This window comes from Podarcis filfolensis (assembly GCF_964270895.1).
Source record: "Podarcis filfolensis genome assembly, chromosome: 5".
In the NCBI taxonomy this organism is placed as follows: domain Eukaryota; kingdom Metazoa; phylum Chordata; class Lepidosauria; order Squamata; family Lacertidae; genus Podarcis; species Podarcis filfolensis.
In genome coordinates this window covers 60,624,121-61,200,836 of record NC_139608.1, presented here as the reverse complement: position 1 = coordinate 61,200,836, position 576,716 = coordinate 60,624,121, and the positions used below count along the sequence as shown (strand labels likewise).

Sequence of the window (576,716 nt, the reverse complement as noted above, 5' to 3'; positions counted from 1 at the left end):
CAATTGAACCCAAGATTGTAGCCTCCATTTGTCACCCTTTGAACTTGATGCATTCAATGTTGAATTGCAACTCACCACTGCAAATTTATTTCCCATGTGGATTGGCCTACTGTATTTCTGGGTAAGGGGAAGATAGCACTATCTGAACATAAATCTAAAGGGAGGGTCTGATAAGAATAATCCAGCAAGATTAGCTTCCAAATGTATAAAGGGGCCTACAAGTTTAACAAAACAAGTTTTCTACCCCCAGGGCCAACTTGAGGAGCTGAAGATTACTAAGGCTTATCAGTCACAAAATGGTGTTGCAAGGTCAGAACCGGTCACAAAATGGCAGCAAGTAGACACAGAGATTGTAATAAGGAGCGGGCAATTTCCGACATCATTTCCTGCCGCTATTTAATCCCTCTTTGGAAATTGCTACATGCTTTGCCAGAGCCATTTTGATGTGACATGCAGTATAGTTTATTCTAATGTGTAGTTAGACACATTTTGTGCACTTACTTCAGCATACGGGATTTAAGAAGGAGATGGGCTGTTTCTTAAAAAGAACCAGATGATGGAAGGATACAATGAAATAGAAAATGATGGATAGGCCTACTAGGAGTCTGTCTGGAAAACCTGGCTCCACCTGCTACAAAAGTGACTTTTCTTTGCTCAGCCCTTCAGTAGAACTAAGTTGCAGTAATACAGTTTCTTTCAGCAGGCAGATTGGGAAATCAAAGGTTGGGCCCCCAATTCTCCTCTGAGGCCATTGGCTCCAGAAGTCTCCAACCCTATTAAAATAGCCATTGCAGCACAGAACCGGTTTCTCCCTAGAATTCTTGGATCATTCATTCCTGTTTTCTGTTTTAGTTTGTACTTGACCCATTCTGGATAGTCAAACCCAGAAGAACATTCATCACATAGACAGCTGGAAGTTTTGTTTCAACACAGGAGGAGGCAACATCCCAAAGAGACTCCCAGATTGAGACAAGGTCCAACAGACTGCAAGACTTCACAGGCTGACCTAACTAGGCCAAGAGGCAGAAGGCCTCCAGACCATCTGAATGGCTATCAGACCTGTTGATATTATAAGGTTTGTGTCCAGCACCATATTTCAGACATTGTTGTGAATAATGCATGAGTTCCACACTACAGACCACAACTGTAGAGTTTTAAAATTGCCATTTTGTGAAGAGTTTCCATTAACCTCTTGCATACCATAATATTACATATAAGCAGAACCTTCAACAAAGAAGGGGTGGGAAACATTTTTTTTGTCAAAGGTTGCAGGACTCCAAAGCTGCTGGAGAGTCAGTACTGAGTAGGACCTCACAACGCCACACAGACTTAACACAATGAAACCTAAACCAAGCAGAAGAATTCAAATGATGTCAAGAAACAGCTGAACTGAAAGACCTGCCTTAAAGGTAAAAGGTAAAGGAACCCTGAAAGTTAAGTCCAGTCACAGATCAGTCTGGGGTTGTGGCGCACATCTCACTTTACAGGCCAAGGGAGCTGACATTTGTCCGCAGACAGTTTTTCCGGGTCATGTGGCCAGCATGACAAAGCCGCTTCTGGTGCAACAGAACACTGAAACCAGAACAGCGCACGGAAACGCCGTTTACCTTCCCGCTGGAGTGTTACCTATTTATGTACTTGCACTTTTTGGGCATGCTTTCAAACTGCTAGGTTGGCAGGAGCTGGCACAAAGCAAAGGGAGCTCATTCTGTCATGGGGATTCAAACTGCCAACCTTCTGATCGGCAAGCCCAGGAGGCTCAGTGGTTTAGACCACAGCGCCACCTGTGTCCCTTACAGTTATCCAAAGCCTCAAACTTTAAACTTAAAAATGTGATTGCATCCCAAATACTGAATGCATGCAGTTGCAAAATGCATGGGACACTTTTTGCATATTTGCAAGCAGCACAACCTTACCTCTTTATTCTGTTCCCCCATGCTTTGCAACATCTATATGAATGTATGGAGCTTCCAGGAAGTTTCAACCAATGTTGTCATCAGTATGTGGATTTTGCCTAACTACCCAACTCTATCTCTCCATTCCATCACACTTCTCAGACTAGTTGCTACACTAGTGCCTAAAGGCAGTGATGGGCTAGATTAAAGCTCTTAGTTGCTGGTGATGGGTGGCTCCCAAATCCAGAAGTTTTGGCGTGAGCCTGTTCTGGATAGGGATAGACCTGAAAAGATCTGTACTAGAGCCATCATTGTCATTTGAGGTCTAGGAAGCCCCAGTGGCAATGAATGTAAACCACTCTTCATAAACCACTTTGATGGTTTGTTTGTTTTTTCAATCAAGCGAAGTATAAGTTTTATGAAAATAGGAAAATAAATGTATTTTCCCACCCCTCCTGGTCTTGGATAGCCTAGCAGCAGCAGTTATACATGCTCTGACAGCCTCATCGTTAGTCTATGGTCATGCGCTGTACATGAGGCTGCCCTTGAAGATGGTCCAGAATGCAGCTGCAAGGTTGCTGAGCAATGCAGCAAAATGTGATAATAAAGTTGTGTAGTTGAGATTGACCCCGAGGATCATCTAGTCCAACCCCTTGCAATGCAGGAATCTCAACTAGATCATCCATGACAGATGGCCTTCCAATCTCTGCTTGAAAACCTCCAAGGAAGGAGAGTCTACCACCTTCCAAGAGAGTTTGTTCCACTGTCAAACAGCTCTTACCATCAGAAAGTTCTTCCTGATGTTCAGTCGGAATCTCCTTTCTTGTAAATTGAATTCATTGGTTCTGGTCCTACCCTCCGGTGCAGGAGAAAACAAGCTTGTTCCATCTTTCACATCGCAGCTCTTTAGATATTTGAAGGCAGCTGTCATACTACACCTGTTTCCCACCAGACACAATATACTGTAAAGTGTCAATTTTGGTCCATAAAAGTTTATACAGTTGATACACAAATGCTTGAAGTTCTGCAGAGGAGACTGCCTTTCAACAGCTGTGGCTCTGTGGGTGGTTCGGGGCCTTCTGTCCTGACACCACAGTTTCTAAGGGATGTACATAAATATAACAAGAATGAGAAAGTAGATAAAATCAATTAAAATTAATCATAAAAACAGAAAATCCTTAAAATGGCTGCTGAAATAGAAGTCTTTGTCAGGTGCATGAACTTCAACAGGGAAGGGGCCTGTCTGATTGCAGGGGGAGGATGTTCCACCGGATCACGCCCACAATACTGAGCATGCAGTTCTGCTGGATGCAGGCCGTGATCTGAGCCACTAACAGAGATTTGGGAACTTCCTTCCACTGGAGACTGTTTGTCTTGCACATTAACAGCTTTTATGTGTGTGTATTTTCCTTTCGGAGACAACTGAGCTACGGTATTGGTCTCTCTGCTACATTGGATGTGTGTTTCCTGATATTTCTTTGCAAGTGATCTTTGGTTTTACCATTTTAATATTGCCGTTTTGATTTCTTGCATTTTATCAAATGTAAACCTTTGGGTTGAATTGTAAATTATTATTCCTATTATCATCACTGTTATTGTTCTTCCAGAGGCGTTGGCATAAAATGAAAAAATACTCCGTATGTGGTCTGTGCATGCTTTCGATTATTACCAATATGTTTTCAAAGACTGCACACTTGACAGTGCAAAAGTAGTTCCTGGACTGAGCCCAGGATGCATTTGAGCTATTATGTCAACATTTCAGAGAGGGATGTCAAAAGATTTTCTGGAACGATAATGATCTCTACCATGCAAACACATTGTTAACCCACAAAGAGCTGTTACTCAACCAGGCAAAACACAGTTAACCCATTAAGGAGTCTCCATGAACAGGGGCAGTATAGCACCAAATACCAGCTGCTAGGGCTGCAAACAGAAACAACTAAAATCCCTTTGTGCTTGGTTGCTTCCAGAGGCATATGTCCCTAGCTGACGTCAAAAACAAAATGCTGAAAAAGGTGGGCTTTCGTTCTACTTAGCTACATAGGATCCAGTGCCCATAATCCCCGTTCATGTTCATTAGACCACTCTGCCTTGCCAGATCACAGCAGAACATTTGGGTGATTTTGCCAGTCAATGTAGAGTCTTGTAGACAATGCTGAACTAGGTAGATCAATGGTCTGACTTGGTATATCAGGTAGCTTTCTGTGTTCCTAAGTATGGCCAGCAACCATTCAACAGGTAAAGCTTACCTATACCCAGCAACAACCAACAGGTAAGGCTTCCCAACATTGTTCTGACAGGAGAGAGCGCCTTCTTTTCCCTTTCCTTTTCCTGCAAGGTCACACCAGCTATTTGGAGAACTGCTGTTGTTCCATTCTAGGCAATACCTTCCAATCCACAGAGCATAGGGGGTTGTAAAACAGCCCTGTAAGGGCCAGGCGCCAGGAGTCTGACATGATCCCCAGCTACTCAGGACTGGATTTGGCTGATCAAAGGAATCCAAAATAGGGCAGCTCCCACCTCATCCCCTCCAGACTGTCATTGTCCTCAGGCTTTGCATGGGAGACAATGCCCCCCTCCCATGCTTCATTTAAGATCACACATCATTATCTGCCCAGAGGGACAGTTTCCCTTTTAAGTACCAACCATAAGCAATTGATGGCTGTTTGTAACACTCACCGCCTCCTTTGGAAATGCTAACAAGTTTATTTAGTCCGGCCTTTGATGTCCTTATCATTGCTATTAGATAGTCAATTAGGCTTCAATGAGATTAACTGGGTAAGAAAACCTTTTGTTTAAGGGACCCTTGCCCACTAACTTGTCCCTTGCCTCGCCTTTTCCCTACTTTGGGGCAAAGGAGATATTTGGTGTTGGTAAAAGTATTGCAACACACACAAAACACTGTTTTGGGATAGTTTGACATACACTTTCTCTTTCTTCCCAAATGAAAACAAAAAAATTTTTTTCCTTCCAGTAGCACCTTAAAGACCAACTAAGTTAGTTCTTGGTATGAGCTTTCGTGTGCATGCACACTTCTTCAGATTCCCAAATGAAGTTACCTGCTCCTTTACCAATTAGAATCCCATTCCTTCCCATTTGCTTCTGATTTCGAAAAAATTAATTCACAGCGATGGCCATCGGTTTCAAATAAGGACTCAAATTGTGATTATCTCAGTAAATCTCATTAGCTCCTTGCTTGAGACTGATGATCAAAAGGATGGGATTGTGAAATGCGCTGAACAGCATTATTACAAAAAAAGTAGAGGAGATTTGTATGTCTCTCACTCACACAATGCCCCCAACTTGGTGAAATGGCCTTTTCTAACACCTTTGTGAGCACTTAGCAAAAAGAGAGTTCCATTGAGAAGGAATGGAATCTGCATTAGTGCTGGTTGTATACATGTTGATCACATCTGCACATATATTTTTGAGAGCTAGGTCTGCTATTGGTTGAGGGCTGAAACCTATTTTACGAAAGACAGCAGTGAAGGATTGTCCATGAGGACACTAATCTCACTCGGCCAACATCTTCTGACATCCATTAAGTCCAGGGGTTGATACTTGCTGCCCGCTTCTACCTCCTTCCTCTTGGTTTTGCCCATTATAGAATGCAGCAGGGAGGAAGAGGAAGACCAAACTGGAATGAGTTATCTCTGCCATTTATTGCCTCTGGCTTTAACTCCCTTCCTTCTACCCTCTCAATGTATTTTTAATATTGTTGGAAGCCGCCCAGAGTGGCTGGGGAAACCCAGCCAGATGGACGGGGTATAAATAAATTCTTCTTCTTCTTCTTCTTATTATTATTATTATTAATGGGCACCAGCTACTACTGAAAAAGGGGGTAGACCTTGGCTGCTGCCACCTCCCCTGCTCTAAAAATCCTGATTGATATCTTGTTTAAGATTATATGAGGGTTTTTCTACAGTGCCCCTTTTATCATATATACACCATATTTTATAATGTCAAAATTAAATATTTATTATACTATTTAATCTATACACATTACCCAATGCTATTATTTTTCTCTTAACACTCCCCCCACTTTTCCTTTCCCCAGTTTTGTTGCAGATGTGTTGAAAACAGCTGGGTGAAATCCAGACCTCCCCTCCTTTGCAGCTGCTTCCAATTCCAAACTGCCTTGAGTCAAGAAAATATTCCATAAAAACCCAAAGCTTGAGTCCCCCACCACCACCACCACGCCCAGCCTCCTTGGAAAGGGAAGGGGGTGGGTTATCCTAGTTTAACTGACAGTTAATTGTGCTTCAAAGGGAGAGATAATAGGCGGCAATTAGACCTGATGGCCTGGTAGGGTGAAATCTTTCTCCTTGAACTCACAGCCTGAAATTGTTTCGCCTGCCTGGTAGGGGGGCAGCAGGGGGCAGCGTGGTTTGCCCGAGGACACAGCTTCCTACTGGCTTTCCTAGCCCCTTTGCAGAATGGTTGCTTGAGCAAGAAAAAGCCCAGATTGCCTTGCTGATTCAGTCATGTTTCCCTGGAGTGTATCTGTTAAGGAATAATAATAGTCAGTAGGGGTCTAAAGCTGCATGGCAAGGACCCAGATCCCAAGCTTCCCTGGAATAAAACGCACAAAAACAAGTGTATTCGGTTAATGGGATAAATAAGGCCACAACTTTATTGGTTACAGATGTGAGCGGTATTGGCTTAGGCAATTGGGTGAAGCAAGACTATAACCCAGGGGTCAGCAAACTTTTTCAGCAGGGGGCTGGTCCCATAGCTGTCAACTTTTCCCTTTTTTTAAGGGAAATTCCCTTATTCCGAATAGGATTCCTTGCAAGAAAAGGGAAAAGTTGACAGCTATGGCTGGTCCACTGTCCCTCAAACCTTGTGGTGGGCCGGACTATATTTTTTGGGGGGGAAATGACCAAATTCCTATGCCCCACAAATAACCCAGAGATGCATTTTAAATAAAAGCACACATTCTACTCATGTAAAAACACCAGGCAGGACCCACAAATAACCCAGAGATGCATTTTAAATAAAAAGGACACATTCTACTCATGTAAAAACATGCTGATTCCCAGACCATCCACGGGCTGGATTTAGAAGGCGATTGGGCCGGATCCGGGCCCCGGGCCTTAGTTTGCCTACCCATGCTATAACCTGACTCCTGCACACCCGCAGGAAGGTGTTAACCTCTTTGAAGGGTTAACCACCGGAAGGGGGGAGCCCTCTGATGTACATCAAATGAGCCCCCCCTGGGTCACCATTAGGGATGTGTCTTGGCCCTATCCCATGCCCAGGCTTCGGACAGGAACCACACCCCCGGATACCCTTACCGTGAAGGGGCTGGCAGAGGCAACAATCTCCCCCCCCCCAAAAGACTTACCCAATGCCTAACCTCACAATGTTGTGACGATTGCTACTAGGTAGGCAAAAACCAAGTGGCTAGAGCAAATTATGCCAAGTGGAAAAATTCCTACCCGGCCCCAACAACCAGGCGACCGACATAAGTCATAGCAAGGTCGTAGTCAAACCACAAAAAAAGAGGGTGGGCGGGCCGGGAGATGCAACTGGAAGCAGAAAAGGCAGCATCCCTGGCCACGGGAGAAGCCACGCCCCTATGCAAGCCCGATTGGTTGGGCTGAAGGAGACACGGCCGGGGACCCTGCTGACCTGGGCGGCTTACCTCTGTCCACTCCAGGGTCGCTGTGGAGACCCAGCTCCCGCCCGCCAAGCAGCCCCTCCCTAATGGGGAGCTGACTTCTGAAAAGGAGGCACAGACCTCTCAGGGAAGATCTCCTGACCTGAGACCAGTGTCCTGAGTTGCAAATTTCTGGCAATAGGCAGGCTCTTAGCTTCTCAGTGGCTGAGAAAGCACACACTACATATGCTCAACTGTACTCTATGGGCTGTGTCCAGTTACATCGTACTCTGAGGACAAGCATTAAAATCAGGGGGCTGCATAGCAGGGGGATGGACTAGATGACCATTGGGGTCCCTTCCAACTCTATGATTCTGTGATTCTAAGTTAGCCAAGTCCATTGATCTCCGTGCACCTACTCTGAGTATGAGTCACAGGCAGGATATGTGTTTTACTTGGAACAGCCTCTCTTGAATGATAGTGTCCAAGCATCCCAATCACACAGGACCCATAAGATCTCCTAAAGGTGACTGCAGTTCTCTAAAAAGCAACTGGATTGCTGCATTGGTCCATAAGATCCAAAATAGACAGTTGGGCAATACTTTTATTAGGACCAACCAGCATGTCACAAAATAGTGGCAAGCTTTCTGAGTCCTGCAGAACTCTCCAGGACTTCATCAGGTGCTATGCAGAGCATGGGATGGGGAGACAAGGAAAAAGACAAACATTATGATGCAATCCTATGCTATAGTTGGCTTTGACTTTTTTGTAGCATCAGCTGAAGCCTTCCTAAGCTTAGAATTCTGGTTTTGATGTATCTGTGCCACCAGCTCTGCTGTTGTCTTAGCTGCTGCTCTTTGTAGTAGATGCTTTTATTGTCATCTATTTTATGGCTCTGGTTGTGTCATTGTATTTCATGTTGTGTATCCCTCCCATGTGTATTTATGGATGAAGAGTGAGTTATATTCACTTTTTAAAAAATGAATGGATAAAATCCATCTGGAAATGTTCCTGCAGATTTCTTCATACGACTATATCTGAGCAATGGAGCAACTGTTTGGATAGAAGTTTTGTTTACAGGAAATCCCTTCACAAATGAGAGGCTGGTTGTTGCTCTGCACAGATGTGCCCCGAATGATAGCCTTAGGCGATGCCTCCTTAACACAGCACTAGATGCTGGTGAAGGTATTTTTAGGATTTGAATTCTCTTTGGACAACAGGTTTTCTGCAGTCTCTCATGATCAAAGGCTCAGTCTAAACATTACCCCCATCAGCAATCAGTGACCACACTAAAGATATTTGATAATGTATTGTACTCTATGCTTAACAATGGGGAGATGCTTGAAATTTATTACAGTTTTCCAGAAAGTAGCACAATGAGATTGATTAAGAAGATTGCAACTGGAATATTTTCCTCATACTTTAACACTTATTTTCTCTCAACAGAAAAATAAAAGAAAAAGAACTTTGTGATATATATGGATGGTAGTGCATACTGCCCATTATGGCACTATACAGAATTATCGTACTAAAAACACATTTACTTAGGAGTGAGCCCTATGGAACATAGTTAAACTTGCTTATGTTCATAAACATTATGTTTCAGTGTCACTAAGAAAGGCGAATTTTTCAACCAATTATGTTTCAAATGGTTTGTTTTGTATTTCCTGCCATTAAAATGGTAATTGCCATTTTGGTCCTGGAGATTAAGACATTTAACAGAAAAAGTAGCCTATTTTATTTCACTAATGTTAGTTGATGTAGAACCATCTAAAGGTGAAACGCTATGTGTCACATAGAAGTCTTTATCACACATAATTATCTGAGAGTTAAGCTATCATTCTGTTCTGCCTGGTGACGTGTTCTGTGTAACCAGAAAGCTTACAATAAGACTCCCATTGTAGCAGAAGTTGGTCCCTAAAAGACTGTAACTCTGCTCCAACTCCAAATGATCACATTGTGCATGACTGAATTGGGGCCATGTGTTCTCATCTACATCAACTCACTATTGGGGCCTGTATATAATATGCACACATCTCTAAACTGGTTCTGAATGCAGATCTCCTTTGACAGCACAGAGGAAATGTGTTTGTTACTTTATGCTCCTGAAGTTAGGTAAATGCTTGACCTTCTCTGGCGCCCATAAAGGCACCTCTTGTTTGCTACAACATAAGTTACTCAGCTTATCATTGTCTGTCTGATTTTTCCTCTCCACTTCCTTTTTGTTTCATCTTCTCTGATGTTACTTTATCTCACCTCCCTTCCATTTTCATCCACTTGTCTTCCACAGAATGTCACAAGTTCCTTGTTTGTTTAAGACCACGTGTCATCGGTCCTTAAGAGGCAACACAGTTGGATACAGCGCCTTCTGAGAGAGTGGGGCACTTTTTGGCATGTCACATCCTAACTCAAATGACAGAAGAAAAATAAGCCTGAAATCCACCAATTCCAAAATGTATTGATGGGGTCCAGAAGGTACCATTTGTGCTTGCATGGCCAATTCTCCATTCCCCTCAGTTAAGTTTATGATTTCCAAATCATGGCCGTAGAAAACTTGTCAGTGGATCTCATGAGCCTTGTGGTAAACAATTGGTTCACCATACCAACCTCAAGGAGGTCAATTGCTGAGGCCAATGTGGTGAAGAATGGCTGCCTCAACAAGCAGACCTTGAAACTAGAACAGCTTGCTTGGTGCCTAAGAAAACAATTGGCATCCATCGACAAAAGTGACACACTGCAGTTTCCCCATCTTTATTTTCTATGCCAAACAATTACAAAGGTGATGAAAACTCTCTTAGTTAAACTAGGAAAATGTTGGGAGATATGAATAGGATCCTTCTTAGATCATAGCAGTTCTCCATTGATTCTGGATGTACTCCTTTCCGATGCATAAGGTAAAGGTAAAGGTACCCCTGCCCGTATGGGCCAGTCGTGTCCGACTCTAGGGTTGTGTGCCCATCTCACTTAAGAGGCCGGGGGCCAGCGCTGTCCGGAGACACTTCCGGGTCACGTGGCCAGCGTGACGAAGCTGCTCTGGTGAGCTGGCACCAGCGCAGCACACGGAAACGCCATTTACCTTCCCGCTAAAAAGCGGTACCTATTTATCTACTTGCACTTTAGGGGTGCTTTCGAACTGCTAGGTGGGCAGGAGCTGGGACCATTTGACGGGAGCTCACCTCGCTGCGGGGATTCGAACCACCGACCATGCAATTGGCAAGTCCTAGGCGCTGAGGATTTACCCACAGCACCACCCACGTCCCTCTGCCGATGCATAGTTGTTCCCAAATTAATAATATATTTGGTTTTCTAAAAATAACAAGGCAGCAGTCTACACTGTTACCTATTCCTATGACTTCATCAGCAGTTTTCTCTGCTCCTCCCATTCATTCTGCTTTTCTCCATTGCTTTCTGAATGGGAGCTAAGTGGGCTGTAAATTCTCTCCTTATTAACATCCTTTCTTAATGACTGTAGTTCAGCAAGTAAGATCTGGAGATATGCCCTGGGGTGAAACAGGCAAGCATCATCTCCTGCTTTGAAGGCCACCTGAGAACTAGATAGCCCTATAACTCTGCAGGGCTTTTAATTCAACGAGTTAGCATTCCAAGTCTAGCCCTGGTGTATTTTGGAGTACAAGCACCCAGTCTGGTTGTCCAAAACTAGGGATGGCTTAACAGCTGTTGGACGCAGACTGGATTAACCAGTTCATGGAGCTTGGGCTCTCTTTCTCATCTCCTGGCCTCCTACATACACCATTTATTATTCCAATTATTTGTATGTTTTAAACAGATTTTCTATATGTATATAGTTTTAATTCTATTAATGTTTAGTTGTTTTTAATTATGGTTATTTCCCCCATGTTTTTAGTGTTTCTTGATTTTATCTGTAAGCTGTCTTGAGTCCCATCAGGGAAAAAGGGAGGCTATAAATATATAACAACACCCCCCCCCAAAAAAAGTAAATGTGGTGTCATGGGATCCAATTCAGATTAGGATCACAGCCCTGGGTATGGGGATGGGTAAACTATTACCTCCATGTACCCATTTCCTGGTCTGAATCACTCTGCCAGAGCAGCAGCTGGCCTTGCAGAACAACACCTGCCACTGCCAGCAGCTCTTGGAGGGAGATTTCGGCCAGGAAACTGGTGCAAAAGGAAGGAGTTGAAGTCCCTTCTTTTGTTACAACCCTGATCCAAACTGGGATTTTTCCGTGCATTTATCCTTCCCCCTCCAAAAAAGGGGGGGTGGGAAAACAGTTCTCCCAGGTAATTGTACTCTCTGTCTCTGTGTTGCTGTTGTCTCAATATCTTGGCCTGGAAGGGCCAGTTTCTTTGAACATACAGCACAGCAGCAAGAAACTTTGATTAGGCTAAGGAAAGTGTTTTAAGAGCCGGTATGGACAGAGTGCAAGATTTGGACCAGCAAGACCCTGTTCATATCCCTACACAGCTGTGAAACTCACAGGAATGACTTGAAGCAAGTCGTCCTCTCTCACGGCCTGCCCTACCTTACAAGTTTGTTGTGAAGTGAATGCATACTGCCGTGAACTGATCGAACACAAATGCATGCTACCTAAAACTCATGTGTTAGTTGCTAGTTAGTTACACTTAGGTCTGTTGCCACATGGTAGCCAGACTTTATTTATCTTGAATATAAAAAGGTAAAGGTACCCCTGCCCGTACGGGCCAGTCGTGTCTGACTCTAGGGTTGTGCGCCCATCTCACTTAAGAGGCTGGGGGCCAGCACTGTCCGCAGACACTTCTGGGTCACGTGGCCAGCGTGACAAAGCTGCTCTGGCAAGCCAGCACCAGTGCAGCACATGGAAACGCCGTTTACCTTCCCGCTATGAAGCGGTATCTATTTATCTACTTGCACTTAGGGGTGCATTCGAACTGCTAGGTGGGCAGGAGCTGGGACTGAAAGACGGGAGCTCACCCCGCCGCGGGGATTTGAACCGCCGACCATGCGATCGGCAAGTCCTAGGCACTGAGGTTTTACCCACAGCGCCACCCGCGTCCATCTTGAATATAAGTATTCCAAATAAAGCATCACAGAATGCCATAGAGGTCTAAAGCACATCAGATTCTGCCTGTGTGTAAACTCATCCGTCTTGGAAAGCCTGTAAAAATAAACAAGCTCTTAGTATAAAAAGTGTACAATGTAACTTCAGCGGGCTGTGTGTTGCACGATTTCCAAGACTTCACATCTCAACCTTTTCACATTGATGCACAATTCGATGTGTACATCACCAGGAAGGATACCTTCACAGGTATTTGCTAAGTCCATCACCATTTTACAGCCCCATAGGGAATTAGAAAGCAAAGCTACTCTGACTGTTTTCTGAATCACAAAACATCAGTGGGAATAGAGCTGGTTAGAATTTTTTTGTTCAGAAAACTTTTGATTTTTTAAAACTCTCGCAGGCTAGATCTCCGTTTTGTCTGATAAAGCCACATGTCAGGGTTCCCTTGGAGACATCTTAATCTTTCATCACATTGAAGAGAGAAGAATTATAACACCAGAAACTCTTTCCCCCTTTTTGCTCTCTCTCAGTAACTGATTCACATAAGGATGAGTAAGGCTAGAGACAAGATGCAGTATGAAATGGTACATTCCACCACCCTGGCAATCTGCTATTAGCTTCCAGATGTTCCCAGCAGTTATATGTTCATTGTTGCTGAAGGATATGGTAGGATTCCATCTATTTCTGCTCTAATCCAGGCTCAACAGGGAAGGAAAATAAATGAACAAGGGCAACTGAACTGAGTTACATGAATGAGCCACGCACTATGTGCCACCTGTTTTCCACATGATGCGTCCATACATCATCCTGATCAAATGCCCTTAAATAGGATTTCACTACTGGGTATTCCTCATTATGAGTACATTTTAATTGAGGTAGTCACTTGTTCCCTGGGATTTATTTCTATCTTATCCTTAAGACAGGGCTGCCATACATTCAGATTTTCCCAAACATTACCAGGATTTCAAAGGCAGAAATGATGTCCGGGGAGAATTTATGAAATATGGTGCTTTGTCCTGGATCTTAGGCAAGTTAATCAATTTTTTTATGTTTTTGGTGTTTTTGTAAAAAAAAAAAAAAGCAGGAGCAGCTCAAAAGCTCTTGGGTTTTCCTTTAAAAAGCTCAACAATTTGGGGAGGGGTTTTCTTGTTTTTATTTTTGTGGTGTCCTGGTTTTTACTTTTTGAAATAGGGCAACCCTACCCTAAGAGCTCAGAACGGCAAGAATGTAGGGGCTGTACAAATGGACATATAAGGGGCGTTCAAGGTAAGCTGCTCTAGATTTTGGGGAAAAAACCTGTGCCTCTCAAGTGCATCCAGTCCGGTGCTGGGTAAGGACTAGAATATCACTAGATGCTCACAAATGGTCCTTTGCAAGGGAAGGGCTGCAGCCTGCTGCTTAAAGTAGCAGACAGGCAGTGGCAGATAAGTGCTCATTGGAGCTGGTGGAAAGTGGAGAGGTCAACAGTGGATGGAGCCAATGCCAGACAGAGCCAACTCATTCTAGTTTTGCCTGCTGACTCCCTATCTTATTGGGCTCCAACTCCCATCAACCCCAGCTAGTCTGGATTAAGGCTGAGATTAGAGTTTAAGGGTCCCAATCTTAAACACACAATCAACAGCTGAATTAAGATATGTGAAGTCGTTTCAGCATGAGGATTTGGGTTTAGGGATGGGCTCTGATCTCAGATACCTTGCCTTTTATTCAAAGCAAAGCGCCAGAATCCCAGTGAAGCAAATGAAATTACCCATATTGATGCATATGGTTTGGCTCAAGTTTTACTATGCCAGAAGAGTCACCTAATCAGTGTTCCTGTGCCTTAGGAACAGCCTGCTGTACAAAAATGCAATTGCTGATGCACATGCCACAGAAAAGCTCCACAAGCCACGTTTCTGTATGATGTTTAAGGAACAAAGCAGAAAAATTGGTACTTCACCTATTGCATTCTCAAGTTACCCATTAAATATGAATATGTCATTCAAGCCGGACACATTGGAATGTCATGTGTTGAGATGAAATCCATAGGGTTGTTTCCAATGCTAGTCATACTCAGAGCAGAAATTATTGAAATGAATGGGTGTGACTAACATAGGTCCATTAACATCAATGGGTCTACTCTTGAGTATAACTTAGCTGGATATATATGAAAGTTTGAAAATGTGTATTTTTATGGAAGCACACTCAGCTGGAAGTAGAGGGAGTATCAGCTCTGCATTGCTACTTCATGATGACATGGACCTCAACTTGATTCAGATCTGGGTTCAATTATTTCTCTGGGAATCCAGTGCATGTCAAGAGGCAGGCTAAAAGACACACACACAGACAAACAGACAAACACACACACACACACACACACACACACACAAAGTTGGAGCTTGATCCTGCTACAACTACCTAAATGAATCCATTTAAAAAGAGAGAGCGAGAGGGCTTGCAAAGTGAACCAAATGAAACTTCCAAAACTTTTTTTTATTGTGTGGGGAGCATATAAAAATATACACATTGAAATAAAGTAGAAAGATGAAATCTCCTCTTAATACTCATTAACAGATTAATAATTCACTTCTCAACATTTGCACAAATGCTGTAATATTAAATCAGAGCAGATCAAATCAAATACAATCACAGTTCAAATATCTGTGGACTATCCAAAAGATACAAAATGATTAGATTTCTTTTCTGTTGGGCCACTTCGTCTAAAGTGCTAACATTAGGAACATAGAAAGCTCTCTTATACAGACTATTGGTCCATCAAAGTCAGCATTTCCTACACTGACTGGCAGCAGCTCTCCAGGATTTCAGGACTTTCCCAGTCCTACCTGAAGTTGCTAGGCACTAAATCCTGGACCTTCTGCATGCAAAGCATTTGCTCTACCACTGAGCTACAGTCCTATAACCTGAGAATAAACCCCATTGAACCTGAGGGAATTTGCTTCTGAGTAGACATGAATAGGCCTGCCCTGCAAATTACAAAGCAGCTCACTATAAACCCCTATTCTGTAATGTGGGGAATATTAATGATCTACCCTGCAGGGCTGTTGTAGTTACCTGAGTATAAAAGTAGTATTATATAAATGCCTAGTACAGTGGTACCTCTGGTTAAGAACTTAATTTGTTCTGGAGGTCCATTCTTAACCTGAAACTGTTCTTAACCTGAAGCACCACTTTAGCTAATGGGGCCTCCTGCCGCTGTCGCTGCACTGCCGTCGTGCAATTTCTGTTCTCATTCTGAAGCAAAGTTCTTAACCCGAGGTACCACTGTATCATAAGGAATGTGGCAAGTTCCCTCAGTCTTCATCTGCTTTATGGGGAACAATAACCTGGACTGGGGACTCCTTTTCAGCCTTTCTGGAGGCCCCATGACCATGGGGAGCAGAGCCAGAGGAACACATAGGCAGAGGAACAAGTGAATGTTACCTCTGTACATTAGGCTAGTTTCTACACATACACACAGAAAGACCTCTTTCCTCCATCCAGGGAAGCAAAAAACATGATCAGAGTTCATAGACACATTCCAGCCAGGCAAAAACAGCAAAGGAATGTGCCAAACATGGCTGGTGAGAGGATGTGTGACTAGGGATGGGGTGAGGCCTGGGCAAAAAGTCCCAAGCACCAGAAAGGTCTTGAGGCACATTTTGCCCCTGGATCTTGTTTACAGAATTGTTGTTAGCACAACAACTAGGTAATGCATGTGAATACCTGAAAGCACTACACAAATGTTAAAATTATATAGCTGCTTTTAAAAAACCAAAATGAATGCACTGCTTGACTTAATAAAATCTCTAAGTGGTTTACCCAACAAAATTAATATTCTAGGTATTTAAAAATATTCGAAAGGGCATTTATGGGATAAGGCAATTCCACAAATAAAGTGGTCCCAGGCTGTTAAGGGCTCTATATACTAATAGTATATATCTGATTTATTCTGCACATGCATACATCTTTACCAAAATAAATGGTTCCAGTTATTTTCTGTATTTGATATTGCAAAAAAATAGTCCAATCCCCACCCCACCCCAGCTAAAAACATACCTATTAATGAAGAAAGCATTTTGAATTAGCTTATGGCTTACATCTTATCATAAAGAGCAATATATTGATAAAAGTACAATATATTGCACTGCAAACACAGACAACTTTATCAGTGGGTTGTGAATGAACACCAGAATTTTATGGCACATCAATGTTCTCAGGGTCACCCTTACAAAGAAGTAAGTTAATCACAGTGTTTAACATCTCTCTGATGCTATTATTGCACAACATTCCGAACAACACACTATCAAGCCCTAAATCAACCATAAGCTGATCTTGCTAAATCGATCACAGGAGATGGGCTCTTGTCTAATTTTATATCAGGCTTCTCCAGATGTTGCTGTTCTGCCCAACGACATGACCTAAATTTAAGGGGCAGCTTGAAGCTGGTCTGTGTCAAGCCCTCGTTTAAATGTCAAAACCCAGTTAAGGTCTTGCTGAATGAATTAGCTTTTAAAAAAAACCACATTGTAGTTATTTATTTTCACCCCACATTCCCACTCATATCTCTGTGCAAAATATATTCAGAACCCATGTATCCAGGAATCTCGGTAGCTATAAATATAGCTCTGGAAGAGTAGACTTTAGTGCAAATCCTTCTGTGGGTCAGCAGCATCGCTGACAATTGACTCAGAGGGGCAGGAAGACAGTTCTAGGGTCCTGGCATCCTATGAAGTAGGGCATGGGCATTGGCCAGAGAGCACCAGGTTGCCCTCCAGAGTTGCTTCTGGGATCCAGAGTTGGAGCTGGCATTGGAGGGAAGGGAATGCCAGAAGGAACAGCTTCCCTCCCAGCGAAAGTATGCTGGTGTGGAGAGTAAACATAGGACACAGGCCCACTTTGAGGTCCAAAAGGGAGGGGGCTGTAAAATGGCACTGCATGAAAAGGTTCAGGTCTTATCTCCTGCAACTGACGCTTCAGTTTCATCCGTCGGTTCTGGAACCAAGTCTTGATCTGTGGACAGGAGAGAGAGAGAGAAGTGGATGAACTAATGGAGGAGCCCTTCATTGGTCAACAGAGCATTCTCCCTCATTCAACCACTTTTCTGTTGAAATCATTCTGCTTCTTTAAAATTTGCCAAACCACCATGTAATTTCCAGGTTGTCATTTTTTTTGGGTGGTGGTGGGTGGAGACCTTGAACCTCACACTGAAGGAAAGGCATGATATAAAATGCAGTAAGAATTGTTTAAAGTTAGCGAGAAGTCAGTCAAGGAAATTCATGCACACACCCATACCCACCTGCCTCCCCAAAAGTAGCTAGATTATTTTATTGTCTTTTACTCAGTATAATAGCCGTTTTAGGGTCTCTCTATGTTTGTCAGGAGTTGAGCCAGTCTGGTCGCTTACCTGCACTTCGGAGAGTTGCATCTTACTGGCCAGTTTGCGTCTCTCTGCGGCGCCCAAGTATCTGTGACGCTTAAAGGAGTTCTCCAAGGTGCTGATCTGCTCCACGCTGAAAGCCGTGCGCAAGCGGCGGCTGTTGGTGCTTCTACTGCCGCTGCCCTCTTCTGGGGTCTGGCCCTCCGAGAGGCTCCCTTCGCCGTCCGAGCTGCCCTCCGTTGCACTCCACGTCCCCTTGGGAGCCTCAGACGCCTCTGGCAGAAAGAAGAGACAAAAGCCAGATGGTCAGGGACACGCCCACCGTGGAAATCAATAGCGGGTAGGTTAGGATAAAGGAACACTTTTCCCACGTTGGGAGAAACTGATGTTTTATCCCCCCAAAATCCTAGGGCAGTAAGCTGGGCTCAGCTATTTCCGGCTCATTCGTCCAGCCTACATGCATGTCTTATTTTTTAAAAAGAGCCCCATTGCACTGAAGAGAAATTACTCCCAAGATAAGTATGCATCGCATTGCAGTTTTAGCGCCGTTAATTCACAGCACCGGGAAAACACTTCCATTATCCTCTATTTTATTTTGCTCTATCAATCGCTCTCTTTGAAAACCCCGAACTATTTCACAAGAAAAAACATCAACAACACACACAAGCGACTTCTAGGCCAATGCAGAGAAGACTGGGGGTGGGGAGATCTCCACTTAAAAGACTTGTTAAAAGAGAAAGGACTTCAATAGATGCCGAAAAGATAATAAAAGAGGTGACCGACTGATGGGAGGAAGTTGCAAAGGGTCTGAACCGCCACACCAACAGTCGCGATTCCCTTACCCTGCCCTGGGCAGTTTGTTGATAAGAGCATGAGACTTGTTAATCTCAAGAGCCGTGGTTTCGAGCTCCACGTTGGGCCAAGTGACCCTCCCAAGTCAATGATTCTATGATTCCTACACCTGAGCTTGCCATTTGAGGTAAGAGTTTCACCTGGGTGATTAAGTCTTATAGAGCTGGTTAGGACTTCCCGCACAGGATCGGGATATATTTCAGCCAGGTCTTCCCCCGCAAAGTTGGCTTTTAGTTTGACAGATAGTGGTGGAAACACAGGCCACTATTTCCAGGTGGAAAGAAGGGCTCGGATGGGTTTTAGGGAAAGCGGCTTGCGATCAATGGTTTTCGCAGCTCGGCCTTGTCAAAGGAATTGAAAGGAAGCAAAGGACCTGATCAGTGACCGGGAAACCGGAAAATAGTAAGTGGCCTATACTCTATTCCGTGCTCGATTGTTAGGAAAACCGAGCCAGTGTCTCGCCTCCCCATTATTAATGTTGAAGCCGCCTTTCCAACCTCCTAGGCTTTCGAACCAGCGTCCCCAGAAAACCCCTTCGCGCCCCGACGGGCAATATTCCCCACGTTGGAAAGTCCGGCTAGACTCTAGAGAGCATTAGGATTCGCCCTTCCCCAAAGTTGCATTATTCCGTCGAAAAAAAGCAACAGCAGGGGCACTTGCTTCCGAGGAATTGCGAGTTTAGAAACCCGGAGATCAATGGAAAAGACCTATAAAAACAGTAAGAGCCGTGCTGGATCAGGCCAGCGGCCCAGCAAGTCCGGCGTCCTGGTCTTAACAGTAGCCAACCAGTAGCCATGGGAAGCTCAATAGCGTTCTCCCCACCTCCGTTTCCCAGCAGCTGGTATCAATCAGGACACAAATTGGAAGTAGAGTATAGTGAAGGCAAAGTGATAGCCTCTCCTCCATGAATCGGAGCCTGCTAGAGAAGTAGTACCTGCTGACGTCGAGGAGGAATCCACTTTCTTCTGGAGCGAAGGGAGATGTTCAGAAGGCGGCTCGTGGCCCCTGGGAACGACTTTTTCCCCGACCGGCCTTCGTTCTCTCCCGGCAGACCGGCAGTTAGACGGAGGCTCGCTCTGCTGGGTCCGGATGCCGTCGGGGAAGGCCGAAGACGCGGTTGGGCTGGCTCCTTCCCTGCTCCGGGCGTGGTTGGTGGCTTGGCTGCTCTGGGAGAGCCACTCCACCGAGAAGGGAGCCTTGGTCATGGCGCGCTTGCCGTCGGGGGTTAGACGAGCCCGGGTCCTGTGCGCTGGATGAGCTGAAGCCTTTGGACGCGCAGGCCGTGACGCGCATCTTCCCTTATATGGGGCGCCCCCAAGCAAACAGCGACAGGGGCAAACACAACATCAAAGGCCAGATAAGTACCGGCTCATTATCATCATGCCTCCCCGACAAAAGAGGTTGTTCGCACATTTTCCAAAGCCCTGGTAGGCCTGGCTCCACCGTGTCTGCCGAGAGATCATTTCATTGGATTGTAAGCGATTTACAGGACTTGTCACATCCTTTATCCGTCTATGCAAATGTTCGCTTACTGCCCGACTCGATTGAAGGAGGCTTCAAAAGGCAACCGGGGAATTTCAATACCCCGCGCTCGGAGCAACGGCCATTTCTTCTTTTCTTTTTCTTTTTTTTCAAATACACATTTCGGAGAAAAACGGGCCTGGATATCATTTACCGTCGTCTTCAGACTGGAATGAGGACCCGTTTCAGAGTGTATTTCCTTAAAGAGCTGCCAGGGTCGTAAAATGGATGTCAGAGAAGGCGAAGGTGAGCTTTAATGGGGGAAAGAAGCCTCGTCGGTTGTTGCTGTTGGATCAGAGTTAAGCTTTTTCCATTCAGTATAGCAGGGCCAGGCAAGCTACATATTTTGCTGGACCCCCAAAATCCAAAAGGCCCTTCCAGTGAAACAATCCAGGCAGTTGTTTTGTGTGCAAGGCCTGGAGTCCACAGGCCTTCTAGGAAAACACCACTTCCTGGTTCTCCCCAAGCTGCTTCATAATTTAGAGAGGGTCAGAAGAGCTGCTTTGTTGCTGTCATTGTTGAGCAGTTGGGAATCCGACATCCTGGCTGGTCCATTGCAGATTGCTGAGAGATCCAGGAGCAGAGCCCGAGCTCCTAGACCTCTCAAGCCTTGCAAACCCCAGCAATTGCACCAGCCAGGTTTTGAGGTTTCTGTACTGTTGGTTATAATTTATTACTGCCCATCTCCCTCCCTCTCCCCTCTCCAAAATAATAGTTTTGCCTCTTCAAGGCACTCCATGGCTCTTCTCCCTTCTTGGTGTAGTGGAATAGTGGTAGCTGTTGGACTCCAAACTCCCATCAGATCTAGCCAACATGGCCAGTCAGGGATAATTTGAGTCAAATCCCATGAACATGTAGAGTGTACTATGTTGGTGGACCCTGGGGTTAAAACGTTGGGCTCCTAGGACCTGGAAGGCCAGGGTTCAAAGCCCAACTTGACCATAAAGCTCACTGATCTGGGAGCAGTCACCAACTTTTAGTGTAAATTACTTTGCAGGGTTGTTGTGAAGGGGGAAATGAGAAGGGGGATGTCATGCAATCCACATTGAACTCCTTGGAGGAGAGATGGCGTAGACATCTATAAGTAAATGAACAGAATTCTCACAAACAGCCCCCAAATATGGGTTATTTTGAGAGTTTGTTGCTATCCTAAGATCGCGATTTAAGATTCATGACTGGTTGGGGTTTTGAACCTTAGGACACTGCCAGTCCTGCTTTACACCATGTTGACTTTCCCAGGTAGTAGTGAAAAGGGCAGGCCATAGTTGGTGTGTTGTGATACGCAGGTATGTGCATATGTTTGTTTTCAACATTACAGTGGTACCTCGGGTTACAGACGCTTCAGATTACAGACACTTCAGGTTACAGACTCTGCTAACCCAGAAATAGTACCTCGGGTTAAGAACTTTGCTTCAGGATGAGAACAGAAATCGTGCAGCTGCGGTGCGGCAGCAGCAGGAGGCCCCATTAGCTAAAGTGGTGCTTCAGGTTAAGAACAGTTTCAGGTTAAGAATGGACCTCCAGAACGAATTCAGTACTTAACCCGAGGTACCACTGTATTTCTACAGTGAAATCTAGGGCACTGTTTTCACAGTTTCCTTTTCTGAGCTTTGATGCACCCCATAAGCAACATAATATAAGAGACGGAAAATTCTTAAATTGGCATTTTGGTTAATTCTCTGCCAACAAGGTTTGGTGTTCAGGAGAACAGCAGTTTCAAGGGAGAGAATGAAAAACATATTAAAGCTTCCCTGAGTGCAATTTGGAAGGAATACAGATTAACATTTGCCCAGTGTTTACTTGTGTGATCTGCACACAATCACTGGTTTCAGCTCTGAGTTTATACAGATAGGTCAACTAGTTTGGGTTGAGTTTTCTCACTTTGTGGTTGCTTAGCTAGCCATGCCATCCAAACAAGTGCTCAGGAGGTTTTACTAGTTGTTTTAATGTTTGCCCCATCTCCCTACATTCAAGGAAGCTTTCTGTCACAACATTGTGAATTCTAGCTACACAGAAAATCACTGAGAGCCAGGCATTCTTAAACTTGTAGGCTTCAATGGCCTTTAAGCATGTCTCATTCTAGGTGAGATGGTGCCTGATTCTGTGTGAGATGGTGGTACAGATGTTTAGTAAAACTACCATCTGTAGCCAAGTAGATCTGAGAAACTTTTCAAAGTTTAGCACCTGAACAGAAATCTCTGAAAACAAAGAGGGATAGATCTGTATCTGTAGATCTGTAGCATTTAAATACGTAGAGATTTGCATACATTATGTAAGCATTCCTTACAATAGCCCTAGATGATACTATAATCCCTGCAGTGTCGACCAATATGGCTTCAGTCTTTTGTGATCTACTCTCCCCCACTCTAAACAGAATCCTCGTGGTGCATTACACAATTTAGCTCTACAAAGCACCGGTGTTTATGTGGGATTTCTTTAACAGTTAAGGCAATAACTTAATCTGTGTTAGTGATGCCTAACAATATTAAGTAATGGCCTGCTGGATTCAATCAAGGCCCAGCCTATCTAGTATTCTTTGGAAGAATCCCCACGAAGCAGCAGGCCCTTCAGAAATTGGCAAAACCTGATTTACCTTCTGCCAGCCCTGTTGTAGATGAAGCTCAGACACAAGTGCTTCATTGTTTAATACGATTTTATTAATTCATGGCTAAGGAGAAATAGAAACCAAAAAGATGTCCACACTTAAACCTTTTGCTTTGATACCCACCACAACAGAGCACCACATCCAAAACATGCCAGAAGTGGCTGTAGTGTTTTCCTCTGGCATCCAGTCAGGTCACTGATTAGCCTCATTTTCTGAATGTTTTTAGGGAATACAATAGCAGCATCTCTATAAAGAAACAGACTATCAAGGAATTTTGGCCCTGCAAACCTTCAACTGGTAAAGGTAAGCTGGAACAGGTGAGTTTTTGCATTGAACATGTAACCATTGTAAAACATGGTTCTTTTTCACCAAAAAAACCCTCCGAAATAAGCACAACCTACCCACACTATACCCTATATTTTCAATTTGCATCTAATATTTATTTGTGAGATCATCAACCAACCTAGCCCCTGGACGATACTGTCTCCAAATCCACATTCAGTGATGTGAGACATACCTCCTGTGCTTTTATTGATTGTAGAGGCGGAATGATTTTTTTATCATTTATTTATTGCAGCTGCCATGTTTCCTGATAGTGATTTAATGGGGGCAAGGGAGCTGTATCTTTTGAGATTTGCCTTCTCTTTGGCTGTTACCAGTTAGGTTTCTGGGCCTGAATTGAATCTGGTGATCATATTTATTGCTACAAGAAAAGTATTGACCAGTAGGCTAGGTTGGGTAGGTCTGCCGAATTGCCAATTTAGTTCATTGGCAGGAAAACAGGGTTAATGGCAACACATTTCTTGATGCTTTTTATGAAGCTGCCAGGTCATATCACTGAGCTGCAGAAAGTGCTAGCAGTCATTGTTCTTTCTCTCCTCCACTACCCAAAGTGTTATGTCTTTGCTATCCTCATTACAAGGTTCTTGCTTTGAGGGGGAAGGGGCCATAAATCAGTGACACCCTTCCATGAGAAGGTCCCAGGTTCAATCCCTAGAATCTCCAGCTTAAGAAGGATCAGTGATGGACAAGAGTCAGAGTTGACAACGGCTGGAGGAAATGGACAAATTGTCTTTTTTTTTTATAAAATTTTTATTGGTTTTTTAACACATAATAATAGACAATACAAAACAATACAAAAACAAACAAACATATAAACACGTATAATTTCTTCACATTTTTTCTTAAACCTTCTTTCATCGACTTCCTCATACCTCCCTTTTCTGCATCCCTACTTTAAAGTTTTCCAGCAAGCCCCAATGTCAACTTATAACACTTTTCCCCCCCTTTAAATCCTTTTTCTCATATCCAATTGTTTGTCCCCGCAATTCTGTTTTACCTGACCCAAAACATTTTAACACTCATTAATTTTGCAACAGTTCTTGAGATAAACTTTAAATTTCTTCCAATCTTCTTCCACCGTCTCTCTCCCTTGGTCACGGATTCTGCCAGTCATCTCCGCCAATCCCATGTAGTCAATCACCTTGGTCTGCCATTCTTCCAGTGTGGGTAGTTCTTGTGTCTTCCAGTACTTTGCCAGAAGTACTCTTGCTGCTGTTGTAGCATACATAAAAAACGTCCTATCTTTCTTTGAGACCAATTGGCCCACCATGCCCAGGAGAAAGGCCTCTGGTTTCTTCACAAATGTGCATTTAAGCACCTTCTTCATTTCATTATAAATCATTTCCCAGAAGACCTTAATCCTTGGGCACGTCCACCAAAGGTGGTAAAAGGTACCTTCAGTTTCCTTACATTTCCAGCATTTATTATTGGGCGTGTGGTAAATTTTTGCAAGCTTGACTGGAGTCATGTACCACCTATAGATCATTTTCATAATGTTTTCTCTTAAGGCATTACATGCCGTAAACTTTATACCGGTGGTCCATAACTGTTCCCAGTCAGCAAACATAATGTCGTGACCAATATCTTGTGCCCATTTAATCATAGCTGATTTAACCGTCTCATCCTGTGTATTCCATTTCAGCAACAAGTTATACATTCTTGACAGATTTTTAGTGCTGGGTTCCAAAAGCTCTGTTTCTAATTTTGACCTCTCCACCTGGAAGCCAATTTTCCTGTCTTGTTTAAAAACTTCATTTATCTGGTAATAATGTAGCCAGTCTCTTACTTTAAATTTCAACTTCTCATAACTCTGCAATTTTACTTTTCCCTCCTCATGTTCTATAATTTCCCAATACTTCGGCCATTTGGATTCCATATTAAGTTTTTTCACTTCCTTAGCCTCCATTGGTGACAACCACCTAGGGGTTTTGTTTTCTAACAAATCTTTATACCGAATCCAAACATTATATAATGCTTTCCTGACAATATGGTTTTTGAAACCTTGATGGATTTTTACCTTGTCGTACCATAAATATGCATGCCAGCCAAATCTGTTATTGAACCCTTCCAAATCCAAAATGTCTGTGTTCTCAAGAAGCAGCCAGTTTTTCAGCCAGCAAAAGGCCGCTGATTCATAATACAACTTTAAGTCCGGCAGGGCAAACCCCCCTCTTTCTTTCGCATCAGTTAATATCTTAAATTTTATTCTGGGCTTTTTGCCCTGCCAGACAAATCTAGATATATCTTTTTGCCACCTCTTGAAACAATCCATTTTGTCCAAAATCTGCAATGTTTGAAACAAAAACAACATTCTCGGCAAGACATTCATCTTAATAACAGCAATTCGGCCCAACAAGGAAAGTCTTAGATTTGACCATATTTCTAGATCTTTCTTAACTTCTGTCCAACATTTCTCATAATTGTCTTTAACTAAGTTCACATTCTTAGATGTCAGATTAATCCCTAGGTATTTCACCTTCTTTGCTACTGTCAAACCAGTTTCACTCTGAAACTTCTCCCTTTCAACAGCTGTTAAGTTTTTATCCAGTACTTTCGTTTTCTGTTTATTCAGCTTAAAACCTGCTACTTGACCAAATGTTTGTATTAATTCTAAAACTCTTTTCGTACTAGTGTCTGGCTCTTCCAGGGTTAAAACTAGATCATCTGCAAATGCTCTCAGTTTATACTGTTTAGTTCCGAGAAATGGACAAATTGTCCAACCTGATACAAGGCTGCATCCTATGCCATAAACAAGGAGTGGGGGGTTTCTTTCAGCTTGAGGACCACATTCCCATCTCTTCAGCCTTCTGGGGACCGCAGGCAAAAGTGAGCATGCAGTTTAGCATTGTACAGTTGTTGTTTAGTTATGTCCTACTCTTCGTGACCCCATGGACCAGAGCACGCCAGGCACTCCTGTCTTCCACTGCCTCCCACAGTTTGGTCAGACTCATGCTGGTAGCTTCGAGAACACTGTTCAACCATCTTGTCCTCTGTCGTCCCCTTCTCCTTGTGCCCCCCATCTTTCCCAACATCAGGGTCTTTGCCAGGAAGTCTTCTCTTCTCATGAGGTGGCCAAAGTATTGGAGCCTCAGCTTCACGATCTGTCCTTCCAGTGAGCACTCAGGGCTGATTTCCTTAAGAATGGATGCGTTTGATCTTCTTGCAGTCCATGGGACTCTCAAGAGTCTCCTCCAGCACCATAATTCAAAAGCATCAATTCTTTGGTGATCAGCCTTCTTTATGGTCCAGCTCTCACTTCCATATATCACTACTGGGGAAATCATAGCTTTAACTATACGGACCTTTGTCGGCAGCATTGTACAGTAGGCCTCTCTATCTTCATCCAGGTAATCAAGGGGCATTTTGATGGTAAAAGGGCACATTCCAAGCAAGAGCGCTCAGGGAGAGCCCAAAGTAGGATTGCTCAGGGTTAAGAGTGAGAAGGTGGTGTGGCCTGGGGAGAGTCTTGAGGGCCAGATAGAAAGGCCCAGAGGGCCATTTTTTGGCTCCTAGGCCTGAGGTTCCCCACCCCTGCCATAAACCAATTGTTCACAAGGGCTATTAAAGTGCCAATGTATTATTCTGCTATCTGTAAAGATTGGCAGATAGGCATCTGGTTCCCTAGATGGCAAAGCAAGGATCATTTAAATGATCCCACGCTTCATTGTTCACCAGCACCTAGAGCACCTTGCAAAGTCAATCCTTTTGGTCTCAGCAAAGGCCATCAGCAGTAATAAATAAATAAACCCAGCCCATATCCCTGGAGGGGCTTAAATGACACCGTTGATCTGCAGACAAACAGCTGCTTTGTCCAGATTTGTATTCTATTTTGCATTGTTCAGGACCACCTGATTGCCATGACATTGTTTAGAAAAGAATTTCCCCTCAGGTCTGTGTAAGAAGGGGCCAAACTGATGGATGACTATTCTTTAGGGTTTGCTCAGATGGGACCTTTTGCTAAGGTCTGGTAAGTCTTGTGTCTGAGCTTTGGAGCTGGTGTCCTCATTCTCTCCCCCAACACAGCATAACTCTCTTCAGTTGTCTGCAGCATTATCCTATTTCAGACTGCCTGATTCCTTATGCTGCACCTTGATCCCTGAGATCCTCCAATGAGGTTTGGCCAGCCATTGCCAGGAACTGAGCCTTTAATGTGGCAGACCCTGCCCTTTGGAACTCCTTGCCAATAGAAAGTCAGCAGGATCCACCTGTACTTTCTTTAAGAATGTGGTTTTCCCCCCAAAAAAACGTGGTTTCCCATGCAAAAAACCCAACGTGTTTTTATAGATATGTTATTGATGTATGATGGTTAAAAAGTTTTTATTTTGTACACTGCTTTCTTATATATATATTTTTGAAAGTGTGGTTTATAAATATCCAAATAAGAATATATTTTAAAATAGGCAATTTTCTTTAGTTACCATACTTTTTGCTTGCTATAGGAGACACTCGCACCCACCAATGAGCAGGTCAACTTATTTTGAAGTGGTCTGTGCTGTTGCTTTTACACACACACATCCACCCGTTTTTCTTACAATTATATGGGCACATGTGTACTGGAAATATCCAAAGAGCAACAAAACAAAAGGTGTAAAATGAGCGACAAGCCAGAAAAATATGCTGCAATCTGGACAAGGCATTGGAAACAAACTGCCACCTAGTGGACAAAGCACAACATTGCAAATGAGTGTGCCAGTTGGAGCATTGCTAACCCCAGGCCAAGGGTGGGGTGCTCACAACACATTAAGCAAACACAAGACTGCCCAGTGAACTAATATTTGTGCTTGCCAATGTGGTGCCTTTAACTATTGTGGTCAAACTCAGCTTAGTGAAATATTACGCCAGAGCCATTCCCTGTTTGTTTTTAACTCTGCTTTCCACAAATTAATAGCTCATCCATCACAAACGGGAGTGAGCCAGAACACAAATCTCCAGCCCATTCTGGTGACTGAGAAGAGGCCTGCTTTTCCTCTCCCTCCCCAGATGTTGTCAGGATTTAATGGGACACGTGGCTTCTCTAAACCTAGAGAGGAAATGGCAAACTGCAGGTTCCATAGGACTTAAGAACATCATAAAGACTTTTTATCAGCTGTTATTGCAGACTCAGTGCTTTTAAAACCAACATTTTCACCACTGGGATGACTCACAATTTAATATGGAGTTCAGCACATTTAGGCTCCTTTTATTTCAGTGAGACTTGAATGTGCATGAATTACATCTTTTGCCATGTCAACTGATGGACACTTCTGCGCATGTCTACTCGTCTGGTGCTATTGTGGCCTGTGCAGGCAACTGTCTTGTGACAGGAGTGGACTTGTGGTCTAGAATGTGGCAGGCTGCCTGATAGCTGGATGTGTCTTGCTGAAGAAGGCTGGTCCCAATTTCTGTCTCTTCCATCTCATGGTTCTACCTATGGGTGGCAACCATTTTAGGCGCATCCAGTTGACATGTGATTGCCACCGTGTGAGTCCTTTTGGACCCGGAAGAGGGGTGGAATGGGACAGGCCTACTGCCACTATGTCCTGAAATTAAGCAGCTGTATGTGACAAAGTACTGATCTGCCACACAACACACAGTGGCTGACATCCAACATAGTCTATTCCTAGCATTGCTAGTTTGTAACCAATTGTTCTAATCACAGCCATGAAAAGATTGTCCATATTAGAGAGGTGGAACCTGTGGCTCTTCAGATGTTGGACTACAGCTCCCATCAGCTCCCTCTAGCATAGGCAATGGTCAGGGATGGTGGACTTGTAGTCTAACAGTATCTGGGGTGGCATCCAATGCCCTGGTTCCATTAGCGCAAGGATTTATGGTTGTGCAACAGAACTTTGCCCCCTTTCTCCCATATATGCTCCACCTGTTGTCCCTAAGTCTGTTCCAGAGGGTTGCTGAAATCCCAGAACAGATTTAGGAGGCATGTAGAGGGGTGGGGAAAGTTTCATTGTACAAAGTTAAGTCCTTGCACTAATGGATTTGATGCTACTCTGGATACAAGCCCTGGTCTATATACAAGCATACCTTGGTTCTCGAATGCCTTGGTACTCTTACGTTTTGGCTCCCGAATACCACAAACCTGGAAGTAAGTGTTCCGGTTTTCAAATGTTTTTCGGAAGCCAAACATCCAACACAGTTTCTGCTTGAGTGCAGGAAGCTCCTGCAGCCAATTGGAAGCCGTGCCTTGGTTTTCAAACATTTCAGAAGTCAGATGGACTTCTGGAACAGATTATGTTCAAGAACCAAGGTACGACTGTATACTCCTGTGATGAGCAAATATAAGTGTCTCAGGTTTACCTCTTCCATGGTAGGGAGTAACCTAATGCAAGCCTACTACTTTTTAAAGAAAGGCTAGAAGGCATTGGTCTAGTGTGCTAGAGGACAATTGCTTAGGATGCATTTCTGATGCTATCAGATCATCTGAAGAGGCCCCCTAGTGCCAGTACTGTCTTTGAACAGTTCTCTTGTTAAAAAAAAGTAGAGTATGATTAATACCAGTAGAAATGTAATTCCTCTCTTCACATGGAAGGATTTATTCTAATAATGGAACATCAGGCTATATTTTATTGCACCCTGGATATGGTACTATGTAACTTTATGATTTCTATGAAACTGAAAATACAGAAAAGGAGAATGATTGTGATGCGGTAAAAGACAAACATATTTATTGGGGCATAAGCTTTCATGGAAAGCTTATGCCTCAATAAATCAGCTGAATATTTCAAACCAACCAGGACTCTGTTTATTAAATATTAGATATGACAGAGGCTCAGGGTATCACTATTCAAAAACTACTGAGGTGCTCCAGTACCACCTTCTGGAAGAAAGTGTAATTACAAGATACCAGAAAAGAGGGGAGGGGGGGGAGGGAGAACTGGTACTTTTTCTAAAAGTCATTTTTCTATTTTTTTTAACGTTTCCAAAGAGACACTATTTTGAAATAGGTTGTATCTTTCTTTACAGTTCTAGTGCCATATTTTCTCTCTTCTGTATTATTTATCTTATTCTCATCCTTTGCTACCATTTTATGCTTTGGGGGGGGGGTAGTACCTCTGGTGTTAGGGATGTGGTTGGTGCTGTGGGTTAAACCACAGAGCCTAGGACTTGCCGATCAGAAGGTGGACGGTTCAAATCCCCGTGACGGGCTGAGCTCCCGTTGCTCGGTCCCTGCTCCTGCCAACCGAGCAGTTCGAAAGCACGTCAAAGTGCAAGTAGATAAATAGGTACCGCTCTGGCGGGAAGGTAAACGGTGTTTCCATGCACTGCTCTGGTTCGCCAGAAGCGGCTTAAGTCATGCTGGCCACATGACCTGGAAAAACTGTCTGTGGACAAATGTCGGCTCCCTTGGCCAGTAAAGAGAGATGAGCGCCACAACCCCAGAGTCTTTCACGACAGTACAACTGTCAGGGGTCCTTTACCTTTACCTTTACAATCTGAATAAGGTTCTCAGCCATTAGGATGAAGTAGCCATAGTGGCTGCAAGAGGTTTAACATTCAAAGGAAGAGGCTTCACTTGAAATGCAAACATTAGCTTCTGATAGAAGGGTTTACTGGCTCCCTTGGCCAGTAAAGCGAGATGAGTGCCGCAACCCCAGAGTCGGCCACGACTGGACCTAATGGTCAGGGGTCCCTTTACCTTTTAGTACCTCTGGTGGGGGACATGTCATGCTCCTTCTCTGGTAGTTTGTCCACCTTTGGTTTCCACCCTGAACTCGGCTCTCACCTGTGACCCCTAGAAGCTGTCAGCATGCGAGAGCAGCCACAACCCAGGAACGGCTTTGACTGGCCAGCTACACCAGGTGAGAGTAGCCAACAGGTCAGTGAGTTAGGGACTTCCCCTGCATGCAAAGACAAGCTCTGGTGGATTGAGCAGATGAGACCAAGAGTGGATCCAGTGGTGGTTTCTGCACATGCTGTAGGGGGAAGTGAGAGGCAGGTGGAGTTTGTTAACCTGGGAAGGTAGCCCATCTAGGAGAAGGAAAACTGATCCTAAACCTCCACTGTCTTTCAGGATATCTTCAGGAAAAGAAAAGGGTAAGGAAGCCAGGATTTATGTTGGGGTGTGTGTGTGGCAGCTGCTGCCCCCACCTTGGCTACGCCCATTGTAAGGAGTGAACCCAACACAAATCTGGAGTGGAGTCCCTATGACAGCTGGCCAGGTGGGGCTCACTGGCTCTGGGAGGAGGGGTCTGATTCCTCAGCTGGAGTAAGCTTGGGGCAGGTGATGGTCACCTGCCTCATCAAGCCAGATGCTGCAAAAGAGAAGCAGAGCTGAGGTGTCTGTTCAATAGCCCATGTTGATGGACTTTGGCTTGGATGCTCCTGGATCTCTAGGGGACTATGCTTCAGTATCCTGTATCTTGACTGCTGGACTTCAGACTTGGCTACTTGGGTTGACCCTGACCTTTGGACTTTGCTTGCGTGACTTGACCCTAGGACTTTGGACTTGACATCCTGACTTGCTGCCAGGTAGGCCAGGGGTTCAGGACACCATTTATGTTTTTAAAATGAAGCAGAAACTTCAATAGGAATAACACAAAAGCAGCAAAGATAATACAAACTAGTCATTTATTTTCATGTGGTATCATAAAAAGCAAAAATACTTGGCTTTAAAACCATTGTTACTTTACATATTGGCTGTTTCATATAGAAATAAATTATAAGCAATGTAAAAAAAAGAGCGCACGTTAAATACTGGATTGGGGAAAAAACAGTATAAGGAACCTCAAAGGAATTTCAAATATTATATAGTCACACAAACCCAATAAAATAGGATATTATGGCTTGTCATCTGAAAATAGAGTATTTTAAAGCAAAGAATTTATTTTACACTGCAGTTAATTTAATGAGAACTCGAGCTTGATGAACTGCTTATGAATGAGTAGCATTTTTTAATTTTTAGCAATGATGGCTTTAACTCTTTCAGATGCAATTTTCTGCTGCAAAATATATATACAGGCAGAAAAAAGTAATTAACTTTATTGAAATGCAACAGGAAAATAGCTAATGAGAAAGTATAATGAATATTTTAAGATACTTATTTTATCACAACTTTGCATTTTGTTTCAATACAAAAACTGTCTAAAACCATAGTGTCAGGATTAATGTATTAAAAATGGAGGGAGAATATGCACACTCAAAATTAGTGCAATAAAACTGGTAACACACAAGAAATGCAAGGCGGTTTCAAAGTTATACACAAATAGCTCAGTAATCAAGGAAATGCATTGAGAGGATATAAAGAAAGCAAGACCAACTGGAATGAAACACCACAAGAAATCAGTGTTTGTTAATTGTGTCCACGTTTTGCTCTCAACGGGTCAGGAAGGAGATGAGGCTAAGCTCAGAATTGCCATTTCCAAAATAATATGGCTCTGGAGGGCCTTTGCTGCAGCTGCTTTTCTGAATCTGGATTTCCACAGATGCCCTTTTTAGCATGGAAAGAAGGCCTTGCTAGGCCTTCATTGGACTAAACCAGGGATGTGGAACCCTTGGCCCTTCCAGATGTTGCTGGACTACAACTCCCATCACCCTTTATCATAGGCCATGCTGGCTGGAGATGATGGGAGTTGAGAGTCTAACATCTGGATGACAACAAATTAGCTATCCATGATTTAGACTCATAACCTGGGGAAGGTTAGGCAAGTTTAGGCCTTTGTGGGCATAATCCACTTTCAGGGCTGCCTAAATGGTTGGGTATCTTAGTACCCTAGTATAAATACTGGGGGTAGCTTTATTTAAACTAATTACCAAAGTTTTGTCTGATTATTAGACTTGGTAAGGCTAAATCTCAGTTTCTTCACTGGGAGGCTACTGAAAGATAGAAGCTTCCATACAGTTATACCTTGTTAACTCTTCAGAGGAGAAACAGTTACCGTATTTTTCGTTCTATAGGACGCACATTTTCCCCTCCAAAAATTAAGGGGAAATGTGTGTGCGTCCTATAGAGCGAATGCAGGCTGCGCCGCTAAGCCCAAAGCCAGAACAGGAAGACGGAGCACTGCGGAGCACTCCGTCTTGCTGTTCTAGCTTGGGGATGGCTGCGCGCACAGCCTCCCCAGGGCAGCGGGGTGTCTTCACCCCGCTGTCCTGCAGAAGCTAGCAAGGCTGTTCCCAAGCCAGAACAGCGAGACGGAGGGCTCCGTCTCACTGCTCTAGCTTGGGGATGGCTGCGCGCAAAGCCTCTCCAGGGCAGCGGGGTGCCTTCACCCTGCTGTCCTGCAGAGGCTAGCAAGGCTGTTCCCAAGCCAGAACAGCGAGATGGAGGGCTCCGTCTTGCTGCTCTAGCTTGGGGATGGCTGCGCGCACAGCCTCTCCAGGGCAGTGGGGTGCCTTCACCCCGCTGTCCTGCAGAGGCTAGCAAGGCTGTTCCCAAGCCAGAACAGCGAGATGGAGGGCTCCGTCTTGCTGCTCTAGCTTGGGGACGGCTGTGCGCACAGCCTCCCCAGGGCAGCGGGGTGTCTTCACCCCGCTGTCCTGCAGAAGCTAGCAAGGCTGTTCCCAAGCCAGAACAGCGAGATGGAGGGCTCCGTCTCACTGCTCTAGTTTGGGGATGGTTGGGCGCACAGCCTCTCCAGGGCAGCGGGGTGCCTTCACCCTGCTGTCCTGCAGAGGCTAGCAAGGCTGTTCCCAAGCCAGAACAGCGAGGCGGAGGGCTCCGTCTCGCTGCTCTAGCTTGGGGATGGCTGCGCGCAAAGCCTCTCCAGGGCAGCGGGGTGCCTTCACCCTGCTGTCCTGCAGAGGCTAGCAAGGCTGTTCCCAAGCCAGAACAGCGAGATGGAGGGCCTCGTCTTGCTGCTCTAGCTTGGGGAGGGCTACGTGCAAAGCTTCTGCAGGGCAGCGGGGCGCTGCACTCCAAAGGCTTCAGGGATCTTTGAGGCTGGCGGTGAGGGAAAGCAGCGCTTCCCCCCACCACCAGCCCCACAAGCTCTGGTGAATGTACCTTCAACGCACCTTGTTTTAGAGCGGGAGAACAAGAAAAAAAAAATTTCCCTGTTCTCCCCCTCCTATGGTCCGGTGCGTCCTATGGTCCGGTGCGTCCAATGGAGCGAAAAATACGGTAACTACAACTGTCATTACTAAGGCCCTTGAAGGAAAGAGAGAGGGGTTGATGGAAATGCAAGATTTAATGCCTGTAGACTCAATGTGGTTTTCAGCAAGCCAATCTCATTCTATACCGTACAGTACCAATCAACCTTCCTTACAGCACTGAAGTGTTCTGAGCATTGTAAAGTGGCTTCACAGCAAAACATGTGCTGGGCTTTAAAAGCATCACAACTAATGCCTTCTCATTCTTGCCTGATGCAATGTAGGCACTGTAGTACGTTGACTGCCAAGGACACAGGGCCATCCAGTTATCACTGGCACCCAGAACTAGGGCGAGATATGCAAGAGTTTCAAAGAACTGAGGAGTCCAGGTGCAAAGTGGGGGGTAGTTATACATGCACAGCTGGCTACCGCAGTGACATAAAGTGAGAAGCAGTTGGCAGCAAAGTCCATTTCAAGGCACTTAGCTGCTCTGGCATTCTACATTAAGATGGATGGATTCATGGATACAGAGGCTGGAATATAGATAGGAAAGAAGATTGCAAAATTGATTGGCTTAGCTTCTCCTAGGTCTCCTGCTATGCAGGTCTCGGGTTACACCTAGGATTGTATGGAAAAACAATGGCTGGTTCCAATTCTGAAAACAAAGTCCAGCAGTTACCAGGATCTATCTGCCTCCTTAAGCCCAAAAGACAAGTTACTTATTATAAGAAACAAAGTAAAGAGAAACACAATAGTTTTCTATTAGCAAAGTTGGAGGGAAATTTTAGGTGGTGTTCAAGGTGTGTGTGTGGGAGGGGGACAACTGACGTTCATTTGGGTAGCATTACCTAATGGCTTGAAGGCTAAGGTCTTCCCTGTGTTTGAAGGTTGAGGATGAGCCCCACAGTGAGCACCCACGGACCTCAAAAATCTGAGAGGAAAACCATCAGACTGTCTCTTTTGATACAGACCAAGCCAACCTTTAAGATCTTCTGATAATGCCCTGCTGGTCATTCAGTAACCAGAAATGGGTATGCTGTTGTGGGGATGTTTTTGATGGTGTCTCTCTCGAAGTGGACCCATTGTTTCGTCTCATCTTCTAGAATATACTGGATTATGGTTGGCAATGTAATATGATTCTATGTTGGGGATTCCCCATCCTCCTTCTGAGGAGGGGAGGTGCAGGTATTTGGGGCTTATTCTTAGCTTTTAGTGTGAGAAAATAAATGAGTATTTTTTTCCCCTGCCACTTCTGGAGTTGGGTTCATGGCTATTTTGTCTGAGGGTGAAGTTGGTGCTGTTCTATTTCCTCAAGTCTCTGTTGATTTGTAGCCATAAGGGCTTGTTATTGTGGATATATAGTTTGTTGAGGTTTCTGGTTATTTTAACCCCTAGGTACCTGAATTTGGTGCGGCAGAGTTTTATCTTTGTGATGTTGAAGCATATAGCCTCAGATTTTGCAAAGTTTATTTGTAGTTTACTTGTAGGCCCAACACCTTTGCGAATGTGTTGAGTTCTTTAGTTAGGGTGGTTGCTGTGTTTATGGGGTCTGGTGTTGTGACCATCAGGTTGTCTGCAAACAGCCCTTGTTTGTAGGTTTTTCCTTTTATTTCCACACCCTTGATATCTGGGGCTAAGAGTCGGATAGCTAGGGGTTCCAGGGCCAAGATGAAAAGGAAGGGAGACAGTGGGCATCCTTGCTTTGTGCCTCTTTGGATTGCTGTGGTATTGGAGTCCATATTGTTAATTCTGCATTTTGCAGTTAAGGTTGGCATGGTCAGCCCTGTTAGGAATCTTCCAATTTCCTGTTCAGATGGGTTGTGGGAGGTGTATAGGTTGGCATAAAATTCAGCAAATTCTGAAGTTATTTCTTTGGTGGAGGATGTTATGTTACCGTCTTTTTTAGTGATACAGTGTATTCTTGTTTTGAGTTATTTTTTTCCTGCATCTGTTTGCTAATAGTCTGGAGTTCTTCCCTCCATATTCATAAAAGCATTGTTTAGAGTATAGGATGTTAATCATTGTTTTATTGATTTCTAGAGAGTCAGTTTCTCTTCTTTTTTGTTCTATGAGTTTAAGGAGTTTTTTGGCTCCCGATTGATTGTAGTGTGATGAGATTGTAGTCGTAATGTCCTGTTCTAGTTTACTAATTTTTGAGGAGGTTTGTTTTTTAAGGGATGCCCTCTCCTTTTATGCAGGCTCCTCTGATGACTGCTTTCATTGTGTCCCAGGGCGGTTGCAATGTCACCCACATTGTTGTCCTTAAAGTAGCTTTGAAGAGTTTCAAGAGACTCTAGCTAGTTCATGGGTAGGCAAACTAAGGCCCAGGGGCCGGATACGGCCCAATTGCCTTCTAAATCTGGCCCGCGGATAGTCCTGGAATCAGCGTGTTTTTACATGAGTAGAATGTGCCCTTTTATTTAAAATGCATCTCTGAGTTATTTGTGGGGCATAGGAATTCGTTCACCCCCCAAAAAAAATAGTCCAGCCCACCACATGGTCTGAGGGACAGTGGACTGGCTCCCGTTGAAAAAGGTTGCTGACCCCTGAAGTTGGTTTGTGGTTAGGATGGGGCTGAAGAACCATGATGGGGTAGTTTGTGCTTCCTCTCCTATTTTTGAAGGTAGCTTCTACTGGGGCGTGGTCTGTGATTTTAATGTTACCAATGTTTGTTTCTTCTACCAGGGGGAATCAGGCTTGTGTGAGCAGAATGCTGTCCAGTCTGGACACTGAGTTGGAGCTTTCTTGAGGTTCTGAAATTCTGGCCTGCCTTGCTCGACTATGCCCCAAGTGAAGACGTCAAAGAGGGTAAGCAAAGTCAATCAATTGCCTTCATGCCTGTTGAATAGGAAACATCCCTGTTGATGAAGTAACCAGACTAACGATCCATATTTTGCCATGTTGTGAAATTTATGTTATTGCAGTGCAGTGTAGCAAAAATAAATAGGTGTTGGTCTGGTTGCCTTGTTAACAGGGATGTGTCCCACCCCCCCCAAAAAAAAAATCCATTCAGACCAAGGGATAGGCCTGCAAAAACATAATTTCACCCCCTTTTGTAAGGTCCTTTGAAAGGTCACCAAAGGGGAGGCTCATGTAATGGCTTGAATAAGCTTTTAGCAGGAAGGATCATGAAATATACTCAGAGTCGCAAAGTGATTTCATGCTCTTTATTCAGCTCATAGTGGTGAGGAGGAATGAATGAATGTCCCCTCAAAGTATCTGCTTTATATACATTATTTACACAATGGGCTGCACATGATTGGCTAATTCCGGAATTCTACTGTAAGCCAATCAGGTTGTGGATTCACTTTTATCTGGAGCATGATTGGGTGGTTCCTGCCAACCAATCATACTGCTGCATTGTTCTAGGACCAATCAGACTGCTGCAGTTTGGATCCTATTCAACTCAGTACATAACAGATCAAAATGCCCTTTTGGCACAGCATTCATTTCAATTGAAATCTTGAATAAAATTACCTCTTCAATAGGCTCTGAAAGTAGAATGGGGCCAGTTCAAAGAACAGTGGTGGATAATGAGTTCATTGTTTGGAAAGGGAATAGCTGAGGCAATTACAAGCCTTACTGAAATGTAGAGATGTATACTGGCCTTCCTTTTCCACATTTAGCACCTCTTATTCTACGATAGAAATAACTCATACTGCAAGAGATCAGTTTGTTTTTCCTAAAGGAAAAGCAAAAGCAAATCTCAACCAAAAATTAATATATCTCCTGACAAGATAATAAACACTCAAACTTGATATAAATATAGCACTCATATTCTCCAATAAACTCCACTGTTCAGACAAAATTAAAACAAAACAATAAGGACTTAATATTTAATTTCCTCACATGAAACACAACTTTGACAAATTCATATGATGGCAACTTGCTATTTGACAAGTGAGCAACACAGTAGGAATCTTGCCCCTTTTGCTTAGTGTTCGGATTTTTCAAACTGAAACATTCATAAATAGAGCTCAGTCACTGCTGAGATGATACATTTATGGACCAATTACTACAAAAAGTAAATTATTTAAACCTTAAAAAATTGAGGATGAAATATAAGCAGTTATTGAAACATTGCCTTCATCCTATGCAGTGTGTCCTGGATTTTCCGAGACTGCTTTTCAGCTGGTATCTGGTAAAAGTTGGCATAGTTGTCTGCTGCTAAGGCAGAGATGTCTGCATCACTAAAAGATGCTATTCTGTGTCTTAAGAAAGATTGCAGCCGGTGATCTGGAGCGAACAAGTAGTGGTTTTCTTGCAGTGCATGAACCTGGCTCACAACTTTCGCAATGTTTCTTAAAACAAAAACAAATTAAAGAAATGAGTTAGTTTCCCAGCTGATAAAGGACAGAAAAGACTAATGTGTATATAATATTTTTAAATTTTTTTTGGTAGACGCACACAAGGCATTATACAATGAAATCAAACCAAGTCAACTCTTTTTACCTTTATACCTATAGAGAGAAGCCAAAATACTGAATGTATTTTTAAGGTTTCCATTGCTCTATATTGGTTTGTGAAGAATTCTGTGGCATAAGTAAGATTACCTAAGTTTAGTCCATTTATATGTCCCATTTCTCATCGTAAATCCTCCAGTTTCAAGCTGTTGAACATGCATTGCCAGAACATGGGCTGATGGAATTGTTGGTGAAGTCTTAAATCTCTCTCCTTCCATTAAACACAAGCTGTCACTTTTTAAAAACACCTGGTATAATTTGTATAGATACATATGCAGACACGTTAGTACATGGCATAAAAGATCAATCTGATGGGGGCTTCAGGGCACTGTACAGAACATGCTCAGTGCAACAATAGTGTTTTAGGGAAAAGAACCAGGATTAGAGAAGGAAATAATGCAGACGAGTAAGTGAAGCTTAACTTGAGTAAGAGATTGGCATGACACAGCCTGAAAACTTATCTCCAGCCAGGTGAACCTGGACAGGGCAATGTAACATCTTAAACAATTGAAGTGGCCGCATATCTATTTCATTGGAACCGAGGGTCCCCTGGAATGTATTTCAGAAACTGTAGTCAGGCCAAGAGAATTACTAGATTTTCAACAAGAAGCACTTCTGGATTTAGGAAGCCAGAGTCCAAGGGGCAAAGTTAGTGGTAAGAGAACTACTTCTGTTTACAAGTTAAAGATTATTATCAGCAAAACCCTATGCATGTCTAGTCAGAAATAATCCCAATTAGTTTCAGTAGGACATAGCTCCAGATGTGTGTATTAGATAACATACAATTGATGGATGGATTGATTGACTTTCTCAGTTATACTGAATCTAGTAAGATAAAAGCTATTCAGAAACAAAGGTAGGGATTCCTTTCCTGAATGATTTTCCAATTCCTCCACCAATCACTATCCAGAATTTGTGAATGTTCTTTATAGCAAAGAATTTGAATATGAGTTATCTTGAGGGACAGGTAAAACCAATCAGCATCTTGAGGGACAGGTAAAACCAAAGAACAAAAAGCATTGTTGTTCAGAAGATAAGAGGCTCTAGCTCTGACTAGGGAAATCTGGTTTAAATTCCCCCATAATCATGAAAGCTCACTCTTTGAGAAAGTCTCCCCTAGGATCACAAGATTGTAGAGGGGATAAAAGAGGAAACCTGAGCTTCTTGGGAGTAATATTGGGACAAGTGTAAAATGTAAAATAAATAAATATTGTGCTAAACATAATGTGTTAGATCCACGTTAAGTTTGTTGGATTCAAGACCCATTAAAAACAGTATGAACAATAAATGTAGAGTAGACTAAGTTAAGTCTCACTGATTTCAATGGAACTTAATTTCAACCAACCAATTCTGGATCCAACCTATTTGGCACAATCCAAAATGAGAGGTGTGCAAGTTCCATTGCTTTCAGCTTTCTACAGATTCCTCAAATTTCCCTAGAAAAGAAAAAAAAGTGTGTGCATTTTCTTACTAAAACTGGATTTGCTGGGAAGCAGAGAAGTGGTAGGGGAAGAAAAAAAGAATAACTTGAAGGTGGCTCCTGTACCTATCCACAATTCACATAAGAGATTATATTTTTGCAGTACCTCAACAGCCTTTAGTTCTTCCATTATTTCAGACACTTTAGAAGACAAGCATTTCCAAACCTTAGTGGAAAAAGTAAATTAAGCAAAGTGTTAGTCCTCTGAAGCTTGGACTTTGAGCTGCAATTCAACATACTGCCTGTCCAAAATATATTATAAAACTACAATATCTGGATGAATTGCAAAGTGAATGCAATTACTCACCGGTAATTGTCTCACAATGAGGTTTTCCAGTCCTTTTAGGATTTGCATTGTGGTAGCAAAATTTCTTTGCTCATAGCAACATTTTGCAATGAAGAGTAATTTTGATAGCAAGTTCACCTGCATCTGGAATAATAATAATAATACATGTTTTATAGAACGTGCTGATATTCAGTGCCAATGTGTGTGTGAGATGTATGCTTGGAAACCCTCACATTGAGGCACCAGTGAACCTATTACTGTGCATATTGTTAGGCAATGAGAGAAGGCAAGGCTGTTCTAAGGAGGAAAATGAAAACAGCTAACTGCAGAACAACCCAATGCGTGGAAATGCATTCTCTACCATCTAGAAGCTGGCAAAAAAGGTTGACTTTTAGACCAGACTATATAAAATTATATAGTTATCAAATATTGCTTTACATGTTGGAAACAGGTATCATGGAACACTTATTTCATGACATCTTTATTCTGTAAAACCCTGTATTGACCACATTTCTTACTCAACAACAGGAAAAGTGGCTGCTCTCTAATTGCTTGTTTTCTGGTTGCCAGTCAACAACTATGTGCATTTCTGAAAAATGCTATAGATAGAAACATGGAAAGCTATTAAAAGAACAGCTAACAAATTTTCCTGCTGTGCATGTTGGAAAAAGAATCTAACTTATTCTTTGATTGAGGTTGGTGCTATCAAAATGATAGGAACAAGAATTCTCAAATTGACAAAATGAATCAACATATGAAATAGGGTGTATGGACCCCATGCCGCTCTCGTGTATAGTATAAAGTTAAAACAGTCCAGCAAAGCAACCTGGCACTGGTAATATATTTTAATAGAAATATCTGGTATTTGGGCCTCTTGAATTGGCAAGTTGGACTCAGCTAATGAAACTATGGCACAAACACATCTGGGCTGCATTGGCTGAAGAACTGAGACAATACATGAATGTGCTACATAGTATGTTTTCTTTCATTAGGTTTTAAGTGTTGCTTTCCATTGGTTCCTCTCATTTTCAATGTCATGCAACACAAAGCACCATACATGTGTCCTGTTTACTTTTATATCAGTCCATCATCTTGAGAGACCTCATTTAAAAAAAGAGGGGGCGGGAGTGGGGAAAATGTGGTTTTTGTTATGTTTTGTTTTTTGAAAAAAGGTGGATAATGTGGTAGATTAAAGCATTTCCAAATTTCTACAGAATATCAACAAGAAAGAAATTGTTAAAATTATCAGACTTCTTGAAGTTAAACCCCTGGAATTCTGCAAACAAAACAAAAACCAATATTTTTCAGCAAACATGTCACCAATGCAAACTTTTTATGGTTTCCTTCTAAACCTGCTAAAAATGTATAAATGAATCGAGCCTATCACAACAGCACCCAATTTATAAAAATACCATGCATCAGTGGCATATAAATTGCATTTTAATTATTTTATACGTTAGGAAACTCATCAGCTCATCAATTACTCTACTGTATATGTTTTGTATATGTTTCCTCCCTAAAGTATTGAAATTGGATAAGAAAGCTTATTATCGTTCCAAGTAAATCCTGACATTAAAAAAACATGTATCATCTGTGCACACGAAGGAAAAAGGCAGTGAAGTGCAGTGGTTCTTATACATCATACTAGGATTTCCCTTTGGGATATAAATGGGGCAGATAAATGCACAAATAAAACTCCTTCCAGTGCCCTTCCTTCTGCATGCATCTGCTGGGAGTCTGGCGCTGCAAGACCCCTGCAGGCAATTGACAACCAGGACATTGTTTATTCACCAGTGGCTATAGAATTATGGAGAACAGCTGGTTTCCAGGAGATCCCTGCAACCAGCAGAGTCACAAATTACAACACTGCCAATGAAAAGGCCATGCTGATTTGCTGGAACTAAAGCCAAACAAACAACTGGAGCTTGCAAGACTGTGGCCATAAGAGATTTCCACATTGGCAAGAACAAAATGGGTGACCTAGTGACGAGGAGAGGATCCTCATCTTGTTAGAGCATACACAGAGATATGGGTCTTTCTCCATAACTTAGTTTATTTATGGGACTTTTATCCAACCTTTACACTTTAGCAGGGCGGCACTCAACGCGGCACAAGAAAAGCATTTCCACCTCTCTCTCTTCTCTCTCTCTCTCCCTCTAAATTGCATCCTAAAACAATAGTTCTGAATAATACTCTTAAAGAGTTCCATAGACTTGGTCATGTTATGCCTCATTTGTTTCTGGAGTATTAAAAGATTGCACCCATTGTCAATGGACTATGTGCAGAGACGAACAAATGAAAAGCATTCATCTCCATTTCTGCCAAATTCAACTTGCTGCCACACATGTACAAATAGATGACAGATATTTCATCACACTGTGAGAAACGGTGACGTTTTATTGGGAAATTACTTTTTAAAAGGAAAGTCAGTATGAATGGTAAAGCCAACAGATGCAATTATGGCAAATTGCAGTCTCCTATTGAACCAGAAGGGGATTGTTGAAAGGCAAGCAGCTTAGCAGTTTTATCTACTGATCTGCTCCTGGTCCCAGATATTTTTTTGAACATTAATAGAAAGATATGTCAGCTGTACACTTCTGCCAACACTTGCAGAACATAACATTCCAATAAAGCAAATTTAATGAAAGGTGGAATCATGCCCTGAATCATAAAAATGAGAGATGGGTTCATGCAACCATGTAGCTGTGGCTATCTTAAATACTGCAAACCTGACCAAATTAGTGTGAAATAACATTTTATAAACTTTAACTTTAGATAGAGATCTTTTCATCTCAAGCATGGGAAAAAGCCCCTTGATGGCAAGAACATATTTATAACGCAAGATTAAAGGTGAATTCTAATACCCACTTCAGAAAGTCATAGGAGCATACTTGCAACTCTAACTACTACTTCTCTTTTCCCCCCCAGAAGTTTGTGTTTTGCTTAGCAAAATATCCTCTCTCCTCTCTGTGTGTGCAGCAGCAGCAGCTGTACCGCAAGTGGAGCTGAGTTGCTCTGCCAGCTTTCCAACATCATATATTACTGCCCTCGCCAAGAGGAAGAGGGGAAGGTGTCTGAAGCCCAGCACAATGTGCTGGCACAAACCACACCACACTGAGGTCCCTGTGTCTTGCCCCTCCTGGTATTTGGTTGTGACTCATGAGGAAAACAGAAGAGGAATACAGCCCAACCAGCTGCTACCATGTGTGTTTGTGTGTGCAAGAATATAAACAGGAAATCTTGGCATTCATGAAACAGAAGGCTAATTAAACAAATTTTTACTATATGCCTAGCTCATGGCAGGCCTTTGCAAGGATGCAAATGAATGAACCTAATCTCTAACAGCTATGAATTTCTAAAGCCTCTATAGCTAATCCATCCCTTAAAAAAACCCCTAAAAACAAAGGTGCCTATAATAAATACTACATTGTTAGATGCATTACAGTCCTGTGCAACACTTCTCCAGGATATCTCTGTACTGTTATAGGAAGAGGGGCTGCCTTCTGCCAGAACATACTGAATGTATTCATTCATTTCTTAAGCCGCATCTGCACCATACATTTAAAGCACATGGGGTGGTATTCAGTGCTAATGCTACTCAGAGCAAATCCACTGATGTTACTGACTAACTCAGGTTCATTAATGCCACTGACTCCACTCTTGTGTAGAACTTATTTGAAATGTTTGATTTCCACCAAGGAATCTTAGGAACTGCGTTGGTTAAGGGTGCTGGGCAAGCAACAGTTCCCAGGATTCTTGGGGGAAAGCCATGGGTTTTAAAGTAGTATAAATGTGTGCATTAAAATATATGTTACAGGTGTGACCTTGGTTTTCCACAAGATTGTGCACAAAGCAGCTTACTTCATATCAAATGAACAATATTATTAAAGATAATCAAAATGTAATATAAACAGATACAAATATCAACATAATGTCAATAAATCAATGGCAGTATACATAAATCTCAACATTACTAAAAGCAACCACACAAAACAATGATTTAAAGGAACTGCATATTCTAACCCAACAGTTTAACCAGGAGAAAGAATAAAGCATATATTTTGTTATGTAAACAGAAGCCTTGGGATTGTTAGGGAAAGCAACAGAAATTTCACACTCTCTCTCCCTGCCATAGTACAGTAAAAAAAAAACAAACAACCCTTCTATCAGAAGCTAATGTTTGCATTTCAAGTGAAGCCTCTTCCTTTGAATGTTAAACCTCTTGCAGCCACTATGGCTACTTCATCCTAATGGCTGAGAACCTTATTCAGATTGTAAAGCTAAAGGTAAAGGACCCCTGACAGTTGTACTGTTGTGAAAGACTCTGGGGTTGTGGTGCTCATCTCTCTTTACTGGCCGAGGGAGCCGACATTTGTCCACAGACAGTTTTTCCGGGTCATGTGGCCAGCATGACTTAAGCCGCTTCTGGCAAAACCAGAGCAGCGCATGGAAACACCGTTTACCTTCCCGCCAGAGCGGTACCTATTTATCTACTTGCACTTTGACATGCTTTCAAACTGCTAGGTTGGCAGGAGCAGGGACTGAGCAACGGGAGCTCATGCCGTCACAGGGATTTGAACCGCCAACTTTCTGATTGGCAAGCCCAAGAGGCTCAGTGGTTTAGACCACAGCGCCGCCCACGTCCATTCAGATCACACACAGACAAAATAACAGCATAAGAAGGGTCAACCACAAATAAATTATCAATACACACGAAAAGCAATCATGAAAAAGAGGACTGCAAACCTTAGAGCTGTAGCTTGTTACAATTTCAGCAGCAACCCAATTACTGACATTGTCTGCATATTTTAAAAGCTGCAAAAGGTAAGCATCTTGGACACAGTTTTCCGCAAAAAGGTTATAGGCTTGAGCAGGCAATTGCTCAGAGGAAGCAGCTCTGTAAAAGACAAGCATCTACAAAATTTAAATACTAGTTTATATCCATACAAAGGGGGCAAAGTAATATTATTTCCCTACAATTAGTTGAGTGTAGCTCCCAGAATTACCCAGTGGCTCAGACAAAGAGACAGGTGTTGGTGATGGAGCTACAGAGAGACATTCCTAGTACAATAAAGGCTCCTCCTCCTGGCTGTGAGGAGTCAAACAAGATACTCTGGAGCAGCAAATGCAGTGGGTAACAAGGCTTGGCAGGAGAGATTTGAATGAAGCAAAAGAGTGAAGCAAGTACCACTTCCTCCTGGCCACCTGCTTATGCGTCTGGGAGGCATTTACTGAGGGGCACTCCTGCCTTCATTCCAGCAGATGGAATCCCTGTGTGAATAGCCAAATAGGCTAAATATATTTATTTTTCCTTTTCTTTCTCTCCCTGTGTCAGTAAAGTAACTGGCACAGATGCCTTTGATTTTACAGTCCCTTACCGTTTCTGCTTTGCTAATTTACTTCTGTTAATCCCAAATTATGTATAGTGGGGAAAATAATGGAGAAAATCTCTTAACTCCCAGGCTCCAGTCTTAAACTGGGCCAGCAAAATATAGAACCCTCAAAACATGTCAAAGGTGTAACAAATGGTAATCGTGAACTGGAAGCAAGAGGTACGTTCAAAATGTGAGAGACCTTAGAATATTTAACCAAAAAGTTTTCTCAGAAGTATAAGCACTAAGTTGCCTTATATAAGCCTCTGGTTAACACTAGACTATTAATAAATGAAAAATATCTATTTTACAAACTAGATGTATGCTACTATTTTGTCAAAACATTTTGCTTAAAAAAAGTATGTTCAGTGTTCAGCATCAGGCAGTATCCATGTCCTTGGATAATGTTGCCCTGTCTCGGTTGGTGTGCTTTGTTGAAGTCTCTCATCATACTCTGAAGTCTACAACAAATTTTCTCATGCTAATAAATTTTTCCCCAATACATATCAGTATGCCATTAGGCTAGGCAAAGCACCAAACTTACTTTTGGAAAGGCACACTCTTATCATTGACTCCAAGGAATCTTGAATTTAGAAAGTGCACTGGGTGACATTTCTGGAACATTTCCTAAAACAGACAAAAATGGCATATGATGCATTTGATCTGGTGTACACTACTTATCCACTGACCCCCTAACTCTGACGACCTCTCTAGAAAGATACCATGGTTGATGGTATCAAAAACCACTGGAGAGGTCCAGGTGAATCAACAGAGTTACACTCACTCTGTCCTAGGGCTGCCATATGTCCGGATTTTCCCGGACATTACCAGGATTTCAAAGGGGGAATTTCAGAAAGTCAGCGCTTTGTCCTAGATCTTAGGCAAGGCAATCGAAAAAGCGTGTGACTAAAAAAAGCTCAACAATTTTGGGGTGTTCCTAAACTTTTGGGGTGTCCTGGTTTTTACTTTTTGAAATATGGCAACCCTACACTGTCTCTTTCTTTGCAGGAGTCATTCCTACAGGGCAAGAAAGGTAGTTTATGTACCAGAACCAGGCCTGAACATCAACTAAGAAACTGACCCAGAATGTCGGTTTTATCCAAAAATGCGATTTTACCTGTTCCAGCAGCGTGAGCTGATGGCAAAGTTGTTGTGCAGTATATTCTGTTAGGAGATATGGCATTCCGTCTGTTTTAGAGTAAAAGCCTGAGAATTCTTTGGTTTCATTTGAATAGCATGGATTTGCTAAAGCTGATGTAATGCTATGCTTGCCTCTCTGATAAGGTGCAACAGTTTCACTTTCCTTTGAGATATTCCAATTAAAGCTCTGTACAAAAAGAACAAAAGGCATTTGCTCTGTCTATAACTTTACTCAGGCAAAAATGAACACATTATTACATAATGTAATATGTAAGTTAAGTTCAAAGACTAGTACCTGTACAATAAATCTATGCGGTTAAATTTTATACCATCATACCCTAATACAACAATATCCATTTGAGAGCACAGTCCAAAAGTCTAATTGAACAGGACTCTATATAATCCTATTATTTCTACTTCTACTTAAAATAACTTCAACTTTTTAGTTCAACATTTCAAGTTGGGTTTTTGTTTACATCATCCTCCATTCATGCCCAGTTGAAAGACTAATTATAAGCCTTAGCCAGAAAATAAACTATGGCTTGGGTTTATTAACATGTAACAAGATATGCTAACAGCAAATATTTCAACTGTTACAACAAAACATCTTTGGTTAAAGAATATTTTGACAGAGTTGCCACGCTATTAATCTCTGTACACTAATTTAGCTCTGGTCAAAAATTTGCTCCACATGCATATCTCCACACAGCCTCCAATCTTCTATTCCCAATACTGGAGACCTCTCTCTCTTGAGCTGATTATTTTCCATACTAGTAAGCTTTTAAGGAAGTATGATGGGGACAGATGCTGTAGGGGAGAAGGGTGGTGGTGTGTGTGTGGGGGGGAATTCCATTGTGCAAGCAGAGGTCTGCTACACTACCAGAACAGCAGCCCAGGAACGACCTATTATCTGGCGTGTCTCAATCTAGGCTGTGAATGTAACTCTCAGACCCTGTAACAGTTGTTGATGTTTATTGTATTGCTTTGGGGAAAACTTGTAATAAAAACTAAACAGACAGACAGAAGAGCACATGCCAGGTGCTGCTGTTGGTGTTGACCTTTAAAGCCCTAAACGCCCTCGGTCCAGTATACCTGAAGGAGCGTCTCCACCCCCATCATTCTGCCCGGACGCTGAGGTCCAGCGCCGAGGGCCTTCTGGCGGTTCCCTCATTGCGAGAAGCAAAGCTACAGGGAACCAGGCAGAGGGCCTTCTCGGTAGTGGCGTCCGCCCTGTGGAACGCCCTTCCAGCAGATGTCAAAGCGATAAACAACTACCTGACATTCAGAAGACATCTTAAGGCAGTCCTGTTCAGGGAAGTTTTTAATGTGTGATATTTTACTGTATTTTTGGTTTTTATGGAAGCTGCCCAGAGTGGCTGGGGAGGCCCAGCCAGATGGGCGGGGTATAAATAATAAATTATTATTATTATTATTATAAAGAAGCCTCGTACCTTTTGCAAAACATCTTTTGAGCTCTTTTTGCAATGAAAGTGTAAAGGTTTTATTTCACTGGTCTCCTCCTCCTCTTCTTCTTCCCATTTTTCTGTCTGGTAGTATTCAGAAACATTGCTTTGCTTCCTGCTAGTAATGCTTCCCAGTAGTGACAGCAACCATTCGCCATAGCCATTGAGTGGACCTACCTACAAAGAGGGCATTATTAGAGTCTTCTTCAGATTATAACGGCCTTAATATCTCCAAAATAAACCCTGCTTTACTAGAGTGATTTAGGAAACAAAATTCATGGATCCCCAAGACTTGTTATTTCCTCTCAGTTCAATTATAATATCATATAACGTTGATGCAATCTTACATGTCATGACTTACTTAGATGACATCCACCTTAAATTTCCTGTAAATATAGTGAATTACCTTAGAAATGATAACGCCTTTTAGTGTACTCATAAAATCAGGATTTACTGCAAAGTCTACAGCATAGCAGTCTTTAATCCAGGTTTGGAGAATGGCGAAGCTACGATGACATATTTTGCTAAGCAACGAACAAGATTCCAGGCTTGAACTAAGAACAACAGAAAGTTGGTGAATAAATTGACATTTGAATATTCCGCCAATTATAATTATGTACTTGAAAGGATTCTGTCTCTCAGTTTATCTCTTCCAGAACACAAACAAGAAGTGTAGCTTCGTTTTCTGTAGCTTAATAAGAAAGGAAAGCTACTGAAATAAGAATGTATTTGTTGGACAAAACACTCAGCCAAGAAGAGGACTCTTGTCTTTAATCTGCAGTTGTATCTTGTAAGAAATTTTATAAATCCCATTTAACTTAAATGAATGCTTTTTTTTTTCAAAATAAAGCGATCATTCACCATTTCAAAGGAACAAGGAAAGACTACCGATACATCTATGCTAGTAAACTAGAATGTATCAAGAGTTCAGCTTTATTTCAACACTTACTTGGGTAATGTGATTCTGATTCTATCAAGAAGAAATTGAAAAAATTCTTCTTGGGAGCAGAAGTAACGAAAGGTGAAGAGGAATTGCTGTACATAGCCTTCTGAAAATGCATTTCTACAGAGTACAAGAAAAAATCAATATTGTAAGCTGAAGCGTGCTTTCTTGGAATCAAGTACAGCGAAAGATTGAAAAGTAAAAGGAAGAGATTCAATTAAGGTCACTTGAATTCCCACAATCTCTATTTTCTTTTAAAACAGATCCTTTGTTTTTAGAAATTCCATGTTCAAAAAATTAATGGCATTAAAGCACAATCCTACATTTTCAGGAGCTGCAGCGAGGAATAGATAATCCTGAGTGATATCCAACTAAGTAATATAGTAGTCTCACTGAAATGATTTATCAAACCCTCTTATCTAAACAGGTCTATTGTGATTAAACCCTCTTATTTCAATGGGTCTATGACTAACATTGGAAACACCCTATTTCCAGACCATGTGTATTTTAAATGTGTTCACTTCTTAAGTCTGTTCTGTCCCATTCCAACATTAATCTGTGATTTTAAAAAAATATGCAGAAATAATTTGTACTGAAATACGTGTTTTATCCCAATGTGTACATTTCTAAATGTTGATCTGGAATGCTCAATATAATCCAGAAAACGAGAATTTCAGAAAAATAAGAGCTTCCTTTGCCTTCCCCAACCATGACATGATAAAATAAATTTAACTCTAAACTATAGGACCCCCCTTGCTCCAGTACTTAAAATGAGAATCAGACCATCCTGCTCTCCATTACCTAAACTTGGAAAAGAATTGTCGAAAGGAGTTGTGTTAACCTGGGAGTGATTCCTTAACTTCTTTCTCACCTTACTTTTGCAAAGCAGTGAGAGAGACACTTTCCTTTCAATCTTGCAGCATAAAATGCATGGAGATTGACAACAGAATTGCACCTTCATTTCAATAGGGAGGGGGGTGAGAACAGACATCACCTTTTGTGAGACTGGAGAACAGGCTGTACCTGGAATAGAGATATGCCATCAGCCCAAGTGGTGTTCCAGCTTGTAGATTTCTTGGCTGACTTTGATTGTCATTACACGGGGCTCTATACTGGGTTTTATTTATATTATAGAAGAGGAGCATGCAGTCCAAGGAGCTAACGATGCCCAGAGCTTCACTGCTTGCCATGTTAACAACTGCAAGAAGGTTGCATGCCTCAACTCCCCATTTCTCTATAGACATAATCTGCAGCAGAAGGAGACAAGGCAGACAAAATGGTACAAAGTTATTCCAGTGATGGGGAGGAGAAGGGAAGGAACACAAAGGCACTACTAACAGGGCCGTCTTTAGCATATGCCCCGCCGGGATGCACAGATCTGCCCAGCGCCCCCAAATTTTAGTTTAGCTGCCCCCAAATTAACTTCTATTGAGCAGGGAAGCTTTTTAGGGGGGGCAAACTCAAAGTTGTTGTTGTAAGAACAACACAGCAGAAAAAACCTGCTTTTCTTTTCTGACTCGTTGGGAATATTTGTCGCTACGGAGTAGGGACTTTCACTCCATTGCTTTTCACTGCTGCCAATCGAGAGGGGCTGGAATACAATAGGTATACATTTGACACCCCACAGAATTTGGTGCCCGGGTGCCCCGCACCCCTTGCACCCCCGGGTAAAGACGGCCCTGACTACTAATTTGCACATCACTGGGCATGCAAAAGCTGGACATGCATATCCTCACTGCCCTCCCAGGAGGTTCTTTCAACTCTGTGCTGGAGAAGGAACTGCACTAGCTCAAAGTCCACCACCCTGATTCTGACACTGGCCAGCCAGATGCCTCTAAGGAAGCTGCTCATTCTTGTGTGACCAATAAACGGGTCCGAGAACTGGTGGGGGAACTATGGGAGTGGTGCTGGTCAGAGGGAGCCACTTCTGCACATTAAAATAGCAATGCTACTTTGGGCTCTCATACTTCATTCCTCCAGCACTGAAGTGTGGCATGTAGGGAAAAAATCTACTTCCTGCTGCACTGATATGGAAACAGTAGATACCAATTTCTGATTCAAAAATAAAGGCAAAGAATTACCTGCAGGTACTTCTTCACCAGGTCAAGAAACTGCACCTTTGATTTCATTTCTTCCAGCTGTCCCTTCAGTTTGGGCAACACTGTTTTCACTTCACCACCTCAAGATTTAAAAAGTGCAGTAAGGGCCACTTTGCATCAGCACAGATGCACAATTACTGTAACAAAGCTCTTAAAATTACAAACTACAGATATACCTTTGCTTCTTCTCTCCTTATGTAACAACCTCTGGTAGAATTTTATACTCTTCCTATAATTCTTTGTCTCCATCATTATCAGCTGCTCAAGTTCCTGGTGCAAAGGTCGGAGGGAAGTGAAAGTATAATAAGTATAATGATGTAGTAGTTTTACTTCTGATAAGCAGAAGCTGGTTGCAAATAAGAATCAACCAACAATAACACCTAGTATTGCCCCTAACAGTTAATATGCATAAAAGTTAAAGCTAAACATTATCACATTTTAACTGTCTGTTAACAATTCTAACAACAAGCCATATAGGTCTGGTTCAGAAGTCTAAATTTTGTTCCGATTAAACAATGGTTTATCAGACCCAGAACGGAGTTGTGCTCCTAAGCCATCTCTTCTCTGCAACATCTGATTATAATTGTGGTTTAAGGGCTCACTCCAAACCAGGATATGGAGGGCCTCTTGATACAGAATGAGCCCTTAAACATTCTACATGCTTGGCTATCACAAGCATAGCTGTCAAAGTTGACAGCTATGATCACAAAAAACTGTAATTTAAATAGAGCAGGATATCCTCAACAAGGCCAGGCATATAAAGGAAGTAGGGAAAAGCAGAAAGCATACAGACACATGGTTTGCTCCCAATCTGCTAAACTGTGGTTAATTGGAAATGAAATTATCTCTGAACGGGGTCGTAGTATTGGAATAATAGGTACTTAAACTCATTTAAGCACATAAATTGTACTTAAATGCCTTTAAAATTATTGATGAACATAATTATTTTCATTAATATTATATGCACATCATATAACCCTTTTCTTTCTTTCCAGGAATACTGACAAATCTATAGTCTATTTTAAATGGAATGTTCAGTGCCAGCTGAAGTAGACTTCAATGAACAGTGTAAAAAATCAGGATGAATGAAACAAAGTATTTATAAAAATATCTAGGGACAATCAAGACTAGTCATATAGGAAATAAAGACTTTGCTATGCTTGCTTTCATTAAAAGATTTATATTCCATAATTCTATCATGTGATACCAAAGGTAGCTTTTCCCAGTTCTGCAGGGGAGATCTGTATGCTAATATGGTTGTATATCATTATGTGAATCCTTTCTTCGTGCATCTGATGTAGACCAGGGTATACAATCCTATTCAGGGTGGCAAACTGATGACAAACTGTTTCCGCCGAGCAAACAGTTCTTAAAGGGTGGAAAGAGTAAGTGAAAACAACAATAATTCAGATTCTTCCCTGAGTTTCAAAAACAGCTTTTCAAATGGTAGGCAAGAATCCTATTAAAGAAGAATTACACAGAAGTGCTGGTGCATTTCCGTCTGGAGGGTGGCCTTAGCATGCAAGTGAAAACAAGCTGTATGACTGACACACCTGCAGTTATGCAATAAAGCCTGGTGTTTTAATTATTTCCATTGGAAACAATTACCAACAAAGCACAGTAGTTAATTCTAGAATGAATGACTTCTTAAATCAAATAAGTGTGGTCTGATTAGGGCTGTTTACCTTAAATAGCAGCGGCATTGCCTTATAGCATTCTAGGTGAATGTGGGTGTTTGTAAACTGAAAAGCATTTTGTGAAATAAAAGAAATGGGAATACAGCCAACAAACTCAAAGACAAACCAGTTCTCTTTCTGGTTTGGAAAAAAAATCATTAGGTTTAACTCAACATAAGCTTTTGATCTGTTAAAGTAAGGACCATCTTCCATTGCTCTCCCTGAAGCTAAAGATGCCTGAAGGCTAAAATTTCTTTGATAAGAACACAAGGTGATGTGTGAACTAATACAGTGGCTCTTGAGAACAGCCTTTGCATTTAAGCACATATTAAAGATCAAAGGTCAACATTCTTCGATTCAAAACATGTCCTTACAAAAATGATGTCTCTGCTAAATACTTGACCTACTATGTAGGCAGAGAATTATACATCAAGAGTGTGCTAGATTTCTGTGAGCTTGATCGCTGAAATTGTAATGCTCACTGTAAGACTATACAAAACCCTTGATATTAGCTGGTAGTGAAAGCCTAGTAAACCATTTGGAGTACAGAAGAGACGGCATTAAAAAACAACAACCCCAGAGTTTTTTATGGCACCTTAAAGACGAATACATTTATTACAGCATAAGCTGCTGCAAACTCAAGCCCACTTTGTCAGATGTGTGAAGTGAAATCTTATTTGGCAGATAGAAAAAGGAGCAAACTGTAAAGTTGAATGGCAACTCAACCAATGAACCCCAGCAGCAGCAGCTCTCCACAAAAGGGCTCCCCCCTCTCCTTCCCTGGGGCCTGAGATTGGTCCCCAGTACAATCTGTAAGGGGAGGGGACAGGGGATTGCTCAGCCTGGCAAGCTAAGATGCTTGTGTGGATGGAATGTCTGTAACAGTGTGACATTAAATTCCACCCGTAGTCTTTAAGGTGTTGCAATACTCTGCTGTTTTCTCTGCAAGGGGCTAACATGACTGGAAGTATTTCCAAAACGTTTCCATTTCTCTTGCAAACAAACGTCTCAACTTTCATAATCAGGTAGAATAGTTTAAGGCACAGCTTCGCAATTCTCCATGACTCCCCTTCATGCTCATTAAACATGAAGCTCCCTACCCCAACATTGCTCATGATACCGTCTAGATTACACAAACCTACACTGGTACTTATATGTACTGCAAGTGGATATTGGAATAGTGTGGACAATAGTAACTAGAGTAACCCATCTTGCAAGGACTGGAGAAAATAGGTTTTAAAGCATATCCAATGCTTTTAAATCACCCATGTGAATGCACCTTGTAGAAAGCATATGTAATGCACTAGTTTACCTCTGGAAGCCTGCTTTTCATGCTCTATATTACACTTTAAAACAAAAAAAAGTGTCCCTGATTTTTCATCCATTCTTGAAAATCGGGATACCTACCGCTTTTTTTGCATCTATGTCTTGTGCGTCATTAATTTTTCGCTTTCCAAGTTTTCTTATGTAGTGATGTACTTCCAAACTAAAACATTCCGAACCATAGAATGCAGTGCTCCAACCAGGACAAAATCCACACAGTTCGGATAAGCAGGGAGCTTTGGTGCAAATATTTTCCTCCAACTTTAATAGAACCTGCTCTTGTTCTTGGTTCTCCGCTAGCAAGTCTGCACGGAGGTAACATTCGTTGGCTTGCAAAATTTCTCCACCATTCTTTTGTATCCCATCTGCAATTTCCTGTGATTCGGCTTCCTTTTCAGAATTATCTTGTGGGAGGTCATCTGCATCTATGCCAGCAATAGAAACTACAGTTGTGTGAAAACATGTTCATCACATTTCTTTCATCACACTGGCAACGGTCACCAAGCCAATTGGCATACAAAACACGCGCACACACATTATGAGTAGCAGCTGTGGGAATGTTCAGGGGGGCAGGAGAGAATATGTTGTTTATTAATATTCTTCCTAACTTGCGTTAGCAAATTTCTTTACTTAGCAGAGTGCATTCCTTTACACAGCAGAAAACTAGTTGCAAACTCATGTGAGTTTCTTAAGACAATACGCAATTCAATCTGGATCGTCCAGATTGAAACGTGTTCTAATGTTTTCCTGGTAAGACCACTTGAATCCCTCCTAAAGGAATAAAGACACCACAGTCTTATTCATAAGCAATAAAAATAAAGTTTACTCACGATCGGGCAGAGCACAGTGTGATCCCTGAAGGCAGGTTTAAGGCTTCAAGTTACAAACCTATACTAACAAGTTTATCCCATAAGGAAGATGACCTGGGGGACTGCTTGGCTGGCAGCCAGCTGTTCATTTCAGGAAGTTTGCAGGATGAAAAGAAGATGGAAAAGAGAGAGAGAGTGGCAGCATGCCTTGTCCTTTTACCAGGTCTGGAAAGGTCACGCCCATCCACACACAAGGAAGGATGCTCCAGGCCAGGAGGAACAGGAAGTTTCGCCTGGCTGGACCAAACATTCCTTTGCATGTCCACTATAGCAAAACAAGGAATGTTGTACTTGACTGCTCTCAGTGGATTACATCCCACAGCAGCAACCTTAAAATTTCTTCATGGCCAGGAACCCACATGCCCTCTTCACACAGAAGCAAAGCCACTGCAAATTTTCTACAAGGTGGGGCTCTATTCCACATGCCTACACTGCATGCGAGGACACCATGTAGAGCCTTGACTGAACTGTACAAAGGTTTAAAAAATTATTTATCCCATTGCAGTTTAACACTGCCCTATTTTCTTAGCTTTTTGAGGAGGATGCAAAACTCCTCTCCCAGTAAGCCTATGGGCATTTATAGTAGCAGAGTGTGGCCTTATGTTCCTCCTGCTGTAGATTATATAGAAATATTACAATCAACGAGTATTCATGATATTTTCATTTTAACTGTGTTATTATTTTTTGTTGAAAGTCAGCTTAAGCAATGAAGGGGCAGTGCACAAATGCTTAAAAGAAAGAAACGTAAACAAAGTATGCTACTCAACCAGAATGATTACAGGATGGATATATTGTCCAGCCATTCCAATGCAATCTTAGAGGCGAAATGAGGTTTCCAATACACATTTCTGATTGAGAATATGGATTAGTATGGCATCACAGCTGCTTTGGAATAGCAGTGAGTAAAAGAGAGTGAATCTTTGCTGCATCTTCACATGTGTGCACCCATGAGGGTCTCCTGCCCTATTTCTACATTAAAAATTATAAAAATATGTGTTTTTTTCCAAAAACCTGCATTTCTAAACAAATTTTGCTTCAAAAAAAAAAAAAGCATTATTAGATTTATTTATTTTTAAGCTGCATTTTGAACCAAAAGTAGAAACTATGATCATTTGGAAAATGCAAGCTGAGGTGGGATCTGGGGTGGGAACCCTACTGTTTATGACTCGAGGAACATTTCTACCAGGGCACTGCCCAGTGCACCAGCACTCAACTACTATCTTCCCTGAACACAACTGGACAGTGTACCCAAAAATAGCACAGAAACAAGAATTCTGCATAGACCCCACAACCTCACGCACAGTTAGGTTTTTATATGGAGTACTTCTGTCACTGTGCCCAAGTTGAGGTAATCAGCTAAGAGCATGATTTACCACACAACCTCTCCCACACAGGTTGTGGTGTCATCCACAGCCTCAGAAACAATACTGACATCATAATTAAAGATGCTGACAAAGGAGCTGCCATCATCACTATCAACAAATTGGGACTATAAAAGAAGGCGAGACACAACTTTCCAATACCATTCTTCTACAGTCCCCTATTTTTAGCTCTCATTAAGAAAGTACAGTTGGTACTAATCTGAATGGTAGATTTCAGAGGAGTCATTGGGCTATCAGGTTGGTCTTAGGATACACCTTGATGATGAAGCAGGAAAAGAAAACTCTTCCAGGAAGTGATTAGCTGCCGATCAGTTTTACAGACCCTCCAAGATCGACAGTCAATGGAGTCAACACAATAAGGGTAAGTAAAATAACAGAAAACTCGTGTCCCAATAAGGGTGGGGTGGGGGACTTGTGAACATTCCAACACAAACTTATAGACCATTGCAGTCCCCACTAGGACGAAGTCCTAATAGCCCAGTGAACCCTCCTAAATCTACTGTTCAGGTAAGTACCAACTGTTCTATTTCAGGAGAGTGTCGCTGGATTATTGGGTTGGGATGTACCACACAGCAAACCCAATTAGGGCAGATCCCAGCTGCAATGGAGAGTAGTAAGGCAGAAGGACTTGGTGCAAGACCATACAGCCAAAAGCAGCCTCTGCTGAGGCATAAGCTCCATCTTATGACTTCCCCTTGTGAATGTAGCTAGGGACAGCCAACTGGCTGCCCAACAGATATCAATCAAAGGGGTGTTAGCAAAGAAAGCTGCCAAAGTGGCTGCCACTCTAGTAGGATGAGCTGTAAAGATAGTTGATGAACCATCTTTGGTTCATCAAAGAAGATGATTGGAGAAGCTTCAAAGCTCCATATTCCACCACAATACTAGCTTTAAGCCACCTAGAGAAGGTGGAGGAGTTAACCATTTTGCCCAAGGAAGTGAGGTGAAAGGAAATAAATAAGGAATCAGTTAATCTACACGCTTTAGTCCTTGGGTGCACACCTCACATCTAATGAGTGCCAGGCCTTTTCCAATGGGTGAGCAGGGTTGGGACAAAATGTAGGGGAAACCAACTCTTGCTGAACATGGAATCTCAACAGAATTTTGGGTAGAAAGGAGGGGATGACCCTGTCCTTGTGGGAAACACATAAATGCTTTGCTACAGATAGGGTTCCCAACACCGACACTCTATGAGTGGAAAGGACAGCTATTAGAAAGAGTCCATTCTTCTGTGCACCTTCCAATATGATCTGTGCCATCATCTGTCAACATTGCCTTTCTATGTAAGACAAACAGGTCAGTCTCTAGGTAAAAAATAAATGCACATAAATCTGACATCATAAACCACAACATTAAAAAGCTGGATGGAGCAGGCAGCATTTTAACCACCATGGACACTCTGAAAGTGAGCATCTTGGAACAAAACAACTTCAAAGAAAGTCTGCAACATAAAACTGCTTAATTAGAATACATCAAGAGGTTCAAATGCGGTCATTTGTGAACTGAACCTAGACAAACCCTTTTTAGCATATTATATATGTTAATTGGTTCAACAATATGTGATATCAACAACTGTTTTGTGAATTATCACTGTGAATTAGGCAATTACTGCTCTGCGCTTTTCTGTATATCATTTCCCTCTGACCTCACTATTTACAATTCCCCACCCCCTGCCATCCATGCGTATATGTGTATTGGTAATTTGGGGTACGTATGCATCTGATGGAGTGGAGTGTAATCCACCGAAGCTTATGCCATAATACATTTGTTAGTCTTTAACATGCCACAAGATGTTTCGTTGCTTTTTGCTGCAAGGAGCCAACATGGCTATCCCACTGGCAATTAAATTAGTATCTTCAGCAACTGAATTAATATCTTCTAACACTTTCTGGTCTCATTATCATCATCACAAGCTGTGACCATCATCACAAGCTGTGGTCTTTCCTTACCATTTGTTTCTTCACTGGCGTCCCCAAGATTCTTAGGTTTATTTTGGCTCTGAAATGTGTTGCCACAGTATTTTGTTTCATTCATGCTGTAAATATAGAGACAGGGTGGTGAGATAGTTGATTACACACAGACATGCAGGAAAGATTTGTTAGGGAGAAAAGCTCAAATATGAGGTTCAAAGTGCCTGAAATTTTAAAAAAAATTTCATTCAGCTTTTCTTGTTGTGCAGCACAGAACAAAAGTAAAGGAAACAAGACCTAGGAGACCTAAACTAGCACTCCACGTGAACTGTTTCGGACCAGGCCGCAGAGTCTTCTGCAATGTACCATAATAATAAAAACAAAAATTAAACGAAAGTCTGGCAGACATGTCAATGTGCCGTGTTTCCCTAAAACAGAAGGTTGGAGTCTGCAACCTGAAGCGTATGTAACCTGAGGTACCACAGTAGTTGTGAAATTTCCTTTGTTGTTCTTTCTTTCGCCCAAAGAAGCATGCAATATAAATTCCAGAGACATTCCTAGCTTTCTCCTCAATAGTCAATCCACAACACATTTTCAGTTATGTCTATAAAAGATGTTCTGAACACAGTAAAACCTGATAAAAATGTGAAAATACTTCTTTTAGAAACTGTATTAACACCACCCCAACACACACACATTTCTCTCTTTTATACAAAAAGCCATTTTCTGAAACATTGCCAACAGTATATTATCAGTCTTCATTAAAGCCTCCTATGTACCACATTAGTCATGAGAAACATTAAGCAAAACTAGAGGCATTCATGATATAAACTGTTATGAAATGCCAACCATATGTTTTGAGTCATCTTTTTCTTTTTGCACTCAACACCGAAATTAAGAAATATCTTCATTATACTCTTAATGAACTTTTAAAGTTAGATACACTATAACTAGGCTCTAGAGAACAAACTGCATAGTATGAACAAGAGAGATTCCATCTTGATTGCACGGCAGCTTGCAGTCACAACTTCTGAGTGGTTTATAGCCTCTCATGGGTTTATTCATTTTTACATCAGAACGGTCATGTTTATGTCCATACAGATATACCAGCCAATTCAAGCTCCTGCATAATTCTTAAATGCTAAAATCCTTTCCTTTTTAAAAATGCATTTCCCACTTGGTTAAGTTTCCCTGACTTAATAATTAGATGAAATGTCAGGATCCGACCCAGGAATGGTAGTTTAGGAGTCAATGTCAAAAGGCAAGGAAGTTCATAGAATCACAGAACTGTAGAGTTGGAAGGCGCTGCGAGAGTCATCTAGTCCAACCCCCTGAAATGTAGGAATGTCAACTACAGATGGCCAGCCAACATTTGCTTAAAAACCTCCAAGAAAGGGGAGCCCACCCATCACCCCCTGAAGCATTCTGTTCCACTGTCAGACAGAAAGTTCTTCTTGATTAATTGGAATCGCCTTTCTTGAAACTTGAATCCATTGGTTCAAGTCCTACCCTTCAGAGCAGGAGAAACCAAGCTTGGTCCATCCTCCTTGTGACATCTCCTCTCAGTTTCCTCTGTCCCAGGCTAAACATACTCAGCTTCCTCAACCATTAGATCAATGAAGAAGTTCTAGAGAGTTCCAGTGCCTCATTCAGAACTCACGCCAGAGAACAAACGCCAACACATATTCTGACAGATAGCAGAAGAGTCACTTACCTTGCAAATATAACAGTTTTACCATTTGCTGCATCATACAGTTTTGCTAGTAGTTTTTCTTCCCAGAGAAGGTCGCAAAATTTTTCAGAGATTGCATTACAGAAAGTTTTATATTTGAGATCCTTTAAGCTGTAAATATATTTACCTGGTTCAAGACATTTTAAAAAATGTGAATTAAATCGGGAAGGGGGAGACAGCAAATCTCTTACGTGGTTATCAGTATGTTTTGTGAAGCTTTGTTGGGCAAGTTTTAACTGATTTTAATATTGTATTTTTAAATGGTTGCAACCCACCCTAGGACTCATGGTGAAGAGAAGATAAGAAATTGAATAAATAACAAGTTATTGTTCCTTTGATCAAGGGAATGTCCAAAGCACTTGAATTTTGATTTAAAATGAAATATGGGGGGGAAATACCCCAACTAATTAAGGTATAGGGCTAAGTAAACAATCTGTCACTGGGAAAATATAGTTCACCCAAATTAGTATGCCTATTGCAGTGTGAAGTATCACATATGAATGGCTGCACCAATTATCGCAGCAACTGACTGGCTACATTACTGATTATGTGACCTATTCTCTCCTGCATGCCTGTAACACTTTGTGAAAATATTTTAAGGAGGGCACAAGCTCAAAGATCCATCTCATGGTAAGTGACCCTGGGACCGCTTACCATGTCTCAGCCTAACCTACTTTACAAGGTTGTTGGGATGATAAAATCACGTAACACCTGTATTGAAAGACCTACATTGGCTCCCAGTATGTTTCTGAGCAAAATTCAAAGTGTTGGTGCTGACCTTTAAAGCCCTAAACGGCCTCGGCCCAGTATACCTGAAGGAGCGTCTCTACTGAGGTCCAGCTCCGAGGGCCTTCTGGCGGTTTTCTCACTGCAAGAAGCGAAGTTACAGGGAACCAGGCAGAGGGCCTTCTCGGTAGTGGCGCCCACCCTGTGGAATGCCCTCTCATCAAACAACTATCTGACGTTTAGAAGACATCTGAAGGTTTTAATGACTGATGTTTTAATGTATTTTTAATCTTTTGTTGGAAGCTGCCTAGAGTGGCTGGGGAAACCCAGCCAGATGGTCGGCGGGGTATTATTATTATTATTATTATTATTATTATTATTATTATTTATTATCATCGTCATCTTAAGTTCCTTGATGGAAGGGCAGGATACAAATGTATATAAATAAAACAAGAGCTTCAAAAACAGACATTCTTATCTAGAATAGGCTTTCCCCTTTACACAGATGAAATCAGATGAAGAAAGAAATCAGAACCACTGGAACTATTCAGGTCATGTTAAAAACAAAAACCACTTTCAATGGTACATGAGAACTCTTGGGATCTGCACATGCCAACTTTAATTAAAAATAACCATCAAGACCATGCCTTGCACAAAGCTACCAGAATCTCTATTTGAGCATGGTCTAGAATATATCTTTGCATCTATGATGTGATTCCAAGTATTAAATGCCTACCTATGGCCAGAGCTTCAACTGTATTCATCAGATGACTACCAGATCCAACCATCTCTTGGATAAGATGCACCACTTTCTTCAAGAAATTTTCGTTTATCCCATTATTATGGAGAGAGGTTTCCAGGTTCAGTGAACAAGGAGGACTTGATTCCCCAGAGGCATGCGACGAGTGATTTGATAAAGGGTCATTATTCCTTGCATCTGTATTGCATTCCTCACAAAACGTTAGGGACAGATTCTTTTCAGGATACCTGGTTTGAGGCTCTTTATTAACTGTAGTTAGGGGTAAACTATTAATCTTCAGTTTCATGTCCAGACATTCATGCCGTGCGTTACTAGTCTCGCAATTCCTCAGACGGTTCGTGGGTGAAGCGTTTTGCAACGCTTTGTCAACATCATAGTTCACTATAGAATCCGAAAGGAGGACGTGTAAACTGGGACAACAACTGTAAGCTGTTTTTGAATGAAGAGGCTTATTTGGTATTTGCTCTGATATAGCAATCTGGACTGGTACGAGGGTTAACACCCTTGTGACTGGGTCCTGCTTCAAAAGGAAATTGTTTATAAAAGCCATACTAGAAGACACAGTGCAGTTAGGATCGCTTGAGGAAGGACACTTCCCTTGAGAAGGACATGAGGCTTCAGAGAATAAGGGTAATTTTGCCATGCCTGAGCTAGCACTGCTTGTTTTTGGCTCCTCTGCGCCAGTCGGAAGTGATGCCTCCAATCCCTGTTTATCCTGCTCCAGAATACCAGATGTAGTAACGCAGACTGCTGGCAAATCAGAGTCCTCATCCATCTTGCTTTCAGAATCAATATTTAAACGTATTGAATTTTTAAAATCCACAGGCACACCACTTTCCATAGTCATTCCACATTGTATCACTGAGGATGCAGCAGTACCTCTGAAAAACAAGATACTTTATGCAAAACAGTTGCAGGAATTTGACACATCACATTGACCCATCCACAATCTGCTGTACTCTTACCTTCCACACCAAAGTCTTCTTAATACAGTCATACCTCATGCTATGTCCACTTCATGTTACGTTCTTTCAGGTTACGTCCCGCGGCACCCCGGAAGTACCGGAAAGGGTTACTTCCGGGTTTTGCCGCTCGCACATGCGCAGAAGTGCAAAATGACATCATGCGCATGCGCAGAAGTGGCGAATCGCAACCCGCGTGTGCGCAGACATGCCGCTGCGGGTTGCATTCTTTTCATATTGCAAACTTATCCAGAACGGATCCCGTTTGCAACCAGAGGTACCACTAACTGTTTCTGTGTTTCAGTGACAACTCTGAACGTATCTACTCTGAATCCCCTCCCTAGTTCCTGTTTCATCTTTGTTGTTATTTGCCCTATATACGGCTAAGAAAAGACCTAATAGAGGTTTGTAGAACTTTAACTTGCATGGAGCAATGTTTCTCTCCCAATATAACAATCAAGCTAATTCAATTAATTTTATTGGTAGTAGGTTTAGAACATATAAAATATTTTTCTCTCCCACAGAATGAACAATCTTACAATTAATTACCAAAATGTAATGATGGATACCAGCCTCAATGACTCTTAATAGGTGCATCAATAGCTATTAGGCATGGCAGTTAAGATGAAATGCTGCTTTCCTTTTTAATACGGATGTAAGAGAAAATTGTTTCAAGGTGATATCAACAAGGTACATTACTTCTCATACATTAAGCAAAATAAAAATCAGTGTTTGAGTCTGAAGAGTTAGAAACAGCCAAAACAATGAAAGGAGGTTTTTCTTTTGTAGTAGGAATGGCCCACTATAAAAGTATTGGGGAAAGGGTGGGAGTAATAATTCTACTGCAAACAATTCTTAAAATTATACCTGTGGGAGATTTTGCAGTCAAACCTAACAAGGCATGTCTATGCTAGTTAGTAAATGGAGTGGTTAAGGACCACAGAACTGTAAATTGCTAGAGAAGACTTGGCTAGGTCATGCTCCCTCATCTTCAGGGAGGGAGGAATAAGGGTTGTTTCCTGTTTCCACACCCCTCCTGTTCGAACCATGTAACTGACCAGAGGCGTGAGGCTGGAACTCCCAAGCTCCAGAAACCAATTTTGAAAACCATCTTTTGTATTTTTGTACTCAGTAAGTTTTTACCTGTGTTGTTTCTGCTGCAGCACTGAATGATGCATGAGTGACCTATGATTGCTGTAAGTAAAATAATTAAACTTACAGCAAGTTTGTGGTCTTTTCACTGAGAGGGGGTAGAAGCATGAAGATCACACTGTGAGCATTTAATACTGGGATATTTAAAGGTCTAGCACCCTAAATTTCCTGCGCTTTGCATCTGATGTCAAAACTACTGGTGTGGTATTTTTCTTATAAATAAGGCACTGTTTCAATTTATGGCATTAAAATGAAATTCCTCTTCCGACAAAGTATAGCCTCAAACACACGTTAGCAAAATGGAAATTCCATATGACGGTACCACAGCTATTGAAAATGCCAAGGATGGACATCTGACTTGCCTCCGTGGGCAATCTGCATGATTCTTGGTCTGATCTAGTAATCCTTATGCTCTTATTATACTAGAAAAAGCAGGAAATCTACATGGTGCCTTGCTGAAAAATGATGTTCAGAACACCAAACCAAGCCAAAATGGCTTCATCTCCGTCAAAAAGAAGGAAGAATATTAAAACAATACTAAAATCTCATTTTGCATTGCATCAAATACAGCATATTACTTTCTGGACATTATACCAACTCACTTACTTTTTAATATCAATGTTTTGATGTAGAATAATAGGCTTGAAATGGGTTGCTGTAGAAGTGAAAGCACTTGGCAATATGGTACTTTCTCTGTTCAAAGAAGGCTGGCAGGGGACTGGTCCTTTCACTGCTATCAGTTTGCTTTCATTGCTCATAGGTAAAAATCCTGAATATGCAACAAGGTGAAGACAAAGACAAAAGTCTGCATTTAGCATAAAGGCAGGATGTACAATTGCTTACATAAGAAAAATATTTCCAACATGACTGGACACATTACCTAATGGCGTCTTCCCAAAATAAAAATGCAGGAATGCCTACAGGTGTACTCACCTAAGTTTTCATCCACTGAACTTCTCTCACTTTGTAAATCAAAAGGCATGCTATCATTAAAAGAATCCGCTTCTTTGAAAGCCTAACAGCCAAAGAGTAAAAAACAAAAAAACACAAATGCATTATAAATTGTCTTTTAAAGCACACAGTGATAAAGACAAACATTTATTTGCTCAAGCTTTCTTCTGCTCTTTCCTGAGGGCTCAACACATTTAATACTTTCAATTTCTAAGGAGTCAAAAGAATAAAAGCATAGAGCGAAGTCCTTGAGCCCAATGTCATTTATATTTCTAGACCAGCCATAATTGTTCCTTCCTATTGTGAAATATTGTTGAAACTTGCTCTGGATTAATAATAGCTACATTTTCTGCACATATTCCCTGGAAGGAATGCATCACCAGGTTTGAATCCCCCCACTCCCAAAAACAAATGCACCAGAAATAAAAGGACGTGTGGAATGTGGCATTTAATTTCCCAAATGCACTGGGAGGTTGGGGAGAAGTCGAATAAGCAATTGTAGGTCACTAGTACACTTCTTGGTCATTTGAGTCAACTGGCAGACAAAATGGCCGTTGTCAAAGTCCAAGGCTACCCTAAAACCACTGAGGGTACTTATCATTTAAAAGTCTAAACATCTCTTGGTCATATTCCAGCATGCTCCAATTCTGCTGCCATAGCAACAAGCAAGAAAAGCAAAGAGGGAGGATGCTGTCTTTCCAGGCACCTCTTTCCCACAGATTCTTGCCATTTTTGTAGAACAAGTTCTTTAATCAGGAGAGCCACTAGCCTGGTATACCAAACTCTCTTTCTGCTCTAAAAAATACCCTTATTTGAGCCAAGCATAGCGTTATGTGGCTCCTGGGTTTTTAATTAATGGAGCTTGAACACTAGAAGCCAACGCTGACCTCATACAGTTTGACTCATACAGTTTGAAACTGTCAGCTTCCAAAAAGTACAGTATAGATTCCAGCATAATACAAGGCCAGGAAAGACTAGACAGTAGAAAGAGGTTTGAAGGAATGCAGCGCAAGAGCTACTCAGAGAACATAAGCTATTCTCATCCAGGCTTGTTTTAGAAACACATCAAAACAAACACAATTCTGTATTGGTATTATTATAATATTATATTATTTTGAGTCACAATACCAATTGCATTGGGGCATTCAGTGCATATTATACATTCATTTTATACAGAGTTGTGTTTCTTTTGATTATATTCTATTCTTTGTATAGAAACACAACACAAAACAGAGAAAATGTTAAAATATGAGAGCATTCCATGTTGATGTGGGAGCAGTGGAAATAAAGGTGGAGGGACAGCCAACACAAAGATTTCTAATTGGGCATCTGCCACCAAGTCATGCCCCAACAGCACTGGTTTGAAAATTACTAGCTGATGAAACTTTTCCAATTGGGAGGTAGGCCAGTTTGCAGAAGAGCTACTCCCAGTATATAAAGCAGGCAGGATTCTGTAACACATCCAAAGCAGCTCCAGATATTGCAGCAAAATGTACAATGCTGACAGAAATCTTAACTTGTCTTTAATTAAGCAAGAGTTCCATGGACAATGGAGGAGATGTGCTCCAAGATATTTGAGATATGGTACATCTTTAATGGTTTTTGAACAGCCAACGCTAGTGCTTCTATGGAGTATTGTTACTGTAGATGTGGTTGTTAGGATTCAGGAGCAGTTTACATAAACATGAGAGAAGGTTTACACGTTTACATATGGAGTTAAAAAGAAATCTTAATTAAATTGATCTGTTATGTTAATTCTATTTAACCAAGGCATTGCAGAAATGGGAGGTGACAGAAGAGTTTCATGGAGCCAAATCTAGTTCTAAGAAGCTTTGTGGAAATTCTCATTTATTTATTTATTTCTGAACACATGAAGGTAAACACTCATACCTGAAAGGCAGATCTGGTTAAACATGCCAGAACCTTCTTGCTGCTTATTCTTTGTTCAAGAAGATAGCTATCACATGTCTAGAAAACAGCATTTTGTTGTTGTTGTTTTAAAGAAATATTTATTAAGATTTTACAAAGACAAATATACAAAAACACATAATAAAAAAATAAGTAAACATACAGAAAAAATAAGAAAAATTAAAAACAATTATTTTTCATAACTTAAAACTCATTTGCTTGTTTCTTTGACTTCCTCACACCTCCCCTTCTTGTATTCCCATTTAAATAATCAAATCAGCAAATCCTTACCCTCTTTCATAGAAAACAGCATTTTGAAGTGTTTAGTATTAGACAGAGGATAGGTGCAAAAATTAGAAATAATTTTGCAAATAATTTTAAATTTAGGAGTATTATTTTATCACAACTAATCTGAAGTTGCTATATTTCAATATTGTTTTTAAACAACAACAAAACACCACACCTTGGTTCTCAATGGAGCCACTAAGGAATGAAATCGAGTACAGTTATCAACTCCCTTTTTTAGAGTTGTTACCAAAGAAAAAAGAAAAAAGAAAAAAGAAATTTATCTTCAGTACCAGAATAATTTGCAGGAATAAAATACATTTTTACAATTTTTGGAAAAAAAAGGAAATTGCTTAATTTAAATCACCTTAATTGCATCTGCCAGAGAAGGCCTGTCTTCTGACTTTCGTCTAGCCATATCCAGAAGAAAATTCTTCAGTTTCCTTGGCAACACTATTTTGTGATCAGGTGGGAAATTATGTTTTGCAACTCTCCACAAAATTGCAGCAATACAGTAAATACAGACCTGTTGGAAATGGCACAGTGAATAGGCAACCAAGTCACTGGACGACTCCCACTCAGATTGAACCCTGCTCTTAAATACATATACTTAAAGCAGCCAATTTCAGGTCTCCAGCGCAAGGATGGGTATTCACTAAAAGCACAATCTACAAATGGCTGTGCTGACATTCCTGCCGGCATCAGCACAGGCAACTGAGCAAACCCCAGGCATACCTGAGGTCAGGGCACAGCATAGCATAACTATGCACCTTCCTTCATGGTCACCGAAAGCATGCCACAAGCACACGTTGGTCACCACTGACTTAGTACCACTGAATCGTCAGTTCTGAAAGTAACACAAAAGCAACCTGGAGGGAGAAAGCACTGTTGCAGTTCAAGACTTTGGAGGTATCTAAAATCTGACTAGATGTGCTGTGTAGAACAGACATAACATAGCAGAATAACACAAAGCCTCCAAAAAGAATTAAAGCTTACAAAATTAAATAGGAAAAGGTTTGTAAAATAGCATAGCTGGATATGGGGAGAGGGAAAAGAAAAGGGAAGCGGGAAAAGAAAAGGGAAGCTTTCTCATTGCGATGTTCACACAATGATAATGCAGACAGCAATCTGCAGCAGCAATGAATGCTCCCTGTCAATGTGCCATACATTGTTTTCCAATATACAGTGGTACCTCTGGTTAAGAACTTAATTTGTTCCGGAGGTCCGTTCTTAACCTGAAACCGTTCTTAACCGGAAGCACCACTTTAGCAAATGGGGCCTCCTCCTGCTGCCATGCCACCAGCGAGTGATTTCTGTTCTCATCCTGAGGTAAAGTTCTTAACAGAGTCTGTAACCTGAAGCGTATGTAACCTGAAGTGTATGTAACCTGAAGTGTATGTAACCTGAGCTACCACTGTATACAATATTTCATATTTGGGTGTAGGAGATATTGTACTCAAAGCGCTAGCTTGAGATGAGAAGCGTATGTGCAACAAATGCATATATATTGCACATAAAACATCTGATCAGCATAGGAAAATGTTCCATTAATTATTAACTGCCATTAAGATAGCAAAACAGAAGAAGTCAATTTCGCCCATGCTCTTGGGGCCAAACTAAACTTCACATTTTGTCACATAGTTCGTGGTCGCAGAGCCTTGATTAAACAAATAGCAGGCACTGGGGGCAAGGGACCCAAATCAGAACCATAGTGTGAGGGGAGGGAAATTAACCCTTTGCCCCACTTTGGTTTCAGGCACCCTCAAGTCAGCTATTGGCAATGGAGGTCTGATTCCCATTAGAGCGACAACAAGCTCTAAAAAAACCCCACCATCACCACCCATGCCATGGTCTCAGTGCAGCTCCTCTGGCTAGACCATGGGTAGGCAAACTAAGGCCCAGGGGCCGGATCCGGCCCAATCGCCTTCTGAATCTGGCCCGCAGACAGTCCGGGAATTAGCATGTTTTTACATGAGTACAATGCATCTCTGGGTTATTTGTGGGGCATAGGAATTCGTTCATTTCCACCCCCAAAAAATATAGTCTGGCTCCCCACAAGGGACAGTGGACGGGCCCCCTGCTGAAAAAGTTTGCTGACCCCTGTGCTAGATGCTGACTATTAACAAAAATGAATTGAGAAATACCACACTACATAACAAACATTAAGCCTAGTTTGGTCTTTGTATTCTCCAAACGCAATTACTCTAAAATTAACCAGAACAACATATTGTGCTACCACTTGGCATTTTTTTCAAAACATTCACAAAATGATGTTAATTTGAAATGTTTTTAAAATATAAAAACTTTACTTTGCACTATTGTTTACAGATCTCGAGTACAGTGCCACAACTTTCACTTTCAGCTATGGCTCCCCTTTATCACATACACAGCCCAACAGGACAATGACAATAATCCACCAACAGCATACAAATCAATATGGCTAACCTGATCCAAAACACCCACCCACCTCACTCACACACGAAAACAAAGATCACCACAGCCAATCACAAACAAACAATCACACCCTAGGCCAACCCCAACCTCTCTCACCACCAAAGGAACACAAGTGAACAATACAAGCACGCTGACACCAAACTCTACATACATTAAGCATAATAGAAACACCGCTACCCGACCCCACCCCCATCCATCTCCCCTCCCTCCACCCCCTTTCTTTTTTTTTCTTTTTTCTTCTTCTCCCCCTAATGCCTCAACAAATGAAACGGATTTGTAAAAATGTTACATAGGGAAAAAAATACGAGGCATTACACTTACACTGTAAAACAAGAAAACCCTTAATAAAATATTTTTTAAAAACAAAAACTTTCACTTTCAGTTTTGAGTTTGCCTCAAGCTACAATAAATGAAGTCTATTGTCACAGCCAAACCTGTACTGCTTGAACTAGAAGCTAGAAAGCAGGTGTGGCATTATTAATTATAATTAATATTTTTTTGAAAGAGTAAAACAGGAGCAGCAAGAATCCCCAATCCAAATTAGGACATAATGGAACAAAAGGTTAAACTGCCTCTTACATACACATACACACAGGGAGAGATTCTAATCCAGATAGGAAAGCCCTTGCAGCAACTACCGTATTTTTCGCCCTATAAGACGCACTTTTTCCCCTCCAAAAATGAAGGGGAAATGTGTGTGCGTCCTATGGGGCGAATGCAGGCTTTCGCTGAAGCCTGGAGAGCGAGAGGGGTCGCTGCGCACCGACCCCTCTCGCTCTCCAGGCTTCGCGGACCTCTCCGCAAGCAGCGGGAGCGCTCCCGCTGCTTGCGGAGAGTTGCCTGCATGCCGAAGCCTGCGCGCGCTGAGATCAGCGCGTCCAGGCTTCGCGGACCTCTCCGCAAGCAGCGGGAGCCAGCGCTGGGCTCCCACGGCTTGCAGAGAGCTGCCTGTTTGGGGGCTGGGGTCGGGGGAAGCTCGGGCTTCCCCCGCCCCAGCCCCGCGTCTGGGGGGAAAATAATTTTTTTCCTTTATTCCCCCCCCAAAAAACTAGGTGCGCCTTATGGGACGGTGCGTCCTATAGGGCGAAAAATACGGTAATTACTCTTTAAAAAAATATTAGTAATTGTGTGAATAATGTCAAGTCTGTTTTGATACTTAAGAAAAGGGAAGGGGAAGGGGAAGACTCTTAAATACCTTTTTAGTTGCATTAAATATTCTAGTGACTAAAGAATTGGCTAAGCAAAAAGGTTTGCCTAATTTTTTAAAAAAGCTTAAAATATTACTCTAAGGTGCCATGGGAAACTACTGTGTAAATATAGTATAAGATGGAGCTAACTTGGTACCACAAGCATCTATGTAAACCAGAAAATGTGCCCATTATTTTCTTTAAAGATGTTCTTCTATTTAACTTTTAAAGGAAACAGCTGTATTTGTAACATGTCACCATACCTTTTCAGTAACATAATCCTCTTCCTCTGTCTCAGGAGCCAAATAAAACATATCATATGAGCCTAAAGTATTAAAAAAAATAACAATCTATTTTAATCTTGGTGACAAAAATAAATAGAAATTCATAAAATTAGCAGCATGCTAAATTACCTTCACTTTCAGGTGGAACAAACTGAACACTTCCATCACTGTTGATCAAGACAGAGTCTAAACACAAGTATGCTGAAAAACAGGTATTTTAAATATTAGAACTGCTGAGAAAATAACAAAGTCTTGCTTTCATAAACTCATTTGTGGGACTGTATATATTCTAAAATAAATTATACTTGAGTCATTCAGAGATTTGTGCTACAGGGATTGTTCAGACAAAAGCAAAACAAAATATAGCAGCAATTAAGTGCATCTAAACATTGTGGGCCCCGCAGTATCACAAAAGATGAAAAAGAGTCTTAATTTATAGCAAGGACTTTGTAATATCATAAGGCAGTACATAATATTCTGACATAATAATGGAAGAAAGTTTGTTAAAAACAAACAAACCTCCTTTCCCAAAAAATGAATGCTCTCCAAGACACTGACTTGCCCCATCTTCCCTTGTAGAACAAAATCTGCCTATTTTGACTTCCTCCCTAACAAAGAGACCCATGAGTAGAAACAAATTTCCACTTGGAGATCTCTACTTCTCAAGTTCAGGTGGGGTGGGATACCCTACATACTTATATCCTTACAACAGATGATGAGCCAGCTGGCTGTCTCAATAAACTCTTAAGGATGGGAATGAGGCACCAGGGTTTTTCCAACAGCCATTGCTCCCTGTCTGACTGCCCAGTGGTATCACAACCATCAGAAGATAGCCTTCTCCTCAGCTGCTCCCACCTCTTGGCATGCCACATAGCACTGGCCATAATTTATAAACCATAGATTAATGTGTACCTCCCGCAAATGCCAATCCACCTTCTCCTCACCAGGGCCCAGACACCTGTTTGCAGAAAGACGTGCCCTTAATGTCAAGATAATGAAATATATTAGTGTAAAAAGAAGAGATTAAGGAAGACCTACCTGGATAAATTGTATAGGTTTCCATAGCAAGCAAGCATTCATGGCATAAAGCCCAGAGCTCATAGTCTTTCAGTGGTTTGTCATACTGTGTTAAGAGACGTTTCAGAAAAACAGACTGAAAACAAAATATTAAGGACAGTTATGAGACAAAAAGCATTTCTGAAGCCAAATTCACTGATTCAAGATCATAGTTTTATTCCTTTTCCACTGGCATATGAAGGGAAGTTTCCCACACAGACAAAAATGAAATTAATAGATATATACAAAGAACCAGGAGAAACTTAAAAATGTAACTGGTTCCACTGTAGAGCTTTCCAGCTATTATAGTGTTTAGGGAAAGTAGGGGAAATGTCTGACCATTTGCACAACAACTGGGACCTCTGTTGATTAGCAAATGCTACCTAATGTATCCTGTTTAACCTCTCCAAATCTAGCAGCATTTCAAGAGGGTCTCAACTTTCGAAATAAGATTCAATTGAAATTAAACTTTGTAAAAGACAACAGAAGAGGAGAATAGGCTATTTTTGTCCTTAATAAAACTCCAGTCTATTCTTTGCAACATGTCAGAACCTCTTCAGCTATATCTGTCATCTCTAACCTGCCTGCTCTAAAACTTGATCTACCTTGGCAGCTGTGCTTTGTACATCTTACTTTAAAAGCTTCATCACTACTTAGAGCTCTCCTGTGAAACAAGCAAAAATGATATGGAAAGATAAGTATTTTGTGGCAAGCCTTTTATTCCCAGAATATAAGAAACATCGCTAGCGAAGTTAGCAGGATATTAACTTACTGCTCCAACAAAAAGATTGGTATTACTTATATATTTCACAGAAACAGGTTGATAGCACCGAGAGCCAAACTACAAAGTCAGCAATCTCGCATGGTGTTTTCTGTTGCTGGATTCTTAAGATGTCAAGACTGTAAGAGCTCTAGCTTTAACTGCTGCCATATGACAAAAAAACCCCTATATTTATAAAACCAACATGCCAAGCAGAAGGCCTTACCTTTTCCCTGACCTGCTCAATTTTTAATATTCCCTTTTCTTTTCTTTATACAAAAGGCAGCATTTGACTCTCCAGTAAGACATCAGAGGGGTTACTAAGAAGTTTACTGAACATTAATTACATGTTACTGCAAACTCATATTGCAGCACAGGATAAACATGTCTTTGCTGATCCACTGAGGTTAAAATTATCTGCCTTTTATGCATCCTTATAATACTAAAGCAGATGTCAAAACACTTCAGACCTACCATCCCTTTATAGGTGAGCTGCATAAAACGTAATTGTTATAAAGGGATAAATCAAAACCAAGCACTGAATTTCAGGGGTTTGTTTTTTAAATGAAACAATTCTTGTCGCTTTTGTTTAAAATATATTTGCTTTGTTCCTTTGTTTAAAAACATCAAAAACAATTTTACTGCAAGACCAAATCACAGAGTAATTTTTTCGGATACTCTTTCCATGAATACATCTGAATGCAGGACATTTAGAACATGGTCATTTTTCAGAGGGGAGACTGTAGCTCACCTATCGCAGACCTACAATCAGCACCACCCTTAACAAATTTAAATTCCCAGGATGTTTTGGAGGGGAAGCCATGTGTGTTCTAAAATGTCCAAATTGTATGGTGTAATGTGACCAAATTCCCAGTGTTGCGTTTGTAGCGGGGGAGAAGCAAAGCAACCATGATTTCAGCAACAACATGCATCAGCACCCTATGAGTTCACCTTTATACCAGTTACAGGTAGGTTGCCGTGTTGGTCTGCCGTAGTCGAAACAAAATAAAAAATTCCTTCCAGTAGCACATTAGAGACCAATTAAGTTTGTTATTGGTATGAAAGCTCATACCAATAACAAACTTAGTTGGTCGCTAAGGTGCTACTGGATGGGATTTTTTTATTTTGTCACCTTTATACCAGTTTAGCTTAACTGTAGTTTAAGGTGATGCGCAAATTTTACTTGGTTTTCACTTCTGTCACTTTAAAGGGTTTAAGGGCACTGGCACAAAGCAATAGAAAGAATGCACACACAAGCTATAGCTTCCCACACTAAACACTCTAGCAACTGCATGAAAAGAGATGAGATATAAAGGCTGGAATTATGTAGGTTAGAGGAAAAAGGAGCTCCAGTCATGCTTGAATTGATAAAAGTGTTTATTTGAGAATTGCAAAGAAAAAGCCATTTAAAAGAATTCTAAAGATACAGTTTTGAAGCCAGCAGGCAAACAGGTTTGGCAATGTTTGGCAGAGAATAAAGAAAGCAAGGTTATAGCATAAAGGAAGGCATACTAACCACTTAGGAAATGCAGAGAGGCATTATTTATGGGACAAAACAGTACACCAAAACCAATGGACTGGACTCCAATGAGCACACCAAAGTCTGCACAAGAAGGGGGATTTCTATATTCTCTAAGGTCAAGAAAATGTCACACACACAAGCACTACATTTTAAACACCACCTCCAGCATTGAGGAGAATAGGGAAAGCTCACATGGAGCTGCATGAATCGAAGTCAGCTGCAAAAGGAGCTGCGTGATCAAAGTTACAAAATGATTCTTGTGCAACTTATGAGAAATGGAATCCCCAATCTAGGAAATGCATGCCACAATGGAAAAGATCATTGGTATTGCAAAGCCTTTGAAAAATTAGTGGTAATATGTAATTTGGTGGTGGGTGAGGGAAATCAGAAAGTAATGCCTATGTACCTTATGGCACCCAAAACTGTAGAATAAAGGGAAGCTAAACATGGATTGCAATAGATTTCAGTTAAAACAAAACAGGATAGCACTGCTTACTATTTCACCTTTCCCAATAAACCTCTATATAATTTCAAAAATATCCTCTTTCATGGCAATACCCTGCTATTGTATCTCAATATCCTTGCATCTCAACAACCTTGCATAGATATAATTTCAGTTATTCAGGATGAAAGGGTTAGTGACAAGAATCAGAGACGCCTGTATGTTACAAAAGATTGCTGATACCAAGTTCTAATATGCAACCTTGTAGTCTCTTGCCACAATGCAGCAGTCTCTAAAATGTCTCACACCTTCATTTGGGGCCAGATAAAACAAGTTTGCAAATGCTTCTAAAGCAGTACTACTAGAAATTCTAGATTTTGTTTATTTGACTCTTCCTAGTGGTGAACAATTTCTTATACAAAATTAACCAGCAGAGAAGAAAGCTAACCATAGCACTCAATGTTCAAGTTTTCCGTTCTGCAAGAATCACACCTCTTATTTACCAAACCTTACTCAAGCTCATGCAAGTGAAACACAGGCGGGGGGGGGGGGGAGAACATTTGCTGGAAAAGTAATCTTCTCCATCTCTAAGATGGGGACTTTAACGTAAATATCTTCACATTGAGTCAAACTAATTTAATTCATATATATTAGCCAAAATCAGCAAAGAATTTTGAACCTACTTATGAATCTACTAATTTTTAATATCTCAATGTATGCTATGACAAAGAAGAGAGAGTGTATCATAATACACACATAAATTAATGACACTACAGCAAATATATGTTTAAACTGATTTAAAATCCTCCACATTGCTGCTGTCATTATAAAGCAAGTCATTCAGATGGAGCCATTCACCACTATTGGTGCATTACTCTCATAAATCTTTCTTGGACAATTCACAGTGGTGGCAGGGAGGAGAGGGCAGATTGCTCAACTGCATGGTAAGGCACTAAATAAGTAGCTTGCCAAGGCCACACGACACTAACTTAGCTGCAGAAAAGAAACCAGAGAATTTATTTCTTACAAAACTGACTCCAAATTGAGTGACTCAGGATGATTTCTATCTGCAGATAATTACCTTTAATTTATTCTGACAAAAGTATAGTGCAATTTAAATCTATAGTACTAGTTCAATTCAATTAAAGTTAACCGTACAAATGTCAAAACATCAAAGGCTCACCAACCACACACCTCAGTTCAGATCCTTACTAATTAAATCCTTTGGTAATAATGAAAGTGCTCAACTAATTGCTGCTGACTATAGTGCACGCACAATGTAAGCGAGTTACGACGTTTCCAAGGAAGACAACCCTCTCCATTCCCCAAAATTAACTATGTCCCTTCAATGGCACATTTAAGACAATTTTTAAAAAGAAGTTTCTGTTTCTACTACCTGCTTGCTGTTTCTCATTTCTGACTCCCCGCCTTCATATTGTTTCTCTTCAACATAATAGTCTTTCATCTCACTGTGATTTTGTTCTGGAGAACTTAGCAGGCTTGAGCTACATCCATTTTCATTAAATGTTCTAAGCCCCGTAGTCATCCTGTTAATATGCAACAGACTGCTTTCATTTGACCTTGCGGAAGTTTCTCCACAGTATTCCCATGATTTATGGTTTTTTAGTATCTTGCAGTCAGAATTTGATTTGTCTGGTTCATAGTTGTTTGAAGTTTCAGAGCCCATACAAGTGTATGGAAGAATATATGCTTTTTTATCATTGCAGGTTGGCTTGTGGATTTGATAAGATACTTCCGGGCTCTTGTAAAATTCGTCTAAATTATTATTTGGTTCCTGGAAATCTGCTGCTTTTAATCCAAGTTCATGATTTCCATCACAATGACTTAAGTTTCCCTCTAAAGTAGCATTCTCATTATTATTGACTTGAGATAATGACCTGGGCTGTAATGGATATTGTTTCCTTGTTAGTGGTCTGCTGTGACTTACAAAGGGGAAGAAAGTTCTTGGGTCTGTCTCAGATTCAGACGGTAGCTTTGGAAATCCTTTTACTTTCCTTGAGCAGTTTCTTTTTAATGCATCTTCCTCCAACTCACTTGTACATGGCTTTGTGTCTAAGACAAGATTCACACACTTGCTGTTGTTGTTATTGCTGTTCTCTTTACAGTTTGTGACCTGAGCTGAAACATGCTGACAGCAAACATTTCCATGCACTGAGTTGGTTTTAATTTCTTTTATATCATCATTTCTGTCATTCATGGTATACGTGTGAGAAGAATTTCCACCACTCACAACTTCCAAGTCTTGCACCTCTGGAGATGAATGCTCTCTTAAATTGTAATCTGTGCACTGTTCATAAGGTGAAATCCTCTCATAGACTTTTCCACTCCACAAGTTATCACAACTGTCTGGGTACAAAGACAGATGTTCTTATTAAAAACATTTTCGGTTTTCTCCCCCTCCATCTCCTCATCCCATCCAAATTACAAGCAACTTCCACTGATATTACATGCACACCTTATGCTGCCCTACAGTTGGAAAAAGACTGCTATCAAAAGTTGGTTGGCTTTTTAGAGAGAACCAAACCACAGATGGCTTTTAATGCAGGATCCCAAAGGCATTTCAAACCACCTTTCCCCTCCACTATGACAGAAGGTGTTTATACGATAGGCAGCAAATAGCCACTCAACCCAACTGCCCCATTCACATATGTGCTAGTCTGACAATCTCAACATGCAAAATTAGTACAGTGCTAGAGGGTGCGGGACTCTACTTTTGCAGCAGTTGTGCTTAATCCTAAGTATTTGCTAGCAAAACAGGATATATGACTATCATAAAAATATCTGAAAACATGAAATAACAGGAGCATGAAAATTCACTGTAAGTTAACAATGGAAAAAATTTTTTTTTACTTAATACAGTAGAAAGGGACCTGGATTCCTCCCACCGTTTATAATTACTTGGGTTCTGTATCTTTAGCAAGAAAAAATGCTCTTGATTCCATTACACAAATGGGCTACATTATCAAAAGCATACCGTGAAAGGTGCCACATGATTCAATTGAAAGCACTCTTCTTCCAATTGCAGAGAGGCATTGGCAAATATCACTCGAGGAAGAAAGCTTCAGGTTCTCTTTACTCAATGATATGACAGTCTATAATGATAATTGTAAAGTAAAGCGTTTAATACCTAGTTATCATACAGGACATGGACTTCAACATGATACAAGAGATTAGCATTCCCTAGGAAACATCAAGATTTTGCATTTGTGAAGCAAGGCCATTCAGGAGTTGTAAGGGAACATTATTTCCCAACTGTAGCCTTTCTACAAGATTTAGCAGAGATTAATTTGAACTGCAGCATTTTAAAATGTTTTATAACATTTTAATTATAAAATGGATTAATTCAATTAATAGTTCAACAAAGTATTAATTATAATTATCTTTACCAACTGTAAATATATTTAATTAGGCTGATTTGCCTATTTATGAAATTCATTGTTTTTAGTTAAAATTGTGTTCTTCAGACTTGAATTAATAATAAACTCCATAGCCATCATTCATGGAATGTTGTACATGTAGAGAGGTTCATACTCAGTAGCACAGAGCCATGTTTCAATGGTAAATGGGAAGCTACCCTCAAGCAAAGAGAGATATTTTTTCCTTACAGACATTAGAGAGCTCAAACTACAATATCACTTTGTTGAAGTGGCTATCATTGTTTCATTATTATTATTATTGTTTTCTGATACAAGTTGGGAAACTTCAGTAGTCATCCAAACATTATGTGTAGTTAGTCAGTCCCTAAAATTCCAAGGAGAAAAAGTCCCTTATACTTATTTCACTGATGTTCACTTACACCTCCATTCATGTTTTTAGCACATCCTGTCTAGCCCATGCTAAACTGTCATTGGTCAAAAGAAACAGCTAGTGTAAGAAAGGTCATGTGTCCTTACCCATTCCCTTTCCTGGAAACAAATCTGCATTCTCTTGGTAATTCTGCTGAATATGAATACAGTGGTACCTCAGGTTACGAACTTAATTCGTTCCAGAAGTCCGTTCTTAACCCAAAGCATTCTTGACCCGAGGCACGCAATCCTGACATAGGCCTCCCACTGCCCCTGAAGCGGATTGCGTTCGTATCCTGGGGCAAAGTTTGCAACCTGGAACACCTACTTCCGGGTTTGTGGAGTTCATAAACTGAAGCATTTGTAAGCAGGACTGTTCGTAACCAGAGGTACCACTTTACATATAATATTAAGCACATGAGTGCTATTAAGGGAAGCTCTCTTTCCAAAACATTTAGCCTTATTTAAAACAACCACAACCACTTATGGCTTCCAACACAGAAGGTTATCAATTACTCTTGTGCCTAGCATTACAGTATGTAGAATGGTGAGCATCTGTTGTTTTTGTATTGTTGCTGCTACTTTGTCGCTTAGCTGCCACTTTGTTTCAAGTGCTGTGTTGGGCTACTTTGCGTTGGAAATCATTCTTCCCTGTATCACCCCCCTAAACCCTGTATTTACAGTATAACTGCTTTGTCCATCAAGCAACTGCCTTCCAAAAGAGTAACTAAGATATCATTTAAGAGTGGAGAAATGTTGAATGTTAAAGGTGACACATCAGGAAAAGTCAATATGATATGAAAGTTCCCAAGGCAAAAAACCTATCACACACTTTTTTTTTTTTTTTACCTCAATATCTGGTCTCTCTTTAGGACTTTCTTCCTGCATTTGTTCAAGCAAAGCATGCAGATCTTGACTGAATTCTGAATCAGTTCCAGGCTCCATGATATATTCGAGGGCTGCTTTTAGTGTAGCTCCCAAGGAAAAGATATGTGCCTGCAATAATTGGGAAACAGAAAATGAGCACATTGTACAAACTACCATGTGTTCCCACTTAAAACCAAATTAGCTCCATTAAAATGAGCAAAAAGCAGCTTAAGCCGTTTGTGGACCACAGATGAAGTAATACACCTGTAGCACACTTCCCCCACCATATGTAAACACTAGCAGCCATCAGCGATGTGGTTCACTCAAACTGTTTTGAGCAACACTCCATTATCCCCAGCAAGCATAGAAAATAGTACAGGATTATGCAATTATAGTTCAAAAAATCTGGAGGAAACAAAATTGGGGAAGCCTGCACTCAACTTTAATGTTATATCTTAGGCAAAGACCAGCCTTTATATACAACCTATAGTCATATAGTCCCTGAGGGTGAGCAAATTTTGGTAATCCAATTGTACCAAGTGTGCACACCAATACAAGTAAGAGAAGCATTTAAGTATTCCTGCCAATGATCTTGATTGTCCACAGAGGGAAGCAGTTATTATCAGCAACCATGAGTTGGAAGGAGCATCTAAATCATCTCTGAACATTGCATATAATTGCAATGCTTCTGATTTCAGGTAAAAATTGAAAAAAATAAATGATTTGGCAGCATTCCACTAGGTGGAGCTTTCTCCAAGTCTATTAAAACCATTCACTGCAACTTTGACAGTACTGATTAATTATCCGCAATATATGTACACACAGCCCTTTAAACCCTCCCTACCTTTAGTGAAGAAGAAGAAGAAAACTCATCAAAAAGAAAACCCCTGTGTAAGCATCGTTTCACACAAGACAAAAATTTGCTACATGCGAGAAAAGCTGTGTGTCATTCATCATCATCATCATCATCTTCATGCATGCAGGTTAACAAAAGCTTCCAATTCATAATCCTGTACATCAGTTCAGGGATGACTGCTAAAACAAAGTTCTGGATCTATTGAAAAAGGAAGAGAATATACACAGTGGTGGAGTATATGCTGTCTATATGGAAGGCTCCCTGGCACCTCCTGGGAAAAAGGAACTAAGCAGGGATGGGAAAGGACCACACAAAGTTCATGGAGACCTGCTGCCGATAAGTGCATACAGTACAGTAGGTACAGGTGAGCAACTAGGCAGCTTAAAATATCCATATGTGAGGTTTTCACATATGCTTACACTTCCCGTGTAGGAAACGTAGCAGTGAGCAGAGGAGGAATGACTGCTGAGAGGAGTGCAGAAAGAAGACACACCATTGTACCCCTCCATCAGCACAAGTGGATGCCTTCATCTGCCCCAGCTGCAACAAAACATGTTTCTCCTGTATTGGTCTCTGCAGCATCTCCAGCTAGAGCTGGGTGGGTTCACTGCCTGAAACCCTGGAGAGCTGCTATGAGTCAACATAGACAATACTGAGCTAGATGGACCAATAATCTGATTCAGTATAAAGAAGCATCCTATGTCCCTAATTCAATCAGCGTTGTATTTGGAAAGAGAGAAGAACCACAAAATTCCAACTTCATGAAAACACAGCCCCTGCCCCACGCAACCACTGTGTGTATAGGCACTTATAGGCACAAGGAGGTGGTACACAGCAGTTTGCAGTGAGCACACATTTCATGGAGGGCTTTGGCTTCCTTCATCCTAGGAAGTAGTAGCACAGGTTCATTGAAAACCCAGGAAAAGCTGTACAACTATGTGAGATGGAGAAACAGAATCTAAAGTGGAATCATCTACACCAGGCATGTCCAACTTGAAGAAGGCTGTGATCTATGATCCAATATAAAAACTGGCAGTGATCTACCACCCAGGGATGGGGGCAGGGTAGGTGGGCGCGTGACACCTGCTTCCCCTGATGCCAGTTGCTTCCCCTGACACGGCAGGCATGCTCAGCAGCAAAACATCACCTCCTGTGAGAAGAACTTGCTGGTTGCTTCCCTGACTGGGTGCACATGTGGCGTCGCAGCAGCCCCTTGGGCGCATCTCCAGCAGAGGGAATGCCGCGATCTATGAACATTCATCCCACGATCAACTGATCAGTCACAATTGACACAATGGACATGCCTGATCTACACCATAAGTGCTATAATCTGTAGCTTCTGCCAAGCGGAACTGTACTTCATCAGTGACATGATGTCGAATAAGACAAGGACTGCACCAACCAGCTAGCATCTTTCATGACGCAACAGCATATATACATTTCATAATATTTAACAAGGTATGTTTCACATGTTAGTGGCCAGAACAGGTTAAAAAACCTTCCACATCCATGAAAGAAGAGCTGTTGCAATCTATGAACGGTGTTGGCAAAAAGAATTCCATTCTAGATTAATTGCTTTATTTGAAGTAAATAAGTTGAAAAATGCTCCAGACCGGAGTCATTAGCCTCACTTGAGCCTAGAGAAGCATGTCCTATAATAAAGTTTCTAAGGGAATTCAATCTGATTAATGAGAATGCCAAAAAACAATCTCAACATGATACAGTATCCAAACAAAGAGACAAAAGAGCTCTCCATAACTGGAATTGTTAATGGTGAGTAATCAGGTGGTAGGAGAGGATAATCTGAACTTGTAACAAGGTATCAGCTTTTAAAATAGCAAAAATTTCTGCAATAACTAGAAGATCTTAGCAATTCAGCTGACTCATCACCACAACAAATCTTTAAGCTAAAGTTCAATTTCTATCAAACATGTGCAGAATACATAAAGATTCTGCAAGATCATCTAATAGTTTTCTTGGGATATTCTTAACATTGCCTCTTTCCCTGAGAGCAGGCCTTGGAGGTGGCTTGCCAGTTACCACACAACAATCTATTACAATAATAAAGCTATGAACACCCTCAACTTCAGAACTAAACAACAGTTAGTACAACTAAATCGCATCAGAACTAAACAACCTGAAAGACCATTTCTTCCCCTCCACTGTCCGCTAAGAGCATTAAGATCAACAAATGGAATCTGTATTTTCCCCCCCACAGCCCAATGGGCTTTTTCACTGGTGGTATCAGTGTTGTAGAATTGTCTCCCTGCTGAAATGCCACTGGCACCGGCGCTTGTCCAGAAGCTGTAGCTAATAATAAACCTCGGCATTCCATCACATGCAGACCATTGAAGTAAGCTCTGTTTCAACCCTGCCTAGTATCCTCAAGTAAGACTTACCACTTTCTGAATCAATAGTTTGAGCATCTGCAGAAGCTTTGGCCACACCCTGAGTTGGCAAAGCTCATCTGATAGCAATAAAACCCCAAGCCTTTTGTGTCATCAGCACAGTCTTGAGGAATACAGATGCAACAGGAGCCTTCTGTTTCAAGTTTTCACAGATCAAAGGATTGTAGAGTTGGGAGGGACCATGAGGATCATCCAGTCTATTCCAACTCTCTGCAATGCAGAAATCTCAACTAACTCAACCATGACAGATGACCATCCAACCTCTGCTTTACAACCTCCAATGAAGGAGAGTCCACCACCTTCTAAGGGAGTCTATCAGTCTATTCCACTGTCAAACAGAAGTGTTTTTTTCAATACCTGCTGAAAACTGTTCTGTTCCATCAGCTTATACAGGCAATTAAGAATACAATAATAGTTGGCTGATAGATGAAATTTGCTAGCCATGATCTATGACCTTCACTGACAGAAGTATACTCTTCCAAGGCAGCTAACAATAAAAATGCAATCATACAATAAAAATATACATAGATAAAATAAAAAGAGACAACAGCTGCATTTACTATTAATAATATCTTATTATTTCAAATTGCCCTGTTACCATTTTTGGTGAAGGCAATATACAAATCTCTCAATAAAACAGCCCTAGCCAAAATTACCCAAAATGAACAGCAAAAGCAGACCAATAACTCAAAAATTGCTCTTCATGGGAAAGCCAGAAAAAGACAATCTAGTAAGCAAAGAATTCCAAAATAAATGTGTTCTGATTAATAAATCAATTCATTCTGTTAAAGCAAACCAATGTGTCCCTAAATCAAGGTATCTAACCACATTTTATTTTCCTGATGTTCTCGGCCAAGCTTCTGAATAGACCTGTGTTATCTATATAGGGGAGTCAGGTGGACAGAGATTGGTTACTTGGCAGTCAGCTCTCTCCCCTGAAGATACTTAAAGAGCCCCACTGTTCTTTTAATTCAGCAGGTGGTGACAGCTATGAGTCTGTAAGGGAATTTTAGGCTGACTTTAGTACTGGTGCATTATGCTGGTGCAACCCAAAACCCATTTAAATGGGCTTACCTCAGTACTCCCTGGGATGCCAGTTTAAGGGGAAAAATACTCCCTAAAGGGCCCAAGGGCATGCCACAATGTCATATAATAAAGAAGCTCCTAAGAGGGCATGGCACATTTTGCCTGAAGGCAGAGACACAATTTCTCTGAAATCAAAAGCTGCAAGGAAACAAAACCTCACTCAGATAAAAACCCCTTGGCAAAACAAGTCACCACCAAATACATTTTTTTGGAAACTGCCTTATACCAGGTCAGACTATTCGTCTGAATAGTCTTCTGTCTGAGGACTTATTTGCAGATAATAAGATGCAACAGCTTATATACAGAAAGCAGAGTCCAACAGGATGTTCCAAACAGAGACAACTAACACTGATTCAAGTGCCTGAGCTATTTGCATTTTGCACCCCAAAATAGGAAGTGTGGTATGGAAAGGCATTGCTCATACTGGAATTTCTGGCTAGGAGCGAGCACAGTCATATTTCTTAAAAGGAGGGCCAGTCTGACAGTGGTCCATTTGCTCCACTGCAGCACCCTATCACTTACAGTCATCTCTACAGCAGTAGTACCATCAATTCCCTATATGTAGTACAATGTGCAATGTGTGTGGGGGGGGGGGAATGAAAAAGACATAGTGCAGTTGGCACAGATTTATTTTTTAAAAAACTGTTTTGGATAATCCTGAGTTATGCAGGTATAGGCAGGGTTGTAACCAGGATATTCAGGCATATATTTCCACTACTATTTTTCCCGACCAACAAAGGCACCTACATTGAATAAATAGTCAAATATCTTTGCTATGGCTTTGAAGAGCACATAAAAGCCATTCTGGAAGTCACTCTTGGCAGGAAGTCAGGGTACAAATATAATAAACCAAACAACAGTAGCTATGACAACATCGTTAGAAAAGGTGAGCAAGCTGCTGGTCATTGATAGCTGTGTATTAGTTCAAGGATGAGAGGCAGTACTGTATACTCCTGATTACTAACTGCTGAGGATCATGAGCAGGAGAATACGACTGAGCTCATGCTCTGCTCTTGGGCTTCCCGTGGCATTGCCGGCCTCTGAGGGAAATGGTGCTGGACCAGGGAGGCTTGTGGTCTGACGCAGCAGGGCTCTTATTGATGTTCTCAGCTAACCAAAAATGCAAGGTTTAAAACGCTCTTTGAACGGGCAAGTTTCTGATTGCCACTGAAGTTTATTTTGGCCCCAAAGCCCCGAAAGTAGTGAACTAAAATGCAATCCATTAAATGCACCATAAAAACAATCCATGTTCATTTTGAAATACTTTGTCAGTTAACTCAACACATAAGAATAAAATGAAGAAAGCTCTTCTTGAAAGAGCAAAGCGTTCCCTAGAATCAAAATCTCGAAAGTTACAAGAGGTAGGTTTTTGTGAGCTTTATGGTTGCACGTAAAATCTTGAAGGTAATTGTTTTATTATATTTTGACCCCTCATTTTCTCCAAAGAGCCTAGGGTGGTATGTATGCTTTTCTTCCCTCTCTCCATCTCCATCATTATATCTGTCAGGGGACTGCTATCGGAACAGGGGAGGGGGGCAGGTGAATGCAGAGAGCCTCTGATGCTGCTGAGGAGCAGCTCCTCGTCCAGCGGTGAGGGAAGCCACACCTCCAGTGGAGCAGAGGGGGAAGGGGGTAGCCACGTGAGGGAAGATGCGATTGAGAGCCCAAGAGCCTCACCTAGCCCGGCTGGCCAGGAAACAGACATGCCATTTCCGTCACCCAGCTTGCGCAGAGGGGTGAAATGTAAGGAGGGGAGGCGGAGATTTGGGGTGTCTAAGTTCTTATGTTGGGGGAGAAACCGGAAGGGGCCACTCCCAGAATCTGCAAGTGACTAAGACGGACATGAACTTTGGGGTTCTGCACTGTAAATAGTTTTTCACCAATAAAACCTGTAAAAGACAGATCGGAGTCCTGCCTGGTGACTCACGAGCAACAACTTCCAAACCTGACAATATCCCAACCACCACCCTGAAAAGTAGGTGAGGTAAAAGAGATCACAGCTGGTTTGAAGTCACATAATAAGTGTATAGCCAAATGTGGATCCCACCTCCAACACTCCAATCATAATACCTGAGTGATTGATTCGATTTACTTATTATATTCTTATGGCGCTTTTCATTCAAATGGCTCCCAAAGTGGCTTACAAACGATAAACAACAATAACAGGATAGAACAAAATGGAACATCACAAACAGAGAATAGATCATATAGAGTAATTAACAAATCATCAGTGAAACAATTACAATCTATAAAATGGTTAACAAATCTACAGCTAAAAAAACAGCAACTAAACATCTTAAGTTTGACCAAACTGCGGGAGGCAGTGGAAGACAGGAGTGCCTGGCATGCTCTGGTCCATGGGGTCACGAAGAGTAGGACACGACTAAACGACTAAACAACATCACAATTAAAGCAAAAGTCATATTATATGATTAACAAATCAATAAATTGATTTATAATCAATAAAAGAGTACTAACAACATTAACAAAATTGCAACCAAAAAATAAGCTAAGCATTGTTAAGTTCAGACACACTCTCCACACCCCCATAACCTTTCACTCTATTCAGCTCATTAAAATGCAGACACACATAATGCCCGTGGCAACAACTGACTTCTGAAGGTTCCTTGGGCTGGAGGTGGGGCTAACCACTGTCTGATGGCAAACAGAGTCTCTTCTCATAGCTCTTCTTCTGGAAAGAGATTCCTTATGAAGGCTCCTAGGGCTTGAGGGTGGGGCAAGGCAGGTGGGAAAAGCCATTACCTGCTGGCCAGCACAGAGTCTCTTTCCCTTATGGCTTAAAATGTCAATTTTAATACTCTGGGATTTTTGTTACAATATTCTGTTGTTCTAATCTCTTTTATGAAGGCAGGAAGGGCCACGTATATAGAAAAGTTGTGGGAAATTCAACAAGTAAGGAACTTGAGAGCCTTTCCACTTTTTCTAGCTCTGTTTCCATGGAAAACAGCTATCTTTCTTGCACAGGAGTCTTGAAAATGCAGTCATCAAGCAGAGTGTGTCTCAGTAAGATTTTACACATCTTATAAGAGTAATATATAAAGAATTGTAGTCTCTATTCAGCTTTAATAAAACACTCCATTTATCACATTACATTCCATAAAACACAGCTCAGCAAGGTCCATAGAGCAACAAAGCCATATCGGAAAAGGGAATTAGGAGTTATCCTGGCCAATTGCCCATTTCAAATTTATTTAGTAAAACATAGTAAATTTTGTGCTATAGCAGCTGCATCACTAATTCAGGACAAAGCAGTGATGAAGATGGTCTTTGTTGATTATAACACAGTTACAGAAACAGTAGGAACGAGAGAGAAACTAAAGAAAAGATTGCAAATTCACATTCAAATATTATAAATTCCCTATCTTATACAAAGGTAAAATACATTCATAAACTAGGTTAGATGGAATAGCAGAAAATTATATTTTACTTATTTCTTTATTGATTGATAAATCACTTAGTCATCAACACTTCTAATCAATGTACCAAAAAAACCAAACAAACTGATATGATGAATAAGAACAATAAAATTCACAACAAAACTAAAGACTACCATAAAATGCCTGCTGAAATATGGAAGTCTTTGTCACATGCCTGAAGTTCCAATCTCAGTTGGAAGAGAGTTCCACTAGCTTGGGCCGTAACACTGAATGCATGGCTTCTAGTAGTTACAAACTATGTGGCTGAGCCATGGGGGATCACCAGCAGAGACTCCCCTGAAATATCACAGTGACTGGACAGTGATATAGGGAATCAGCTGGTCCCTAAGAAATCATGGAGCCAAGTTGCAAATTAACAAGGGCCTTGAAAATTGACACCAGAACCTTGAACCTGGTCCATTTACACATGAGCAGCCAGTGCAAGTTTTAAAGCACCACTGTTATATGGTAGTCTCTCCCCATTGACTGTCTAGCTGCAGAATTTTGCACCAGCTGGCTCTTCCAAGGATAGCTGCACACAGAGATCGTGTCCTCCCTAAAAGAGGGCACATGTTGCAGTGAGACCTGGAGATTGACCTCCTGTGTTGTGGGTGGGTTGGACTGGTTTGCCACAACACGGATTGGTAGGTCCCTCCATGTTGGGTTCAATCTGACCAATGGGGTGCCGTCCAAATGGACTGCGGGACCTATTTATACCCATGCACGTGACCCAGAGCTTCCTCTTTTGGCTCGTGCATTCGGAACACCCGCCCACCTCTCCCTAATTTTAGGGATTTGTGCAATTGACCTTGCTATGCCATCGTGTGTCATCTGTCATTGGGACAGGGGCATGGTAGGAATTTCCCCACTTGGCAGATTGGCTGTTGCCATTTGGGTTTCACCTGCCGTATAGCAAATTATCACAACTTGTAAGGTTGCATATAGGCACTGGTTCAGGTGATAGGGATGGGAGAATGGTCTCGCCATCTTTATGTGAAGGGTATTCCATTAAAGGAATCCAGGGACTCAACTGGTTTGCTCAACCCCTGAGAGGGGGTTGTGCCCGTGCCTGAGTCCAGGGGGGCATCTGGGTGGTGAACAGAGTCTGTTCCCAGCTTTTCACCTTCCCAGGTGTTCACCTTTGGCTGACCTATGCTGGTGCCCTGGGTCAGCACTGCCTGCAAGAGTGCAGGGAGCTAGTCGAACCAGAGCCTATGCAATCACTCACTTTCTGTAATCAATAAAGTTGTGGCCTAAATTCTGCCAAAAAACAAAACTAAAATTTGAGTCATGTGTGAATTTATTTAGGGGGGAGGTCTCTGGGTCTGAACACGCAACACATTGCAATAATCAAGTCTTGAGATTGCCAGTGCGTAAATCACCACAGCTACATTATCCCTGTCCAAAAAAGGCCAAAGTTGGCACACCAGCCTTGGTTGAAAAAAGGACTCCTAGCCAGGGAAACTACTTGAGCCTCAAAAGCCACAGACAGGCTGAGAAGCAGGAGCAGAGACACAGTTTCCCTGTCTTACTATCAATATACCGTAGGTCACCCATCAGGGCCATCAGGGCTGATTCAGTCTCAAAACAATGCCTGCAGACAGACTGAAACTACTCCAGATAGTTTGTATCGTCCAGGAACTCCTGCAAATTCGCTCTCTTCACCACCTTGCCCAAAAAAGAATGCTGGTGATAAGAACTAGAGGCAAAGGTTCCAAATGAATAAAAATGAATAAAAATAGAGGTAAGTTTAGGAATAGGGGGGCAGCAGCAGAGAGACAACAGATTTCAGGAACAACGTTCTTCATTTGTGAATAGCCTACTGCTGTGTTTAAATGATGCTACTATAAATATCTTCAGTAATCTCCTTTCTGTATACATCCCATTGAGTCAAGAAGCAACAAAAAGGAATGGAGGTCTATCCCAAAGGTCAATTAAGCATGTGAAATTTAAAGCAGTGTAAAGCTTTAAATGGCCTCCATACAAGAACTTAACACAGAACATTTCATATGTAGAAAACAGGGGGATACATATTGGTAATCTACAATATCTGTTTGAATGGCAGCTTTGTAACATGGACAAATGCCTGTTTGAGGCTGAGCTGACACTAGCAATGCTTGTTAGCCCCAGCAGAAACCTACTGTGGCAGTGCATAAAATGAATCTATTAAATAATTCTCAAATGGGAATTTTTGTTGCAAGCCTTATTTAAAATTCACTATCATCTCTTTCCAGCATAGCGCAATACTGGAGAAAAAATGAAGATGAAATCCCACTGGGGAAATGAAAGGTTCCACATTTGGCACCTAAAGATGAACATGGGGTTTTTTTGTTTCTTTGGAAAAACAGCTAAACAGCTCACTATAGTGCTCAATATTAGTTTTATACTAAATCTATATTTTCTCATGAATGTGCTGAGCAAGACTGGAGTCTTCTCCACTGAAGTAAAAGGGCAATATTAAAAAGAAAGAAAGAAAGAAAGCTTAAGGCTAGATAAATAAGTAAGTCACAAATGTTGAAACAAGCTAGCAACAACAACAAAAAAAACCCCTGCTAAATTAAATGCAGTTCTCAGCTCTTTAATTAAACACTGCTACTAATAAACAATGGTACAGTATACTGAGAGTGTATTAAAAGCTGAACAGTTTTAAGAGAGTAACTGGGAAACTTTTCTGTGCACATCTTATTAACGTGTGAATATTTATTTCTTCTCTGTCTCATTTTAATGTAAAGTGCAGAGCTTCATTTGAGTCATAGCTCTAGGAGCTCTTAACAGGAAGACTCACCTCTAGAATAAAGGTAGTAGTACTTGTGACTACGTAAAATTTCAGACTTATTCCTGTCTCCCCTTCCATGTATACCCACAAAAAAAATCATAGAAACCACAACCTGCAGCTACTTGTTCTTGAGCATGTCAGTTCTTGGTGTATCTGTTGTGTTTTAAAAGGTTGCTGGTTGCTTTGAGGGCTCAAGCCAAAAAGTGATGCATAAATGTTCTAAATAAATAAATAAATGCATTTGTGGATGTAATATGCAAGGCAATCCTATGGGATCCATCTCATGCACAGATGAGGCCTTGGCATGTTCTAAATGCTTGGCATAGTTTTTTTTTTGAAACATGCCTGTTCAAATGCCATGTCAACATTTTCCCTAAAACAACAGGTCACCTGGCCAGCTTCCTCACATTTTGGCTACACTAGAAACCTGAATACAGCTTGAAGTACACAATATCGAAGCACAGGATCCAGGAACTGAAAAATTGAAATACTCTACAACCCCTTTAACAGAGATATGCTAGGTATCAGTACAATGCATGAACTGTAAGTCAAAGCCAGCCTTGCGGGCATTAAAAAAAAAAAGCCTCAAGATTGATTGGAAAACTTGTAGATTTGAAAAGATCCAGCAACACTTCAGTGACAACACTTGGAGTGCTTTTCCCATCCACCTCATTTTAACATCTCTGTCCTCAAGGTATATATAGCACAGATGCCAGGAGTGTCTCAGAAATGATTTGTAGCTAGAAAGTGTTGATATTTACCTTCTTGCTTGGTTAATGTTTCTTTGACGTTAATATAAACTTTCGTGTACAGTGATATGCCTCTACAGAAAATTCATGAGGAACATGAATGCAAAAATCAGCAGAAACAAGGAAGGAGACAGGATGGGAAAGAAATCAGATGGAGAGACAGATCAGTCAAAGGAAAGCGAGTAATTAAGGTATGTAAGGAGTTCAGTGTGAATGTAAAACAAGACAAGGAGCTACGGTTTCAAGGTTTTAGATGATGGCAATATTGATGATTACAGCTGCCCATTCCCTTGGTCTTAAAGCTTTTTGCACAATGATAGAAGTTTGGACCAGAGAATTTTCTGAGCAGAATTTAAACTGCATGGGCAGGTCTGACTGGTTAAAGCAAAGTGCAATTACACAGAATTATGTCTATCATTTAAAAATGTCTATTTTATGACTGCTAAGATACACCTAAAAGATGGGGGTGGGGGAGGCTGGAAAATTTCAATACTGAATATTTTGCTGTTGACACACATTTCCAGTGAGAAGGGGCAGGACACGTGCCCCGCACTGTGTCTTACCCTTCCTTCCCTATACCCAACAGACCAGAAAATAGCAGAATTTCTTTTACATATCTGCTTGCTTTACCTAATTTATAGTTTGCAAACTTTACTTTTGCACCCGCCAGTACCTTGCCTGTTACTAGCTAATACAATGTTCAGTACACAGGCTTCATAAACTTAAGGCGTCTGCTGCATCGAACCATAGGCAAACTCGGCCCTCCAGATGTTTTGGGACTACACCTCCCATCACCCCTAGCTAACAGGACCAGGGGTCAGGCATGGTGGGAATTGTAGTCCCAAAACATCTGGAGGGCTGAGTTTGCCTATGCCTGATCTAGTCTGACACCTGGCTTCCTACAGTAGCTAACCAGATGCCCCTGAGAAACCCCAAAGCATGGTGTGGGCAACAGCTATCTCTCCTGTTGCTTGTCCCTAGCAAAGTGGTTCCAAACCTGGAGGGAACATATAGCCATCATGGCTAGTAGCCATTCAGAGCCATTCATTTGTGAATACATTTGGCTTGCCTGGACTTCCTGACCAGAACATCTTTAAGGTTTATGTGCTAAGGAAAGTGTTCTAATTTTGAGTGGCCCAGTATTAAATGCACCATGATGTGATTAAAAAAAGCATAAAAGCACATTTAGATTTGCATTTGTAATGACCTAGATACATCAGAAAAGCCTAAAACACTGAAGCAGCGATCAGTGGTTTATCCAGTTTGAGAAACTGTAGCCAAGCCTTCCAATTCTAGGTTAGCTGCATTACCTACAGAAAATATTTCACCACAACAGCACAACATTCAGTGGAAATTATTTATTTATGCCCCATCCTATCCTGTTGGTTCCAGCAGACATATAAAAATTCACTGAAGTAGAAAGCCCTTTGGGGCCATGATAATCTAAGTAATGGGCATTAGATGGGTTGAGGAAACTAAGTAGGTCAAAGTGAAAACAGAAAATATTTTCTTTTCCTTATCACTCCTCTCCCAAAATACAACTATCCCATGATGTACACTTCACCATCACTTGATCAATCAATGACTTAAAGTGATGTGCATGAACCAAGCCTCTGTGTTTTAAGTAACACTGGAGAACACCAAAGCTCTCTCTGGGTTATGAGAGCTGCGATGGCTCATTCAAACATGCCAGTCACCACGTGGTGAGCATACATTTGTGAAACCACTCTCTGTGTGGGTTCTCTTGCATGTGCACACATAGCTCCTTTGCAATCGTTCCTAACACTATAACTTATAAATCTCAGTAACGGTTTGCCTCAATGCATATTAGACAGGAGGAAGTGTTTCCTGTTAGAGTTGCCACACACCCTGCATTGAAAACATGATCAATGAAAGCAGGAACAAAACACAAAGGTTAATTTTTTTATGACTTGCCTGCATGCCCGAACTAGGTTGTGTGCTGGTTGATCTTACATGAAATACCTCCCTACTGTATCTTAAGCACTGTATTATTGCAGCAAGTTCTGTGGTGACTTTAGGATACAGATGAGCCACACCCTGCATCCTCTTTCTAGACAATACTTTACTACCCAGAAGTTTTAGGTTATGCCTCCTTGGACAAAGGGGAATCTACTCAGCACTAGGGCCGACATGAGGTTTGAAGCTCCCCACTATTCAATCCCCCCCCCAAATGAAGATAGGGGCAACAGCAGCTACTTCACATGGTACTTCTCCACTGAACATCAGACTGTGCATCACTGCATGTCCCCACTACTGCCTGAAGCCCGCTCACCCCTTTAGCTTACTGGGCTAGGCAGAGTCTGAATTAGACAAAATGTCACCTAAAGGGCAAGTGATCCATACTGAGCAAACACAATATTAAAAAATAATAATAACCAAATCTATATACTCATATTTTTCATTGAACATCTAGGGGAGTAGGCAGAATTAGCCTTTTAATGTCACCGCAAAGCAAGCTCACCGACAAAGACCTTGCGGGGTGAGGTAAGGTTTTGTAGAGGCTTGAGCTGACTTTTAAAAATGAAAGCTAATGTCAGTGTTTAGCAGTAGACAACATGGCATGGTTTGTATTTATATTAAAGCCTCAAAAGGCAGCACAAGTAAATTTGTCAGTTCTGCTGTTAACAATAGTAACGGGGAGTTTTCATAACTAGCTCCCTGTTGAGCCATTCAAATATATAGCAGATTTACAACACCAATTATTTTAACAACATTTCTAATGTATTTCAATTGTGTGAACGCAAGCGATGTTCGCGGCAATGACTACACAACAACTTCCTGCACAGGATCTCTATGTAAAATAATAGCACGGTGTTTGAAGTAGCTATGCCTATTATATATTCCTCTTCCATTATTGCTATTCACAGCCACTGAAGCGACTATCCATTTCAGTTAATACAAAACAAAGCAACACATACAGTGTATTGGCTCAGATGCCATTATTTGATTATTCTGTTTAAGGAGACTAGAACAGGACTGCACATTAGTGGCACTAGATCAATGTGCAGTAGTAGCAGAGGCAGCAGCTGTAGAATGAGTGTGCACAATGACACCACCACTAGTCATATCAGCTCTCATGCCACTGTGATGGTGCCACAGCTATTAGAAAAAGATCTTGCCAGCGTAGGAGTGTCAGTGGCACTAATAAGTCAAGGTATGCTGCTGAAATTTTGGTACCACGTAAAACACTAGGCTAGTATACACCTATGCTTCCACATTCTCAGTCTACCACTGATGGCACAGCAACTTTAAATAATTGAGCCACTACTTAGGATAATTTGGAACCCTAATTTAACAAGGAATTCTTGAGTGCTTGGGCAGATGCAGGCTTTACCCACATCTTTTGTACACAAAAGTTTCACTATTCTTCTTCCCAACCCTTTTTTACTACTCAGAATCTGTTTATGTCAATGCATGTATACACTTCACCAATACTATACATTATTCTGTACTTCTGTAAAGCAGAACATGAGCACACTGTTCCACATTAAATAAAGGGTTCTTAGTTTGGTGAATATGTAAATAAAGCCTGAATAACCAGAGATACACTATATTCCTTTTTCTACATGTATGGAAGCTGTATTAAAGTTCACCCGTTTCAATCAAGATGACAGACTGACCCTTTCAAAACTGCACCTATTTTAATGACTGATTTCAAAACTTTGGTTTCCTATTATTCCCAAGCAATACTAGTATAAGGCTTTTGTATCCTTGATCAATACACTGTGGAGCGAAATATGAAATATTAATGTTCCTCCCCATATATAAGGCAACCAAATTAGATGATACATTTAATGCATGAATGGCATCAATGGAAACTTCCTTTCCCTGGGACTAATAAGGGCAGTGGAGGTGGGAAGCAGGGGATGGGGGGTGGGGAGGAGGTACCGTGAGGTCCTTAAATCCTTCTCCCCTAAACTACCCCAGTATTATTTGGAGGTAGGAACTACAATTGTTTCCCTATCTGGGAGATATGCTATCTGGTGGTAGTACTCCTACATTCAGGTGTTGCTGCTGAAACAGATATCTTCAGTAGGCAGGGGTGCTTTTTACAAAATGTTGGTATGACAGCGGCAAAAATATCATAGCCACACAGTGGCTCACACATTGGTAACCTCAAGACTGAATTACTTGCTGCAATGATTTTCATTTGGAGCTACTTGAGAAACAGCAGTCAGTGCAGAACATGGCAGCACACCTCCTGATAGGTACAGTTTATCATCAGCATAAAATATTTTTACTTAGTCTCTACTGGCTACTACTACTACTACTAATTGTATTATTTATACCCCGCCCATCCGGCCAGGTCTCCCCAGCCAATCTCTGTTGGCTACTAATATGCAAATTTAAGGTATATAAAGCCATAAACAACATGAGCCTAGTTCACTTGCCCTATATAATCCTGCTCAACCACTATAAACAGCAGCAGTGACACTTTTGACAGTGCTTCACAATGATACTGGCTCCATGAGTACCAGAAGCTTTCAGTGTGGCAGTACTATTGTTCTGGAGCTCCTTCCCAATGAATACTATGCAAGCGCCCTCTGTATAACCTTCTGTATAAATCTCAGCAGGGATTTCAAAGGGACTTTTCACAAAGACCTGAGCTTAATCTGAGAATCATTACATAACAAAGGACACAGGTAATGAGTTCTCACATGTCATCCTGAGTCATATCGGCTAGGCATCCCGCTTAAGGGCTACAGCAAAGTTACAAGGGTGTCTCTACCTGACACATCTTATTTTGAATATAGTGATCTTGTCTTGACTGAAAGGGACAAGCTTGAGTCTCCTCAGTAAATGCACAAAGGGCACTTGGTTTAATCAAGACAGGATATGCTTGCCTGGCTGGGATTTATTCACTCTCAAGAGTAGGATTCATGGCCAGACTATAGGCATTGTTTGTGTAGGAAGTGGCAAGGAGTTCTGGGGATCAATTGGGTGTGTGCAATCTCCTGTCTGTGACGGCGTGGTTTTGCACCATAATGGCTCACTCTCTCTGTTTAGCAAATGATCCTTGCTCAGAATAAAGCTGGTAACCTAGTCCAGGGGTAGCCAACTCCCAAGAGACTGCGATCTACTCACAGAATTGAAAACTGGCAGTGATCTACCCCCTTTTTGGCATTCAGGTCAAAGTTGTTGAGCTTTTTTTAGACAGCCCCGGATTTTGGGGGGTCAAAGTTGTTGAACTTTTTTATGGAGGGGGAAAGCCCTGATTTTGGAGAGTTCACACCTAACTTCAAGGGAGATAGGGGAATAGCCACTCACTAGCAGATCGCTGGGAAAACAAACAGCCTTGCTGAGTAAACTCCATCTTCCAATCTGCAGCTGGTGCAACAATGGAGAGCAGAGTGATGGGGAGGGGCCAGATTATATTTTACCTATGCTAAGGAAAGGCAGCCAGTGATTGACTGCAATCTAATCTACCAGTGGATCGCGATCAACATGTTGGATATCCCTGACCTAGTCTAAGGCCATGGTTGTCAAAGGCTGTGCTGCACCACACTGTTGTGACAGGAGAGGATGGCAAGTATGGTGGGAAGATTCAAGGACAAATAAACACTTAAAATATTTCAGTGCAGTGCAGTATAGTATCAAAATATTGTTTTTCATTTGCAGAATATGGATAGATATCTTCAAAATGAGAGCAAGAGCTTCAAGTGATACTGAGGACAGTCACAGCTGTGATCCAGAATCACTGTTCAAACAGAGTTCTCCATGGCATATTATTGTGAACAAGGATTGGTTTCAGGGCATGGACAGTTACAGCTGAAAAAGAGCTACTCAGTGCAGAAAACTGGGTTCATTTACCTTCCTTAAACCTCAATAAATGCATCATTTCTATTTTAACTATGTATTTTGTTGCTGTAAACTAAAAAACCCCCCCAAACCTCAGAATTCATATAACTAGCCATGTTGGCTTTGTTTGATGTCCGCGCTGCAACCACCCCTAGTGTATGACCCAAAATTCTGACTTGAGTTATGACTTACTGTATTGTGTAGCAAGTGTTTTTCCTAGTGTAACCACCCTTAATTGTATCACCATAATAACACTATGAAGTAATCACAATGATACCACTTTACAGATTTGGAATGATACTAATTTGCCCAAGACTACTTGAAAAGGGAGAGCACAACACATGAACTTAACTTTGTATCAAGTTTATCAATAGAATATTAAAAAGAACTTCCCTGGTACTTTCCAATATTGGGAAAACTGCTAGTAATGTGCTTCCCTCCATTTTGCTTTGTTTCATTTCATTTTTGCAGACGAAGCAACATATTGCACAATGTGCAACTTAAACTTCTTGAATTTTGGAACCTTTGATTCAGCAACCCTATAAGGCAGGAGTGGGGACCACTCTTCTTCTGTGAAGTCTTCCCTCACATGAAAATGAAGCTTAAAAACAGCCTCCTATGCTCTAAAAGCCTAATTGCCTTTTGATGGGAGGCTCTTCAAATATTACTGTGTGAGAGAGGGGGATATATGGGTTTGTATTGTGGGTGCATGTGTAGGAATGAGTGTGTATGGGCACTGCTCATGGGCGTAACTAGAGTTTTTGTTAGGAGGGGCAGGCTTTTGTTGGAAGGGATAGACTTTTGTTAAGGGGGTCAGAACCTCAGGTTTGTATTGATTTGTATTGACTGGGGGGCAGCTGCCCCCCTTCCCCTTTGGCTACACCCATAGCACTGCTATTTTTCTAGAAAAAGAGGTGCCAGAACTCGCCTTATTCTCTTTGAATGACAATGGTGCCCATGTTCCAGAACTGAATTCTGGCTGAAAAAATCCCTATCAATGGGTACTATATATGAGAGAGAGAAGAATCCCACCCATTTTTTTTGCATTGGCTTGACATACTAGCAACATGGGACACCCAGAAGGTTAGACACTAGTTAATGCAGCTCTTCCCCACTCCTATTAAAAAGTCAAAAATCATGGTGAGACCATCACTCTTAGGTGGTCTACTGATTGAAAGAATGCAATAGTTTTCTGTGTATAAGACTAGGTTTTTTTCTTTAAAAATGATGCGAAAAAGTGGGGGTCATCTTATCAACAGATAGTGCATAGGGTGGATGTTTGGTTGCTGCCGCGGCTGTCAACAGCTATCAGGCGTGTTATTGGTTGCTGCGTCAAGGGCTGGTGTTGACTGGCTATTGCTGCGGCAATTGGGTGGGCAATTGGTAGCTTCTGCTGGTGAGGGGACAGATGAGAGGTGGATTGAGCGGCACGTGTGGGTGAGCGATTTTTGACATTTTCCCCTAAAAAAAGCTCCACAACTCTGAGCCATCTCCCCCCATTTTCTTAAATTTGAGCCCCCCAAAATAGGGGCGTCTTATACATGGGGGTGTCTTATACACAGGGGCGTCTTATACATGGAAAAGTATGGTATATCTTTCGAATGAATAGGCTAACTGTACCTAAAAGAAAGAGGATATAAAACAGCAGAACTATCAGCCACAACTGGCCAGGTACCTAACGCTGAAACATATCCTATAAGTTCACTTTTATTACCAATAAAAGTGTAGTGATACATTTGATGTAGGTAACTGCCCTATAGATTGAAAGATCTAAAAGCATAGTTTAAAAGAAACTTAATAATGTGAAATACTGCTTTGCATCCTGCTGATATATAATATTCCAATTGCCAGGACTCATTTACACATTATTTTTAAAATGGAGAAAAATTATGAGGATTTTAATTGAGTAGCTCTATACAATGGCTCTATAAAAAATAGATGCTCACATTCACACACTGCTAATTAGACTATTTGAATATAATTCATAATAGAAACAACAAAACATCGAATATTCTGAACAGGATGTTCAACAAAAATTCACACATTGCAGTTGGTCTAAAGGGTGTCTGAGCAGGGAGGCTAATGAATCAATAGAAACAATTACGCCACTAATTCAGTTCAAGAATAAAGAACATTTATGAACTACTAGGCTACAGACATCAGTTGGCAAGTTCATTATACCAGAAGACTAAATTAACTATTCCATCATGAGTTATTTTTATAGAAAATACCAAGTACATTTTATAGTTTGCTATAAAATTCAGACACAAAATTAAAAGACGCCTGCTTCTTGGGAGAAAAGTAATGACAAACCTAGACAGCATCTTAAAAAGCAGAGAGAACACCTTGCCAACAAAGGTCCATATGGTTTTCCCAGGAGTGATGTATGGAAGTGAGTGCTAGACCATAAAGAAGGCTGATCGCTGAAGAATTGATGCTTTTGAATTATGGTGCTGGAGGAGACTCTTGAGAGTCCCATGGACTGCAAGAAGATCAAACCTCTCCATTCTTAAGGAAATCAGCCCTGAGTGCTCACTGGAAGGACAGATCGTGAAGCTGAGGCTCCAATACTTTGGCCACCTCATGAGAAGAGAAGACTCCCTGGAAAAGACCCTAATGTTGGGAAAGATGGAGGGCACAAGGAGAAGGGGATGACAGAGGACGAGATGGTTGGATAGTGTTCTCAAAGCTACCAACATGAGTTTGACCAAATTGCGGGAGGCAGTGGAAGACAGGAATGCCTGGTGTGCTCTGTTCCAACAACAACAACAACAACAAAATAAAATTCAGAATTAGCCCTTGAACAAATTAAGAAAAATCAGAGTTTAAAAGAACTGGTGCTTAGTACAAACCACTACTTTTATCTGCCAAACAGTGTTTTTTTGTTTGTTTGTTTGTTTCAGTACATAATGAAGGACTAATTTCTGGGAAGTCATTGTCAGTACAACAACAAAAATCTGTACGTGATCCATATTAAAATATATGGGGGCCAAAATCAAGGGAGGGGGGAACATATAGACATTCACTTTGGGGAATAATCAGCTCATATTCAAAAATTCAAAATTTTATGAAACTCTTTGTGGTTATAGAAGGACAAGGTTGTTACATGGAAACTTCATTACTTACCTCAAATGTGTTACCAGTTTCATCAATCTCTGGTGGCACAAAGGTACCTTCTGGGTCATCTTTAAAAAGAAGCAGGGATTAAGAAGTTAAAATAGAATACATTCAAGCAGAATGTTTCAAGAACAAAATTTTAAAAATCCTTCCAGTATCTATAGAGTAGAATCAACAGCTTTTGACTACTGAATTATATAAATGCAGCAATATGCATTGCCAAAAAACCCACACAAAACAGATACAATTATTTCCTAATATTTCCTCTTTAAAAATGGCATTGTAAAGGTGTTCTGTATAACTCACTGGTAATTCTATTTAAGGAATTACTAATATCCCAAACAAGAGTGATAAAGATATACCTTATCATTGCATGTGCCTAATGGGGAAAAACAAACTGCAAACTATTTAATCCTTGTCATGTGTAGCTATCTTGAAGGTTAAAAGCCATCAATCCATTTCAAGGATGAAGAAGGCGGCTGACAGACTGATAGATTCTTACAGACTCCAGATCTTAAGATGCTGACTCTGGGCTCTTCTGGAAGATATTTCTAGCACATTCTGTCTTACAGGGTCAGAGAGACCTTGCATAAAGACAGACGCAGGATCTTCCAGTTAATTTATTAGTATCTCCATAGTGAATTATCTCCCCAGCAGGGAAGTGGCACACCTGAGGTACCACACTAGTTCATGGTCTGTTCCTGGTCTCCCACCAGCACAACCTCAGAAACAAAGTATGATCCAAAGTATACAATTACTCTGTTGGGTTTGTTTGATAACACAATACGAGCAAAGCAGTATCTATGCTTAAAATTGGAGCTCTATCAACCAGGGTGGGACTCATTTAGGAAAAAGCATCTGAACAAAAGTATGGAGGCAATTTTCATGAATACTCTTAACTGCATAGGAAGATATTGTCCCTCACCCATTCATAATTTGGGGGGAATTATAGTGAAAGAGGATTCAAGTGTTCACCTAGTGACATAGCCTTAGTCTCCACTTATGCCACATAAATCTTCAATTTCCAGTGGTGATGATGATGATAATGACAACAGTGGACAGAAGGAACTAAGGCTGCAAGCAGGTTTGAAAAAGAACTTAACAGTCTCAGTTGCTAAGGGTAAATACACAGCAGGTGGGTAGGTGGCAATATCATGGGAGGGGTGTTTCCAGCTACCCCCCCCCTTTGCCCTTGGAAGCCTTATAAGCTGCTGTTGCAGAAGAGGGGCTGAGAGCAACATCATGGAAGGGGTGTTTTTAGGAGTGTGGTGAATCTGTGAAACTCCCTTGTTATTTTTACTATTGGATGTTACATGTTGCTTAAGTAATCTTTTCATATTTATAGTGCTAGAATGTGGCTGTTTGGTAAATTACTACTTTTGCTGTTGTTTTGCTATGTCAGTACGCCATTATTTTTGTTTTGCTATGTTCCGAAATTGTTACTGATACTGCTTTTCTACATTATCATGAAATTGTTTTTGTAGTGTTTGTTTGAAATGCATGTGTTTCTTTGTTGCAAGCTGCTTTGAGCATGATTTTTGTGTGTGGAAAAGCACCATACAAACAAAATGAATGAAATATTCCTAGGTGCAAAACTGATGTGGGTGAATATTGCACCTAGGAACAGTAGCAAGAGCAACACTAGAGCACTTTGTTATCAGCAGGTTAAATTTAGGGTGAAATGGACAAATCAAGACAGAGACATCTCCTTTTAAACAAAAACATCCAAGGAGCAGTGCTTGAGGATTTCAGACTTGCTCATTTCATGCTTTAACACATCACTCAATTGAGGCTACTGAATCATTGGGGAGAGGACACCATCAGTGCAATGCTATCCACAAATTTTGTTCTCTTGTCATTTCAACAATTACATCACAGTTAAATGCAATCTAGAAAGACATCATCAATGAACTTGAGAAGAGAACTGGAGATTTTGAAATTCTGACATGGTTGTTAAATAAATTAATGTTTTTTTAAGAAAGGGAAAGCAGAGAACAAATAGGTAGTAACAAGCTTGCTGAAGATCTCAAAGGCTTCAGCACTGAGTAAATCAGTTCAATTTGTTTAGCTTCAGTTCCTACCAAATACTATCAAAAAGTCTAAGACAGTCGACCTTTCACATTACAAGAAATTTCAAAACAGAATTCTGGTTGTATGCAAGCAAGGCCCCGTAGAATGTAAAGGTACTGGACAGCTGTTTCAATGACCATATAGCTCCATGAAGCTATTTAGGCATGTCTAAGTTCTGACAAATCAGTAACGGCAATCTGAAATCCTCTCCATGCTAAGCTTTTTATCAAATGCAAAGTCCAAGAAAGGGCAAAGAGGTAAAATAAGACTGATGTCTTAGTTCAGGGTCTCCAGGATATTTATACAGCAGTCTTAGAATTAGTGAGGAAGTTGTACCTAGACAAATAAGAAAAACAAATGTGATAGGAGGTGGTCTTGACTTTGTGGGGAAAAGCAAAAATGGGACGAGGCCATACTACATTTCTCACACTTGTCCCAGATGTGGAAACTCCAGATAAGACTAAACCAACACCATCTCCCTGCACTATTTTATGCTGAGTAAGGATGCTACCTCTTCCTCTTACCCACCCATCTCAGAGATCCTCATATATAAAATGGCACATCAGTGAGAGAGGTTATATCTCTGTCCTATAGGAGTTGGGGACCTGTGGTCCTTCCAACATTGTTGGGATTCCAACTCCTATCAGCCTCAGTCAATATAGCCAATGGTTAGGGATAATGGAAGTTGGTTGCCAACAATATCAAGACAGCACAGGTTCCTCACCTGCAATCCTAACCATGTCTACTCAGAAGTAAGTCCCACTGAATTCATTAGGGCTTGCTCCCAAGTAACCAGTGCCAGGATTGCAGCCTTGGTTGTCAGGAGTCCCAAAACATTTAGAGAACACCTCTGATGACAGAGTAGACATAGTTGCCCCCACTACATATTTACTACAACGAGTTTTGAGATGCTGCTAGACAGATAATAAATCCACGCTGAAGCCATTAAATCTTGTATTGCAAGCTGCTAGACCCAATTTAAAGGTGCTTGAAAAAAACAAGACATGAAAATAAAACCAATGAGCTAATATAGTACAGCTTGACGGACAGTATGAAAAATTTACCAGTACATAAGCAAAGTTACCGTATGTGCCCCATTTATCTTGTGACACAAACCTGAGAAAGCTACTTTCTTAGAAATTACTGTTACTTGCCCAAGGCAAGTAGTTAATTTAAAGGCCGGCATAGTTACCCAGAATAAAAGGCAATACATCTTGCATCTGTGGTGGAGCCCTCAACTCTACTTCTGACTTGCCCATCTGCACAAGGCCTCAGAAGAGTAGAAGTTGGCTCTGATGTGCCTTCTCTTCCTCAGTTCCAAGCAGACAGGTTCCAGAGATCCATCCTTCCTCCAGTTGCTTACAGGTAGCTCCCCACGTCACATTCATTTTTAACCCCATCTCTCCCTATTTGCAAAGAGTCCCCACCTCCAAAACAGAGTATACTCTCTGTTTCTGGCTGGATGAGCATTTCAGGACACAGTTATATTAACAGAAGATTCCCAGTTCCTCTCACATACTGGAGAACCATGTCTGCCCATCACCTCCACTTCCTCATAGGTTTCCTCTTGCCACATTGGAAGGATTAAATATTACCCAGCTTTCCATCCAGCCTTCTTGTTTACCTCCAGGCTTCTTCTTCACAATGTTTAGAAATACTGAGGCAATGCAACATTGCTCTGATCATCTTAGCCAATAGTATTTCAGCATACAGATTAATGGAATATGGGGATAGTTTGGAATTTAATTCTTAGCCATCATTATTTCCAACAAGTATGAATCCAATTCACTGGAGGGACAGTAAGTTGCGTAAGGCTTTAACCTATTGTTTGTTAAAAAAATTTTTTCCAATGCCAGCTACATCAGTTTTTACTAGGGCATCTCCTCCTCAGTTCCTCACATCCTCTCCTAGTTGTAAGACTCTCTTTAGATTTAAAGCACATTCAGACAAGTGTATGGCAGCAATCATCATGTAGATCCTTTGGAAGATATTGATTAGCCCAATGAATCGAATCTAAAAGCTTATTAAAATTTGAATTGGAAACCTTTGTTCAACACTGTAACAACTAAATGAACATACAGTATTAGTTGATATATCCTAATTTAGCTTTACGTGGGCTGACACTCATCCTTGCATTACGAAATTACAGTTTCCAATCTAATTAAAATCCATGTACAAGTCTGATGGAGAGAATATAATGTTTCACTACATCCTCTCAGCGTGAGGTTTTGCACTTTGCAAAGAATTGCCTAGGAGCATAAATACTTACCACTGATCTGCTCCATGAAGCATACATTGCCATTGGTGTTAAAAGCCAAAGTGTCAGGAGTAATGCAAAGTGTCTGAAAGATTGCAGAATGGGCAATGCTCTTCAGAGACTGGCTACACTCCAAGCAAACAGCCCAGATATCTTCCTCCGTGAGACAGCTATCCCGCAGTGACAATACATCAGCAAGAGACACGTTCTCCTGCCAAGACATGAATTCATAAATTACTCCACATTTTTTGACATTACTTGTAGCCAATTGTGTCAAATATAATCTATAATACACAAACCCAACATGTTTCCAGCAAGTTTAAGGCTTTCTAGGACAAAAGATCTAGAAGACGCATGTCTCTTTCACACAGTGCACTTTTATGGTGACTTCCAGTTGTTCCATTCCTCTCCTGTTCTTCTTAATTCTCCCCCCTACTGTCTGTGGTGCTCTTTTTCTCTAGTTGAAGCTGTCTACAGATTCCAAAATGTATTTCATCTGGAACAGTTGCTAAGGTGATTGTCAGTGACATAGCACAGGGCTTGTGGGGCACAGCTATGAATGAGAAGCACAGGAAAAATGAAATAATTCCATTTCCTTCCCTTCCCCCAAATAGCTTGTTACTAATGAAAAATGCATGGAATTAACATAAATCCAAGATGAGATATGTATTTATTTACTCATCTATGATGCCAAAAGAAAATGAGACACATTTATAAAAAATGTTAAACCTTTCCTGTATGTCCAAAGGTTCATGGCGGTGGTGGGGTTAATACTGCTACTATCACCACACCTACTCTATGTTAATATCCGGTATTAACTTGATTGGTGCTCACAACTGTTACAGTATTTTACTTCTCAATGTAAGCAGTTCCAAAGTAGCTGTTTGTGACATTGCATGTACTTTGTCAACAAAATATACTTACTTATGAGCAAGCTAACAAACAGGTTTATCACTTGATTTCCATCCCCCAAAAATGAATGCATGTTTTTTCTAGGAAGTTGAAAATTTAAATAATTCTCACACTAACATTCATTTTTCAAAGTTGCCTTTTGACATTTCTGGGTAAATACTTAGGGCAGTATCCAAGGCCAATACAGTGGTACCTCGGGTTAAGTACTTAATTCGTTCCGGAGGTCTGTACTTAACCTGAAACTGTTCTTAACCTGAAGCACCACTTTAGCTAATGGGGCCTCCTGCTGCTGCCGCGCCACTGGAGCACAATTTCTGTTCTCATCCTGAAGCAAAGTTCTTAACCTGAAGCACTATTTCTGGGTTAGCGAAGTCTGTAACCTGAAGTGTATGTAACCCGAGGTACCACTGTATATTAAGCTTACTCTTCTCTGCTCCCCAAAATGATTTAGCTCCATTAAAGCAAAATCTTTAACTAATGAGCAAACTACAAACCAAAGAATGCCTTGATCTGAATAAAAATCCACCTACTTCCAGTACAAGTGGAAGACCACATTTACATTCCTATGTGCTTTCCCCCCCTTTTTTTCACATGTCTAGAGTTTGATGAACAGATCTTCTTGCGCTAAAGGCCTTTCATGGAAAGTAATAATATTGGCTCTTTACTGAAGTATCTAAAATTCAGTTTCTCAAAGCACATGCCTTTGTATTAATATAGACTGGTGACATACACAGAAGGTAATTCAGCACACTTTAAAAAGTGAAATTAGGCTTAGAATCAGAGTTGGAAGGGACCCAGAGGATCATCTATTCCAACCCCCTACAATGGAGGAAAACACAGCTGTCCCATACAGGAATCAAGCCTGCAGCCTTGGCATGATCAGCACCATGCTCTAACCAGCTGAGCTATCTTCCATGACTTTGGAAACACACCAATGTTTCAAACTGACCCTAACATGGGCACACTCCAGCAGTGTAAGACCCGCTGACTTCTGTGAGAGTTAAGTTTCTGCTTATTTCTCCCACTAAAATCAATGGGATCAAAGGGGCAGCTGACTTTATGGGATTCAGCCCCCTTTGCTTAGAGGTCACAAGTCATCCTGTACCTTTATGTAGCAGCCAGGGATTTCAAGGAGGCTTTTTCAGAACAAGATCTGCTAGGACTGCAGCCTCTCTACCTACATTAAGGGATTAAACCCGCTTGATTCTATCTCTGTGTTTACTTAGCAACCATTGACTTCAATGAGGCTTAAAAAACAAACAAGCATGTTAGGACTGCAGCCTCTCTTTACCTACTTTTAAAAACTTGTTTAATAGATTTCCTTTGCAACTGACTGTACAAAAGGTTCACTTTTTGTGCTTTTGTTTTCTAAAAGGCATGTGGGGTAGTTTTCACTGAAAAGTGGACTGGGCTCAGCCAGTCGCCTTTATGGAGCAATTTTGACCAGCTGCTGCTGCTGCTGCCTATTCCCCGAAAGGTTAATAGCGGCCAACGCTTGTCAGGCCATGGCAATGTGGTTCCTAGGTTACATTCCCACAACACGGGAGGGCAACAACCGCAGGTCAACCAGAGCCCATTATCCCCGGAGTGGCCTAACAGGGGCGATTCCACCCTCCGCCCCGAGACATGCGCCACACACAGAAAGCAGCCGAGCGGGGAGGGAAGCTGGAGCTGGAAGGCGCGCAGGGTGGAGGCTACCGTCCAGGGCAAGTTTGCGCCAGGCGCCCGGGCCGCTCTGTCCTCGCCTCGAGCCACGCTCACCTCGTCCTCCGAGAGCGCAGGCAAAGGCTCGAAGTCGCAGCACGCCTCGTCCTCCGCCTGCTGCTGCTCCTTGGCAAAGTCGCCCATGGCTGCTTGCGCGCAGACGCCTCTCCGCCCGAGGAGAGGCCAGTCTAAAGGACCAGAGCTTCGTCGCTCCTGGCGCAGCGCGCCCCGAAGTCATGCCCGGGCCCCGAGGCTTCCATGGAGAAGGGCTGCCCTGTGGCTCTGCTCGAACTTTCTTCTGGTCTTTCTGTGCGCGTCTGTATCGCGCCCTTCTCAGCCACGCCGAGTTTGCAGCTCCGAGCCGCCGCCTCCCCGCCCTGTCCGACCGGAGAGCCGGCGGAGGAGACGAGCGCCCAGGGCAACAGACGCTGCTTCGCGCCTCGCCTTCGCCCACCAGGCGACGCCCCGCCTCTCTCCGGCCCGAGAGAAACACACACCCGCCCTCCCTTGGGATCGATTTGGAACGAAAGGAGGAAACGAAGAACTGGACGGGGAAGGGAGTGTTTTGTTTTTAAAGGAGAGGGAACGCCACGTGGAACGCAGCCCACTTTCTAAAGCTCAGAAGGCGCTATACTTGGGCTACAATCCTAGATACATGCGCTAGAGATGAAGGCTGCAGTCCTGCTATTTGAGGCAACCTAGGTTGGAGTCCAAAATCTGTACAATACTAGGCATTAAGGTCCTATACGATCACCCTGTTATCTGAGGCAGTTTGGGCTCCAATCCTACTAGGAAGTGAAGCTGCAATCCTATACCTGGCTATTAAGCCCTTAGAAACACAGAAGCGCGTGCTTAAGTAGGCATGCATGGAACTGAACTCAAGGGGGTTTAGTTTAGTTTAGTTTCTGGATAAAATTGCCTACAGTTGCACTGATAAGGACTGAATTATGTCCATACAAGTCTGGTCTTGCCCTTAGGCAGAGGGAGGCTGGAGCTTCAGGGAGCCAATTCCGGTGTCAGGAAAGGGTAATTGTTATTAAATTTAGCTTTCCTCTTGGTTTCAATGTATCTATGCGCGGGGGGGTTATTTGTCTTAAGTTTTTTTGTGGGGGAGATCCCCCATCCTTAACTCAATAAATGAATGAATGTCAGACTCTAGCTAATATTTTCCCAGTCATCCTTCAGGGCATTAAAATAAAGTTCTGGGCTTCTTGCACGCCTGTTTTATTTCAGCATGAAGTCTGATGCAAATATGTACCCTAAGGTATAAGGTGTTAATAGGCAAGTTGCAACATTGTAGTGAGGCCTGCTTTCTGTAACAGATCTGGCTGCAGCCTGCAAGGGAAGCTCTGCAGTGGTACCTCGAGTTACAAACACTTCAGGTTACAGACTCCACTAACCTGGAAGAGTTACCTCGAGTTGAGAACATTGCCCCAGGATGAGAATGGAAATCGTGTGCCGGCGGCGCAGCGGCAGCAAGAGGCCCCATTAGCGAAAGCACGCCTCTAGTTAAGAACAGTTTCAGGTTAAGAACGGACCGCCGGAATGAATTAAGGCACCACTGCATTCTTAAATGTAAAAGCAGCAGCAGGGAAGCCATTCAACATCTCCGTTTTTGCACCTACCTGTGCCCTTGGCAGAGCCAACCTCATCAATGGCTAGGGATGCCCCTGGAATCTTGCATTGCTCTTGGAGATTGGAGTGGTATGTAACCAACAACAATTTTCATTGCTCGGGAGGGACAGACCTACTTGCTGGATTTGCCAAATCAGGTGCCAAAATGTCGTTTCAGCAGCAACATGTCTTGGGCCAACCATGCTGAGCTTTCTTAGACTTCAAACCAAACTTCACCAGATGCACAAGAAGTAGACCCCCTTCGAAAAAAGAAAAGAAAAGAAAAGTCATTCCACACTAAATAAGAGTTAAACTTCTAAAAGGCTATTGGGCCACTGTGGAGAAATCAGAACACTAAAAAGTAAACACATTTTTGTTGTTGTTCTGGTATCTGCATAGTGACTTGAATATTATTCTGACAGTTCAGTCCAATGTGAGTCTATGCAAAAGGGAAGTGTGCATAGGATTCCAGTGTATGGAAGAGTAAAACACAGCCCTATGCATGTTTCTACAATGCCATTCAATGGCACTCACTCCTAGCCTTTTGCTGCAATCTGATGCACTTACCTGGGGCTCACAGCGTGACTTACTTCTGAGCAGACAAGACCAGTTAGGATTGTCAGTAGATGAAATAGGGTAATGGCCCAGTTCTCATTTCAAGCGACACTACCTGAGCCCCATCCTCTCTAATACTGGCACGCTGTTGAAGGCTCTTAATAGTGCTGTAAGCTTTGTTCATTTATGCCGCAGCAGCCTGTCCTTGGTTGATTTAAAAGCTACAAGAGAATGCTTAAAAGAACAAAGCAGAAAACAGAATACAGTATGTCGTCAACAGTTCAAAAACAAGCCTCAGAGGCTGGTGGTGGAGTGGGTGTGTTGTGTGCTGACTCATTCATTTCCAGACTGTTACACGTGTATGATATAAAGACAAAATGCATTTCCATTCAAAGATTTAATTTGTACAGAAAAGCTGGGGTCCTGTTGCACTCCAGATGCCGTCAGACTCCAAGCCAATGTCACCAGCAGTGAAGGATGATGAGAGCTGAAGTTCACCATCATCCAAGGGCCCCATCTCTACTCTAGAGCCAAGTGGAGAGAAACCCTGGAGAATGGCAACACTAACAGCATTTTAAGGAGGCTTCCCTGAAAGGCAAAAATAGGGAGAGATAGAAGAAAACTGGGACTGCCCCACCTCAGCTGGTTATTTTTAAAAGGTTGGGGGACCTTGTAAGCACTGATGCACAAATTTGCTTTCTTCCTCTTCGCTCCAATAAGGAACAACCAGGAAGGTGGTGCAGGTGGGCCTCTGTTGCTGTCCTGGCCTCCCAACACAGTGGGGTGCTGGTGCTTACTGAGAGGCAGAAGGGAAGCGGCATGGCAATGGAAGCTCAGCACCATGCAAGCATAGCAAGGGTGTCGCGTCAAGAGCATCAGAATGCCCTTACCCCTCTCTAAGCTTGAAGGCAGGGACTGTCTTGCTTTATTGCTTAAGGCTCTCTGGGATCCTTTCCCCAGCCCCTTCTTCTTCTTTGGGTTGTAAAAAAACCTTTAAATATAAATAAATTTGCCATATTATGCATTAGTTGGAAAGTGCATAACAACACATCAGGTAAGCAAGATGAAACCTTTTCGTTGTAAATATTTAAATCAACACACATCCCAGAACAAGTCAAGTTGCTGAAAAAAAATAATAACAACTCTGCAGTATATTGGGACAGCTTCTCCTTATTAAATATTGATCCTTGGATACTTTCCCTACCTACAACATTCACTTCTGAAAGGATATAAGGAAAAAAAAATCAGATTAGAAATGTTCAGAAAAACTAGGAACCCTATGCAGCTGTCACCAACATAGAGAACCACAGTGGTAGCTCCCATCCCTCTGGGAGTAGCTGGGGAGCTTCTACTGTGGCAGCAGGTGGTAGAGGATTGCCTTGGTCTTAACCCTGACTTCCTCCAGCAGCGCAGCTCAAGGGGTTAGGGCCACATTGTTAGGCAGCAGTCTTATGCCCACTTACCTGTTGAAAGGTTTGAAAGAGAGATCCTGACTCTCCTGTAGCAGAGTTAGCACAAAAGTGGTTGATTCAAGCACATTTAAACTTGGTGGGATTTACTGTACATCTGCCTTTATCCACCTTTAAACAAATGTTCCCCATGCAAATACTTAGACTAGAATAATTCTCAGACGCTTAGCTGTGCAAACAGGTGAATATTTTACTCACAGAGGTTCCAGAAGTTACCGAAAATAAGTCTCCATCTGTTGGCAGTAATTTGAAGGTGCAAAAAGGTCCCAAACAACTTAGAAAGAAAAGAACTTTGTTTCCTTACAAACAGGATCATGCAGTCTTTGTGTTAGCAAAGATGCAGGCTATAAAATCTCATTTTTAGAGCAATTCAGTTTACTTGGTTTTTCTTGCAGATGGGAGCCATTCCACATGGCTCTTTCTTGCTTGTTCCAGGAAGCACGAAGAGACTGAGACGGGAAGGGAGCAAACAAAAGGCCGCAGAGAGCAGCCTGCGCTCAGGTTAAACCTTTCATGCGTGCAAGTGTGCGTCAGTAACTGTATCTTACAACATTTACTTCTGAGTAAAGAAGTAAAGGATTGCACTGTCGGTCTGTGTTGGATTCAGACTGGATTTAGCTTCAGGATTTTGCTCCCCTGAGATCTCTTAGAATTGAAGTGTATGAATGGGTAATGGATTCATCTTGTCTCCAGGTAAATGCATGGGCCTGAATATTAAGGAGCCACACGGTGCACAGCCTGCCATTTCACACACTGCAGTTGCTGATGTATAATTTGAACAGTTGTGTTTTTCTAGTCTATCTTTACCAAAAGAGCCATCACTCTCTTAGTATTTAAATCAATGGAAGGCACAGGTTACTGCAGAGTTAATAAATACAGCACACTGATGTAGCATAGAGCCTTTAGCAATATGTAACAGTGTTTAAGGGAGTCAGGGGATTTAGATAGTGATCCTTGGTACGAGAAATGGAATATTACAAAGCACACCCCAACTCCTTAATGTGGAATGTTGGAAGGTGTATTATTGAGCATTAATCTAACAAATGGCTTTACAATTCTTATCTCCCATTAATCTCTCTTGCTGCATTGTAGAAAACACATTAAATGTTGGTAGCCAAATACTTTCTCCGATAAAAATGGTATGGATTAGATGAGAACATAAACTGGAACATTAAGGTCCACTGTGCAGTCAACCAAAAATTAGACCAGCTCCTGGAAATTCTACTGATTCCATGAAGAAAATGGAAGCCAAGCCAGTCAATTATTATTAATTATATTTTTCAGCCACTTTTCTCTAACGCATAAACTGCTAGGTTACACATGGATAAAATAAAACTAATATTGCAATAAAATTGTTAATGAAACACAGTACAAATTTGGAAAAAAAATATTCCCACACCAGATGCCTTCTTCTCAGTCTTTCAGATAATAAAGATTTGGAGGAAATCCAACCATTGTGACAGCACAACAGAGAATGCTCTGTTCCTTATGGCAGACAAACTAGCTGTCAATTGCGATTGCTCACAGAGCAGGGTTTCTTCATAAGATCTAAGGCTGCATGGAGTTTCATAGAAAAGCAAGCGTAATATAGTGGCAAAGAGACTGTTCGACAAATCAATATGTTCCTGATTTCAGTTCAGCTAACATGAACTCAGGCAAATCTTTCTCTCTTGAGTAATTACAAAAATATAATGTATGAGAAGAACTTTGGCCCGTTCGCATGTCCGATTAAAGCATTATTAAACCATGCTTTATTGAAGAAACCACCATTAAGCCAAAAGATGTCCTGCAGATTATTCAATTAGCTATGGTTTGTTTCATCCACCCAGTCTAATTCCCACCCTCAGCTGTCTCTCTACTTGACACCCATTAAGTCTCTGTGGCACCCAGCTACTGGCATTGCCTAGCCATATTAGCATTTCTCTTTCCATTGGTCACCTGTGAGAGTGATGGTGTGGGAATCTTAGCAATCTTGGCAATTGTCAAACAACCAGTTACCCCTTACTTCTGCTCTCTCAAGAAAGAAACACCCATACTCCTTTGCAGCTTGCAGTTGTTTATCCCTTTTAGCCTACTCTTCCACTCTATAACCACACTTTTTCATTTCTCTTTCCCCCAAACAAACAATAGGCTGTTACTATGAATTATATTTTGACTTTAATAAGCATCACTCTCACTGGGCTGGATGGCCTAACTGTCCCCTAAACCTCAGCTGATGTGGGGCAGCAGCTGAAGGACTGCAACACAAATGCACACTTAAGTAGTTTCATCTGTTAGTTGTAAAAACAGTCAGGCAGGAATGGGAGATTCAGTTTGCATTTAAAGGGAAACAGACCTAATTCACATTTTCTGAAAGAATATGCAGGCAGAAATGCAGCCGAGCTAAAGCCACAGTTGTGAACAGAAGCAATGTGCAGACAGGGCAGAATTGAGCTGGGGGCAGGGGGGAAATGAACCTATTACTGGGCTACATTAGCAGCAATGTCAGTTTGGGGAAAAATGCCAACGGGGGTGGAATGCTGAGAGCAGCTCCATTTTCTAGTGACTCTTGCCTAGTAGCTTCGTTGCTTGACAGCTGATTTGGGTGAGGAAATGAAACAAACCACACTCAAGCCATAGTTAAGGAGGTGCCTGCACTGATGTGCAGACTAGGTCAGTGTTGTTCCTCGAGCATGAAGTGGCTAGGAACATTCTGTTCCATCACAGCAGCCCAGCCAATCGGTTTTGGAGGCTTCACTTTCATAAGCAAGATACGGCAGAGATAACATAAGAAAAAACCTGAACGGAGGATTTGGTATGGTCAGTGGCGTAGCGTGGGGGGTGCAGGGGGGGCCGGCCGCACCGGGCGCAACATCTGGGGTTAGGGCAAATCCATGGGTTAGGGGGCGCAAATCCACGGGTTAGGGGGCGCAAATTACTTGCCTTGCCCCGGGTGCTGACAACCCACGCTACGCCACTGGGTATGGTGGCTCTTTTCTCATTAGTTGTGCTTTTTAGTTTAAATTACTGGGGTTTCCCCCCTCTAGTTCATTATAAGAACTTGGTAAGTCTGGTTTCTAGATTGTCTAATCATAAACGACTGTACTACATTTTATGGGGGGGCGCTATTGTAGATGAAAGAGTACACATTTGTTACACTGTAATTAGAAGCATACTCTATTTTGAAGAGTTTTGTTTACTGCCGGGTTGCCTGAAGGTGTTCATTTTAATTTAGTTTGGGTGAAACCACAAGAACCAGAGGGGTGCAGTAAAAATACTCAGTCCTTTTGCATGGTCGAGCCATTCAGTTTCACTTCTTTTAACTTTTATTACAATGGCTCCTCTTTTAATAGCAGTTTCATTAACACCGTCTCTCTGAAAGCCGTTATTCCTTTCTCTCTCTCTCTCTTTAATTTCTCCCTTTCTCCAGAGCAATTGCATCATTATTTAAGCAGGAGGAAAACATTCTGGCAATGTCTGACTGCAGCCCTGTGTGAAGCAGCAGTGCAAATGCAGCAGTGAAGAAAGCAAATAATGTCTTGCCGTGCTCTTAACTTCCTGCCATTAAACAAACATGTACACACAAGATCCAGGGGCGAAGAAACCGCAGTCCCCATCACCTGTGGCATGCAACCAGCTTCCACTCTACTTACTATTACAGTACTGGAGATTATTTTATATCCTGAACACCTAACAAGTATGTAAAGACTTCTGAGGCCGCAGCTTTTGTTGCTGTGCTTTTCTAATGGATTTCTCCTTGGAGCTCTCTGACAACTACAGCAACAACAACAACAACAACAGAGGCCTATAAAGACGGTGCCACAGGCCATTTCATGTAGATTGGTGGTTGACTAAGAGGGAGGGAGAAGAGTGTGTTTACAAATTACCGGTACACACCCATTTTGGATTTAGGCTGGATTTAGGGGAAACCATATTCAATATTCAGAGAACTCCCGACTCCACTTTTTTAATAGGTGCCCCTTTTCCCACTGTGTGCAAAAGTATACTGAAAGTTGTGTTCTAACCTGGTTTTGGCAGTGGCAAAACTGGGGAACTGAACTCAAATTAGACTTGGTTTTTTTTAAAAAATCGCAAATATGGAGCCTCCCATGCCCAAACTAGTTCAGAATCAGACAGGTATTATTTTTAAAATCAACCCACTTGCCTCTTAGTAATTTTTTCTGTTATTACTCCTTATTTGTGGAATTAATTTCCAGCTTTTTAAAAAATAAGTCCTAGCACTCATAAGATTGCCTAAGACTAAAATGCTGTGGTTTTTATTTCAGCATTAGACTTCTCTGCCTCCAGTTTTAATTATTTTGTATTTGTTGTTGTTGTGTAAATTAGATTATATCTCCCTACCCCTCTACTCCAAGTTCTATACAGTACAGTGTTTAGTTTTCCTTTCACTCAACAAATACTAAATACTTTTTGTTCATAGAATCAAAGGATGATAGAGATGGAAGGGACCATGAGGGTCATCTAGTCTAACCCCTGCAATGCAGGAATCTTTTTCCCAACGTGGGGCTCAAACCCATGAAGCTGAGATTAAGAGTCTCATGCTCTATGGACCGAGATATCTCAGCTATTTATTAAGAAACCAGAAATGCAGGAAAAAAACCTCTATTAGCAAATAGAGCCACAATTGTCCTGGCAAATCTAATTTGGAATCAATAACCCTCCTTAAATGCCCTACATCAGATGCCATCTACCCTCAATAATTTAATCAGCATTTAACAATGTGGTTGCTTGGCTATTGATCTCGGTTCATATCTCTAAAGTGAATGTCAGAGAAGAGCCCAAGAACAAAGTTAAAAGGCATGTTAAGAAGGAATGTGAGAAATACACATGCCCTTTTTTACATTTTGACTTTACAGTTTTGAATATAATAGCAATGATCTCCTATTGCTTTGAAACTTGCAATAAATGGCTTCAGAGATCAATGAAATGTCTCAAGTTAGTTTTAGCAATTAATCATACTCAGCAGCCATTTGTTGCTTCATGTATTACATAACAACAGACATTGTTTTCAGAACCACAGCTTTCAGGATAATCTAAATGTAGCTTAAAGCAGCAGGCTACACTTTTAAGAAATGCCAAACACAAATATCTTTCGTAATTTTATCACCTCAAATCAGCTGGGATGATACCATAGTCTCCTGACATTTTATAGCTCTCACTTTTATAGCTGCATAAGAAGTAGAAATCCAACAAATACAACTTTGCTTGGCACAAATATGAAGTTAGAGGAAGGCTGCACCTGTTAATAATAACAATAATAATAATTTATTATTATGGTCAAAGACCATTTCAAGAAGCACAACTGAGACTACTTTCACAAAAGTGAAATAGACATTTAAAACAGTATATAATAACAGCTTATAGATTAAAATTGAAATACTTGCATATACACGAAAAGACCTAAAATTAGACTAACATGCGGATTGACCCTGGAGGCTGGCTATGGCAGTTTTCCAGGGGGTGTTCTGCACCTACAAATCTGTGCGCAAAATCTGGTGACTATGCAAGTTGTCTTGTGATTTTTGCCTAAGAGGAGAAAATTTAGTTTTGGCTTGTCCGGAAGGTCAGCAAGCTTCACCAGATGAGGGTCAATGGTATCTCTATGTGCCTCGTCATAAAAAGGACATCTACAAAACAAATGTTCAGGACTTCCTATTTCCCCTAATGAGCAGGCACAAAGTCTCTGGGCGTATGGGACTTTTCCAAAAGATCCTTCCAGAATTGGTGAGGGCAGAGCCGAACTTCTGGCGAGAGTCAATTCTGGATTTCTGGATACAAGGAAATGGAGGTATGCTGCCGGGACAGCAACATATCTCTCGTGTTCTGCAGTTATGTAATCAGGGGACCTCAAGCAGTCCTGTTGTCTCTCTATGCCCGTAATTCTTTGCCTAACCACAGATCTTGCTTGATCCAATCCCAAATTTAAGATGGCTTGAGGATCAAGGCCCAGTTTTTGCAGAGAGTTCAGGACCGCTATCTGCCAGCCAGACTGGAACCGATCACACAGAATCAGTGCAGCTTGGGGGAGCAATTTCAGTGTCAACCACTTATAGACTGATGTTAAGCTAATATGAGCCTCATCCCAGTTTCCTAGTGCTTCCTGCTGAAATCAGAGGAGAATTTAGAATAGACTCCTTGAAATTAATGGACCTACCTTAATTATGTTAATCAATTTCAATGAATCTATGTTGAATAAAAACTCAGCTGAATACCACCTTTTAACATTTTATATCACAAACGTTTTTGTCTCTCTTTCATTGCACGACTGTTCAAGAGTGCCCCTGCAGACAGCGTAATTGTGATAGCACCAGGGAAGCATTTCAAAACAACTCATAAAGCAGAATAATGTGTGGATGGTCCAGTTTAAATCCATCACTATGCCAATGACATGTTGCATAACACCCTTACCAAAACCCTAGTCAGGATGGGACCACAGATGGCCAGCTTTAACAAAGTAGCATAAAAGAAGAGTAACATGATTTCATCATTATAGCTAAATCAAACTTGCCTACCATTCACATTTTTCATATTTTCTGTAATGTTATATCATAAATACAACAATGCATTCCCCCCCAAGCTGCTCTAGTCTATGTTTTGATGATTTTATTGCTATTTTGTATGTTGGATACTGCCTTGCTGTATTTTTTTAGACAAAGTGTGGTTTATAAATATGTAAACAACAACAAAAATAGTTCCACAAACTGGAACAAAATCAATATGAGAGAAACATCATATCATCTGATAGCAATATTCTGCCAGGCTAATCCTTATTTAGCAATCAGTGGGGCTCAGTCCATTTTAGTATTGTCATGCTGTTAGTTACAGTCCATTTACCATAACCTGGCTGCAATCGGCAATGTACCTTGTGTTACTTTTACTCCAAAATTATGTAGCTCTTTGGAACAACAAGCTACAGATTTGCATTATATTGATACAGAAATGCAACCACAAATAAATTGCCACTCTGAAACAGTAGATTTTTTTGAGGGAGCCTCTAAACTGGAAAAATTGAAATACGTAGTCACTTGTATAGAATATATTCTCTCTTTCAAAGAATAATAGTATATCCAGTCATTAGGAACAGTATCTAGATTTCCCCCCGCCCCCAATTGCAGAATGGATCCTTGAATCTGAGAACTAGAAGACAACCCAAGACCATTCTCTTTCTCCCATAGATCACCCCCTGGCTGTGTTATGGACAGAGAGATGTGTTGCTGGAGAGCAGTCTCAGCCATGCTTGGTTTACAGGACGGCTCTTGAGTACATTGGGTCTGAGCATTGTAGCTTGAGTTGGAGAAGGGTTGGGTGAGAGAGGCACAAGGGACCTGAAGTCTCTACCAGCCTCACATAGTTGTCAAACATTGGATGATATTCCATCAGTGGAATGTTCCACATTGGAATGCTCTCCCCCTCCCCTTGTGTGCTCCCTTAATCTGGATTCCCCCTCACCACAATCCTCCAGTGCAGATTTGGAGATGGTGCAGGCAGGGGCAGATCTACTATGAAACTTATTAAGCTTAAGCTACAGGTGCTCTAAACCTGGAGTGGCCTCAGAAGCAATGCGGGGGGCATACTGCAGAATGGACGGCAATGAGTCACTTAGTGAGTTCACAGCAAACAGTTAATTCAAACCAGCGACTCCCTGATTCACAGGGTAATCTCTAACAGTGGAATCATAAGCACGTTTGCCCTTAAAAAGCTGTGTTGTGCTTCCTATTTGCACTTACCAGGAAGGAAGCCCCATTGAACAGAGTGGGACTTACTTCTGAGCAAATATGTGTAGCATTGCTACCAATGCATACCTCAGTAATATAGTACCCAAAGTATCAGAGTGACTTCAAACACAACAGTGGGTGGTATCCAACCAAGTCATACTCAGAGTAGACCTATTGTAACAAATGGACTGAAGTTAGCTATAAGTCTAGTTTAAGTCTGTTAATTTTATTGGGTCTATTCTGAGTATGACTTGGGACTATACTGCCCAATATTTGTCTTTTTCTTTCAGAAGTACCTGAACTTTTAAGAAGAAAACACTGTACCTTCTGTTTCATATTGTGAAAGTCATAAGATGGATGAGTTGTTTTTTATTTGCAAATTGATTCCAGTAACCTCTAAGGTATTCTATGGTTATTGTTTTGGACACATTATTAATCATGTTTCTATTCTGGAGATGTAGATTTGAATCAATCCATATGCTGTGTTGTTTCACAAAGGTCTCCGATCCCATTTTTTCTATCAATTTTTACATAATTACATCAATCACTGGTGTTCAAAAGCTAGAAAAGAGAGGACACTAGCTCTGTTTTGTCTTTTTATTTTAATTTTATCCCCAAGAGGGGGAGAATAAAGGAAACAAATTTACTCAATGAATTGTGAATGTAAGTGGGGAAAATGTAGAAGAATTTTCTTGCTGTGCTCCCAAAAGATTACATATTAGCTATCAATAACTTTATTCACTGATGTGGAATATAAAATAGAGCATTCATTCCTTCCATGAATTTCATCAAATGTTCATTTTGTACTTTTACACAAAGAGCTAACTGCTAAATAAGGAGGCCAATTGGAATGAGTGAAAAATGTCGATCACTTCCCATGTTGAGACTTTTCTGCTAAACTGTTAGGACTAAGATAGAAAGGAGCTTTTATGTGTTACATTCTTGAACAGTTGCCTATTTGTTTCTTCTTGAAAGAGTGATAAATTTGGTTTGCAAATCCTTTTAGCATTTCCAAGGTTATAGTAAATTATAATGATACCTCTCCACGCATATTTGCAGCATGCTTGTAAAATGGCAGCAGCAGCCATAACAGATGCATGCTCTCATGCTTTCCTCCAGGAAAGTATAAACTGAGGCCTTTTTGTGAAGTTATTGTTCAGAAAACATTTTGATACTCATAAAATGTGATCACACTGGATAGGTGTTAAAATGTAATGTTTGTATCAACTGAAATTAAAACTTCTCTAAAGATTTGCATTTGCAAAGCAGGTAAGTTTACATTAAGCGAGAGGTTTCACTCTAGATGAAAGCAGAGGCTGGTGTTTTTCCATTTCACAGGCTTAGGCTACCTGATTACTCATTGCCAGAAACCTGAACTGCTGATCTCTAACAGCAGTGGCATATGAAGCCAAGTTCCGCAATGCTGAACAAGTTTAGGATCTCTCTGGGATCAGAGAGAGGAGAGTTTACTGAACTACATAAAGGGCTTAAAGGACTGAACCACATTGCCTGCTATTTGAGAGCAATGTGTTACTTTGTACAATTTATCTTTCCTAACATATTTAAGACTGTTCTTTGGTGAAGCTTTGAAACTCATTCTTGAGGTGGAAAGCTCATTTATTTCTGTACAAGGTCCTGATCAAGAGTACTGATGAACAAGTCTAACAGTAGAGCCCATAAACATAGAGTGTTCAAAGAATTAACATCTAATTAAAAAAAAAATCATTCCAGGACCTTGGAAGCAGGTGGCCAACTCAGCTGACCCTAAGAAACTTTAATATGAATATTCTGCATAACAGAAGGCTCTGTTCAAAAGAATATCCCAGGTAAATTCACTCTTGCCCTTTAGTAGAGATTTAAGTATCATCTACTACTCCTTATCTCTGGACCAACTAATGCCTTCAAGAGGTAGGTATTATGAAAAGCCAATCTGTGTAGTAGATCTTTCCTATTGTCCATGATGATGCAAACTCGTACAGGAAGAAAACTCTAAATTTCAATTCTTCACATTATCTAACTAGTTTGATATACAGATGTTTAAGGGTGATTAGGAGACAGGATGGAAATAAGTTTCCAGAAAAACCTAGCTTTTGTTGTCTAGGTGAGAAAAAGACAATACGGTTAGCAGGTAAGACAAACTAGCTTCAGTGGCACAAAAAGGGAGTTTTGCCTTGTTAAATGGAAGTCAGAAATATCAAGTTGGCTCAACCTTAGCAATCAATTTACGTAAAGGCCAGACTGAGAACAAGAGATCTCATATCCCCTGCCTGCCATTCTTGTCTGATAACACAACAAAACATGTCTGGGTTGCTGTGTCCTTCAGTAGCTAATGCTGCTCCAGCATATAATGTGGCTTTTCACCTGCTCTTTAACTGATGTGAGAATAGAAGCTTCAGGTATAAGGCAGCCCCTTGTTTTTCTCCCAAGTTTTGAAATCTCGGTAGTTATGTACTAAAGACAAATCATACTCCCTAACTTTGCAGGTGAAAAGATTGCAAGTGGGGGAAGGAATTCATCTCAAAGACTATATACCCAGTGTGTCCATCCTAGGACACCTGCCAGAGCCCATCCTCTCAGTTATGTAAGCCAACTTTTACCTGGGCAGATTCTGTGAAGCCAGACACCCAAGTAAGGAAATTCAACCATAGAAGAAGACTCCAGCATGAATGTCACTTTCTGGAAGATGAATTATGAGTTCGTTGAATATTTATCCAGATGTGCAGCCAAGTGTAGATGCAATTCCTTTCAGAGGACTGTGCTAAGCATTTGGGAGAGCAACCATGCGCCATCCACACTGCCTCACTAGCTGCTACTGCATTTGCACATCCCATAAAAACAATAGATAGACAGCATTCACTCACTATATTCGTTCAATTGAGTGCACAGCCAGTGTGTGTCCAACAAGTGATATGCCCATTGAAGGCTGTTTCTGCATGTGACTCTCCTTAGTTTGAGCAGGGGATGGAAGCGTGTGTCAAAGGAAGAAACTTGTCTTGCCTTTTCTTCATCCTCATTTAAATAATTTCATAGATACAAAATGAAACAGTTACCATGAAGGCAGGGCCAATATACACAGCCTGTACCATTGGATCCATACTTGTACATCTAAACCAAGAAATAAAAGCCCACCTATAGAATAATTGATTGTATTCTTATTTCAACTCAAGGCTTGTCCTGAGGGACTCCTCACAGTGAAGCAAATCAATGCTCAGTTTTAAAAATGTCTTGGTTCATCAACTCTCAGAACTGCTGTGGTAATCACTGCTGAAAAAGCCCTGCGTGTGTGTACCGAGCTCACTTGACTAGATGTGTGTAAGTTCTATTTTTGTCCTTTCTCTCATCTGTCTCCGTTATCTGTACTATTACGATCAGCAGCATAATAATGAAGTGTGTTGACACAATCATCCATGACTACTTCAGCTCAGAGACCAGTAATGAGTTTTATGTTCCAAGGTAAATGAAGAGAGCATTGCTCAGCGGAGGAACATATACTTGCTGTGCTGAAGGCCCCAGATTCAATCCCCACCATTTTCAGGTAAAAGGAACAGGTAACAGTTGGGGGGGGTTAAAGATCTCTCTCTACCCGATACTGTGGAGGGCTGCTGCCAGTTAGAACAGGTGGGATTGGACTAGGGCAATCCGACCTCATATACTTTAACCCTGCGGGTGCACCCTAGCTCTAAGGCGGCCCTTTTCACCTTAAGAAAGAGCAAGGGGCAAAGCCAGCAAGCTGCTAGGCCAGCCCATGACATTTTTGGCACTTGAGGCGAACCACAAAATGGCGCCTCTCCACCAGGGAAGAAGGTGTGAGTGAAGATCTACATCAGGAACAAGACAGAAAGATCTACATCAGGATACACTGCCCCTGTGGATCCTGCCACCTGAGTGAGTCACCTCAACTGGCCTCATGGGTGGGGCAGTCCTGGAGGGAAATCTTTTCCCATCTTTACTGAGAGTAAACAGAAAAAAAACATGAGAGAGTAATATCAACTTTTTAACTACCCAAAGCAAAGGGTCCTGTCTCAGTTAGTTCACTGGAAACAGAAACAGAAATAATCTGGCCTGTACAAAGAATCAAACAATGGAATAGGGAAGAACAGGGAAGAATGGAGAAGTTCTCTGGGCTGCTGGTCACAGAGTTTGCTAAGTGGTACAAGGAATGGACCAATCTGATGTTTTCATTTTCTATCAGTTGCCTATTTTTCCAATCTTAGCATCAGTTCTCCACATTAGTTGGTGATTAGTATTATTATTTCTTTTAAAAGCATTATGAAAATACACCAGCATACTGATGCCAATTTCTCCTGATATGCACAACTTTGTCCCCTATTGCACACATTTTGGCAAATCAATTTTCCCCAATATTACACATTATTATGTCTTATTTTTACTAACAGATGCACTTTTGTGCACACTTTACTCTGGCACATGCATTTTTGTACATGTCGCTTGGGGGGAGAACTATATCGCACAGTGTGTAGGAGTGCATGTTATGCAGGATAGCCGAGTCCACAGCTTGGTCCACATGTTGCTTTGGAAAGTGTGAATTAGGGAGACTTGCCTTTAAATGTGAAATGGATTGGATTTCTCCTGCATCTGCTTCTCTCAGGTAAGTCCCACCAATCTCCTGGCCCCCTCTTCTGTCTGAGAAGGGAGAGAAAAAGCCTTTTATCTGGGGCAGACCAGACACATCCCTTCCCCACTCTCTCTCTGTTGCTTATCCCCATCTGGAATGTTGCCACTTGCTCTGCCATGGATTCAGTCAGGCTAGGTTGGGACAGCATCCCAAGGTGGGAATGTCTGCCTCAGTTCTTGCAGGCGAGGGCTTCCCCCAACTCCCTGGTAAGCTCTCTCTTGGGGCACATCCATGTATAAAGCGATTTATTAATTCCACCAAGAGTGTTTACCCCTTTATTCTTGTGTTCTTCAAGTTCAGGCACCGTACTGTCAAGAGGAGAGCATGAAAATTCAATACCATACAGCCTTGTCTCCTTCACTGCCAACCACTAAGAGATGTGCTGTATCTTTTTCTATGAACTGAAAGTATAACAAATGGCTCCTTGTAAATTGTAAGGTTTCAAAGAAGAACCTTGTGTCACTTGAACTTCCCTGCTATCAATTAGAAATGTAAGATTATTGTTGCATTTCCCCCCTGCTGGCACGCCTGCATCTTTTCCTATCTACTTCATTTATAGCATACTTTCAAAAGTCCATTTTCAACAGGAAGCATTCATTTTAACTAATCAATACCAAATTGCCTCCATAATTTCAAACGGAACAATTTCCAGACTGTGTATCTCAAAGGTTTGCCACTGGTATAGATAAGATGGAAGGGGGGAGGAGAGACAGAATAGTGCTATATAAATGATCTGCATTCCTAACAATCACTCCAAGGACCAAAAACTCAATGAGGTGACTAAGATTAAAAGGAAATGGATAAATGTTTGATGGTTAACTTTTCAATTGAAAATTTCACTGTGTGGTTCAGAAGAGAAGTTCAGTCAAATACGAGGAATTCGTGTTGCTGGTTTTGCATACTAGGATTGGGTTTCCAGTACTGACTCACTGTCTATTGATTGCTTTCTTCACTAACAGCACTTTATAACACAAAGTTGTCATCATGAGCCATAATGAAGAAGAATGGGCAGCGTAGAGACTGACAATGTGCGACGGAACGCTGCAAACCAGCCAGCATGTATAGACTTAAAAAAGACAACAACAAAAACTGTGCTGGATGAGAAGCAAGGGAGCCTACCCATTCATCAGCTTAAACCTCAGGCCTTGGGTGATGCATGTGGTTCCCCCAGGCTGCTCTGTCTTGCCCTCAGGACTCTTCTTAGACCACTCCCCATCTCCCCAGGACACACCTGCTTCTTGGGACACAACCTCTTCACTGGCTTGCTCTGCACTCTCAAGTTGCCTGGCTGAAGTGGGTCCTTCCACTGAGATAATGAGCCTAACTCCTGACATAATACTTATCCTTGGAAAAGAAAAACAGCCTAGTCACGCTCAGATTGCAGTGTGAAAGGTGGGAATTTATAAGCCCTACAGCTAGACTCCCCCAAATTTTAGTTATGTTCCTCTGTAGCCTTCCAAAAGAAGTCAATATGGGAAGGGGACAACAAAAGAGAAGGGCAGGGCCTGTACATTTTTAGTAGCTCATTTTTATTTTTATTTTACATTTTGAATTCTTTCAGGTCAGCTTGCTTTTAACTTCTGGTTTTTAACAATAATGTATATATTTGTTTACAGTCTCTGTAAGCTGCTTGGATGGTCTTTTTATTTTTACAAATTGTGTTAAGTAAAAAACTTAAAATAAAATAGTGCAAAGTACAAGAAAGTTAAAACTGCAGATAAAACCACCACCAGCAGCTGCCAAAAAAAAAAGCCTTCCCAAATTAACAATTAAAAGCCTAGATAAAATATAACACAGCTGCAGTTTAAAACAGCTTGTTGGATACAGAGTCAATTATGGACTCTGTCTCTAGCTATACAGTTTTTGTGAAGGTCCTTAATAGCTTGAATATCTAGCACTGTGGCTTATACAGACTTCTGACTGTGAATCTATTTTGCATTTTCCATGAACTATTTGAACCAATAAGACAAACCTTCAGAATGTTTGTTAGGAGGAAAGTTATTTTATTCCATGTGCATTCTGGATCTGAAAAAGGAAGCAAGTACAGTACTTCCTCCTATAGGAGTTTAGAAAATGAGACAGGCACTGAAAAAGTAATGAATTAAATTGTTTATCTTGAAAGCATTTGAAGAGCCCTGCGTGACGGGTGTATACCATTGCTCAGCTGTCAAAAGAGGTTTCTATTTACAAGCAGGAATGGGCGGAAGTTCAGGAAGACAGCAATATTCTTGGAATCCCTGAGTCAGGTAATGTTTCTGAGAACTTCATTCTGAAATAAGATTTGCTGCTACAGAGAGTTGTGTGCTGTTCAAGGCTGGCTTAATTCCAAGGAAAACATAAGAATCAAGATTAATGACAAGTGCAGCTAGAAGCTTAACCAAACAAGTGATTGAGAGCACAATCTTGTACCCAAGATCCACCAGCTTAGAAGCTTTAGGATTTGGTGCAAACCCTACTACAAATCTGGTAGACTTTTAGATATGCAGCCATCAGAACTCCCCCAATATCTTTGTAGGGTTATTTCACCAGTGACATTATCAAAGCAATGAAAAGAGGTCAGAGATGTGGGTGGCCCATGGGCAACATTGGGGAGGAAGATGCATGTTGTTTCCTGTGTCCCTTCAGCCATCACCCCTTGTCAACAATGCAACTTTACACCATCCAAAACAAGCTCCAGAGCAGGCAATGGTGACAGCGCAATCAAAAGGCACCCACAATTGCAAACTTGATTGCACACCACATGTGGTGGCTGTCACCATCTTGAGAACATGACCATGACTTCCTAGGTATCACTGAGCTACATGTCTTCTCATGGTTTGAGCTTTCTAGGTGAAAGTATGGACACTATGGGAAAGAGGAGACAGAGGAGATATGATAGTCCTCTTCAAATATCTAAAGGGCTGTCACATGGAAGATGGAATAGCACACGTTTTCTCCTGCTCTAGAAGGTAAGACCCATACCAATGGCTTCAAGTTACAAGAAAGGAAATTCCAGCTAAACACCAGGAATAACTTTCTGAATGTAAGAGGTGTTAGACAGTGGAACAGACTCTCCTTCCTTGCAATTTTTAAAGCAGAGGTTGGATGGCCACCTGTCATAGATGCTTTAATTGAGTTTCCTGCATTGCAAGGAGTTGGACTAGATGATCCTAGGGGTTCGTTCCAACTCTACAATTCTATGAATCTATTATTCAGTGCATGTCCCGTAACTTCCAGCTGAAATCCTTTGGGTGGTATTCTGCTAAGTTTTACTCAGAGTGCACCTATTAAAATTGATGGGTCTGGCATAAAGTGAGTCCAGGATTGCTCTGCCCATGAGACTCTCATTTCTGTTAAAATGATAACTATGGCAAATAAGCAAGTGGGGAGGAACAGGTGAAGGCATGAATGTCAGTGTGTTATAAGACTTCAGTTGATTTTTATGCAGCAGCCAGATCAGTAGCACCCGGAAAACAATGTGATTCTACTACTCCTATTGACTCACCGATCCCACTACTACTGGATCTAAATAAAACGACAAGAAAAATAATGAATTGCAGTTAATCTGCAGCCACAGTTCTCTGCAGCCTCTGCAATGCTTTCTCATCTCACTCTTGGCAGCTCCAAGTGCCAGTTCCCAGGAGGCTTGGAGAAACATCAACATAATTACCAGCTGCTGCACTGCAGAAAAGAAATGTCTTATATGTAATACAGGCACTATATCCCTTATAGAGGATGTCAAATATAGATAGCTATAACTGCAAAGGGCAAAGAGGGAATGTGGGTCATTCCACATGCATCAGGTGAATATCAAAAATTATGGAGTCAGCCTAGCAAAAGTTGCCTAATGGTCATTGCCATCCTTTGCTAATGGAACACCATAATTGGAGGCATTTACCAGATTGTCAACATCCCTGTGTAATTGCTAGCAGTTTACGCATTTTGGACACTCTCCATTAAAATCTCCATTTATTTATTTTTTTACCACCTGGGTATGACTGAAGAGGAAAACCTTTGAAAATAGCTTGTAAAATACCACGAGAACAAAAGTAAAAGCACAATTTATAAAATGCATTAAATCTATCTTTTGGAGAAAATGTTATATATCATTATTTCCGTATTCTTTTATCCGCCCCCCGCCTCCTCACATCTTTTGATTGCTATGTATATAAACAACAGAGCTCAAGTAGCAGAACTTTCACTGCTTCCCAGCCATTGCAGGCATCTTAGAATCACAGAATCATAGAATTGGAGGGGACCTCAAGGGTCATCAAGTCCAACCCCCTGCTATGCAGGAATCTCAACTAAAGCATCCATGACAGGTGGCCATCCAACCTCTTCTTAACGACCTTCAAGGAAGGAAGGTCTACAAGTGCTCATTTGTTACACTGTCTTGATCATCTTGGTCACCCTCCTCTGCACACGTTCCAGCTTGTCAACATCCTTCTTAAATTGTGGTGCCAGAAATGGACACAGTAGCAGGTCATTCACCCAGTATGTCTCTTTTCCATGAGCATCTCTCTGCATGGGGATTGGACCCAGTGCAAAGTTCAGTGTCTTGTCCACCTTTCCACATCATCTGGTGTTGCTTCCATTCTTGCACCCTGCTCTGTCATGTAGCCCTTTTGCTCTGCCTGTTCATATTACACAGTGGCCTCTCTCATCTGTCTTAATCTGCACCATGCAAAATGCATTTCTTATAATTCAAACTTAGTAGCACATCAGAGATATGTGATCAAATGCAAGCGTATCAACAGTCCCTACATGCTTTAATGTTTATCTTATGAATAAATACAATCCCCACCTGACAGGGCTGGTGCACCTTTGTAGATTTACGCTCACCATAAATATCCAAATAGCTTTCCAGCGTGACACATAATTTCAGCCATCTAAATAGCTTCATGCTGCGGAGCTTTGAACAGAATAACCTCCAAGGAACAAAGGTTTGGTTAACCTCCAAAGGACAGAAAAGGAACGTTTACCTTCCTTATGTCAAGGATAGAAAGGGAGCATTTACCCTCATTGTGTCAAGGACAAGTGGACAGTGTGGGAAAAGGTGTAGTTATCGACACCGCTAACAATGATGAAATCGTCTTCTTTTGATTGCCTTGTCGGTTTGAGGCACTAATTGCACACTCCAGGTATCAGTCAATGGCAGTTTCTAGTTTTACAAATGAGATAATAACATTTCTACATCGAGCCTAGGGATAATCGCTTGGAAGTCTCATTGATTTTGAATGGAACTTATTTCCATATAAGAGCACAGAGGATCACAGCTACACCTCGCCTTCCTTGACCAACCACATGGGATATAATTGGAGTTGACACACACGGTTGTGTGTTTGAATACCTCTTTTCATTGCTAGGCTACAGTGTTCATGTCAACATTCAGGGTGGAGAAATGATGAGAGTCCTGATTATTTTTGTCAGGCCTCCCAAAGCCTTTGCTTCAGTATGAACGTTGCAAAAAAACAGATCATGGAGCAACATACCTCCCTCCCTGTTGCTTATCAAAATTTTTCATCAAAACAGTGAATTGGCTTGAAGGAAGGTTATCCTTAACATAAGAAAAAGGGATGGCCATGCAACATTTTAAAGCTCTCTTTGTGGAATTATTACTCTTCCTGCTCCCCATTTTAGGGTTAAGATGATGTGAAATATTCTGATCTGAACTCTCAGTGGTTTCTGTCTTCAAAGTTAAATGAAGAGCCCTTATTGGACCCAGGCAACAGCTTTGGGGGAAAAGGTTTCATTTCATTTATTTTTCTATTTATTTTAAAGATTTATATCCTAACTTTTGGGCTGAAAGCTTCCAGGACAACAAATGTGGTGTGTGTGTTTAAAAAGCATCACATAGCTTGTGTAGCTTGACTCCCAGACTTTGGACTTGATATACTGATGCTGCCAGGTAGACCAGGGGTTGAGAACACTATGAAAAGCTTGTGAGAATGTGGTTCTTCTTTGTGGTGCTTGTAAGTTAGTAAAATAGGCACCAACTGGGTTTCCCTGGAAAGAGACAGAAAAGGCCAACTATCTGATTGTCACCCAGGTAACTTCAATAGGGAGGGTACAATGGAGAAGATTCTGCCCTCAGCCAAACCACACTCGCCTGCCTTGTTACTTGCAATGAATCAAGGAGTGGTTCTGCCTGTCCCTGGCACTAGCTCCACCTACTGCTGGTCTCCCTTCCTTTTGCCCTACCAGTCCCATGGAGAACTAGCCACTGCTGCTTTTAATTATCACAGCCCAGATACTGTTTAGAGCCCAACAATGTGTTTTCATTTGAGTGAGAATCAGGCCAGAGAGCAAAGTTTAATTCTGTATATTCTCCATCGTGACTCCAATGCTGGACAGAAATTATCAGAACTTTGTGGCTGACCTTTGGAGAGTGGTTCCTCTTCTGTCCTTACCGAATACTGTTTTGGGAGAATGGAAAAGCTTCGGGCATTTTAACAGATGTAAATGGAAGCTGTAGAGCACGATAAAGTGACAAAGACATGACTGGGAGTTTTCCAAATCCTAAACTCTGCATTGAGATTGGGTCCACTACATCCCAAAACCTTCAATAGATTAATTCTTCTCCCTCCCATGCCAATGGACCAGAAGTCATGGGCTTCATTGTGGAGCAGATGGTAGGATTGCAGTGGTTTCATATTTCAGACCACATGTGATGATGATTCTTTGAAAGCATTTGTATTTCTTCTGAAATCTAAGGCTCTCCTTACTGAATGGCCATCACAAAGGATTAAATGGTTCTGCATTTTAGGCATACATCCATAGGCACAAGTTCTGCTTGCAAAGAAAAAAAGGCAATTGATAGTCCTGCATTGGTAACAGATACAAGTATTACGTGGTATTAAAAAACAAGCATGACAAATGGGCCAAAAATGTACTGGTGGTTTTCCAAGTTGATTTCGAATATATCCAAGAGTATTCCCTGTTAAGTGAAACAGAGCCCATATTTGTAACTTAACTTATAGTTACTGATATACTGACTACCAATATGTTCTTATTTGTTGGTGCTCTTCACTTCTCCAAGTGGTATAAAGCACCACAGCACTATCTTTGTGGAATAAAGAAGAAGAAGAAGAAGAAGAAGAAGAAGAAGAAGAAGAAGAAGAAGAAGAAGAAGAAGAGTAGTAGTAGTAGTAGTAGTAGTAGTTTGGATTTGATATCCTGCTTTATCACTACCCAAAGGAGTCTCAAAGCGGCTAACATTCTCCTTTCCCTTCCTTCCCCACAACAAACACTCTGTGAGGTGAGTGAGGCTGAGAGACTTCAAAGAAATGTGACTAGCCCAAGGTCACCCAGCAGCTGCATGTGGAAGAGCGGAGACGCGAACCCGGTTCACCAGATTACGAATCTATCACTCTTAACCACTACACCACACTGGCTCCCATAAAGAAGTGCTGCACTGTTAGGGAATGTTATTATGATTTAGGAAATGTGAAGCTGCCTTAGGCTGAGGCAGATGATTGGTCCAGTTAGCTCAGTATTGCCTACTCTGTCCAGAAGCAGCTTTGAGGCAATGATCTTTCGCAACTGGAACCTGTAGCCTTCCAGATGTTGTTGGATAATAGCTGCCAACATCCCCAATGGCTGGCTGGTGCTGATGGGAATTTGAGTCTAGCAACATCTGCAGGATCAGAGGTTCCCCATCCCTGCTGTATGTAAAAATGTGCTCTGCCACACTGAGCTATGATCCCTTCCTAAGACCAACAGCGGTTGTCTTGAAGAATTCCCAGACCCTCTCAAAGGAACAGCAGCAAACTGGCAGCCTGCTCCCTAAGCATGCTTCTCCAGCCAGAATAGTTTATTTCTGGAGAAATTCAAGGTGCACAGGCTGTGCATTTCAGCAGATAACTGTGGTTTCAGATCCTTTCAACAATGGTGTTTTCTATAAAGGCCATTTGAAGCTTTTGTGATAACGAAGGCAAACATTGTTGACTCTTGGCTCACAGGGTTGTCTCATTGCTTGGCACAATAGAGTAACATTGCCCACCCTTTATTACAGCTTGTGAGTCAAGACAAGAGTTTCCATGGTTCTAGTTCACAGACTAGCCCATCAATATACAGTGGTACCTCGGGTTACATACACTTCAGGTTACAGACTCCGCTAACCCAGAAATAGTACCTCGGGTTAAAAACTTTGCTTCAGGATGAGAACAGAAATTGTGCTCCGGCGGCGCAGCAGCAGTGGGAGGCCCCATTAGCTAAAGTGGTGCTTCAGGTTAAGAACAGTTTCAGGTTAAGAACGGATCTCTGGAACGAATTAAGTACTTAACCCGAGGTACCACTGTACTGTTTAGCTATGTAAACCTATAGAGATTTGGAGAACATTGGAAACACTCACAAGGAATTTGGGAATGGGGTGGATGACAGGGTGTAGCAAAGGCATCAGCTCCTCATACTCGTGCTATGTTCTAACACTCATCATTGGCCGTGGTTGGAGAATTTACTATAGTGAGACCACTGTTAGCAACCAACATTTAGATCATTGTGCTTCTCTCTAAAAACCACTGTCTTTTAGTACAGAAGCATCTGCTATGCAGGAATAATTTCTGTGACACACTGAGAAGCAAGATTATTGGAGGCTGCAAATGATTGAGAGGTATTGAAATGCATGTAAACATTTTCCAAGGTACAGAGCACCAAAAATCTAATCTGCAGGTTGTACTGCAATGAGCAATAGGCTGTTAAAACACTGGGAACATACATATTTTGAATATGCAGAGATGAATGGAAATAACCAGGCAGAATCAATGTATGCAATGAATTCCGTTGCTGGCCTGGAATTCCCAGGACATGCTTTATCAATTTGCCATGCTGATGACTCCCAGCTCAAAATAACAGCCTTTCCTCCATTTTTATTAGGATATAGCCTACAGTCTCTTCCAAGCCAAAAGAGATAAATTTTCCTAATGTGGCCGTTGTGCTATAGTAAATTAGCAAAAATCATCAAAATGCTCATTCTACAGAAGGCCATTTCACATCCATCTCATTAGTGCAATTTTCAGTCCAACTACAGCCGAGTCAAGTTGAAGTGAGCAACTAATGGACTGAGACACTTAATTTCAACATCAAAGTTTGCAGTCCTCAGACAAAAGATCAACTATAGATTGGCTTATTTTCTTCATATTAGATGGCTCAGCATTTTTGCATTCCTGATTACCTATTAATATGGAACTATGCTGACAAAATGTTTCAGGGATTAAATTCTATCTGACACAAAGCAATGACTCTATTTCAGGTCTGCAGTTTGCATGCGCAGTGAAATAGAAATGATTCATAGCATCATCTCCACACCCCCTCCATTTAATTCACAAAGCAGCCCTTAGTCTCCAAATGTTTTGGATTACTTTAGCATTAAACAATAGGCAGCAGAGGGTAGTCATAAGCAGACAGTTTCTGCCATGAAGGAACCAAACAGTGTGATTCTTCAAAGATCTGCATCTGGACTGACGATAGGCAATTAATCTAAAAATAATCTGGACTTCAGCGTGTGCAGTGAATTGGCCGAGTTTGTGGTGATGTGATTCAGGATGGTGAGAGCCATAGTGACCTGCAAAAGAGCTCCAAAAAGATATCTCCAAAATGGGTGAATGGACAATGAATTGCAAATGATATTCAGGGCAAAGTAAAGTGGATGCACATTGAGCCAAATAGCATAATATACCCATACTCCTGCTACTAATAGTAAGATTGTCACTGAGGCATAATAGGTTTCAGAACACATCCCATTATCACTCAAGCTGTGACAGTAGCAGGCAAAGAGGTATTTCCCATGAAATACCACTACCACCACCATCAACATCTCTGCATTGTATGAATAGAGATTCAGTTTATTCACTCTCATTCAATCCATTACTGTCTTCAGGGGAGTCATTCAGCCTGCCACACCTGCTAGAGTGAAAGGAAGGAGGAGGAGGAGAAGCTGGATGCCATCAGCACACCGTTGAAATCGTGTTCCAAGTCACTGAACAATCTTGCTGAGTATTTTAATGTAGATGTTTAGAAGAATGGAAAATTAAACCAAACTGCAAAATTCCATATGATCACTTTCATTTTCCTTGAGATATCCACCATGACTCCCACGATCTCTTTCTTGGCCAATTACTGCCAGTTCACGCCAAATTAGTATATTTATGAAGTTAGCCATTTATTTTGTCTCAATGTGCATCACTTTACCTTTACCACGGAAAGGTCCAGAGGGAAAAAGAAAAGGTGCTCAGACATGGAGCTTTAAATTGTGGGTTGTGGTTGGAAAGAGTGGGGGATAGGTATGTGTGGATAAGCCCTGGATCGCATTTGCTATTTTAATGCCAATTCACCCCTTTTGGAGATATCCTTTTGGAGTTCATCACAATCCCCTTTTCTTTGATTTTACCACCCTGAATAATTTGGTGTCATTAGCAGATCTGGTCACCTCACTGCTTAGCCTTAACTCTAGGTCATTTATGTCCCACAGAGGAACTTACGGTCTGCAAATAAAAACATCTTGAAGGTCCCAGGCCTCAGAGAGGTTAGGCTGGCCTCAACTAGAGCCAGGGCTTTCTCAGCTGCGGCTCCAATCTGGTGGAACGCTCTGTGACAAGAGACTAGGGCCCTGCGGGACCTGACATCTTTCCGCAGGGCCTGCAAGACAGAGCTGTTCCATCAGGCCTTTGGTCAGGGCGCAGCCTGACTCCCTCCTCTGGCAATCTGCACAGAATTTTGCTTAACGGTTGCCATCAATTTGATTTTAATTAATTTTTAGAATGAGATGTTTTTAGAATGTTGGATTATTTGATTGTTGTTAGCCGCCCTGAGCCCGGCCTCGGCTGGGGAGGGCGGGATATAAATAAAATTTATTATTACTATTATATAAAACACAGGCAAAGATGTTTCTGCAGAAGCACCCTCAATCATTGCAAGTATACAGAGAGAGAGAGAGAGAGAGAGAGAGAGATAGGAGAGAGAGAGAGAGAGAGAGAGAGAGAGAGAGAGAGAGAGAGAGAGACGCATCCTGTCTGGAGACTAATCAAAAAAGGTCAAGAGACAAACATGGTATTGGCATATCGTTTGATTCAGCCCTTCTTCCTACACTCCAGCCTTCATTATCAGGGTTTGTTTTGGTTTTAACTATGCAAGTGAAGGGAAACCCTCTTCCATTGATATCCCTATGGTGAGAAAGCTGGACCTCTCAATGGCTGAATGTATCTTCTCTCTCTTTCTCTCAGTCTGTGTTTTATGTCTTTTAAAAAATCTCTGTCTCTTCATCCTCTTTCTTTAAAAAAAATCTGAATGTCAGCTGGCCCAAGACGTTTGGGGCCCCCTCCAATCTGGGGTGTCAAACTGAACTAGCCTACCTCTATGCTGGAACCGAAAAAGCTGATCAGCACTGTGATAGACCCAACCAAAGGACCAGCAGTACCTTTGATTATTTGTTAGGGACAGGGAAGGAATGTCACAATTCAGAGCTCCTGTTCTTCTGACTCCAACTAACTGATCAGCAATGTGATGATAGTTGCCTCAACCACAATACTGACAATAATGACAGGATAGGAAAAGGCAGGAAAGGGTTGCCTCCCTTCCCCTCAGGCTCCCCACTTTTAGACTGCCAAAATTGGCAGCTGGGCCAGACATAGAAAAACTGGACTGACCTATAAAAACTGAAGTCCAGGATTGTCACCTGGTTCTCTTGAAGCAGGACCTTGCAGGGTTCAGAGCTCAAAGCTGACTCGGGTGGGGAAAATGGCTTCTGTGTGGCAATACTCCGTGGAGGAGCTGGGGAAAAGTCATTTCCAATACATTTTGGCCAAAATGCAAAGGGAGTCTTCACATCAATGCTACTGTTTGTGCTGGTGTGGAGAGTTTTAACTGGAAGTTGTAAGCTTTGAGCCAGTCTTGAGAAACAGAAGAAAGCTGAAGAGTTTAGCAAGATATGGGATATCTGAGGCAAGGTGAATGTCCATGAAAACCTAACCCATGGATCCAATGCAGAACCCACGAAGAGAGGTTGCTATCCAGTTGAAGCAGATCATGAGGAAATATTTCTGGATTTCCTTAAGATTGTTGACTTAAAGATGAATCTGCTTATCACTCACTCCTTTTAGTTTTGTCCACCCAGCTTGATTTCTTAAAGCCTCTCATTCTTCATTCACTGAATCTCATTGATGACTTGGACATTAACAAACAAGCATATCAAAGAGTTGGTGCCCATAGCATCTTGAAGGCAAAGAACTTCAACATGGAGCTGACTTTCCTAGGCATGCATTCTGCAGTGTTGTTTTAAATAAACTTGACATTTGAAATCTCCTGGTACTTTCTCTGGTTTTTAACAGTGTGCTCCTTTTAGAAAACTTATAGAAAGCTGCTTTTGTCCTCATCTCCTCATATTTCTCTCTCGAGTTGAGATTCTACTCTTTGTGTACATTGTCAGCAGTTTGACCTTCCAGCTTGTTAGATCTTACTTAACAACACTCTTCTCAAGACATCAATATAGGGCTAAATTCAGAGATTCCATAATTCACATACTCCCTTTTTGAGAACAAAAGATATCCTGGTGAAATGAAAATCCAGCCTCCCTAGATTCCCTCCCCACCTTCCCCGCTTTTCCAAGCCAGTGTGCATAAAGGAAGACACGGCAGGAAGAGTCTCGCACCATCACAACATACAGAGCAGCGCTTCCAGGTTTGGTTGTTACAACAAGCTAGCTTCAGGCACCAGGGATGAACTGGGGCTGTTTTTCATTGGTGAAACCTGACACTTGAAAACAGTGGTTCTGATAGCCATGCCTCTACTAAGACTATACAACAAAAATAAACTCTTCACCAATGCAATGATTATGGCTCCCATATAAAGTCAGCATTTCCCCCCCTCTTTCCTCCTGCTTTGCCTAACATTCAGCATGATGGAAGAGCTCTGGTAGTTGGCCATGCATACTAATGTAACTTACCTCTTCCACTGCTTAGCTTATTTGGTAAGGATTCTCTCAGAGAAAAACTTGCTTGGCATCAAAACATCAAACACCCAGAAGACGACATCATCATAATCCCTGCTGTGAAAATAGCTGAAGCCCCACTATACCACTGCTCTGCAAAAGGAAATCATCCACCCAGTGCAGGCATCTATTTGGGAGGAAGTGATATTTGATAGGAACATAGGAAACAGCTTTATACTGAGGCCATCTAGCTTAGCATGGCTGGTTTCAGATGGGACATTTCCAGGTGTGCCCAGAGATTGCCAGGAATTGAACCTGGAACCTTCTGCATGCAAAGCAGATTCTCTACCACTGAGCTACATAAGAAGAGCCTGCTGCATCAGGCCAATGGCTCATTCAGTTCAGCATTCTGTTCTCACAGTGGCCACCCAGATTTCTACCGCAGGACCTGAGCATGAGAGGACATCTCTTTCTGTATTTTCCAGCAACTGGTATTCAGAAGCATTACTGCCTGACTCTGGAGGCAGAACATAGGCATCATGGCTAGTAGGCATGATGGACTCCCAAGTTCCCACCTCTGTACCATTTTGAATTTCCCAGTTGCAACCCAATCTTTTTTGTAGTAGTATTTTGTTTTGATTCTCCCTCTGGAGACCATGTACTCGTCTTTCCTTGTACAGTAGTTTAGCACACAGCTCCGGAAATCAATACATATTTTAAAGTGTTTCCTACTCGTGTTGATTAGGCTTCCTATTCTTGGAGCAGAACGCAAGTCTTGCTGCGGGAATAGGCATGTCAGTCACTACAGAAGATTAACACTAGGCCAGCTGCTAGGAAGCACCTCACAATCAGTTCTGCTGAAGGCAAAAACCACCAGCAAGGAAAGAACTCTACATTATTTGAAGGAGACGATTCTACAGGAGAGCCAGTGTGGTGTAGTGGTTAAGAGCGGTAGACTCGTAATCTGGTGAACCGGGTTCGCGTCTCCGCTCCTCCACATGCAGCTGCTGGGTGACCTTGGGCTAGTCACACTTCTTTGAAGTCTCTCAGCCCCACTCACCTCACAGAGTGTTTGTTGTGGGGGAGGAAGGGAAAGGACTGTTAGCTGCTTTGAGACTCCTTCGGGTAGTGATAAAGCGTGATATCAAAGCCAAACTCCTCCTCCTCTTCTTCTTCTTCTTCAGAAAACCTCAGCCTAGCTACAAAAACATCTCTGGAGCCCATGAGTAAGAGAAGGAAAAGGGAACAGATTGCCAATTCCTTTCGCCTGACGCCGACTCCTTCTCCCTGCCCCTACTGTTTCCCTGTTACAGTAACAAGCTTGGCTTGTGCATGTCTGCTGCCTCCCTGGCCTTTACGACTCTGCCCTAGGTCAGAAAACTGTGCCTGGGATATAAAGCTCCATTTTCTCCAAACCAGTGAGTCATACAAATAAGAGCCATATTCCTTTTATGGTCTCTGTAGTTTCAAATTAAGCATGAAAATGGAGCTCTTCAACACACATGCACGCCGAGTTAAGAGGTTTTTTCCGTTTGGGGTGGGGGAGACACATAATTGCATCATAACAAGAGGGAAATTTCTGCATTTTTCAATAACCAGACTGATTCCAAAAGAGAACCCGGGGGGCAGGCGGAGAACAGTGAGAGATGCCTTGTGTTGTGTTCTTTATTACATGATATAATTTTGCACTTTAAGACACGTAATTTGTCCTACTCCATTAAATTGCCTCAGTCCTTTTCATAAGACAGACGTGTCTGCGTATTAAATTATATTTTGTAATTCAGATGGGACAACTTAACAAAGAGCCTCAAAAGAGGCTGGTGTTCTGTATAGTTTGTAGTCTCCTTTGCAACGAAATCCCCACTCCATGATAATGCCAGAGCTTTGGGCTCCAAATTAAAGTGTCATTGCTTCACAACCCTCCCCATGTGGCATGCCAGCACATTGCAGGGCTGCTACAGTGTCAGTTGTCAGAGATGGACCCTTGAGGGTTTTTTGGGGGGGAAACATTGAACCCACTGAATCCATTTTGGGAAGAATCCAGAAAACATCACTAAGGATGCTTCGGAAGGAAAGCAGCTTTGAACTCTTGGCTTACTGAGAGATTTCTGCTGTGCATAATATTAATCTGCAGTTGCATGCCCATAGCCTTATTTTCAGCCATTCCCAATAAAACTTTGGCTATTGGCTTTCTGAAACAGAGCTGCTCACAAGGATGTTTTGTAAGAGGAGCACAATTCCCAAGGAAGACAACTGATCTCAGCTGAGGAGAAGGTAATGAGGAATTGGACAGTCATTGAGCAAGTTGAAGCCTGTTTGTGGTGTACTCACACTAAGAGGGTTCAAAGCAATGAAAAATAGTGCAAACACATTTTGCATATCAGCAGATGCCCGTCTCTTCCAAAACTGTTGTTGGAATAGGTTTAAGCTGAAACAAATAATTGTTAACATGCAAAATGTGCTAAAATTTCCAGTTTTGAATTTCAAAGTCAACTTTGTATTTTAATGTGACCCTTTGCATTTCAAGTTATTGGCTTCCCTTGGTTGCTCTGATTTTTGACAAGAATAAAGTATGAAATTTCATAAGCTGTCAGCTGCCATTTGTCAAACACTGTAGCACACCATCAAGTGCTGTCAGATACTAATATCATTGCACGCCAACTATCAAGTGCCAGCTAATACCAATGGTCAAATACCAAATCAATGAAATCTATCAGATTCAGAGCCAACATTCAGCAGGTGTGTGGATATTCAGAGAATATCTGAACCATAATCCAGAAGACAATTGTATTCAGAGAATTGTATTCAGAGAATATCTGAACCATAATCCAGAATACAACTGTAGAACATTTGTGGAAGCCAACATAACTGCACTCTAGAAAAAAGAAAGGCGTGGTGTCTTCCAAGTCTAAATGGCTTTTTAGGACAGAAGAAGAGCAAGGCATCTTGTAGTTTCACATGAAAACACTTGCCTGAAATAAAGATAGTAGCTAGATGAACCATCTTGGCTTGTTTACATTTGTTGCCCAGCTGCAACCTTTGCCAGGAAAACTACTGATCTGCCCAAGATTTTGGCACGATGGACGTATATAGGAGTTAGTAACCCTTCAGGAAGAAATGCTTATACTTACTATTGCCAGCTTCCTCCCTCCCCCCCCCCCCGGGAAAAAAAATGTTTCTCATGCAAAAGCAAATATCTACTATGCAGGACCTAGATGGATTGTTAGCAAGGATATTTTTAGCTGATATCTCTCTTATGAAAATTACATTGCTCTCAGTCCCTGGTGAATTATTTGCAGATTTGGAGCTGGTAATGGACGTGTGCATTATGTCAGCTAAACAGGAAACTACTCAACTTCTGTCTTGGAAGTGCTGGTAGACGGCAGCTTTGCCAGCAAAGATCTCTTCTCCAGCTCTTTCAGGTTTGTGAAGGACAAGCAAGGTCTTAAATATCCTAAGTGGCTTTGCCTGGTGGAAATATTAACTCTAGGTTTCAGAGGGTGTCTTTTCTTCTTCTTCACATGCCAGTCGGCATATGCTCATGTGTGATGTTTATGCAACATGAACTGTTTTGGTTATTTATATTTCATCATACTTCAGTGCAACATTTATTTTCTTTCCCCAGAGCCTCGGCTGAACTGTTCTTGCTTGATTGCCTCAAAGCCTCGATCTGATTCCTGAGCGGAATGTGCTTTCGCACAGCTCAGATAAAAGGCTTTTGTTTCCGAGTCGTGACGAGAATAGGGCTGGAGATCAGGCCTCTATCAAAGCAGTGATGATGACATGTTGACTCATCTAGGGCAGATCAAGCTGAGTGCTGACGTGAACACACAGAACAGAACTAACGAAATTCGGGGGGCGGGTGAGGAAAAAACCACAAGTCCATCTCTAGCCACTTCCCCCCAAAACCCTCTTGTCTGGACTGAAAGTGTTACATGAGAGCCAGAGTGTGTTGCTTCACACATGATGTGACAGCTAACTTTTAGAGTGTTTCCCCAGGATTGCCCATGGTAAACACATAAGATGTGAAGGGCAAAGGTCCAAACATGTGTAAGCAAGGGATAAGTGACAATTGCAGCTCCCCAACACATAATGCCTGTGTGCTGAAGAATGGAGAACTCCTCTTCACGTTTCCCCCTCTTACTGTGGCAAACACCCGAGGAATTCGATTGCTGTGCTCCTTCATGGAATAGTCAATAGGTTTTGGTTTGTACATGAAAAATCCAGGCTGAAATAGATGCCTTTGGAGAAGTCACAATCATCCATCTCAAGCTGCCAAAGGGGATTGCCAAGAGAAAAGCTTGCAGAAAGGTCCACATGTGGTATGCTGAGATCTTTGGAGTAAGAGTGGGCTACAAATGAAGAGATAAAAGAAACTTGCACACTCCCTTTAAAATAACTAGAACAGGGCATAGTTGGGGCAGGATTACATGCTAAAGCAGCCCACGGAAGTTGTTCTTATAGCAACAGAGGAAGGAATTCTTTGAGTCCTCCTTCCAGGGTTTTGAACTGACATGGCCCCAGCCTTAAGCTCAGCTGGAGGAGGAGGAGCTGGCCAAGGCTGAGCTTGCCATGCCTTCAGATGAAGAGACGGACTGGACTGATAGGCAGTTGAACTTGGATGCAGGATCTTTACAAGTTCCTTACTCTGAACCTCCCATGCTACTGCACCTGCCCAACAGTGCAGGGAGCACAACAGGTGAGATGAATGAGGCAAGTAGTTGGCCCTGTTGGAGTCTCCATGCTTTGAAGAAGGAGAGGCAGAGTCTGAGGAGGAGGGACCAAAGACCGGTGGAGGCACATAAGGTCTCAGCTCTCCTCCAGTCTCCCCTGAAGCAAACAGTTCCCTTGCAGCTATCAGCGATGCTGCAACCACCAACCTGCCTTAATCTGTGTTGCCTTGTAGAGTCCTTGTCAGAGCTAGGACAGGTTATGAAGCCTTGAGACTCTTGATAGCAGCCTTCTCGGTGCCTGCCTGTTCCTAAATAAATCTCATGGGCTTGTCTCTTAGTGCCGTAATGAATATGAAAAGATTGTTATAGAACTAAAGGGCCTCCCCCACCCTAGGAATGAATAAATGCTAGGATTTTGATTAAGTGGGATATGGATTAAAACACAAACTGCAGAGCTGTGCCAGAAAGGGAATTCCTGGGCTGGTTTATGCAAACCAGCCTGGCCATGCTAGGGCCATTAAGAGAACAAAAGAGGCCCATTGAGGGTCGTTGCCAATGCAAGAGAACTTCCCCCCTGCCCTGAGGTGTGAAGAGAAACAGGGGTGTGGTGATGGGGTATGTTTGAGGGGGCAGGAAAAGGGAGTTTTTGAGCAAGGGGCTTCTGGGAAGAAGTAGGAAGCTGAGCAGAGATCAATCTTGGCCAGGCAGTGGGAAGGTTGCCTGCAATGTTGCTGGCCGTGTAAGATCTGGATCCCCTCTATGCAGACTGCAGGTATGAATAGGTGAATAAACCATATTTCTTAAAGCACGACAGTCTCCGCCGTGTCTTCTCCAAAGGGACACAGACCCTCTGTGTGTGCCTCTGATCCCATGGGCTGTTGCTGCCACTTGGCAGACAGGAAGCAGGCACTGGACTTTCGTAACAATATGAACATTTAAACATTCTATGTCTATGAACCTCTATTGTTGTCAACAATTCTCAGTCACAATGTACTGATGAAGGAAGATGAGTTGCAGGGACAAATATGGAATTTTTCCAACATGTAAAGGTTCAGTCATCTATATATTGTATTAAGTACCGTATATTATACAATATTTGCCTGTTGATCAGGGAGACCCCAGCAGTTTTTCCTCTAATATCTAATTCATTTGTGCAGTGAATGTTTAAACATGTCTGAGATGTAGGCAAATAAATGAATAGCAGTCTATCCAGAGTGAACTTGCACCCCACGAGCCATTGCTGGACGACTCTTCTTGTCACGCATTATGCAGGTATCTAGAGTTTACCAGAAGCTGGCACTATATTCCACTGTAGTTCCAGAAGCAGCTTTTACATCGTGTGAAAACTCAAATATAATGTAGAACGTAACAGTTAAGGAAAAGTCACAACAAAGGAATAAACTGCCATTTGAATACAGATAGAATGCATGATTACTGCATAGAGTTAATTTCCACAGGATGAAGTAAAGGCCACTGGCACAGTTGGTTTCAAAAGGGGGTCAACAGCTAATCTTCTATATTAGCCAATGGAACCCTCCACATTCAGAGGCAGTCTACCTCCGATTACTAGATGTGGGAGTCAAACAGGAATGTGCTATTGCTTTTATGCAAGCCTCTTGGGTGGGGGGCATCTGATCACTGCCGGAAACAGGATGCTGGGTTTGACTCAGCAGAGCTTTTATTATATTCTGGCGATTCAGAATAGCTGTCTTCTGAAGACTTATGATAATTGACTTATATCAACCTGAGGGCCAGAAGCTTCTCTGAGGCCTCGGACACTGTTGATTTTGCTACCGTCTATTTTACAGTTTACTGAAAGCCGAAACGAGAAGGTGACCCTCCATCACATGCTGCAAAGGAGCTTAGGGTTGGCCTGGGGCGATCATATCAGCTGCACCTCAACTTAGTAATCTTATTGTCTCTCTGCAAAAATAGGTCACCATCAGAAAACCAATTCCCCACTGCTGCCTGCAGGGCCCTTGCTGTTGGTATGACACACTCTCTCTCTCCCTGTCTGTATGAAAAGGAAGTAAAATAGGATCCGTTTTGAAGAAAAGATTCAGATTAACAGCATTCAAATAAATATTCCTGCTCGTGACACAGGGAACAGAGACCAACATTTGATACATGATTAGAGTATCCTTTGTGTCATGTGGGGAAAGTGAACATTTTGTCAAGAAATAGCCAGCTCTGAAATTAAAAGGACACCATATTTTTTGTTCCGCTACAAATGACAAGACTTTTTCTTAGGGATCGGTAAGCCTATGCAGATAAAGCACGCATCTAGTAGATTTGGCGAACACGTTAAACACTACAGCTGAATATTTCCAGGATTTAGTCTGGTTTGAGGGCCAAGTGTAACAGCTGAAAAAGAACATTATTACTGTGTAACGCAGGACACAGATGGCTGCAGCTCACGTAAGAAAATAAATGGCTGGCTTCTCTGTAAGGAAGAATAAAATTGCTGCAGAAAATAGACTTCTTCGTATGGTTCAGGTTAATGTAAATTTCCAAGTTCTCTTAAATGTACTGTTAATTATTTCACAGCTATCCATATGAGGAAGGTAGTAGCAGTTTCTGTGGTTACTTGTGTAGACTTTTGCATTTGGCTGTGGCTCTCAAAATAGCCTTATGATTTACAGCTTGAGTTGCTCGTTTCATCATGGGAAAGGGCAATAGTTCACATGACTCACACAGGGCCTAAAATATGCAGTATGTAATAAGGTAAAGAAAGAGACTCAATGCATGTACAATGGGAGAGGAAGGAAAGCTTGGTGTGCGCATAACAGTCAAATGAATATGGATAGGAAAGCAGATGGGGCTTACACACTTAATTTACTTCTGCTGTTAAGTAATTTCAAACTTTCTCTTTCGCCTTGCTTATTGTCCCAAGCAGTGGAGCATCTGCCTTGAATGAAGATGGTCCCAGGTTCAGTAGCCAGCATCTCCTGGTAGGGCTAGGAATGTCCTCTCTCTGAAACCCCAGAGAGCTGTCAGTCTGGGTGGATAATATTGAGCTAGCTGGACCAATGTCTGGCAACTTCCTGTTTTCCAAAAGCAGGATTATTTATGACCCTATGAAAGTGCCCATCTCTTTTTGCATTTTGCTACCTTGGGAGCAAAGATGACATTCAACGTGAGTAATATTCAGAGTTGATCCATCTAAAACTATTGAGTCAACTCTCCGTACCAACATTGGTTTCAATGGATCTGACTAATGTTGGAAATCACCCAAAGGGTCTATTAATATAAGTAATAAAGAACTTAAAATCTAGAGCAAAAATAAAAAAGAGCCTGAAATCATGAGGGATAACCACACTTAAAACCTTTCACTAACTTCTGGTTTCTGTTACTTAACTTGACAGATCTGTGCATATATGGTATTGATTCAGAAATAGCAAGGCTGTTCACCATGAGCAGAAATTCACAAGTTTTTCTTAAGAACTAGCTGACAGAGCTGCCCAGCTTGTAGCAAAAGTAGTGAAATGCCCTACAGAATCGGAGGTGGGCTCACGGGAGTTGGGATATGCTGGAATTCCAAAAAGAAAGATGCCCAGGTCTAACAATTTATTAAAGAAGGGTACAAACTTACAGCAAAGGTCCAGCAGCTCCCTCCTTGCCTCTGCTCACAGCATTCCATGGGGACAGACTCCACAACAAGAAGATGGCTTTTTCACACCCAAGTAAAGATACACACACTCTTTATAGGCCCAGGCAGGCTATGTCACATGGGAACACAGTTGGCTGGTATTAACCATTACCTCCCCCTCTAGTTATGCCTGGGGCCTGTGGATAAAATCAAAGCTTGTGAAACACACATGAGCTCAGTGTTACAGCTGCTACCGATTAGGTAGGAGTCATCTTGACCATCAATATGTTGCAAGCAGAGCTTCCAGACCAGCTTGCATTTTCGGGTCAACACAAGTAGAAGAAAGAACAAAGCTTCTGAATAGTGACAAGGCCATGTTTGCGCATGTCAAAGTTTAAGCATCCTTTCTCTCACATCGTGGGACTTATCCACACTTAACCTTTTTGCCCCACTCTTTCCGGGCACAGGTCTGCACTTTAAAACTCAGTGTCCGAGCACTCTTTCTTTTTTGCCCCAGAGCTTTCCCCGCAAAACCCCACAACAAATGGCAGCTCGGGTTTTTCATTTGTTCTGAACTCCTCAAATACCCATTTCACAGAAGGAAAAACCAGCAATGCTCAGAGCCCCACAAAATAGACAAACCGCCTACACCCTCACATCCCAATATAACACAGACCAAAAATCTGGCAAGGCTTCCCCAGAAACAGACAGCACCCCCAATCAATCAATCAGCCAAACCAGTAAACAAAGACCAGATCTTGTTTTTCTTCAAGGGAGGGAATTTGGTGGTGGGTACCAAAGATGGTGTCGGGACTGTGGTGCCAATGGATGCCACCTTGGGGACCCCAGAAATGAAATAAAGCAGATGGTTCTTGTGTTACTTATGGAAGTTGTCTATTTCCTCAAATAAAATAGGATATGAACCTGTGGCTCACAAAGCTGAGCTTTAGAAACATTTCTAATCTCCGACAGTCGGAGCATGACAATACTCACAGCAATGGATGACATAGAAGTGGGGGGGGGGGGAAATCATAGCCAGTGTAGCATGTGACTTGCCAGGTCCTAACATTGGTTTTGTCATTAATCAATATTATAAACACAGAACAAGAATGGCGTGAACACAGTGGTGATAAAGAATGAATAGTGAGTTAACAATCAGGAAACCTTAGCCGAGATTCCGGGGTGTCAGATGCCACCATGATACAGATGCCTTTTAATTCAAATAAGAAAACAAGTATACATTCATTAAAGAAAGATCCTGCTAAAGCAGGCATAGGCAAACTCGGCCCTCCAGATGTTTTGGGACTACAACTCCCATCATTCCTTGAGAACAGGACCAATGGTCAGGGATGATGGGAGCTGTAGTCCCAAAACATCTGGAGGGCCGAGTTTGCTTATGCCTCTGCTAAAGTGTAAGCATAGTGAGGCAACTAGCATGTATTCAGACTGAGCCTTACTGCTCTGAACCAGTTCTGAAGTACAGGCACCCTCCCTATTAACACGCACCCCACACGTGTGTGACCACATTTATGGGGGTCGGCGCAAAATAAAAACTAGATTTCCCTTCCCTCTCTCAGGCCTGCTGCCCAAGCGAGGGAAGGTGGCCTTTGATCAACCAGCAGTGTGGGGCGGGAGGTGCCTTTTCCCCACCTCCGCTGCCCGTCTGCACCCCCATCCTGGCACCAGCTCTGCTGGGTGCCATCCTTGGCCTTCTTCCTCTCACCACTGCATGCACTGCCTCCCCTCTGGCAGGCGGGCAGATTTGAGACAGGCTGGGCAGTGGCCCTGAGTGATTTCCAAGATGATTCTTCCCCCACTTCCTCTCTGCCCCGTGTGCCCTCCCTATTACAAGGGGGTGCCCCCCCTTACAAGATCTCATTATGCATGTGGGGGCCTGGAACATAACCCCCACATAAGTGGGGGAACGGACGCCTGTACAGATTTGGGCTTTCCTCTAATCTTGAAGCACAGTTTGGTCTTCTGAAGAATGTTAAGATCCTTTGCTTAGGTGGGTTCTTAGAATTACCCAGACACAGTGTGAAGTTTCAATAGTAAGCAAACAACGCATAAAGTCAAAGTAAAAGGCTGCAAACGTATGTCCAGCTACTCACCACAACATATTAAGAGTCTTCCAAGTCTCTGTGCGATTTTCTTCTCAGGGATTCATATGGAAAGCTCCCATCCTTTCTTCTGGGAAAGGAAGCACAGCCCTGTTCTTTCTTTGCCACAGATCACACACGACAGGTCACAAGTGAGTTCATTTTGCGTTCAGCTTCTGAGTTTCATTTCTAACTACACTAATATCTCAGAGAGGGAAACGCTAAACCAAACATCATATGAAAGCATGATGCCAGAACTCAATAAGCAAGACTCTTGAGTGACACTAGAGAAGAGGAACATAGGCCTTAGACCAAGTGAGACCTTTTCTCCATTTTCCCCAGCATTGTCTGTGACCCTCCAGATATGGCTAGACTACAACCCACATAACCCCTGACTCTTGGCCATGCTTCCCACCTCAGTCTACATGGACTGGTAGCAACTCCTCAGGGCCTGACACAGTATCCTATCCCATCCCTGTTTAGAGATGGCAGAGCCCTGCTTTGAAAAGTCCTGTCTCCCTGAGATATGATCTCTGTGTACTTCTTACGAGCTCCCAGGAGGTGTCTGTCCCCTGCCTGAAAAAGAATGCTAGACTGCATGGATCTCGACCCAGCAAGGCAATTTTCACGTTCTTGTGCCATAATAGTTGCCGCATCCCACTGCCTATAGTAGACCAAATATAAATAATTTTGAATATTGGACAAAATGGGTTTGCACTTATGCATGGGATAAAGAATAGTTGGCCAATGGGGTTGGCCAATGTTGTGCTTACTTAATGGTCCTTTAAATCTGAAAATGTTTGCTTGAAACAGCAGCAAATTAGAGAAAATAAAATCCACGAATGGTACCTTGCACAAGATGGCAGCACAGTATTTCACATTGTGCCTGTCAAAATGCTTCTTCCATAAAGTTACATTTTAAGGCTCACATGGTTGGCACACTGTCTTACACTGGTAGCAAATTGTTTAAAAAATGAGTTGTTAAGCAATATGCCCACAACTAAAAGACAACCAGTACCATAGAACGCTACATGAATACCCTCATCCAACAAAATATATACGCAGTATATAGGATTCCATCCATGTCGTCTGGTAAAGAACCTGGAATCCTGCTGGTCAGGTATTTGGTGGACCAAGGAATGAGTTCAGACTCCACCCCTGATCCTGGTGTTCAGTGGGATTCCAGTTTTGTTTAAACAGGTTATGGTGTGCTGCCCCAGATTCTACATTGGGTTATATATGTGTTTCCTCATTCAGCTAGGGAAGATTACTGAGACAATGTGTCTGATTCCAGGAGCTGGCAAGGGAGCATATGAAACACATAAACTATGCTTATAAGCAGAAAAAAACAAAAGAGTGAAACTAACTTTTTATATAAATATTTGTATTAAAAAAAAAGAGAGAGTCAAAAGCGCAAAAATGAATGTGGGGCACATCTGATGTTACAAAACATTTTTTAATTTATTTAATATCATGTTCTCCTACTCTGCAATTATATTGTATATTTTCTTTAAAAAAAATAATGCAAACAGATTATTGCATAACATGGTTTCCAAATTAGCCCATAAGTATTTGCTAACTTTATATTCAGACACAATACGGAAGTTGTATCATCAATACTGAATGTTAATCTTCAGGAGAGGTCTGTAACAGAAGATCGTCTGTGGAAAGCAGCACCCATTGAATTATGTAGTTTCTCGTTTTGTTGGACAGAACAACACTGGCAATAGAAACACAAGCTGGAGAACCTCAATGATTTTGTTCCTGAAACGTGACTATTTCGCCTGGACCTCGGTGTGTGTGTGTGTGGACTATTTTGCATAATTCTAGAGACCTTCTATGACTTAGCTATTACAGAGTATTATAAATATCACTGAGATACAGAGATGTGGCATTTAATATAATATCTACGCTTATATAGTTGCACTGATGTTGTGGGATGATAGTAACATATACATGGAAAAAGGAAACGATGAAAAAGAAATTATATTATGCACACGTTGCAAAATACTGTATTTTAGATCTGAGACAATTCAAGCATATACAGCATATACATTATAAAGCTCAGGGTATTTTTTTTTCCTTTTTGCATCATCTAAAAGAAGCAATCATAAAAAGGCTGAATACTGTTCAAAACTCAACACCCACCTAGTGCATTCTGCTTTGTTTACCTTCGAAAGATACACACAACAGCAGCAGCAACAACAACAACGACAACAACAACAACAACACACACACACACAATGGATACATTATCTGCTGTAATTTACAATATATATTTTAACTTTATAAAAATACAGAAAGGAAAAAAAGGAAATTCCTTGCACTCAGATACTGAGCATTAACCCTTTGAGTACTAATTCCCACCTGCAAACACTGCAGAACACATTCATCTTGACACACATTTTTATATAACATTCCAACAATTATAATAATCATCTGTTATGTACACTGTAAGGAAATATATTTTTACATATCATAAATGGGAGGGATTCATAACATGCTGATAAGAACACATAATGAGTTGAACTCTGCAAAGATCTTGACAAAATAATCCCCTATAAAGTAATGCACATCCCCAGGGAACTGCCTAAATTAATGTAATGGATACTTGGAACGTGTGTGATATGTCTATAAATTTTCTTTTGGCGGCCATATAACATTGTGCTTGTTGCATTTGTTTTTTATTTGTGGAAATATGACGCTCTCTCTCTCTCTTTTTTTGCTGAAGACTCCTTCTGCCCTGCCCTCTGTGGCTGTATAGTGCCATTCACTTTATGTCATCAATTTATAACTAGACTCTATTGAAATTTTTTAAATTAAAAAAAACAACTGGGTAATTATAATTCTATTTTTCGTTGTCAGTTGGAGCCTTGTGTCCAGATGTTCATGGATATCTATTTTGTTTTTGGGGTTTTTTTTTAAAAAAACCAATCCTTTGCCTAAAGCTTCCTGAATAGAGAATGCTACTGACCCTAAAATATCCTGCAGCTGAGCAGAATAACTCAATGAAAAGTCATGCAATTGAAGGTCAAATTTGCATGGAAGTATACAGACAACCCCGAATTTGCTTTGGCAGATGATGGAAGGGCATGGGAAGGAAAGGATTTCACCCCAAATGTGGAAGTGATAAATAAATATCTTTAAAATTATATTTCTTTATAGTGCAATCCTATGCACACTTACTTGGAAGTAAGGCCCACTGCATTCAGTGAGGCTCACTCCCTAGAAAGGGGCTTTTTAAAAAGGAAGGAAGGAAGGAAGGAAGGAAAGAAAGAAAGAAAGAAAGAAAGAAAGAAAGAAAGAAAGAAAGAAAAGAAATGCAGTCTTAAAAATTTATAGATTCCCCTTTATTTGAGTACTCTGGACTACATTGTTATTAGTATTGCATGTACAAGTCTTTCCTTGAACACAGCTCCAAGTCAGATGAAGGGAAGGATCCAGTAAAAACTCAGTACTTTGATGTCCCATTGGTTTCAGTGGGGTAGATTTAATAAGCACATCGAGTGTTTTCCCCTTTTCCATTAAAAGCAATGGTCCTCCAAAATGCTGAACTTGGGCTGGATGGTGCCCTAAGTAATTCGTTAAGTGCATGACTGTAGTCCTCAAAGAGTTAATGATAAACTGTACTTGGTGGTGCTGTTTATAAAAAAGACAATTGTAGAACAGCTTGCAGGTTGGTTCCAGAAGGCATAATTACAAAGAAGTGAAACTCATGGAGACAGCTGCTATTACACTGCACAGTGCCACATACAATGAATAGTGCATGCTCTGTAGAGACATTAGAGTGGACCCTTATCAAAGCTATCATATAACCTTATACAAAGGATTGTGCCACTTAAAACTAGTGCAGTGGTGGGTTTCTCTCCCCTCCCGTTTTTCATAGATTCAAAATGCTCTAGAGTAATACCAACATGAATAGCCACGGCCTTTTACAATAAGGTTTTTGGTTCCCTTGCCCCTGCATTTCACACATGATAACACTAGAAAACAGCAAATGGTATTATCCCGACCTGTGTGTCATGCAAAAAATAAAAATAAAAAAGAGGAACAAAAAGAAGTAACAACCAACACAGCACCATAGATGTCAACAAGGGACGTTACCTAGTATTCCTCTCCAGCAGAAGAGAGACGTAACAGCGACTGTACACTACATGATTTTACAGGCCGTATGCTACAGGTGGTCTTCATAGGTCTAAGGAGCTGTGTTAAACCTGGTTAGAAATTCCTCCTCCTCTTTCACTATCGTAACTTCCAAAATCATTCCCTCCCCCCTCCATAAGAATGACGAAGGAAAGGCTGATATGCATTTCAAAGTGGCTGATGCTAATGCAGAATAGTTAAAAATATATAATAAAATAAAAGGAAAGAAAAACATTACTGTGAGTGGTAACAAAGGATATTGCCTTGTTTTCTACTCCCTAGGTTTATTTTCCAACACCCCCCAGCCCCCACAACTATGCCCCATAATTCTTTTAAAAATAATTTCAAAACCACCGCTACTTTTTAAAAGCCTCTTCTTATTAAGAAAACAATAGGTTTAGAAACCTGTACAATTTACTGATGCGCTACGCAAACATGTAGAATCTTACTCAGGTTAGAAGGAAAACAAAGGTTAACGGTGCAATCCTATGCATGTCTACTCAGAAGTGAGCCTCATTGAGTCCAATGGCGCTCGTTTCCCAGGTGTGTATAGGATTGCAGCCTAAGATGGTCTGAGCTGCAAAAGGAGAAGGACTGGGCTGCCCAACTACACAGTAGTTTCATTCTTCCAGGGCCCCGTTTTGATATTTCCTGTACTGTCTGAACTGTAGATCATGGCTTCGTGCAGGTTCCCCTTTAGAATCCCATTGTGGCTGGTTGTGCTAAATGGTAAAGACTGGGTCCGCGGGTGCATCTCGAAATGAGCTGCATGGTGCGCTGTCTCGCTCTCTGGCACCGTGGCACAACTGTAGATCACAGTACTTGCATCGCTGCTTTCCGGCTGACTGATGGTGGGATATGGGTCGCTTTTCGCACAACACGCCCGCCTGTGGCCCGTCTGGCCATCATGCGCGCTGTGCGGACTGTCTGTGTGTGAGCTGTGGATGCTGCCGTCGACGCTGGAAGGAATGTGGTAAGCGTACTCTCTTTCCCCTGCAGACCGATGCCGGCTGAAGTAGCGTGGCTTAGTTCTGCTTTTCAAGCATCTGTGGATGTGCATGTTGGGCCTGAAAGTTCCCTCGCTGTGTACATGAATGTGAGCATCATCTTCCAGCAGCTGATCACAGTGCATTTTCGCGCAGCACGGCGTGACGGGTGAAAGGCAGTTGACATGGTTTTGAACAGCTTGTAGATTTGTAAGTTTGCAGTGGCTAGCAGCTGGGTGATTAAAAACACCAGATTTAGCAGGGCAAGGCGATTCTTGGAGACACGGGACATGGACCTGGCTTTCCCCGTTGACGTTAACCTTTGGCCGGACATTAACTTGCACTGAATATGTGTTTCTCCGAGATGGGCAACAGGACCACCAGCAATGCCAGACATCATCTCGCTTTGCACAGTGATGGATAAGGATGAAGAGCCCCAAGGTAACACAAAATGCTCCATAGAGGCAGCTGAATATCATATCCAAGAAATGTCCTTGGGAAACAGCGAGTGCACCGAAGGTCCAAGTGGCGGTAAACAGGAACAAAGTGAAAGCCGCAGCTCGGAGCTGAGCCTTAAATGAGTGCTCGTTTTCCAACAAGGAAGAAGACATCATTGAGCATGTCGCCTGGGAGACAGATCCAGAATCAGTGATGTGGCTGTGGCCAACCTCGGGACTTGCCAGCCTCTGCTGATCTTCCGTCCTTTCTTTCAACTCGTATTTGCGCTCCGGGTGACGCCTCAGTTGCACGTACGTGCAGAGGAAGTAAACGCAAGTCACCAGGACAATGAAGGCAACTGGTCCATAAAACGCACCAAGACTTGGCTCCCATGCCATCCAACAACTGTAAAAGGGGGCGGGGTGAGGGGAAGAATAGATTTAAAGAAAAAGAAATCAAATTAGTAGTTTTGAACACATTAGTAGTATTGAACGCGTTCTTCTGATTGTTCCATTATTGCAAGCATTTATGCTTGATTCCCTTCCCCATATCTGTTCTGGGGGTTCTCCTGACTGACCCCCTAACAAAGCAGATTGGGTGGGTGGAGGAAGCTCCATTGAGACCAAGGAAGTGTACATGGTTTCCCCCTTCCTCATTCAATCCCCACAACAACCCTGTGAGGTAGGTTAGGCTGAGAAGCAGTGATTCGCCATGAAGTTCAAGGCTGAGTGAAGGATTTGAACCCTGGCAGTGAGGGAACTGCCAGAAGGCCCTCGGAGCTGGACCTCAGTGTCCATGCTGAACGATGAGGGTGGAGACGCTCCTTCAGGTACACAAGGCCTCTCCTCTAGCGTTACTGAGGATGCTGGTGTAACCCTCTCTGATCATGCAGCACAGCTAGTTGGGCTGACCAAATATCTTTGGCTTGGAAAGAACACACCTTTGAATCTATGCTATGCTCTTAGGCACACAAAACTATCCAGGTATTTTCAAATGCTTATCAACAGTTTCATCCAATAAAAACAATACAGGAATCCATGTGTGCATCCCTTAAAAAATCAAAAAAGAAAAGAAATCAAGATCTATGCAATTTATGCCAAGGAATATTGGAGCAATCCCCAGTGGTAGGATGCTGCTATTTTCAAGAGGAGACACTTCAAAAATCAGTTCCATAAAGAGCACGCTAATGTCGGGGCATCTACGTTTTCTGTAGTAACGTTATTAAAAATGAATAAGGCACGCAACCCACTGTGCTGCTGCTTAATCTGTAGTGCACACACACACACTCTCTCTCCTAAGCAATTTTATCACCCCACCTGCTTCATGGTTTTCTGCTCACATTGTGATATCTGGTATTGATTGCCTGTGATTAAAGTGATTAAACTAAAGTAGTACAGCCTCTGCAACAGTGCCAAAGGGAAAGTCTCTCGCAAATTTATGAACATAAATAATGAGATCTTTTAATACCCTGTTGATTATAAGTGATTGTCTAATCACACGTGCTGAAATAAATAAGTTTTAATATGATAGAATTTGCAGAGTAGCAGCCCTCCCCAATGCCCTGGTTAGAGGAGTCTGCCGGAGCTCTTCACTCATCTAATGTCTTGTTTCTAAAAAAAGGAATTTACTAAAAGCATTTTCATAAAGTCAGAGTGCAGTTTGCTTTCATTTCCTTACATGTTAAAAATGTGTATAATGGTTATATGCCAGGGCATTACAAGAGCACTCTACACCAGTGCTTTAGCACAGCCTTGGCCAAGCTAGTGCCCTCCAGCTGTTTTGTACAAAAACATCTGGAGGGCACCAGGTTGGTGAAGGCTGCTTGAGCATGAACTGAAATACATGACCTTCACAGCATCGTTAGCGCTGAACAAAATGCTGATGAGAAGCCAGTGGTCCACTGATCGGGGACATGCACCCCGATGCAACTGAGCCTTGTACATGTTTGGAGCTCTGAATCATGTATATTTTTAGCAAATGAACTTTTAATTGGCATTCTCCTTACTCTCCTTCTCTCAAGAAGCCCAGGAGAAGCCATCTGCTGTTTGAAGGGTCACTGAGGCCGTGTGCAAACAATTCTATAAAAGAAGAAAATTGATACTTGGGGGCTAAGAAAACAACGAGGGGTATAAAGTTTAAAAAGCAATTTAGCATACATCAGGCCACACAGCCTGGAGCTTGGGCTCTTTGTATGCAATTTCCAGATTCAGAAAAGCGACAGTGTGATGTACCGTTTAGAGTGTTGAGTTGAGCTGAAGGAAATCCAGTTTCAGATCATTCCTTGGCTGTGAATCTCGCAGGGTGGCCCTCGCAGCCTCCCTTGGTTGTTGATAAAGCTACAAGGCTACTCTCAGCTACTTGAAGAGCAGCAGACAAAAGTAACATGTCAATATTTCCCCACTCTTTTAAAGAAAAAACCTCAATCAAAGGAGGTGGCAAACCAGCCTTTAATCCAGTCAGCTCAGGCGGCACTTAATTAATATTAAGCTATCTATCACAGTTCATTAGAAATACAAATATATTGTGCATAAGCGGGGACTCCTCTAAAAAGGATTCTGCTCAGTGCTCCAGCCAGCTTGGAGCAGGAACCTTACAATGCTGTTCAGACACCATGGGGAAAGAGGGCAGTTTCAGGCCCATAGCTATACTAGTGGGAGACCGTTCTGGACAATGTAAAATGTTCATTTATGTTCTACAGTATTACATATATCTCCAAGGAGCACAAGGTGACAAACATGGGAGGTTAGGCTAAGCTGTGACAGAGAGATGACCCAAGGGGAGCTTTGTGACTAATAAGGATTTGAACGTGGCTCTTCCAATCCCTAGGCTGACTTTTAAACCACTACACTTGCTCTCTTCCCTTCCCTTCCTCCTGAAACATCCTTGAACAACAGTGACATGTGTATCCGTGCGCATGCACACGTGTGTATGTGTGTGTGTGTGTGTGTGTGTTTGTTTTAACCTTATATCACAAATCCTCCTCCCTCTAACCTTAACCTTCTCCTCCAGAATATTCTCTATAAACTGTATAGGGCTGGATCAGTCCACTTCCACCCACTCCATTGTCTTTCTCACTCCCCACACCCTCACATTGCCTTTGTTTCCCCCTCAGGTAAAGGTCTAACTCAGGCAAAGGCAAACTCGGCCCTCCAGGTGTTTTGGGACTACAACTCCCATCACCCCTAGCTAACAGGACCAGTGGTCAGGGATGATGGGAATTGTAGTCTCAAAACATCTGGAGGGCCAAATTTGCCTATGCCTGGTCTAACTACACAATACATTAACTGCAGGCCTTGCAGCCACGTCAGGGAACTGGAGATGTTTACTTGTAGGTGCCAATGAGTGCATTTCTCTTACTGCCAAGGGCAGTGTGAGAGGTGGCAATTTACCTCAGGAATGTCACTGGGGAAAGATTAAAACCTACCTACTTGCAACTATATACCCTCATCTTGCCTGGCCCTGAGGTTAGTATTTTTTAAAAATGTAATGTGTAGTTAGGGCCTGACCCCTAAAGATCTAGCGGCTCAGATGTTCTCTCTATAGTTTATTGAGAAGTCCGCCCCCCCGCCATGTATAGAGGCTCCACAGCAATCAGTATTCTGGGACTCCACATGTACTTGTCAGGCTGTTTCCCCTCAGCCAGCCACCCCAGATTTTCTTTTACATCACAATTGAATATACTTCTGCACATCTAGGCAGTCCCCTAAGTATATTTTTGGGTGGCCCCATTTCACTTTCAAACATATAACCATTCAACTGTCTAAGTTCTCTATTAGCAGGAATGATGATGGGATATGACAGCCTGAAAGCATACTGAAATACTTACAATTGCGCTTCTGCGTAGTTTTTTATCCCGTAATTATTTATGTTGATTGCCGCTGTAATTCCACATATAATAAAAGGAACTCCTCCACTAATCAGATAAAACCTGTTAACAGATAGTATTTGACAGGTGAATTTTCAGTTGAATAGAATTCTTCATAAAAATGATTTTTCATGCTTGAAACGGTGAGGAAAGCCCAAGTAACTTAGGTCGTTAACTTTAAATGCTCATTAAAATTAGAAATAAAAGAACATTAAAACATACAAAGTGTTTTAGGAAACAAGGTGTTCATCTTTATAATACAGCGTTGGGAGTATCTTTGTGATATGTCACTCAAAAACTGGAGTTCAACAAGCAAAATTATCACTTACATGTAAATTTAAAAAACCCCATATTAAATATGGAAGATATTTTAGAATATTAAGAAAGTATTAATGATAGTTATGGTTTTCCATTTTTATACAGAACACAAAATCATTTTATTCTGAATAGCTGTGACCAAACCAAATCGTTGGAGCTAATCTCATTTTCTCAGGTAGTATTGCGACATTTACATAGGTAGTTACTTAACTCTAGGGAAGAAAGAGCTTCAAGAAAAGAAACACAACTGAAGGGTCTATTAAACCAAAGAAATCTTCTTTTTTACAGTCATTAACTCGGCAGCATCTTTCCAAACACCTCTAGTTGTCAGGAATTCTTTCCTTGAGAACTAATGACCTTCAGCAGAGCTATGGAGAAGGAGCCAAGTATTCCCACCAACGGCCTAATCTAGGGGCAGAAAAATCACCAAGCATTTGACTTGAGACCCCAGACATTTACAGAACAGGGCTAGGGAACATCTCCCACCTCCCGGTTAAGCTGTTATTATGTTTAATACTGAATGAAAGCACAAGATCTAGGTTGCAGTCTTGCTTGATTATGTCATTACACATGCTAGAACCTAGGATGGCGACAATGAAACCCTCCAGCTGCCAGTTGTTAAAAAGAGTCATTCCTCAAATGGGAGAGATAGGAAGCAGAGCCACTCCATCAGTTCTGTGGAGAGACCGGCTCCATTTGGCTCCAGCCCAACTTAGTCAAGATAAGAACTTTTGAGATTTGCTGCCCTTTTCCAATTCCCCATTCCCCATTCTTTTTCTTCCTCTTTTGTGTTGTGTATTTTCGATTGTGAACCTGAGGGCAGGGACTCTTAGGCTTCTGGGAGCCTTTTCGATTGAAGCGCTGGGAAAAAAATGACCCAAATCAATCAATCAATTGTGGGTTTTCCTTTGTGGGCATCAAGGTATGGGAAATATTTTGCAGAAACTTGGCTTATATTAAGGTAAGGCTCTTTCTGAGACCATGTCCAAACATGTAATTCCATAACATACCGTATTTTTCCCTCTATTACACGCAGATTTTTTCTCCTAAAAAGTAAGGGGAAATGTCTGTGCGTGTTATAGAGCGAATGTGTGGTCCCTGGAGCTGACAAGCGCGAGTGAAGGCAAAAATCAGGCAAATATCAAATCGTCCGGAGAAGGGAGGAAAGAGGAAGCTGCTGCTTTCCTGCATTCTGCCTCAGGGTCTTACTGCCCACCGGCTTCTGTTTCCTTACTGTGTTTGCTCAAACGGAACAAAGAGCAGAGAAAACCCCTCCCCTCCAGGCAAGCAGAGTGGAAAGCTCCTCTCCGTGCGTCTGGGACTCGAAGGCAACATGCAGGTTGGGGGGGGGGGAGAGAGAGAGAGCTGGCTGGCTTGGGGGGGGGGACTTTTGCCTTCCTTTCCTCCCTCCGGTAAAACCCCTCTCCTGCATTCTTAGCCAGCTGCTTCTCTGCACACCCCTCTCCTTGTCGCTTCTATGTTTTTCCTTCCCTCCCTACTTAAAACGTGGTTCCAATCACGGATCCACATGGATCCTCAGGATCTTTGCATTGAGTCACCCCAAATTCACCATCAGATCACATAGCAATGATCTGATGCAAAAACAGGGCTGCAATGCTGCAAAAACATGGTTACAAAGCACGGATCCACATGGATCCTCAGGATCTTTGCATTGGGTCACCCCAAATTCACCATCAGATCACATAGCATGTCCATGGCTACAGCCTGCACCAAAAAAATCATGCACCCACTGTTTCCTGGGGCTGCAATGGTGCAAAAACGTGGTTACAAAGCATGGATCCACATGGATCCTCAGGATCTTTGCATTGGGTCACCCCAAATTCACCATCAGATCACATAGCATGTCCATGGCTACAGCCTGCACCAAAAAAATCACGCACCCACTGTTGCCTGGGGCTGCAATGGTGCAAAAACGTGGTTACAAAGCATGGATCCACATGGATCCTCAGGATCTTTGCATTGGGCTACCCCAAACTCACCGTCAAATCACATGTCTGTGGCCGCAGCATGAAGCACAAAAATGATACATCCACTGTTTCATTCAGAATTTTTTTTTCTTGTTTTCCTCCTCTAAAAACTATGTGCGTGTTATGGTCAGGTGCGTGTTATCGAGCGAAAAATACGGTACTTAATGAAATTAAATCAAGATCAGTTTGGACAGGTGTCTCAGCAATGTGTCCTCTGGTGGCACTCCTCTCCCCACTCTTTCTGCTGATGGGTCCCAGTGGGTTTAGTGGGTTGCAATGGTGGTGGTGGCGGCAGTGGCAGAGGCAGCAGTGTTGCTATCGACATACCATCTGGCTTGGAGCCACCATTTGGCTTTTCCTTTCACCATGTCCTGGAATGGCATTGTGAGATGGCTTGAAAGCAGTGATTTCAAGCCACCTGGGACATCAGCCAGGCCCCTGAGGTCCAAGCAGCAGCCTGGGCAGGGTCTCTGAATGTATGCCAATGTTATAATTTTGAGAGGAAGGGGACTAATTAATAGGTGTCCATCTTTCAGGGCACTGTTCTCTAGCTCATAGCATTAAACCATTATTATTTTACAAGGACACGTTTGCCACTGAGCCTGTGTTGTAAATGACAGATTCTCAGAAAAGCTGCTGTTGTGGCAGGAAGCATAAATGGAATCCAAGGATGAATTGTAAGATAAGGTTACCAGACGTCCCCATTTCCAGGGGACAGTCCCTGGATTTACAGATCAGTCCCATACAAAATCCATTGTAGTCGAAAAGTGTCCCTGGATTCATTGAAAAAAATCTGGTAACCTTATTGTAAGAACCTGATTAATGGACTGCACAAGAATTACTGCCTGTACGTTGTTCTCCTCGTTTTGCATTGCCGCCCCTCTGCTCCACCTCCTAGTAATATTCTTTTGCAACTTGCATGCAATTAAATAGTGAAGGACATGATATCGCACACTTAACTGGTTAAATACCACTTGCTTAATTCTTCAAACCAGATTCATCCAAGTGCATGGAATGTATGTTAAATTGTCGCAATTAAGCAGCAAATAATTACCACGCTCTATCATTAAACTAAATCAGTTTCCTAGGGAATGTATCTTATAAAAAAGACCCATCCTAATGTAACTCTCCCAAATTCAGCTTAGTACAGCCGATGAGAATTCTACATCTGAGCAGAATTCTCCCCAAAGCACTTTCCACAGAAAAAGCTGTTGTGACAGTCTTTGATGCCATGACACCAAAATACCCAGGTTACACAATGCTGTTTTATAAGCTTCAGCTTGTAAAGGGGTCTTAGTACTTTCACTCACATCCAAACCCTAGTGATGGTTCTCTATTTTTAAAAAAATGTATTTTTCAGTATTTCTATGCTACTTTTCAACTATACTAGTTCTCAAACCAGTTCACAATAATGAAATCAGTTTGACCAGGGAGAAGAAAGGATGGAAGAAGACTGGAGGAAATTTAAGATTTATTTACAAAAATATTGTAATTTGGCTGAGTGTTGAATTGGATGCCAGTGCAGACAATTGTCTACCATTAAATTAGATTTAAGGCTGAATTATATGTCAAACCAAATTAAGATTATTAATTAAGATGAGTTAAATGATAATTTGTTTGAAATTAATTTAATAATGATGTAAGTGTATGCGGGAGGTGTGGGGGAGTCCCATGTAACAATTGAGAGATGTTAAATGGACAATGATAAGTTGTGCTTATCTAATATATGCTTTATTTGAAAACTTCAATAAATATATTATAAAAAAAAAAAAAAAAAAAGAAATCAGTTTGATAGCCAGGTGATACTTCCCCCCCATAGTAAGGGATCCAGATTCCTCCATTTAAAAAATATACAATATGGGGGGGGGGGATAAGGATCACAAGATAAGGGTTGTTGTGAGGATTTATGCCAGGGGTCAGCAAACTTTTTCAGCAAGGGGCCAGTCCACTGTCCCTCAGACCTTGTGGGGGGCTGGACTATATTTTGAAGAAAAAAAATGAACGAATTCCTATGCCCCACAAATAACCCAGAGATGCATTTTAAATAAAAGGACACATTCTACTCATGTAAAAACACACCGATTCCCAGACCGTCCACAGGCCGGATTGAGAAGGCAATTGGGCTGGATCTGGCCCCCGGGCCTTAGTTTGCCTACCCATGATCTATGCCATTTTGAGCTCCTAGGAGAGACAGTGGGATAGAAATAAAATTACTGCAGCTTAGATTGTTATGAAATTAGAAATGGCAGTGGACACTACCTCTCCATATGCAAAAGTCTGAGAACACCACCTAGTCAAACACCTTTTCAAATACCACATTGCACTTCCAATTAGCTGCTGTCTCTATAATCCAAAATAAACACGAGGAGTTCTAAGATGTAGACATTGAAAGACTTGATGTTTGTATGATTGACTTTATATTTTCTTTCCTTCTAGAACTGCAAGGTCCAACAACTTAAGCCAGCAACAATATAGTAGCTTATAGGGAGTCCCAAACACCAAACAGCCACTCAAATGGCAGAGCTGGTCCATGAACAATGCACTAGGATCACCTGCATAGCTAAATACTAACCTATGTTTAATTCCAAACAGCATGTTAAGTAAATGTTTGTATTTAAGGTACATTTTTTAAAATGAAGATTGCATTATCTGGGGATGAGTGGGTTATGAGATCAGAGCAGGCATGGAGGAGCAGTTTAACCTTTTATGCCCCTGCTGCAGGCCTAAGGAAAATCCATAGTATATCTTTAGGGGCAAATCGGGTCCTCCCTTAAAGAGAGCACATGTTGCAGTGAGACCTGGCAACCAAACCCTGTCTTGTGGGTGGGTATGATTGGATAGCCACAACACCCAATTGATAGGTCCCTTGATGCAGGGTTTAACCAGGCCAATGGGATGCAGGCTAAATGGATCAAGGGATCAAGGGACCTATATATACCCATGCACGTGACCCAGAGCTGCCTCTTTCAGTGCGTGGATCGGAACACCCGCCCACCTCTCCTTACTTTTAGGGCTGTGCGCTTGACCTTGCTATGCCATCATGTGTCGTCTGTTGTTGGGACAAGGGCATGGCAGGAATTTCCCCACTTGGCTGATTGGCTGGTGCCATTTGGGTTTCGCCTGCCACGTAGCAAATCGTCACAACTTGTAAGGTTGAGGATAGGCTCTGGTTCAGGTGATAGGGATGGGGGAATGCTTTCACCATCTCTATGTAAAGGGTATTCTGTTAAAGGAATCCAGGGACTCAATGGTTTGGTCAACCCTGTGAGGGGGTTGTGCCCGTGCCTGAGTCCAGGGGGACATCTGGGTGGTGGACATAGCCTGTTCCCGGCTTTCCACCTATCCGGGTGTTCACCGTAGGCTGACCTATGCTGGTGCCCTGGGTCACTGCTACCTGCAACGGTGCAGGGAGCTAGTCGAAGTGAGTGGAACTATGAAACCACTCATTTGCTGTAATCAATAAAGTTGTGGCCTAAATTCTGCCAAAAACCAAACCAAAATTTGAGTCTTGTCTGAATTTATTTAAGGGGGAGGTTTAAAGGTCTGAACTCACAAATCCTCCATTTGCACTCAAGGTCTGAGCCTGTGCAGAAGCCACTAAGACATTCGTCCAAAATGAGCTTGAATGCCTTCATATTACCAAATCTGTGGGAAGAGGTGAGGTAGGAATTCAACAAGCAACTAGCCCATTCAGATGTAAAAACATTTTCCTACTTTGAGCTCTGAACATGCTAAATGAAATAATACAGTTGTACTTCAGGTTACATACGCTTCAGGTTACAGACTCAGCTAACCAAGAAATATTACCTCGGGTTAAGAACTTTTCTTCGGGATGAGAACAAAAATTGTGCAGCGGCGGTGCGGCAGCAGCGGGAGGCCCCATTAGCTAAAGTGGTGCTTCAGGTTAAGAACAGTGTCAGGTTAAGAACGGTCCTCCAGAACGAATTAAGTACGTAACCAGAGGTACCACTGTACCTCATTCTGAGCTTCATATGTGCTAAATATTGATACTGCTCAGGTGTGTTAGAAAGCATGGAACAGCGAAATGTGCCATTCATTATAGCCATCTCCAGCCCTGTGGCTCTTCTGCTCCTTTGCTACACATGAGAAAACACATCCTAGAAATTGTACAGAGTGAAGTTGAATGCATTCAATGTATCTGGGCTGCACTGCATTGATATCCAGCCCAGCACGCTGCCCGCCCTGTCTCATTGCCAAAAGAAAATTAAAATACTGTCTGGAGATGACAGGCTGTACGAATGATTCCTCACTGTACTACCACAGCTCTTAAGGGATTGAGAAAGAAAAACAACAACAACTCTGAGATATACGGAAAAGAGAAATCCCAAATGATAGAAAAATAACATACTCAAAAGCAGTAAAGGAAGAAACAAAAGATTGTGAAGGAAATAGCTTTCTTGTAGGAAAAAGATAATAGGTAAGATAAAGGCAAGTTCTAAAGCAAATAATCTAAACCCCACATCATTCCTGTTGTGCACAACTTACTTAAATTAACAGATTCACATCAGCAAATGTGAAATTGGACTAGGATGAACTTCAGTTTCAGAAGAAAATTTGTGTGAAGAGAGAGGGAGGAAAAAACAGATTTACAGCCCAATCCTATGTACGTTAAGGCCCATTGTTACAAAGGATTGCAGTCCTAAACTGAAAAATTCTGTGTGATGCCTATGGAGAAATTGAAAATAAGATATTTAAATACGAGGGAAGCAAGAAGGAGTAGAAAACTCTTAAGCAGGTGAGGTTATGGGTTGTTAACTGGATGAAAGAAGGTACTAGGATACAGTATGAAAAACCCAAAATGATTTGTATGCAGAATTGACTGCCCATTGCTCTTTGAGAGAAGCAAAACCAGTTGTTCTTCATAAAAGATTTCATAATCTATAAGGGAGTGTAAGGACAGACAAAAACCTACATTAGGGAATGTATTTAAGGTGCAATTTCACTGAAAATGCAATCTCATTTTGGACAGAAATTCTGCAACAGCATACCAGAGCTACTGCACAGCTCCCATTTGTTCCTTAGCAGATTGCACCCTAAATAAGTAGTGATTGGCTAAAATGATTCAAGATCTCCAATAAGACCTATAAGAATAGGCAGTTCACCAGATGGATTTGACAGATGTTTGCACTAGAGAAAATATGTTTGCATACCACCATGAACCACTGCATTCAATTGCAAACAATTAGGCTTTCCAAAAATGTTGATGCCTTGTGTAAGAATAAAACTAGAGGTGTTTTTAATAGTATAGATCAAATCTTTCCATCCAACCCTAGAGAGGTCTCTACAACATCAGAGAGCAGACCATTCCACTTTTTGTCGCTGTGTCAGTGCAATAATAATAATAATAATGTCACTGTCCCTTCATGTCACTGAATACCATCCTTCTTTAATCATTATGAGACAGGGGAATTCCAAATCACAGACCACTTTTCTTCTGCCATTCATGTTGATAAATAGGATGTGATTCAAGTTGTTCTCATTGCATTCCAGGCTGTTAAATAAAACCAAACATCTCAAAAAGTTGAAGATGTGACTCTGTGTCACTTTTGGCTATTTACGCACAGTTGCTTCAGCCTGATATTTACTTGTTTATCTGTAAACTGCCTTTCAGGGCTATACAGCTTTCTCAAGGCATTTCACATCATAACACAAAGTAAAACAATAATATACACATTTTACAATAAGAGTAACAATTCAGTTTATTTCATCAACAGAAAAACAGAAAAGCAAAAATTAAAACAGCAATAGGGATTAAAGTATGCTTAGTGGACCAGTCTCAATAAGTAAAAAAGAAAGCCAGGTCTTCACAGTTCATTCAGCAACAATCTGCAAGGGAGATCCACAGAAGGGAGTCTGATAATGATGGGGCCATCACTGAAAAGTCATTTCTTGTAACAGCTAACCAGCCTGCAAGTGGAGCTTCCATAGGCAATCTTAAAGGTTGGGAAGGTTCAAATGGATGCAGCCGAGTTTTTAAACAAGCTAGTTCCTAGCGGTCTGGGATTTAAAGGTACTCACCAGCACTCTGAGTTGAGTCTGGAAGTGCAATGGAAACCATTGTGTCAGAACTGAAGTCATATACTTCAGTTGCTTGGTCACTGAAAGCAACTAGGTACTGTATTCTGCACCAGTGGAAGCTTCTGGACTCTCTCCAAAGGCAGATCCTCACAGTGTGTGTTGCAGAGTAGAGTCTACTCTGGTGGTAGTACACACACTTAACATCAGATCAGTTTGCCAAATGTAAATGGTAGAGCAGGACCTTCTCAACCCTCCCCACAGCGTCTCTCCTCAAAGACAGAAGCAACATCCTCGCCAGAAAGCAGAACAAAGAACCCTGGGATGTCCTCAAATAATGTCACAGCATTTAATTCTCCTTGTGGTGCACAGGTCTGCCAACTGCTCCTCGGTAATTTGCACAGTCGTAACCAACTCTGCTCCTTTTCCTCACATGAGCACGGCTTTATTGAGGTAACACACTCCTGGCTGCAAGTAGTCAACAGTGAGCAGAGGCAGCTGTGGCAATAGAGACTCAACTGAAATTAAGAAGCCACAGCAATGTGGCAAGCAGGATTAGACAGGGTGGCAGTTGCTGGACAACTGCCTTCCCTGAGTGTGTTGGTGATGAGAAATAGCTTAGGGGGTTAGGGGTGCTCATTGGCCATTCCAACTCACTTGCCACCTGAGGCAAGAGTCTCATTCTACCTCATGAAAAGGGCTGGCCTTGCAGTCCCTAAATCCCTGATCAAGACTGTCATAACCACAGCTCTGCTGCACCCACCACCAACACCTTTCACAACATATTTCATAGTTTATTCATGTTTTCCCCTTGTTATCCTAAACAGTACAGTTCCTTATTTTTCCAGCCACCCACCTTCTCCCAGTTTCTTCCCCACTACCCTCTTTAGGTGTAGCATTATCATTGCTGTCATTAAGTTATTTTAAAAAGCCCCCTCCTGAAGTCTACAAGCTCCTCTTTATTATGCATTTAAGAAAAGTAAGTTAGCAGGCCTCGGGATTTCTCCCTTTCGATACATATCCCAGTGTGGTACTGAATTCTACAGGCCAATACATTTCTAAAACTACCAAAGAAATGAAAAACAAAATGACATCAATGATCATTCTACAAAACCAAACACTTTTATTCACATGTGACATTTTAGATGGATTGCCTCTGGGTTGCTTGGACTCGGTGATAATCCTTAGATTCTCAAACCGAAACCATGTGCTTCTTCCAAGCCTCGGGTGCTGCTTCATTGTTTTAAATGGAGACAGCAAGACATTTAACACAATGTCCCCTGTAGCACTCTGAGAGCTCACAAGGGTTTTGTTTGCCCTGTAGCAGATGGAAGCTAGAGGAAATCCAGCTGAAATGTCACATTCAAATATGAACACGGGTTCTTTCAAATATGAAAAAATAAAATAAAATTGCAGACATTATGGCATTGTTATAGTCACAAGCAACTATCTAAAGGATGATGAAGCATATTACCAGAAACTGGAAGCCTACAGGCAAAGAAGTGGGTGTTTAGCTTAAATAGATATGTTGAAATCAGACTTCAACACTACTTTTCAGTCTCTGCTTCACTATTAGAATGGCCAGGTCATAGGACTGCCCAGTGATGGGAGAAGATGTGCTTGGCAGAATTCTTTCTCTCATGCAAATCTTAGAGGCGCTCACAGTCACAGAACTTCCAAAGCTCCCTTCCCCATATGGGGATCAAACCTGCAACCTTGGCATTATCAACACCATGCTCTGACCCTCGCCACTGCAGTCCTTGTCCTCACCACCACTAACCTTGCTGCCACAATGTTCTGGCATGCAAGCGTGCAGGGGGGTGGGGGGAAAAAAGGTAAGTCCTATTGGCACAAGCTGAAGTCCAAAGTGAAAGAGGGATGCCATAACTGGATACCAGCCTAGGTCTTACTGAGAATATATGGAAAAGAGCAACAGTGAGTGCAAAGGGGGGGGAAAGGTGTGCAGCAGATCGTAGCAACTCACTCAGTGCTTCTTGTCTTGGAAAATCAAGCCTTTTTACAAATCAGCTTATTGAATCGCACAGGCCCTTGTGAATTCCACAATCCTTATCCTAGTCCTACATAAATATATATCATGGGTACACCTGAACTAATTCTGAACTGATGAATAGGCTTGACACATATTTATTCTTCCTCACCCTGAACATATAAAATGATGAAAAGAAAAGATAATACCATCCAGCTTTACAACAGCCCAGAATGTTAGATATTTCCATTCAATAGGTTTCCAAGGAAATATGCTTATGTAGACTACAGAACAACAACAGCAACAAGCCTTTCTATCTACTGCCCCAAATTCTACCTATGGAAAATCTCTTGTAACTCATTATATCTACAGAAGATTGGAGGCACTGATATGATGGCTGGCCTCCTTGCCTTACCCAAAGGTTCTTTCTTTCTGTTGACAGTGCTCCGAGGGAAACAACAAGAATTAATCCTGACAACCTTAATACACTATCCACTTCTATGAATGTTTTAGAAGGTTTGCCAGAGAATGTCATATAGACGAAATTTCCCCCAGCCAAACAAATGGAGCCTGAACAGAAATGCTTATTTGGAAACTTTCCCTCTGGGTTCAGAACTACTGCTGCTCTTGTGTTCCATCAGATTTGCAGCTGTTTCAGCAGGTTTTCAATTACTTTGGCCCAATCAGCAAGAGCCAGTGCGTATATTCTGACCACATACGATGCACACTGAACATTATGGTGGGTAAAGGGTATATGATGACTGGCTTTGGCTGACTGAATGATAATGCAGTTTACACTGCTTTTTGTTTTTTAAAGCCCACTATGTTCCAAGGGACGCAGGTGGCGCTGTGGGTTAAACCACAGAGCCTAGGACTTGCCGATCAGAAGGTCGGCGGTTCGAATCCCAGTGACGGAGTGAGCTCCCGTTGCTCGGTCCCTGCTCCTGCCAACCTAGCAGTTCGAAAGCACCTCAAAGTGTAAGTAGATAAATAGGTACCGCTCCGGCGGGAAGGTAAACGGTGTTTCCATGCACTGCTCTGGTTCGCCAGAAGCGGCTTAGTCATGCTGGCCACATGACCAGCTCCCTCGGCCAGCTCCCTGTACGCCGGCTCCCTCGGCCAATAAAGCGAGATGAGCGCTGCAACCCCAGAGTCGGTCATGACAGACCTAATGGTCAGGGGTCCCTTTACCTTTACATTTATGTTCCAAGGGTAACATGTGATATATATATATATAATATATGTAGTTTTTACCTTGTTGCTAGTGGGGCACAGGGCACAACTTCCTAACTATATGCATCATTCATAAATGTTCCACCTGCCCAGGAATTTTTGATTTTCAAAAGCTTTGCCTATCAAACAGAAAACTTAAATGGGACAAGAAAAACAACAGTGTGTGGAATTGCACATAAGATTAGTCCTGCCCAGAAAAACTGTGAAGTCTTGGAGGACTTGTAGAGACTCACCTATTAAAGAAGGCTTCAAGGGTGCAATATCCTGCCTTACAGCAAGGAGCTAGATTTGATGACCTACTTGGTTTGTTGCAGCTACAAGATTTTACAACTCAAATGTTCTGAGTTTACATTAATCTTCTTCTATTACCTTTTTATTGAAATTTCAATGCAGCACTGTGGCACTCAGCAAAGAATTCAAAGGCGCTGCCATTCCAACATAAAGCGATACAATGGTGATTGAACTGCAACTATGAAAAATATATAATTCCCCAGTACCTTTCCCAGCAAAAGCAAGTTCTAACCTGTTTCTATATCACATCTATTATGATGAGGCAGCACCTTTGGCAACCTTAAGGAACTCCAACTTCCAGGCTTTTCCAGACTTAATTTTCAGAGCACACTGCTCAGTATTTCTGCTTTTAATGTTTGTTTAACATTTTATTGTTTGTTTTTTACTGCATTTTGATAATATGCACTTACTTTTTGGCTTGCGATTTTATTAGTGCAATTAGTGCAATTTGTATAAATTTGTTATATTAAGTGGCATCTAAGTTAAAAACACACACACAAATGCTAGAGAACTGCTATCCTAGCTGTCTTGATTTGTCAGAGGTGAGAGTAGACCAAAATCTCAGGACAGAGCTTTCCAAACTTATAATGTTGGTGACACACTTTTTAGACATGCATCATTTTGTGACACGGTAATTCAGTTTTACCAGCAAACTGGAGGTTAAACTAACCCCTTTCCACCCCTGGCAGGAGTGCAAGGAGCGTTCGCGTGACACACCGACACACTGCAGTCGACACACTACAATGTCACAACACAGGGTTTGAAAAATTTTGCACCTCAGGAAGTCCAGCAGGAATCTGGTTGAAGTAAACAATGCCAGCTGGTAATGATGTCACAGGGAGATGCCAGGGAAGGAAAATATCAATTCAGTTCGAGTTATTAAAAGCAAATTTCTGAACAAAGAAGGAGAACGCCAAAGTAGATAAGTGTCGTGTGTGTGTGTGTGTGTGTGTGTGTGTGTGTGAGAGAGAGAGAGAGAGAGAGAGAGAGAGAGAGGAGACAGAGAGAGAGAGATGACCCATTCATGTCCCTTCCTAGTTGTTTGTTCATGTAGGTTTGAAGTAGCATTATACTGACCCACATCTTCAAAGTTAGTCTTCTGTTCCAGCACCAAAGCTGCATTTGCATTGTTCCTATTCTGGCAACAGATGAGTATGTGTCTTGCCTCTATATGCCTTGCCCTTTCTGTTCTGAATTCCTGTCTGCATGCTTAGTCGACAGAAAGAAAATGGCTTTATTATTCTGGTTCATTCCCAAAACTTTCCAAGAACAACATGATCCATGCTGCTTTGCAATTTGTTTCCTTTGACACCACGATTCTGATACATCGCCTTTTATCTAACTGCAAGCTCATCCATGCACAAACAGATGAAGACTTTTAGCTGCTAAGAACAGTTATTATTGCCTCTGACCTCACTATTCATTTATAGTAATCTCGGGATCGCAACCAAACTCCCGGTAAGCATCTTAAATCCAGATACTCAGAAGGAGAAAAGGAGCAACCTGAATACAATGCTAGATTTATTATTTGGGACACTTCTCTGGTTCTTTTGCTCAGTTCTTTTTCAAGCCTAGATTTTACAGCCTGCCGGAAAGACAGCTGAGCCAGAGCTTTGCACGCTATTTCTCAGGTGAATTTATTTTTGGCTGCTTCACTTTTCGTTTAGTATGTGCAAGGTGACTTGGCATACACTTGCTGATTTATGGGATAGATTTATAAACATGGTAAGTTACAGGCTGATGGGAGAGAGAAGACTATGTGATGGAGGACTAAGCAAAGGTCAAGTGCCAGTTGAAAAAAGAGGCGGCTGCTGCTGAGTTTGTAGGCTGATGAGATTAAAGCAAACCCCAGTAAAGGTGATATACAGCAAGCAACAGGAAGATTTAACACGCAACATGTCAACTAAATAAAATACTAAAATATCTGTGCAACAATTCACAATGTATCTTCAGCTAGGCTCTATCTTTTTATCAATAGCAGCTCATTGCTAGGAGCAATAGTAGATCATATTGCTAGACACAAACAAGATCCTTGGATGAGGAACTGTTTTGCTACGCCTTCATTGCTATATGCACACAGGTTTCCCATAGCTTATTGTGAGGGAGACACCATAAAATGTGTGTGTGTAGGGAATGCGCATTGTTATGAGTTGGGGGGATCAGTCTTGATGGTCTCTGTGGATCCCTTCCAGGCCTTTGATCCTGTACCCAGCAAGGGATAGATTCCAGTGGAAGAGGCTGCTGAATCTGCCAAGCCAGTTCCTTTGTTACGGTACTGGTTTGGTTGGCTACTTAAGAGTCCTCACCAGCACCCCAAAAGATGAACTAGGTTACAAGAGTCACAACTAAATGATGGCGCACTCCAGGCTAATGGGTGATTTTTCCTCCACCCTCCTCAGCTAGGTGCTACATAGGAGAACAACAGCCAGAGTTGTGTACGAGTGAGTTGGAAGCAAGCTGGATGCTGGAGACAGAGGGACACATTTTGCTCTGTGCTGAGCATAATACGGACTTTGGGGGCTTCTCTCTAACCCTCCCATAAGCTGTGAGTTGCCTTCATAAGGATTAAAGGCTCATTTATACAAATCTTGGCCAGCACTGAGAAGCCAGCTTGTGGGAAATTTATATATGCTCACTTGAATTAGGTTGCATAAAAAGTTGCAGATGCTACACATCTGTTAGGCTATAATATGGGAGAAATTAATCCAATAATAAATTAGTTCCTGAAAAAATAAGGTCCTTTTGGAGTAAGTCAAAACTGCTTGAAATATTTGCTGTAACGTTCCATTGCTCTTAATATTTACAAATTGGACAAACGTATAAGGGAAACTATATTATAGGGGGGGAATCACAGTTGAAAGACAGAGCAAAGTTAGCATTTAAATATCAGAGAGCTTCTATGTGAGTTCAATGAGATTTCTTTCCTTGTGCATTCTGGACATAGCCAACATGCTTAAGTTGAAGCTGCTCAAGATAGTTAGCAAACATGGTACAAACCATAATCAGCAGAGTGAGATTTCCTGTCTGTCAGGTTTTGCATGCATTTATTCATAAAGTCCATCCTTCTGCATCCTTCTGCTTTTTTTAAAAAAAGCTGCATAAAAATGCAATTAGGACATTTATTCACAAAACATGAATTTTTGTAGTAGGTTCCCCTCCTCCAAACTGCATGTGACCTACATAGATGACTGGACTACAACAGCCATATATGTAAGATCATGTGCAGTTGTGTTTTAGGGGACCTTCCATAGCTCTTAAGCTCTGGGCAGCAAATCAGGATTTTAAACAGATCAAGGACATGTTTGCTGTGATGCAGAGGGAAGCGAATAAAGTTAGTATAGGAACCAAAGGGTCACCGGAGATGGGAAGCAGACACAGGATTTGCAAAGAAAAGCCACTGCAGCAATGTTTGAGAAACAGATTCAGTGTTCTGTGGCACAGTTTATGGTTGTGCTCATCATTCCCTTTCCCTTCATCCTTCCTCCCTTTTACTCTGGTATGGCACAAAGGGTCCCTCCCGAGGCAAGGTAGGGATCCAGGCTTGTGGTGAGGGCACTGCACTGTGGAAATATTAAGGGCATGAGAAGAGTCCTGATGGATCAGGCCAAAGGCCCATCTAGTCCAACCTTCTGCTCTCACATATGCCTGTGGGATGCCAGGAGAAAGGACCTGAGGACAACAGTGCTCTCCTCACTTGCAGTTTCCAGCAACTGGTATTCAGAGGCATATTGCCTTGGGCAGTGGAGGCAAGTCCTTCAGTTAGAGTGACTGATGGAACCTATAGCAGAATAATAGCAATAGTAGTAGTAGTAGTAGTAGTAGTAGTAGTAGTAGTAGCAGTAATACAGTGGTACCTCTGGTTACATATGCTTCAGGTTACAGACTCTGCTAACCCAGAAATAGTACCTCGGGTTAAGAACTTTGCTTCAGGATGAGAACAGAAATCGTGCTCCAGCAGCACGGCAGCAGCAGGAGACCCCATTAGCTAAAGTGGTGCTTCAGGTTAAGAACAGTTTCAGGTTAAGAACAGACCTCCGGATCGAATTAAGTACTTAACCCAAGGTACCACTGTAATAATTTATTGTTTATATACTGCCCATCTGACTGAGTTCCCCTAGCCAATCTGGGTGGCTTCCAACAAATGAAAACACAATAAAACATCTAACATTAAAAACCTCCCCATGCAGGGCTGCCTTCAGATGTCTTCTAAAAGTCACATTGTTGTTTACATCCTTGACATCTGATGGGAGGGCATTCCACAGGGCGGGTGCCACCACTGAGAAGGCCCTCTGCCTGGTTCTCTGTAACCTCACTTTTCTCAGTGAGGGAACTGCCAGAAGGCCCTAGGAGCTAAATCTCCAGGCTAAATGATGGGGATTGAGCCACTCCTTCAGGAATGCAGGGCCAAAGCCGTTTTATGGCTTTAAAGGTCAGCACCAACACTTTGAATTGTGCTCGGAAATGTACTGGGAGCCAATGTAGATCATTTGAAAGCAGTGTTATATGGTTCCAGTGGGTGCTCCCTGCCACTAGTCTGGCAGCCATGTTCTGGATTAGTTGTAGTTTCCGAGTCACCTTCAAAGGAATCCCCATATGGAGCGCATTGCTGTAGTTCAAGTGGGAGATAACAAGCACATGTATCACTCTGGTGAGACAGTGTGCAGGCAGGTATGGTCTCAGCTGGAATACCAAATGGAGCTGGTAGACAGTTGTCCTTGACACAGACGTGACCTGCGCCTCCATGGACAGCTGTGAGTCCAAAATGACTCACAGGCTGCAAACCTAGTCCTTCAAGGGCACAGTTCAGGACCAGGGAGTCCTGCCTGCCCCCTGTCCCCCAGAAACAGTACTTTAGTCTTGTTGGGATTCAATCTCAATCTGCTAGCCACCACCCACCTCCCAACTGCCTCCAGACATTCACACAAAATCTCTGACATGCAAGCTGTATTACCTAAATAATAATAATATAATCTTTCTGCTTAACTGTCTCTTTCTGTTTCTTGGGAATCACAAGAACATTCCAGTTCTGTTCAAAATGTTAATTTCTAACAGTGGAATGGTTGAGATTCTTAATGTAGGCAATTGGTACTTTTTCTCCTAGAAATTTAGCTACAGCAATACAGAGTTATCTAAAATTCAATTGCAGCTCCAGCTCAGCAGCTGCTGCATCATCAGGCATTAGTACACCTTGAGAAAGTCAATAACCATCACAATGTCCTTCTGCTTTCAAATGAGGAGAAAAGAACCATTAACCTATCTACCCCCATCAAGGCAAGAAATTCCTAAATTGCCTATTTAATACAATGGCATTTTGGAATGGAAAACAAAACATGCAAAAATAATGCTAATAATAGGTTTTGTGCCCTTAAACTCACATCCTTTAAGTCACAGCTTGCAATATATCACTGTGTCAATATTACGCAACCACTAAGAGAATGACTTTGTTATTAAATGGAATTCAATGGAGAGAAAAAAAACCCTCTATTAAAGACAAACATGCATTTAAAGTGGTTGTGACTCACATTTGCTGTACCCCAGTGGAGGCTGGTTACTTAGGACAACTGGGGCACTGCCCCATCACATGGAGTTTAAAGAGGAGGGGGAAGGAATCAAAAGTTTCCCTCAATAATAAAAAAACAAACAAACCAACACTGTTTTCTGTTTCCTGCACACTCCCAAGTCTATCATTTGAGCTGCTGCAGTAATTTCTGTCAACCTTCCATTATCTGGCCAATCAGTGTTTGGCCCAAGGTCTCAAAGTGAGTTTCATGGGTGGTGATTTCAGTCCTGTTCTCCCATACTCTAGTCCAACTTATTCCATATTCTGGAAAGTAGTCCTGGAAGTGAATAACCTGGAGGAGGGAAATAATCTTTCCCCATAGACCTGGATGTTTAGAGCAGCCATTGTTAACAGTTACGTGTGCTGCCTTTTAACTGCCCACTGGTCCCATCTAATCGACATCCCAGGTCCAAGGTCCACCAACCACCACTACTACATCCTGAGGAACAAGCCATCCTGGGCTCCTGTGGGAGGAAGGGCGAGATACAAATTTAATTATAAGTAAATAAAATAGATATACATTTGTGCTCAGAGCTAAAAATGCATATTAAAAACCACTTCTACCACACTTTAGAATATGTATCTATCTTCACCCTAAGAATTAAATATGGGCGTATGGAACAACTGAAACACCAAAGTATAGAAATGAATCATTGAGATACTGGAGAAATTCAGACATAATGTTCCTGACTCAATAACTGAATTCTATTGAGGGAGGAATGAGCAACAAGCCCTTCTCCTTTCTCTTGTCCAGATGCAAAGGACACTTCCAGATTTGTCAAACCTCAATGTCCCCATGATGCCTGAACCAGGAAACTGTGGCTGAAGCACTCCCTACAAAACAGAACTGCAAACCACAGTTTGGTCCTGCTTTGGAATCTTGCAAAACCGCAGCAAAGCCACCATTTCACTTTCTAGTGAAAAATTATGGCTGTGGTCTCTGGCCATCTGCTGACTTGAGTGCTTTGCCCTTCAATTTTATATTCATTTAACACCCGTGCTATAAGTAGTCAAGAGGTTTTCAAAGGGCAAACTGTTAAAGTAAATGCCAGCAAGTGCTTTGTTGTATTTGAAAAAGGTTTTTGTTTGCTAGTTACCAAATAGCTGTAGAAAGTCACAGGAATTCAAAAAGAAGTTCTGGAGAACGCTGTGTGTGCGTGCACACACACAGAACATGTGTATACACACATGCACACACATTCAAACCCCTTTGGGTCCAACCTACTTTTTGTTCATGTACCTATTCATTCATTTATTGTTCCACTAGACTACTAGGACAGAAGTGCGAGAATTGTAAGGATAAAAGCAACTTTTACCTGAATATTTATTTTTTAAATTTCTATCCCACTTCATCCAAGGATCACACAGAACTATACAACACAGTAATAAACAACAACACTGCTCCACCCCGCCCAGTTTAAAAGACCACAGATTGTTTAACTAGCCAAAGGCTGGGGAGAAGATGCATGTTTTTTTGCCTGGTGCCTAAAGATGCATAATGAAAACATCAGGCAAGCCTCCCTGGGGAAAGCATTCCATAAGCAGGGAGCCACCACAGAGAAGGCCCGTTCTCATGTTGCCAACCTGTGGGCCTCTTGTGGCCCACAAACAAAGAAGGTTCTTAGATGGTGACTGCAGGGTCTGGGCTGGTTCATATGGGGAGAGGCAGTCCTTGAGGTATTGCGGTCCTGAGCCGTTTAAAGCTTTATAGGTCTAAACCAGCGCTTGAATTGGGCCCGTGAATGAATTGGCAGCCGGAGCAGATGGGTCAGTATTGTTGTTATATGCTCTAACGGTCTTACACCGGTGAGCAACCTAGCCACTAAATCCTGTACCTCCTGAAATTTCTGAATCTTCAGCAGCAGCCCCACGTCTAATTTAAAGGATAGATCTCTCAGGAGCTGGATGCCACCAGTGGACAGATGAAGGTGAGTGAAGCCAGAGACAAATGTGTCCTGACGTAATCTAGAATTCTGCATAGAATTCCAAATCCTATGCAGGCCTACTCAGAAGAAAGCCCCACTGGAATTTATGGGGATACTCTGCATACAGAGGATTTTAATATAACACACCAATATAAGTACTATTCTGAAAGCACATGAAAGTAATTTCTGTGCCAGAGAGAATGTGTGTGTCAATTACATATATGAGAAAGAGAGCAAAAGCCTACCAATTTGTTCTCGGACAGCTGGGGGGGAACTTATATTCAGCAAATCTTACAACCAGAAAGGACAGGAAGAAAGGAATTCAGATCAGAAGAATGGAGCATTTTCAGGAAGTGTTGGAAGGCTGTGTAAGAAGAGACTGAAGCCCCATGCAGTTCCCTAGTTGCAGGTTGCCCACCTGTGAATTCAACTCACCCTTTATATAATTTATATATTTATTTCTAATATTTTTTATTTTTCAAAGCAGTATGCTTTCATTTTAATGTGTTTCTCATAGTAGCAATTAAAAATCTCATCAATTTAATTTATTTCTGAAGAGCACGGATGTGATAAAACCAAAAATACGTTTTTAAAATGATACCTAAAGTTGTTTTGCTACCATTCTTTTTTAAAAAAGAGAAAAAAGAATGGTCATAGAGGTACATCTCTCAACAAAAGAGATTGTTTGCAAAATCTCTACCCATCTTCCCTTCACATGCAAAATCATTGCATAGTTACATAAAGTTTGTGATTGATACTGACATTAAAGTTACGTGCCTAGGAAATTTAATGTACCACCATGAAATTTGTCATTTGCATTATAAAAAAATAGGTTATTATGCATGAAAGAAAATTATAGCTTAACACGTAACATATATATAATACTGGTTCATTTCTTTAAATGTACCAGCTGGCTCAATCAAAAATAGGAACTATAAGGGAAAGCAGCCTGTAATATGGAGGTTCAAATTATGCCTGCCCTGACCATAGTGTATAACACAACCGATCTCCTTGATTCTACACATGCACAATTCCCCCTATAATAGTCTTCATTATAATGTGAAACTTAAACTGAAAATTATATGTTTTGCAACTTTAAAAAATTGCATATGCTGCCTATAGAAACCACACAGGCTCTCTGTGTATGCCACAGAAATCTTCCTACTGTGGCTTAAACTATATGTTATTCAGACTCTGGTGATTCTTTCATTTAGCATTTTTCAAAACTCAAGCAGGCTGGGCAAGCTGCAAATCTGGGTGAAGGAGGAGTGCCCAGAGCAGGGCTGCTTAACCCTTTTTCTGTCTCTCCCCCACAATTTCCCCCTATGGCATACCCTCCAATGAAAATAGGGACGTACTAAGGAAAAGTGGGACATTCCAGGATCAAATCAGAAACCAAGACGGCTTCTGTAAATCCGGGTTTGTCCCTCAAAAACAGGGACACTTGGAGGGTCTGCCATATGGGTAGAACACCAGACATGGGAGATGAATTTTTAACTGAAAGAAGAAAGGGTTAAGTAGCCTCTCCCCCTCCCTTTCCCAGCCAGATCGATCGATCGATCGATAGATGATAGATAGATATCTTTCCCCCCCTCTCTCTGTGTGTTTTAAAGCCAAATAAAGACTCATTGGACTCCATGTAGTAGTGTGAGCCTACGACTATTGTTTCTGAAATCACACACAAAAGTCACTAATGAACAAATTCTAAAAGTTAAGCACATCATCAAAATGAAATTGAGTGTGAATCTGCTCCTCCCAGCAATTACTTTTAATCACAATTTTATCTACGTCCCAAGTACTCTATTTAGGTAAGTGGATTTCATTACCGCTATACCCACTCCAACTTACTGATGTTCAAAACCCTGCATCCCTTCGGATCATACATAAACAAGCAGTTTTGGTCAAAGCAAGTTGTTTAGTTTTTTAAAGCACCTAACATGTTGTTGTTTTTAAAACCGCAGGATCAAAAAGCAGAAGGCCCTTCCAAACGAATGAGAGCTCTTTGCAAACAAAGGAGAATGACAGTTCAATAAAGAAGAACATGCCTAACTTCTAAGTAAGCTTTGTGCAAGCAAGTCAGGGATGCAACCGCGCAATATATCTAAAGCACCTTAACATTTTGCATTCTGGGAACTGTAGTTTGTTAAGGGTGCTAAGAATTGTTTGGACACCTCTGTTCCCCTCGCAGAGTTATAGTTCCTTGGGAAGAGGGGTTGATTGTTAATCACTGTGGGAACTGTTGTTCAGTTCCCAGGGTCCTTTGGAGACACACTATCATGGTCAAAGTGGAATAGCAGTGCTTTTAATGTATGGGGTGGGGGTGGTCCAGGGTAGATGCTCAATAAACAGGATACATGGAGGATCCCAGGAACAGTTCAAGCTTGAAAGTCAGTGTCACTGGACAGAGACTGTGGGTTGAGGGAGAAGTTTCCAAACAAATCCCAAGCTGCATCCAGGCAATTTTCTGCAAGCAGAACAACCTGGACCAGTTGAATGGAGTGATATTCAGAGCTATGGATATTAAAGAAAAAGATTTACATGCCTTTTGCTATGAACATCAGTCTACAAAATTCTCTAAACTGCCAAGTAATTAAGGATCCTAAGGGGTGGGGGAAACCAAACAAACAAAAACAGGCAAAAATTATATGTGCATTTTGCAATTATGCATTTTACATGCACAGTTGGAAGTGCTTCAGATAAGCACTACATAACAGTGGAAGCACAGATGGGGAAGTGGAATGTGTGAGAAAGTCAGAGGTACTGTATGCAAAGCTCTTGAACTACAATGCATTAAATAACACCATTCTTTTACAGCACCCTTACGGATAGCGAAGTCGGAAGGCCCAAATGCCTCCTTCTATAAGCTCCCATAAACCACTACTAACCACAGCTGTTTCCTAGACACCCAGAAGATGATGAGGGCAGGATGCATTGCAAGAGGGAAGAAGCAAACTCAAAACCAAGAACCAGAAAAGAGTAGTGTAATGAAGGAGCATGTGAAGGAAATAAGTAAGAGACAGCGTGGAAGAATGGACACCATTCGTCCATGTCACTTTCAGTATATTTTCACGAGGTACCAGGATGATCCCTTGTACACCAAAGGCAATTTTGGGAAATGATGCTTACAACGGGTTTTGTGCTTTCCTTCTCTTTCAGGCGAGCAGCCAACATTTGCTAGAATGCATCTTCACTGGTAAACTGGCTTGTCTTCTTGCAAATCAGCAGAATATTCAGAAGTGCTGAAACTGAAAGCCTGCCTGCTACCATTTCATGAAAATGTTCTATGTAGGAAAGGAAGCTGCAGTGTTGGGAAGGTTCAAGCCTTGTCTATGAGATATTCCCATTAATTCCACTGGCATGTGAACAAAAAAAAAAAGTGTGGGGAGATTACACAGAATTGCTGCCACAATGCTGTTTGGGATAAGGCTTGGGTTCGCAGGCTGATGGGGGTGGAGAAGGAAACAGAGGAGGTGAGTCTCACTTTTCTGCTCCAGCTGCAGTCAGCAAGGATGCCACCTTTCCCTCCAACCATCCTGAGGAGCCCCAGCAGAGGCTGAGGAGCACTTTGATCAGCCATGGAGGGAGGCTGAACAGGAGGCGACAGAGACTCAACAGGAGCCATTGCAGATGGGAGCAGACTCATGAGCATGTGTGCAGTGCATGCTTGCAAACCCATATTTCCACAAGGCTTGCGAGTCAGCCTGCCATGCCTCACATTTAAAAGCTTGGCGGGAGTGGCAGGGAAACTTATTGAAACATCTTCACTGCTTCCATCCAGTTCTGAACTTCTTAACCCTGCTCCAGAACTCCTGAATTGTATCTCCTGCTGACAAGCCTGTTCCGTCACTTGTCTGAATAAAGATCTATTTCTTACTTCCAAAAGCCTCTGTTTGCGTGTTTTGGGCAAGAGCCAGGAGAAAAGGCCAGTCCCTCAGGTAGCTTTTGTGTGTGTGTGTATGGCTACAATAGCTTCAAAATCTCAATTTGACACTATTAGTCAGGCTGATGAGCACATACTGTGACTCATAAGAAGCATTACTCATTTCTTTCGGACCCTATGCAGACAGAAATAGCCCAAGCTTCGCATGAATCCGAACTACAGACGTCCATTGTTCTTCAATGGAAGCTAAATCATGCAGGGAGAAACGCTTGCAAAGCAGCATCTCTTTAACAGTCATCAAGAAAAATAAGCTCCAAATGGCTTTGGCTGAATGAAGTCACTGCTCCCCCTTTTGGCGGTGCAGTCTAACAACAGGAAATGTATCATTCTGATAGCCAAGACAGTATCCTTCAGGTGAATATTCAAAAGCAGGCAAAATCTTTCAAAAGTGATAAGCAGGGTGGGGATGCTCTGGGAAGAGGACTCCAGCTTGTTCCTTAGCCCTACACCACCTTCCCCATTTCCCCCATTCATCATTCTCAAATTAATGGATGGGAGGCGCCAATGATGGATGGACGAGGCAAAGAAGTGGGAGACCCTTGACCTACCACCTTTTCCCCCTCCTGTTCACTGCTGAACATTCCCAAAAGAACAGGAGGAGGCAGCCCTATTTTTGCAGGTCCATTCATGCCTTATAATCACTGAAGCAATAACTGCAGTGCTATTAGAAACTCAGGTAAGGAATTCTTTTACCTGCCTACTATACCAAGCACATAGCCTGACTTGCAAGTTCCCCTTTAATTCTTCCCAGGGAGGGTTCTGACCATCCCCTTCCTTTGCCTTTTATAGGAAGCTCTCAAAGCTCATATCTTGCCTCCCTTGTCAGACAGGCCTTTCGTCATAAGGGGGGCTATTATTTTGTGAGAGTCCTCTTTTAAGAGAAGAGGAAGAAAGCAGAAAGCAGAGGATTGTGTCGAGAGGGGAGCAAGGACCACAGGCTGTATGTTGATGATGCTCCCCTCTGCTTATTTCCCCCTCTCCTTCTTCTTCCCCATCTTATACCCTATTACAGTAGTACCTCGGGTTACATATGCTTCAGGTTACATACGCTTCAGGTTACAAACTCCGCTAACCCAGAAATAGTGCTTCAGGTTAAGAACTTTGCTTCAGGATAAGAACAGAAATCGGGCTCCGGTGGCACGGAGGCAGCAGGAGGCCTCATTAGCTAAAGTGGTGCTTCAGGTGAAGAACAGTTTCAGGTTAAGTACGGACCTCCGGAACGAATCAAGTACTTAACCTGAGGTACCACTGTATTACATATATAGTTGTACCTTGGAAGTCGAACGGAATCCGTTCCAGAAGTCCGTTCAACTTCCAAAACATTCAAAAACCAAATCACAGCTTCTGATTGGCTGCAGGAAGCTCCTGCAGCCAATCAGAAGCTGTGGGAGCCCCGTCGGACGTTTGGGTTCCAAAAGAACATTTGCAGACCGGAATAATCACTTCCGGGTTTGCGGTGTTCGGGAGCCCAAACGTCCGAGTTCCAGGGCATTTGGGATCCAAGACATAAGCAGGAAGAGAGTTAATTTCCCTCCCTGCCCTCCAAGTGTAATTATGCTCCTCTAAGAACACTGTGTCTCTAGAAAGCAAAGTTAATAATGGTAACAAAAGGGGGAGAATAAGAAGTGTTTCCTTCCTAACACATATACCAGTCATTATGAAACACTGTGGTCTTTTTTTTTTAAAACCACTGAATAACTGCATTAAGTTAATGTATCATATCCGCAAAACCCAAAATTAACAGGTGAGAGGTCTGACGGTAGCAATGAACCACTTGGGCATTCCTCCCCCATATTTCTATGGTGCATAAAGTAGAACTTGTGGATCTCACACCAACTGAAATGAAAGCTGTGCTCAAATCCTCTATAACATATGAATTAGCTCTCAGCAGCTTTCAAAGACACTTGGGTTTTGAAAGGGAAAAGGCCTAATTTCTACTCTAAATGAGAAATTGCTACTATCATTTGACAAAATATGCAGCTCTAAGCATGCTGCTTCCTACAAATTAAATGGGATTTTTCTTTAGTGCACATATCTACTATTGCCATTCCAGAGAAGAAATGACAGAAAAGCCAGAACATTGGACTCAGCCAGCAGTGCTGTGGCGAATGATTATCTGATTTTGTGGACTACTGGTTATTTAAATTGTTTTAAGTTGTGCTTTTGGGATTTCAAAAGGAAGTTGAAAGGGTTATTTATACATCTGTAGTGAACAATCTCTAGCATGTTTGTTGCTGCTGCTGCTTTTTTGTCCATATAGAGCTTCTGAATTCAAATAAATAATATGTGCATGAAGGAACTGCATGTGTATTTCTAGCTCCACATCAGTGCAACACCTGAATCTAAATACCTGGAGGACTAGATGCCAGTTTTCACTAGACTCAAAATGTCTCCAAAAGACTGCAGGCAGATTTGGCACACTTTAGATTTGTCAGAAGCTGGTTACGTAATAAAATACATCATAGAGGAAAGGAGGGATAGGAAGGCTACAATGGAGCAAGAATTTGAACGTGAAAATATTGTGGATATTTTTTTTTTCTAATGCATTTCAAGTAAGCCAAGTACTTAATTTCATCCAAAATCATAATAACTGCTTTAGGGAGATTATTGTTTCGAAAAGCAAAGCTTAAAGAGACTGACTTGCCAAAAGACAAATACAACCCATTTAAGACAGATATTATTTTAGCAATTCAGGAGCAATAACAGTTAAAGGCATAAATAGGATTTCCAGAAGTCAACCTGAGAACAAGTGCAAGTAGGCAAGTATTTTCCCATGCCCTCACAGCTCAAATTATATTTGCAAATGTCCTCTGAAATAGTCAACAAAGCAGTTGAAACATCAATTAATTTCATCCATAAGAAAACTTCTTGGTAAACATTTTGATTAAAAAATATAAAATCTCAGGTGACCATGCAGGCTAGCTTTTGCTAAAGCAGACTTGTGGCAATTCACACATTCATTTGGGGTGGCATAGTTTAATTCAATTAAATTTAATGCAACTATTTTAGAGCAACTCAAAAATCCACAGGCACCCATAAGTCTTCAATGAGCTGGAAGATTGCTATATCTCAGCATTCCGTGTCAAGTCAGGTCAGATACTACAGTATAAGGCAGAAGTGGTGCATAACTAAGGAGTATGGAGAAAATACAATGCTGGAGTAGCAGTGACAGCTATCCCTTGGAGGGAGCAAAATGAGGCTTTGTTTTTTGGCCCCTCCTGACAGACCATGGTTAGAAACCTGAGTCAGTCTGTAGAACAAAATGGCGGAAATGTCCCAGAATCCCTATAAAAGCCATCTTGGTAGTCAATATAACCCTGGGACTAATTGGTGTGAGCTGCAACAGGAGATCATATAATCGCTCAGATTCGGGAAGAAGTAGACTCCACCGTGGGAGCAGGGCCGGGGCGGGAGAGCGCTAGAGCTCTGTCTAGTCAAGTTGAGTGGGATCAATTCCAATCTGTTACCTCCGAGGATGTGGACAGGCTGCTTGGACGAGTGAAACCAACCACCTGTCTCCTGGATCCTTGCCCATCCTGGCTTATAAAAGCTAGCCGGGAAGGACTGGGCGATGGGCTTCGTGGGGTGGTGAATGCTTCCCTCCGTGAGGGAGCCTTCCCAGACCCGCTGAAAGAGGCGGTTATTAAACCGCTTCTTAAAAAACCATCTTTAGATGCGGCCACGATGGCCAACTATCGCCCAGTCTCAGATCTTCTATTCTTGGGCAAGGTGATTGAGCGAGCGGTTGCCGAACAACTCCAGGCACGCCTGGAAGAAGCAGACCATTTGGATCCCTTCCAGTCGGGATTCAGGCCTCATCATGGGACTGAAACTGCCTTGGTCGCACTGGTTGATGATCTCCGGCGGGCTAGGGACAAAGGTGAGAGCTGTTTCCTAGTTCTGCTGGATCTCTCAGCGGCGTTTGATCCCATCGACCATAACATCCTTCTGGACCGTCTTGAGGGGCTGGGAGCTGGGGGCACTGTCATACAGTGGTTCCGCTCCTTCCTCCTGGGCCGTGTTCAGAAAGTGGTGGTGGAGGATGAGTGTTCAGACCCCTGGGCTCTCACTTGTGGGGTGCCTCAGGGTTCTGTCCTCTCCCCCATGCCTTTCAACATTTACATGCAGCCGCTGGGAGAGATCATCAGGAGGTTTGGGCTGGGTGTTCATCAGTATGCGGATGATACCCAGCTCTACCTCTCTTTTAAATCAGAACCAGTGAAGGCGGTGAAGGTCCTGTGTGAGTGTCTGGAGGCGGTTGGAGGATGAATGGTGGCTAACAGATTGAGGTTGAATCCTGACAAGACAGAAGTACTGTTTTGGGGGGACAGGAGGCGGGCAGGTGTGGAGGATTCCCTGGTCCTGAATGGGGTAACTGTGCCCCTGAAGGACCAGGTGCGCAGCCTGGGAGTCATTTTGGACTCACAGCTGTCCATGGAGGCACAGGTCAAATCTGTGTCCAGGGCAGCTGTTTACCAGCTCCATCTGGTACGTAGGCTGAGACCCTATCTGCCTGCGGACTGTCTCGCCAGAGTGGTGCATGCTCTGGTTATCTCCCGCTTGGACTACCGCAATGCACTCTACGTGGGGCTACCTTTGAAGGTGACTCGGAAACTACAACTAATCCAGAATGCGGCAGCTAGACTGGTGACTGGGGGTGGCCACCGAGACCATATAACACCGGTCTTGAAAGACCTACATTGGCTCTCAGTACGTTTCCGAGCACAATTCAAAGTGTTGGTGCTGACCTTTAAAGCCCTAAACGGCCTCGGTCCAGTATACCTGAAGGAGTGTCTCCACCCCCATCATTCTGCCCGGACGCTGAGGTCCAGCGCCGAGGGCCTTCTGGCGGTTCCCTCATTGCGAGATGCAAAGCTACAGGGAACCAGGCAGAGGGCCTTCTTGGTAGTGGCGCCCGCCCTGTGGAACACCCTTCCAGCAGATGTCAAAGTGATAAACAACTACCTGACATTCAGAAGACATCTTAAGGCAGTCCTGTTCAGGGAAGTTTTTAACGTGTGATTTTACTGTATTTTTGGTTTCTATGGAAGCCGCCCAGCCACTCTGGGGAGGCCCAGCCAGATGGGTGGGGTATAAATAATAAATTATTATTATTATTATTATTATTATTATTATTATTATTATTATCTGCTTGCTTTGAAGGCTGAGGTTTGGTTCAGTTCATTGGGAAAAGGGAGGTTTCTCATGCTGCCAGTCAACTAATTCCTTTATCCAAGAGATGGATGAGAAGGGGCCTTGAAGCCAGGGATGAGTTAACTGGACTATTGTTGTCAGCATAGGTAAAGGTAAAGGGACCCCTGACCATTATGTCCAGTTATGACCGACTCTGGGGTTGTGGCACTCATCTCACTTTACTGGCCGAGGGAGCCGGCGTACAGCTTCCAGGTCATGTGGCCAGCATGACTAAGCTGCTTCTGGCGAACCAGAGCAGTGCATGGAAACGCCATTTACCTTCCCGCCAGAGCAGTACCTATTTATCTACTTGCACTTTGACGTGCTTTCAAACTGCTAGGTTGGCAGGAGCTGGGATTGAGCAACGGGAGCTCACCCCGTCGCGGGGATTCGAACCGCTGACCTTCTGATCGGCAAGCCCTAGGCTCTGTGGTTTAACCCACAGTGCTATGAAGTTCCACTCACAGGACAGGACTTTCAGATTCTCTTCTTCCTGCAGCACCCCTAATGTCTGCTCTGGAGCATTGGGGGAACCTCCAGAGGAGATTGAGGAGGGAGAGCGTGAGGGGCTTCAAGGGGCAGTAGATAAAAGGGCAGGCAGAACCATGCTCACATGAAGCTGGATTTAGACCTAAAACAACACTGAATATTTGATGAACATTCAACATCAAAATCACAGAGGATTTTGAAGAGAATCTGTAGGAGAAATTTTGTTTCAGCCCTTGTTTTAGTATTTCAATCTGATAGCGTAAGAATGCAGCTTGAGAGGAGCATATTTGGGGTCATCTTGATATTTCCATGTTTATGTGCAGTAACAGTTGAAATGAAGTGCTATGTTAAATGACTGGTTACATAGAATCCATGAACTTGAATTGAGAGTTCACCAATATCACCTTTCCCTCCTACGCAATCTTCAGCTAAAGGATCTCTGCCAGCAAGAATGGCAAAGAACCCTGCATGAAAACACCGAGAGCTATCTTCCAGTCAGAATAGGCAGTTCTGGATATGTCTCAGTGTTATTAATGTTCAGAATATTAGTTCTGGATATGCTTGCTAGTTCTGGATATGTCTCAGTGTTATTAATGTTTTCTGGTCAGTTCTAGCACACAGGAATCTGGTTTCATTTCGGATTCAAGCTATCTCTCTCTACATGAGCTAGCTCTGGTGCACTTTCCTAGCCCCTGAATAATCTTACAGACAGTGGTTTGTTCTTTGGGGTTAGTGAGGAGAGAGCTTAACCACAAGCCGAGGTTTGAACGACATAATAAGCCAAACCTTGGTTTAGCTCATTGTGGTATGGCACTAAAAACATTTGTGGAGGAGCAAAGTGTTTGCATGTTCCTCTCTGGGAGCCTGCACATTCATGCAATCCCTGTAAGATATAGTTTGGTTTACCATGCTGTGCAAATGAGGTCAGTATAAGGCAGCTGTTTATATCATTGTAACCAGACTGCAAATACCTTTAAACCAAACTACTAAAAGTTTAGTTCCATCGTACAAATTGTCAGAAAATACAATTTATTATACTGTATTTAATCTTTTCTCATAACTGACACTTTTTGTTTAATACACTGATTTGTGATGCCAAGAACACAGAAAAAAGAGCATTCAAACAGCTATTTGTGGAATGCTATCATTTTTAATTGGTTGTCCTCTGGTTCAAGCTTTGTAGCAAATATTCAAAAGGCCGCATGATTCTTCAGCTCAAATTCCTTGGCAAGTATTTTATATTTCAATCCAAATGTTAGAAGGGTTGCTCAAAGTCGGAGAATTATGTCTAGAAGCAGCTACTATAAACTGTGTCCTTATAATGACTTCAGCTATTCGAGAATATGCAAGCCTGCAAATGTATAAGAATTACTAAAAATGTCTATTGTTCATTAATGAATTACACTAATTGCAGCACAATTCAAAATGGTCTAAAAATACACATCACAATTACTGTCACAAGCGAGGAGCTCATTCAAAGTGTTCATTGGCTATGATGAGAAGCATCTGAATTAACACCAGAGACATAAGTTATATTTCCTGTTTTGCTTTTGTATTGATGATAGAGCATTAATTATCCAACCATAGATATTTGCTCTGCACTATGAGGCTTCAATTATTCACCACTCTAAGAGGGAAGATATTCTTGAAGCTAAGGATTTTTTCCTGGAAACCTATGTAACCTGGAACATTGGAGTTATCTTTTCCTTATATCCTCTCACTTGAGGAGAACACAGTAGGCTTTGGAAAATAAACTTGTTGACTGAACTACTGAACTACACTGAACAAACCACAATGCTGGAAGCCATGAATGTTGTTACCTAGCCCAAATTTTCAACTGGTGGCTGTGAATGTCTTTATCATGTATCAGTTAAGGCTCAATATTACTGAATCTTGAAGTTGGTTCTCTAAATACATAGCAATAATTCCTAGAACAACCTCAACTCTAGACAATGGGTGCTTTTAGACTGGTACTATATTGGTGTGGGATTCAATCACATACCAACAATTTCAGGTTGTGCAGGTACAGTTGAACGTCTTGAGCAACAAATTCAGTGCCCTCAAACATTTTTTTTGAGATAATGAAATGGCTGAAATACATTGGAAAGTGTATTTGCTTTGATGTCATCTAACCTCTCTGCAAACAAATCAGAATGGATGCTCAATAAACAGGTCATCCGGAGGTGCTCAACACCAACCAAATTCCATCAATTTCAAATCAAATATTCCAAATGCTTCTTTCCTCATCTCCTCTTACCACATGTTCTACCATAAATTTGTAACTAATTTAGTAAAATACTCTTTAGTTTATAAGTTGATACAGACAAACAGATGCTTCTCTGAAGGTACTTTGGTCATCTGAATGGTTTCTAAGTGCTGATAGAGTCTTGGCAATTCCCTTGCAAAGACACGCTGAGTATTCCTAAGCATATTTTCAGAAATCAAGGCACAGTTTTGACTTCTTGCAGCTCATTGCCCATCAGTCAACTTCAGTTTATCTCTTCTTATGGTGAGACTACCTTTTAGGCAACTCAGACTGCATGGAAGGACACAGTTTTCTGACGTTCAGTCAGTGCAAGTACACCCACTCCACTCTGTTCAGGGGGTTCTACCTATCCCCCAGAAAGAATTGGGGGGTGTATAGGGGGAAGAGAGTGGAGAAACCACATCATGCTAGCTGAAGTCCTTGCAGTGGTTTCCACTAGCATGCTGGGTTAGTTGAATCCACCACGAATCACATTTATGTATTTGGAAAACTATTGTTATTTAAGCATCCAATGAAACTCATGAGGGGGGGGAAAGCTAGCTAGTCAAGAAGTACTGGCTAATTTCATCAAAAGGCAAATGAAAACACATCTTAAAGTACAAATTGGGCAAAAATTAAATCTATGTTATTTAATTTCATATTATAAAGCACTGCACTATAAAGCAGAAGCCTTTATTACGACCACAATTTAACAAGGAACAGATTAAGTCAGATGTTACAGGGCCCATATAATAATAAGCTAGTGAAAGCAATAAAATTATACTGCAGAGACCAGCTTAGAAATGACAAATATAGAGCAACACTGGCTAGTATTATAAGATGGAGGACAACCAAACCCTGGCCAATCTCTTCATATTTTCTGACACAGCTTTCTAAGAATATTTTCTCCACATGGATCTATATTTTTTAATTATAACTCAGAAGCTTCTAAAGTAATCTACCTCTGATTCCTTGAAATATTATGGTTGCTGTATGTAGAGACCTAATAAATATAAATACAAGCACAGAAACAGAAATCTTAAATCCTGCTGTTCATTCAACTATATGTAGTAATTGCTCACACATTTGCAGAAGCGCTTTCTACAGAGACACCTCCTCACCTACATTTGAAACTGACAACAGCACATTTCTATATTCCTGCAATTCTCCTGATTCAATGTTTCTTTGTAAAAAAAAATGTAGCTTTTAAAATTATCTTAAAAGGAAAGTTGATTGCTTAATTGCCTGCAACAATATTATTTACAGAATCACAAAAAAATCGTATGTCCCTTATAGCAATATTATGCTATAAAAACATCCACCTGGAAGCTGGAAAACCATTCAATTCTATACATAATCTGAAAGAGAAGTCATGGTTGTAGTAGTAGTAGTAGTAGTAGTAGTAGTAGTAGTAGTAGTAGTAGTAGTTAATATTGTTGTTGTGTTGTCATAGTTGTTGTATTGTACCACACCCATCTGACTGGGTTGCCCAGCTACTTCTGGGCAGCCTCCAACACACCAAAGGAACACACCAAAACATCAGACGTTAAAAGCAACAGGGCTGCCTTCAGATGTCTGCAAAAAGCCATATGACTGTTCATCTCTTTGACATTTGACAGGAGGGCATTCCACAGGGTGGGTGCAACTACCAAGAAGGCCCTCTGCCTGGTTCCCTGCAACAACACTTCTCAAAATGTGGGAACTGCCAGAAGGCCCTCAAAGCTGGACCTCGGTGTCCTGGCTGAACAATGGGGGGGTGGTACTAAATCAAAACAGGTATTTTTAACTAACCAACTGCTTTAGTCCAACACAGGCAAATATGTCCACCAAGTTATTTATGTAAATCTGATGATATAGAGACAGGGACACAGAGATTCTTGGAGGGCAGAAAGGATTGAGAACCTATAGGAAGTACCCACTTCATTATTATTATTTTGGTGTACACTAATAAGCAGTAGCTGAGCCCCAAATTTTAAATGCGCGAAGCAACCATAATTAGAGGTATTTAAAATAAAATACTAAAATATAAAATAAAATACAAAAAAACTAAAAATTAACCATCTTCAGTAGATTTAATTGGAATAATATGTATTATAATGCTGAATACTTTGGTCTCTGACAGTGTCAAAAAACTAGAAAAACCAACGTCATCCTTCAAAAAGTTGGGAGGGAAAGGACTAATTAGAAATGTAAGACATTCTAGTGCTTTAAGGATATTTAAATTTTCCACGTTATATGCCCATTTTCTGTGTGAAATGAAAAAGATTATTTGGTATTGTTCGGCTTAGTTAGCAGTAATAGTTAGCATTATTGAATTATATTAGATACTTCTGGGGTTGTGCCTCGGATGCTAATTATGCCCATAGTTAGAAAAAAATCCCAGAATAATTTTAGACAGGTATTAAATCATTACTTTCAAGTTGCGGTACTTCAAAAATAGTGCTGCATTGTTACCATGCTGATTTATTGTTGTGGCCCAAACTTACAAAATGATAGTTACAAAGAAATCTAATTGGAGCTATCTTTTCCATAAAACTATATTTTCAACTCTAACAGGAACTGAATTTGGTGAACACAGTTTGCTGGGTCTTTGCAACCTGAAATAATCTGCTACTTTAATAACCTTACTGTGGCATGTGAAACTGGCAATTATTCATTTTACCATGAACTACTGAGTGGGGAACATTATAATGAATCGCAAATTGAGTAACTCTGGTTCTCAGGAAAAACATTGCTTCTCATTTCAGATGGAGCACTCAGGGCTTCTACTGAACGTTACTTTTTTCTTCTTCCATTAGACTGATTTTAAAGGCCTTGTAATGAACTTAGAAAGTATTTTAAGCAGCAGATAACCAATGACGTGACTAAATACAGATTGTTCCATGTGCATCTCTGAATAGAGAATTTTTATATAAATATTATATGGTCATAGAGCAGATTGTACTTCCTCAAGGTAGAATGTCAGTTGGGATCATTTTTTTGCAGAGCTGGGCATGCTACATTGAATCTGCCTACGTTTATAGTTATTGGGAAATTGCCAAATGATGCAGGCAGCTCTGGGCTCTCTGTCCAAATTCTGGTTATGCTGAAAGCTCTCCCAAAATTCTGATACAATAGCTGCAATAATCAAGTCCATTACCTTGAAATAGACTTGTTGGCATTAACTTGTTCCAGTAGCCATTCAATGGAGCTCTTAACTAGCCAAAGAAACTACTCTATAAGCAAATGAAAATCTCAAGTTGTACCACTCCTTCCCACCTATCTTCTCAGCATGCTGCAGTTGATTCAGGAAATCTTCAGTCAAGCTTTGTTTCCAGTTATGTCTGGACCAGGAAACTATGGTTGCAGTCTTGGAACAAGCTGGATTTTAAACCAATTCAAAAAAATGGCTTAGGATCTTGCCTTGTTCTGAACCAGAGTTTTCCAGTTTGGACATAAGCGGGAACTATTGCTAACCGAAGACTCTGTGGGTTCCTTTGGGAATAAAGGCAGGATGACGATGACAATAATAATGGCAGCAATGCATTGAAAAGGGAGAAGGGAGTGGGTGGTGTGAAGATGAAACAGGTGAGCACAAGGCCTGACGGTCAAGCTAGACATAGACTTCCTTACTAATTGCCACCACCGAAACAAGTGGTTACTTGGGGCTTATCCACACTTACGTTTCCTCTGCTCATTCCAGGCATAGTCTGCATTTTCAGGCTCCATGTCTGAGTGTCTTGATGCTCTGGAGCTTTCTCCAGCTCACTCTCTTTACAGCTCTTTACAGCTGAATTGGAGCAAACAGCAATCCATGCAAAAACCCAAATAGCCGTTTGCTCCAATTCAACTTTAAAGAGTGAGGTTTTGCAGGGAAAGATTTGGAGCAAAAACGGGTATTGCTTGGACACGGAGCTTTAAAATGCAGGCTTGTGACTGTGAAGGGTGGAACAAAAGGTGGGACAAAAGGTAAGTGTGGACAAGCCACCAATTACATTTTGTCTCCCAGATGGCAAGGAGTTTCTGTTACTGCACCAAAGTCTACAAGGTGTGTGTGTGTGTGTGTGTGTGTGTGTGTGTGTGTGTGCCTTGCTCCTCCATACAGATATATGCTCACACAGATATATGCCTGAACTGCACATTTCTGCTTATTTCAAACAATATGATATAAGACACATTGCTTTTATGCAGCAAGAATAATGTGGCTGTAGGTATGACAGATACATGCCTGAAGTCATCTCATGACCCGATGGACTACACAGAAAGAGGATATATTCTACATATTTGGTGCAAGTTTTGAAAAAATAACAACAACATATCAAGGTTTGGAAATATTTCCACAATTTCCAGAGATACAGGAATGTTTACATTACATGTTTAGGTTTGATCTGAAGGATTCAAAGCTTAAAACAGTGGAGTGTATCTTACAGCACGTATAATGATCCATACCTGAGCAATGGCTGCTTTGGATAAGAAGGCTGGTCACTGTTTTGGGCGGTCTGAGGCTTTTTCGTGACTTGCTTATAAATATTCCTTGCAGTCACTCCAATCCACAGCATTGTAGAGAGTGTAGAATAATGCAATACTATGCCAACCTACAATGAAACAGTGTCAGTTAATAAGGATCAACAAATGGCTGCAAAATAAGACAACATTCTGTTGCACATATATATATACAAGCATGCTGGAACATTTGCAAAGCGAAATGATTGTGTGGTAGCTTTAATAACTTATTTGCTTTCCCCTGATTCATAATTGCCCACACCTGAGAAAATAAGTAAGGTTTTTTATCAAACAGAACACACAAAATGAGCAAAGTTTCATTAGGCGTTTTCTTATGGAGAAAGGCAAGTACAAGCTCAGCTTGAGACACTTTTAAAAAATTATATAATTATTACTTTATTGGAGGTTTCCCAGCTTAACAGTCAGATAAAGTTTCAGAGGTCACATGCAACCCATGCTGATGGCTTGTAATACTTCTCTTGTAAACAACATCTTTTTCTGCATATGCAACCCGCACAGGCCCTTTTCTTGCTGTGTTCTATCGCAGAGAAAATGAAAGGGTGGACACAGGAGATAACGCTCCCCCAGGACCCTGTGGATATACCCACGAGAGGGCTATCCCCTTTTGTGGAGGATAATAGATTTTACAACCACTCAGAAACATGACTGTGAAAACTACTCCCTTCATGGGCACAGTTCATGTTTGAATTTAAGCCTCTTGAATTAAACTTGAATTGATTCGCTAAGCTTTGCTGGCAAGCGGATAATGGACCTGCTACTGTTTTGCTAATTATGCTGCATGTAATGCAAATTAAATGTATAGGGTCAATGAAAAAGCAAGCTCCTTCTGTAGTTTTATACCATTAACATTCAATTTAGCCTGCTGGAAAGATTAGAGTGGCACATCCTCAATCTTTCCCAGGCCTACACAGCAACAAATTACCAACCAGAACTGTTGGTCTGGTACATGGCCTTTGTTGCCCAGTTCATTGACTCTTCTCCACTTCCACCAGGATGGAAAAAAAATCAATGATATATATTTTTAGTTCTTAAAAACTCGATGTTGTTATTTAAATCATATTTTGGAATATTTCAGCCCCATAAAATGCCTTTAAAATAATATTTTTTATAATTTATTTATTGATACTTATTCAGAGATATACAAAAATACATTCCCCTTGCAAAGTATCTTTTTATAATATACTAGTGTAAAAAAAAAGGCAGAAAGGAGAAAAGACAAGCTTAAAGAAACAGAAAGTAAGAGAAGAGAAAGGGTGAAAAAAGATTAGAGAAAGAGAAAGTAGAATAAAAGGACTTCCAGCTCTCTGTCACGTAGCTAAATATAGTAGTCACACCTTAAGATCCAACCATTCTATCTTCTATAAACCAGTATTTTTTTCAGTCTTCAAATCCAGATATTACAAGTTCATTTTCTCTTTCACGCAGAAAGTCCACAGGAAATTTCCAATCTTTAATAAATGCCAGTAATGATTGTTCTCTAATTAAGCACTTTAACTTTGCAATCTCACAAAAATAATCTGAGTTAACATATCTGAATGAAAGAGTAACACGCAAGAGTCTACAACACTCATGACTCTATCAAACATACTGAGTTAAAGTCTGGTTTTCTATGTAAAAGAATGAATAGGAGGCAGGGGGACATGACTTTTGAACGTGAAACTCACACAAAAATAAGGCTGGTCCAAAATGGTTCCCTCTCAAATTTTGCCACCACTTCTGCAGAGTCACTTTGGGGATTTTCAGACATGTGTGGTAGAGCCAGAGGAAACTTGCCAGCCACTGAAAACCACATTTCTTCCCTTTTTTTCACCCAGAGGGCCCATTTACCATGATGCTACATCATCATGTAATAGCATGGCAAGTTACCATTTGGGTTAAAAAAAAGTTAATAAAAATAGTGGTTGGTAGCAACTGCCAGGCAAAGCAATTACAGGAGCAGGACCACTGCTGTGAAAATAAGGGTGAGATGGGAAACATTTCAGCGGATTAATTAATTAATAATAATTGTGGTAAATTTCTGTAGCAAGTATGTTGAAGACTGTAGGTGACTCAAAAAACACAACTGGTAAATATGGTTATAAAGCCACACACACAGTTACAGACGAACCTGCTGGTTGCAGGTTAGTGGCTCATCTGTGGCCGCCGGGACCACATAACACCGGTCCTGAGAGATCTGCATTGGCTCCCAGTACGTTTCCGAGCACAATTCAAAGTGTTGGTGCTGACCTTTGAAGCCCTAAACGGCCTCGGTCCTGTATACCTAAAGGAGCATCTCCACCCCCATCGTTCAGCCCAGGCACTGAGATCCAGCGCCGAGGGCCTTCTGGCGGTTCCCTCATTGCAAGAAGTGAAGTTACAGGGAACCAGACAGAGGGCCTTCTCGGTAGTGGCGCTCACCCTGTGGTACACCCTCCCTTCAGATGTGAAGGAAATAAGCAGCTATCCTATCTTTAAAAGACATCTGAAGTTTTTAAAAGACATCAGGGAAGCTTTTAATATTTAATGCTGTACTGTTTTTAACACTTGATTGGGAGCCGCCCAGAGTGGCTGGGGAAACTTAGCCAGATGGGCGGGGTATATTATTATTATTATTATCATCATCATCATCATCATCATCATCATCATCATCATCATCTTAGGCCAGCATCTTGTTCTCAGAGTGCCCAACCAGATGGAAAGCACACAAGCCCTGAGCACAGCAGCATTCTCATCTCCTGTGGCTTCCAGCAACTGGCATTCAGAAGCATACTGTCTCCAGTGGTACCCCACCTGGAGAACTGTGTCCAGTTCTGGGCACCACAGTCTAGGAATCTGTGCAGATGAGGGCGACCAAGATGATAAAGGGTCTGGAAACCAAGACTTATGAGGCATGGTTGAGAGATATGGGTATGTTTATCCTGGATTTTTTTTTTAAAAAAAGACTGAAATCTGATAGTGACATGATATTCATCTTCAAATACCTCAAGCTTGTTTTCTGCTGCTCCAGAGGGTAGGCCCCAAACCAATGGATTCAAATTACAAGAAAGATGATTCCCACTAAACATCAGGAAGAACTTTTTGGTAGAACTGTTTGACAGGGGAATGGACTCCATTAGAGGGTGGTAGACTCTCCTTCATGGAGGTTTTCAAACAGGTTGGATGGCCACCTCTCAGGGAGTCTTTAGCTGTGACTCTGGCATTGCAGGGGGTTGGACTAGATGTCCCCTGGAGTCCCTTCCGAGTATACAGTTCTATTAGTCTAACAATGGAGGTAGCACATCAGTAAGAAATCCCTCTATTATACAAGCCTATAGATTAAAAAAGCTTCCCCATCCAAAATAGCAAACAGCATTAAACATTGTCAGTAGGAGGAAGTGCAGAACCCTAAAAGCTGCCAGTGTTAAAAGTAATAAAACAGCTAAAATCCACCAGAAAAACATTGGGGGGGGGGAGGAATGTCTTCACCTGATGAATTCTCCCCTAAATTTCCACAGATGTGAATTCAGGGGTGGGGTCTTTAACGTGACAATTGCTCCTGTAAGCAGATATAAATTATATTGCACAAAAGGCAATGTAAGCAGCACGATCAGATATTTTGGAATATGCTGCTGGGTAGTAAAAAGGGTCTATGTAGCTGGCAAATGGATACACTTTAATTGCAAATGTATGAATTATAAAGCCAGAAACTTGATTTGAGCCACTGATTTAAAGTGGCACATTTCCTCGGTGAATTAAATTGCCTTGTTTTAAATCCTACTATCTCTGACTCCCACTTGTTCAGAGTCTGGCGAAGGAGGGGAAAGCACGAGATAAGCCAGTAAGGTTTTATGAAGAAATGGCAGGCAGCGCACTGATCAGAAGAGAAAGCTTCCAACAAGTAACAAAGACAAAAAGAGAGCAGCTGAGCAGCAGGGGAGCTGTCCAGGAGGCAGCTAAAACTAGGAACAAGCCTAGTTGTAACAGTCACTTCCAGGAAGCAGCTGGAGGATTAACACACACAACCTAGCTGGCCTACCTTTATGTCCTAAATTCTGATTTTTAGAGTGATATGGTTCAAAAACATACGTAACTTTGAAAAGTATTGAGGAAGAGCTCAAGAACACAAATCTGTAATATGGACTTGCTAGCGTTCTGTTAAGTTTTCTCCTTTTGGGAGGGAAGGGGTGCGAGGCAGATATTTTGTTAGAGATCAGCACAAAGTTCATACACTGGGTCAGCTTATTCATAGTAGCCCCGTTCCCTCCCCATGGCAAAACACAGGGAATTCCCATGGAGGGAAAAGAAACGGAAACAAATGAAAGAGAATAATACAGTACTGTCAGCTGGTATATGTTCCTAACTTGTGGCTAATGCTGGCTAGAGTTATTTGATGTACAGCTTGCAGCAAGAACAGAATCACGAGTGGCAGTGAAAGCTCTATGATGGGTCTAGTCAGTGATGCTCTTTTGAAAGAGGGAAGCTGACACTGATTAGGACAAATACTTCATTCCCTGCCATAGGGTGTCCATTGGAAAAAGGGTAGGAAGAACCTGGCCCTCCACATCTCCCATCATCCCTGATCATTTGGTGATGCTGACTGGGTCTGGTGAAAGGTCTGGAGGCCCAGAGGCCCCCCAACCCTCCATAAGACCATTCATGGATCCTATAAAAGTGCCATAACAAAACAAATGTTTGTTACCACCTATATTGAATAGGCCTTCCATTAAGAATACAGTCTTCAGGAAAAGCCCCTTAATTCTGAATGCCTACAAGGAAGACTAGACATTTAGAATTACTGGTGATGGCCACTAGCTTAGAAAACTTTTTAAAAAAGAAAAAGAATAAACACAGAGATTAAATTGCCATGATAGCTAAACAGGGCTTCCAGGTTCAGAGACAGATTGCTGGGGACAAACAACGATGAAGAGTTATCATTGCTTTTCTGCCTTATGGCTTCCAAAAAGTATATAGCTTCTGTGGAAAGCAGAACTCTAGACAAGATAGGTGGACAGATCCAGCAATGCTCCTATGTTCACTCTACCTATTAAAGCATGCAAACATATGGCTATTGTCTGCTTTCATGTTTAACAAACAAATGAACATGTTTCTCCTACCCAACCTCTCATCTCCAAGGATACCTCAAGACTGCTCACAGATATGATCCAAATTCAATTTGAAACTTACAATACATACCATTGAAACAGCATTACTGAAACCTAACCCATAAAATATGACTTTAATCACACATGTCTCCAAAGGCCAATATAGTATCAATTCTAACTTCTTCTTTTTAAGGACAAGCTATTTGCTGATGTCTAGCACTGCAACACATCAAGCTCTTTTGAAATAAGAAAAAAAGCCTATGGGGTAGACAGTGTGTCTAGCTGTCAGAGTTGGGTTGAAATTAGTTTAACCAGGAGATTGCCTACAGTGCCTGTACTGTACTACTTGCAAAAACAAGCCAAAGCTTATAGATATGGAGCTTGATGCTTGAGTCAACCTCACTATTCAGCTATCATGGATAGTGAGTGTATATGCTAAGTTTGCCTCTGTGCTTCTTCCTGCCTCTCCAGCTGTTGCCTTTTCCCAATCTGTATGGCATGTAAGGAAACCGTGTACCGCCAGGTACTTTCAGTTTTTCACTTGCTGCAATATGAAGTGGTGGTCGGATATTTTGCTTGTTCTGCATTAGTGCACAGTTCTGCTGTTAGTTTTATGCAATTGCACAATTCTCATGGGACTTTAATCGTATGAAACAATCTGTAGAGAAGAATTTTCCACAACGGTGGCAGATAAACTACTGCAAGAACAAAAAAAATAAAAAAAATAAAAAAAATCTGCCAGTGGCCTGTTCAGAATGAGGTGATTCATTGCTACAGTTCTGTTCTGTTTGGGAGCGATTTGAAAAACAGAAGATGGTTAAGCCCCAGTGCAGAGCAAACCATTGCAAATTAAAACTGCGATCCAGCAGAGATAAAAGTGTCAGGCAGACAAGCCCTATGGCATGTGCAGCCTCAGACCATAGGCCTGTCTAGCTTGGTATTGTCTTCAGTGACAGCTGCTTTCTGGAGTTTCAGAAAGAAGTCTTTTCTAGCCATGCCTGGAGATACTTGGGATCAGACCTGGCAACGTCTGAATGCAAAGCAGTGGCTGTACCACTGTGCGACAGCCCTTCCCAATATATTTCCCTATGTGAAGTCTTGTTGCTTAATAAATCATCACAGAAAGCTAGTGGATGTAATATGAGTAATCAAGTGGTAGAGCTTTTCCAATAGCATACCGCTTTGAGCTATAGGTGAAGGGATTCCACAACATGGTCCTCCACGAAAAATAAGCTCCTTGCATGTAGGAAAACTGCATGTGATAACAAGGATCCAGTCTGCTTTCCTCCTTAACAGTTTGTTTTTGAAGAGTGATGATGGGAGCGTAAGACTTAATTTGATCCAGGACTCAGGGCTTATCCACACTTAGCTTTCCCCCTACTCTTTCCAGGCACAGGTCCATGTTTAAAAACCCCGTGTCCAGGCATGTCCAAAATATGCTCTTTAGTGCTCAGTCGGAGCAAATGTCAATTCAGGTTTTCCACAGATTAACACAGACACGAAGCCTTAAAGCGTGGACTCTGCCTGGAAAGAGTGGAGGGAAGTTGAGTGTGGATAAAAGTGCTCAGTCCTGACAGGAGACTGGTGCTTCCAAATTCAGTAGCAGTAGTAAGTCCGAAAGGATTTAAGCCTGAATGGAAACTGTAGTTTTCAATCCAGTAATAGCACCAGCTCCAGAAAACATAAAGGGTTAAGGTGGACAGGCATACCTATGAGTATCTGAGGAATACAGGACTTATTTCAGTTTGGTCAGATTTTATACCTCCAAATCTATTCACGATTCCAGGGAACATCTTTTATTTACTTATTTATTAACCTACCAGTAACTTCTCACACTAAAGTGAAGAGAAGAGAAGAGGGGAAAAGAATGTATCTGATAATACATCAATCTAACATAACACTTATGGAAAAACAAACAACACACCTGCCCTATATCATTAACTATACTTAAATAACAATACTTAAATAAACTGGTCCCATCACCTCCTGGCAAATAGAAGGGGAAGAAATGGAGGCAGTGAGAGATTTTACTTTCTTGGGCTCCATGATCACTGCAGATGGTGACAGCAGTCACAAAATTAAAAGACGCCTGCTCCTTGGGAGAAAGGCGATGGCAAACCTAGACAGCATCTTAAAAAGCAGAGACATCACCTTGCCATCAAAGGTCCGTATAGTTAAAGCTGTGGTTTTCCCAGTAGTGATGTATGGAAGTGAGAGCTGGACCATCAAGAGGGCTGATCACCGAAGAATTGATGCTTTTGAATTATGATGCTGGAGGAGACTCTTGAGAGTCCCATGGACTGCAAGAAGATCAAATGTATCCATTCTTAAGGATATCAGCCCTGAGTGCTCACTGGAAGGACAGATCGTGAAGTTGAGGCTCCAATAATTTGGCCACCTCATGAGAAGAGAGGACTCCCTGGAAAAGACCCTGATGTTGGGAAAGATGGAGGGCACAAGGAGAAGGGGACGACAGAGGATGAGATGGTTGGATAGTGTTCTCGAAGCTACAAACATGAGCCTAACCAAACTGCGGGAGGCGGTGGAAGACAGGAGTGCCTGGCGTGCTCTGGTCCATGGGGTCACGAAGAGTCGGACACGACTAAACGACTAAACAACAACAAATACTTAAATAATAAACAAAGAATGCATGCACACACTAATTAGCGGATAAACAATTATTTTTCCCTTTTAGCCTCTCCACCCCAGCCAAAAGTCTGGTGTAAGGCCAGCTGTTTCAAATCCATGCTGGGTGGGTCTTGCATCCGTCTCCAGGGATGTTCAGACATCTTTCTTCTCCCTTCAACACTGAGCAGTAGCAAGGCAAAGCAGGAAAATGATAGCTAAAGTTTTGCCGGCTTTGCAGTTGGTCTTGCTACTGCTGCCCTCCTACTGATGGAGGTGGAGTTGCAGCACAGAAGGATTCCTGCCTGGGAATTTATCTTTCCACCTTGTGTCAAGGCCAGCAGAGGCTTCAATGTTTCTGAGCACGTGTAGGTTGCCTTTCCTTGAGTACAGTGGTACCTCGGTTTACGAACAGCCCTGTTAATGAACTATTTGGTTTATGAACTCCACAAAACCCGGAAGTAGTGTGCCAGTTTGCGAACTTCATCTCGGTCTACGAACGGAAGCCAAACAGTGGAAGGGCACCTGTGGCAGGAGGCCTCATTAGGGAAAGTGTGCCTCCATTAAAGAACGGATTTGGTTTAAGAACGGACTTCAGGAACGGATTAAGTTTGTAAACCGAGGTACCACTGTACTGAATAGGTTCAAGTAAGAATACGAACGGGGGGGGGGGGGAGATTTATAATCCAGGTTTAAAGTGCATGGCTGCTTTAACACTGATGTGATACTTGCAGGAAGTCTCAGTGGGTTGAGCTGTTGTACAAATAATGTGTGAGAGAAAAAAGTAAGGTCCCTTTTAATAGCACATGGCAGGCATATCTGTGTGCGCCTGGAGTGCTGAAGTGTCTGAAATCTGAACATAGCACATGTACCAACATGTGATAAGCAAGCACAATACACACCCTAGTAAAGTCAACAGCAAATCTCCCATTGGTTCTAACACCATGTGTTTTAAAAGAAAGTTATGAGAAGGCGCATTATTTGTGCATGCCTTTAAAATCTGTTCGCCATCTTCAGAGACAGCTTAAGGACTATGTGATGTGGCAGTTGCTATGGTAATGACTGGTTTCATTATTGATTACCCAAATAAAAACTTGTGTAAACCTACATAACATGCTGGCATGTAATGCTCCCTTGGGGAACCTTAAGTTGTACTTCTTTTCCTTAGTCAATTTTTTTTCCTCCCTCTCTCTTTCCCTTTCCCTCTCTGCATTTTTATTTCAGGGTTTTCCTTGGCTATGAAAAATCTGTGTGAACACAACGGTAGTGAAGTATCCACATTATCTTCTGCAGATCAACACACACATTTCACAAGGACCTTTCATCTTTCCCCCAGCTATTGCTCTACTTCCTGGGATTTTTTTTATTTTCTCAATACTAAGTTGCTATTGCAGGGTAGATGAAGTTTCACCTACAGCAAGCACTTCCATTCCAGTCGCAGGTGCTGTATGGCTGCATGAATGTCGCAGGCAGCTATTGGCCAGTGCCCATACCGTTTCTACTGTTCCGTGACACACTTTCCCTGTCCATGCCTGTCATGGTATTGAAGGAGAATGAAAGGGAGGAGGAGAGACAGGCAGAAGAAGGGGGGGGCAGGAAGTGGCGGTGGAGGAAAGAAGGGAAAGCCAGGAGGAGGGACAGCTCACAGATGTTGGACCAGAGCCTCAACACTGCACAGGAAGTTCTGGCACAGACAGTGAAACAATGCCTGTTCCGTCTGCCAAGGAAAGGAGAGTATTAAAGAGGAGGGGACAGAGACATCACATGAAAATTCCATGTCTTTTCTGTTGGAGAAGGGGCAGGCATAAGGCACTCCAAGAATCTGAGCCGGAGGATTCGGATGCATGATTGTAACGTGCTGCTTGTACATATGTAAAATAAAGACTGTATATATGTATCTCTGAGTGAACAGAGGCATTTCACAATGCCTGTATCACTTTCTTAAAGTTTCTTAAAAACTTATTTTTATACCCAGAATATGAAGAGTATATGCCCAGGGTATATGTCCAGGATATGAAGAGAGCTTCCCAAAGTACTACTTGAGAAGGAGTATTTATCTTGCCTTTTAAAACTGAATACAAGACAAAAATGATGAACGCCACCAAATATAGCCTCTGTTGTAAAACTCTGCCCTGCTATTTTGCCAGCTTAAATATATATATATATATATATATATATATATTTAATTTTGTGCCATGTGTTCTTCTTGCTATTTTTTTAAAAAAAGTGGGTATATGAAGCTATGTTAGTCACATTCAAAACTCAAGGATCAGATTTTGGCATTTAGTTGCAACTGCCTGAAAATCTGTGTCTGTTGTGACTGGGTGCAAAAAACTCATCTGTGCTCAGTTCAGCATGAACAGTCAGAGCAGTCACATAAGCAGCTTAGCCTGTGGCAGAGCCGTTTAAAGTCAGCATAGGCTTTTGAAAAAAAGGAAAGGAAAGGAAAAGTGACTGCCACAGAACCATATGTTTGCCAAGGAGCAAAACCTGGCCATGATTCTTTTTGAATCTGGTTCCTTGACCCACCCCCCCCCCCAATTTGGGGGAAAAAATCAATTTTTCATTAGCATATTAATGCGGTTACTTGCAGTCTGTAAGGTAACCCACCGGACTCTGATTTGAAAGGCTTTTGTGCCCTTGTAACTGCCTATTTGTAGCTGCCTAAAAACTACCCTGCTATCCCTCCTTGCAAAACCACAGATAAAGAGAACGGCGATTAGATTTGCCCCTAATTAACAGGCACCAGTGTATGTATTAATAGATATGTATCTCTGAATAGTGAAAAGAAATATGTCAGATAATAACATTCAACGTTTCGCCAATATCAAGGCTTTGCATTTTCTACATTAGTAGATAAGCCTGTGATATTTTAGCACACTATCTTACAAAGACAGGAGATTTGCCATATATGTCTCAGTTTAAGGTCATAGCAAGCAAATGCCAATGGTTAAGGGAACTGTAGAACACTAATTTGCATGTTTATAAGTGGGAAGAGAGATGAAAGTAACCTGTGTTGACTATGGCTCATCATAGGCTAATGTACCAGATTATTTATCTTGGGTTGTATTAAACTAAATTCTACTCAAAGTAGACCCAGTGAAATTAATGAACTTAAGGCAGTCATGCTATTTGATTTCAATAGGTCTATTCTGGGTAAGGCTAGCATTGGCTACAACCCCTATTATTTATTTTTTCAATTTATTAATTGTCTTTTATCGGTCATTATCCCAGGGCGGTATACAACACTTAAAACAACACACTGAAGAAGACCACTTAAACATTAAATCAGCACATAAAAAACCTAATCTTATACAGCTGAACCACAGCAATACATCTGATCATGAACCACATCAAAGGTGATCATCATGATTGTAACAACTGCTGTGGAATCTCCCTGCTGAGTACTGTGAGGAAAGCCTTTGACCATGTAGTTCTCAACAGATTACTCACTGACAGGGTCTATCCTGAGTCACAGCATGGTTTCAGAGCTCAGAGGTCAACAGTCAACATGATTTTCTCACTGCACCAGCTGCAGGAGAAATGCAGGGAGCAGACACACCCCTTGTACATTGCCTTCATAGACCTGATGAAGGCCTTTGACCCTGTCAGCATAAAATGACTCCTTATACTGCTCAACAAGAAAGGATGCCCATCTAAGCTCCACAAGATGATTGTGTCCTTCCATGAGAACATGCATGGCACTGTCCAGTATGATGATTCATCCTCAGAAGCTTTCCCTATAAAGAGCAGCATGAAACAGGGCTGCGTTCTTGCTCCAACTCTTCTTCTCCCTGTTGGTCTCCTATGCCTTCAGCTCAGCAGAAGCCAGTGTGTACTTCCATTCAAGGAGTGACCGGGGGGGGGGGTCTGTTCAACCTGACACATCTCTACACCAAGACAAAGGTGTGGCAGGTTCTTATCCAAGATATGTTGTCTGCAGATGATGCAGCCCTTGACAGCACACTCTGAGGAAGCTCTACAGAGACTCATCAACCGTCTTGTCCAAGACTGCAAGAAGTGCTGCCTGATGAAGCCCAACACAGTGGTTCAGCATGTCACCAGCAATCCACACATCAGCATTGGTGACCACATGCTTGAGATGGTAGAGCATTTTGACTACCTGGACTCCATCATAACCAGCAACCTTTCCATCAACACTGAGTTGGACAAGCATCTTGGCAAGGCAGCTATGGCAATGGCTCACTTTTCCAAAAGGGTTCGGGAGAATGGGATGCTAATGACCAATATCAAGATGAAGGGCTATCAGGCTTGTGTGTTGAGTATGCTGCTTTATGGAAATGAGTCATGGACGATTTACACCTGCCAGTAGCAACGCCTCAACGCCTTCCAAATGTATGATCAGGATGATTTGGGGCATCACATGGCAGGACAGAATCTCAAACAAAGATGTGCTCTTGCAAGCCCACATTCCCAGCATGCTAACACTTCTGTCTTAATGACGCCCACGCTGACCCAGTCATGTCCACAGAATGGAAGATGGCAAGATCCCCAAGGACGAGGTATTGGGAGCTGCCGTCAAGCACCAGGCCTGTTGACAGACCAACTCTGCATTACAGAGATGTCTGCAAATGTGACATGAAGGCTGGCAACATTAACCCCATCGTACGGGAATCCCTTGCAGACAACCGCAGTGCCTGGAGACAGACAGGCAGGTTGTGTATCCCCAGCAGTAACCAAGAGAGGAATGACTGCTGGGAGGAGTGCAGAAAGAATAAATGCCATGGTGCATTTGCAGCAGCAAAACTAGAAACCTTCATCTGTTTCACCTGCAATAAAAGATGTCTCTCCCTTCTTGGTCTCTACAGCCACAGCAGGCACTGAAACTCTCCAATCATTTGACTTTACCACTGCTCCATTGTCTCCCGAGACAGGTGGATGCCAGCAACCACTTTCTTCCCTACTGCACACAGATATATCTCAGCACACATATCCACTGAAAAACACATTTATATAACACACCATATATTCTACAGTAACATTTTAATTGGGGTGGGAAATCTGTATCAGCCCAAAGCCTCCGTTCCCTTTTAAGCTTAAAAAAGTTGTCTTCAGAATTAATGTATGCATAACATTGTGTGTTAGCATTATAGTTATATAGACTTGTATCATAGATACCTAAATGAGAGTTCATTCACACTCTCACTATCAGTGGGCTAGATCTGAAGACAACTGCCTATTTGACAAAAGGACACACATTTCAGAAATTAAGAGGGGGCAACCTGAAACCGTTATATAGTACTGGGATATGGCATTATTAAATATTTCTACTGAAGGACATTCTGCAGCAAAACAAGCAATGTTTGCTGGAGAAGATTCCAGATAAACAATCACATTACTAAGTGGGCATGGCAACCGCCCTAGACATGCCCTGGTTGATAAAGGATGACATTCAGGCCCAATTCAAGACCCATCTCTGTCACCAGCGTCTGATATGCACAAGGCAAGACTGAGTGATATGTACCTTTCCAAACTCCCCAGAAAGTCCCTTATCACACCTCTGATCATTTTAGTGATGCTGTCATACAAAGCTTAAACTATAGTATATAGATGTCCAAGTTACAAATAAAAAAACCTCACACAGCCCTGCCCATATCTTCAACCGAATTATTTTCAATGTAAACAACCCTGCTGGATTAGACCAGAGCTCCATTTAGTTCACAATCCTGTTTCTCATGGTTGACAGCCAGATGCTTCCAGAAATCCCACAGTCAGGGTGTGGTGGCAATGACACTATCTCAGCAAGTGGTATTTGGAGGGGGAGACAGAACCATAATGGCTATTAGCTGTTGACAAGACCAAACTTTTATGAATTTGTAATCCCCCTTTAAAGCAATCTAAGCTACTGTCCACCACCTCTTGCGGCAGTGCATTCCATCCATTTCATTATACACCAGCTGAGCAAACTACGAAGCACTCCTAACTTCCCCATCCCTGCCCACACCAGTCCTTACTCGCTCCACCGCACAAGGTACCAATTGCTGCACCAGCCTGGAGCTGCCACACTGCTCTAGCCAGATAGCATCACCTGAGGCTCAGTTGCAGAAGCAGTCTGCATTACTCTGTTAGCTTCTTTTGCCTGTACTGAATCTACTTTTCATTTTCACCGAGAGAGGGATAAACACTTGCCTGTATCTTCTTTTGCTGTATCATGCATGACTTTATAAATCAGTTATTGTGTCCTGTTCCCTTGGTGTGGGTGGGTGGGTGGGTGTATATGCACGCACACACACCCCTTAAATTCCCACCAAAGCTTTAGTCTTTCCTCACAGGGAGATGCTTCAGCCCGCTGATCTGCACCTGAAGCTGGGCAGTCAGAATTGTACAATGTACTTCAAATGTCCCCAGACCATATCTAGTACATTACTAAGCAATCTCTTCCTAGGGCTCCCTAGCCAGGGCTTTGCCTTTTTCACAGCTGTTGGAGAGATGCTCCCTCAGGGTTCATGACGCAATGTGTGTCCCAGCTTTCTTTTCTGATTACTTCCTGCTTCTTCCACAGCCATAGTCCTCCCACAGATAGCCACAAAGCACTTGCAATTTTTGCATAGTACATTTCTTTACCACCACACTCTTGCCTGGCAGAAGCAAAATGAATCAGTGAGTAGGGAACACTGAATTCAGTGTGATTTAGGCCGGGTACACCCCACATACATTTAAAGCACACACACACCGATCATAGAAACTACAGTTTGTCAAGTGATGGGAATTATAGCTTTGTGAGGGGTAAACCATTTCTACGTGTGTGTGCTTTAAATGTATAATGTGTACACAGCCTTGCTCTTGGGATTTTAACATTCTCCTAGGGCTTAGGGTTGCAATTTAAGAGACTGAGCTGCAATACAGGAAGCCTCCGACGTTAACTTTCCTCTCTGCCAGGAAGCCACTAGGTAGCTTTACGAGTTACACACTCTTGCGTCCAACCTGAAAAACCACCTGCAACATGGACCTGATCATATTGACCTTATGCAAAGGGTTATTGAGAACTTTATTGATAAGTGTCTAGCAATGCAATCCTATGCATGCCCCACCCTCCATTGGGGCCTACTCCCTAGTAAATGCATTTAGGATTTATCTATTTTTTTTAATATTAATGGTATACTGATTTTTAGGGGGGGGGGAGAGAATCTTCTCCAAGTGGTTTGCAAGCCATATATCGAACAAGCAATGAAATACAACCATAAAAATCACAAAAAAATCCAAACAATATTTCCAAAAATTCCAAATAAACCATTAAAAGGCAAGAGGATAAAGGCTAATTCCACACAAGATAACATCAGGTCAAGTTAGTTGCTAAAGGCAGCGGTAAAGAGGGAGGTCTTTGAGGCCTGCTTAAAGCCTGCAAGGGATGGGCTCATCCAAAGTCCCATGAAACTGCATTCAACAATTGCAGTGCCACCACTGAGGAGACCCTGTTCTCAGGCCATACAAGCTGAAAGATATTCATAACAATATGACCAGACCATATTGAGTGCCTTAGTCCCATCGCTCTCTGACTCTGTATCAAAGTTGGTGCAGCAGTGACCTCATCTGCAAAATGCACAGCTCAAGGCTTCCTCAGAGTGAGCCACTGAGGGTTCTAGGCAGTAGAGGCTGGTGTCCATTGGGACTAGCACCGTAGAAAGCAAGGAGACTAACAGTAGGTGAAGGCAGAGATTGTAATAGCCACAGCTACCCCATGACTGGTTGTAAGTAAGAAGGCAGGCAGGCTGTGGGGTACCTCCCAATTCTCCATAATGGGCCAGTCTCCAATAGCTCTAGGGTCTCTTTCTGTGAGTCAATAGCTAGGAGACCTTTAGCAATCCATGGATGGCTTAGGAGACCCTTTCTATCCTAAAGCTCTATATAATTGATTGGACTGTGGGGGAGGTAAGAAGAGACAGGATGAAACTCACTCTCACCCAGCAGCAAACTCCAGCTTCTGCACTTTCACTTAATTCAAGGCACAGTCTATTTTTAAAACAAGATGCCCCAAAGTGTACTTAATAATAAACACACATTCGAGTGCTGATGACATAATTTAAAAGGCTTAGAAATACTCAACAAAGAAAGCCGCTCTTAAAACTTGATCTCAAAGAGATCTACAAATAATAAACAACTCTCAGTATATTTCTAAAGCGAGGGGGGGGAGGAGAATCACTTGTAAATAAAAACAACGCAGAAAGAAGTTAATAGACTTGAGAGAGATAATCCTAAACATTTTTGTAAGTCCTACTGAAAACAGTATGATTTACTTTCAAGTAAACATGGTTAGGAATGAGCTGTAAAACAGTTCCCCATGCCTAGAAAGACAGATAAGATCTCCTGGCTGAACTCTGGCCCTTTAGTACTAAGAAAAATCTTTACATTTTCCAAACAAACAGCAGTTGAAGATCAATGCATCCATCCATATACATGAAGAACACTTAAGGTCATCAATATGTGCAATTCAGTTTTTGTTCCATTATAAAATAAATGCTAATTATAATGCATGCACTCACCGCTTGACAGATAATTGGGTATTTTACACGATTTATTCCACCAGCAAAAACAGCAAAAGTGAGAGCAGAATGGAAACAGAAGTTGAGAAGCATGTGCCAGCCTTTCCTGCTGATTCGAATTGTGCTGTTTGAAGTTAACAAAAACAAAGTCATATTACTGTTGTGAAAAGCAACACATAAATCATAACAACACATTGAATGTACAGCCCTGAATTCCAACCCAGGAGTCCTTCGGGTGACCAGAGGAGCTTGGGGGTGTTTCAGAAACTGTTGAGCCAGAATTGTCATTTTGCACCAACAAGCCTTGCTTTCATAGAGGAAGCATTACAAAATTGCAGTGTTTGAGCCTCAACCTCTTTCTTGGGTCACTTTCTCTGCGTTATTTCACTGAGTTCTTAACACCACTGGCCTTTCAATACATGTTAGCAGCCATGCTATTACCTAACTCCATGATCCAGTTATCCTGCAATGACTCAGATGCAAGTGAAATCGTTTGTTTAACCAGGGGCTACAGGGGCAGGCAGGCAGGCTCTCTCTATCCCTTTGTTTTCTTATTTTAGCATTCAATTAGCCCTTTGAATGTGTAAACAAAACAGAGCCCAAAGCAACTTTGAATGAGGTTGTTATGCAAAGAAGCTTTCAGAAAGATGCACTACCTACAGAACAAGGATTGTGGCTTTTGCATTAGGCTTAATTAACAACAAAGTCAACATTTATTTGGCTGTTGCCTTTCTGTCCCACTTTCCCTCCAAGGAGCTCTGGGCAGTGGGGTTCTCAGGCAATCTGTTACCAAGGCTGGCTCTTGTGGCCGTTCAGCTTCAGAACTGGAACAGGCAATGCATCTCTACGGCATTCTCTGAACTAAGCCATGTGCTATAGGAAACAAATGAGCTCTCAAGCCAAGTACTCATGTCTACTCCAGTGGCATGCAATTCCTTCTCACGTAACCCTAGAATCTGGAATGACCCAATGAAGCAGATTGTTGGAAGGTTCAGGACAGACAAAAAGGAAGTGCTTTTTCATGCAGCACATGATTGAATTAGGGAATTCAACTGTGATGGCTTTAAAAGATGGTTAGATGAATTAATGAAGAATAAGGCTACCAAGGGCAACCAGCCATGACGCTAGTGTACTACTTCTTGATTGTGGGCTTCACATGGGGACCTGGTTGGGCATTATGACAAGAGGATGCTAGACTAGATGATTTGGATTGATCTCTCAGAGTTCTTCTAATGTTCTTAAGGGAGAAGCAGCACAACTCATTCTTCATTGGCTACAGAGGCCCTGACCGAACAGGAAGGAGACCTACTACTTTGCTTGCATACCACAAAGGTTGCCTAAGTACTGGGCTTTATTCTAGAGCATAGACAATGGAGGAAGTAGCTTGATAAACAGACATATTGATTGAGATTTTCAGTGCATATTGCACACTACTGTATGCTAGAGGAGTACGAAACACCCAATTAATCAAGCATAGACAAAACTAAGCAAGCAATACATCAGTTATTGCTGATTTATGTTTATAGAGTACAATAAAACAGCATTTCTATGCCAATTACTTATAGCCAATCACATAAAATGACACCCATACACAAGTAGCAAAATGCCTATCGTGATGATGAGTGGTGTGTGTGTGTGTGTGTGTGTGTGTGTAGCCTGTATGTTGAGAGAATCCCTGGAGACCACTATAACATAAGACACACAAGGGACCTCACCATAAAAGTGTCCTCATGTGCATTGGAAGAAAACTAAATTATTCACACCAATGGGAAAATTTAAATGCTTTCATTGCAAGGTAACATCCAGGTGGGAATTTCCAGTATCTGGTGTCCCTACCACTCAGTCAAGGCTGCTCCTGTCTGAATAGTCCTACTGCAGATAATATTTAATGATCCCCACTAGCGTAGGAATGGGCCATCCAGATGTTGCTAAGCCACAACTTCCACCATCCCTGACCACTGACCAAGTTTGCTTGGGACTGCTGTGAGTTGTAATTGATGTCTACAGGACCACAGACTCCCCATCCCTGCACTCAAGTGTGACAGGATGTTGTCAAGCAGCTTGTACAGATAAGATGACAACTCAACAAAATTTAAAGAATGCATGGGCCGCTACACAAGTTACAGCAGAAAACAGGTACATTTAAAGAAGTCAGCAGAAGCCCACTGCTATCCCATCACACTTGTGGGGGCTATATGGCCTTTTTCGCATTCTGTGTGCTATGGAGGGACACATTTGGGAAAGCATTGCCAGTGAAGCTTACCAAGGCATACTGTATGCACAAGGGTGGAAAAGATGTGCATCCATGAAACATGCTATGGAACAGAAGTCTGTACGCTCAACGCTGTTAATGCAAACTGACACTAAAGGAGACCTTAGTGCTCTTCAATATGTGACACTCATTTAATGATTAGGACTGCAATCTCATCAGCAGCTACTAAAGGACTTATTTGGGGTGACACCACTATGTTGTGTCTCTGCATGTGGCCCAGAGAAAAGCACTTCTGTTGGAGCTTGTTAACATATTACAGGAACATCTCACTGAAATGTAACACTACTGTAATGTGCATGCAATAATTCCTTCAGGGAAAGGCAATAGTGGTGGTAGGTGCTATGAGCCAACCAATCACTGCCATTACCCACTTTGGAGTAGATGCACTGATGATACTTATCAAATTTGGATAGGGGCGGGTGCCTCTCCACCAGCCTCCTGCATCTCCTTCTCCTGCTTAAAATTTTATTAGTTGCAATGGGCAGGTGCAGCAGTGGCAGGTAGCCAGAAGGGCATCTGCCTTGTCCCTCTATCCCCTACTCCCTCTAAGTCCCAATGAATGCTGTGTAGCAGGGCACCAGGATAAAACGCCTGGTGATGTATGGGAGAACTGCATCTCCCTTCACTTGTCCTGGTGCCTGAGCATCTTGCCCTGTGTGCCACTGCTGCTGCTCCTGCCAGCCCCCAAATCTTTTTAAGAGAAAGGGAGGCATGGGGAATTAAGTGCTTTGGGAATCAGGAAGGGCTGGAGCAGAGGGAGGAGTGCAATGATTTCTTAAATGCCAGATCGCTTGGGAAACAAGTAAAATTATTTCTGATAATGAGGATGAAATAGCTCATTGCTGAGCCAATGCAACATGAACCAGGGGAAGCTCTTCTATCTCTATTTTGCATGTTTTCTTGAAACCACACAAGCAAGATACAAATGATTCAAAATAAATAAATACATAACCCCACCTATCCTGCCAGGCTGGAAAATGAGTCCTGGATATTCTAAGTAAATTAAAAGTACTGTAAGTATATCCAAGCTCTGTTGCTGGGCGGCTGAGATTTCCCCTACAAATGTCATGACAGAGGGATGTCCCACTCCTCATTCATTGCAAGCAACCCATCAAGCTGTGGAAAGCTGAATGGCATCTACAGCAAGACACATTGCTTCAAGGGATCTAAGCAGGTAAAGGTGGCTGAGGGAGGGGCAAAACCACCTGGTCAAGTCCTCGGCTTGCTTTTGGCCCCAGAAGATGGCAGTTCACAGCTTTCCCCCCATTGCTGAGTCTAAGTGCCATGGGGGGAGGGATGCAGGGTACCTGAGATGATAACATTTACCAAATCATGCACCTTCCTGCTGGAGGTCCAAATATCTGAAAATTGGTTGGGGTGGGGGAAATGTGAGTTTTGAGCACTTTTTTTACTGCAGAAAACGGAATGGAAACAGAGGCTGGCTCAAATGAACTGTCATATTCCTTCTTACCTGTGATGCACAATATAGGTGATAATTGAAGCAAACAGGCACAACAGCATGACAGCAGTACATGCATAGACCACAGGGTGCAGGAACTCCCCAGGGTACTGGGGGAGGGTCAACACTGTCTTCAGATCCTGCCAAGTAAGGAAAACAAAGCAGATTAATCTTCTAAAAGTATACATGAAAAAGACTGCAACCCAGTGCAGCACTATAATGGACTTTTCCCAAAGGTTTATTATTATTATTATTAATGGTTGTTGTTGCCAGTCCTAAATCTTGATCTATAGGAACATATCTGAATTTTAAGATCGGCACCTGAGACTCTGCTCTCTGCTTCACCAGTGAGTACTTGGAACTGAGCCTTTTCAGGGTGCCTCTCATCTCGGAAGACTATTCCCAGGAATCTGTTTGGTCCCTTCTTTGTTGAACTTTAGGAGAGTCTTAAAGACTTTCCAAAAATTTCCGCTCCCCATGTGGGTAACTTTATGATGCTGTGTAATAGATGCTTTTAACAAATGCTTCTATCTTTTAATGTCATTTTAATAACCTGGAATTCTGACATACGGGCATTTGTTATATGTTTGTTATTTTTGATGCTGCTAATTGCCTTGCAAGGGTAGATACCATAAAAGATAGACTTTAAAAAAAATCTATTTCAAAAACAAAGATATACAAATCCATGGTTTAGTCTAATTATAGGTACCATATGCATGGAAAGAAGTCAGCTAGCTTTATATACTATAGACAACAACCCTGTTCTTGTTTACATAATCAGTTATACCTGCATGAGAGAGCAATTAGTCAGAGTCTGCAATTTCACCAGGGATCCTTGTCCTGTCTTTCAACTGACTTTGGCCTCTCATTAGCTCCTTGAACCTTTGTGGAAATAAGTCCACATTCCTGCACACCATTTACTGCTTCCTTCATAAGCAAATGTGACATTCTTCCACACAATAAATGCTTGCCATTCTTTGACAGAGCTCAGAATCAAAACTGAGTCATATCTTTTCCCCAGTTTGTGGGGTCGCATCCATGCCATACATTTAAAGCACTCTTCAGTCATGACTTCACCTGAAGAATCCCAGGAACTGTAAGGGTGCTGGGATTTTAGCTCTTTGATGGGTTCCCCAGCAACTCTCTGAACACTTAACAAATTACAGTTCCTGGGATTCTTTGGGAGAAAGCCATGACTGGTGTATGCTTTAAATGTATGGTGTAAATGTGACCTAGGTTCAGATTTTTGCCAATAAAGTAAGCCAACCTACTTGACTAGTTCAATGAATTAGCAAACTGGTATCTTGCAATGGAGAATGTGATGCAGACAAACCTATTTTATTTATCCAAGGACATAAAGCAGAAGACCTAAATAAATGAAGCTAATTATGAAGGCAGTGCCAGGGGCTTATGGATTCTAATTCAGAGAGCAGAAAGTCTGAGAATTTCACGACCTTTGACCTACAGAATCTGTATGTCAAGTGGGTACTAAGGGTAGCATTATGATCATTTCTATTCTTAGTATGAATAGTACACCCACTCTGTGATCGCTAGAACTCCAATTCCAGCCAGTGCCTGAGCAATCAAAATATAAATTTTAAATTTTTATCTCAGCCGAAAGTAAAGAAATTCAGCAGAATTCCAGCAGTATTTCCTCCTCTCCAAACCAAGGTTTCTGAAGCTACTTACAAACAGAAAGACAGTTCCATATACCGTACAATCATAAAATAGACAGTGAAACTGTGCTTTCAACAGATTTAAAGCAATCATTTCAAATACCCACCAATCAAATATAAAAACTGAAAGCACTGAAATTGTAACAAAGTCAGCTACAAATCAACACCAGCCTGCCACTCCCTTTACCCAGCCCAGCAAATGTTCCTTCTCATTAGAAACACCTTGGATTTTTTCTAAAGACCAAGAGTGAACTGGTCCAGTAATCCACCCACAGACCTGAATGCCACATATAGCAGCCAGTTATGCACTGCCAGAAAAAGAGGCCAAAAGAAGAGACTAGTATGCATGAAATTTGCATCCAGTGATTTATATACTGTTGCATGTCACCCCAACTTCTGAGCACTGCAAGATTCCAGGGGGTCCAGGCGCTTACTCATGGTTTGTGTCTCCTTTGGAATGAGGCACAGTGGAGACTGTGGTGTCTTTATGATGTGAGGTGTTTTTACACATATATACAACCTGACCCTGTGATGGAGAGGTTCACAGAAGTAACACCCAAAAGGGTCTTGTTTCTCCCATAGCCACAGCCTTGGATTCAAGCAGAAATCAACAGTCTCTCTGACTCTCTCCAGCTTTCTGCTTTTCCCTGCAGCTCACATCACTGCCAACTCTCTGATCTCAACTCTGGCTTTGTCTTTCTAACTACTGCAAGTTGAGGGATGAGCCTCACTGGCTCCCACCAATTTGCCATCTCACATTGAGCCCCTTTCCTTTGTTCCCCTTAATGGCCCATTACCCAGGTGATCACCTCATTAGGTGTCCTATATTTTAACACTTGCTGAATCCAGGGATTAGAAGGATCTCAGCATACAGCCCAACACTCCAAACTCATAAGAACACACAGGCACAAATTTAGAAACCATTATTATAATTTAAATAGAAACACAATATATCTCACCCTAGGAAGACACCAATCCTGTTCAGCCTGATAATCAGGGGCTGCTAACTGCTGACGGGCAACTTCAAAGCTCCTGCTCTACATTCCTATGGTTTCTCATCCTTAAACTTGGACTGGACACCTCTCAATTAGAGAAGACCTTTAAATCGAGGAATGTCAGCAGATAGCTCTTCAAAATACAGTGGTACCTCAGGTTAAGTACTTAATTTGTTCCAGAGGTCCGTTCTTAACCTGAAACTGTTCTTAACCTGAAGCACCGCTTTAGCTAATGGGGCCTCCTGCTGCCGCAGCGCCACCAGAGCACGATTTCTGTTCTCATCCAGAAGCAAAGTTTTTAACCCGAGGTACTATTTCTGGGTTAGCAGAGTCTGTAACCTGAAGCGTATGTAACCCGAGGTACCACTGTAGACTATTGTCTTCTGTAAGGTAGGACATACAACCCCTCTAGTCCCAAAGGAAGAATCCAATTTCCTCTTGCACATGGAGACATGGCTGATATCCATGTCTGGGAAATATCTGCATGGGGTTCTTCCATATTCATTGTACTTTTTCCATGAGATAATTTCTCCTAGTACTAAAATGTTCTAATGTACCTCCTCATGACAACCCAAGTCAGCTGCTTCTTACCTGCTTGTTTTGCTTCTGTCAAATTGTTCAACTCTCACTTGCATAGTGGGTACTGACATGGGCTGCTTTATGAAGACCCAGGAGGCATTTAAGTAAGGCCTCGTTTGCTCTTTGCTACTGTACAGCCTTTTCATAGATATTTCCAGCTGTTCTGCTGTCTGCAGATGACATAAGAAATACCTTTTGCTCACTTTGTGAGCTTTCAAATGAAAGGAAAGCTCTCTGTTTATATTATAACATACATATTCCTCTGAGGAGAGATTTTCCTGTATTATTTTAAATGAAACAGGACAAAAACAGGCCTGAAGTTGAGGAATGAATCCTAGATTTGATAGAGCAGGGGTTCTCAAGCTTTCGGCTCCCATGGGTGCCAATAGAGATGTCTGAGGGAACTTGTGTGTCCATAAGTGCCACACTGACAGCCCCTGTTATCCATTTAACACAGTATTTCCCATGCCTATAAACTGACCTGTTCTTGAATTTTGGGCTGTGTGTTCGTTGCTTTAGAAATGGCTTAGCCATTTCCTCAGCACAAGATGGGAGCTTGCTTGTGCTTTTGGTATTTCTTGTAATAAGAAATGGAAATTCTGCAGTAAACACTGTGCAAGAAGGCCTCCTGCTTGCTTGCATGTATGTGGCTGGTGCATGCCAAGGCCAGTCTGCCTTGGCCTTTGTGCATTAAGCCTTGATTTCTAAGGCCACACAGAGAAAGGGTTATGTTATGCCTAATGTAAAGAACTTCTGAATTAGCTGTGGTCAAGGTATCTGTAAACCCTTGGATGGCATTATGCATAAGTTTAATTGTAAGCAGTGCATTTGATTGTGATGACACTTGGGATTGTTGAATATTTATGCTGTGATTCTGCACCTATTTATACCTCCAGAAACGTAAGTGTGTGCAGCTCAGTGCAGAACTGCCGCCTTAATATTCAACAGGAGTGCTTCTGCCTGCCACTGTTGATTGCTCGGCAAGAAAAACAACAGCAACAGCAGTGGCTTCCAGCTCTCACTAATGTAATCACTGTTATGGGCTATGGAGTCAGGTTAGAATTCTGTTTACAGGCCATCTTCACTTCGGAAATTTATCTAACTGTATAGCGCCAATGACATGATTCTAGGAAGTAACAAGGTAAGTGCTTCCTTTTATGTTGCTATACAACAAAACACCAACAACACAATTTTCTTTTGGGGTGGGGGATAATACAACTGGAAGTTCTAATGCTACAATGGCAGCATTAAATATACGAGTGGAAGAATACATACAAAATAACAATAGTGAGTTGCTTAGAAGTGTTTCATTTAGATAGCCCAATTCAACACATACAAGAGCCTTTATCTGTGTGTATGTATGTAATCACAGGATTCATCTCATCATATTACGCTCAAGTGCCTCTATGAAAGCTAATGCCATATGTCTTGTTCAGTAGAGCCATTTTGCCTACAGAAGAGTCATGAACAATCGAGCCTTTAAAGGCCATTTTCATTTAAAACTAGTCATAATTTCATCTTTAGCTCACTTCTGATCTGACACAGTAAACCTGTCAAGCGATGAAACTTTAAGCTAAAATACCACAACGTATTAATGGCATTGTAAAATACCCTTTATTCTGTTCTGTACACAGAAAACTGATTTCATTACAGATACATGATAAATTAATCTTGTCTGCCTTTTAATGATAATTAAATCTTATTGATCTGTCAGCCTCCCCTGAGTGATCCCCTGAGAGAAAAAGCAAGCGAAAGATAAAGATAATTTTTTCCACACAGTATGCAAAGTAGTGTAATTGTACATCACATCTGAACAAGGCAGTTTTCTGATTTTATGTCCTAGAGGAGAATATAGAGGACATAAATATTGGTAACCGGCAACGGATATCTGAATTTTTAGAAGAGGGGACACTGAAAAATAAATATCTAAGCATGGCTGAAAATGCAGAAGGACGTCGAGGATAAAGCCTACATAGATAAAGAAGCAGAAAACAATAATTGCATCATCCTTTCCATGGGAATTATTCTATTCCAGTAGTTATGAAATAGCTTCAAATAATAGAGGGCTTTTATTTCTCTTCCATGGGGGAAAGTTGTCTCAAACAGAAAAATCTATAATACAGAGAAACTGTATATAAATCTTTATGTCATGGAGGAGAAGACAGCTTGAAGGGGACCTAGAAGCAAACATCTGAGTAATGGGAATATGGTACTTGAGTCTAGAAATGTAGCGACAGCATGGGGAGAGGTGGAGAGGAATAAATCACTATGGACATTTGCAACTGAGGTCAGATCCTGTGTCTGATGAGGTAAGAGGCTAGCCCATAAAAATCCATGCAACAATAAATTAGTCAGTTTTCACATGTGGCAGCGCTCAGTTTTTTTTTGTTTTTTGTTTTCTACTACATCCTAACATGGCTACTCCTCTGGAATACACACCTGTTCAGCTCTTTGATGGGGTAAATTTTTTTAAAAGATTGTACAATGTATTGAAGTAACTGTAGGGGGACAGATGTTAAAGACAATACTATTAAAACAACACATCTTGTTTTAAAGGACTTTTCTGCTACTACTTGATAAAACCACATAATTACGGATGGAAATAACATTTGAGCATGGCAAACATCTAATAAAACATAAAACAGTCCAATAGATTTCAGGTTGGGTCCAATGGTGGTGAAAGCACAGTACAGTGGTACCTCGGGTTACATAAGCTTCAGGTTACATACGCTTCAGGTTACAGACTCCGCTAACACAGAAATAGTGCTTCAGGTTAAGAACTTTGCTTCAGGATGAGAACAGAAATCGTGCTCCAGCAGCGCGGCAGCAGCAGGAGGCCCCATTAGCTATAATGGTGCTTCAGGTTAAGAACAGTTTCAGGTTAAGTACGGATCTCCGGAACAAATTAAGTACTTAACCCAAGGTACCCCTGTACCTGATTTCCACTGACTGCCCTTGCTAGCTGCAGGCCTCTGTGCCATACCCCACACTTTTCCAGAGGGTCCCACAGGCCGTAGGACCAGATCTCCAGGAAAACGGAAACTTAAGTGTTAGGGGAAACTGGCAAAAGACTTGTGCTCCACCTTTTGCCAGCACAGCCACATCAGATATCATCCTCGGTCATTACAGAAACATATTTCCTGTCCCCCACTGGAAGCGAGGCAACGCTCAGTGAATAAACACAGATCATCCCAAAAACATTTCCCATCTATCAAACTTCATAAAATGGGATGGTTTGAGGAGGCCTGGGATGAGGTATTTAGTTGGGGTAACATGCTTGGTGCTGACTCCTCTGTAGTTTAATGAATCTTTCCAAGTAGTTATGGATGCAGTCCGTTCCTATCACAAAAGAGCACAAGGCTGTTGTACCTAGCTCAGCAAGGAATGCTTTTTCTATATCCTACAGTGGGTGGAATGGTGGTCCATCGCCACAAAAGAAATGGAAGTTGGGGACGGGAAAAATATGTTACTGTTTCTTGGGGAAGAAATGTATGTGTGGTTATGATAAATTTATTTTATTGACTTGGGGGGAAGGTAAGGGGGACAAAACTTGGGGTCAGTGCTTGAGAAACTGTAATAAGGACTGAAACCTCTGAACGACTTGCTGGAAAAGTACTTTAAAAAGAGTCTAACATACATCCTTTACATCCTTTCCTCAGTGGGACTTACTGAGGAGACATGCACATGACTGTACTCTTAATTAAATTTCTGGAAGCATGCTAAATTCAGCTGGTTTGTGGGCTACCGCCACAGCCTAAAACAATAAATCATGGCAGCGATTTCAAAAAAAATGGCTCAAAAGTTTCTGTGGAAATAAGGCAGTGATTTTGTTTTACTAGCAGAGAGAAAGTTTTGCCAACATTTTATGTCGATTTACAAGTTCTGGATTTTCAAGGCTTCAAATCCAGAACAGACTGCCATGATTCTAAAGGAGAAATGTCAAAAAGACAAATGGTTGATCACTGTTTTAAACAATGGGTATCTGAAATCAGGCTTCTCATGTAACAGTGGGCAGATTCAGTCTAAAGAAATGTCAAACATTCAGTTTCAACCACAGATAAGACTTTTCTATAGAAACTTCACTTCTCTCACTAAGCTGAAAATGCATGCTTAGTCTAAGGTATCGCCATAATCACCCCAGTGAGGTCAACTTTGTCTAAAAAGAGAGTAGATCAATCTCTAGAAGCATACTTGATCTATCTAGACACAAGATTTACAAGCCTATAGCTCCTAATCTACATAGTAATGATTTTTTGCATGAGGTTAATGTAATCTGGCACAAGGGATCCATAACATTACCTAATGAATTGGCATTCGATGTCTGTGACTTGACTTATATGGACACAGAAGTATAAGGGATGCAGCTCATCTACACTTCTATACTGTACAGAGCACCATTTCAGATTTTGGGATAGGAACAGGAATCTTAGAGAAGTTTAAAGACACATTTTCAGATAGAATCAAGATTTAATTGCAAAAAGCAGTATGTATTCTAAGGTCATTTGTGGTGGTTACATTTTTTATGCCTCATAATAACTAGAAGCATGCTAGCAATACAGGTCAAACAGTTACACTTGTAAAAACTTTTTTTAAAAGGCAAAAAGACCTGATATTTGGCATACCCAGTACATAGGCTCATTTAATTGTTAATGTATCATGTGTCCAGATATCAGGGGTGGCTAACTCCCTGTTTGGGGGTCTGATGTGACTCTCCAGGCAATTTATTCCTGGCCCCCAAGCTCTCGTCAAAATTAAGGAGTGGCAACATTTATTTATTTTAAAACAGACCTAGTGCTGGAATGGGAAGAGAAATACTAACTTGTCCCATTATTCTTATTCTTATTTTACTACTACTCCCCAGAATAGTAATTAATACACATCTGCATATCTGAAAAGTGTTCATATTTGTAATTCCACTTTGTAACTTGCCTCCAAATCTCTTTAGTGCATGTCTTCAGCCTTTCTGTTTCCTTGCGTGACTGTCATCACACAAGGACAGGTGGAGACATACATACTGGGAAGCCCTGCCCCCTCCTGTGCATCACTTCCCATTCTTTACACTCGTCACAGTCCTCCAAAGTTCTGGAGTAAGGAACCTCCTCTGTTTATGGAGGTTCCCTTTGGGGATGAGAAAGAGGTGCACCAGAGGGGGGAATGGCTTGCCAGTGCACAACTGCAGAAACTAAGGGCTTAGCCACACTTCCTCTTGACCCACTCCTTTTCTGTGGGGGAAACCGCTCTTCAGAGCCCAATCAGAGCCAATGGCAATTCAAGTTTTCCCATTTGTTCTGATCTATCACTAAAGAACGTGTTTTCCCTTGGAAAGGAGTCTGCTCAAACCCAGACTTAGAAAGTGTGGGTCAAGCAGAAAACCATTTGGACCCATGCTTCCGAGGCATGTGGATGAGCCCTAGTAGAATGAATGAAGAGGGTTTTTCTATGGCTCTGATTCTAAACATATATTTCTCGGCAGAAATCTAATGCTTCTTTTTATTATTCTAAACTTAGTATATAAAATCTTGATTTTTGTGGATCTGGGAATTATGTTAAATATTATACGATCCTGTTGCTCCCAAACAACTTAGGGAGCACAATTAATAGGATTTAATTCTTATCATTGCCTTTCCAGTTGGTTCCACTCCTAAAGACAATCACCTCTTATTCTGCAATGCTCTTAACATCTGCCACAAGGACCCTGGCAGCCTACCAACAGGGAACAATTTCCTACAATCACATGTGATTCACTGTGCCAAATCCATCCCTGCCAAGCACTTCTTCCTCTTGAAATGTGTGTCGGGTACTCAGGCCCAAGGGCAGATGAGACAAGCAATTTGAGGCAGGGGCCCGTAGTGTCTGAGTAAGGACCAAGAACCCTACCACAGTCAGAAGCATCTCTAACTGTCGGAAGTCAGCAGATGTCAGATAGCTTTATAACAGTCAGTGGCAGCAGAATGATCCTCTGGTGCCACCTAATTTCCTAGACTAGGAAGATTATGGGCTGCGACACAAATCTCTTGGATGGAATTGCCTTCAGTTTCCTCCCTTAATCAGCAGCCAAGTTGTACTGGGAACTAATGCTGGATCTACTGAATTTCTGGCTTGACCCCATCACACTTGACAATATTTCTGTAATCTTTCCACCCTCTTCCACCTGAGACCATTATTTTTTGGTTACATTTTCCGGAAAGTATGCAAACCTTTAGATACAACTGTTAATAAAAAGCATGAACATATTGGGAAATATTGAATGAAACACAAAAAATGGATATATTATGCTGATATATTCCTTTCTGTCTTGGCTGCACCAACACTTTAAACAACTGAGCAACATCAAATCTTTCCACTCGCTTGAACAGAGAAGGGGCCAGCCTATAGAGACACCTGGATATTTGCTTCACAACAAACAACTCTAACACAAAACCAAACTGTAATAATTAATCTGACCATAGTGTCATTGCTCTAGCAGTTTAACAAAGAGATGGGCTAATTTAGGCCTACGCTTTATGCTGTTACACAGCAGGATTTACATTATCCTTGCAGCTATGCAAACAACGTTCACAATCGCTATTGCCTTACTAACACACTTTGTCTTACTGCAGCTAAGCCTCAACACAATAATACTCCATTAAGGTTTGGTGGGGGGGGGTTATGTTTCCGTGTAATTTAGAACTCCACAATGGTTTTTCTTTTTTAAAAAGGAACACCAAAATTAATTTACATATCCCAGGGAACAACAAACCATAGGCACTGCTCACATCATTTCAATGGAGTTTGCAGTAGGTAGCTTTCCTGGTGGATTATTTCTTCAACACACTCACATACTATGTATTTGCAGAATTATCTCACTTAAGGGTGCTTCCAGATGGGTGTTAACTGACGGATTGGTGCTTCTCATGCATGCAAGATTTTGCAACATCCACATGACATCACTGGCATCAAAACGCCAACCTGAATTTCCCCCACCTCCGCCATTAATCCAGATTTACTTTTTCCAGGGAAAATCCAGTAAGGGGGGAAAAAACCTTAAAACCCCCAACATCTGTTGCCAAAGATCCATGTTTGATACTTCAATGACCTGTTTGCAAAGTACACTCCTGTCTGGAAACAACCTAAACTATTCAACAACACTGTGAGGTAGATTAGGCCAAAAGACAATGACAGGCTGAAGGCCATGCAATGAATAGTATTAAAACCAAGATATATCTAGATCAATTCCAATGTACCACCCACAACAGGAGTTTATATTTATTTGGCATGTCTATATGACTTTCTTGCTGGTATTAGAGAACATGTAACTGTTACTTGGGCTAAAGAAAAACCATCAATTATCACAATAAGAGATGCCACTGATAACAGACATCCTTCACTGAGTATCTAGGTATTCTTCACCCATATTCATGTCAAATCTCTAACTTTAATAACCCAAGATGTCCTATTGCAGATGAACGATTTCAAATGACATGGTGGTTGTTAGAGATTTTCACTGATAATTTTAGAAGCTCCAAGAAATCATTCTCGATATGACGATGAAAATTGGCTTGTTTTCAGAGGTATGGAGGAGGCATATTGCTTCTTCATACATTGCTTCTACATACCCATACTTCAAGAGCAGGACTGGGTGAACAAAATTATATGCTGTTTTTGACATACTAAGAGTTTTAAGTAAAAACATGGTATATAATGAAATTTCAATCTTGTAACCAATCTCAGTCGTTATGTTAAGACCCACTAAAGGCAACAGAACGCATAATACTGCACACATCAGATTACATGAACTTAGAGTTAAAATGTATGAAGTCATCTAAAAATATATCCATGGTATCTGTAAAGAAGACCAGAAAAACCAGAGTTTCTCCCATTTCCATTCAAAGTTTTTAAGTGCACCACTTAGAACTGACTCAGTTCTAGGTAAGCCCAAATGGGTGTGGTACCTGCAGCAACAACAGGTGCTTTTGGGGAAAAGAATCTTGGGAACCATGGCAGAATTATCGAATGAACAGCTAAGTGTTTGAATATAACTTTATTTGCCAAAAATAAAATAAAAAAGTGCTATGTTAATTGACAGCATTTGATCTTCAGATGGATTCTGAAGTATTCTGCAGTGGCTAAAAAGAAACGGATCACATAACATTGAAGGCATTCCGTTTAATAAAATAGACAATAACATTTGAATTTAAGGACTCCTTGTCACAGCCTTGAGCCATGATTGGTTGACATCTGCGCTTCATCTGACAGCAGCAGATTGGTATTCTCTACACACGTCCTCCCAATTCCTGTCGTCTGTGTTTGCTGCCCTTTACACATTACACACACAGTGCATTATTTACTCAACTATAAACCTTTCAGTAACGTTCACAGGCAGCACCTTCTCTATGCAAGTATGCACCAAAATTAAGGCTAGATTCAATAGCATGGTGTGCAGACGCGAGGACTGCCTCTTACAAAATGTCAAGTGGGTCTGAATAACCCTTCTGAACGCTGTAGGAAATATTCCCTAATGTGGTTTTCTCCAGCTGCATCTGTCACTGTTTCATGTTTATTTCTTTGTTTGATACGATATTTTATTTAGTGTGCCTTTCGTATCAGTCATGGTAACTTTCGGGTTAAGGTAATTCTTAAATAACTGCATTGTGAACTCAAGTGTGACTGAGGACAACCCTCAGCAGCCTTGTGTGCTAGCACTGCACAGAAATATTTTTTTCTTTACAAACAGCCATTTAGTAAAAAGAATGCTGTCATCAGCACACAGACGTGAATTTCAAGAGCAGCCAGCCAGGGCTACAGCATCCCTGTTTAGAGAAGCAGGCAATCTATTCTTTCCCATTTATTAAGTGATTCAATATTGCAGCATGCCAGCAACTAATTAGTATGATCAACATAATGCTGGACATTAACAAGGGTAGTCATCTCCTTTGGAGATGTAAAGGGCCTAGGAAATATATATATATGCAGCCAGCCCATTTATTTGTTTACTCCCCCACCGCCAATAGTGTCTTGATGGAACTTTGATTTTTTTCAGTATTCCATTAAAAGTCATTTGCGGCAAGGCCTGTAATTAGGCAATATGGCTTTGCTCTTTTCACTCGTAGTTAACTTACTTTCTTCAAAACAATCTCATATTCAACTGAATGCAAAAAATAATTAACCAGGTACCACGCAAGAAGACAGACAGACATAGGCACACACATTTGCGAAGTAATATACTCACCATTAGCACTGCAAAGTTACCAAAGTGAGTACTATGAAGGGTAGTGATGTTGCCTGTAGAGCTGATTATGTAGCACCCTTCTCCCCACCAGCCTCCATGTCCATCTAGAAGGTCAAAATCCCAAAAGACTGCAATGGGGTTTATACCCTGTGTAAAGTGCTTCAATGCTATAGTAAGAGGACTGGTGAGGTTTCCGATACTGCACCCATCTGCAAAAGGAACAAACTGAATTAGAGCAATGAAGTGGAAAATGCTTTATTGCTACATGCTCCAGACAGAGGTTCTTAAAATTTTGAACACACACACACACCAGAAAAACCAATAGGAAAAATCCCCCCCCAATCGATCCCCATAAAAGAGGTTCTGGTCATCTACAAAAAGTTTGGAATAGTTAATATTACCTATAACTGCCATTTAAGTCCATTGGTTTTCAGATGATATGGTAATGGTTCGTAAAACTAGATTTACTACAGAAATACCATGAATTAAAATGAAGTTGGACCATTGCTTCAAGTAAAAAAAGGGGGGGGTACTCCTTTTTTATAAAATTATTTTTTTTGCTACGGTTAACAGCTAAGGCTTCTTTTTTAGTACAAAGCTGAAATCAAAACCTCTTAAAATGTGAAAAGAAATGGGAACACAGTTCAGGATCAAATAAAAGGTTAAAACTGCATGGGTTGAATATTTCATCTAAGGAAAATATTTAACCTATTATTTTCACCTTTAAAATCACCTGTTTTAGATTTATGCTATCAAAAACTACACTGATGACTATGACTATGTAAGCAACAGGACTCTCTCTCTCTCTCTTTCTCCACTGTCCCACAGATTATTAATCTTAAATTGTTAATCTCCAGGATTTGCATTTCAATAGTCATGGTCAAGATTAAAAAGCAACATCCCTCCCTCCCACCCTTCATGCCATCTTCACTTTACTTATAAACTTCAATAAGCAACATAAATAATAGTTCTAAGAAAGGAGAATCATGTGTTTACAGCTACAGTGCTTCGTCAATGTGCAAGTTTATTTGAAAAAGCCTGACAGGTAGGAATAAACCCACATACTTGCGTTAAAGCACAGGCAATTCTCCCATCAGCAGACCTGCGTACTTCACTGCACCATTCTTCTATATACTCTAATGTATAGCCTAGCTCTCAGATTAAAGAAGCAGCACATCACACTTACCTATTTTAATGAAGACAACTGGCGTGCCAACGGTCCTGTGCTTCCCATAATCTGCAAGGTTAGATGAGTTTGCAGTGCTCGGGAAGAGTTTTCCATTCCGAAAGGCAATAAACTGTAGCTTGCAAGAGGAGTTATCAACAGATTGCAAGGCTGAAGACGAAGAGAGGACAGACCGTGGCAAATGAGCTGAAGCTACAGCCACGGCATCCTGTACAATGAGAGGAAAAAAGAAAATTTAAAATGCAAATCACAACAGGGCTGCTTTCATTATGTTTTAAACTCCTGTACGAGAAATGTACGCTGCCTCTCTTCTTTTCCAACATACTAGAAGCAACCAAAGGAGCAGGAGCTGTAACCATGGGAATAGGATTGGTACAGTGCATATTAAAACAGAAAACGTTTTGATTGAATGTGCGAGTCTGTATGGTCAAGCTCCCTGCTGCAGAGGTGAGAATGGTTCTTACCATGCCTGCTAGAGGGTCCATCAACACTGCAGATCTGATTTAAAGAGACAACCTCTACCAGGTTTTCTCCTTCACTTAAAACAGAATCAGACAACTTACATTAAAACATATCTCTCTGAAAGGGTAATTAAAGGGGACTGAAATGTGTTTTATTAATACAAAGAATTGCATCAGAGGGTGACTCTAAACACTGAAGTATGCAATGCAGTCGGTTTCTTATTCCTTACTCAGACCATGATTTCATCCTTAAAGAAAATCACTCATCTCACTGTTGCAGGAAATGTGGAAATACACACACACACACACACACACACACACACACACACACACACACAACACTAATGTGCTTGAAGCAGGAGGCAGGGAATATATTGAGGCTGTCAGACCACAAGAATGGGACAGAGTTGTGACTGTTTACATGTTTTTAGGTTACTGAAACAAAATGTACATACATTTGCCATTACATTACTGAGCTGTTTCTGCTTCTACTTAACTCCTCTTTCCCTTATACAACTGGTGACCTTGTCATCATTAAGCCCAGAGGCATGAATGGGGAGGGGGAGGGGTGCAAAACAAAAGGAGGGGAGAGACAAAATAAGGGGCTGCCCTCTGATTTACAAACTCCTGTATTTTGTTCTCCTCTCTCTCTCTCTCTCTCTTTTATAAAAACACAGCAGCATGAAGACTGAGTAATTTTCATCTCCCCAGAAGCAAGATACATGTTTCTATGGCATCTCATTAACATTTATTGCCCCACACTTTCTTAGAAGCAGCATCTTTGAAAACAAGGACTGAAAAGAAGCTTCACCATCATACATGACGATGCTAGAGTATTTGTATTTGCCTGTGATAAATTGGCATGTGACGGACAAGCATGCAAAGACAGACAAAGCTGCATGCTGAAAAGGGCACACGGGTTACTACTATCACGAGGAGGAGGTGGCAGGCCAAGGTTTGAGTTATTTGGGGGAGGGTATTATTTATAGGGCATTGGCACCAACTATTCCTTTGGAGCCAAGGGGCAATGGTATTACTGTCCTGCCTTACTCCGCAGTTGAGTTGGTTTTTTAAACATAAGTTCAGGCTTCTCTAGGGCCAGTCCTTACTATTAGGTAGGATAACACAGCTCAGCTTTTATGGGGGGTTTGGGGGGGTCACAATTAAGAAGCAGCAAATAGTCAATTATTAAATCTGTTACTATATCTTTGCCATCATGGAAGGTTCCATTTCCCCCCCCCCCCCGGTAAATGCCAAAATGTCTTAGAGCTTCCTCCAGTGTTCTGTTGTGTCTACTGAAAACCTTATTGATGGATGAAACAGATGATGGGTTGTTTAGGTAAAGGTAAAGGGACCCCTGACCATTAGGTCCAGTCGTGGCTGACTCTGGGGTTGCGGCACTCATTTCGCTTTATTGGCCAAGGGAGCCGGCGTACAGCTTCCGGGTCATGTGGCCAGCATGACTAAGCCGCTTCTGGCGAACCAGAGCAGCGCATGGAAACGCCGTTTACCTTCCCGCCGGAGCGATACCTATTTATCTACTTGTACTTTGACGTTCTTTTGAACTGCTAGGTTGGCAGGTGCAGGGACCGAGCAACGGGAGCTCACCCCGTCGCGGGGATTTGAACTGCCAACCTTCTGAGCGGCAAGCCCTAGGCTTTGTGATTTAACCCACAGCACCACCCGCGCCCCTGATGGGTTGTTTGCAAGATGGTAAATTTCCATAGTATGCATATAACCGTTTTGATGGGCAGATTGCAGATCAGGTTTGTAAACACAATCTAAGAAAGCAGGGAGACATCAGGTTTTACTATATTGTCTGTAGAAGATGACTGATCAGCAACTGACTTATCCATTGGTTACATGCACACCACAGCAAGTTATTGTTTGGTAAATGTTTAGCTGCATTCACCACCAAGCAACAGGACTTGGGGCTCATCTGCTTGGAGATTTTGAAAGTATCCCACCGGGCATTTTACAATAGCTTTTGTAAGGATGAAGACAACCAGTTGCTCTGAAGCAGGGGTGAGAAACCATTTTTCAGTCTGAGGGCCACAATCCCCAATGGACAACTTTCTGAGGGCTCCATTGCTAGTGGTGGTGGGCATGGTTAGCACCAAAAGTGGGCGGATGTGACTCGTTCCTTTGTACAGTAGGCTACATTCTAACCACACAAAAATATGAGATTACTATACACCCACACACCCATCTTTCTGTTTTCCATTCCAGCCAGGCAGAAGAACACAAAAGCTACAGAGCAGGGCTGGTAAGGTGAGGGGAGAAGGGTGTGGTCCAGAAAGAGGTGTGACCACATAGGGAGGTCTGGAGGGTGGTCTTTGGTCCCTGATTCCCCACCCCACTCTAAAAAGTGGTGAAACTGAAGTAGCAATAGCCGGTGAAGCATTTTGCGCTGAGAAAACCCTGTTGGCAACCACGGGATTGCATGTTGCTGGTTTCAGCATCTCCTGTCTCTACTGCCATCTCTAGGCTTATAAAGGTATGAGCTGGAATTTCCCTCCTCCAGTGGCTGCTGGAGGTTTTGCCTAGTGAACCGCCTAGCCGCTTTAAACACACATTTGCTGCCCTAATAGAATGTTGTTGAAAAGTCAATTTTTTTATATTTTGAAGGAAGCATGAAGAAGAAGCATACAGTAGGTGAGAAAAGAAAACTTGTAAACACAGGTTGTTACATCTCTGCTAGAAAAGGAGATTCTCACTGCTGGCACTGGGACAACTGGGACACCTTGCAGTCTGTGATGTATTTAGTATCAATTGCACACTGCATGTTATTGATCAAAAACACCCTAACATTTGCTGCGACTTTCTTTCAGATATTGTAAAGAAATCTTGCATAACTAACAGAGCAGACATAAAATTTTGAAAACTATGGCTCAAATGAATCATTATCACAAGCATGTACCCCACTTCAAGTTGGTAATATTCATTCAACATTTTTTTTTTTTTAAATAGTCTGGGATTACATTCAGAAAAATGCTGCACACATGACGCTCAATGCTTAGGCCAATTAGCAAGCTATTTCAGCACAGTTAGTCCAATCCTGAAAACACCAGAAATGCTTAAATCTCTAAAATAAAATAAAATAAAATAAAATAATAAAATAAAATATCAATAGACATAATATTTAATTATGCATTCCTTTTAACAAAATGATTAAGCAGGAGCTATTTTTTTGCTGGATTGCAGTTCCATTCAAAACAATGCTCATGTTACACATTTATACTGTAATCCTTTACATGCTTATCCAGAAAAAAAATCCACTGAGTTCAATGGTCTTACTCCCAAGATTGCACTGAACGCAGAAGGATCTAGGCAGACTTTCTCTGAATTATGACAAAACCTTAATCCAAAATTCCATATTCTGTCACCAGTAGGACTTTCTAAGATAACTCTTGTTGCAAACAGCACCCTACACACCAAACCAAGCACCCCTAACATTAACAATTCAATATCAGTTTCTGTAAAGTAGCCCAGTAGACACACCCAAAGGAACTCTTTAAAATATAGGTTTAAAAGGAAAAAGAGAAGCATCCAGATGTATAGATGGGGAATTCCTAGTAATCTTGAAAATGTGAGAACACTATAAAAAAATATTCAGAAATAATATATTAGGGAATGCAGTGTCACAAAGTGAAGAACAAAACTGCGATTGTAATCCTTTGCTCCACCATGTAAGGATCCCACTGATTTGTATGGAACTTATCAGAGCTAATAGCATAGTGGCTAACAAACTCAGTTATGAATTCCTGCTTGAGTTGTAATGAAGGGGTAGTTTGGCTGTAAGGAGAAGCCATTGTTTCCTGCTATGTGTACAAGCTTCAGGGTTATGTATTTCTTCGCTGCCCCCGCCTCCTCTTGCACAGCTGTGAAGAGGAGAGTGGAAGTTTTTGCTTCCAATTTTAAACAAACAGAACAATTTTATTTAAACTTGTCAAACTCTCTTTAAAATGCAATTAGTTAGAATGAGCCAGGATCAAACCGAGGTTTCAGATCCCAGCTTATTTTGGAACCAGAGTCTCCCAAGTTTCAAGAAAATTGGTTCTGACTTCATCCTTGTGACTATATACGGGGAGAGCAAGGGGAGGGTCTGGGGCCTAGGCTCACACATGTGGTAGGAAACCCATTACATCTGCATGAGTCCTGTCATTGCTGGCACCTGTCCATCTCAAGAGACAATGGAGTGCGCTTCCAAGGATGAAGTCAATCTGCTGCATTAGCAGCACTGAAATGACATCTCCAGGGCACGAAGCCTGGGCAATGTGTATGGAGGACCTAGGGTGCCCAGATAAGACCCATCTTTTGGCCTCGCTGGTGTGGTTCAAAGAAATCACAGCACCAGCTTGGCTGCAGGAGATGCCGGAAGGAGGTGTACAAGGCATCGTCCAACCATCTTAGGAACTCCACTCTGGATTTGTGTAGGGTTTACTCCTTAGCCTTTTCTTCACCCAAAGATATCCTGCAAGGCAGCAGAGGATTAGGATCAGAATGTTCCTTCTCCTAGATGGGCTACCTTCCCATGTTGACAAACCCCATCTGCCAAATGTATATTAAATGCTTCAACAATAGTCTAAAAAAACTATATAAATTGTTATTTCTGTCACCATCAGACATAGGGTAACAGTATTACCAGCAACTAAAATATACTCTTTCATAGTTCCTGAGGGTGGGAAGTGGTGATCTGCTAGCATGTTTTAGAAGTATAAATCATTTGAAGTTATTAGTCGAGTTACTAGTGTCAAGTAGTCCAGTTGGGAAGAATGGATACTGAATTTATATTCAGATTAGACTAGACCATAGGGCATATGGAATATGAAAACTCTAGTATAGTACAGACCATGATTAAGAAAGGTTTCTAGCTGAAAGAAAAGCAGCGCATTTGAACCTGTCCAAAATCTAATTAAAACCTTCTTGGTCAGGGAAACATCCCTGTTAAAGAAACATGCTGATCTTCAAGGCTGTTAAAATATTTTCGTATTGGGGCATACCTAGATTATGGAAGAAACAAATTCTCTGGCCTTGTGTAGTACATGCTTCATTAATCTTAATACATAAATGAGAAGCACACCAAGAATAAGCTAACGGAGCCTTCATATTTGAACAGCTCCTACTGATGAGCTTATATAAGCTTTCAGACAGCTAATCAGCAAGAAAGGTATAGCCTTATTTGCTTTCCCTCTGTAGCTCTACAGACTTTTGATCATAAATTTTAAAATATGTTGAAGTGGTGAATTCATAGAAATATTGCCGAGGAGTGAAAACCTGTGATGTTTGGCAGAAATTTATCTCTAATCTTCTGAAGCGTTAGAGAGCTATACAGATGGTACCTGCCCAGAGATTTCAAGGGAGGGTCATATCTGGCTCTAAGCCTTCCCGTCCTTTCTTAATGGTACATTCATAGCTCATATTGCATGCCACCAAGTCATTTCATCAACAGCATTATCAGTTCATTCACTCTTCTCTATCTCAGCAGCCCTTCCTCATAAGATAATATAGAATTGAGCCATTCATTCATTTTCTTCAACTCATTCATCCTCTTCCTTCTTTCGAGAAAAGAGGTTTATGTAATTTGTCTAGGAATGAGGATTTATCTAATTTTAATATGTTTAGTCATCCTTTCTGGTCTAAGAAACACAAGAGAGACATGATGATGTGCTGCTGTTGAGGCCATAACTTTCCCCCTTGTCATCCAATGTTCTTCTTTCTTGCGTGGAACCTGGCTGAGATGCTCTGTCTGCTGCCACCCTTACAGTCCACAATTTGGCTGTGATCCAGAGGGGCACCCATGCAATTTTATGAAAAACCCGGTCTTACCAGTGAAGTTGAGAGAGAGAAAAATCTGGCTAAACCTTGCTCCCTACTTCTACTGGCGTAGGAGCCCCCTTTGTAACTGCTGGGGTGTAGGTGTACCAGAAGCCAACCAGTAGTGACTGGTTTTGCCCTGCTGTAATGCTGGCTAGAATCCCTGCTCCCAACACACTCAGCCAATTCGGAAGAGCTTATTAAGAGAGAAGGGGATGTCAGCCTGTCTGACTACAGGAAAAAATGTCTTCCCTCTGGTCTACTCATTGTCTATACATGGGTGGACCTCCAGAGTCCAGGTTACTGTGTCTCTGGTGACTCTGCTTTTCATTGTGTTACAGTTAGAGCACTAAGAAGTACATTGCTATGGTCATAGTCACAAGCTGATAGGTCCAGGAAGAAAACAATCCTGGTGTTTAGATATAGAATGAGCAATCCTCTTTTAGTATTGTTACCACACACCCCTTGTCAAAATTGATGTTGAATCCTATACCTGGTGCTGGGACAGGAGCTGCCACAGGAGCTGTTGTCGAGAGATGAGTTAGGTGAAATTCCCACTCTCTCACCCAAACAAGTGGTCCTATAAGGGGCCTCGAGGCTACTAGGCATGTGCCAACCCACCTCCTGGTCTGAAGCCATTGCCACACATCCAGGTGGCTAGGTCATGGTTGAGGGAAAGGTGCTATCCATTTTCAAATGTTTTTACAGCAAGCCTCTGTACAGCAAGGTTGTCAAAAGCAGGAACCCTGCCTGTATGTCAGGGGTGGGGAAATGGATCAAGCTGGAGCCTTCTCTCCACATGGGCCAAGTTTGACAGGTAGACAAGACCACTGTACTCAGGTGTTTTCCAAGTCTTGATGATCAAATGTTTGTTGGGTCTTCAAAGTGCTTTGCAAAGCTCTATGCAAGCAGGAACCACCCGGTGATTGTTGTCATAGCCCTATCCTATGGGAGGCCAAACAAACAGGAGATAGGAGTCTCTGAGATATGTTTGCTGGCAAGCCAAGTTCACATGAGAAGTCTAGAGTGTTCTGAGGGTTGGGCAAGCAGCTGTCCATGTAGTTCAATGTTCCAGGGGTCAAGGAAACCAAGCGACCACAAAGCCAAGGGTCCAGATGGGGAGCAGCAAGGTAGGGCCAGTAACTACAGGTGTTGTTCCCAGCATCTGACTGCTGCCAAAAGCCCTGTTTAAGAAAGCTGAAGCCAACTGGTTCTCATCCGTGCCTTCTCCTCCATTGTCCTCAAAGGCCAACCAGCTGCAGGTGGAGTCAGTCCATTTTCCCTCCCTTCAGACTGCTGTTCAGTAGGGAAGGTTGACTCCTGGCTCATGACAATTGTCAAGCAGGTGGGTGTGGCCTGGCCTGGCCAAAAATGGATAAGAGGTTTCCCACTACAACTTGTAAGGCATACCTTGCCACTGAGAAGCTGTATCCAATAAAAGTTGTGACTGGTTTTCTGAAGATCTTCTGTCTTACTTCCGTCCCTCCTCTGTCTAGATCCACTCCTGTCTGAAGGCTTAAATCTGCCATGACAGAGATTTTCCAGAACCTTCAGCAGTTCTTTACAGAGTCCTACCCCTTTCCAAGTATATTACCTTTATGTTTTTCATAACTGAAGTTGGAGAAACTTTCTGGTATAGAGAGTCCCAATGTTCCACAGTAAAATGTTTCAAAACCTTTTCACTGGCGGCTGGGTGCACTGGAAAAACATGTGTGTCTATATTGTCTATGTGTCCTATAAGGGGGCTTTTTAAAAAAAAAGTTAAATGAATGAATGAATGGCTCTGGGTGAGTCTCAAACTGTACATATATCAAGACATATAAAAGATCACATAGAGATCATTACAATAAAAACATCACAGTACCCAAAGCCATTTTTTAGTTCTCTCTCTCACCATGTACTCATGCTCCCACCCTGGTCTTCCCTCAACACTAGTTGAATTCCTCCAAACAGAAAACCAAGTAAAACACAAGGCTATTAAAATGTGGTCTGCTTGCGGTGGCTGCATTCTTCTATGCTGATAGCAGCTGCTTCCATACACAGGCAGAGCTTGCAGTTTCATACACTACCACATGTTCCTTTAACGTAGGTATCATTGTGGCATGAAAACCTGCAGGTTGTGTTCATGGTCAAGAAGCCACACAAATTATTTGCTACTAGCAGGGATCAGCCATCACAGGCATACAGGGTAGGGTGTGGGGTTGAGTTGTGTCCTATACAAATCATTCAAGAACATAAAACGATAGAGGTGAAGCTGGGTAGGTATTTGTTCATTTGGATTTCATGGCCTTGCAGCAGGATCTGGATTATTTCATGATCCATTAATAATGATGGAAATGTCACAAAAGGTATGTTACAGACTACCATTAGTCATACTTAGCCAGAAAATTAGAGAGAGAAAGAAAACACGTGGTACTGTTTTCTTATTGTTTTGTTCAAACAAGACAGAAGGTTGTCTCTTATAAATGACTCATCTCTTAGGCTTTAGCCACTTCTCCTGTAGTTAGTTTCCAGAAACCAAAATCTAGCTTTCTAAAATTGCTAGGATTGTTATTCCCACTGGATTTCATGCACACATTCAACCATGAGCTTCAGTTCTATTGTCGTGTCTCAGTAGAATAGGGGGATAAGAAAACCAGACAGAGATATCAATTGTACTTCAGAAACAGGCCTTGTCTTATGATACCTTGCCAATCATAATAAACAGTTTCTGTGACATCCTACCCAACACAACAGTGGTGAATCTTTACTCCATATTATCAGAAAGAAAATCCCGGCAGGAACATTTGCCAACTATTGATCGATCTCCACAATCCGAACCACACAGTGTGCCACCAATATCCTATCCTAGCTATCAGCTAACAAATAGCAGTCTCTTCCCAGACAGCCTCCTGTCTGTCATATGAAGCAATAGCCATGACAAAATAATTAATGCAAAATAATTCTCTAGTTGCTGAAAGGATAGCTTAATTAAAGCTATCGTCCTCAACCATTTATTTTATAAAAGCCCCACTGAAGTAATTTGGGCTGCTCTAGAGACAATTGATTATGCTTTTATACTTGTTTGAACAAATTCAGATTTCCCACAAGAAATTAGATGAAATATTGACATAGGTGATCACTCCACAATAACCATCATTTAAAAGGCCATCATGTACCACCTGCATTTAATCTATTTTACAGCTTCCTTTACAAATAAGTTGTTTTTGGCTGCCAAATTTAAAGGCACAGGTGAGAACTTATGAATAAACAATACATGTTGCATTCTGGGTAATTTCCAAAAAGAAGAAGTCTCCAGTTATATGTTCTGTAAGGAAGACTCACTATACGATTAGTTTTCTGTGCAGTGTATGTCTAACATGCTCACATAAGGCCTCAGATCTAGTGTACAATATGAGAACCTAGATTAGTTTATTAAGGGAACTTTCCAAAGGAATGGGACTCTCGTGTGGTATAAATTACAAGTTAAATACAGTGGTACCTCGGGTTACATACGCTTCAGGTTACATACGCTTCAGGTTACAGACTCCGCTGACCCAGAAATATTACCTTGGGTTAAGAACTTTGCTTCAGGATGAGAACAGAAATCATGCTCCGGCAGCGCAGCAGCAGGAGGCCCCATTAGCTAAAGTGGTGCTTCAGGTTAAGAACAGTTTCAGGTTAAGTACAGACCTCCGGAACAAATTAAGTACTTAACCTGAGGTACCACTGTATTGTATCATAAAGGGTACTAATAGACACACTTCACAGGGTATGAAGTACAAACCAGAATGGAACCAACAGCAGGCTTCACCAGCCTGGTACCATCCGGCTGTTTTGTACCACATCTCCCATCAACCCTAGACTGATAGGCTGATAGGAACTGCCAGATAGCTGTGTCGTATCCTGTATTTCTGAAGGCTTCTCACTGTGAGAGGAAACCTTGCAATGGGTTTGCCCGACCTGTAAACAGCAGGAAGCAGGAAAACCTCAATAGTTGCATTTATTAATGAACTACAGAGCAGCAATGCAACAAAGCAGCTAGAACTTGCTACTCAAACACTAAGGTTCCAACTACAGTAGTTCCCAATGAACTAAGGAACTATGCCTAGAGAAGGGAATTCCTACTACAGTGCAGACCTGTCATTTAAGGAGACAGGCCACACACAAAACAAGCTGTCTGTTGTTCTGGGGGCACAATTTTAAAAAAGAAAGATCTTGCTAGATCAGATCAAAGACCCGTCTAGTCCAGCTACCTCTTCTCATTGAACTAACCAGTTAATTCAGAATAATAGCCTCCTCTGTTGCTTAACCTGATGTAGATTAGATTCCCTATCAAGGTCATAAACCCTGAATGTGTGTGTGTGTACGTGCATGCGTGTGATGTGTGTGATGTGCGTGTGTACACAAACACACAAAATCCTACTTTTGGACAAAATGGTCAACCTATCAAAAGGGTAACTTTCAATTTAGAAAAAAAAAATACCGGAAAACCAAAAATTATGAAATATTCAGCTTAGTAAAACTTATTATTTATAGTAAACAGTTTATTATGGCAGTGGTCATATGCACTTTAAAATCCTGCATAATGGTAATTCTATAAAGGGTTCTTTAAAAAAAAATCAGAATATAAAAATGTAATAAAGATAAAACTTTGGCACAGCTAGAATATCTTTCAGTACAGTCAACTTCCTTTCATGCTTTTCAAATTACTTTCAGCAAAATTTCCATCAAGGCAATATTTAAAACATTCACAAATATAAATGAAGGGCCTGGGGCTTTTTGAAAACCAGGCAGATATATTAGTACTGTGTGCTGTTTTCTCAAGAGCTTCTACTAATACATCTTATGACTTTAAAAACCAACTATGTGTTATCAACTATGTGACCTGATTATATATATATCTTTACTTGGAAGTCCTGCTGTGTTCAAGGTAAGGGTGCAATGGACTGCAGCTTTCCATCAAATTTCCAAACAAAAAGCAAAAATTATTTTCTGAACTGAGGCTTCATTGTTCACTGTATTGGTCTTCTCTTTGGGGACTACTTAATAAAACTAGTGCGTCAGTGAGCAAAGCACATGCATTTTTTTTGCAATCTCATGATTTCAAAATGTTGTCCTGTGCACCTGAGTGGAAAAATCAATTATTTAAGAGTCAAGAGCTAGGAGAAGCTCTTCTGAGAGTGGATGGGGAAGTAGGAGAATCAATAATGGGAGGAAAAAACTACACCTATGTCCCTTGCTGCCAGCTGAAAGGCTAACCAAAATGAATAACTGAAATGATTATCTAGAAGACAGTAGTTTGGGAAATATTTAGTTACATCTCAAACCATTTACATCAGGAAAATGTCACATTTGCAGACCGCCTCAGTGATTCCTGTTATATATATTTACCAAATCTGTTAGGATAATATGGCCACAGCGAGAGTATTAATTACCATAATTCCTTGTTTGGAATATCTGTAAAATTAACTAATGAAAAATATGGTTTCAATGAATCTAGGACAGCCTTGTTTAGAAATGACTTTTGGCAGTGTTCTTAGAAACAAATGTATAAATGTGATTTTGCTTCTCTTTCTCATAAAATATGTACCATCTGGCAAGCAAATATCAAGAATACTTGTTCCAGAAGTTTATGTTAAAATGATTTTAGTTTAATGAAATGGAACAGCTTAAGGTGGTGTGTTCTTTTCCTCCATGTGCAAAGTAGAACAAAATAAAAACAGATCAAGCACTTTCTGTTTTTATGCTATACAAAAACAAGTGTCTTCTCACTATGCAATGCATGTTATTCCACTACATAGTGCAAATACATTGCCAAACATATTTTGAGCAACAGAAGGCTAATGCGATTACAAAGTTAAGACTAATTTGTGTCTTTTATAATCTAATTTATGCCTCTTTGAGGAGTCTTATTTGACCCCCATTCCCCTGACTGACTGATGCCAGGCAAATTGCCTGGTTTTCAATAAAAGTATTTGGTATCAATAAGCCAAACGGATGTGGCCAGAGGGGTCTGAGCAAGGGCCTTATTTTATTTCGTAACCTTGACATGGATAAAGCTATATATTTGTAAAAGGAAAGCCATAGTCTATTCAGCAACATTGTGTCAGCATTACTCACCAAGTGGAATTAAAAACTGCACTACAGTTACCATGACAACCAGCTGTCTCCTACATACAGCATCAGTTTGGATTTGTGCAGGCCATTTCCAACAAAGATTTAAGTCAACAAATTCAGTCTTACCCTGAGGTAAAACCTGGTTTAAGAACAAACAAATAAAATTATGGAGCTGAACGTATTTCGGCTCTAGATGTTTACCTTTCCTAAATCATTATTATGCCTTTACCCTTCAGCTTTCTGTAGTGACTTTGACCAGAAACTTATCGGGGAGAGTGGGCAAGATGGACCCGTTCAAACAAATAATGGGATAGACAGAATTCCTGTCCCAGTATTTAGCCATTTTTAAGTATAGCCACCATTTTATAGGATAGCTAATCCCTACCACCACCACCATACACGCTGAGTTTTTAAATCAGGTATTGTTTTGGAAGCCACACCGTAAGAGAAAATACGTGTGAATTATCAATATTGACAGCCGTCTTTTAGGTCCCTTGCTTTGTAATGTATTACAGTTCCAAAGTAAGGGACTTGCTGATTCCCCTTTGCTTTAACAATTCTGCAAATTAGCTTCTGAGCTGAGGAGTAAAGCTTGCATAACTAAATAAATAATTTAGGGCAAGCTGGTTAGAAGAGAAAGCACTGTCCCCAATAGTCCAATATATTATACGCTAATATTTATCACCATCTAATTATGTTCTAAAGCATGGCATGGATTTTCTTGTACAAAGACAATGTATCATTATTATCCACTAGGGGAAATGCTTACGCTATTGCTTTCAAAAATCCTTCAAGGGAGAAAGGGAGAGAGGCCAGAAAAATGAATGCAAAGGGCAATACTTATATATATAAGTAACTGCTGGTATCTAAAGCTCTGTGAGCCTCTGGTGCACATGGAGAGCTCTTCCTGAGCAGAGGTGGCATAATTCACTAATGAAGTAAGGGTTGCTACAGGGCTGGGGAACCTGCAGCTCTCCCATCCCACTTAACCACTGGCCAACCACACCTGGAGGACCACAGGTACCCTGCCCATGATTTAATTAGTACAGTGGTACCTTCGTTCTCAAACTTAATCCATTTCGGAAGTCCATTCCAAAACCAAAGCGTTCCAAAACCAAGGCACGCTTTCCCATAGAAAGTAATGCAAAATGGATTAATCCGTTCCACACTTTTAAAAACAACCCCTAAAACAGCAATTTAACATGCATTTTACTATCTAACGAGACCATAAAATGAAAGCAATAAACAATGTACTGCAGTCACACGATAAATCAAACAGTAGCTGAACTGGGTTCCACACAGTCACAAAAACAAAACAAAAAAGAGCCGCAAAAACACAAAATAAACAGCAAAAACAGACAGACCTCAGCGTAACACTCAGAACGGTAGTGTGGCACTCAAAATGGGGCACGTTTGGCTTCCGAAAAAAGTCTGCAAAGCGGAACACTTACTTCCGGGTTTGCAGGGTTTGGGTTCTAAGTTGTTTGAGTACCAAGACATTTGAGAACCAAGGTACCACTGCCCATGTGGCTAATTCCATAACAATGAAATCATTGTGCAACTCATGGAGTATATGTCACATACACCAAGCCCTCCATGCGCACTACAACCCTTCCAACAGAGCTGACATTATGAAGGAAGTTCACACTTAACCCGGAAGTATAAATGATTCATATAATCTCTGAAAATAGTGTGACACACAACTATTAAGCTGTTCTAACTACTAGCAACTCTCCGACTTTAATTTGGAAAGTTCTTGTCGTTTGTATTTTTGTTGATAAATGTAATGTTGTCCAAAAGCGAGCTAACTTTGATTTTAAAAGCAGATAAATTATGGGGATTTTAAAAAGAAAGGTAATCAAATTTTGTTTATCACAAGTGAAATAGATACGTTTGTATTGTATCCTCTTTCCTTTCAAGTTAAATAAGTATTATTCATTTAAAAGGGGGGGGGCAAACAAAACATAAATGATATTCTAGCAGTATTTAGTTCGTACAACCTATTAACAAACCTCTCCATCCGGAAAAAAGGAAAACAAAATGCACAATAATATTCTTCTAAATCGTCATGATGGAACAGTGTTATATGTTTAATATCCAAAACATAAACCTTCCATTCTAAGAAGAATCAACTCTGCACCTTTCCCGAAGTGAGTCCTATATGGTTTACACTGCTCTTACTCAGAATTGGTGAGGTTGGACTGCCAACAGTACTGTTACCTCTGGCTACTTCCCTACTTAAATAAATTAGTAGGTGCATCACATGCAGACATCAGAGGCTAGATGTCGGGAGTCCTGATTTGAAATTAACCCAGAAAAGAATTAATTATTTTTTTATGAATCTGTACTTTTTGGATTAATTATGAATCAGGTTATGGAAGAGAGGGGTCACACATTTTAAAATGATGTTTATCTGAAAGTGTTTAGGAAAGAAGAAAAAAGTGAGCCTTTAAAATGGAACCTGTTCTGTGGCATTTAAAATCTGTGAAAACAAAATGAAAGAAGAGATGGCAGGCATAATTTCAATCCCATAAATGACTAGAACATTTAGCAAAGGGTATAGCAGGTAAAGTGCATTTCACAACTGACACCGCATTGTGAAGACCTACACAGCAAAGCGGTAACAAGATCTGTGTTGTCCTGTCCAAAAAACTGACATTCAGCCACATATGCTTGACTTGTTTGATGCTGGGAGTGAGGAACCAGGACAAGGTGATATGGGGGGAGGGGAAGAGATGTTTACTTTGAGTTTCTGTGATCTAACTCTGCTTCTTTACACTACTGCAATTTCTGTCAACCTTTATCTTTAGCAAAGCTCCTCAAAGGTAATTATTTTTCATAATTAATTCTTAATAGTACAGAAATGCATATGACCTCAGTGATCACTACTTTAACCAAAATTATCCCTGACCGACTTTGCAGAGGGGCAACGCCGCAGGTATGAAGAGATGAATTGACTGTTGTCTCAATATAACTTGACGTAATTGAGGAAGGATGTTTGTATGGATGCAAGATACTAGAGGCAAAACCTCAATTCCATTTTCTTTGTGGACACAGGTTTCCCACCTGGGATTGGGATTTACTCCTAAGTGGGCTGAACTCAACGTAACTACAGTAGCTCAAAGTCCCAAAACATCTGGAATAGCCGTATCTCTCTCCCCCCCAGCCCCCGGCAAGCTCTAGCAACATGCAGTGCTGTTCTCCACCGTGGCTGTACTAAGCTGGCACTCTTCCAGTTGCAGCTGGCTGACTACTTCATAAAGACAATCTAGGTCAGCTGCTGCTGCATATTCATCTTGCTTTGCTCCTACTACCATTCTCGACATATTCCATTTCATGTCTAGGATGCTCTCTGTGTAAAGGGTCACAAGATCAGCGGAAGACAAACATTACCAGGCATGAGTGCATACCAACAGATGCGAACAGATGCAAAATTTTAGAGCCTTTTCACCGCAGTTCCAAGCCACAGTAATATAAGGTACTGGTTATCTTACAAATCGGATGGCTAATGATGGACTGTGAAATATAGGGGTAGTCAATGTGTTGTCCTCTAGATGTTGTTGGTTTGCCAACGCCCATCAACCCCAGCCTACATGACCAATGGTGAGGGATGATAGCCAGCGTCAGCAACACCTGGAGAGCAGCACATCATTTGCCCCTAGCTAAATATTACTGTGGCATCTATTAAATATAGGTTTGTTTATCTTTTTGGCTACCTGAATTCACAATATAATAATGTTCTGCTTTGCCGGCAGTGGGAAAGTCAAAGCTGGAATGATAGGAGTTAAGCCATACAGGAGAGAGTATTGCCTAATAATATCGCTGTAATGGCAAATAACAGCAACATCCAGAAAATTTCTCCTTTTCTTAGATTAATGCTGCAGCACAAAGGTTATCCAGGAAAGGGCAATTATATCCAAGCTTGACAACACATATAGCTCCTTATTATACATCTTGATAGGCAGGGGACTAGAATGGATCAAAGCCAAGAGGCAGTTTGTCAGGAGCACTGATGTTAAGAAGATATTCCTTTATTAATGTTAAATAAGTTAATTAGGGTTATGCCTTGCTGATTGCCCTCAGCTGTTGAATGCAGTCTTTGGAATGCAAGCAGCAAGAATGGCCTGGGGTCCTTAGTCATATGCTTAGAGTGAAAGAGATTTGCTAGTTATTGGAGAAAGCCTTCTCTAGATTTGTAGTTAAGAGACAAGGCAGAGGAGGAAGCACATGTACCCCAACAAAAGTCACACGGCAATGTGCCTTGCATGCAGGTTAGTTACACCCTAATATCAACTACCAAATCATTTCTGAAAATAAAAAGCAAATGAGAAAATGCAGTGATTTAGAATAATTATTGCCACATAAATTTCTTTTTTCAAGGGAAGTTGTAGAGAATATAAACTCTGCTGTGATTATCGTTCTTCGATCCCATGGGGGTAATTCTCATCTTCTGTTCCTTTCAATAAGGATGGCAAATTAAAAAATAGGAAAGTAGTTTCTTCCCAAGGGTAGCATGGCAAATGAAGACATGGTTAAGGAAATGAGAGAGATTTCTGTAAGCAGCCCTGGCAAAAGGATGATTTGTGACTTCTCTTCATTTTCCTATTGACTCTGATGCTACTGACTGAAGTACTGCATACAGAATAATATAAATTTGTGCTCTGTGCAATATCCTGTTGCTGCAAAGAATACTGTGCCTTGGATAATTTAAAGAATTTCATGGAAGAAAAGTTACCTCTTCCCCATTGTAGCACCTCCTGAGAAGTCTTTCTGGTGAGTTAGGGGGACACTCTGGAACAATGTGAGATGGGTACGGAGGCTGCTAGGGTGGGGGAATTGCCCCAATCAGACTTGGATGCTAAGAAAGAAAATTTCTGGTCTCCTGTCACCTCCTCCAGGAACCCCCAAGCCCACATTGTTCAGGAGGGCCAACCCTCCATGGAAGGTTTTAGGTAAGCAGAGGTAGAAGCAGGAGGGATAGGAAGCTTCCCTCTCACTGACTACATTTAAGATTCAAACCTATACATTTATTTCTCACACAACTGTTGATATCCTATGAAAGCATTTTGTGTGTGCGCTCTTGCCACAAAATGAGGGGGGCACTATGTTTTGTGCCAGCTGCCATCTCCCCCTACTATGTCCCATAATGATACTATATCTGAGGTAGCCATGCATTTTTTCAGCTACATGTGTGCTGTGAAGATAAAAGGACTAGCTCATGGTTAGCCCGAGAGAAGGATCATGGAGTGTTAGGTGAAACCTATGATATTTATGATCTGAGAGCCCAAATTCTGCCACTGATCGTGACAATGATACCACTCTCAAATGTGTTAGCAGACCCTCTCCTGCCTAGGTGGACCACTCTGACTGCACATAATTTCCAGGATTATTAACAAATAAAATCCCCTTCTCCACTCCACCCCCACCTTGGGCTGTATGCTCATCTAATAATTCACAAGTAACTAAAAATACATTTCCCCCCAATTATTCCTAATATCAAGACTTTCTCCTCACTAGTAAATATAGTGCCGATTGGTTCCATCATTTTGGATCATGGCTGTTGTCACAAAGGCTGTCTTTATTACAAAACTAGATTTCTGTCACGGGCAGAAGTTCACCAGCAAGACATTTGTTAAAATGTGTGAGAGTTGCATTTGAGGTGAACATATTTGTTTTGCTTTCCTTAGTATCTATTGCATCAAAGACCTTAGCAATGGAAGAAGAGAAGAAAAGCCCCAGAATGCGATCACTATGTCAAACAAGTAATGCAGCAAATACAGAAATTTATTAAGAAATATTATTTTTGAGCTATTTTTATCTCTGTCTGAGGGCTATGAAATCCCAACCCTTCAGCAGGATCTAAATTGGATTCCAGCTAAAGGTTTTGACTATGGCATATTCTGGTTGTGGTTTCCAATTATTTTTATTTGCTTACAGCACTTGCTAGAGGACAAGAGTTAGAAACAAAAAACAAAAACAAAATCAAGAATGAATCAGTAAGGAAGTAGCAAGAAGAAAGCATTTAGTCCCAGGCCACTCTGGACACATTTGTTATTAGTGACAGGTACTGTGAAATGAAGCATAAACTGAAATCAAACCCATCTTTAAAGTTACATTAAACTGAACTGACAAGAACACTACATGCAAGGGAGAAAGAGAAATGAATTGTTATATAGTGCTTTGATCTCAAAAAATGGGACCAGCACAGTACTTAATTTTAAAAACATAGTGGAATTCAGGCTAGGAGAAAGACTGTCTGCTGGCACTTTTAATCTGAAATACATTGTATCCCAAAGGTGCCAAAATATATTCTTCTTCTTCTTGTCTACTGAAAGGCAGTGCTTCTTTCCTGGGGGGACGCAGGGGTCCACACACCCCTAAACATTTTGTGAATCTTTGTACTTTTGCCTATTTACTGGATTTGTTTTTCCTGATTTGAACTATAAAATGGTGATTTTCTTGAGTCAAAATGGGCGTACCCCTAAACATTTTTTTTTTAAAGCACTGCTGAAAGGTATCTAGAGATGATTAATAATAAATACCGTAAATAATACTGCTGAGAAGACATTACTGAATGTTACCTGGTTAAGGACACCAAAGTTTCTAACATGTTGCATCTTATGCCTCATGTTTATAGGCATTTAGGTTTCCTCTAATACTGAACATGGTCCCAATCTCAGTGATCATGAAGGCTCTGGCATTATTCAAGTATGGTAGCCCAGACGTGACTCCCTCTTACACTGCATAAACAGAATTATCCATCCCTTGGATTTGTGCATCTTTTGAGTGCCCATCACTATCAACCACAGATTTGGATCAATATAGCAAGCAAGCAAACAAACAAACAAACCAGTTATTTAATATTTACTCATGCTTTTTATTCTTTAAATACCAGCTGTGCTGCTTGGACCATGAAGGTTGTGAGAGATATAGGATTGATAAGAAGCATCTTCAGCTACATGGTGGATGGCCTAAATTTGCTTGTAATGAAAGCAATCACCCCATGCAAAACTGGAAGCAGGTTTATCATAGGATACAAAGCAGTATGATATGGCGGAGACTCTTGAGAGTCCCATGGACTGCAAGAAGATCAAACCTATCTATTCTTAAGGAAATCAGCCCTGAGTGCTCACTGGAAGGACAGATCCTGAAGCTGAGGCTCCAACACTTTGGCCACATCATGAGAAGACTCCCTAGAAAAGACCCTGATGCTGGGAAAGATTGAGGGCACAAGGGGAAGGGGATGACAGAAGACAAGATGGTTGGACAGTGTTCTCAAAGCTACCAGCATGAGTTTGACCAAACTGCGGGAGGCAGTGGAAGACAGAAGTGCCTGGCATACTCCGGTCCATGGGGTCACGAAGAGTCAGACACGACTAAACAACAACATGATGTGGAGGGGTTGGGCATGATGAGCTACACATGATTACTATGGGAACTACCATGCACCCTGATATCACGCTCATCAGCCTAAACTCCCTTTTCTTGCCAGAAACCAAACCTCAAATCATTGCCGTTTCTAACACTGACTGCTTATACGTCCATACAAGCAGGGTTTATTCTTGGACTGGGGTCCCTTATTCATTCTTAGCCAAAGGGTGCAAAACATTTGTTTGTAAATTTATAAACCGCACTTCAGCAGAAAACATAGCAAACTGGTGTACAAGATAAAAACATAATCGTAATAGTAACATTGGTTTAAAAACATGGATAATATGTGAAGTAAAAAATAGCTGGTTAAAAAAATTCCAATTCCAATCAGGTTTCTGAATGTAATGCCTAACACAGGGATGGGAAACAGACATTTCTACTAAAGTTGAACTCCATATCCTAACAGCTCCAGTAACCATGGCCAATGGTCAAGGATGATGGGAGCTTTGGTACATCAATACCCAGAGGGCCATAGGTTCCCTATCCCTCGTATAATGTACCCATTTAATGAGGTGCTTGCGGCATCAAATAGGCATCTGGTTGGCCACTGTGAGAACAGAACGCTAGACTAGATCGAACTTTGATCTGACCAGCAGGGCTATTCTTATGATCTTAGGTGCCTGCTATTTCCACAACGGGTGTGAGGAAACATGTGAGTTGCAGATGAGAGGAGGGCAGGGGAGAACTCTTCAGCCAAGGTCACAAAGAGTTCTGTACATTTATGTGGCTTTCTGGTGTAAAGGGGGCATCCCCCCCCCGGTGTATTCTCTATGTACTCCCAAGCAATCGCACACTTCTATATTAAACAGCAGTTCAATTTATAACCAGTTAAAAGCCAGCTCAGTGGTTTGGTGAAGGGAGATGCCAGCTGGAAAAGTTGAAAAATAATTACGGTGTACTGATATTTCTCTGGATTGTGGCCAGTGATGCTCTCTCCCCACTAAGCTACTTTACTTAAAACTGGCTTTCTGTCCAAACATGTGAAGACATACTTCACAAATGCACCCTTCAGCTGTGATTCCTACATTGCAGGAGGTTGAACTAGACCTCCCTTGGGATCCCTTCCAACTGTACAATTTTATGATAGCTTCTCTCTCTCTCTCTCTCTATATATATATATATATATTGTATAGATATAAATATATATAAATGCTTCCTGTGAAGCACTATCAACTCAATATTTTTGAAAAGTACCTAATCCACTTTTAATTTTTTTAATTAAAGATTTTCCGGTTTATTTGCTTTTAATCTAATTCAAGCGGCACACAGAATAACCCAAACCATTATTTAATTCCAGGAAATGTAATGTCAGTAAACCATACGAATTGTCCAAAATGTGAAAGCTGAGAGGAGTTTCAATGGCTGATTTATTTTAGGATCAAATGAATGAATGGAGGAAGTCAAGAATGCTTATTTGGTTCTGAGCAATTTAACCTCTTCTTAGATACACACAAAAAGAATATTGGAGAGGGACTCATTTGCTATTTCAGCTCACAAAGAAGAGAGAACATTTTCAGTTATGCAGATAATCAAATGAAAGATTTTAAAGACATGACTGACTGAACCAATTATGGCAGCCCAAGCTTTGTGTTTCAGATAAGCAAATTAGCCCATAATGAACAACTGTGTTCCTAAGAGAAGTTTTAATTATCTACTGGGGAGAGTAGTGGGCAGTAAAATTAAATCTGCAAGATCCATTGAATTATTCCCACATCAATTTATCTGGAGCAGAAACAGGTACATGCAGCTAGATACAGCTACATACAGACCAGGGTTGGGTGGCCTTCATCCCTCCAGATCTCATCAGCCCCAAGGGTCAGCATGCCCAGCAATCAGGCATGATGGGAGTTGTAGTCCATCTGGAGGCAAACAGCTTCCTCATCCCTAATATAAAAGCATGAGCAAAAATTATTTATGATTGTAGGGCAGATTCTCCTGAATAGTTCCCAACAATGAAAATCCTAACAAAAATAGAATTTCAAGAAATAAATGCCTTCATTAGTTAAATGAACAAATGTGACAGAATGTTCAAAAGTATAACCATCCAGCACACCCATATATTCAATTTTGTCTCCCTAACATTTTTACAGATATTGGGACACAGTTCATGGGCTGTTCCTTCTGCACACTCTCAGAGTTAATTAATGGGAGTGCTCAATAACAATGCTGGGAACTTGCACTTTGCTACACGGTTTTTTGGAGCGTGAGATCTTCCAGCTGGAATGTTCACTGCCCAAACCAGTTTCTCCCATAGCAGAAAAACAGCCAACTTCCTTCTGCAAAAATCATCTTTCAAATCAAGCTTAAATGGCTTTAAGCCCCTTTGCATTGCAGTTATCTTCACCAGAGAAGAATTCTGAGGAAAATAGTGGGTATTGAGCCATGGGAATATTTTAGCCAACAGGGGGTGGGGGGTTAGGGGTGCAAGAACCAAATAACCACCGCCAGTGAATAGGATCAAAACCCTTTTGTGAAAACCAGCCAGCCTAAATACGAAGTCGTACTTAATATTTTAAAATAAGTCTGATATAATTAGCAAGCAGTCTCCTCAATGGCAGGTATCGTTAATTAAACTGATTATAGGTTGACTGAAGTTTTGTAGTGATTAATAAGAAAATATAATAGTCTGCTGCGGAGATGCATCCTACATGTTAACATTCTTGAATAGCAGTCCTAGAAAAGCAGTAATTTTCTTCGTTATTGCCACTGCCACTAGTATTGTTTCCATAAATAGAGCCTGTATAGAGTCTGCTCAGTGGAACTAGTTCAGCATAGTTGAACATTATCCAGCTATATTCACTGAAGTGAGTGTCATGAGCATGAGTTCTGCAGCACTGAGTGGGGCAAGGGGGGGGGGTCTGGTTACACTGACCTGTCAGTTAGTGCCAATGACTCAGGAGATGATTACTCTGAACTAACCAACTGAGCTATCCAGTTTAGCTGTGCTTAATCTAAAAAAATGCATCACAGCTCAATCAGAAGCTACTGACATTTCAGGCCTAATAAATAAGGAGCAGAGCAAAGAACCCAAATACTGATTAAGCATCTCATGTTAAAGAATAAAGGCATAATAAAACCCATTGTTCTGTGACTGTAAGATCTGCTGCAAAGGTGCACTTTGAAATACCTTTTAAAACATCCACCACAGGTTATAGTCAAATTGTACAAGTTGCAGTTTTTGCCAGGCTTGAGTTTTAGATAACTCTTACATATTACACGGCAAGGGACTCCAGTCTTTCTGCCGGGTGTGAAAAAGAATGTAGGGCTTCCAATGAGCATTGTTGACATTAATTATCACTTACTTGCACAGTGGAGAAAAAAATTCTAAGAAACTGTGCAATCTTTAAATGGAAAAAGGGCCAACCCCACCCCCAGCATGTTTTGTTACTTCAGTTTGTGTTTGTGTTTGTGTGTGTGTGATGTTGGTGAATGTTTGCATTGTTAATGTTGCATAGTTTGCATAGCTATTTGCACAGAATGTTTTCATAGTTAATTTGTTGATTCCATATATTTCCATATATATTTATATACCGCCTATATAAAATAACATCCTATTAAAAAATCCTTGAGGTAAAAACATAGCAACACACTTTGAAATATATTTTAAGCAGGAAAAATCTATTAGAACAAATGGATCTTCAATTGTCATTTGAAATTTGTCACTTCCTGTACTGCAAGAGGGAAGGCATTCCAGAGGTGGTCAGTGCTACCAGAGAAGGCCCACTTCTGAGAAATCATTAGATGACAATGATGATGATCATTAGGATTTCTATACTGCTTTTCCTCTCATAGAAGCCCAGAGAATAATTAAAGTATCACGCAACAAGTACCTAGGTGGGCAAATCTGGATCAGACACACTCCACCCAGCTCACTGACCCCGGTCTCAGTAAAGCAGGCAAGCTTGGCTCCCTCAACTGCAATAAAATCATAGATGAGTGCTGTTTTGCTGTGAACTGACTTGCCATTTAATTATACCAGGCTACAGGGTTCCAGTAGCTGGGCCATCAGGTATCTGCAAGGTGGATGAAGGATCTGAGAGAGGTATGGTCTGTAGCCATTTAGACCCCACTCCCTTCTAACCATAACTGCCCATAAGAACAGCCTACTGGATCAGGCCAATGACCCATCTAGTCCAGCATTCTGTTCTCACAATGGAAAACAAGCAAGCAGGATTCGAATGCTAGAACACTCTCCCCTCCTGTGCTTTCCAGCAACTGTGGAAGCGTTACTGCCTCCAACTGTATCGCACACAGCATGTATAGGGAAACTAATGGGTTGTACCCAGTGCTGTGCAAGCAGGCCTGCTTACAGAATGGGCTTCCCTGGCCCTTCTCCTAACTGCCACTCCCTGAAAAGCTTCCATGGAGGGTCAGGAACTGTAGCAGAGCTGCCGCAGCAGGAGGGAGCAGTTCGATGCTGCCTGTTTTTGGAAATATCCCCTTCCCAGTGCAACTCCCTATGCCACATGTTTTGGTTAACCCATGCCCCTTCTCTGCTGTATCAACCTGAACTGCCTTTATGCAACTGGCGTCAGTTTGTCTCTCCAGCCTAAGAGTTTATCTTCTTTTCTGAGTCAGATCTTACAATAGTCAAGATATTTCTCTCTGTTTGAGAGACCCTGACCTATTGGGAAGGCACAGGGTCCTTCCAATACATGACACCTGACTGTGAGCTAGAGCACCTGACAAGGCGCATGGAAAGATATGATACAATACGATAATTTTTATTGTCATTGTCACATACAAAACAACGAAATTGAAAAAAATCTACACCAGACATTCAAAAACCAACAAGCTTGCTATCCCAGCTATCCCAGCCTGGTTAACCCCCTAAAAACTCTGACACTCCATAACTAAATACAATATACTCCTATAGAGACTACCTTACACTGCGTTTAAAACCAAAATCTCATTTGGATAGAAACTGTTTCTCAGGCGGCTAGTCCTAGTCTTTATAACCCTGTACCTTCTTCCAGAAGGCAGAAGCTGAAAGAGATCATTTCTTGGGTGTGCGCTATACTGCACTATCTCTGCAGCTTTCTTATGACACCTGGAAGCATAGATCTGATCCAAGGCGGGAAAAGTGCACCCAATTATTCTCTCCGCAGTCTTTACAACCCTGGACAGCATTGTTTTTTTCCCTGACCGTGCAGCTTCCAAACCACACACACATGGTGTGTGCCCTAAATTGCTTGTTTGATTCAAAGCATGTATTCTCATCAATATGGATACGGGTGACAAGCAGTACGCTTTCCTGTTCTATAGTGTGACATTATTAAGACCATCAATTACTTGACTGATGAGAAGTCAATACTGACTAATATTTGTTAGTGTTCTAATTCAACAGAGCCAAAGCGACCTGTGCTAAATATCTTTCTTTGGAGCCAAAATTCAACCGGAGGCGTTGGTCCTACAAGCTTGTTCCAGCATGAAAAGAATCTGAGATAAAAATGTGAGAATCCGACAAAACTGATATATGAACCAGTGACCATATATCAGTGATATATATGGTCCAGTGACCAGAGCTATGCTTTTAGCAAAGCTGGCTTTCTTTAATATGCTGGAAATGGAATGGAACAATGGAACATTACAAGTCCAGTCTATCCATATTTTGGTCTGTGTTTATAAACTCAAGGAAAGTCATAGGTTCCACATTTGTTTTCACTGATTGACTTCAGTCTTTTCCCCTGCTCCATATTTTTAAACAACAGTATGGATTAGACCGAGATGTCACTGCTGTAACTCATACTGAAAACCAAATGCTTTCAACCCATGCTGAAAAACAGAGTAGCAATGAGAGATAAACAGCATAGCAGTATCTGGGGACTTCTCTTCAGCACCTCTTTTTAAAGCTGTCAAGAAGAGTTTGCTGATTGTCCATATCAAGGGCTAGACTTTCTAGCCAATTTCCACCCATGTATATCTTTCATCGCCTAGTAGACTTGGATTATTTACAGATGATTCCACAGGCCCCTGCTCAGCACTATCATTCCTCAACATCAGTAGCAGTTAAAAATCTAAGTACGTCGCAGCTAAGGCTGCAGTCACAAAATACACCCTTACTTACAAGGCTCTGCTCATAATCACTTCACATTTGTGTCAGCGTACATTGTTTTATGAAAACCATCTTCCCCACCCTTTCTGCTTGAACATGAATCAGAGAACTGCATTTATCTGGAACCAGGACCGTTGCAACAGGTCCTCTGCCCCTGAAGTGGGCGAAGGGATGCCAACTCGCCCCCAGGATTGTGGCTACCCGCCACAACGTGGACATCCAATATCACACGTAGCGTGTGTGTGTGTGTGACATCACAGGCATGTATGTGTGACGTTGCACGTCTGTGTTGCGGCGGCGGCTCCTCCTCCTCTCCACAGCCAGTGAGGCACCCTTTTCAGCAGGGAGAGGCTTGGTCTCAGGAGGGACTCTGCTTCTGTGTTCAGGACCCCACCACAGGAAAGGGTGCCTTGCTCGCTGGCTGCTGATTGTGGAGCTGAACTGCTTCTCTCTCAAAAGCAGCACCGCTGCCGCCTGCTGACTTTTCTCATTGACTTTGTGGGTGCCCAGCCCCAGGGGAGTCTTTAGCATATGTGCTGTCAGGGTGCAAAGATCCACCCAGTGCCTCCAAGTCTAACAAGTGCTGCCACTGTGAATGACAAGCGCCGCTGGCACGTCTTTGGTAAATGAGTGCACAAAGTCAAAAGTCCTTTAGTGAAACAGTAGGTATAAATTTTGGTAATACCTAGGTATATATGAATTTTGTTTTTCTAGCATGATCAAAATTATTTATTATTTCATAACAGGTAGATAGTTAAGAGCTTAGGCGGCTTCAGGGCGGGCGCTGGGCACCCCCCAGAATTCAACACCCGGGTGCCCCGCACCCCTTGCACCCCCGGGTAAAGATGGCCTTGCCCAGCCCCCGCAATTATATTATTGTGGTTGCCCGAGTACCCATGGCCCCCTGCAGTTGGCTCCTATGAGTGGGGGAACTGTCAAGACCAATCCAACTTTTACTGGGAAATGGTTAACCCATAGCTGTGAAGTAACTGAACCGAACCACCGCCACTACCAATCCATTTACAGTGGTACCTCTGGTTACGTACTTAATTCATTCTGGAGGTCCGTTCTTAACCTGAAACTGTTCTTAACCTGAAGCACCACTTTAGCTAATGGGGCCTCCCGCCACCGCAGCACGATTTCTGTTCTCATCCTGAAGCAAAGTTCTTAACCCGAGGTATTATTTCTGGGTTAGTGGAGTCTGTAACCTGAAGCGTATGTAACCTGAGGTCCCACTATACTAATATGCTGAACCGATGCTAAAGAAAGTTTGTTACAATTATTTAAACATCTAAATAAGCTGTGTTTGAGAGAGTGGCTGGGATGCAGACTCTATCTACTCTATTATTATTATTGTTATTATTATTATTATTTATTATTTATTATTTATTGAATTTGTATACATTAGTATACAGCATAAAGTACAATGTAAAAAAGCACAAAATACATAACAATTAAAACAGTTAACAATACTAATGTATACAAACTAATAAAAAATACATTCCTTAACAAAAAACCCTAAACCCACAAATACAGATACAGAATCCAAATTAACATCTATCATTTAAAAACAATTTAAAACGCTCTCGCCCCTCCAAAACAACAACAGCACCCACCCAAGTTAAAACCTTATTCCTCTAAGCATGACCACATCCAACCTAATAGGCATATTGTGGCTACAACTACAACTTAATCAGCCACAATGGAGAAACAGGAACATGGGGCACTAATGAAACATGGTACTTGTGACTTACTTATCCCTTATTGTAAAGGTTCCAGTCCTCCCTTCCTGTTGCTAAGCAACAGCATAATGGAGAAACACTCAGGAGAATCTTTCCATTTTCTGAGTAGTATGGTTGCCATTTTCATGTGGTTGCACCCCACAAGTAATGTCAGAGAAACAGAAAGCACCTGGGAAGTGTGCATAACCTGATTACTCCCCTCACTTCCATAATTGGACCCTGGGGAAGGGTAATCATGATACGCCAGCAATGTTTGCAAATGAAAATAGAGTAATTCAGCCAGCGTCACAAAGAAATGCGTAGCTGGATTTTTAATACGAACCTTAAAGGAGGCAACATTTGATATCGCCAAATAGGATTTCATATGAGCCAAAGGAGATCTTGCTGGATGAGGCCAAAGGTCCATTTAATCCAGCGCTCTGTTCTCACAGTAGCTAAACGGATGTCCACTGGAAGCTCGCAAGCAAAATCTGAGTCCAACAGAATTCTTCCTACCTGCAATTTCTAGCAACTGGTATTCAAAGGCATATTGCCTCCGACAGTGGAAATAAAACAAAGTTCCCTAAGGCAACTTTGCTGAATGACTGACTGACAGGCAGACAGGCAGGGATAGCTGGTGACCTTTTATTAACTAGATCATGTGCAATTAAAAGCATGATGGAGCTGTTGTTACTCCTTGAGGGGATTATTGGTTTGTTTTAGTTTTATTGTGTACTTCTTGTTCTCATTTTGTATTTTTATGTTGTGAACCACCCTGTGATCTTCGGATGAAGGGTGGTATACAAATTTAATAAAAGAAAATACTATCGGAGCACTGGTTCAGATAAAAGGAGGAGTTAACTGGGGCATTTCTGTGGATGGTATTTATGCTTCTGTCCCATTGCACTTGTTCATTCTGCAACAGGGTGTTTAAGTAGTGATTTGAGAGATGATTTTAAAATAAAATTAGAAGTGTGGACCTCCTTAGCCACCTATGGTTTCTTTTATGTGCCTGGATGACTTGCACAGTCAATGAAGGGCAAGACCTTCACTTCAAAGGCACTGTGGAATGTAAAGTCACAACTGTACCATAGACAGCAGTTGCTATCCCTGCCCGTGATTGTAGGAAATTATTTCCCCCCATAAAATTCATTCCCCATGTCTGAAACCTTTTTAAAATTAAAAAAATTCCTTCTAGTAGCACCTTAGAGACCAACTAAGTTGGTCTCTAAGGTGCTACTGGAAGGATTTTTTTTATTTTGTTTCGACTACGGCAGACCAACATGGCTACCTTTTAAAAAATTGACATTGATCATACAAAAAAACGCACTGTGGTTACCCAGGAATATATTTGCTTTCAAAATATCCACCTCCCCTCTGCAACCAGCAAATCAGAAGCAATTTCTGTCACTCTACCCATAACTCTTAAAAGTGTGGTTCTTGGCACCTTAAAATGACTAATATTTTATGATTTTGTAAAAACAAAACAAAAATTGGGGCAGAAATTGGAAATCTGATCTCCCCTATGAAGGAAGTTTAAACCGGATAACAGTGCTCAGATGAAAGTACCCACAAGTACTGCATTTCCTTGTCAGCTGTCTGAACAAGTACTGAGATCTAAAATCCATTGGTTCAAATGTCAGTTTCAAAAGTGAGTTTTAAATGTTGTCAGAGAAGATTCCTTCTACCATTTAATGGTTTGGACTGGAAATGTGCCCAAATCAATAGTGTGTAAGAGGATAGGAAACTTCCAGGCCTTCCAAGCTGTCACTGTAAATTATGCTGGGTTCCTGCTTTCTTTTGGGTTCACAGTGGAATAGATAAACAACATGCCATTATCAATTTTGATGCAGTGATGAAAAAAGTGGGGTTCATTTTTAAAAAAAAAAACAAAAACAAAATCTTACAGTCACGCTAACATCTGCATAAATACTTTCCAATAAGTGAAAAGACAGGCATTCTTCTGAATGCTGATTAGCTTCATAAAACTTACTTGTATGTTTCATTTTGTATTCAATGTCACTGCTGGAAGACTAGTGGAGTTAATATAATAGGACGCATTTTATCAGAGGTTTCTTTCTTTTCTTTTTTTTAGCCCAACTCTTTATTCTGGCAGGAATGGTATTGTCCTAAACAACAAAATGCTGCATTATTTGAACTGCCCTGCATTAGCACTTGGTTGACTTTGTTTTGCTATTTTGAATGAAGGAAATGGTGTACCCAATTATTTCCATAGCAGTGACTAAGCACATGGGTATCAATGCACCTTAAGGAACATGCTATTTTTGTATGACACATACACATTACACTTGCTGTGTAATGAATGAACAACAATGACATAAATTCTTTATTGGAAGTTGAGTTTAAAAGGGAAGGGGAAGTCATTAGACTCTGAATATTATTTCTGAGCTTTTGTTTCACAGTCCTTTGGGGGAAGCACACTACCTACGGCATCCCCTCCACTATTTCTCAGGTGAAAATAGGGACATCTTATTCCATCCCCTCCAACATTTCTCCACTGAGAAGAGGGACAACCTATTTACCCACTTCAACTTTTCTCCAATGAAAAGAGGGATGTCCAAAGGGAAAGCAACACATTCAAGGATCAAATCAGAAACCAGGACGGCTTCTGTAACTCCAGTACTATCCCTGGAAAATCAGGACACTTGGAGGATCGGCTACGACAGAGCACAAGATTTGCATGTAAGAGGTATTTAAGGCTGGACTGATTACAACCCACCCCCCATCCCTGTCTGAAATTCTGGAGAAAACTCTCTACAGTGATAGCACTGTAGCTGAACTAGATGTGACAATGGCCTGATTAGTTATATGACTTTTATGATCCTGATGAACATAGCTTCAAGCTGAAGATACCCCAGCTGTCCTGATTTACCTGGACCAGCTATTATTTGTAGCTGGTTATAGTTTTGGGATGTCTTTAAAAATGTTAGTCAGCCAGTGTGCTGTGGCACCATAGGGTGGCTTGAATGATGGTCAGAGGTGCCACGGGCAACACTGGCCTCTGTCCCTCTTTCCTTCCCTCTTTCCTCTGATGCCCTGTTGCACCTCTGCCTCCCAAAGGCTTGCATGGCTGTTTGGTGGCAGCAGCCCTGGTTATAAGCTCCACAAGCGAATGGTGCCTCTGGGGCTGGCTGGGGGGTGCTGGTTGCCAGAAGTTGAGGTGGCCTCAGAGTAAGCAAGCAACTGGGCCAGGGAGCCCAGCCAGCCAGTCTGCCAACCCTTGCTGATGGGAATGGAGAGACAAATGGGAGGTTGGGCAGGCAGGCAGGCAGGCAGGCACTGTGCTGGCTGTGTGCAAGGCTTGCCTAGGAGCTGAGTGCCCAGGGCTGAAGGGGAGCCTTTCTGCCATGCAGGCCTGGCAGCACCCACTAATGTCCCCTCATGTTCGCCATTCTCTATTGGGCCACTAAGGCTGGGTTATCCTCTTTGCAGGCCCTTGTGGGGCAGCTCAGAGACCGAGGGTGGCAGTAGCAGCTGCCCAGATGAATCCCAAGGAGAGGGGAAGGCAGACGAAAAGAGGCTGAAGGAACACTGAAGGAGGCTGAAGGAGGGTGTTCAAAAAAGGGTGAGAGGCTGCCAGCTCTGCAGGCAAGGGGTGACATAACTGGGCTCCTGAGTGTCACAGAAATAATGCAGTTGATCACAGGAGCGCTGGACTCAAAAAGGTTGAAAGCCTCTGTGTTAGTCTATGCACATGTGCACTACTGTGTACATTTTGTAGTTTCTCTGCCCACAACTGCCTGTCCAGATTCAGACAGTAAATGTTGCTGACTTCCTGGAGCTGTGACAATTCTATAAAATGTTCAACCAGATTCCTGGCGAGATGCACTGGTCTATCTACCATCCTTTCATTGCTGCCTTTTAAAGCAAACTGTTATGGTCAGTATATGAACATCTTCTGTTAGAAGCCATTGAAGGCCAATGCATTGCAAAGTAAGTACATACAACATACATCTTTGCGTGGCCTTCAGAAATAAGCAGTAGTTGTGAGTGCGTGTTTATACTTTAGTGCCTGGTGTCAGAAACTGAGATACAACAAGTACATGAAACTCGACCTATTTTTTTGCATTTGAAATGGGATTTTGCTTTATTGTAAGATGCTAGTCTGAACCTCTTTCTTCTTTGCTGATATGATAAAACTTGAGACATACAAAGCACTGGAAAAGTACACTGAATTGAATGGTCCAGGGCGCCATAATTTCTCAGCATTTAGTCTAACATATAATTTCTTTTGGAAATGTCGCTCAGCAATCTAAGTTTCAGGTTTGGATTATTTCTGACCTGCAATCAAACAGAATGGGGATCAAGCAACCTCTTAGGTTCAGTTCTGGAGATATCTGGTGGCTATGTGACCTGGTACACTGCTCCTTTATTTTATTTTTATATTTGTACACTGCTTTTTAAGGGGTATTTAAAAAGCTGCTTCTGAAAATAATAACCATAATAACGCAATACTAAAATGAACAAAACAGTGCAATAAATGCAAATGAATCAGCAGCATATATAATAAAGCTAATCATAAATGGCCTTTATGAATAAAAATGTTTTCAAAGCACATTTATAGGTGATGAATGAAATATTGCTTAACATTTTGGTATCAGAAGAAGTTGCAGCCCAGTGTGGCCATGAGTGAGTGGGGGTGTACAAAAATTCCTCCCCCTGGCACCCTAGAGCCATTTCAGTAGCAGGCAGGTGCTGCTGCTGCTGCTTTTGAACAGGAGCCAAATGCACCTTCCATTCAAAGAAACAGCCCATGATGTTTAATTACTCAAAATGCATGGTCACAACCTATAGATATGCTGTGTGACATGAGAAACTGACTATTGTCTGCAACCAGTGCAAGTCTGGAAAAAGAAAATTCTAGCCAAGAAGAAGAGGAGAAGAGTTTGGATTTGCTATCCCGCCTTTCACTCCCTTTAAGAAGTCTCAAAGCAGCTAACATTCTCCTTTCCCTTCCTCCCCCACAACAAACACTCTGTAAGGTGAGTGAGGCTGAGAGACTTCAGAGAAGTGTGACTAGCCCAAGGTCACCCAGCAGCTGCATGTGGAGGAGTGGAGACGCGAACCCAGTTCCCCAGATTACGAGACTACCGCTCTTAACCATGGGATGGGATACTGCCAGGGAGATAAGATCCATCTGAGGCCCCAAGCTCGGATGCCGGACGATCCATCGACCTCCCGTAGTCAGGCAATATCAGCAATTCAGCGACACTAAGCCTCTGGCTTAGAGCACACTCTTTCAGCAGAATTCACACAACAGAAGTTGCACAGCATGAGAGCAGAACTGCATATTTACAGTTTATTAGGCATTGGTCAGAACAAAGAAATCATGACCGTCTCCTCCGACTGCTCAGGCAAGACAGGCAAAATCGAAAGGAACATATAGCATAAACATCCTGTGAGACAGGAACTTACGCAGGGTGTTATACAAACATCCTGCACCCTTTTAAGGTGGAACGGAAATATCCTAACATCCTCCCCCTTTCCGTGTAACCTGTAGTATCTGTGGTTCAACCCAATTGCAACCTTTGTGCGTAAACCTTCAGTTGTTCTCTGTTAACAACCTTAGACAACAGATCAGCAGGAATTTCATTTCCTGGCATGTAGGACACCTGAATAAGTCCTTTCTGAATACACTCTCTTGCACGATGTAGCTTAATCTGCAAGTACTTGGTCCTTTGCTTGCAACTCTCCAAGTTCAGCAAAGCCAAACAAGATCTATTGTCTTGATACACTTGTATAGGACATTTCACAGAAACCCCAATGTCCTTAAACAGTTGCATCAACCATTCACAATCCATGAGTGAAAATGACAGAGCATTGAGTTCTGCTTCACAGGAACTTAGGCTAACTGCCGTCTGCTTTTTGCACAACCAGTCAAACAGGCAGTGGTTGTACATGTAGCATACTCCAGAAGTGCTTGTACCATCCGTGGTGTCACTTCCAAAACTTGCATCTGCAAAGATTTCAAGACCTCCAGTCTTCTGACTGGTGAACCTCAGCCTGTAGTGCATAGTCCCTTTCAAGTACCGGGCTATGCGCTTCAGAGCTTTCCAATCCTGAACAGTAGGATTGTTAGCATGTCTGCTAAGCAGGTTAGTGCTTACAGCAATGTCAGGTCTTGAACATCTAGCAATGAAATTCAACTTGCCTAGAATGCATCTGTACAGCGTTGTGTCAGAAAACGCTTCAGCAGTACTGTCTACCTGGTAACCTGTCACCATCGGTGTGTCTGCTGGGTTTGCATCAACCAAATTCAACCTGGTTAATACATCAGCAATTTTCTGTGTTTGGTGTACCAGAAAATTACCTGCTTGGTCCCTCTCCACCTGCAGAGAAAGATAGTTGGATACCTCACCAAGATCCTTCATGTCAAAGTGCTCCTTCAGCTGAGCTAGGGTGCTTTGGTAGAAAGCCTGATTCTTCCAAAACATCAGAAGATCATCAACAAAACATAAACAATACAGTTTGTTTTGCCCCTCCTCCTTGACAAACACACACGGATCAGCTTTGCCCTGGTGAAAACCTAGAGAAAGCAACGTTTCAGTGAGTTTTGTGTTCCAACACCTGGCACTCTGCTTGAGACCATATAAGGATTTCCGCAGTTTACAGACCATTCCCTTCTGTATCTGCATCCCGTCAGGTGGAAGCATGTATAGCTCCTCCCCCAAAATCCCGTACAAAAAAGCTGTATTTATGTCATGATGGGAAACATGCAGTTTCTCCTCCGCAGCGATCTTGAGCATCAGCCGAATGCTCTCATATTTGACCGTGGGTGAGTAGGTCTCGTGGTAATCCTGCCCTGGTACCTGTGAAAAACCTCTGGCAACCAATCTGGCTTTGTGTCTGACAACCTTGCCATTCTGGTCTGTCTTGGCCTTGAAGACCCATTTGCTGCCAACCAGTCTCATTCCTGGGACTACCGGTACCAGCTCCCAAGTTTGGTTCCTATTCAAGGAATCAACTTCAGCCTTCATGGCATTAAGCCAAGGCTCAGCATCTTTAGAGGTTAACTCCTGGACCTCTTTGAAGCTTGAAGGTTCCCACACCTTCTCTGAGCTACTAAGAACAGCAGTTGCTGTCTTAGCAAACTCATCAGCAAATCTCTTTGGAGGTCTGCCTTTGGTCGCCCTTTCAGACCTGCGAACTAGACGCAAGTCTTCTGGACTCATCTCCTCCTTCTTAGGAGAAAAGTGACCAATGGTGAACAGTGGTTCTTCCAGTTCATTGTCAGACGCATCAGATGGTCTGACTGAGGCCTTTGCGCTCTTGTAGTCTGCTGTGTCATCACTGTCACTGACAGCAGCAGCAGCGCCGCCCACTGAACTGGAATCCGAACTCTGATCATCATCATCATCATCATCAGTTTCCTCAGCTTTCTCAGCATGATCTGCTTTCTTCACATCACCTTCATCCTCCTCTGGGTAACTCTGGAAAATTCCCACATTTTCCCCCCACTTAGGATTGTACTCAACACTCCTTGTGAACTTTATGGATTTTGAGTTAGTCATCCATACTCTGTATGCACCTTTATCGTACCCCATGAACAAACCATGTGCCCCACGCTTCCCAAGCTTGTTGCTTTGTGGGGTGTGTACCCACATGTCAGAACCAAAGATTCTCATGTGTTTGACATTAGGCTGCTTACCAAACATTTTCTCATAGGGAGTGCAGCCAATAGGTGATGACAGTCTGCGGTTAACAGTATAAACAAAATTCGAGAGAGCTTCCGCCCAAAACTTCTCAGGGAGGTTGGCATCATGCAACAAGGTTTTTATTCCTTGCAGCAACGTTTGATTTGCTCTCTCCGCAAGCCCATTCATCCATGGCGATCTAGGCGTTGACAAGTCATGCTGGATTCCCTTCTCAGTCAGGAAAGCTTCAAACTGCTGAGAAGTGAACTCCCCGCCCCGATCAGTAAACAGACAGCCAATACGTTTACCATGAGCATTCTCCAACCAAGCACAGAATGCCTTGAACTTAGGAAATGCTTGCGATTTCTGCTCGAGCATAAACACATGAATGTACCTGGAAAAAGAATCAATTAGAACCATGAAGTACCTTGCTCCTCCCAAAGAGGGCGCTAGAGGACCTACCAGGTCTGCATGAACTAACTGGTAGGGTTTGGAAGCCTGCCTGCTAGACTCCTTGCCTTTTGGAGCAACCTTCACCTTGTTCTCTGCACAAGATACACATTTCATGTGAAATTTACAAGGTTTGATGTCCAAACCTTCAACCAACTCAGGCATCTTGGCTAGCGCTTGCCAAGAGAGGTGACAAAATCTTCGATGTGCATCATGAATGCAACCTGCATGAAGAACCTTGTTAGTTTGTGCAACACAACAAGTATCAGCATTAGATATAACAGGAACATCATCATAAGTTAGACAGAACAAACCATCCAACAACTTTGCATGCAAAATGTCCTCTTTGCCTTTTCTGATGACACAGACAGTCCTCTTGAAGGTAATTTCAAAACCACGCCCATTGAGCTGTGGGACACTAAGCAAATTGTCCGCAGCTCCTGGAACAAAAAGTACATCTCTGATGGTAGTATGCAAACTTGCAAGTTTCACAGTCCCAACTCCTGCAGCTTGCAAAGTCCTTCCATCAGCCAGGTGGATCTCTCCATCTTGAGGTGTGAAGGAGATGAACAAATGGCGGTCTTTGGTGATATGTCGCGTGCATCCTGAATCCACAATAAACCTGCCTTTGGCTTTCGGTGAAGCAGTGCCAGCAAACAAACCCTTGTTTTCCACTGGCGTGGGCTTTTGCAGCTTGCCCCCCTGCTCCTGGCCATCAGACTTGCCTTTAGCCTTTGGTGAAGCTGTGCCAGCAAACAAAGCCTTGTTTTCCACTGGCGTGGGCTTTTGCAACTTGCCCCCCTGCTCCTGGCCATCAGACGTGCCTTTAGCCTTTGGTGGAGCTGTGCCAGCAAACATAGCCTTGTTTTCCACTGGCGTTCCACTCCCCTTCTGCTTCGGGCCATCTGGAAACATCTTGCTCTGTTTACGTCTGGTCTTCCGGCCTTTGCATAGGCTCTGACCTTGGTTCTCACGAGAAACAGAGCTCTCAGCTGCCGACTCCTTGGCTCCCCCTGGAGGCTGGAATGCTGCCTGGGATGACATCACAGTCAGCTCCCCCTGCAGCTTGCAACCGGTGCCCTCGGCATCTCTGCATTCACTCGCATTCTGGGAAACAGCCAGGACCTCCGATGCATTCAAACACTGGGCTGGGATTATTGGCTGGTGGGCCTTTTTCAAAGCATCCCACATGTCACGTGCCGTGAGATTTCCAGCAAGCGTCTTTATTTCCTCCAGAGAGACGGATAAGACAATAATATCCATGGCCTTCGAATCCTGGCCCTGCCATTTCTCTGTCCGAGGAACTGGAGTGGGCTCAAATACAGTATGCCAGACTCCAAACTGACGCAGCAAACTCTCACACCATTTTGCCCAGGTCTCATAATTGTCCCGATTTAATTTTGGGTACTCAGCAGCTTCAGAGGCTTGGAAAAACTCCATTCCACCTCTTAACATCAGCCGTGAGCCTGTTGAGACGTCTTATCTCGGCAGCTCATAAATCACGATGCCTCTGGCTCGGCTCCCAGGCCAATTAGTTTAGCCGGACATCAAAGACGTCTTCCGCGGCAAACAGAAAAGCCTCTGCTTTCGCTTTTCCAACATACCTTAGCAGTCTGTCGCAGTCTTACTCTCCTGCAAGTGCCGTGAATCTGGGCCCGAAACCTTGCTGATGGGATACTGCCAGGGAGATAAGATCCATCTGAGGCCCCAAGCTCGGATGCCGGACGATCCATCGACCTCCCGTAGTCAGGCAATATCAGCAATTCAGCGACACTAAGCCTCTGGCTTAGAGCACACTCTTTCAGCAGAATTCACACAACAGAAGTTGCACAGCATGAGAGCAGAACTGCATATTTACAGTTTATTAGGCATTGGTCAGAACAAAGAAATCATGACCGTCTCCTCCGACTGCTCAGGCAAGACAGGCAAAATCGAAAGGAACATATAGCATAAACATCCTGTGAGACAGGAACTTACGCAGGGTGTTATACAAACATCCTGCACCCTTTTAAGGTGGAACGGAAATATCCTAACATACACCACACTGGCTCATTCATATCCCAGCAGATTAGCAATCCTTTCCCTTAACCACCTTTTCCTCTACATTACAAGGAGGGGAGGGAAACTGCATTATGATTGAACTTCCTGGATCCTGTATTCTTAAGTTCATTTCGTAACCAGTAGAAATGCCAACAAGTGCAGTCTTAGGGAAATATTTTCAATTCTGGGCACCTGAACATACATGTACATTTTATAAAAGTTACACATCCAATCATGCAACAGACTTCTTCACATTTGTGACTTTAATGAGCCACGAAGGAGGTACACAAAGGCAGCAAGAGCACCCTGTGCTATATTCTATTCCTTGTCTATTGCTGGGAAAGGAAAAGAGAGGAGCCACTGTATTTTATTTTTAAAATTATAATGACTTGGGTTTAAAGTTTTCATTGGCTCATGAGATGAACCAATTAAAGGTAGATTATAAAATGGATTTTAATTGTAATGGTCTCCTATCAGGCATATTCAGTGATTATAGGATTTTTCTACTAGGGCTTTAATCTTATGATAAGTTTTGTCCCACCCACAGCCTCATAATGCAGAATTATGAGATAAAGTCCCATTTGACACTTTTGTCCTTAGTTTCCTGTCCCTTTGGGCTTCCTTCCAAGGACATCAGCTTAAGTGCACTGGTTAAAAGCCTTAACCATTAATCTACAGAATCCGTTATTAGATTACCTCAGTATACCAAACATATCTTAAGATGCTATATTTTGTAATGGATCCATTAATTAATGTGGTTAGGAAAAAAAAGTCAGCAATTTACTGGGGAGAGGAAGGAATAGCCAGTTGAAACATCTGCACATTGCCAAGTGTAAACACTGCAAAAGTAAAACTTCACATTTCAGTTGGATATTATAAAAATAAATTTAAAAAATGGTCCAGTAGCAACTTAGAGACCAACTGGTCTCTAAGGTGCTACTGGACATTTTTTTTAATTTTTAAAATATATTTATATTATATTATATTATATTATATTATATTATATTATATTATAATAATAATTATTATTATTATATTGTATTATTATATATATTTCTACTGCATCAGACTAACACAGCTACCTACCTGAATCCAGGTGGATATTATTAGGTAAGGTAAGTATTCCTATTACTAGGAAAGTATTATTGCTTGGTATTCCTAGTAAGCATTATTATCAGGAAAGGTAGATGAAAACATGTTTGACTTAGAAACAGATGCTTTAACATATTATCTTTTCATGGTAATGATGAAATACCTCTTCTGCACCTGAAGACTTGTATAGAATATCAAAGAACAAAATGAAACACGTCCTTTGGCTTTTGAATAAGAGAATGAGCTTGGTAACACTAATCATGGAAAGATTCTAAAAAAACCCCTCCAAACCCAGGTTGCTGTAGTTAGCCTGAATAATCAGCAACCTTGATCCTAGCAAAGAAAAGCTACTCATCTTCACAATCAAATACTAGCAAAGCTTAAAGAGAATAAATCTCTTTTGTGGGTCCTTGCTGAAATATCCCAAAGAAAATCTTTATGAGAAATGATGGGTTAAGGGCAAGTGTCAAAAGGAAATATTAAAAAACCCTCATTAGAGATGGATATGTGAAATAAACCAAGTAACCTTGAATGCCCTCACAGTTCAAGCTGTACAAAGTTGTTCCCCTTCTTAAAGGATTTCAGTATATTTTCAGTTACCTTGAAGTCAGTCTCAGGGAAGTACAAAAGGCTTACAACACAGCAACATTGCAGGCTTTCTGTTACTAAAAGTTAGTGAAAACACGTAAAAGAGGATGGCGACATTGGAATCCTATATAGGCTTAAATGGAAGTAAGCCTCATCAAACACTATAAGGCTTACTTCGGAGTAGACATTTATAGGGTTGCTTTCTAAGACATTTCCACCCTCTCCAAGCACTCCAAAAAGACATCTGAAATAAAACAACGCATTCAAACAAATATGTAGTTCTGACAGATGGTAAGAATTGTTCCACAAAAGGAGAAGCAATTCATAAGGAGAAACAAGGGTGAGTGATGGGGCATTCTGACAAAACAAAAATAATATGTGGTTGTCTGATATATCATTCAAATAATAACATTTATGCACCAACCTTTCTAACGCAGTGAATGGCAACAGTTTCCCTTGAAATGGTCTGAAGCCTTGAGAAATTAAGTTATATGTGTTTAGAGTGGGGATGTCCTGTGAAGCACTGTTTCTACCAATCTGTACGGGAACTTGCAAGACTTGGAATCAGGATGAAATAAAATCATTTCGCCTTGAAATCTAGCATGCGGGAAGTCACACAAAATGTACATTTGGCTTTATAATTGATATATATATGAACTGTAATTGTAATTTGACATTGAAAAAATGTTGTTTATATTGGATTTTAATAATTGAAAATTAATAAATAATTATTTAAAACTCTATATGGGAACTTGCATCTCATGGTAACAATGTTATGAAATCCATGACACTGAGGTCCAGCTCCAAGGGCCTTCTGGCAGGTCTCTGAATGTGAGAAGTGAAGTTACAGGGAACCAGACAGAGGGCCTTCTCGGTGGTGGCACCTGTGGAACACCCTCCTATCAGATGTCAAGGACATATACAACTATACAACTTCAGGTTATCTGAAGGCAACCCCGTTTAGGGAAGTTTTTAATGTTTGATGTTTTATTGTGTTTTTAATATTTTGTGGCTGGGGCAACCCAGTCAAATGGGTGGAATAATAATAATGTGACAGGGTGTCAGGGGATCTCATTGACCCACTGACTTGGCAAGGGACATTGCTTTGGGACCCAGCTGAGGAAAAAAAATATTTTTCTTTTGCAAGTATAGTGTGCATTGAAGTTTAAGAATTCAGCTACAGAGCTGCAAATAAAATGTTTTAAGTATGTTTTTAGTGCAATACACAATGCGACACTGCGTGGCGATGGAGAGCCTTATGGAAAATTAAATGTATTTTTAAAACCACATTTTAAAAATGCGTTTTCAGAACTTTTTGTTAATATGGGTGTAGACTCCACCTAAGTGCCATTTCTGCACCTCAAGTTGCTTTAAGTCAGTTTTATGCTATTACGTTTGTGGGGGGGGGGGGCTCAAGGGGCAAAGTGAATTTCCGAGGGGACGTGCTTTGTCTCGCATTTTTTATTTCTGAAAGAAAAAGTCACTGAGGGGCACAGGTGCACACACCATGACTGCCCTGAAGTTAAATACAAATGCACAAAGAGTATTGGCACTGCAGTCTTCTTTTCAAAGCTGGTTCATCTTTCACAATACGTTGCAGTTGAGAATGCTAAAAAGTGACAGTTTTTTTTATTTTAATGACCCATAGCAAGAGTTAAATGATTGTAAATGCCACTAAAATAAATGGGGCTTTCTCAGATTGCAGGACTGCAGCCCAAGCTTATATTTCACGTGATACTTGAGCTGAAGCAGCTCTTCAAAATATTTCAAGACAGCAATATAAATTAGGGTAGTTTTCCAGTATTAATCTTTGCATTTCAGCTGACTGGTTTTTGGTGTTTTACTGAATCATCTTGCAATATATCTTACAGTCTAGAGAGAGTCAGGGGTTAACACATCCACAAGCACAGCACACACATACTCTACAGCTACAAATTTTAAATTTTAGAGCATGCCCTACCCAAGCAGAAGTTTTATATATTTTCTTCCTGGGACGTTGTTCTTTGTGACTGAGGTAGACCTTTTTAACATGCTGATGATAATAAAAAAAAGATGGTTATGGTCAAATCAGTGTAAAGCGCAGTATTTTGTAATGATAATACATAAGTCAAAATACAAAATTAATATGGTCCATTTCTGACAAAAGAAAGTATGTTTCATTCTAAACTGAAATTCTCTCTGTATGTGCGCGCACGCACACAAACACACAGTTCCCGAACATTTTATTTTTGAAAATTAAGTGAAGTGGGGGGAAAAGGCATTCCCCCCCCCCAATGTTCATCCCCTTCTCATTTCAGGCTATCCTTCCAAGCACATTTACTAGGGAAATCCCTTTCCATTTGAACTTAGTGAGACTTATTCCTGTCTGAGCATGCTTAGGGTTGCTCTGAATCATGTACAAAGCAAACACAACAAAAATTGATACAGTTCTAGTTACAGGAAAAGAATAACTGACTTTAAAGATGAATGGGAACCCTTTACAAAGAATTTGAAGACGCAACAAAGTGAACTGGACTCCTTGGCTGGTTTTGAATAAACATTCACAAACTTTTTATTGATAATAATCAGCTAAATAGTTTGAGGATCTATACAACTGTGTAACATGCAGAAAACAGCATTTTTAGAGAAATCAAAGACTGGAGCTGAGGGAAGTCGGGGGATGGGGATGGGTGGGTTCTGTGGGGGGAGGGAGGGGGAGGGAGGAAAAGGGGGGGAATAAGGATGATATGTTTCTGGATAATATGTTTTGTTTCAATTTTGAATAAAAAAGTTATTAAACTTTTTTTAAAAAAATTGAAGCAGTTCTGTTAAAAAGTTAAAAAGTTCATTTGGCTATGTCAAAGATCTGCATTAAAAAGAAATAGAGCAACATATGTTTGTTCCTACCTCCCCTAGTTGGTTCAGTTTCATATATACTGTGTGTGTGTGTGTGTATACACACACAGTGTGTGTGTATATATATATATATATATATATATATATATATATATATATACACACACACACACACACTGTGTGTGTATACACACACACACACACACACACACACACACACAGTATATATATACACAGTGGGGCAATGTTTGATCGGTTAATCAGATAGCAGCTCCTCTACTGCTCAAAAGCCTCTTCCAAACAATTCATCCAAGGGTGGCCCTGGACCAACAGGGAGAGACGTTTTAGGGGAACACAACAAAGATTTGCTACGGAAGTTGCCTATTGTACACAACACATTTTGAATTAGAAGCCTTCCCTCCTAGGTAAAAGAAAATTGCATGTGTGCTTCTTCTAATAAGGTATGCGCTGTGATGAATTAGTCCTGGCTTGCCGAAAACCACAAAATGGTGCCACCCTCCACTGGCCAGGGAAGAAGGGGCAGGTGACATCAGGAACAAGGAGGGGATAAAAATATACATTGGGAACAAGGCTGGTGTGATGGCCTGGGAATCCGATTCAGAGGCTGAACCAGAGGAATCCCAGCCTGCACAGGAGTCCCCGCCTCCAGGGCCGGCTGAGCTGGGGCAGGGCCTTGATTCTGAAGCGCCTGCACCTGTGCCGGATCCTCAGGAGCAGGCACCAGGTGAATCCACTCTGGCTCCGGAGGTGGTTGAGGACTCAGTGTCTACAGGTGAGTCTCCCCCTGGGTCCAGTAACCCTTCAGCCTCTCCTGAACTGCAGAGGCTCAGGGCAGAGAGGCGAAGGGAACTGGTTTCTACCAGGCGGAGTGCTCACCTTAAGGCCAGGAGAGGCGGGTCTCCTGGGGGTCGGGACCGCCCCTGGCCTCAGAGAAGATAAAGGCCAGTCAGCCCTGTCCCAAGTTGCAGGAGCAACGTCGTTGAAGAGCTGTTTCGGCCAGCATCCAGTCCTGTTTCCCCCAGAGTTCCTGTCCTTGCCCGGCTCCTCGCTGTGGACCCCGCTTCGCCCGTGGAGGACTGTCTGCCGACCCTCGACTCAGGTCCTGGACCTCACCCCATGGTAACCTCCCCCCTGGACCAGCACAGCTGGGAAGAGACCAGCAGCGCCAAGAGGCTACGGTATAGGTGGCAGGGGTGGGTTGCTGCGGCTGAGAAGGCAGCAGATCCGGCATCCAAGGAACATGCCACAGCTGTTGCTGCCACTGTGGCAATAGTGCGTAATGCATTCCTTGGCTCTTCCGCCCTTGTGGACCCTGGAGCCTCATGGGTAGGCCACCCATGGGACTGGTGAACCTTCAACAACAAAGGAAGCATGCTTTCCCCAATTGAAATGTATGGAGATTTATTTGATTAATTATCTGGTCAATTAAAACACTTATGCCAGCTAAGCTTTTTAATCACATGACACCCCTAATGTTCAAATTAAGACTAATTTAGATAATATATGCTGTTTTATTTCTTTCCTGGACTTTTGCTTCTGGCAAACCTATAAATTCAGGGGTTTTTTTTATTAAAAATATTACATTTCTGAAATCATCTCTGTTCTTTATGTTTTCACATTGCGCAGAGTAATGTAGCACGATAACTAAGAATTACACAACCTTTCTTCTGGTGTGTTTAAGCTCAACAGAAATAACTGGTGCAGCAAGGTGATGGCAGGAGGCTGTGAAATACAGTGCAAAGTGCCAACTTATTTTGCTTACTATAAATACAGCTTGAAGTTTTAACATGTCCCACAGAACGATCCCTGGTGTCCTTTGTGCTCAAACTGACTGTTTGATAAACCAATGTATGCTCATAGCTGAAATGGCACAAACCAGGCAGTAAACATCACCTACAGGGTTTTTGTCTAACTCAGCAATTCCTGCAACTTGGCAATGCATATAGAAAAAGCTGGGAGCATAAAGAAGAAGTATGTTCAAAGTACAGACTTGCCATTATGTTAATGTGCAAGAGAGGAAGGAAAAACACTGGAGAAGCAAGTAAACAAAAACAAACAACAAACCCCACACAGGTAAGGAAACAAATGAGAAACAAAAATGATGACCCTCAACCCGACTTCATTTCCTGAGTATATGATTACTTGGAAATGTCCATTGCGGGCCTGTGGTCATTGGGGTCGAAGTATGGGAAGAAGTACTAAAGACAGGACAAGCTTCTTGGGATCAAAATAGGCCACAACTTTATTGACTACAGACGTCAGGAGGCTTTGGCATAGGCACTGGGTTTGCATCCTGAATCAACCCACTGATAATTCATTCAGGGTCAATCCTGGGTTAAGGATCACCCTAGGACACACATCAAATCTGAGCAATGCCTCTGGAAGCCCACTTAGTGGGGTTCAATGTCTCTTTAGCCCCCGTCTGGGCATTTGCACAGAAGCCTTCCCCTTGGACCCCTTTACTGGGGTACCCTTAACCCTTGGAGTGAGAAGGAGAAGAGCTCATGAACTCACCAGAGATTGGCTAATTCATGGACAAGTCCCGGCAGCCCCTGCAGTCAATGGCGTAGGAAGGTGGAGGCGGTGAGGGCGGACTGCCCCAGGTGCCCTCACTGAGGGGGGCGACACTTGGAGCTCCGCCCGCCCATGATTCCAAAGCCTACCCCGAGCCATCGGGGTAAGCAGAGAAGCTGCGCCTCTTTGCCAGCGGATTTCCCCCATTCCCCCTTCATTTTGACAGCTTGGGGGAGGCTTGGGAGTCACAGGCAGCTTGCTCCGACCCCTTGGGAGCGTGGCCGCCCTGGGCAGCACGGGCATATGCTCTGCCGCTGCCTGCAGTCAGAGGAGATGGTGACATTTGCCAGCTGTACAGGAGCCAGGCGTTCCCCACCCCCTAGCCCGACTCACTTGTGGCTCTTCCAGGCTGCAAACTGCCACTTGCCGCCAGATGCCAGCAAGCTGCCTTTTTCAGTTTCTGGCATGAGATTTGAAAATTTCTTTCAAGGTGGGCACAGATATCTGCCACAAACTCTCAGAGTTCACATTTTGTATTGTTGCCAGAAGGCCTTAATGTACCTAGAATATATATATTATTATTAAGCTGCATTAAAATGGTACCTCTTCAAAACACTACAGTGATACCTCGGGTTACAGACGCTTCAGGTTACAGATGCTTAAGGTTACAGACTCCACTAATCCAGAAATAGTACTTCAGGTTAAGAACTTTGCTTCAGGATGAGAACAGAAATCACGCGGCAGCAGTGCGGCAGCAGCAGGAAGCCCCATTAGCTAAAGTGGTGCTTCAGGTTAAGAACAGTTTCAGGTTAAGAACAGACCTCCGGAACGAATTAAGTTCTTAACCCCAGGTACCACTGTATTTGTATCAAAACCTACCAATGTAATTAAGGAAAATTTGGTTTTCATTTGAGATACGGTGTCTGCCTGGGCTTTGCCTAGGCAGCACTTTTGTGAGAGAGATATTTCATTGTCTGTGAAGTTATAGTACTTCGTTCTACTCGGGGGAATGCATACATTTCCTAGGTAATGCCTTTTCTCACTGCAGTGGCTTGTGGTTGTACATTTTACTATAATCCTAGAGCATAGTTTGTAATGTTTGTTACTGAGAGCATCATAACTCCTCTTTCCTGATCTATCACATATTTGTCAACCATGCTATGTCACTCATTTTATGAGTTCATAAAGATTGTTCAGAAGCTGTTCGCTTTCCCAGTTTTTATACAGTACATGGCTATGTGCTAAAGTGAGTAGCACTACACATTTCCCCAGCCTCTTGGCCACTGCACATTCAGGTATACTTTAGTTTCAAATGGCACCCCTCTCAACCCTATTTTCCTCTGTTCTCTCTTCTGAACACCCAACTGTGAGCTGGTGTGCTCAAACAGCTAAGCACCCCAATATTCAGACATGGACATGATTCTGTAGCCTACAGTCAGGACAGGCATAGGCAAACTTGGCCCTCCAGATGTTTTGGGACTACCACTCCAATCATCCCTAGCTAACAGGCCCAGTGGTCAGGGATGATGGGAGTTGTAGTCCCAAAACATCTGGAGGGCCAAGTTTGCCTATGCCTGAGTTAGGATCTTCATGTGCATCCATAAACACTTCAGTTCAGCATTTCCTCTCTCCCACGTCCAGATTCTTTCAAATGAATGGCTCTATTTATCTCACCAGGTATCATTGCTGAGAATCAGCTTTTAGTTGTACTCAGTTTATATATATATATTTCACTTTCTTTAGTCATTCTTTCGGTTTTTCAACCAGGTGATCCAAGTATTCACTGAATAGAGTCAAGGTCAAGCTTATTAGACTCACTTCAGCTCACATCAATTACACCCATCAGTGAAGGTGATGTTAACTATAATTCCAGCTAATTGGGTTTGCTCTATTGAGATGAAGTGCTTAATAAGGCTTAGCATGGGAGAATCAAGTTAACGCCGCCAGTTTCTATTGTAATAATACATTTTGCATTAAAGGAGTCGAAATGGTTGCTAGATGATATGGGATGTTTCTGTACCAACTTTCAGCCCAATCCCCAATTCACACCATCCCAATTTTATTCTCAGCCTCCACTGACCTTCTGGAAGGTGAGCATAATCAGGCTGTTGCTCCTGCTATTTGTTTTAAAAGCACAAGCTATATTGTTTTATTCCAGGGCCAATCAGTGACGGAGAGGAGCAAGAATAGGGAGGGACAAAGCACTGCCCGCCACTTATTTCACAGCAGGGATGATGGTATCTTCCCATATGACACACTGCTTGTCTATTTCATGCATGCAAATAAATCAGCTTTTCTCATAGAGAAATCAGCCAGACAAATTCAGCAGAGGAAGGTTGCCTTAGCATGCATGGCTATGGGTTAAGTTACCACTTCAATTTTGAAAATTCCTTGAAGATGATGTATAGATGGTACTTGACTCCTGTAAAATTAGCAAAGATTTATCACAAAAGTGATAATCTTTGTTGGAAATGTAAAGAAAAAGAAGGTACTTTTTTCCATCTCTCTCTCTCTCTCTCTTCTTCTCTTTTTCCTTTTCTGTTTTTGTGTATTAATCAGCTTTGTGGTTTGTGTTATTATGGTGGAAAAATCTAATAAAAAATTATTTAAAAAAATCAATTTTGAAAATTCCTGAAGTCCCTTTATTATGGCCATCTAAAACTTCACGAAATAGTGAACAAGCTTTTCAAGACCACCCTTAATCTGGCTAGATTAAGTAAAGAAGGAGCGGGGGGAGTAAGACAAAATTGGCTTGGTACTGAAGCTACCCAAGCAATGTCCCCACTGGTGGTTTTCCTGAAGAGCGTTTTTAATTCACAACTGACCACTGGTGGCAATAATGCATTTATCAGCAGTCATTTCTGTATATGCAAGATGTCAGAATTGTTCCTCCTGGAATTTGGTAGGCAATAGTTCTTTCAAGTTTCACACATACAGTTGGGAATAATTTCTGACAGGTCTCCATGATCACCGAATACTTGTGAAGTATTCTGCCACCGAATATATGTGGCAGAAAGTGTGGTTCAGTGTATAGTCTAATAAAAGCTCACAGTTACCTGCAGCTGAATGTTTTCATTCCAGGAAATGTACAACACACAACGCCAAGAGTAATAGCAAATTAGTAGTAAACTTGTACATCTGTCACAGCAGAAACCTGTATTTGTGTAGGTTTTCCTTTGTGAAACAGCTACAGTAACCAAGTGTAACATCAAATAAAGGAGATCACTTTTTGTACCAGAGATTTGAAGTCAGAAAGTCATGGCACCTACTTCAGCTAGGCAGCCTTAGAAACTGCTATTTGCAAACTGTACTTATGTAATCCAAACCAGGGAAACCAGGCTTAATTCAGTTAAGAAGCCAAGAAAATAAGCCAAGATCCCAGCTTCCTGTCATTACTTTGCTGCATCAAATGTTATAGTAAACGCATATCTGACTTTTGTTATATGCGCTCTCTCTCTCGCTCTCTCCCCTATGATGGTGTGTCAATTCTTCTTAGGAAATTGTCTTGATGGGGGCTGTGAGCTCATAAAAGTCCTATACACACAAACTGCTTGATTATTATTATATCACTATTATTATTATTATTTGAGTTTTCATTCAGTGTTAGTTCCTACAATTTTCTGCCACTACGTGACAAAGTCAGATACAGCTGTTCCCGTTTAATGTTGACATATGTTTAATATGCATGAATAATTATACCTTTTGAGCACAAATGTAGTTCCATTATCACATTTTGTTTAAAAGACATGGGGTACCAAGCTTTACATCAAGCATTAGATGACAAATTAACATTCAACCCATGTCACCAACAGAGTGTCATTAATTATGCCTAGACAGGCACAACAGATATAACAGGTGTTTCTGGTAAGGTCATATAGAGGGCTTTATATTCAGCTTGAATTGAAGAATTGCCTGTTTAACACGCTGCATGCATCATTTCTGGAAATGCTATGTTATCTTGAAAATGACTAAGGTTCCAAAGCAATAAAACTTTCTTTGTCTGATAGCTGTAAGAACCATGCTAATCTATGAAAACATGTTTAGTAAAACTCAAGAATCCTGTGACAGATTGTTCTTTTCCTCCCGCAGGCATCCCACAGCACACTTCCATTACCCTACTGCACTCTCAACAAAGAGGGACTCTGTGGGTGGATTGAGTGAAGGGCAGAATCTAATGGGTTCCTGGGAGACTGATGTCTCTGCCCCTGCCATGCAAAAGCAGCAGGCAGCCTTGCTACAAAGGTGATGCAAGAAGCTATAACAACCTGTGAGTAAGGGGAAATTATTATTATTATTATTATTATTATTATTATTATTATTATTAAGAGGCTATATGACTGCACCTATGAACATTTAATGGGCAAGTATGCACGAGAGAGAGAGAAAGACAACAAATAAAGCAGTGTGAACATCTCCAGAGGGGTAATAGGGTCATAGTTTCTTGCAGGAAAAAATGCAAAGTGTTGTGTGGCACCTTAAATATTAACACATTTGTTATGGCATTCTTAAAGACTAACCAAGGTGCTACAAGACGTCTTTGCTGCTTTTGAAAATACGCAGACACTAAGATTTTCTGAACCCTGGGAAGAAGAAAAAGGTCTTTCAGCTAAGAAATCCATTACTCTTCTCTTCTGCCCCTCTTTTCAGCCAACAATCAGCCTTTCCATCATGATACTTAAGATCAATAAAGATTCAAGTCTTGACTATAAAGCTGCTATCTGTGAAACAAATTCAAGGGTAAGCTGAGCTTTGATCTCAGGAGCTCTTCTCTGGATCTCATTATAAAGCCACCTTGTTTGCGCTTTCTTCTAATGACCACTTTTAAGTAGATACAGTGGTACCTCGGGTTAAGTACTTAATTCGTTCCGGAGGTCCGTTTTTAACTTGAAACTGTTCTTAACCTGAAGCACCACTTTAGCTAATGGGGCCTTCTGCTGCCGCTGCTGCACGATTTCTGTTCTCATCCTGAAGCAAAGTTCTTAACCCGAGGTACCACTGTATAGATAACTTTGGAGTGTGCAATAAAAGAAGAGCAAAATATAAAGTACTGTATTTTTTTAAAAAAAATCATTATTGTACATTCCAAATTTATCTATACAGTGGTACCTCGGGTTACAGACGCTTCAGGTTACATACGCTTCATACGTTGGTCTCCTGCTCCCATCAGCCCAAACAAACAATGGACAGGGGTAATGAGACTTGGAGTCTCATAACACATGCAGGGCACCATGTTTGCTACTCCTGTTTTATTTCATTTGGTTTATTGAGCTGCTTTGATAACAATTTACCTACCTACAATTGGATCCAGTCTCTCCCATTCATAAAAGAAATAGCGATCCTGCATAAACTCCCAATTAAGAGTTAATTTTAGGTGTAAGCTTCAGGACATTAGTGAAATAGTTAGAGGACACATGCTGTCGCTGCCCATGTGCTTTACTGGTTGTGTTTTGCATGCATAATAGTTTTCTCTAGTACTTTAAATCAAAGGAAATCTGCTCTACTTAAGGAGCAGCAACAGAAAATGAAATGTTTTGTCTCTCCTTTCTTGCTCAAATGATAAATATGCAGTGGGTAACTCCATATAACCAGCAGTTTTGGTGTGACTGCTTTCAGGTAAATGCAGATTCATGTGGACTCCCATAATTAGGTGAATGATTCTCCATTTGTAGATATCCTGGAGTGCATTTTACATTCCTAAAAATGCTACATGTTCACCCCCTAAGTAGGAGTACTAGTTCATACTATCAGTACCTTAGAGTACTCTAGAAGGGCTCTGAGCATAGTGGTGGCTCCAAACACCCATGTGTCATAGTGTGAACATCACTGGCTGTATAACTAATCTGAAGGTTTCATCCACTTCTTCCATTGCCAGTGAAATGCCCACTATTATATACTGTATGTGTATGTGTTTGACTATTAAAGGCTAGAAAACAAGAGCTCTTCCTTAAGTAAACCATGCACCAACAAATCCAACTAATGTAAAATCCTGGCTACAATACTTATGAACGATCAGGTTCATACTAATAGCTCAATTAGCCCATTAATAGCTCAATTAGCCCATTTGAAGAGAAACAATCACCCCGTAAATTTGCCCTAAAAATCTCAAGAAATGCATAGATTTCAGAAAGATCAGTTCAGAGATATTTCCTTATCTGCATTGATCTCTTCATTACACATATACCCCTGCTCTTCTATGAAGAGATCAAATGAGTCTCTATTCCATACAGGTCCCATCTTACAGGTTGGTGGTTTGAATCCCCGCGACGGGGTGAGCTCCCGTTGCTCGGTCCCTGCTCCTGCCAACCTAGCAGTTCGAAAGCACGTCAAAGTGCAAGTAGATAAATAGGTACCGCTCCAGCGGGAAGGTAAACGGTGTTTCCGTGCGCTGCTCTGGTTTGCCAGAAGCGGCTTAGTCATGCTGGCCACATGACCTGTATGCCGGCTCCCTCGGCCAATAAAGTGAGATGAGCACTGCAACCCCAGAATCGGTCATGACTGGACCTAATGGTCAGGGGTCCCTTTACCTTTACCCATCTTACAGGGCAAGATTACTGCTTACCTTCAGCAGTAAAACATACACAGCAGTGTGCTGCTTGCACTCACTGAGCTGCCCAACAAATGGTCCTGTCAGGAGGGGCTGCAGCTCACTAGTACAGTGAAAAGTTCCAAATTCAATCCTTGGCATCTCCAAACAGAGATGGAAAAACCTTGTGTTGGAACGTCTAGATCGCCACTGCTGAGACAATGCTGAGCTAATGGCCCAATTCAGTGGAATGTGTGTTTTTTTGTGTTCCAGGTCTTTTGGTTTTGATGGCACCACCTGCTTAGTAGAGCATAGATTGTTTCCAACAACTCACTGGAATGACATAGCCAGATCCAATAAAGATCCAGTCCCAGAAACTGCTGGGTGTACATTGGCTTCAGTGATCAAGGCAATAATCCGTATGTGAGGGGACAGAGACTTTGTGCTGGCCATCAGGCAATGGCTTTTCCCACCTCCCCCCACCTTCCAGCCTTAGGAGCATCCAGAATGGAGCTGCTGCCACAGGCATTATGTGTGTTTTAATGAACTTAATAGAGTAGAAGCTTATAAGTTGCTATTTGTTAATGTTGCTAATATTGTTTTATAGATTATGAATGTTGTGAATCCTAACTTTTGTTGTTAATCATGCTGATAATCATGTTGATAATCATGCTGTTTAGTTTGTTTGTTTTAATTGTTTTGTTAATTGTGTTTTATAGATTGTAATGGTTTTACTGATAATTTTTAATTGCTTTACTGATGATTTGGTAATTATTCTATATGATTTTTGTGATTTATGTTGTATTTCTGACGTTCTGTTAGGTTGTTGTTGTTATTGTTTGTAAGCTGCTTTGCGATTAATTTTAATAAAAAGCAGCACAGAAATATAATTAATCAAAATCAAACCAGTATGACAGAATATGTGAAAAACTGATTACCAAAAGTAAGTATGCTTACTTTTGTTAATGAGTGATACCTCTTGAGGAAGAAAAAGAAGTTCAGGGGTGGAAGAAGATGAAACTGTTTCACCATGGTAGGATTAATCTTTGGAGAGCAAATTAAGAATGTGGGAGAGAAGTCTGTGTCTTATCTTTGTGGCAAAACTTTTATCCCCAATAATGGCACTGGGAGTGATTTTACATCATGACGTAATTCCTAGGGGCATCCTGTCCCAGAAACCCAGCAAAGCTATTGAGAGCAGCCAAGCTGCCATATGAAGGAGCAGTACAGCTTTCATTTTTTGTTACAGAACAAATGAAACCTTCAACCATGTAGTATTAAAAGGCAAAACTACCTCCTTGCCACCTCTCCTCCAAATCATGGAATTTGTCCACCTCCTGAGAGCTGCTAACCATCCACTCTTGCCGCTTTTCCAGAGGGAAAGTAGTTCTTCAAAAGTTGGGAAGGAGATAATTGGTTCAGTTTTAAAGGAAACAAGAGCACTTAATGGAGTTTCTCATAGGACTACCACCATGACTGTAGCTGCAGAGATATACAGAACTTACTGTCATAATATCATACTAGTTTTATTGGTGTGACATCACATTACACGAATTTAATGTTCCAATGTAGACAAGGAAGGGGATGTAGCTTGCAGGTAGAACATCTGCTTTGCATGCAGAAGGTTCAATTCTCAGCATCTTCAGTTAGGGCTGGGAAAGAGATTCCTGCCTGAAACCTTGGAGACCTCCTCCTAGCTCAGTATAAGGCAAATTCCTCTGTTCCTACAACTAGCATTCTTAACCAAAGGTTAAGGACAACTATTACATTGCCAAAACTGCAATCAACACTGCCTGAAAAACTGTTTAATGCTTACTTTGGAGATTTCCTGAAGGATTACTCTTTTGATCTTTTAAATAATTGAGTTTATAATGATTTTCCTTTGGTGCTACTATAACACGTTTCAAGTCAATTGATTGAATAAGTTTTGTATTTTACTCCAGCATCTTTGATTTACACAGGCTAGTGAATGGATTTTAAACAAAGACATTACTCATTTTTCATACTTCTCAAAAAGAGTTAATTGCACAAAACCTTACCTATTGCACTTGTCACTTGGGCTCAAAATGTCACCTTTTGTTTGACACCGCAAAATAGGATACAATTTAAAACTGATGCTTCAGTGACAACTAAATTGATTTGTTTTTACCAACCAAATTACAGCTTCAATTTTAAAAAATCTGCTAGCCTAACATTAATATATGTATTAAAATATGACACTGCTATCTGTACAAATGCTTCTGTCTTGTTTTCACTTTTACACAATGCTCCAGCAACTTACTCTTACTGGTCCCAAATATTTTATTGGAACTACTTTCAAAGAACCAGACAGTCTTTCTATTATAATTATTTAAGAACAACAATAATGGTAGCAATAGTTTTTACTTCTCCTAGCCCAGTCCAAAATGAGCCCAAGGAGCTTTATTAAAATAAAATGCAATGAATACAGACATTGGACAGACTTGTTCAGGGACTAATGTATGTAATGAGAGTTCCAAGGACCAAGACTTCCTGCAGTTTATGCTCTGTTCTGTGGTTCTGTTAGGACATAGCATTACTACACCCACACAGTGTTATCAGGCTCTTGAGGAATGCTTGATGAATAATGGTAATTTGTAATACAGGAATGCGTGAGGAATATGGTGTTTGTAAACTCCAATGCAAACGGACCTGATCTACATCTCATAGTTTAATGTGCAGACTGAAACTTAGTTATCTACTGGCATTCACATTTCTGATGAAGTCCTTGGTTCAGAAAATGCGTAAAATACTATTTTGAAATCAAATACATACTGAAATGAAAAAGACTTGTGATTTTGTTTAAAATCAGATAAATATGAAAACAGAACAGAAAAGACTAATGGGTAAACAAAGGGAAAGCATTCACAGATTCTCTCACCTTGTGAGAGGGCAACTTCTAAGTCACTGCCAAATTAAAATTATTACTCTCATTGGCCATTTTCAGGATTGCCCAGCAACTGCAGAAAATGAATGCTTGAGACTATGGTTTTCATCAACACCATTGGCAATGGAAGCAAAGGTTCATTGAAGAACTTTCCTAATAAAATGAAGCTGAAGGGTGTTGTCAGTACAAAAGAATTCTGGAATATTATATGAGGGCGGGGGGGAGCAGATGTTTGCAAAACATGACTATGTGCCCACACCATGAAATTCAATACAGCAACATAGAAGGTTATGCACTTTTGTGGTAATGAAATTGTACTTGTAAGTAAGGCAAACGATAAGTAAATTCATCTGGGTTCTATATTAGTTAATTACATTACTAGTAAATCAGAATGTCTGAGAGATGTCTTGCTTCAAATATTTCAGATGTTCATAAAGTATTTTACATCTTTCCTCCAGTTCACCTCTAGAAGGCAAGGGTGAGGTTGAGCTAGTGTTTGACCTTCATGCAGAGATTTTAGAGCTTTATAGAATTATGTACTGTGTGAAGAAAGAGACTTTTCTGCCTTCTCATAATACTGGAGCTCAGACATCTCCATCAATGAAATTGCGAAATGTATTGAAGGTGTGAATCGTTGTTTTACCAATGACATTTACCAATGACATGACGCTTATGTGCCGCATCTTGCCTTGTAAGCACTGGTGGTTGCTGCCCATTGAGAATGGTAGGGTGGAAGCCAGAAAGGCAAACAGGGAGCCAGTGGCTGAGGGGCCTGAGAGACTGCCCTGTATAAAGATCTTACCAAAGGAAGGCTACACAAGCAGGTATTTAAAATTGGGTAAACTGTCCATTAAGGTGGGCAACCAAAGATGCTTTGGGGTACAGAAGCTGATTTTATCCAGTAGCTGGGCTGGGTTGTGGGAAGTTTAGGCTGGGATAGAAATTTAGAGAACTTCAGAAACTGTCAACCAGCACATTTAAACCCCCAATTATAAGTACTGTATCTCTATTCTCTTGTGTACTTAGTGTTCCTTTCATAAACCAAAAGTTAATGCACTCTCTAGTATTGGGTGTTCATCTCATATCTAAGCCTACTATAGGAAAGCTGGGAAATTTTCAAAGAATTGTTGGCAGCACAAAATTAAAGAAGCAAGGATACCTTAATCTGTGTTTTTATACAAGTGAGGCAGACAGGCCACATAAATATTGTTGTTGTTGTTGTTTAGTCGTGTCCGACGCTTCGTGATCCCATGGACCAGAGCACGCCAGGCACTACTGTCTTCCACTGCCTCCCACAGTTGGGTCAAACTCATGCTGGTAGCTTCGAGAACACTGTCCCACCATCTCGTCCTCTGTCATCCCCTTCTCCTTGTGCCCTCCATCTTTCCCAGCATCAGGATCTTTTCCAGGGAGTCTTCTCTTCTCATGAGGTGGCCAAAGTATTGGAGTCTCAGCTTCAGGATCTGTCCTTCCAGTGAGCACTCAGGGCTGATTTCCTTAAGAATGGATAGGTTTTATTTTCTTGCAGTCCATGGGACTCTCAAGAGTCTCCTCTAGCACCATAATTCAAAAGCATCAATTATTCAGCGATCAGCCTTCTACTGGGAAAACCATAGCTTTATCTATACAGAACTTTGTTGGCAAGGTGATGTCTCTGCTTTTTAAGATGTGGTCTAGGTTAAAGTTATTAATTGCACAACAATGTAAGAGTGTGTGTGTGTGTGTAGTATAAAATCTGAGAATTTTCAAACAGCATTATTAGTTTACTTGGTAATATTTCAATGTTATACCATTACCTATTTCACAGTAACGTAACTTAAGCAAAAGGAAAGGGAAGCTTGTCAGCACTCATCTGAATATAGATATATAACAAAGTTATTTCTAGCATCACTTGGAATAATGTTACTATAATTTAATGTATAATCTTACTGAAGCTGTGTTTTCAGTGAGGGGAAATAATTTGGTGCCTATCTAGAAACCGAATTTAAATTATGGAATTAATTCAGGCCTTGAAGCTGAAGTTAGTATGCTCTCATGTATAGTTGAGGCACATATTAAAACATAGCACTCATTTATAACCACATGAGCAGCAATACCTTGAATATCTACTATTGACCACACATGATTACAGCAATATTGTTGGCATCCATCTGTCTCAAGAGACAGTGGAGTGTGCCTCCATGGGTGAAGTCAAACCGCTGTGTTAGCAGTACTGCAGGGACCTTTCTGGGGCGTAAGCCTGGGCAACGTGTATAGAGGATGACACGACCCCCTCTTGGCCTCGCTGATGTGGTCCAAAGGAAAGCAGAGCAATACCCTTGGCACCAGCTTGGCTGCAAGAGTTGCTGGAAGGAGTTATACAAGGCACCATCTAAACGCCTTAGGACTCCACTCCAGATTTGTGTAGGGTTTACTCCTTAGCCTTTTCTTGTGGAGGGTTTACTCCTTAGCAAATTCCTGGGTTCTGAGAAGAAGTGTTAGCAGCTTCCATAATCTTTTGACACAACATTAGATTCCAACTGAGATATGTGTGTCCCCTCTTTCACCTTGTGAAGGATTTGCAACATTCTATTACTTGTTCGCACTTGGTAAAAAATAAACAAAAAAAAACTAATGTAAAAGCCTGTTGAGAATTGGCTTTCACATGGAGATAAGTAACAGCCTTTTCACACCTTTAGTACAAAATCAATAAGGGATCATATACAACCAAAGTAAGTAAACATATTTTTTCACTTTCCCTATCTGTGTTGTTGTTGTTGAACAAAAAAAGGGGGGAGAGATTGGAGAATCATTATAGTGATATTTACCAACACTTTCAGTAAATTCAGTATAGGCAGATAATTTTTGCTAAAAACAAAACAAATATAAAACAAATCGCACTAATAATTCCTCCCTTTACACTCCAGATTTCCTTAAGTCCATTGTGTTTACTTCTGGAAGTAAAATATATTTCTTTCAAAGCAAAACAAACAATAGTAAAAGGAATTGTCAAGGGCCTTGTAGACTATCAGCCTTGAGAATACAGGGGTTCAGCTTTCAGAAGAGTAACAAAACCCTGTTTTAGAGTATGTGGGAAATGGGTTTTGCTAGAGTTTGTTAGACACAAGAATGGTATAATTTTTGTTTTTCTGCTTTGTCCAATAACTTGTCAGCAAGGTGCATTGGTTAGGCTTCACATTTTGACATAGTAGCAATGTTGCTAAAATCAATACAAAATGTAATGCCCTTGTCAGGTTTTGACATAAGAAGAATGGAACTACGACTGTCATGCTTTAAATGAAGCAGTGTCTCTACCTGAAAATTTGCTGCCTGGATGCGAATATTCTTTATACACTGTAATTTCCATGCAAAACACCAGTTATTTAAAAACAAAAGTATGACCTTGTATGTATCTGCAACACAGCACCTTAATAGTAGAAGCGTAATTAGTGCCAAATGAAAGACAGAAATGCAGCTTTAAACTCTTTTCTGTCAGTCCTCCCCCCACAAACCTTTGATTGATGGACATGCAGGAAGGTGGATTTAAATCTTGTTTCAACCTTCCTGGCTTTTTTTTTGCCATCTGTGAACAGATATGATATATCTGAAAGGCATTTTTAGTCACCCCCTATTCCCTGCTTCACCGTGGAGCACACAATTCGAAATGGCATATCATTCGCTCATCCATTTGAATCATTCAGCACCGCTTTATGGCGTAGAAATGTGTCTTTGGTCACTGTTACCTGATTGTTCATCCTTTTCCATGAGCACCAAAGGACCATTTCCTACTCTCGTCTTCCTCTGTGGTCTCCAGAAGAACTGGCCTCTGGCCCTAGGGCACTATGGGCAACAGCGGCTGGCACAGTGGGATGAGGGCAATGGATCCCTCCTCCTGACAGCTGTGTTGCGGTCACGTACCAGGTAGTAGTGATGTTTGGGCTCCACAGGAACACCAGCACAGCCACTCCAGTGTCCCTCTGCAGCCCTGCCATGCTGCAGTGCAGGAGAGCAGATCTGCACCCGTGCTCCATAACACAAGCCAGTCCAGAGTATGGGTGAGCATCCAGGGTCAGCAAGCCGGGCAGTGGCTTTCCACACTTTGCTGCCAGGAGTATGACATATAATGGAGTGCGGAAGCATAACCTGAGAATTGTGGTGGCAAGGTGCATTAATTGAAGGAGGGAAACATTCCAGATGCACATGTGATTTTGGCCTCGCACCTATGCAGAGTGAAGTACAGTGGTACCTCGGGTTACATACGCTTCAGGTTACATACACTTCAGGTTACAGACTCCGCTAACCCAGAAATAGTGCTTCAGGTTAAGAACTTTGCTTCAGGATGAGAACAGAAATCGTGCTCCAGTGGCGCAGCAGCAGCAGGAGGCCCCATTAGCTAAAGTGGTGCTTCAGGTTAAGAACAGTTTCAGGTTAAGAACGGACCTCCGGAACGAATTAAGTACTTAAACCAAGGTACCACTGTAATGCCATAATCTGACTATTATCCAGGCCTCATTTAATTCATAAATAAATAAAACAGGTTTATTTTAATTGTACAATCTGGATTAGCGATGTTATTCTGCAATTTGCAGCAGCATTTGTGCGCACGTGCGTCTGATTCGCCCAGGTCCCTTCACCTTGAAACTCACTGCAACCGGGACTCATTGGGCAAGCCTTCAAAGGTTCCTGGTTGAGGAATATGGTTGGGGAAAGAAGCAGCAGCTACAGCTGGAGGGAACCGAGAGAAGGAAACAGATGAACGAAAAAGAAAAGTGAGACGAAGGAGCTTAGAAGAGAAGAGGGTGCAGGAAGTGGCAGGCAGAGAGAGAGAAAGAAAGATGAAGGTTGGGAGAAAGATGTGAAATGGTGGACAGAGCTGGGCAAGAGGGAGATGAACAATGCATGGGAGGAAGGCAGAGAAAGAAAGAAATTTGGGGTAGTGGGGCACTAAATTAATTGATTGTCCCACATAACAGTTGTTTTCGGAGGTAGGCTGCTTGGCCTGCTCTTGACTTTACCTCTTAAAATGGCAGCATATGGTGGTCACTGAAGCGTATTCCAGACAGCTGCTACCCCAAATGTATGACCTGCACACATTGAGATTAGCCACTGTGTGTTTTCTCCTAGTTCTGGTTCATCAAACTTTTGGTCTGAGGGGTTGTAATCTATTTATAGTAAAGGAACACAATTCATTGCTATCTTGTCTATCCATAATTCATAGCCTGCAGTCTGCTTTAGATTTAGAGCAAGTGGTAAATGCACCCTCCACTCGTGTTCTTGCTGCACAGGGAGGTCTTTTTAAAAATCCATTACAGGGATTAATGGTAGCAAACATCTAAGAATACTTTCTTTGATAGCAGGTTCGATTCATTAAAGACTGGTGATGATATAGATTTTCGCAGTTACACACAGACTCAGGGGTCTATATTTATCAACAACCAAAGCACCTTCATTTCTAGCATTAGGAAAGAAAGTACCATAAACACAGCATTAAATAAAAATCCTAGTAAGTGCTCATTTTAAATTAATAGCATAAAAAGGGCAATATGGGCAAAGTACTTTATATTTCATTTCTAATTCTAGTCTTGTTAATTTTCTAGACAATGCACATCTCCAGCTCCAATACTGCAGTTTAGAGTTTTCAATCTCAATTTATTCAAAGTGCAGAAAATGCATTTTGCTGACACAATACATTTTAAGCCCCTTTCCCCATATCATACCTCCTCCTTCAAAGGATGTGTGACATTACATTAGGAATGGGAACAGTGCTGGGTTTACGTATAAGATAACAAGCTATAGCCTAAGGCCCCACTCTCTTGGGGGCCCCAAAAAAATTAAAGGGAAAAAAACTGGATGTACATTTCCAAAATATAAGATAAAAAACAAATAAAATAAAACCTACATTCAGCAACAGTGTTTTGTGTTGTCCAGGTCCATAAATTACCATATAGCATATATTCAGCACAAGAAACAGCGACAATTTGTTGTTGACAAAGGATAGCTGGATGTATCAAGGGCCCCAATACCTTCAGTAGCTTAGGGCCTCATCAAACCTAAATCCAGCCCTGGATGGGGAATGTGTGGCCCTCCAGATGTTGTTGAACTGACTTCCTTCCTCTTGGACCATTGGCCATGCTGACTGGGGCTGACGAATGTTGAAGACTAACAACATTTGTAAGGCCACATGCCCCTCACCCCTGCCTTATACAGATAGAGCTGGGCAATTATTCTTGCATTAATGTGGGGCCTATCACAACCAGTGTTACCCTTTCCACTGCAGAAGGCAAAATGCCAACATCAGCTTTAGCCAATGTGATGACTTCCTGGTGTCTTGGACTATAATTCCTACCAGTCCCAATCAACACTGCTGCTGTTATGCAAAACATTGGGGGTGGCAGGGAGTGGGGAGCTTGGCAAAGGTTCATCTAGATTGCCTCTCTTCCCCCCACCAATTAGCAATCTTCTCTTCTTCACCACCTCCGGACACCAAGATCTAATTCCCATTAGTGCTGTACCATTTAACACTGCAGGCGAGGATGCGGGAGAGAGATTTCTCAGTGGCTGCCCCCCGACTTTGGGTCTCCCTCCCTAGAGAAGCTAGACTGGCTCCTTCTTTGCTGTACTTCTTGTTAAGTTGTGGGCGAACATATCAGACGACACAGCGATTCTTCAAACAGCTCTTCTTTATTCAGATGTCTGAACAGAACCAATTCAGAGCTGACTGTTCTGGCTAGAGCACGGTGTTCCATCCATCGCCCTTCACGCCGGCATCGGAATCATGGCTTCACTTGTGCCTCTACCGCCGTTTGCGCCAGCCTCTGAATCATGGGACTCCTATCTCGCTCGGTTTGACTGCTACCTCCAAGCCAACGAGCTGACAGAAGTATCAAAGGAGCGGAAGCGGGGCCTATCCCAGGGTGAGAACTTCAGTACATAACACTTCTGCTGGGAGGTGAAGACTTTCTTGTTCCAACAAGCTGTTGGGAATTGACAGCTTCTAGTTAAAGGTCCGGTGCCGTGCTGTTTTATGGTAATGATTGGTATGTTTTAAAGAGATTTTATATTTGGATATGGCTTAAATTCTATTACTGTTCAATTGATTTCTTTAAACAAATTTGTATTGGTTTTTAAATACAAATACAATAACCATTAAACACTTACCCAGCAGTACAGCTAATGGTGTTTGTTTTATCCATTGTCTCTAGACATACTAATAATAGGTTTTTTCTGTTTTTACCAATTCTTGTTTTTATCTGTAAGTCGCCTTGTGTCCCATCACGGAAAAAGGTGGAGTATAATAATAATAATAATAATAATAATAATAATAATAATAGCTCCTCCCTACAAAAACAACAACCAACCAACCAACCCTTCACATAGTAACCTAGATTCAGGGGGAAAGCCTAGTCTTTTGTTTTACCTGCAGCAGTTGTTATAGGGTACCACTATTTTACATTTTCAGAATTAAGCAAAATAAAGAGATGCCCCCCCTCCATTAAAAAGGAGCCATTTCTCAATGTGTGGCACAGATATCAAGTTTTGTGTGTGTGTGTGTGTGTGTGTGTGTGTGTGTGTGTGTAAGAGAGATTTGGTCTCCAGTCAATGGCCCAATCATTTCTTTCCATCAGCTCATCAGCATACAAAAGAGCTGAATGGCATCTAAAATTTGGTTGTGAGCCTGCATATTCATTTTGCAACTTAAATCCTTGCCTTGGGAAAACTTTCAATCAGAGAGAGTTATCTGAAGGCTCTTGCATTACTATTGATCCTGTTTGTGCAATATTACAATAGATACCATTAATTTTACTTGAAATGCATGTTCTAAAAGCTAATCTACTGCATTATTAACTGTTACAATGTCAGCATGTTTATTATCAAATTTTTCTTAATTAGAATATGGGCTATTATTTACCATCACATTGCACATGAAGGAGTTTTGCAATTTAGCTTTCTTGCCTCATGATAAATAAATCACCTGGATAATGCATTTGGGGAAATCTTGCAAGCAGCTTTTACATTAGCGCAAATGATACAAGTCTTAACACAATATTTTGAATTATGAAGAGACAGCAAAATCAATGGATTAAGAATATCGTAACAAGTTATATGAAATCAATGTGGCGTTGTATATGAAAAGTACACTCTGCGACTTTTAAAGAGGTAAATCAGGGTGGTGTACATAAAAGCTGGGATTTCACAATCCTCTATTAAATTGTCAGATTCACTGGGTTGCATCTAACTAAGCCCTACTCAGAGTAGACCCATTGATATTAATAGATCTAAGTTACACACGTGCATAATCTTCAGTGGGTCTGGTCTGAGTGGAACTAGCACAGGATGCAAACCCTTAAATGGGTCGTTTCATATCAAGTGATCCAACTTCTTTACCTCATATCATCCAATTTTGTTTGATATGTATTTTGTTGTACTTCATGAAATGAAGTACTAACAAGAGTTCATTCAAAGCATTAATTCTATCATGTGATAGCAAGCTATCACTCCTTTGGAACACATTTTTAAAAGAAAAGCCTGACTAGTTTCTCAGACACCTTTTAACTGAATACCTTTCTAAAGAAATGCCCAAAGCAACTGATATTATAGTTGAAGTCTTGTTTATTCTGTTATATTTTACTCCAAGAAGACCCATTTATCCTAAATAGAACCCAGTAAGGCAGACATGTATGTACAATGTGTGTGTGTGTGTGTGTGTGTGTGTGTGTGTGTGTTTTCCCATTGAGATCCCAAGAAGAAATTTTTCAGGAAGCTCTTAGAAATATTAAATAATCAATACATTTTTTAAAGTTTTTTTAAATTTCTAAAAAAACACACACCTAAAATCACTTTCTAAAATTTAAAATTTTGTAACTTAACTTTAAAATTTAGAGCAAGTCCATCATGTGACATATATTAAAGCCCATGTGACATATATTAAAGCCCAAAGAGATTGGTGTTTTTAGTTTTGATGTATCTGGATACTGAGTTTCAAAATGCATTTTATTGGTTGCTTATATTATGTTAAGAATTGCCCTGAGGCCTTTACAGTGTGGAAGGATGTCAACTCCAAAATAAATAAATAAGGCTGAAATCCTATTCCTACTTACTTGGTAATAAGCCCCATTGAATAAAGAAGGGCTTGGTTTTGAGTAAACATGATATGATTACACTGTACATTAAGTAGGAAGACTATCATTCTTTTTCATTGACCAGCATGATTTGATAGTTACTAGAGGTCATGCTATTTTGCATTAAGTAACTGGATGAGAATGGAAAGCAGAACTGAATACCCTCAATTACCTCTTTGTACCAAGCAGCAGCCTTTTTAGAAGGCTATGGTCTAACCCAGTGGTACCCAACCGGTGGTCTGTGAATCCAAGAAGCTCTGCGTAACCCACCCAGGGGGTCCATGGCATAATTCACGTAACAAAAACAACAGTAGAGGTATCAACAGTTGTCAATATAACTGTTGATATATACAAAAGATATCAATTTTTTTCAAAAGTGGGGGCTCCAAGGGTTGTGTTTTGAAAAACAGGGGGTCTACAGCAGTTAGCCAATGGGGAACCACTGGTCTAACCTCAAGCAAACAGAGATATCAATGGAGGTGCGGTTGAAGGATGGTGTGGTTATAGTAATTACTCCAAGGAACTGTGCATGCCACAACAGAGTAATGCACTTTGCATCAAGTGAATCCCCTGACACAGGCACAAAAAGTTCTGCTGCAGGGCTGAATATACTACCAATGAATAAAGCGAAAATTGATGAAAAGAGCTTTGCTTATTTAGAATGCAAAGCAATTTTGGAGTGCATTACATCATTTCAGTGAAGTAACTTCTTTAGGCAGATCATTGCCTATCCTGTGTGTGAGAATTTATAAATAAGATAACTGCACACTACAGTGCAGAATACAAATATGACACAGTGGCCACAGTTTTTCCAGTATTTTCATAGGCTCATTACTTGACTGCAAAAAAAACCAACGCACTCTGCAGTGAAATCTGAACACTAGTTCATCACTTTTAAAAATGTATTTAATTTTAAGAGGTGTGTTGGCTCCCATCTGTTGACATCTCACTGACACTTCATAGTTCAACGTGCCTCGTTTCATTAGTGTGGAAAAATACTATTGCAGTTATCATTCATGAGTTATGGAGGTTTGTTAAATACAATGAGCTGCAAAAAGCCCTTTATTCTAGTTCATGCTTTCTGGCTCTTTCTTTGATAGTACAGCAGCTTGTATATCCACTAACAAATGTAAAGTAGGTGAAGAATGCCACCATTCTTGCTTAACTGCCAACTGCGCAGAGTTTGTAAAGCCACAGGTGACCATAACTAGGCACCAGAGAAAGAGATCACTATGGACCTAAGTGGGATTACAGTACCCTTAGACCTTGTAAACATGATATATTTTGCAGCATTATAGCAGCGCAGCACCTATGTGATTGACAGACATACTGTTGCATCCTCAACATTAATAAGAATTTTGTCACTGATGCAAAGGCAGAGCTGGCCTTGATACCTCTATATTGTTTTCTATAATGTCATACAGTCACCCACGATAAGGTCTCATTCCAATATATAAAGCAAATATCTAAGCGGAGAGAGACAAATACAATGAAACGAGGCAAGGTGCCTGTGTCTCCACAAAATCTCTGTCTGTTATTATCAGACATGTGATTACTACTGAGAGATAAAATCAATACTAATATCATTTGCGTAGGTCAGCTCAATACTAAAAACCATTTGCGCGTGGCTACAAGCTTGCAGGAAATATATCAGCCTGGAAAGATTAAATAATTTTCCTTCAACGTAACACTGTACTGATATTTCTAAGTTCAGCATATCTATGATATATACATGGCTTCTAACTAGGGATATATATATATATATATAGACAATAGTTCTGAGGTCTGAGGTAATGATATGTCAAAGAAAAGCAAGTGTACGAAAGGACAGAAGTCTACATATTTTTGCAGTGTCAATGCTATTACTGAGCTGTCCCTAAGTTAAACTTAATATGAACAAACGGCTGAATTGCAGCAAAACCATAGCCTACTAAAACTGGTTGAAAAGTTCCATAGCCAACCATTATTGAGGCTTCCTTGTGTCCCTAAAGAATGTTAAGCAAAGCCAGTGTAGGAGAAGATAGCAGACAATTGAATTGCATAGCGTTTTGTTAACTTTATTAGAACCACCAAAACGTACTGTCCAGTTGGATTTTGGAACTTAATAACTTTAAAAATGTGCCCTTCCTGCTCATCACATTTATAGATGAAATATAAATTTAGCATCAGTATTTGAATATTTGTACTCTGCAGTTCAAAAGCACGCCAGTGCAAGTAGATATATAGGTACCGCTGCGGCAGGAAGGTAAATGGTGTTTCCATGTGCTCTGGCACTCATCACGGTCCTCCGTGAACCAGTAGTGGCTTAGTCATCCCAGCCGCATTGCATGAACGAGAAAGCTGTCTCGGGACACACACAAGCTCCCTCGGCCAGAAATGTGATATGAGCGCCCCAACCCATAATTACCTTTGACTGGACTTAACCATCCAGGGGTCCTTTACATTTACTTCTCTGGTATATGTAAGGAAATCTCTATATGGGACAAGAAGCTACAGTTAGAACTGCATATGGAACAACTGATTGGTTCAAAATCAGGAAAGGAGTACGACAAGGCTGCATATTGTCTCCCTGCTTATTTAACTTATATGCAGAATTCATCATGCGAAAGGCTGGGCTGGATGAATCCCAAGCCGGAATTAAGATTGCCGGAAGAAATATCAACAACCTCAAATATGCAGATGACACAACCTTGATGGCAGAAAGTGAGGAGGAATTAAAGAACCTTTTAATGAGGGTGAAAGAGGAGAGTGCAAAATATGGTCTGAAGCTCAACATCAAAATACTAAGATCATGGCCACTGGGCCCATCACCTCCTGGCAAATAGAAGGGGAAGAAATGGAGGCAGTGAGAGATTTTACTTTCTTGGGCTCCATGATCACTGCAGATGGTGACAGCAGTCACGAAATTAAAAGACGCCTGCTTCTTTGGAGAAAAGCAATGACAAACCTAGACAGCATCTTAAAAAGCAGAGACATCACCTTGCCAATAAAGGTCTGTATAGTTAAAGCTATGGTTTTCCCAGTAGTGATGTATGGAAGTGAGAGCTGGACCATAAAGAAGGCTGATCGCCGAAGAATGGATGCTTTTGAATTATGTCGCTGGAGGAGACTCTGAGAGTCCCATGGACTGCAAGAAGATCAAACCTATCCATTCTTAAGGAAATCGGCCCTGAGTGCTCACTGGAAGGACAGATCCTGAAGTTGAGGCTCCAATACTTTGGCCACCTCATGAGAAGAGAAGACTCCCTGGAAAAGACGCTGATGTTGGGACAGATTGCGGGCACAAGGAGAAGGGGACGACAGAGGACGAGATGGTTGGACAGTGTTCTCGAAGCTACCAGCATGAGTTTGACCAAGCCACGGGAGGCAGTGGAAGACAGGAGTGCCTGGCGTGCTCTGGTCCATGGGGTCACAAAGAGTCAGACACGACTAAATGAGTAAACAACAATAAATATATATGGAAGGAAATGCTGGACATAATTTCAGGCAGGTCTCAGTGAGTGGGAAAGGAAAAGTCTTACTTTTCTTTTGATAGGCCATATCAGACCAAGGTGAGTGAACCATCACATGAATTCTTTAAAAGCCAAGCACGGCCTATTCTTCCAGACCATGTAGCTCACAGTGTTAAAATTAAAGCCAAGAAATGCATACATTCCTTTTTTTGAGTTTTCAATTCTATTGCTATTAATGGTTTCTTTTTCCACTGTGAGAATGTGCTTTTGATTTGTCAAGCTGCATTACAAAAGATGTCTTTATAGCGAATGTTTCAAGCTGAACTGGTTTTATAAATTTATGCAGAAAGCACAAAGCAGAACCCTACAGAACATTGATAAGAATATGGCTGGGATCCAACAACATCTAGTGCAAGCAAAAAGGTGCTTCTGCTCAAGCAAGGGGGATCCACACTTTTCAATGATTTCCCTTTCACCTGCAATCTTGCAGCCATACCCCACAACTTTCCTGTGAGCCCACAACCTGGCGGTCAATATGAGCTTTTTTAAAAATACAGAGTAAAAGAGAAGTTAGGAAGCCTAGTTTAGTCCTGGTTAAGGAAGTTTTTAATGTTTGATCTTTTGTCGTGTTTTTAATGTTCTGTTGGAAACTGCCCAGAGTGGCTGGGGAAACCTAGCCAGATGGGCGTGGTATTATTATTATTATTATTATTATTATTATTATTATTATTATTATTATTCCATGGGAGGAGAAATGGTCTCATGATTATTAGGATCAAACCCTTTAAAAACAGTACTATGCATGCCTACATGTTTATATTATTTTTGAATTTAATTTTATTGCTACTTGAATGTTTAAGGGCAAAAAAGGGGCATGACTTAATTAACGTGGCAGCTGAGAACCAGTGTTGCACTTTAATTTTGAATCATAAAAAGTCAATACACTGTTTTAAAGTTTGAATATCAAGCCAGCCTGAAAATAAGACTGTAAGTATGTTGACTGTAAGTATGTTGGATACAGTCTTAGAAATTCTAGTCCATAATCCAAAGATCCATATGTGCAATTGTGTAGAAATGAAAACTGCGCTGCACTCTGCTCTGTCTTACACATCCAAGATTGGTACAGCCTACTACACTTGCAAGGTAAAATAAGTCTAGAATAAATAACTAAGCATGCCAGACAATTTAACCACCAGTGCATTGTTTCTGTGATTTATGTCTTCGTATTATCAAGTAGGAAAGGTTTTCAAATGTACGCTAGCTGTACCTGGAGCTTAAAAAGAGGTTAGGAGTTAAGGATCCACCCTAACCAAAAAGAATATCAAAACATAAGCCTAGAAATCCTTTCTACCTTCAAGGAGCAGACTAGGTCACAGCACAGGCCCTGATCCTGCACACACAATGTTTACCGAATTACTGTGTGTGTGTGTGTGTGTGTTTGTCTTCACAGCAGTATTTTACCAATAGATTACACTATACCATTGTTTCAATATTGCACAAGGGAGCTGTTACAGAGGCATAAGTAGAAAGATCTAAGACTGTTGGCACAGGGAATGGCAAGAAATACCTTGGGTTATACTGGTTTGCTCAGAAGTCACTAACAGTGCTAATATTTTAGAGTATAATAAAATACACTTCAGTCATTTCATTTTTTGCTCAGCTTCATTCATCTGTCAACTGTTATGATACCTGAGCATATAAAATACTGGTGCTAATTTAGCCTGCTGAATGTGTTCTCAGAAAACTCACGGGACATATATTTATGTCCCAAAATGTGGCATAGTGTGGGTCTGATGGTAATGCTGCATATGCTGCTTTAAAAATGTGCTCTGGAATAAAGATTTATCCCTTTTAGAGCCATTCTGTGCCCAATAAGCACGGGACGCTTTTGCCCGGCGGTGCTGGGGCCCATAGACTGCAGCAAAATAGTGGGCAAGGTTTTGCCCAGTATCTTCTCTGAGTGATGGGCTCATGAGAAAAAGCTGCCCCATGAGCCCTTGCTGCTGAGGGGAGGGGAAAGCCTATAAAAGGTTGCTTCCCCTGGAGCTCACAGCCAGTCTGCTTTGAAAGCTTCCTGCCCGCCCACCCTCGGGTTAGAACCTTCACTGAGCAATGCTGGGTCGCTGGTTTACAGGGCTGGAAATGATTCCCCCTTCTTCTCAACCTGATTGGCACTTCATTGGGGTTTTTCTGCCTTTCCCTCAGTGAAATTATGGCTTTTCTTTGTTAGGCGGAAGAACATTGTTCGTATGAGGGCAGAAATGACATTGGTCAGGATCAGCATAGTATTGGGGGATGGCCCATAAGGGGCCTGAGGGGAGGATTGACCATGGCAAATCCAAGTGTGGGTTTGGTATTTGCCTGGTTGGAATCTGCACCCTGGTACCCCAGTGAGACCTTGCTTACCAGTGTGGTCTAGTGGTTAAGAGGGGTGGACTTGTAATCTGGGGAACCGGGTTCGCGTCCCTGCTCCTCCACATGCAGCTGCTGGGTGACCTTGGGCTAGTCACACTTCTCTGAAGTCTCTCAGCTCCACTCACCTCACAGAGTGTTTGTTGTGGAGGAGGAAGGGAAAAGAGAATGTTAGCCGCTTTGAGACTCCTTTGGGTAGTGATAAAGAAGGATATCAATTCCAAACTCTTCTTCTTCTCTTCTTGCTTGGCTTGCACCACGGCAAGGTTCAACACTGGCCAACTCCCGTCATACAGGTTTAAAGAGATCCAAACCCAGTGGAACTATTCCATCAACACGGGGCTTGTGGAATGATGAACTGATCCTTGGAACCCAATGCCATGCCAACCCTTGCCTTGCCTGCTGCTGTCAATAAGATTTAGCCTGATTTTATCCCATCACCATTGCACAGTCTGATTATTTGCCTGCTCTCATGGGTCACATAATGTGCCTGCCTGGACAAGTTCCTTTATAGATTACCATGTAAGTAGCAAATTTTGCATACAATGTATTTCCCGGCTTGGATAATCATTTGAGGCTTCATAAAACATGGCTTATGAAGTGGGAATGAGGTTTGAGGTCAAAGCACGCTTTCTTCATGATGGCTTTAGGACTAAGGGTGGCAGTTCCCAGGGGGCTTTTCATCCAGACACTGCCCATCCCCACACCTGCTTAGCTTCATCAAAGTGGCAGCCTCATCATAAACCTATTGACCAGAGTGAAGAATTCCACACTCCAGTCTGCTGCCCTGGCTCTGCCCACCTGCCTGCCCCCGATTGGGCAGTTCAAATTTTATGGTTTAGGCAAAATATCCCGCCATCCACAGTAGCCGGCCAGGGATGGATCTAACGGCCAGCTGTAAGAAAGAAATTTTATCAGCCCTGGGGAAATTGGAGGAAACCTGTGATGGGCCACAACTGCCGTCCACCCTGGAGCCAGATAAGTAGCCATTGCCACCTGCAGGTGTTTAGTTGAAGAAGTCATCCAAGAAGCATATAACAATGTCAGAATCACCTCCCCCACAATGGGAAACTATTGTGTAAAAGTTTTTGTTTCTGTTTTTCAATAAATGCAATTCAGAGCTTTCACACGGATCGCCAACAAAAGGAATACTTTGTTACTGAAACAAACATTTGTCCTTTCTGCCACTTTTCATTTTCTTTTTATGCAGCTTTAGTGTTCCTTTGGTTCTGGTTTTATAATAAGGAAATAATAAAGATTTTACTAATTCGGTATGTTGATAAAGCTAATTTTGCATGTGTGGTGACTTTGAGATAAATGGATGCAGGCAACTGTCTTGTTGCCCCCCCCCATGAGAACAGTTAGAAAATCAATGAATTATGAAATTATGCAAACATAACTGTTTCACGTACTTTAAGAAGACCTGCTATAGCAGCAAGGCATAACATGGATTCCAGTTTAATTGAATATTTTGAATTAAACTTTACCTTTTCAATTATGGAACCAAAAAAAGGGCTTTCTGTTGTACTTTTCTGAAAATTTCACCTGCAAAATATTTAGTTCACTGAAACAAGTCATGACAATTCAAGCCTGGCCAAAAATTTGGCTTGGACGTTTTCAACAAACATGGGCAAAAACACGGCAGAAAAGATTAAACTTTGCTAAAGCTCTTTATATAGTGATATACTGCCAAGGTTTGATTCAAACAAAATGTTCTGCCATAGGTTAAGATAAGATGCCTGGCATGTTCTTGGGTAGGAAGGGAATCTAATCACTTGTTTTCCATTTTTGCTTTGTCATAAGAAAAAGAAAGAGGCATCAGTATTTGGCAAGCAAACATATTTGGAGAAAATGTTAATTTTCTGTACCTGAAAAATATGAACAAATGTTTTGCTCTGGTTACAACACACAACAGCACTTAGAAATGAGATGGCACATTTCCCTGGCTGGCTGGTTGGCACTGGCCTCTGTGGCTTGCTTGAAGAACAAGGTCGTAGCAGAGAGAAAAGTGGAAAGAACATCCAACACAGTGCTAGATCAGCCCCACCTTTTCTCTCTCTTACTCCTGTAGTCCCTGGCACCAGTGAAACCATATAACGTGGCACATGGACAATCTCCTAAAATGGGAAGATTTCCTCCTGCAACAGCAACATGAGAATGAAGGATACTGGTATAATGGGGAAGAGACTGCAGTGCCGCCTGCAAACTAGAGTGCTGTGTGCTCAGCCAAGTTACTGGGCCTCCTCACTGCCTTTGCCTAATGCCACTTAGGGCCTACGGCACAAGATGTAAAATGTTTCCTTGTTTTTAACAAGGGACCCTGAGGGTCATCTAGTCCAACCCCTTGCAATGCACGAATCCTGCCCACAGCCATCTCTGTGTGGGCTGTAGCCTCCTGGCTAAACAGCCAGATGTACTTGCCCATCGTGCCACAGGGTTGATTAAAAAAATTAAATCTTAATCCAAGATTGCATTCAACTGAACTAGCATGAAGAAACATCCGTAGCAAGGATAGGATCTGCTATTCCGTCCTCCTCAAAAACAGGACCATTTTGAATACTTTCTAAAAGATTACAGAAAATATATGCAGTATTTCACTTGTTAAGAGCTGTTCTATTATGGCACATCCCGCAATGCTGAGATGTGGCTTTTCAGATGGGTTTTTAAAAAGTAATCACTGAAACAACGGGCACCACATTTCTCTCAGAAACTGAAAAGCACAGAAGGGTAAAGGAGGGATGACCACATTTAAAGATTTTTAGGAGTTCCAGAACCAGCTTTTCAACATTTGCTTGGGAAATGTTCTATAATACACAGAATACTTCAAAACTTCAAAAACTAAGCCTATTAAAATAAGATTCCGTTCAAGGATAACAAGAACTTCAACTTGGAACACTCTAAATTCAATAACATGCTCAACCAAATGCAAAATTCTATTTAGCACTGGATCAGAATCTAATTGTTCTGCTTCATTATTCAATACAAATAATACATCCCACTAAGGAACTCATGTCTGTTAGCTTTCTTAGATTATTGCAGGCCATATATATATATATATATATATATATATATATATATAGTAACAGAACTGCTAATATTATTCGCAACATTTCATAAAATAGAAGTGCCTTTCCAAACATGGTTTAATATTTCTTTGTCACTTGTCTAGCATTGCTCAAATCATCTGAACATATGATGGACCCCCCCTTTACAAAATTCTAAAAGTGCCTCATATAAACATTCAATATACATCATTAAGGAAACAGTATATAACAAACAGGAAATTGCATAAAACAATTGCTGAACAAACAGCAGCAAATCCCCTCACAACTAGCAACTCTTTTTCAATATCTGGATGCTTTTATATACTTCTGCTTTCTAGTAAATGAAAGATAATCCCCATTCCTACATACATTCAATATATACCTACATCCTTTGGCAAAATCATAAACTTGAGACAAAAGAAAAATGTGATTTATATATTTATTCAATATTACTACTCCTAATAAATCAAGTGAACCCTGAGTAAATCATACATTTACTCCATAAATTAGACTTAGATGGATTTAATCAACTTTGGTCCACCTTGTCCCTGGGCCAGGATCAGAATGCCTGCAACTATTTTTGCTGGAGGCCATAGGTTTGATGTCCAGTTTACTTCCATACCACAAAAAGTCCCACATGCTTTCACACTACTTTCATTGTTCTCACCATTCAACCAATGCAACATTTAGGATTCAACATCAAGTATTAGGGGTGTGTCCTTAAATGGACGCACACAGTTCTGTAAGAAATATTGCCAATGCACTTGCAAAACCAGAAGGAAGTTCAATTCATCATTTCAGATCACTTATCCTCATTGCTTCAGTTCAAAATGCAAACTATTTTATGTATAAATTCAGTGTATTCATTGGTTATACCACTTACCATTGGAGAGAAATTAACCACAGAGGCACTATGACTGCCAGCATTGCACTTAAAATTCAAACGTTGGTCTGCCTCCCTGTTCCCTGTGTTGCGGCTCAGTGACCTGTCTGGATCTGCAGATATTTTCTGGAAGGCAGTGCAAGTCATCCCCATGAAGCTAGATGGCTTGATCATAAAGGCCTCCAGAGCAATATTAAGAGAAACCTGTCAAAACAAATTTGAGGAGCTGGTGTAGTTTTAACATATTTTTTACAGGCAATAACTTGTATAAAATCTACATTACATATCTGCATATTCTGTACTATACACACAAACACACATACATAATGCATCACAAAACACCATTCATGTGCACCCATAAAGTTACATAACTTGTAGGCTTGCAACACTATTTTTAATTTTTAAAAACGTACAAGGATCTTCTTCTTTTTTAAATGTACAAGGACCTAGCTCATTTCTTAAATTTTATCTTTACAGAGAAGAATGATATTAACTGGAGTAATTGTATTTTAACAATCATTAGTTGTTTGTTTTAACAAGATTCCTACAGTCAGATGCTCACCACCTTTGAAATGAATGGGAAATGTGCAGGAATTCAGATTGGCAAATTTCATCTCATAGTGCTATGGCAGTAATAATTCATATCATATTACTATGGCAACTAAATGTGGTCAAGGAAGGAATAGTTCAAGTTTCTCTAGAGCATCTACAGCCAAATGGATGGTCTCCTTGAATCAAGACACATTTCTTAGTGTTCCATGATTTAAAGTAGCGATTAACGGTGACAGAAGAGGTGAAGTGACAGCACTGGTCAAAAAAATATTTTCAGTTTCATTAGCTGGAATCATTTACATCTTCAAGAAGACATGGTCTTTTCATATTAAGAGAGAAACAGAGACTAGCACAGTCTCAGTGATGCAGTTTGCTTAATTGCTGCTGGCTAGCCTCCAAAATGAACAGCAGTTGTTTGGTATTGTACGAGACTACACAGAGAAATCTACAGCTTTATTTACAAGTTGAAGTTGACTGTACGCTAATTTGCCTACAGAAAGGGGGGGGGACATAAAGAATGGCTAAGTAGGATCAAGACAAAGAAGCAGTCTGCCTAATTGTCCGCAAAGGGAGATAGATACCCTTAAACAAGAAGAAGAAAAATGACCTGTGGTACTTGACATCTAAAAACATTTACTATCATATCAACATCAGCTTCTGGATAACTACGCCATATATGCATACTACATATACAACATCAAGCAACATTAAGGCGCCTCTGTTCCATTTTTTGTGCGTTAGTTCTGGCTGGACACACATTGCAGCAGGAAAGAAAATCATTTACTGAGTTCAAAAACAGGTGCAAATATGAAAGGGGAATGCAAGGTGAATCAGCTCTACCAATAGTTCCCAGTAGGGGAGATTTTCCAGATAATAGAGAGCCTTCCAAATAGCAGAGATACAGCCAGGTACTCCCGGCACCAGTGAAGTATATCACAGTACAAAAGCCAACTATCATCAAGGATAAGAGAGATATCTTGGGAGAGAAGGTGACAGAACAGAACCATGTGATTTTAGAAGACCACAATAATGAAGACCACATCACAAGCATCAGCTAACAGAGATAAAGGAGAAGGTTCTTGTTTCTCCTAGATTGGATGACAAAATGTAGACTTTTTAAGAAGTTGATGACAACTTGAAGACATTCCACTAATTTTAGGTATCCTCGGTACTTCTTGTTCAGTATGTACAGTGAGGGGGGGAAGTATTTGATCCACTGCTAAATTTGCCCATTTGCCCTCTGACGAAGAAATGATCAGTCCATAATTTTAATGGTAGGTTTAATGTAGCGGTGAGAGACAGAATAACAACAGGAAAACCCTCAGAAACCCAGAAGACAAAAGTCAAAGTTTGACATGCCCTTCCCTATTATGTGAAAAGCACAGCACAAACTATAGGAAGCTCATTCAGGAAAGGTGCTCTAAGGACTCCTGTTTTTCCTTTCCTTTGATGTGTGAAAGGCAGACTCCAATAGATAAACTATCTAGGTTTCCAATTCGTTGTTTCCTATATTGGCATCCAAAGGACGTCTTCTAGATCAGAATTTGTTTTTGCATGTTATCGTCAAGTCTCGCTGAACATCTGCTGCTGTAACATGAAACATGGTAGTCAGAGATAAGAACTGACTTCTAAATGCAAAACTAAATCTGATTATGGATCCTCTGCTATGGCCATATGGCATCAGTTATGTCTTTACTACTATTCTGACGTATACAACTAGCTAGAAATCCTAAGTATGGTTCTCCTAAGCAACGCAATCCAAGAAATGCTTTCGGTTCTAACAGAAACTGAGGTTTGGAAGGCTTTTATTCTGAACTATCACTTTATTGTTTGATTCATCTTATTAGGGGAAAGTGTGTTCTAATAATTCAAAAGCAGTAAAAAGGGCAAACTAATAGTTTAGATCAGTGGTTCCCAAATAGCTAAGTACTGCAGACCCCCTGTTTTCCAAAAACCAAGCCACGGACTCCCTACTTTTGAAAATGTTGAGATCTCGGTGGTAGTTTTTGTTATGTGAATGGTGTCACCGTACCCTCCATCATGGCCCAACACAAAATCAGGTCACTCCTGTGTGGATCTAATGACTTGCATGTTTTTGGGTGCCCTGCAAAATGGGATGTCCTGGACAGTTGCTGGGTATGTATCACAGACCCCCCTGGAGACTGCAGACTACAAATTGGGAACCACTGGTTTAAAACAACTGGTTAAAGGCAGGAGTGGGCAGAAAGCAAGCCTACTGTTCGTTTTCTGGGTGATTTGCAGTAGACTTGCAAAGGTTTGTGACTCTAAATTGTTTAACAGAAGCAACAACGAAACTACTCTTCTTGCTTAAATTAGGCTATTTAAATGAAGAAAGGTAGTCAGTAGTAGTTTTTGTGTGAAAGGACTTTGAGGTCAGTTAAGTTCTGGCACTGGAAACACATTCCTAGGTTCAGAATATGCTCAGAGGTACCCTGTGTTTTGTTTTGTTTTTTAAAAAATGGTTATGCCTTTTGCACCTGGCTCGATTGTAGATCTTGGGGTTTTAGTAAAAAAATAATAATCAAAAATCAAAGTAGATGTGACAAACTTGAAGTCTAGCCCTATTCCACCTCTACATTAAAGTATATCACTCTCAGAAATAACTAATCCCACAGTAATTACTCTCGGTTGGGGGCTTCAGACTCCTTCTTTCTCTACGTTACTCAGAATCAGATTACTACTACTATTAAGTTTTAAAGTTGTGTGTTGTGACAGCCCCAAAAGTATGGATCAATCATTTATCTAATATAGATTATCAGTCACACCATGGTGGTAGTGGTAAAAAAAAGGGAGTAAGTTATTACTGAGTCATTTCTAAGTCCTGATGATGAACACCAGCTCATAAGACTGTTACGAAAAAGGAGCAATGCTGGTGTGTGCTCCAGATGGCTGGAAAGCCAAACAGGATGTTGATGTTATGGGACTGTACCGTGGGAACAAGGGACAGTCTATTCTGTGCACTGAGCACCGGATGTTAGCTCAGAGTGTCACATGACCCTGTACTGGAAGTACATGGGAGGAGTTATTCTCTCTCTGCTGTTGATGTAAAGAGAGTGCAGACACATTTTCTCTGTACTGCTGGAAAGACAGAAATAAAGGCATGTAAATACATTTCTGTCTGTCTCTCTCCCCTCCCTGGGGATGGAAGGGGAGGAGTGGTGTGTTCTTCTCACGTTGAGGAGGATCGCCGATAGAGATATCGCCTTGTCTTGCCGGGAGCCGCTGACGGGGGAGATCAACAAGGAACTCAAGCCGGGCACCTGGAGAGTGGCCAATTCCTCTGACTAAGGCTTGAATTCCGACAACGACAACATGCATTGGGTGCTACAAAATCAGTTGACATATAAACCAATGCTGTACGCATACCCAGATCCCCCCCATCCCTCTCTGCTTCTCCCTCCTACTCCCACATTTCCCATATCAAAAAGCCACAAATAAATCTCAAGAAATACCTTTGATATGACCTGTGTATTACTGGTCAGAGTTTGATTTGCAATATGTTCCACACACTGTACAATCCTGGTACAAGCTTTATCTTCCTTTTGTGCCATCCATAATACATGGTCATTTACCAGCATTATATTGCTGGCAATCTCAACTACAGCATCTGCAAGCTGGTAGGAGGGAAGGGGGGGAAAAAAAGACATAGTGCAAAGTATTTGACTACTGCACAACAATGACATAAAAGCACAATTGAAAGCAGCTGCATTTAACTGGTCTAGTGAGCATTTCAGGAATTACTAGTTCTTAGAGCATCAACCTAAATCCTGTACTCTGGCTATAAGACTAAATTGATTTCTTATGGATAAGCCTGTCCCCAAGTCAGTGACTATAAAGTCAAAACTGTTTCAGAATTATATGAGCCCAAGCAATAATGTTCCATTGACATAAAGTATATCGTGCTATGAGTGCTTTACCAGTGATTTGTTCCTCTTCCAGCCCCTGCCCTGACTACGGATGCAATCTAATCCCACTCCATGTGTTCTTTTTCCAAGTTAAGTAAATGTGAGAGAGGGGATAGTGGGGATAAGCGACTAACATCCCTCTCCCAATTGTTCTTCTCATTGCCCTCCATGAGGATGAAGTGGGGGGGGGGGGCTCCTGTTATTGTGCAGGATCTGTGTTTTAAATTGTAAATAAATTGTAGTAGTAAATAAATTGCTAGTGTCCCAATTCAGTTGTGAGGTCAAACACAACTTGAGATGTGGGTTGTGCTCTACATATAGTGACTATGTGTATCAGGAGTGGGAAGCCTAGGGTTCTCCAGATGTTGCTGAACTAAAACTACCATCAGCCTTAATAAGCATGGCCAATGGTTTGGGATGCTGGGTGTTGTAGTTCAGCAATAACTGGAGAGCCAAAGCTTCCCCATGCCTGATGTAGATTGTCATCGTTCTTTTAGTGCCCCCGAAAGGTTTTCACCAAGATGTGTTAAGCATTTCACTACTTTGTAAGGTTCTATTTTTTTTTTATAAATCTATTTTTTAATACCATGTTGAGGCCTTGCCTCTTTTTTCCTCTTTGGGTTTGGTACCGATCCTCTTTTTTCCCCTTTGTAAACTATGGGGAATGGATGCCCACTTTGGGTCACTGTGTCAATTACCTATGAAGGCACCATGAATGTTGGAGAAAGCAGATGTCTAGAAGTATCAAAATATATGAAGCACATCATACCAGCTTGCATCCAAAATATTGTTCAAGGCAATAATACTAAATAGGATTAGAACTCTTGCGATATTTCAAGAACTGCCTTCATTTCAACCTTAGTGAAGAAGCTGTGCATAAAACAGAACAAAAGGACCCCCTACACACACACTAGATCCAGCCAATGGGGTATTAGGTCCAGCATCTTGTTTCCAGCTGTAACTAGACATAGCATCTGGGAGGCAAGCACAAGGTCTGAAAGAGGCAGCCTTTCCCCACCAGTAGTAACTACCCTAACCATAATCTGTCCTGCAGCCTTCTATGTATCCTGAAAATCTGCTCCAGAAGAATGAGGAATCCTCTGGAGTAAATTTTGGGGGTATGAAGAAGAAGCCCACTTAAACAAGTGGAATTGTGTTTGTATAGCTCTGGATACAACCCTATATAATTATTGTTGTACTGGAAAAAAATTCTAATTCAAATGAAATTGAGAATGTGCATACTTGAAGTATCTGGTTGAAAAGCCACAACTTTTGTCTCTTAAAATACAGAAATTTACTTCTGGGTATTTGGTACTAAATTTAAGATTATGCCTCTGTTCTTTGTTTTTCAGCGTCCAACAGTCACATATTCATTAGTAAGACAGTATCTTACATCTTTTATTTCATCCATATATATGATTAGCTTTTCCAGCATGTAAGCCAAATAGATAATGTCCTCCTTATCTGAAAAGTTGGCAGCATCTCTTGTGTAGGTTGCAAGCTGATGGGAAAATTCAAGTGCATTGGTGGAGTTAAGATGCATCTGGAAATAGAGTACAAAAAAAATGCTGCCTATAAAACACAGCCAAATGTTTAACCCCAGTTGCACTTTTAAAAATAGACAAATTCAGTCTTACAGATGAAAAATGTCATTCATGCAAAAATTCAGTCTCAATCTATCTTCAGCTCTTTACAAGATAAAATACTTGCTACAAACAAGGCCGTACACAGTTAAGTCATCAGGTAACTTTTACACCTTGGTGCCACTAGCACTGATCCTGCTTCCCTAGTTTGCTAACTGAACAGATGTGTTCAGTCGCCAGAGTGGCTGGGGAAACCCAGCCAGATGGGCGGGGTACAAATAATAAATTATTATTAAGGTCAGATATCATTAACATCTTGCCTGAATCTAGAACAGGAGTGGGGAAATTTTGGCCCTCCAGATGCTGGTGGACAACTTCCATCAGTCCTAGTAAACATAACCAATGACCAGGGGTGAGGGGAGTCATAGCTCAACAACATCTGGAAGGCCAAAGTTTGCAGGCCCAGGTGCACTAAGCCCTCTGCCAGGGCCAGGAATTCAAAGAAAGCAATGAAACACAGGACAGAAATGTAGGGATAAAAGCCAACCACAACTTTATTGATTACAGATGTAAGTAGGTTTGGTGTAAGCATTGGGTATGTATCTGGAATCAACCAACCCGTCTGCTAGCTGATTATTGGGGTTGCCCTATGACATACATCAAATTGGGGCGATCCCTTCAGCAGCACCATCCTGGGGGGTGCTATGGCCCTTTGGTTCCCATCAGCGTATCTGGACAGAACCACCATCCCCACTGACTCCTTTAATGGGGTATCCTGTCACTAGTTGTGGTAGAGTGTGATCCCCCTCTGGCTATGGATCCAACCCAATGTCTTACCAGCCATCAAGTAGTGACGACTGCTATGTGGTCGACAAACACCCACCCACCCCAGCCAGTGTCAATTGGATTGAGGGAAAATTCTTGCCTGGCCCCGAAATGGCGACTGAGTTCTTCCATAGCAAAGCTATGAGCATGACCTGGCAACCTGCCATTGTGCAACTCATTATATATAGCTTAGCGTGGGAGGGTGGGAAAATTGGCTCTGAATGAGCTGCCAGGGGCTGATCGCATCTCCTATTAATGCTCAGGGAGTGAATCCAACTGGAAGCAGTGGAGAGAGTAGGGTCCCTCAGACATTTCCCCCGAACCACCCATGATTGGGCAGCTTGAATGGAGGCTCTCGTGAAGGTAAGGAGCGGTCTTTCCCCTCTCCTGATCTATATAATAAACACTTCTGACTTTCCTTGTTCAAACCTAGAATATTTGTAGAACTAAGATACTCCAAGCATATTGCCGATCCTGTCCTTGAAATATACCTTAGATAACAAAGAAGTAAACTTCTATTTCTGTGCAGTGTGCTGATAAGAGATGTGCAACATCTACAGTATGCTCTATGCATAACAATTGGTGTCATTTTACCTGACTAAAAGCATGAAGGACTTGAGTAGCTTCTTGTGAGTAAGGACATTCAGAATAGCTTTCTTCAGCCCACCGACCTGTGCGATTACACTTACGCCATGCTTTTGACTCTTCAGCTGCATTCAAGAGGGAAGCTGGATTGACAGAATACTGAAGACATGGGTGGTAAGCAATCACACCAGCCAGAGTTTTGGGCCATCTATAAGCAAAATAACAATAATCAACTAAGGATGCAATTCTGTGCACCAGGGGTAGCGAACATACCTCCCTCTAGAAGTTGTTGAACTACAATTCCCATCATCCCCCACAATTAGCCACGCTAAAAGGAGTTGTTGCCAACATAGTGAGGACACAATGTGCACCACCCCTACTCTGTACACTTGCTAGGAAATAAGCTCCAATAGGGCTTACTCAGAAGGACTTCCTTCAAAGTGCACCTAGACTGCAGTGCATGTGAAATATTCGTCTTGAATTGGAAGCCCTAAACTGATTCTCTGTGCCTACTAAGCCAGACTGGAGGGACAGGGTTATCTGCCACCATCATTCATAAAAAAATTGTGTTGCATTTTCCAGAATGCCAATCTATCTGCAACGAGGTTTGAGTGATTTCTTCTTTTCTTCTGTTTGTTGGAGTTATAAAATTATGTTTATTATATTTACCCTGTATTCTGTTTTTATATATTTTATTGCTGCAGCTGCTCTGAGGCCAAATGGCAAAGGGCAGTATACAAAACTTTTAAATAATTAAATAATCAGTACTAAATTGTAATGTGACAATCTAGGTGGGAAATTCACACATCACTGACACTCAAGTGAGAAAATTGGTGGAATATACACAAACAGTTTGGCACAGATAATCTTGAACTGCTACATGCTTTAATCAGTTTAATTGGGACATTAATCAATTAAAACACTCCACCTAGATGCTTCCCTTTCCATCCTTTTTGTGTCATGTTTATTAATTAAGTAAGCCTACTGACAGAACTTGTGCTGTCTTTTAATTTCTGAACAGCACCTAGAAATTTCTAGGCCTGGTAACAATAAGTATTAATCAGCAACACTTGGTTTGTCTGTGGGCATCAATTTTACTCATTGATTATGAGAAGAAAACTCATAATCAGTAGAGTTGCAAGTTAACAGCAGTGCTATTTATTATTTGAAGCTGTTTTGGTTTGATGTGCTATTATGCTAGGGAATGATAAAGGGAAAAACTATAGATGGCCTTTCCTTCTAAAAAATGAGTGATAGCTTTTCTTTATTAAACCGTACATTTCCACACTTCCATATATCAAATAGCATATTCTATTAAAGATCCAGTAATATGAAAATGTGTTTACATTGATGGAATGCTGCCTCACAAACACAAATCCTATATACAGAAAACTACCATGTCAGATAGAAGGCTAAGCTAGGTCTGTGCTCCCTGACACATCATTTTCAATGCGCTGGCAGTATTTCTCTATGGAGAGGCATTCTATCATGTGAGGTTTCCACCTGAAGGGATTTAGCCAAGACATGGGTTTATCATCTCAGTGAGAATGGGGCTACAGACATAATAAAAACTGCATTCTTTTGGAGTTTCCAGAATTTGTATAGTCTTCAGAACAAGAATGGGAGGGCAAGGAGACTACACCATTGTAGGGCATTTAATGTGGCAGCCCCCTTCAAAGCCAGGTGAGAGTGCAAGGAAAATTCTCATTATTATTCTTTCAATTTATATACCACTCATTATCAAAAGATCTTGGGTTGGTGTACGAAATTAGAAACACATTAAAAAACATCAATGATAAAACGTAATAAAAAAATAGTAAAGAGCATACTGACAGACAGCCTAATGGTAAAATAATCAATAATAACAACAGTCCTATCCCCCACACTTTCACAGGCCATAGATTATTTAATAGCCACAGGCTTGACTAAAGTGGAATGTTTTTGCCTGGTGTCTAAAGACATGTAATGATGGCACCAGGCGAGTCTCTCTGGGGAGAGCATTCCGCAATTGGGGAGCCACCACAGAAAAGGCCTGTTTTCTTGTTGCCACCCTCCGAATCAGGAGATGTGTATGGATGAAACTGACCACAAATTTATTGACTAACAGAAATAGGTGAGGCTGGCATGGCATCAGGACAAGATCTGACCTGAAGTCCAACCTTAATCACCAAAGTCGGGGGGGGGGCAGCCACACACCAATGATCCAACATGGCGCAAAACCATGAGACTGGGGCTGCTGATAACTTAAGTTGGTTTCTGACTAGACCTGCCCCACATGAGCTAGGGTGGGGGGCTGTTCACCCCTCAAGGTCCCTTAAGGGGGCCTCCCCTTTTACCTATACCCTACTCAATGCCATTTCTGCCCAAGCTGCGACAATGAAGATAAGGCAGCTAACAGACACTGGCTGCCATTGAGAGAAAGGTGAAAACTTCCCAAACAAGGGCAAATTGCAGCTGAGAGTTAAGTTCATTTCTGGCCCTGTAAACCAGGGAAGCCTCTGTGGGAGCCTCTAAACCAGGGTTTCCCAAACTTGGTTCTCCAGCTGTTGTTGGACTACAACTCCCATCATCCCTAACTAGCAGGACCAGTGGTCAAGGATGATGGGAATTGTAGTCCAAAAGCAACTGGAGGCCCAAGTTTGGGAAACCCTGCTCTAAACCAAGGGAGGGAGGGCTATGGAAGTTTGCAGTACATATGGGGGGAAGGAGTGTTGGAAGAAGGCCGGATGAAATGGGGGCCTGTCCTTTTATTAAAGGGAGTGCTGCTAGCCTGCCCCTTCCTGAAATCTCCCTAGGCTATGTGAGGTGTAGAGATCCCAAGTTCTAGTGGGAGGATTGCCCTCTCGCTCTGGCAGATGGCTCCAACAAGCTCGCCAAGCCATAAGTAATAGTGAAAAACAATGAGACACCTCAGATTACTCGATTCTAGCATTAAACCAAGTTCTTTGATCAAGCTCTTCTTCTTCTTCTTCGTCTTCTTCTTTAAAGGTGCTGCTACTTTATGCATTGACAGAGTCTGAGCCAAAAATGTATTTCCAATTCTGAACAGTACTGCTGCTGGAAGAAATATGGTGCTCATTCCCCACACCTTTCTAGCCGCAGAAATAACACATTATGAAGAGAAAAGACTTTGGATGCAAAAATGAATCATGGTCAGAATTGTATAAATAATTAAAAGGAATATGAACCAAGGAGCATTTCTGTCTTACTTCTGGCCTGAACGTCACTTTAATTGAGCTACTCTGCTGATATTTATTTATTAAAGGGCTAGATGCAGCTATCCTTTTGAGTAACTCTAAGTGCAAGGCACTTTGTCTACCAGACGAGAACCGTTGGGCTTTTCAGCAAAGAATAGTATGGGAAGATTTCAGTGCTAGAATACCAGCGTTTAGTATCTGGAAACACAGGGACACACACACACCGTTTAAAAATAGCTTATAATGAGAGAAAAACAACACAAAACACAGCCATCACCCCATAATAGCTTTTGTTCACTGAGGCTTGCATTACAAATCCTTGCAGCAAGTTTTCAATTACAAATACCACCTGGGCCTGTCAGCTCAAAAGACTCAACCTTTCCATTACATTTAACGCTTCTCCTTTTAAAAACGAACAGCTCTTCTTCTTTTCCTTCCCTTCCCTTTCTAGTTTTGCTTTTGTGGTTGTGATATCATGCTTCCTACGTATTTGCTAGAATATCAAAAACCTCAAAGACCTTTTCATGATAAATTATTGGCATGCAAGTTGCATCCTGGGAAGAGAAACCTTTCAAGGAAGCTTCAGGTGTTAATGTTAACTTTAGTTCCAAAGATGTTCTCCAGAATTCTGAATTCATTACTTTGAAATGCCAAAGGAATCTATGGACTCAGCATGCTTTTGATGTAAGTTTCTAAAATAAATTTGTGTGGACTTTCTGAAAGATGATCAATAAGGACAGAAATGTCAATTCCTCAGCTTTTTGATTTGTAGCAAATGAAGTGGCAAAACGCCTTTGGCATTAGTTCAGCATTCATATATATATTTTATTTATCAAGAAGACAATGACATTTGGTGGCAAGGGATTGAAGGGCTTCTTAATGAAAGCTGCATTATGTAGCAGCTAGTACAAGTTTATATAATATATTTTTTAAGTGACTCATTAAACAGCACCTCAAGTTGAGCCTTTCTGTATTGAGAAGAAATGCGGTCTACAGTGACTCTCTCTTCTTGAACTTTTCAAACAAAAGCAAGGATTTTTGTTTTACAAAAAGATGCCTTGCCTTCTAGGAGGCTTATAAAGATATTTAGTTTACCATGCAACAGTGAAGGAATAATGTTATTGCTGGGTGGGTGAGTGTGTTTTAAAAAATGAAATTAAGTTAGTGATAAGGCCAAACACAATGGGGTAATTAATGCATAAGGAGGAAAGACTCACTTCCAGCACAAATGTGTCACGCTTTTGTTCTGATTCAGCGGGGGTAGGATGTTGGGTGGTCTCCTTACATTCTTAAGAAATGCATGAGAAAGGAAGGAAAACTGCAAGCCATTTCTATTTGCTTTATAATTGTATGTGTGGCTTGAACCATTAATATTATCTTCGGAACATGCACACTATACATTGGAGCTGTGGTACCTATGGTCCGCCAGGTGTCATTGGACTACAGTTCCCATCGTCCCTGAAAAGTGGCCATGCTGCCTGGTGTAATGGGGAGTTGGTGCCCAACAATGTCCAAAGTACCACAGATGCCCACCGCTATCTTAAGGCATGTCTAGATTGCACTTTAAAACGGCCTGGATCCAAAGAGCTAATTTAGACCAGCACATAGGCTTTGGAAAACCCAGTAGGATTTTATTTCATTTTATCTGCCTTTTCTTCACCCACTATGCAATATCACATGCGGCTTTTAAAAGCCCCTTCAGTTCATGTGGGATGTGTGACTGTTGTTTGAAAAACTCAAACCCAGAGCATTTTTGTATGTGTACAAATAGTTACACAGTTCGTTGGCATCCCAGACACCAAGGAGATGTGTCTTTCTTCCATTGTTGTGCTTCACATTTGGAACTACTTCACAAGACAGTCAATCAGTGTTGTTTCTAGGCAGGGAAGCATGACAAGAGGCAGTATTTAACTACATTTTTAAGCACTAGTGCAAGGGGTTTACCCAAGTTCCTCCCCCCACACACATCCCACATTATCCCCAAATTTGCTAGGAAAGGCACATTTGAACCTTCCAAACAGATAAAGTAGCCCAAGGGGCCATTAGAGCATTATCTGGCCTTAGGAAATTGCTGCCACTAACCCAACGCTACAGATTGAGAAACTTGTTTGAATACGAAAGACTACCCCGCTGTATATATTTGATATGTACAGAATAGGCTTCTTGTGGTTTTACACAAGAAAACCAAAGATCAGTCATATATTTTTGAAATCAGAAGAAAAACCATACCTGAAATCTCCTTTACTGTTAACTATCCTTTCAGCAGGGCAATAAGGTGCAGCTGTTTCTAGTACAACGATTTCTACCTGCTTAGAGATGTTTCCATAGGAGTTGTTGACCATGCATTCCCACATTCCTGTTGCATCAAAATCAATGCTGGACAAAATAAGCTCACTACAAGAGAGTAAAAAAAGGAAAACAAATTATCAGCCTGACTTAAAAGGTATGCGACTCCAAAAACTCTCCATAGGACAGAGCTCTTTAGACTACAGTGATGTTTGTTTGGTTTACTTATTCAATTCTGCAGCCCTCCCTACACACTCAAAAGCTTTAGGACAGATACCTGTATTTTTAAACCTATTTATAAAAGTTTGTGACCAGTAACTGGGAGCATGGTACGGCTGCATTACTCACCTGACCTCCCTCTGGCTGAGTCATTGGTTGAGATGGAGGGACAGGGTAAAGTGCTGGAAAGGTGCTCATGAACCATATTGACCTACCTGGCATCACACCCCTCTTCCTCTCTGTCCCTGTAAGCAGCAGTGATTCAGCTGGAGGGAGGTCAGATGAGTCTCAACATGTCATCCGCTACTGTATGTAGCTGATGCTAGAAGTATGTAACCATTCAAAGTGAAGCTCAGAGTGCCTTCCTGTTTCTACTGAATTCCAGCTGACCTTGACTTCTGGTCCAGTTCTGTTGTGAACAGAATAAAAAAATATGCCACCCAATTCTGCTTAGAGAAAAACCCTGCTGTGTCCCTACAAACACTTCCCCACCCCCCAAGTGAACATGTTTTTCTGAATTTGACCATTGATACAGATACTGACAGCAATCCAACGTAAGCGCACTTAACAACTTCTAGATACAATGATCTTAATTTGTAACGCATGGTAGTTTTAAGATAACAAATATTTATATTCCCCGGTTTGTTTATAATTTGTTTTTGTTGCTATTGATGTAATTCATTCTGTAACCCCAGGGTGAAAGGTGGAATAGAAAAAATAATGAATAAATAAATTTCAGATTGTGGTCATGAGTTAAACAAATTAAGGTTGTTATTGATTTTAATGTGGTTTTGAAAAGCCATATGTGATTCACTTCAAGAAACATCTTACAGAAGTTCCTTTAATTTCTCTAAGCATGTTCATCTTTAACTTCTATGCATCCTGTTATTGGGATGGCTCTATAGTTGTAGGACTTCCTTCCTTGCTGTCCTGATTTTTGTGCAAATCAAGAATTCAAAATGAAATTTTCACTAATAAATGATATGACAAATTCAACAACCAGCCTTCCACACAGTGTCGGATTTATGTATAAGCTAAACAAGCTATAGCTTAGGGCCCAACTCTCTTGGAGGCCCCCCAAAAAATTAAAGAAAAAAGAACACCTGGATGTACATTTCCAAAATATAAGATAAAAAACAAATAAAATAAAACCTACATACAGCAACAGTGTTTTATGTTGTGTAGGCTCCTATGATGTAAGTAATGGGCTCTGCCTGCTAGCCTGCTCCCTAAAATATCACTCGTTTGCTCATTTCTATATGTGCAAATGGCTTTAGATACCTATTAGGTCCATAAATTACTATATAGCATATATGCAACACAAAAAACAGTGACAATGTGTTGTTGACAAAGGACAGCTGGACATATAAAAGGGCCCATTACCTTCAGTAGCTTAGGGCCTCATCAAACCTAAATCCAGCCCTGCTTCCACACCATGTTTCCTTTTGGACACAATGGTGGTAGACAACTCTGCACACTTGGCACTAATGGAACACTGCTTTGATCCTCCAGAGAAAGCATTCCACAAAATTGTAGTAAATAGCCTTTGGCTGAAATGATTCTATAGTGTGAGTATATCTCATGAGAATTTGGTGTTATCTTTCTGCTGCAACTTTAAATATAGCTGAGTTTATTCTACTTAGTTGTGGCCCTGAGCTTACAAGGGTGGAAAATCCCAAATGCACTTTTAGAATGAATCTCACTTATAGCTCTCTTAATGATGCATGATAGTATTTAACTCTTGCACAAAGCATCACTGTTACAGTACTCACAGGGACTAATTCATTAGAACTCTGGGTTTCAAAAAAGTCATACCTTTTTATGGCAGGAATTAGCTGTATTAGTTTAATTAAGCAACAACGACAAGGTCTGTTATAAGATACCAGCATACAGATAGCAATAAACAGCATTTTCGAACTGCAGCCTGCCGGTTGCTTGTAACTGACACGGAATTAGACAAAAATGTCAGCAAAACGTATTCCCTTCCTATAAGAACTGGATTGCTGTAAAGGTTACAGAAGCTGGCTGTTGATATAGAAACCAGATATCTCAAATGACAGCGTTGCCATTCAAGCTATGTTGAACCATCAGGTCAGCCAACACCTTCCGTTAAGGTAACACTGGGTGACCTTTATTTTTACGTTATAATCTCTCAACTCAGTAGGCTGTTTGAATACAAAATTGCTTCTCTTCCCCTGCCCCCACACCCCACCCGGCTCAAAACGGACTGCACTTTCCTGGAGCTTACTATTTATAACATTTCCCCTAAAACAATAAATAAAAGCTTTCTCCAAGACAAATAAGAGCAGGCACTTCAGTATTTATCTGCTGTGCAAGGTTTCTGCTTACTTGTGTGTGTATGCATGTGATCCTTGACCTGAAGTCAACAGTATTACAGTTCATTCTGCAACTTTAAGAAGGCAGTCGCTGCATCCCAGTGCTGTTCTTTTTCCATTTTATAACATGCTCACAAATCAGGAATTTAGATAATACATAACTGCAGGCTACATTTTCAACCAGTATTACTATTATTTTGATAATGCCAAGGTCTATAGTGACCAGGGCCGTCTTAAGCATATCCAGCGCCGTGGTGCAAAGATCCCTCCGGCGCCCCCTCCCTTTCCCAGAGTTGTTGACCTTTTCCCAAGCCTCTGCAGGGATCGCTCTCCTCCTGCAGAGGCTTGGGAAGGAAGCTGCATGCCCGCCAGCCATATGGTTGATGGGGCGCAGCTGGCGGGCATGCAGGGAAAGGGGAGGCCACCGGCAAAACTGCACAGCTCCCCCACTTGCTGGGGCGCCCCTGAGAGGCCAGCACCCTGGCGCAATGTGCCAGTAACCCCAATAGGAAAGACGGCTCTGATAGTGACAAGCCACAATGGGGAAATAGAATAAAAAGGCATCATTTGCCACAACCCTAATCAGGAATGGCTCAGAATCAGGGTTGGTACGAGGTAACTGGGGGGCAGGATTGCAGGAGAGAGTGGTCTTGGGACAGAAGGGTGACAATCTGTTAGGTCCCTCCCTGGGACAAAATTCCTCACTTATGGCACACACACACACCCCCGATAGTTTTGGCATTTCACAGGGTCCTGATGCAGCCCACCCTAGCCCAGGGGTCATCAGCTGGCAGCTCCACGAATTCCTCTCACCCATCATTGTGATCCAATCAGCCCCTCTGACACATCTCCTTGAATGACTCAGGACATCCATCTTGAATGTAACTACAGTGGTACCTCTAGAAACAAACTTAATTCGTTCCGGAGGTCCGTTCTTAACCTGAAACTGCTCTTAACTAGAGGCACACTTTCGCTAATGGGGCCTCTTGCTGCCGCTGCGCCGCTGGCACATGATTTCCATTCTCATCCTGGGGCAAAGTTCTCAACTCGAGGTAACGCTTCCAGGTTAGCGGAGTTTGGAACCTGAAGCGTTTGTAACCTGAGGTGTTTGTAACCCGAGGTACCACTGTAATGGGCAAAATTAGACCTGATCTGAAATAAATCTTTGCTTTTATTTGCAGATTTTTAAAATAGATGCAAACTGCATCAGCTGGGGATGTCCAGCTGGGGCAGTCCTGGGGGGAAATCCTTCTTTTGAAGCAAGCCTTTGTATCGGGCAATTCCTAGCTGACGCAATTTGAATTTTTAAAAATCTGCACATTAAATGCAAATCTGCACTTAGTATCAGGTGTAGTTTGGCCCTAGGAATCTGCTTACATTATCTAAGCATATGAGAACATTACCCAAACAATTTGGGATTACTCTCACAAATCAATACCTTTATCTTGAAGCTGTTTACAAGCACAGTGAATCCAAGGGTCTGGGATCAGTGCTAATGATTCCCATTAATGACTTGTGTTTCAAATTAGAAAGAGACAGTGATATGCACTGCCTACATTTTTCTATCAATATTATATCTAAATGGAGAAAACACTGGCACTTTCTATGTGCTCAGCCCCTGAGTCTTTAGCCAATTAAAATTAGCGGCTATTCATACAGATACAAACATAGTTTTTATAAAACAAAAAAAACAAGATTATTTTTAACACTTGCACTGGGGGAAAAGACCCTGTCTGCAATATCTCTTGTTAATTTTGACATTCTTCCTCACTTAGCCTTCCTTGAACCCTGACTGTAGTACAGAAAGAAGTTAAGTGTAAAAGACCATGGATATTGACTGTTGTGGGAACCATCTGGCTGTGGCAAAAGATGGTAATTAATTTATACTCTTCAAGGTATCCTAGGGGCAGTGGTTACTTTAGTGAACATCTTTACTTACTTAGCATCTGGATATGACAAGTGATGAACAGATCCTGGTCTCCCTAGAAACCCTGTAACAACTGAATTTAGTGCAGAAGCAAAAGTTCTTAAAAGAGAATTTAAAAGAGAAGCTTTGCCTATCTTTGCTGTTCTAACTTCTCCTGTTCAGCATGCTCTCTTTCTCTTTATGGCTTCTTCAGGAAAGCACCAGGCTTCCTTCCTCTCTCAGGTAACCTATACACATACACAGCAGTAAAGCTGAACCGGCATAACTAGTTGTTTCATGGCACTACTGTTCCAATTGCCATTCCTTCCATGAAATCATTAGCCACTTGGGATCAGAGGCAACAACTGCACAGAAATGACCAAGGCTTTTGGCCCTGCTTACACAGTGCTATTTATTATTATTCCATTCATTTATTAAATTTGTAAACCACCCTTCATCCACAGAGCTCAGCACATAAAATTACACTATAAAAACACAAAATACATAATAAAAATAAGAACCAAAACAGCAAACAAATATTCCACCCCTGTTACAGCAGTTCTGTGTGAAGAGCCCCTGTTAAAGATGATCTCAACGGGCAAGTCTTCAGAGACTGGTGTCTCTTATTGCAAAGACAAATTCATCAGACATTTTGAAATTCTGCCACCTTTTTCTCCTGAAAGAGTCGCTCTTCTGCTTTTTCTCTTCCTTTTTGCTGGCCCATTCTTATTTGTCCGTGAGACACACTCTGCAGTCAATTCTGTTCTTGTTGGGATTGTAGATTTCATTACTGAACTGACCGTTTGATGCCTCTAGGTGCCCTGTTTATTGGACATGCATTCTGATTTGCCTGCACAAAGCTTATGGGAAGGTTAGACTATGAGACTCTGGCCTTTATTGAGTATTCATTCTGATTTGTTGTCGAGAGATTATGCAATTATCATTGATCCAGGTTTGCTTGTAGGGTGCTTGCATGTCTTCCTATCAAACATTAATTCATCCATCCATCCCACTTTTCAGTGCACTTCCCTGTCACTTTCCTAACTGCAACAAGTCTGTGTTTTTGTTTTTAAAAGTGGATTTGTTGCACCAGGGTGACAGAGTCCTTTAATCCACTTCGTGTGAACACATATGCAATTAAAGATGCACTTGAATCAGAGTACTTTCGCAATCAAACTTTCTTTCTAGGGAACCCTCTGAACTGTAGCTTTGTGAGGGATGTCGGGGTCCTTCTAACTACTGCCAGCACTCTTTATAAACTACAGGCCATAAAACTTCCCAAGTGGTGGACTGGTGGGTCTACCCATTTGATCTATGCCATGGGGAGATCTTTTAGGTTTGGCCCTAAAGGAGTGATCAGCCAGCAACCAGGCTAGGCTGATTCATGATACATACTCAGTGCTAGGCTCAATGTCTACTTACATTTGTAATAATAATAATAATAATTTATTATTTATACCCCGCCCATCTGGCTGGGTCCCCCCAGCCACTCTGGGCGGCTTCCAACAAAACACTAAAATACAATAACCTATTAAATATTAAAAGCTTCCCTAAACAGGGCTGCCTTTAGATGTCTTCTGAAAGTTTGGTAGTTAGTTTTCTCTTTGACATCTGGTGGGAGGGCGTTCCACAGGGCAGGCGCCACTACCGAGAAGGCCCTCTGCCTGGTTCCCTGTAACTTGGCTTCTCGCAGCGAGGGAACCGCCAGAAGGCCCTGGACCTCAGTGTCCGGGCAGAACGATGGAGGTAGAGGCGCTCCTTCAGGTATACTGGACTAAACAATAAAGATGTGACCATTTTAATTCCAAAGTGTTGTTCTGTCATTATTGGTACTCTCACATCACCTGCCCATCCCCCAGTGGGCTTGCAAAGTGTTCCGTAATATACAGCGGAAATTAATTTAGGGAAAGTCATTATAATGTTCTACTGTAGCCCTCAGCACTGGCCGTTGCCCAACGTAGAAACTCAGCATAGAGAAAATAACTAATCTGGGGCATGGCATTTTCATTTAGAATATGCACTTTCATCACTACAACTATGCATAACTAATTAACCGGACCTGAGGTTAGCCTTGTTATTAGTGGAGCTATTCCCTTTATTGTCTTGCAATAATATTTTTGCAATGTGTCTGTTGCATGCTGATGGCCATTTAAATGTCAGAAAGAAACCACCCTGGAAGAATGGCAGATGAAGCTGATAGACTATATGGAATTGGCGGAAATGACTGACAGAATCCGAGACCTGGGAGAAGAGTTGGTGGAAGAAGACTGGAAGAAATTCAAAGACTATCTTCAGAAATACTATAAAATTAATGAGTGTTAAAATTGTGCTTGGATGGGTAATAAGTGGTAATTAGTGATAAAAGTTATTAAGATTATGCAAAAAAGGTATTGATAATTGGTTGAAAAATATGGATATAGTATATGTTATGGTACAAAGTTTAAACATTTGATAAAGGGTAAGAATTTGCTGAATTAAATATTTGAATGGGAATACAAAAAGGGGAAGGTGCGAGGAGGTCAAGAACATAAGCATATGAAATTGAGGTTATTGGAAAAATGGAATGGTTTTATTTTTTCTTTGTTTAAATTTAATTTTTCTTAATTAGTTGTGTTTTTCTTTCTGTATTTTTTTCTTTTGTGTGTTTCTTTTTTCTGTAATTTATGGTTTTTTATTCTGTGAATCTCTACTTTTCTTTTTTGTAAAACTTTAATAAAAATCTTATAAAAAAATAAATAAATGTCAGAAAGAAAAGTGACCAAGAAATAGAGGCTACAGGAATGCATTCCAATTGTCATTTCCCTGAGAAAGGTTCTCAGAATCTGACCTAATTTCCTGTATGTATCTGGAAGACTCTATCTCAGTTCTGGCAGAGAAAGGAAAACAAATTACTGGGACATGAAGACTGTTTACTTAAAAAACCCACAAAAAAACCAACCCACAATTTAGGTAAAAAGTCTATAATGCCTATATCTAATCCAAGCCACCATCCATTATTAATATGAACAAAGACTTTCAAAAGTGAGGGTGGTCCCCAGAGCATACTGCTGCGCAAAATAAGGACCAAAGGTTAAGACATGCAAAATCAAGAGAGAATCTGCAAATCAAGCTCTTTAAAATCAACTAAAACTGGGTATCTTAGCAACACAGGAAGCTATGTTATACTGAGTCAGACCACTGGGTTCATTTAGCTCAACACTGTCTATATATGGGTTTCTCAAACTTGAGTCTCCAGCTGTTTATGGACTACAACTCCCATCATCCCTAGCTAGCAGGACCAGTTGTCAGGGATGATGGGAATTGTAGTCCATAAACAGCTGGAGACCCAAGTTTGGGAAGCCCTGGGTTTGGCAGCAAATCTCCATGTTTTTTTAGAGAGGGGTCCCTCCCAACTGTACCTAGAGATACAGGAGACTGAAGCTGGGACCTTTGGCATGCAAATTCTGTCAGGATGCTGATTCCAAGGGGAATGCCCACAAAGCTGGGTCATTTACATATAGAGAAGTAGCTCCCACAGGGGAAGAGGAACATTAAAAAGGCCACAAAGAAACTCATTTATCCATGGAATGATTTTCCTTACAGTATAAACAGATCCTTAAATGAAAACCTGTTAGCAGCAAGCAGAAAACAAATTAAATTAAAGCTTATATGGGGCTTCTACAGATTCTTGGATATACAAACAAATGTTTGCCAGCTGTGATTTATCAGAACTAAGTTAAATGCAAGTACAATTGCATGATTTTCTTTCTCTGGGTGATAAGTAGAAAATATACAAAACTCATCTTCCTGTATCATGGTGAATAAAGGTCAGATTACAGTATAATAAGCTACTGTTGCTTTTCCTAATCTAATCACTTTTGCCTGATACATAAAAAAGCAGGTAGGTTTACATACAGTATTTGAGATGCTGCATGGGCAATGTTTTACACCATTCCATAAGGCAAGCCTTTGTGTTGTTTTACTCACTACCAGTGGCATGGGGCAGGGGGAGGGAGGCACAGGGGCAGTTGCCCTAGGTGCAAAATTGTTAGGGGTGCAAAACTTCAATGCCTGGTGCTGCTTCTGGGCTTTGTTGAGAACGGATTCTCGAAGCGAGCCAGGAAGTGACCTCTCCAGACAACAAAACAAATATTTTCTTATCACTGTGGTTGCAATCTCCTGGGTGACACAGAAACCGCTAGGCAGTTGAATGTGCATGCTTACTCTGTCCATTTTCCTCCTCACCACCACCACCTTCATTGTGGGCCCGGCCACTGGCAATCCATGCTACGCCACTGCTCACTACATATGCTGAGACACACACACTACTGTTGGGTGTTGCAAACTTCTTTGGAGGGCATTTCAGAGCCGGGTGTGTGTGTGTGTGGAGAATGCCTGAATCTCATGGGGAGTCACTGCTCCACATTAGTGGATTAGTGTGATAACACAGCTGCTGCTGTGTTAGTTATCCAAATAAATTAAATTAAATTAAATAAATTAAAATGGCTTTCGGTCAGTGGTGCACATGCAAAACATCCCAACCCACCTAAAATTTGGTCCTTATACTTTCTTTCTTAGACACTGCTCCCACAGAATCCTTCAACAGTTCTTAAAAAACAAATTTAAGAGCAGGCTGCAGATCTAGCAGGATTGATGTTTAAATCAGAGAAAATCTGTATGCATGCTTTGTGGTGCCATTTTCTTGGGTCTTGTCCCAATGAGCCAAACTACAAAAAGCACCTTGAATACTTTCATAGTGGAAAGGCACTATCACAGAAAGGTGATAGTACGAAAAATGCATGCAGAGCAGAAACAGGCTATATGATCTGAGAGATAAACCACTGGATTCCTTCAATATTGCAGTGGATGCCTAATAATAATAATAATAATAATAATAATAATAATAATAATAATAATTTATTATTATTTATATCCTGCCCATCTGGCTGGGTTTCCCCAGCTACTCTGGGCGGCTTCCAACAAAATATTAAAATACAATAGTCTGTTAAACATTAAAAGCTTCCCTAAACAGGGCTGCTTTCAGATGTTGGGTAGTTGTTTTTCTCTTTGACAGCTGGTGGAAGGGCGTTCCACAGGGCGGGTGCCACTACCAAGAAGGCCCTCTGCCTGGTTCCCTGTAACTTGGCTTCATTCATACTTCTAGGCATTCTGCCACTGCTTGAATGACTGTGTAGTCAAGTCAGCTCTGGAACCACCCAGAGCGTGGGAAGTGCTAGACAAGTGAAACACAGCCTATTTGCAGGACTTTTTCCTCATACTTCTAACCTACAATTCCACAATGTTGACTTTGCTTTCACAAAGCCCCCTGCTCACTAGGTCTAGCAACACAGCCCTCAACATTCAATGTTGGACCCAGACAACAGAAACAAGAACCACCACCACAATGAAACTATAGCAGCAACTGGTCTAGCAAACAGAAAACCGAGGCTTTGTTAAGTAAAACATTTCCAAGATGATGAATAAAAAGTGCTAATCTTTGTATGATAATCCTTGATTATTTGATTGCATGCCTTTGGGAGCAGCTAGAAAATGGTAGACAGCAGAGTTCACCAAAATAATTAATTTTAAAATTAGTATTTGTTGCATTATTGTAATGCAGACTTTCATTTGCCACCCTCTGCTTCTGTCTGACACTTCCTCTCCCTCAGAATGTGTTTAGATGTTGAATAATGCTATATTTCCTGGAGATCAAACCAGCATAATTCAGTTCCAACATTACTGGCCAGATTCAGTGATCTTCTGGAAGGCCCTCAACAACTTGGGTCTAGGATATCTTAAGGAGTGCCTGATCCCTTAAAGCATGGCCTGATCATGGAGATATCTGAGGGAGTCTCTGCTGGTGGTTTCCTATGGCTCAGAGGCAAGGATCATAACTACTAGAAGCTGGGCATTCAGTGTTGTGGACCCAACCCTGTGGTGGTCCAATCCTAGTGATTGAGATTAAACAGGTACCCTCTTTGCTGAACTTCAGGCACATTACAAAAACTTAAAACAAAACAAAATCAGCAGGCATTTTAAGGCCTGTTTTTATGATGAATTTCAATTGTTCTCTCGCTCTTTTTAAAATATTTTATGTACACTGCTTAGGAATCTTGAATATGAAGGGGTACATAAATATTTGAAAGAAAATAAGACAATCTGAAGTCCAGACCAGAAGTCCCAACACCCATCTGGCAGCAGGAAGCTTTCCATTACTTGGGAAGAGAATAAATGAGTCAGGGAGCGCTCCAGGAAAGAAGGAAGCCATAGGACCAAGTTATTGCAATGCCATCTCCTCCCCAGCTCTTAATTCAGTGTTCGCCAGACTCCTGCTGCTTCTTAAGCAATCTGTCCTGTTCGCCCCTGCCTCTGGCTCAGAGGGAGAGAGAGACAAGGCATTGCCTGAGGGATTAACTGTCCCAGGACTGTCCAGGGTAGAGGATAGGACTTTATCTGACACCTCAGACTGAGAATGTGCCTCTGATGGGACCCCCACTGCTCTGATGCCAAGCCAAAGCCAGAGCCTGCAGAACTGGACAACCTCAAAGTGAGTGAGGTTAACAGCAGATCCCAACCAGCCACTCTAATCAGGTGATAATATCACTGCTACTATCTGTAATGTTTATTAAGCTGCAAATGCTGCTTCATTTCCATTTTCAACTGCCCCAACAAAAAGCTAATTTAAACATTTGTATTTTCACCCTATGCCCCACAAGACACTATAATCTAAGTCACATGCGAGCACATTTTGCATCGGTATACTCCCCACCCCCACCCCCGTCTGTTGTGCTAAGTGGGACAACTGAACTTTTCCTGAGCTGGTTTCACAACTGTACTCCTCCAAGATTTACATACTCTATTAAACAAGCCTTCTGCATTCAGGGTTGTCATTGGCCACGAATCAATATTTGTATCACACAAAATAAGATCTGGCTTTGGGGATGCTTGAACTATTTGCACTGGCCACTTTCCATTCATTTACGAAGTTTCAGCAGCCTGCCAAGGAAAGTCTATTCTGTTAGACATGTCGCTCTTGGCTGAACTTTGATCACTAATTCTAGAAATGCCGGTTGTTTTAATTCTTTATTGGACTGTATTGTTTGACATTTTTTCTCTTGCCGGAAGACAAAATGTGTAAAACACGACTTTCATGTAACTTTAGGTGCGCATCATGGTTTCTCCATTTCTCAAATCCCTACAAAGGGCTATCATCTCTGCTACACAATATATTGTCAGTTTTGCTGACAGCATGACAGTACAAAGCTTGTATATTCTGTGTAAACTCTAGCTCGCCTTTCATATGATAATCTATGGTTGGAAATGTTTTACAAAATATAAGGTGGTTAACCTTTTTAATGTTTATTGGAATTATGGTGCCTTGGCTGAGTAGCCCCAGTAGCTGAAAATGGTTGGAAAGAGCGCTGTATTTCCCCCCTACTGAAAGAACAATAGAAAAATTCATTGTGCCTGAGAAACCTATGTATCAGTATATACATATAATACCACACAGCCATTTGCAACAACATGACTTTGGCAAGGTCTTGTTATCTTTGATGAAGAGCGCTCTGATCACAGTTCTTATTACAGTTTCATATCACTGGGAAGCCTGCATCATTTATTCATATAGCTGTGTTGGACATGGAGTCAGCCTTGGAGCATGGAGCTATAAAAATAAGCTGTCATTCTTCAGTGGCAGCAGCGTCATTTTCTCTCCCTCTCTCTCGCATACCTGACACACATCGTTTTTTCAGTTTAAACCTACAGTGAGATTAACTCAGAGGTCTTTTCTTTTTCTTTTTTTTTAAAAAAAGCCCTACAGATTAAGACAGAGCAAACAAAATCCTCAAAGACTCCTCTTTGCCTTTTGCAACAGAGCTCTTCAGAAATGGCGCAATCTCACACAGAAGCTATCCTATAACACAAACAGCCAGCCCTTTTAGCATGGAACATAGAACAAACCTTGGTTACTGATCATAGTTAAAAAGGAGGGACCTTAACCCCAAGTCTAGGCAGCGGCGGGGCTAGCCACTCCGACACCCAGGGCGGCACACATGCCATGCACCTGGGGGCAGGGCAATCCTGGGGGTGGGGCGATCATACCCAGGGGGTGCAATCTGGCACAGCCACAATCACGCCAGGGGTGCCATCTGGCGCGGCGGGGATCGTGCCAGGGGTGCCATCCAGTATGGCCACGATCTTGCTGGAGGGTGCCATCTGACATGGCCATGATCGTGCTGGGGGTGCCATCTGGGCTGGGGCAACAGCGCAACGGCGCCCCCTGTGACTCCCAAACATACCTTGAACCTGGGAAGCTGCACCTGTGCAGCTCGTCCTCTCCCCTGCCTAACTCCTCCAGCTGGGAGTTCGGGGGAAATGGCGCGGGTGGCGCAGCAAATGTCACCCCCCATCAAGCTGGCACCAGGGGCAGGATGCACCCACGGCACCCACCTTGCTCCACCTCTGAGTCTAGGTTCAGATGGCACACTAAAGTTTGGCTCATGCTGTGCTGCAAGGTCCTCCCGAGGCGGCAGTATGTTTGTGCATAGGCCATAGTTTGACTTACTGTGACATGTTAACCAGGCCAATGTCTGGAAAATACAGAAGCTTGCCATCTTGCTCCTTGTTGTGGTACTCTATTTTGAAAGTCTATATTCTCCCTCAACTACATTTCTTTTCCAGCTGCTTGCCGGGGTTTCCTGCTGCACTTTATTTAATCGTCTTCGCGCACTTCCCTTTTATCTCATAAGTTTATGCCATCTATACATTTGGTGTCAACATTTTCCATTTTCTTTTTCATCAAACCTGATATATTTAAAACATATTGTGGCTGTGCTAAAAAAATAACCTATAAAGTGAAAAGCAGTGTAAGGCTAAATTGTGACAAAAGAACATCATCTAAAATGTGTGGCCAACTAGGAAGGTCATTAAAATATAAAAACATAATAAAACGTAAACATTAAAGAAAACCTTCCCTATACAGGATTGCCTTCAGACAGCTCAGGGGTCTGATAACTTCATACCCTCCAACATTTATCCAATGAACATTACCTGGCATTGAAAATTTTGTAATGCCAGTGACAGATATGACCTGGGGCAGGGGAATTCAGAGTGCCATGACAAAAAAGGTCCTCTCTTTTGTATTACTAATTGTTACTGTTGATGATGATTTATTACAAAAACAGATTCCTTTCAAGCCTCACATTTAAGTAACTGAGAGGCATCTCGATAAAAAGTTGTCACACTTGACATAGATACTCTTTGTTATTATGTGAAACCCAATTCAACCAACTTCATTGGTGTGCCTCATAATATACTATTAAATTTGGGATAGCTAATCCTTCTGTTTGGATTGAGGCCTTCTCCTTTGTGAACACAAACCATGCTTCCGAAAAAAGGGAATAGCTGGAGAAGGGCCACTAAAAAAGAAGTGGGCAGGCTGGTATGGCCTAGCCACACACTTTCCATAATCTTCAAAGACATAAAGGAATTTGACAATACAAGGTAAACATTTGCTCAGGGAAATCAGATGAACTCAGCTCCCAGAAGCATATTTTTCAGATGCACAAATTATTTTAAATGCTATAGGAAATATGTGGTTGGCTCATGGTAGAAATATACCATTTCAGTGACTGGTAGGGAACAAGTTTCTTAACTTATATACAAAAGTACACATATGACCATGGAAACGATATGTCAGAGTAACTTTGAAAAGTTCAAATAATATTATTATTGGCCAATACCTGAAAAACTGAAGTAAGAACTAATTGAAAACATATTCTCAAGTGTCCCATATGGAAACATTTGTTGCCAAGAAAAATGTCATGAGGCAGAGTCTCACTTTATAAATTAGTTTCATTAGCACAGTACAAAAAAATGTTTAGGTTGTCATTTATTTTCAATTATGTCTTAACAGAAAGCTAGTAATGTGGCTCAATATCTTATATTTACAAAGGAAAGACAATAAAACTGGAATTTCTATAAATGATAATTGTGTTGAGCTGGAAATACATATCCAAAACAATCAGGATATATGGACACTTTTAGTCATTCTCTTTACAAATTTCAGAAAGTAGCTTTGGAAAGACTAGTATCTGCACTAAAGTATAGTATCTGTACTAAAAGGCAACACATACAGTTAAACACAGGGGGTGGAAGACTGCCCCTGTTTCTATGACAACACTTACAGTAACAGTTGCACACACATTAATTTGATTTTATATGTGGAGCTATACTTGAGGCTGAGCCAAAATGGCCCCCCATTTTCAACAGCCCTTTCTAAAGCTTTCTACAGTTCTTCTGGGAACCTTGCAAACAGCTACAAAATGCTGTCCCACCAATTTTACTGGCTCCCTATCCCTGGCCCCACATGATAGATATTATTTTTGCAAGGGTCGCAAATATTCAAAAGTGTTAACTATGCAAAGTGTGTTGGCTTTCAAAAATACAATTAGTATAATATTCAAAAGTAATGCTAGGTCATTATATTGCAATATATGGGCTACATTCTGTTAACTTCATGGGTATAGAAAGTGGGAGGAGAAGTGTTATAAAATCAAGGCAGATTAGATCATATTAATCTGACATTTAGTTTTATGGTGGGTTGCAAAGAAAGTCTGCAGTTGCAGAAATGAGAGGGCAGGGCACTATCTACCCAGTAATTTAAGCAGCAGGTGTTTGATAGAACTAATTAAACCATCAGCCCCGCGTTGCACATATTGATTTTTATGTTGCGAATCAGTTTCAACCTTCCCATATTCAACATGCTGCCTCTTTTTTGATCTTTCTAAACATTCGCCACAAGGCAATTTTGTATACCGTAAAACAATTTTTTTGCATAGCAAAGGTTGAAAAGCAGCAGTATAGCTCATCATTCCAGTCTCCTACTGGTAAAAAAAATGAACTAGATGATGTCAGTTGTTCCTCGATATAAAGTAAACACACACAAATTAGAGCAACCTGGCAGGGCATCGTAGTTCTGAGACACTACGGTCCGATATCAAATTCATAAAGCATGATTCAGGTTCTTAATACATTTGCATTGGTTGCTGCCAAATGCATGCAGCTTTGAGAATTGTTCTGTCTATGTATTGCTGGCAGGTGCAACAGCAGGACCCTTCTGAAAAAAATCTCATGGGGGCAGAGATTCTCAGCAAGAGTGATTGAATAGAAATAAATAAATCCAAGACATTAAACAACGAAGTTGCGTTTTTAAGAAGAAAAAGCTTGTTCTAGTAAAATGATTTGTTGTTGTTTAGTCGTTTAGTCGTGTCCGACTCTTCGTGACCCCATGGACCAGAGCACGCCAGGCACTTCTGTCTTCCACTGCCTCCCGCAGTTTGGTCAGACTCATGTTTGTAGCTTCGAAAATGTAAAATGATACTAATGAATAAATGGTCGACATAGAAAGAAACTGATGTTAATTGGTGTGAACACTTTCCCCCTCTGTGTTACAGAGCGAAAGAGAGAGAGAGACTAGAGAATTCATAGACAACCTTTAAATATTACTCCACCTGATCGTTAGCAGAAAGTGGTGGGAGAGGGAGCATCCATTGCAAGGTAGTTTGTAGCAGCTAGCCATTTTCCACGAGGGAAAAATATGTCAACACCGCAATCCTATACATATCTGCTCAGAGGTAAGTACTATCATGAATATAATACATAACCATGAGAAACTTTTTATCAACAGAATCACCTATAATTCTAGTTTAGACACCTCCAAAGGGCTATCAAAAACCAATGCATGTTCCAGGGAAATGTCTGCCCTTAAGCATTGTTGAATTTAAATGGAAAGTTTCGGTAGACGTTTGATGGACGAGGCTGCAGAGCTGGAATTCATCAGCAAAAGAAACGAGTATTTCAGGGATCATTCTGAGAAGATGTTACTCTCTTTACTCATCATATGTCTCCTAAAGCACTTGGGAGTATTAAAATACCTTTATGTCATGTTTCAAACACCTCTCCCGAATAAGTCAAATGTACCATGCAGGTGCCACTGGTTTACAGCTTAACCAAGTGAAATTGGAGGGGGGAGAGAGACTCTAACATCTAATGTTTAGGCTCCAGTTTGAATCTGAGCATCTCAGAAAAATGGAAATCTACCTGGCAGCCAGGAAAGACCAAAACAAAAACCCAAACTAGTCACCATCATTCACCACACTACTAAAATCATACTGTATGTTTCCCCTGACCCAGTTCCTTCCAGATGTTGTTGAATTGTAACACCTATCATCCCTGACCATTGGGTCATGCTGACTGGGGCTGATGGGAATTGTAGCCCTATATATAATTGAAGTGCACCAGGTTGGGAAAAGCTGTTCTAAATAATACCAAAGATGGGAATATATTACCGTGTGATTAAACAGCAGTCATGCGTTATGCTGTCCTCCACAAACACGCCACTTTCGTCATCCGTTTCAACTAGGCGTCCATCGTGGTACCAATGCACTTGTGTAGTATTATCGAGGTATGTTGCTGTACACTGAAATGGCAAGCGGTCGCCATGAAAAACCACTTGTCTCTGGGATGGTATCAATTCAAATAGAGGCAGCTCCAGCGGTCCAGCTGTAGGTGAGAGTATAAAGGAAACAATTCGTTTATTGCATTGTTAGTGATGAGGAGAGGAGAGAAGCAGAACTAGAGTCAGCAAAAACAATAATGGACAAGTACATCTTTGCAGTGCAATTCTACACATGTCTATTCAGCAGTAAGTCCCTTTGAATTAATGGGGTTTACTTCCAGCTAAATGGGTACAGGACCGTGCCCATCATTTCTTGTCACTAGAATGAAAATACCAAGTTTGTTTTTTAAAGACACAGGGTATATCCTCCACAGATGCAATTACTGTGTGCCCCATGTCAAGAAGAGGGCTCACAAACATAGTTGCCAGGTGGTCAGCAATGTCTATAAATCTCCGTATGGCAGGGATCTGCGAACTAGATGAGTAGTACCAAGTGGTAGACTTTACACTTCCTAGTAAATTCTGTATGTGCTGCTGAGAACTTTGAAGAAGCTCTTTTCCATCCTTGAACAATAAGGTTTGCTGAAACAAAACACATGCCCATAAGCTACACACACATTCCATCACATTGTCAGTTTGGCAGTTTTCACTTCATTCTGTAAACTAATCCGAGACAATTATACTATGATTGGTAAAACACTTCAGAAAGTAAAGTGTTTGTGCCGAGAGTTATGATTATGAGGGGGAAACACGTTAGACTCATGTGATCAAGTCAACCCACCTGTGATTAACACACTGCTGATTTCAATGTAACGTTAGGTTAATGTGCAATCTTTTTGCAAAAGGTCCAATAAACAGAAAGACCTTGTCTCTCCCCCCCTTCTACTTTCTCTCCCTTTCCTTCTTATTGCCTAGGCTGAGCACAGCTGCCAGAGTATTAGAAGCTAATGCACACAGCATTGTATTTTCAAGGAAGAAAGAAAGCACTTTCAGCTCAAGGGTCAAATACTGTGACTCGTACTAAGCAGTAATTTTATTCCACATTTAGCTGCACTGATTGTAATAAATCTACAAACAACACAGCAGTGCTGATTTAGATAGAATGGCTAAGTCTCAAGCTCTGCATTTTTAATTTTGTGAAGATAATGATAACATTTATTCACTTGGTTGTACCTTTCAACGGGTACGTATTTTTATCCTCAGGTCTTCTGCTTATAAAGGAAATGTTTTAGTGCTTCCAGTTCAGCATAAAGTGGAAACACCTTTGCATCTTTTCAGATTTAGAGGATGGAAGGAATTCTTCTCTAATTAAATGATAAATAAATAAATGTACATCAGCCTATTAACACTTAACAGGCACAAGACTAATTGAATGGAAGTCAATTGTTGAAATTAATGAACATTATCAATTTATATGTTTTTCTAGTATTTACACATATTTATAATAAATTTGGCTATGTTGATATCCCTTGACAAACAGAGAGGCAAAAGTGTCTATAGTTTGTTTTTTTGTTTGTTTGTTTGTTTATGCATGCATGTATGCATGCTTTTCTAGAAGACGTGTTGAACTATCAATATAGCAAAAGTTAATACTATAGCTCAGAGGTTTTCAATCTTTTTGGGTCCTCGGCTCTCTTGACCAACTACATTTTTTCTGTGGCACCCCTGTGGGTCTCGGAAGCCCAGTTCTGTCACCCCTTGCCTGAAGAGTCAGCAGTCCCTCACCCTTTTCAAACACCGTCCCTTGTGAAGCGTTCTTAAACTCTCCCTTCTCCTTGGGAGTCCTCTGAGCAGCCCTTGGTCTCTGAGCTGCCCTCCCTGCCCCAAAAAAGAGGTGTCTCCTCCCACTGCCCCACAGGGGCCTGGGAAACACCCCCTGGCCAGCCCCAGAGGCACCATTCGCCTGGGGAGCTTGTAGTCAGGGCTGCTGCAACAAACAGCCACGCAAGCCTTTGGGAGGCAGAGAGGCAAGAGGGCATTAAAGGAAGGGAGGGAAGGAAAGAGGGACAGAGGCCAGTGCTGCCCATGGCACCCCTGACCATCATTCAAGGTACCCCAGGGTGCCATTGCACACTGGTTGAAAACCACTGTTCTTGCTTATGTTGAATACCTTAACCATGCACTAAAAATCACATTTCCTGTTTTGACGGAGATTTATAAATGCCCAGAATTGTTTATACCCCACCCATCTGGCTGGATTTTCCCAGCCACTCTGGGCAGGCTAGAGGAGAAGGCATTTTCCATTCCAGCAACCAGGCTACAAAACTCCCTATCCCTGTGACACTGAAAACTTATTGACACTTCCTCTTGTTCTGCTCTTTCCCCCAGGGAAAACCACTCTTTAGTGCTCAATCAGAGCAAACAGCAATTTGGATTCTTCCCAGATGGACATTTGTTCCACTCTATTGCTGAAGAGCAGCTTTTCCCTTGGAAAGAAGCGGAGCAAGGAGGAAACCACGCAGACCCATGCCTAGAAAGTGTGGGTCAAATGGAAAATTGTTTGGAGCTGTGCTTTTTAGGCACAGCACAAGGTGACGTGTGAAAGAGCCCCGAGTTGACATTTACAGTGCAATCATAAGTACGGTATATCTACTAAGAAGAAAGCTTTACTTAATTCAACTGAGTTTACTCCCAAGTGAGTTGGGTTCGGTCTGCAGACTTAGACATCAAGCAGAAACCTTATGTTTTGACAGGTCCATGGTCTTCCAGTTCCTGATTTTGTTTACTTCCAGGCTGTTTCAAAGAAGGATTTAAGCAGCAATGTTTATTTTATTATATTTTAATACCTGATGTTTTAAATTTGGTGATTTAAGCCACCATGAACATTTTCTGTAGAAATGTTTTAAGTAAATAAATCATTATATTGTGGCTTGGAATACAGCAAACAAATGAAGTCAGTTTTACTGCCAAAACAATGTATTCGTTTCTCGGTTCCTGCTGAATACAACCAGTCCAAGTAGCCAGAAAGCCATATTCTTAACTATAGTGATGAAAATTGGCAATGGATACAAAGTGTTGCTCAGTGGGAGCGAACAAAATTGGACAGGCACTTTGTATTCGATCTCCAAAAACCCAGCTATAATTGACTTGAGTCCTAGAAATACCTTAGCAGAATGTGGAAATGAAAGATAATGCTAGAATTAGAAAAATTTCAGAATTTGATATACGACACGGAAGTAAATAGCTTGCTTATAAGTTATTTGCAATGGATTGTATTGAATGTTAGTCATACTCTGAGCAGACCTAATATGCCCATCATCAATGGGTCTACTCTGAGTAAAGGTTAGTTGGAGATGGTCCAATGAAACTCCCATAGCATGACACTAAGGCTGCAGTCTTATCTTCATTTACCAGGAAGTAAGCCCCAGTGAATGCAACAGGACTTACATCTGAGTAGAGACATGGTCAGAGACATGTAAAAGTGCATGCACATTCAGCTGTGTTTCACAATGCTGCTACAAATTAAATAAAATTAATACATTTGTTAGAGCAACTGAAACAAGTAATCTGAAGGTTCAATCCAAGCCCTGAGGTCAATGGAGACCCTTTTCTGTGTGACCCTGCAAGCTGAAATATGGTGGGTTGTCACAAGAGACTTCTTAAAAGTGGTCTTCTGTTTATGGAATGTCCTCTGCAGTGTGATTCATCTGGTGTCTACTTTAACACCCAGACGCCAGCCAAATACCATTTGACTTGCACAAGTATTAACCTCCATACTTTTAAACTTTGGTAGAACGATATGCTTTACCATGATTTCATAGGATGACCGAATCATAGATTTGTAGAGTTTAACATTGTGAAACCAGTTAGTGCTCGTGTTTGCCCTTATTTTTAGACTTCTCCAAATTAAAAATTGTTCTTAGCGTTAGTGTTGCCATCTAAAATATTATTTTCGTACATTTTGCAACTTTAAACAGTTTTTATCGCTTTTGTACCCAGAGAATAATTGCCATTGGGAGACTGCAATCTCTTTGTAATCTGTAATATAAACATCAACTCAGCCTCTGGCAGCAAAGCCTGGGCCTTCTCGTAGGCTCCCCCTTTTCTCTGCACACCTCCATCTGTTTTTAATACTGCAAATGGCACAACAACTTTTCTCAAAATATAATGCTGTCATTTGGCATTAAGACATTTCCATAAGTCAGCTGGTGTGTTTCCCAGCACAGTATTTTCGCACCTGATATTGTGAAAGAATTATTAATTAAAACTGGGAAGAGGAGACCCGAGGATTCTATGAATTGGTAAATTGATGAGGAGCTGTAGTATCATGAAAAGCCTTTTTATTCGGCTCCGTCACTGAATTTAATGTAGCACAGGCGTATGAGTCAGGGAACCCCCAGACATATGCAACACCCCTTGAGTTACTCGGTTTTCTGACTAAGTGCAAAGCAATGATTCCTTACTATGGGAATCAGGAACAGAGTTTCTTCACAGGCTGGTCATTTATTTATTTTTTGTTCTTTCTGAAATCTAAGTTGCCCTAACATTCTGCTATACCTAGCATTTTAGCCCCTAGTTCTGCACTTCTTAAAACTCAGCTTACAAATTGTACACAAACCTAAGAGCCCAGTTGGAGCTGAAAAAGCCATTTCTAGTGAGTACAATCAGGAGTGGGCAGGCAAAGAGGAGGGAGAGTTTGCTTAATGCTTTCCCTGCTCATTCATTCATTCATTTATTCAAGTTTTTATATCTTGCCTTTCCTCATATAGTTCAAGGCAGCTCATGAACATAATAAAACAAAAACAAAATAGCAATGTTCAAAAAGAACAAACAACAATAAAGGCCAGCAATAAAACAATTTAAAAACATCATCCAAAAAGCACAGTACACAACCATACACAATACACACTGAGAGACACAAAAATATCATAAAATTATTAAATATCACTTTGCTAAATCAAAACCCAGCCATCACTACTCAGATTTGTGTTTGTGTTTTCAGATGCCAAGCTGCACAAATATGCCCAATATCCGACCTTAAATTTTAAACCCAGCTCATCTGATAAGAGCCACATAACACAGGAATCAACTGCTCACTGAAAGTTCAGACATATTTAATTGTAGATATATACCTAAAGTATAAAAGTACAACCAAATTTTGGTACACAGCAGATAAATCATTTATAGAAGCAAATGAAGGGTTTTCTAATATCTATTCATAAAGGGGTGGGGAGAGAACCTTACCACATTGCTGCATTAGATTTGTAGCAGACTCTCTCTAGGGTGTACAAGTACTTTTTATAAACCATGACAGAATGGATGTCAAAAATGATTTAACATTTACTTGCCTGTTAGTCCCTTAATGCTAATAAAACACAATGCCATTCAAAATCATTTCCATTTGGCTGATTAGTGTAAGCTCTAAACAACATAGCAAAACACAGCTTGAGCAAACCTCACACGTTCTCTTCCATTATAAATGCCTCAAAAACAAATGCACATGGTTTTGTTTATCGGCAGCTTCCTAGAGAGTGTACCATGTCAAGTGAATTTATTTGTAATAGATCAGCATCACATTGGAAAGATTAGCCCCTTTTCCTGAGACATTCCTGGAGGCCAAACAAGATCATTCATACACTAAACAACAGTCAGCTTGCCATGGAGAAATACATACGGTTACGTAGCTGTGGAAACATTTTGAGGAAGTAGAGTATCTTAAATAACCACAGACTGCGTATCTGCAAGTCATGTTGCTTGTTCCACCTTCTCTTCCAAATGCCTTTATTAGTGGAGGCAGGAGGGATGTATTTTGAGGGTGCGAATGGTTTATATGAGGCAGGGGCACAGAGTAAAAAGTATCTAGGGTGGGGCCCTGATCTGAACCATAAAAAGGTAAAGGGTAAAGGGACCCCTGACCATTAGGTCCAGTCGTGACTGACTCTGGGGTTGCGGCGCTCATCTCATCTTATTGGCCAAGGGAGCCGGCGTTTGTCCGCAGACAACTTCCGGGTCATGTGGCCAACATGACCAAGCTGCTTCTGGCAAACCAGTGGTACCTATTTATCTACTTACAATTTGATGTGCTTTCGAACTGCTAGGTTGGCAGGAGCTAGGATTGAATAACGGGAGCTCACCCCGTCATGGGGATTTGAACCACCGCCCTTCTGATCGGCAAGTCCTAGGCTCTGTGGTTTAGCCCACAGCGCCACCCGCGTCCCTAATCTGAACCATAGAGGGAAGCAAAATGTTAAAAGCTCCCACATCTCCTGCCATGGTTCCAACCTGAATTAAGATCCCAGAGTCTGCTCACTAATGATGATGGTGATGCAACTGGTAATTGTGTGACTTGGATCATATCTCCATCTGTGTGATTCTATCTCTCTCTCTGCTATTTTCCCCAATGCAGAGACCCATCTATGTTGCCAATGTTAACTTTTTAAAGGCACCGGGTACATCAATGCTACAATATAAAGCAGCATCAGCAAGGCAAATTCTAAAAGCAGAGAACAGAATAAGGTAACATGAGAATGCTAATTCAATTAATTACCACCCTTATTCATAAATTATTTCCTTCAAAGGTGATTGCTTTAGAGTGCATGCGTATGTTCATGATGAATTCAGGTGCTCACTCATACGGAAGCAAGCTGTGTTACAAGCCAACAAACTACTAGAGCATGAAATACAACATCAATATTTTTATAAGCTTAACGAAGTAACTTGCCAAACTTCTATGGTTTAAACATTGCTAGATATGAAAAACATTTTAATTTATTTTGCTGTTGACATCGTTGGTCTTGGCTACAGTACAGTACTGATGGACAGGCAATAGCCTGTGGGACTAGCACAAGACCAGAGATGATATAATGTAAATTGTCCTTTCCAGGTTCTCTCCAGATTAATGCCGAAAATCTAACTGCACTTTACAAGCACCACTAAAGTCAATGGAATGTACTTCTGAGTTTTAAAAATGTATTGTAAGGATGGCAAATGAACTAAGCATCTGTTTACGATTCATGCCAAACAAGGAATGAAAAGGCATTTCAGCATCATGTACGACAGCAGTCAAAATATGAGCATATGGCTGGAGGCTGGAGATGATGCTACCTTTCCATTTCCAAAGCAGCCTTCTGATCTTCTGAACTGTAATAGAATGTAATTTTTTTGTTTGGCAAGAGTGACATAACACCATGCACTCCTTTTTTTAATTTAAAAAAACATATTTTATTAAAGCTTTTTCATACTGCAATAAAATAAAAGAATCTAATCTAAATAAGAACAAAAACAGAGAAAGAAAAAAGAAGCCTCAAAGGTAGCTCTTAACCTTAGTCTCACACAGAAAGGGGTGAACCCTCCCCAGCTCTTACCTGGGGGCTTTCCTTTCTTCTCAATAGTCTCTCAGCCTGGGAGGTATTCTCTTCCCTGCCTGTCACTCAGGGTCCTTCCACCAACCAGCCACCACCTTAATGTGTGTGCACCCCCATTTTTAAGGCACTTGAGTCCCCTATTAATTATATCTGAAGCACTTAAAATGCGTTTGCTTCTTTTGAATATGCTTGATTGTGGCTTGGGGGGGGGTGAGGAAGAGAAGAGAGTTAGATGAATTATCTTCAACTTGACTTCAGCTTGTCTGGCCTGTAACTTTGCTTTTTAACGTTCCCACTGACGTCCGCAGGACTACTCCCTAAATTGGTCTTTAATAACATGATTGATTCTGTGTGGTGACCTCCTGGAGGTTCCTGCTCACCTTGCTCTTCTTCTGTGGACTGAATCCTGACAAATTAACCTTGGTTTTTAGGTTACATGTACACTAATGCAAACCACTACTAACACAAAGTTCCCTCAGAACCATGGTTTGCAAATGTTTTCAAACCATGGTTTCAGTCCAGTATGTTGATCACTTCCACTGGCTTGCATGTAATGCATTATAGCTAAACTGGCAAGGGAGGGGGATACCAGTCTGGAGAACAAAGAGAGGCTGGAGCTTGATTTGGACATCATGGTTTGCAGATACCCAAGTGTTATATTTGTGCTGGCTCACATATTTTTGAGGTATTTCTTGTTTTTCAATGGCACCCCCCCCAACTATTTATATATTCATGCACAACAATAAACCTGAACTTTTCTACATTAGAATTATCTCATCTTTTAAGTCTGTGTGCTTTTGCAAAGGAAAACCAGAGTTACTTCTTGTTAATCGCTTGATTTATTGTATTGCCAATGGGGCTTTCTATCTGAACCTGCTATGCCTGCAGAGTGTAGCATGTACTGCTGACAAACGTGTGAGTTAGAGTTCTAATATATGTATACAATCTCAGTGGGAGAGAAATATGCATGGCTAAACTCAGTGGAAATAAGCTGGAAGACACTAAAAGTAAAGAACCGGTCCAGTAACAAAGCAGATGGAAAAAAAATGGAGGTAGGGACAAAGAAAACAAAAACGGACTGTGTTTTTTAACAGAGATCTACTGACAAAGTGGTGTGTGTGTGTGTGTGTGTGTTTGTGTACACACACACATGACATACACCAGAGGACAGCTTATGTTTTGCAGTGCACTGCCTAGGATTCTCCACAGAAGGTTTGTAGAATGCTAGGGCATATGAGAAATGCACTCAGTTGAACTGAAAAGTGATGCTAAATTCCAGTAACTAATAAAATGTTAGTCTTAACATCTTTTCTAGAATATTTATGATGCAGCGCCTGTGCGGTATCAAATGTACCAGCATTTATCAATTTGTTCTACAGCTACAAGCACACCTAAGCACATATCCCTATGGTTTGCTTCCATTAAAATAATGATCCCTCATTTTCTGCCAATTCCATAATACCAATGAGAAAGGGGGTTGCTTCCAAGTCATTTTAATAGCCACTTCCATCTTAATATTCTCCTGTCAGCCACACTGTCTTACACTATCACAAATTAAATGGCAACCTCCTTTTTTAAATCTTTCCTTTTAGTTTGAAAAATTGCCATACATAAACGCCAGCCCTTTCCCCCCATGAAATAATTTATTCCTCATGTACAGGGAAATGCAATCATTCTGTAGGCAATAATGTTTGTTTTTAAAATAAATGTATCTGATTTGAACACTCTAAATTCTGAAGGGTGGCAAAAGGAATTCCCATCTTTTGTGACCTTATGAAATAGTTTATATTTATGGTTCTGAGTTAAGGCTATTGTGTTACATTTGAGCCCTGCCCCAAGCTGAGGAGAAAAACGAGGAATAACTTCTCAAACCTGATGTATCCTGTCCTTCACCTCCCCTCACCCCCACCCCAGATTTGGCTTAAGATGTGAACTGGCAATCTGAGACTTCAGCCATAGTCAACCATAACGTTTTACACAACAGATGAAGTTTTACACAACAGGCAAAGTCAGACTGAAGCCTGGTTCACATGTAACACTAAGTTAAACCATGGCTAAATGTGATTGAGAGAGATGTAGTCTGAGCAAAACTGCAACCACTTCACTCATTTCCCAATGCTGTTGTACCATCTAAAGATAAACCATGGCTTAGCATTACGCCCAAATTGGGATGATGATGATGATGATGATGATGATGATTATTATTATTATTATTAGTGACAGCAGTCACGAAATTAAAAGGTGCCTGCTTCTTGGGAGAAAAGCAATGACAAACCTAGACAGCATCTTAAAAAGCAGAGACATCACCTTGCCAACAAAGTTCCGTATAGTTAAAACTATGGTTTTCCCAGTAGTAATGGACCATAAAGAAGGCTGATCGCAGAAGAATTTATGCTTTTGAATTATGGTGCTGGAGGGGACTCTTGAGAGTCCCATGGACTACAAGAAGATCAAACCTATCCATTGTTAAGGAAATCAGCCCTGAGTGCTCACTGGAAGGACAGATCCTGAAGCTGAGGCTCCAATACTTTGGCCACCTCATGAGAAGAGAAGACTCCCTGGAAAAGACCCTGATGTTGGGAAAGATTGAGGGCACAAGGAGAAGGGGACGACGGAGGACGAGATGGTTGGACAGTGTTCTCGAAGCTACCAGCATGAGTTTGACCAAACTGCGGTAGGCAGTGGAAGACAGGAGTGCCTGGTGTGCTCTGGTCCATGGGGTCACGAAGAGTCAGACACAACTAAACAACAACAACAAACTAATAATAATAATAATAATAAATTTATACCTCACCCATCTGGCTGGGTTTGCCCGGTCACTCTGGGTGGCTTCCAGCAGAATATTAAAATATAATCATTTGCCCACTATTAAAAGCTTCCATAAAGATAGTGATTTGTTTCACTTAAACCAAACCTCAAGCTATGGTCAAGGCTTCTTCTTGGCTTGCTGATCATGATGTGTTGGGGGTGGGGCGGGCAAATCAAGTCTCCAAGTTTAGACATAATGCTGAGCCAAATTATGGCTGAGCTCCAGGAAGCGTGGCAATAACAGGACCCAGGGATGAGTAAATCAGCTGCAAATTTTGCACAAATACCTGCATGCTTGCTTGTTCACACTCAGCCATGGTATGGCTTGGCATTATGTGTGAACTGGGGATGAGTGTTGTCAAGTGGGGCCAAGTACAATTGTAGTAGGTTGTGTCGTGTGTGGTAAAGGAATCAGCACAGTATTTTACATTAGTGTGTTTGTTTTTGTTATCATGCCTTCAAACCGATGACAGATCCCACCTTTACTTTTCCTTTCCCAGCTCTGATTTGGCAAGGTGAACAGTAAGGAAACAGGAAACAGACTCCTGGGCAGGCATCCTAAGAGTCTCTAGGAAACTAGGAAAACAAGCTATAGAGCTACCTGTGGATGAATGAAGATATAATGGGCCTCCAGGAATGTGCAAGACAACTGTCAAGTGCATGAACATCACACACTAGAGAAACAAAACTTGGCAGCCCTTTAGGAGTAAGGGCGTACCCCATTAGCACTGTATAGCATTTCCCTTCCTCACTTTGATGTGTAATGCCTTGAGCACAGAGTAGCTACTGCCTTTGACACTGCCAGTTACCACAGTTCTATAAAGCTTTGCAATTATGGTTTATACGACTATAAAAGAAAGTGTATTGGTGTGAAAGGTAATCTCTGGGAGAGTAGATACCAACACAGCAAATATGAGTAATAGCTGTCTTGTTTGGATGCAATTCCAACTGAGAACGGCATTAAAAGCACTTTGCTGGGACATTATTAGAAATATGTATTCAATTTCAGGGTAACAAAAGTAAGGCATTTTTATAAATGAATTGGCAAACACTTTAAATCTTACTTTTCCGTACTCTTTTACTGGGCTTTTCTTGCCTCGTTCAAGGACACCCAGGATTCAGAATAAGTACTGCCCCTGCTTCTGCTGCAATCTTGCAATTTCCCTTGGGGCTTTCAATTCATTAATGCATCACCAGCACCACTGAAAAAATGGCATCTACCCTCAGTTACTTTGAAATAATGATAAATGTAAACAAGCATGGTGATGGGCTCTGTTGTGTGTATATATATATTCTAAACATGGCAGTAACCTACTACCATTTTTGTTTCAGTACAATGTTCATTTAAACTGCCCATACACACAAATGCTTTTCAAGCGGCGTAAATATGAAAGTAGTGATCACAGTGTGGATTTTGAAGCACACATAATGTTATGATGATCTACAAGTTGGTATTATTGTTTATCCCTGAAGTTCCACATCTCTCCAGTGCAACTTAGCCTTAGCCACTGCCTCAAGAAAACATAGTGAATGTTGGTGAGAGGGACAATTTGGCAGCAAATAAAGGAAATCAGAATGTCTGAAGACATTTAAAACAAATGTCGCATTTTATGCATTGCATCACACAGGATCTTAAATTACACAGGCCATTAATTACTGTTAAATATTTTTAGCCATGTTTACACAGCCACTTGAATTGTTTTTACATATGAAAGTATTTGTAATTGCTTTTTAATTGCTGTAATAGTTTTTAGAAAGGAAATAATGTAGCTGTTTTTAATACTGATGTTTTTATTATGAAATTGCTTTGAGATGCTGTATGAGAAGCGATTCAGAAATAATTCCATTCATAAGTGTAATAAATAAACAAATGTATCATAAAACCAGTATTAACAGTGCTAATATAAAATACTGGTGGTACAGATAGGCAACTGGGAGTTGTAGATCCACCCTCTTGCAGGGTTCATTTTGCTTCAGAAAGAGGGAAAACCCTCTCCCCCACTGCAGATGACCAGGAAATCCAGATTTTACAGTGGAACACTACCCCCCCCAAAAAATGGGACGCAGGTGGGGCTGGGAGGAGACTAGGGTGGAGCCTAGGACTTGCCGATCAGAAGTTCGGCGGTTCGAATCCCTGCGATGGGGTGAGCTCCCGTTGCTCGGTCCCTGCTCCTGCCAACCCAGCAGTTCGAAAGCACATCAAAGTGCAAGTAGATAAATAGGTACCGCTCCGGCAGGAAGGTAAACGGCGTTTCCATGCGCTGCTCTGGTTCACCAGTAGCAGCTTAGTCATGCTGGCCACATGACCCGGAAGCTGTACGCCAGCTCCCTCGGCCAATAAAGCAAGATGAGCGCCCCAACCCCAGAGTCGGTCACGACTGGACTTAATGGTCAGGGGTCCCTTTACCTTTTACTACCAAAAAAGCAGGGCAGGAATCTAATCATAAATTTACCTCGGGAGGACTATTGTTTTGCTCTTGGATACCAAAATAATAAGGCCTCAAATAAGACATGGAATTCTAAAGACAAACATCACAGTCTAAACTTTAAACAGCTATTTTACAGCATGGGAAAGACGGTTTGGAGTATAATATAGCGCATCTACTATGAGTAGACTTTTGACAGTGGAGACTGCCAATCTGTGAAGGCAGCACAACTATCAATGGCTTTGGTGAATATAATCTAGAAAGCAGGGGTTAGGTGACCCATGGTGTTGCCGGACTACAAGTCCTATCACCTCTGAGCACTGGGCACAAGTTCCATCTCCTGGTCATAAAGATGCAAGTCTTCTGTCTCTTGAAGACCAATGAAGCAGGACAACATTAAGCAAGTAGTTTCAATAATCACTGCGACCCTGAAATGACTCAGAATCCAAACTGTAGAATGATAGAGTTATAAGGGGCCCAGAGGGACCCTTAATCCCCTGCAATACAGGAATCTCAACTAAAGCATCCATGACAGATGACCATCCTATATATAACAAGTTTCTTCCCAAGACTGATGCTTCTGCTTTCAGGTAGAGTTGGCAGCAGTGTTCCTAGCGAAGGATAATTTTTCCCAGTTTGCCACAAAATGGTCTTCAGAATGACAGTAAGACGATAACTTGGTGGGACATTCTGGGGGGTAGCTACCATCTGACTACCATAAAAAACACCACACTGCTGAAAAGTTCACCCTCAACACCCTGATATTCACCACCAATCCTCCCTAAATGGCTTTTTAAAAAGTTTATATCCCACACTTTCTCCCAAAGCAGCCCAGGGTGACGAACAGCAAGTGAAAAAACAATAACAAACACCTTTAAAACATTTTAAAAACAGTTCCAGTACAGATACAGACTGGGAAAGATCTCAACATAAAAAGGCTTGTTGGAAGAAAAAGGTCTTCGGTGGGTGCCTAATTTTCAATGCAATGGCCAAGGGCTACAAGAAGTAGAAATAAAAAATGGAATATTTTAATGGCTGCACCCATTTCATTTCATTTCCATGTCGGATAGGAGGCAGAGAAATGGGGACATCTCAGCTCAGTGACTTCTGACACATGTTTAGACGGCAAACAATTTATATTTTTATTTAATGGAACTTTATACAGTACATATTTAGTTTTTGCTCTTCTGCACTGATTTCTCCTCAGGATAAGTATGACCCCTTAGACTGGGTACTCAAGCCTCACTGTTAAGACCTGAGAATTGCTGCTGACACATAACTCTCAAAGTGATTAAGAATGCAATGAAAGGCAGGAAAATGTGAATATCTGCTCTTCCATTTCATTTAGAGGCAACTTCAATGGACATTCATAGAATACACTGGAGCTTAAAAAGCTCACTTTTCTTCTTCTTTTTTTTCATAAGTATGCTTTTGCAGAGGGAGGCTGAAACCTTTTTGAGAATATATGTGTGTGTGCAACAGCCTGAATACCAGCAATAATACAAAAATGTTTCTCCTTTAGAATAACTGTACAATGTTCTAATTTAAATGTTGAATAACATTCTAAATGAATCTTTCAAAAGAATATGAAGTAGTAACTCAGTCTACTAAAATTTTCTACACAGGTATATTATTATGAGCATTTTAAAAAAATAAATAAATAAATAAAACCTATTCCAGATAATATTCTGCATGTCACTCACTGTGTGCTAATTTCACTCATGACTTGACTGTTAAAATTAAGGTAGCTTTCAAAATTGATGGGCTGGAAAGTCATTGAAATACAGACAGTTGCTACGTGATTCCCGTGTTATTGCCTAAATCTAAGTACTATTGTTTATGTGCCTCAGCCGTGAACCATAATAAACAATCTATTCCAAATTTGAAATATTGTGGGAGATAATTTGCCAAGGCTTTCCTAATTTAGAATTCAATGGTCACACCAGTTGGTTACAGGTTATTTTTTTCAAAGGTAAAACACATTCATTCTGTGTATAATCTCTCTCTCTCTAGCTCACACACACCACTGTTTTTGCCAGTTTCATCCACAGCTAAGGCCAGAGTTATATTTAAAAAATCTGCAGGAGGCAATTTTAGCACTTTACACTTTTTCCAGCCTAGCATCATAAGCAATAGCCCAATAGTGTGGCATTTAGGTATCTAGTCCAGTGGTTGTCAACCTGGTCCCTACCACCCACTAGCGGGCGTTTCAGGATTCTAGGTGGGCAGTAGGGGGTTCTACGGCACAAGCTGAATCCTCCTTCCATCGAGCACTTATGGGCAGTAAGGAAATTTTACCATGAAGAAAGATGCATTAGTGGGCGGTAGGTATAAAAAGGTTGACTACCCCGACCTAGTTAAACAGAATGCATGCAGGTTCATTCTCAAACAGGTCTACAGCAAACTTTAGTGCTCAACAGAAGCAAATGCAGATTAGGGTTTTCCTTGGATTGCAATATGTTCTGATATATCGCTAAAGAGTGGGACAAGGGGGAAACTGCTCAGACGCATGCCTAGAAAGCACATGTCCAAGTGCAAAACCACTAAGCCCCTTGCTTTCTAGGCACAGCACAAATGGAAGTGTGGAGGAGCCCAAACTCTGAGAAGATATCTCTCTCTCTCTCTCTCTCTCTCTCTCTCTCTCTCTCTCTCTCTAAACAAACAAGGTAGAAGCCCTCTTTCCCAGGTGATATCAACTCCAGAACCTACTGTAATTCAAGTGATTAGGACAAAAAACTCCAATTGCCACAGCAATGATTCTGTACTGCTAACAAACAAATTCCCAACCCACACACATTTCAGACATGGGTTTGAACACAAATATGATGGGGAGGAGATAATCTCCCCCATTAATTTAATGCCAATATATTAGGAGAAAAGGGCCTCTGTTCAGTACTTAAAAGTACTGCTCCCATATTGTGGCATTCCCTCTAGAAAGAAGTCAAGCTTGCTTCCTCCTTGTCATCTTTCTGCCAGCAGTCTGAGACCTTCCTATTTAGAAAGGCCATTGAGAAATAGGTGCAGACCATGTTGTTACAGGACAATCAGAATTTTAATTCTGGTTCTAAATTTTATTTTTTATTTTTGTATTTGTTTTTAACCACTGTTGTTTTTAACCAGTTTGCTTTTGTCATTTTGTATTTTATGATGATGGTTTCTAAAGAAGCCTTGTAGCCCAACTTAGGAGAAAGGCAAGATACAAATACATTAAATAAATTATAATAAATAATAAAACCATGAGGTGAAAAAACTTTCTCCTAGTGTGGTGCTATCACTTCTTGTAAAGTTTTGTGAACTATATCCATGTCTGCTTGATTTCCAGGTAATTTGAAAAAGATACTGCTTTATTTCATATTAGCTTCAGCATTTAATTTCTGTTGAGGGTCACTTAGAGAATAACTGCTGAAATAAAGGGAAACTGTCATCATTATCTGCTAAATTCTCTCCTTCTCTCCCTTAGCCATACACTATAATCTCTCTATAATTTTTGGAGATTGCATCTGAGTAAACAATGTTTTCCAGGGTTACCTTATTCCTTTACTGACTCACCCTGGGTGCTTCTTAAGTGAATTTGAAGTGAGAAACACTTTTGAGCCCCAGTTCTTACAGTCTAGTGAAAATCAGGGGATTTGATGGCTTTCCTTATCTGTTATGAGAGGGCATTTTCTTAGGTCATAGAGCAAAATAATATGATGAAGCTAATTCAAAATACATGGTTTTCACTCTGATATAGAAAGCTACAAGACTCACCAACAGGTTAGACAGCAGTGGCAATGACCAATAAGATAAGCCAGGACATAAGCTTACTAAAGAATAGCAATGATATTAGTTGACTCCATCAAAAAATGCAATTACTGCATGGAATGACTTTCAGTTCACAAAGGAGGAAGAAAAGATTCTATCCTGTAGCTATTAGAGAAATGCAGAATGAGAAGATTGAAGCCAAAGTAGTATGTAAATGGCCTCCCCCCCCATACAATTTTTTACTCCAAGAATGTGGACTCTAAATTTTCACTATAACAAAAACCACGGGGTACAGCACAATGTGTTGATCTGAAAAAACTACCATAAATATTTGTTTACTGTAGACCATAGATGCAAAGAAACAAAGCCTGAGAAGGCAATTCATATTATCTAGCCTGAGCCACAGTAGAACGGTCACAAAGAAATTAATATTTGTGCTATGGCTTTACCCTTACAATTTATGCTTAATTTTTGACAGGCTTAATCTGGGACTCATATGGATACCAATATATATTGCCCCTTGGGGGAAAAACAGCAGCTGTAACTATTGAATTTACCTGGAGAAATGGTACAAAGATAAAGGGTTAACCCTACCTTCCTCAGACCAACCCCACGATGCATTTACAGCAAGGTTTTCAAATGCAACAGGAGATCCTAATCTATTTGAACCCTAAAATACGGGTGTTGCCTAAGAATTATCTCATATGGCCTAAAATATCAGGGTGCAGAGGAAGATGCATCCTAAGCTCCCTGACACCTTCCCTACTGCAAGTTAGGATCAGGTCCCTGTTGTTTGTATGTCATTTTACTTAAATGAATGTGATTAAATTGAGGTCCATACTACCCCTGACTTTAGTCACATAATTCCACCCTAAAGTGAAGACTTGTTTTGAGATACTGTGTGGCGGTCTGTCTAGACTCGATACCCTAGCATAGGGCTATAGGAGATTTAATCTAGACCTGGATTCCTATGCCTGCAATTTGCCCAGAAAAGAGTTCTATTGAAATTCACTTAAAGGCAGAGCTATACAACTACTGCCATGTGTAGTCTGGACCTAAATCTTTTGAGGAGTCATGCAAGTCAGAGAAGCCTTCAGAAAGTAACTACTACCGCTAACACTAATATTCCTCTCCTTCATCATCTCCTCCAGAAAATAAAAATAAAAAAATCTATATTGCAAAGGAATAAAAAGCATTTATAGATAGTGTAAATCTGACGCTGATCTTATGAATTAAAACCTGTCATTTGTGCTGTTCATTGTACATTCATTTCAATAAGTATTTTATACAGTGTGCTTTCAGCTAAACCGCTTTTTCCCTTATGAAGCAAGTGACAAACAAGGAAAGAGTATGAACATTAGGCAAAGGCAACACTGTAAAAAGTCTGCAAAGGAAAAATAATTAAAAACATTTATTGTCTCCACATCTGGTGCACAGAAATATGTTTAACAACATAGACTGAACATTTAACTTAATGCTTCAATGTGCAAGAAAGCATTATGATAAATATATTCCACAGCATCATTCAAATTTCATCTTAATTGCCACTGGAGTTGTACGTTTCTGCTGTCAGTGGGTGTCTGTGGTTCCTCATTATGTGTCCTGGCCTGTCCCATTGGTTTTTTTGGCAAAAGAGATTTTTCCTCCATGGGTGGGTCTTGAATCCTCATCTATGGATAAGCTAGGGGTACTCTCTGCAGACATCCTGCCCAGGAAACTCTGTTGTGTGGGCCACTTCCCCTCCTCTTTGGGTGTTGTTGGGCACATAAGGGGACCTAAATCTGTGCCCCTTAGGAGATTGGTATAGCAAGGACACTGATGGCTGAGCCACTGGGGCTGATGAAAATGGGAGGTGATGCTGGACTATGCCAAAGGTCCATCTAGTCCAACATTCTGTTCTAACAGTGACAGCCAGATGTTTATGGGAAATCTACAAGCACATTTTTCTCCACTGGTATTCACCTGCAACTGGCATTCTGAGACTTGCAGTCTCCAGTACTGGAGAAAGATCATAGACATCATGGCAAGCAGCTGTTAATAGTGTTATCCTTTAATTTATCTAATCGCCCTTTAAGATGTTTTCTCTCCTTCCTTCCCGGGCTGACTAACCATTGGATAAGGCAGCTGTTCCACCAACATAGCAGACTATCGCAAATCCCAGCATAATTTGAGTGTAGGACTGATCTGTCTGTTCCTCAACATTTTCTATCTGAGTTTAAGTTTGGTTAATTATAAAGTAAAATGGTGAAGATGATTAATTTGAAGAAAAGGCAATAGTCTCCTCAGGACCATCTTTGCAGCAGCTCTGTCGGCAACCTGTGAAGGAGCCTGAAGTATTATAGTCAGCGTGTCAATGTAATCAATATAAATAATATAAAAGATTGACTAAAAATTAAGTAACCCTTTGGCTTTGTCCTTGGATACCAAGTGTGAAAATTAATGGAACAGCCATAAAGCCAAGAAGAAAGTAAAATTTCTTACTTCAGATTTCTAGAAATGAGAATAGCTGCTGGCTGCTTAGCGAGGCTGAATTAGCAAAGCTTGCTTACAGCACATAGGGAAAATTGCCTGGGATCAGTTATGCTTCAGGCAGACCTTGCCAAAACCTTCTGTTCATGTTTTAATGAAGATAAACAGGTACAAATCCAGACTTCATGTCAAATGAACTTCACTGGGTGGCATCAATTTTATATTTAATTCATAAGAAAAACTTGTTTTTAATAAGTTATTTTGCACAACAAAGTATTGGTTCTGGTAACAAGCTGCAATGCCAAGGTGTTTCAGACTCTGATAATCACATATCTGACTTGTTATACAGATGAACTGCTGTAACCACAGGAAATTGGCTGAGGGGAAAGATCAACAGTCCTCTGACAGAGAAATTTGAAAGAAAAGGATGGTATAAAACTATTCAGAGTATTCTGGACAAAGTATTCTGGAGTACATTTTATAAATGCACGCATGTAAGCTGCACATACAAATGCTTTGCAAGTCAGATAACCATGTGGCACATAGCGAAATAATATTTCTTCCTATACAAAACCTAGAGAATAGCTTCTAAGTTTTTTCAGGGTCAGTTTTGTTCTCATGATGAGATCTTCAGAAAGCGACATACACACTGTGGTTTCGAGATTGCTCTAATATGAGAGACAGGACTTGACACATGTTATTTTATCTCCTTCCCATCCATTCCGTTTCTATTATTTCAAATATTTGTTTTAAGATCTTTGCCTCTCTTAAAGCTCCCCATTATTAAAATTCATCCTTCCCTACACAGGTACAGCAAGGCTTGTGAAGGTGAGTGGCAGATAGATTGACATTTATTCCCTGTTGTCACACTACAATCTAATGAAAAAAGATTATTTATTTGAAGATAAAATGCAATGAGAAATACCTTTCCTATGATACATTCAAATGTATAAGAGTTACAAAGGCAGATAAGGGCACTGGTAGTTTTACAAGGAACATTTATTTATATACAAAAGAGATCTGCAATCTAATTTTGTTTTTGTTGTTTTTTTGTTGCACATTGTTTAACCTTAAGCCTCAGTATGGTTTCTGACATATTTGCTTTCTTACAGCTATCATCCAGTTCTGCACACCAATCACTTGGCATTTATCCTTCAGAATACACTTTCTCTGAGAACACTGGTTTCAATTCATGACGCTGAAAGAAGAGTACCACTCACCGCACATCAGCTGATTTTCTTTCAGGTTCTGAAATGATGTTCCTTGTAAACTCCTGGGGAAAGCACAAACTGTTTCTTCTGAGATCCGAACTGAAGCATTTCTAGCCCAGTGTAAAACCCATTTGAGATTACAGTCACAGGTGAGAGAATCAGTGTAGAAATGTCTGAAATGAAACCCAAAACCAATCAATACTATCCCTTTCAACATGATTTTTATACAGCGATTGTCACAGAAAACTAATCATTGAAACACTGACAACATTTCACAAATCTTAGTTAAGTAGCTCTTAGAAGAAAGCTAGACAGATAATCCGAGTGGCGTCCGGCACTAATGACACATCAGTAGCAAGGACAAGTTGTGCATCCTCTATCTGCACATAATCATCCACATCCATTCATCTCTCCTCCATGAGGCTGAACATGTTGTTGCATGCCACCCCAGTCTCCAAGCAGTGTAAGATTCCTGGGGTTCCAGACACCCCCCAGGGTTTGGTCTTCTTGGAGTGAGGCACAGCAGAGACTATGTTGCATTTATGATCTATGATTTATTCACACATATATACAAAAGAGGTTTAAAGACTCTCTCAAGGCAACCTGAGCCTGCAATGGAGGGGCTCACAGCATTAGCACCCAGAACGTCTTGCTTTTTCCATAGCCAGTGCTTTTCTTCTAGGAAAAAGGTGCCAGTGCTGTGTACCTTTGAGTGCCCCCAGAAAAAGAGCACTGGCCACAGACTTGGATTGAAGCAGAAATTAAGAATGGCTCTCATTCTCAGGCTTCTGTCTGCAGCCTCCTTCCAGTTCAGCTCCCACACACAGCTCTACTCTGGCTATTGTCCTTCTCACTACCATCCAGGTGTCCTTCTCACTACCATCCATTTGTCTTCTGGCACAGAGCAGCTTCCTTTCTTATACTAATGACATTTAAAGGTAAAGGTAAAGGGACCCCTGACCATTAGGTCCAGTCGTGGCCGACTCTGGGGTTGCGGCGCTCATCTCGCTTTATTGGCCAAGGGAGCTGGCATACAGCTTCCGGGTCATGTGGCCAGCATGACTAAGCCACTTCTGGCAAACCAGAGCAGCACACAGAAACACCGTTTACCTTCCCACCGGAGCGGTACCTATTTATCTACTTGCACTTTGACATGCTTTCGAACTGCTAGGTTGGCAGGAGCAGGGACCGAGCTGTGGTTTAACCCACAGTGCCACCCGTGTCCCAATGGCATGTACTTAGAGCCAATTAACTCACCAAGAAACCAGCCTAGCTCCTTCAACAATGGAAGCCCCCAATCTCACAAAACTGTTTCTCTGTAGGCACAGAACATGCATTTCCCCCCAGCTAAGCATGGTTCCAACTTAGGACATTTCTGATAGCTGCAAATAGAGGAAGGGCAATTCACTTGCACGTCCTGGGTTAAATCAAGGTTTACATGTGCTTGAAGCACCCCCTCTAAAAGCAATGGAACTTTTAAGTCATGGCTACTGTAAGTCCCATTTATTGAAATGGTTCTATTTTAATAAAGATTAAGTTTAGAGCCAACCCTTGCATTTCTTTTCATTTATTGCTTACAATCTTCCTGAGCAAAGCCCAAAGTAGCTAACTGCAAACAGAAAGCAATACAGTGGTACCTCTGGTTACATACTTAATTCGTTCTGGAGCTCCGTTCTTAACCTGAAACTGTTCTTAACCCGAAGCACCACTTTAGCTAATGGGGCCTCCTGCTGCTGCTGTGCCACTGCTGCACAATTTCTGTTCTCATCCTGAAGCAAAGTTCTTAACCTGAGGTACTATTTCTGGGTTAGCGGAGTCTGTAACCTGAAGCGTCTGTAACCTGGAGCGTATGTAACCCAAGGTACCACTGTAGAGGCAATGCAATCATCCAGACCCTATGATCATCATCTGAAGCTCTTCTTCGTATGCCTCGTCTGTGAGAGGTCTTCAGGGCAGCAACACAAGAACGGGCCTTTTCTGCAGTGGCTCCCCGCTTGCAGAATACTCTCCCCCAAGGAGGCTCACCTGGCGCCTTCATTACGTATTTGAGGTGCCTGGCACAAACATTCCTTTTCTCTAATGTTTTTGGCTAATTAATTGGCTAATCTATGGCCTTTTAAACTAGGGTGAGGGATTGTTTTTGTTTGTTATTACGATATGCATTTTTGTGTCGTTTTGGATGAAGGGTGGCATAGAAATCTGATAAATAGCAATAATAATAAAACAACCAAACATACCATAGATCAAAATATAAAACAAGTTTAACCCACGTGTCAAAGCAATGATAGAATCTGTAGAATCCATTATAATTAATTTAATAACAGGGTTCCTCCTCCTGGCCTTGATGTCTCAACTGCAGGTTCCCATACTTCACTTCACTCATCTAATGATAGGAACTTCTTGTCGGTGGGATGATCCCATGCCACTGGGGAGCGTGCCAGGACATTCTTCAAAACATGCTTGAACTAATTTGTGCTTACCATTAATGTCCTAAACCATTCAGTATCTTCTCCTGTATAGCTCTATGCCTCTGCAAGCCTATGTAAACAGCGCTGCTATTTGCCCACGAGTCTGATTATGCCATCACGACACTACGTAAACAATGCGGCTCTTTAATCAGATGTTTTGTTTGTCTTCTTGGACAGCAGGATAAAGATATGGGTGTTTTAGTTGAGCTTTGTGCTCTGCATGGATGCACCATTCCACCTTTCCCTTTATTAATGGGATATGTATACATGCCAAGGAGGAGTTTGCCTCCCAGGTCCAGTAGCTTGATGAATTTAAATGACATCCTCCTTCCACTTATGGATGTTTGGGAACAATGAAAGCTCTCGTCTTAGTGTCCAATTCAACATACGCTCTTAAGCTTACAGTGCTATATGAGGTATTTGAGACGTGGGTTATTTAAGAGTACAGAATTAAAATAATAATAATAATAACAACCCTCACTATGTGAAAGCACATAGCCAGGTTATCTACTGTATGTGACTTAGGATTTAAACATTTTAACTGGAGAAGTGGGGAACCCAGTTTTTCAGAATTACTGAGGTAGAATTAATTTTGGCTCTCAACCTGGGAATTTAAATTTGGCATTTCAAGTGACAGAGAGAGAGAAAATACATTGAGTGTAGTCACTGTGCATCTGCTGCTCAGGAAATCACCCAGGTAAGAGTTGGCAGGCTACCACATGTGAGAGGTGTGGCTGCAATCCAATGGATGTGATTGGAGCGAACCTCCACGGAATGCCCTTTCTGGAATGGTGATATTTATTTTCTCAGGCTTGTATATATACTGTGGGGAAGGGCCATAGCTCAGCAGAGAATCTTTGTAGGCAGAGCATCTGTTTTGCATGCAGAAGGTCCCAAGTTCAATCCCTGGCATCTCCAGGTAGGGTTGGCAGACTCCTTGTCAGAAACCCTTGAGAGCTGCTGCCAGTCAGTGTAGATCAGGCAACCCCAAACTCGGCCCTCCAGCTGTTTTGGGCCTACAACTCCCATCATCCCTAGCTAACAGGACCAGTGGTCAGGGATGATGGGAGTTGTAGTCCCAAAACATCTGGATGGCTGAGTTTGGGGATGCCTGGTGTAGATAATACTGAGCTAGACTAACATTTGGTTGGACTTGATGTAAGGCTCTGTTAGGTTTTATTCTCTCTCTCCTGTTTAGTTTTAAGCTGTTAGGTTAGTTCATTTGTATTGTTTTCAGTAATATTAAATGGATTGATTTTTCTCTAATGACGTATCTACTTTTTTGACACCATGATTATCTGCAAAAAGTGTCTGGTACGGGTTTTTTTTTAGTTCTACTGTTGCCCATTTGACATGCTCAGAACCACTCTGGGCACAATTTTGTGGAAAAGTGGCATACAGACAAAGAGGCCCAGCCTATGATGTTTTGATGCCTGAGGCAAATTGCAAGATGGCGTCCTCCCCACCCCACAATTCCATCTCCCAAAACCAACCAGATGGAGGCTGAACCTTGCTTCAACAGTAGTGATGGAACAAAGCATCCTCCACTGAGGACAGCATGCTAGCTAAGCAGGGATCATGGTAGGCACAACACCTTGCTACAACACCTTTACTACCTTATAGCCACTCTATCAGCTGCCTGAGGCATCTGCCTTACTCTGCCTAGCGAAAGCCATAGATGGATATCTGCATTATGCCTTCCAAAGCATTTGACTTTGATGGGCCTGCACTATAGACTTTCAGTTCCATAATTCCAGCAGACGATGTCAAATTCTATTTCTAATTTAGCGAAATCAATAACAGTATATAGGCTCTGTACTATTTAACTGCCACATGGAAGTCTTTAAGCAGAGGTTGGATGGCCATCTGTCATGTATGATCTAGTTGAGATTCCTCCATTGAAGGGGGTTGGACTAGATGATGCTTGGAATCCCTTCTAACTCTACAATTCTATGAGTCTATGCAAGTAATTATAGAAGCACTATTTACCCTCTACACTCGTTAATTTTTCATCATTATTTTTATTGTTTAATAAAATCCCCCCATCTGCTAGAAAAGAGGAATGTTTAAATGTTTTAACTCTAATAAGTAGGTTTAATCTAAGTAGGGTTATAATGAACATATAAGATATTTTATGTAAACACTGTAAGGAATTAATTTGCTTGTTCTCTGCTTCCATCCACCCCTTCATAAAATGTTAAGGGAAATCAACCATAAAGCTTTAGCATTTTTTTAAAAAAACAACTTCAAATTAAAAATCACAATGAAACAATTATTACAACCCTACTATTCTGGCTCCAACACAACTGTTTAATATTCCAGTGATCTGAAAATATTCCACGTGACAGAAAAGGATTAGAATGTGTTTTACAAAAGGCACATAAGGAATTTGTATTAATTTCACTGAACATACAATGCTGAAAATCTATAGAATGATGAAGCTAATCACAGTAATATGTGTAAATGGTGCCAAAATGGGCCTTTACCTAATCAAGGCATACTTACAAGGCTTTCAGAGCTAAAAGCTCAGAGAAGAGTCCATTCATGAGACTTGAAAAAATGTTCCCTGATAAATTCCTAAAAGGGAAAAAAGATTTTTTTAAAAAAAGACATATCAAATCACACCACTTTTTTTGTTCTCACAAAAAAGCAGCCAAGGAATATCCAATTAGGCCAAACATATCCTTTGCAAAAGTAGGATCTGATTTTACAATACTTCACATTTACTACCATCTCTAGACTTTCTAACCTTGGGACCACCCGGGCTCTTTAAAAAAATGGTGCCTGGATGCAGTGATGGTTCAACAAACTGAGAATGAATCCTGGTAAGATGGAGACTCTGTGTGTAAAAGGTTCCCAGGTCCTGGAGTTTGGGGAGTTCACTGGTTCTGGATGGGTTGCACTCCCTCTGAAAGAGCAGGTGAGTAGTTTGGAGGTGCTCCTCGATCCATCTTTGTCACCGGAGGCACAGGTGACACCTGTGGCAATGAATGCTTGTTATCAACTCAGGTTGGTGCAACAACTGCACCCTTTCCTGGACAGGGATAGCTTAGCCGCTGTGATTCATGCATTGGCTACCTCATGACAGGACTACTGCACTCTCTGTTGGACTTGCCTTGCAATTGATCTCAATGCAGAATGCTACATCCAGATTGAGCAGAGTACCTGGAGGCAAACATATTATACCAGAGCTAAGAAATCTGCTGATCAGCTGCCATGTTCAAGGGCCTGTTAACACTGACAACCCTAAAGGACCTCCCTGAAAGACTTTCTGCCCCTATATATATTTGGGGAGACTCTACTTCATGGCACCACACCCTACAAAATATAGGGTGGTGACCCAAAGACAGACACTTTCTGCTGTTGGCTCTATTCTGTGGAAGGCCATACAAGAAGGAGCAACCACCCATTGGTTCAGACATCTTGTGAAGACTTATATTTTCCCCCAGGCTTTACCTGACCCAAAAGATTGGACTCTGATATCAATGTATGAATTCCCCGAATCTCTGTATTACTTTCCTTCATATGTTTTTTATATTGTTTTACTGGTTTTAGGCTGTATTTTTTTGTTTTTGTTTTAATGGATATTGGTTTTATATTGTGCATAACGTAGACCACTAAGCAATTTAGAAATGTTTTTAAATAAATAAATAGGGTGTGTTTCAGCAAACATGTTTTGTTTGTAACATGATTGGGTTCTTCCTCCTCCCTGCAAAAAAAATAAAATCAAAAAACATCCCTACTCATTATTTGTTCTGTGCTTGTCTCTGGCAGTGAAGAGAGTGATTAGCTGTTCCAGTAACATTTACACAGTAACCAGAGACGTTGTTACATGATATTGTACAGCTAATCATTGGTGATTATTCAGAGTCAGGATGAAATAGAAATCAGAGGTACTTGAATCAAATAAATGAATAAAATTTAAAGAAGCTTAATTTGCAGCAGAAGGAATATTTATATTTTCAAAAATCCAAGCAGAGATTTCAGTCGATCCATCAAAATGGGTCTAGATATATTATTAAAGGAAAACACCAGTCTTCTACATCACCTGATATTTAGAGCAGAGTATTCCTAAGAGATGTATGAATTACTGAGAGCCCCATTACGCTTTCAAAATTACTCTGCGTAACTCATCCTTAGAACAAGCAACATGGCCACTGAGGAGGAAGATGCAAAGAAAATGTGCTGCCTTTAAAATGTGCAATTTACAATCATGTTTCAAATATGAACAGCTCACCACACATAAATATGGCCAAGGGATAAATAAGCAAGTCATGAAAAGACAGGCCAGTATATTAGTCAGGCATATTTTTAGCTATCAGCTACCATCATCCACATCTGCCATAAAATATGAACCATTTCAGTAAACTTCCTCAGTTAAAAAAATTAATATATAATGTAAGTATTAAACTCAAACCAGAAGAGGGCAGAGGGGGAGGAAGGGAGAAATCAATCACAAATAATGGTGTGCCATAAATTTTAAGTCAGATTCTAATAGTGGAAAAAATATGAGACATGAACATCTCTTCTCACAAGGGAAGTCTCCTACAGAGAAAATGAAAAGCAGATAGGGTGGTGGAACTCATGGTAAGGGGATTGTTCCAGCAGAAGCAGCATTTCTGCTTGCTGGACAAAACAACCTCTCCTCTCCTGCCCCTGTGTACTGTTCTGGAGATTCTCCTTTCCTTCCAAGCAGATTTCAGGAAGACACAGCAGAGGGAGGAGGGTCCTATTGCCATAGCGGGAGTCATTGGGCTGGATTCTGCTAGCACAACATCTTGCATCAATTTGTCCCATAGCATATAACTATATCAAGCGTATGAACAGCATTTATCAGAGAAGATTAAGTGCTGAGCCCCAGCCACCAAAGACGTGAGGTAAAAACTAAGTTTGTTGTTGTTTAGTCATTTAGTCGCGTCCAACTCTTCGTGACCCCATGGACCAGAGCACGCCAGGCACTCCTGTCTTCCACTGCCTCCCGCAGTTTGGTCAAACTCATGCTGGTAGCTTCGAGAACACTTTCCAACCATCTCGTCCTCTGTCGTCCCCTTCTCCTTGTGCACTCAATCTTTCCCAACATCAGGGTCTTTTCCAGGGAGTCTTCTCTTCTCATGAGGTGGCCAAAGTACTGGAGCCTCAGCTCCAAGATCTGTCCTTCCAGTGAGCACTCAGGGCTGCTTTTCTTAAGAATGGAGAGGTTTGATCTTCTTGTAGTCCATGGGACTCTCAAGAGTCTCCTCCAGCACCATAATTCAAAAGCATCCATTCTTCAGCGATCAGCCTTCTTTATGGCCAGCTCTCATTTCCATACATCACTACTGGGAAAACTATAGCTTTAGTTTTTTTTTATAATAATATTTATTAACGTTTCAAGAAATTACAAACATAAGAAAGAAAAAAGTAATAAAACAAAAAATTACAAAAAACTGAAAAATTAAAAATTAAAAACAAATCAATTTTTCCATAGCTTATCTTTCATTTACTTGTTTCCTTGACTTCCTCACACCTTCCTTTTTTATATTCTAGTTCAATTAGTTAATTCAGCAAATCCTTTCCATCTTTGTTTTTATCTTAATATCTTAAAATGTTGTGACTTTACATTCTCACCTGTTGTCAACCCATTTTTACATACTCCTTTATAACATTACTGCTAAAACCACATAACTTCATTCCAGCATCCTTCTAACATTCCTTAATTTTGCAATGTTTCTGTAGATAGTCTTTAAACTTCTTCCAACCTTCTTCTACCGATTCTTCTCCCTGGTCTCGGATTCTGCCAGTCATTTCCGCCAATTCCATATAATCCATCACCTTTATCTGCCATTCTTCCTTGGTGGGTAAATCTTGTGTCTTCCAATACTTTGCGATGAGTATTCTTGCTGCTGCTGTAGCGTACATAAAGAAAGTTCTGTCCTTCTTTAGCACCAATTGGCCGACCATGCCCAGGAGAAAGGCCTCTGGTTTCTTCAAAAAGGTATATTTAAATACCTTCTTCATTTCATTATAGATCATCTCCCAGAAAGCCTTAATCCTTGGGCACGTCCACCAAAGGTGAAAGAATGTACCATCAATCTCTTTACATTTCCAACATTTATTATCCGGCAAATGATATATTTTTGCAAGCTTGACTGGCGTCATGTACCACCTGTATATTATTTTCATAATATTCTCTCTTAAGGCATTACATGCCGTAAATTTCATACCTGTGGTCCATAACTGTTCCCAGTCAGCCAACATAATGTTATGTCCAACATCTTGTGCCCATTTAATCATAGCAGATTTCACCGTTTCATCCTGAGTGTTCCATTTCAACAGCAAGTTATACATTCTTGATAAAATCTTAGTTTTGGGATCTAACAGTTCTGTTTCCAATTTTGATTTTTCCACCTGGAAGCCAATTTTCTTGTCCAAATTGTAAGCCTCCATTATTTGATAATAATGAAGCCAATCTCGCACTTTGTCTTTTAGTTTCTCAAAGCTCTGCAATTTCAATTTGTCTCTCTCTTGTTCCAAAATTTCCCAATATTTCGGCCATTTGGCCTCCATATTGAGCTTTTTCTGAGCCTTCGCTTCCATCGGTGACAACCACCTTGGGGTTTTATTTTCAAGTAAGTCTTTATATCTTGTCCAAACATTAAACAGTGCTTTCCTGACAATATGGTTTTTAAATGCTTTATGTGCTTTGACCTTATCATACCACAAATATGCATGCCACCCAAATACATTGTTGAAACCTTCTAAGTCCAAAATGTCTGTGTTTTCAAGAAGCAGCCATTCTCTCAGCCAGCAAAATGCGGCTGATTCATAGTAAAGTTTAAGGTCTGGCAGGGCAAATCCACCTCTTTCTTTTGCATCAGTTAGCATTTTAAATTTTATTCTGGGTTTCTTGCCCTGCCAGACAAATCTAGAAATATCTCTCTGCCACTTCTTGAAGCAGTCCATTTTATCCAAAATTTGCAGTGTTTGAAACAAAAACAACATTCTTGGCAATACATTCATTTTTATCACAGCGATACGGCCTAGCAATGAAAGCTTCAGATTTGACCATATTTCTAGGTCCTTTTTCACTTCCATCCAACATTTTTCATAGTTATCTTTAAATAAATTCACATTCTTAGCAGTCATATTAACCCCCAGGTATTTCACTTTCTTAACCAATATAGCTTTAACTATACGGACCTTTGTTGGCAAGGTTATGTATCTGCTTTTTAAGATGCTGTCTAGGTTTGTCATTGCTTTTCTCCCAAGAAGCAGGAGTCTTTTAATTTCGTGACTGCTGTCACCATCTGCAATGATCATGGAGCCCAAGAAAGTAAAAATCTCTCACGGCCTCCATTTCTTCCCCTTCTATTTGCCATGAGGTGATGGGCCCAGTGGCCATGATCTTCGTTTTTTTTATGTTGAGCTTCAGACCATATTTTGCGCCCTCCTCTTTCATCCTCATTAAAAGGTTCTTTAATTCCTCCTCACTTTCTGCCATCAAGGTTGTGTCACCTGCATATCTGAGGTTGTTGATATTTCTTTCGGCAATCTTAATTCTGGATTGGGATTCATCCAGCCCAGCCTTTCGCATGATGAATTCTGCATATAAGTTAAATAAGCAGGGAAACAATATACAGCCTTGTTGTACTCCTTTCCCAATTTTGAACCAATCAGTTGTTCCATATCCAGTTCTAACTGTAGCTTCTTGTCCCACATAGAGATTTCTCAGGAGACAGATGAGGTGAACAGGCACTCCCACTTCTTTAAGAACTTGCCATAGTTTGCTGTGGTCGACACAGTCAAAGGCTTTTGCATAGTCAATGAAGCAGAAGTAGATGTCTTTCTGGAACTCTCTAGCTTTCTCCATAATCCAGTGAATGTTTGCAATTTGGTCTCTGGTTCCTCTGCCCCTTCGAAATCCAGCTTGCACTTCTGGGAGTTCTCAGTCCACATACTGCTTAAGCCTGCCTTGTAGAATTTTAAGCAATACTTTTAAATCAGGTCTGAAGTCCCTAAGTCATGGTCTTTAAGTGTGCTAGGAGATAGTCATACATACACACCAGAAGGCAAGCCCCTGGATTCCTTTAACAGAATACCCTTGCAACAGCAGCATTGGAGGGGCAGGCACAGCCAACCACATCCCCTCCACCAACCAAAAATTAACCAATGCCTAACCGCAACCTTACAAGTTGTGACCATTTGCTACGCAGTAGGCAAAACCCAAATGGCACCAGCCAATCAGCCAAATGGTAAAATTCCTACCAGGCCCCTGCCCCAAAGCAGATGACCCCATGACAGGCATAGCAAGGTCAGCGCGAACAAACCCTAAATAAAGGGAGGGTAGGCGGGTAATCCAATGTGCGCAGTAAAAAGAGAAAGCTCAGCGTTGCGCACAGGGAACACATATAGCAACCCCATCAATCAAATAAAATTGCAACAATAAATTTTTCCCAGCAACAATTGAAGGTGTCCAATCAAATCTGCAGCCATCCAAACTAACCCGCCTAGCAACAGGGGATGTCATGGTTGCTCCCACCGCAACACATGCTCTCCATGAAGGAGAACCCACTTTCTCATTGTTCCTGTACAAAAAATGTTGTTTTCTCCTACTACCTTCACTCTAATATGCTTCCCAATCTAATCTCTAAAGCTCAATTGTTCCTCTCTGCCTACGACACCACTCCCTTACCCGCACCCCATGGTTTTTCACTCTGGCCCCGGCCTATCCCATACTTCCTGTTTCTTCCCTATTGGTTCTCATTAGCAAGTGACCTCATTTCCTCCTTTTGCACCTTATCAACCACTTGGCATAAACCTCTTACCTTTAGCCACAAATTCTTATCACTATGTTAAGATTTCCTTTCAGTCATATATGGTAATACCATATTTGCAAATTAAGGAAATAGGTATCTTAATTTGTGCTTTAAGGACTTTTATTTATTTATTTATTTGTAAATGTAAAAAAAAAAAAAGAATTTTACACTAATAAAAAAGAAACAGAAGAAAAGAAGTACTGAGACTGCATGTGTACATAGCAAACAATTAATCAACTTAAATGAGTGCCAAACAACACACTGACTACTTCATTAAAATTGATCAGTCTGCGATAGTGCCTCTGAAGGTAACCCAGTGAGAAGATTATTAGTTTTTCTGAACGGCTCATTTGTCTCCAAATTATCAATTAATCTGGCAATCCCTTTATAATTCTACTACCATTTTGATCTTTCAAATGCTTTTCAGGACAATAAAGGCTAGAAATTAAAACACTATCAGCAGGTGAATATTAACAACTGTATAGTACAGTTATGAGATTGTTCAAGGTATGTGAGATACACCACCAAGTATTAGACTTGAATGCAGAAAAAAGACTGAAAGTAATTCTGTTGAAGGAACACATGCCATGCCCCTGAAGATTCTGCTTAAATCTATTTGGATAGATTCAGAACTGTGCATGAGGCAAAACTGTTGTGTGTGGATCAATTTGGTGATTAATGTAATATGGTGGAATATAGACCTTCTTGACATATCCTAGAGTTAATATAATCAAATCACAGATGGTATTGACCTGATTGCACATAATCTTGGTTTTTGCTTTATGCAAGCTATACACAAACACCTAAACTTCTATTCCTGTTTTTAAATATTCTGTTACCTTTTATACAAAACACATTGTGCCTGCATTTCCTATGTAATAGTTAGGAGATAGTCATACATACACACCAGAAGGCAAGCTCTTACATACTTGTTCAAATCAAAAAGAGTATGTCCTCCCCCCGACACCTTATGTTGCTTACATACCACTAAGAGCTTTGCAAGTTCTAGTTTTACTTTTTGCTTAACAGTTTTCAACATCTACTTCAAACTTAGCATACTCAAACCGTACAAACATTAAATTTTTTCGAATGGTTTTTGCTGCCTTTGGGTTTTGTAGGTGGCAGCTGCTCTCGCTGGCCCTAGCGTCATTTGCCCCACTGTCATTTAATCTGATTGGCTGCAGCAACACATATGATTTAGTGTCATCATTCAGACATAACATCATGGCAAAACCTTGGTCAAGGAGTCATCCCAGACAATCACTTTAATTTAGTGTTGTGCCGAAATGTTCCAGCTGGAACTCTTTCATCATATTCATTGGAGGCTGGGTGTGTGTTTGTCTGTGTGAGTAAGAGAGGGGGAAACAAATCTGAAGGGAAAAGTTCAGTCTTTGATGGGCTAGAGCAGGCATGGCCAAACTCGGGTCTCCAGATGTTTTGGGACTACAATTCCCATCATCCCTGACCACTGGTCTTGTTAGCTAGGGATGATGGGAGTTGTAGTCCCAAAACATCTCGAGAGCCGAGTTTGGCCATGCTTGGGCTAGACATAACCTTCAGGGCAGGGGACTTAACATTAACATCTGGACGCACTGAAGGCGTCCCCCCTTTAACTGCAAAGCCATATGCACACACATACCCCACTTGTCATTGTGGTAAGTGGCAGCAGCATTCCTAATCTGGTCCAGAGCCATTGCTCCTCCTTTATGGAAGGGTGCTATATCACCCTTGCAGCTACACTGTTCAGGTAAAAATGGCTGTCACCCGTCATGGATAGGCACAGTCTTTTATTTAAATCCCACAATGCTCTGGGAGGGATGCTACACTGTGATATAGCATCCATCCAGAAACGTCTGAGGGGGTGTGGGTAGAAATGACCCCCAGATGGGCTAGGAACTCTGCCACCACACAACACAGCAGGGAGAAATGAGGTTCAAGAGAATGATGCCAAAGAAGATGAATTAGTAAAAAAAAAAATGGTACTAAGAAAAAGCACCAGAGGCTTCCACCAATAGGAAGGAAAGAAGCAAATTTCTTAAAGCAAACTTCTGCACCATCATCTCCCTACCAGTGCTATTTTTCTAGAAAAAGAGGTGCCAGAGCTCACCATGAACGCATCCCTCGGTCTCTTATAATGGCAATTGAGCCCACCTGAGAGCTGCTGGAACTGAGCTCTGGCGAGTTTCGACCGAAAAATAGCCCTGCATAACCCCATTCCAAGGGAGGTGGTAGTTCTCGCAGCACTCTAGGATTTTTCAGAAGGGGGGAACTGAGACCCACGAGTGCCTGCTCCCAAGAATGTAACTCCATTCATGTAACTCTGGATAAATTAATTTAAACTCTTAGGAAAGTTACAATTCCTTTAAGGCATAATGATGAGTCGGTTTTCCTAATTGCAATAGCTGGTGTTTTTGATAGTTTTGAAAAGTACAATACTCACAATTTATGAAGGTTTTTAAGGCCAACAAAGATTTCAGGTGTTAAACAGCCAATTCTGTTATTAGAAAGATCCCTAAATAAAAAAAGGGAGGGGATAGCATTAATGAAGGAAAGTGCAAAATCATGAATAGTCTCATTAGCATTTTATCCTCATACAACCTTTAGACAGCTCATACAATTTTAAAAAGGATAACTGTTTTCTAAAATATAAGATTTATCCAAAATATATAGTAAACACAAAACTAATACTTTCCAGACAAGTACTTCAATAAAATATGTTATTGTATTTAATCTGACTTCTTCATAAATTAGTCGTATGTATAGAGCCCCCCACAATGCCAATTTTTAAAGTGATGTTAAAGAGATCATAATCCACACACAAAAGGAATGGGTACTACCAGACCCACAGCTGGGGGCAGCCAGGAGGTTTGATGGATGCAAGGGGTGTGTGTCTTAAACAAGGGAACTAAAAGTGTGTCTGAACTAGAGCATCCATCGATCATCACCTAATGCCTTATGTCTTGTACCACCAGCATTCTAGGCTCTCAGGAGACCAGACAGAACAGGCCTTAGGGAAAGGTACCCAGACTGCAAACAAGCTGTACCACTTTTAGATTGAATATGATCAGTTGACTCTCCAAACCAACTGCAACACCGTATAGCTCATACAGCTGCTGCAGGCAAGCCACTCATGTCCAAATAACCTGGCAGTAAAGCCTCTACTTCTTGTTTCAATTCACTGCCCTGGCTCACCGGCTCAAGGGTTACTGCCCTGGATTGTGATACCTGCCTGTCTTTGCCCTACTGTATTGCTGCCTTGGAATTCTTATGCCAGGCTGTTATTCTGCACTTGGTCCTGGTTCTTTGATCCTTGTCTGACAGATCTCGTGCCTAATCTGTAATCACAAATGTTGCCCTACTCTTCCTTAACCCACTCACAGCTCAACTTCATCGGCACCCATTTCAGAACTAGAAGAGATGGTTCAACTTACCGTAATTTTCGCTCCAAAACACGCACTTTTTTGCTCCTAGAAAGTAAGGGAAAATCCCTGTGCGTGTTATGGAGCGAATGCACTCGACCGGAGCCATGGCTGCCGTCAGTCAAGCAAAGCGGGAGCCGCTTGCAGGGCTTTGCACGGCTCTAGCTTTGATTGCTTTACAGCCAGGAGGAGGGGGAGGAGCCGAGGAGGAGGGAGGGAAGGAGAGCCATGGCAGCAAAGTGGGCAGCAGCCGCTTACACACGAGGAGGGACAAACGGGAGGCATAGCGAGCCGGAAAAGCGCCGTGTAGCCAGCAACAGCTGCTGCAGCCTCAGCTAGCAAAGGTCCGTGCGCTCTCTAAACGGAGCAATGAGGCTGCAGAGGGACGGCAGGGCACAGGAGGGCTCTGAGCCACGAGCGCAGTGAAAACCAGTAAAAAAGTTTTTAAAAAGGCTGCTGGGGACAGGAGGGCACGGGATGAGGGAGAGGGGGAAATTACGATTCTCCCAGCGTCTCAGCTGATCCGCTGAGCAGGACTTGGGTTGCAGGGGATTCACCATTAGCTGCGTAAAGCAGCAAAGAGGGAGAGAAGGAGCAAAGCGGGAGAGGAAAGGAGCTGCTTACACTGCTGTAAGTGGCTGCTGTCTGGTTGGCTCCTTTAAAGCAACAGTGCTCTTTCCCTCCCCCCTCCCCGCTCAGCTCACCGAAAAGCTCCTTTTCCACACACCCCACGCGAACTCCTTCTCCCCTTAAACCCCTCTCCTGCATCATTAGCAGCATCCTTCTCTACACACCCCACGCGTGTTCCTTCTCCCCATAAACCCCTCTCCTGCATCATTAGCAGCATCCTTCTCCACACACCCCACATGAGCTCCTTCTCCCCTTAAACCCCTCTCCTGCATCATTAGCAGCATCCTTCTCTACACACCCCACGCGTGTTCCTTCTCCCCATAAACCCCTCTCCTGCATCATTAGCAGCATCCTTCTCCACACACCCCACATGAGCTCCTTCTCCCCTTAAACCCCTCTCCTGCATCATTAGCAGCATCCTTCTCTACACACCCCACGCGTGTTCCTTCTCCCCATAAACCCCTCTCCTGCATCATTAGCAGCATCCTTCTCTACACACCCCACACGAGCTCCTTCTCCCCTTAAACCCCTCTCCTGCATCATTAGCAGCATCCTTCTCTACACACCCCACGCGTGTTCCTTCTCCCCATAAACCCCTCTCCTGCATCATTAGCAGCATCCTTCTCCACACACCCCACATGAGCTCCTTCTCCCCTTAAACCCATCTCCTGCATCATTAGCAGCATCCTTCTCTACACACCCCACGCGTGTTCCTTCTCCCCATAAACCCCTCTCCTGCATCATTAGCAGCATCCTTCTCCACACACCCCACATGAGCTCCTTCTCCCCTTAAACCCATCTCCTGCATCATTAGCAGCATCCTTCTCCACACACCCCACGCGTGTTCCTTCTCCCCTTAAACCCCTCTTCTGCATTATTAGCAGCATCCTTCTCCACACACCCCACGCGTGTTCCTTGTCCCTTGAATGCTTTTCCTTCCCTCCCCACTTAAAACGTGGTTACAAAGCACGGATCCACATGGATCCTCAGGATTTTTGCACTGGGTCACCCCAAGTTCACCATCAGATCACATAGCATATCCATGGCTACAGCCTGCACCAAAAAACACACACGCACCCACTGTTTCATGGGGCTGCAATGGCGCAAAAACGTGGTTACAAAGCATGGCTCCACGTGGATCCTCAGGATTTTTGCATTGGGCTACCCCAAACTCACCGTCGGATCACGTCTGTGGCCACAGCATGAACCACAAAAATCATACATCCACTGTTTCGTTTAGAATATTTTTTTTCTTGTTTTCCTCCTCTAAAAACTACGTGCGTGTTATGGTCAGGTGCGTGTTATAGAGCGAAAAATACGGTATCTAAAAAATATTTTAATACTAGTTTGGTCAACTGATAGAAGCAATAGGATCTTGGGATTTAGACTAAATTTAACCCAGAGCTGGTTTATAAATAATCTACTTATTTATCAACACTTACAGTCCACCCTTCCTCCCCAAAACTCAAATCAGTCACTTTATATATGGCTCTGATGAACATTTGGCTAATTTGGGCATCAAAGTAGAAAGATGCACCACTGAATACTTGCAGGATATGCATCCCTCTTCTCAACATATTCAGTGTAGCTATTAACTGAGACCAATCTAACCCAGTTTAAGGGAACTTTCTGTGTTCCTATGAGTCAGAGCCAGTCCAGGAAGAGGAAGGTTTGAGCACGATGGCAATCTCGATTTAGGGGGTATCAGCTGTGCGTGTTAACACAAGAACTAATCACAAATGTGGTCCACCCATCTGAACCTGATGAGACTGAAGTATATGTAAGATGAGCTGACCTGAAAATGAACCTATTTGGAAATTGATATTGCAGAGTTTGTGCAAAAATCTGCTGAATAGTATAAAACACCTGTGGGATTTTGGGCATCTCTCTCTCTCACACACACACAAAATTGTGAATTATCCCACAAAAAGGTAAAAGTGCTTGCAAAATCTCTAAATCAAACACTAAAATCTAAATAAAGTTTGATACCGATACTAAAATCTGAACGTGTTTCGTTTTCAATTTTTAAAGAAATGAAAGGGTATTTAGCAACCGAACCAAATCCCAAAATATTTAACTGAATGGGCATATTAGTTAAACCAAGATCTACAAGTTTATGCTGCTCTTTGTGAATTGGTTTGCCAAAGTGATGGCAAAACCTCTGCCATCAGTGCTATCTCCACACCCAATATGTTGCATAGGTTTTTAACAGTTTTTCTTAACAAGACATCAACAAAAAGAAACAGTTTGTACTAGCCTGCTTTTGGATGCCTTTCTACTGTTCCTTATTATTTCAGACCAAATTTACCTCATGTCACACAAATCTGGTGTTCATTTTTTTTGCTGTAAATATTTATACCAGAAATGTTGACTCATGAAATTGATCTTGTAAAACAACCAGACACATGGCCTGTGCTCAGATTTATTTTTCCTTGTAGACATCATTTTATGTTAATCCACGAGATCTCTTTCTCTGCCATTGCAGATACTAAATTATCACAGTACACTCAGTCAGCGAGAAGGATTCCAAATGAAATTGTTAATTTTATGTAGATTTGGCAGCCTGTGGTTTTCCAACTGACTCACAAAGCCTCATGGCACTTGCAAGACGTCTGTGTTACATTAACTTCAGCTGCTTACTATATCCTCTGTGGGAAGTATATGAATGAATGGGAAACAGACTAAAGCACAGTCTTAAAGAAGTTAGCAGCCTTCAAGCACCAATTGCAACAAGAAAGCCATTCATTTATCTTGTAATGTAATCTTCTGTATCCTAATCAGGCAACAGAAATAATCTTTTCTTTTCTGGAGAAACTCATAATTATTTAGAAATAAATTATAATCGGGCTATTCACTGACTTTAAGATATCCCATATTGCATTGAAAGTAATGTCTGAAAGTGGTAAACAACCAGAAACACATTGTATGAAAGCCCAGAATAGTGATTATTTTTTATTTCTGTCTCTAGAGCGCCTGCTGCAGCATCTTTTCTCCAGTTATTTACAAACCCAGGAGCTTCTGCTCTGTGACCTTTGCCTTCACGGTTCTTTTGCTTGTGGCTGAGCAATACTGAATCACAGCTTATACAGCTTCCCCATTCTCCCCACAAGAGGTCAGGGTTGTGTTATTAGAGTACAATCATCTCCATAGCAATAAGACTCAATTGTCATCATAGCGTTTTCGCAGATTTACTGTGACTCAAAGTGCATTCAGATTCACAGAGCAGATCTATCTGGAAATGTGCATAATTCCTGCACGTATATTGCTGTCCATACACTGACTTTCCAATTTTCAGAATCACAAAGTAGATCTGTTTGGAAATGCATTTAATTTCTAACTAATATATTGCTGTCCAGTCTGTATCGCCTCCATTTTTGAAGTACAAAACCTGTGCAATATTTTTGTGTTGCTGTCAAAGCCCAACTGTATTCAGGAAAGGCAATGACTATTATACTTATCCTCCTAGTGGTGCAACAATAAAATGGCTAGCGCGTTTGCAAAGCTAAGCAGGGTGTCGTATGGTTTCAAATTGGATGGGAGACCATGTACTAAGATTCCTGCATTGCAGGTGGTTGGACTAGATGACCCTCAGAGTCCCTTCCAACTCTGCAGTTCTATGATTGTGTGATTCTATGGCTCCATAGTTGTATATGCAGTTCAGTGTGTAAACTAAGACAGATAGGAAGTACTACTAGGGTGGTCAAATATATAGGACAGGACTCCTGAACCTTTAATAATTTATTTATAAAAATGTTTAAGGCTTGCCCTTTTACTTTTTCTTCTTCCTATCATCATCATCAACAACAACAACAACAATTATTTATACCCTACCCATCTGACTGGGTTACCCCAACCACTCTGGGCAGCTTCCAACAAAATATAAAGGGACAAAATAAAAGTTTCCCAAAACAGTCATCTAATTGTCTAACTCTCTGACATCTGACAGGAAGCAGTTCCACAGGGCAGACGCAACTACCCTATGCAATATGCCCAGAAGTTCTGATGGATTTGTAATGTGTATCAAACTAACTTAAAAATATATACACAGTAACTTAAAAATACATATTTAAATTGCACTCTAAAGGATGGGAAGAAGGATTTTTTTAATCAGGGGCAATCAAATTACCAAATATAGCATATTTTACAAGAAATCAGTGATTATATCATTTCTAGTAAAAAGGAAGCTAAAGAACTATATAAAGCATATAAACATCACATAGTTGGTAATTAATATGTTGATTATCAAGTATTATGTTGATTATCAAGTACTATCAACTACAGATGTATATATTTTTACACTTAACTGAGCCCTCCTTGGAGCTTAAATGTTAACTTTAAATCATCGTAAAGTTCAGAAGAATTATCATAGAAACAAATTTATATTTGTCCATGTAGATAAAGCACAAATCATGCGTAGAAAGAAAAATCTCAAAAAGAATCAAACAGCCCTATATGTAGTTCATATGTCCTACATGTTATAATTGCTTGGTGACATATTCCAAATTCCCCAAGGACAGAAATGTCAATACGAGTACAATTTCTAAGGTAATTCAGATGGAATTAATACTTACAGACGCTTCAGTTCCGAAAGTCCATAGAAGGCCCCAGGCTCAATAGTACTAATCAAGTTATTCTTCAGATCTCTGGAGATACACAATAGCAAAAGCAATTAATTATCAGTTTACATACAGCTTTTAGTCTCAAACACAAGCAGAAAAAGAAGATGGGTGAAGGCTGAGAATTCTTTAGGATTTATTGAAGGTAATAATAAGGAGGGAGGACATTAGAATAAAACAATATAGTTGGGGGTATTATTTTTTGGGGGGCTGAACATAAATTGAGGGGAAGGGGAGATAAGAGGGGGAAAACTTTACTTTTGTTTATTTCCACCACCCAAGTTAAAAGTCCCAATTAAAATGTACAGCTTTACCAGCTGTAGGGAAAATGCATTATTAAGATATTCCATGAAAGGCAGTGAAATAATGACAGAAAGTCTACATATTGATTTGCTTCCTGATCACGCACAACTTAATGATGTCTATGTGCACTTGCATGCTCAGGAAGTAGTACACTGGGCTGCAAGTGAGCATATGTATCACTAAGAGGATGTACAAATCTCAGGAGACTCACAAAGGCACACACTTGGATAGAGTTGAAGAACTAAATAGGTTTTCCACCTTTGATCTCCAGAAACAGATGCAGAAATGTTTCATTGGCCCTAATGACCTTGCATACTACCAACATTGAACTTTGTGTTTGAATCAATGGTATCTGCCATTGCAGGTTGCTTCCTCTCTCTCGCTCTCTCTCTCTCTCTCTCTCTCTCTCTCTCTCTCTCTCTCTCTCTCTCTATCTCTGCTTCTGTAAAAGACAGATTTCAAGATGACTAGGCCAACTAAGACATTAAGGAAAACTGCATGGTACACCCCACTCTAACATAGCATCAGTACAGGCTTCAGCTGGCTGGGCTGCACATTTGAATGCTCATACTGTACATAATAGAGTGTGTGTGTGTGTGTGTGTGTGTGAGAGAGAGAGAGAGAGAGAGAGAGAGAGAGAGAGAGAGAGAAACTACCATGTAGCAGGAAAGCTAGACATAACTTTACTCCCTGACATGCACACATGCATGTAACATTCAAATATATGATCTCCCACAGTCCTTCTTACATATTTTATTCTGCTTTTAATATTCTGTTGGGAGCCACCCAGAGTGGCTGGGGATACCTAGCCAGATGGGGTATGTATGTATGTATGTATGAATGTATGAATGAATGAATTTAAAATAAAATAAAATAAAATAATTGTATCAGTTCACATAGGCAGCAGTGGCTGGAGTGGTGGTGCTGCAGAACTGCCCTCTTAACACTAGCGTTGCTGCAGTTCACCAGTAAAGTGCTGAGGATGCAATGCTGGACTGCTTCTCTCTGTGTATCTGTACCCAACCTGCTCTGCCCTGCCCTGCCCCATCCCAGTGCCATCAAGGTAAGCTACAGTGATGCCAGAGCCAGGAGGGCAGCTCTGCCCCACCACACCAGTTGCTACTGCACATGCACATTTTTACTTCACCGTGCCGGTGTAGTCTTTTGAGTGGCTCCCAGTTATAGGAAAAGCAGATCCAGCTTGTGAAAGGTAACTTCCCAATTACAAAAGCCACTATTATGGTCTTAAGTACCTAGGACAGGTGAGATAACACAGGTGCAGATCATAATGTGATTTTACAACTACAGTGGTACCTCGGGTTAAGTACTTAATTCGTTCCGGAGGTCCGTTCTTAACCTGAAACTGTTCTTAACCTAAAGCACCACTTTAGCTAATGGGGCCTCCCGCTGCCGCCGTGCCGCTGGAGCACGATTTCTGTTCTCATCCTGAAGCAAAGTTCTTAACCTGAAGCACTATTTCTGGGTTAGCGAAGTCTGTAACCTGAAGCGTATGTAACCTGAGGTACCACTGTAGTGAGAAAGCAGCTATTTTGTCAAGGGCCAATTTTCACCTAGAGGTCAGAGTAAAACAAATCCTGTTTTTGGACAAGGCCTAAAGAGAAAAACCAATTTGTCTCGACTCAATCCACAAGCGACTGTGTTGAACCTCTTACTGTAATCTAATTCAGTCATTGCAGTCTTAATTTGAATTTCTTTTGTTCCATAATGGTGACTCTAGAGCAGGCTTCCTCAAACTCGGCCCTCCAGATGTTTTGAGACTACAATTCCCATCATTCCTGACCACTGGTCCTGCTAGTTAGGGATCATGGGAGTTGTAGGCCAAAAAACATCTGGAGGGCCAAAAAAACATCTGGAGGAAGCCTGCTCTAGAGTCTCTCCAAAGGCTGAAATGTCTCCTCACTGTCAGATTGTGCCCATTTATTCTAATGGGAGAGGCTCCAGCATCCCCGTCGAAACCGTTCCCACCCGCCTCTTCGGGGCTCCCCTCCTGCCAGCATGGTGTAGTGGTTAAGAGCAGTGGACTCATAATCTGGGGAACTGGGTTTGCGTCTCCACTCCTCCACATGCAGCTGCTGGGTGACCTTGGGCCAGTCACACTTCTCTGAAGACTCTCAGCCCCACTCACTTCACAGAGTGTTTGTTGTGGGGGAGGAAGGGAAAGGAGAATGTTAGCCGCTTTGAGACTCCTTAGGGTAGTGATAAGGCGGGATATCAAACTCTTCTTCTTCCTGCCATGCACAGGAGGCTTGGGAGGTAATATGCATGCCTGGGCCACGCAACTGAGCGAAGGAGAGCGCTTTCGCAACTGAGCGAAAGAGGGAGGAGAAGGAGGGCAAAAGCAAGCTGGCCGTGTGACTGAGAAAGTGAGCGCAGCACAAGGGAAAGGAGGAGGAGCCTCACGTGTGCCTCCTTTCATTTCGTTCCCATCCCCAAGAAGGCCTCAGCTCCCAAAGAGGGGGCACGAGGGGACGGTTGCCGTGCACTGCGCTCACTCAGCCGCCCAGTTTAGAGAAGCGCGCACACACACACACAAACCCAACCTCACAACACCACCAGCGAGCAACTATTGTGTCACCCAGGACGCAGGAGCGCTGTGCGTACATGGGGCGAGTGGATTCTAGGAAAACAAGAAGCCGCCGGCAATGCCACGCAGCTCCTGCACTCGCTGGGTGCCCCTGAGAGGCTGGCGCTATGGCGCAATGCCCCACTAAGCCCTATGGGAAAGTCGGCTCTGCTAATGGCACACAATGCTCATACATAGTATGGTTGACAGCTCGCTTCATGTGACTGTGCAAGATTAAGTTTCTTGTTCTACTAGAATTAGATGGACTTTGCACAAAACATCTTTGACAACGCAGAGGACAAATAATGCACTTGTATTGTGACTTTGTTTTTCCATGGGATGAACTTCCCCACCCCAAATTGCTCACCATTAATTGCTCACCATTAATTCCTTCTTTCTTTAAGCTTATATCACACTTCAGTGCCTGCCATTTGCCAGAGAATTGTATCACATCTGTAATTAACAGAAAGGTCCATCTCCTTCTCTTCAGCTGGTAACCAAGAAAGTCATGCATGTACAAGTTCTTAGTTACACATTCTTCTAATGACCAGCCACGAAGGAAAAAGTCAAAGGATGAAGCGCCAATAGTTGCTGGTCTCTCAGCTGTGCCAATGGGATGTGCCCTACATCTCTCCTGTCCTCTGCTGCAACACTGTAGCTTCAGATGGACTCATGTCATCTATAAGATGTCACACATATGTCGAACTCACGTGGTTCACTAGATAGACTCCCTGATCTTGAATGGTGAAGGAGAAGTTAGAAGGTTTCATCCCCACCATTGCGAATGCAGAATGAAAGAAAATGTCACATGTTTACTTAAACAATCTGCTGCCTTTCCTTGCACCCTAATCTCAAGCAGCATTGTGAAAATGTGCAGTGTGAAAACACACACACACAAAAAAAATTAGTACCAAGCAAATTTGAAATGGGTCCAGTGTTGACTGCAATTTCCAACCCAATTATGAAATGGACAGTGGTATAATTGTGCATTTCTGCAATAAATAGAGAGGGAGTTTTAAAAATGCACTAGTGTATGTGTGTGTGTGTGTGTATACAGTGGTACTTCTGGTTACATACTTAATTCATTCCAGAGGTCCGTTCTTAACCTGAAACTGTTCTTAACCTGAAGCACCACTTTAGGTAATGGGGCCTCCCGCTGTTGCTGCGCCGCCGCGCGATTTCTGTTCTCATCCTGAAGCAAAGTTCTTAATCCGAGGTATTATTTCTGGGTTAGCGGAGTCTGTAACCTGAAGCATATGTAACCTGAAACGTATGTAACCCGAGGTACCACTGTATAGATATATAGTGTGTATATAAAATAAACACTGAATTCATGTTTAACGTTAACCTTTTAGACACGCAATATCATGCAGTATAAATTAGGAAGATTTACTAGCAGAACTTTTCCATTATGCTCCTTTACACTTCACGCTCTTACCATAGCTTAACCTCATGTAAACTTCCCAAAAAAACCCCAAAAACAACAACCTGAAAATGTTCCTGACAAGTTATATATGCAACATTTCAGTAACTCTGGCGTTGGAGACAGCTTCCCTTCTTTTCCAGCCTCTCTGAGGGGAAAACAGTGTAAAGCTTCTGAGAGAATAGAACTGGGAGGCTGAAAATTCAGATGAGAAATGAGAACTTAGTGGCATTACACATGCTTGCACCCTCAGCAGTTGCACACGCAATCATAGAATAGCACAGGTTTCACCATAGATCCATGGTGTGCTAACAGGGTAAGTGCAATCGCATTTGATTGAGAAGCCAGACATATACAATTCGGTGTTGGTATGTTGTTATTCCTCTCTTGGCAATACTTTTAAATCAGGTCTGAAGTCCCTAACAAAAGAGAGTTTCTCATACTGTCACTAGTCACATTAGTTGTTGGAATCTAACTACAAGCTGCCAAGCCATTATGGCCAATCGTCTGAGTTGATGGGAAATGTAGCTCAACACCAGGTTCGCTGCCCCTGATTTATATCAAATGATATGATTAGTTGATCCCTTAAAATACTTGCATTCAGCGTTCTAATAACATTTTACTGTACACCAACAATGGTTTGTTTGCTTAAAAATAATTTGGTGAAGTTATTATACCCAACTGCCCAGTCTTCTTCCATTCATGTAGGCTGCTTTGGGGGTTGTTTTGCTTAATCAACATTTGCCCTATGCCCAGCATGGATCTGTTTTCTAAATAAAGACACACACCACCATTTAATTTTATAAAATGATACCAGTAATCCCCAACAGGTGATGGCAGGAACAGAGCTGTAGTTTTTGAACAAAGTTGAAAAAATGCTGTGGCCGTTTAATAACCCAGGGCAGACAACACAAGTGTTCTTTGTTTACTTAGCAGTAATCCTTGTAATTAAAATACTTGCCTACAAAAGCAAAGATTTAAAATGAGCACCAAGAAAAATCTCAGTAATTTATCCAGAATTTCCTACAACCTAGGTCAGCATGACAGCTCCCAGGCTTCACTGCAGCAACACAAATGGAAGTTTGTGCCATGGCAACGTATGGAGTACCTTATATATCCAAAATATATATAAACCCTTCATTGCATGAGAGAATCAGCTCATGAAGACAATTATTTATTTTTATACCATTCATTAAGAACATTTATATCTTGTTTGGCCGCCAACAATTTAAAAGGGGCAGGGGAATCCATTTCCAAAATACAAATCAAAACATAACTGGTTGGATCCAGATTTAGTTGTGCATATCCCATTTATTTCAAAAGGGCTTAAGGCAGTCATAATCATAATAGAAAGAGTACCGTTAGATGATGTCATCAGGAAGGGACAGCTTTGTTTAGAGTTAATTGAAATAAAGCTATTGAACAAGTCTCAGCTTAAAGGTTCCTGTGCGTCTCCTTCCCAACTTCCGCAGATGAAACAACCTGGCTTATCAGGTTGCTCAAAACCTAGGTTCATGGTTTGTTTCCTCAAAACAAACCATTAGTGGGGGGGGGGGTTCTTGGCTTACTGCTCATGGCTGGTTTGGGGAAAACAAACCACAAGTCCAGGATCAAATGACATAACAAGTCAGACTCTGGCTTTTTTGTTTAACTGAAGTTTAGGAGTCAGGGTGGAATACCCTGGGAACTTCTGAGCAGCACCATGCTGGTTGTTCACATAAAACAAAAAGTTGGTTTTAAACTATGTTTAAATGTGTTGTGCAAACTGGGCCAAAAATGGCAGAAGGCAAACCTCCCAGGGCAAGGAATTACCGTATTTTTCGTCCCATAGGACGCACCGGCCCATAGGACGCACCTAGGTTTTTTGGGGGGGAATAAAGGGGGGGAATCATTTATTTCTCCCCAAAACCAGGTCAGGGAATCCAAACCAGGTCGGGGAACAGCGGTATGGCGGCGCCCCACCTCCCCGCTGTCCCCTGAGTTTATGGGGCTGGTGCTGGGGAGAAGAGCACTTCTCCCCAGTGCCAGCCTCCAAACCAGGTTGAGGAACAGCAGGATGCCGGCGCTGCGCCTCCCCGCTGTCCCCCGAGCTTGTGGGGCTGCCCGAGGTCTGCCTGAAGCGCGGGGCGCTCTACTTCAGCGCTCCCCGCAGCAGGCTGCTATTCGCAGCCTAGGGAGCCCTGCGGGAACTCCCGCAGGGCTCCCCAGGCTGCGGATATCTGCCCGGCGTGTGGGGTGCTCTGCTTCAGGGTGCCCATGCGCCGGGCAGCAGGCTGCTATCTGCAGCCTAGGGAGACCTGCGGTGCGCACCGACCCCTCTCGCTCTCCAAGCTTCAGCGAAAGCCTGTATTCGCCCCATAGGACGCATACAGATTTCCCCTTCATTTTTGGAGGGGAAAAAGTGCATCCTATAGGGCGAAAAATATGGTAATTCCAAAGTCTGGGTGTAGCACAGAGGGTGAGGGGGAAAGGAAGAGAAAGTGGGGAGCTACACAGGCACAGAATTAATATTTTAATAACATGAAGAATAAGATATCTGAACAAATAAGGAATGAAATGTGACAATCCCATTGCACTCGAAGTATCACTCTTCTGCAGGGAATCAGCAGAAAATTATGATAATGTAAACATTGTAGCAGAATAAGAACTACACAGTACGGGCAACACTAAACAACTGCAAAATGTCAACACTCCAAGATGTATTGAGGAGAAAAACATAACAAAATATCACATATCTATTCACCTACAACTATTCTCCTGTTAAAAAAGGAAGGAAGGAAACAAGCTTTCTCCATAGAGACTTAGCACAGAGTAGGATAAAAAAAATCCTCAGTTTCTGCTAAATACATACCTTAGCTGATGCTGGGACTAGTCACTGCTGCTTCTATCAAACACAATCTCTGGCCTCAGCAGAACACAGAGCCTGCAGATCTAAATGCCCAGGCCATATTGTATTAAGAGTAAGGTACCCTGAACCCAAACCTTTTTGGAACTTTAAAGCACAGAAACAGCATTTCAAAATGGATTTTGAAATGGACAGAAAGCCAATGCAGTCATTGTTAACAAGAAAGCCTGCCCCATCAGCTACTTGGCCTCAGCATTTTGACCCAGCTGCAGATAATGCATGCTTTTTGAAGGCAATCCCACATATAGCACATGTTAATTGTCCAAATGAGAAGTAACTAATGGCCCCAATGGTTCACCATTGCTATATCTGATGACTCAAAGAAAGGGTGCAGTTGTTGAACCAGCCATATGTAAAAGCACTTCAGGTAACATCCTGTCTCAAAGCTGAGCGCGTGAGTTCTACCAAAGTATGAGTTCAATTCTACAACAGGACTGCCTCCACATCTAAAACATGTTTTACTCCCATTCTCTGAATTACAGTCTTATAGACCATGCACACTTCTGTCTTATCTGGATTAAGTGTCAATTTATTCACCCTGTCCATTATGGATTTCAAAGCTGACTGAGGACTTCAACATCTTCCTTGGAATGTGATGGCAAGAATATATATAGTCAAGTGTCATCAACATGCTAATGACACCATACCCTTGATCACTGGACAACCTCTCCCAGGTGTTTCATGTAGATATTAAACAGCATGGGGGACCAACGAGAACCCTGTGGGACATAATACGCTAAACAGCCAAAGTGCCAAACTGAAGTCCCTCAGAAGCATCTTCTGGAACCAATCCTCCACATAGAACCTGGACAACCATAAAATAGTGCCCCAAGTCCCACCCTAATTAGGTGATCCAGAAATGTGGTCAATAGTATGGAAAGGTCCAGCAGATCCCACAGGAGTTCATACCTCCAACTTTTAACATAAGGCTGTTAGAACTGAAACTTTCTACAATTCATGTGACTACAGATAAGTTTACAACCGCAAGTCTGATTATACCAAAGCACCTTGAACTGTCTGAGTTTGTTGCTCTATGACTGTGATACTAATTGTGCAGCTGCCAAACATTCTACCATAACATCCAACAGAAGTAGGTGTCAGTCATTATGAGAGAAGCAGCACAAGCAGGTTTGTTCAGAAGTAAGTCTCACTGAGTTCAACAGGGCTCACTTCCTGAAAGCATACTGAGGACTGCATCCAAAGTCATGGTTCCATTGTCATTCTCTGTGTTAATTCTATTCACACTTGCCTTTCCTCCTCTGCTGCAACTACTAAAAATGAAAAATAAAATAAAATACAGAACAAGAGCTTTAAGAACTACCTAAGACCCAGATAGAAGGATGATTCTTAGGCCGCCTGGTAGGGATACACAGCATGAACAAATTACAAAGCCTATACATAACATCCCTATTGTTTTCTAACAAGGCAATTGGAGCAGTCTTCAGATGGAGTAACAATTTGAAGTACAAGAAATGTCCAAGCTCTGCACATACAGACATCCACACCCGTATTTATGCTGCCAGAAAACTCTTACATTTTCTTGCGTAATGCAGAATTATCCATGCTTGTTGAACTCCAGAGAAGAATAGTGTAGCCTGTTTGTGGATACTGTGATCTCTATCTTATCCTTTCGAGAATCTGTGCTTCAACCTTAACCAGCATTCAGTTTTATTTTCTTTTGGCAGTCCCTTGTTATTCACCAGATATAAACATAAATTCTAGCCTAGTTCTCAGAACTTTCAAATTGCTGTAACTGTGTAACCGGCTGTAGCTTTGTCCGGAATAGCATGTTCAGCCAACCTTTGTGGAAAACCTCCAGCCACTCAGGAAAAGAACTTTTGCCTTCTGACTCTATTAATCCTCCAAGTTATCAGATCCTGTCTGGGTTTTTGAGAACTTCAGGCGAGGCCCTTCTTTTGGTCCCACCACCCTCACCGGAATGCTTGGTAGGGATATGGCAGAGGGCCTTCTCAGTAGCTGCAACAAGACTTTGAAACTCCCTCCCCAAAGAAGCTTGACTGGCTCCCTCCTTGCTGTCCTTCTGCCAGCAGAAGGCCTTCTTGTTTCAACAGGCTTTGGGGAACTGACTGCTTTTAATGAAAGGGCTAGTGCTGTGCTTTTTTTATTGTAATTACTGTTATGGTTTTTGTGTGTGTAGTTTTTTTTGACGAAAAAAATATTAACAGTTTCAGCATAACAAATTAGCCAAACAAATCATCTTCCTTGTTCCCCCCCATTTTTTCCCTCCCACCTCCCCAACAAACCCCCCCTCCTTCCATGACTTCCCTCAGCTACCCTCTCTGATTTCTCATCCAATATTAACTTCTGCATATTCTAAAACTGTATACATCCTTATATTATCTATCTTCTACATTATCCCTCAATAAATTTGTGTATGTTTATTCAAAACCTGCCAGGGAATTCATTTTGTTGTTGTTTTTAAATAATTTGTGAAAGGTTCCCATTCTTCCTTGAAGTCACAGTTGTCCTTGTCTCATAGTTTGCATGTCAATTTCGCCAGTTCTGCATAGTTCATTAATTTCTCTTGCCACTGTTCTTTTGTCAGGGTTTCCTCAGTCTTCCATCCTTGTGCAATCAAGACTCTTGTTATGGTTTTAATAGGTTTTATATACATATATAGCTTTAGTTCCATTGGTGTTTAATTGCTTTTTATTTATTTATTTTCTATGTTCTTAACAGTTCTTATTTTCATCTGTAAGCCGCCTTGAGGCCCATCAGGGAGAAAGGCGGGGCACAAACAAAGAAGTGCTCAGGATGGAAGTCTTTTCATTGAGGGAACAATTTGTTGTTGTTGTTTAGTCGTTTAGTCGTGTCCGACTCTTCATGACCCCATGGACCAGAGCACGCCAGGCACTTCTGTCTTCCACTGCTTCCCGCAGTTTGATCAAACTCATGCTGGTAGCTTCAAGAACACTATCCAACCATCTCATCCTCTGTCATCCCCTTCTCCTTGTGCCCCCCCATCTTTCCCAACATCAGGGTCTTTTCCAGAGAGTCCTCTCTTCTCATGAGGTGGCCAAAGTATTGGAGCCTCAGCTCCAGGATCTGTCCTTCCAGTGAGCACACAGGGCTGATTTCATTAAGAATGGATAGGTTTGATCTTCTTGCAGTCCATGGGACTCTCAAGAGTCCCTCCAGCAGAGGGAACAATACCCTGTCACTAAAAGAGATTTCCAGTTAGTCTTCACTGCCCCTCCTAGTAGGTACTCGGCAGGAGAAAAGTCTGCTCACCCTTCTGCTCCTCCCTACACAACAAGGAAGCAACAGAATGTCCAGATGTGGAAACACCTCTATACTGAGTTCCCTGGAAGGAACCTTGAGCTTTGATTCTGATTTATTTACCCAGGAACTGACTACATAAGAAGCACCCAAAGCCAAAGGGCCAGAAAACTGTAAGTGAAAGCCATAACAGAGCCCACTTATGCTTCTAGTGCATGTCATCTGTTTAACCTTTTGTACTACACAGACTTCTGCAGTACGCCAGCTGGAATAAAACTATGCATGCATCAAGACTTGGCTATTGGAAGAGCTCGACTCTCTTTTTTAACATCATGTTTAGCTGCGCCAGCAATGCTTGCCAAATATGGACATGAACTGTTATACATATTTTCTTAGTATCGCAAAATATTCAAGGAAACAAATCTTAGCGAATTTCGCAACGAGTTGATTTATTGCTATGAAAGGTAATTTAAAAAGCACTATGTGCTTATAGGGTGTGGGGAGAAGGATAATGTTAAGCTATTATGACCAGGAACAGAAAACCTTTAACAGAAAACAGAAAAAGAGTTACTCGGATCCAAAATGCATCTGGAAAAATTGTCCACTGTGCCTCATCAAGGCCAAAGTAGGACATCTGGCTTCTTGATTTTTCAAATTATTTTTAATCTCACAGGACATTTGACCGAACACTGTTCCCAGAAAATCGCAGATTATATACTGCCCACAGCCTTGGCACTGGATGGATGAACACGTTCTGATGATGACCATTGTACAGTAATGCGACAGGCATTTAACTCAACAAGCTTTCTCTATCTAAATTCCTTTGCAGAGAGAGAAAGATGCCAAGAGTTGTGACAGATCCTTTCTGGTTTTATGTTCTATTTCATCATAACATCCTATGCTTTTAGTATATTTATTCTTTTTTAAAAGAACACATGTGCACTTGCACAGATAGATACAGGTGGGCAGACATTTCATAGTAAATCTTAAAACTGTTTTGGAATAATCTGAATGTCCCTTAAAAGCTTTTCTGTGCAGTTAAATAAGGAAACTAAAGCAATTTATCCACATATTTTACATGTTCCATCCCGAAAAACAACTGCTGAGCTTGGCAATAAAAATTAGTAATGTTTGGTACTAATTACACCAAGCAGCAGCAAAGAGAGGCTAGGCCACACACAGAGCACTGGCTGTGGCCAAGCAGAGAGAGAGAGAAGCTGAACCATTTTACAGAGCCATTTCATATAATATAACACATTCTTTTTAAAAATAAAAATCCCAAAATAACTAACACTTATGGTTTAGTATCATTTTGGCAGAGATTTCTAAGCCGAGTACCAATGATGTATCATTTGTGGTGTGGGTGTACACATCTGGCTGCATGACCTGAAAATAAATCAAAACCAAACTACTGTTATAATCCAGCTATAGGAAGCTACATTAAGTCAAGCCATGCTATAACAATTACACTGTTTATATCAAGGTTGCAAAGCCACTGCCAGAACCGTTATTGGAAAGTTAGATCTCTATTGCAGTTTTATTATTGTTACTGGAAAGATAACAGTACCACAATTTTAATTAAATATATTGTTGTACGCCATCCCAATCTCTAAACAGTGCAAGATTTTAGGGTTCCCAGTCACCTAGAATTCGTGTTTCCTTTTGGAAATGAGGCATAGCAGAGACCGTGGTGTCTCTATGATTTATGGTTTATGATTTATGGTATATATAACCTGAGCTTACGATAGTGGGGTTCACAGCATTAACTCTCCAAGAAGGTCTTGCTTCTTCCATAGGCGCAACCTAGGATAGGATTCAAGCAGAAATCCAGCATCGTGCTCTGTCTCTCTAGTTCACATTGCCACAACTCTTAACTCTAATCTCGCTAAGCCTTGGCTTTATCTGTTGAGGGAAGGAAGGGTCCGGTCCATTTGCCTTCTCAGACAAAGTCCCTTGATCTTTTGTTCTTCACTCAGGCTATCATTTCACCAGGAACCTCAGCTTGGCTTAATTAGCATTTGACACTTGCAGATTCCAGGCAATTAGAAGTGTCTAGCACACATGGGTCTTGCAGCCAGAGTTCTAACACATGGAACCTTGATTAAATTCTAGCACTTACTGGTTCCGGAATTTAGAAGTGTCTAGCATCCACAAACTCATAACACTAGATAATGGTGGTGCTGGTGTGATGGAGCAAATAAGAAGAAACAACTTTGTTGTAACCAATTATTCTTGGATTTTAAAAAGAGTTCCAGGCACTCCTTATAATCTTAAAGCAGAGTGAAAATTCTGGGTTGCACTTATATGTGGATTTTAAAGAAAGCGGAGGAATCTGACCTCTTGGTGATTCAGATAAACTTCGCTGGCACTTCACAATACCTTGTGCGAACCTGATTTTAAGGCAAACAAGTTACTTTGACTTCTCTAAAGTTGATCTCAAGAGTCTAAATTCATTGTTTCTCTTGGGGATGATACAGTGCAGGCAGCTCTGAAAATAACTCGTTGCAACAAAATCTACTACTGTTGCCAGAGATCTCAATAATTGATGCTATGCTATCCTCAGAGATTTCGTTCTTTCTTGGTAGGCTGTTTTCATTTCAGCTGATGCTCAGAACTGGGGAAAATAAAACTGTTTAGAAACAAAGGTCAAAATCAGATTGGAGTTAAAAGGGGAAATGAAATGCTGGAAACTATCTTAAGCAACCTGAAACATCTTTTTTTTCCCCTTTTCCTTTTTTGCTTTGGTAGTTAGGATGTCCTGGCTGAGACCCACAAACCTCAACCTATTTGATTTTGGGCTACTTGGACAAAATTCCTCAGGAGGGTGGATAGTGAGGGTGGAAAACCCACTGTGTTGAATAACAATGGAATAGACAGAGTTCAGCCTGGTTCATAGTCTTGACTTAAGCATAAAGTGTTACAACGAATGGCTATCTGATTCTCTCTGAAAATTTCCAAACTAGGAAATTCCATGGCCTACTTAAGAGATGTTTCTTTCACTGTTGGCCTGCTTTTGCAGTTAAATCCCAATGCATATAGTCAAAGCATTTTTTTAAAAATGCCATCATATGCATATTCCCAAATCTCAAATACTGCTGTTTAATGGGTTACATTTCTGAAGTCTGTTTCCCATTTGTACAGCATGTAGTGCTCATAAGTCCACCCTCACCCCTCCTCTTTGGCTGATAAGTGGTGGGAAAGGGCAGCTCTCGAACAATGACCTTCCATATCTGGCTTCCACTCAATGCACACTAACCCCATTCTCCCCCAGTTTCACTACACTGTTACAGCTCATTAAATTCCATTGAAGGATGAGAACTCTGATGTGCCACTAGATGCACACAGTTTGTGTTTACCAGCTGAAACACTGTGTGCAGTGTTGCTTACAACACAGTCCTCTAATGCAGAAGCTATCGTGCTGGCTACCTCCGACAATTTATCTATTCATATCGCGCTGGAACAGTGGCTGCTTTAAAACCATTGCTGCCTGTGCTAATGGGAGGGGGGAGAGGAATATTAAAAACCATCACAGTGAAATCTTTGCTGCCATGAAGGGGTCATTGATCCAAGAGACAAACAACCTAGTGTTGATGATTTAACAAAACATTTTTCACAGAGATTACATGCTCATCCATCAACTTACAATATTTTTCCCATTACCAAAATAAATGACCGCTACCCCCCTCTGCTCCACAGTCCGCCAATTATAAGAATTAGCAGCTATATTGAATCGAATGCAGAAACTCTTACATTTTTATTCCAAGCAAAGGCTTTTGTAAGTGCAAAGACAGAGGGCAGGGGCAGGGGTGGCGATTCACAGTTAAAACCCAGGCACAATGTTCATATTACTGACTGGGAGGAAAAGAGAACATAGAAGCTTTGGAAGTTCCCGGCACTGACTCTGTGAAAGAACCCAGTATACAGAGTGACCAGCGCTACTCTGGGGCTTGAACCTGAATGATGTCCTGCCCAGCTGGCTTTCCAAGACAAGGAGGAAGTTTATAACTTCTTCTCCGGGGTTCAGAGCCAAGTGAGGTAACTCTTTCTGGCTACAGCATGCATGACATCCTTGACTGACCTGACACAAGACAGACCACTATTCTACATTACAGCTATTCTGCCATTGCTGCTTCCAAACAACTTCTCTGACCATTAGCTACTATGGTGACAAATCATGTCTACTTTGCCAGCTCTTTACTTATGCAAAGACCCTGTCCTTCCTCAAAAAGGAATGTGCCGTGCTAAATACTTAACAAAACACCCTGGATCGACTAAGATTAAGATTTCTAAATACTAGTGTGATGAACAGTACAAAAACAACATATATTTCACTACTTGGCAAAAAAAGAAAAAGAACTGGAAAACCCCCACATTCCCATTGGTCAGTGCAAGGTGGGGCAGGTTTTGATCTACGTGCAGGACAGCAAGGGTCACACATCCCTAAAGGTGACTACTATTCACATGAGACAGAGGTGAGCTACTTTGGTTAGGAAGGAAATCTTTCACATTAATGCTCCAACTACATTCAGCAAAGTGCATAAAGCTGTAATGTTCTGTCATCTGAATGACAAGGTTCATCAATAACACTTGCCAGATAGGGAGGGGGGAATCCTGGTAAATTCAGACATCAGCTCCTGGAAGACTACTGAACATCTGTAACATGCAGATTTTTACTGAGCATTTATGTGCTGAAGCTACTTTGTTTGGAAGATCAGAACAGTGATAAATGAAATTATTTCATTATACCTACAATTTATTCTTGGTTTCACATTCCTTATCATTAAGTTATGAGTTCAGGACAATCATTTGCCATAAATTATATTGCAAGTTGATAAATATTTTTCTGCTAATAGCTTAGCTAGATTGTCATTCTGTTGATGTGATTTACAAACGCTGGAGTACAATAAGTTTCTCTTTCATTTCTACTTTAATAACTTATTTTTATATCTGCCACAATGTTGCATATTTCGCTGTATTAAAACACAGAATTCTGTCTGTTCATCAACAAACAAATATGAGAAATGAATTTAAGTGGCATGAAGGAAATTAAACATTGTCATCTTTTCAGTGGATTATTTGTTGGTTATATTTTATATTTTTATTACCAGGCTTTTGTGATAGTACTCACCAATATGGAGTACCCACCTTTTTGCTGCCTATGGCAGCCATTTTGGCACTTTTATCAAGATTGAACATCATTTTTTTTTTTTACCAAAATAAAAACAAAACACAGTCTATTGCTGTACTGCGGGTGATGCCTTACAGAATTTCATAATCAGTTATGCACAGGTCTCCACTTTCAAAGATCCTTCAGTCTAAAATAGGCAATAGGGTAAAATAAATAAATAAAGAGAAGGAGGAGAGAGAGAGAATGTCACAAAACTGCAGAGTTGGAAAGAACATCATGGGTCATCTAGTCCAATTCCCTGCAATGCGGGGTCAGGCTTTGGTCTTTGAAATTTCAGTGGTGCCTTCTGCAAGGCCAAAATTGGGTCTCCCCCCGCACACACACTTCTTCCCTTCTATTCTGTTCAATTCACTATGCCATAGTTGCAGCACCCTGTGGCGCCCCCTAGGCTTTGCACCCACTGCATCAGAACTAGTCACACTGCCCCAAATTCACCTCTGGCAGGAATCTCAGCTAAAGCATCGATGTCAGATAGTCATCCAACCTATGCTTAAAAATCTCCAAGGAAGGAGAGTCCACCACCTTCTGAGGGAGTCCATTCCATGGTCAAACAGCTTATACCATCAGAAAGTCCTTCCTGATGTTTAGTCAGAATGCCCTTTCTTGATAACTTGAATCCATTTGTTCGGATCCTAGCCTCCAGAGCAGGAGAAAACAAGCTTGTTCCATCTTCCACGTGACAGCCCTTTAGATGATGGCTGTCATATCTCCTCTAAGTCTCCTCTTTTCCATACTAAACACACCCAACTCCCTCAGCCTGATAAGGCTTGGTGTCCCTTGATCACCTTGGTTGGATCCTTTTCATATGTAATACTGGAAAGCCAGGTGTCCTTCATCTTATGTATATTTGTGCAGCTGGTTATTCCCGCCTAATTGTAAAACCTTACATATGCCCCACCACCACCACCACCATTGAAATCAGAAGGCTAGCGAGGGAGGAACCTTGCCAAAACAACAGTTAGATGTAGTTAGCTAAGTTGAGAATTATCATAACATGGATTCAGATTCCCTTTCTTCTACAGATGAGGCCAAGGGCTCAAGATGAGGCCTCCTCACCAAAGAAAAAGCCAATAGCAGTTTTCATCATCCTGGAGACATAATTGAAAAGTAAACTATCTGTCGAAGAACAGACCATTTATCCCAAATCAGCAAGATATTGTGTATAAAATGCAACAGTAATGAACAACCATTGTGTTGGTCTTACTACTGCTCCTGATGCTAGTATCTAACTTCACTGGCGGTATCCAATGGCTGTGTGTTATCCCAGAGGATATAGGGTCATTTGGACCCATAAGAACAAACCTAGGCAACCCCATAATAACACAGCATTAGACCATAGGATCAAACTATTATTTGTTATAGATTGTGGTTAGTATAGAAGTTTCTTTACAAATTCCTCCCATTCTTCAGCTAACAACATGTGTTGTTTGTACTCTTTGTAGTCATGTTCATTCTGCTTTATTTGAGCTGCTATCACAAAGTTCAGGAATGGGAATTAATTATAGATATGTCACCTGGGCTTTTGCTCAAGTATCGCACCCCTCTACCCAACAAACCCCTTGATTCTCTCAGCAGAGTCTTTATTCCATCTAAATGTTGGTCTTAAAATAAAACTTGTAAGCAAAAATAAAATGTATCCTGTAAAATATGTTAGTTATGATTGGGATACCAGTTAATTTTTTGGAGGAAATCATTTGAATCCAGGTAACTTTATGATCTGCTAATTATTTGATGACATACAAACACTTCACAATAGCAGCTCTCCATATAGCTAAGCTGTGAACATAATTCAAAAGTAGTATTTATGGTATTATATTTACTACAAAATTACTACTACCACAGAATAAGCTCTAACCAGCAAAGCTCTTATTATTACAAGAAAAGGTGGAATGTGTTGTGTTTATTGTTATAATCTAGGCTTTATTTCTTGATCTAATCAAAGGTGGCTTAAAAGATTTTCTGCTCATAAAAATCACTAATTACCTAAGAATGCATTAGAACTTGACAGGGCTGGGCCTTTTCTTCACTAGCAAGTCCATCTGTATCAACTTGACATGGAAATAAGATAGTAATAACATAGCTCATCCTGAGGGTTCTGGCATTTATTAAAGTAGAACTCAGAAAATTAATTAAAATCTTATATATTCTAGTTCAGCTGCTTTATTGTTTTCTCACATTCAAGAGCAACTTATAAAAAGAGCCTTTTTATTAAAACATTAGATATCATAATCTGAAATATGAACTGAGGGTTGCCTCTGACTAAGTCAGCCATAAATTTGTCCACTTATTTCAGTGGGTCTGCACTGCATATGTTTTACTTGGGTACAGCCCTAAGCTTGCTTATGTTTGTACCTGAAAACAATTTGCTATCTAGTCATCCTTGCAACAAAATAACTGTTGGTGTTCCTGCTCACTAGTATTTTAAACATCTACCTATATTACAGTGGTACCTCGGGTTAAGTACTTAATTCGTTCTGGAGGTCCGTTCTTAACCTGAAACTGTTCTTAACCTGAAGCACCACTTTAGCTAATGAGCCCTCCCATTGCCGCTGCGCCGCTGCTGCATGATTTCTGTTCTTATCCTGAAGCAAAGTTCTTAACCAGAGGTAATATTTCTGGGTTAGTGGAGTCTGTAACCTGAAGCGTATGTAACCTGAAGTGTATGTAACCTGAGGTACCACTGTATACACAAAAATAACACAGTAGTTTATACATACTCAGGGGATATTCAGAAGTATATATGTTTGTAGTTTAATAATAAACAAACAAACAAACAAATCTAACAACCCCGAAATGGACTGACAAATATCTGTAAAACCCCAGATCTTACACAATGATGATGGTGGCTGCCATGAGCCTATAAGGGAGAGGCAAAAAATGGACTGAAGAAATAAGATGTTGGAGAGATTTGTGTGAGTACATCAGTTAGGAGTTCATCCACACTGGAGTTGATTTGAAGCTACTTTGTGCCTCTATACAGTATTTTATTTATTTATTTATTTATTTATTTATTTATTTATTTAGCAGTGTCTGCATGACACCTAAGTGGCAGCCCATGGTTCCCCCATTTCCTTGAAAACCAGAATTTCCTAAGCCATGGATAATCTGGTAAAGGAAGAAAATCCACTATAAAATTGCATGTTATTGGGCTATGAACGTAAAGGTCTATGTGTGTGTGTGTGGGGGGTATTTTTCCCTGGGTGCAGCCTATTGCCCTTACTTCCATTTTGTTCCTATTGTTTAGGATAGATAATGCAGCCCATCCTTTTACACACTGGTAGTTGCTGGTTACATTTGCAATATTGTTATTTTCAAAATAGCTTTTGTTGGGGGGGGAGAACTGCTCTTGCACTGCTTTGGTAGCTAATATTCAAAAGCTTCTTCATATAGCAAGAGATCTCAAACAACTCTGAGAGTTAACATTAAGCAAATTCGAAGGATGGGAGGAAAGGCCCATGGACAGACAACAGCAGGGGCAACTAGATCAGCCCTGAGCACAGCACTACATCACAAGAACTAGAAGTGGGGCTGTTGCTCTCTGTATTTTAGATCAAAAATGAAAGAAATGGACAGTGGGAGCAAGGAGAGGTTGGTTGAAAGAAGAAAATTGGGTTTTTTCAAAGGGTCATGTTATGTACTGACAATGGGCCGCACGTGATTGGCTAATTCTGGGATTCTCCTGTAGGCCAATCAGGTTGCAAATTCACTTCCACCTGGATCTGGATTGGGTGGCTCCTGCGGACCAATCATACTGCTGCATTCTGGACCCTATTGTTCTAGGACCAATCAGACTGCTGCATTCTGAATCCTATTGTTCTAGGACCAATCAGACTGCTGCCTTTTGGATCCTCTGCTCAGTGCATATCTTCCTCAGCTGTGGCAGTGGCTGCTCAACATTGTGAATTTAAAATAATAATAATGAAAGGGTCCACAGGAGGAACTCCTGCCTTACTTTACATCAAATGAAATGGGAAGTGTTAAAAGGGAAAATGTATTCTTAATCTGATTCATGCTTCCTTTACAAATCCTGCTTTGCTTTTCTTCAAATGAAAGGGTGGGGTGGGAAACAGAATGAAAGAAGACTATGAATGGCCAACTCTTTTCCTGCCCACTTTTGGGATCAAAATGGCTGCATGTTTTACACACAGAGAGAGAGAGAGCAAGGTTCTGCCATCCTCCCCCTTTGCAGTTCAGACCTTGGGCTCCTCTAAAAGCTGTTACTGTATGTTGGGGCAAAATTCTGGAGCATGAATTATATCAGGTGTGAACAACCACAGTCAAAAATTGAAGAGAGATTGAAAACCTCTCTTTCTACTCGTAGAACTGCTTTTCTTCCCATTCATGCTTTTTGCTCTGAGTGACTCCACCAGGTCACTCAGCAGTGAATGACTGTGGCCCTTGACTTTAAAAGTGTTGCCCACTCTGCAATAAGCCATAAATCTAATCTGATTTTTAAAAAGAAAGAAAGAAAGATTCTGCCATTCAGATCTGGTTGTCTTTAGTTAAGAGTTGGCATGTATTTCTTTAATAAGAGAGAAAATATTCTATTTATTAAATGAAGTCTCAGGCCCTTGGGAAAGTTTATTAAAAAGTTATGTTTGTAATCCTGAGTATTTATTTCACTATGAAAGCAACATATTCAGCAATAAGTCAGGTTTATTGAGAAAATAAACACAGTAGAACCATATAAATAACTGTTAGAAAAGTTCCATATGGCCTGCCAAAAGCCCCAAATGATTGGTTCATGAACTCTTCTACTGCCTGCTCTAATGGTCTGGAGTATACACACACACACACACACACACACACACACACACACACACTTTAAATAAATGGGGATTATATTTCACCCACAGCTTCCATCAAGCCACAAGTTTTAGAAATGACTTCCAAACTTTTAGGGAGCTCACTATATAAAATAAATTGGTGACAAGAAGTGATTGATGGATGATCAGTACATGCATGCCTCACCCACATTTTAGTCCATGTGTGACTACCCCACAAATATAACTGCAAGATGCTGTGCATAAAGAATGGGGGAAAGGACCTTATGAAAATGATTCTTTCTATGTATCAGATTTAAAAATCAAATCAAAACAAAGTGATGGGCACTTCAACAGTTGAAGCAGGGAACAGAAAACCTTTTCAAAGGAAAAAAGTTCACTTGGGTTGCAAAGCCACTTCTGCCTTAAGGAGGAGGTGATGTTGCAGGCTCTCACAACCCCTCCATGTGCGCTGGGGGTGGGTGGCCAGCCCCACGTGATTGGAGGATTCCCGGTTGCATCACTGGCCAGGCCGACCAATCTGGTCGGTCTGGAGGCGTGGCTTGCCCGATAAAGGCAGGACGCAGCCGGGTGATCTCCCTCTTTCCGGCTTCCAGCTGCTCTGGTTTTCCCACCCTCCCACCCTTTAGGTTTTCATCTCTCTTGACCTTGCTATGGACTTTGATTGGTCACCGTTGAGGGGCCTGGTAGGACTTTTCCCACTTGGCAAATTGGCACCAGCCACTTGGTTTTCGCCTATCTCATAGTAAATCGTCACAACTTTGTAAGGTTTGGAGGTTAGGCATTGGAATATTTCTGGAGAAGGGAAGAGGGGAGGTAGCGCCATCAGCTGCCCAGCATATTGAAGGGTATCTCATTAAAGGATCCCGGGGGGCGTGGCCCTGTCCAAAGCATAGGGAGGTTAGGGCCTAAGGCACGACCCCTGGCGGAGCTCCTAGTTGATGTGCATCAGCAGGACTCCCCCTACTGGTGGTTAACCCTTCCCAGGCTCCCTGCAGACGGGCAGGAGTCAGATATAGTCGGTTAGGTCCAATGCCTAAGCCAATACCGCTCACCATCTGTAACCAGAAGAAGAAGAAGAGTTTGGATTTGATATCCCGCCTTTCACTCCCGTTAAGGAGTCTCAAAGCAGCTAACATTCTCCTTTCCCTTCCTCCCCCACAACAAACACTCTGTGAGGTGAGTGGGGCTGAGAGACTTCAAAGAAGTGTGACTGGCCCAAGGTCACCCAGCAGCTGCAGGTGGAGGAGCAGGGACGCGAACCCGGTTCCCCAGATTAGGAGTCTACCGCTCTTAACCACTACACCACACTGGCTCTCCAATAAAGTTGTGGCCTTTTTTAGCCCATTAACCTTAAATACTTGAGTCACGTGTCTTTATTCAACTACAGGGGCATGGCGGGGTGGGACCTTGCTACGCAAAAAGCAGCTCTAGATTTGTTAATCTTCCCTTCCTCAATGTTTTTAAAAGGTACACAATCTTTCCTACTAGGCTGATGTAACAGTTGCTAATCCACCTTTTAACAATTCTGACAAAATGGTATAAGCACAGGGGGTGGCCATTTAGGGGAACTGGGCTGTTTATCATCATTCATATATAAGGCAGTATCTCATATCCACTAGAACATTCTGGTAGCGCATTCCCACAGTTAGAACTATGAATGCAGTTCATTGGAGGTGGCAGGTTGTCAGGAAAACACAATGGTGGGTTGAGAAGCTATTACGTTTTCTAACAGGAGTTTGTTCTACCTGAGCTACAAAATCTTCACAAAGATGGTATGTGCTAGCAACAAGCTGTATTTGGAGGACGTGGTTAAATTGCCCATGATTAAACATACCCAAAGATTGCATGAGCGGTCTCCTTAAACTGTAACGGTGGAGTTTGCAATTGGAGGGAAGGTGGGGAGTATTTTAGGACTGTTTGGCTCCAGGTGTGCAGATGAAGATCTCTGAGAAGTAGAGTGTTTATGTCCCCAACTTCTTTTTTTACAGCTTAACAACAGTATGAGTTCTGGAGATACAGCATGGCCATGGGTCAGTCCTCAACCATAAAAAAGGCGTTTTGGATAGCAGCTAGAGTTTTGTAGAAGAGGCAAGAGAACAATAAACAGCATCAGACAAAGCAAGCAGCTGATTCCTTGGTTGTCTGTTAGCTTATTCAACAAATCATGGTTAAAAAAACCATGTCTTGTTGTTACATATGAACATAGTCAATGCAGTCGTCCACAAGTAGTTAACATGGTTAGTCTAACCTGTGTTTTTCCTCCCTGGTTATTTGGCTGCATTTTTGCTTTAATGAGCAATGGACACATAAGTACTTGTATAAATAAGGGAGAGGACTGAATTAACATAAAGTACATACATAAGTGGATGCTTTACTTTGGAGTCATCCATAATTCATTCTCTCAAAGTGTATGAATACCCAGCATAAATGATGCATCTTTTTTTCCTGTGAACTGGGCCACTAGTCAGAAGCTGTCAATTATATAGTATCAGCAACAGTTCAATGCACTAAATGCTGCTACTGAACAAATCTAGCCCAAATGAACAGTGTAGAAGGAGTGTTTGCTAGATTACGTCTCACGGATGGGATAGCTGGTAAGCCTGCGAGGTTACTGGTTTATTTTTAAACTTATAAATTAACACAGAGTTCTAATGGGAAGTTTCCAAAAATGACAGAATTCTCACACGGTATTCCATTAGATATTTTATTTACATTTCTGTTTGTAAGTCTCTATGGGTCTCAAATGAATATAACTTCCCCTCTATTTATTCCTTTTAAACTAAACAACAACCTTAGACCAAGCCAATGATAGTATTTGGAATGTTTGCAACACATTTATAGAATTTTGTTGCTTACAACTTTCTGAAAGAAGCTGGACTTGCCAAGTAGATGCCTCATGCATTTTCCAAAAAAGTTTTCTGGAAATTTGAGAAGTGCCACACAACTTTTTTGCTTTCAGTACATGTCCCCTGCAGCATGAGAAGCTTGGTTCATATAATTGGGTGTAAATAAGTCCTCCTTGCCTAATGAGAATATAAAGCAGAAGGCATTGTGCCCTTGGGGAAAGCCAAGTGCAGCCCATTATGTACATATGGCAGCCCACCAGGGGCTTGGTAAACAAGTCACAGGACATGGCTAGTGGACTAAATTAGACTGGACAGAGGAGTGGTCAAAAGTTATGTAGAACTTCCTTACGGTCTCCTTCATTAATTTTATTAAATGTTTGTATGAAAGAGCAATCAGCTTACTACATGGTAACAAAATATTTTCACGCAAAGCATGACTTTTCAACTTTTATTCTCTCATACAGATTTCTAACATTTTCTGTAACAAACATAGAATATTTCAAAGCTGTGTAAGACAAATCTGCTGTTTTCAAAGCCATCTGGCTATTTTTAACTTTCCTTCCAGCTTTCTGTCATGAGATAGAAGATTTTTTAAACTGAAGACAATTCATCAAACCATCAGAGCAGGAAACAACAGTGCATTTTTTTAAAAGTAGCAACTTCCTTAAAATGTGACAAGAATTACTGGAATCTAGTGGGGGGGGGGGAGAATCAATTACTACAGTAAGATGGTGAATGGTTTTACAACTATATGAACATATTCTGAATTACATGCTGCTATTCCAGATGGCCATTTACTGACACTTAAATTGGAATGAAGTGGCTATGTGGTCATTATCTGTCACTACTTTCATGATGATTAAACATCTACCATTAAAATAAACCTGCAGACAAAAGATGATGCCTGCACTAGTGACTGTGGGAGGATAGAGTAATTAATATACTTTGGAGTTAATCAACGGTCTTGGCCACCAATGTATCTTCAATATGTTGTTGAATCTATTATATTCACTGTACCCCGCTTAAAGACTATTGTAATGAAGCATCATATAAATCGTCTAAACAAATGAAATAAAAATACACAGGGTCAAAACAGGAAACAATGACTTAATGTTTATTTACTCCAGTATCACTCAACTGGAAACTAATTGGTAGCCAGTGGAATTGGACCAGGATCGGTGTAATATGCTCTAACCGTCTTGCCCCGGTGAGCAACCTGGCTGATAAATTCTGCACTAGCTGAAGTTTCTGAACCATTTATGAAGATGGGGTTGTCATGTCAGAACCAACCCATAGTCCACATTCAGAGGTAATACTAAACTACAATATATTGCAATGTGAATGAGCCTTGGGCTTTTGGTCTCCCCTGCCTTGTGTGACTGCAGTAGCTATTTTCAAGATCAGTAGCTATTTTCAAGAAACTGTTGTTTGAAACAAACCAGGAACAACTGGTTTTGAAACTATGGTTTCTCCCCCCCAAAAATCAAGATCAAACTGTGGCTTCTGATCTTTGTTTGTTTAGACAAAACAGGTTGCACCAACCAAGAAATTAGAGAGGAAAGTTTTCTCGCAAGCCTGGCATTCACATAATATTAAACTATGCTTTATGTTCTGTCCCAAATGTAACCATTGTACTATTCATGTCACAAGTCCAAATAATTTCTTCATATGAAAAGTACATACAGCTAGGATAAAATGGAAGGAAGAAACCACCTTTTAAAAAATTGAGCCTATATTATTTGTTTTTTATTCATTTTAATTTCAAATAGCCTATTATTTCATCCATAATACACAAAGCTGCTGGTGGGTTGGATAGCCAAGCACTGAACAGTTTGGTTTGGGGATGCTTTTATGGAAAGATTACTAAACAAGCAGCCAAGATGAACAAAGTATTTTGTGAATCCAAAGATTTTATAAGCTATTGAATGGAAGCAAAGTGCACATCCAGCAAACCACTGGAACTACACAGATGTTTTCACTTGTCTCTATTTAATATAACCTAGCCAAGCCCATTACTTGGCAAAGAGATACTTTAGGAAAAAATATTTTTATATGCTGTTAATGTTATGCTGGGCAAGTGAAGAGAGAGAGAGAACACTTTTTCCAAGATCTAAATAAGTATAAAATAATTAAGAAAAATAATTTTCCACCACTAGGATTCTGCCACCCCCAGAAATATATATTCCAGTAATTCAAGTCATTGTATAAAATAATGGTAAATTAGTTTCCTGAAACAAGATGCTTTCTGGAAAACAAGCTTAGGGTATCACATCTGATTACTGTTTTAAAGGCTGCTTTGCACCTTTTGTTCTACACTGAATTGGAGGAGGTAAAGTAAAAAGGCATAGTATGTTTCACTAAATTTTAAGGTTGAGCTTTAAATTGTAAGGTTGGGAACTTCAGGGGGACCAAAAGAACAGTCACAACTGGCAGGTTTGGGGATGGGAGAGCAAATTGGGGGCTCACTGTTACATGACAAATGTCGAATCACTTTGACAGTTCCCACCTACACTTTTCCTGCTGCTACATTATCATATAGTGAAGTAGAATGCATTCCCATCACTTAAAAACTGACTGTCCTGAGTCCTGCAATCCCAACTGGTTTGGGGTAGGAGTTGTGACCAGATAAGTCAAAGGAGAAGGAGTGTGAGGACACTGTCCAAAGGGAAGGGCTTGAGGGGTGGGACGGCCCCTCTCCCACAGTCCATTGCCTTTAAGGGGGGGAGGCAGTCTTGGACCCCTGATGTCATTCTTGAACAATCTGTAACTGCAGTCTGACCTGAATACTCATAAGCCTTGAATAAAGTTTCTTTCTTTCTTTCTTTCACACACACATACACCTGTGGCAATGCATTTGGAACAGGAAGCAAGACACTGCCAAAGTAAATGAATTTGCACACTGCTTTTAATATATTCTACAGAACCGTGTATATATATATATATATATATATATATATATATATACACACACACACACACACACACACACACACAGAGGCAACGACTGATTTATCAGTGTCTGATTGACGAACGACTGCGTACACACACACGGTGCAGAAACCAGAAGTGACCCTAAAACATCACCAAAAGGGCAGAATGGGGGTGGGAAGGGGCAGAACGCTTTACGTGTCCTGCTGACGCATGTGGGGGTCTGAAACAAAAAGCCCCACACAAAACAAGAATTGCCTGTAGTTGCCTGAACAAGCTTACCTCAGTTGTGATTCAAAGCAATTGATAAATGATTCTTTTCTCCACTAAGGCTGGACCGCAGGGGTAGCTGGTTATGGTTGTAGCCTGTTTAAAGACCCACTTTAGGCTCAAACCCTAACATCTTTTTACATTTACGGATTCTGCGAACCCTACAATTACATGCCCCCAGTGACTTTGCCTACAAACTGAACGGGAAATTTGGAGGCTGGCCCAGAATGATTTGCTGCTTGAGGCAAAATGCCCTGCTGTGCCTAGCAGTGGTGAAGCAGCAACAGGACACAACCATGACAGTGGGGGCAGTGGAGGCATCCATGGCAGGGCACGCCCATGGCAGCAGAGGCAAGGGCAGCGAGCTCATCAGGCTCTGCCACCTGAGGCGACCGCCTCACCTCACCTCATAGGTAGGTTGACCCAGCCAAAATTCTTTGGCAAGGGTTTTCTGTGAAGTTAGTACAAATAACTGTAAAGTGATTGTTCTATACAATACTAAAAACAGGGAGGAAATGACAATCCAGCCTTACAACGCCAGAAACCATTTACATTGCTTTGTAACCAGATAAATGTTTATTATCACTATAATTTCACTTAAAACTTTAAAAGGAGACTGCATTAAATTAAGCAGAATAGGTCTTACAATGACATTTTCACACCACAGCCCCTTGGTAAATTAAATCTGCTAAACCCCTCTGTAATACTATTTGGGCAATTCAACACAAATCAAAACAATCTGTCATAGATAATATTTCAATTCTATATATCTATGTTTATTGCACATATGACATGTTCTAAGTATTAGAAATGATGCTGCACCCCATAATATTAATTCTGATCACTTGTTAGTCTAATTTGAAACTTGAACTCCTAATTCTGATTCAGTTGCCTACTTTTTCCACACATTTTTCAGAGGCAACCCCATGTGTGCCATTGAAAGTGCAATTAACTGGGAACTGCAGTCATTCATTACTTCCTAATGAGTAACAATAACCACAAGTCTTATGGCTTCTTGAAGGCTAACACATTTATTATGACATAAGCTTCTGTGGACTACAACCAACTTCATCATATGCCTGAGTTGAGGAAATTCCTAACTGAGTGTTTCGTCAGGAACAGTGGTGTAGCGAGGGGGGTGCAGGGGGGGCCGGCCGCACCGGGCGCAACATCTGGGGGTTAGGGTTAGGGGGCGCAAATCCACGGGTTAGGGGGCGCAAATTACTTGCCTTGCCCCGGGTGCTGACAACCCACGCTACGCCACTGGTCAGGAAGAAAAGTAACATGAACTTCACAATCTTAAACATCTCCCCAATCATCCAAAAGGAAATGATTTCATATAGCTGGTAAATGTAAATAATGCATTTTAAAAAGGCATTGGTCAACCATTGGTGCTGCTAATATATATATTTAGAGATATTAACTTAAAAAAAATTAACTAAAAGCTCAGTTGTGCAGATTTAGAACCACAGAGAATACACAGGAACAATGATCAAGAGCAATTTTCAGGAACACCACAAAGTAAGTTTTGCTCCAAGTCACATGTTGAGAAACAGGGCTAAGCTAAATGCAATGCAAAGATCCATAATTACAGTCTCCTGTCATTTTCTTTGAAAAATAATAACAAACTATGATTAAAGGTAATAGCAGCCAGGGAGTCAGAGGTGGAGAAGAGGCGATTTTAACAAGTAAGAGGGGATGGAGGGGTTAACTCCACTTCCAACCACACAGTCCTCATCATGCCACACCCAAGGGAAGTTATTATTATTACTTAATTGCAAGATAACCAGACTGCGGCTATTCCATATTATGCCTAGTTGCCTCCAAATACCTTACAAATATAGAACATATGGCTTCACACTCAACATATTCAGAACTTTCATTCTCTGCAGAGATAGCAATTCTTCTCCACATCATTTTTTAAGAATATCATAGTCCCTGTAGCACCTTAAAGACCAATGTATTTATGTTGGATTGGCACCAATTCAGAGGCTACAGCCCACTTCATTATGTGCATGAATACATACTGAATACTGGTAAGCCAGCAGACACTGTTTAGGAATCAGGTGTTCTTGAACACCACCATTCATCTGGGATCTATGAGTTGCAGATGGGTAGAGGCACACTATTTCTGCTAGTATTGTGTACTGAGTCATCTATTGAACCTTGCGTATTTTTTTCTCTTTCATTTCTTCTAAACCAGATTTCCAGGGAAAGTTAACCTCTGAGCTTTGGAACAGCTATTCTTGTGGAATTGATCCTGGGTTCTTGGTTGGTTGGTTGGTTGGTTTCCTAAAGAACAACTAACTCATTTGAGGGACTGAAAAACAGTTTTAAGACTTGGAATAGAAAAGTAGGTAATACTGGATTCAAGACACTACATCTGCTCCTTCCTCCTTTTTCACATTTGTATTCCTTAGCAGTTCCCTCCCCATTAGTTAGATCAGTTTAAAACCAAGCCAATAGGTTCTTTCCCAGTGCCAATTAAATTTAATGGGATATGTGCATGCAATTCCCTGGTGAATCAACAGAGAAAATGGGCCCCAGGGAAATTAAACGCATCTATCATTAACAAGAAAAGAAACACAGGGAAGTAGAGGCAACTTACATGGTTTAGATGTCCCAGTATTTATCTCCACTGCACCTTGATCAGAAAGGTGTGTGTGCAGGTTTTAAAGTAAATAGTAGTACTTGGGGTTAGACATCTAACCAGTCAAAAAGGATCTGGTTAATTGACCAATCAGATATTGGTGAAGTAGTTGGTTAATGGTCAAATATTAAAGTATTAACATTATGAGAACCAAGATAATTAACACATTTAATACAGATGCTAATTACAAAAACAAATTAGCTTTTATTGTGAAACAACGACATTCATTTGAAACAATATAACAAATGATCTATTTTATTACATGTTTATTCTGCCCCTATCCCAAAACAGCTCAGGACACTGCACATGGTTTCCCCTTACCCATTTTATCCTCAAAACACACCACTGAGGTAGGTGCAGCTGAGTATATTTATTTATTAAGTTTACCAGCTGTATGAATTTGTACTCTAGGGCAGAGCTTTCCAAACTGTGAGTCGTGACATGTTAGTGTGTCAGCTGCAGTGTGTCGCGCAAACACTCCCAGCACTCTTTCTGGGGCTGGAACGGGGTTAGTTAAACCTCTGATTTGCTGGTAAAACCGAATTACTATGTCATGAAATGATGCTTATCTAAAAAGTGTGTTACCAACATGAAAAGTTATGAAAGATAATATTTGTAAGCCACCCGTTTCCAGGGCGGCTTACAAATATTATCCTTAAACAAGACAAAAGACAGAGCATACATAATGTGTATGTGACTGCCGCAATGTCACCAAATGAGTTTCATGGCTGAATAATAATTCGAACCTGGGTCTCCCTGGTCCTTGTCTGACACTTTTAACACTAGGTAGCATTTTCCATTGATGACTGCTAGCGTTCACTTTGCTTGCCATTACAGTACATAACCAGTGGGAGAAGCTTTGCTACGAAACTAGGTTAGGCCCCAGCAGCTGCAGGGATGGAGAGGAAGCTATCCTCACTCCTGCTATTCCTAAAAAAATGACAGTATAAGGGGTGAAGAAAGAGAGAATTCTTTCTATTGTTGTACCATAATGCAAAGTAGTAATAAATGTATATTTAGTTTGATATTACGAAGTAAGACACAAGAGGGAGCTTTAGCAATATGCCCTGCATCATTGTAAACTGAAAAGGATGGGGCTGGGGCAAAAAGAGGAATAGACTTTTCTAAACCACTCTGCTTATTTGTTTTGGGCATGACTGCTTTCCCTAGGGAGCCAGGTATGACTCACAAGGTTGCCATAGGGCTTCAACCACCTAAATAAGTAGAATTTATTGGACTTTTTGTTTCTGGCTCTTCTTAGCAGCTCATGGGGGGGGGGAGCCTTTCCCTGTGGCTGCCACCCATTTGTTTAAATTAATAATAATCTCCAGTAGAAATACAAAGAAGCTCAGAAGAACTGTCCTTTCCAAACATGCCATTTTAGCTATCAGAAGCAGTGTGTGTTCACTGACATACATTTGCTGCATTTAGCTATTCTTTTTGACAGTGCAGAGCAATGCTACTGCGATTGGGGAGGGGAGATTTAGTGGCAGAGCTGCTGCCTCTTACTCAATCCTGCTGACTAGGGTGGGAGGGCAACTTTTCCATACTTTTTATTGCTGTTCATCTCCCCCCCCCCAAACACACACACACTTTCCTCTCTGCCACTGCAATCTACATGAAGGAATGAACTACGCCAGCCCAGCTCTAGGGGTATGATCGTTTAGGGCCCATATTTCTGGAGGGGAGGAGATGCTGTCAGATTAATGAGGCTGCTTAGAATCCAGTGAATCGTTGGCTGCCTTGGAATCCGCAGAAGCAGCAGCATGGGGAAAGAGGAAGGGCTAATCCCCCCCCCCCCGCCCCCTGCGCATGCCATGCTGATCCTTTTAAGCTCTGATATATAGATAAAATAAAATATTTATCTGCAGGAAAGACCAACAGTAGTATATAAAGCTTCAAACCTACAACAGGGTTGTAATTCAGATCTTGACAACCCAACTCAATGATTAATTCAGCACACTGATGAATTCAACACATTCAGAATGATTAGTATTGCATAGTCTACCATAAGAGTTCGACAAAACAGCAGCAGCAGCAGCACATCCTTTCTGTGTGGAAACCCTTTGGTTTAGGATAGCAAAAAGAATGGCTTTGCTGAATCAGACCAAAGGGCCATTTAGCCTAGCATACTCTTTTCAACAGTGCTCAGTCTGATATTTCCAGGAATTCTCTAAGCAAGGCATGAAGGCGGAAAAAAGCCCTCTCCCGTTGTTTGTCCTCCAGCAACCAGTAATCAGAAGCATAGTGCATCCAAATCTAGAAATTCCAATGAAAATAAACATTTAACCAAGAATTAATGGAATCAGAGAGTTGGAAGGGACCCTGAGGAGCATCTAGTCAAACCCCCTGCAATGCAGGAATATGCAGCTGTCCCATACAGGGATTGAACCTGCAACCTTGGTGTTATCAGCACCATGCTCTACCCAGCTGAGCTATCCAGTATACAGGGAATATATACTGAGAAAGCCTCACAAAGTTAAGGGTTGCCTGCCTTCTGAATCACGCAGCATGTTCTTAACATAGGCAGGGTACAGGAAAATACAAGAGAGTTCACCAAAGGAGATTGGAACGCTGGCACTCTCACAAACCTGGAATGCAACCTGGCCAAAATAATTATCAGGGGACATTGTCAAACAACCAAGCTTTCTGGCATTTCAAGACATTTAAAAGACAATCTACTGACATGTGACAAATATCCACAGACAGCAGCAGCTGCCTAGCTCAGTACTGTTACCACTATTAACCTTAGTTACAGTTTGATGGCTGAATTAGGTTGTGTGCCAGCAACTGCAGCTGGCATAATATATGACTCTGTGGTGCCGTGCTGTTTTGCCTAGTCAATATTAAACACACTGAGCTCCATTTATTTGCTCAAGGTTTTAAAAATACACAATATGTGCAATTTCTTTAAGGACCAACTAGCATGACCGAGTAACAGTAAAACCTAGCCAAAGCATGCCATGATATAGTGCATTGCCAGAATACTCTAACAATTTCTAAATTACAGGCCACCTTCTATTTTGTAATCCCCCACACAGCACAACCAACGAATAGTGACTCAAATGTGGCATTATGCTACCTTCTGGATTGGCGGGTTGCTCTGGGGCTGCTGGGAGAAATTAGAAGTGGGGGAAAACCCTATAATGGCGGTTATACAAATCTTTACTTAAGAATGAGTAATGTTTCCTTGAGTAATAGCAGATAATGTAACACTGTAATAAGCTCTTTCCTTAGAATTCATTGTCAGTAAGAGCCTTGTATGAGTTGCTGACAGTTCTGTGATTTATGCAGGACTCTTTGGAGAGAGGCTGCCACTCATGCAAAATGTAGTGGCTTGCCTCCTAACAAGGTTAGGCCACTAAGAGCACATAATACCGGCATGATCTATACTTAGGGCATGATGCTTCCCAGCATAAACACAGCTGTGTGGGGGAAGGGGAGCATTGCAGGGCCCAAAGGAAATCTCTTTCCTCTCCCTGGTGCATGGGAAGCTGAAGTAAATCCCAGATGAGAGTGTGCTGGATGGAGAAACTGGTAATGCTCCAGTCTCCTATAATAGCTATTGCTTAGTAGTGGTAAAGCATCAAATGGAAGGTGAGAACTATTGCCTATGGCAATCCCTCTGTACTTGAACTCGCACACTGTGAAAACCACCTTTGTCCTTAATTCTCACTTCACCTATAAATATAAATACAGAGTTACAACTTGACCAAAGAAAAAGAGTACAGTGGTACCTCGGGTTACATACGCTTCAGGTTACATGCGCTTCAGGTTACAGACTCCACTAACCCAGAAATAGTGCTTCAGGTTAAGAACTTTGCTTCAGGATGAGAACAGAAATTGTGTTCCAGCGGCACGGCAGCAGCAGGAGGCCCCATTAGCTAAAGTGGTGCTTCAGGTTAAGAACAGCTTCAGGTTAAGTACGGACCTCCGGAACGAATTAAGTACTTAACCCAAGGTACCACTATACTTACTTAAATGCCAATATAACAAAATGGTCACAGTTTTAAATGTCATAAGCATTTGGAGGTTGAGAGTCCTGGAACCATGGAACGTCATCCATTTGCAGGTTAAATTATGCCCACGTCTTGAAGTTCACTAATATTACATCAGGGTTGGGAATCGTTTTCAGCCTGAGGGATGCATCTGTTGGGCAACCTTCTGGGGTTCAGAGGTAAAGTGGGCAGAGCAGCAACAAATGTGAATTTTACCTTTGTGCAGCTTCTTGGCTAGTTTCTAGACCACCATGCACTATATGTTCTATACTCCTCCCAGGTATTAGCAGAGTTCAAGGACTCATTCCAGCCTGACGGAATCACTCAGGGAGGGCGCAATGCAAGGATTTTGAGGAGTGTGGCTTGGGAGGGAATCTGTTGTCTGGAGAGAGTCCAAAGCGCCAGACAGAGAGGCCTGAAGGACTGTGTTGGCCAGAAGTTCCCCATCCCTGCTTTACATGCAAAAGATTCCAGGTTCAAATTCCTGCCATCTCAAAGTACAGCCGAGAAGGAAACTTTCAAGACCTGTCATCAGGCAGTGCATACAATTCAGTCTAAAACAGTTTCATAGACTTGTAGTGACATCTAACCACCTGGGCTTAATCTGCTGGGAAATAACTGTCATTGACGATTGATTTCTATTTTACCTCTTTCAGTTCTACATTTTTAAACACAGCACACCTTGAGCCTGTGAAATATAGTGCAACGTTATGATAGATAACATATATTTGTTGGCACAGGTTGAAACCAACACATTACTGTTATTGTTGATATATGCAGACTACAAAATTTTAAATTTGTATCTCCGCCTAAGCAGTTGCAGATTATTAACTGCACGGGATGACTTCTATGAAGGACTGAGCAATGCCAACTCCCTACTCGTGCTTCTTGGGAGACAGGATATCATTTGCTGGAGGTGTACCTCTGCCTGGCTTCACCTGGCCAAAATTGTGATGGAACACAGGCTCATATCAGCAATAGCCAACATAATGTGCCCCAACAGAGTATTTTGGGGTGGAACTGGCAAGTGATGGAAATGCTGGGTTGAAAGCTGGCCCAGTTTCTGGAGAAGGAGGTAATCTGGGCCGCTTTGTTGTGTTAGTCTGGAGCTGGCATAGAATCCACCACCAAAGGTTGCTGAGCCTCGGGGTTGCCGCAATGGGCGCCACAACTATGACACCCAATGGAACATGACGAGAGGGGGCATCCGATTTTGGCATTGCACAAGGCACTGCTGAAATTTGAGACATCAAGGTCTGTCACTGCTACCACAGACACTGCCTCCCCTGCTTAGATCTCTTAGATTATTTTATTTTTTTATCAAACCTGTGAGAAAGCTAAAACAACGAGTTTTGGCAAAAATCAGGAAACACTGTTTGTAGAAGGCAGGCCATAAAATAGAACACGTTTAGTCCTGCCATTATATGGGGTATTTGTTCTCTGTTTGTGCTCTTTGAAAAGAACACATTTGTTCAGCTCTCAGTCTATCAAATTCAAACACTCAATACATTATTAAAACCTGGCCCTATTCAGGAAGGATAGAGAACACTCCAATTTTTAATGTACTGTATTTAATGTTAAAATATGTCCCCAGCAGTTACAGAAGCCTGCAAGTGGAGCGCTTATTCTAATTTTGAAACAATACAAAATCTAAGATTGAAAATAATCTGTGTTCAACAGCACACCTATTGTTAAACCAGTTCATTACAAATTATAATGAGGATATATTTGCGTATTATTAGTTGTTGCATTAAATTTTAAAGGTAGACTGGAGGGGATGCTGCTGAATCCCTGTCTACAGGAGCAATCTTCTTAGCAACAAGAGAAAAGCTGGCAGAGTAAAAGACAATTCATTTGAAAAATACACTTAGCTTTCCTTGGCATATTTTCTTATGATTGCCAAAGCACCAGTTAAAATATCAGTTGGGAGAGATTTATATTCACCCAAAGCTCTCCTTTTCTGTCCAAAGACTGCTCTGTCACATGGTGCAGCAAATTTAAATTATGAATATGAAACATCTTTCTGATCTCAATTTTTTATCAAATAGGCATGCTTTTACTCACTTGAGATTTCAGCAATTGCCCAGAGCCATTCTATTCCTTTCCCCCTGCAAATTATTTATATATTGGAACAATACTGACAGTTAAAAAGAGAGAGAAAACCACCTACAAAATTAACACTAATAGCACCACACGTTATGAGTAAACCTATGCACTTAAATCATTATTAATATTATAATTCAAGATATAAATATCCATAAATAAAATAGGGAAAGGGTCAGCATTCTTAATATACCGTAGTTAATAGGAATAAGGTATTTAATGAACCTTTTTGTTTATTTATATAACTCATATGTTAAAGAAGAGTCATGTTCATTTGTTCTCATAAAATTGTGAAAGGATTGTAACTATCCTTTGTCGGTTTGCTGTTCCACAGATTTTTAAACATTGTCAATTTTTTCTGGAATCTATTCATTTTCTTTTTCCCTTGCCAAACCCAAAGCATACAGGTGATTTTATCAAAAGTTGCCAGTTCTCATAATGTACAGAACCATTCCCTTAAACTGAGATGTTCCTCCCACAGTATTTTGCATATAAAATCCTTGCCATTAGAATCACTTTAAATAATAATTTCTCTCTGCCTTTGGGAATCACATAATTGAAATTGGATAATATATATAATATATATAACTGGACTGAATGCTTCAAAATGTTGCTTACATTAGATGCAATTTCATAGCAGTACATTTAGCTTCTACTGACAGCAGATAAAATCTGCTCTATTTGTTCCTCATTTCCAGAATCTGTTGCTTCCCATCTAACATTCTAGGTATTCAAGATTGTGTTAAATACCATATGGTTGACTGATTAATAGAATTATCTATCAGTGATAATTATGTAATATATTTAGTAATATTCCCACATATATATTTCCAATTATCACTTGGGATTAAAGTCATCTCTGACATATCTCCCATTTGAACACTAATTTTATATATTTGGAGGATTATTATTTTTTGCCATATCAGTTTTTCAAAGTTATGTAGCTGTCTCAATATTTTCCTATGAGTTGGCAACCATTTTTTAAAAAAACATCTCATATTTGAAAATATTCATTTAATATGAATTCTATATTGCCTAAACCTTCCTTTATTTGATTTATGGACTTTATCTGATAGCTGCTAATCCAACTGGCAAATTTCCCAAACCCTCCTTCATGCCAGTTGTCCAATTGTCCTATAATCCCATTTGTTAAACTAGGGGTGAAATAGTACAAAGGAAATTATTGATGTTGATGGAAACAATTTGTTTTTGTATTTTTAATCCTATATCCTCCATAATGGTGGGAAAACATGGGTGGTTATAGCCCTATTCACTCTGCATCTAATATACCAAATAGATAGATATAGGTTTCTTAACTGGAAAATAAAATGCCAGTTGTTATAGGAGAAAGTAGCTTCTTTTGCATTGGCAGCTGAAAGGCAGTTGATATCTTTCAATGTATGTGTTTCATTGTAAAAGGTAAAGGACCCCTGGACGGTTCAGTCGAATTTGACTATGGGATGCGGTGCTCATCTCTGCTTTCAGGCCAAGGGAGCCAGTGTTTGTCTGCAGACAGATTTTCCGAGTCATGTGGCCAGCATGACTAAACCACTTCTAGCACCACGGGACACCATGATGGAAGCCAGAGCACATGGAAACACCATTTACCTTCCCGCCTGAGAGGTGTGGGAACTGAGATCCTGTGAGTTTCCCCTGGGAAAAAAGCCCTGGAACTTCCCTGTCCTCTTCCCTACAGCTCACTTGTTGTTGTTTAGTCATTTAGTCGTGTCCGACTCTTCGTGACCCCGTGGACCAGAGCACGCCAGGCACTCCTGTCTTCCACTGCCTCCCGCAGTTTAGTCAAACTCATGCTGGTAGCTTCGAGAACACTGTCAAACCATCTCATCCTCTGTTGTCCCCTTCTCCTTGTGCCCTCCATCTTTCCCAACATCAGGGTCTTTTCCAGGGAGTCTTCTCTTCTCATGAGGTGGCCAAAGTATTGGAGCCTCAGCACTCAGGGCTGATTTCCTTCAGAATGGATAGGTTTGATCTTCTTGCAGTCCATGGAACTCTCAAGAGTCTCCTCCAGCACCATAATTCAAAAGCATCAATTCTTCTCACTATGTACCCTCAAAATCAGCTCCAGACAATTGGAGGATGTACCACAGCAGATTTAGGGGGCATCCAGGAGGAGGAGAGAAAGGGGAAATCCCATTGGACAAGCAGAACTTCATTTGTGCAGCATTTAATACAACCCCATGTGTGAACAATTTCTTAGGCAAGGAATCAAATAATATGCAAAGACACTTTATTCACCAAGGATATCAGCCCTCCCTGTATCTAATCCAAATATCCTTTTTTTCTGCCCTTAAATTCCAAGCATTTAAGATGTTTCAGGTTCCAACCTTCCTAAGCGTGATGCAAAAACCAGTATCTAAAGTTCACTTTCTCCCCACCATTATCTGATCAAAATGAAAATATGTAATAGGAGCACATTTATTTGCATAACCTATTCCAAACACAAAGTGTGGATTTCTGTTTGTGGATTTAGAGGTTTTAATGAAGAATCTCAGGCTCCCTGACCACAGTTTTCCAGATGGCCCAGATGATGAAATGTCTATTCTGTTGAACCTTCTGGAGATTTTACAGCTCGGTGGGTTAATGTGCTGCTGTCTCTAAAACAATGCTAGTCTGTACACTGACCTAATGCTAAAACATTGCAACAGAAATTGAATACAGTACTAGTTTACTGGAATACTCACAGATAGTCCAACAACACAGATAAATTAACTCCGATATTAAACGGATCCTCGTTCATCTCTATTTTCCTCTTCTATGCTGTAAGCCTTTTGTTCTTGTTTTCTACAACCCCCCCCCCCCGTTTTTCATACTTACTATTTCATGTCTATGCTGTTTTTTCATTGTATCAACTCCACAATAGCGTCTCTGCAATTTGCTTTTATTGAACATGTATTTATAGCTTTAGGGCAACATTAACCTTCATTACAATGACCGATAAAGCAGATATGGGTAAGTAAACCTAATGATTTAAGGAAAGAGTACTTAGTTATAAGAGAAAATTACATGTGGAATGTAAAGCACATAAAAACACCATACTACCCTCATCTGCTGTCCTTATTTGAGAAGATAACTTGCTCTCTAGACAAAGAAAATGCAAAAGATCTCTTAATCCAGCAAGGTGAATTTGTTGCTGAAATATTAACAAATAAATCAACTAATATTCTGGATAATTTATCATATGAGCATGGATTCAGTAAATTCAACCTATCTGATAGGGAAAAATCCAAGTGGCAAAATGATAGCACCCTATATCAGAGAGGCTAATTGCATGTTGGTTGTAGAAAGAAACCTCCCACAAACTTCTTACAAAAGTAAGAGTCCCATCCATTGCCCTACCCAAATTTTTGCCTCTGGACCCAGCCACCTCCAACATCCAGCCTCTGGCAAGTTACCCCACAAGGCAATGTGGCTGCTCTAACGTTTATAAAGTACTCTACAAATGGTCCCAGTCCAGACTGAATCGTATTCCAGGATCGTGCCCACTGGACACTCCCTCCTGTAACAGTATTCAAGCAGCCTGGTGTTATTCATCGAAAGCTGCACAAACTGCAGGTTACACTTTTTAAGTCTGCCATTATCTTCTTTGTGTGCCCCCTTCACGAGAGCTCTGGAGGATGGCAACATAAGAATGGACTTTTTCTGTGGTGGCTCCTCACTTGTGAAATGTTCTCCCCAGGGAGGCTCGCTTGGCGCCTTGATTACCTATCTTTAGACACCATTCCTCTTCTCCCAGGCACCTGGCTAATTAAACAATCTATGGGTTTTTTTTTTAAAAAAAACACAGGGTGGAGGTGGGCTATTGTTTCGTTTGTTATTATGTTGTGTATTGTCTGCATTTTTATATTCTAAACCACCCTGTGACAGGCGGTATAGAAATTTAATTAATAAATAAATCAGGTTTAAGCCTTGCAAAAGGTTCAGGATGCCACTGCTTGCCCGACAATGCCCATTTCTGCCATAACTTTGTGTCTAGGTACCTGCCCTCAAGTGACACCAACAGTTCCAGTGCTGACCATTGCTGAAGTGGCTTTGGGAGTCATCCCAGCAGCTCCTCCTCACAATCATATTAGCTACTATGTTTTGAGCTGCACCTCACAAGTACTGGGATGTGTGTTGTTGTTTTGAAAAACCGAACCTACTTTTTAAAATGGCAAATTCTACCAACTTTTCCATGAAACCATGAAGGCTAGTGGGGGTTTTTTAGCTAATACTTTTCAGTGCCAGCTTTGCGATATCATTTTTATTTGGCCAAAGTGAAAAATCCTAAGGGGTGCAGAGCATACTTTCGAGAGAACGGTACTATACTCATGATTCAGCACTGTAAATCAGAAGGAAAATAGATTGGGCAAGGGGTCAAAAAGAAGGAGTTCTGAGGAACATTTTTTATTGAGAAAAAGGAAGAACAGCACACCGAATCTTGTATTAGTCTTTTACTGATATAGTTGTCCTTTGGAAATAAACATAGCCGCTACCTCTGTGCCAGCTTTATAGAAATCCATCATTGTTACAAAGTTCTGCCACTGAAAAATATGTTATTTAAAACTATTTTATGGCATTCTTTCCCATTTACTTTTTTCCAATACTGTGCAGCCGTGCATTACAGAATTGCATTCTGCATAGCAGGACAAAATGGCAGATTGCACCATTTATCAGAGGAAGGGACATTAAGTCCTTTTTAATGGAGATATAAATAATATATTCTTTAAAAATTTATGTATAAGAAGTGCATTGGCTTGTGTGTATTAAACTGGTAGATTCTCGTACAGAGGAGAAATATTTTTCAAAGGAGAAGTCCAAGGTCCAAGAATGGAAGAGCAGTCTTGCAGTTAATGCCATTAGGATGTGCGTCTGTGTGGTGCCCAGCATCACCCTTTGGGGAAGGGCTATAGATCACAGGTAGAGTATGAAGAGGGTACCAGGTTTAATCCCCAACATCTCTGGGTAGGGCTGGGAAAGAGTCCCTGTCTGAAAACCTGAACAGCCAGTGACAGTCAGTGTAAACAAAGCTGAGCTAGATGGATCAATGGTCTGACTCAGTATAAGGCAGTTTCCTTTCCTTTGGCTCACAAATAACTGAATGAAAATACAAAAAAAATAATCTGATAATTTATTAGAGAAAACACGACATTCAGCATTATGCTTATATTTTCAGTGCCAGCCAGCATGACCAATTGTCAGGAATGAGGGGAATTACAGAGCAACTCTGGAGGGCCACAGGTTCATCATTCATTCTTCTGAACATGACTGTTTCAGTTAGCTGTCCTGGCTAATAACTACTGATACACCCATCTTTCATGGTTTTCTAAAGCCATCCAAACCAGTGACGATCACCAAAGTTTGTCAAAGGAAGTTCAGTAAGCTTTGCCTTGTCCTGAATATACTGACAATGAATTTCATGGGGTAACCCTGAGTTCTAGTGTTGCAAGAGGATAATCTCCTTTCTCTTATCTAATTGTATGTACCTCTATCAGGTCAGAGGCCCTCCCTATTTGGCCCACGGGACTCTCCCAAATGCACACTCCTCAGTCTACATGCCCCTCTTCCCAACCCACATCCCTCAATGACCCTGGCTCCACACGCTCCTTCGGTGCTTTAGCCTGGCTGAAATGTGTCCTTCGACTGTGAAAATGCTTTGTACTTGCATGGATGGGGAGATGGGAGGAAAGTAGGTGCATAAACATCTGGTTTTTGTGTCACTGAAATATAGCATGCTATACAAAGTGACACACATTGCTCCACCCACTCCCCCTATGGCCACACCTACAATTTGAATATGGTATATGAACTGCAAGATCGCTATTCTGGGCCAGGACCTTCTTCACTGAAAGGCACAAACTTCACCATTGAGCTACGGCTTCCCGTTAGGTACAAACTCTCTTGCTCCCATGCAGTAAGATGCAAAACCAGCAATCACAACATTGGAAAGCAGGGGGAGAGAGGTGGCCACATGTGGCCATGACAAAATGTATGGTTGTAATGTAGCAACAGAAGCAAAGCAGTGTCAAAATTGTTAGATTAAAAAAAATGCTATCAAGAAAAAACCTCTGAAGCATTAATATTTTGGAATATCTGTGGTTTGCTGGGTAATTAGCCAGTTCTCTGTAAATAAAAACCCACAGGGTTGCTGGCTGGTTACCAAAGCAAAACTGATCTTTATATGCACATGAACTTCACAAATTTCTATTTTCCTTCATTCATTTGCTTCTCAGAATTTGAAATGAATGCATGCCATTAAATCTTCCCTCAATCCGTTAGTGCTGTCCTCATTTATCAATTCATTCCATATTACACAGCACACATGTCTGATGATTGGAGAGTCTTTCCTTCCATCTAGGACAGCAAGGTCCAATGCATGTGGTCTCTTAACTTCCTTCATCATTTATAAGACATGGTGAAAGGAATGAAGTTGGGGTCTACCAAATAATTTCACCTGAGACCAAGTATGGAGATTTAACCCTATAAAAGATCTGTAGTATCATCATATTCACCTAATGCATTCCTCCCTATTACTTTAGACAGAACTGTAAAAAGACACATCTAATCTGTGGGCTTTCAGCTTGCTTAGAGATCTTCCAGGGTTGAACTACTGTTCCTTTTATGATACAGTTACCTAGGGATAAGTCACACGTTATCCCAATACCTAGTTTTTAAAATATATAAATCATGTTTCAGAAACACTGAACATTTACATGTTCACTAACTCATGTCCAGAAACCTTTCTACAAATAATTTATCTTCTGGAAAATTAAATTGTCACTTCCCCAAATTAGTTTTCATTTGCTTAGCAAATATTACACCTATTTTTTCCATTTAAAAAAATCTTCTGTCGATTGTCACAAAAAAAAAAACCTCCCACAAATGTGTGTTAATATCCATTCATAATATTGGATCGCAGAAATGACATTTGTAACATGCTAATCCCTTGTATTTGTGTAATCATGTAAATGTCAGGGATCATCACCAGATCAATTGACTCATATGCATGGTGACCTTTAGGTAGAGTTATTAAAGTCACAAATCTGGATGCATCCTTAACAACACTAATGGAGAAAACATTCCATTTTTAGGATCTGTCACTCTTAAATAAAACAGGGCATAAATGCTTAGAGTCCACTCAAATTGAGTGCCTTCTAGAGGATGCAGTTAAGAATCTTTTAAATCTTACTTCACTTTTAAAGAAAAAGTTATAGTTGTAGTTTGGTATCATCTGCCTTCAAAATAATCTATATACTGCCTTGTATTACATTAGGCAGTGGCATTTCAGGTACAACTTTGACTTTTCCTAAGCTTGCTCTCTTTCTCTTGGATCAATCGCATGCCCCAAGAGCTATGCCATGTTTAACACAGAAACAATTTTTGTCTATATTTAACTTTGGCCTAGAAGCCTCAATTGCCTTCCAAACTTGTTTCGTATTATGTCCAAACATCTCCTAAACTAAAATGTCAACCATACAAACCTCCACCCCTCCAGGCTTTGGAGAATCCCATTTTGTGTTTAATAGAAGGTTTCTTTTCATTTGATGTCATCCAATCTGCTATAAAAACTTCCATATGGGCCTTCCAGTTACCTCCTGACATTTTTAATTTGTTCAAATGCATGTTGCATTTAAGGAAAATATGAAAGCATCCACAACCATAGGTATGAAAAGCAATTTAAGAGTGTTGATGATTCCCTAGAAGGTAAAAAACTAAACAAGTGAGGCATGGGCATATCTCCCTGTACTACACCAATGTGCTAGGCTGTTGTGCATGCACCACTTCTGGCACTTTTTCCTATTGACATATAAACTATGCATGAAAACAGGATTGGAACACACCATATGTAGAAACTGTCTAGAAAGCCTGCACACAAATTAAAATGTGGGACTTTAGGTCTATGCAGATATAGGCTCACTAACTGGCTAGTGTACAAATACCTTATTTATTACATTATTATCCACACTTCTTAATCACACTAAGCAATGCTAGAATTGGCACACACCAAACTTCAGTACATGAATTCAATGCTTCCTCTTTCAAGATATTATTCTACATGAAGGCTTTTCCATCCATCATATTCTTCCATACAGCTTCAATGATAGCTTAAGTTGCTTCATTTGGGAACAGTACTAAAGAAACAACATTAATTCTCAGTACAGTGGTACCTTGGTTTACGAACTTAATCCATTCCGGAAGTCTGTTCTTAAACTGAAACCATTCTTAAACCGAGGCGCACGTTCCCTAATGAGGCCTCCCACCACCGGAGCCCTTCCACTGTTCAGCTTCCGTTCTTAGACCGAGGTAAAGTTCGCAAACCAGGACACTACTTCCGGTTTTGCGGGGCTCGTAAACAGAATAGTTCGTAAACAGGGCTGTTCTTAAACCAAGGTACTACTGTATAAGCCAGCCTCGTTACCTGGTGCATTTAAAATGTCTTATCATTTCTCAGTCACCCCCTCTGTTGCTAAATTTGCAAGCATTTAAACTTATTAGCCATTCAGACCTGAATGCAAATAATGTATTTGGAAAGATATCCATATAGCCTTGCACTAAAAAATCTCCTGAAGCATTTTCTTCACACAACTTCCTATTCTCTTCTTTTCCATAAACTGCTAATAAATTCAGCCCTGGCCTATCCCATTCCCTTTTCTTCATCTAGCATTCCCCTTTCAATACATAATATATTCCTACTGGAACCACAGATCTGAGCAGCTACCTTAAGAGGAATTTCCCCTCTGTGCTCTGGGATGCATGCATTTGATTTGACAACATAAGAAAAGTGAGTGAATCTGGAGCAGCCAATGTGTGATAGGCCAAGTGGTCAATAGGCACAAATAAGCTGAAGGGCTTTTTCCTTCCTGTTAACAGCGCTGAGCGCTGCTTCTACTCAAGCATAAAGAGATTGTCGCAGCCATCTAACTAGGGCCTTCAATGCCTGGAAAGGGAAAGAAAATGCATGCAATAGGAAGCTACAGAACTCAAGAGACATTTCCACAAATGAGAGATGATAAGCTCACTAAATGGTTGACAGAACAAAGAACCTATGGTAATTTGAATGATTATACTAGTAAATAAAAAGCATTATCAGTTAAACATTCTCATTAAGGCAGCCATCAGTGTGATCTATTGTTAGCTTTGGTTTTGAAACATGTTGTAAACATGTTGATGGCAATGAACTCAATGGATTCTAAAAAACTCAGAACTCAGATATTTTCAGGGAAGGCCATAATGTTGCATTGACCTTGAGAGAGGATCAATTCTATTGAATGGCAGCTCCAGTTAACAAACCCCTTTTACATAGTCTGTGAACTTGGCATGAACTCTGCTTGAAAACGCAGCAAAAAATGATAGCATAATACTTGTGCATTATCCGCATTGTGCAAGAAAAATCTACTTGCCTTTTCATATAACTGTGTGGTAGATGAGCCTTTCAGTTTTAAAGGCTTTTCAATGAGTTGTAGGTTTTTTAATGTTTTGTTGTAGAATTCTGGAGGCCCAGAACAAAGATTTGTTGGTCTTTAACATGACAAGCTTTGAACATTTTTGTAAATACAGGCAACTTCATTTCTTTAAAATGTATTATGATAATGGCTGGTGTGAAATCTGTTCATTAAATAAAAGAGGTAGGGAGAAATATAAGCAAAAGTTAAGCTGCAATCATATACCTGGGAGTAAATCCCATTGAACTCAATGGGAACACTTCTGAGTAGCACACATGCACCTAAAAAGAACCTCTTAAATTTAGCTTGTTACATAGTATAAAATGCATCACGGTTGGAGCTTGTACCTTAAATATTTGTTTTCCTTCTTATAACATTATTCCAAAAATATTTTTGTTCTTTTTTTGCTTTGCACAATTACAAATATAAAGCATAATTAAATAGAGTGGACATCCAAATGAAGTTCAATGAAGCACTGTACAGATTGTCATCTGTGAAGCTCATGTGTCTTTTTTTTTGTTTACAAAAACTCAAACTTTTTCTTAACAATATAAATTATTTTATATTTTATAGATTGTGAAGTAAAATGGTAAAAACTCAAACTAGGGCACCTGATGGATGAACTGGACTGGCACCCACTTTTTTGCATTACATGTAATATGTATTGTCATGCCAGTACTAAGGAATATAGTTCCAAAACCATACTAATAATGACAGAATATGTCTCTCTGCAATAGAAGTTTGATTCATCTGTGAGAAAGCTGGCAGAAGGACATGGTAAGATAAACAAAGAGACTGGATTGGCAGGGACAGGTACATGGCAGACAAGGCTGACTAATTCAGAGAAGAGTCAGTCTTGAAGACATAGTGATAGCTGAGAAGAATAAAACATGACTGAAGGTCTACAAATGAAAAGAGAAGTTGAGGTGCATACAAGTTCTAGGAAGCAGAATGACAAGGCATAAAGATTAATCAGCCTTGATTATGTGACATAACAAAAGACAAAAGGCAATGGAATATTATTTACCTTCCATTTAATATACACATTTTATAATTCTGATCATATTCAAAGTAACCATGGTTTTCTTTTAAAAATTAAAGAAGCAGGGCTACTTTCATCTGCATATTCTGGAAACTATCCAATACTGCCCACGGTTAGGGATGATTTTTTTTGTATACAGCACACACATAAGTTTGTTTCTTTCCAGAAGTGTATTGCATCTCCAGTTTGCAGGATACAATTATTTATCTTTGAAACACCAGGAAACCAAATGTAACAAATGAAAATCTGCCACAAAGCGCACATTCCACACTTTTAAATAACTGGACTGACAATTTGGCAAAAGGAAAACAACTTCCTCTTCCCAACCACCATATGCCAATCCATCATGCAATTAAATAAACCAATTAAATTCCCAGCGCCTGTACACACAACTTAATTGAACTACAGCTAGTAATACATTGCATTCAGTTCCACTCAAGCACACACTTACACAATCAACAAACTTACATCAAATACTCTAAACCAATATATTTAACTTCAGCATTCTCACACACCCTCAAATCACACTGCCCACACTGCAAGCGCTCCCATGACTCAGTCTCGCATCCTCAACCAGCAACCCCCCCCCCACATGTCTACACAATGAGATCCAGACAAACCTGGACAAATACTCGCATACAAGCAGCAACAGTACACAAATACAAACACTCCCCCTAAATAAAACATTCATACCAAGCATTCCCCCTTGTCTGGCACTTGGTCAGGGGTGGGGGATATATCTGCAATAGCAAGCTGTCACCCAAGGGTGGGGAAGGTACAGAACCTACTTTCTAATAGACTGGGCAATGACTCTTCACCTGACCCCACCATCAAAAAAGAAAAGAAAAGGAGAAAAAATACTACATGAGCATGAGCGCCTCAAATAAATATCACCACTTCCCTCATCTCCCACCCAAGGGTTAATGCTAATGCTTATAAATTTCCTAACAAAATTTACAGATGAAATGTATCAAAGACTACATATTTCTCATATGAAATGGAGTATACAGGTTGCAGATAGCTTGGAAAATAATAAAGCTGCATGTGGTTTGAAGTGCAGTATAACTATTTTGACATGGTAGAGTTTAATATTGACTGGAATGATGGGCATTATTAAAGAAAGATCAATGATAACCAGAGGTTAAGCCCCTAAGTATAACAAACAAACCTCAGAATCTCAGATGAGCATGAGAGAAGCAGAAAAATGGAAAAAGAAATTCGGAAGGCAAGAAGCATTCGATGACCAAAGGCTTCACAAGGAATAGTTAATGTCATTAGACGACAGTGGCTCACGTGACATGCTAAGCCAACCTTGGCTTAGTGAAACAGCACAAGCATGCGGGATCCTGCAGAGGGAGGTTTTCCTTCTCCCCAGTCCTTTTTGCTGTTGCACCACCTGAGCTAAGCCAAAGTTTAGCTCAGCATTTTAACAGGAGTGGTTTTGGTGGGTAAGCTCTCTCCCAAAAAACCACAAGCTATAACCAAGAACAAAACTTGGTTACAAGCTCGTGGTTAGTGAGGAGAGACCTTAACCACAAGCCCCAGTTCGAATAACACACTAAGGCAAACTTAGGCTTGACATGGCAGGAAAAAAGACTGGAGAGGTGTACAGCAGTTGCTTTGGGAAACCACAGCTTCACTAAGGCAAGGATGATAAGGTTTGGCTTAGCATGTTGTGCAAACCAGGTGAGTGAAAACTTCCTAGCACCATGGTGCACCGTGTGCATGTGTGTGTGTATTTACACACATACAGAAACACATACTTCTTGACGGCTATGTAGTTTTCCTGTTTGTTACAACAGCACTGTAACATTTCTCCTACCCAGTTAAAAAAAGAAAAGAACTATAAATGGCAGAAATATGAGACCCATTTATTAAAGCAGAAACAGTAGGCTGGTTCCCACATTGAGGTTGGTAAAGGTAAAGGGACCCCTGACCATTATGTCCAGTCGTGGCCGACTCTGAGGTTGCGGTGCTCATCTTGCTTTATTGGCCGAGGGAGCTGGCATACAGCTTCCGGGTCATGTGGCCAGCATGAGTAAGCCGCTTCTGGCGAACCAGAGAATGTTTGTTTGAAGCAAAATAAGCCATAAGCCCTGGTTTGGAAACAACACTGAACCACTGGTTTTAGTTTTACACTCCTGTTTGCACAAGGGGAGGAAAGTTGGACCCATCTGCATATTCTCATTAAGTAATTAGCCATGGCTTACAGCGGCAAATGGCCAATAGATTGCATTAATGAAATTTAAAATGCATTACATTGTTCACAGGATCACAAGTACTTTTGACATCCCTTGGAATGTCAAACACTTCATTTTGCTTTTCTCCTGGATCCCCCAAAATTCAGAAAATTAAACTCAAGTGCCTTATGTAAGCAAGCTTTGCCATTCAGCACAGGAAAAAGGGACGGGAGGAATGATCACCATCCAATTTAGTGGGAAGAAAGTTCTTCCTGACAATACATTAGAATCTCAACATAAAAGCATACATGTTCCCTTGAACACATTCAAGTACTCTCCCTTTAGCGCAAATCAGCCCCGTTTAATATTTCATCATTAGCTGTGGCCATCTCTGACATCTCAGAAAATCTTGGGGAGAGAGAAAAGAAAACCTTGGATGATTGCTGCACTTATTCCTCTCCCTTTTCCTTCTTTTTTCTCCTTCCAAATTTAGTGAAGGTGGAAATCAGTGCTCCAGCTGATAGCCCTGCCCCATAGTTTAGAAATGCTTAGATTAATGAAATCAGACCTGCTTCTAGTTATGGCCCTAATCACAGTCACATGAGTCACAGTTGCCCTTTTAATACTTGGCTGTTGCCATCAATTCGTTTTATGTTAGATTTCTATTAGATACACTGCGCTCATTATCCTTACTGATATTATTCCTTTAACATAATGTGCTGAAATGGTGTCATCAATAATGTCTAGCACTACTGCGTAGTTCAATTAATCTTACTAGACTTTCACCTCTTAAAATATAGTGAAATGATTTCCCACATTTAATTTGCAGTGACCCTGATGAAACATGTCATGAGTCAAGATAACAGTAAGGAGAAGAGATGGGAGAGCCGTTTTTGAGGATCAGAAGTAATTTTTCTAGTGAGCATTGTCAGTCTGCTGCCATTTTCCCAGTCTTTCAGATTGGATGGGGAAAGTGTTAGATCTCATAATATCAAGGAGCTTGGGCCAGGATGGTAAGATACAGGTAATTTACTTGGAGCCACCAGGCAGCTTATTGGAAGTGGGAGTTTAGGCATCTCTGTCAGAAATGGCCAGAGGCCAAAGTTGCTACTAAGTGCTGAACCCTGGGGTTTGGGCTAGTTGCCATTATATCCTTTTTAGGGAAGTTGCTTGAGCATCTGGTGGCCAGACAAATCCAGTTACTCTTGAATATTTGAATACCTTTTTCATTTCGTTATAAATCATCTCCCAGAATGTCTTAATCCTTGGGCATGTCCACCAAAGGTGAAAGAATGTACCTTCAGTCTCATTACATTTCCAACATTTATTGTCGGGCAAATAGTAAATTTTTGCAAGCTTGACTGGTGTCATGTACCACCTATAAATCATTTTCATTAAGTTTTCTCTTAGGGCATTACATGCCGTGAATTTCATACCTGTGGTCCATAACTGTTCCCAGTCAGCCATCATTATGTTATGTCCAACGTCTTGTGCCCATTTAATCATAGCTGATTTCACCATTTCATCCTGAGTGTTCCATTTCAACAGCAAGTTATACATTCTTGACAAATTCTTGATTTTGGAATCTAACAATTCTGTTTCCAATTTTGATTTTTCCACCTGGAAACCAACTTTTTTGTCCAAATTAAATGCCTCCATTATTTGGTAATAATGGAGCCAATCTCGCACTTTGTTTTTCAATTTTTCAAAGCTCTGCAATTTTATTCTGTCTCCATCTTGTTCCAGAATTTCCCAATATTTCGGCCATTTGGCCTCCATATTGAGTTTTTTCTGTGCCTTCGCTTCCATTGGTGACAACCATCTTGGGGTTTTCTTTTCTAACAAATCCTTATATCTTATCCAAACATTAAACAATGCTTTTCTAACAATATGATTTTTAAACGCTTTATGTGCTTTTACCTTATCATACCACAAATATGCATGCCAGCCAAATGCATTATTGAAGCCTTCTAGATCCAACACGTCGGTGTTTTCAAGAAGCAGCCATTCTCTCAGCCAGCAAAAAGCAGCTGATTCATAATAAAGTTTAAGGTCTGGCAGGGCAAATCCACCTCTTTCTTTGGCATCAGTTAATATCTTAAATTTTATTTGAGGCTTCTTGCCCTGCCAAACAAATCTGGAAATATCTTTCTGCCACTTCTTGAAACAATCCATCTTATCCAAAATTTGCAATGTTTGAAACAAAAACAACATCCTTGGCAACACATTCATTTTTATCACAGCAATTCGGCCTAACAATGATAACTTCAAATTTGTCCATATTTCTAAATCCTTTTTCACTTCAATCCAACATGCTTAACTATTTTGTAGGCAAACAGACAGACATGTTATACTGAAGCCCTGAAGCCCATATTTGCAGAACATGCAAATATGGGATCTTAATTTCTTCTCTGGGATAGCACATATCCTGGATGTTTTCTTTTCCCTTTTGGGGGGCCAAAAGTTCAACTACAAGCATGATTTTTGGAAAGTCCATGTAAAGTATCTTCAGCTTGGAACTACAGGAACCGTTTTTAGATTCATACAATATAATTGTATGAATTATATTTATATTATACTTGTAACCTTACAGGATGAATGATTAATCCCATCAGAATTGTTTTTCAGCAGACGTCTCTGCAGGAGAATGAGAAGAACTCATTCTGTAACTCATAGTATCTTCCTCCTGTTATAAACTGCTTTCCTTTATGTATTCCACACCATTGGTTGCACTGGCAGAAATCTGAAGGTTCTGTCAATGTGATGATGTCTTGAGGATATGAGGTAAATTGCAGTACAAAGTGAAGAGGTGGGGGAAGGAACTTGATACAAGGATTATGTTTTCCACCCAGTTCTGTGTTTCTCATAACCTATGGTTGTCTCCTTGGATTTTTCAGATTAAGCCAAACATATAACAACACAACGGGGGGGGGGGGCGACCATAGAGGCTATCAGTTATCTGCCTTGGTCATTTATTATTACTAGGCACAGCCTGGTCCATTTATTCAGAAAGCCAAAACCACACTTACGTACTCTGATCCAGATATTTTGGGCTATGACTCCCATCAGCCTCAGCCAGCATGGTCAGCAGTCAAGGATAATGGGTGTTGGGATCCAAAACATATGGAGAGAACCAGGTTGAGGGAGGCTGGCTAAGACAGTAGACTGGGAACTCAAGAGTTAATCTAACCATGCAGCATATAACCTGGAGCGAAATCTTTTATTTGCCAACCTTCATTCCAACAGGTTATGCAAATGCACATTTCCTCCTTTTCATTTATTTTTGTTCCAAATTGACACAACTGCTTTAGTGCAGTTTTCGTTTTCTTTATGTGTATTGCTCTGAAAGTCTGACCCAGAAACCCTAATCTTGTACACACCGCAGAGCTTCTGAGTTGTTCTGCATATTTATTTAAACATTTCAAATGATTACAAGAAACAGGGTTCGGGGTGGGGTGGGGGGGAATTACAGGGAGAACTGAACAGCTACTCACAGTCTCTCCAAGAATCTCAGTCCAATGAAAGAGTTGTTCTTTAACCACAAGATCTTGTTGTTACTCAGAATTCTGAAAGGGAGTCAAAGGAAAGAATTTTGTTAATAGAACATGGAAGCAATTTTACTGATTAAAAACATGTAATTACAGTAAGTGACAGTTATGTAAAACACTAATCACAGTCTTCTCTGCTCCATTTGCATTTTCCCTTAAAGCTGCAAACAAGACCAAGATGAACATATAGAATAATAAACAATTCAGCATGCTCCTGTTTAATAACCAAGCAGTCAGCAAATAAAATGTGCTGCCGCTCGTGATGAAAGTCAGAATAAAATTGTGTGTTTTCAGAATGCACAACAGTAAAAGAAACAGTTGCCCATCCAGTTAAGAAAACTGAAGCAAACCCCCTACTGAGACTGTTATTACAAGCCTTCTCCATTGTGGTTACTGGCACGGCATGGCTGGATACACCAAGATTAAATACGATTTTCCCTTTGTACAGAATGCATACTGGGAATTCTTGCACAGGGTCAGAAATTGATTGGCTTCATCCTATGGAATCAGTTTCAGTAGAGGCGACATGAGAATATGGGCAAGATGTTTGTAGTGGTTCAGCACACACAAAAAATTCTCAACTCTTGCCCATCATGAAAAGAGGAAAGTCTCAGCTGCTGAGGAAACCCCACTGCCTTAGCAACATTTCATCTCTTGCTGTGCCGCAGCAGTCAATTCACACCATTTCGAAGCACCATCATCAGAAGGCGCTTTTCGAGATGTGCCAGAATATTCATGACCCTCAGCCCCCAGCTCTCAACTGCTACCAGAATGCTGCCAAACAAAACATAGTGCCTAAAAAAAATGCCACAGAAGCACTCACATAGCTTTGCTCGTGTATCAACAGGTTAGACAGAAATAACCCCTTGTATGGCACGCAGAGGTCAAACTAAAATGACTTATCAGATAGATTTAATGAATGAATGATGTAGAAACGGAGACTATTAATTATCAACATGTCAGAGAATTGTCTTACTGCCCTGTGAATATTGGATGGGAAACAGAACGGAATAATGGGTGTACTGGAACATTGTCTACCATACAGGACCAGCGTATCGTGTTTTGCCGCTTGAGGTGAAATGGGAAGGGCTGCCCCGACCACCACAGCATCCCTGCAGAAGTATCCCTTACCTAGCTGCTTGGCGGTAGAGTGAAGTAAGGACGGGTTCCAGTGAGATCTATCTGGAAATCGGCACTGATGCAGGCACTACTTCTATATCAGTGGTGGAGTGGGCAGGGAGCCCAAGGCTCCACCCCATCTCATGGATGGGCTGGCCCTGCTATCATATTTCAAATAGCTCTATTACATTTGCAGTGCAGTTTTAGGCCTTTGGGGGGAACTGAGGCAAAAAAAGCTTATATGAGACTTCAGAGTTCTAGAGATACCAGTTTGAATCTTAATGCATAATGTATTTTATTATATTTTAAGTCGCTATGCGCAGGATTTTATTATTGTATACCACCCTGAAATCTTGATGATTCATTTGTTTTAGCGGGTGGGGTATTAACTTGGGTGGGTGCTGTTTTCTTTGGAGGGTGCAGTTGTTTAAAGTAGTTGTTAAATGTTCATTCGGATTTTTGTATTTGGGGGCTGGAGTACTGTTTAGGGTCTTTTGTCAAGGAGTGTATTGTTTATTCGTGTGTATACATTAGTATTGTTAATTGTTTTGATTGTTTTTATTATGCATTTTGTGGTTTGGCTTTTATTATGTATTTTGTGCTTCGTATATTGTAACTTTGTTTTGGGAACTGCCCTGAGACATATGGGTATAGGGCAGTATACAAATTTAATTTAATAATAATAATAATTTGTACTCCAATATTCTTGGTTTTTATCCATTTCTACAATGACTCCTTCAGTTGGGGAAGAGTGAGGAGAATAGCAACGGAATAATAAAAAGGGTATGAGGCCTAAATTGAGGAATGCTATAGACTAACTGGCTATAGATGGAATTTTTTAATGAAGGCCAAAACCAAGCTACATGACAGATGTCTGATCAAAGGTCAAAACTCTCCAGATTAAAATGAATCTGTTAACCTTGGTACATTTTTCCACACAAAAGCAGCTAAAAGATCCTTTTTTAAAAGTTCTTTGTGACTGAAAGAACAGCATTCTTTTTTTATCCACTTTTCCATTTAATGGGGGTCATATGTTTCTTTCTGACTGATGCTGTCTCTGAAATGGAGACAAAATCTGAAAGCATCACAGAAAATTGTAGATTGTTTTTATGCTTCTTAAATTACAATTAAACTTTAATAATGTTAAAACAAACAGCAGCCTCCCCATCTTTTATGCAAAGACATAAGAAAAGTTAATAGACTTATTTGGAACAATGAGAACATACTTTCCAGAGTCTACATTAGAATAATTTTGAGTTGTATCTCCCCCAACTTCAAATATTCAGGAATAAAGAATATGAACACAAGTGCTTCTAATGGTCTTGTGTATGGTTTTTATTTATCATAAAGTTAGGTAAGAGTCAGAGAAACAGATGCAAACCAACAGCAGTGTAGTGTACTGGCTAGATTGGGGAGAACTGGAGCTAGATTTCTCACACTTACTAGGTAACTTGGCTTAGTCATTGTCTCTCAGCCTAACCTATCTCACTGGGCTGTTGTAAAGATAAAATCATGCACGTAACCTTGAGCTCCTTAGGGGAAAGGCAAAATAGCAATGTATTAACACAAACTCATTCCTCCATGACGCTTACATCACACACGTCAAGCTTGTTTGAGAACATTTGTTCTGTACTCCATAGCAATAGCTCCAGTATGTATGATGGGAACAGGGGAAGACACATTTATCTGGGCATGGAGACCGATTCTTAGTCATCCCCATGTCACAAAATACACATACATATTTCCAATTAAAATTATAATTGGAAAATGTTTTCAGCATTGTAACTATAGGATTTTAAAAAATATCTGTGGTGCAAATATTCTACTTTTCAGTCCTGGCTTGGTGTAAAACACAAGCTAACAATATTTTACAGACAAGCCTTTCACGGGAGTGGCAAGGCCAAGCAAGTTACAACAATTGGTTTCTTTTCCTTGCACAGAGGCAAACCCATACTCTTCACTGAGGACAATAAGACCTAGTTCTTGCCTGCAAAAAGGGTAGGTGGGTTGCAGCTTGAAACCAAACTCTGTTAAGGCCGTTATATACATAAAATAAATTCCTACAAGACTGGAACAGTTCCAACCATACAAGAGCAACCCCTGCTTTTGCATGGCATGTGCTGGTATGATTTCAGTCATTGGAACCTCATCAGCAAGGACTTCTCACAAGTGATTTGGCATGCAGACTTGTGGTTTTGTTTTCTGCGGCAACCCTTCTCCCCTCAAATGCACAAATTAGGTCTGACTCAACTTTCACTCCATAGAGCTTCTGCTATGTCCTGTAACAAAACGCTGGCTTGAGAAAGCCAGACTTCAGTCATCAGAAACAGTTGCCAGGGTTGTCACAAATCTCCTCTGACTTTCCTATTTCTTCCATCAAACTTTGCCCAAATTCTTCCTTTGGTTCTCCCCAACGCCAACCCAACACACTCTGCCACCATTTATCTCCAGCTGTCCTATTCAATTTTCCAGATTTTACCAGGAACAACCCTCTATCTCAAAACATCACTGAGGTGGGGAAAGCTCTTCCAACCTGAGGATAGATTCCTCTTCTGGGTAACATTCTGAGGGGCATGTGGCAATGATGGGTGGAACCAGAGGAAAGAGTTGGCAGCATAATAAATATAATTTTTACTTTTGCACTGTAGAGTAGTTTATACACACACCACTCTCTGTTCACCCTCTGGGCAAATAAAAGCCATTATCAGAGTTCAAGGACACATTCCAGTCATACAAGAATGCTAAAGGCATATGTGAAGCAAGGCCAGTGGTGGGTTGTAGCCTTGGGGAAATTCCCAAGATTCAGATAAAGAGGACAGGTGGACTAAATTTGTTCCCTGAATAAGAGGTTCCCTCCTCTCAGTGTACAGTATCCTGGAGTACAAGCCAGGGCTGCCCAGGTGACAAGAACTGTCCCCCTCCCTCGGCCTCGCCGATGTGGTCCAAAGCAAAGCAAAGCAAAGCAATACATTTGCCACCAGGTTGGCTGCAGGAGTTGCTGGAAGGAGGCATGCAAGATGCCATTCAACAGCCTTATGGACTCCACTCTACATTTGTAGGGTTTCTTCTCCAGAAGGTGTCTTGCAAGGCAATAGGAGCTTCTTATCCCTCCTGTTGCAGCTCTAGTAGTACACAAAAAATTTTAAGAGGGCAGTAATTTTTATAGGCTTACTTACAAGGCTGTGCTAAATAACTCACCCACATCTGCTTGCCTCTTTTGTTCACTTTCCATAAACACACAGCTCTTTAGTACTTAACTTCTCAAACCTGCTCATTACCTAATAGCTTATCATAAAAGGTAGATAAGTGATTTTGCTGAATTACATTGTCTTAAAAAGAATAGCATTAGCAAAGATGCACAATGATATTAAAAAGTTCTACTAATGAGCTTTAGCTATGATAGTATTGTTGTCAACAGGCTAATGCAATCAAGTTATAAAGTGGGATATTGTAACTTGAACAGAGAATGTTCTAAAATGACTTGCTCCCTACACAAGAAATGGTTTTTCTAAAAAAAACTACATATATATTTTAAATTATTCATCTCAAGAGAAAAGGAAGAATGGGAACATTTACAATGTGTGCTACTGTGTAAAAGATCTTAAATTTTTAAAAGAGATTTCTTCCAAGCAACATACGTGCCAACATGGCATATATAATTCATTTGAACAGTTTTAATGCTACAATAGGTTGGGACAGTATTTACTAGCAAAACAAAAAACCAGTAGCAAATAAAACACATCAACATGATTTTGATGTGAATATGAAGATGTCCTGAACACAGCTGAAGTTTCAAAGACCAGGAGAATAAATATATGAATATTTGGTATATTTTACCCTTTACATGCACTAGAAAGAAAATATGAAGTGCAAAAAGAGAGTAAGTATTAAGTGCAGGAATATATTTCGGGGGGGGGGCAGCATCAGCAGAAGAAACTGCTTGCTGCTCAAAATGAGTATCTGATGTACTTGATCACATTAGCCTACATTTAGTAGACATTTTCAGAGGGATGTTAGTCTGCCGCATGAAACACAACAAAGAGTCTGTTACTACACTGTCCACTCACAGCACAGTCAGAATTTAAGCCACAGAGGTGGACCTAAGTGGAGACTGGCTCCCTCAGGTAGGTCTCCAAAAACCCAGCCACTAGTCTGGGTAACGACTGGCCAGTTCGAATATCCCAGAAGAACCCCGCAGTCAGCCGGGTGAGGACTCTTGCCCCCCCCTCCCCAGTTCCTGGGAAACGGTAAGCGGTCTTTAGCTCCACGCTGGGCCTTTCCACTGTCATGCCTGCTTCCCCATTCTACTGAAGTTTACTAGGTGATGGTGGCAGCAAGATGGAATTCTGCTGTGGTCTTCATTAGGCAGCAGTGACAGCAGCAGCAACGTGTCCACCAGGGGCCAGATTCAACTAAACAACTGCACTGTTTTCCCCCTGCACCCCCCAAAATCAGTCTGGGTGGGGTGGAGTCAGGAGAACTCCCAGAACAGCCCGGTGAGGGAAAGGAGAGGGGATGTGCTGGTCCCAAAGGTTAACCGTGCGGCGAGGTCCGAGCCCAGTCCAAGGTCAAGGGTGCAGTATGGAGGCTGTCCATCAAAGCTGAAGCTGGGTCCAAGGCAGGGAGTCAGGCGAGGTCAGGAACTCTGGCAGGGGAGCAGGACAGGGTGCAGGCAGGAACAGGCTATCAACAATGTTGCTCCCGCAACCTGGGACTGGGGCTGGCTGGCTTTTATCTGCCCCGAGGCATAGGGCGGCCCCAGTCCACAGGTGACTCGCCTCTCCTGGCCCGGAGGTGAGCACTCCTCCTGCGGGAACTTAGTTCCCTCCGCCTCTCTGCCCTGAACCTCTGCAGCTCAGGAGAGGCTGCAGGGTTACCGGACCCAGAGGCAACTTCAGCTTCCCCTGACAGGGCTGAGAGTGGAGCACCTGCAGCCAATGGGTCCTCCATCACCTCAGCTGGTGCCTGTACCTGAAGATCCAGCACAGGATTAGGACCCTGCAGGCTCAAGCCCCAGCCCTGGCTCAGCTGGTTCTGAAGGTGGGAACTCCTGTGCAGGCTGGGATTCCTCAGGTTCAGCCTCCAAGTCCGAATCCCAGGCCATCACAGGGGAGCTCATTCTGCATGGCAAGCAGAAATGCTCAGTCCTGATTGAACAATCATAATGACATGATGCTGAATTCCTCCCACAATATCTAGAACTTGCATTGTTGTCCCAGAACAGTTCTGCAGGCATGTTCAGGAGCATCATAGGCCCCAAGACACCTTGACAACGTTGGTTCTCTCATTCTTCTGGATCCGTAGGACCAAACAATACATGATGCTAAATACACCATTAGGCCCCAAATAGCTGGGGGGAAACGCCTCCTTCCCTATGGACCTTCCTGGGCCAGTGGAAGGGGCCCTCTTGGCAGTTCCACCTCCAGTAGAAGGGGCCACAGTCCAGAAAAGGACATTCTCTGTGGCAGCCCCTAAATTGTGGAATTCCTTCTGGCTTTTTCACTATGCGACTTTTGGCAAATGCTGAAGATTCACCTTTACCTGAGATGTGAAATTACTCTTCTTGTGACTAATTTATTTTTAATTCTGAATTTTAAACTAGGACCTGCTGGTGAAAAGTGAATATCATTATATTATTACAATTATTATTATTATTAAATGTTAATAATAATAAGCAACAACATCATTTTAAAAAATCAATAGCAGGAATTGGGGGATTTATCAGTATTAAAACATTCAGGGGAAAGGAATTTAACGCCTTCCATTCCCAGCTGCAGTCCTGAGGCAAATACAGCGAGGGAGCTATTAAGCCCAAAGCTCCCATAGGTACAACTGGGAATGTGTGCTGAGCTTCAAAAAGCCATCCAGATGAACTGGGCCTTTCCCTTCCCCACCCACATCAGCCCTGAATTCACACTGATGTAGATAAAACATAACGGTCCGAACATACATACAGAAACAGGGCAAATATCATTGACAGCAGACAGGAAAAAAACAAATTGCAAATCCAGATGTAGCTTTCAGGGGAAGAGCAATGATTATTCACACTAGAAGCAACTTGTCTGGAAGCAGGCTTGCATTTCACTTTGTATTCTCTTTCTGTCATTCCAAGCAAAGGCTTTTGCTAGCAGCCCAGGATCTAAAGATCTCAGTTGGTAAGAATATCCCAGGGCCCACCTGTAGAGAGTTAAATTACTTAAATGTTAATATCTCCATGGATTCTCCTTCGCTGTATCTTTGAGAAGGTGGCAGGCAGGGGCACCTTGGCAACACTTTCCTAGTCCTCTTGCTATTCTTGCTTTTGTGCAGCAAATAGGAAAAGGGTTTGTTTCAAAGTGGAGTCGGGGGGAGATGTAAGCAGGAAAATGTTTGATATACTTTTCTGTTTTCTGCCATGTCCTCCATCTGCTGCTCTACACATCCTTGCAAGTGCATAGTTTTGTTGCACTTCTTAAAAACTCAGCAGACAGAAGCAGTACTTATGCTACAAATTGTCTGGAGAGAACAGCAGAGAAATGGGAGGCAGCTTCAAGTACAGAACATCAAACTGACTACATGATTGTTGCATTTAATTTAGTTTCTCTGTGGCTCTGACCCTTTTTTATATTTATGCACTAAGGGCAACTCACATTTACTTGCCAAATGCATTTCCTTGGCTGCATTTCCCACTGCAAATGTTAGCATTTTAAAAAGTGTGTACATAATCATTAAAATACCCATGTACACATCTCTGGGGATGCTGATCCATCTGGGCTACTTTAAAAGAGCGCACATTCATCTGCTATTTACAATTTATGTGGGTTTATTATTGCTTACTGGGGAAAACAACTATTATGTTTTTTTAGAAGTTGAAATAATTTACAAAATTGCCTAGCTGTTATCTACGAGAGAGTACATGCATAGGAGGAAGGGCCCTAGTTCATTGGGAGAGCATCTCATTTGCATGCAATAGGTCCAAATTCAATCCCTGGCATCTCCAGGTAGGACTGGAAATGTGTCTTGTCTAAAACATTGGAGAGCCATAGCCAGTCATTGTGGACAACACTGAATGAGATGGTCTAACCCAAGTATAAGGCTGCTTCCAATACAGATCTGTCAGGCCGTCCGTGAGGACTCAGACGAGGAAAAGACCATAGATCAGAGCTTCAGCTTGTGCAAAATGCAGCAGCTGAACTGTTCACTGGAGCAGAATATAATCAACATGTTACCATGCTATTGAAAGAATTGCACTGGCAACCAGTTAGCTACTGGCTAAGTTCAAGGTGCTGGTTTTGGTGTATAAAGTCCTATACAACTTGGAACCAGACACCTGAAAGACCGTCTCATCTCTTACATACCCAGTAAATTACTGCGCTCTGCAGGAGAAGGCCTCCTACGGATGTCCTATGTAGGAATCAGGCCTTTGGAATGCCCTTCCCTTGGTCATTAGTCAGGCATCATATATGTTGCCTTTTCAATACCTACTGAAGACCTTCCTCTTTCAACAAGCCTTTGAACTGAATATATTTCCTGGCCAGCATCTGTATTGGACTTGCTTTTATTATTTTATTGCTTCCCTGGGCTCCCTTGGGGATGGGAATCAGCACAATGCAGTACCACCCACCCCCAAATCAGACAGCTGAGCCCAAAGGGTATCATAGTCAGTGGTATCAAAGACAACTGACAGGTCAAGGAGAATCAACGAGAACACAATCTTCCATGCAGGGTGACCAACAAAAGTTTTCATGCCAAAACTACAACGGAAATGGATCATGAATATCAGTCTCATTCAAGATCTGGACAGCAACCAGCCACACTAACTAAGCCCAGTATCGAGGCATATGTGTATAATTAAAATGCCTATAACAAATAATTATAGCTACAATATTAACACCATAAAATGTTAAAAGCAGTATGAATCATCATCAGCTTAACAAGACAAGTTTGCATAGTTTCCAGAAAGTCAACAAATTCAAACTCAAACAGGCTGGGGCAGATAAGAAGTTCCAGACACTAAGGCCCAGTTCAAATATTCAATTAGCGTTACGGGTGTAGGCAGTTTGTGTGAAGAAGCTTGCAAAAAAATGTTTTTTGGGTTGTAAAAGTTTCCTGGGGTCATGAAACTCTGTAAAGTCCTATTCACACTAATTAAGGAATACATACAGGAAAACTAGCTCTGGCTAATTTCACCACTGAAAATGTGTGATCCCATTCCAGCTCTGCTGATCTTTGGCTCTGGGATAAAAAAAATAAAAAATCATCGAGCTGCATACTACTCCACATCAAGTAGCCAGATGTGTAGAACAGTCTCAATTCAATTCAACTATTAAAGTATTAAAATGGGTGCTTGCATAAGGTCTAGTGTAGACATTCCATGGAAGACATTCCATGGACAGCAGCCTGCCTCCTTCTTCCCAAATCTAAAACTTCAGAAGTCCCAGCTTGCTATCATGTGTATTACAGAATAAATAGGGCATTTCCCAGCATTTGAAATGCATATTAAAGAATCATATCTAGAATATGAATGCTAGTCTGATATAGCAAAACAGCAAAGGATCATGGAGAACCTAAAGACTAACAATTTTAAGCTTTATGACATAAACAAGTTATCAGCCTTTAAAGGCACAAAGCTCTTCGTTGTTCCACAATAAAACACACAAGCCCAAGAACCATGAAAAATCATGCTAATTAAACTATTTCAGAAAAGCAACACAATGGACCATTCTACAATACTTGTCAAGAACTCATAAACCTTTGAACCATAGATCCAATTCAAGTAAAACATATCATTTCTGTTTGTTTTCTCAAAGACAAATTTGACTGCACAAATATTACCAGTTCTAAAGGTCGGGTTTATAGATCAGTCACGACAGGAAAACATTGCATAGAACCTCAAAACTGCAATCAAGTGTATCCATGAAATTTAACACCTGGGAAAGCTATTGCATTGGCAAAGGATTATGGAAACTGCTCTGATAGTATAAACAGTAGGTAAAGAAAGTTAGAGCTAGACAGTGTTCAAGCTACAAAATCATAATACACTAGATTAAATAATATCACAGTTCTAAGAAGAAAACCCACCACATTCCTTATTAAGTCTGTATATTTATTTATTCAGTTTTCTGGCTCACTTCACCCCCCAAAGCTGGGGAAGGGCAAAAAAAAACGCCAACAATTTAATTCAGCTAACATGTAACAGTGCCAGCTGGACCAGTGCTTGAAAACTATATTGGGCTGGTATTCATTCAAGTTTTACTCAAAGTAGACCCTCTGAAATTAATTGACTAAGTTAGATCGATTAGGTCTATTCTTGGCAAAACTTAGCTAAATATCAAACCCAAGTCTTCTCACGTCAGACAAGTGACCCAGGTTTTTCACAGGTTACTTCCACCTTAAGCTTCCTCCATTCTCTGCCCCATTCTGTGTATAAAAAGCCAAGAATAGAAGGGATTCTTCTACCCTACCCTCTGACAGCCCTTATTAACAGCAACCATGAAAGAAGAAGCCAAGAGAGAACACCATTCCATCCTTGCTTGGACAACTTACAGATAGCAAAGATGTCAATATTGCTCTTACAATTCTCCCTCAATTTATCCTAGAAACGCCCAGATTCAGCAAATCAACTAGTGGTGTAGAATAATTATTTAATGGGCCAAAGAGACCTGCACTACAATCCTAATTATGTTTACTCAGAAGTAAGTTTCATTGGCTTTGAAAGGATTGCAGTGTAAATTAGGAGACTTAAGATTCCAATTGCTTGATACATAGTTCTAGGTGCTACTTGAGATATACCGCTTCCACCTTAGGTCATGGTAAGTCTTCAGGTAAAGGAGCTGGAACAGTAACAAGGCAGAAACAATTGAAAACACCTGTTTTGTTGTATACTTGATGAAAGGAAAAGAGAATAAATTTAGCAAGTTCATTATACAATCCCACTTTAGAAGGCTGCTGCATAAGCATTCTATCTCTATGGTGGCACTTGCTTCTGACCTCAACGTTGTGCTTGAATTTCATTCTGCTTCACAGAGAATAAGGGCCAAATTACAGTGGTGCTAAATGTGTCTTTGCATCTATGGGTGCAGGATGGGTTGGTGGGCTTAAATGCAGAGAGCATTAGCTGTGGGTGGACTGATAATTAATGGAATCAGAGCAGAAAGGGAATTTAACCGATTTCTCCACTGCCCCAGGGCAGAGAAAAGCCCCATTCTTCCCCTCCACATACACACAGCAAACACAAGCTTCGGAACTGTGATTTGAAATTCTCCCTTTTCTCAACAGAAAGAAATAATTTGCATTGCTCTTTTGAAACTTAAAATCCTGTTTAGGGTTACATCTACAACTATGAAAAATAAATTACTTCTCTGCCACTTGTATTAGTGAAAGGTGAATATGGAACTGCAGAATCCCAGAGCTTGGGGTTCCATTTCCAGCTTAGCCTGGCACTGAGTTCAATTTGAACAGATCACTAACTCTTCCAGTGCTTTGGTCAAACTATTTGGGAAATGGATGTAGCATCATGGAATCCTTATGGGAGTCAACTACTTCACAAGAAGGTACTTTAAAACTGCTCTGAGAGCCTCCAAGAGAAAAAAGTGCTACAGTTATTTGAATGCACATAACCTGCAAGCACAAAAGGTGCGAACAGAGATGCATTTTTATTTACCTTAGGAGAAAGAAATCATGCTTCTGTTTTTATTTTGTTTTTGTTAAAGAGTAGCCAGATTTTATGAGCCACTGGTGTGGAAGTGGGTTGACTGGATGAAGACAAGTTGTAGTAACATGAAGTAGGGATTCTACAAAGGTTTTGTGCATTGCAATAAATATTGTACATATAAGTAACATTTTGACTACCTCGGGTTACATACGCTTCAGGTTACACACTCCACTAAGCCAGAAATAGTGCTTCAGGTTAAGAACTTTGCTTCAGGATAAGGACAGAAATCAGGCTCCGGTGGCGTGGCAGGAGCAGGAGGCCCCATTAGCTAAAGTGGTGCTTCAGGTTAAGAACAGTTTCAGGTTAAGTACGGACCTCCAGAACGAATTAAGTACTTAACCTGAGGTACCACTGCATTCCTTTTTGCATTAAATGTTTTCACCGTAACACAAAGACGCACAAAGACACACAATGATGAAGTGATGCCTGTTGTCTGGTGCACTTGCAGAAGGGTGGAGTTATAGCCACTTGCAAGTGGTTCACACATGTGACTCAGCAACTGTTGGGATTTTTAATACAATCCTAAACACAGCAATATAGGGACGCGGGTGGCGCTGTGGGTAAAACCTCAGCGCCTAGGGCTTGCCGATCGCATGGTTGGCGGTTCGAATCCCCGCGGCGGGGTGAGCTCCCATCTTTCGGTCCCAGCTCCTGCCCACCTAGCAGTTCGAAAGCACCCCTAAGTGCAAGTAAATAAATAGGTACCGCTTTCTAGCGGGAAGGTAAATGGCGTTTCCGTGTGCTGCGCTGGTGCCGGCTTGCCAGAGCAGCTTCGTCACGCTGGCCACGTGACCCGGAAGTGTCTCCAGACAGCACTGGCCCCCGGCCTCTTAAGTGAGATGGGCACACAACCCTAGAGTCGGACACGACTGGCCCACCCTAGAGTCGGACACGACTGGCCCTTTACCTTTACCTTTAAACACAGCAATACTTAAAGGCTGGACACGCTGCAGACTTTCATACCTCTGCACTCCAACCGCAAGCAAATGTTTCCTTTGCATCTGATTCCTTTAGTTCAGAGTAAATTAACCAACTAAGATGAATCCTAGTTAGATTTACTTGTAACCCATGAGGGAAGTCCTGGTTAGCATTAACCATGATAAGCACTAATGCAAATGACAATGTTGCATTATACTTTAAGAAGCAAACCACAGAAGGGTTGGAGAGGATGAAGAGGTAAGGGACATACAACACACTTCTTACCATGGTCAGGAGATCGGAAACATTATGCCTTTTATAATAATAATATTATTTTTTAATTTATACCCCACCCTCCCCGGCCAGGGCCGGGCTCAGGGCAGCTAACACCAAATATAAATTACATTAAAACGTAATAGAAAACAACAACAAACAAACAGTTAATTAAAATACGGCTTAAAATGAAGCTTAAAATGCAGTCTCATTTTAGTAGTAGCCCATAAATCAAGAGCATAAAGGGAGGAAACATCAGATATTCAACCGAGCCAGCTATCCATGCTGGTCCTACATGGGCCAGGAAAAAAGCCAAGGGAAATTTTATTTACCAAATCCCATATAAGGGGTCAGAGTGAGTCTAAGCCGAAGGGCAGGCAGGACAGCTCTGCCTTGCAGGCCCTGCAGAAAGATATCAAATCCCACAGGGCCCTGGTCTCTTGTGACAGAGCGCTCCACCAAGTTGGGGCCCTGGCCCTAGCTGAAACCAATCTAACCTCCTTGAGGCTTGGGACCTCCAAAGTGTTGTTATTTATGGACCTTAAGGCCCCCTTGGGGCATACCAGAAGAGGCGGTCCCATAGGTATGAGGGTCCTAGGCTGCATAGGACTTTAAAGGTCAAAAACAGCACCTTAAACCTGACCCTGTACTCCACCGGGAGCCAGTGCAGCTGGTAAAGCACTGGATGAATGTGATCCCGCGGCAAGGACCCCATAAGGAGCCTCATCGCGGCATTCTGCACCCGCTGGAGTTTCTGGGTCAGCTTCAAGGGCAGCCCTGTGTAGAGTGAGTTACAATAACCAAGCCTGCAGGTGACCATCGCATGGATCACTGTGGCCAGATCAGGGTGCGAAAGGTAAGGGACCAACTGCTTAATACGGCGGAGATGGAAAAATGCCACCTTTGCTGTGGCTGCAACCTGTGCCTCCATAGAGTGAGGCAAGTCTAGTTGTCGACATAGGCACTCCACGAGGGTCAGTACTGAGGCTAACACTGTTTTGTTTTGTTTTTACCATTAGGGGATTTGGACATGGCCAAGTGGGAACCTTCAACAAAACACGGCAGGTTTTTGAGTTCTAATATAGCAAACATTGTAAAGAAAAAAAGAAAGGGTGGGATTGGAATCTTTATTGCTACCCACCTCCTCTCAGATTTAGCACATGTCCATCTCTGCCTACCCACCTGTTACGGTCAGGAACTCTTGTTCCCCACACAATCAAGGCAACGCATTTGTTCCAAAACTAATCTACTTGCTGCCAGGCTATGAATGACATTGAAGAGGACAGAGGGAAAGCTCTGGAACACACACACACGGTTTTGTGCACACATTTATTTACACCCAGGAAACTGTATATTAACAAACAGCCCTACAACCTAATGACAAGGATGAATTTTACTCTGATAGATAGTAGTAGGCAGTGAGTTTGTAAAAGAGACAACTGCTGGATAGAAGGACAGCTTTTTCCTACAATTGTTCCCAGAATTTACCCAATTCCACCCTCCCTGCTCCAAATGTGATATTCACAAAGCCAAAGCAACATACAGTGGTACCTCGGGTTAAGTACTTAATTCATTCCAGAGCTCCGTTCTTAACCTGAAACTGTTCTTAACCTGAAGCTCCACTTTAGCTAATGGGGCCTTCTGCTGCCACCGCGCCACTAGAGCATGATTTCTGTTCTTATCCTGAAGCAAAGTTCTTAACCCAAAGCACTATTTCTGGGTTAGCGGAGTCTGTAACCTGAAGCGTATGTAATCTGAAGCGTATGTAACCTGAGGTACCACTGTACGGTATTGGTTTTACTTCTTCTCTTCCTTTTCATGTCACCTGACATGTAGCATGAGGAGAAAGAAGAGAACTCATGCCAGCAGAATGTAAGGGGTCTGTACTGGCTGCCTAATACCTCTGAAGCCAGTTTTACCATCTTGTTATTTACAATAGAAAACCCAAAAACAACTCTGGACCAGGTTACCTAAAATACTTCCTTCCCCTCCACTGTTCAGTAAAGGCATTAAGATCAACAAATGGGACACTGTTAGCCTTATCACAGCCTAAAGATTTTCATCTGTGGTGAGAGAGAGTCAGGCTTTTTCAGTGGTGGCCCCAGTGTTACAGAATGCACTCACTGCTGAAATATAAGAGGACCCAACCATATTTGCATTCCAGCAGCTTTTGAAGACATATTCCCTTGATATATCAGCCTGAATCACCTCTATCTTAATTACTGTAGTGTTTTAATGGAATTGTTTTATGACATATTTTAAATATGTGGGTTTGTATTTTAATGCTTGTGCAATTGGTTGCTCATCTTTGTAAACTGCTTAAGTGGTATACAAATTAGCACACAACAAAAGCAATTGCTTCCCAAACCTGCTGATACACTGTACATTAATGGTGCAATTTTTGCCACAAGGAGTTGCATTCATAGAACTGAGTTTGCTATTACCACACGATTTTGCAAAGATGACCAATCAGAAAGAAAGTGGATTATTAGCTAAAAATATTCAGAGCTGGCAACATATTTGAATATGGCATTTTTATTTTGACGTTGGATTGAAACAAATATACTGTATAATAAATGGAAGGGTCAGCAAGCTTAATACCAAAGAGGTGCAATTTGGCCAGGAATGGTACATTAAGCTTATTTCCCCCCATTAAAACTACTACATCATTTATTACTTTCACCTAAATTTAACCACACACATCAGAGCATGGGAAGAAAAGATTACCTCTAATTGTTACAATATGTCTCGAAAGCAAAAGGTTTATTTCAGGATCACCATCTTCTAAAAAATTCATTCTTAATGAGAACACCAGATTAATTACAACTTAAACCAAACTTTTTAAAACCACACTAAAACAGCAGCAAAGTGCAGTATCCAAACATGTTCAGGTATTTGGCCTCTGCGTCATGTGATCTTTATTGTTTCATCCTTTCTTAACCACTCAGCCATGAAACCAAGTGGTTTGGTTCTCAGTTTCCAGTCACTTAAAATGAATACTCAATCCATGCAAAAAATATTCAGTACAGATGCAATGCAAGTCAGCCTGAGCACCAATAGAATGAGTACTCAGACTCCACTGAACCATCTGAGTTGGCCTTGTGATGAGCATGCATATTGTCATTCGAAACTATGCACCCAACTGCAGCTGGATCAAGGCAGACATTTGATAGCTATTGTGTGGCATATTCTGCTAATGTGTAGGGCACAAGAAAATAGGATTCTTTACAGAAATTCCTTCATTCCATTGCATGGTTTGGGTTAGAAATGACAGGACATGCTTTCTCATTCTGTATCAGCACACATGATCTGTGCAGCCACAGAAATATAATGGTATTGGCATGTGACAGGAGGACACCAAGGTGTGCTCTAAAGATGCTGGCGATGAAATGGACCAGAAGGCCTCCAAAACAAATGTGGCACAGTCCTGTTTTCAATTCTGGCCAGATTTCATCATCTACATCAACTTCGTCTTGAAAACAAAAATACACAGAAGAAAGTCTCCCCTTAACTTCTATCACCCTTTCTGCTGTTCTTTAGGTTCACTTCCCTGTTATGGTTTAAAAACAAAACTCAATAAAATATTGACAAGCACCTAACTATACTTAGCAGAGCTGCTGGACTATGGGGTATCGCAGGCTGCAAATATCTTTCAGATTTGGATGCTGCCTGTGCTGGTGCTGGGGAAGGTTATGTCAGTGAATCAGGCCCTTTACTTGATGACATTTCTAAATCTTGAAGTTATAACTTCAATTCTTCTGTTTTGTTTAAAATTCAGTCGTCCCTTCTAGCAATTGGTTGATTCCATGTTCATCCCACAATCCTTCCAAGCACCTGCCATGACATTCTCAAAACTATCCTCTCTTCTTTTCAGCTAGCATTTTTAAATTATTACTTTATAGGGGTTAAGGATTTTGCCTTTAGTTTTCACTTGCTATGTATGAAGTTTATATGAAGCTGATTATACTATTTAATCAAAAAGTACATACAGTAACCCAGGAAGTTCTTATCCATTTCAAGATGCATTAGCCTTTGTTGATAAAAAGAAGATTCTACTTTTCCCTCAGACCAAAGTGCTTAAACTTTGACATGTGAGGTCACTACCTGAAAGGAAATGTCAATCTCCAAATCAATCCGGCCCTTGACATTCCTAATAGAGTTGCCACTGACGAACATGATTCTGACCTTTCCATTCCCTGCATCAAATACCTTTTCTGTGCTGCATTTGCCATATACCAGCTTAGGTACTTAAAAAATTGCACTGTAGCCAAGCGTGTTGTTCAATATTTGATGTTCCTTTCATTTCACCCCTTTCTGAAACCTTAGATATCATTCTTCCCAAAAAAACAGTGTTCTAGCCACTTACCTAAATAATAAAAACCAAGCACCTAACACTTGATCCCATGTGCACACACTAATACTTTCTTCCCATCTCAAGAATGTTCAAGTTGTATTCTGCCTTTGTTTCTTCCACATTAGCAAAAGCATACTCCATTAAGTTGTATTTCATTTGTTCTACGACGGCACAGTATAGTGAGCATTAACTTACCACCCTGCCCAATGCCTCCTGAAACATTTACATGTACAGTTACTGTGGTTGGCTAAATTGCTTTTAAAAATAACAAAGTCTGGCAGTAATATCCTCAAGGAATTCCAAAGCCTTTGCAGGAAATCAATGTCCTGGAGCTACAATAAACTGAAAATGAAGTTTGGTTAATCTAAGTGTTTCCCCATTCCCGCAGATGTAATAGGTTTTGAAACTCTTTTAAAACAATGCTGTCAGCCCGACGTGTCTTGTTTTCTAGAACACAATCAAATATTCTCATACAATCTAAGCAACTGGCAGCTATTTGCCAGGACAGAACACAGTCAGAACTATAAGAGACCAACGTGGCCCTATGGAAATTGGAACTCTTGTCGGTGGTAGAAAGTTGACAGGTCTCTTTTAAATAAAGAATAGAAAGTCAAGGCAAAAGAGGAGGCAAAGTATTGGTTACAAAGTATTTTAAAATGATTTTTGGTACTAAATGCAAAACCTCTAGGTTAATAGAGGCTATAGAATTAGTAACTCACTTGCCACCATGATATAAAAATGGCTTTCAAATTTTTCATACACTGAAATATATTCGAAATTGTCAGCATTAAGGGAATACATTTTTGAGATAGACTTGCTATTGTTGTAATAGTGACTGCTCTGCCTCGACTCGTCAATGTGTTGTTTGTTAAGTCCGCTCACCTTCCTGGGTGGGCAGTGTTGTGGCCAGGCCCGGGACCACGCTAGTGATCCAACCAATGGCAGGCCGGATTGCCCAGTTGCCAGCTGTTGGCCAATGCCAGCAGTCCTTGTTTGGGTGTTCACCTGGCAGTGGACCCAACCAGCCAATGGGATACTTGGGCCCGCTGCCAGGGGTCATTAAATTGCAGACTGCCCGGCAGTCTCTGTAATTAGAACTGATTTAATTTTCCCACCGTTGATCTGTTAGCAACTCATAAAGCCTTAGTTAGGATCTATTATCCTTCATTGCTCCTATGTAGAACATCTAGCCCTTTTTAGACCAATTATCCTCAAAAGAAAAAAACCTCCCACTTGCTTTGCCACCAGACTTGCAGCCTGGATAACCTGAATTTGTCGTTTCTTTTCACTCATCCATGCCATCACTTTCATCTTAGTCAAAGCTAAACTTCTTGATCTTTCCTCTACAACTGAGTATTTTACCATTTGCATGTATAAGTTGTTTGCTTTTTGAGTTAATCAAGTTGAATATTGATTTACATGAAAGTGTGGATCGGACACAAGTTTAACTGACTGGACATGGCAAGCAGTGTTAGAAACTGAGATATGAAAGCTAGGAGCTAAATGGCACCTTAAGCATAGGTTATGGGCACAACAATGGAATGTCTAGGCACACTTTTTTATAACAAGAATACAAAGCTGAAAATGAATGAACTGCAGCTAAAATATTATGTCATTTTTCACATGGTCTAGTCCTTCCCCTGCCCACCCCCTAATATTTTTTAAAGGGTCTCTTCTCCAGTCTTCAGAGAGCAGCTGGAAATAGGGAGACAGGAAAAGGTCCTCCTTTCCTTCCACTCTGCAGTTTTAATCTGAAATCTTAAGCGTAGTACTGTACCCAAAGGTCAGAAACTGCTTGCATTAATGAAATTCCCTGTTGCAAAATGCACCTGGAACAATGGGAGTTTCGAACACTGATGGCAAGAGTGACTAACCTGTAGCTCTCCTGATATTGTTTGACTACATTGGCCATGTTGGCTAAGACAGCTGGGAATTTGAGTCTAACATCATCTCATGGGCCACAGGTTAGCCACCCATGTGATAGAACCACAGCCTGACATGTGCTTAGGCTAGAATATTTACCGTATATCCCTCTACCATGATAGCTGCTCTATAAACCTTCTGTCTAGCACCAGCAGTCATCATATTCTCTAACTCTCAACAGTATTACCAAACAATGAAAGTAAGCACAGAGATAAATACCACAGTGATTATATGTGCACACATATGTAGGAAGTCCCTGTTTTATTCAAGTGGCATTTTGCAGTATAAAAGGCATGTTTCCTGTGTGTATATATTATGTCAATGTACTCAAGATGTGGTCTTGCCTGGCAACTTGGCCTAGCATTGTTGGAAACACCATTTAAGGAAAAACCCACCGGAAAACCAATGATGGGGTGCTGGTCATTATTTAGGGGCAGAAGTGGAGAACCTGTGGACCTCTAGAAGTTTTTGGAGTGCAACTTCTATCATGCTTGATCAATGGCCATGCTGGATGAGGTTGATTCATTAGCAAGTTCCCCTTTCTTGCTTTAGGGCGACATGAAGAAGCACAACTACAAACTTCTCTAAAGACGAAGGAAAAGAAGCTAGATGGTGAATGTTGCCTTCTTGGACAGCCTGAAACCTAAGATGACCAAATGTAGATAAGGAGGGGGCTCTTGTGAAATGTAAATGAGGAGGGGGAAATACAGCAAGTGCACTATGTGATACACTGTGCTTGCAACAACAACAAAAATCAAATAGTCTACACATGTTATATGAAAGTAGCAACATCAGTTTAGGAAGAAATCTGGAATGTTTTCTTTAAAGACAAAACTGAGCACATCATCCTTTCTTCTACAGAAGTTTGTGTATCATGAGATAGGTGATCCGTTCACCTTACTGAAAACCTCTTGCCTCCCCAAGGTGTGTATCTGGAAGGAGAAGACACCCACACCGGGCTCTTACTAGGCAAAGATTTCAGAATTCTATAGACCTCTCCTTCTGCAACTGCAGAAGAAATAGAAGGGGAGATGAAGGAATAAACAAAAGTGGAATGCCAATAGACAGTTTCAAAACAATTTCTAGTCAGCTACTTTGGCTACCACCACTTCCTCAGAAAGGGCCTCCAGCAAATATTGCTGCTGACCAGAGAGACACCCAGCAGGTAATAAATTGTTTCATACAAAGACTTTTTTAAAAAGTATGTTTTTAGTGCCTCTTGCAAACTTTAATACCGGAAAGTAAAAACAAAATTACTGATCATAGTCTTCCTTTTTATTTACTTAGATTGTTGCCTGGAGTGTGATTTAAGAGTACTCCTGTCAAGCTTATTAGAGAATGTACAATGTTTATACTGTTATATTTCCCAAGGCTTCTAGCTATATTTTATTACTCACACTAAACCCAAGTATACATTCTTTGCAAACACAAGAGAAATAACTAGTCATATCACATGATTGTTTAAGGTGGAAAAAGAATAGCTGAACAATAGTAATTGCACTAACAGTAGCAAAATGCACCACAACCATCTCCCAAGAACATGTGGCTTCCAAATTATTTACCCGTTCAGCAAATTATCACTTCATCTTTGAACTGAACATACTTTAGAAGGGAGAAATACACCAAGCAAATAAACAAGAAGACTGCAATCCTACAGAAGAAACCCCACTCAACTCAATGGGATTTACTTCTGGGTATGTGTGTGTATGTACACACACACACACACACACATGATCACACTATAAAAGTCTCCTTGTAGCATTTGCTCAGTTCCCAGGAGAGTTCTGTCAATAGCATCTAACAGTTTCATGAACTCTCAATAAAAAATTAAGGGCTTTCCCCTCCTCCTTAATGTTCTGGAATGTTAAGTCTGTAAACCAGCCAAAAGATTTTATATGCTCAGAGTGTTTTTATATCCTTTCAATAACAAAATATATTTCAAATGGCTAAAGGCTATCCCAACACTATTGAGCATCTGGACAGATTTCCAAGAGCTGTAACAATGCACCTTTATCTTTAAATGCCCTTTAAAACTTTTCAAATGCTAAACTTTTTTCATACAAGGCCACCATTATCTGGCTAATATATTTTTTAAGCGATATAAATCACATTTTCGTAAAGGAAGAAGTGCTTTTGAACTCAAAATAGACAGTTTTAGAATTTAGCAATGCAGTTTCCTTCGAGAATATCTAAAAAAACTCGCCACAGGAAACTGCAGTTCCTGACTTAGGGGAAGTGGATGGAAGGAAAAATAAAACAACAAAATGTGCAGCCAACCTGAACCTGCTAGAAAACAAAAGCAAGTAGTATACATTGTCCTAAACAAAGGTTGTATTAAAATAGCAACATTACTTGAGGAATAAATCTGGAATGTTTTCTTTAGAGGTAAAGATAAACAAATTATCACAAACTTACCAAGTGATTCCCTGCAGGTACAGTACTTAGGCTTGGGACTATGAGCTAGTTCACATGTCATGATAAACCATGGTTTAGCTCAACCTGTATGGCATGCAGTAAATCTTGAACTAATATCCCCCCCCCCCTTCTCATGTCGCCATCTCACATGAGACCAGGAGGAAGGATTCAAAAGCATTTATTTTCACTGTAAGTAAAGCACAGCTTCCAAGGATCGTAGTTTAACACTATGATCAAGTTTCCAAAACAAGTTATGAAGCTGGCCAGATTAAACTAGACCTAGTGGATATTTAACCACAAGCCCTGACTTGGGCAACATGGGAAGTGGGAACAAAAGCTTCTGAAGTCCTCCCAGCCTCATGGGGGGGGGAGGAGGAGGAGGAGCCCACAAGCCCACGTTTCACTACAGCTCATGCACATTGCACTAAGGTAAAGGTAAAAGGTAAAGGATCCCTGGACAGTTAGGTCCAGTCAAAGGCAACTATGGGGTGTGGTGCTCATCTTGCTGTCAGGCAGAGGGAGCTGGCGTTTGTCCACAGACAGCTTTCCGGGTCATGTGGCCAGCATGACTAAACAGCTTCTGATGCAACGGGACACTGTGACGAGTGCCAGAGTGCACAGAAAGGCTGTTTACCTTCCCGCCGCAGCGGTACCTATTTATCTACTTGCACTGGCATGCTTTCAAACTGCTAGGTTGACAGAAGCTGGGGCAGAGCAATGGAAGCTCACACCGTTGTATGGATTCGAACCGCCGACCTTCCGATCAGTCAGCTCATGAGAGGACTACTACCCTAATGTCCTTTTTAAGGCCTCCCATCTAGCTGGCTACTCTAAGGAACAGGATGCTGGATTTCATAGCATTTTGGTCTGATCCAGCCATACTCTTCTCATGTAATATAACTGAATTCCAATTAACAGTGTGGTGCTGCTAAGAGAGAAGCCAATGGCGTTGCATTCCTTATCAAAGGCCGAATTCTCCCCAATAGCTGAGAAGTAATTATTTCATTTGGCACTGGTGTTACATGCTATTGTTTCTTTGTATGCCATCTTTCCGCTAAATAAGGCTCCCAAGGCGTCTCACAAAGAATAACACACAAACACAAAACTCAAACACACACAAAAATACAACTCGTAAAAATTCAAGACAGCAACATGTTAACGTTTCGACACAAAAAGTGAAAAGCCAAATGCATCCATGTTCCTGCCAAACAGACAAAGGGAAGCCCCCATAAATACATCAGAGACGACAGGAGCAAATACTTAAGCAGCAGCATTATAAGGGTCACAGGCAGGTGGTGGGACAAGGCAGATTGGAAAGTTTGCCCCTTTAATGGTTCCTGCAGTTCCTCTTCTGGAGCAATGCCTCGCAGGAAACAGCTCCCCCTTCTAAGGATCCCAGGCAAGTTGAAAAGTTAAGCCTACATTTGGACAGGCATTGAATTCAAATGTAAAGCATATGATGCTGACAGGGAAAGGGGAATTGTGCATAATTCCTCATCATAAACAAGATGGGCAGGAGGGCTATATACATTGGGCTGCTTCATATGTCAACAATTGTTTGACATTACATCAACGAGCCTCAAAAGATACCCAAGCATCCTTTCTCCCCCTCCTACTCTCACACCCATGAAGCCCTCTTTCACTAATTATGGCAAGTAATAGTTTGCTAGCCTGCACAAAACATCAAGATATGGTTTGCTTCTAACAACCCTAGCATGTGGGGAGGGAGAAGAGTAGAAAGAAAAGCACCAAGGGGTTTGGGGGTTTTTTGGTAAGGCTTTGTCATTTAGCATAAGCTTTATGTTTGTCTTGCTATGTTTAAAAGAATGCCAAGCCCCTTTGAGTAATTTTTAGTGGAAGAGTCGGGCAACACATTTAAAAGCAATTAATTGATTACACAACAATAAAATAACTGAAGACAGAACAGTTGTTCACCCTTTTCTCAGTGCCAGTCATAAGCACATCACAAACAAATCAAGGAGTTTGCTCAAGGTTAACATTAAGGAGAATATCATAACTATTTGAGCAGGTCAGTAATGGAACAATCTGAGATTGTGAGCTCTTTCCTATAAAAAAGAGAAAACATTGACTTAAGATGATCCACTGGATTCCTTCCAAGTCCAGGATTTTTATCTTTGCCAAGGTTAATATCCTTTCAAGTACTCAAGAGCCTTCTCCTTCCAGCTACTGATCTCCTGGAAAACCTGACAGGTTTATTGCTTTTTTTGGCACTGGATAGCAGCACAGGTTCAAGTATTAAAAACAAAAATACCAATGGAAGAAAGTATCAGCAAGGCAACCAAAGGTGTGGGCAACGTGCAATAAATAACCATATAGCAAGTTTTTTTTCTCTTCGGATTTAGATTATGAAAATCCAGACTCCACAGATTCTCCTCTATAAAATCCAAGGAAAACTACTTTTAAAATCTCAGCTTCCCTAATTCATGCCATCTGCCTCAGCCAGTTCTGAAATCACAAGTAGAGACTTAACTTTCTTGGAAAGGGTTAGTTTCTCTTCAGACAAAAGTTTACTAAACTGTCCCTTTCCATCTTCCCCATTTTGAACCCCTTACTTTCTTTGTTCCTAGTTTTAAGAAGCTGTTTCCAACTCTGTTAAAACTTCACGCAGGCTCTGAACTTAGTAACTGCACTCAACTAAATAGTCTTCTTAATATTTTATTATTCAGCCGTGACAACATTGGAGGTGATGAGGGCTTGATATTTCCCTCAATGGTTTATGAAAGCTGAATATAAGAAAGCATTTTTTTAAAAAAAATGGCCTGTCTTCTCAAGGTCTCTTTTTGCTGCTATTTTGCAAAGGAAGCTTGCCAAGCTGTTAACATCTAGAAGTTTTACATGCTTAAGATTCAGCACTTTTTAAAATACCAAGTTAAAAAAGGTTTCCCCCCTAGCCAAAAAAAAAAAACAACCCTTCTGTGAAAGTAATATAAATGTACTAGTTGTTAATGAGCACAAACTCCATATTAAGTAAGCTATTTCTTTCAATAGATTTGTTCACACACACTCTGCAGTAACAGTGCAACGCTGAATGGTTAGGAGGCAATTTCTCTGTCTTGAGACTCCTTGAACTGTCAAAGCAAGGCAGCTCTGTTAGTAAGTTTCAAGCTGTAGCTTCACTTAAATCACCATGCCTTTAGGCAGCCTCGGGTTATGCTCTTTTCTCTTTACCTTCATGTTTAGTCATTGTCCTGTCCCAAATCCGAACTAGATGACAGGAATTTTAAAAGCCTCACAATATACGGATGGAGCAAACCAATTCTCAGGGTATCAGTAAACTTTCTACAGTAATTTCAGTAACCGGGTTTATCAATCAAAGGCAAAAATCTTAACATTTTTCTTCAAACACAAGGATCAAACATTGCAGAAGCAACGGAGGTCAATTTTGACCATCCACAGCTGCCTATTCTTTGACTATTATGTCCAATACCTGATTCTCAAATGTTTTGAAAGTTAAAATGTCTGCATGTTCTGGAGGGCGGGATAGTTTTTCTTTAAAAAAGGGGGGGAAATAGTACATAGTAAACACAACACCACTTTCACCATCTATATTGATCATGGTTATGATAATCAATCATGGCAATGATCATCAGATATTTCCATGTCATGTGGTAGCAATGAAATCTTCAGCTGTCAATTTTCTCTTACATGGGAAAGTATGTAGTATGTAGTATAAACTCTGACAACTGGGAAACACTGGCCTGCAAGCGCCCCAGTTGGAGAACAGCCTTTACCAAAGGTGTCATGGGCTTTGAAGTCACTCAAACTCAGGAAGCAAGGAAGTAACGTGCTAAGAGGGAGAAACACTTGGCAAACCCTCACCATGATCAACTCCCACCTGGAAACCTATGTCCCCACTGTGGAAGGACGTGTGGATCCAGAATTGGCCTCCACAGTCACTTACAGACTCACTGTTAAAACTGTGTTTATGGAAGACGATCTTACTCGGCTATGAGTGATTGCCAAAGAAGAAGAAGGTGGGGGGAAATAGGTCCAGAATTGAAAATTTGCTTTCCTACCTAACTTTTCTCCCAACTATGACACTAAAAAAAATGTATAAAATGCTCAGTCGGCTAACAATTTCATTCATGCCAATAAATTCAGAGTTTCACTAAGACATTGAAGGCATTAACATAGAATAGAACACAAGCATCATCTACAACTCCCTGCAATGCAGGAATCTTTCACCCAAGATGGGGCTTGAACCCACAACCCTGAAGATTAGGAGTTTTGTGCTCTACCAACTGAGTTATCCTCATTTGTAAGCCACTCTGGTGTTGCAATGTCTGAAATACCATTACAGAAAATAAACATTCCCAATACAATACATTTATCTAAGTTATTGCCATCCAGTATGTCTTGAAAGTAAGGGTTTCAGTCCAACAAAGTACTTATTTGTTTTAAAGGCTGTTGCTAACAGCTGTATAATGTCAAGGGCAGTGGTCACTCATTCAGTGTACACAGGATACTGAACTACCACCTTTGTGGCAATGAAGCAGGAGCCAATTTAGAAAAAATCACTCATATTGCTTTTTATTGGATGATTGCCTTTAAAATGGCAGTTGGCACCGAAGTAAACTCTGCATGTCATATTAAACTGTGGTTTAAAACAAACTATCATTTAATGTGAATGAAGCATGTGTTGTTGCACACTGCTCTAAAAAATGTATGGTGTTCCTTCTTTGCTCCTGCCATGCTGTAGATGGAAACAAACCAAGGGTCTGACTTGCCGTGCTGTAGAAACCTGAGGCAGTGGTTGGTTTCTCTCCAAACAAAACATGAGCAGTAAGCCAAAAAAAAAATCTTGGTCACCACTCATAGCCTGGAGAGAAACAAACCATGAGCCCGAGTATGACAACGCAACACTTTAAATTTCAGTGAAGGGCCTAGTGCCATCCTACTGTTCTTCTAGTTCATGGATAGCTGACACAGCACTCTCCAGAAGTTGGACTATAACAGCCCTAGTCAACATTATGGATGGTGGGAGTTGTAGTCAAATGATATCCTGACGGCAACATGTTGACCACCCTTGTTCTAGGCCAGCGGTTCTCAACCTGTGGGTCCCCAGATGTTGTTGGACTACAACTCCCATCATCCCTGAGTGCTGGCCTTGCTAGCTAGGGGTGATGGGAGCTGTAGTTCAACAACATCTGGGGACCACAGGTTGAGAAAGGCTGCTCTAGGCAGAGTAATTCTGTGTACCAGACACCCACAGGCTTCGTGGGGACTGTGACAAGAAGCTATCACATTCAGTATAATGACCAAACTTTAAAACCATAATCACAATCAAGGTGCATAGCACTAATGGCACTTCTCCCATCCCAGTGTAGCACTATGATTTTAAACCAGTGCCAGAAGAAGCTGCTTCCTGGACAAACCTTTAACAAGATAGTGACCAAGATGTAAGCTGAGCAGCCAAAGGCCAGAACAAAGGCTTTCAAAACCTCCTATCAGCAATACAGTGCCATAAGATCTGGGCTATACAGCTGAATTGCAAAATTCAGAGAGCTGCAAATTTTGAAGGATGGCTGGTATGGTCTTTCTTGGATCACTTGGTGTTTCAGAAAATGCAAATGATGCAGGTTCACCTTTAAATTAAAACTGAAGCGAATTTCTCCTCCATGCCTACTTGCCACTTAGATGGGCAGCTTCTGCAAAGCTACAGTAACTGAAATGGTAGCAGAGAATTGGTTTGCCCAAGAATAAATATTCTTGTAGAAACATAGCATTTGGAAAATGTAAAGAGTTAGTTTGATTTTTTTTAGTTGGGTTTTATAAGCAACTATGTCTAAGAAACATTTGGTATTTACATTATATGGTGAGCTTTCAAGGCAGAATCAGCATTATGAACTATATCAATGACCACCTCACTATACAAAGATACTTATTGTACAGTATAGTAATTCTACAATCTGTCCATTTCTCCCTCCTCCCAGTAAAGCTGTCGATTGCCCTTTTGAATTAATCCATCCTGCATATTAACTAGACCAAAACAAATATGGGGATGTGTCCTCTTAGTATCTTAGTTAAGAAGAAAGTTCAACACAAATTTAACTCCATCCTTCCCTCTCTACAGCTACTATAAGTGGGTCTAAAAGCATAATTAAATTCCTATGCATGGTGAAGCACAATTCATCATGATCCAAGGAATAACACTCCTTTCCTTGCTAATCACAGAACAGGTTGAACAAGAGTGTGCAACACTCTTCTGAAAAGGCATAGGCTGCAACTGTAAGTCCACTTACCTGGGAGTAAGCCTCATGAAACTAATGTGATTTACGCAGAATGGACATGTGGGGTAAGAACTTGAATTTGTCACCCTGCCTCCAAAGTTCAAATGAAGAAAGTTATTTATGCTCCATTTCTTTTTTTCTAATCTATTTTTAAATCAGTGCATTTATTCATTTACTGGTTTATTTATCGGGGGGGGGAGATTAATTTTAGTGACAACACTACAGCCATTTTAAACAGAACTTCCACATAGATATTGGACGTTTGACTGGAAGACCATCACCGCCCTCCCGTTCCAGAAAATATATACTTGGATACACTATATTTATTTGGATTATATGTACACATGGGAATTATTCTAATTGACCCACAAGATCCAGCTCGTGACTGCTGTCTAATGTAGCAAAACATTGTGGTTTACTGTCTCAGATACTGTAAAACATTCCTACAAATAAAAGAACACTTACAACAATAATGTAGCAATTTGCCAGATACTGTGGTTTCTGTCCCAGTCACTATTATTTCCTTACTGTTAGCTTTTGAAACCATGAAATGTTCCATGCAGCTTTCATTAGATGCGTCAACAATATGCAGCGACACTCCAACATTTGCAGAAGTGGACAGCAGAAAAGATAGACTTGGGATGTACTTATCAGGGTAAAATGATGTCCTTTCCTGCAAAGATCCTAAGTGGGGGGAAAGGAGCCAAGAACCAGCAGCTCCCCTAACTGCCTGCAGCCCCAAATACTATAAAAATGCTTCAAGAGTCTGCTGCTACTGCATTCTGGCAGAACAACTTGCTTTTGAATAGCTTTATAATAGTTTGCACATTGTCGAAGAGAAGTCAGCCAGGTGTTTCAAATCATTTCCATTCTTTCCAGTGTGTCCCAGTGATTTAAAATATTGTTCCCAGTGTTCTAGATTAGTACTTAATTCACTCTCCTTTGCTATGCAATTTAAAACTCAGCAGATCAATAAAAGCTGATGGTGATGCCTTTTCCATAATATTCAATGGCTGGTATTTGAGACACACACACACACACACGAGAGAGAGAGAGAGAGAGAGAGAGAGAGAGGAAATCAAAGAAGTAAGAAAAAACTAGACTTCAGTTTTGAATATTCATCATTTGAGTGCTCACTTAAAACCTTTTTACTGCTTGTATGAGCCACTCATGCAATTTTCCACTCACCCTTCTGGACAGAAGTAACCACTGCCTCTTGGTAAATGGAGGACCACTAAATTCCTTGCACCTATCCCTCCCAAGCCACTGACCTGTTCTCCACTCTTGCAAAAGCTTCATCCCACGTTCCTTCCCCATCCCAGCCAATGCTGCCACAACTCTAGTGAGAAAGTGTATGCACAGTGGGAAAACTCTTGCTCACTTCCTCTACATGGTGCATTTCATACAAGTTCCTGCTACACTACAGTTATCATATCATCACACATGCAATCAAGCCATGATTGGAAATAGATTTCCAATTCACAGATAATCCTGGGCGTTGAGTGGGGAAAACAATAAACAGGGGGAAATGTGATCTAAAATCAAAAGGTATGAAACACCAAATGAAAATATAGCAATATGGCCAAAACTCACATTCAGCCATTTCCCAAGCCTGGGTGAAAAGGTGTACCTAAGGATGCCACAAAAATGTGTATAATGTAAGAGCCAAGTACACATCTGGGGGAAGAATCTCAGAACTTGGGAGGCCACTACTGTAAAGGCCACTCAAGGCGGGTCGGGGCTGCTGATTCTTCTAGATCTGTCAGCAGCTTTCGACATGGTCGATCACGAACTCCTGAACCACCGCCTTGCCGACGTGGGGATCCAGGGCACAGTCCTTCAATGGCTGCGCTTGTTTCTCTCTGGTCGGGGACAGAGGGTGGCGCTTGGGGGGGGGGAATTGTCATCGCGCCACTCCTTGGTGTGTGGAGTACCTCAGGGTGCGATACTCTCCCCGATGCTTTTTAACATCTTTATGTGCCTCCTCGCCCAGCTTGTCCGGAGTTTTGGGCTGGGTTGCCATCAGTATGCCGATGACACCCAACTCTGTCTGTTGATGGATGGCCATCCTGACTTGGCCCCAGACACACTGACCAGATGTTTGGAAGCTGTGGCTGGGTGGTTACGTGGGAGCCGGTTGAAGCTAAATCCTTCGAAAACAGAGGTCCTGTGGCTGGGATGGGACGATATGGGATTGGAGGGGCAACTCTCATCTCTTGCGGGGGCGCAATTAGTGCCAGCACCGTCCGTTAAGAGTTTGGGTGTAATCTTCAACACCTCCCTTTCCATGGAGGCGCAGATTGCAGCTATAACAAAGGCGGCATTTTTCCATCTCCGCCAAGCTAAGCAGTTGGCTCCTTACCTCTCTCACCCTGACCTAGCCACTGTGATCCACGCGACGGTCACCTCCAGACTGGATTATTGTAACTCGCTCTACGTGGGGCTGCCCTTGAGACTGACCCAGAAACTCCAGCGGGTGCAGAATGCTGCAGCGAGACTCCTTACGGGGTCTTCGCTGTGAGATCACATTCACCCGGTGCTATACCAGCTGCACTGGCTCCCGGTGGAGTACAGGATCAAGTTTAAGGTGCTGGTTTTAACCTTTAAAGCCCTATACGGCCTAGGACCGTCGTACCTACGGGACCGCCTCTCCTGGTATGCCCCACAGAGAAGCTTACGGTCTTCAAATAAAAACATCTTGAAGGTCCCAGGCCACAGAGAAGTTAGGCTGGCCTCAACTAGAGCCAGGGCTTTTTCGGCTGTGGCTCCGATCTGGTGGAACACTCTGTCACAAGAGACTAGGGCCCTGCGGGACTTGACATCTTTCCGCAGGGGCTGCAAGACAGAGTTGTTCCACCAGGCCTTTGGCCAGGGCACAGCCTGACTCCCTCCCTCGGCAATCTTCACGGAGCTCTGGCCCAATGGTTGCCAGTGGCTTGATCTGAATTAATTAATTTATAATGAATGATTTTAGAGTGTTGTTTGTGCTGTACTTTTGTACTGTTTTATTGTTGTTAGCCGCCCTGAGCCCGGCTTTGGCTGGGGAGGGCGGGATATAAATAAAAATTTTTATTATTATTATTATTATTATTATTATTATTATTATTATTATTATTCCCTGAACCTCCAGGGGCAACAGAACTGCTAGCAGAGCACACTGCAGCAATCCAGGCAGTAGGCCTGGGTGATATATCGCCCAGCTCCAATATGAGGAGCAGACCATGATGTCAGGTTCACTCAGCAGGATATCGCTGGTGAAACCGCCACCGCTCCTAAGTCCCTCTACTAGCAGCATCTGCTGGAGGGAGTCAAGACACAGCTTGTTCCTCCCTTTGCATCTTTAAACTACTCAACTGAGGAGTGTGCAGCTGCCCTTGCCTCAGTCAAGCAGTTAAAGGAGCCCCCAACCTGGCACTGGCTCCCACAAGCCGGTTGCGGGGTGGGAGCTTTGTGAAACTGCTCAGCTGAGGGGAACGCAGTTGCTGCTCCCTACAGCAAGCAGTAAAAGGAGCCCTGTTGCTCCGTTCACTCACATGCGAATGATGAGAGCACAGGGGCTGTCTCTTCTGGGGGGGGGAACCTTCTCTCACCCCAGCTGGGCAGCACCAACAAGCTGCATTGTCCAAGCCCATGAGACTAGGTGACACCACCTCAGCTCTTGAGGTGAGAGCTGGGGCAGTTTCACCCAGTGTCTCGTGGGCAGAGGTCAATGCATCCTTTCCCCCCAACATTGTGGTATAGTGCCAAACCACAATGCTTGGCTGGTGATACACTGCAGTGTTGAAAAGCTGATATCGGGCAGGAGATGCCCAGAGCACTGATTCTGGAACAGCTTTCAGAGCTCTTTTCAATAATCCATCAGGAGATGATGAGAGCTTGAATCACAGTTGTCAAGTCTTCTCTCTCCAAGAAGGGCCCTAGAGCTGGATCAAGGAGTACCCACAAGCTATGTACCTCTCCTTTCCAGGAATGCAACCCCATCCAAGACAGACTGCCTCTCCACATCTCGGACACAAGAACTTAGCACACACAACACCACCATCTTGTTGGGATTCAGTCTCAATGTATTGGCCCTCATTCTGCCCATTACCATCTTCAAGCATCAGTCAAGAACCTGAACATTCTCTTCCAATTCAGCTGGAACCATGAGACAGAGCTGGGTATCATCAGTGTACCAATGACACCTCGCTCTCCAAATATCGCGATGACAGTTCCCAGCAGTTTCATGTAAATGTTAAACAGGATGGCTTATAAAATGGAGCCATGTGGGGCACCACAGATCCTTTTCCATGGTGCAGAAAATTACCCCTACTATTGACACCAGTTGGAATGAGCTAAACCACCACTGTGTGATGCTTTTCACACACAACCCACAGAGTTGGTCCAGAAGAATACAGTAGTTAACAGTATCAAAAACCATGGAGAGGTTGAGGAGAATCAACAGGCGTGCATTCCCCTGTCTCTCTTCCAACAATCAAACAGGGCAGCTTCAGTTCCATATTTGTGTTGGAAAACAAACTGAAATGGGTCCAGATAATCTACTTCTTCTCCCAATATCCCTGCAGCTGGGCGATTTTCACTCTCTTGACAACCTTGCACAAGAAGGGGATAACTGACAGCCGATAGATATTTAACACTTCTGGATCCCAGGAGGCCCTATTAAAGAGGGGGGATATTGCCTCCTTTGGGGAATCTGGCACCTCCCACTATAAGGCATCAATTACCCTCTGAACCCCCCTCCACCTCTCTTTTGAGCCAGCACAGAAAACCAAGTGGGATGCCAGAGGCTTCTATCCCCAACACAGAAATGCAAGAGAGAAAACTTCTATTCCCTCCTCTGTTAGTCCACAGCAGGCTAGTAAAAATACTGTATTTTATTTACAAGGCTGGTGTAAATGCCAACTTCACACTTTGCATACATATGTCCAAAAATAATGACATTCATTTTAATCTAATAAAGATGAAGATAAAATTGACAATAGAGAATAAAGCTCTTCTATAAGCAATGGGGAGGTATTGTCCAAGCTTCCAGATTTCATATACATACAAGAAAAATTTGTTCTCCCGGCTCACAATAACTACATTTCCTGAGAAGTGGGAGAAGAATTCCTTGTTTTACATTGTCTGAACATATGTTTGTTGGCATACTACATTTCCTGTGGTCCTATCGTGGGATGGGAATAGCTGTATCTGGTGAAGGAGCTAAAGTGTCAATGACCTTTCGTCTTTATATTCCATCCTGGATAGAGAGAGCAGGCGAGGCTCAGCAAAACGGAGGCAGCTGCAGATACTTCAGGAAAGGAGAAAAGAAATGTGGGCTGCAACATAAAAGTTCCATTAGGCAAGACAGAGCCTGATCAGCTATAGAAAGAACTGAGAAGGTTCAAGTTAGAAATCCATGTTGTGAGCTGCAGTCCAGCTATTAGGGCTAGAGCTCAGAGCCCAGAGCCATAGCAGGAATGGCTCACTGAGACAATGAACAACTGCAGAGGACTGCAAACTAATAATACAGGAAGACTGTAAAATTAAGAGATCTGAACACAACCAGGACACTAGGAATAAGAAGTAAATGCAGCAAGCATTAGAGCAATAAGAAAGGAGATGCCAGAAAGTTAGGGGAGATCAGTTTTTTAGACAGACTGTTACACACATCACCTTGTAAGCCTTCAGACATACCGCTTTAATGAATTACAATTAGTTTAACCATTTGTAGAAGGTCCCTTTAAAAACTGGTATGTACCATAACCAAACTTGTGAAGTTAAAGACCACCATGCCCGGAAAACCTGGAGAGCCACTGCCATTCCATGTGCACAATACTGAGTTAGATGGACCAATGGTCTGAAGTTCAAGACAGGAACAGGACCAGGGACTTGTTCAACCAGCAGATAAACTGGGATCAGAAACTTAAGGTGGCCTCAAGACAAGGTGCTGGGTGTTTATTTTTTAAAAGCGAACTTACTGCACACAAATTTTTAAAACGATGCCTGACATTGTTGTGAATGATTGAGCACACTGCTCAATCCTAAGAATTTAAGGCAAGCCTGCTAGATCAGGCCACCGGCATATCTAATCTAGCATCCTGTCCTCACTGTGGCTGACCAGATGCCTGTGGGAAGCCTTCAAGCTAGATGCAAATGCAACAGCACTCTTGCAACTTGAGATTCTCAGGAACTGCTGTCCAGCAGTATAATGCCTCTGACCATGGAGGCAGAACGTCTCCTCTTTCTCTGGGAACACATGAACTACAGTGCAAGTTCTGCATTATCAGACTCATGGTTTGCTTCACTCCAAGCAAGCCACAAGCAGAAGCCAAGGTTTGTGCTTTGCTTACCACTCCTAGTTTGAGAGACAAACAAGCTCTCTCTGCAATTTTCTCATAGCATGGCGCAGGGAGATGAGAGGCGGGTGCAGCTGGGCAGCTTGCACTGGAACAATGTTCAAAGCCTGTAATCCATTATTTGATTTAGACCAAAATTTTAAACCAAGTATAATTCAAGACATAAAATTTGGGTTTACAGCAATTTAACTGATCAAAAAGTTTCAGAAATATTCTACTACTTACGGGGACATAAACTAGCAATCTTTACACCTTGCACCAATAGGTTTATGATCTTAGTGGCAATGAACTCCAACAACACTTTGCTAATGTGGGCTACCATATCAATGCATGATCCATGAAGCAAAGTTGTAGCAGAGGGAAAGCAAATCTAGGCAACAAAAAAATTAAAGCCAAACATCAGCAAAAAAAATAATAATCCACACACATACAAAAAAGAAGTTATGACAGTAGTAAATATTTGAAACTTTATGGAACTATGTTATATTTTGTATCTATTTTACAGTCTCCATCAGTACTGGTATTGTTTTTAATATATATATATTTTAAAAAATAATGTGTATTGATTATTAAATGAAAAGTTGTGAAGGTGGATTGACATTGGAAACTGCAAAACAAATGTTTCCATCCAACAACATACAAGAGATGAAGAAAAAGAAAAGAAGAGGATAAAATAATAAATATTAATAAATCAGTATTATGTGCGATCCAGCACTCATAGTTTGCTTCTCTCCAAATAAACTATGAGCAGAAGCCAAGAAGAGACCTTCCACTTGTGATTTGTTTGGAGAGAAACAAACCATGAGTTGATGGTTTGCATGTTAACACTAAGTCAACCATTCCATGGTTTATTTCCCCGCTCTGAGCAGGGCAAAATTGAAAGCAGCATGCTGTTCATCAATAATAATAATAATAATAATAATAATAATAATAATAATAATTTATTTGTACCCCTGCCTCCCCGGTCAGAGCCGGGCTCAGGGCGGCTAACATCACAAAACTAACACAGTATACAAAGAACATAAAAACAGGCAACCAATTAATTAAAATACATCTTAAAATTAGTTCAGAGCAAATTAAAATCTGGATAGATGGCAGCCCATGGGTAAAATTGAGAGTGGTTAATATTCTCCAGGGCCAACTGTTATCACTGGTCTTATTATGCCTCTTTAATGCTTGTTCTTATACAGAAAGAAAAGAATCAATCTGAACCCTGACCAAAGGCCTGGTGGAACAGCTCCATCTTACAGCCCCTGCGGAAAGATGTCAAATCCCGCAGCGCCCTGGTCTCTTGTGAGAGAGCGTTCCACCAGGCCAGGGCCATGGCCGAAAAGGACCTGGCTCCGGTCAAGGCCAGTCTAATCTCCCTGGGGCCTGGGATCTTCAGGGTGTTATTATTTGCAGACCTTAAGGTCCTCCGTGGGGCATACCTGGAGAGACGGACCTGTAGGTAAGAGGGTCCTAGACCGTATAGGGCTTTAATAAACCACGGCTCATTTCTGACCATGGTTTACCATTACATGCAAACAAAGTCAATATCATGCACAAATATTCCCCAAGTATTCTGACATAAAGTTTGAACAAAGAAAAACTGTTTGTTTTTATTTGAGTTGCTTGCTAAAACACTATATTCTTCTGAAGCGTCAAACACATGGTACAAACATCCTAATTAAATACAGTGGAACCTCGGGTTGTGTATGTGATCCGTGCAGAAGGCACGTTCGCAACCTGCAGCATTTGCAACCTGCAGTGCCGCATCTGCACATGTGCAGGTTATGATTCTGAGCTTCTGCACATGCGCCAAAACCAGGAAGTAACCCGTTCCGGTATTTCCAGGTTCGTCGCGTTGCGCAACCTGAAAATGCATAACCTGAAGCGTCTGTAACCCAAGGTACCACTGTGCACTAATGACCTTCAGCAGAAGACAATAAAATATTTTCTAGCAATAATGCTAGTAATTAAGCATATTGCAGCAGTTATGGTATCACTTGTTTTAGAAACAGCTGACGTCAGAATCTAATAAATGTTTGCAGTTGCTCTATTTTGTTAGAATTGGTGGCCAAGGGGAAAAGGTACAGTCATCTCAATAGCCGAACACTTAATAATCATGGTATGGAACCTGACATAGTCATGCTTAGAGTAACTCCACTGAAATTCCATCATTTTCAATGGTCTGGTCTAAGCATAACTAAATCTAGAGCCAACCTAATATATGGAATAAGAAACTAGCATATCAGTGGGAAACACTTCCCTCGAATACTTTTATAAAATAAAATGAATAAAAATGCTTTGAATATCCATACTGCTAAAATTGCAGCGTTTCCATTTCTAGAGTCATGAATTATTAGGCAGAATGGCATGCATGGAGAATATTTTAAACAAAGTACCCTTTTAAACATCAATAAGACAGAGCAGCTGCCTAATCGTCTCAGTTGGGTTCAACTGCCAGTGCACTTCTTTAATTTATGGGGTCTCACATTCAACAGCCCAGACAATCATAAGATGTACAGTTTCTCAAACCTGTTAATTCAAATCAAGGTTGCAAAGCTCTCTTGACACTCAAACGCAAGATAATGGCCTACATTTGCAAACTATTTACCAGCAGTTATGTTTAATCCTGCCATGTGCATTTGACTCAACTTAAAGGAGAAATGAAACCGTAAATTCCTTTCCCTCCAATACACCAGCTTTGTTAGCTGACTAAGCATATCCCATTGTATAATAGTTATGCAGTTTATTATTATTCGTGTGAGTAGTGGAATCTAGCACAATCTTAACCTTCATCTATCCTATATTTTGGAAAGTTGTTTGCCGGTTTGCTATGTCTTTGGACACCTCTTAAGGTATGGCCACCAAACTTTGCACGACAGTTCCTGAGATAATGGAGCAGGTTTTCTTCTATTCTGAATCAATATGCCATTTTGATTCAAAGACTCAACCTTTCAAAACTGCACAGATTTTAACCACTGGTTTCAAAACTGCCCTGAGCTTTTGTTTTCTTAGAATTCTCAAGTAATGCCAGGTACAAGACTGCTAGTAGATAAATAGTACTCTGCTGCAAAAAAACACCTCTCACTGTTCAAAACAAAATGGGTCTTTCAACCACTTTCCAACTATTTGTTTGCCAGAGAACATATTATTCTTATGTGGCAGATAGACATCCCTTGCAATATCAGTAATATGGTAGAGGTACAGCTGCCAGTGTACCCATCTGAGTCTACTTATTTCCTGATGCAGCAGTTCTTATGCTTTGGCCAGTCAGCCTAGTTTTGCATGGAAATATTACCTAAGAAAAAGGTAATCTTGATTTATTACAACACTATTGAAGGTTTTTTTATTACTGGATAAAATGGTTTCTACGCTTTTAAAAGGTGCTATTACATCTGTAACACACATTTATTTTGTTCACCCCCTCTATTCTCAGTTTGTTAAAACAATCTGAAAAGTTATGTTCCATATGCTGCAGCTCCTTCTCCATGGGCCAATAAAACTGAATGGAAACAGACACTGTCTGCATGAAAATGCTCTTTCCCAGCTCTTCCATGCAGCTAGAAAAACATATCTATGGACACTAGTGTTTGCGCTTTTTATCACCAATTTCTGCAGCTGGCCAAATGTCACACAAGTGTAATTTAATTCACCATAAACACTTTCTCTGCAGAAAGTATTTGACACTTTCAATCAAACTGTCAGCCACATGTTCAGCTACTGAAACAGGCATTTCCTTCCTTTCATTTACTCAGATTATTGTTTAAACTTCCATTTCATAGCCCAATATTAGTTTTTAATTAATACTTTCAAAAGTTATGTGTACATTAAAAATGTTCACAAAATGTAAAGTAAACTGATTTAAAAGATCTAAAGGGATTTCTAAATGTGAAATACAATAAATGCATTTGTCATTTCCATGATGCAATGAATTTTTGGAAAAAAAAATGGTGTTTTTATAGTACAGAAGATCGGATAAAGTGTCAGCAAGTGGACAGTTACTATATATTTGTTTCCCTTTCATCGTAGTTCAACTGTCCCCCCCCCCCATCAACCAGCCCACTTGTTTTCTAATATAACAGTCCTATAGGGAATAGTATCAAATTTGTAAAATGTGTTGCATTCAATAGCTGGAAACAAAAAACATATACAAGCTTACTAGATAAATATATGCCAGACACTGTATTCCTAAGCATGTTTATACGGAAATAAGTTAAATTGAAACGAATGGCTGTCACTTCCAAATAAACACTGTTCAGAACTGGGATGCAAGAAATCTGACCCAATGCTTCCATGTTTTCAGAATAAAGCGAGGAGAGTCTTTTCTTTACATGTGGCATTTTGTTTTCAGAAACTTGTTAACTGGTGGAGAAAGTTCACATGTAGCACAACTGTATGCATATATACTCAGAAGTAAGACTTGTCGTGTTCAGTGAGATTTACTCCTAACTAGGTGTGCATAAGACCGCAGCCCAATATACTGAGAGTGTGTTTCATACTACACAAGCAAGTTGGAATGTTGTATTGTTAAGATAATAAAAACACGACGATAATGCTAAATCATATGGTTTTATGGTGTTGTGTATAATATTTCAGAAGGGTTGCAGACAGTTCCAAATGCAGTTGGCACATCTATACCTTAATGAGGAAGAGGTTCCCAGATGAATAGTAAGAACAGCGTAATATTCAACAGCTTTCACAAAAAGTTGTGTACCAGAACACAGAGTACAGCTGTACATGTCCAAGCACAAGCCCCACAGATGTTGCAAATTATTATCTTTTCCAGTTCCCTCTCTAAAAAGTGCTGAATTTAAGAGAAAAGTCCAGCAAGGGCTGGAAATGTTCACAGCATGAATTGTCAACAAATAGATTTGGTAGTACAGGATGAGTTGCATGAAGGTATGATTTAGGGGGCAAAGTTAGACAGTTTGGAATACTTGGGCCTATTAGTAGTAAATTACATTAGCCCATTTTTACAATTCAACAAACCAGTTGAGATTTCTTTTACAAAACAAACTCTTTTTGCTGCAGTCCTAAACACATTTACCTGGAAGTAACTTCCACTAAACTTGACAGAGTTACATAGATATGCAATAGCACTGTATGCACCCCTAAACCCTACTTACGTTGGGGTACATTATCTTAAAGTCTAACACTTTAGTCTTAATTGGGCTTTGGGGCAAACTTTAAGTATAGGCTTTATGTCAATAAGACTACAGTGATATTTAAACCTAAGTACTTCAGCTTAGCTGTGAAGTGGATCAGCCTGTTAATTTACAGCCCTGGGCCATATTTTCTTAGATGTCAAGTCCCAGTGGTTTCAGTGAGAAACTTCCAAGTAAATACACTTATGAATGCAGGCTTATGTTCATTTTTAGTTTATGCAACAGGCACAAATAGCTAGAAGAGTACATGCTGGGTCAAAAAGAGCGGGGGGGGGGGGAGCTTCTAGCAAGCTCCAAACAGTTAATGTGGGCATCTAAAAATATGGACAGTATATCTCATTTCTCAAATCCAGTTAAGGGAAGGCCATCAATTTCAGTAAACAGCCCTTATTATGCAGGGCATTTTTGTCTGTTATCTTTAGGGTCTGAAATTATCCGCTGTCAGATTTAAAGATGCCTCAGTTGATATAATATGCATTGTGGAAGTATTATTTGCAAAACCACTGGGCAAGGCAGTGTGCAATTTACTTCGCAGTACATAGCGCTCCCCCAAAAGCAAGCAAAAAGCGACCAAGAGTTTCCAGAAAGGGAAGCAAATACGAACTCCTAGTAGACAAGCCTTTAGAAATGCAGACGAGCCAAAAGTTTAGAAATCACCATCTGACCTGAGCCCTCCATAGTAATTTGCATTTATGAAAGATGCACCAGGCTGCTATTCATTCCTCTCTTCCTTCACACCACAACATACCTGGAGTTTCTTCCTGTCAAACTTCTATTGCAAGGAGGCAGAAGACACAGGTCACTTAAGGGCGCACTATGCAAACTATTAGCGTGGCATCTCTTTGCTAGGTGAGACTGTCATTTGTCAACTGAGAAGGAAGCATCAAGTTTTCCTGTGACCCTGAGAAAACTAAGATCCTTACATTGGAATTTTGAGGTGTTATTGGGAAAGACCAAATCCCAGATCTTTCAGGTGTGCCTCCCGGTTGCCACCCTCCCCCGATTTTACAAACACATAATTTCCATTAAGTATGTCCATTCTGCAGAGAAGTGTGTGTACGACAGCCGGTCCACCTTAGTTCTAGGGGAGCTCTTGCGTCGCTTGCTCCAGTCCCAGTCCCTGCAGCCCGCTCCGCCCGAGGCAGCCCCCTTTGACAGCTGGATTTCCTTTCAACCACACCGCCACCCCTCGCCACTCCTGCATGCCTGAAAGCGCAGCACGTCTTCATCGTGCCGAATGCCAACGGGCGTCCCTTTGGAAAAGGACGGTACCTAACCCAAACATGGAAGGGAGGGAGGGAGGGGGTCCTCAAATGCGCCCCTTCCCTACGCACAAGGTAGCCGCAAGAACGCTCCGCTGAAGCGGCAGCACCGGGAGCATCCTGAAGCTCCATCTGACAACCTGTAAAAGGAAAGCAGGCTTGTCTCTGAGCATGTGCAGAGTTTCCCTCCCGCGCGCGCCCCGCACCCGAGATTAGAACTCCGGGCAGATTAGAGACCCCGACCCTTCGGAGCCCTCCGAGCTCGCGCTCGCTCCTTTACTCACAGGGACACGGTGCGGTTGGGCAACAAGGCGGGCTGCAAAGTTTCCACCAACTCGCCTCCGCTGCAGACAACTTTGATGCGGACGGTCTGTCGGCCGGGTCCCTTGGAGCGCTCGGCGGTGCACAGGCAGCTGTCCACGACCAGGTCCGGGCAGTTGCGGTTGGCCGCCAAGAGCCCCGCCACGGCGGCCGCCACCAGGCAGAGGCAGCAGCACAGCCCTTGCATGGCGAGGGGGGCGGGCGGCGGCGGCGCCTCGGCTGCTCTCCTGCGCTTGGGTGGCTGCAGAGGGAAAGGAGGAGGAGGAGGCGGAGGCGGCAGCTGCTGTGGCTGCTGCTGAGGCGCTCATGGCATGGTCGGCGCGCCGCCGGCACAGGGGGCTCGCTGCCCACCACCACGCCTCCTCCGCCCTCTCGCCGTGGGGCATAGGCGGGGAGGCGCCCCCTCGGCCGGGCAGCGCCGCGGGGCGGACCCCAGCGCCGCCGCCGCCGCCACAAACTTGGCTCTCTCCCTCTTCGCCACGCCGCCCGCCTCTCGGCTCCTCGCCGGAATAATGCCTCCCTCTCTCCCTCACGCCAAAGTGTCGCTGAGGTGGAGGGAAAAGGTTGGCCGCGCCTCCTCCTCGCCGGCCGGGGACATCCCGCCAGGAGGGGGCAGCAATGGCGTCAGGGCGAGGCGGCGGAGAGGAAAGGGCCGCGGCCAGCGCCCTTGGGAGCGGTCGGCCGCGTTCTTCGCGCGCTTTTCCCGCCTGCTCGGTGGAGAGAGGGGTCTGTCAGGGCAGGCGCCGCGGAGCAAGAAGTCCCGAGTCCCCGCGGGAAAGAGTCACAGGTGAGCCTGTCGAGAGGCAGGCACACCTGTGGGAAGGGACTCTTGTTTCTGGAGCAGGGCGAGCACGAGGGATGGCGACTCACAGTGCCGGATTGACATCTAAGCTAAACAAGCTATAGCTTAGGGGCCCCCAAAAAATTAAAGGGAAAAAAAATACTGGATGTACATTTCCAAAATATAAGATAAAAAATAAATAAAATAAAACCTACATGCGGCAACAGTGTTTTGTGTTGTGTAGGCTCCTACGATGTAAGTAATGGGCCCACTTGCTAGCCTGCTCCCTAAAATATCACTGATTTGCTCATTTCTATATACAGTGGTACCTCCGGTTACATACACTTCAGGTTACATACGCTTCAGGTTGCATACGCTTCAGGTTACAGACTCCGCAAACCCAGAAATAGTGCTTCAGGTTAAGAACTTTGCTTCAGGATGAGAACAGAAATCGGGCTCCGGCGGTGTGGCAGCAGCAGGAGGCCCCATTAGCTAAAGTGTGCTTCAGGTTAAGAACAGTTTCAGGTTAAGAATGGACCTCCGGAACGAATTAAGTACTTAACCTGAGGTACCACTGTATAGGGTGTCTACATTTTGCATGGACTGGTTGCATGGTGCCATGTGCAAATAACTTTAGATACCTATTATGTAGCTATATGCTACCATACAAACACAAAAAAACAGCAAAAATTTGTTGTTGGCAAAGGACAGCTGGACATATAAAGGGCCCCATTACCTTCAGTAGCTTAGGTCCTCATCAAACCTAAATCTGGCCCTGGCAACTCAGAAGTCCCGTTGCGTTGAGTGGGGCTTGCTCCCACTGAGACGTATGTAGGTTTGGGCCCTAAGGCTTCTTAATGTTGCCACACTGAGCAGTGAATGGGTGTCACCTGGTCCACCGTCCAGCCATTCCCATGATGAAGGTAGAATGGGGAAGTTTGGGTCACACGACTTTAGGGAGCAGAACAACCCCTTGCAGTGAATAAATTGGAATCTTGTATATTATTTGCATGCCACCGGAGTCTTCCGAGTGGTGTGAGAGGCTTAATAATGCTTGAGGAAACTGCGGAGACTGTGGTGTCTTTAGGCTATATGGTTTATTTGCACATATATGCAACCCCTGAGTCTATGATTAAGGGGTTCGCAGGATCAATACCCCGAAAGGTTCTTGTTTCTTCCGTAGTCACAGATTCCAGCAGAAATCAGCCATGGCTCTCACTCTGCCTTTCCGTAGATACAGCTTTAGCATCCAGCTTCTAGCTCACATCACTCAGTTCTCCGGCCTTTGGTCATTCCAACTAACAGGCAGTTGAGGAAAGGAAGCCCACCCATTTGTTTTCTGGCACAGAGCCACTCCTTTTGTTCCCTTAATTATCTATCCTTAGTGGGCTATTACCAGACAGGCCTGGCAATTCCAGCAACTGGAAGGGGGACCCAGACATTAGAAGGGTTTTAACCTATGGCCTACTCCCTACAAAAAAAACCCCTCATAACACTATGTTTTGTGTGCTAACAGGATATAAGGGGAACAGTTGGGTTATGTAGTATGATCCTTCAAAAAGGAACAATTCTCCAAACAACATTTTAGTGTGTAACCAACAACACCTGGGATATGAAAAGTATCTACCCACTCAGGTTCAGCTGCTCCCTGTAAGGCTTCCAAGGTGCCTAGACATCTAACAGATCATATCAAGTAGCAGCATGAGATGGGCTCCCTGTTGTCACTTGATTCCCAGGGCCCAGATGATTCTGGGTTCTGTTATTAATAGCCCTATTCTATCAACATTCCCCTCTTCATACGATTAACAGTCACAGGGATGGAGGAAATGATATATAAGGAGCTAAAGAAAATGTTTAAAAACACATTTGTTTAAAAAACCAGAAGCCTTTTTCGTTAGGTATAACAGGTGACGAGTTACCAAGAGAAGATATAAGATTTTTTGTGTACACAACAACGGCAGCGAGAATGCTACTATCCCAGAGATGGAAGGAAGGAGAAGTACCAACAAAAGACGAATGGCAGATGAAACTGATGGAGGATGTGGAGATGGCGAAACTGATGGGGAAGATCCAAAACCAAGAAGATCAAGATTGGAGTAAATTTGTAATTTACTTAAAAGACACTGTAAACAGTTAAAATATTTGGCAGGGATGTAAGGACACTTGTAATGTGGAATTATTTATGATAATTATGGTTAATTAATAGTTAATGGTTGGGACGCGGGTGGCGCTGTGGGTTAAACCACAGAGCCTAGGGCTTGCCGATCAGAAGGTCGGTGGTTCGAATCCCTGTGAAGGGGTGAGCTCCCGTTGCTCGGCCCCTGCTCCTGCCAACCTAGCAGTTCGAAAGCATGTCAAAGTGCAAGTAGATAAATAGGCACCGCTCCGGCGGGAAGGTAAACGGCATTTCCATGCACTGCTCTGGTTCGCCAGAGGGGGCTTAGTCATGCTGGCCACATGACCCAGAAGCTGTATGCTGGCTCCCTCAGCCAATAAAGCAAAATGAGCGCTGCAACCCCAGAGTCGGCCACGACTAGACCTAATGGTCAGGGGTCCCTTTACCTAATAGTTAATGGTAAAAGATGCAGCAAATTTAAATTTAAATATGGAATCGAGGGAGGGAGGGAAGGAGGTCTGAAAGGTTCAAAAGAACCTTGAATTTGAATGTTTGAAAAGGTTATGTTTTATATGTATAAAATTATTAAAAACCTAACTTAAAAAATATTTTTAAAAAAAAAAATCACATGGCTGGGAAAGTAGGATTGCATCCACTTGTTCTATCCTCACCATCTAGCCGCCCATCTTTACTTTTAAAAAAGGGCTGATTCCAGAGGCGGCATAGAAGATCCAGAGTGTGTCAGTGCTTGCAGTGTCCTATGTGATTGATACTGGTATGAGGCCCAGAAGAATGAGGGCCTGGTGTCTAGCACCACACCGCCTGCCTATAACAGTGGAAGAGAAATAACGACAACTTTGTTTATATAGTGACACACACATTGTCGCCAACTGATACACAAGATACTGTATAAACAATAAAATACTTGCAGTTCTTACATCAATTACAAAGTCACATAAAATATTAAAACACTTTTTTAAAGGGTGAAGGAAGAGAATATATTCTAAAGGAAAGCCAACAAAACTGGAAAACAAAACAATTTCAGGCTTTTTCTTTTCTTTTTAAGGGAAACTCACAAAGTGAAGGAAGAAAATAAGTTCCATGCTATGGATTTACAAGGGGATCTGAGAGATGAGTGGGAGATACGGTTTGTCAGTATTACAGTGGTACCTCGGGTTAAGTACTTAATTCATTCCGGAGGTTCGTACTTAACCTGAAACTGTTCTTAACCTGAAGCACCACTTTAGCTAATGGGGCCTCCCGCTGCCGCCGCAGCCCGATTTCTGTCCTCATCCTGAAGCAAAGTTCTTAACCTGAAGCACTATTTCTGGGTTAGCTGAGTCTGTAACCTGAAGCGTATGCAACCTGAAGCGTATGTAACCTGAAGTGTATGTAACCCGAGGTACCACTGTAATGGACAGCTAAATAGAAACTTAACCCCAAAAGTTAGGACCAAGATTCAAATCCTGACTGGGTAACTTTGCTCACTAGTAACATTGAACCATGAGGAAGAGATGGCTAGACAGTGTTCTCGAAGCTACCAGCATGAGTTTGACCAATCTGCGGGAGGCAGTGGAAGACAGGAGTGCCTGGGACAGGTGAGGCTGCTGATCCCTTATTTTGGCTGCTGATCCCTTATTTTCGAGGCTGCTTATCCCTTATTTTCAAATCTGAAAGTTGACAGCTATGGTCTGAACACAGATGCCAGGTTGAAGTTTGACAAGCAGCTTTCGGATGTTGCCAGGCTTTACAGCATATACTTCATAGCACACGTAGCAGTGTGCCTTCTGGTACCTTCTACGGCTCCTGTGGAAGGTCTCACTAAATATACCCTAAAAAACCAAAATGAACGAGAGACATGTGGCTTTTCATGTTCAGTTCCTGTTTGTACTGGCTCAGATTCCTGCTCTGCATTGAACAACACCCCCCTCCTTTAATCATGCCTACATGTAATTAGATGCCAGGATTGGATTAAACACCCACCCTCTCTTCTCTTCTGAACAGAGGGAAGATATTAAAGAACTTACCTCTGTGAGTATGGTGTGGCAGGTGTCAGTGCCTTTACCCCCCCCCCATTGACGGCTGATGGGGAAGCATGTCTGGACCGTTTTGTGGTCTCCTGCCTCTTTTTCTGCTCTTCTAGATATGGTAGCCATCCTAAGTTATGCCATTCCCACACCCCACTCAGCAGCCATTTTGTGACTAATGACCATGGCACTTTTTCAAAATTCCAAATGTGCTCACTGGCCCTGGCCTTAATAAAGGAAGAATGTGAAGCCATCCCCAAGAAACAAAGGGAGAATAGATGACCAGCACATCACTGAAGTGTGGTAGAATGTTGACTCCGCATGTAAGTATGGGTGTGCTGCGTCGTTTTGCCTGTCACTGATATCCATAATATTAATAGGCTTCTCTGCAGCAATTATTCCATGCAGAACGGAGGGCACAAATGGCTTCAAATGTCGAGTATAACTAAGCTCAGATCATTCAGTGTGAAGCAAGAAATATATCATATAACAAATTACATAGCAGCTTCAGCAGCTTCAGTAACACCTTCTATTCTGGTTTGTGTTGCTATAGTCACCTTATCTTTTTGTGTGTTTGTGCTCTTAATGTTCCTTACTACTGGGACTATTACTACTGCCCTGGGAACATATATTTATGCTGAGAGTACAGGATATAAATTATGTAAATAAATAAATATTTGAAGCATTCAGGCATTTCCCAAAAGGCCTTCCCATCACAGTCAATATATGCGTGAGCTGGCTTCCAAAATCCATAAGTTACATTTGCCCTTTAGCTGAGAGCTGGTAGTAAAATATATATATTTATCTCTCACTGTTGAGAACTACAATATAAGCATGTACCTTCCAGTAATGTTGCATAGAAGTAAGCCATCTTAACTGGAGTATAGATCGTGGCCAGAGTCATTCAGCAAGTGGCAGCCACAATGAATAAGGGTGAGTAAAGGAGACTGATGGGGTACTATAAGGAACCCAGCTAAGGGCAAGAACAGGATTTTGCTTTGTGGCAATACTTTAAAGCAGCAGGGGGGCTGTATGCAGTTTTGATTAGATCAGGCAAACTGGTGGTGGAATTCAAACACTTTCCTTTTGTGTTGTTTTTCCTTATCTAAGTCATTCTTCACAATAAACCAGCTATTACCTCCTGCTAGTTTGGGAGTTTCGCTGTTCTTGATGGAACCATGCAAGCTATTTTAGACTGGGTTGCATTCCTTGGCTGCATGCAAGCCGTACATTTACTGCCCCCCTCCACCAAAAAATCTTGGAAACTAGTTTATCCTTCACAGGTACATTTTCCAGCGCCATTAAACTACAGTTCCCAGGATTCTTTGGGGGAAGCCATGTACTTTTAAGTATATGGTGTGTAAGCAGTCTCCACCTGGAGAATCAAGGGTGCCATTGGGAGTTTCTTCTAGAGCATTATCTATGGATGCAAAGGTAACTAGTGTCTAGAACAGAGCTTTTCAAACTTTTCATGTTGGTGACACACTTTTTAGACGTGCATCATTTTGCAACACAGTCATTCAGTTTTAGTATCAAACTGGAGGTTAAACTAACCCTTTTCCAGCCCCAGGAGGAGCACGGGGAGGGTTCTCATGACACACCTACACACTGCAGCCTACACACTAATGTGCCACAACACATAGTTTGGAAAGCTCTGATCTAGAAGTACCTATTACCAGCTTCAGCGGGGTTGCCAACAAGAACCCTGTTTGGAGATGACAGATGTAGCTTCAGTTACCTTTTGACTAGATACCTTCCGACTGGACTTCTGTGATGTTCTTAACATGGAGTTGCTTTTTTAAAAACAACAACAGTTCGGAAACTGCACTTGGTTCAAAATAGAGGCAGCAGGGCACTTCCAGACTATTGCTGTTTTCAGGTGGGATTCAGACACAAAGGAGCAAATGAAGATAGCCTAATTAAATAGCATAATTAAATGCAACAAACCTACTCCCCTCTCCCCCAAATTGTACTTTTTGCAATGAAGAAAAATTATGAGAAAACGTACTGGAACACATAGAATAACATTCTTATTTTTTTCTTTTCATTTTTAAAAACTTTTTATTGAAAATATTTCAACTGAACAAAATAAAGTGAAAAACAAATGAAAAAAGAAAGAGTGTGTTAAAAAAGAACATTTTCTTGATGCAATGCCATTTAACCTCTCATAAACAAGTCAGAACGAATGCTCAGCAAATAATCTCCCCTGCAAACAAATCACAACAAATACTCAATAAACAGGTCATCTGGAAAAAATGCAAGTTGCTAGTAGAAGCACAACAGCCAGCACATATTACATTGATTTTATACCAACTACATAGGCCACCAGTTCATTTCCAGGTTCTGGTTAAAGCACTAGTTTTAACCTGGTTAGCCTAAATTTGAGGACTCTGTATAAGAGATCATTGGACTCTTATGAATGTACCTGAGTCGAGAGCTGACCCACCCATGGGGCAACAGATCCCAATATAGATCTTCATTCCCTCCACCCCACCCTTGTTCCTGATGTAGTTCTTTACTTACCCCTTCTTCCTTGGCAGGAAGGGGGGGGATGCCATTTTGTGGTTCACCTCAGGTGCCAAAATGTCTTGGGCTGGCCTTGCCTGATTATTAAGGTAAGCTTCTGAGATCTTGCTCTTTTGCCCATAGTTAATACAGATCTTTTTGGCAGGTAGTATCAACATGAGCTCCACAGTGGAGGCTCCACAACTCTGGAATTCCTTTCCTAGGAAGCTTTCCAAAGCTCCCTTTCTTCCTGCCTTTAAGCAGGCTATGCAAATATTTATATTGGGCAAGACTTTTTATGGGCCATTTTCTCCAGGTCTTGTCAAATTCTTGTGATAATTTGTTATAATTTGTTATTTGTTGAATGCTGTTTTAATTGTGGTTTCATTGTTGAGCTGCCTTGGAACAAAATATGCATCTTAAGGAAGAATATAAATTGCATAAATAAAATAAATTGCCCCAAAGAAGAAGAAGAAGAAGAAGAAGAAGAAGAAGAAGAAGAAGAAGAAGAAGAAGAAATAATAATCAGATGTGCCTGCATATTTTCCTCAGTGGAAAAATAGCAACTTTGGAGGCGGGTGAATCAGATTGGAGAAATGGCCTGCCAAAAAAGGTTAAAGGAAGTTTGGAGTTCTCACAGCTGCTTTGAAAATAAATAAATAAATAAAGTCAGGAGCTCTTATATTCTGCTATAAGGATGCAAACCATGTCCACTTGAATGAACTCAATGGGGCTTACTTCTGAGTACACACACACACAAAATTGCACTATAAAGACCTGTGTCTTGACCATACAAAGCAGGCTCAATCTCTCTTTAGTATATTATGGCTGTGTGCGCACGATGCCTTTAAAGCACATTCAGAGCACATTCTTTCCCTCGGGGAATTCTGAGTACTGTAGTTTTTTTAAAAAAGGTTTCTGAGCATTGCAACTCTGAGCAGTAAAGTATGGTGCCCAGAATTCCTGGAGCATCCACAGGCTTCGAGTGCTCTCCTTTGTGCTCCTACTAAGGAGTCATTCCTGTTGAATTCAAAGGGGGCTTATTTCTGAGTCAACATTATGAAGATTGTGCAGTTTCAAAGGCTTCCCTGGCCCATATTGCCTCCACTTACCTTCCGCTGGTTCCAGTTCAGAGTTACAATCCCACTCTCTGCTCATCCACTCCTGCAACCTGGAGAATTGCATGATGCAGAGCAAATCTCACTGAGTTCAATGGGACTCACTCCCAATGTGAATGTGCATGTGATTGCTGCCTCCCAGGTCGTGTCTCAAGTCTCAGGTGCAGCACTACAGGCCATACCAGTGGCTGCTGGTGCTTATTGGAACTGGTAGAGCAAGGGGCAGGGGGGGCAAAGAGGAGATGGAGCCTGAGCTAATGACAGGGAAGATTTCACTAATTCTAGTTTCATCCCCTTCCTGCTCCTCCCTGAGTTCCACAATGGCAGCACTGAAACTGAGGAAGAGGACACTGACAGGTAGTGCCTGCCCCATGGGCTAGCTGTAAGTAAGAAGGCAGGTGGGTGGCCGTTGGTTGAAAACAAATTGAGGTTTGTGGGTCAATAGCCAGTTTGTCCTAATGGAATCACCTCCATGGAGCCACACAGAGACTCTGTCAACCACCTTGCTGGTTGTTGATGGTCCAAATAGCAGAATGGGATACAAAAGGATCAGAATTGATGGCATAGTTCAAAATAGGTACTGCAGCTGAAGACGCCAGTTCTGGTTGCTTCTGTCACACACGCATACCTATACACTTTTGATTTATTTTGGGTTATCTTGTTTTCCTAGCACCAGTTTATCTTTGGAGGAATGTGCTGTCATGTAGCCTTAATAAACCATAGAACTACAGGACGTAAAGGCCAAACTAGACGTGCCATGGAAAATATATGATTGGAACTCCTGAACAGGTTTTTCTTTAAAACAGTTACAGTGCAGGAGGAGAGATTCAGGTGGGGATCAAAGTGCTAGGGGAAGATGGTTTGACTCTGTACTGTTCCCCTCCTTAAAATAAAAATTTTTAAAAATAGCCACATGGGAACAGGAATCATCTGAGTGCCTATCTTTTTCCTATACCCTCTGACGCCACTGCAGCAAATAGCAGCTTGTGGAGAGGGAGCAGATGCAATGGGCTAAAACCACCCCGCTCAGAACAATAGCCCAATCCAGTTCTGAGCTACCACAGCTACTTTTAAACAAAAGAAAAATACACCGGGAGATCCAGTCAAATCTCATCCAGCTGCTAGGTCACCCTTGTTCCTCATTCTTTATAAATATTTATCTTTTTGGTTTTGCACTCCAGTCATGTGTGGCAATTCTTCCCTGTTGCTCCAGTTCTTAAACACACTCCCTAAGAAATAAGCCCTATTGAACACAGTGCGATGTACTTCTAAGTAAACAGGCAAAGGTTTGTGCTGTAAGAAGAGTAGGGGTTCATTCATAGTGGAGTTTAAAGACTCCGCTAAAGACTCTTTTAAGTTCATTGTGTAGGTGAGCTTGAGTACATTCGTGATGGATTTCACTGGGTGCCATCTGTCACCACACACCCCTGCTCCCATTTTGTTTCCAACAGCTCCAAAGAAAGGATTCACACTGTTTTCCAAAACAACTGTTTAGAGTAGAGCTGCACTTGCACAAAACAGCTGCATTAAAAAATAAAAATGAAATTTGCCATTGCAGGTACAGGAGGAAACAAAGGAAAACAGCCTTTCATGCCAGTGATCCCAATTCTTCGTCTAGCTTGGAGTAACACAGTATTTCTTTTTACCACTCTTTTGTGCAAATTTGCTATATTGGAAAACTTTTCCAATATATTGTCATAGATAGGTGCCCACAAGGAATCTTAGGTTTCCTATCTTTCACTCTGGGACAAGTGTGCTGTTGGCTACAGAAATGCCTGGCTTCCTGTATTTCTTATATGAGGTGTGAATGAATGAAACTGAGCACATTTTCCTGCAAACACAGGTACAGTTTACTCATTTGCTTAGCAAATGCTTAAACTCACTTTGCAGTCAACAGATCATAGGCTGGACATCCCTGACTGGCTGCAGTCCAAAAGGTGGGTTGGTTTCTTTCCCTCCCGTTATTCTTAGAGAGATTGTTTATTGCTGGAGCCATTTTTCTTTTTAAGTCTTTTCCTACAGCCAAAAACAAAGGGCCAACCACATCATAGAGCCTGGCAGAAATAAGTTAACACTGCCATTAAAAACAACAACAACAATGTTTCATATCTTTTTCCTTCAATTCCTTTGTGAATTCTGATTTCATTAACCAACTGCTATTTTACTTATAATGATAACAATTATTTATTTATTCCATTTATGAATCTCTTCCCATCAAGACAACCTGATTGAAATATAGTAACATATATAAAAGTTACATATATAAAAACAAATGAATATATAAAACATTTTTTAAAAAACCAAAAACCACACCCTATAATAAATAAACAGTTCAAAACAGCAGCAGCAGATACATAAAATTCTTCCCAAAGCAAATGCTATCTAGAGTGAAAAGAGAGTTTCTTTAGGACCACAGCAGGGGAGGAAATGGCTGAATTCTCCCATCATACCTTCCCTGATCCTATTCATTAGCAGCCTCCCTCTTCAGATGGCTTAGTTTGCATTTGTTGGAAATCTGAAGATCTGTAACATTACATCACATGTAATCAACCTAAATTTTAAGTGGATGTATGGTGTAAAGAGCATTGTCACTGCTATTCAGTGTTGTTATTAAATATTATTACTATTTCAAAATGATTCTCCCCAAGCTGCTTTTTCATCTGTAGGAGCGTTTGTAGCTTCCCTAAGTGGTTTTAGTTCTTGCACGAAACTTTGAGATTGTTCATCACTTTTCCATCATAAAGAGGCAGTCTTGCAAACAGATCCAAGTTACCTTGCATAGCAGTAGTCTCTTCTTTCTTCTTGGAAGTGTCACCCTTTTATGGTTTTCCAAATAGGATTAAACAATTCTTGGAGATCATATTGGTGATTTCCTCCAACCGTTTGAAAAACCCTATGTGTTGAAACTTCCTAACTGTGCCTGACGAGTATCATATGGTTTTTTGATTGCCTTTAGAATGATACTTTGATGCCCAACCATTGAAGCACAATCCTATGTAATGTTTTGGTGTTTTTTTTAAGGTGAGCTACATACATTTTGCTGAGATCAGCCACCTTGAAAACAGATGCATTTATCTGTATCATTCCCCTCATGTTCTCTGTACTGTGCAAGCCAGGCAAAAACCACAATCATGTAATATGCTTCTACAATTTCCTTTCAGTAAGTTTAGCCTTGGGGTGGCATCTCCTTAAAATTTTGTAAGGCGTCTAAATTGTAAACTACATTGATTGCCACTAAATCACCACCTGGTGACACTTTTGTGAGAACATCCATGTCCCTCAACTCTGTTGTAACCTTTTGATAGGAGCGTAGGAATGTTCATGATACCTTGTGAGTTACCTTTTTATTTTTGCCATAAAGGGGATTTTGAGGAGGATTCTGAGCGTGGACTTGTTTGTCTGCAATAGAGCCTAGTGGTTTTTCCAGTTTGAACCAGACTTGCTGAACATGTTGGTAGCTAGCTGTTCCATCTAATTGTGCTAATGTGAGATGCGTATTGATGAGATCTCTGCATGATTTATACAAAGCAGCTGATAGTGAATCTAAATTTCCTCAATCTCTAGGCCAGAAATAAGTTTTCTGAAGTTTGCTTCCAATGACAAAATACCGACTTTGAGGGACTTCAACATATGCAAAACCAGCCCCATCTGTCAGATCCTTCCATTTTGATCTTGCTGAGCTTTGATATTTTTTTGTTCCCTTTTACTCGGGTGAATTGCACACACTGCCCACATAATTGGAATGCTATCATCACTATGTGGCTGAGTTATTGTCTGATCAATGAGCTTTATTCTCTTTGCTGTAGATGCCATGTTAATCTGAGAATTATGTTACTTCTTCATCAAAATCACATTTTAATCGCAAATTGAAATTAATAAACAAATGCTTGGAAAGCAAGCACTTCAAAATGAATAGCATACAACCTTTTATTAGCATGTAATAATTGTTATTATCAAAGCTTTCTGAAGTTAGAATAGATCCTATGCTATCAGCAAGGGAAACATTACACTTGAGCCGAATTCCAATGAACATGGCTGATAGCAAATTAACCTCCATCTTTGAACTGTGGAAGGTGGTTACTTGTGCAGTTTTTCAGAAATCCATGCAAACTGACCATTGGAAGTGTAATCAGTCAGTGCCATTTATAAAGTTCCATTTGATTAGCTTAATATTTTTATATTTCTATACAAATGTTTTATTGTGTATGGCCAATTATTAATAAGTTTTTAAAAAATCTGAAAGGGCTGCACTCCTAATAGAAAATTTGTCAAAGTTTAGGAATTGGCACTCCTGCTGCTTTAGGCTTATGTGTACATAACTGTTATTTTATTGAGCACGCTAATATTTTATTGTAAGCTGTCCTGAAAAGTTTATTGAATTGAAAGGTATAAAATTAAACAGTGGACTGTCTTCCACATATCAAGGATAAATGGTAATTCGTTATCATAAATTGAGGCTGCAATCCTGTACAAACGTAAATGACAGTAAGCCTTATCAAACACAGTGGAATCCCTTTTCAAGTCAATATACATAGACTTGCACTGTTAAGCAAGTTAGCTACTTTATTTTTAATTCACTTATCACCCAAATGACCATTTTGGCTTCCACTGCCAAATGAGGCCAAGTTTGAATTGACACAATATCCTATTTTGATCAACATGACAGCCATTACATTTGATCTCAATCTTCATGATTCTACTGCAGTGAGCATTTCCAGTTGAGAAAGTCGTTCTATTATGAGTTCTAGCAACACTGCCATGGGCTGAGGCAACCATATGCACATCAACAGGATGCGATGAAGTTCGCACATAATGGCTTTTGGCATGGCATGGCAAGTGCCTGAATAACTGCAACCCAGCCAAGATTTAATTATGTGTTTACTACTGTCTCCATTCATGGTAGCAAGACCAGAAGTTGACAGCGGCCAGCTTGTGGCTTCCAGATACATGGCCCTCATGTACCCAAAGCCTTTCAAGAATCTGCCTGAGTGTTGCAGCTAGGGACGTCCAAGAATTCTGCTAGAAACAGGACATTGCCAATCTCGGCTTACTCATCCCATGTGTGAAATGGAAATCAATCCAGCAAATACAATTAGTATCCACTGTTTTTTGCTTTCAGACTGCAAACAATACATAATTGATGAGGTTTTTTTTGCATTGTGTTGTCTTTTCGCATTAAAATGAATGGTGTGTAATAACAAAATCATAACAAAATTGCGTAAAATTCCACCGTGATGGACAGTGAGACAAATAATGTAGTTTTTGTCAACAGCAAGACTGTAATAGAATGGAAACAACACTGCATTCATTGAATGTGGAGCAGAATAGAAGTCAATGACTTCTTGCATTGTTAGGACTGCAATACTTTAAGGACCACCTCTTCCCATATAAACCAACCTGAACTCTGCGTTCATCATCTGAGGCCCTTCTTCTTGTGCCTCCTCCATGTGAGATCCAGAGACTGGCAACACAAGAAAGGTCCTTTTCTGTAGTGCCCCCCCCCCCATTTGTGGAATGCTCTCACCTTCTTTATATATCTTTAGACGCCAGATGAAAACATTCCTCTTCAACCAGGCCTTTGGCTGATTGACATTCTACAGCCTTTTAAATATGTTGGAGGGGGGGGTTATAATGTTGTTGTTGTTTTAACTATTTATTTGTGCCTTTACCTGGTATTTTTATCTTGTGAACCACCCTGAAATCTTGTGCTAAAGGGTGGTATAGAAATCTAATAAATTAATAAAAAATAAATAGCTGAAGCTTCTGGACTTGCGGGCAGCAGCCCAGCATCTCCTTTCCCATGATCCCCCAGATAATAAAAAACAAAGGATTATGGTTACCAGACGTCCCTGTTTCCCAGGGACAGTCCCCGGATTTACAAATCTGTCCCTGGACAAAAATCTGTCCCCGGAATGTCCCCGGATTTCATTTAATGTCCCCGGACTTATTTTTTAAGTGTTGTAGATTTATTAGTAGAGAATGAATGTTGCATGATTGGTTCAACGGCACAAGACACATCATATGGGGACTTCTGGCAAGACAAAATGGCGGATGCCACGGCAGCGGGCAGCTCCTGAAGCCAGCCAGAGCCAACTGCGCTACCAGGCTGGCTCCAGGCTGCTGAGACTGCTGCTGCCATCGCCACTACCAAGGGGGCATGGGGGACGCCCAGCGCATCAACAGAGGGAACAGCTGCCCCCTCCCCCATGACCCAAATCAAGCCAGGAGCAAGAGCCCCGGCCACCCAGCCGACTGCCCAGTGGCGCTCCGGGGCCAGGAAAACCCTGACACCGACGCAGGGAGAAGGAGAAGGAAGAGAGAGAAAGAGGAAGGAGAAAAAAGAGGGGAGCCCCGACCTTGCTGCACCCCTGAGGACGAGAGGTAGGAGAGCACCGGGAGGGCAAGGACACATGGCCAATCCCAGGCCCAACCTGAGCCTACTCCACGGCAGCTAGCGCTCCAAGAGAGCAAGTCAGGGCCCAGAGGAAGGCCGCGTGACAGAGAAGACCACAAAAGAGAAGATATTACCGTATTTTTCACCCTATAGGACACACTTTTTCCCCTCCAAAAATGAAGGGGAAATGTGTGTGCATCCTACGGGGCGAATGCAGGCTTTCACTGAAGCCTGGAGAGCGAGAGGGGTCGGTGCGCACCGATTCCTCTCGCTCTCCAGGCTTCAGGAAGCTCTCCACAAGCCTTGGGAGCCCACGGGAGTTCCCATCGGGCTCCCTAGGCTTGCGGATAGCAGCCTGCATCTTGAAGCCTGGGGCGCGCGGCACAGCGCGCCCCGGGCTTCGGTTCCCCGATCTGGTTTGGAGGCTGGCGGTGGGGAGAAGCGCGCTTCTCTCTGCCACCAGCCCCACAAGCTCGGGGGACAGCGGCGAGGCGGAATGCCGCCATCCCGCTGTCCCCCGACTTGGTTTGGAGGCTGGCGGTGGGGAGAAGCGCGCTTCACCCTGCCGACAGTACCGCAAGCTCGGGAGACAGCGGAGAGGCGGAGTGCGGCCATCCCGCTGTTCTCCGACCTGGTTTGGGCTTCAGGCAGATATCCGCAAGGCGTAGGAGCCCGGCGGGAAGTCGCGCCGGTCTCCCAAGGCTTGCGGAGAGCTGCCTGTTCTGGGGGCTGGGGTCGGGGGAAGCTCGGGCTTCCCCCGCCCCAGCCCCGTGCCTGGGGGGGGGAAGAATTTTTTTCCTTTATTTCCCCCCCCCAAAAAAAAACACTAGGTGCGTCCTATGGGCCGGTGCGCCCTATGGGCGAAAAATACGGTACTTCTCAATTTTTTGAAAAATAACTTTTTTGAAAATAACTTTTTTTCTCTTTAAAAAAAAAAATAAAGTGCCCCCCCCCGATTCTTTGAAAAAAAACTGGTAACCTTAGGATAGATGGGCTTCGTCAACTTCTAACCAACAGCAAGGAAGGAACCCTCCAGGTACATGGGCCGAGTTAACATGTACCTGCCCTTTGTGTACCTTGCTCTCAGTCCTTCAAGGCTCTGTCGTGCCTTTCCCAGAGTTCCCTGGGGCTGTATTTGTTGCCACTCATCTTGTCACTTCCTGCTGGCTTACCAAGTCATGATATAGTTACAGCAAATTCTCTGGCTTTGCCCTTGGGCCCCACTAACTGCAGCCCTGGCATGTTGGCATTAGTTGCACAACTAACTCCCTGCTCAGTGCATGTGCCAACAACCAGCTGGTTCTCTGTGCTTGTCAAGGGCTGAGCATGGCCTTTGCTTGCGCAAGCTCTTTTTTTTTTTTTTTTTGGATCAGCTACATCTTTACCTGCCACACACCTGACATCATATACAAGATTCCCTACTACTGCTATACTAGCATGCAGTACTGCCTACACCTTTTCCATCTTCTCAATTTCTTTCTCACTCTCTCAACTTCCTCCTTTGCTGCCCCAGCCTTTCCCTTATATGCTGCATCCATCTACTCCACCTAGTTCTTCTCTCACACAGCTTTTAATTCTTTCTTAGCCCCTCTCTGGTCTTCACAGACTTCCACCTTGCCTTGTGTTTTCCTTCCATGGCCTCTGTACCCCCCACTTTTGGCTGGCTCTTGCAGCTCTCATTTAGATACAAAACTGCACAGCTTCTTCTATTAATGACTGCTGGATTGGTGCTGCTTCTATCAAGGGGTTGTTCAGAAAGATATGGACAAATTGGAAGTGACAGTGCAACAACCTAATTATAACAGTGTGAACAGCTGTGTAGCAGTTCTAGTCAACTGCCGCATCTCCCGTTTTATCTTCAGGCTGTTAGTGAACTACTTCATCCAATATTTTTAAAATGTATCCTCCAAGTCCCTGCTGCCATGACACAGGTTCATACTCTAGATGAATCAAAAAATCTTGACAACTGCAATTCTATAAGTCTTTCTAGGCCACAGGAAAGTCTTTGTTTGCTTGCCTGCTTGCTTGCTTATTTTTCTTTCTACATGGCCACTAATTTGCATCATTTATAGATACTGCTTATCACTGGTATTATGTGCTGCCTACATGATTGAAAGGTAAAGGGACCCCTGACCATTAGGTCCAGTCATGACCGACTCTGGGGTTGCGGCACTCATCTCGCTTTATTGGCCGAGGGAGCCGGCGTACAGCTTCCTGGTCATATGGCCAGCATGACTTAGCCGCTTCTGATGAACCAGAGCAGTGCACGGAAACGCTGTTTACCTTCCCACCTGAGTGGTACCTATTTATCTACTTGCACTTTGACATGCTTTTGAACTGCTAGGTTGGCAGGAGCTGGGACCGAGTTACGGGAGCTCACCCCATCGCGGGGATTCGAACCGCCAACCTTCTGATCGGCAAGTCCTAGGCTCAGTGGTTTAACCTACAGCGCCACCCGCGTCCCGCCTACATGATTAACTAGTTACATAAGAAACAGATCCAACTACTTATCCAGCTAGTTTAGCATTGCCTACTTCAATGGGTTCTTCAGGGTCTCAGGCATATCCGAGGTCTTTCACATCATCTTATAACCTTGATCCATGCCAGGGGTTGAGCCTGGACCATCTGCATGTGATTTGCAGTATCTAGAGATGGACAGTTTGCATGATTACTTAGTGACAAAAGAAGATGACAGGTTTTATAGGAACAATTCTGTTTGATCCTGGGGTTATTTCCAGCAGAAGTGGCAAAAAGATGTCTATTTGATTAGTATTTGCAGGACCAAAAATAAACAGAATAAACACCAGTGATGCCAGTAAAGATGAACCTGAAGGTGGAGCTACGTACTGTGAATGAAATAAAGGTGCCAAAAACCATTAAATGCCCATCTCTCCAATATGAATTTGACCACTCCACAGGGTGCAGTTAGTGAAGTCGACTCGAAACAGGGAAATTTGCGTTATCTTCAGCAGCCACTCTCAAAATCCTTTAGCTAAGATATCAAATATGCCCTTTGCTGCTTCCTGCCTTGAAAAATGCTACTTCTTCACACACTTAGAATGGTGTCACCTTTTTAGTAGTGGCTGCTTTCTTTCCAGATTTCATTCTTCTCCCCTCTTCATGCTACTTATGTTTGGGTTCTTATGGGTGAAACATCTCGGCATGCAAGGTTGTAAACTTTCAGCATATTCAGCAATTTAATCAGTCTGCTATAGCATCAAAGAAATACTCAAAGCATGAGCGTACAACCACTTAAAAGGGAAATTATATTTTGCTCTTATCTTGAATGTTCAAACAAGCATGGGAAACCAGTTGGATGCTAACACTAAGAATGTTGAATTTATGGTGTGAATGACCGTCCTACTTTTTTTGTAAATAAAAAAAATAATGCAAGTATCAACCATCTTTTGAATTATATGAGATTAACATCTCAGATCAAGCTTGCAACCCTAACCTTACTTATCTGGGGTTGTATTCAGTGGAATTTACTTCTGACTACACATAGTTAGGATTATGCTGTAATACATGGTAGGTTTTTTAGCTGCTTAACTTTATATATAACAAGCTGGGCTCTACCTTTATCCTTTTGACGCTTACTAAAGGGTTCGTCCAAAAATTTGAAATATAATATAATATCTGTTCCAAGAGAAACTTAGAGAACTTTACACATGACCTGCATAATACAGCTTCTTAACAACAATTTCTGGGGTTGTATTTTTCAGCCCCTGTTATTTCAGAAATTGCTTCCGAAAGGGAGTTTGGATTGAATTCACATGGTGAATTTCTAGAAAGTGTGGTTTTCAATTCACTATGCCTGCCGCAGTATGGTTTCTCTTGCCTTTTGAGTTGACAACCGTGTGTGAAACTTTTATTCCCTAGCTGGGATCCTCCAGTTTCTGACCCCTACATTACATTATTTACAATAATGCTTTCTGAAGAGCAGAGGAGACACATATTTCATATGAAAGGCTTTCCTCCTTCTGATGTCTACACTCAGTGCATGGATGTCAGGGGTCTAAGGAAGCATGCACCATCAGAGGCAGTAGGCCAGCCCCACGCCCCCACAATTGCATGGCACCCTCCAAGCATATATCATGTGAAGGGATTCTAATAGGCACAGTGTACAAGCAAAACAGAAACAGAAAAGGAAGAAGAAAGTAAACAATTTCGGGTATCAACAATATTAAAAGTTCTCAGATCTGAGGGAATTAAATGGTGCACAAGCCGATCAAAATGTGGGTCAAGCAAAAGTATAGATGGGCCCTTAGGTAACAATTATGTAAGGACCAGGTGGCATAGCCACAGACAAAGCCAAACAGATATAGAACAACCATACCGATCACAGAGCTTTCCAGAGGAGAATATTTTGTTTTATTTTTAATATATCCATTTCCCCTTCTAAAAATGTATGCATGGTTGTTTTGAATTTTAGGCAGAGCTTTATAAACCAATGAAACATGTTGGTTTGCTTTTTAACATACTGTAATGCTCACTAAACTATTTTAACTATTCTCACTTGTTGATTTTTTTAAAAAAGCCTTGTAGTCTATGTATTTGATAAGAATGGGCATTTTTTTCTATGCTTCTCATTAATGAAGCCCCCTCTTTGTTCATCCCTTTTGTCTCTTTTCTAATAGAAATGTGTTTCTCTTAATGAATCGCCTTCCATAATGGAAACAAATGGTGCGCACAAGGCGTTATATAAGAATGGCAAAATCCTTTGCCCAGAGGGTATGATTTTTTTATGAACGTGTAAATAGAAACAAGTGTAAATAGAAGCACCTTCAGAAGCACCTTTTCTACAATAGCCTAGCATGTGAAAACGCATTTCAAGCGGATTGGGTTTACTGAAGCAATATTGCTAAAAGCTACTAGAAATAAATAATTTAGGTAACTATAGTACTGCAGTGCCCACTCCCAACAACCCAAAAAGTCAACGTGCTGCCCGTGAATCCCACTATGGGCTTTCATTTTCATCTTCTGCATCAAGGTGAAGTATCATCAGCATGCAACTACAACTTGGCTTTAAGTAGTTCAAGGTGTCTTACCTATTTGTTTAGTGTGCTAGAATTTTCTTCAAAGCCAAACAGACACAGAAGAACCATATTGATCACATAGATTTTCAGAGGAGAATATTGTGTTTTATTTTTAATATATTCATTTCCCCTTCTAAAAAAATATGGATGGATGGTTGTTTTGAATTTTAGGCAAAGTGCATTTTATTCCATATACCGGTATGTGTGTGTGTGTGTGTATGAATACACACACACACACACACACACACACACACGTCTACCAGTATGAAAGCCATTCTTAGAGAATTGACACATTTTAGTTAGAAAATTGACAATTTTACATTTGAGTTCTTTAAGAACTCTCATTACCTGGATCTGATGATTTGTCTGTTTATAATTTGTCAATAAGGCCTAGAATTTGGTCTCTTGTCACTACTATTTCCCTCAGTTCTTCAGACTCCTGTCCTGAGAAAGTTGGTTCAGCCACAAGCTACATCTTCTGCTGTGAAGACAGATGCAAAAAATTTATATTGTTTCTCTGCCATCTACTTTTTCCTCCTTTATTTCAGCACACCTTTGATTCCCTTGTCGTCCAAAGGTTCAACTGCCCCCTTAGGCAGTTTCCTGCTTCTAGTGTATCTGAAGATTTGTTTGTTTGTTTTTGGTCTTTGTTTTTAGCAGTACGCTTTTCAGATTTATTTATTTTTTAAGCATACCTTATCGTTGGTTTGCATTTATCTTGCCACCGTTTGTGTCCCTTTTTGTTTTCCTCATTTGGACAAGATTTCCTTCTTTAAAGAAGCTGCCTTGCATCCTCTTGGTGGAACCTGGTCTTTAGTATACATTCTTAGCCTTTATGTTTTTGAATAAAGCTATGCCTTCTAGAGAGATTTGAGCCTCTTTTAACTTCATTCTTTTCTTCTTATTTTTTACCAATCCCTTCATTTTTTGAAAGCATTTTGTAGTGAATCTTACACTCCCACCACAGGTTTTTTTTTGCCAAAGTTCACATGACATTAGCCACAATCCATCTGCATCCTGTGGCTTTTAGAGATATGCTCCTATTCGATGTGCTTCTCATCAAACCAACTTCCATGCAATACAAAAATGGAAGTCGCCAAGTTTCTTTTTTTCCATGGACAGTCCCGGATTTACAGAAGCTGTCCTGGTTTTTTACTTGATCCCAGAATGTCCCACTTTTTCTTAGGGTACCCCTATTTTCATCAGAGAAATGTTGGAGGGTATGGAGGTTTCCAACGCCCAAGCCATCTGGAGGCAGGTTTTTAAAAATGTTTTGTTATGTTTTTATATATGTTGGAAGCCATCCAGACTGGTTGGGGCAATCCAGTCAGATGCATGGGGTATAAATAGAATTATCATCATCATCCACCCATCTGACTGGACATCCCTATTTTCCCATCAGATAAATCTTGGAGGGTATGCAATTGGAAATGCAGGGGCAGATGGGGATGACTATGCAGTATTTCAAGCTGCTAATGTCAGCCTAGCCTACGTTGGACTTTCTTAGCAATTGTCCATTTATTTATATTCTGTAACATCCCTATTTGATTGGAGGTTATTGTGGGAAAGAGAAATGTATATTCAGCTCAAGGACTCCATCATACTATTTTCAACTCTTTTAAAAACTACTGCCAGTCTCCATCACAAGAGGGACTTTGCATGGAAATATATGTACACTGAAATATTATCCCCTCCATGAGCAGAAAATTTTATTTAGATATCTTAAAACAAAACATGCCCACAATATTGTTTGTAGAAATATTGTTAATCAGCTATCTTTATCTGAATGCCTAATGTGACGTGCTCTGTTCTGTTCCTGCTTGTGAGTGTAGTTTATTTATCCTGCCTACTGCCAGATACTATTCAAAATAAACTGTCTGGATTGTTCTGATGTTTTCTGCCCCTTTCCTCTCTTAACCTCATGCTAACAGGATGGGCGATTGTGTTTAGGAATATATCTAGGGAGGGTGGAATGTAGACAGAATATAGGTTGTATAGAAAAGGTGTCATTTCAGATACTTGAAGGTGTCATCATACAGCAGTCTGTCATTTGTTGTGGCTACATACACATTAGGTATAGGTAGCATAAAATAATGCCAAATAAATAAAGCAATGTTATAGTGGCTAATCTGTAAAGACTGTATATTTGAAGGTCTAGTCCTAGAACAGGGGTGTTAGTTTCATCACCTCTGCATCCCTTCCAGTCCTGTGAATCTGTGTAGAAGGAAGAAACAGGGCGGAACCCTTCACAAGCACACGCTGCTCCTGCAATAATTGTGTAGAATGTCAGCCTCCAGAGTTTACGTATTGCTTTTCTCAGTACATGGTGAAAAATTCTTCAATGTATTTATAGGAAGGTGGGGAGAGACAAGGATATCCTCTGAATTATTGTAGATCAAAACCCCAAGACAGCTTCCTGATTCCTACTGTGTAACTTGGAAACAGGAAAAGAACAAAACTGAGGTGGTTGTGTGTGTGTGTGTGTGTGTGTGTGTGTGTGTTTCAAAAAGCCTCTCTGTCATGTTGAAATGCTAAATTATTATTACTGTCCTCTCCCCATGTAAAAGTTCTGTGTCTGTGGTCTCCTGTCCTCAGACAACTTTATGCTGTCTTTGCTATAGGACTGTGAAATCGCGGTCGCCATTGCACTAGCTCTGATACCACCAGAAAGCGTTCTTGGGACTTCTGCACCTGTGGTCAAAGGCAGGAAATGAAATAATGTAGTGGGGAAATATTTAACTTTATATCCCACAAAGAGCACCCACCAATCTTTGAAGGCCCCTTCTCACGTTGCAGTGGTAACATCAGGAGCCCTGGTTCATATTGGAGAAACCAGTACTGTGGCTCTTCTCTCTTAGGTGGGAGATCTTGTGCCTGCAGAGCTTAAAGCATCTGGACAGCAGATGCACGTGTAACTCAGTGGGTGACTTCGTCGAGCTGTGATGTACTGGCTGCCACTTAGCTATTCAAGGTGCTGGAAGTGGTGTGCAAAGCTCTATACACCCTGGGTGCAGGAAACCTAAAAGATTATCTCACCCCCTACATACTCAACCAATCACTGCATTCTGTAGGAGAGGGTATCCTGCAGTTTCCATCCTATCAGGAGTTCCGTTCTGCATGATGTCTGTGGGATGGCACCCACACTGCTGCTTATTAGACAGGCACCTCCTCTATTGTCTTTCAGTGCCTGCTAAAGGCATTCGTCTTTCAACAAACCTTCTAAAATCTTTATCTCAGATGGTACAGTGGTACCTCGGTGTCAGGGAACTGCCATCGGAGCCAAGAGTGGAGGTAAGGCTCCCCAACGATGCAGGAGAAGGGACCAGCAGGGAGAGAGAGAACACTTCCTTTGCGGAAGGAAATCGGCGTGACACCAGGAAGAAAGGGGAGCAGGGAAGGACTTCGGAGAGATGGCTCCAAGACTCTTCCACCGAGACCAGCGGGGAGAGCCCAGGACCTCCGCTGGCCACGCCCACTCTGCGCAGAAGACTTCCGCGCAGGGAAGCTAGGCAGAGACTTGGCGTCAAGCAGCTTTTATGTTGGAAGAAGTTCAGGAAACACCCACTGACGGATTCTGCCAGTGACTGACACAGCCACGGAGAAAGGGCTGTCCAGCCAGGGAAAGGTTTAGCCAGACAACGTTGCCCAGAGCAGCAGCCCCCTTACGCTCAAGCAACCCCAATTTCCCTTTACACTCGGGTTACAGACGCTTCAGGTTACAGACTCCGCTAACCCAGAAATAGTACCTCGGGTTAAGAATTTTGCTTCAGGATGAGAGCAGAAATCGTGTGGCAGTGGCGCAGCAGCAGCGGGAGGCCCCATTAGCTAAAGTGGTACCTCAGGTTAAGAACAGTTTCAGGTTAAGAACGGACCTCCAGAACGAATTAAGTTCTTAACACGAGGTACCACTGTATACGCATTTGCTTTGAATCAATTTTATGTATGTGACGTTGTTGGTTTAAACTGTTTCTATATTTATACTTTTAAAAAATGTCTTTATTTATACAATTGTTTTAACTGTGTTTCTATATGTTGTTCAAGGTGACCCATGGGAAGCAGTTCATAAATGAAATAATGATATCTAACAAAACTATGGTAGGTATTTTAAGCATTGCATGTATTCATAGAAATTAGTACATGCAGATGTTACGCAAATCTTCATCTTTTTTCGGTGACTGAATTTTCACATTATTATTTTTTTGCAATGTGTGAATGACTACCCTACGGGCATTTTGGGCCTTTTTAGATCTTTCAAAGTCATTATGGAGTTTTTCACAGGCTAGCTTATGTGTTGTTTCATTCTGCTGTCTTCCTGATTGTATGAGTTGGTTTTTTTACTGACCATCCGGGACACAAGAAAAGAGACTGAAAATCAGTACACACACACACTATCACTGTTGAAGGCTTTAAGAACTGTAGCTGACTGAGGAAAGCAGAGGAACAAGGAGAAGATTGTACCATCCAGCCCCTGCTTCCTCTTGCTGCGGTGCTGCAAAGCCAGAATGAGGGTGCTATGCTATTTTCATCTGAAGGGGAGGGTGAAGAACAATAAACTAGAGGCTTTCCTGTTGACAGTTAGAAAGCCAATTTATTAATGTGAGGCTTGATGTGAAGTGTGAAGCCAGGTTGCTTATAAGGCCCTTACCTGGGTGAGCTTGTTTTTAGTCTTGAGAAATTCCTGTATCTATGGCCCCTCTGCAATACTTAAACTAAAATTGTTTTTAGTACTTTTGCGTCTAGCACTTTTTATACTAGCAGTTGTAAGAAATCTGGCAGCTATTTCTGGCACTTAGCACTTTTGTGAAATGGAGGCTGGTGAGTGTGGGTTGTATCCAACATTATTAGTTATACTCAGAACAGACTCATTGAAATTAATGGGCATTACCAACTTCACTCCATTGACTTCAGTGAATTTATTTTGAGCAGGACTTTGTTGAATACAGCCCTATATATTTGATTATCATCTGACTGTACAGGAAAGTTTTGTAATATATGACCCTTGCTTATATATTTTATCAGCTGATATTGTATGTTACTGATTGATACTCTGTTTTGTAGCGGATTTAAAATGTTAGCATTATTGAAACAAGCTACTATTTATTTGGATTTCCATTTTGTATAATGAACTGGTTGTAGACTTGGAGTGATCAGTGATGGTTTTATATGTATTGTTGTTCTTGTGTTGTGAGCCATTTTGGGCTTACCTATGTAGAAAAGCAGCACACAAATTAAAATAGCAGCAGAAGCAATTGTAAAGCACCATGGGAGCCCTTGCTGCTGAAAGTAGACTATATAAATTTAGTAAGAAACACAATAACTATTAGGTAACATTTACAATTTTGGTTAATAAACCAATTGTGGCATTTATGTTCAGAAAGACACCAGTTGTGTTATTTAAAATGTAAGTTCTTACTAGTATTCATTTAAAAGTCATTTTTATGTGATGTTGTATAATTCGTTACATAAATAAAGAGCTAGTGTAATGTTCCAAAGCACGGAATCCTTAAACTGTACTTGACCCTGTACTTTTCCTTTTTCTCTCCCCCCTGCCCCATTAAAATGCATGTGGCCTCAGTTCCTCTGCTGTTCGGCTCTCCCTCTTTAAGAAAATGACACCATGGCAAACAGCCACTAACCTCTAGCCCAGAGCACAAAGCACTCCAATCTGCTCTTCCCATTGCTTCTCCTGGGCTGTCTCCCATCTTTGCTCATGCGATGGATGTTGGTCTTTTTCCCTCTGCCCCTGGGAAGGACCTAACAGGGAGGGCTTGCATCTGGTATATGGCACAGTCCAGCACCCCAGTCTAGTGTCAGTCATCAAAGAGCAGCAAAACGCTATGCTGGAGGATGAACAAGCGAGATAGTTAGGAGAAATTAAATGGGCCTGATAGCAAAATACGTAGAGGATAATGTAACTGGACCATGTTCATTGTGATACTGAGCTTGAAATATGTGCATCTATGCTTGTAATATACCGAAGATACACCAGCTGAGGGGTTATAAGATTGTGCAGAAGCTCTTCTATGCTGGTAGAATGCAATGTTCTGTATAGTGTATCCATTCCTCTTAGGTGCAATAGTTTCAGCTGGTGCTGTACTTGGTGCTATACCTGGTGCCTTGATTTCTTTCTTGCCCTTCATCCTAGGCTGCAAAATGTATTCAGGGAGACATGTGAAAAGTTGAAAAAAAGATGGGAAAGTAGAAGCTGTAGGACAGAGGTTTGTTGCTACCATAGTGACTACTTTGCATGCAGTACATCTCATCTCTATATCGGTATAGGAGAGCAAAAGTTTTAAGAAGAATACATTTGCCTGACAGCCGAATAAATGTCACTTGGCAATATGTATAATATGCAGTCTTATTGCATGAGTGATCCAGAGAGCCAGATAGTCTCTTCCTATCTATCTGGGGAAATAACAGAATGTATAAAAATATGAATCCATTGCAACGTTATTTATTTATATGGATCAATTACTGGTGTGGAGGAGAGATTATTTTTCCTGGTTCTGTTTAACCTGCACTGTCAATAGTTGAAAGACAATATAATAAATGTGTGAGGCAGCTTCTACAAAGGCAGCTTTGTTCGATGTACCTGCTTATTATTTGCATCTGAATAGTCTTAAGCCTGATTTCCATCTTTCATACAAGCCTGTGGGTTGTTTTCCTAGAGTTCTTACAGCAGCAACCGATTCAGCAATGTAGGAAGATGTGATAGACTGCAAACGAGGGCCATCATGTACAGATTTTCAGCAGGCTCAATATAATGCTTTATGGTACCCATAATTTCAAATCTGAAGCTTAGCTGATTGTGCGATTATTGCGAACATGTGGTTGGGCTCAAAATTATCATTGTAATTGCATGGAAATGTCCTGTGTGGGTCACACAAACATTTACTTTACATTCAGAAACATGCGCTGTGTTTTAACTCGCGTCTGTCTCTCCTGGAAGAAATTAAAATGAGGATGGTGAAAGCTGAAGGGCTTCTTTTTATAACGAAATTGTTTTTTAAGGTATTTCATGGGTTGCCAGAAGAACTGTGCATAAAGGTGTGTCCGATATTTAATTGGATAACTGCATTTGAAACATGCAGAGAAATAAAGATGAATATTTCCACATTCGGATTGACAGTAAAAATAAAGGGACAGGGATAATCATACTAGCATAATGCGATAGGACTGTTCAGTCATTCAAGCTTTTATCCATTTCATTTTCCTTTCCTATTTTCTCTGTAATGGCTGCAAGGCTCCAGTTGAAAGGCCCAGGAAACAGGTGACCTCTGTCTGAGACACACTGCCAATAAGAGTAGACAGTACTGGCCTCACTGGATAAATAGCCTAACCTGGTACAATGCAGTTTCGCTTGACATATCTACCTTCATATTTTAAAACAAACATTATTAAAACATGATAAGTCGTCCAAAGGAAACCAAAACCAGGTGGCATTACTACACCTCCTTCCTACTTGAGGAAGTGGGGAGTTAATATTTTGAAATCTTTAGAAGTTAAGCCCTCTGCCAACCCCCACCCAAAATCTTTCCAGTGCAGGGTTGGAATCACAATTTGGCATCATGTCCTTGGAATAGCCTGTATGTGATGCAGATCTTCTTAGTTCTTTTTTTCCTCCTCATTTCCCTGCTGAAGGTCTATTGTTCTGTTCATTTATAGATCCTGTTTCTGTTCCATAACAACACAGTAGCAGCATTTAAAGAAAACGGCACATGCCTACCTTTCAAGACGAATTTCAAAAAAGCGGGAACAAAAAGTAAGTAGATCTGAATAATGCATGAAACAGCGCACTTTAAAAGGTTTTTTAAAAACGAGATAGTGATAGTATAGTAAAATACGATGCATAATAGATAATGGAAGGTCTCTTTCCCTTTCTTACATGGTAATTTTCTAACTTACAATGCTGTGGTGTCATAACGTGTTAAAAATTAAGAATGGATGCTACCAAACTGGGCTAAGTTCAGGGTGCTGGTTGCATGCAGCTTGGGGTCTGGATATCTGAAGGGCCACCTCACTCTTATAGATGCTTAGCTGATTACTGTGATCTGCCATTGAAGGCCTCCTATAGATATCATTGTATCAGGAGGTCTCTCCCACACAATATGGCAACTAGGCCTTTAGAGTTGCGGCACCTACCCTTTGGAATTCCTTCCTACAAAATATTATCCAGATACTGTCTCTTTTGTCTTTCCATCAACTGCTGGAGACTTTTCTCTTTCAAGAATCTCTTTTTAAGTAAAGATCTTTCTCAAAACTAAGTTGGGTCCCACACGCTCAAGTGTGGAAGTAAAATGCTACTGGCAGCATTGGCAGACTGAGAGTTAATATTTGGCATAAGGTCATCTGTCTCACAGAGAAATGTGAGAAGAAGCAGCCATCAGTTTTGGTGGCTGATTGCTGCTGAAGTTAACTGTAGTCTCTGGGTCCCAAGTGGTGTTGGTTTCAATGAAGATGTTGACCCAGGACATGGCATCTTGAAAAAGGCAAATTCCACACTAGGGATAATTGGGAAAGGATTTGAAAATAAAGCCGCCAATATTATAACACTGTTATACAAATCTGTGGCGCAGCTGCATTTGGAGTACTGTGCACAGTTCTGGTCATCTGATCTCGAAAAGGACATTGTAGAGTTGGAAGAGGTTCAGAAGAGGGAACCTAAAATGATCAAGAGCACCCCCATCATTCAGCCTGGACACTGAGGTCCAGCTCCAAGGGTCTTCTGGTGGTTCCCTCGCTGTGAGAAGTGAGGTTATAGGGAACAGGCAGAGGGCCTCCTCAGTAGTGGTGCCCGTCCCGTGGAACGCCGTCCCATCAGATGTCAAGGAAATAAACAGCTGACCTTTAGATGACATCTGAAGGCAACCCTGTTTCGGGAAGTTTTTAATGTTTAATGTTTTATTGTGTTTTTAATATTCTATTGGGAGCTGCCCAGAGTGTCTGGGGAAACCCAGCCAGATGGGCGGGGCATGAATAATCAATTATTACTAGTAGTTATTATAAGAGGATAAAGTGACTCTCCTGACATGAAATGTGGCAGCGTTCAGGACATTTTAGTTCAGAAAAAGGCAAGTAAGAGGAGACGTGATAGAAGTTTGTCAGAAATTATACACAGCACCGAGAAAGCGGATAGAGGAAAGTCCCTCTACCCTCGTGGCACCAGAACTTGTGAAGATCCAATGAAGCTGCATGTTGGAAGATTCAGGACAGACAACAGGAAGTATTTATGCAGTACATAGCTAAGCTATTGTCTTCTATCCCAATGGAGGCAGTGATGGCCTCAAACTTGGGTGCCTTTAGAAGAGTAGGCAAATTCATGGAGGATAAGGATATCATGGCTACTGGCCATGATGGCTATGTTCTCCCTCCACAGGCAGAATCAGTACATCTCTGAACACCAGTTGCTTTGGAATTTCAGGTGGGCAGAGAATTGTTGCTCTTAGACCCTCCTTGTGAGCTTCCCATGGCATCTGGTTGAACTCCTGTGGGAACAGGTTGCTGGAAAAGATGGGGCACTGGCCTGTTTTTGGACCAGATGACCCTTTGGATCCCTTCCAACTTTACAGTTCTATGATTCCATGATACCATGATCAACACTCGGGAGTATAGACGGGGCCTGGTTCATTGGCTGCCGCTGCAAACAAGCAGCAATCCTTTTGCAAATCAATTGCAGGGAACCAAGTTTTGAATAATGCAGGAGGAACAAGCAGATGTACTACATCCACAATATTAGCTGTTTTACACAGAACAAATTCTTAAGAAGCAAACTTCTATTTACCAAAGTCTTTAACTCTTTTGATAAAAAAGCAGCAAAATAACAGGTATTCGATCTTCAATCAGTGGGGGTTAGCAATGCAGCGTAAACACTTCTTTCTCCAGAGAAATAGACCAGCTTTTAACAGCTCCAGCTTCTGCTTGATCTACAATATGAATAATATGAAAGAAATATGTTTTTTACTCTCCCCCACCCCCACCCCCGCTACTTTCACTTGGAGCTGGTGAAGAAAAGCCCTTAGAAAATTGCATGGAGATGAATATATATTCCACTTTCCAGGTAGACAGGCTTTATACCAAATATCTCAAAATGATTACCTGCAGAATGCTTGAGATCTCATAGTGTCTAACTCTGCAATCTTGCACATGTTTACTCAGGAGTAAGTCACACTTTGATCAGTGTTAAGGTATTTAGGATTCCTGCCTTATTGATGCAAGTCACAACTGAGGATGACCCTTCCCTTTGTAACCTCTCATTTGTCATATGCTCATTTTTTGTTTTCATACAGTAGCTACTTAAAGTTTACCATCCAGCATGTGCGGTGAATTTAAAATGGTGGTGCCAACAAAACAGTACCGTTGTAGCAGTGACAGCAGAACAGAAACCTACAGTCACCGGTGATGTGGTGTTTTATTTATGTACAGTGGTACCTTGGGTTATAGATGCTTCAGGTTACATACACTTCAGGTTACACTCCGCTAACCCAGAAATAGTACATCGGATTAAGAACTTTGCTTCAGGATGAGAACAGAAATTGTGCGGCAGCAGCACGGCAGCAGTAGGAGGCCCCATTAGCTAAAGTGGTGCTTCAGGTTAAGAACAGTTTCAGGTTAAGGACGGACCTCCTGAACGAATTAAGTACGTAACCAGAGGTACCACTGTATTTCTTAATTTATTTTGTTTAAAAATAGACATTTTTGAGAATGCTTTCAGGGCACAGCCCCTTAACATAAAAGCAACCATAAAATACAATGTCAAATTTCAATTAAATCACCCGCGTAACGAAGCAGGCAATTCACAGACCAGGAGCACAGCGTTATAAACTTACCCGCATCAATTTAAAGAAAGTTTTACATCATCAGCACTATAGCTCCTTTAAGAAAAGCAAATTGAAATGAGTTACTTTGCAGAGCCCATTTAAAATTCTCTACTGATATTACTTTGGAGGGAGCTCTCTGTAACTGTGGGGTCACCACCGAGAAGACCCTGCTTCTGATTCTCACAAATCTCAATCAGTCTTGTACTAAGAGCAGTGGCTGCACATATTCATATAGATGAAGCCAAGTCTTCAAATAACCTCCCCCAAGTCTATTTTGCTCCAAAGGCCAGCATTTCAAATTGGGCCTAGAGACACACTATTAACTTGCACAGTCATGTAATATCTCTGTTGCATATTCCATCAGTTGTCCCCCACCCCAAAATCTGAGCAGCTACATTTTCACCATTTGAAGTTTCCCAACCATTTTTAAAAGCTAAGGGTGAACATGGGCACTAGTTTGTATGTCACTAGTGCATGAGTAACAGAGGCTAAGCTTGCCTTTTCTAGCTGAGGTTGTAAGGTGTAAAGGAAGAGCAGTGACTGTTTTCAGTACCCCAAACTACATCTAAGGACTTAGCTACATTGGCAAAGAAAAAGCACTTTATATCCGTTGTATATGCATTCTAACACTGTGACACCAGATGGCGCTGTGGAGTTTCATTTTGGCCAACCCGACTTCTCATACAAAGTTTACAACGAGTTTAGCTGAAACGCTTCTTTGATGTGTCTAGATCTAGCCTAGGCCTCTGTTGGTTTGAAGAATTATACTGTTGTCTATTTTCAGAAATAGGCAGGTTTTCCTTACAAAGTATTTTCCTCATTTTGAATAGCTATTGACTTTTCTTTCATCAAAGAAAAAGAATCAATACTGCCATTAATTTTCTTTGATATATTTATGAACCAATAACGTAAATGAATCAAGAACACAACAGATAACATTTCAAGTTTCATAAGCTGCTAGCCAGAATTATTATTAATTGTATAAGCTTGATCCAGAGTATGTTAGTTGCACTTGGACCCCACTGAAATCTCTGTGAAAAGTTAGTTGTGGTTTAAATCCCACTGATTTGCATAGGAACTATGCACATCAAATGTTTTTTCTCTTGTTGTTGTCGTTGAAATAATCTATATTCCACCTTTAAATTGTAAGTTACAAAAGTGGTGTGCAACCTAATAAGAAAATTAAAAAAAATACATTAAACACCAGTAGGTTTTAAATTTTCATCTGCCGTACCAGAGGACGAATAAAAATGGATCAAACTTATCAAAGGCTTAGGACGGTCTGATGGAACAAATGTATTTTTACTAGCCAATGAAATATCAGTACCATTGTGCTTGCCAGATATCCAGGGGAAAACAGTTGCACAAGGTACAGTAGGAGTCTCCACACAGAAAGCCCACCTCCAAGTGATCATAGTGGACTGGCAGATCTATTGAGGGGGAGTTGCTATTTCAGATAGCATGATTCCAAGCTGTATAGGGCCTTATCAGCACTATCTTAAGACTCTGGTAGTGAATTGGCAGCCAATGAAATTCTTTAAGCATGGTAATATATGTGTGTGCAAGATGGTGTCCCACTTAGGTCTTCAGGTGCAGCCTTTTGAACCAACTGCAGCTTCCGATCCAAAGCTGTGGGCCATTGCACACAGAGCTCATTGCAATAAGGCAGTCTTTAGGCTACCAATACATAGATCATTGGAGCTCAGCTATCTGTGTTCAGGAATGGCTGAAGTTGGCATAGCATCCAAAACTAGTTAAAGGCCCTCCAAATTACTGAAGCCTGTTACAGTGGGATAGCTCTGTCGGATGAGACTCTTAATCTCAAGGTCATGGGTTGGACAAAAAGATTCTTGAATTGGGCTAGATGGCCCTTGTGGTCCTTTCTAACTCTATGCTTCTATGATTGAGGAGAATCTCCAAACTGTGCACTGCTTCTTTAAGGGCAATGCAATTATGTCTAGAACAGATTGACCAGTTCTCAGACCTGAGACCTACTTGCACACGGAGCCTTCATCTTCTCAGGATGCGCACCAACAGCTTATAGCCCACCCCTGTGACCAGCACACACACCCAGGGCAAGTGTATCTAGGACTCACTATATCATTAATAAGAGTGTAGTGGCTTTGTCCCATAAACTCAGTACAACCATTGTGAACTTGAACCAGAATGCATGCACTCGGCCTTAGTTCCATTTAGTACTATGATGCTATTACAGTCACATGTGGCCCAGAAAAGCAAAACAATACTATATAAAGAAAGATTAAACACCAGCCATTTCCGAAGTTATGAATCAACTCAAGGCACAAAAGAAAGCGAGTAGGTAAATGGAGCTCTCTTTTTTTGCCACCAAAGCACAACTACAGAGTTTGCTCTTTATTTCATGTAATAATTCTGCCATTTGCTGAAAACAGCCTTGTCTTTTCATTCCGTTTTGTACAGATACTGCAAATAATATTTGCACTGCAATTTCTAGGTACTAAACAAACAGAAAAATAATCATCCTTCTAATTGCCTTTCTACTATACATACAGCACATCCTTTCTTCTTAAAAGATGTGATGACATTTCATGAATGCCCACAGGAGTGCAAATTTATACCCTCTGTTGTTAATTCTCTTTCACGTTGTGACAACTTGCCAGTAAGTTTATTAATAAGGTGGGTGTTTGTTTTTTAAAAAATGATGGTTTGTTTCTTATGACTCAAAAATGCTTTGAGTATTGGAGAAATGTAAAAGCTTGCCAGATAGGAAGAAAGAACAAAAGAAAATGTACCAGTTGTTTTAGACAGAGGGAGATGCATTGGGGGCTCATCACATGCTAGGTGAGAAGGAGGGCCTGTCCCATTCCTCAGCCACAGCACTCTGAGTCATAATATCAAGCCTTAAGGTGCTATTATTTATTGCTTGGTCATTTATAATCATCCAGAAGGCTGACCTGGTCTTTGTCAATGAAACTTGAGAAGGTGGAGTTCCACTCCTTTGCCCACCAGAATGCCTAGGGCAGCATCAACACAGACTCAAGGGTCAGAGAGGAAACTTCACTGTGTCTCCCTCTCCAGGCTCCCCCTCCTCCGCTAACCAGTAGTTGATTGTTTTAAGTGTTTGTATCTGATGTTGGGTTCTAGGGACAGGGTAGGACACCTCTGCAGACATTGAGACGAGTGTGTATATGTCAGGAGTGGGGGTCTGGGGAGAGTGGAATGTGTGGTGGGATCACTAAGCTGATCCTGCTCTCCCCTTTCCCCAAATGTTTGTGCATTGAAATGGTCTGAATAGGACCCTTGTTGTTCCCTGACAGTAACTGAACTTGGAAAGTCACACTCAGCAGGAATCCAACAGAGTTGTTTGTAGAACTTCTGAATGCCTGGAAGGGTGACTAGATGCCTACATTTAATCACCATGTAAATTGCTTTGAGGTATCATACTTAGAGAGGTAAATTTTGAGGTATCGTACTTAGAGAGAGAAAATAAATAGCAGGTACTTTCAAATGCTCTCACCCTCCCTGCCTCATATGCAGCAGTTAAACCTACAGGCCAAAAGATTTGCTACTGCATGTGGAATTTAGGATTCATATTTCTGAGTCTAAAACTGTTCATGCAGTACAATCATGCAGTAACTGAAAGTGCCAACAAATCAATATGTTGAATTTCATAGGAACCATTTAGCAGATGTTGTCACACTACTCTGCTAATTACTCTCCTCCCCCACCCAAAACACAATGGTTTTAGAGGGAGGAAATGAGTGCAAACATATAAATTCAGCTCCCATTCTGTAGAGGGAAAGTGCACTGTTATTTTTGGCATCCACGCAGGACTAGCTTGTGTTTAATCTGGAACAACACAGATGGATATTCGGTGAAGGCTGTTGCTGATACTCTCTGAGTTTAGTCTTCACTTTTTTTCAAAACATGAAGAAATGTGCAGCATACTCCATATATACAACCGATTAAGTATATACAGTTGGGGAAGGGCCATAGCTTAGCAGTAGAGAACATGCACTGCAAGCAGCAGGTCCCCAATTCAATTCCAGGCTTCTCCAGGTATGGAACTATCTGAAACTGAGCTTCAGAGCTCACTGCAGACAGTACTAACTGAGCTAGCTACTGGACCATTGGTCTGGCTCAATAGAAGGTTCCAATTAAGAAATGAGACCCATTGAAATAATTGAGGCATGCTTCCAATGTCATGTGCTGAGCATCAGAGTATTCACAGAGAATATGCAGGCCTTTAGGGAATACTGTTCCTTGCATCAGTGTTTTCCCCTCTTATTCCCATGGGCACACGTTGGAAACATTATCACCGATGCCCTTCTGTGTTCTTTTGCTTACTTACCCAACAGATATCAAATAACTTGGCCCTCCTCATTCTGCATGACTGATAACATGTTTGTAATTATATGACATGCTGAGAATCTCAGCAAATGTCCCAAGAGTCAGGGGACGTCTTACCACAAAGTGAGATAAAGCAGCTGTTTTGAGCAGCATAATTCCAGGGGGAACTGGAGTTTCATGCCTCCCACTGCCATCTCTGGATGTTATTATCTAATAAAAGATAACCTGAGGGAGAGAAATGCCTTTGGCTGGTGGTAGCAAGGATGCATATTAATTTAAATATTAAATGTAAATCAATAAGAAGGCTCTGGCAACTGTGTCCTAATTAAGTAATGCACGTGCTTATTCCGTTATTTCATTGAAGCATATCCAGATATTTGTGGTTTGCATTGCTGCTTTGATAATCCTAACCATAATCATGACTGTGGGGTGTGGAGGGGTCCATTTTCATTGTTACATTTTAATCTCTTCCCTTTGCTTATGAAGATGCTCGGTGAAATTGTTTACTACTTATGCTTCTGCTTTCTTCAGTCACTAAGCATTTTATTTCTCAGACTTATAGCTATACTCTCATGCTTATACATGGGATTTCTGCTAGGAAAAGGCCAAGCATGACTTGGAAAGCTGATAACGTCTTTTCAGCAAATAATCACGCTCCGGAAGCGCGATGAATGTAATCCTGGCAAGAGCTGGATACGATGTCACACAGGCATGTGCTGGGTTAAAACGGCCTCTTCATTTTCTGATTTGGGATTCCTTTTCCAGCAGGGTTTGGAAACTGTCATGGTTTGGTAAAAGAGAATCATTTAGATGTGAAAACCTGTGCTGGACACTATTTTTAAAAAGAAAATGGAGTGGTTTGAGAGAGAACTTTTTCCCATGGCATGCATTCCTATTTCTTTTGTCCTGCTGTCACCTCTTGCCAAACACATTTGACAGATTTTTGAAACAATGCAAAATCCCTGTCAAACCTGTTTCCCAAAAGGAAAAAGCAGGACAAGCATTTGCACCACACCCAATGATCCTTCCTCTAGAATGCCTCCGATTCTCTGAAATGAAAACTCCCATCTGGGCTGTATCGTACTAACACTACATGCACTGAAATTAAGAGACCTAAGGTATTCATGTTTCTAAATTTTAGTGGGACTGCTCCGACTACTAAGATCAGATATGGCCCTCTTTCTCCAGCGATACAGCCATTACCTATCAGATGCCCTGTCATTCCAGCTACAGGGAGTATGACCCTGCCTTGCAGCAGGATTCAACCATCTTGCAGCCAGACATGCTTGCTTTCTTTCTACTCCGCTGTCTCCCTCAGTGCCTTCCCGCTCTTGTCTTTTATACCCAGATGTTTCTGTTATCCCCCTACTTACTCCAGCATTAATTTCTCCCTTTCACCATCATGAATTCTTTCTGTGGGAGACCACTCAGGACCTTCTAGAAAGCTGCAGTTGTGAGTACACACTAGATACTATCTCCTCCTTTGTCTAGCCAGCAAGGTGAGTGATGGTACCAGTAACCAACTCAGGCTTTATATATTATTCTAACCTGGAGGCTTATGAGGTCTGTGTTAGACTGATGAAGAATGTGAGAGAGCCCATCTTCTAACCTAGGGTAAGGATGGGGAATCTTCCTAGCCCAGGAGGCCAGGTCTTTGTCTCCTCCACCTGCCACCAATCAACTTCGACAGGTAGGTTGAACCATCTACCTGTCAACCAGCTGACTCCATAATGATGCCAAGTGATTGACACATGTCAAAATTCTTTGGAAGATGTGCTCTCAGCACCAATCAAAGGGGGCTGGAGAGGAAACTGGAAAGGACCTTGTGGTGCTTTTCAAGTGCTGCACAAGGGGCTTTGTAAGTCCTCTGTTTGGGCTTGCTAAGCACTTTGTGTCGTGCCCCAATTACCCAACAAGCAGCTGGTTGCCAGGATAAGTGCTGCACAAGGGGCTTTGCAGGCACTGCCAGTCGACCTGCAGGTGGGCATGATTGGCTGAAACAGGCTAATGGGCTGGATTAGGCCCATGGGCTGAAGGTTCCCATCCCTGTTCTCGTAGGAATGGATGGAAGAATTTTATCTGTGTCAGTTGTTGAAGTCTCTTCCTATGTACGCTTAACACTTCATGGATTTGGGAAGCACAACCAGATTATTGTTATTTAAATAGTCTGGCTTTTGTTAACCAGGCGGTGCGATGCCTTCATACTTGCTTTGTTTTATTTGCTTGACATTTTATATATTTTTAATTGTAGCGTTCCTTGCTTTGGGATTAGGCAAGCTTAAAATCTCTAATGAAGCAGTATAATAATAAGGGGTATGAAACTCTCTATGGGGTATTTCCATGATTCATTGTGTACCCTTTACCTGCTGTCAAGCGCAACCTTATCTTTCCTAATAAATCCAAACAGATTTTTATTCTTTGAACAAATAACTTTTTGTAAAGTTTTGCTTAGGAATGGGGCTGGCACATCTGCACCTGAGATTTTGAAAGTCACAAAGCAGGATGCAATTTTTCATCAGGAGTGCAGCCAAGGGACTTGGCCCAAAGCTTAATGAAAGTGTCAGACACAGAAATATATATTAATAAACTGCCTTTCATGATCCGTCTCTCTTTCATTTGACATCTCTGTTACCCGACAGAGACAGCTGCCTTTTTCCTTGAAAAGTTTTGGAGACTGCAATTAAACATATCATACGATGTAGATGCTTGTCAAGCCGCACCTCGTTAAGTTATCCCTGCAAAATGCCAAATATAGCCACATCATTACTGTATAATGGCAATGGGTCTTTTCATTTGGAATGCCAGGTATCATTCAGGAAAGTAATGCCACGGCTTCTGTTTTGAACACAAATCTGGAAGCGGAAAATTATAGAGTGCAAACTAATCGGAAGCTGAGCAAGCAGAGTTGGTGCTTGTTTAACAGGGTAACGTCTTGGTGAGCTGTTTCACTTTCTCATCCTAGGAAGTGGAGATACCGTCTTTTTCGCTCCATAAGACGCACCTAGTTTTTAGAGGGGGGAAAGCAAGAAAAAAAAAATTTTGTGCAGAGCATGTAAGCGGCTCTCTCTTTTTCTGCTTTAAACCCTTCCGTCCCTCCTCCCGTTTTGCTGAGAAGCCAGCAGAGCAAGAGCGATAGCTGCGCAGCGCCTCTTCTACTGGCTTCCCAGCAAAGCGGGATGAGGGACGAAAAGGAGCCTTTACAAGGGAGCGCTGAGCAGAACCTGGCAGCGGCTCTTGCTGGCTTTTCTGGGAGGTGGGGGAAGGGACAGAGGGCAGCCCCTCAGTCCTTTCCCCCACCTCATGGAAATGCCCCCAGGAGCCACGCGCTCTTTAAAGAGCCGTGCCTAGCGTGTGTGTGGCTCTTGGGGGCTTTTCCCCAAGGAGGGAGAAGGGACTGATAGGCTGCCCTTCTCCCTCCTCGGGAGAAAGCCCCCAAGAGCCGCACACACGCTTCACGTGGCTCTTTAAAGGGAGCGCTGAGCAGAGCCTCCCACCTGCATTCGCTCCGTAAGATGCACACACATTTCCCCTTACTTTTTAGGAGGGAAAAAGTGCGTCCTATGGAGCGAAAAATACAGTATTTCTTCTATAGTAATCTGCCTGATAAGAAACCTGAGAAAGCAGGCAAATACTCAAATGTCATGTGAATACAGGCAGCCCCTTGTATGTCCCATTAAAAAAAAAATAGCCACCCTGCTTTTCAGATGATGTTGGGCTCTAATTCTTATCAACCTGAACCATCATGGCCAGTGGTCAAAGATGATGGGGAAGACAGGCCAGCAACACCTTGAGAGCCACAAGTTCCCTATCCCTGTCTAAAGTATCCTTCCTACACCAGCTATCTTTTTTCCCCTTCTTTTTTGCAAGACTGAAAATGTCTATGTCAGTGGTTCCCAATTGGTGATCTGCAGACACCAGGGGTTCCACATAACCCACCCAGGGGTTCTGTGGCTCCAATCACATAACAAAAATTACCCTAGAGATATCAAAATTTTCAAAAGTAGGGGGTCCACAGTACTTAGTTAATTGGGAACCACTGGTCTATGCTCTTAACCAGTGGGCCTTGGGCCTAAGAGCTTATCCACACTTACTGTTTCCCCTGCTCTTTCTAGGCATAGGTCTTTAAAACTCGCTCTTTAAAGCTGAAGTGCAACAAATGGCAATTCAAGTTTTCTGTGGAGCCGAAAAAAAGAGTGCTTGGACATGGAGCTTTAAAACTTAGACCATGCCTTGAAAGTACAGAGGAAACGTAAGTGTGGATAAGCCCTAAATTAAGCAGTGGAAAGCTTTATCATGACTATGAGATTGTAAAACTCAACCTTCTGGCAACAACCCACAGTCTTTTGTATTGGAACAGTCACTTTGTGATTCCCAGTGCTGTAAAGAGTCTTGCTTTGTTCAGAAGGACACACTGGGCTCTGAGCCCAATTCAAACACTAAATCCTCACCACTATACATAGTAGGGATGGAGAGCCTGTGGACCTCCAGCTATTGCTGGACTACAGTTCCCTCTATTGGCCATGGTGGCAAAAGCTGGTAGAAGCTAGAGGTTTCCCTCCCTGGTGGATAAGATTCTTGTCCTCTAACAACGCAGTGATCCTATATATGTCTCTTCAGAAATAAAGCCCACTGACTTCAATGGGGCTTGCTCCCAGATAAGTGGCTATGAATTTGCAACCTAATATCTCAGTATACTTTCAGTATACGTGGTTAATTGTAGAGCTGAATGAAAATACCTTCCCATATTTCTTACCCTGTTTTCAGGTGGTGAATTTGGGGTTATTTGCATATTTCAGAGGGATTAACAGCTTAGCAGGAGTTCTTCATTTCTTTTTCTAAACACTGTGTTGCAGTTTCATTGTTTGTTTTTCATCATGGTGTAGTATACGTCCACAGGTGGAGAACAGTGGCAGCCATTCTGAGATTCCAGCCAGAAGTTCCTATATAAGAATCTATGGCTCAGCAGCATTCTTTGCAGTTCCCAGAATGTCATAGATTGTGATAATAACTGCATTTAATAGTACATGGCATCAAATGCTATTACCATGAAAACATTCTAGACAGTGTTTTAAATGTAGAATGGGGCAGGTGTCCAAATTAACTAAACATTATAGAGAAGAGTCTAGGCATGTAATTTTATGTACATCTCTTGGTAATACATGTCATAAGATCTACATGACAGGGGAGGTAAATGCTGAAAGGACAAGAAAACAAAAACGTGATTTCAAGCAATTTGGTGCTGCACACTCCTGTTCCTGTCAGATTGATCCAAGCAAGATCATAGCCAGCTACCAAGCAAAGCTAATTAGCACTTCAACAGCCATATTATATATCCATTCTGATGTAGTTTTAGCTTCACAGAAGCGGCAAAGATTGTTTTTGTCTGAGCTGAGTGCATATTCTCTCCTGACCCCTGAGAATATGCTTCCCTTCCATCTTTGTTTCATGTTCCTCGTTGGTTGAAATAATTGTTGTTGTTTGGTGGGGGGGGGGGCTTTCTTGCTTTTGCAAAAAAAACAGAGGCTACATTTTAGGTATGAGAAACATGGTAGTAACTTATTGCTTGCAGTCTGGTTCTAGCCTAACATAGCATAAGTTAAGACAGCTGTAGCACTCCAACATTACACCATCATTATGGACCAGGACATAACTGGGACATGGGTGGCGCTGTGGTCTAAACCACTGAGCTTCTTGGGCTTGCCGATCAGAAGGTTGGCGGTTCGAATCCCTGCAACGGGGTGATTGTCCTGCCCCAGCTCATGACAACCCAGCAGTTCGAAAGCACGCCAGTGCAAGTAGATAAATAGGTACTGCTCTAGGAGGAAGATAAAAAGCATTTCTGTGCACTCTGGCACAGTGTTCCATTGTGCCAGAAGTGGTTCAGTCATGCTGGCTACATGGCCTGGAAAGCTGTCAGTGGACAAACACTGGCTCCCTCGGCCTGAAAACAAGATGAGCGCCACAACCCCATAGTCGCCTTTGACTGGACTTAACTGTCTAGGGGTCCTTTACCTTTTACCTTTACCAGGACATTCTGCTGTTGCATCTGACTTGATTCAGTTGATCCAGGTAAGGTTGGTGGAGCTCTGCACAAGAGGAATAGTGGAGGCATCTACTGTCTTGTGGCTGACATAAAGTTGGTAACCCAATAACTGTGTCAACCGAGGAATTGTGGCAACTGCCACAACATTTTTCGCAGTGAGGAACCATGACCTTTCCTCCATGCATTCATTTAATAATAACAGTAAAAAAGGGGGAATTGTGAATAGTGGTATTAAGAAACTGTAGAATTAAATCTGGCTCTGGAATGCTGCAGTGAACGACTCTGTGGGAAAATTATGTATTTCTGGCTGTGCAACAGTTGCCTTCCACCCTTCAAACTCTGCCTGCAATCTGCTTCTAATTAGCCTGCTAGACAACACATGGCGTGCGAGCCACTGGGAGCTGTTCATCTTTGTGTAGCTTCCATTCCTTTATTATTATTTAAAAATAAAAATAAAAAAGGTATATCGCTTAATTGTCAAGACCCCTCTAAGCGGTTTACATAGAACATAGTTTTAATATAGATTTTATCAGTAAAAGCCAGAAGTTACAGACAAGTCAGCTTAAAAATATCCCACGTGTTAATAGAAACAGTAGTTTAAAATACACATTATATTTTTTAAATGGGCTTGCAATACCGCAATGCATTGTTACCCATAGCATGCTGTGATCACACTCAAACTATTCCAGTTCCATCCTGACATTAAGAGTGTGATTCAGAGGGGAATTTTCATCAGGACTGTGGGGCAGGAGCAAAGCGTTAAATACAACCCCTGTGGAACACATCTCGACCCTCCCCTAGCTGTTATTCTGAATTCTTTTTGTTTTCTTTTGTTTTTTTTAAAAGCCCACTTAATTTACACAAGGAAGTCACTGCTTGATGCTACAAAGTTTCACACATCAATTGCCCACATTAAATTTGTGAATCAGGCCCCAAACCATCAGTCTAAGGCTGATACATACTTAAAGGTAAAGGGACCCCTGACCATTAGGTCCAGTCGCAGTCGACTCTGGGGTTGAGGCGCTCATCTCGCTTTATTGGCCGAGGGAGCCGGCGTACAGCTTCCGGGTCATGTGGCCAGCATGACTAAGCCACATCTGGTGAACCAGAGCAGCACACGGAAACGCCGTTTATCTTCCCACCAGAGCGGTACCTATTTATCTACTTGCACTTCATGCTTTCGAACTGCTAGGTTGGCAGGAGCAGGGACTGAGCAACAGGAACTCACCTGGGAGTAATTCACATTGAACTCAGCAGAACTGCTTCCAAGCAGACATACATAGGATTGCATTGTAGGTGACTCACTCAAATTAGTTATCAATATGAAGCTAAGGAACAACAGCAATCCACACAATCATCTTTGGAACTTCTTTCCTAATCTGAGAACACCTTTTATATATATATATAAAAACCACTTCAATTTGATAAACTTATGTTGATTGAATCTTCCTTTAGCCTTTTGTCTTGCACAGAAGCAGCGATGGGCAATAATGCCTCATTTGTCCATGACAACACATTTGAATAAGTTTCAAGGACAGGACTCTGCATTAAAGCAAAACGAAAGTGAATCCTCAATCATAATTTTTAGGTTGGTTTAAGACAGAGAGATAGAAAGCTGCCTTATGTCTGGTCATAAGATTTCCACATTTAGTCCAGTATTGTCTACTCTGACTGACAGTGGCAATTAAGGGTTAAGGGGAAAGGTCCCTTCCCATCTCCTTCTTCCAGATCTTTTTAACAAAAGATGCCGGGGATTGAACCCAGAACCTTCTGGAGGTGAGCATATTTTCAACCATTGAGCTAGGTTCTGTGTCCCCACCACCACCTTCTATTATTTGTCTTTCATATACCGTATAAAAGATAGGCATGACTTGATTGAAAAAATCATCATCTTTCTAATGCCTCCTTATAGTGTCGTACATCATTCAGTTTCCATACACCGTCTGTGAATAAAACCGCATATAATTGTTGCAATTAAAATACAAATAGAGCATAAGGATTTCATAATGTCTCTTAATGTAAAAAGACTGCAGTTCATTCTGAATATGATTAGTTTCTGGCACCATACCTGTAATTACGGTAATTAGAGCTAGGTGCAAAATTAATCTCAAACCAAGGTGAGTTCATTCATGTAGAACAGTCCAATCTACCTGATCTTCTTAACAAAAAAAGAAATGAAACTGCAGTACTTTAAGACTATACGAATCCTTTATAAATAAATACCATGACATAGAAACAAATGGAAATACAAAGCCAAATAATTGTCTGTAAAAATAAAAAACCCACCCTACACACCCACAATTTCATATCTTAGATCTCCATCTAGTGATCAGACATACGGAACGCAGGTTGAATATTTGTTGCCTCTAATGGTCTGATCTGCATATTTGGCTTCCCTTTGCGAAGCACAGGGTTGGCGTAGAAGGGAGGTTAACTAAACACAAAGGTCTACACTTCCATTATGGGTAGGTTATTGTCTCCTCTTCCCCCTTGCCCTGCCGCCACTATTAATTCAACAATTGGCAACTATTTCCTCCCTGCCTTCCTGCTGTGAATACATGCATTTTTAAATAAGCCTTAGTGTACTTGTCTCAGTGCACGATGTAGCCGTATCTGGACCATCTGCTTCACTTTAATATATATTATTCTCTATATGAAAAGCGAGTCTGGAGTGATAAATTCATAATTCAAGGCTTTTGAGAAACTCCTACAGAAATCCAATAAAATCAAAATGAAACAGCAGCCTTGTAACATATAATATCCCTAAGGATCAAAACTTGTGTAGCCAGCTTAATATCAAAGGATCACTTGGTAATATTTGTTATAAACCATCCAACACTTCGGCTCTGGGGGGGGTGGGGGAAGCACCACCAAATATGATTTGTACAAAGAAGCCAAAATGAATACATATATATGGAAAAACATACACCTGGAAATTCTGACTGAAGCTCTACAAATTTGAACATCCTTAACAATACATTGAAGTTCAATGGGATGTTAGATTCAGGTCAGTGGCCTTCCAATGCTACCACTCTACCTTCAGTAATTAAAAGAAACAACTGCCAATGTGAGTGAATGTTTTTAAAGGCCAAAGTATCTGTAACTGTTTCTCGGGTTGCCATTTCTCTTGGGTGTGTGTTCATGCTCTGTTGTGATTAAAAGCTGCAAGATGCTTGAGGAGGCTGCATAATGCTCACATGGCTGGTTCATACAGAACAGTGCAGGATTAATACACTATATTTTATTAAACTGGGAATGAGTGTTTAGCTGATAACACACTGCTGCTCCTCTCTCATGGACCCAGAGGAATGGTGGGAGGCAGCAGCTGGGGAACCCCCAAAGGATGAAGGCTCAGACCCCAAGGGATTGGTGGTGGTACAATGATGAATGGTCAGAAGGAGAAGCCTAGGAGAAGGAAGTGTCAGAAACCAAAGAGGTAACAGGGTTTAGTGAGCAGGCAGAGCCTGTGGTGGAGAGTAGTCCAGAATCAGGATCAGAGGTGGAAGTAGGAGAGGAGGGAAGCCAAGAGGCAGAGATGTGTCAGGCTGGTGAAAAAGCCTGAGTGTTTTCCCCTCCTGCTGTGGCAAGCTCTGCTCCCCACTGGTCTCCCAGGACATGAAGAGGTAGGAGCAAAGACAGGCACGCAGACACAGTCTCTGATTGCTTGGGAGGAACCCAGGGGAGGAGGAGATTTAGGCAGCTGTGGGAGGTGGAGATCTTCAGCCTCCACAGCTGCCTCATAGGGGCAAGACCTACTGAGAAGAGCTGCTGTGCTCACTACGCCTGGCCCCCCTGAGCAGGTTTTGTTTCTACTAGTAAAGAGTTAGTCCACTTCACTTACACCACGTGATTCATTGCTGGCTGGCTCCCTGTCATGCTCATGCACCAGATTCAAGGCTGTGATCCTGGTCTCTTTGGACCACAGTTTGTCCAAAATGAGAAGAGATGTTTCCTGCTTCCTCCTCCCTCTGTCTTCCTGAAAGGTATCCTTCAAGAGTTTGAAGGGCTGTCCTAAACATGTTGGAATGGGGATGGTAGGCTGCTGTGGGTGGGATGGGATTTCTTCTTCACATGAACTTTCTTTGGATTCAAGTATGATTTTATGCAACAGCCCATGCCCCTAACAGCCCCCCACCCCTCCCTGACTCATCCCACATTGTTGAGAAGGTCTCTTGTCTTTTGGAGAGGCTTTTGGTGAGGGCCTCAGGTAGCTGAAGGAAGTGGAGAAAGGGACAGGAAACTTCCCTTCCATTAACTTCCTTATCATAAATTAGGATTTAATCCTTTGTTTTTTATGAGGTCTGCATGATATCTGTTGACATTTTATATACATTCAGTCCTAGCATGGACCAATGATCTTCCTGTGATAAGTCAGTAGGTGGGTGGATATGACGTTCTGTACAGAATCCATGCATAATATGCCTACAGTTCTGAGTGTAGTTGACTCATCACATCTCAGACCTGCTGTCAGCCAATATTAAGGCAGTCGTTTATTTGGTTCTGTTTCTTTCACTTTTAGAGGAACCAATGATGCTCATCAAAAGGCTGTGAAAGAATTGATTATGCACAATAGAGCATGGCAACAAAATTATGGCTAGGACTCCACCTGTAGACCACTGCCAGCTAATGAGACAACGGACTGTGCAACATTGATGTTACAAGAAGTGTCATTCAGAGCGACAGATTACTCAGAACTGTAAAAAGTGATGTGCCTATGCTCCCTTATCAGCCCATACAGAATCACAGAGTGCTAGAACAGACTGTGATTAAATATTTGCTCTTAAGCCCAGAAACACCCACCAATTTATTAAGCCTGCACATGTTCTGTACAACATGGTGCCATGGGAGTAATGTTTTTGAAACATGCCTCCATAACCATTTAAAGCAGGCTGTTTGGGATGTCCCAGCCCTGCTGCAAATGTCACTGCATTATTGCTCAGCATTTGGAAATCCCATAAGCTTGCTCCCAACAAGTTAATTGAAGTGTTGCATCCTTGAGAAACCTGCTAGTCTGAACGTATTTAAGGATAGAATTGGTATAGCAAGAGAAAAGCAGCATATGCTTCTCTAACTGCTGGAAAACTGATGCACTGGCATCAGTTAGGCATGCATAGCTAACCTGAGTGTGAGATGCCCAACGTCCATCAACAGCACTAGAAAAATACACACACACGCACCAGTCTTAGTTTCCCAAGCAAATTACCCTTTGAAGACAAGCACATCATTTCTTTAGAAGAAGACCGTGCTATGGGGTGTTCTACAGTAAGAATACTATAAATCATTATGTTATTTTATTTTTTTAGCACAGAGGGAAGGAAGAGAAATCATTTCAGGATGTAAGTAAGTTGACTAATATCTCTTTGGCTAGAAATAAAGCCAGTTAAAAGAAAGACACAGGGGAAGTGTTTCTGAACCAGTTGGACGCCTGCAACGGTTCGCTCAGTATCATGATCTATGCATTTGTGCACAGAAGGAATTAAAAAGCAATAAAGAGAAGGTTGGGGAAGTTTCCCGTGGGTACACTTTGTGTTAAATGGTGCATTAGGGAAGTAAATTCAAAATGGACCAGGCATGTAAATCTTTGGTGGCGGCAAGAGGGGTGGTTGAGTTGTGTGTGTGTGTGTGTGTGTGTGTGTGTGTGTGTGTGTTCAGGATTATATTCTGGGCAGTAAGTGTCAGTGTCCTTTCACAGTAAAAGTTTGTTTGCTCCTAAAGCGTGTTCTCACTAAAGGAGAGCACGTGTTGCGGATGGGGCCTAGCAAGACACCCCATAGTTGCCAGGCAGTATAAGATAGAGGGGCCTGGCAAGGATTGGCTGTTTGAGTTGCTGGGATAAAATTGATGTTGCCAATTTGGGGGTGGGAACAGGCTATTTAAACAAGGTTCACAGCAAGCTGCTTTCTCTTTCAATGTGGGAACCGGATCACATGGAGCACTTGGACTGTCTGGAGGACAGTGATGCAATCTTCTCATTGTCTGGTTACATTTCTTTATTTCCCCCTTCTTTTAATCCTCTTTAGCCCCTTAAATAATTTAATTCCCCTTTTTCCTATTCGATTTCCCACCCCTTCCCTTACCCTGCCCTGTGGGAAGATTCTCCCTGTATCTGTGGCTTGCCTTTCCCAATAGGGAGAGAGTCCCCGTTAGGGGCTTTCTTTCGCAAAAAAGGTTTCCCCCATTTCTCCTGTTGTAAATTGTGGGGCTAGTCAGGGCTGTTCCCAGCTTAGCTGGAATCACTTTCGTTTATAGTATCCCCGAAGGTTGGCTTTATTTGAGTGTGTGCAGCGCTGTTGGCCAAATTTTAATCTAGCCTTGGGCGGGAGCACTATTTTGAGTTCCTTTAATATTGCTATGAGACTAAGATTCTCAAGAGCAGAGGCAGGGAGGCCTATTTGGCCTGCACATAACTTCCAAGCCTAAGTCTGCTACAGGTAGCAGTTAATTTTTAAGTCTCTGACCTCTCTATAAGAATGTACCTGCTTGCAGGCTCAGTTGCTGCTAATGTATATCTGAGGCAGACAGGGTGGCAGAGGCTCTCTGTGCCTCCAATGTCTATGAGCACTCTGTATATGCTCTTGAACTATGCTGTTTCTGAACAAGTTTATTTTCACTAAGTTTGTTTTGCCCTGATAGTGGCGACTGCCATTTTAGAGACGAGCCATTGTGGGTTAGTGGCTAAAGAGTAGGACTAGGACCTGGAGACAGGGTTCATATCCCCCTCTTAGCCATTGTTATAACAAAACAAAACAAATTGCTCCTTTTGGGCTATTCTCTTGCTGGGTAGTTCGGCCCATTTGTGATAAAAGAACTTTGGGTTTCTTGAAGGGGTGCTTCCCTCTAAAAGGGCAAGCAGGGGTACTGGACAAGCTGTGGGCTACCTCAACTCTGCTATTTCACTGGAAACATTTATGCCTGGCCTAGCATGTGATCCTAGGGCTTTGCCCTAGAATTTGATGGCCTGGAAGCGTTTCCGGCCTGAATAGTGTCTCCATGTGGTCCATGAAGCATTGGTTTCACCGGTTCCTTACATTGTTTAGTTTTTGCGGACTATGACAGGGCTTTTGCAGATGCCTCAAGAGCTTGCCTCTCCTGCAGGGGATGACTTGTGGACGCCCCAGGTGCCTTCTTCCAGAAGGAAGCATTTTTGAAGGCTGCAATCCAGGAGGAGGGCAAAGAGGAGCAGGGATGATGATTCAGACATCACCTTGGACCTCTACAGGGGTCAGGGTGAGGCTGTCCTGGGTCTTTAGGGATCATCCTGGATAGCTCAGCTGGTCAGCGCATAGTGCCGGTAATGCCTAGGTTGCAGGATTGGTCCCTATATGGGACAGCTGCATGCTCCCCCATTGCTCTACCTGGACACTTAGGTCCAGTGTCGAGGGTCTTTTGGTGGTTCCCTCACTGCGAGGGATGTAACAGGCGCCACGTTTGCAATATGCAAGCGGGAGAAAGCACCTTTGCGTGCCCGCATTGCAGTTTGCTCTGTGCGTTGCAGGGCACAGCGCTGCACGGGCTGCATTTGCATTGCATTGCATGAGAGATTTGCATTTGCATTGCACGGAGGTTGTGTGCATTGTATGGAGGGTGTGTGTGCATTGCACAGAGTGTAGTTGCATTGCACGGAGTGTGTTGTTGCATTGCACGGAGTGTGGGTGTGGGCGCATTGCAAGGAGTGTGTAGTTGCATTGCACAGAGTGTGTGTGCATTGCACAGAGTGTGTGTGCATTGCACGGAGGGTGTAGTTGCATTGCACAGAGTGTGTTTTTTGCATTGCACAGAGTGTATGTGCATTGCACAGAGTGTGTAGTTGCATTGAATGGAGGGTGTGCAGTGCACAGAGTGTGTTGTTGCATTGCACAGAGTGTGTTGTTGCATTGCACAGAGTGTGTGGGTGTGGGCGCATTGCATGGAGTGTGTAGTTGCATTGCACAGAGTGTGTGTGCATTGCACGGAGGGTGTAGTTGCATTGCACAGAGTGTCTTTTTTGCATTGCACAGAGTGTGTTTTTTGCATTGCACAGAGTGTGTGTGCATTGCACGGAGTGTGTAGTTGCATTGAATGGAGGGTGTGCAGTGCACAGAGTGTGTAATTGCATTGCACGGAGTGTGTAGTTGCATTGCACGGAGTGTGTAGTTGCATTGCACGGAGTGTGTAGTTGCATTGCACGGAGTGTGTAGTTGCATTGAACGGAGTCTGTAGTTCCATTGCACGGAGCGTGTAGTTGCATTGCATGGAGTGTAGTTGCATTGCACGGAGGGTAGTTGCATTGCACAGAGTGCGTTTTTGCATTGCACGGAGCGTGTAGTTGCATTGAACGGAGTGTGTAGTTGCATTGCATGGAGTGTGTAGTTGTGTTGCACAGAGTGTGTGTCTGAAAAGGAAGCTGGCTCGTCAGCAGCTTTGTCGGGACTTCTTTAGGGGTTCTGGCCAGCGTCGGCCCTGTAAATTTACGTATTATGATGGCAGCACAAGATGCCCCCTGCCCAAGCAGGGGCTGGAAGCTGGCAAGCAATACCTCAATACCTTTTGCCCATATTCCCATTTTATTTAGGGATCCAGATGGATATCGTTTGCTAAAACATACCACTTGCCTATGGAGAAGCTGTCTGCCTTGAAGGAAGTTATTTTGTAATACTTCCTCTGTAGCAAGTGATGCTTCATCAGATCCGATCTTGCTGGGTCACTTAATTAATCTTGCATGCAGAGTGGTTGCCCCAGGCCGCCCCTTCCCTTTCCACTAGGCCAGGCTGCCTGCGGCCTGAGGTCCCCTTACCTTTCTCATACATGCAATGGGATCTCATGCAATGGTTGCAATTCCTAAATGTATGCAATAGTAGTTGGCCATGGCAGGATACCTGGAACTTGCACAGGGATTTTCAGGTTCATGCTGATGCTGCTGGATCTTTGCCCTTTGGTTTTTTATTTCAGGGGCTGCTGGTGTGCAAAGCCATGGCCTCAAGCCCGGTATGGTGAGGCAATCATGTGACCTAACTTTTCTTGAGTTTTCCCCATTGTAGTAGCAGTTCACATGTGGCCCGAGGAGTTCAGTGAACATCAGATCTGCTTTTGGTCTGATAACCAGGTAGTGGTGAGCGTCTTGGCAAAACAGTCCTCACGCTCCAGCAGAGTCTCCGCCCCTCCGCTCACGCTTTTGAGCTGCGCCGCTTAAGGTTTAATATTGTGCTTTCTGCTCTCCTGATTACGGGATCCTCTAATGATGTCACTGACACTCTATCCCATTTTCAGATGGAGTGCTTCGGATCCTGGGCTCCAGACACTCAGCTACTGCCAGACTTTTCCAGACCACCTGTGGCATTTTGACAACAATTAGTAATTACAGAGAGCAGCAGCTTCCATTTCCCTTTCTGCTTTTAGCTCTTATGGGAAGGCCTGGTTGGATTTCTTAGCCTTAAGCTGGCAGTCCTTGGCCATTCAGATGAACTGGCCCCCATCCTCTGAGCAGATCCTGCAGTATTTGGTCCACCTGCTGCAGATTGGGCATGCTGTTATAACTATAAGAATTCAGTCCGCTGCAATGTCTGTTATACTGAAGCTTTAATTTTCAGAGACCCTTGTATAAAGTTTGTAGTGCGCAGGGCCTTGGAAGGTTGGAATAGGCTCCGACCTCATAGGACAGTGGGCAGGAAGTCGGTCAATTTTACCTATGCAGTATCTGCAACAAGCTAAAGCTTATCTGCTGGTAAAAGATCAAGGCGAGATTCCTTTCAGTATTCCATTGCATTTTGGTGCACTGAGGGTTGGGGAAATGGTTGTTGGAGCCAGCACGGGGCTGAGAGTCTGGAGGCTTATTGCTTCAGGACTTTTCCTTATCTGCTTTGGAGCTTGTCATTAGAGTTGGGAACTCTAAAACAGACTTAGAGGGCAGGAGTGCCACAATCAGGCTTCCCGTTACAGGTGAGGAGGGCCCTTGCCCAGTTATGGATACCAGAAATATTTGGCTTTTCATTCCCCTGGGGGCTGGCCCGCTCCTAGTGCATGAAAATGGGTTCCTGTTAGCCAGGCATCAATGTGCTTACGTCGTGCACCAGTTATTACGGCCTGCGGCTTGCCTACCGCTGAACACGCCTCATTCCTTCTGAATAGGGCTGCTGCAAAGGCTGCACACTGGGGGCCTGTCAGTAGACAGGATTGTGAATACGGGTCATTGGAAGTCTGACGCTGACAAGGGTTATATCAGGAAGTGTCACAATGATGTCTGTGCTGATGCTTGTCTGTTATTTCCTTTTTTCATAGGAGCAGCTGGGCGCACTTGGGCCATAGCATACACTCGGCTGGCAAGCGCGCTGACGAGTCTGGACTGGGGCGCCATCTCAGTCTTCCTGCCCATGTGAACATATACTGGATGTCCAGATGGGGAATGCTTTGGGAGGAGATCCTTCCTTTGGTGCGGTCAAGTGTGACCTGTGCAGGTCCTCCCGCAGTGCTGGTGGTACAGCTAGGCGAGAATGATTTGCCGTCTTCCTCCAGCATAAGTTTGCATTCCTGCATGCAAGAGGGCTTGGTTCGAGTTGATGGCAGCTCTCCCTGGACTCAAAATAGTTTAAGGCATTGGTTCAAGGTGATCTGGAGGGGGGGTTGGAGCACCTGTCCCCTCCAATGTGCAAAGATATTCCATTAAAGGAATCCAAGGATTTGCCATGCTTTTGTCAACCCCTTTCGAGGGGTAGGGCCACGCAACAGTCCCTGGGAGCATTTGGGGTGAGCTTGAGTCTGATTCTGGTTCATTGCTCCCCAACGATGTTTGCTTGTACTGACGATATGGTGGGGCCCAGTCGTCAGTGCTGCCCTGCTGAGGTCAGGTGCAGCTAGTCGGGAACCAATGCCTAAACAAACTACCACCGAGCAGGCCAGAAAGCATGTTAATATGGCGGTGGAAAATAAAATAAAATAAATAAAGTAAATAAAATAAAATAACAAATAAAATAAAATAGGTCCTTGCTTTAGGTGGCTCTGTGATATTGCACCCTGCTGTTTTCTTCAAGGCTGTTGCCCTCTTTAGGGCAGATGGGGTGCATCTTTCCCCTATGGGGTACAACACCTGGCTGGATGCGGTTGCTTTGGGATTCATTGCTCCCCCACAATGTTTGCTTGTACTGACGATATGGTGGGGCCCAGTCGTCAGTGCTGCCCTGCTGAGGTCAGGTGCAGCTAGTCGGGAACCAATGCCTAGGCAAACTACCACCGAAGAGGCCGGAAAGCATGTTAATAAGGCAGTGGAAAATAAAATAAAATAAAATAAAATAAAATAAATAATAAAGTAAAATAAAATAGGTCCTTGCTTCAGGTGGTTCCGTGATTTTGCACCCTGTGATTACCTTCAAGGCTGCTGCCCCCTTTAGGGTACATCTTTCCCCTATAGGGAACGACACCTGGTTGGCTACGGTTGCTTTGGGATTGAAGGAAGGGTTGCATTTGTGAGTGGTTTGGCGGTGAGCTAAGGCTCTGTGGCGGTTAGGCATTGGTTTAAATTGGTTGGTGGAGGGGTATGGATTGGCTGTGCCTGCCCCTCCAATGCTGCTGCTGCATGGGAATTCTGTTAAAGGAATTCAGGGGCTTACCATCCTCTCGTCCAAACCCTTGGTGCAGGGTGCGGGCCGCGTAAGCTCCTGGGAGCATGCGGGGAGAAGCTGAGGGTCTGTGTCGCAGCTCCAGTTATCCCTGATCTTGTTCCTCCACACTGTCTTTCGGTGGTGCCCGGAAGTCAGTTCTGTCCCCAGGCGGGGGGACAGATAGTCATAACCAATGCCTAAGCAACCACTCACAATTTGTATGTTTAATAAAGTTGTGGCCAAAACTATGCCAAAAACCTTAAACAAAAATTTATGAGTGATGTGTGAGTTATTGGGGTAGGGGTGTTTTGGGGGACCTCAGCACGCAAACAGAAATAACAGTGCGTTTTGAAACCAGGCCACAGGTTCATTGTGAGGGGCAATACAGTTCATGACTCTACCCAGAAAGAGAAGCCCAATGTGGTGTAGCGGATTGAGTTTGTACAAACCCAATAAATGTCAATATTACTGTGGCGTTTGCCCTCCTAGGTGTGTGACATCCAATAGGAACCCAAGGGGAGGAGTCGAGGAGTCAAGAGTTAGAGAAGAGAGAGGGAGGATAAGTCTGTGGGTTGGGCTAGTTTGATGTGAGAGAGTGAGAGAATCTGTTAAGAGGAGTCAGTTAAACAGTTGGGATAATCAGTCAGAAGGTATTAGGAAGGTATAGGCCGGTAAAGAAACTAAGGTTGAGAAACTGACAAGAAAAATTATCTGAAACCATAAACTTGTTAATGCTTATAAAATAAACAACTGTCTGGACTCAGTGTGTACCCAAAAGAAACGAGTTGGTGGCAGTGGGGAAGCGAGCACAGTGGTGGCACAGGGATCAATAGACCGTCAAACATCCGGGGACCCTGTGTGATCGCCACAATTACATAATCTAGTTACATGAACATGTATACAGACCAAGTCAGATATTCAGTAACAGTAAGGGGAATGGGAAGGGGCCATTCCTAGTCACCTTACACTCAATTTTCCAAATACTGAGTCAGCACTCTCAGCAGTTTTCTGACTGGGGCTTTGCCAACAAAGCCCTGGTAGATAATCAGATGATAAACCAGCATGTTTGCAGTGACCATTTCTCCTTCAGCTAGAAATTAACATATGTTTCTGTACCCATATTCTCATAGCTGCATCAGATGAAATTGATTGTCTGGACCTATTTTAGTACTATTTTATTGTACGTTTTAAACCAGCATATAAACTTGAGTACCACTATGGGGGTGGTGTAAAAATGATAATATACATAAATTAAACAACCCATTGGCAATAAAGTCGACCAGGTACCCAGAATATACAGCCACCAATTTTAAATGGGGGGTGGGGGAATGTATGAAAACAGTACAGAAAAAGATAGTTCCTAAGGAATAAATATTCTTTTACTTCTCCTAGTACTTTGCGAAGCCTAGAATGGTATTTTCTTGGCTTCACAGACTTGGCAGAAAAGCATTGTTAGATTCCAGGTTGGCAACACTGCCGTACAGTTATTCTATCCAGACTGGGAAAGTAGGCTGTTTTCATTCCTTGCCTGCGTACTCCCTTTGACGTTCCTTAAACACTTTCCCCCTTTAAACGTATCCGATCCCAAACCAACCATTGAAATTCAGAGGGAAAGATGTCATTTTAAAAATGCATGATCCATTAACCAAGGAACGTACCCAACTGTAATGGTATAAATCAATAAGACTGAAGTCCCCACTGCACCATCATTCTGTCAACCTTCTCCCCCCAAATTCTCAGCACTGTGGGATGCCTGCCAGGGAAACATAATAAAACAGCTGGAACATAAATAAATAAAATAAAGTTCTTGACCCCAGAAGTTTTGGTGTGTTTTCCCTTGTTCTTTAGTTTTTAATCTTTTCTCTTTTCGCATCATCCCCCATTTCCCTTAACTTTGTGAGTTCAACCTTATTCTCTTGATACCTTCAACAACACTCCCGGAGATCATAAGGAACAGCCGCTATATTCTGAACTATGTTATATCTCTTGTATAAATAAAAGAAGAGGGGTGTGTCAAAATCCAGCTCTAGATGACAAGTCATTTTGTTACCATTTTTACTATTACAGACATTATGAAAAATAAGTTCCCCAGCCATTAGTAGGAACGCAACAAGAAGCAGCTCAGGTACCATTGAGGAAAGACACTAGTCTCTAGCAGGCACAATCTTATAGTAAGGAATGAGAAGGCCTTCTTCATGGTGGTTCTCTGACTCTGGAATGCCCTTCCACTGGAAGGTCAGCTGGAGAAGATTCTGATGAGCTTCTGCGGGCAAGCAAAAATAATATTATGGCACCTTGAATAACAAAGAGTAAGTTTTTAGTTTTCTTGTTCTCCTGCTGTTGCACAATTGTTTGTTTTATGAATTGGGCTGTTTCTACTCATGGTTGTATTTTATGTCGTATTGCATTTTGTGCATTGTTGGAAACTACTGTGGGATCGTGTTGATGTGATGAAGGGTGGGCCAAAAGCAGGGAAAGTAGACTAGACTACAATAGAGTAGAATTCATTCATAAGAATGTAGTCTGAAGCTGAGGGAGCTGGGGGGAGATTCGAAGGTGGTCCAACAACCACATCTAGCATCCTTCCAAGCTTTCACCTGCAGGGCAGAAGTGGGGGGGGGAGTCCTTTTCCACATTTTTCCAGGAATGTGGGAAGAATAGGAAGGAAATAAATAGGAATAAATTTAACGAGCTCCAAGGTTGGTGTGGTTTGCTCCCTGGTTTGAGGGTGTGTTTGGGTGACTGGGAAGGCATTAGATCAGGGGTCAGCAAACGTTTTCAGCAGGGGGCCGGTCCACTGTCCCCCAGACTTTGTGGGGGGCCGGACTATATTTTGAAAAAAATATGCCCCACAAATAACCCAGAGATGCATTTTAAATAAAAGCACACATTCTACTCATGTAAAAACACGCTGATTCCCAGACCGTCTTCAGGCCAGATTTAGAAGGCGATTGGGCCAGATCCGGCCCCCGGGCCTTAGTTTGCCTACCCATGCATTAGATCCTTCAGATCAAAGCTTTTTCTCCTGCCCATCTGATGTTGGTACGGCAAGGGCCACAAAAAATTCCAAAGTGTGTGGAGAAGGGATCCGACAATGCATCTCCTTCTCTGAGGTTCAAGCTCTGAAGTCAAAGATCCCATGCTTCCTGTCACCCTGGGATGCCCCATCATGGGACATAGGGTTGTAGTAAAGAAGTAAAAAATTACTTAAAAAACAAAAACAAATATTGCCTGAATCCCTGCTTCAGTATAATCTTCATGCTACTAGAAGGAGGCATTCCACCACCTCACAGGATCATGGGATTGTAGAGTAGGAAAGGACCACAAGGGTTATCTAGCACCATTCCCTGCAATGCATCTTGGGAATCTGCTCTATGCCTAGTAAGACATTTGGTGCATCTAGCTCAATATTGTCTACAATAGTTGGCAGTGGTTCTCCTGGGCTTCAGACAAGAGCCTTCCACAGCCCTACCTGGAGATGACAAGGATTGGACCTGGGATTTTTTGAAAGAAAGGCAAGAAGGCCTACATGGCAGACAAACTGGTTAATTGGTAATTTTTCCCCTCAGAGAAACAACTGAATTCTAGAACCTATTTTCCACACCAGAGCTCAGTCTTGAAATGGAAAGAATATCCAAGTATCTGCCAAGTAATCATAACCTGCCCAGACATACATACGTTTCAGAAGAGCAGCCAGAGTAGAGGATGTAGGCTCTAGGCAAACTCCAGCAACCATCCCCATGATGTGAAAAACCTAAATCTGTTTAGATTCTTCATGATAGGCAGCTGTCAAAGGCATGGAAGGAAGCCAGCTTAGAACACAACTGGCAATATTGGGGACATTTCAAAAAGTGGGTTAAACAATGGCTCGTGCATTTTAGTCCTCCACGGTGTGAATATTGAATAAAGAATTACTGTATCACATAATTACAAAAACCTGACCAAAATACACACAGAGTTTAGTGAATGGGCAAAAATTAAAACTGTTAACTTAGATAAGGGCTGTTTAAACCTCTAGCAAAGCCATAATAAAGGAAGCATAACAAACAGCCAATTATAGCTAGCCTCCTTCATTTGGCTATTTCTACTCGCTAATCTGTGAAGAATTGTTACAGGAAAATTCATTCACTTCACCTCTGATGCTGTGTTTCTTCCTAAGGCAACATTGCAGCTTCTCTATTAATTAGAAAATAGCAGCACATAAATGGCATTTTGCGGGCTTCTCATTATGCTTCTGCCAGATTTCTTCGAGGCATAACACAATAGATATGATGACTAAAATTATTATAATCCTTTGAGAAACTAGGCTGGCTGGATTTCCAAGGTAACGCTGGGAAACAATGAATGATGTACTCAGAGACCAGACCAAGCATACATTTGGGGAGGAACCATATTCCACAGCTGGTAGAGCACACATGTCACATATATATCAGTTCAGCTCAGTCCCTGGTCTCTATAAAGGCTGAGTCAAGGCCAGGAGTCAGCCCTGAGAGCCACACTAGAACCAGGAAGACCTTACTACCAATGCAAGGTCCTAGCTTAAAGAGGAGGGAGCCCCCTTGCAGGGGCAGAGGAAGGGGGTGTGGGGGGTGCAGTCCACCCCAGGTGTCATCACTGAGGGGGGTGACAAAATGACAAAAATATGAGTTTTTTAAAAACATTTTTTTTAAAAAAATTGGGCTCACAAAACTTTTTAGTTCAGTCAACAAACATAAGGAAACATGGCTGGCACTGGGCGCCACACCACGGGGCCTGCAATGTGCCCGAGCCACATGTCTCTTCTGGGAGTGACGTGGTGACTTGGGCACCTGCAGGCTCTGCACTGCCTGAAATGGCAGCGTGAGACCTGCTGTGACGGCCTGGGATTCAGACTCGGAGGCTGAACCTGAGGAATCCCAGCCTGCACAGGATTCCCCGCCTCCAGAGCCAGCTGAGCCGGGGCTGGGGCCTGAGCCTGAAGGGTCCTCACCTGTGCTGGATCCTCAGGGCAGGCACCAGCTGAGTCTGCTCTGGCTCCGGAGGTGATCGAGGACCCATTGCCTGCAGGTGCTCCACTCTCAGCCCCGTCAGGGGAGGAGGAGGTTGCCTCTGGGTCGGGTAACCCTCCAGCCTCTTCTGAGCTGCAGAGGCTCGGGGCAGAGAGGCGGAGGGAACTAAGTTCCTGCAGGAGGAGTGCTCACCTCCAGGCCAGGAGAGGCGAGACACCTGTGGACTGGGGCCGCCCTATGCCTTGGGGCAGATAAAAACCAGCCAGCCCCAGTCCCAGGTTGCGGGAGCAACTTTGTTGGTAGCCTGTTCTTGCCAGCACCCTGTCCTGCTCTTCTGCCAGAGTTCCTGACCTCACCCAACTCCCTGCCTTGGACCCAGCTTCTGCCTTGATGGACAGCCTACGTACCACACCCTTGACCCTGGGCTGGACATGGACCTCGCCACACAGTAATCCCCTCCCCAGGACCAGCACACTGGGTTACTCCTGAGCCTGAGAATACCTCACGGCCAGGAAGACGTTCCAAGCTGCAATTCTGATCAGGGTTGTCGCCTGCAAGCACAGATGTGCCTGGTTTTAGCACCGGCATCTCCAGACTCTTTCTCCCATCGAAAAGATCTAAGGTAGCAGGGCTGGAAGTAACCGCCCACCATCATTCAGAGTAGGTAGCACTGGATTAAGTTGTTCAATGGTCACTAATAAGGGCTTGCAAACCTTTTGATTTGCACATCTTGAAAGGGAAATTCCCCTTTGCAATTCATATCGAGAACTTTGACACATTCACAACACGAGAGCAATGCATCATGCAGAGACATGCAACAGACATCTTCCTCTTTGGTTTCATGGGAGTCTTTAATTCTAAAGTCAGATTTAGTCAGATTTCTAAACCTCTCCAGCCAGTTAAGCAAAAAAGAAAGAAAGAAAGAAAGAAAGAAAGAAAGAAAGAAAGAAAGAAAGAGGCATAATCACAATTCAAAGAAACTTTCCAAGCAGGCAAAAAAAGCACTACTCAAGGATTGTGGAGAGAGAGGCTGGTGCTGGTATATTCTTGCAAACAAAATGCTTACATCCACTGGGGAGAGAAATGAAGCTGTGTAAGTTGAAGGTTAAATTGCATATACAAATTTGATTTGGCCATATAACACTTGTCCTAACAATGTTTACTGTTTGCCACTTGAATAGTGTTTTTGTCTCTCCCCAGTTTTCTTAGCTCATTCCTGTGGAACATTGCAGCAAACTTAAGGTCTCTAGAGGGGAGTCTGACTCCACTAAATAAAGATGATCTGGGTGATTATGGTGCACGGCAGCTGCAAAGCAACAGCTGGCAAAGAGGAAAGAGACATGCTGGCTGTTCCAGTAGGGCTCCAAAGTGTGTGATTCTTAAAAGCATGACATAGAATGAAGAGGCAGCCCATGACTGGGTGGCCAGACTTGCAGAGCCTTCTGGGTAGAAAGGGCATATCAGAAGCTCGGGAGCATGCCAGTGAGTGCAAAACAGGAAAAGCCTAGCGTTAATGATGTGGCTGTAAAATCTTGATGAAGACAAGATGTTGAGTATGTTTATGATTTCTGCCACTCTTTGCCCATAGAGATAGGAGGCCAAGAAAAATATTGCTGAGAGGGCAATGATATATTTTAAGCAGCCAACAGCACAACAACCTCAGTTGCATTACGATTTCAGAGAAACTCCTCGGAGCTTAACGAAGGTCAAGGATTAGCAGTGGAGCTCTCGGTGCCTGCATATGGGATGCTAATGAAATGCTGTTGAACATATGCAGAGTATCTTTCTCTCACTATACCTGAAGTTAGGGATATGGGCTGCCTGGCCAGATCAGTTATATATTTAAAGGAACCTTAGTCTCAGGAGTAAGGCAGTGAATAAAAGGGCTTTGTTAGGGGCTAAGGAATGGGAATCACAGGCATTGGCTGGACATTTCATCAGTGTATTTGTGGATGGAAAAAGCCAGGAATGTCATGGAGGAATAATTATTTAACTGTATGGAGGAACAGCTGAGGACTTTGGGGTTCAGAGTGAGATTTGGTTGCTTACGGACAGAGCTTCCTGCTTCCCGTTTGTAGTTGTTGCTTCTGGACCTATATCCCAGCTGAGTTGTCCCCGTCCCCCCACACCATGTAGCTATTACCTTTGCTGACATCTCCAATTTGGAATGAACAAACCCTGTGTGTTTTCCATACAGCAGCCATTTTAATATGTTGAACATTGTAATGAGATTGGGCTTAGAATAAATCAATTTTTGCCACACCTCTTTGTGAAAAGAGACTGATAAAGGTTGATTAGCTTAGCCTGGCAAATTTGTTTGTGCAGTAGGGAGGGCTGTTGCATAACTAAATACATGGCCAAGTACAGGTGATTTGTTGCCACATGAACTAAATAGGGGACATGCCTTTCTTCCCCTTCCTTCCCCTGGCTGGAGGAGGTGTTACCTGTGTGAAAGAGAGCAATAAACTTGCAAGCTCTGAAAGTGGGGTCTGTAAAAGGCAGAAGCCATGGCTTTGGTGGGTCCCCTAGAAATCTGATAGGGACAAGGATTTGGTAGAGTGATTAAGCATCTGGTGCCTTCCAGATGTTTTGTACTACAACTCCCATCAACCCCAGCCAGCAGAGCTCATGGGATTTATAGTCCAAAACAACTGGATTGGCAAAGTCAAAGGCATATATATACCTTTAGCCTTATGCTCAGTCTGTATATATGTGTAAACAAACACATCACAGAAATGCCAAAATCCTCAATTTCAAGGAAACTAATCCTAAAAATATATGCTGGGAACCCTGAAGTCTCTTAACATTCAGAGACTGGGGTGTGTGAAACAATATTTACAGTACTGTGTCAGTGATTAAAGCAGTGGAAGAGCTCAACATTTCCCATCAGAACTCTGGTCAGCACACACAGGTAAGCCTCACAATTATTCTGTAAGCTGTTTTAGCTTGTACTTTTTTAAGGTGGTATTCTTAAGAGCAGCGCTTTTTCCTGGGGGGAAGCAGGGGGACGCATACCCCTAAACATTTTGTGACTCTAAGTTTGGCTTCATTGAGGGGAAGTATTTTAATATGAGTAGGAAAATGAGAGTACCTGGAAACATTTTTTTAAAAAAAAGAAAAAAAGCACTGCTTAAGAGGCTACCCTTGGTGGACCTTCTAAGTTGTAATAGGGCTCTTGGGAGGAGTTGGTCTCTGAGAGATATCAAGCCAAAAAAATCTCTAGGATATAAAACACCATCTTGTGGCTGTAAAACAACAGGGAGCTGGGGAAGACATTGGAGCAAAATGGAAGTTTTCAAAAGCAATAACAATGATGGGCGGATGAGCTTCAGTCTGTGGCATATTAAAAACTCAGAATGAGCACTTTCCACATTTGCTTAGCCTTAGTATTAAGTGTCAACCACTATATGAATCCCCCCTTTAGCTATGCTATCATTTTACATAATATTAATGATTCAGTGTATTTTAATACTAGATATTGATTTTGTTCCAAGTTGCTATGCTGGGATTATTTTTAAAATGCTATGCTGTTTCATCATTAGATGGATGTTAATCAACTTCTATTGTTGCTTGTGCAAACATAAAAGCAAATTTAATTGCTGTGGGTGGGGAGGCCTGTCCCCTCAAAACCCTCTTTGTCTCCAATACTTGTGCTGTTCACTTCCTACCCTTAACAGCACAAAGGAATCTTTGTGAAAAGCAAATACACAAATTGGTTGTGATCATGACAAAGCCAGATTCATTGGTGGGTATAATATAAGCGAGTTTTCCTCAGGACTCTGGCAGCAATGCACAGATAAGGAACTAATTCCGTCAAAACAAATCTTTCACTCACAATGTAGACTGAAAAGAGAGGTTGCAACGTTTAGTATATGAAAAGGAGGCAACTTGTTAAATCTAATACATAGCAAGAAGAAAACATTCAAGGATGTAATACACCAAGATGAAAACAAACCACATCTACATAGCAACAGTTGATCCGAGAGCGCCCTCTTCTGCTCTCAAGAGAAAATTGTTGATTCTTTTTGAGGCAAATATTGATGAAACATCATTATTTATTAGGTGTGTTTTCCCCAAAAGTCTTGCCATTGGGGGATGGGGGACAGACAGGCACCCAATTCACAATGTACTGGTAATCCAGAGACTGGATTATACCACTTAATGCAGCAAGGGGAGATATCTTCATATAGATTCATATAACTGTAGAATTGGAAGAGACCATGAGATTCCTCTAGTCCAACTCCTTGCAATGCAGGAATCTTTTGGCCAACATGGGGCTCGAACCCAGACCCTGAGATTAATAGTCATGTTCCACTGAATGCCTGTCCATTTTAAAAAAAAAAATCCTTTTAGAAGACTAGCTATCAGTAAGAAGGCTTGCCTAATACCTCCCTCATTAACATGCTAATTTTCTATGTGAGGGATTCATGTATGTGTGAAGGAACACTCAACAACTTGGGAGTCTGAAGTGTTGCTGCCAATACATTTAGTTTTTTAACCACCTCGGTGAAAATTCATCCGAAGCTGGTCCTGAATGTGAAATTCTAGTTTATTTATTTAGTTTGTTTACATTATTTATTAGCTGCTCTTCAGCCAAAGCTGTCAGAGTAACTTATGAATAAAAACATTAACATGACTATTAAAAAACAACAACAACACATTGCAGAAGACAGTTCAAATTGTCACTTCCTTGACATTTCCCTTGTTCTGCTTGTTTCAGACAAAAACACGCTGCCCAATCTTCTGCCACCCAGCAGTACATGTGGGCTCCCATTTGGCTCCTCTTTCCCTATCTATGGTCTAAAGCACTGAGCCTCTTGGGCTTGCTGACCAGAAGGTCGGTGGTTTGAATCCCTGCGATGGGGTGAGCTCCCATTGCTCTGTCCCAGCTTCTGCCAACCTAGCAGTTCAGAAGCATACTAGTACAAGTAGATAAATGGGTATTGCTCTGGCGGGAAGGTAAACGGCATTTCCGTGCGCTCTGGCACTCATCCCGGTGTCCCAGAAGCGGTTTAGTCATGCTGGCCACATGACCCAGAAAGCTGTCTGTGGACAAATGCCGACTCCCTCGGCCTAAAAGCGAGATGAGCGCCGCAACCCCATAGTCACCTTTGACTGAACTGAACCATCCAGGGGTCCTTTACTTTTACCTTTAACCTTTTCTAGCCTAATCTCATTCTGGCTACATTTCTTATTATAGTCACCATGAAATAGCAACGCTCTGCCCACCTCTATCTTTATGTGCCTAAGCTACAGCTGATATTGATTGTATGCCTGTGCTTTCGCATCGTGCTGTTGATCTAGATTCATTGGTATAGATTTTTCCTTCAAAACACAATAGAGTGTATTATGGCACCTTAAATAAGCAGATTTATTGTGATATAAGATTTATAAACTACAGTCCATCAGAAACAACTTTTCTTTTTTGTTTCAGCTTTACGTACAGCCCTGCTTCATTGATCACTGTACATTTGTAGTCCACCTGTCAGTACGCCATGCCTTCTGTACATGTGAATGTATAGGAATCTGGTTCCTTTGATTAGTATATTATGCCACATATTGCTTTTTCTAACACAGGAGATTTATACTGGTATCAGAAAAAGAGAGTGATCAAAACATGTGCCTTTTCACACTCAAGGCATTCTCCATAGGAGAAAATTAGCACATGCAACAGCCCTCTGTATACTGGATCCATCTGATTTCCTTGTAAAAGTGGCGACACAAATTCTTACATTTCTTTGCAGATAAGAACACAACTATTATATCATCCCCATGCAGCACAGCAAGGAGATCATCTTTCAATTATTCACCAACGATATTGTAATAATTAATTCATGGAACAACCCGTTTAATTAGCCAAGCAGATTTTCTGCTGTTCACAGCAAGACATTCTTCATGGGAAACCCCACAAGATGGCTTGAATTGTCTCCTGGTGTTAAGCTGATCCTACAAATGTGGCCTTTTTAGGGATAGCAATGTGCTAAGCTTATCATAAAATATATTAATAATTAACCCGGTTACCTCAATAACACAGCTAGAATATTCAGTGTATCCACTGTAATATTTTGAGTATGAAGTGATTGGAACAGAGTGGACTGAAAAGTAACTCCCAAGTATTTAAAATTATTAACTTGTTCTTTTACAGGTCTTTCCAGGAAACCTGCTATAACTATATATTCCTTTAACACCCCTGTTTGACAAGATCTCTTGCAAGTTTTTAGAATTCAGGTGATGTACTGCACTAATGTAAGGTGTGTAAGAAAACAGTGCTGGATTTTCTTTAGGCAGGTTATTGGAAATGCACAAGCAGAATTAAGATGACAATACTATCTCACAGGGTTATTGTAAGACTAAAATGGAGGGTTGAGAACCAGTGTTATGTCACCTTGAGCTCCTGGCAGGAAAGGTGGATTTATACATATAATAATAAGTTTTTAAAATAACAATTTTTAAAGCCTGTTGCAGCAAAGTCTTCTGGAAACTTAAAGGTGAACAAATACATCATAGCATTTTGCGGAGCAGAGTCAATCAGATGCTAGGGTTAAATAAGCATTTTACAGTGGTGCCCCGCAAGACGAATGCCTCGCAAGACGGAAAACTCACTAGACGAAAGGGTTTTCCGTTTTTTGAGCTGCTTCGCAAGACGAATTTCCCTATGGGCTTGCTTCGCAAGACGAAAACGTCTTGCAAGTTTGTTTCCTTTTTCTTAACACCGTTAATACAGTTGCGACTTGACTTCGAGGAGCAACTCATAGAACGCAGTGTACATAGTAGCCTTTTTTGAGTTTTTTAAAGACTTTGGTGATTTTTGAAGCTTTTCCAAAACTTCTTTTGCAGCCATTTGGTAAGTTAAGCTTTTAAAACTTTTTTGGGGGGTTTTGGATTTGGGGTTGGGGTGTTTGGAATTCAAGGACTTGGTGTTGGGGAGGGGTTTGCAAGAATCTGGAAGCTTGTGTGTTTTTTTCCTGCATTTTTATGATTTTTTGTGACCATTGGGCCACTCTGCTGTTTTTTTAAAAAAATTCTGGATTTGAATTTCTGTGTGCTAGGTGGCTGGGGGAACAGTTGGGGAGGGGTTTGCAAGAATCTGGAAGCTTGTTTTTTTCTGCATTTTTATGATTTTCTGTGACCATTGGGCCACTCTGCTGTTTTTTTAAAAAAATTCTGGGTTTGAATTTTGAAATGCTCTTTACAGTATGTGTGACTTTAAAGAGCACTTAATAAACTCTTGTTGTACCAAATTTGGCTTTGTTTGGACTTTTTTTGACCTTAGGAACGCATTAATTGATTTTCAATGCATTCCTATGGGATTTCGTGCTTCGCAAGACGAAAAATTCGCTAGACAAAAAAATTCGCGGAACAAATTAATTTTGTCTTGCGAGGCACCACTGTACCAGCAGGCTCCATTGGCTTTCATGGAGGAGGATAGAAAGCCAATATGTGAAATTCTATTAATTACCTGAAACTTTATTACTACTAATTATATAATGGTAGTTAAAATAATAGGTAGTTAAAATTATAGGATGCACCAAAGCACCCATTTTTGACCTCTTCATTTCAGGGCATGAATTTAGTTGGTAGTCCAAAGACATACTGGTGATCTAAAAAGCAAATATTTATTATTAGGTGGGGGGAACCCCTTGAAAATCAATAAAGGCATTGCACAGTAAAACTGCTACCCTATTCAAACCTACTTGTAAGTAAGTCTCGTTGAATTCCATGGAACTTATTCCCATATAAGTGAATACAGGATTGCAATTTAAATCACTCGATCTGATAATGTATGTCTTTTAAAATAATGTTGAAAAGTATTTCTGGTTCAAGAGATGCCATGGTCTGAATATATACGTGTGTGTGCGCGCACTCACACAGTGAGAATGAGAGAGAGAGAGAAAGAACAGTTTCTTAGTAATCCTATCAACATTGTGACAATGTTTACTTTGTTAACTGCTCCATCTAAATTGTTTTGGGGGACGTGCCAGGTTGTATAGCAGCCTTCCTCCAGAGTTGTCCTAAATAGAGAGGTTTTCCCATCTAAAGCCACCCACACATCCAACCAAGAAGACAGAACAGTTAATTGCCTCCATCAATAGTGTATAAAAGGAAGGGGCCCAACAAATGTGCCAATAATTATTCTAATATTTTCTTCCACTTGATTGGGTGGGCATTTCAAGGTCGCAGAGAACAATGGTGGTGGTGTCTTGAATGCAGAGGCAGGTATGGTGGTCCTGAGTCTTGGCCTAGTGGTTTTTTGTTTTGTTTCGTTTTGTTGCTCCAGGCCATCATGATAAGCCAAGGCTTGTTCTTGGCTTACCTATCATGGTTTCCTTGAGCAAAGCAAACAGTGACCACCAAGCTGAATATAACAATGAGCCAGGGATTGTGGTTTGCTACCTCTGGGTGCTAATGTGGAGGGGGAAACAGCCATGGTAAATTGTTAACTATTGTTTACTTTGACATGTGAACTGGGCCTGCAAGCATGGGGACTGAGACCATCAGACTTAAAATCCCAGTAAAGAAAAGATGCAGGCTTAAGCCTTGTGGAGACTGCATCTAGGAAAGGCATCCATTTTTAGTATCTTCTCCGAAAAAAGCCATCACAGAATTCTTCCAAATATTCATTAAAAATAAGTCTCTTGAAACCTGGAGTAGTTTTCTACAAGGATTTAGTGTGAAATTCCGTATTCTGCTGGTTGCATTCATAAGTTCAAACTTTAACATAGTGATTTTTACTGTTTTGTGAAAACATTTAATTGGCACTGATAGAGCTTTGTTACATAACATCCTTGAAAGTCTATGCATTCTTGACAATGCCAAAGGCAATAAGATATTGAAACTAACCAGGTGGCATGGGGGCAGGATAACACTTCCTTCTTGTTTTAATTTTCAAACATATTAATCATCACAGCCTCACACTAGTGTTATGCCAATTTCAATTTTACAAAGCTTTACAGGTAGTTAAAAAAAGTGTTGTGCCATTCAGTAAATGTTACGAACAATAGGAAAATGCATGCTAAAAATGAGGTCAATTTAAAAAATACAGTCATTTAACAGATGATCAGCAATAGATTTTTATACTACAGTAGTCTTAACAGGTGGACAGTAATTTAACCAGAAACTCAACAGAAAAACTACTCAATAAAATGACCGTCTTCTTCTGATATTGTAATGCCCTGCAGATTAAAATCTTTTCCCTGACATAACTCTGTGCACCTTTGCTACACTTGCCACACTATTCCATGAGAGGTTTTCAAAAGCTTAGAAATACAAATAATAAACCCAGTAAAAAACATTTATTATGATAAATGATAATGGGAAGGAAAGCCGGGCGTAATTGTCTATGTGGTATGGGTTTTTAACATGAAAGCAGTCAAATATACAGAAGAGTCTCTTCATCACTGCCATTGGTGAGTGACACCGGCTGTGTTTACTTTTCTCCTCTTTTCTGCCTCTAGAGGTTTTGGTGAGCTTGTCTGCATCAGCCTTGTTAATCTTATCAGCCTTGCAACTGTTGGCAATTGCTGACAGGACTCCATTGATCTCCTCTTCAGCCTCGTCATCCTCCTCCTGGTAAGAATCACAATTGGACAAAACCACGTGTTCATCAGTTCCATAACACACATCCTTTAAATATCAGCCAACAATCCATTTTATCAAGGGCTACAGATATACCAGTGCTTGGAACAAAACTAGTTCAGTTTAATAAAGTTCACTGAATTCAAGCTCTGAACTACACCTGAAACTAGTGCCCATATTTGCCAGCTGAATGATTTGTTTTGGGGCAGAATGATTTCTAGGTCATCTTCAGATTCATTCTCTTACATATGTATTTTTTCCTTCTTCACTCTTTAGATTCTTTGGGAGTTGAAGCTTAAAGATTATAATTGTGGGGGAAAGTAAATGAAAACCATTCACATTTGTCAGATGCTGGTGGTGGCTGCTCGTGAGTAACCAGGCAGGACTCCAACCTGTCTTTTACAGGTTTTATTGTACAAACTATTTACAGCGCAGATCTACCAAGTTCATGTCCGTCTCAGTCACTTGCAGAATCTGGGAGTGGCCCCTTCCGGCTTCTCCCCCAACATAAGAACTTCAGCACTCCAGGACGGAAGTGGCGTGCCTCCCTCCTGGCCAGACTGGCGAGGCGAGATGCTGGGGCTCTTAGCAGCATCCTCGAGCCCTCTCTTCGCTTGGCTGGCCCCTTCCCTCTCTTCCTCACTGGAGGTGTGGCTTTTCCCACCGCTGGAAGAGGAACTGCTCCTCAGGAGTTTCGGATGGCCCCCCTGTCTCCCTCCCCTGTTCCGATGGCAGTCCCCTGACAACATTCCACTGTGTGTGTTTAAATGTTTTCTTAGGCTTCTTAAGAGAAAAAATTACACTTCAGCTCAGCAGGTTTTCTGGGCACAGTGGTGGAGTGGATAAGGACAAATAAGCTGGGTTTGAACCTTCCCCACAAGGACTTCTCCATACACATTGATGAAAAAGGCAAATGTACATGTGCTTTACCAAAAAAGGTGGGGGTCTTTTCTTTGTATTTAACATGAAGGAAACAATTCACATCCACAATGACCTTTGATGTTCTGGGAATCTCATCTTAGTCATGGCAACTAGGTTTTGGATCTGGCCAGATCTGCCCTCGGCTATTTAATTCTGCATTTTATTCACTAATCTTCTCAACATTAAAATGGATCAGCTTCACTTGTGACTTTCCATTACGGCATAAACAATAATGTTTACATTGCTTAGACACTGGCGCCATTACTTAGAAAATAAAAATACAAAATGCTAAGGGAAACAACCTCCTTATCACTCATTGTAAGGGAAATGGTACAGATGATCATCTATAAACTTTTATGGACACATCTACCTGGGCTGTTTTTCTTTTTTAGAGTGCTTTTTTTCAGTTGGAGATATCTGGGGTTTTTTATGCTGAAATGATTTTTTTAAAAAAAAAATTGTATTAAGCAGCAGGTTTATTGCGCAGCGGGAAAGGATGCTAAACACACATTCTTTTTTCTTTTCCAGTTTTCTGAAACTTGTTTGCAGGTGGATGATGCTTTATCAGATTGCTTTTAGCTCCTTTATGTTCCCTAAGAGGAAGCTAAACCATGTGTGAAATCCAGCATCTGGCATGGCAAGTTATCAGCTTAGTGTCTGTATGTTAGAATACGCTCTTCTCTAAGGAACCTTAACAAGACGCGTTTCTAGCACAAGTTTACTTATCCTATTGCCCTAGCGAAGAGAAGAAAGAGAATCTATAATAGAATGACAAATACCTATCTGCTATACAAAATCTAGAGTATCAGGGGACATTTAAAGGACTGCTGAGGGGCTCCAAGAGAGAGAGAGAAAGGGGGAAATTAAACTGTTTCACATTAGGAAAACCAACCTTGCATATCAAAAGGCAGCTCAACTTTGGAGCGTATTTTTAAATAGTAATGCTATTTACTCTGCTCTCCGTTCCTGCTCCTAAGGAGAGAATAGCAAGCAGATGGCAATATAAAAGGATATAAAAATCAGTTGCAGGATCTATGGAAAGCAACTCCACAACAGCTGAAACCTACTGGAAATGGCATCTGCTGCTGCTTCTTGCTTCTATTAATGGATGTGTTTGTTCAAATCCAACAGTCCACAGGATGGAGAAAAGAGGTCGCTTTGGTGGGAAGTTATCCATTTTCATGGTTTTCTATATTGTACTGCCTACTAGAGAGCGCCACAACATTTATCAGGTATGGGAATGTGACTTGTCAGTAAGGGCTCTACACTTCTTACAAACATTTTCCCATTCTTCTTTTTGTCCGCTGTAAGATTTTGGACGGTGCAGGCCAATGGATTGCTAGCAGCTAGAATATATTTCTCAGTTCAGGTCCTGGGAACATTTGAGGATTCGTGTAGGACTGAATACAGGTTTCTCTTTCTTTCCTTTCTACCTTCTTTTGCTCTGGATGACTGAAGCACAACATAAAGGCACTATGGCATTTCACATTGCGCGGTGGCACATAGCAGTGCTAAAGTCCTTACTGGTAGCAGAACAGTGTATATTCAAACCTCTCAGGGCCCATTCAAACTTTACAGGGCAATCAACAATGTTACCTGTCAACTGTAGTTCTCTCAGTAAAGACCTGTAAGACCAGACGTGTGCCTGTAAACACACTTGTCTACCATGTCTGCTAGTTCGCATAGAAAAGAATCCCCCACAAAGCCCCAAAGGATTCACCAGGAGACCTGGAGGTGCCATGTGGCAAACACAGAGGTTGCTGTCGCCAACACCTGATCTACCTGTGCAAAACAATGAACCACGGCAGTTCAGGAGGGGTGATGCCAGTTTTCATTGCACTGAGCTTCCTGCCAGTAAAAAGCAAAACAAAAACTAACAAACTGGGGAGAGATATTCTACCTGAGTCTAAGCCCTGCTGTGCTGGTTTTCATCTACAAAACCTTTTTTTTTTACATCAAGAAACATTCAGAAATGTGATGTCCCACCACACTCTGTTCTACCATGTCATTCTGTTTCATGGTGGATCAAGACCATTGTGCTCCTGAACCACACAATAGTCACAATAAGACCATGATGGGGGATATATTTATTTCAGCATTTTTACACCGCTTTGGGGGCACAGAAAGGGCCTCAATGCAATAATGAGCAATAAATCAAAAACACAAATTAATACCAGACATCAACTATCATTAGCAGCAGCACATAAAAAGCTCTCTGATCAGGGGATGAGACAATATTAATAATAAAGACAATCTTTCAAGGTCTTTCTGAGCATTGAAAGGCAAATGGTCCTTTATACCCACCAACTGCTGATGGTTTACAGGGCAGAGCTTTCCATGGTGATCTCACCTAGCATTCTTTTAAAAGTGCTGGGTCCAAGCCATATAGGATTTCAAAGTGATGGTCACCACTTTGAATTGAGACCGGAAAGAAATTGGGAACCAATCTGCAGTGAATAATAGCAGAAGCAAGGCGAAACCTGGTCATGCTACAGCAGGCGGGGAATGTATGTTGTAAAGAGCTGCTAAAAGTTGGAATCATGATATGCTTTCATAGCAGAGGAAGCAATGGACAGGAGCGTTTGAAGAGAGGCTATGGAAATCAGTAAATGGAGGAATTAAAACAAAACAAATACCTTTGTGAGTTTCTTCATTCCAGATCGATTAAGGGTGCAGAAGTGAGCTACTGCATACTCCAGTAATGCGCCAAAGATAAAACTAAAGCAAATGCCCAGGTAGACATCAATTGCCTTGATGAAGCAATTAGCATTAGGAAGTGATGTCCTGGCTCCCATCATAAGAGTTGTCATGGTGAGCACAGTTGTAACACCTACAGAAACAAAAACGAGAAATCAGAGGTGATCTTGCCTGATTAGCAGCAACACCATCTCCTGCTGCCTCTGAGCAGAAGCTGCTCAATATTTACTTGACAGTGAGGTCTTCTGTCATCTCATTTTAGCCCACCTCATTTGGAAGAAAATGCAGAAAATGTTTAACGTATGAATATTTTGAGGTGTTAATAATACTTCGGATAAAGTTTACGGTAAAGTTCTGCACCATGGTCAAAAAGGAGCAGAGTAAAAAGAAAAAGTAAAAAGTGAGGCTAAGAGATGTCTGAATTACTCTCTAAGTTAGTCTTGGAGAAACGATGTATAACATTGTGAATTAATTTTGGTGGCGAAAGGGAATACAAAGCCACCCAATGAGTTTCATGCCAAGTGGGGATTGAACCCTGCTCTCCGAAGTCCTAGTCTGACACTGACCACTATACCACACTTCTTTTCACATGAGCCACCATAACATGTAGACAGGCTTGGTGAGCACATGTTTTTCCATGTAGAAGGCCCCAAGTTCAAGCCCTGAATTCTCTGGTTGAAGAATCTTTGATAGCAGGTGGCCGTAAAATCTCTCCCCACCCCCCCTCAGATCCTGGAGAGCCAATGTGAATTAAGAGTCGGTGCTCTTAGACAGACCTAACTCGGTCTATTTCCATATTTTATTGTTGCCACCTTTCCCACCTCTGCATGAGCCACATCTGATCGTTACCAGTTTGAAAGGGGGCTATGTACATAAGGACATGTAGGGCTCCCTCCAAGGGGAAGGGAACCCTCCACTGCCCATGAGGTGACCTTCTTACTGATGCAGATCATGTGTCAGCTTGGGGACTTGGCCAGGTTGGTCCATAGCTAGGGCATTGGTACCCAGTGGACAGGGCTAGCTCACTTGTACTGAATGCCGGAAGAGGGACACTGAAGTCCTGCATCCCCATGAAGTGAGCATTGCAGAATGCCTAGTAGATACGTGCACCACAATAGCCCCACACAGGCAGTCTACTTCTGTGTAAAATCAGCCTGCACTGAGGGAGGGAGGCTGTGCATGCAAGCTCTCCCTTCCCCCAACACTGTCCCCACAGCCCCCCATGAGTTGGCGTAATATCCCCCACATGTTATAGGCAGTGATGGCCACCAACTTGGATGGCTTGAAAAGAGGATTAGACAAATTCATGGAAGATAAGGCTGCATAGATGGCTGTTGATCCTGATGGCTATGGTTTACCTACGCCTACACAGTGGCAGTATGAGTTTGAGTACCAGCTGAGGGAAACCACAGGAGGGGTGAGTGCTCTTGACTCCAGGTTGCAGGCTGTCCACAGGATGTTGAACTCAATGGGCCACTGGTAGGTTCTTCTTGCATTCTAATGATGCAGAGCCTTGCTTTTTCAGGTTTCTAAATGGCATGAGGAGCTTACACAAAGACAGCAGGCTCCTCCCTGCAGTGGTTCTTCTTCCAGCTCATGGAGGGTGGTGGGAACAGTGGTGGTGGAGTTAGAGTAGTCACACCTCAGCTCTCTTCCACACATGTTACTTTTACCCAAGAATAAAACGCCTAACAGAACCAATGTTTCAACTGTTTCACTTGCAGAGTGACTCTAGAAGTTCATTCTAGCACTGGCTGGGTAACATGAGGCTCCTTAGGCTCATTGCATCTGCCGTGCCCAGTTTCTAGGACTTGTCTGGTTGATGTACAGAGGAGCTGGAACATAGATCCCATGGTGCAAGGCTTACTGCATTACATAGGTGGTGGAGGAACAAAAATGCAGCAGCTTCCTCCATGTTAAAACAACATGACCTGGGCAGGGGGTGGGCAGTGCATCTGTGTTTTATGATTGTAGCTCACCTATGCAGATTCTGGCTGGCACTGAAGACTGGCTTATCCAGAATGACACCCAGGAGAGGACAACCAGCAAGCTGGACGGTACATATGTTTCAAGGATAAAATACAGAATGTTCCTCTTGAGCTCAAAATGGAAGACTAACTTTGGATAGTGCCCTGTGTAGTGAATAAAGAGAGACATGCAACAAGTCATTTAGATTTCTTGGCAATTTCTTCTTCATGTACAAGTTTAAATAATATTTTAAAGCTTCAGATCAAATCTTTATTATTATGACCAGCATTAAGAAAACAAGGTAAGAAGCACATAGAACACATTATTTTAAAGCTTCACGGTTTTTTAAAGCACACAATTACCAACTTACTAGTTCACCCATCATACTTATATATAATTTCTATTTAGTGTTTGTCAGGTGTTGGTGTGGTTGCTCGAGAGCAAACAGGCAAGACTCCGACCTGTCTTTTCCAGCTTTATTATTAGTGCAAAATATTTACAGTGAAGAGCGTCGCAAGTTCATTTCTGGCTCAGTCGCTAGCAGAATCTGGGAGTGGCCAGTCCTTGTACCTCCCCCAGCATAACAGCCATATGACTCCCATCCTTCTCCTCCCCTCTCTGCGCCGAAACCTACTGCGCAGAGTGGGCGCTGGCAAAGGGGTACTTCCCTCCCCTCCACTTTGCTCAGGCTCCGTGTTGAGGCTCTCCCTAGCATCTCCTGGTCCCTGCACCGCCTCCCCACTGGAGGCGGGGCTTTTCTCCTCGCCAGAGGAGGAACTTCTTCACAAGATCTTCGGAGGTTCCCTATAACACAACTGCCCTTCCACCTCTCACCTCTGAGCTGATGGCAGTTCCTTGACAGTGTTTGCCCATAACTCTAAGCCAAACCATGGTTTAGTGCATATGTGTGAATCTGCTGGCCTCTAAAGAGGAGGCAGAATTCACTTTGCTTTTCCCCATGCTTTTCAGGTGAGTGAAACATGGCAGGTAACCCAAAGTTTGGCTTAGCATGTCTTCCAAACCTGAGATGGTCTCCTCCTTAAGCACAACTTGGCTAAGCTGCCAGGAGCGCCGTGGCGATCCACCCAGGGTGCCAGGGCGGCATGTACCTCTCCTCACAAACAATCCTCTCCAGGGACTTCTGGTGTTTTAATGGTCTTCATTTACAATGGTCATCAAGAGTTCATTATCATTCACCAGAGTCACTCAGTTCAGATACCGGTAGAGGCCTCTTCTTATGCCGCCAACACCTCACAAAATGCGGGAATTTATCGCCCCGCCTTTCAAGTCTCCTCTTGTCCAGCGCCGTCTAAATCTCTCGCCAGTCTCTGATCCAGAACCTAACCCTTGCTGTCCCTGTGGAGCTGTTGGCTCGCTTTCAGCCTCTTCCTGTCTCTCTCCCTCTGAAGACACTGCCCTTCCTTTGCTAGCTCCTCCAGCTCCCTCCCCCTCAGGCACAGCGTCCTCTTCTTCTACCCTGAAGTCCTCTCCCACATCCGGGGAACTCGAATGTACTGACTCAGCCCTGACACAGGGGAATGCCACAGCGAGCTGCCCACGGAGTCCGCCTGGCAGACGCAAGCCCCATGCTGCTATTTTGGGCACCGCATAACTCCCAGGAAAAACATGTGGCTTGGGCGCCCTGTAGGCCAGGCCTACAGTAAGTGCCGCTCCCCGTGGTGTGCCATTTTGTCACCCCCTCAGGGATGACACCCGGGGCAGGCTGCACCCCCCCCTTCCTATGCCCCTGTAAACTGCCCCAAAGCCTGGAGATACAGCAAAGCAGGTACAAGTTGCTCCTCTGGAGCCTATGTCTGCTCAAGGAAGGACTACCACTCTGCAAATTTCATCTGATTGTAAAAAACAAATGTGAAATGTGAAATACGATTTGCCTACTGAAATCAATGGGAAATGATTTAAATAAATAAATAAAACCTTCCCCTCTCTCTCCCTCAATCAGGCACACAGTGAAGAAAATGGCTGAAAAAAAGCCATGGAAATTAATCAAGCCACCAAAGGAAACAATGAAATGAATTGTTATTATTTGCACAGCCATATAGATAGATGATAGATATAGATAGATAGATAGATAGATAGATAGATAGATAGATAGATAGAGATATTAAAATCCTGGCTATACTTCATTTATTGTTAGAAAATATAATCCTATATAAATGAGAACAATGGCCTGCACTTTGTTTTTCTTTGCGTTGTTTACATATTCTCTTCCTGAAATATTCAGAAGTGAACATGTATTTTATTTTCTGATGAGCAAACAGGTTCGGGTTTCTCTCTGGGCAGAGCAGCAATATGGAATCATTAGCCTTCTTTGAGCACGATGGCTAGCCAGCAGCAGAAGCAGTGAGGAAAGCAAGCAGATGCCACTTATGTAAGAAGCAAGATCCTGTCTGAACATGAAGTCTGCTAGTGGAGATCTGTATTTTTATACCTATTTATAGGCATTTGCTGTTTTAATGTGAGTTAGGACTTTGAGTCATGATGTTTCCTTAGTCAATGATGCTCTCAAATAAAAATCTTTAGTGGAAGGCAAAAGATTTATATGATCTGAGCAGAAACCAGAATAGAAAATAAAAATGGCACAATGCACATTGATTGAAACTTAAATGCAGAAGCATATTATTGAGTTGTGAATCACAAATGTAATAGCTGGGATGGTATGTAAAAAAAGCTCTATCTTCTGTGTGCAGCAAATGTGTGCAGCATCCAGAAGGAAAATAATAATAATAATTCAGTGCATCGGATTGTTCTTATCACACTGAGGCATGCAATCGGGGGGGGGGGGGGGGGACCTGACAGCCTTCAACTGTGAGAACCAGGATTTGCAGAAGATACAGCTCAGAGAACCTATTAATGGTTCCATCATCTAAGAGTGTAGCGGCCCCTGCAGGGAGAATATTCTTGGTGGTGGCCCCCAGAGGATAGAATCAGCTGCCTGCCGAATCTCATCAATTTCAGCATTTAAATGAGCGTTAAAGACATGTTTATTTAGTCAAGCTTCTATTGTTTAATGTGCTTAATTTATTTCAATTAGTTTTACTGGTTGTTCTAATAGATTTGGGGTTTTTTTGTTTTTTGGGAGGGTATTCTTCTTGGTTTGAAAGTTTTGTACAGATGTTCTCTGCTAACAGAGACTGTAATCCTGTATACATTTACTTGGGAGTAACCCACCTCCCACCTTGAACTCAGCAAGACATCTGAGTGGGCATGCATAGGAATCAGACGACTTGGTATACAATAAAGGTTTTTAGTCAAGCAGTCAAGGTCCAGCAGCACAGCCAAGTTTTTTAAATTCATCATCATCATCATCCTAAATTTCTTTAATAAACTCAAGGTGGCATATAAAGGATTCCCATCCAGTCTACCATCCAGACACTGGCCAGATCCAAACCTGCTTAGTTTCAGGAGCAACATCTCACTATTTCATGTATTTTACTATTATATTTTTATTCTGTTTTAATGCTGTGACATCTGTTAATTGTTGTGTTTTATATGCCGTTGGCCATTCTGGGTTCTTCTTTTTTTTTAAGGTATAGAATATGAGAAAGAAAGTAAGCATCATCATCTGCCTTCAGACCATTCCCAGCTAGCTTTATTGAAGTCAACTGGAAAGACAGAAAGGTCAAGAAGTAAGTAGGATTTTATGACTGTAAATGAACTCTTGAAGAGTTACCTACCTGTTTCATAGACAGCTTCAGAACTAGAGGTATAGTGGTCTTCTACTGTGTACTGCGCCAATCGAAGGGTTTCTAAGCCTTTAACGGAATCATTTCCCCTTGTCCAGTAAAACATGACATCATTTATGTTATAACCCCCTGGGAATAGAAGAAGAGAGGAATTTTACTAAATATAGAAAATGTGTTTGTGTCCATATATAGTATATGTCTTCTATTTTCTGGCAAAGCTTCTGTTAATTTCACTTCATTTACTGGTTTCCCAGAGAATCCTAGACTTTAGGATTTTAGTAAATGCCTAGGAAATACACAACAGGAAAACAAAAATCAAGAAATAGACCTCAGCCTCTAAATATTCCATGCTTCACACAGCTGCACATCAAATTGTTTCCATTTTTAAATCCAAAATTCATCTTCACAGCTTAAACTCCCCATCCCTCACCTTAAATGGAGATATTTCATTTAAAGACCATCTGAAAGAACTTGTGTGGCTAGTTGTCTAAATTCGCGTATGAATGCAACATTCACTTAGAAATAATATAACTAAACTTAAAATGCACAGATCCAGAGGTCGGTTTACACTCCTTTTTAATATGTGTAAAATCATACAGGCTGGCACTCTGCATGGTAAGAAAGGGTAGATCTAAAAATCCCCCTCCCATACGAATCGGCTAGAATGCTGGTGTCTCTTCACCAACAAAACAGCTACACGGGGCGGGGGGAGTGTTCTGCTGGTGTTATCAGTGTATGTTTTATGCTGGAGTCATGTCTTGAGTTCTGGGGGCAAATCATGACTTCTGTCAAATCCTGAATATAGGATTGCTCTGCTAGTAACTTTGTGAAGTGAAGAAAGGTAGGCTCCTGCACTGGCAATGCATACACTATGTTGTGAGAGAAGGGCTGGGCAAGTACGTCCATTTTGGTATCTCTTAGTTTCTCACTTTCCCAATCTTAAATTTGGTTCTCCACATTTCTACATCAGAGTACAACTTTTTAGAAATATATATATATATATATATATATATATATATATCCTGATGAAAATTCATCAGCATTTTAGTGGGAATTCCTCATATACACATTTTTGCAAAGTGTTTCCCCCCCCTCCAAATAGAATGAGTTTTTGTATGTTATTTTCACCAATGCATGCATTTATACGCACACCTTACCCTAGTATATGTAGATTTGAACACATTACTTGGCTTGAGAACTGCATTGCAAAATTTGGAGAGGCACAACTTTCAAAAGATGGCTCTGTTTCAGTTTTGTATTGTTTCAGAAAGTGTGACTCATGTAAGTTCACCCATAAACGTGAACTAAACTGAATTTCTTCCCCCATTGTATGTGAGAGTTGATCCTGTAAACCTCACAGTGAAATACTTCCTTCTGAAAGCTATCCATTCGGGCAACTGCAAAGGAGGTCATATTGTTATATTGGCTTATGAAAATACTGCCCAGTCTTCACACATTTCCCTGCAGTATCTATACAAACGGTTGCTGCAGCAAATGTTAGTTATGAACATGAATATCAATACTGCTCCTTGGTGTCCTACGATGTATACTGAGGTCTGCAGCACAATGACATTTACGCTGATGTGCGAAACAGCTTGAAGTGTCACATCAAACAGATTATAAAATGTTTCAGTTTCAGCCCGCCCGCCCGCCCGCCCAACTGTGCAAATAGCCAAAGGAGAGCAAAGAATTTCTCAGAAGCCCCGGAAGACTAAAGAGAGCGCTACTCATCCATTTGGCTTCAGTAAGCCCCCTCTGCATTCTAAAGAGCAAGGGAAAGCTGAATAATGAGGGGATTTACAGGATATTCTGCTGCGAAAATAAATACTGATTTGTAATTTTATTAATTCCCTTTGTGGCTGCAAAGGCAGTTTTAGGCACGCAGGCAATGTGAAGTTCCTTCTTTTCAGAACTCTCCTTGGAAAAGGCAGGAGACAGATGTCAGGCTACTAGAATCCAAAGAACTGGCTAGTTAGTGCAAATCAGTACATGGGATAGCCAAACCTCATTTTCCCGCCCCAGCACTTCCATCTTTTCAGGGTTCAGCCTTAGTATATTCACCCCATCGAGTCAATCACTTCTGCCAGACTCCAACACCTCCATAGCCTCTTCTGATTCCAATGGAATGGAGAGGTAGAGCTGTGTGCCATTAGCTTACTGATGACCCTGCACTCCAAATTAAGCCCCTGTTCCATGGCTCCCTCTCTCAATATCTCCTCCTTGCCTCATTATCCTATTTCCTCTGCCCATTTTAAATAAATGAGTTATTAGAGCAGACTTAGGAATAGCATTCCATTCCTTCACAAAGTTTCCAGAATTTCAGTGGCTATCTGGCCAGGCAAACTTCTAAAATATTTTTATATTTATATCACCCCTTCTTTCAGCTTCCCATTTCTCTGCCATTTCCCTGTGCCATAGTATTTTTAAGGTTCTTTTTTAATTGTTGTATCCCACCCATGGACCTTAGGGTGAAGGGTGGGGAAATCATTGCCATCATCTCTTGCCCCTAGAATTGTTATTGGCATCCGTCTGTGTCAGGAGACAATGGAGGAGTGTGCCTTTGTCAGTGAAGCCAAACTTTGGAAGATTACAGCACCTGCTGTGGCTGCAGAGACCAATACAAGAGAGACATGTTTCATTACAGCCGGGGCAGATGAAGGCATCTGGTTGTCCTGCTGCAGATGCACCACGGCATTTCTCCTCTCTGCACTCCTCCCAGTGGCCATTCCTCCTCTGGTCACTGCTATGGATGCATGACCTGACTGTCTCCAGGCACTGCAGTCATCTGCAAGGGATTTCTACACAGTGGGGTTGATGTTGCCAACCTTCATGTCATGTTTGCAGACATCTTTGTAATGCAGAGTTGGTCTGCCAACAGGCCTGGTACTTGAAGCCAGATCCCCATCCTTGAAGAGGATCCTGCCATCTTCCATTCTGTAGACATGATCAAGCCAGTGTAGACGATGCTGAACCTCTCCCATGTTGATCTGTCCCCTGGCTACTTCCGTCCTTTCCACCTGTTAATCCCTGCTAAACCAACCGTTTCCTCGTCCTTCACAGAAGCTACACTGAAGATATTCTGACAACTCTGATCTCTGAGAAGCCGGCATGTCCATGCACATTCTGTGCCTTAAACCCAGTTCAGATAATTAGCTGGAAGCTTTCCTTCCAGCTAAGGTTGTGTCTGCATGGGAATCTCCTGCTTTATAATATGCATGGCCTTTAAGTTCTAGAATGTCATGAACTGGCAAGATGGCAGTGAGGGGGAAGAGGATCCTGGTGAGGGGGGTAGCCAGGACTGGGACACACCAGGGCAAGCTGGGAATGGGGAAGGCAGTACTCACAGGGTGACAGATGGTGAGGGGATGTAGGACAGTATACAGTAACCAGAGTGGCAGGACCCGTCCTCAGAGCCAGAGGGCCCCCTGTCCCCATGAACATGGTGGCCTCTGAGGCATAGTGAACAGCAGGAGTGGTGCTCTAGGAGGCTGAGGCAAGCAAGGGCCCATAGCCCAGCTCCCTAGCTGGCCAGGTGGGGCTCATTGGCTCTGGAAGGAGGGATGTGTTTTCTCAGCTGGAGTAGGCTTGGAGGAGGTGAGGGTAACCTGCCTCATCAACCCCAGATGCTTAATCAGCCTGCAAAGTATGAAAAGGAAGCAGAGCTGAGGTGCTGTGTCTGCTCAACTGCCCTTGTTGATGGACTTTGGCCTGGATGCTCCTGGGCCTCTGCAGGACTGTGCTTTGAATTTGACTCTGGACAATCTCCTGAGTGGGAGACTTCAGGCTTCCCTACTTGGATTGACCCTGGACTGCATTTCCTGGCCTTTGGATTGCGGACATTGGGCTTTGCTTGTATGGTTGACCCCCCGGGCTTTGGACTTCGGACTCGACATACTGACTTGAGCCAGTGTGGTGTAGTGGTTAAGAGCGGTAGACTTGTAATCTGGGGAACCGGGTTCGCGTCTCCGCTCCTCCACATGCAGCTGCTGGGTGACCTTGGGCCAGTCACACTTCTTTGAAGTCTCTCAGCCCCACTCACCTCACAGAGTGTTTGTTGTGGGGGAGGAAGGGAAAGGAGAATGTTAGCCGCTTTGAGACTCCTTAAAGGGAGTGAAAGGCGGGATATCAAATCCAAACTCTTCTTCTTCTTCTTCTACTTGAGGACAGGTAGGCCCAGGGGTTCAGGACATAGAAGGAAGGAGTATTTTGGAGGAGAACATACTCAGTGATTTTTGTTGCTGCTGTTAGGAGGGCTTCCTAGTTTCTTTCTCTTCACACCGGTGGAATTTCAGACCCATCTTATTTTTATACCTTAAAAGCCTGCTTCAGGCTAACTAAATATTTAGAAATGAAAAGAGGCGTGAGAATATTTTTCTGCACCTGTTTGTGTGGGCACACTGTCAAGTGTGTATTTTATTTATGCACACAAACACTGGTAGCTTTCCCTTCCATGTTCTAGTCTATGACCACCGCCTTACCTGCTGCTTAAGGAAGAAAGAGAACACTCTCTACAAATCCAGTGTGAAAGGTATAGAGAGAATGATGCCATCTGGACACTGATTGCAATGATACCTATTCCATTACTGCTAGTATCTAAAGAAGATGAATGGTATACTATTGAGGCTTTTGCAGGGATAATTATAATTTGCGTTTGCTACAGATCTGTTACACCTGCAACAGATCTTGTAATCAAGAGTGTTATTGATAGTAGAAATGTGCATATTTTTTTAAAAAAATTGTCCCTGAGGATGCCTCAGTAATTGTCTCTATAGCTTAGATCCTGGAAGGAAGGAAGAGAAGGTTACACCTGCAATACAGGTGCGATCAACATGGCAAGGGAAGAATTAAGAGGGTGCATTTAATCCTTCCCAAAACAGCCCACACAACTGTTCCTTTCAACTAGGTTTAGTCCTTATGCGCATATTAAGGCAATATGAAATTGTGTGAAATTTCCATAGAGGTTATTCTAGATTATTGCTGCCATTCTAGGAACCGGCTGTCATAACGCCCATTACTGCAATTAAGTCTGCAATCCTGAGGCTGCTTGCTAAATCCTGCACTCAGTGGCTACAAATGTTGCCATTACTCTTTTCCAAAAGCCTGTTATAATCTGCTTCTAATTGAGAGCCCTTTGGTGATATTACTTGTTTTCCTCCAGAAGTACACATTATTTCCAGTTAACAAGGGTTTGTTTGCTTTTTTTTTGGTGCTAGAAACCTTTGCGTATTCATATTGACTGTTTTGACAATTTTTGATATTTCCAGCTTATTTTGAGAAGATAGCACTATTTATCCAAGAACTGTTGAAACTGAACCAGGAAGGGTGGAGTTGCCACACAGATATGGACTGGATCATTATAGATTGCTCAGTCATTTCTGATCTTGATTCTCCTACCCTAGAAAGTGAGCAGCAAATGTCATGTGATCCATTTTTATTGCATTGCTATGTTTTTCCTTCATTCATTCCAGAGACACTTGTGTGCTTGTTGAATGGCAGATGGTATCATTCAGAAACCCTTTGTTTTCAGGTGCATAAGGATTTATTTATTTATTTTGCTTCCTGGGGGAAATGTATAAACACAGGGCTTTGTTGATTTGTATCTCTTTAAAGTCATAATTGTAACTCTTTCCACAATTTCTTTTTTTTTACTGTTTATTACTACAGTTCTCACCTGGGGGGGGGATTTTTATTTATGCTACTAATTTCAGTTTATTGTTCTCTATATTTTAAATTCTTTTATGGAATTCTCCACCTCCTTCCTATAAACCACCTTGAGGGGGGTTGTCGTTGTTCCGTCTTGTAAAGCTGTATAAAAATACTTTTTAAATTGTGGGGGAGAAATGGTGTATCACTTAGTACATCACTTAATAGTTTTTTTTAAAAAAAGATGGCAAACATTGCAGACTGAATATGGTGCAATCCATCAAACACTGTTTCTATGCAAGCATCACTGAATAACAAAATCAATCCAAATTTTAGGAAGCCAGCATAATTTACACTGGGATAAATTATGCTAGTGTAATTTACCTCGGTTCCAAACTCCGCTCAGGAGCAGGGTTAATACTGGCTGAGCCAGCCCGAGTGCGGGGAGGGTTGGAGAACAAAACATTTGTTTTGACTTGTTTTTAATACTGCGTTTTAATGCTGTAACCTGTCCTGGGACCTTAGGATGAAGGACAGCAAATGAATAGTGTTTGGCTTGCAGCACTCTTTTGGCTATTATAAATTCTGCTGAGTTACTAGGTCACATGACTGAGCTAAGCAAAGTTTGGAATAAGTTTCCCTCTGATCCACCCCTGCAATGCCCTTGCCACTCTCCTGGCACACACTTTTTTTGAGACTTGCTCCCACCATGACTCAACTAGCTTTAGAAGAGCCCTGGCTGCCCCAGGATGGAGAACATATGCAGGTTCCAATTCATCATGAAATAAGTTAGAGAAATTTAGAATATATGGGATCCTGATTCAGAGTGAATATTTGGCTGGGTCATCTTTGAGAAGTAGCTTACGATGATGTGGTCTAGTCATAACTGAGCATGTAACCTACACCACAGAAACTGTATTTTATCCACCTCTCTAACATTGGAAGCATTTTTTTATTCTGGACATTTATTTTATCCTCCACTAGGCTATGTTTATCAAACTAGGCAATACCACAGCTTTTTATTTTAAGGGGGAACATCAGGATCATTTTATTTCCCCTATAAACTTCATGTTCCCTGGAGGCATCTAATGTTGGTTTGGAGGTTCTAACAGCTATAATAGGGCCAATTCTGTTAGAATAAAGTCAACAAATATTTGCTCAGTTTTAGAAAATGAATGTGTGGCCCACTTTGTGAATAATTGTGCAATTGAGTTTTGCTTGCATGAATGGTGTCAGAAGTTAAGACTAAGCCGGCACATTCAGATGCTTTCAGACAGAAGACATGGAAAACATAGATTGCTGGACAAGACTAGGGCACAGCTTTATAGAAGAAGAGAAATGTAGCTTGAAGCACAGACATTTTAAATGGTCAGAAGTCTTGAACTGAGACTATTTGGAGAGGTGGAGAGAATTTGCCTTTGTGGCTATAATCCTGCACAGATTTATTAATGGGATTTAGGCAGCCTGGCTGTGCAAAGAGTGGCAGTCAAGAACTGCATTTGTAATAACTTTGCCTGACTGTAAAGGCTGAAATGTGATCACAGGCCTTGCCAATCACAGACCCTCCAAGCGTCTGTTTTCCAGGACAGTCCTAGATTTACAGAAGCTGGCCCAGTTCCTGATTTCATCCCAGGATGTGCTACTTTTCCTTAGAACATCCCTATTTTCAATGAAGAAATGTTGGAGGATATAGTTATATGACCTCCCTGAACCACCCGAGTGGCTGGGGCAACCCAGTCAGATGGGTGGGGTATAAATGTTTGTTTGTTGCTATGGAATAGGAGAAATGTTGGAGGGTATGCAGTCAGATACACAAATCTACCTTATGTGTATGAAAATATGCCAAAGAATTCTGTATGAAACCAAGCAAGGAATTGCTCTTCTGATTTAAATATTTATTCAATCTTATTTGTCTACAACATTTCTTGAGACATTCTAAGTCCTGGTTGAGGCGTTATATCATGGCTCCCAACTGTCTGTGCTTTGTTAGAACAAGAGCAAGCAGTGAGCTCAAACACTCCCTCCTACTCTCTTATGCAATGACTTAAAGTTTCTGTTAAATTGTGGGTGAACATATCAGATGACACAGCGATTCTTCAAACAGCTCTTGTTTATTCACAGGCCAGAACAGAACTGAACTGAAGGGTTCAGTCAGCCTGCTTATATAGAGCTCCAGTACAACGTAACTGTAACAATTTTCTAAAACTATCCAATCACTGAACGTCACTTTCAATCCCTTATTTGCATAACTATCTACAGTATCCCCCTGCTGGCCCAGGGTGAGAACTTCAGTACATAACAGTTTCCCATAGAATCTAAACCAGAAACTTGTGGTTTAAGTGTGCCTAGAAGCCAAACTATGGTTTGAATGTATAGTTTGAAACCAGGACTGTAGGCAGTGCTTAAACCATAGTGTCCCTGTTTTGGTATCATAGAAAACTGATCTAACAAACTGGGAAGCCTCTTCTCAAGCTGGCCAGATGACAGAACAGGAGGGCTGAAGAGCACTTCAGTGGCTTTGCTTGCATGCCCTACGAAACCCTAGTTTGTAACAAACTCACGTTTAAGGTGACTGAGCAGCGTGCTTCTGCATACTGCCCCAAAGCTCCCATTGTGTCGCTTCTGGGTGTTGCTGCAGACAAAGCAAACCAGGGTCTGGCTTGTCATGTGCTCCAAACCTGAGCTCATGGTTTGGTTTGCTTCGCTTCACACAAACCCACAAGCGGTAGCTAATATTTGTCCTTACCTTGCTGCTCATGTTTTTGGGGGGAGGAGGAAACAAAGCATGAGCCTGGGTTCAGAAATCACAAGAAGCCAAACTCTGGCTTGTTTTGGCTGCAGGATGGTAGCATCAGAAATTTTTGGCACATAAATTTTTGAGCACCATGCATCAGTACATTAGATTATAGTTAGTCCTGTCCCCATGCAAAACTGGTATGGGCCAGATACTGATGAGTCTATCCAACCCTATCTCAGCCTCGTCAGAACCTACACGGGTTAAAAATCATAAAACATTAGACTAGTGAGGTACAGTAGTTTTCATTTGAAATGTGTGGAATTATCAAGGCACCCAGCAATGGGAAAGAAACAAGTACATTTTCTATATACACACAGATTCTCAGGCCCAGTGCATGTTTTATTACTGTGCAGCTGAGCAACCTCTTCTGTGTGGTCAGAGGTCCAGCTGAAGTACTTCTGTATGCTAGAGGCAATCATGCCGGTTGCTTAGATCTCACCGGATACTTTCCACATCTGCTCCTGTGGAGGCTTTGCACTGACATGGAAATATTTCAGTGGGTGGAAGCCCTACACGGCTGCCACTCATTAAGAGAAGAGAAGAGCCCTGCTGGAGCAGACCAAAGGCCTGTCTAGTCCAGCATTCTGCTCTTACATTGGCCAATGAAAGCCCACCAGCAGGACCTGAGCACAGGAGTTCTTTCCCACTGTTTTTCTCTGGCAACTGATACTCAGAGGCATATTTCTGAATGCTGAGCCTCAGCTGCAGAGGTTTTTAGCAGCAACTATATCACTCCTAAATCCTGCCTCAACTAATTATTTTAGAGCAGGCTGACATCCTGCTGTCAAGGAGCAGGTCAGCAATTAAACACCCAGCATCAGCGAAGTTAACCCCAGAAACCCAAACTGTGCAGGTCTAATGATCGCAGCAACTCTTCCCTGTGGATCTTGCCCCAATAAGGCATTTCTGAGGACTGAAAGGCCCACCTTCCCACCACTCTCCAAGACTCCTTCCCCCATCCACCTGAGGCTCCTTCATCTTGTCTCACTTTCCTCCACCCTCTTCACTCCTCTCCATGGCCTTGGAGACCAGGGAAGCTGGTCACAGCAGGAGCGGAGGGACTCCATGGCTTCTTCAGCAGCTTGCCCCCACTCCTCTCCAGCCTCCACTGATTTTAAACCACTCTGCCCCACTAAACCCTCTTCAGCTTCGGACATCACCTCCTCCCAGTCTGCTCCCTCTTCTCCCTCTGTGTCATTCCACCCCTAATCCCCTGGCTCTGAGACATCTTTCCCCTAGGGGTTCCCCATCTGCTGCTTTCCACCACGCCTCAGCATCCAGCTAGCCCACGACACCGTCCTATTGAATTCAATGGTGCTTTCTCTCAGGTAAGTGGGTTTAGGATTGCAGCCTAGCACTACCTGGGAGCTTCTTTTGTAGCACCCTCTCTCCAGTGTCCCTGCAAATGGGCTCCCTTCCCTGCCCCCTGCCCCTCTCTTTGTTAGAGGTAATAAAATCACTTACAGCTTTCCAGTTGCAAGGTGCACGTCTGTTTGTCCATAGGGTATTTAGTCAAATCCATACTACAGGCAACTGTTGTAGTTATCCTTTAAAAGCAAAGTACAGATGGTTACCATCCATGCATCATACTGAGCACTGAAAATAGAAACAAATTATCCTACTTATTTGAGCTTTTTTAAAAAAGGCAAAACATATGGCTGGGGGGAAAGATCGGCTGATGTTTTTTGTCAAAAGACAGCTAGGGAATAAAGATGCGAAATTATTAACTCCTTTACACCCCACTTCATTCTGAATCTTAGCAAAAATGAGACGGTGGAAAACAAAAATGGTTAAAAACAAATGCAGTGCTTGAAGGTAAGAAAACGGCAGTATTGTAAGTTAAAAGGCGTAAGCAGCAGCCTAAAAAATGGAAGAATTATTTAGCATCAAAGGTCTGTAGTAGCAGTAAATAATAATAATAATAATAAATAATGCATGCTGCCTGGGTTACCCCAGGGACTCTGGGAGGCTTCACCCAGAATAAAAGTGTATTCAACTCACATCTGGAGGAAGCCTGATAGATCTTCACTGGGAGGGCATTTCACAATGATGGCACTACTGCTGAAGACCCTGTCTCACAATGGTTTGAGTGCTGGACTCTGACCTGGGAGACCAGGGTTCAAATCATTGGGTGACCTTGGGCCCGTCACTCCTTCTCAGTCTAACCTGCCTCACAAGGTTGCTGTGGGGATTGAATGGGGAGGAGGAGAACCATGTCCACCACCTTGAGCTCCTTGAAAGTGAAAGGTGGTATATAAATGGAATAAATAAAATAGAAACGATGCAAAATTACAGTACAGTCACCATCATCTCCCTTTGTCTCAGCACCCTACTGCAGCTTCTCCCAACTTGGTGCTCACCAAAAGTTTCAGATTACAGCCTCAGGAGACCCAGCAAGTGTGGAGAATGCCCGGGAATGATGAGAACTGTAGTTTAAAACATCAGGAGGGCACCAGGTTGGGAAAGGCTGATATACTGTAACTGCTTGTGTTTGCGCAGTTGAAACAACAGCATATTTTCCTGTTTATCCCTGGCTTCATTTCCTTTTCTATGTTGCTTTGCTTTTTGTCTATAGTAAATGTATTTTTAAATTAGTTGAATTGGGATTTACTAGATAGATAGATATAGATTAAGCCCTTCAGTTGGAATTGCTACTCTTCCCTTTTTAGATCCTGAAAAAGGTTACCCCAAATGTACAGAAACAAATTTTGAAAATGGTTTATAATATTTCAATTCATCTGCTCTGGCCATCAAAGTGAGAAGGATGGCAAGGCAACACAGTCCTCACTATGAACTGCCTTCATGACATTATCAGCTAGTCAGATCTTACTGGTCATGTGACATTGTCAATCATCATCACATTGGCTATGTAATCCCATATTGTTGGCTTCACATATGCAGCATGAAGCAGTCCCTGTTTTCTTCTTTTAAAAAGATGGTGCCAGAGGATTTACTGATGAGGCAGTGAACATCTGAACTTGAAAAGAGGTGAGCGAGGGATGGTGAAAGCCTCTAGGTGAACATTTGGCACAGAACTGATACAGCTCTCCCACAAGCAAGCTTTCCCGTTAACTGTGATGGAGGGGAGAGCAGCTCTGAAAGTATGGAACAAATAGCTGGATCAGAAATCTATCTGGTCTAGTATAATGATTATCTGCAACGTAGCTGGTGAAAGAGGATCCACTTAAAACAGTCACAATTCATTCTAATCAATCTCAGAAGGGCTCTTTGGAAAAGCACTCTTTGGGCAATGAGCATACCTTATGGCATAAAGGACTGTTCCATTGGGATATATTCTTATTAGACGGTTTTCAACTGTGATATCATGAAGAAAAGACTTTTTTGAGTCCACTATAAAGGTGTCTGGTACCCAAAGCATCTCCACAAGGCGGCCATCTAAGCTTAAGCTCTTGTTACCCTCAAAACAAAGGCGTTCATCAGTCCATCGTTGTCTTAGGAATATGGTAGCTGTGTAATCCTAGAAAGAGAGCACACTTTAAAACAGACAGCTAACTAAATACATTATAACACACATACCCCTTTCGTTTGATCTGCTATATGTATGGAAACAACAACTATTATTAACTCATCGCAGTTTCATTTTTTTTAATTAAATATTTATTAAAATTTTCCATCTTAATAAAAAAAATCAAAAAAGAAAAAAAATTAAAAACACATAAAGTTTACAATCCGTATTTTCAGTAACATATTTCCCTGACTTCCCCACACCTCCCCTTCTTATATTCCAATTCAAATTGTTAGTTCAACAAGTTCTTATCCCCAATTTTTAACCTTTTTATATTTAGTTCATTAAAAAAAAAACCAATTTTAACTCATAAACATCAATATTTGTACATCAGTGCTCATTCTTAAAACCTTTTTCTAAAGTCGACCCAAATTCCCTTCCACGAATTCCCCAATTTTAACTCATCGCAGTTTCAAAAGGGATAGGTTCTCAAAGGCAACTCGCTACATGCCTTTTGTGCATGAAATGCTGTTCTCGCACAGCACTTAGCAGTATGAATTAAAATGGCCATGTTGCCCCAAAGCATTTTAGTAAGGTGTTTTGTTTTGTTTTTTTAAATGATATTGGTTCCTTATTCTGAAAGTCTAGCAAAGATGCTGGAAGCAAAAGGAGAACGAAAGAGTTTCCTGTTAATACAATATGAAGTAAGAAAAAAAAACACTACTATACCATGTTTATTTCCGATATTGTGTCAATGCTTGCTATATCCATACTCATTCCTACGGAGACAGGGCCATCTGAAATAGATGCACAAACATAGCACACAATAAAATTAATATTCAGTCTATAGTAAGGGGTTGTGGTCTTTGTTTCGGTACTGAGAGTTTATCACTATGCTGTGGCAGATTACATGAGACTGAAGCTAAAATCAGGACTTCGAAGGTCGGTTTTCCTGAGGGAGAAACATTAGTCTCACAGGAGTTTCTGTGGGCCAGAGGTGGTCTCGGAGCAAACATGTGAAGACAAGTGAGCACATTTTGGAGTTGTTTAGCCAGCTTTAACAGTTTCACTGGGTAGGGCTTCCTGGATAGGAAACAGTGCAGAAATCCCTATATCACAGAAATACAGTGCAATGTATCCATTTGGAAATAAGAATGCACATCAAAAATTGGACATTAAGGCCAAATGTATTTTTTTTAAAAAAATACTGATGTTAATTTAGCAAAGATGTTTAATACTAAAATCATATAATGACTTGGGGGGAAGGGGGTCTGTTTGATTCAATCCAGCAAGAATTAATTTAATCCTGTTCATTAATTTCAGTGTGGGTCTACTCTGTGTAAAATACTTGGTATATGCATCCTTCCATGTTTGTGAAATCTTCAGCAACCCTGCTGTTATTTAAGTAGTTCAAAGAAATGCTGCCCACTTTTCTGCAGTTTCGGGAATGATATAAAATTGACAAAACTGCAATGAGGGTTCCCTTCCCTCAGTGACTTGCATCCTTCTGCTTCATCCAGATGTCCATTGATGGTGCAATTGCTTCTGGGTTTGGCATGTGAACAACTTGCAGATGTGTCTGAGGAGTTATTCTTCAGAGTTTAGTCTTATTAGAGAAGAGGTCTTTTCAAAGTTGGTCCCAGCAATTCACCTTAAGACAGGAGGAGTGGATACTGTTTGAAAATTTCCAATATTTAAAGGAAAAGAAAACAGTTGCCGCATTTAGTGAAGCTAAATGGACTTTGCATCTCAATAGGTAAGATTTCCAGGTAACTAGTGATGCAAGTCAGTTGCAGCAAAAACAAGAGAGGCCTCATTTGAATGTAATGATAAACTGCAGTTTATCACTATGGCAATGAGCTCAGGCAAACTTTAGGTTCCCCTTCCTTCTTCCTTCAGCATGGCCACTAGGAGGACACTGAAAACTTCCTTTCTTTTTTACAAATAACAATTTGCCCTTTTGTCCAGATATGGACAAACTTTGGTTAGCTTTAAGTTGTTTTAATGAAACAATCCAACTTCAAACCTTGGTTTATGAAGCTGGTTTGTTCCAGTAAACCATAGCTAAGATCAGTGGCATGTGGTGAATTTTTTTCGTAGGGGAACAATTAGGGCCAGAGGTGCCAGCTTGCAAGGGTGTGTGAACATCACAGCTCCTTCTCTAAGCTGGGCAGAAGTTTCCTGGGCTTTGGGAAGGCGGAAGCACCAGGCGGACTAGCCTAGTCCCACTAGTCCACTGATCTCACACCACTGACTAAGATCAACCACAGTTTAGGGTGAAAAGTCCCAGTCTCTTTCTTGGAGAGAAGGAAGGGGGAGGCATGCATGGCAGAGACTTACCTGGGCTCATTCCCATAACAATAAACCACATTTAGCATTATGTCCAGTCGTAACCAGAGAGTCTTGTTGCACCTTAAATACACAATCATCTTCTTCACCAAACCTTTATTAGGCATTACAAATATAGGCTATCATAAAACATCCATATATAAAAATAAACAGCCGTGTAAAAATATGTAACAATGGGGATTTGCATTGGAATTTCTTCCTGCTAAACGGTGCCATTCACCACTCTAAGAGATACTATTGATAAAAACTCAGCCACCCTTGCAGTTACTTCCAGGTTAATGTCATACAGATAGAATCTGATATTTTCATTGTGCCGTGATGTTAGACTACCCAAAAAAGGAGATAGCTTGCATTTGCGTAGCTGGTTGTACAATGGACAGTAGAAAAGAATACGTTCTCCTGTGTCTGGCACATTCAAAGAACATCCGCAATGTCTATCGTTTCTGGGGATGCTTAAATATCTTCCCTTGGCAGAAGCTGAGGGGGAAACGTTCAGTTGGGCTAACATAAAGGCCCTGCGTTGGACTGCAATTATTAATTTTGAAATATAAGTGCCCCTGTTATCTGGTGTACTTAAACCATAGAACTTGGGGGAGCAAATTTTATTTACAGCTGGCTTGATGTTTTGTTTTTCAGAGTCCCTTAATCAGATTTGAATATTGCAATAAATTTATTGCTCACTTGAATTATGCACGAGTTCCAAGTCAATACCGATAGATCTGATTTTGCTATGTAAGAGCTGGAACCATCTGGATTTATAAGAATCCTGAAGTCAGAGAGCAGACTCAAAGGTTGGCAATGGAAATGGCAACACAACCACAGTATTTTATAGTGATAGCCTACACCCAATATTCCATTGTGTGTATACCTAGTTCTGCACACATTGCCCCTTACTTGATTGGACTTGGAAGCCCCAGGATACGTCTCAAGAAACTTGACTGTACCTTATCTAAATCACTATTATATGCTTGTATCCATACTGGGATCCCAAAAAGTATCTGGGATGACACTTCAGCTTGAAAAATTTGAATAGCAGCTGGTATAAATTGGTAACCTTTCTGAAAATAAAAGCAAGCTACTGCTGAAGAGGTCCACTTTGCCTGTTTTATAACACTTGTGTGATGGTTTGACCAACCTGAGTGCCACAGCCAGAGAGTCTTGTGGCACCTTAAATGCATAATAACGGTTGTAAGTCTTCAAGACTCTTTGTTGTTTCTGACTGATAAAATGATTTAATTTTTGTAATGAAATAACCAGATAACATATGCATGATTTATTCCTTTAATGGCAAACTAGTAAAATTTGACCAAATTGTAAAAAAGATTGATCCTAAGATCCTTGAGCTTACCTACTGCATCATTAAGGGAAGTTTTTGAAATTATTCTTGCCTCTTTCCAGTAGATGGCAATAGAAAACTATTCCCTTTTTCCAGCTTTGGAAGGCCAGAGGGCTAAACCAATAAAGGTTAAATATCTTACGATAGATGTGAATGCTTTATTTTGTAATAAATACTGGATTAATATGTATAAACTGGAAATTATTACTTTTATTCAATCTAATGAATAAAACAGTTTTGCAATGAAATATCATTTGATGAGAGACAAGGATGCATAGAATGCATTGAAGCTCAACTAGAAATTTAACATATTTTACTAGGCAAGAGCCAGAAGTAACCACACTAAGATTACTTCCAATGCAAAGTGAAGGTTATGTTTAAATGCCCCAGAATTCTGTTTTATGCCATTACACATCATCAGCTTCTTCAAATAGCTCAATAAAATATTAAGCAATGGTGGTAGGATGTTTATAACTGAGCATTCAAATATAGTCATCTGCTTCTGCAACCCATACTTTTAACTTCTTGTTTTAAAAACTGAAGGTGAAGAGCCAACAGTTTCACATCCAAAGTTTCCATGAAACTAGGGGTTCTGCTGTATATTCTGCTTTGGCAGCAGAGCCAGCCAAATCTTGAAATTCGACATACCCTGAGATGCAACCTGTTCAGACTGTGGCACGTTTTGTTGTTCCATATTTCATTCTCTGTGTTCAAAACATCTGTCTCCCAGGGCAACAGGGGGGAGGAAAATCAGCACTAAAACATCTGTCTCTACTTTAGTCTAACTCATTTCACAATTATTTAAAAGGAGGGGTTTAGCGTGGAGCCCAGTGCATCCCTCAGATCTGCAGTAGTTGTAAATGATGTTCAGCAACCCACTTTAAAATAAACATACCATTCTAAATTATTAACTGGGTAGATGGTATAAAACTGTATTACTCCCCAGCATCTAATATACCTATATGAAATTTGATCATTATTTATAATTATGCATAATGCATAATTTGGAACATATAGCAAGGATTTTGTTGTTGTTTGAAGCTGCTGCTGCACAGCTGAAGAAGCAAACGGGATACTTTCTCCTCAGTCTTTTTATAGTTTAAATACACACAGAGAAGTGGGTTCTTTTTCAGCAAACAGGGAAAAAAACAACCTCTGGTTCTTCAGCATTTCCAACTATTATTTTTACTAGGCACTCTGGTACCACTTGAAAGTGCACAAGGAGCCAGTGGTGTTCCCTAGAGATCTAAATTATGAAACATGTCATTGTTATGACAGGGCTGTAGAGGTCATAAGTTAACACCAAAACAGTCTATATAGTATGGACGATAGCAGACAACACATTTCCCTTCCAGCACATGACTGGATTCCTTCTGATATCTGGATCTTCTTAGTTAGCGAAAGTGTTCTTTGCACCACAGGCTCCTCAATTCCTTCTGCACTTTGCTTTTGGGCCATTATAAATAAGAATCTTGACTATACACTGTCACTTCTGTTAGATATGGCAGATCATAGTTCGGTATCACAGGGACAGAGCTAACCCTTCAGGTTCCTTCTAAACCCTGCAGCTCAGGAGACAGAACAACCTTTTAAAATGACACAATGCTGCCAAAGATACAGGACTGAAAAGGCTTTAATTTGTGGTTTCATTTCTCATTTTTCAGTTGTTGTCTAACTCTCAGAAGAACCTATTCCCATCAAAACTTTTTTTTTCTACTTACTGTCAAAAAATGGTCGCAGATACTTGTTATATCCTTTCATTATTTTCTGTATGGTTGGAGGAAGAATTTCACCCTTTTCTTCAGCTGGAGAAACTTGTGTTAATCTAACCGGGAAAAAGAACAGGGAGTTTATTCTCAGGCTATTGTCACAGACGAAACGCTGTGCCAAATTTCTAACACAGAAGTTGTGTTGCTTTTCCATCTCATAATGTCTACATGTAGCAAGAGCATTTCCCAAAATGCCAGACTTGATAAAGCTTTAATCCCCCAAGAAGCAGAATCTGCCGGTTTTATATCTGGCCCAAATTTGGTACAACTGCCCTGATAGCTGAATGAATTTCTAAAGTGTTCAGTGTTTGCTTACCATTTCTGCAAGATACATAATAGTAGGTAGGCTTTTTCCCATCTGATAAAATGAAGTTTATTTTTATATACCATGAAATCTGCTTAGTCAAATTTCCCCAAGGGATAAAATACATCAGAAAATATTTTTGCATGCCACAGCTGTTCTCTGCACCCCAACCTGGTGTCCTCCAGATGTTTTGTTCTACAGTTCCCATTAGCCCCAGCCAGCATGGTCAGTGGCCAGCAATGATTAGAGAGCTGTATGCCAAAATGCCAGAAGAGCACCAAGCTGATCTACAGTTTCCATTTCCAGAACAACAATGAATTTTGTTCTGGTACAGACAACTTACTATAGTGATCAGGTATGAGCTGTGGCAAAACTAGGCCTCATACACTCCTGAGTTCAGAGTTGCCCAAACTTGGGTCTCCAGCTGTTTTTGGACTACAATTTCCATCATCCCTGACCACTGATCCTGCTAGCTAGGGGTGATGGCAGACCCAAGCTTGGGAAACCCTGCCTTACTGTATAATAGGAAGAGAACGAAAGATTCTATTTGCACTTAGAATCAGTAGCTATATTACGTTCAAACCCAGATCTCTACGGTTTGTTCTGACTATATTTAGTTAAAGCAAATGATATCCAAAAGTTATCTCTAAGAGCCCTGATGTTTATTTCAATGACATAGTATCCATATATATATTTGGGGGAATAACCAATATGCATGTGAACCTGTATGTGTACTGATGATTATCACATATATATCAAAATCTAAATTATGATACAGGAAGTGCAAATATACCTCTGTGTCCTCTTTGCACTGAACTTAGGCAGGCCAGTGGATCCAATTGGTTCTCATGCAATAAAGATATCACCTTTGCAACCTGGTGCACAAATAATATGAAACTTCATCCCATAATCCCATAATCCACTTGATCTGCTGGTCTGTCTATTGAGTGCGCCCCCTGAAAAACCCACCCCCACAGTTGCCTGTGCAGGGATGATGTTCCCTATCACAACATACAAATCAGATGTAATTATTGTTGACATGTATCTGAGGATAAAAATTCAAATGTGATAAAATCCTGCATGGTTTATGAAAGCAGACGGCTGGGGAGCAATACCCTGAAACACAATCCTGCTCTGGAACCATTTCATTCACTCGCAAAGAAACTTAACATGCGTGCACCATGCCCTGCCATGGAACGCATGACTGAACAGATTTGATTGTTTCCAAATTAGGTAGTAAAATTCTTTAGGCAGGAACCACTTTTCTTTGCATGTTTCTATAGCGACTAGCATAGTATATTCAAGCAAAGGCGCACTTGGCTGAAGTCAAAGAGAACAGGAAATCTGCAATCATTAACATTAGATGCGTAGAGTTTAGTTATAAAGGACAGGAACAGAATGATACCAAAGGCAACCAGTGTGGATCAGTTGCCAAGACTGAAAGTCCTCATCTCCCGAAAGCCATCTATATCCTCTTCTCTTCAGGGCTTTCCCCAAGCAATCAGAGACTGTGCCTGCATGAAGCCTGCCACTGCTCTGCCCATTTCAGTCATCTTCTGGAGATGGGGGGGGGCAGCTTGTTGCAGCAGGAAGAGGAGACACCTGTGACTCTTCACCAGCCTAACTCATCTCTGTTTCTTGTCCTCTCTCCTCTCCAGCCTCTGATTCTGGACTACCACAGACTCTCCCAGCTCACTAAGCCCTGTTACTTCTTTGGCTTCTGACACCTCCTCTTCTCAGTCTTCTCCCTCTGACCGCTCATCGTTGTCCCACCACCACTCCCTGAACTCTGAGCCTCCCCCTCCCCCCCAGGGTTTCCCTAGCTGGTTCTCCCCACCACTCCTCTGTGTCCAACCATTCCATGACAGCAGCAGTGATGCTTGCCATAGGGAAACCAGGTGTGCAATGCAACCCTGCCTTCGCTGCTCCACCCAACACTACTGGGCATAATAAGAGCCCCACTGAACCAGACCAAAGCCTCATCTAGTCTGTTTCCCACAGTAGCCAACCAGATGTCTATGGGAATCCCACAAGCGGGACGTGACAACTAACAGCTTTCTCTGTAGTCCCTCCCTAACAACTGGTTGCTGTTGTTTAGTCATTTAGTTGTGTCCGACTCTTCGTGACCCCATGGACCAGAGCATGCCAGGCACTCCTGTCTTCCACTGCCTCCCGCAGTTTGGTCAAACTCGTTTTAGTAGCTTCAAGAACACTGTCCAACCATCTCATCCTGTCGTCCCCTTCTCCTTGTGCCCTCAATCTTTCCCAACAACTGGTAAAGGTAAAGGGACCCCTGACCATTAGGTCCAGTCATGGACGACTCTGGGGTTGCGGCGCTCATCTCGCTTTACTGGCCGAGGGAGCCGGCGTACAGCTTCCGGGTCATGTGGCAAGCTGCTTCTGGTGAACCAGAGCAGCGTATAGCCACCATGACTAATAACTGGCATTGGCACAGTCCATGATGGGTAGACACAAAAACTACTGTCCCTCTGTTAATGGAGACATCAGCTGTGCAAAAGAGGGACTCGCTTATTAGTTTGACTAGTGAAAATACAGTAGACGCTCGGGTTGCAAACGTGATCCATGCAGGATGCATGTTCGCAACCCGCAGTGGCGCATCTGCGCACGCGCGGGTTGTGATTCGGCACTTCTGCACGTGCGCAAAGCATGATTTAGCGCTTCTGCGCATGTGCGGCCGCCGAAACGCGGAAGTAACCTGTTCTCGTACTTCCAGGTTTCGGCGGGTCCATAACCCGAAAAAACACAACCTGAAGCATCTGTAACCCGAGGTATGACTGTAATGGGATTTCCTGACCACCTTTCCCTCCCTATTCTATTAGTGAATAATACAGTTGCAAGGTGGAAACCTGGGAAAGCACCTCCCCTCTCTCTCTTGGAAAGCCCCAAGGGAGGATCCTGACATGACTTCTCTTCCTCTGCTTCCCATCCTCCGGATCTGCCTGTAGTGGGTGAAAATGAGGATCTTGATGGGAGGGGCAGGTGGGTAATGGAGGTCAAAGGAGGACCAAGAGAATCTGAGGTAGCAGGCCTGATCAAAGAAGCTGTAGAGATATGCAGCTCCTTGCAAGCTCTCCACCTCCCAAGTTTCATTGTCTTGAAATGCCCCAATAACCTTTTGCTCCCACCCCAAATGATTCTGCATGCACAGAGGAAGAATGCAACAAACGCCGTCTCTTACCTGCATAATATCATTAGGGAAAGGGCTTTGAAACCCCAGCTCGAGGTGTACATCATTGGAGCTGGCTCCAAAAAAAAATCTTTTTCTTTCCTGAAAGCAAATGAAGCAAAAGCCTTACTCGCAGAGCACTGTGAGGAACACAGAGAGTCTTAACAGGTTACATGAGGTTACCAAGGGTGACTTTAAACAAGAAAAGAAAAAAAGGGATCACTGGGGAAATTGCAGATAGTAACATTACTTAATCCTGACAGAGTTCAGAGGGGATTAGCTTAATCCAATTTTGCAGGTTTGTGTTTTACACTTCGGTCCTAAACGGTAGCAATTCCCTTTTATTTAAGTTGAACTTTAAAGCAGGGGTGGGAAACAGCTGGAATGTGGGCCATATGTGGCCCTCCCCACCTGAAATGCATTATCCCTTCCTTGCTCTCTCCCCTCACTGCAATTAGGCTTGAAAAAAGTTTTCTACTGGAGTCACAGCTTTCCCTCTCTAGTAGGTCTCTCTCTCTCTCTCTCTCTCTCTCTCTCTCTCTCTCTCCCTCTCTCCATCAATAGTAGTGAGAATGGCTGCTGTTTTGTCTAACCCATAGGTAGGCAAACTAAGGCCCGGGGGCTGGATCCGGCCCAATCACCTTCTAAATCCGGCCCGTGGACGGTCCGGGAATCAGCGTGTTTTTACATGAGTAGAATGTGTGCTTTTATTTAAAATCCACCTCTGGGTTATTTGTGGGGCAAATGAATTTGTTCTTCCCCCCAAAAAAGATAGTCTGGCCCCCCACAGGTTCTGAGGGACAGTGGACCAGCCCCCTGCTGAAAAAGTTTGCTGACCCCTGGACTCTAACCGCCTTGACACTCTTGCAGTTGGGAGACTCAAGGCTGATTCTGTGTTGTCCCTTAATGAAATCTCCTCAGGGCAACTTAAAAAAAACACACCCAAAAACCTGAAACACCATCTTTTCAGATGATAAGCAAGAAAATATAACACAGAATAGTCCAATAGCACCTGGAGTGTCACACATTCCCTTCCCTGATCTAGTCCAACATCCCCCACTTGGTTAGTTAGGCAACAGACCTCTCATTTGTCCACAATGTCTGTTTTGCAGGTATATGCTGCCTCTGTACATGAAGCTTTAATTTCCCTATCCTAGATAATGCCTTCCAATAGATCTATGCTTCATAAATTTGTCTAATTCCCTTTTGGAGCCACGGAAGCTATTTGACCAACATCTATAGCTCTACCTCAATAGCTTCTTTCTTTAAATAAAAAAACAAAAAAACGCTAGTGTGACCTTGATTAACTTGCAGTCCTCCAGATAAGGACTTGATTTTACTGACAATTGCCTTTTTTCATCGGAAGACCAACAATTTCACCCTCAGGTGTAAGAAGTCCCTGTTCTAGCTACTTTTACATTTTTGCCTTATTAGCAAGCCGAAGAACATTGTCTATTTGACAAGGAGCTAATCCTATGCGTTTTTAGTCAGAAGTAAGCTGTGTTCAGTTTAATGGGGCTTACTCTGAAGAAAACATGCATGGAATAGCAAATTTAGTTCTTCACAAACTCTTCCCAAGGGAGGGGGCAGATATGGGGACCAGTGGAAACACAATACGAAGCATTTATTTACCTTCTCTCCCTAATCCTTCATCAATACTCCTTGAACACTTTTGTTGCCTAACAGTAACCACTTCTCTTAATAAACTAGAGTTCCCAGGATTCTCTGGGGGAAGTTCACTTTAAATGTATGATATGTGTGGATCCCTAGTACAACTGATCAGCTGCCATAATTTTCTGTGTGCTCGCTGGCAACCTAGGCCCTGTCCCCACTCTGAGCTATGAAATAATTACCCTGAGGGAGGAGTTGTCCTGGTGTTCTCCAGCTCCTGTCAGCTTTCTACAAGTTTATTTTATTCAGAACAATTTATAAATGCTTCATCATTGGGGGGGGGGGAGGCATTCACACACACACACACACCCCATACGATTCCCCAGAAAGGCACAGAATGTTATGATGTGTGGTCACTTCCTGAGACCATTTAATTTATTTATTTATTTATTTGAAATTTACCTCATGGACATGGTAAAGTTCAAGCAACCAAAAGTGTTAAAAGGAAAAGCACCAGAATATCAGAGCAAGATTTTTCAAGGAAGTAACAGCTTTTGTGAATAGTGTTGTTGAATAGAGATGAACAAAACAGCCTACTTCCATCCCATTTCAGCTTCTCTTTCATGCAAAAACAGATCCATGCCGTCTTATTTTCACATAGGTTTTATTTTTGATTCTAAAAATCCACAGTTCTCCCAAAAAAATAAAAAAGCAGGTGATTATGAGGTGTTTGGAGCACTGCCTCCATTTCCTCTACACAGAGGCGGTTTTAGGGTACCATGACCGGTTTGGCTTCCCTAGGCCCCAGATCCACAGAGGGCACCACAACAATGTTGTAGAGCGGAGTGCAAGAGGTGGAGGGCACCGAATTTAAGCATCGCACAAGGTGCTGCTGAAATTTGAGAGCCCAAAGTCTGCCACAGCTCTACAGCAAGCTTGGGAAATCTGTAGCCCTGATGGACTGGGGGCCCATCAGCCCCGACTAGCATAGCTAATGTAAGGATGTTGGGAGCAACATCTTAATTGGGGTGAGGAATCTCCAGCCTGTGTGCCAGTCTTGGTCTGCTAGGGGGTCCAGTTTGGCCCATGAGGCCAATTCCCAGCAAACCACACCCACCTGCCTATCACCCGGCATCACTCAGTGGCATCGGCTGATGGGCAGGGGGCGGAGTCCCATTCAGCCAGTTCAGCAGAATTAAATACAGACCCCTATCTGAATTACCTACTTACCAGTCAATAAAGATCACAGATAGGGCTTGTAGTGTCTAGCACAGGCCAACACGCAGCAGTCTAGATGCAGTGGACTACAACTCCTATCAGCCCCAACTAGCATAGCTAATAGCCAGGGGAGATGGGAATTGTAGTCCAATAACCTCTGGAGGGCGGCAGCATGTGGGTTATCTCTGCTGTAGCAAACCTAAGAGCATTTATTTGAAGAGATGGGAGATAAACCCAGGAGGCTAATGCTACGGGACTTCCAGGTCCAGCTGCCGGATTCACTCTTTGAAGATAACCAATTGATGAGAGCAAGCCAGGGGTCATGTCCGCTTTCAGTTATTAGCTGTAGTTTTCCTGCCTTCATTTGGCTGACAAGTTTGCTCCTGGCATGCCACTCAGCCAACTTCTAATTTCCAACAGCATTTGAGATCTTGCCTATCAAAAGCACAGCACTGGAAGACAGCTGAGACATAAATAGGGGGGGGGGGGAGAAGACGGAGCAGTTCTGTTTAGATGGAGGCCCAGCTTGTATAATTCCTTGTTATGTCCAGAGAGCGCTTGCCATCCTTAAGCATCTCCTCTGGGATAGAATGGTATCCCTTGTGACCTGCCCGCTTGACCACAAGGATCTAGGCTAGAGCCTGCTGAATGTTTGATGAATTCAAAATATCGGACGGTCCTTTAGAAAGGAATGTCTGTGCTCGGCAACAGTTACAAAAATATTCATGCTTCCCTCTGAAGAAACATGAAGTTATTGGACTTAAATGGATGCTTCTGCCTGCAGTTCAACATAGCATAGAATGGAAGTGTGTGTGCGTGTGTGTGTGTGTGTGTGTGTGTGTGTAACATGGATGGCACAAGGCTTTTTGAATCCTGAGGCAAGGATGGATCCCATTCACACAAAGGTTTGATGGCTCCACATACAGAAGGAACCATCACACCTTTGTTACAGGTGTAAATAATGCATAGTTAACACAGCAATCTAAGCTACACGAAGGCACTGTAATTTATGCTGGGCTAAATTATGTAATTTATCCCTATTCCAAACTCTGTTCAGGAGTGGCAGAGGGAAAACAAGGCTTTGCAATAGAATCTGACTTACACCACCATTTTGGTCATTGTAACTTCCCTTGGGTTGCTAGGTCACAAGCTATCGCTGAATGGAGTTTGGAATAGAGGTAAGTTCCCCTCTGTCCCATCCTGGTGTCACCACTCCTCTGGAACACCACATTTTGGGGACTTATGCTGGCCTTGGCTCGGCCACCTTTGCCTCAGCTGCCTGAGCCCTGGCTTAGCTGGAATGGAGGACTTGCGCCAACAGAGCCTCATCTCCACTGGAGATCCACATATTCAAAACTCTGGTCAGTGTGAGGGTTCATGGGATTTGATTACTTCCTAAGCCTTCAAAAGCTAGCATATATTACTAGAGCACCAGGCACTATGTTTTACTACTACTTGTAATATTACTACTTAAAATGTACATACCTGGACCCTGCAATCATCACCTGAGGCCCTCCTTCATGTGCCTCCTCCATGAGAGATCCAGAGGGTGGCAACGGAAGAATGGGCATTTTCGGTGGTGACTCCTCATTTGCAGAATGCTCTCCCTCAGTAAGGCTCACCTGGCACCTTCATTACATATCTTCGGCACCTGGGAAAAAACATTCCTCTTCTCCCAGTCCTCTAGCTAATTAAATAATCTATGGCTTTTTAAACTGGGGTGAGGGGTATTGTTTTTGTTTGTTACTATGTTACATATTTTTGTGCTTTTCTACTGTAAACCACCCTGTGATCCTTGGATGAAGGGTGGTATAGTAATAAATAAATGAATAAAATAAAGGATTTTTGTTTTATTTTTTTTATCGGGTTTTAAGCACACTTCAGTGCTCTGTTGTATGCAACATTACCTAGAAGCTGGGTCCTAGAGAGATAATAATCCTACGACATTTCAGAAAACCATCCAAACAATACAAAGCAAATCATGCACTTTTTTGGTCCAGCCAGGGAAAGCAGAGACTGGTGGAATCTGTTGTGGTCTATTTATTAGGGATGCATCTCTATCACTGTCCATCAGTTGCAATTCTTAACATGGTTTTCCTCCTATTTCCTTGATAATGCATGCCTACTCAGAAGCAAGTCCAATAGAGGTCAGTGGAGCTTACTTCTAGGTAGTGGGATGCCTTAATTTTGCAGTCAGTGGGCCATCTTTTTTTCCATTTTTTGCAATGAAGACTATTTCTCATAGGCATCCGGTCTGCCACTGTGAAAACAGAATGCTGGCTTGACCCAGCAAGAAGGAGCGAAGTGGGTGTGAATTGCTTGTCTACTGTAAATCATGGTTTGTTGTTTACTGTGTCATGCAAATGCAGCCACTGTGTTGGCATTTTCCACTTAGGAAGATTATATTGCTTTCAAACGCCTACACTGTTTATGTTAACATCTGACTGTAGCTGATGGAAAAGAAAATGGAGAGGTATTTGTAAGGTGGATTAGCATTTTGGGCAATAGATTTTAGCTTCACACTGCAAACCCTAATGAAGCAATTAAAAAAAAAGCAAAGCAGCCTCACGTTCAGCTTGCATCCATTAATAAAATCTTATGTTCTCAATCAAAGAGTAATTTTAAGGAAACCTTGTGTATGTTTGTATATTGTATATTGTAATATTGACTCATACTGATATATGCTAGAAGCCAGATGAAGGCTTGGCTAAACTGTGTCATAAATGTGTCTCCAAAACAGATGTTTGACAGCCTAAAGGAGAAGATGAGGAGCTGTTGTTGAGAGACATAACTTGCCCAAGGCCTGCCAGTGTGTTTTCATGGGTGAGGTACAATTTGAGCGGAAACCTCCCCGGTGAAAGTCTCAAAAGCCGACATTCTGCCTATCCGCTAGCACACACCAGCTGATCGGGCAACACGGCAATGATGCATTTTCGTTTACAACCTTGTTGATTGGAATATTTTAAGCCCTCGTGGTTTGTGTTACGACAGCTTCACATCTTTACATCGATATCAACAGCAACCTCATTCTCCAAACGCCAGTAGGCAAAATGGCATTATCCCCACACAAGAGGGTTTGGGGAGAAATCCCAAGGTTTGCAGAAAAAAAAAATCTTTAAGGGGTGGGGCTTAAGAAAGGAGCGTAAAGAAAAGAGTTTAAAAAGGAGGCAACAATGATGCATTTAATGAGAAATTGAGCTTTCTTCCTCAATATCAGAATGACGCATCATATCCATACCATGATAGAATACGTAGTATAGTGCACCCCTATTCTGTCCTGAGATGGATCTGATGGATTGACTGCGTATTATTTGGAAATAGTTTGAAGCAGAGACATATAGAATTAGTTGCTTTACTGCTGGTCGTAATCTAACCATTATTTAGTTCTATGGTCCCCAGTGTGGCACCTCTAGGTACTTCAGTGCACATTAATACCTGATTTGGGGCCCAGCCAAGGTCCCCCTGTCCTTCCCAAATATTTGACTTTATTTTTAAATTGATATTTTGGTGGTTTGGGGCAGGGAGGAGTTGGTTGGAAAGATTTGTCTGTTAATGGAAGGAGTGTTACCTGATTTCTTTTTCTGTGCTTTATCTGGTGGAGAGAGTTTCAGGTGTTTTTTCTGGTTTGTGGGGAGTTCTGAGTTCTGAGCATCACCAGTTTTTCTCCTATAAAATGGGTATTCTGTGTTGCCTACAACAGTCTCTTCATTATACCAATGTGTCCCTGGGCACAAAAAGACTGGGGACATCTGCTTTAGATCACATTCTTTATATAGCCAGCATGCTACTGCATATTGTTTGCAGTTATTTTACTTTAGGGAAGTTTTTAATAACTGATGTTTAAATGTATTTTTAGTCTTTTGTTGGAAGCCACTCAGAGTGGCTGGGGAAACCCAGCCAGATGGGCAGGGTTTATTATTATTAATTTAGTCTATTGCAAAATCACAAATGGCTGTTTTTTCCATATATTATTTATGTACATGGTTCTTCCTGGTATTTTATTTATATGGATCATATATCAATGTGTAAATTGTTACTTTGTATCCCCACTTGTCTTTATTTTATTTTTTTAAGTTCTAAGCAGGTTGAAGGTGCAGGACCTTGATGACCCTGTCACTGTGAAAGGGGCTTGTATGTGTATTCACCTCCTCCCTATAGTCAGGAACCGTGCATGATCAAGGCAGCACAAACTAAGCCTCCTGGTGCTCAAGGCGGATTAGTTTGATCAGAATCAAGTATATATTTCCAGAGTTAACTCTAAATATATTACGTCTGGTAAATGAGTCACCATAGCTGCTAGAGGGCCGTGAAAATTTGTGTCCGGGCTTTCTAGATTCATCTAGAAAGCCCTTCACGGCCTAGGACCCTCGTACCTACGGGACCGCCTCTCCTGGTATGCCCCACGGAGAGCCTCAAGGTCCATAAATAGCAACACCCTAGTGGTCCCGGGCCCTAAGGAACTTAGATTAGCTTCAACCAGAGCCCCGGGCCTTTTCAACACTGGCTCTGGCCTGGGGAAACGCTCTGCCTCATGAGACCAGGGCCCTGCAGGATCTAATTTCTTTCCGCAGGGCCTGTAAGACAGAGTTGTTCTACCTGGCCTTTGGCTTGGAGCCAATTTGATTCCCTCCCCCTCTTTCTTTTTCCTTTTTCCTTTCTCCTCCTGTGATGAGGCTGCATTTTAATAATTTAATGTTTCAATATTTTAATTGTTGTATTTTAATCTTGTTTTTAAGTTGAATTCATTCAACTTCTTTTTATTATTGCTTGTTAGCCGCCCTGAGCCCAGCCTTGGCTGGGGAGGGCGGGGTATAAATAATAATAATAATAATAATTATTATTATTATTATTATTATTATTAACCGATATACTATCTGAAACCAAAGGAGCACATTGGTTGCCAGATGTGTGTTGGTTTTTTTCCCATTTCTCCTACTCCTACCCTACTACATAAACTTTCCATTCACATACATAAACTTTCCATCCCCCACACTGCTCATTCATAAAGATCCATTCACACACACCCATACATCCACAGTGAGTGGAAAGCAGGGCAAGTCCAATCCAGCCAATCACAGCCCACAGTGCATGGATATGGAACCACACTTCCTTGCAATCTCTCTCTCTCTCTCTCTCTCTCTCTCACACACACACACACACACACACACTGTTCAGCTGATCTATGAGAAACAGCTGAGAAGCAAGGACTATGGGGTGAGGCAGGGGGGTCTACGGTGTTAGAAGAGGCTGGTAACAGAATGGGAAGGTCTTGGTAGGCTGCATCTGGTTTGCAAGCTGGTGGTTGTGCCTGTCACCTAAGGAAGCTGGCACTCAGATCTGTCACTGTCTCTGAGGCTAGACTACCTCACAGCACCGTCTAGAGCAGCCTTTCTCAACCTGTGGGTCCCCACATGTTGTTGAACTACAGCTCCCACCACCTCTAGCTAGCAAGGCCAGAGCTCAGGGATGATGGGAGTTGTAGTCCAACAACGTCTGGGGACCCACAGGTTGAGAACCACTGGTCTGGAGTATAGCATGGGATAACCTTGTGTATGCTACCCTGAGTTTTTTGAAAGAAGAGTGAGACACAAGTTTATGAAAAGAATACCACCACCACCAATGCAAATAATTTTTGGAAGGGACACTATCTGGTCTCAACGCTGCTGTGGCAAGTCATCACTAAGGTAGATAACAAACAAGCAGGGTTGGGGAAAGCATTTCAAAGTTGTGTTGCCACCACAGAAAAGTCCCTAGTCACCATTCACTAAATCTTGGGTAGCGGGTTGTGTTGAATCAGACACCACCCTCCGCTGCTGATCTCAGCTGATAATCATATTATCTGGGTGCATACATGCTACAGTTCCTGAGCTACATGGGCTCTTAATGGTTAAAATCAGCACTTTGAATTGTGCCAAGGAACAGACAGGAAGCCAGGGGGTGCTGATGGCAAGACTGGCAAGATGTGTCCTGAGCAGCCAGCCTTTGTGAGTAGTCCAGTTGCTATGTTCTCAACCAATGAGGGTTAGAATCATAGAATTGTAGGCTTGGAAGGGACCACGAGGGTCATCTAGTCCTTCGATGCAGGAATCTTTTTGCCCATCGTGGGGCTCAAACCCGTGACCCTGAGATTAAGAGCCTCACACTCTACCAAAGGCAATTCAGTGCTTTGAATAACTCTTTGACCCAACCCATGATGAGCAGAAGCAGAATGAGTTATAGAAATTAAACAAATTAAAGCCCTATCTGGGCATTCAAAAACAAACACAATGATCACGTGTGGGAGGAGAGTAGGCTCAGGTTTCCAGCCAATGGGGAAAGCCTAATTGAGCCCCAATGTAAACAAGCTCTCAATTTGTTGGCAGTCTTAGGGAGGGGCCAGAACAGAGCACAACAAGAGTGGGGGAGCCAATGAGGGTCCTCCCCCTGCCTCACACAATTATCAGTGATTGTTTTTGAACACCTAAAAAAGGTTACAGGCGCACTTTTTTATTTAGATGAAGTATTTAGACCAAAGAGTTTAGTGTCTACTTTGGCATAGATTTGTTTTATTATATTATTTGCACGCAGAGTATCCTCTGCCTTGTCTCTGTACTGCTTTTCTGTACCATCATGCTGCTTTGAGGCCTGGTTGGAGACGCAGCATTACTGCATGTGGATCATTTCTTTGGGGCAAGAGACTAATGCAGTCAATGTGACAGAGGACAGTGGCTCCAATCCACTTTTTAAGCTGTGTGATTCTACTTTCTCTATGCAGCACAAGTGACTGCTATTTACAGTGGTACCTCAGGTTACATATGCTTCAGGTTACAGACTCCGCTAACCCAGAAATAGTACCTCGGGTTAAGCACTTTGCTTCAGGATGAGAACAGAAAACGTGCTCCGGGGGCGCGGCAGCAGCAGGAGGCCCCATTAGCTAAAGTGGTGCTTCAGGTTAAGAACAGTTTCAGGTTAAGAATGGACCTCCAGAACGAATTAAGTACGTAACCAGAGGTACCACTGTATTATCAACAAGGACACTTTATGTACATTGGAATAAAAAGGAAGAACTGGAAGACACATGCTGCAGCATCCAAAAATAAACAAAAGCTTGAAGGCTTCTCAAGGTGGCAATCAAGGTGTGCACATTGAAGTGAGCCCCCTGAAGTCAGTGGGGCTTACTTCTCAGTAGGCATGCAAACACTTTTGTTGCAAGAGATGACTTTTAAATATTAGAAAGGGTTCTACATGCCTGGCCAACATGAGCAACTGTTTCTATCAAAGCCACAATAACTACTCTAGCAGAAAAAAACATAAAAACATAAAATACAAAAATGAATGTTTCACCAGCTTCAGAACTCCATTTAAACTATGTTGTATTTGTGTAACAAAACTCTTACATTGTATCTTCTTTCTTAAAAAAAAGAGAGTAAATGTATCTATTCATTCAGGTTAGGTTTCTCTCCCCTGGAGTATTTGAAAGTAATATAACACTGCTGTGAATGTTAGCTTTTAGGTGCTGTGTAAGTCACAGTTCATCCATCAATGACAAAACTCCTGCTGCAGATTTCAAACTTTGCCGAAATTCTTATGATAAAGCTACAACAAAACTGCAATAATTCTAATTGTAGTATAATGCTCATAATGTCTACATACATTAACAGTATTTTTTTTAAAATTTAAAGATCTCTAGGAACATTGACACCACTTTCCCCCTCTTTCAAGGTACCTAAAATCTTTTTTTAAAGGCAATTAATGTACCTTCATAGTCAGATTTTATAATTTTATATCTTTGGCATATTCTTTAGATCTACTGTCATGCCGCTAATTTCTACCTGCATTTATGTTTTAAAAAGCAATTGGGCATTTCTGGAAAAAGGATTCCTTCTTACACCATTTTCCAAAGAAACGTCACGACTGCTTCACGTTGTTTTTATATTTTTTAAAAAGCACATTCCCTAAATTGGCTGTTTTATTCTTCTGAAAATATAACCCCCATCACAAAACTGCAACGTGGTAATTACAAACTTACTACGGATGGAGCTCTGCCTGCACTTAATTGAAAGTAAGGCTACAATTCCTACCCACTGAAATCAGTGGGGCTCAATGCACTGGATCAGGTTGCGATCCTATTTCATAACCCGCTTCTTTCCCTTCCCCACCAGAGAGAGGGAGCTCAAAGCAAACATGCAAACAATTCCAAACTCTGGAAGTCTACAGCGTTCAGAAAGTATTTTTAGGCTGCATTTAGGCTGCACTTATCGGCGACTAAATGGCAAAGTGGGGCAAGCAACCCAGTCAAACATCAACAGGACTGCGCTGTTGATGAGATGAGTTGAGGGGGAGACACACTCACCTACAGAAGGGACCCCCTGGGCATCTTGGCGCTGTTGCCGCAAGGACAGTCAGGACAATCCCAGCCCGCGAGAATCCGGCTCCAGGTGCTTCGCTTTCGACTTTCCGACGGAGCGGCGCCAGCTCCGCGCGCGGGGATCTGCCTCTGGCCAGCGCCTCGTGTAGCTGTGCGCGCAGCGAGCGAGCGGAGATGGCGGAAGGGGCGGGCAAGGGGCGGCACCGCGCCGTCCAGGCAGGAGGACGGACACCGCGCCGTCCATCTGCTCTGTCCGTCCCACCTCGCCGCAGGGAAGCAGCAGCAGCAGCGCCACAAGCTCTTGGGAACTGACGGAGGACAGAGGCGCAGAGACTTGGGGGGGGTGCTCCGACGGCCAAGCGGCGAACGCGCACAGGCGCACGACGTGGAGTTCGCTAGTGGTTCTCCGTGCTACAGTCCCCCTCTCTTTTCTTAGAGGATCAGGCCGGGGCCGGTTCCCTCAGTGTGGAGGCGTCGCCCCCTTGCAGTCCTTGTCCTTTGGTCTCCCCCCTGAACGCCCGGAAGGAGCCCCATGGAGCCCTGCGAGAAAAAGAAGGGGCAAAGCGCTGGTATCGTAGTAGCGCACCCTACAGAATCAAATAAAAGGGTGGACGTTTCCCGCAATTGCCCCTGTACCGTGGAGTACCCTTCTCTCTGCCAGACCTGAAGCAGCGACCATCAGACCTCTTGTAAAGACATATTTGTACGCACTGTCCCACAATACCGTACCATTTAAAACCCCTATGAACTCCCTGAATCCTTGCTTTTTCATACGCTGCTAGTTTTATGCTGTGTTTAGTTTTAAATGTATTGTTTGTTGCTTTTACGTTGCACACCGCTTAGATATTTGAAGCATTTTAGGCGGTTTATAAATGTTTTAAAATAAACAAACCGCAGTAGGGATCTATGGGAGCAATCAAACAATGATTTGCGGGGTGTCTGAAGGGACCCCCCCAAAAAAGGACAAACCCTCCACAATTTGGGTGCCTGTATTCCAAGGGTAGGGAGCAGGGTTTAGGTCGGGTGTGGATCCCTCTGCTGGACGAAAATGCTTGTAAGGAGAGCCCAGGGCAGGTATTAATAATGAACCCTGCTGAGACCCTGGGAGCTGTCCATGGATGCTGGGTGCTGATCGCTGCCCTATTCAGCATGCCAGTTACTCCCGTATGCAGATCTCTAGAGGTAGCAACTCCCATTGGTTCCTCCTTCCCTTTAATAGTTCTCCAGAACAGATTTCATTCACTGCTTTTTTACATTATTCTTTTTGTACCAATTGTGGTACCTTCAAGATGTTTTTGCTGGTCTCCCAAATCCTGTCTTCCCTCACCATTAGCCTTTCTGGTTAGGACTAAGGCTCAATTCACATAGCAGTTTATTTCATTTCCCCAGTGTTTCACTGTTAACTTCTGTATTATATTTGAGCTCTCACATGGTGCAAAAGCCACTTTTGAAAATCTAGTGCAAGTTTAGGGCTCGTTTCCATGTTAATTGGTTCTAGAAATAATACATTTGCAACCCTACCAACTCAGAAAATCACAAAAGTGAAAAAAATTAGGGAGCTATGTTGGCATACAGTTCTTTCCTGTCATTTTTGTGGATGGTTTGTGAGGAAACAGAAGCTTGCACATGCAGAAAGCGTGGGGGATTAGTGACGTTGTCCAGTGATGTCCATTGTGGTGCCATGCCACTGATTTGAACGGCATCAGTGAAAGAGCCACTGCAACAGGTACTGTGAAAGTAGTGTTAGAAAATGTGGCAGACATGCTAGCATTATAATCCGGGAAAGTAATGCAATATTCACCACATGCAAATGTACCCTAATAAAAGTCCAAGAAGACCTGGAGTGACAGGTTCTGTACCCTTGTTGTACGTGGTGTTAGGTTTCACTTCCTAAAACTGCTTTCCCAACCTGGTGCCCTCCAGGTGTTTTAGACTACAACTCCCACCATCCTGACCATTGATTGTGTCTTCTGAGGCTTATGGGAACTGTAGTCCTAAACATCTGGAAGGCACCAGGTTGGGGAAGGCTGGCCTAAAACCTTGTTGTTGCTGCTGCATCTGTGAACAGAAGAAATTTAAGAACTGTAAAATCCCACACGTGCTGCAGCTGATCCGATTATAAACAGAATGAAACATTGTATGCTCTATCTGTGCAGGGAAGAGCTTGTTCTTGCAGCACAGACTCTTTTCCTCTCTCTCTAAGTTCATGTCATTCATCAAGGAAAAAGACAGCTGTGACACCCCCTGGTTGGGAGGGGGGGGGAGAAAGCCCTCCAGTGATATTGAGCTTGTCCCAGCTACCAGCAAAATAGAGCAAAGCTGTGTGTCATGTAATTTTTCAAAAGTAGCATTAAAAAAAAAATGCATTACCAACTAGCATCCCCTCCCTGACCCACTTGCAGTGCTAGGTGGATTAACTTGTTTATCGATGGATTATCTATGATTCTGTGTTTGCCTCTTTTTTTCTCTTGGAACCTCACAAAGGTTGGTTGCAGGAGAGGAGAAAGGCTCAACAGCATTGAAATATGGCTTCCTTTAGCCCTCTGGGGTGGTCTATGGGGGTGGGGGGGGAGCTTCACCTGTTCCTTTGACTCCCTAATCCATCTGTGTATTACAATTACATAGGGCAGCACAGAGAGAGAGAGAATATACTTTCTCTGGTGGGTCAGATTGCTGCTCACAACTATGGCATAGCCTGCCTCATATAACCAACATGCTCAAGTCTAATTAATACACGAAGGGGTTAAGACCATGGAGTAAGCTGTCCTGCCAGGCTCACTTCACCTTGAGAGGAACTAAGTAAATCAAGCCTTTGTTCACCTTCAAGTCTACCAGAGGACTGCAATGCATGAGGAGGTCTGAACTGGTTGCTGCAGCTCAGACCACATGGCTCTTATAAGCCACTCTTGAGTTCTTATACCAATCATTTACCAACTTTCACCACCGTAACTAACCCAGCACTGAAGGGATGTGCTGTTTTTAGACTTCTGAAGAAGAAGAAAAGCGCTGGTATAGCCTCATTTTAAGTTGTGGCAGATTGTAAGGGAAATGAAAGTCTGGTTCCTGAAGGCTCTAGTACTTAACAAGATTTATATTCCAATATGATTGTTCATCCTTGAACTACGCTCTTTTTCTTATATGTAGTGCAGTCTATATTATTAGTTGCTTTTGGAGAATGATTACAATATTCAGTAGCCTGAAAGCTACATCCTTCAGTAACAATCTGTAGGATACTGAACCAGAAATATTATTAAAATAGACAATAAAAATGTCTGAAATTGTCACCTTCTTGAATAGTTTCCTGAGGAATGAGAACATACGAGATGTTGGGAGGTTGCTACCTGAATCCCACTTCCCTTGGAATTGAACCATACAGAATCTTATGATGTATATTTTGCCCTAGAAGGCTTAGTTTGGTCAGAATCGAGTATACACTTCCAGAGTTAATGTTAAATACATTGTTTCTGGTAAATGAGCCACAATAGCTGCCAGAGGGCCATGGAAATTTGTGTCCCGGGCTTTTTAGACTCGTCAACATGAGTTTGACCAAACTGCAGGAGCCAGTGGAAGAAAGGAGTGCCTGGTGTGCTCTGGTCCATGGGGTCACAAAGAGTCGGACATGACTAAACAATTAAACAACAACCACCCATATACTATCTGAAACCAAAGGGGTGCTTTGGTTGCCAGGTGTGGAATATATTGGCATTATCTTCAGCTCTCCTATCCCACTATTAATAGTCTGACTATAAAGCAACTTTCTTTGTTCCTATTGATTAGCAAATTTCAGACAGTCACAAAGGGCACCTAGAATGTGTACAGATATAATTTGGCCATCAGATCATATACCTTATTCTGATGATGATATATTATTTATACCCCACCCATCTTGGCTGGGTTTCCCCAGCCACTCTGGGTGGCTCCCAGCAGTTTAAAAACAGAATAAAACATCAAACATTAAAAGCTTCCCTAAACAGGGCTGTCTTCAGATGTCTTCTAAAAGTCAGATAGTTATTTTCTTGACATCTGATGGGAGGGCATTCCACAGGGTGGGTGCCACTACCGAGAAGGCCCTCTGCCTGGTTCCCTGTAACCTCACTTCTCACAGTGAGGGAACTGCCAGAAGGCCCTTGGCGCTGGACCTCAGTGTCTGGGCTAAGCGATGGGGGTGGAGACGTTCCTTCAGGTATACTGGGCTGAGGCTGTTTAGGGCTTTAAAGGTCAGCACCAACACTTTGAATTGTGCTCAGAAACATACTGGGAGCTGATGTAGGCCTTTCAGAACCGGTGTTATGTGGTCTTGGTGGCTGTTCCCAGTCACCAGTCTAGCTGCCTCATTCTGGATTAGTTGTAGTTTCCGGGTCACCTTCAAAGGTAGCCCCACATAGAGTGTGTTGCAGTAGTCCAAGGGGCTTCACATTTTTGTTTGGCTTCATTTAAAATACGCCATTATTCTGAAATCTTATTTAATATCCTTCCAGAAAAAGAACCAAGGGTATAAAGATAAAAGATAGTCAGACTGATTAACCTTGAATAAAAAAATAATCCTCCAAACACAAGGCATCTAGAGGATTGGATATAGATACAGCCAGCTTCCAAAGTCCCCAGTAAAAGCTAATGCAAATCAATGTCTGCAGTGGTCTTCAATGCCATGCTGATTTATAGTCACATAATAACTGATGAAATAAAATGTATTATCCTCAGTGTCTGTCTGAATGAAATATGTAAGGAATTCTCATTCACTGGGTGAACAACGCCACAGAGTAATTATCTGTCAGTTGCTACTTGAGGAGTGAAGAATTCTTAATTGTGGTTGTAATTCTGAACCCAGTTAGTCATATTTCATTTCTGCTGAAATCAAGGCACTTACTCACATAAAACACCAGGTGCAGCGTTTCACTAAGAATCCCTCCAGGTGTCTTTTTTATGTGCATTTGACTTGTGGTCATGAATCAGACTTTCAACACTTTTTGTACCTGCAAAAACTTTGGGGTGGACATTATTCTTTGTTTCCAATCTGCACGTGTCCCATAGCTTTCTGCTGAAATCCTGTAACTTTTATACAAACATGGGGCAGTGGTAGTAACTTGTCCTGCTTTTGTTGTGCTATAGAGTGCTCCTCCAGGTGGCATTGATACACTAACATTGAGGAAATGTAGCAGAACAACTAATAAAGTGGAATGGTATGTGGACAGTCAAGTATAAATCCACTCCTGGTGCACAATGATTGAGTCAATTACATGTTGCAGAAATTATCTGCAAAAAAATAAAATAAATCACCAATCTGGAAAGGCCTCTAACTGAACTTCTTAAAAACAATTCCAGAACAGATGCAAACTGGGAAAGATCCTGACATCAAAGGCTTGTTGAAAGAGGAAGGTCTTCAATAGGTGCTGAAGAGGCGACAGCATAAAGACCCAATTCCTACATTGTGTGGAACCTTGATTCTTGGTCATAAATTAAAAACAAAGCAGACTTTTTCTCCCCAGCATTCATTAAAAATAAAGACACTGCACTCATCTCTCTTCTGCACACTGTTAGAACATTTTATTTGCACTTGTGGCTATATACTGTAGAATAAAGACCTTGCTATGCATATACTATAAGATCAACAAGGTTTTCTAAAGGATTTTCTATACATGCCCCCTCAGATATATAAATCCTATTGTCATGGGATTTACTCTCAGGTAAGTGTGTATGGGACTGTATCCCTGCTGACTTGTTTTCATAAACCTCCCACTTCTTTCGCTTTGGGTAGAAATATAGTCCTGAGTTATGTTTCACTTTAGGAACGGACCATTTATTGTTGAGACCAGGAGTGTTGCAAAAGCAAAGAGCTTTCTTGCTGAAGGCTACAAATTTCAAAGGGAGAACTCTGAAGAGAGATGAATGCCGCCAGCCTGAGCAGAAAATATTTATCTTGCTGATTTTGAAGTATGTGTACAAACGGTAATATGACTACTGAGGAGAAAGAAAGTAATTGCAACTTTGTTCTAGTGCCTTGAGCTTCTGAAAATAAATCAAGCAAACACATACTGCCTTAAAAGAGCCTCAAAAATGTAAGAAGAGTCCTACTGCAACAGACAAAAGGCCCATCTAGTCCAAACTTCTGTTCTCATAGTGGCCAAATCAATGCCTATAGAGAGCCCAAAGGCCAGGCCTGAGGCCTATAACACTCTGTTTCCCCAGCAACAAGTATTCAAAGGAACACTAGCACTGATACTGGAGGTAATATAGCTGTCATGACAGCAAGCCCTTGATAGCTTTATTCTCTATTAATTTGTCGCTGATTAACTAATTAATTAATGTTAGGAATACCCTGAAAAGATAGGAAAACAAATCATTGGAGACAACAAAGATCAAAAGTTACGGATGCAGTGGGGAAAGGCTGCTAAGTTAAAATGGACATACGCAGACCATGCGGCAAGAGATGACTCAGGCTGATGAAATAAATGACCACCCACATGATGCATGGATGATTGAAAACTGACAGGAGGGCTTATAACAACAGAGAATGCTGGAGAGAACCTGAGGCAGTGATGGACTTTGGGCTCCCAAATTTTAGTGGCACCCTGTGCAACGCTAAAATATGCCCCTGCACCGCCTGTCGTGCTCCGTTCTACAGCATTGTTGTGGTGCCCCCTGCAACATGATGCCCAGTACCGCTGAACCGGTCTTGCTACCCTAAAACTGCCACTGCTTGAAGATGCATGTGTCCAAAGATGGATGTCAGATGCTGAATAAGTTGTTGAAGTTGACAAACAAGCAACTAGCACTTTTAAAGCCATCCAAGCTGGTGGTAATCGCTACATCTTGTGGTATGTGCTGTGTGCCTTATATAGTGCATGGGAAGAGCAGCTTGAAACACATTGCTAGTACAGTGTCTCTACTAGCCACATATATAGGATTCTGGATGCAATCTAAAGGCCCCAGAGTACTTCAAATGCTTCAAAGTGCCCAGAAAATTACAAGTGTTTTATTTATTTTTAACCAGAAAAGTTAACATTTTATGTCTATAATGCCTGTCAATTAAAAGCACAGTAGCTGCCAAGATGCAATTGCTAAAATCTTGCCCTGCCAACATTCCTGTGGTGGCCAAGAGCTATAAATATATAATTAGGGTGCTTTCATAGATGTTTGCTTGAACAATTTCTGTTACGCAAGCAAAGATTAGGTCCAAACGGACAGTCCTGAATTTTTAAAAATACGCCTGTAGAGCTGGATGTATTGGCAATGTTCTGTGTACCTTACACTACGTAGAATGAAAATCCTTATGAAAATCAACCAGTATTTTAGGGCAAATTTATTCCAATAAACACACTTTTTATTGTGCAGTCTTAACTAATGTACAGATTTTGCAAGCAATGCCTTTTTCTATGGCATTTTCACTAATATATTCATTTTCATGCACATTTCCCCTAATGTATGCATGTTTGTAAACACTGGTTGGTAGAAGCAGGGGCCGACCTTGGTAACATGTGGTCCTGTGTGAGGCTATTTGATGCCCTCCCAGCACTGGCTCAAGCCTGGTAAACAAAGTGCTGGGCTTTGGGAAGGAGGCGTGAGGCTCTGGCAGGGTTCTAGAGCCATCCCACCTCCTTCCCAAAGCTGGGCAAGCACTTACTGGGCTTTGGGAAGGAGACAGAAGGACTCCAAGAGCCTGTCAGAGCCCTCGTGCCTCCCTTGTTTTTCTTTCTCATGGCTCCTTCCTGAAGTCAGGCAAATGTTTATTGGGCTTTGAGAAGACACCCTCCTCAGCTATGTGCCCTGTGCGACTGCACTGCTTGCCCTGCCCTAAATCTGCCTCTGGTAGAAGAACTCTTCCAGTTTTGTGTCAGTGGACAGAGGCCGAATGGGTTTAGTATTTCAGTTTGGATGAGGTAGGCTGGGCGGGAATAGTTTCACTGGCTTTAGCGTAGACAAGGAAGAGGAAGGAGGGCAAAGTATCATGTGGGCTGACTGTAACAGGCTGTAACAAAGAGGCAGAGCATGGCTGATTTCTCTGTTCTTAGACCCAAACTTGTTATGCCTCTGCGAGAAGCAAGTGACTCTCTTGGAATATACTGTGTTGTATATATGTGCAAATAAACCATATATCATACAGACACTACAATCTCTGCTGTGCTTCATTGTCCGAAGGAAACACAGGTATAGTGCGCCTACAACCCCTGAAATCTCATACCACTTGTGAATA

General features: G+C 41.7%; 4 protein-coding genes and 1 long non-coding RNA gene across 20 annotated transcripts; all 5 read right to left on the bottom strand.

Moving 5' to 3' along the window:
• Positions 1-17,051: 17,051 nt before the first annotated feature.
• On the bottom strand, positions 17,052-19,930 carry LOC310762804 (uncharacterized protein). The gene is made up of 3 exons (XM_083614288.1): positions 19,657-19,930; positions 17,898-18,145; positions 17,052-17,503 (listed from the first exon to the last, which is right to left on the bottom strand). The coding sequence occupies exons 1-3, from the start codon at positions 19,925-19,927 to the stop codon at positions 17,180-17,182; spliced, it is 843 nt and encodes a 280-aa protein (XP_083470414.1). The 5' UTR covers positions 19,928-19,930; the 3' UTR covers positions 17,052-17,179.
• Positions 19,931-38,034: 18,104 nt separating this feature from the next.
• Positions 38,035-109,224, bottom strand: KNDC1 (kinase non-catalytic C-lobe domain containing 1). Of its 13 annotated transcripts, none has more exons than XM_083616819.1 (31): positions 108,846-109,224; positions 108,290-108,538; positions 104,061-104,259; positions 99,731-99,789; positions 79,455-79,601; positions 77,795-77,912; positions 76,196-77,166; positions 72,058-72,172; positions 71,149-71,220; positions 70,999-71,060; positions 67,462-67,620; positions 66,792-66,869; positions 64,884-64,965; positions 64,557-64,719; positions 61,813-62,717; positions 60,333-60,477; positions 58,658-58,743; positions 54,542-54,900; positions 51,635-51,728; positions 51,441-51,538; positions 50,383-50,606; positions 49,366-49,479; positions 48,823-48,970; positions 48,405-48,593; positions 46,931-47,140; positions 46,358-46,440; positions 45,188-45,338; positions 40,463-40,585; positions 40,262-40,321; positions 38,766-38,923; positions 38,035-38,513 (listed from the first exon to the last, which is right to left on the bottom strand). In XM_083616819.1, exons 2-31 carry the CDS (start codon positions 108,314-108,316, stop codon positions 38,282-38,284), a joined length of 5,631 nt encoding a protein of 1,876 aa, XP_083472945.1. In that variant the 5' UTR covers positions 108,317-108,538; positions 108,846-109,224; the 3' UTR covers positions 38,035-38,281. The 13 variants fall into 13 exon arrangements, 11 of the variants coding, with proteins under 11 accessions (XP_083472945.1, XP_083472946.1, XP_083472940.1 ...); XM_083616820.1 differs by having other exon boundaries at positions 108,869-109,224; XR_014548910.1 differs by lacking the exons at positions 108,290-108,538; positions 108,846-109,224 and adding an exon at positions 106,722-107,865 and having other exon boundaries at positions 45,188-45,355.
• A 38,128-nt stretch (positions 109,225-147,352) lies between these two features.
• ADGRA1 (adhesion G protein-coupled receptor A1) lies at positions 147,353-460,414 on the bottom strand. Of its 3 annotated transcripts, XM_083616838.1 has the most exons (20): positions 460,363-460,414; positions 459,872-460,188; positions 418,835-418,906; positions 367,409-367,480; positions 361,229-361,300; positions 352,499-352,570; positions 347,535-347,698; positions 327,454-327,667; positions 310,610-310,774; positions 305,193-305,391; positions 303,584-303,733; positions 301,738-301,899; positions 297,713-297,916; positions 224,617-224,824; positions 223,431-223,639; positions 210,985-211,112; positions 207,242-207,365; positions 190,981-191,126; positions 155,309-155,410; positions 147,353-151,887 (listed from the first exon to the last, which is right to left on the bottom strand). In XM_083616838.1, exons 2-20 carry the CDS (start codon positions 460,093-460,095, stop codon positions 150,666-150,668), a joined length of 3,909 nt encoding a protein of 1,302 aa, XP_083472964.1. In that variant the 5' UTR covers positions 460,096-460,188; positions 460,363-460,414; the 3' UTR covers positions 147,353-150,665. The 3 variants fall into 3 exon arrangements, with proteins under 3 accessions (XP_083472964.1, XP_083472965.1, XP_083472966.1); XM_083616839.1 differs by lacking the exon at positions 460,363-460,414 and having other exon boundaries at positions 459,872-460,356; XM_083616840.1 differs by lacking the exons at positions 297,713-297,916; positions 301,738-301,899; positions 303,584-303,733; ... (8 more) ...; positions 459,872-460,188; positions 460,363-460,414 and adding an exon at positions 225,081-225,116.
• Positions 460,415-495,553: 35,139 nt separating this feature from the next.
• Positions 495,554-496,728, bottom strand: LOC310763243. The gene is made up of 2 exons (XR_014548554.1): positions 496,580-496,728; positions 495,554-495,809 (listed from the first exon to the last, which is right to left on the bottom strand). It is a non-coding gene; the product is annotated as an uncharacterized lncRNA (long non-coding RNA).
• Positions 496,729-525,962: 29,234 nt separating this feature from the next.
• LOC310763956 (gamma-aminobutyric acid receptor subunit pi-like) lies at positions 525,963-568,665 on the bottom strand. 2 transcript variants are annotated; one of them, XM_083617026.1, is made up of 10 exons: positions 568,505-568,665; positions 557,362-557,446; positions 553,811-553,914; positions 549,134-549,201; positions 548,199-548,416; positions 546,403-546,485; positions 536,490-536,627; positions 532,806-532,958; positions 530,766-530,959; positions 525,963-527,199 (listed from the first exon to the last, which is right to left on the bottom strand). In XM_083617026.1, the coding sequence occupies exons 2-10, from the start codon at positions 557,415-557,417 to the stop codon at positions 526,891-526,893; spliced, it is 1,323 nt and encodes a 440-aa protein (XP_083473152.1). In that variant the 5' UTR covers positions 557,418-557,446; positions 568,505-568,665; the 3' UTR covers positions 525,963-526,890. The 2 variants fall into 2 exon arrangements, with proteins under 2 accessions (XP_083473152.1, XP_083473153.1); XM_083617027.1 differs by having other exon boundaries at positions 557,362-557,451; positions 568,511-568,665.
• Between the last annotated feature and the right edge of the window lie 8,051 nt (positions 568,666-576,716).

Coding starts and splice junctions, on each gene's coding strand:
- LOC310762804 (XM_083614288.1), bottom strand. CDS start 19,927: ATGACCAAGGCTCCCTTCTCGGTGGAGTGGCTCTCCCAGAGCAGCCAA. Junction 18,146..19,656: donor TTCCTCCTCGACGTCAGCAG/GTACTACTTCTC, acceptor TCTTTCTGCCAG/AGGCGTCTGAGGCTCCCAAG. Junction 17,504..17,897: donor TGCAACTCTCCGAAGTGCAG/GTAAGCGACCAG, acceptor TCCTGTCCACAG/ATCAAGACTTGGTTCCAGAA.
- KNDC1 (XM_083616814.1), bottom strand. CDS start 106,808: ATGGGCGACTTTGCCAAGGAGCAGCAGCAGGCGGAGGACGAGGCGTGC. Junction 99,790..104,060: donor CTTCATGGAGCAGATCAGTG/GTAAGTATTTAT, acceptor TTCTTTTTAAAG/ATGACCCAGAAGGTACCTTT. Junction 72,173..76,195: donor AAATGAGAAACAGCAAGCAG/GTAGTAGAAACA, acceptor TTTTGTTTTCAG/TCTGTTTTTCTGAAACGTCT.
- ADGRA1 (XM_083616838.1), bottom strand. CDS start 460,095: ATGCAAGGGCTGTGCTGCTGCCTCTGCCTGGTGGCGGCCGCCGTGGCG. Junction 347,699..352,498: donor CTTTTAGCTCTGAAAGCCTT/GTAAGTATGCCT, acceptor GTTTCATTTCAG/ACATTTCTACACTGATTCTC. Junction 310,775..327,453: donor GACTGCTGTTTAATCACACG/GTAATATATTCC, acceptor ACTCTCTTGTAG/TGAGCTTATTTTGTCCAGCA.
- LOC310763956 (XM_083617026.1), bottom strand. CDS start 557,417: ATGATGTACACCTCGAGCTGGGGTTTCAAAGCCCTTTCCCTAATGATA. Junction 536,628..546,402: donor CACCTTGCAACTGGAAAGCT/GTAAGTGATTTT, acceptor TTCTATTCCCAG/GGGGTTATAACATAAATGAT. Junction 527,200..530,765: donor GAATGAAGAAACTCACAAAG/GTATTTGTTTTG, acceptor GATTCTTACCAG/GAGGAGGATGACGAGGCTGA.